This window comes from Ixodes scapularis, unplaced genomic scaffold (assembly GCF_016920785.2).
Source record: "Ixodes scapularis isolate PalLabHiFi unplaced genomic scaffold, ASM1692078v2 PGA_scaffold1__304_contigs__length_218370807, whole genome shotgun sequence".
Classification (NCBI taxonomy): Eukaryota; Metazoa; Arthropoda; class Arachnida; order Ixodida; family Ixodidae; genus Ixodes; species Ixodes scapularis.
In genome coordinates, this window is record NW_024609846.1 from 22,907,965 (window position 1) to 23,467,169 (window position 559,205).

A 559,205-nucleotide genomic window follows, 5' to 3' on the forward strand; every position below is an offset into this window, starting at 1 on the left:
CAGCAAGTTTCTATTGAAACTATAAGTTTATTTTCACTAATTAAAAACTTTTGAACATGATATTTAATTGCTAAACTTATCCCCCTCCATATTATGTCCCCCTGGCCGTATAACTCACCTGGACAGACCTCATTAGAGTAACTTCCTTTTTTTTTTTTTTTTTTTAGCAAATTTGCGAAGTTGAAAAAGACGCTCGAGCTCAAACAATAAAAGGCAGATGAGCTCGACGAATTATACTTTTGAGCTTGTGATCCTTGAGTTTGGTAGCCAGAAGTTAGGAACACTAGTGCGAGGTTGTTTACTATTCCCCCAATTAATTTTTAAACAAACGCTATAAAAGAATATCAGTGACGTCAGTGCTCAGATATATCAGATGTCAACATCACAAATATCATATTGCAACAGTGGAAGCTTATTATTTACCTTGGATTCCACCTGTAATGGCCACTTTCACCGCGTATTTTTTTTTTAAAACTTACTTTTACGGCTTCGTCTTTAGACTGCTAGGCGCTGTGAATATCTGATTCGCTCGACAAGGCTGGCGAGCGAACCTGCCGTCACAGCTTCCTGTTCTAGCCGCTAGGTGACGTCGATTTCGCTGGAATCGACTCAGTCTCACCGCAACTCAGTCTCTCGACTGAGTTGCGGTGAGCGGACGTGTTTCCTGGTTCTCCTCGAGCATCCGAAGCTAAGTGCCAGTTTTTCTTCTTTTCTCTCTCTTTTTTGAGAGTTGATTGCATGGAAGTGACTATGCGGTAGCAGTATTAGGTTTGAACAGCAGCAGTTAACGTTAGTTTCGCAAAGTAGGCTCTGTTTGAATTTTTGGCGGGAAGGGACGGTTTGTTCCCGGTCTAGACATGGGTCTAGATTTGGGTCGGCATGACAAGGGTGGGGACGAGTTGGTGCAGTGCGAGGGGTGTGGGAGGTGGTGTTACCTGGAGGAGACGGGTTTCGGGAGCCTGGAGGTGGCGGCGGAGGTGAGTTTCGAGTGTCGGCTTTGTGTGAAGCTTCAGCAGGTAACTGGGGAATGGGAGGGTAGAGTTCGGGAGATTGAGGCCCAGCTTAAGGCAGAAGGAGAGAAGCGGGTGGGTCTCGAGGCCCAGGTAGAGGAGCTGACTAGGCAGCTTAATCATGAGAGGGAGCAGCGGGTCGGCCTCGAGAAGCAGGCGGAAGAGCTGGGGGAAGTATGGAAGGCGGGTTTAGAGGAGCGTAAGAGGGAGTGTGACAGTAGGGTAGAGCGCCTGGAAGGGGTAATTCGAGCGAGTGAGAGTAGCGAGGGAAGAAAGGAGGAAGTGTCAGTTCTAGCGGGACGAACCACCAGTCTGCAGGCTGGGGTCCCTGGTGGTCGGGAGTCCGGCCTGTTGGCAGGCGGGCTCGACGACGCTGGAGAGCTGATTGAACCTCAGCTCAATGGCGCCTTCGAGCAGCAGGCGTCGGGCAGTGAGGTGACAGGAGATAAGTCGCAGGACAAAGGAGCGCAGGCACCAGGGGGATCTAGGGTACTGGTAGTGGGGAGCTCTAACGTAGCACGGGTTAGGAGGGGTGTACATAACAGGGTGAAGGGAGACCAGAGGGTAACCGTAGAGGTCCAGCCAGGGAAGTGTATGGTGGATGCTATGACCGCAGCACGTGAGGGGGTGTGGGATAACCGGGAGGGAAGGAACCTAGTAATAGTTCATGCGGGGCTTAATGATGTGCTGAAGGGTAGGAGCCAGAACCTCGGAAAGCAGCTAAACGTGGGAATACGTAAGCTGAGGGACGTGTCTGAGAATGTGCATGTGGTTGTGTGCACCATTCCAGAAGTTCGGGGGCAGTCCGGGTTAACGGAGAGGAGGGTTGTCGAAGCCAACGGAGTAATTAAGGGTATGAGTCGACAGCTTCGGTACGACGTAATGGAAGTAAACAGAGAAGTGTACGAGGCTGGCTCCCGCCCTTTTGCAGATGGCATTCACTACAGTGAGGCCACGGGTTACAGGGTGGGGGATAGGATGGGCCGCACGGTGACTGCTTTTTTGGGGGGACCGAGTTCCCTGGGGGCACTGAAGTAACTGAAAACCCAACAAAGTCAGGAGAGGCACCCAGGGTTAAAAAAAGTGAAAGCCGTTTACAAATCCCTGTAACGCCGAATTGGAGCGCACCTCTTGAGGAAGAGGAGTGAAGGGTACTGAGGGGAGGGTAGACCCCTCCCCCTTCTCCTCCTCCTCCCCTCATTCTTTAATATGCTCCGGGGGGGGTGTCACGTGACTTCGGGGAGGGGGTCACGTGACCTCGGGGAGGCGTGACCTGGGGGTGACCTCAAGGCCACGTGACCCCAAAGGTGACCCCCACGTGACCTTGGGGGTCACGTGACCTCGGGGGGTCACGTGACCTCAGAGGGGTCACGTTACCTTGAGATGACCTTGGAAGGGGTCACGTGACCTCAGAGGGGTCACGTGACTTGGGGGTCACGTGACCTTCAAAGGGTCACGTGGGGTCATCTTGGGGTCACGTGACCTTGAGATGACCTTGGAAGGGGTCACGTGACCTTCAGGGGGTCACGTGGGGTCACGTGACCTTGAGATGACCTTGGGAGGGGTCACGTGACCTTGGGATGACCTTGGTGACGCCGACGGCGACGCCAACGGCGACGCCGCTCAAGCCGGGAACGGGCCCCTAAGAGCTGCGCTCTAAAAGAGGAGAAAACGTAAGAACAGGTATAAAAAATCAGCACAATCAGACATTGGATATATTAACATGCAGGGTGGTAGAAATAGGTTAAAATGGGAAGAGGTAGAGGAGCAACTAAGAAAGGAGGATTTAATGGTGTATGGGTTTGTGGAAACACATCTCAGAGACATGGAGCAGCCACCTTGCAACCCTGACTATGTGTGGGAAGAATGCAACAGAATGGAGGGAACGAGGAAGGGAGGTGGAATTGGAGCATTCATTAAGAAGAATATGAACTTTCAAAGGATCAGAAAGGAGTGCGCCGAACATTTGTGGCTGAAAGGAAAAGTCGCTGGGGAATCAACAGTCCTTGGAGTGGTTTACTTATGGACAGGGACAGGTGCTAAAGAGGAAAACAGAAAAATGATTGATTGCATATCAAGAGACATTAGTGAACTAGGGGAAGGCTCCGAAATGATTATTATGGGAGACATGAATGCCCATATTGAGGGTCTGGATGGGTATACGGACTCAACTGGAAGCATATTACTAGAACTGGTGGAAAAACATGACTTAGTTTTATGTAATACCAGTCAGAAGTGTGACGGGCACATAACTTGGGAAACTGGCAATCTGCATTCAACTATAGATTACGTACTCATGTCACACAAAATATATGGTAAGTTACAAGTAATGAAAATAGATGAAGAAGGTTCCAAAAGTCTTGGTAGTGATCACAAACGTATTAAGCTGAATTTTGCCAGAGAAGTAAATGCTGAAACTAGACAACATAATTCAAAGCAAACTTTCTGCAGCGACAAAGAGTTGGAAATAGTTGTTGAAAGAATAGAGGCAGCAGTTTCAGGGCAACGGCATACAGATTGGACCTATGAGAGCCTAACTAGGCTTTTTTCTCTAGAACTAGACAAAGTTAAGAGTAAACGAAAGGGGAAGCAAGGACATAGACCAAAAAGTTGGTGGGACAAAGAAGTGAAGCAAGCGATACAAAAACGTCAGGAAGCCTCTAGAGAACACAGGTATTCCAAGCGTAGTGGGGAGTCCGAAACGGAAGTAAAAAGAAAATGGGACAATTTTGTAACATGTCGCCGAGAGGCATCCAGTTTGATCAATGCGAAAATTCAGAGAAAGGGTGAGGAATGGATGAGTAATGTAAGTAAGAAAGATAGAAATGCTGCCAAGAAGTTTTGGGAGCACTTGAACTCACTCGGTGAAACAACGCAAGCTAGACAGAGGTTTATACTCTCGCATCAGGGAGATCAATTAGAGGGAGATGATGCGATACAATATATAGGAGCAGTGATGGAGGAGAAATTTCGGGAACGGGTACATGTGGAAGATAGGAGAACCGAAGGAAGTAGCAGTCCAGTTTGTGACATCGCGGATTTTGGACAAAGAGAATGGGAAAAGGCGGAACGAAGAGTCCCTAGTGGCACGTCGACAGGCACAGATGGTATCCCTATCAAGCTGGTGAAGAATTTGGGTCCTAAATCTAAGGCAAAACTAAGGGAGGTAGTGAGTACCATGATAACAAAAGGAAATATTCCAGATGAATGGAGGCTTAGTAGGATGAGTATGATATATAAGGGAAAGGGAGATAAGTCTGATATTAGGAATTATCGTCCTATAACCGTGACACCGGTTATTTACAGGTTGGTAATGCAGATTATAAAGAACAGACTGGAGGAATGGGTAGATTGCGAGGGCATACTGGGCGAGTTACAGAACGGGTTTCGAAAACAAAGAAGGTTGGAGGACAACTTATTTTCTCTAACACAGTGTATAGAAATAGCGCAAAAAGAAAACAGACAGCTCTGGCTGGCATTTCTGGATATCAAGGGTGCCTATGACAATGTGAACCAAAGAAACCTGTGGGACATAATGGAGAACTTAAACCTAGATGAAGGACTAACAGCACTATTAAGGAACATTTACAAAGATAACAAGGTGATTATAACATGGGAAGGAAAGGCGACAGGGAAAATAGAGATAAGACGAGGCCTTAGGCAGGGGTGCCCGTTATCGCCTTTGCTGTTTATGTTGTATCTGAGAGGATTGGAGGATAGACTAGAGAAGAGTGGGCTTGGGTTCAACCTTTCTTACAGTAAGCTAGGCCAAAAAATTCAGCAATCCTTACCGGGATTGATGTATGCGGACGATATTGTACTAATGGCTAACAACAGGGCAGAGTTGCAGGAATTAATGAGCATCTGTGGTAGGGAAGGAGAGGAATTAGGTTTAGAATTCAGTAGCGAAAAATCGGCAGTCATGATTTTTAACGAGGATGAAGTTGAGAGGCTGAAGATACAGAATATTACAGTTGAGAGAGCTAGTAAATACAAGTATCTAGGAGTATGGATATGTGATGGTGCAGAATATCTCAGAGACCATGAAAAGTATATAATAGGTAAGGACAACAGAAATGCAGCTGTAATGAAAAATAGAGCACTTTGGAATTACAACAGGTATGAGGTGGTGAGAGAGATTTGGAAAGGGGTCATGGTGCCTGGCTTGACTTTTGGAAACGCAGTGCTATGCATGAAATCCGAAGTGCATGCGAAACTAGAAATAAAACAGCGCGGAGTAGGTAGACTGGCTTTGGGGGCGCATTGCAAAACGCCAAACCAGGGAGTACAAGGAGACATGGGATGGGCATCATTTGAGAGCAGGGAAGCGGTGAGCAAGGTAGAATTTGAGGATAGGTTGAGGCTAATGGATGGGGAGCAATGGGCACGAAAGGTTTTCAGCTATTTATACATGAGGAGTGTAGACACAAAGTGGAGACAGCGCACTAGGAAATTAAGAAGAAGGTTTTTGGGCTATAGCGAAGATACGGAAGAGCAAGTCTCAGTTAAGAAGAAAGTTAAGGCCACAGAAAGAGATCGGTGGCTAGAGGGAATGCAGACAAAGACTGCTCTGGAAAGCTATAGATTAAACAAAAGAGTTATTGCCAAAGAAAGCATTTATGACAATTCTAGGGGAAGCTCATTGCTGTTTGAGGCAAGAACGGGTGTTCTGCGAACCAGAACATACAGAGTGAAGTACCAGGAAATTGATACAGTGTGCACTGCTTGTGGAGAGGAGGACGAGACGGCTGAGCACTTGATACTCTACTGTAAAGGGCTTCACCCTATGCCTACCGAAGACAACATAGATTTAATAAAGTCATTGGGTTTTAGAGACAGCGAAGGGAGAGTGGATTTCAAGACTGTAGAGATTACCAAGCAAAGATTAAGTGAATGGTGGCAGAAATCGAGAGAAAACTAGGTATTTTCTTAATCACTGATGGCAAGGGGGTTTCATAGCCTCACTTTCTTTGCACTGCGGAGTGAATATAGATTTCACAGTTAAATATTCTAAGCTTAAATGGTAAAACAAAATGGCTAGGTGGCGTAAGCTACCGCCCGATCCAAAGGGCTCAGCCGTATTCATCCATCCATCCATCCATCCATCGCCAACACGGAAATCTGCGTGGTATGTATGCACTGAAGCCCATGACGTCATGCTAAGGCGATGGCGCTGGCTGTGGCACGACGCATGCGCAAAACAGACTTTGTCCCGACTCACAGAACGAATACCGGGAGATGGAGGCCCAGTGCTCCCAGTTCGCGGCGGCCATCATGGGCGCGTGCAAGAACAGCGAGGAAGTGGAGACGCTGCTCTCCCAGACCGGAGGCTTTCCTACCACCAGACCGTTCCGCTTTCCCAGACTCTCCCTGGCCATCCTGCTCGACCAGAAGGACGTGAGTTCAACCTTGCAAGAGATGACTTCTGTTCGACGAGGCTGACAAAAGGGCAGTTATGTACCACAGATATCTTCAGCTGAAATTACGACGGCTCGGTATCAGCGCAAAAAATGCAATAACATGGATACTTTGTGTGTTATTTTGCTTATTAATGTCCACACAGTAATTTTTGTAGAGTTCTGAGCGACATTTGCAGAACCACTCAGAAGGTCAGGTGCACTACACAGGACAGAAGTCACGAAATAAATCTAACTCAATGTCATATTTAGAAATTCTGGGAATAAAAAAATGTGTCAGGAATTCCAATGTTTTACGAAAGCTTTGAAATCTAAAATTATATTTATTTTCGGTAATAATGTAAAACCTTAGCTTCAAACATATATGTCTGGCAGTTTGTCGGCCACGCCAACTGCCAGCAGGTCCTGCGTTCCCTCTGGTACAATGGCCTTCCCGCCTGGCCTGGCTGGACAACCACCCGGAAAGCAGTTCACGTGACCTGGCAGGCGCTGCAGATGCCGTTCCTCTGCTTGCTCTACCTTTTCACACCGCAGCCGCGGCTGCTCAAGCCGCTCCGAGTGCCCCTGAATAGGTTCATCCACAGCTGCGCGTCGTACGCAACCTTCCTGGTGCTGCTGACCATGTCGCTCTTCTACGGCCGGAGGGACAGCCTCAAATTGAGGGTCCTCTGGTCCGAAATCCTGGTCGGCATCTGGGTGGTCGGTTACGTCTGGGAGCTGGCGCAGAGCGGATGGGCACTGGGCCCGAGGGTCTTCCTCAGGTCCTGGTGGGCCGTTTACGACGTCCTCATGTACGGCCTCTTTCTCGTGGCCGAGATCCTCTGGTTCATCGTATTCGTGACCGCTAGGACACTGCAAGAGAACCTGCATCGGGACGTGTGGCCATGGTACCATCCGTACCTCATCGGTGGGTGGACTCTCGCAGATAGAATGCATTCTACTGAATTTCTAGCATATTTAAGACGTAGCCGCTTTTGTGCTGGGGAATGGCAAGGCAGAAAATATGTTTCGACCTAAACACGTGAAACATCATGTTCAATGCCATAAAGTAGACTGTTGTCATAGGCCTAAACATATTCTCTGTCTCGTCATTCGCCGAGATTCCTCCGTAAATTGCAATGTTTCGTTCTCCTAAGTGGTTTAGGACAGTAATGAATTTCTTATGGCGAATTTCACTGGTAATTTTGGAGCGCGCTGGGATCAGTAGACCAGGTTCGAGATGGAACACACGATGTGAACGGAGTCGCTCCGCCTCCGGATCTTGAGTGGAACATGACCACTCCCCCGGGATCGGCGGATGCCTTCCAGTCATTCATCTTCTCGGGCCCCAGAACTCGAAGCACGTGTTTTCGCTTTCGCGGCGCTAACTACACGTGTTCAAAGCATGAGCGAAGCTAATCACGATGTGAAAGATGCGTGTCGAAAAGCGTTGTACATCAGCGTAGCCCCCGTACCTATTCATCGGAATACTCGTCAACGGTGTCCAAGTGCGTCTCAATTTTCGGCCTCTTCTGCGGAGGTTCGAAAAGGTAGTCGAATTCATGAGGGACACACAAGCAATCCTCGTCGTCGCTACTACTCGAGCCGCTGCTGCTGGAGGAGCTGCTCGAGCAACTTGACGACGAACCGTCATCAAGTAGCAGCAGCAGTAAAGCGGGCGGCACTTCGCGAACGGCCATTACAAATGCTTCTTAGGCGAGATGCCCGGCGAGAAAGGTAGTCTCATGTACGAGCCGAGGGCTGTACAAGCTGGCCCCCGGTCCAATCAACCGAAATTAACAGAGCGATTTTTCTCAGGTCCGGATCCAGATCTGGAGTGGGAGCTCATCCAAAACGACGAGTTGAATTCGTCCGTCTCGATCCCGATCGCCCAGTGAAATAGGCGCGCTCCAAAACGACCATTAGATTGTATATGTCAATTTAAGATACGAAGTTAAACAAATATTACAAGACCTACCCTAGTGAAAGAGCCATTTGTATGAGAAATTCCTTGTGTCAATAAACACAAATGAATCACACAAGATACATAAGAAAATATAAGAATCATATAAGAAAGTTATAAGAAACTTTTCACAAGTTTCTTATATGGTTCTTATATGTTATTATATATCTTATATAATTTTTATATAGGACTTATATGGTTCTCATATGTTCTTATATTTCTTGTATCATTCATATGTATTTATTGGACACAAAAATGTCTCACTGAAATTAAATTTTTCAATAGGGTACTTAGAGACGCGTGCAAGCAGCTAAGTACGAAATACTTTTATAAGATGCCGATTCAGAAAGGATGCAAAGAAGGTTTCATTGGCTCTCGCGGAACTTACTTGGAACGCTAAGGAATCGCCAGAGAAGAATTTCGGTCGCTATCTTCAGCGGTTTCTGAAGAGCCATCTTATCATTTCTGCCATGAGCGGGCACTCGAGGATCTTAAGAACTGCGAGGCTCGATCTCCCTAGGTGAGTCCCTGCACGCCATGGCCACGGTGCTGGCCTTCTGCCGGCTGTTGCTCTGGTGCCAGATGCACCAGTCCCTGGGACCCCTGACCGTGTCCCTGCGTTACATGTTGGGCGACGTCGTCCGGTTTCTCCTCATCCTCTGCATCGTGTTCTTCGCCTTCGCCACCGGCATCAGCTCCATCTACAAAAACTATAAGGGCAACGAGGCCATCCTGACGAATGGCACCACCAAGCATCAGCCGCCCAACTTCACTACGTAAGCCTGTTGAAACTGTGCCGTTCAGATACCATGGCGCATCGGCCAAATAAGTAAAAGCTTATTTATTGCATTAACAATATTTTGGGAAACAGCTCATCAAAGTGTTTAATTCTTACATAATATGTAGTCACCAATAGATGAGTAGCCAATATTTCACTTTCTTTAAACACTTGAAATTGGGTGAAGAACGTGAAGAAACCAAAGTGAAAGGAACAGGAAAAGGACGTGCCCTGTCCCTTCCACTTCCACTTTGGTTCCTTCAGGCTCTTCACCCATTCTGAGGTGTTTAAAGAAAATGGTAAATTTACACTAGATCGCCTGCGCCTTCAACATTTTATTTCTAATTCATTTTGCACTTTCCCTGGGGACACGAATCAGTAGCGCATGAATGGAGTACGTCATATCACTGGAAAGATTTCCTTTAATTTTACATTTTAAATGTATGTGCATTTTTATTTGCGCACTGTTTTATCAACGCGGCAACTAAATTAAATGTTTAGAAGACGTTTTAGATGTGTGTATGTGTGTGTGTGCGTGTTTTTTTGTTTTTTTTGGGGGGGGGGGGGGTTACGCCAAAGTGTATTTGCATCAATATGTTTGAAGTGTTTAATTTGTATGTCGGAAATATTTTCTTCGATGGTAATGGAATAGCCGGTCACGCCTTAGAATGGCTAAGATCTCCATTTATTATTTTATACACACATATATTGAAGAAGAATTTAAACGTGCAATTTTAACATTAAAATAACTTTTTTCTGTGTGTGCGTGTGTGTGTGGGGGAGGGGGAGAGTGTCCGCTGGTGTCCTTATCAAAAGCCGTTGTATGCACGCATATGAGTGTTTGCCTGTGTGGGTCTGTGTGAATGAAATTCAAAGCAATGAGCCGTCTTTAATCGCCTCAATGTAGCGGTCAAGATGTTAATAAGATAAATAATGTAACACTGAAGCTCGTCAGACTCGGGTACCAAATGGGAACAGTCACTACGAATGAGCCGCCGGCCAGTGTGTGCCCTGCCCTGTTGCGGCTGTTTCAGGGGGGGGGGGGGGGGGGGGCAAGACATATGCCTTGCCTCTCCCCCCCCCCCCCCCCCCCCCCCCCCGGTTGGTACGCCCATGCAAACATTTGAATGTACTCCAAAATCCACCAGCCGATTTTGCCATAAGCCTCGGGGTACTTGGCGCCCGAGACATGGGAGGAGCACAAACTAATATGCACATACTTGGTTTCGCTGTAGGTGCGAGCGAAGCCAAAACTGCGAGCAATTAGGGTCAAGTATGCGCCGGTAAGAGACTACGTAATACCCCTTTCGTGATATTCGGTATACCCTCGCGTCCAACTCACAGGCCGAGGATTCAAAAGAAGACTTTTCGAGAGTCGTACTTTTCCATGCACAATAATAGTGTCATCAGCCAAAGTTTATTGAAACAAAATTTGGAAACGACTCCCCATAGTGCGCTGCGAATGACAGCGGCATCTGTTGCGTGGTTGAAAGATCTGCTTTCGAAGGTTCGCTTTTAGTCGAGGTGCTTTAGGATATGTGTGCTTTACGAGCTTTCAATGGAGTAAAATAGTTTTAGGGAATGAGCTTTAGGAGATAGGTGAAGGTCGCTTACGGGCGCTACCTCTCGAGTATGATAGTCGGGGTCGGTACCCTTTGCTGTTCACAACTACCACTGTAAAGCCACACTAGGGAGTTTTAGGGAACCGTTTTTGCACATCCGACAAGGTACGATGGGGGCTCCGGTGCGAACTGCGCGCGTGTTACCGCAAAAGACTCGCACATGCGCAGTTAGCACCGGAGGGCCCATCGTACCGTATCGGAAGTGCCAAAACGGTTGGCTAAAACTCCCTACTGCTGCTACATCACGGAAAAGACCCGGTGTTGGCTGCGTGTCCGCACACGCCCCAAGCGCGTTCTCCGTACATATATTTTTGCTTCGATCGTATGTCTGCGGACGGTGCATGTAACCATCATACAAGGAACGCCTCTGACGGTGTCTACAGACTACGTACGCTGTTGTACCTGTCTGACCGCGGCTTAAAACAACACCCGCAACGAGTTTAGTTCCGGCCGCGAGAGACCGACGCACCGAGCTCGAGTTCTTGGCGCTCGCAGACTGGGGCGCACCCTCAAGTACCTCTTCTGGGCCGTGTACGAGCTGGGCCAGCCGGAGTACGCGGACGTCGTGGTGCCGGGGGACGCCAGGGGAGGCGGCAAGCTGGTCACGCACGACCTCACCGAGTTCGTGGGCTACTCGCTCTGGGGCCTGTACCACGTGATCACCGTCGTCGTCCTGCTCAACGTCCTCATTGCCATGATGACCAACACTTTTCAAAGGGTCGAGGTAAGACGGATACCTATCCGTGAAAACTGTCGTCGCAAAATAAACCAGAAAAAAAAAAGAGAGCGTTTATTCGTTATTTGTCGAACTAAAGTTTCATCGCAAGTTTTAATCTATGGTTTGAAAACTAGGCGCTGGCAATGGCTACACCTTGTTCAACCCCTTTGCGACCTGATAGATAGATACAGTGATGCGATTGGTCCGAGTCGTTTTGCAGCACTTTTTGTGCGGCAAAAATAATATTTAGAGCTTAAGCACGCACGTCATTATCGTTCATATTAATGCGTATATAATTTTAAGGTTCGTGTTTTAGCCTAACTATACGAGACAATGTATATTTGCCTACTCACTCGTGTGCAGCCTTTTGTTAGCATAATTTACACGGCAGGCTTGATTCCCTCTAACACAAAAGTAGTTGTTCAGTTCCGCGTAGGAGCAGCTGACACGGCAACAATATTCTGATTTATAAAGGATAGTATGAACTGCTTTGAATTGTTATTTTAGGTACGAAACCAAAGATAGACCAAATGGTATACTCTACTGAAATATTATTAGAATAGAATAATTTTGAACACCCACATTTATTTTTCATTTAAGTTGTAAAGGTTTCAATAAAACTATCATTCCTAATTCATATAAACAAAGCGTTTGTCATTTGATTGTGAACATCAATGACTTTTTATATGTAAAACTTCATAGTGACAAATATTAGCATACGAACGATAACTATGACTCTTTTAAAAAAATGAAAGACGTTTACAACTCCCTGTAATGCCGATTTAAAACGCAGCTCTTGAGGAGGAGGGGATGGTACGGAGAGGAGGGTATGCTCCTCCATCTCCGTACCCTCCTTTTTCTCTGTTCTTCCTCCCTCCTGCTCTCCTTCTCCTCCTCCCTTCCCCCTCCCTCCCTCCTTCTCACTCGTGACGTCACTCGTGATTCTAGTGACCCTCGTGAAGGTCGTAACCTTCACGTAAAGGTCACGAGTGAAGGTCAATTGAAGGTCGTGACCTTCACTGTGAAGATAGTGACCTTCAATGTAAATGTCGTGACCTTCACGAGTGACCTTCGTGACGTCACTCGTGACATCACTTGTGACCCTAGTGACCCTCGTGACGTCACGTGTGACGTCGTTATGGGAACGTCCCACAATGCAACACGCGGTTACGAGTGACGTCAATCGTGATCCTCGTGACCATAATACAACGCGCGGTTACGCCGACGCCGCTCAAGCCGGAAACGGGCGCCCAAGAGCTGCGCTCCAAAAACAATCCAGCCGAACTCGTTAAGGCTATTCCCAAGCTTCCATCCACTGCTCCAGCTAATGTAATATTAATTTACTCTATTGACTGACATCCAAGAGATGGAACCTATATGAAGCTGATAACTAAACAGGGTTTACGTAAACAAATTAACCCATAAACCAGTTCATATAAATCTTCTCGCAACACCTAAGTATAGTTTCTAAATCTCGTATCTAAAAATATGAAATGCCACAGTATTACGGTATATCACAGTGGTCTCAAACTCATTTGAGCGTGGGGGCCGATAGCACAAACTGGAAAGGTTCTTTCACACTGGGAAGGTTTTTTTTATTTTATTTTATTTTGCAAAGAAAAAAAAGCAGAGAACAGTTTTGTATATTAGAAGAACGTAAGGGCGCAAGTGAGTTGGTGTGTAATGTGTACTAGTTGCAGTTTTATTACAGAAATTACTGCACGGTTCAATTGTTTCATCAGCACTCATCAAGTGCCCCGCCCCCCCCCCCCCTCCCCCCACCCCCGCGCGCACACACATACCCAAACACACACAGACACTTCTTTTTCCTTTCTAGTTGGCTCAACGCTCTAGTTTTTAGCAGAAGGGTGCGCTGCGTCGAAGCAAGATAAGCGAAATTGCGACGCCTACTCCGCGGTGGTCACTTCACTGCAGTGCGTCAAGGCACGATGAGAAGCGCACTCAAGAGAGCTAATACTCAGCCAGAGTGCTGTCGTCAGTGTTTGATAAAAAGATAAAATCAAATATAGTAGGTTATTTGAGGCGATAACCTACAGCTTTGAACAATCCGGCCGTGCAGCGGTGTTCAAGCTAGTATGTTTTAACTATTAATAAAGTGTAATTACATTTTGGCGCAATGCTGGCACAAATTCATATCTTGCAAAATGTAGCAGGATGTAGCAGGGTAAGCACTTTGGCACAAATGGCGCAGTAAGAAGATCACCGTGGATAGCAACTACATCAAGTTTCCACTTCGTCACAGCTTCGGAGGTTCTAGACGCGGACACTGTAAGAGCCTGTGTCAGCTGGGCTTCTGGAACTCATCCAAGTAGACACTGTGGTTGAGAAGCCTGGAAGGTTAAAATGTCACCAGGGTGATTTCATGTCATACGGATAATTTGGCTCTGACAATTCAACTCCTGGTTAGCTCAGTTGGTAGAGTGCTCCACTGAAAATGGAGAGGTCCCAGCTTCCATACCAGAACCAGGCACATTTTTTTTTCGGTTGCGAGCCAGTCACCTAGCCGTGTTTTGAAATTTCTGTTTGTACTTTGTCCCCCGTGTTCCCCTTCTCCAGGGTTTATTTTCATCAGACGTCCACTTCATTCGCGCTTGAGGAACGTTGAAAAGAAAAGAAACTAGCGTGATGTGCGGCTGTCATGTGCGCTGCCAATCTGAAATTCGGGTTAACGATATCTATGTGCGAGATCTTCTTGTTACCCATAGGAAGACCTGTCACGCCACCATTTCTACGTCTGGTGTGTCGACATGTCGCGCGTCTTCACATCGGTACGCAGGGCAACGCGTACGTGGAGTGGATCTTCGCGCGGTCCTCTCAGTGGATCTCCTACCTGGACATCCAGGCCGGAGTGCCTCCCCCATTCAACCTGTTCCCGACTGCGGGCTGCCTGCGCCTCATCGTCTCCTGGCGGTGCTCCAAGGGCCAGAAGGGATCCTCCTGCTACCCTCAAGTGCGCTTCATTTGGTCCTCTTTTTTTATGCGTGTTTGATTGACAAGGGCTCTCCATATAGGAAAAAACGCAGACGAACTGGTGAATGGTATTCATAGCAAACCCGAGACGAAGAAATGATAAACAAATTGGTCGGTGCATAGGGTTACTATGCTGCATAAACGTCCGTAGAACTACGGCCGCAGCTGAAAAAGTGAAAGCCGTTTACAACTCCCTGTAACGCCGAATAGGAGCGCAGCTCTTGAGGAGGAGGGAAGGGTACTGAGGGGAGAGTAGACCCCTCCTCCTCCCCTCATTCTCGAATATGCTCCGGGGGGGGTCACCTGACCTGGGGGAGGGTGTCACGTGACATCGGGGGGGAGGGGGTCACGTGACCTCAGGGAGGGGGGTCACATGACCTCGGAGGGAGGGGTGTCACGTGACCCTGGAGGGGTCACATGACCTCGGGGGGGTCACGTGACTTGGGGAGTCACGCAACCTTGGGGTGACCTTGGGGGGGTCACGTGACCTCGCGGTTACGCCGACGCCGCTCAAGCCGGAAACGGGCGCCTAAGAGCTGCGCTTTAAAAACGTCCACGGGCACCTGCCGCATGACAATGTCAGGTACGCAAGAAAAGAATGCCTGTGGCTTGGTGACCGGTATCGAGGCAAATGTGCTCTGCAAATGTGCAGCCTTCCGCGCCGCTATTTCGGGGACGCATGTGAGGAATGTCGTGCGATTGTTTTTAAGGCTTCGTCGAGTCGCGCGCGAGAGTCGCGTGAACTGCCCGTGCCGCAGAGCACGCGACATCGGCCGCTCGGCCGCTGTCCAGAGCGATGGGCAAAGAGCGTGGAATCCCGTAAATCCCTTCTATCCTTGGAAAAGTGGCGCTACTCATTGTTGTGCAAATGCTGAAAACACGTGCCTCGCGATACTTCTGGGAAGAACATGGTGTCTGAAAGCTGGGTCAGCGCGGCGCTGTGCCGCGATGACCTTCCCAGGAAATGCACGTTGCATGTGTCTCGTGCGTCGACGCACCTTGCACTATACTTTTAAACATGAAGGGGCGTCAGAATCTCGGCTGTCGGAGCGGCGTCTATCGCCGTCTCAATCAGAGAGGAACGCGTCGGGTTAAGGTGAGCAAACGAGCAAGCCAGCAGATAAGGAAGGACGCCCGTGCGCACTGCTGGGCAGCAGCTCCGGTGTTATTTGTGCGACGTCATTTCCGTGACAAAGTTTTCGTGACATCGACCTCCCAGCTTTGCACCGCCTTCCAATCGCGGAAAAAGACGCAGTTCTACGTCGAAATAACAGCAAAACAACTTTTTGTTTTTTTGTTTTTTTGTCTTTGTCTCGGATTTAGTGTGGATGCTCTTCATATGCACGAAGTACGGCAAAGTGTAGGGCAGTCACTAATGCCCTAATGTTCTTTAAAATGATTTAAATGCTTGAGCCAGCCACTTTTTTAAAGCAGGCTCTATGGCAGTTTCCTAACTGAGTTGTTCTAGTAACGTTGGCTTCAGCGTAGAGATCAGATCGGGTCGGAATTTTAAATCGTAACCCCACCAAGCCCGATAAGTTCTTACCCAAACCCGGCCACAGTCTGACTATGTTTTGTGAACGTCGGCTAGAGCTCGACCGATAAGTCTATCGACCCGCACCCGGCCTGGTCTCGACTGTTATTTTTAAAGGAGCTGTGCAACGATATTCAATTGGAATGTTTTTCTCTCTACACTAGCTTACTGGCACACCTCGGACTCAAGGATACTCACACGCAACACCATTGGCCAAGAAACTCCTTTGTTGCGGTGTAATTTCAAGGACAAAAGCGATCATTTTCATTCAATCTCTCCTTTGCAAAATTTGATGACGTAACTCGGGGATCCCAGTACACCCAAGTGACGATATTTGAATGCGGTTCATAGATTGGACCCGAGCATTGCGTGGGCACTCGACTTGGGCTCGTGACAATTGCTAGCTCGAGAAGCATTCGGGTTGTGACCCGTGTCCAATCGCTGCAACGACGACAACAGCCGAGCCATAACAATGTCTGGAACTCAGCGCGTGTCCTGCGCTTTGCCAACCCCTGCGCGTGGCTATGATCAACACTGGCGGCATATAATCGGCTCCAGATCACGTGGCCGCTTGTTCTGGCTGCGAGTTGAGGGGGTGAACGCCGCTCGCTTTTCTTAAATTTTTTTCTGGGACTTCTATTGCGTGGGGTGAAAAACGAACGCGTGTTTCATAGGTCATTAACGTTAGGGATCCGATTTAAGCGGTATTTGTGCACAGTACAAAAATTGTTGCATCGCTCCTTTAATATGAGCCCGACTCGAGCCCGGCCCGAACGTGTTTTATGGCAAGCTCCTATGGAATTTTCTTAAACGGAAGTACATCATTCGGGGAAGGAGATGACCGTCACACAAAATTCACAAAAAAAAAAAAAAAAAACGAAAAACAAAAAAAAAAAAAAAGCAAGAAACGTTTGCTGGGGATCAAAACCGTTACCCCTACGTTGCGGATCGGACGCTGACAGCTGGGCTAGCCCGGAAACATACAAAAACAATCGTTTTTTTTTTTTTCTTTTTTTTTTTAACAGCGAAGTTGTTTATGGCTAGGGTTCCGTGGATTTCCTGTGTGCGTCAATAAAAAGTCACGTCCCGAATTTGGTGCAAATTCACTTCATTTTATGCAAAAGCTTCTAGGTCTCATCACTTGGATATGCATTTTCAGTAGATTAGCTATCAATAGGCACCATTTTCAAGATCAGTAGACTCTCAGGTAGATTATAAAGGTTTCTAAAAAAATTGCCGCTGTGTGACCCGCGTCGGCCGTGTCTACGCTCGCACCGCCCTCTCTTTGTCGTCGTCCCCCCCCCCCCCTCCCCCCGGCTTGCGTGCTTAGTTTCCTTACCTTCTGCTCTCCCGGGGTAGCGGTCCTGTCGCGCGTGTCTGCTTTCCACCGGGTAGCGGTTCCGTCGCGCGTGTCTAGTTTCCTTCGGCTCCTCGGGTGACTCTATGCCGTGCGCTCAAAAAATTCGCTGATCATCCACCTTCGCATAGTGGAAGGGCTCATGATTTTTTTTTCTTCCTTTATTACATTTAGTAACAGTGCACATGAGTCTGGAGGGAGGTTTGAAAGTTAATAGACATTTGATCGTGGTCCAGAAGAGGTTTAACGATTGCGCGGGCGAGAGTGGTCCTTTGAGTCCTGGGCTGTTGTTCGAAACAACACACAACAGATTCTATGTCAGTACCAGTGGAATTAGTTTGCGTCTCTACATCAACCTTTCAAATTGGTCCTTTTTTTTTTTATGGAGGCTTCAGGGCAAACTTTCATCCATTTATAGCGGGTTGAACGCAAAAGACTTTTGATGATGTCGTCTCAACAAATCAGAGGCACATTTAGTGCACTATAGTACCTACAAAGAACGCCTTGTATATACATATATTCATTACCACCGCCCCAGCTTTATTTGTTAGTTTCTTTACTTTAACATTAACTTCGATCCTCCCCCCCCCCCCCTCCTCCATTCTCCCACAATCAGCAGATAACACATGACGTTCTCCAGAAACCTCCGGCCCGGCCCGGCCCGCTTTCCAATGGCTTTCACGCAATTTTTTCTAACAGTTGTTGCCGATTTGTGCGCCTTATTCGCCCGCAAACATTCTTTAGAAAGTATCTCTCCTTTTCCAGACCTGGGACTTCGAGGGAACCGCAGACAAAGAAGGGCAAATGTCCTACCAGGTAAGAGGCTACGGAGCACGCCTTTCACTTGGCCAGAACTGCTCCCCGACTCTTCCTAACCTAATGAACAAATAACAAAGACCTGCAATAATTGTTTTTAAGAGTGTTGGGCATGAGGGTACGTGCAGGCTTTGCAAAACACCATGAGTAAACGAATGTTTTCGCCATTCAGGTATCGGCTTGCACCAATTGTGGCCAATGATTTTAAAGTTGACACTATAAAAGTCTTTTCGCTAATAACTTTTTTTAAAAAACGACTCGGTCCCATGCCGGTCTCGTTATTTTCAGCATCAGGTGACCTTTCATATATGGGCATGACTCTTGAACTCTATTTACATCAATACATTCCGCAGTTCTAGTCGAATTGGAAATCGAAGGAAATTTCTATTGTTTCTCGAGTTGCTGTTTGTGAGCCATTAGAGGGGTCGGGGGCCCCTCAAACTCTTTTACAGCGATAATGTTGTGAGTGCGCAGGCGAGCTGGTGGATGTTAACCATTTTGTTCTTGGACCGAGACTGAAGCAGGAAAAGTGGAAAGTTTCAAAGTAGAAGAAAAATGAACAGTCGAGGACACGTCTCTATTTGCATGTTTTAAACATTCAAACAGAGACTGTTTATTTTTCTACTATATACTATATATATACTTTGAAATTTTCCTCTTTTCCTGCCTCAGTCTCGGGCTAAGAACAAAACGGTTCAAACTCTTTTACAGCTTTTTTTTCCCGGTGTCCCTTTTTATGAATTAATGAGCAAATAAACGCAATCTATTGTATTGGGCTGACGAGAGATTTAAGTGAATAAGTGAAAGAGAGATAATGGAAATATGGAGGGGCTTGCCTGGAATAGTTCTCCTAGTGGGCTACTCCGCAGCAAGATTTAAGTTCGCAGTCTGCCCGATTTGTTTCCGGTATTGGTGGAAACTGGTTTACCGAATCAACAACGCTTTTTGGTGGTCTTCGCTGAACAAAACTCAAAACAGATTCGGAACTCGGCCACGGCGTTCGAATACAACTCCGTTAGTTTATCTCGTTCCTCGGTGGTGGCTAGTTTGAACACAATCAACAACGTAGCTGAGTTTCAGGCCTCCGTACATTTTTTTCGTCTCCGTTCGACGTTTCCTCGGGCATCGCGTGGTTAAAGCCCCGTGATGTGGCGTCGCGGGTCGCGCAGGACCTGGTGCTGGTGCTGAGTCGGCGGATCCTGCAGATGCGCGACACGGCCGAGCGCGAGCTGTTCGAGGTGAATCGGTCGTCGAGTCGCAGCAGCGCACGGCCGGACCTGCTTCTCGGCGACGCCGCCGGCGCGGCCCCGGAGCTCCGCAAGCACCTGGCACAGCCCCGGAGGCACTCCAGAGGCCGGACGCCCTGAACGGGACCGGGCAGCGTGTTCGCAAAAGCTGGGGGAGTTAAGACCCGTTCACGCATCCGAATTCCTGTGATCTCCTACGACGAGAGGACACACTCGCCCGCTGGCGCCATCTACGAGGTGGCCCTGGAACTTCACCTTAAGAGAGCGAAGGTTTTGTGCTACTCGCGAAATCAAATGTACGTTCTATCTACGAGAAATGGTCGTTTATAACGTTGTCAAGTTTTCCGAACCAAGAAAAAGTGATGCGAGAAAAAAAAAAAGAAGGAAATATATGGAAATCCTAAGTGTTCCGCGGTTACCCAATAGATGGCGCCAGTGCGTTCTCTCGTCAGCTCTCGTCGGAAGAGGTCTCAAGAGGTTTTAAGGCAAACGGTCGTTGGCTGTCGTGTGCAAACCAGCCTTTAGTCAGCAGGTCGAATTCCCCACTTTGATCGGTGCATTTTCACTGACATCCGATTACCTGGTTTACGGGGGTTAAGGGGGGGGGGGGGGGGGATTAGGTAAACACGCACCAGTGATTCAGACGTTAGCCTTTGGCCGGCTTGATTTTTTTAGTGTTTAAAGGGATACTGAACCGAAATGTGGATTTCGCAAAATAAGGCCGCAGAAGCGTTGAACGGGGCGCTACGAACTCCAAAACATCACTCATACATCTACATCTCAAACGGATTCATGGCCGTATTTTTGGAAAAGAAGGGCACGATCAAGCGAGGAATGTGACGTCATGATCCTCCTGAAACAGTTGAGAATGAGGGGAAGCGGCCTCGCTTCAGTTCACCTGCTCGAGGGGACGAAGCGAAGAGAAGAGGGAATGAGAATCGTGACGTCACTTCTCTCGTCGGACTCGTCGGCCGTGTTCAATCGCGCACTTCTTTTACAAAAAAATACGGCCATCCATTAGATATATTGCTGTATGAGTGATGTTTTGGGGTTTTGCAGCGTCCCGCCTATCCGTCCAGCTTGGTTTTGTGAGCTCAAAATTTCGGTTCGGTATCCTTTTGAAGAAGTGGTCTCCTAGCGATATGAGAGTGTCTCCCGGCTCGTGCACCGGTGGGCTTGACCGTTGTTTCGCCACCATTATAGCAACGCGTTATTTCATTGTAATTTAAATTGATCGCATGATATATAAAGCGGCACCTCGCTAAAAACACAGAGGCAACTAACGTGAACCTCGTGAACGAAGTTTGCTTCGGTACATTTGACTCTGGTAGGTGATTTGGTGGTAACCACCAAAACTTGAATAGAAAAGACGGTTTTAGAATATATTTCAAAAACATCGTGGTTTATTATTTCGTTCGGATCCAGAGCAAATGGCCGTAATACAATTTGAAGACATTGCCGTTTCAGACGCTGTGTCACATCTCCAATATTCATTGCACGGGGATATTTTCACTCCCAACAAGCAGCCCAACGAATGAATTCCCCAACGTACTGCATCCTGAGAGGAGAGGTGGCACTTTCTTCCATTGTGGGAGTGCTCGTTCGACAAAGGCACTTCTTAAGGTGAAGTGCTCGCGCCCACGCACTCGCACGCAGCTCGTCAAAAAAAACCAGGGTACTTGTGATTTCTCCTTTGGCGCATTAGAATGTTCACTGAACGGTGTTTTTGTGAACTGAACCCTAATGGCTGTGGATATGTCGACGACGGAGAATAAATGTGTAACTGCAATCGCATTCCCCTGGTCGCTCCTTGTATCTGTGCATGAAAGTCCATCTAGCGGGCCGGGTTACGAGCCCAAGCTTCGGCTGGCACGCCGTCATTCTAACAACGCTGCTACAAAGATAAGCTCATTTATAGGCGCCTCTAGGCCACAGTATACGGCGAGCAAGTCAACTGCAACATGTTCCTTCGCACTTGCGACGGGAGGCTCGAAACAGTGAAGAGAACGAGGCGCGATCAAAAAGTTCCCAGATCGACTTTGTAGCGTAAAAAGAGGAGGCAGCACAGTGATGCGCGCGCAGCAGTCGAAGGCACGGACCTTCGGGTCTCATCGTGCCAAAGGGCGTCGTTCTGGGAACGGAGCTGCGCTACACGAGTTCTTGTAAGCACGCGCAAGGACACAAAGGCGATTTCATCACAGACCACAAACCAGAGCTAGACCCTTTTCAGAATTCCGCGCCAACGCCCGTCCGCCATTGGTTGCTCACAATGCCTGAGCGCAATGGACGCGAGGGCTACGACAGCCTTCGGCGTGAACTCGGCTCGGCTCGTATTAAACATGAGGGCTGCTTCAGCCTTCGGCGTGAACTCGGCTCGGCTCGTACTGGACACGACGCCTGACGTCAGCGTTCGGTGAGGACTCGGGTTCAATCACGCGCATCGTGTCCAAGCAATGGCAACTGCCAATGTTGCTCGATGGACTTTTGAAAAGGGTGTAATACACCCTCTTCAAAAGTCCATCGAGCGAATCTGAAACTGGCGCTTCCGAAATGGCAGAATAAAGAAGACGGAGACGTGCAGGGTGACCTAAAGTCCGTCGATAAGCTTCACGCTTACAATTACTGTCAACTGTTGCTGTGCAAACGCGCAAGACGCGTGCCACGAGCGGGTGCTCCGCCGCCATTAGCTTCCAAGGGCCGCTCGAGACACGAGCCTCGTACACTGGCGCATTTGACGACTTGTGAGACAAACGCAAACACATCGAGGGGCTTTACGGTGACGTTCCACTACCTGCTTGTCTTTCAGTGGTCTGCCCTTCTTGAAACGCGAGTGCCACTCAAAATACTTGTCACAATTCACCGCATTTGGACATAAGCTATTTAAAACGCCTCCGTTTTAGATTTGCCGACTTTGACGTAGAATTGATGTTCGCAGTCGCTCTGGTTTGCAGACAAGAACTCGCGTAGGGCAGATCCGAATGTTCACAGAACGAGGTCCTTTTGCATAATGAGAAACGCCTGCCTTCGACTGCTGCGATCGGATCACCGTGCTGCTCTCTCTACAAAATGAGAATCGGAACTTTTAGATCGCACCTCGTGTCTTTGCGCATATGAGAGGGAACGAAAAGATGAGAAGGTCTGCGACGAAGCTCCGCCCCAGCGGACTCCTTTGGCGGCTATAACACTGACAGAATGAAAAGGGCAGGACGTCTCTTTCGAATGCCGGACCTCCAGCACGGGCTCAATGTTGCGCACCGTGCTTTGGTACACGAGACTCCGTTGTCCGAGTAGCTCGCGCTGGAGGCGGGACAACCGAAGCTAATCCCATGACGAAAATAATCCCTGGAGAAGGGGAACAAAAGGGACAAAGGACAAACATAAATCTCCAAACACAGCTAGGTGACCGGTGAGCGACCGAAAAAATCCGCCTGGTCCGGGTATCGAGCCCGGGACCTCTCCATTACAGGTGGAGCGCTCTACCAACTGAGCTGACTAGGGGTTAGACGTCAGTAGAGCAAACGGGTTTTATCAGCCGCCACCAGTCTAACACCAACAAGGGTGAAGCTTGCAATTTTAAGGTTATAATTATAATGCAATTAAATGCAAAGGTGCAAGCGAGCTGGACAAGAATGACGAAAATAATCCCTGGAGAAGGGGAACAAGAGGGACAAAGAACAAACATAAATCTCCAAACAAAGCTAGGTGACCGGTGGAGCGCTCCACCTGTAATGGAGTTGGTAGAGCGCTCCACCTGTAATGGAGAGGTCCCGGGTTTGATACCCGAACCTGGCGGATTTTTTCGGTCGCTCACCGGTCACCTAGGTGTGTTTGGAGATTTATGTTTGTCCCTTGTCCTTCTTGTTCCCCTTCTCCAGGGATTATTTTCGTCATTCTTGTCCAGCTCGCTTGCACCTTTACATTTAATTGCATTATAATTATACTCCTCCCATGCCGAGTTTTTCGTTCGTTGTAGCTCGTCTGGTAGCCGTCAGTCGACAAGGCAACGTACAGTCGCGATCTATATGAAAGTGAACACGCGATCCTGGCCTGTTTATGAGGTGGCGGCCGTGGCGGTGTGTGCATTTTGCGAAAAAAGAGTGGCGAGGAGGGCAAGTCACCACGTCCGCAATTTCACGAAGCTGCCAGTGCGGAGCGGTCCAAGACCTCGTGTTCATCTTCATGTCTCTGAGTGTGTCTTCATGTCTTTACTCACTGCTACGACTCGCGCAACGTCTTGCACCTTCGTCTCTACCCAGATATGTCGTCCAATCCCGTTACACCTTTTGTGTACCCACTATATCCCTCCCATTAGAGCTCGGCGCTGTGACGTCACCATACCATCTGCGCAAGAAGCGGACGAATTTGCTTGCCGTATACACCGACTCAACTCTGTGACGTCACGCCACTGAGGTGTCGCTGCTGTCGGCACTGCGCATGCGCAGAAGCCCGTGCGAATCTGGTTTTTGTGCACGCGCAGTGCCCGGTGTGCGAAAACGCCGGCTCCTTTGTAAACAGTGCGTTTCTGTACGAAGACGTGGCCGTAACTGATTCTTTTCGTTAGATGTTTTTTTTTATTATTCCGGTTGCTTTACTTCAACGCTACGCTGCCGCACGACATGTGATATCGATTTTCTAGATATTACGCGCGGCATCGATGCAGGTTTTTTTTTATTGTCCCCGACAGGTGAAGAAACGCAGGGCGTGGTTTATTATGCTCGCGCTTGGTGATTCGTTCTTCGGTGGTTGATAGCGCAGTCTCATTGGATGCGGAATAAGATGTGGGGACCGGCCATGGCCTGCAGTTCCTAAGCAGCATGCCTTGGAAGGTCAGGTTATTTAAGCTTACGAAGCGTCAATCACGCGTCCCGAGGGTTGTGTGCGACGGTTTGAAGGGTATACTGGCGCGAGAGCGCGTGATTTTACAAAAAGTCCGTTTTAGCGCTAGCGCGTGCGGACAACTCCGCAGACCTCGTGTCGCAGGTACTGCAGATCAAGTCCTCTCCTCGCCTTGGTTGCAAGCCGGCACAACCAGATGGCTCCTCGACACACGGCTCATGTCAGCCTGTCTGGTTTCCCGTGCTTCTCTAAGGGGAACATGCTTGCTTTTAAGGTCAGTTTCGGAATGTCCCGCGTTATGTACAGAGTGTCCCCCCAAAAAATAAAATAAAATTACGTTTTTTTTTATTGTTTTTTTCCACCGCAAAAATAAACTACGCATCGCCGAGCGCTTCTTATCCGCTTAAAGGCAGTGCTAGAGGTCACAACCAGATGCCAAACTTTCAGTCCGATCCGATACCCTATTCAAAAGTTATAAGTGATTTTCTGAAAACTTAATTGGGAAAATGGCGGTCGACGGCGAATCTATGGCGCCAGAAACCGAAAACGGGTAAAAATGGCCCCCGTTTTCCCATTAAAATTTACAAAAAATCGCTCCTAACATTTGAAGAAGATGTCGGTTCGGGCTAAAACTTTGGCGTCTGGTTCGGACATCTGCCGCCACCTTTGGGCGGATAATGAGCGTACGACAGTGCGTTTTTTTTTTGTTTTTTTTTTTTGCGGAAAAAAAACAAACGTACTTTTTTTTTTTCGGGGACACCTTGGAACTATTTAGCACTCGCCTTATGCGTGTTGCTTAGACACTGCTTCGTCATTTAGTTTTGCAGCCTCAACGTTGGAAATAGCAGTTTTATGAGTGCGTTGAATCGGAGAGATCTCTGGCGCGGTGTTCAAGCCAACGTCCCTCAAGGTCAGAGGACCAGTGCGCGCCACGGTGCCATGGGCACGAGCATAGCCTTTATAGTGACAATCTCTACAACTTCTGCCACTTCTTTCTTTAACCATGTGTTAAGTGATGCTTCATAAACCTAAAAATAATTGATATTATTATCTCATGTTCGGCCTTGCGCTTTTTGTACTTTTGTACTTTTTCTCAAATGTATGTGTACCCCTCCCTCGCAATAATGCCTTTGTAAGGCGGTGCGAGGTATTCTGAATAAAGACACAGCCTGGCAGATCGCCACGAGAAGCGGCCGCCGAAATGGAAAAGGTGGAGCGGCAGGCAACAGATGAGAGGAAAGCCACGTGACCGGCGCCCCGCTGCGGCGAGACGCCGAAACACAGTTTTCCCGATCGATGGAATGTCCGCTCGTGCTCTTCGCACGACCGCTTCTCTTCTCATCGGGTTTGAAAACCAGGTTTCGGGTCCTCGCCGCTGCAAAACTGTGCGCTGACGTGCAGGTTCCCTTAATGCCCCTTCATGTTTCAAAAGTAGCGCGAAATGCGTCAATGCACGAGGCACGTGCAGCCCTTGGGAACATCATGGTGGCACAGCGTAGCACTAAGCTAGATTTCAGACGCCATGTTCTTCCCAGAAGTGGCGCGCGGCAAGTCTCTCGAGCATTTCCACAACAATAAATGGCGCCACTTTTCCCAGGATAGAGGGGCTTTAAATTCTCCGAGAAATGCTCTGTGTTACCAGATCCTCGCGCATCAAATCTGCGACCCGGCACTCTATCGCTCCGTTGCAGAACTGCCAGGCTTTGTGAGTACAGAGGAGGCTATGGCACACTTTTCACAAAAAGTGGACAAATTCGATAATGCGAAAACTACTCGTCGCAACGAAAAAAGGCTTGTGTCGTTTTGGTCCTGGACCAGGGGTCTATTTAGGAAAATTGTTAAACTCCGGGATAATTAGATTTTTAATTAGTTTTGCATAATTAACTTTTTAATTTTGTGCTTAAGGGCATGGTTTCAATTAGAAAATTGCTCAGCATCATCAAGAAAACACCAAATCAACAGATTGCAGAACGATAGAAGGGACGCAAAGCATCTTGCGGCTTTCTGAAAAACCGCACAAATTCTACGGGATCTTAAGTTTCGGTTTCCAATCGGAGCGCTTCTCGGCCCCGACGGCACTGCGCCCCGTGGAGAAATAGTGCAACCAAACTCTGCTGCGCTGTCCTCGCGCAACGCAGCAGAGGCAGGTTGCACTATTCCTCCACGGGGCGCGGTGCCGTCGAGGCCGAGAAGCGCTCCGATTGCCAACCGAAACTTAAAATCCCGTCGAATTTGTGCGGTTTTTCAGGAAGCCATAAAATGCGGTGCGTGCCTTCTTTCGTTCTGCAATTTGTTGATTTAGTGTTTTTCGATGATACTGAGCAATTTTCTAATTGAAACCATGCCCTAATACAATATCAAAAAGTTAATTACGCAACAACAATTAACAACTTAATTATCCTAAATTTTAATGATTTTCCTAAATGAGCCCCTGGTCAAGGACCAAAACAACACAAGCATTTTTTTTTTTTTTGCTACGCGTAGTTTTTGCAATATCGAATTTGTCCACGTTTCGTGAAACACCCGGTATATCCTACACCCCGGCCTAGTCTCACTAGCACGACAAACACCGATTTTTACCCGCCGACGAACACGTGGGCAACTGGCTACGCTCAAAAGTAAAAAAGCAAAAGGTTGCCGTATGTTTGACGTACTAGGGACCAGTGTTTGTTTTTCTCGTTCTAACGCTATACAGGGTGCCAGAACCTAAGTCAGGACAGTCGCTGCACATAACATAACTAGCAAGAGGGAGAGACTCTGGTAGCAATTCGCATTGCTTAGTTATTTTTGTTTCAGTGTCATTGTGTGAAATTTTTCTAGATGTTGATGTACTCACTCGAAGTGTTGTGTATTCATCGTATGACCAATCCATGTAGCCCTCCCCCTTGTGTACTGGGCTCCCGGGAGCTTTTAAGAGAACACGAGAATAAGCATCGATATACATTTGACCACTGTTTTTTTTTTTTTTTTTTTTTAATAAATGTCTCGAGTTAAATTGGCGTCAGTTGAGCATCGAGAAACAAGCCTATTTGGAGAACTACTCTTCTTGGTAAACCCAAATCAAACGTTAACGCTATTTTCAAGCAAAACCCTTCAAATCACGTTTCTTTATTCTTCCGACGAACACAAGATTACGTCCCCTGTCTTCAATCGCCGGACTCGGCCGCTCTGGGCTTGCAGAAGTTCTCGAGGGCGGCGCGAGTCTTGCGTGAGCGGTAGTCCTGGATCCAGCGCACGAAGCGGGACACCTTGGTGAACCGCATGGGCGTCGACGTGACGCCGCAGACCGGGGGACCCCCGGCGAGCACGCCCTCCAGCACCCAGGCGCCGTCCGCGGTCTGCCTGACCAGGGGTCCGCCGCTGTCCCCCTGCACGGATGGACGCACACTCTGCTCAACCCGCGATACCGGACGGCGGCTTGCGCCATCAAGCTAGCGTTTTTAGTACCAACAGTCAACCCTGCATGGCCAAACAGACTCCCTCACAGACGGGAGCTAATCTTGATGTGGCGTCTGACGAATGAAACAAAGAGGAACACGCGACACACAGTAGACACGGGGCCTACGTTACTATGGAATAATGAAAATTACAGGAAAACACTTCAGACTCCTTCGGTGTAAGAAGGCGAAAGCATTATAGTCCCGCGGGTGAAATGCTTTCGTCTTATGTTTCTACGCGTATTAAAGTTTAGGACGACGTATAGGATGACGTCGAGGAGGACGTCCTAGAGATCATTGCCAAGCACGGCGTCCAGGACAGCCTCTAGGACGGCGTCTAGGCCGACGCCGAGGAGAACCTCAAGGACGACCTTACGGACGATGTCGAGAACGACACCTAGAGGACGACGTCGACGACGTCGAGAACGACGCCTAAAGGACGACTTCTGGGACAACCTCAAGGATGACCTCAAGGACGCCTAGAGGACGGCTTCTAGGACGACGCCAAGGAGGGCGTCGTCCTTGAGCATACGATTGAGCGGCCGCCTGAGTGGTCACGTAAACGTTTTGGTACCTTTCGTGTCACCGACGTGTTTTCGCTCAAGGACTTTAAAGGCCGACTGAACGATGATACACATAAGGCTTCCGCCTTAATAATAATAATATTATTAATTTCAGTCTAGGTTGATGGAGTACACTGCAAGCTAACGCCGCCTGGTGAGGCTATCGCAGCCATGCGCAGTGATGAGCAGAGAAGAAAATGTTTGAGAAAAATAAAATAAAAGTGGCAAGAAAATAAAAAGCGTGAACGCCTAATTACAACCACATAGAATTAGCACGCGTGCGAACGCAAATCATTAAATGTCCTTGACAGATAGAATGCACTATTTGCAACTCCAAAAGAGGCCACGCCACCCGGCGGACAAGACGAGAAGGGTAAGAGCGAGGAGCTACCGCCTATCCAAGTGTGCAGCGGAATCTCGACCGGCCTGGCGGCCGAGATGTGAATCAGACGAAAGGGGTGTAAATGCACAAGTTGGAGCTGTTTGTGGCAATGTGTATATGTGTGGAAAACAAGTTAACCCCAAAAAGATAAAATAGACTTTCAGAATAGGGGGGTCTCAAAGGTTCGGGTCCCCCAAAGAGCTCGGGCGTTGGGGCGTTCTAAAACACTGTTTCGGCGAGTCCGTAACTTTAGGCATTCTACTTCGCGGCCCGCTTTGTGTGTCCCTCTCCTTTTATCTGACCTGTGGATTGCCCAGATGCGGGACCACTCACGTGACAGGTGGAGCCATAGCTGTGCCTGGTGCAAAGCATAGAGTCCAACAACTTGAGCTTGAGGTAGCCTTGACACTCGTCGTGGTCCATGGTCTCTGTCTGAAGCTGCTTGAGCACGTCAGACAGAGGTCCTTCCATGTCGGCTGCAGCGATCGGAGAGAGCTGGTTTTTGCGCGACTTCTTGTCCTAACCTATCTTGACGCAGGACGGAAATGCACCTGTTGGCAGCCACAGTTTCGCTAAAAGGCGTTTCGCTAAGTCTCCTTGCGAAACGTCGACTGCAGCGTTGAAGCTTCGAGAAGGCTCTCCTCTTCGAGTCTTTCTCTACAAGCCTCGACGGTGCGAGTTTTGTTCGGATCATCAGTAAATGTCGACGATTGCGATGAGCGCATCAAAGCAAGCAATGGTTAAAGGTTGATCGTCAAAAGTGTCGGAGCAAGTATATTTATGGCCCGCAATGAGGTTACGAACAAACTCAAGACGACGAAATCGTAAAGGGCCACTGACTTTCCGAAATAAGTTTCTACGGCTGCAAACGACTGTAAACGATATCTTGACATGATCATCAATATTTGATGTTTAGAAATACGTATTTAAAAGAAAGAAAAGTTTCAAACTAAGGACAAAAACAAAGTAGCCACATATGTGACTACTTTGTTTTTGTCCTTAGTTTGAAACTAAGTTTGAAACTAAGTTTGAAACTAGTTTGAAACTAGTTTCAAACTAAGGTTTGAAACTATGCGATAAAAGTTAAAGAAATAGGCACTAAGTTAGTACAGAAAGCCAGTCGGTATAAGTAACCCTAATACTTGCGGTAGATCGTACAAGGATCACATCAACGCAGCTGGCTAACGAGGCACGAACCCCCACTTCTAACACCGTTCGTCACCAGCTGATTGAAGCGCCGCCTCGATTGCACCTTGCGACGCGTCTTCGCAACTATTCAGTTAAGAGAGCAGCAGCAGCGTGAGAGAAAGCTGGCGCTACAATACTAGTGACGAACTTTGGGAGGACCGAGACCGTGGTTCAGCAACTGCAAGAAAGCGTCTAAGACGACTTGGAAGTTCGCCTGCTCTTTGCGCACCTCGTGCGTTTGTAGACCCTCCAGATGCCCCCACGTACTTTCGTTTCCCGCTGACATCAGCCAATGAGACGGCGTGACTCGGCTATCTCGTCATCGTGCGTTCCCCGCGCCTTCTTTACGGTGCCCTTTCAGCGTGAACGTCCGTGTGTTCCGATGCGCCAAATAAGCCACGTTTTCGATGGTCGCCTTTTTTGTCTACTGGGGCTCCAGAATCGTCAAGCACAACGTTAGAGCCGAAAGTTCGCGGAGCGCTCTGACTTCGGCGACAAAAGTGCGACGTCACCGTCGCGAGAGTCCCATCGGCGCGCTCTGAAAACTTCGGTCCCAATTTTGTGCTTGACAAGTCTGGGGCCCCTGCTGGGCTGCAGCGGAACACGTTCTGCGCATGCGCAGTATCTCTCTTCTGCGAAATATCGGACGCCGTGCGTGCGTCCACAGCCCACTGACTAAACATTTTTTTTTGCCAGACTGATAAGCGCTGGAACTGTGTATACCAATTAAGGTAGTATACAACCAAATTTGGAACCAGAGATTCGACAATACGTTTTTGTCTGAAGTGCCATGCGTCACTTAAGCCGGGGTCACACTGCTTACACATCATACAAAGAACAGTCTGCATACAGATTCGAATACGAGTCACCGCGAGATCCGTGCTTCCAATGCCGCATGACAACGAGTTCAAGGAGAAAACTTGGCACGCGGCACTCGAACCACAGATATCGGAATGACGCGTAACTGTTTTTTGCATGATGCGTGAGCAATATGACCCCGGCTTTTACAGTGCTCATCAAACTTATAATACGTATCTTCTGCGTTTGCATGTTTTCGGCGTTATCCTGGCGGCAGTCACGCAACGGTCTTATGACATATTCAACAAACTATCCCGAAGTGATCGTCAACGAGCCGTTTTCCAGCGTCCTGCACGATTGCGATACCATGAAAAAAACGCACAGTTCGGGTATTCTGTATAGGTTTGGTCAGAGCCGAAGGTTTGGTGTGCACTGTACAATGAGTGTTTCACTGAACAGGAAAGACTCACACGTGGTTTTGCCCCAGCCGGTGGCGTACACGGTGGTGTTTGCAGGCAAGTCATCATCGAGGGAAGGTTCCGGAAGGCACACCGGCTGAATGAAGTCGTTGAAGATCACCTTCTTTTTGAGCCGCAGAATGGCGATGTCATTCTAGGGAAACGGAAGTAAAGAACCATGCAGCAAGCCAAAGGTAACAACGTCAGCGCAAAAGCGTTAGCCGCGAAACGTCGGAGAGCAGTGTGATCCGCAAACCACTTTTACGGCTCTGACGTAGTTATGAAACCAAACGTCTTTCAGCATGTAAATTTAGTTGAACGCAATGCGGGAGGGGAGAGTGTGCAGAAAGATCTGACGCCATGGACGGATGGCACGTCGTGGGCGAAGAACTGCGCAGACCTATTTTGTTGACCTAATAATTGCCACTTCACCGCAACTATTTTTTTCTTCCTAAAAGAAAGACTATTGTATGTAACCTTTATAGAAAAAAGTCGCCTTTGCGGTGCAATAAACCTTTCATTTTAACCCTGTCCTTTATGTTGTAACGGTCAGGCGGGCCGCGGACCACTGGCCCCCTCCTTTGATCTTCCTTGCTGGGCTGCAGTTACTCACGTATGTCCTGTACGAGAGCCTGTGCTCGCAGATGTGCGCCACCTTGGCGACCACCTCGGTCTTGTCTCTGCTCTCCCTCTGGTGGGAGCCCAGGTGCACGTTGAACAGCGCCTTGCTCTCCAGGTACCTGCCGTCAGACATTGCCTTCGATCAACGTCATCCTCCACGTTGCCACGTGGGACTTCGCATGTACAAAAAACGACCAGAGCACAATAGACATTTGCAAAACGCGCAGGGCGGAAGTAAGGGACAAAAAGCACGTGAGCTGTTGGAAGCCTTCTTTATCAAAAAGAAAGGCGACCTATGTGTGAGCGATACCTCGATAAGTTTGTATAATGCTGAAAAACGCTTCCTTGATAAGTTTCTGTGACGAGCGTGTGATAGTGACACGACGCATGCGTGGACGCATTGAAGTTAACGATATATCTCTATGTTTTCTAAATGTTTCCTCAATACAGTTGTAAGTTGCGCTCGTGTTTGTTTTTCTCTCTTGTGTCCGTCTTTTTTGCGCAAAACCATGTATCCAAACGTTCATCAAATCGCCCAACAACAAACTATTTTACGGTATAGCCATTACCATCCATCCATCCATCTAGGCGGAGGCGCTTGCAGACGACCATCGCCTTCGTAACCTCCTCGCAGCTCGCACGTGCAAACGAGGCCCTTAAATCACGTGACTCTAACTGAGCGTTTGGAATCTCCCTGAAACATGGGCTCTCTACCTTCATCTAAGAGACTACAGCAGGGTGGAGAATAAAAATCCGGATGATTTAAATCTTAATTTAAATCGTGATTTACATCCGACAAGTTTTACTGTGATGATTAAAATCGAACCTTGCCCGCAAAAATAATTTCGAAAATAGTTTGTATTTACTGTTCGCATATCGTTTGATACTTTTAGTGTGCTTTTGTTTCGCACCGAAATCAAAGAATCATCAAGCGAGAAAGATGTACATCCGGCTGAACATGGCGCCAAGAGCACTGCGCCTTATGAGCCAATCGGAACACCGAGACCTTCCACTTCGGTTGTCAGCTACGTAACGTCATATTGCAAGGAAGTCAGAACGTGAGAGATACGTAATCTATAGAAAAGTAATGTCTTATTGCAAAAACATGAAAATGAGAAACAAAAATCACATAAAGCCTTTCAGCTAACTAAAAAAATTAAGCAGTTTTTCACGGTAATAAAACCCGAGACTCAGCACCATGATTCATTACCATGAATCATCACCAGCTCGCTTGTTTTCTTTTAAGTATTATTGCAGTAAGCAGTTTTTGTTCTGCAGGGTGAGATCGAGAAAATGAAACCGGGTTCTTTTGGCCTATAGAAATAAACTCGTGAAGCCGTGTGAATGTGACGCTGGCGGTGGTGATAAAATGCGGAAGTTCGAGCACATGACATTACCTGAATAAAAAAAGACACAAAGAGAAAGCAAAAATTATCTATGAGCCGATGCCCACCTAAGCCTAACATTCATCAAATTGAAACTGTGCGTGTAACAATTATGTCAATTGTGTAACAATCATGTCAAAACAACAAAAAAACTTCTCAGCAAGAAAATAATATCGCCTTTCAAACTGACAAGTTTTTTTTTTCCATTGAAATAAATGGCTATTGGTGCCCACAATCTTAAATATCTATCTGACGCAAATTAGGGTTAGCTGGACCGTCGGCTTATAGATATTTTTTTTTTAATCTTTTCATTTCATTTCATTTCATTTATTATACCCTCAGGGCCCGAAGGCATTACAGAGGGGGAGAGCAACAAGAAGGTTAATGCAAATAACATAATACATATTTAGACACACTCAGTAATAAAGTAATTAGTTATTGTACTTTTAAAGAGCTCAGAGTCCGTGATAATGGCGATCGACCGGGGAAGGTGGTTCCACTCCTGGGATGTACGGGGAACGAAAGATGAATAAAACGTGGTTGTGATAGAGTTAGGAATGCCCACCTTATGTTGATGATCAAGACGGGAGGAAACATAGACAGGCCGAGCAATTAATTTGTCGCGCAGGAAAGAATTATGGTGATACATTTTATGGAATAGGGAAAGACGAGAAATTTTACGACGTAGTGATAAAGGTGGTAATGAGAGAGTTGTCTTCATAGAGGTGACGCTAGCGGTGCGGTGATAGTTTGTGAGGATGAAACGAGCGGATCTGTTCTGAACGGCTTCCAATGTAGATACGAGAGTGACTAGTCCGGGATCCCAGACGGAAGCTGCATATTCTAACTTGGGACGAATTAAAACTTTGTAAAGAGTTAATTTCAGTGAGAGAGGGGCTAATGAAAAATTTCGCTTGATGTAACCTAACATGCGGTTAGCGTTAGCTGAAATATGCTGAATATGTGTTTTCCATGAAAGGTTAGAAGCTATATGTACGTCTAAATATTTGTACGAAGATACCGGTTCTAGATGAGCATTATTAAGGAAATAGTTAGGAGAGTCCTGAGACCGGCGAGACACACGCATGACCTTGCATTTGTTAGTATTAAGCTTCATAGACCACGAGTCAGACCAACGGTAAATAGCATTAATGTCTGATTGGAGTATACAGGTGTCATTATGATTGAGAATCTCACGGTAAAGTACACAGTCGTCAGCGAACAGAGACACGGACGAAGAGACACTAGTGGGTAGGTCGTTAATATAAATTAAGAATAGCAACGGCCCTAAGACTGTCCCTTGCGGAACCCCTGACGCAACTTTGACAAAAGAGGAGTTATTGTTATTCACAGTGACAAATTGAGACCGTTGAGTTAAAAAAAGACTATCCATGCGAGAACGTTATTGTCTATGTTAAGTTTGGAAAGTGATTTAGTTAAAGTCATATGCTCAAACTTTCGCGTTTTATCCCCACCGCTGACGTTCTCACTGAATTTCAACTCAGTGCAAATCGTGTTTTTTGTTTGTTTGTTTTATGCAAGCCTAAGCACCAAGTTTTTTTTTTTTTTTTTTTTTCTATCTTACCGCGTAGTATGGCGTGGGTTACACCAATAAAAAGTCGTGAATTATTCTGTAATTTAAATCTAATATATATAATTTATTTTTCCACCTCATTTTTTTTTTTTTTCCCTTGGATTACAGGAAATTTTGGTGACAGGTGTCTACGTTCCCATCGCCGCTGGGCCTCCGCGCTTTGCATTTCATATCGGACCAGACAACGGGGGTTCCTTGTTAGCTTATCACTGCAGTTTATCGATCGTGCGCCAGGGGATAAAGGCGGCCCCAGCGTTTCTTGGAAACGTCAGGTGGCATGCCTCTCTACTTCTGCAAGAACGTTGAGCGGCACATCACCGGACGTTCACATCGCAGAGATAAACGTAGTCCAAGGCAATATACGGGTCCTTCAATGACGCACTGGACATGAAACTTTGGCCAAAGTTTGGTAGAGGGTTGATGGCTGCCGTTGGGGGCGCTACTCTTTCGGAGGAAGCTAGCTAGGCAGGTGGCGTGAGCTACCGCCCGATCCAAAGGGCTCAGTCGGATTCATCCATTCATCCATCCATCCAAGCAGGAGGGGGTAAAGCCCCTTGACCTGTTTCCGTTTGTCTTGCAAGTAGCGTCAAAATGCGCCCGAGCGGTCCTTGGAAGAAAATGGCGGCGCAGCAATGGAATGAACGGCCCTTCGAAGCGAAGGGCGGCGCAGCACCCGCTCGTGGCACGTGTCCGGCGCATTTCCACTACATTTGCTGGCGGTACTTGCAAGCGTGACTTTTATTGAAGGAATTTTTGGGGGGTTTGGGGGGGGGGGGGGAGGGGGGGGGCGGGGGCGGCATTTTCGTTTGGCCGCCCACTCTCAGTGATCACCCCGAATTCGCGATTACAAGTATAGTTTTCAAAAACAATTTCTCGTACACCTAAACTATGTTATGCCTGTATTTGATCACTGTATGCAAGCACCAGTCATTACTTATTATTTATAATGAAAGAAGCTACAAATATTTTTTTTCGGTTGTTTTCGAAAAAAAAAGAAAAGCAACAATGCTTTTGCGAGCGAAAAAAAGGTAGCGACAACTCCCTCCACCTCTGACGTGCACACCTTTTATCTTTATGTTTTGCTTTTTACACCCGCGCGTCGACTGTAGCGCCCCCTCGTTTGGCCCAAGATAGCAGACGGGCTTCCTATACTTGATTCAGAGCAGTCAAAGGCTGAAAGACGCGCAAATACATCCACACAGGCTCAAAAACGCACTGTCACGGTCTACCAGCCTTGAAGGATGTGCTGCAAAGTAAGACTATGAAAGCCGTGACGTTGGACAGTCGGCGTTATTTGATTGGCGACATGAGCTCTTAGCATGCACTGCACTCCGACAGCATAGGCATTCCTTTTCCCTCCTCCTCGAACGCGCACACCTTTTACGCCGCCTGGATCGGCCCAAGATAGCAGGCGGCATTCCTCAAAGGGTGCGTACTGGTTCGCAATGCCTTTACTAGATGGCGCTAGGCACTGCGCTGAATTTTTACGGTAAGGGATGTATTAAAAAGTCATTTTGAGGGAAAAAAAAAAGATTGTCTTGGAGAATGGTGCGGGTGATTTCATCTCAAATCGGGCAGGCTAAAAGGGTCTCATTTTTAATTTTCACCAAAAAAAAAAAAATTATGTTTTGGGGGCATTTTTCAAATGAAGGAGGGCGCAAACCGCATGTTTTCCCGATTTTTTGTTCTCGAGGTACGAGCCGTAGAAGCCGCAGTGGCAGAAACTAGTGTTTTTGCCTGCCGTCACAGGTCGCGTGTTTGACACCCTCTGTTGACGCTATTGTTTTCTCTACACCCTTTTAACTTTCCCCCCTCATTTAATAAGTATTATAAAGATACCTTGATGTATTCAAATATTTTTAGGAATTTGACTGTTTTTTTAAAACACATGTCAAACTCGTCACTCCGGTCGCTTTTTGGTCAATATTGACAGGTCATTACTTTGTCTGTACTTAAGGTAAATTTTCTTTCTTTGGCTCTACAGAAAGCCCAAAGCAAGCCCATTATAGATATAATGATATCATTATGATCTGTCTACTAGCCCCTACGCTACTTTCACGTAAACGTTGTAAGAAATGACAAATGTTGAAAGTTTGAGGTCGATTTTCTCAAAAACCCCATTTTTGTAAATTTTTATTTTCTAAAATTTTTTAGACGTATTGGTCGACTACAAGAAAAAACAGTCTAGAAATGTAATATTTTGGTTGTATGTCCTCTGTTTGAGCCGCAATCGCGTGAAATGTGTGAACATTTGTTATTTTTCACAACGTTTGCGTGAAGGTAGCGGAGCGGCTACTCGGCAGATCATAATGATAATATTATATCTATAATGGGCTTGCTTTGGGCTTTCTGCAGAGCCAAAGAGAGAAAATTTACCTTATAGCATCCTCGATCATCCGCACCGGTGCGCACCGGGGCACTGGGTTGCGCCCCTTCATCTTCGATCAAGTGCACCGGTGCGCACCGGACGTCCTCGATTAACGAAGCGCACCCTCCCGGTGCGGCTTTTCGTTGCCCCAACGCGCACCAAGAAAATCGGCGGTGTGCCGGGGGGCAGTCCCATCAGGCCTTGCGGCCAGGAGCGGGAATCGAGAAGATGGCGGGAGTAGCAGACGCGCAATCTATCGAGATGGCGATCTTGCAAAAACGAACACGCCTCGCCACTGCGCTAGATGATTTCCTCGGGTCTTCTGACGGCGAGACGACGAGCTTCTCACCATCGCCGCGATTAGTGGCGATTGCTGCGGTGGCAAGGAGCGCCCGAAAAGCACGAACTTCGTGGAAAGCGGCGCGAGGCGTTTCGATGACAGCGAGGTACGGCTACTACCTGGTGTTTCGTTTTCTTGAACTAATAATGATGGCCAAAATATACATGTGGAATTGTCACCCGCTTCGTGACCCTATCGACAATCACGTCCACGATGTTTATTTCTGTGGGACCGTCAAATCCGCGAGTAAAAAAATAGAAGAAATTGACAGCAGACGGGCACCGTGCGCTGCCCTACGCAAAATAAACGAACAAAACGCGAAGTGACGCAAGGTGGAGCTCGCCGCGGTACACCGGCGCGGCGCAGTTTGTCCTCGATGTTGCACCGACATCGCGCTGCACGACCGAGGAGCGCTGTGCACTGTGCTGGTTTCAGGGCGATTCCGGTGCGAGTTGATCGAAGATGCTATTAAGTACAGACAAAGTAATGACCTGTCAAATTTGACCGAAAAGCGACCGGAGTGACGAGTTTGACATGTTTTTTAGAAAATAATCAAATTCCTAAAACTATATGAATACATCAAGGTATCTTTATAATACCTATTATATGAGGGGTAAAAGTTAAAAGGGTGTAGAGAAAACAATAGCGTCAGCAGAGGGTGTCAAACACGCGACCTCCGACGGCAGGCAAAAACGCTAGTTTCTGCCACTGCGGCTTCTACGCTTCGTAACTGAAGAACTAAAAATCTGGGGAACATGCGGTTTGCGCCCTCCTTCATTTGAGAAATGCCCCCAAAGCATATATTTTTTTCGTGAAAATTAAAAATCAAGACTTTTTTAGTCTGCCCGATTTGAGATGAAACCTCCCATATCGGGCAGGCTGAAAGGTCCAGTTTTTAATTTTCACCAAAAAAATATATGTTGTAGGGGCTTTTCTCAAATGAATGAAAGCGCAAACCGCATGTTCCCCAGATTTTTTGTTCTCGAGTTACGAAGCGTAGAAGCCGCAGTGGCAGAAACTAGTGTTTTTGTCTCCCGTCGCATGTCGCGTGTTTGACACCCTCTGCTGGCGCTAGTGTTCTTTTTTTTTTTTTTTTTACACCATTTTAACTTTTCCTCCTCGTTTAATAGGTACTCTGGAAATACCTTCACGTGTTCAAATATCTCTAATAGTTTGATCGTTTTCCAAAGAAAATGTCAAACTCGTCACTCAGGTCGATGTTTGGTCAACTTTGACAGGTCATTACTTTGTCTGTACTTAAGGTACATTTTAATTCTTGGGCTCTATAGAAAGCCCCAAGCATTCCTAGTATAGATATAGTAATATCATTTTGATCTGATGAGTAGCCGCTCCGCTACCTTCACGTAAACGTTGTGAAAAATAACAAATGTTCACACATTTCACACGATTGCGGCTCAAATAGAGGACATACAACCAAAATATTACATTTCTAGATTGTTTTTTTCTTGTAGTCGACTAAAATGTCTAAAATAATTTAAAAAATAAAAATGTACAAAAATGGGGTTTTTGAGGAAATCGACCTCAAACTTTCAACATTTGTAATTTCTTACAACGTTTACGTGAAGGTAGCGGAGCGGCTAGTCGACAGATCATAATGATATCATTATATCTATAATGGGCTTGCTTTGGGCTTTCTGCAGAGCCAAAGAGAGAAAATTTACCTTAAGTACAGACAAAGTAATGCCCTGTCAAAGTTGACCGAAAAGCGACCGGAGTGACGAGTTTTACACGTATTTTAGAAAACAATCAAATTTTGTAAAAATATTTGAATACGTCAACGTATCTTTATAGTATCTATTAAATGAGGCGAAAAAGTTAGAAGGGTGTAGAAAGAACACTAGCGCCAGCAGAGGGTGTCAAACACGCGACCTTTGACGGCAGGCAAAAACACTAGTTTCTGCCACTGCGGCTTCTACGGCTCGTAACTCGAGAACAAAAAATCGGGAGAACATGCGGTTTGCGCCCTCCTTTATTTGAGAAATGCCCCCAAAACATACATTTTTTTCGTGAAAATTAAAAATTAGACCCTTTTAGCCTGCCCGATTTGAGATGAAAACACCCATATATATATATATATATATATATATATATATATATATATATATATATATATATATATATATATATATATATATATATATATATCAGTGTGTCGAACCGAAAAAACTACGGGTTCGGTTACGGTTCAGGTAAATTTATTTTGTTCCGGTTCAGTTCCGGTTCGATTAATTCGATCCGCGAACCGGTTCACGAACCGGATCGGGGCGCTGAACCGGTTCGCGAACCGGTTCGGAAATTATAAATGACAAATTGCAACATCAAAATAAATTACAAATAAAACATCTGAAATCAGCACATACAAAACGGGATACATCGTAGTGTAAGGCTCAGAGATTTCTACCAGGAATGGTTTCTTTATGTACTCTCAAAGGTTACCTCACCGACGTTTACGCATTCGGACTTCATCTAATTGGGTCCGACGCAGTAGCTGTAAAATCCGCGACCTCCTTACAAACCCACTTACAACTAGAACTCGCTAACTATCCCGCCACCTCGGCGTGTAAGCAATTGAAGGAACAGTGGGGAGAAAATACAGTTTTCTTTGTTTGAACTAGCCTTCGGTAACTCAAATTAGACCCTTAAAGAAGTTTTCATTAAACGAGATACGAAATATGAAAAACACTTCACCGAACGCAACGCCAGAAGGACGTAATAGGATAAATATTAAAATAGAAGAGTTCGCTGTCTCACAAATATGTTAGCTTCTAAGTGCCTATACGAAACCGGATGCATTATTATCAAACTCCACAGCCTTTTCTTTTCTCATTCCGATGGAAGCAAGCTTCAAGAACTCGCGCGTTCTAGAAACGTGTTAGGAAATGAGCACACAGCAGCATTTAGGATTTACGAGATTGTAGGGAAATGAAATCCCGTGACGCGATTTTTTTTTTTTTTGCACAGCCTTTCAATTTTTTTTTTTTTCCGTGCAAGCCGCGACCAGCGCAATACTGGTTCCTATGTCAAGATTCATGGATGCAGCGTTTGTCAAGATTCATGGATGCAGCGTTTATATTCCTAAGACTGAGTGGAGAAGAAAAATATGTAAGCGAGGTGTGTGTCAGTTGACGGCACTTAAAAAACAAATAGCATTGATACCACATTCATTGTCAACAGCGCGTGGTCGAACCGTTTTGACATGAGCCGGTAACCGGTATTTTTTTCCGGTTCAGTTCCGGTTCGGGTTCATCGCGATAACAATATAACGGTTCGGCTTCGGGTTCAGTTCCGGAAAAAATACCGGTTCGGTTCCGGTTTTCGGTTCGGTTCGGTTCCGGTTCGACACCCTGATATACATATATATACATATATATATATATATATATATATATATATATATATATATATATATATTTATTTATGATTGAGCAGTTAATTGAGTGTGCCGAGCCGAAGTTGCTTACATTAACGAGAAACGATGTCAGTGCGATGACATGTTATGGTTCGAAATTACGACATACTTCCCGGTTACCGCACCCCAGCAGTGCAGGCTAAATTAGCGGCTCATATGGCCCACTTTTCGACGCCAGCGCCTCGCCTGGTCGCGTACCAAGCTCTCCCAAACCGTTACGGAAAAAACTTCGTATGGCTTCGTGACCAGTAGCGTATTGAAGGACTCTCGCATCATCCTTCTGTATATCTTACACTGTTTCACGCACCCCCCCCCCCTTTTTTTTTTTTTTTTCTTTTTTGCAGGAAGGATAATGCAAAAAGACGGTGCGAGAGCAGCAACGTATTTTTCCGGATTGCGTGTGGCGCCAATTAATTCTCCTTTGACATGGTCAGTGAAGTGATTAGACCGCGTCGTTTCGGGGCGCTTTTAAGCGGGGTCAAACACGCATTCTGGAAAAGTACGGGCGACTTCTGAAGCGGATCTCTGTGTCTCCCGTTGCAACGCACCTGCGCGGTAGCGGCAGATCAATCAGCCGACCACCACGAAACGTAGCGTACGCTTCTGTAAACGAAAGGTTTACGAGCACGACTGTTGTGAGGACGAACGTGTTGGGTGCAGAATTTCGCTTTCTGCTGCCACTGGTGTAATCGGCGCGATGCAGAGAACACCCAAATGGTCCAAAGTCATTGCTGGAATCCCTTAATTGCCATATTTCTGTTAATATGTAATCGTGTGATCTCCGCCAGAAATTTTAAACGAGCAAAAAAACAAAAAACAAAATATGTTTAAGGAAGGGACAGTCCATTCCAAAGCAGATTTCGACACACCTCGAAGCAACAACCTTTTTTTATGATAAGTTCAGCGAAGAAAGAACACAAAAACATCAGGAACGCCATGATGGTGCGCTTTGAACGCTGTCTGATAGATCCCATCAGCTCGTAGCGTACTAATCAGGCGGCCAGCAGGTTAGCCCGTTAGTCAAACATCACTAGGCTCCGTACTGTCGGTGCTTAGGCTCTTCTCCCATGATCTTCCTTCGTTGTAGTGTTTACGGCAGCTCCTAGCGTTTTCCTATTTTTCGTCTCGTTTGTAGCGGTTACCGTCAGCCCCGAGTGTATACTTTTTGGTATATCAGTGCTCCTGCGCGCATGGGCGTATCAACCGGGGGGGGGGGGGGGGGGGGGGGGGGAAGGGGGGGGGGGGCAAGGGGGCCTTGCCCCCCCCTCCAGTTCTCAAAGGGGGGGGGGGGGGGGGGCAAGGCATCTCCTTTTGAAACAGCCGCCACTGGGGAGGGCAAACACTGGCCGGCGGCGCCCAAGGGATACCAAGGGCATGTATTGGGCATGTCTTTGTATCACTTGGGGGGGAAGGGGGGAAGGGGGGGGGGGGGTTGGTTTGCCCCTCACTCAAAAACAAGTTGGTACGCCACCGCCTGTGCGTCAACTATGTGATCAAGAGGCGCTCTTCTGCACCGCGCCATCGCATGAAGGCGCCAAATGCTAGCTATGGCCCCAGAAAGTCTCCAGAGAGGAGACTCAACGCTCTACACCGCGTACTATGTTTGTCCCCGACCACATTACAATTACTACATTCGTCAACATGATTAGCTATTTCCGTATTAGACGGTCCCCGGCGAAAATGGCGTACTCTATGCATTGCCTATTGAAGTACGTGGGATAAACTTAGAGGTGCATAAATTACAGGTTAACGGATCACAATAGACTAACAGGATGATACTTCAATAAGGTTATATTTCGAAAACACAATTATAGAGCAGGCTCCCGAACAAAATATTTTAGGCGTTCGGTTTAACCGGTAGCTTAGCTGGAATACACATGTAAATAAGTTGACTGCCGAGCTTTCTCAGGCAGTTGGGTGCATGTATAAAATAAGAAACCTGATCCCTACATGGTTAAGACATGTATATATATATAACTCTCTTTTTTACTCAAAGTTATTGTAGTGTATTTTAGTATGGGGGTACAACAATGCTCACAAACTACAATAAGATTCTTAAATTACAGAAGAAAATCTTGCGGATATTTGAAAGTTCCGACACACCTTCGTAACTTTTGAAAGTTTCGCGGTAAATATACAAGACCTTAACACTGAGTTCCTTTTTAGAAAACACGGTATACTCAAGGCTATCCAAATTTATGATTTCAAGCTAATGCAGCTAATCCAAACTGAGAAACTTTATAATACACATACAAGTGACGTAGCGAATAGATACACCTTTCGGCACTCCTTAAGACGACCTCCACAGATTCGCACAAATTACGGAAAGCAAACTAAAGATTAACAAGTGACCAAATTATTAAATTCCATTGGAACCTTCGTGGATTTTAAAAACTCTTATTCTAAATTTAAGAAAGAGCTCAGGACACTCTTGGTGGGCAGTGAAACGGTTTTATTGCCATTTTTATACGTGTATAAATTGATGGTTTTGTATCTGAACGTCTGAAAAAGTATATTTCATAATTTATATTACTACTTGTGATCATCTCTTGATGATACCATACAAAGCCATAACATTGTTTTGAATCGCTATGTATACAGCTGTGCTAAGTGTATTTATACTGAGTACCGTATGTACGAATTGCAAAGAGGACAGGGACCTTCGTCAGGCATTTTTTGCCTTTAGTCTCTGTTCCCCTTTCAATTGACCCTAAAGAGATAAACTCCGCTAATTTGGAAATAGCTAAACATGTTCACGAATGTAATAATTGTAATGCACAATGGCCAGAAGCAGAAACAGTACACAGAGGGTTAAATAGCATCGAGAGATTTCCGAGAGAAATAATCCGGATAAAATGAATAAGAATCAATTGGTGAGACTTCTTTGCAGCTTGGTAGTAGCTAAAAAAATATTTGCAACCTTAATTGTGTTTTTTTTTTTCTTGCGTCACGTTGTAAGCTTTTCTTCTGTTAATAAGGAGGAGTTGGTTGTGGTCCAGACTGTCTAGTAGAGGTCAGGGTGCGAAGTGTGGGGTCATCCTTGCAGCTTCGTGTGTCACATTTAAAAGTTGTGTATTCTAGGACTGCAAACACTAGATATATAATCAAAGTAGTCCAGAAGTCTTTGTTCAATTTAAAGTTATTTGTACTTTGTAGTTTTTTTTTTCTTTTAATTTATTCTTTATTTTTATGAGTTTTTTCTTTTTTTTTTGGTCTGGGATTTTTGCATGTCCTTCAAAACCAGGATGTTCTGCCATGTAGATTTATGTATATAAGGAGGGTGATTAAATAAACTATTTAGTTAAGTCGGAGACATTGTCCCTGCTTCTTTTTCCACCACCGTCAAAGTTTTTGCCTCCTTCTGCCCCAGTCTCTGATGAAATCCATCATGGTAAGCAACCTCGCAGCAAGACAGCCTGTCCACCTCACCTGACGCAGTGGGAGGCCGTGACCACGTGCTGGTCATCGATGAGCACCCCGGAGCAGAAGAACTCCCCTCCCAGGAAAGGGTGGTCGAGGAAGCCCACCTGCCAGGGCCAGCTGCCGGGCACGGCCTCGCTGCCCCCTAGGATCCGGTCCCCGTCGTCCAGGGTCGGAGGGATCGGGGGCCGACCGCAGGCCTCTTGGGACCCCGACGTACTCTTCGCCATAAGGGCCCCGACGACGAGACAAAGAGCGACGCTGAGCATGACGGCAAGAGAGGCGCAGACTGCGGCTGAGGTCTGCTTCGACGCGCGCGGCTCCGATGGGAACAAGGGGTGTGCAGATCGTCCCGGTCTCTCTTTTTATGGCTCGCGCGAGAACTCCGTGGAGACGCGGACACATGTTGGCCATCGAGGTCTCGATAACATCTGGTTGCGGATGTTGGCGAAACCGACAGGTACGCGGAAAGATAGCGACAGAAAGGAAAAGGGGCTGTTCACCCGCGGTTTTTCCCATTTTGTTTGCGACGCGTGACGGGTTGCCAGATTTTTCCCGCGGACCTCGGCCGGAAACCACGATACCATTGAATGTAAGTGATAATACTCTACCGCAGAAAACGGAACTGTAATATTAGAGAGTTTTAGCAGATCGTTTCTCCGTCCCGATAACGACACCCGATAACGATACGATGCATGCCCAAGGCCGCCGGAAGGGAGAGGAGGTATCGCTATCGGGGCGAAAAAAACGATCTGCTAAAACTCTCTAATGACTGCATACTTCCAATCAGTAGGGAGTTTTAGTAAATCATTCCGATAACTCCGATAACGATACCCGATACTCCGCCAACGTCTTTGCGCATGCATCGTAAAGTTATCGTATATCGCTATCGGAACGATCGACTAAAACTCCCTAGTAACTAAGCGGGAGTTCCTTCGGTTCGAAACAGTTCAAAACCAGCGAAATCTTAAAATATCGTGCCGATAAAATTCCTTGTTCTCTCTCGTTTCACCTGCTGGCATAATGCGACGAGAAACTGAGGGAGAGTAGGGGATGGATAATTGAACGCAGTTTTACCGGACGCCGCTTCGTCAAATGGGACCTTTGTTAAATGATTGGAACACCAGCGCTTGTAGGTTTTGCAGGAACATGTACAGCACACTCTCCGTAGAAAAGGTACGATGAAAAGGGCAAACGTCTGGTGAGAAAGAATGCACACGTATGTTGTTTGTTTAGCTTTTCCGTTTACAAGTAAAGAAGGAAAGAGTTGATTTTTATGTTGGTGTTGGTATTATTGTGATGTCCATAGTTTTATTTTCTTGTATTGCACCGCACAAATCTAACAAACTTCATGTGTATACCCGGTATATTCAGTGTAAACAAGCTTGCAATTCGGAGAAAAAGAAAAACGACAAAAATGCAGGCCGGTTTTCAAGTTATTTATATTTCGTGCTTTTTAGAGTTTGAGTATGTCAAAGAAATCTTAAAATGTTATTGACTCTTACTTTGGAGGGGTTTACTTTTTTTCTCCGTGGAGACTCCAAGAGGGGCATAAGACAAAAATCTGCAATTAACAAAGAAAACAGGTGACAACCACAAGAGGTTGTCACCTGTTTTCTTGCCGATTCAGGCCCTGAGTGTTCGCCATAGCAACACGCCGTGTCTGGTAATGCTGGGGGCACGTGCTATGTATGCTCCGGCCAATGTTGAAGTTCAAATCGCAGATACATGCATTCTAGAATTAAGTTTCCACTTTGCAAATGCTTGGAGGTTGAATTCGTACCCCCCATCCAAATTCCGTTGTGTTTTCTTTTTGTGGCTACAGGAAGAAGGGTGAAGAGCCCGAGCAGGAAGAGTGTTAATTGCCCTTTATGTCTTAACGTTTGTGCCATCGCGCGAAAGGTCGAGCAAGCCTGTAATTCAGTACAAGAGCCAGCAGTGGCCCATTGCTGCCCTCGAATTCTCCTATCGTGTAAATCTTAGAGACCCAAGCGATTAGCAAGCAGACGTCCGGTGAGAAGTGCCCCGTAGCACGACTCACTTTACGGAACGGAGTTATGGCGACAGATCCGACGACCCAGCGACACTTCACAATTACGACCCGAACGAATACGCCGATTCAACATCTGTTCTCTCCAAGCGTTTTATGTACGAAGTATCTACGGACGTGCGTCAGAGCTGGAAAAGACACCGAGAGGCTTTTGATGAAGCAGTGTCATCAGTCCATGAGCGCTTTCATGAGTATGGAGACGATGTTCAAAGAGGCATACAGGCCACCCTAAATAGTGGGTATGAATTTGCATCAAAGAGGCGGCCACCTTGTCAAGAAACCGACATCACAATAGCCTAAAACACAACACCATCGACGCCACACTGCCTAAACTTCGCATCACGAAGGACTTAAGGCCATTTCTGCGATTGGAGTAAGGCAGGCGGTTGCTGCTCTTTCATTCCGATAAGGACTTGGAATACCTTGCGAACGGCGATTATATTTTGGGCGACGGAAACTTCAAATATCATCCAATCGAATTCCACAGTCCTGGTCAACTGTATACCTTACATGCGGTCGTGAAGGAAGATGCCCACCCTGTTCTTTATGCCTTGGTGCAATCCACTGACGCTCCGGCGTAGAAGGTCATTTTTGGTGCCTTCAAGGTGTCTAGAATAGACATGTGCGGACATGCAGGAACACTGGAGACCTCAACCACGTGGCTCTTTGACTACGAGTCAGCAGCGATTCAGGCATGACGAAAACATTTCAGACCGCCGTGGGGCCTCCAAAAGTAAGAACACTACACAAGCTTTTCCTTTCTTCAATTTAAATTAACGATTTAACTACCATGTCTTCCCTTTTTTCAAAGTTTAAATACCGAACCTACAAATGTCATCCGGCATGCCCCAGCAAATAACTTATGCACCTCTTCGTAATGTTCTTACGCGCAAACGTCATCCCAGTTAGGCGGCTTACCGCAAACGATCATGTGGAGACTGCGTGTGGCAAACCCGACCGGAAATATGACGTACACACGTTAGGGGCCCGTAGACCAGGGGCCCTAATCTGGACACTTGGCGAGAAAGACGGCGGCTGTGATTGGCCGGCGCCAAGGTCAAGTGCGGTGTCGGCCAATCACGGCCGCCGACTTTCTCGCCAAATGCCCAGATTAGGGACCCAGTACTCTGCCTCTAACTGTGAGCTACCAAAGCAGCTTATCATTAATACGCCCATGCCTATATATTGCCTGATTGGTATAATTGTCTGGGATCAAGCACAAGAAATACCTTTTCCTATTCTGAATCCGAAAACATTATTAACAGGCATATAAGACTCGAAGCTCTGTGGCATTGCACGTAAATAAAAGAAAAAAAGAGATGTATCAAAATATAACCATGATTTATCCTTATTTTTTTTTTCTATTTTAAGGTATGCAATTATGCGTTTCACTTCGCAAAGGCCCTGAAGAAGAAGCATGACGAGCTGGGACTTAGGACCTTGTGCCGGGACGACGTTGATGTAAACGAATGGCTCGATCATCAGGCTGCGACATCTTCCCTTCGTGCCGAGTGACTTCAAACTTCAGTTTGCTGGGGACTGCTCGCCGCCAGACCTCACCAGTCACCACTGCACGCAGCATGGCTTGCACATCTGGTGCGTTACTTCAAAAGCTTCTGGGTCTCGAAAAGCGATGTCAAAGAGATCTGGGGCCAGCTAGGAGGCCGGGGACCAAGAACAAGAAACATGGGAGAGGGCCGGCATAACGGGCTGCACAGTCATTTATGCAGTTACCAGCCAGCTCTTGCGGAGTTTATTCAGTTTCTACAAGTATCGCAGCACGCACCGCAAAACAGCTTGTATGCAGGCCTTGTTGTTAGACCCCCTGGCTGCAACCAAACCAACCCCCAGCGCCGCTGTCAACAGGAACCTTCTCCTCCACGCCGAGATGGATGCGTTCACGTCCAAGCTGCCACGTACCACGACATCCTCAACTACGTCGACAGGATCGCGAGCTCCGGAGTGCTCCCAGAAAACAGTTAAATTACATGGGCGCTTGCTTCTAAAAAGCACTATGTATGCCATATGTAAAAAAAAAAGTGTACTCCGTGATATTATAGTATTCCCACTCTAGTCTGTGCCATACGGATCTACTGGCAGGAAATGCATTCCTTTGTAAAACTACTGACAACTGCAGGGTACAGTGTCAACTGTTCCAAAGATAAGTAAAAAGATTGTCAAATTAACACGATCGTTTTGCATTTACTCTGGGGTTGTTGGGTCCCGCCCACAACTACCCCATGCTTTTTAGGCGCGTGAGATACAGTTTTTATATAAAAAAAAATATATCTGTTATCAATATTAGTGGGAAATTACGCTTGTGCAAACAGCTTCCACAGCTGCTTTAAAAAAAAAATTAAACATTCACTATGCGCATGATCAGTGACGCAGGCGGGCGGTCACGCAGTAACGCTTGCACAAACGCGTGCCCACACGATGCTCACCTATGGATCGAAACGGGCAGGAATAACGATTGAACCAAAAATTGCTGGAATCTGAAGCGCGGCTTTCATCGACGTCCCCCAATTGCGATGCAATACCGAAGGAGCGTTTGACTTCCTACAGTCGACAGGTTTAATCCATGGATAAGTGCACTGGCACTATGGTAACTGACCGTCACGCCTTTTTATAAATAAAACAGCACCTTTGCCTCTACACCGTTTCTCTGTCGGCTCGTCAACGCAGGCTTCAGTGCACACGACATTTTAGTATGACGAAAAGATAGCAATGATTGCAGGAACGCGGGTTAAACATACAGACAAGCCTATATTTAACGAGACAAAATATATCTAGCAAGTGACACGCGAGACGCAACGTCCAACGTGCCTGAATGTCCAAAGAGACAAAAGATTCAACCGACACAAAACGTCCATCGGGCCCGAATGTCCAACGAGACGGAAGGTCCAACCGAGACGCAATGTCCAGCGTGCCTGAATGTCCATTATTGGATCTTTCGTCTTGTTGGACATTCTACTCGTTGAACATTCAGTCTTAATTGGACATTCCGCCTCGATGGATGTTCAGTCACGGTGGACATTCCGGCCTGGTAGGATATTCCCTCTCGTTGGATATTCATACTTGTTGGACATTCCGTCTCAACTGACCCCGTGACTACGTCACAACATGGCGTCTGGGTCCCAACAAACGGTTGCTAGGAACGCTGCTATGGACTAGTGCATGGAGACTCCACATGAAGCTAGATGTTTGCTTACAAGTAAATAATTTTTTGTAGGCAACCTAACTTCTTGGTATCTAATTATGAAGATGTTCTTGACGTCTCAGTGTCGCCATTTCTGAAGTATTACACTCCGCTTTGCTCTGGTAGCAGACGACACGATAAATTTGCTGGTCTGTTGCAGCGGGCGTCTTCATTGAATTGCGTCGGTAAACGAGCGACAAAAACAAGTGCATCGCCATGGCTGTAAAGGCCTCCGCAATGTGCGTTTTTTTTTTTTTTTTTCTGTGAAGAATTCAGCTTAGTCCAGAAGGCTGAAAATGCCGTAAAATCAAACCACGCCATGCAGATCAGTTACGACGACGACCTGCAGTGCATTACCGGCGTAGTGCAGGCCAGCATGAGAAACAAATCGTACGCCGTCGAGGTAAGTCGTTTGTTATTATTATTATTGAGGTTGTCAGTTATTATTATTGAGGCTGTCAGGTTATTAAAAAATTGCATGTCTGTCTTTCGCGATTTTGCAGTATTTTGCTTTTTTTTCCCCCTTGGTATACATCAAATTCCGTGGATGTGCTCTTTTGGTGAAGATCTCCATCGAACCTGCGATGCGAGTACAATCTGTAATAAACTCACTTTATGCTTTTTATCCAGTTCTTTCGCACTTTGGGGTATTGTGCAAATATGGATAAACTGCAAGAATCGTTCTCCACGCAGTGGTTACAACCAGGTACGGAGCACCCTCCCATAGCGCGAGTTCGCAAACAAAATTTGGGATCTCAACCGATCGCCTGAAGTGCTTTTCTCATGGGTGCAACGCACTTTTAGCAGACGATCATCTCGATCGACGCCCGGACTTTCGATAAACCATATTTCGCATCACACCCACTATGAATTCTTATAAGTGTCTGAAACTCATTATATTTCAAACAAATGCATTATCAGAATATCGTCTTATTCACACAATTCGGACGCCGGCGCCGGCGAGCGTGTGGCAGACGGCATACTTCTTGCATTCGTCGTCGGCTGCAGGCATCTTGAGGACCGGAAGTTGCAGTCGTAAATATTTCAGAAACAAGCGATTACCGGCACACTTCTGTCGAAACATATATGGCATTCAAGCTTTCTATATCTGTGATTTTTAGAAGTTTAAATCCTACTCCTGATTTTTGAACGGTCGGGATTTTCTAGTGTAACCTAGCCACATGTATTTGTCCATAACAACGGCCCTAGCAACGGTTTGTTTGGACCCATGACGTCACACTTACGGAGTCAATACGCCTCGCAAGTGGGCTCATTTTCGTCTTCTGCGCATTAGAAAGGAAGTAGCGGTGACGTCAGAACGCCGGGCCCTGATTGGCTGATCGCGACCCCCTATCTCAGCGTCGTCTGCTCCTTCGCAACGTCGTCTGCTCGCAACATCGTCTGCGTCTGTCTTACCTTTCGTGCGACTTTCGGAAGTGCAGGTCTTTACGAGCGAGCTCGACTTCGCCTTTCAGAGAGGGCAGACGAAATAACTCGAGCGGTACGTTGTTTTTGTCTAACAACTAGCAGACGCGCATCAAGGAGGGAAGTCAAAGGACTCACTGGCGAGGTGTCCCGAGGCGCCGAGGTTTGTTTCCTAAGAACCAAGAGGTGAGCGTGTTAGTGTCCGCAACTTCCCTCCCAAATACTTTTTCCCTCCGTTCGTGTGCGGCGAGACCCCTCATTCTTTAACGGCGTCGGCGGGTTGGCGCAGTTAACGTCGTCTGCTTTACGTCTGCTAGTCAAAGCGATGGCTGCTTTACCTTTCCTGCGTCTGTCGGAGATTCACCGCTTTTTCACAGGCGAGAGTCACCGTTGCCTCGGGAAACAAGGAGATAACAAGAGGAAGAAATTGACCTCTTAATCTAAAATTGAGGTCAGGGATCAAAGTATAATACGGGAAGGGTTCACAAGGGTCGCGCGGGCATATTCCATTCAGCACGCCAGCAGGTCGTGGGCAGACGGTCGCCGAGTCGCGGAGTGCCTGCTAGGCCTAACTGCCCAACGCGCTTGGTCGCGTTCGGTGGAATCGTGGCCGTTGGAGCTTTTCCCGGGTGTTTGTGGATCCAGCGTTCTTGTTCGTCGTGGTCTGTTCCAAGTACTTTTTACTTTTTTCTTGCTTTTGAAGTCGGGACGCGTAAGAAGAACACGTAGAAAAATAAACGTCCGTGGGTCGTCGCGACCGCGACGCTGTCGGCCATGCTGATTTGATCGTAAGAAATGCGTAAGACAGCTTCGGAGCTGTCGTAGGATTTCGTCGTAACCTGCCCAAACTTACGAAAATTTCGTTTCCTGAATACGAATTTGTTCTTAAGTTTTGTCTTCCGCACATTTTTGGCGTAAGGTCGTTTCGTGAATCTGTCCTCTGCACTTCCGAAAGTCGCAGGAAAGGTAAGGCAGACGCAGACGACGTTGCGAGGAGACGACGTTGCAAAGGAGCAGAGGCAATACCACCTAGAACACAAGGCCTGCGCGTTTCCTCCTCTAAACGTCATCAATAGTAGATCCCCTCAGCGCCCCCTAGCTAGCCCGGATGAGAAACATCGTCTGCTACATCGTCTGCTACATCGTCTGCTCCATCGCCTGCTTCAGTGGTTTGTGTAACAGATAATGAAACAGATGCTCACGCCGAGTTTCTCTTCCAAATAGCATACGATGAAGTTAGACGTTCATGTGGAGCGTCAAATACATGAGCGAAATTGCCTTACTGCCGCGCGAAGGGCTGAAAAGCCCTTCGTTGGACGCTGGACGCTGACACTGGACGCCATTTTCGAGGGCGCTGTTTATACCCCGGGTAGCTGCTTCGAAGCGTTCTACCGCAGAACGAGCGCGCGCGCTAGAAATGCACGTCTCAAAGCCAGGAGCGCGTGCTAGCTCGCGCTCCTGGCCGAGGGAGCGTTCGCGTGCACGTCGCAAATGCACTGTCTGTCTATGCTAGATCGCAAACTCAACGATGAAGTTAACTCAATCGGTCGCTGATTGGCTGCCCTTTTGGTCACGTGATGTGACGTTGCGATTGAGTTTTTCCCTACGGATTCCGATGGAGTTCGAGCTATGCTGGTGATATAATGAAGTTCGCGGTGACGTCAAAATGTCGTCACGATTGAGTTTGGCGATGGAGATAACTTTGTAGTAGTCGGGCAGCAAAAGTTGCCAAAGTCAATGAAGATGGCGACGTTCAAGCTCGCGGAAGGGGCGGACCAAAGCGGACTATCGCTACGTTTTTATGTGTTCGCCATTCAAGGTTCGTCAGGGACGTAATCGGGGAATACTGCCCGACACTCGCTGGGGCTGACATTTGCCGTGAAAGCTTTGGCGGCGTCGCGAGGGGCCCCTTATGGTGACCGCCGAGCAACAAGTGCTCTCTTTGAGCGTTGCTGGTGGCACATTTTGCTGCGACGAAGACGTCACCGTGCGTCGGTGTGCTGCGAGTCGCATTCTTTGGATGCTACAGAGGCGATAATTGATAACCCGGGGCTGAAGGTGGGTGGGCTTCGCGCGCCAAGTGAAGACGGAAAGAGGACGACCAAGAAGTTCAGCGATGCGAATTCAGCGGTGTTGTCGGTAAGTTCTCAATGCGCTTGCACGAGAGCTCTCGGTAGAAAACGGGTGCCTCGTTCACCGTGATGAGTGTCGTGTGAGATAGTCGCACGGATTCAAGCTTACTCGTGATTGCATGTGTATCATCCAAATGTCTCGGGGCCTCAACATCTGAAAATTGTTCTGCTGCAGCACGTTGTGTACGTTTTCATTTTACGATTGCAGGTTCAAACTGGTACAGTATCTTGTTCTTTGCTTGTGTTGTCTGAAACGTTTCTGCTGCTTTTCTGCCACACCGGGTAGGGCGCCTCGTCAAGGTGCAAGCCTAGCAGCTTGACGTTTGACATTATATGCCCCATCTCCCACCTTTGTATATAAAGGAAAATAAAGAGATTATAAACTCAATTGACACCTCTTTGCTCTGAAGGCATGGGTATTGTGCAAGACAAGTGGAATATCTCCACTTTTTTTTTTCAACTTTTTATTATTACATTTTCAGCCTTTTTGGGATGCTATCCAACTACTATCTCCAAGTAGAGGCTGCATTAGCATATATAATTTCTATCCAGTCTTGATGTGCTTTTGGACAACTGAAAAGGTTATGAGACATTCATGTCAGATACCGCCTCACTGTTGTGTGCAGGTGACAGTGACAAAAACCTGAAGCCATGCTTGCACACCAATTCCTTGCAACCCCAATGGATGCCCTGCTGTTCTGAGGCCAAGCTTAACAAAAAGCATTGCTTAGGATTCTGTCGTAGAGCAGTGAATAGGATGCTGAAAAGCAGGTTCCGGTGGTTGCAAAGGTGCTAGGCACAGCAACGTCATTTGACTTTCTGCACAATGCGGGCTTGTATAGCTCTATTTTGGGGCCTCTCCCTTGAGCCGCAAGAGTCCGACCTTGAGGATGGTGTAAGCTTTGACAGCAGAGGACACGCTGTGCAGTGCTGAAAATCTGAGAGGTGGCCACCTCTGCAAGTATGTGCTGCCTACCAGGGTCTCCCTGCTCGAACTTGAAGCCTGGCAGCTGTTGAGGCTACTACGAGCTTTGTCTCTCGTCACATCTGCGAAATATACTTGTGTGTATCCGCTTGCAATGCTTTGTCATACTTTGTAACTTGCCAAATCAAGTAGACACGGTAAGTCCCTTTGGCTGCAGAGTGGTCTACCTAAAAGACAGTTCAAGCACCTAAAAATGGAAGTTTCTAATAAGTTGATGTTTCTGAAAAAGCTTTTTAACACAATGTTTTTGGCAGGGTAACCTTGTAAAAATGCAAACCGCATAAGCGAAACGTCGAGGCATTAGAATAGAGAATAAAAGAGGGCCTCCTCATGGGTGGCATCTTGTTTCCCATTGACCGCATAAGCATTCTGGCTCTAACAGTATATTGTTCCAAGCATAGAGGAAGAAAAGGTGAAGAATTAACTGTGGCTGCTGGTATCTGGACGATTGAACTTGCACCGCCGTGTCACCATTAATTGTGAAATTTCTGGTTCCCTGTATATGAAATATACATGGACATCTGAAGTCGAGATACGAGTCCCGGCACATAAACAATTGCACCGAGATTTCCTGACCCAAAATTTGTATTCGATGTGTGACAATCTTGTCGGGTATGACCAAGGTAGTGCTGCAAACCTTTTTTCCATGCTATACTGAAATCATGACAGACGCAAAATGGTGCCTAGGGAGCATGTTTTATTGTGCATGGAAATTCTGCACCCCCATGAGGGGCAGCACGAGTGTGGTCAGTGAAGATGACTGCTGGCCATCTGCAGCTGCTTGTCCCTCCACAGCCTGCAAATAAAGTACACGAAAAGGGTGAATGTTTATAAAAACAAGCATTTTTAAAGACTATGTTACAGAAATTGCATAGAACTATAGAATCCCAGGTGTGTCGTGAGCAGTAGTGTATAGCATACCACTGCTTTTATCTTCTTTTAGAACTCTTATGCAGTGCTGGAAATATCAAGAATGCAAGACTCCTGAAAGGCATTTTGATTATGCGGGCACCTTCCTAACCAAGGAACTGCTCAGACCAGCAAGCTCATGCTGTGGGTCTTCCAGTACAACACGCAACCTATGAAGCAAGCAGCCTTGAGCAATGTGCACCTAGCATGACCCAATTACTTTGCAACAGACAGGCCTGCTCTGTCCATCACATGAAAAATGGAAAGCGAAAAGTTGGAAATCACTCACTTCGAAACACAACACAAGGTCCGAAAATGAAAAGGAGCGAAAACAGAAGAGTCCTGCATTCACTTTCCTTTATGCTATAACTGTCTGTCATAACTGATTCCCAATGACAAGTTAACTGTTGTTCCCATCAATGTTTTTGGTGCTGTGGAAGTCCAGCTCTTCCGCATTGCATTGAGCAAACAACAAAGACTGTGAGCCCAAGCTGCTCTGGGTGTAACTCAATAAAGCAAGGACGAAGAAACTTGGCCTGGAATAATTCATTAGTGCCATATGACACAGGTTTTCTTTCGACGGTTCTCCAAACAATGCTTGCCAGCCAATTTTAGACCTTAACTGCACTTCTCTACATCTAGGGCACTCATGCTGTAATGTTGGGTGCCCAGCAGCATGTGCAATGCAACCAGCTGCTCCCGCTGAGTGGGCGAGAGGTCCTAAACAGTGCAGCTGGGGGCAGTTCAGGCCCTCACCATCCAGGGTGGCAGTGTACAGCTGCAGCTGAAAAAGATTAGCACAAGTGACCGATGACCAGAGTAGCAAAATTGCGACAGGCAGCGCTATTGTTCCCGAGCGCGCCGATAGCAAGTGCCAGTCATGTTCCATGTCTCAACGTTAGTGGCTGCCAGAAAATTGAGGGATAAGATAGCTTTCGGAATGCAAGCTTTAGGATGGGCTGCTTTGTGCCGGCCACCACCGTGTGTCGCGATTTTGCTGCTCCGGTCGTTGGTCGCTTGTGCTTATCTTTTTCCGCTGCAGCTCTACCTGATGACTGGTGCACAGCTGACATGACACAGTTTCAGTAGCATGCATACATGGTTTGCAGGTAATGTCATGTCAGTATAAATGACAAGACTTTTGAGTACTTCCAAGGGCACCGTGTTGGTGACCACCACTTGATACACGTCAAATGTGGTTAATGGCAGAGGCTGCTCATATTGCCATGCACGTCTCCGAGCAAGCTCGCCCGTGGCCGAATGGTTATTGTGCTTAGCTTGCACACAAAGGGCTGAGGTATGATGCCTGGCCGCACATGCACCTTTTTGTTATTTCTGTAAATGTTGCATTCTGGTTTAATTCAAGAATCCCATTGCTTGTTCAAAGTCAGAATGTTCTATGCACCAAACTTTCTATGCCGATTGTTCCAGAAGTCCACGCATACACATGAGGGGCTCTGCGTGGCGATACAGAGAGAGTCTCGCTCTTGCGCTCGATCGTGCTACTCCGCCGACCTTCAATGCCTGTGATGCTACCTCTTCGTATTTTTGTTTTCGGCACAAGTTTGCCAAATTAAGCGTTTAGTTTCTGTTCATTCGTCACCTGACCATCTGTCATTCGTGAAATTTTGGTGGATGTGCGGGACATTAACAAAAAGGTGCATGCGCGGCCAGAAATCGAACCTTGGCCCTTTGTGTGGGAACAAAGTACGAGAACCATTCGGCCATGGGCGCGCTTGCTCGGAGACGTGCGGGGAAATATGTGCTAGTGCAGGTACTTGGGCTAAGCCTAGGCAGAAGTTTAAACCGTCAAGTGATGATGACAAAGTTTGTACGTGTTTGTCCAGTTCAGTACGCAGAAAATATTGCTCTGTGTGGTGGCGAGAACCATCTGCTAGTTACTCTCAACTGTGACAGATTGTGATATCTAGCCAAAGGTGGAGGACGTGAATACCTGAGTGCAAAAAATGAAGAGAAGTATACAAAACTGCACGCCGATGATTTTGCCGAGTTCGACAGGCAATGCCCAGCCAAGTGCGTCCTGCTTCCACAGCCCTTTGCTGCAAATATTTTTAGAAGTGGACCTTTTATATAAATAGCAGACACCGGTTTTGGAATTCGTGAGCCAGTTTTGTCTTAGTGTCATTCCCTTGTCAATTTCAGGGCAGTGGGTAGATGTGGTGCTGCCGGGAATGTTCGGTGGAAGCAGGTTGCTGTTGGGAAACAAGACCGGAGGCACCGTCTTTTTCCTGACAGTCTCATTAATTGGATCTGTGTCTTGTCCGACACAAAACTCAAGTAACCATGTGTGGATTGTCTCCGCACCATGTGTACACTTAAGATTTTGTAAGTCTTGCTGAGGTGTCACCTTGCTAGAAACATTGACACGGTTGGACCTACAGTCACCTTGGGAGCTACCGACCAGGCACAATATGTTAATGACAGCATCTTCTACATAGCTATGCACAGTGCAGGTCATGTTCACATTTTTGTGCAATTGCTGAGATGGGTACAAAAGCTGTCACTTTGGGCCACTGGAGCCAGTGCAGTTCACCATGATCACAGTGTAGCAAAGCTGCAACCCCACAACATCAATGGCCACCAGCATGAGGCTACCAACGGCACTCATGCATAATACATGTCCTGACACAGGCGCAAACCACGTATTATGGAGATGAATCCAGACTGTTTTTTATACCTACCATTTGGTGGTGGTGGAGCTGCCATCTGTGCTGGGTCCTCACTAGCACCTTTGGCCACAGCAGATGAGTCCTGCATCATTCAATCAAACACAAGTTAACGCACAACAAATTGGCAGCCTTTCTGGTTCCGCGTTCATGTAATGCCCATTGCCTACACTTTAGAATTCAGGTATCGGAGTGCCTCATGCACAGCTCTAGAGAAATTAACTCGTCAGCTTGAGCGCTACGATCCGAGCTTTCAAAGAAACATCACGAGGCAGCACACTCGTGCAAAGCCAATAAGACCAAAAACAACACGGTGTCTGTTTACTACAAGTAGCAAGTTTTAGAAGACCGTTATCTTGTTCTGCCGTGGCCACGGTACGGCTGGTAAGGCTTTAAGCGCGCTGAAAAGCATGCTTCAAAGTTACAGCGCGAGCTCCCAGTAGCAATTTCGCTGCGCACGGCAACGGTACGCTAAAACCGCCCATTGAGATGCCATGCACTTACCGACACTGCAGCCGAGATGCCGTGTGGCGACGGACGAGGCGCGTCCGCCCTCGAAATCGTGCGCCTTCTTCCGTGTTTTTGCGAGGAACCTTTCTCATATGGGCCAAGATTCTGTCCTCCTCCTCGAGTTCAGCGAGGACACTTGGTTCACGTCCCCCACCAGACTGCCGAGTGGTAATCGCGACGTCAAAAAGCCCGACTTGACAGCAAAAATTCCAAAAGTGAGGCAAATCTTCGTACAGACACACGAGCACCTTACGTGCGAAATCCACCGCCGGCCATGGCGATTCATCACGATCGCGATGCAGCTCACGCATTGCGATCATCTAAATTGTTTCACTTACGTAAAAATACATGATTCATGCGACCTAGACTTGACACCGGTAATTATATTTAGATTGTACCGCATTATACATTTTCAGAAGTTAAAAATGTTGCTTTTACCAGACCCTTCGATGCGGCGTTGCGCATTTCCCTCTAGGGACATATTGTGGGGACAAATCCCGATGAAGTTTCAACTCAATCGCCACTCTCCGTCGACGTCATCAACGCGCCGCGATGAAGTTCCCTGCCAGTTGAGTTCGCCGCCGATTGAGATTAGGCTCCTCCCACCGGCGACGTCACGATGAAGTTTCTTCATCGCTTTTTCCAGCATAGACAGACTGGAAGCTCGCTATCAGCTCGCGCTCAGCAGTCACGCACACAGCTGCGGCCGCAAGTGAATGCGACGTAGTTGAAGCTTCGGGGTGTTTGCCGCTTGGGGCGGGTCGGGGATCTACTAACGAAACGTCATGCCCAGGCCTTGTCTTCTAGGTGGTATTGGCAGACGACGCTCAGATAGGGGGGTCGCGATCAGCCAATCAGGGCTGGGCGTTCTGACGTCACCGCTACCCCATGCGCAAGAAGCAGACGAACTTGCCCTCCGCATTGGACAATGTTTCTCGATGGATGTCTCGCCCTCTAGGTGGCCAAGATGATGTAAGCGGAGCGGCATAGTCTCATTCCTCTGGCTACCTGATTTGAGCAATGTGTTTTGCAATGTTTATGTATTTCGAGCTGCTAGATCTTCAAATTTGTTATCTGTCCAAACTTTATGACTGAGGGGCCGGGTGAGGTGTCTGTCGCAGCCTCGAGGGCCAAAAAATAAAAAAAAAATGTATATGCGAAAAAAAAAAAAAAGATGTTTAAAAATCATTGTAATGCGAAACTAGAGTGCAGTTCTTGAGGAGAAGGGGAGGCTACGAAAGGGAGCGAATGCTCCTCCTCTTCCTTCTCTCCTCCTGCTGCTGAATTTGTTCATGGGTAACGAGACATGAAGTCGTGACGTCATGTTCCTCGCTAAATTTAGCGCGGAAACTGAATTGGTATTGCGGTCACGAGACGTCAATTTCCCCGCTAAATTTATCCCGAAATCGCAAACCCTGGATATTTTCCGCTTTCATTTAAGGCATATCGAAGGGATCGTGAATATTAGGCTATACCCAAAAGCGTCGAGGCGGCACGCGTATTGATAGCCATAAATGAGAACAGGGATGGGCAGTATTTCAAATACAAGTATTTGAAATACGTATTTCAAATACTTTGTGTATTTTGCAATTGTATTTAATTACAAATTGGGCAATGTATTTGGCGTGTGTATTTAAATACTAAAACGTGGGTATTTCAAATACAATTGTAATTAAATACAATTTTGTGGGCGAAAATACATCTTGTTTTTATGCATGTGGTTGTAAGATATAGTCTCCATCCTTTATTCGGCCATGGGGCTTTTTTTCCTTTTCTCCTCCGGCCTTATTTTAAAGGCACTGTCCAGAGCAGGAAGAAAACTACTTTTGTACCAAATGCAGTGTCTTTCAATCAAGCAGAAGCGTTTAGTGACTTTGAGATTACGGTGCTAGTCCAGGTCAAGAATAGTGACGAAATCGACATTCACAGACAGACTGGCTAAAGAAGTGCCTGTGACAACTTGTGATGCTTTCCAGCCTGATTTCCATCCATATTTTGCCTGGAACATTTTAAATGCGCGGGTCGTCCAGATCTTCGTAACTGGTGCGAGTTGCAACAATAAAAAATTCTTTAGCTAGTGCTGCGCGTCTTGGTCGTCTCAGTTCTTTGTTGGTCTATACCAAAATGTAATCGACAAAAAAAAGCTGCTTGAAGCTCTGTACTTTTTTTCACCTATTACGTCCAAGCTGATTACATTCTTTTTGTGATTATGTTTCTATTAGGTTAGTAGAGCCTCGCACACTAACTCCCGAGTGTGCGATGCAAAATTAAAATGAGATACCCAGAAACCCGTTGCAAATGCCTTGAAGTCGCTGACGCAAATTTTCAGGAATGTATTTGGAAAAGTATTTGGAGGAGACCAAATACATTTGGTTGTATTTGTATCTTGTAATTAAATGCTTTTTTGGAAATGTAATTAGATTTGTAATTAGATACATTTTTGACAAAGTATTTTGTATTTGTATTTCGATACATATTTGGATGTATTTTGCCCATCCCTGAATGAGAATATGGTAACTTTACGAGGCCAGACTTCGACTTTTTTCCACGAATTAGTATGGATTCAAATTCAGACTAACAAAGTTAAGAATATGATTGTAGGTAATTTTTCACATACCTCCCTGAACAGACCCCGCTTTTTTAAAGCTAACTTAGCTAGGCTCGAGACGGTTCTCGGCAGCATAAATGAAAATGTCGTTATCATAAGGAACTTTAATGTGCTATGTAGATTCCTCGAAGTCATTTTTAATGCGGAAAAGCCAGGACCTACTGAGTATGCTATCATTCCTGGGACTTCCCCAGCCAAAGTCAAATTTGTACGTTTTACGTGCCAAATGAAGGGTCCTCAATCCTCCCCAGCGGAGAACTGGTGATTAAGTTCAACCATCTCTTTTGACGTGCAACCGACAGCTTGATTACGAGGCGCCTTTTGCGCAACCGACAGCTCGATTACATGGCGCCTTTTCCGCTGGGATTCGAACCCACCACCTGGGGAGCCGTAGGCCGGCGCTTTGCGTCGGAACCACCGAGGCTGGGACTTTCCCAGCATAACCACATTAAGAACTGCACGGGAAATACTCTAGAAATGGCTTAAAGACACTGAAATGTTCAATCTAAACTGGGTAGAGGCCTCACTTGTACCTTTACATGGCTTGCATTGACGTCCCATCAGTCGCCATTGCTCCGCACCACGCTCTGGTGCCCGTACCTTCTGCAGCTTAAATTTAGCACCATCCAATTTCTATTACACGGCAAGCCTTGCCGAGAAGAACACATTCGATGGTGCAAAAACAATATGCCCCGTAGCAAAAAGAGGCCGTACTTGAAACGAAGTTGAAATATATTGAACATGAATATTAATTTTGTATTCATTATGTATTATTTTGCCCACATTCGAAATACGCGCCTAAAGTATTCAAAATATATCGTAAATATTAATGAGAAAATATAATAGATATACCAAAAACATTCCTTCCCCCTCAAGATGCCATTTGCGTATTAAAAACCGGCTACAATTTTTTTTTTGATTTTGTTTGTAAATAGTAGTATTTGAAGGCACTTCAAATACGTCCCACAATTAAACATTAGAAACGAACACAAACACAAACACCATAAACGCACTGAACACCTGAATCGCAGTCATGTTTACTGCTCTAGAGCCTTATATAGCCTACATATTGAAGGTAATCATTTGGCCGGTGACCACCTCTGCACTTGTTAAGGTTCCGAGTACTCAATTTTCTCCTCGGGAGTCTTTCAAAAGGGAAACGGTGTTTTGAAGTTCGTGAACTAAATCTCTTACTTTTAGAAAAGCATTGGCAGAACTAATATTAATTCGGCGCAGTCGCTAAAACAATAACCACAAAAAACGTCTCCTAGAAGAAATGTTATTGCTTCTCTGCATAGCAGCACTCAGGACGAAGCGAGTCGAGGCAGATTCTTCACTGTAAAATAGTTATTTTTCTTTTCATTACCAGTTGACAATTTAATATGGTCATTAACGTCACTATATCAGTCACTCACATCACGTACAATGGTGAGTATACACATTCAGTGAACTAACATTGTGCTAACACAACCACGCCAAACATATCTGCTCACAGCATTCGCTGAAGCTTTCCAGCATCGGCAAGTGTTGTGGTTGTAGTTCCCGAACCCCGTTTGTGATTGGTGTACAAGAAACTCATCAGGTGTGTTCTTGATAGAAAAAAGGAAACCGTAACATAAACTGGGCTAATTTATCAGTGCGATGCTGCAGAACTCAATTGACAAACTAATCAAACGTTGTATTTAGGCACTTCAGTGTACTCCATATCTGCTTGAAGTGAAGTTCTGATAGGCGAGCTTTTCAATACTTTGGTAGTTTAAGTCAAACTACCAAAGTATTGCAGTCAAAAGATACTTAGAGTAAAACACAACAGTATTTACGATTTCCAGGTATTTTAAGAGTATTCTGGACATATTTTTGATCGCTACATTTTTATTAGGGTTGGAGTATATTTTGCAAGAAATAAATAAATATTTTAAGAAGTCTATGTGAAAGGTGTTTTTTGCGTACTAATTTAGTATTTACATATTTCAGAACGCATGAAGGGAACTTTAAATGTAGTTTAAATAAAGGTATTTTAAAAAGATTTTCAGAAATATATTTTAGTACTAAGTAAAAAAAAAAGTGTGTATTTTCGGTCTATTTTTTGTGTACTTACAATTATAAAGTGTACTTCAAATACACTGAAATTAGAATGTGATATATTTCAAACGTCTTAGTTTTCGCTATGACGCTGCACAATGTACGGGCACAGGAATGGCACGGAGCAATATCGGCTGCTACGGTGCCATATGACATCACGTGCAAGGCATTTATAAATAACTATCACCCAGCATTTTGTATATTAACGCGGTTAACAACACCAAGACCTACATCATTCGCACGGGAACAGTTCTGCTACCGCCCAGGTGATTATGTTAATTTATACCACTTCTACGCAAAAGGTAAGTGGACCGTTATTCAAGAATTCCACGATGTTAATGATCAAGCTCGCGTAACAATTCGTCTTGTTAAAGAAAGCATGGCAAAGTACGTATACCTCACAAAAAGGTCTCTCAACAAAAGTACCCATTGTGAGTTTCAGCAGGGATGGTAAACAGTCTGGAAAAGAATTACGCTCACAAAATGATTGCCAAAAAAAAGGGATATTTTCTTGGTACGAAGAGTTAAGTCGATTAGAAAAGAACATCAAAACTCTGCTCGGGGTGAACTGGCGCTGGCACACAGCCAACGTGGAGGCTAGTCTCCGGCGGAATCCGAAAGAAGTTTGGAGCTACGTAAATGGCAGGTCTGGACCAAAAGTCTAGTATAATGTTATATTCGAAGCAATCAAATTCTTACAGCTCCTGAGAATATCGCAAACATGTCTGCGCAGCTCATTTTAGCTCCGTTCACAAATGCTACCATATAGGCGGCATAGTCCTGATGAAAGAAATACTTCTCTCGATACTTTTTCTGGAGTCGATACTACGGTTCAAGATGTCCTGGTTGCCATAAAAAAGCTGAGCAGTTAAATGTCGGTGGACCCTGACGGTATTTACGGTCAAATTGCTAAGACTTACGCAGAGCTGTTCGCGGGTCTAGCGTGTTTCCAAAGTTATGGAAGACACCCAACGTCCCTGCCGGTTTATAAATCTGGAAATAAGAGCTGCCTCGAAACATCGAATTTTAGCACGGTTCTATGTAGGACCGGTCCACAGTAACGAATCTAACGTGTTTCATGAATGTCGCGGTAACCAATGTGTGTTAGCGTGTCCAGCTTGACTATCTATTTTGACCTGAGCAAGGCATTTAATGTGGTAGACCACAATCTTCTTTTGACCAAATTGCAGCCAATGGGAGTGAAGGGATCATTGCTTGCTTGGTACTCCTCTTACCTATGAGGTCGCCTGAATAGAGTAAAGGTGGCTACTCATCAAGTCGAAGATGTCAAAAATGTGCCATATTACCTGAAAACCTTCGAAAATGAAGACTCATTCGTAAAACAATATACGGGCGAGATATGCTACAAAATAAACTGTCCAGGTTACTACACAGAATAAGTACCGATAATATTGAACTGCAAGATAGGATATTCAAAGCACCAGGGAGCTATTTAAACTCCAAGAACACCTTCATTATGTAGAAAAAGAAAAATATATATATTGTGTAAGATTGAGGTGATTAGTAACCCGTGACTTTTGCTATGTTTATCGTTAATCTATTTCAAGTCGTTCTTATATTCCCATTGATTCGCGCGGTTGTGATGCCGTACTGCCCAGGGGGCATTGTTGTTACTTCAGAGGCACGCATCGTATCTCTGGGCGTACCTAACAAGGTATGTATGTGCATCAGTTGGGAGGCATGTTGGATTGAAGGGACGAGACTTCAAAATCTTGAGGAGGGACGTCAAAGCAGCCTGTGGTATGTTCTCGTTGAGCGCCGACCTCCTCAAGGCTGCAGCCAAATCGCCAGACTCGGCAACTGACTCCGCGTTTACGCAAGCAGAAAAAGAAGGCACAGAGTGAGAACAGAACTAGCAACAGACGAGCAAGACAAACTGCCTGCCCCTCCCGACTCCAAGGACTCTGCTTGCACAGCCTCTAAAGGCGCAATTCGGAGTGCTGCAGCTGCATGACTATATCCTGAGACGCGGGTGCCATTTCATCGGGTGGAACTTGAGTACAACAACATGGATCCAACCCAGGCAGCACAAAACGTCGTGGAAGAATCTGACCTTGCTTCAAACTGACAAATCGGGAAAGTTCGCCGTTTTGTCGAATGGAATGTTCAGTGAGAAAGCTGATCTAGAGATCACTAAACGTCTTAAGCATTTTGCTGGTGATTTGAGAAAGGCCAAGCGAAGAGTATGTGCAGTGTTAGATGAATGTGACTTTCCTAACGTAGTGAAGGGTTTGGGGGAGGTGGCGCAGTCAACTCTAAGGCTGAAGTTCCTGCTAAAGGACCATAAGCCGGAGTGTCCTTTAAGAGTTGCGAATGAAAACGGCACCTGGCAGAAAGTCCTGTCTGTTTTTGTGCAGCAATGTCTCGGGGGAGTAGAGGTTGATAGTCCTTCGTCTTTAAGAAACTCTGGGCAGTTGATTCAGTTTTTAACGCCTTATCAAGGGAAGCCTTGCAGTGTTTTAACTTTAGATATTAGGGATCTCTATTATTCCATGGAACAGACTGAGCTGCTGATGGTAGTAAAACATTGGTGCAAACAAAACTTGGTAAAATTCCAATCCGCGTCAGAAATTGATGTGGTACTCCAATCCTGGGCCCGTTTGCTCGAAGCACTAACCGCGGCTAAAGTTAGCCGCAGTACCTAGGAGGGGGATTTTGAGATCACGTGACTGGCTCGGTAGGGATGCGGGGAAACATGGCGGTGCCCTAGTGAGTGAGCGCCGCTCGCTTTCGAACTAATATGTCGTTGTGGTTGCAATATCGGGCGCGTTAGTCAGCAACGAATGGTGCAGGAGGCTTTCGCTTTGCTTTACCTCACTTAAACCGCAAAGCATGGGTAATGAAATCGCCGCATTTTTTAGATAGTGTTTCGATTCTGGGCACTCCTAAGCCTAAATGAACGCGATAATTGTCGGCATAGCAACGTCTTTGGAAAGCGGATTGTTGATAGCACGTACACAAAAGCAGACGGCGTCCCAACAGACCTTTTCTCTAAATTATCCTAGCACCGAGGTGCATGCTACGACTTTAGTTGCACGCGTCGCACGTGCTGGCGTCTGCAGTAGTAACCATTCTGAAGCAAAAAGTATAAAACAAATTTTGCCTTGCACGCGCAATCGTTAAAGCCTTATTATGATTTTTTACTTCAAATCTTTTATAAGAGGAAGGTCAGCGCGCGTGAACCGTAGAATTACACTTCCAGCGTTCTCCTCGCGATGCTTGGATTATTTAGAAAAAAGTCTGTCGGGACGCTGTCTTCTTTTGTGCGCTATCAACAATCCGCTTTCCAAAGACGTTGCCATGCCGACAATTATCGCGTTCATTTAGGCTTAGGAATGCTCAGAATCGAAACATTTTCTAAAAAATTCGGTGATGTCATTGCCCATGCTTTGCGGTTTAAGTGAGGTAAGGCAAAGCGAAAGCCTCCTGCACCATTCGTTGCTGACTAACGCGCCCGATATTGCAACCGCAACGACATATTAGTTCCAAAGCGAGCGGCGCTCACTCACTGGGGCACCGCCATGTTTCCCCGCATCCCTACCGAGCCAGTCACGTGATCTCAAAATCCCCTCCTAGGTACTGCGGCTAACTTTAGCCGCGGTTAGTGCTTCGAGCAAACGGGCCCTGGAGTACTACTTGAGTTCTACGGTTGTTGAGTACAAGAAGTGCAATTTGTGTTTGTCCTTTGTCCCTCTTGTTCCCCTTCTCCAGGGATTATTTTCGAGATACAATAGTAAGGGTGCAGGCGAGCTGGTGGATGTTAACCATGTTGAATATACCTGAGACTGGGGTAGAAAAACATAAAAGTCGAAGAAACAGAACGGGACAGGACGTCTCAAACTCAGCTACCAGGTTTATTCAGTCCTCCTCCTTATATAGTCCACAAACAGCCCACCACCAACACAAAGGGGCAACTCTAACCAGTTCAACCGCCAAACCCTCCAGACAGTCACTACCAACACAAAGGGACAACCTCTAAACAGTCCAAACGCCAAACCCTGTAATTCCAAACTAGCGCTATGGACGGCCTTCATGCCGATTCACAAAGATAACTCAGCAATCTCCCCCAAAATATAACAAAAGGACCATTACCTCTTCCAAAGTAACAAGGATCCACAAACACATACAAAAAAACAACTTTTTTTTTTTTATTTTTTTTACTTAAATTCTTTTCCTTTCCTCCTCGACGAAAGGATGACACGCACTTAACGTAAAACGGTGCAAAGTTGAACAGTACAGCTTCCCTCTGTCCACCCAAAAAAAAAAAAAATATTGTTACGGTGAAAACGATGATGATTTATTTATAGCTGGGTAATGGCGGTAGACAGAGGATTGAATCCCTTGCTGCGAGCCCGCTGGCGATCCTCTACCTCCTCTTCTCTAGGCATCTCATGAGCTCTGTAATATTACCCCCCCTCCAAGAAGCCACGACGTCTCGTCGTTGAGCTACGTGGTCGTTGGGAGGATATATGGCTTGAGCCGTAGCACGTGCACTGTGTCCCTTTCCCTGCGACGTCTGTCATTTTGTTGCTCGAGGGGTTCAATGACATATGTAACGTCGCTCAACTGGTGATGTATCCGGTAAGGTCCTGTATAGCGGTGGAGAAGTTTGTCAGCAAGTCCGACATGACGTTGCGGTGTCCACAGCAATACAAGGTCACCAGGAGAGTATTGGATGTGTCGATGAGAGCTATCGTAGCGGGCACACTGGCGTTCTTGTGAGTCAAGCGTGCGTATGCGAGCTAATTGACGAGCTTCTTCAGCCCGACTTATGGCATCGGATGTAAATTCGGTGAGGGAAGCGTCTGGTTGGGGTGGAAGGAGGGAGTCAAGCATTAATGGTGGTTCACGGCCGAAGAGGAGAAAAAAAGGTGTGAAACCAGTAGTGTCGTGGCGGGATGAATTATATGCAAAAGTGACGTATGGCAGTGCATCATCCCAATTTCTGTGATTTGACGACACGTACATTGACAGCATGTCGGATAACGTTCGGTTCAGCCGCTCAGTGAGCCCATTGGTTTGTGGGTGGTAAGCGGTCGTCACTTGATGGCGGATCGAGCAGGCCTGCAGTACTTCAGACACAACGCGTGACAGAAAGGAGCGTCCACGGTCACTAAGAAGTTCTCGCGGTGCGCCATATTTTAATATGACGTCCTCCAAAAGAAACTGGGCCAGGTCGACAGCAGTACTGGTTGGGAGAGCGCGTGTGACTGCATAACGAGTGGTGTGGTCAATTGCTACTGCAATCCAGCGGTTTTCAGAGCGTGACGAAGGGAATGGTCCGAGGAAGTCAATCCCTAGACGATCAAATGGGCTGATCGGAGGGCGGAGTGGTTGAAGGAGCCCTGATGGCCTGATGGTTTGTTTCTTCCGACGTTGACAAAGGTCACATGAAGAGACATACCTCTTTACAGTTCGGTACATGTACGGCCAGTAAAAACGTTCCTTAACCTTTCCGTAAGTGCGAAGGATACCCAGGTGACCTGAGGAAGGTGCGTCGTGTAGTTCGTGAAGAACTATGGCCTGTAGGTGTTTAGGAATCACGACAAGCCATGGTAATCCTTCGGGTCTGAAATTCTGGCGGTATAGAATGTTGTCGCGGATACGAAAGAGTCCCGAGGACGGCTGGTTTGCATCAGCTGAGAGGCGTCTTATAAGAAGCTTCAGAGCTGGACCACGACGCTGTTCGTGAGCGAGGTTGAGGAGCTCTGATATCGGCAGAACTGGGAGTTCAGTTGAATCGGTGTTGTAGTTAGCTGGACTTACCGGGTAACGAGACAAACAGTCAGCGTCCTGGTGCATCTTTCCTGATTTATATACGATGGTGAAATCATATTCTTGAAGGCGGAGAGACCAGCGTCCAAGGCGACCAATGGGATCTTTTAATGACGAAAGCCAACAAAGGGCATGGTGATCAGTGATGACACGGAAGGGACGTCCAAAAAGGTATGGTCGAAATTTGGAGACCGACCACACCACTGCAAGGCATTCTTTCTCGGAAATGGTGTAATTCCGCTCAGCCGGTGAAAGTAGTCGACTAGCGTAAGCAATTACCGTTTCGTTTCCGAACTGATGTTGTGCGAGAACTGCTCCAATACCGTGACCACTGGCGTCAGTGCGAATTTCAGTGGGCGCCGTGTCATCGAAATGGCCGAGAATGGGGCTGGAGGTCAAAGCATCTTTCAGATGGGCAAAAGAAATCTGATGAGGATCCTTCCACTCGAAAACTTGATTTTTTTTCAGGAGAGATGTCAGTGGGAGTGCTATGTGTGCGAAGTCTCTGATAAAGCGTCGGAAGTAGGAGCAAAGCCCTAAAAAGCTCCTTACGTCTTTTGAAGAAAGAGGCGTGGGGAAATCTTTGACAGCCTTAATTTTTTCAGGGTCGGGTAGAACACCATGTTTGTCCACGAGATGTCCTAGGACTTTAATTTGTTGACTACCGAACCGGCATTTAGCTGAATTTAGTTGTAGTCCAGCTTGTTGAAAGACTGCAAGCACTTGGGTCAAACGGTCAAGATGTTTTGGGAAGGTGTCAGAGAAGATGATGACGTCGTCAAGATAGCACAAGCAAGTGACCCATTTTAGTCCCTTGAGTAGGCGGTCCATCATTCTTTCGAACGTTGCGGGTGCGTTACACAGGCCAAAGGGCATGACCTTGAATTCAAAAAGTCCGTCGGGCGTAATGAATGCCGTTTTCTCACGGTCGGCTTCATCAACGTTAATCTGCCAGTAGCCGGCGCGAAGATCAATGCATGAGAAATATTCCGCTCCCTGTAGGCAATCGAGAGTGTCGTCGATGCGTGGCAGAGGATATACATCTTTTTTCGTGATCTTATTTAACCTACGATAATCGACGCAAAAACGCCATGAGCCGTCCTTCTTTTTTTACTAAAACAACAGGAGAGGACCAGGGGCTGGACGAGGGTTGGACAATGTTTCGCGACAGCATTTTGTCAACTTCCTGTTGAATAGCGCGCCGTTCGCTTGGTGACACCCTGTAGGGACGATGGTGGATGGGAGGTTCGGAGCCGGTGTTGATTCGATGAGTAACTTCAGTTGTCTGACCGAGAGGGCGGCTTGTAAGGTCAAATATAGTATGGTACTTGCAAAGTACGCTGTGGAGTTGCCGTGCTTCGTCTCTGTTCAAAGTTGGGTCAATCATGGTGGAAATATAGGCAAGGTCAGTCTCCGAGAGTGGTTGAGGAGGTTTGGGTGGCAGAACTTCTTCAGCAATGACGGCGACGGTGGAGTCAAGAGTCGGGAAGCTGCGCGCAATTGTCATACCTTTGGGGAGAATTTGTGGACTGCGAGTGATATTAAGCACCCATATATCGGTGGCACCATTCTGGATGGCTGCAATGCAGTGTGGTACAGCGAGTTGTTTTTCAAGCAATATGTTCACAATAGGTGAGATTATGTAGTCACCGTCCTGGATTGATTGAGCGGTTGTGACATTGATCGCTACAGCCGACAATGGCGGTATGCGTGATGTTTCAAGACAGCACAGCGTTGCTCCAATGGGGTCTGAGACACCGCAGGCCTCTGTAGCATCGAGTTAAATTTCGCCTTTAGCGCAGTCAATGAGAGCAGAGTGAGTGGCCAGAAAGTCCCAACCAAGGATGGTTTCGTGAGGACAGCTTCTAAGGACTGTAAAAAGAACAAATGCGGTCTTGTGATGAAGGGTTATGCGAGCACCGCACATACCATGAGGAGAGATTGCGCCGCCGTCAGCACCGCGCAGAATTTTTGTGTCAGGTGGCGTCAGAACTTTTCGTAAGCGTCGTCTGAGGTCTTCGCGCATGATGGAAATAGCGGCTCCGGTATCAACAAGGGCAAATGTGCTAATACCGTCAATGTCGATCAGCAGTCGATTCTTGGCTATAGCGGCGATGCTTCGAGGAGGATTTTGGGCTGGGGACTCTAATGCAGCCTCACCTCTTGAAGCTGCATTGGTTAGTTTTCCGAAGGTCGAAGGTCATGGGACGGCGACAGTTGGCGGCGGATGACTGGAGATAGCGACTGGCGACGGCGCGGCGATGGCGAACGATTGTTGCGTGACGAGCGATAATATACTTGTTCATTCGCGGGGTGCCCGGGAGATGGCGAGAAGCTTCCCCTGTAAGGTTGACTGGAGCTGGAAAATGGAAACCTGGGCTGCTGGTTGCTCCATGGGTTGCGGCAATAGCGGGCGACATGACCAACCACGTTGCAGTGGAAACAAATTGGCCGATTGTCGGGTGTTCTCCATGCGGCTGGGTCCCGACGTTGGGGCGGTCTGAAGACTGTCGCTGCAGTTGGAGGTTCGCAGGGGCAATGATCAGAAATATGATGGTCAGCGGTGGGTTGGAAGCGGGGGCATGAAGAAGCGCAGAGCTTCTCCATTTCCTTCCTGACGACACTTTGAACAGCAGCTATTGATACTGTTACGTTCGGCGACTCGGAAGGGCGAGAGGAACCCTCACTAGGCATCATTGCTTCCAGCTCTCGGCGTACGATTTTGGTAATCTGTACCGAACTGGCATCTGTGTCTTCGCAAGATGATGTTGCTGGTGTGTTGGGCAAGCGGTTGAATTTGTGTGCTATCCTTCGTGTTTTAGCAGCTTCGAACCGGCGGCACTCCTTGATGACCTCGTCGACCGTCGAGCAGTCTTTGATTACAAGCAGCTGGAAGGCATCGTCTGCTATGCCTTTTAGGATGTGCTCGATGCGGTCAGTATCTGACATCTCAGGGTTAGCCTTGCGGCAGAGAGAGATGACGTCTTGTATATAGGTGACATATGACTCTGTAGATGTTTGTACGCGGGAACCCAGCTTACGCTTCGCAGACAGCTTACGCCCGGTGGGACGTCCAAAAAGGTCTTGAAGTTTGGACTTACAGAGTTCCCAAGAGGTTATCTCTTCCTCATGCGTTTCGAACCATGTCCGGGCGGTGTCTCGCAAATAAAAAATAATGTTCGCGAGCATGATGGTATTGTCCCATCGGTTATGCAAGCTTACTCTTTCATAGAGGTCGATCCAGTCTTCTATTTCCTGGTCGCCTGTGCCGGTAAAAGGTCCGGGGTCCCGAGGCTTTGTGAGGACTAAGGGTGGCGGGGGCGTAGGTGGAGCGCCTTCGGGTGGTGTCGCTCTAGGTGGAGTCATGTTGGATGCGGGCGGAAGACTCCTGCTGCGAAGGTCCAGGTCGGGGATGGGTCCGCACCTCCACCAAAGAATGTTACGGTGAAAACGATGATGATTTATTTATAGCTGGGTAATGGCGGTAGACAGAGGATTGAATCCCTTGCTGCGAGCCCGCTGGCGATCCTCTACCTCCTCTTCTCTAGGCATCTCATGAGCTCTGTAATAATATATATATATATATATATATACATATATATATACATATATATATACACATAAATATAACTATATTTTTAAAAAACTTTTGGAATTTTTACCGAACTGTAGCGACGCCTGGCTTATGCAATTACCTAAAGACTTTATTCGCACCGTCTCCCTTACTAGCCTTTTTGTATCATTCCTCTCCTTGTGAATGATTTCTGTCTCCGACCAAATAGCAGTGCAGTTGTTACATTCGTTGACATGTTTTGCGATTTCTGAGTTCGGTGCATTGTTCTTCACGTTTCTTTTGTGTTCACTTAATCTGTCCTTGATGCATCGTGATGTTTGTCCTACATACTTAAACCCGCATTCCAGTGGTATCTCGTACACCACACCATTCTCGCAATCTACCGATTTTTCTCGATGGTTCTTTCTGCAATTGTTCGCACTGTCGCACTTTCGACAAGGAAGAACTGGTCGTTCAAAGAGAGAGTGTGCGTATTGGTTCTTCGATCGCACCAATTTTGTCAGAAATTTCTTTGAACCATGCGGATCATCACGTCAATGATTTTGTAGCTTCCTTGCCAAATACGAAGGCTATATATAGTCCGAAGATTCGTAGGTAATATTTTGATTTGTGTCTTTGAGGGAACGTCGGTGCAGACGATCAAGCAATGTGTGCTGGATAAATGCCCTCGGTTAACTTTCACGGAGCAGCAGCCTGTCCATGGAGAAATTCAGTATTTGGATTTAAAGTTTATACCAGCAGTGGTCTCTGCTGGAGATATGGGAAAGAAGCGGCAAAGTTGTTACTGGCCGCCGACAGTTGCCATTCGAAAACTGAAGAGGGGTGTGATTGCTTCTGTTATAGGAAACACATGCAAAGAGTCTTGTGTACATTGGATAGAGAGGGTAATAACCTTGCAGTTGGAGCGCCTTTTGGAAGCCGGCTACAGACAGGTGGTTATATCCAGTGTGGCGTCAAAGGTGTTGGACAGGATTGTCTTTGCCCCTCCGGAGAAGACAGTGTTAAAAAATAGGGTGTCTGTTCCCTTTTATCATGCTATCTCACACAATGCCAGGTCTGTGGCGTCAAAGTATGATGTTAACGTTGTGTTTAAAGCGCAGAACAAGCTAGAAAGGTTGACGCCTTTTTCAGGGGCGGGTTTGGGGTGTACGAAAAAACACCGGGATCCCGCGGTGCCTTGTCAGGAAGAGGTTTTCTGCGGTGCGGTTTTTCCTACGTAGGACAGACTGGTCGCTGTTTAAACGATTTGATAATAGAGCACAAAAGGGCGGTTCAAAATAATGCACCGAACTCTGAAATTGCTAAACATGTAGTCGAATGACAACTGTATACCAGAGTGGGAGGGCACTGAAGTCTTACATAGAAAAAAGGATAGCCATAGGAGAGTGTTAAGAGAAACTATGCGTATTTTAAGCTCCCGGAACTGGATCAGTCAACCTTCATTATTCCTTGAGAAGGGACGAAAACGTTCCTAGGTTTATATATATATATATATATGGCATGATGATTGAAGCTTGTGGGCCGCGGTGATTATTGAAATACACAAAAAGATCCATGGACTGAACAAAAACATGGAAAGGGCCTCCATGGCAGCGACCATTCGGCCATAGAACTGCGCTACGCAGTCTGCTTACCACGCACGGGCCATTACGCTCGGATGCTTTCGAAGTTCGACCAAATGGACTTTGGTCACATGGCCCAACTCGCCCACCTGGCACCTTGGTGCATGACCACGTTAGGGCCCTGACTGGTCATCAAACTACGAACTGTGGTGCGATTTTCTTTTCGGCATTCAGAAAGACTCTGTTCCCACAACTGTGTGCTCGTCAAAACGGAAACGTGCACCCTGGATTACTTCCGACATAATTAAAGCCGCTCGCCATAAGCGAGCTCTCTTTCGTAGAGCGCATCGTTCCAAGTGCCCCACTGCACTAGAGTTGGCGAAGAACCACCAGAGAGCATTGCAGGCCACTATTTACCGTGCGTATCAAAAATATGTCCGCGACATTGCTGAGAAGGCCAGAACTGATCCTAAGATCTTCTGGGCCTACACCAACCGTCTGCGCTCAACATCCCAGCGACCCTGCTTCAAGCTGAACGGGAAAGTTGTAGACACATCCCAAAGTGTCGCCGATATGTTTGCTGATCATTTCTCAACCATAAACGGTTCTTCCGGCACCCCTCCTACAACAGCATGTGTGCAGCAAGCAACAGCTGCCCCAACTACTCAGCCAGTCGCAAGCAATGACAACCGGCCCAAACTCCCTTCAGTGACATTCAGCACCGAAGCGCTGCAAGCAGCGCTCTTTAAGGTCAAGAACTCCCGGACAGCGGGGCCAGATGGCATTACCCCCCTCTGGTTTAAGGTGTTAGCCTCGCAGGTGCTACCAACTACGTCCAGGTTGCTGCAGGGGATTTTCGACAGCGGTGTAGTTCTTGAGGAGTGGCGCCGAGGTCGGGTCTTGCCGCTTCACAAGGGGAAAGGAAAGCCTGCCGACGAACCGAAGCACTACCGCCCAGTCTCGATTACCTCGATTGTGTGCCGCACGTTCGAGCGGGTGCTGAACGCCCGGCTCCTCGAGTTCTTGGAGACGACCGGCTACCTGTCCGATTCGCAGCATGGCTTTCGCTGCAACCGTAGCTGCGAGACTGCCCTTGCCACGGTGACGCATTTCGTAAGCAATCACATAGACAATCGCGTCACTACATACCTCATTCAACTTGATTTGAGCAATGCATTCGATACGCTAAGCATCAAAATTCTAACTGAAAAACTCACTAGAGCTGGCATATGTGGCCCTCTTCTTGTCTGGCTCACAAGGTTTCTTTGCGGCCGGAGCCAACAGGTTTTGTACGGAGGTTCGTGCTCGGTAGCATCTGCTGTCTCGTCGGGAGTTCCTCAAGGCTCGGTGCTAGGCCCGACCCTATTTTTGCTGTACGTGAACGACATGCCTCGAAGTGACAACTGCCTTCTAGTTCAGTACGCAGACGACACGTCCATTGTGGCACCAGTCTCGTCGCCCGCTGGCTCTAACTGCTTTTAACTATATTTGATGGAAATTGAGAAATGGACACAAGCGCAGCACCTCCAGATCAGCGCGACCAAAAGTGGCGTCATTCGATTTACCAACAGTAGAAAGAGCGACAGTCCTTGTTACACCGTGGCCGGCTCTCCACTTGCAGTCTCCGATTCCATGTGCATTTTGGGCGTCACACTTACGAAAAACCTGGACTTTTCGGCCCACGTTGCGGGTGTTGTCTCGAAAGCCAGGAGAACACTAGGTTTTATAACCAGGGTCACAAAACCATGTGGACCGGAAGCTCTGCGGTTGCTATATACGGCCCTCGTTCTCCCAACGCTGGAATACTGCTCAGCAATCTGGTCACCCGCTCAGCAGCACCTTCGTGAACGGCTCGAGAGCGTCCAGCGTCGGGCGACCCGGACCATCTGGAGCCGGTCATCCGGTGCAGCGGACGTTTCCTACAACGCACGCCTTGGGGCACTCGAGTGGCGACCCCTCGGACAGAGGAGGTGGACATTACGTGTACGTGCGGTCTGTCGGCTGCTCGACGGGTCGCTTGCGGGGTCCCACCTCGCGTCGGTGGTGCGTGTCAGCAAAAAGACAGGTCAGCCCGAGCCGCTCCGCGGCCGAACCACTTGCCATAGCGAATCTTTCATCCCCGCCGCCATCAGAGACTTTCTAACTATTCCACTAAACGCTCGCAACCCTCTACCGGCTTCAAATGATGAGTCCCGAGAACTGTGCAGGCTCTTCTCCCATCAAGTGGCGTCGGAGACCTCATGAGCTGCGGCACCATAACCACTGTTGTTGCTTTGCTGTTTTGTTTTGACTATTTATACTTTCCCAAATTGTTTTTCCCCTTTTCCTTTCCCCCCATCCAAGGTGTATGCGGCGACCGGCTAGCAGGCGCACAAGCGTAAGGGTTGTTACCTCTCTGCCTAGCCTCGCACGTCGTCGCATATACATCATACTCCTTGTGAAAATAAATTACAATTACAATTACAATTGACGTTTCGAGAGGAGGCCTTTCTTCTTCAGAATGACCATCGGGGAAGATCGGTAAAATTTTTCTCTAGTCCCGCAAAAAAGAAAAAAAAATTGAGTTGGGCAAGGGCACGGCGTAAGATAATTTCCTCCAGGTGGGGAGAGCACACTCCCCGCGGCGTGCGAACAAAGGTCTCCCTTCACTCTCTCTCTCTCTCACTCTCACTACGGTTTCCAGCGGCGCCGGCAGGCGGCCCGTCGACCCGTGAGCACGTACAGCCTCGCCGTCTGGCCGCTCCAATTTAATTCTTGGGTTCGTTTTAAGATTTAGATGTCAATGACTTGAAGTGGTGTTAGTATGCCGGGATCTTCGTTAATCCCTCTTCGCAGTGTGTTGAACTCATGAATTAGGAATGATTCCTTCTGTTCCCGCTCGCGATGTGTACCAAATCCGGATGATGATGATGTTTGGGGGTTTTATGGCGCAACAGCTACGGAGGCCATCCTGCGCCAAACAAAATTTAAGAAACCAGCTGTTATTGTTAACGAGCTACAGAATAATAATTACCGATGTAGGGTTAGACCTTATTAATAAAACCCATGCTTGTGATAAAAGACAACACACGGTCGAATGGGATGAGGGGGTGGTCTCCCAGCAAAAGAGCAGGATGGAATGGGATTTGGAAGTGAAACAATTCAGGAAAGTGAATACGACGTTCCTTGTCCTAAGCTGAACACAGCCACAAGATATGCATGATGGTAAGCGTATCCCCACAATGTTCACATACCGGTGGGTCCTCTCCACTAAGAAGATATTTGTGCGTTACGTAAGAATGACCGATTCGAAGACGGCACAATAGTACTTCTTGGAATCGGTTCGTCTGAGAAGAGCTCTGCCAGAGCCCGAGAACCGGCTTTATAATATGAAGTTTATTATTGCACTCCATGTTCCATTCAGACTGCCAATAACGAAGAAGGGATGACTTTGTTATAGGTTTAATGTCTTGGTGTGGCAAACAGGCGTGAGACGGGGGAAAATTACCTGAGGATGTAGTCTGTCTGCTTCTTCATTACTTTTTATTCCCATATGACTGGGCACCCAACAAAATTTTATATCAAGGCCTCCATGTACCGCTTTATTAAGCTTATTTTGAAGTTGCTGCACCAGCGCATTCTTAGTAACTCTAAAGGAGCATATTGCGGTAACCTCACTCCGCGAGTCTATAACTAGGACAGCCTGTTTTATTTTAGCCCGGAGAATATAATCTATGGCCATAGATATTGCATAAACTTCAGCTGTAAAAATGCTAGAGAAAGCATCTATACGTTTCACTTTAATAAAACAATCAGAATGCACGGCGCTGCCAACAAATGACGACGTCTTGGCGCCATCGGTGTAAAAATGAGTGTCACCTTCATACTTCTTCTCAAGCTCAAACCAAACCCGGATTCTAAAATTGTGACAGTTAATTTCTCAAACGAGTCATCTTTTAGCTTTAGGTGTTTTGAGAGTGGCAGTGTGGGTTTTTTTTTTTTTTTTTTTCGGTGCCAGATCTACGATTATTGAACCTCGTCCGAAATGGAGATTTAAAAGCTATTTAGTTCTAATACAAGGCGGGCAAGTATTGCCAGAGTGCCACACTCGGGGAGGTCTTGGCATACTTGGGTAGTATACTAATTAAATTACAGTAATTGAATTACTGTAATTTAATTACTTTTCCTGGTAATTTTTAATTGTGATAATTATTTTTGGCTAAAAGGAATTGTAATTGTAATTTTATTACTTTCTAGCGTCAGTAATTGCTAAATTTCAGGCACAATTACAATTACTTTTGCAAGATTTTGCGGCGGCGGCGCTTTTCCCCCCTGGCCAGGAGACGACAGCACAGCCAAGGCGACAGGGGAGAGAGTGTCTCCCAACCTGCTAAAAAAAAAAGGGAAAAGAGGGATGGGAAAGAGAGGCTGGGATAGAACGGAATGAAGGATTTTGTAGACTGTAAAACGACTTAATGAAGAATTTAAGAAATAATTTGAGAAATGAGGGCTACATTCGTGTCCGTTTTCGTTCCTGTCGTAGTTGAATCTGACTCTTCGTCTCGTTCGCTTCCTGTTGCTCCTGTTTCTAGAGGTCTTTCTTATTTCTCATTCTCACACGGGGGCATCGGGGGTCGAAGTCGAGCTGGTTGGCTCCGATCACATCATCCGGTCGAGGCGGGGACGTTCGAGGTTCTCCTTACGCGTCTTCGCCGCTAGCATATTCGCTTACATATTTCAGTGAAGTTTGGGGACTTCTTCGTTCATGAGATTATTCTCTTTTCTTTATGAGTTTTTCACGTCCTTCTCCTCTATCTCGTATGTTGGTACCACTAACAGTAAGTCGTGCTACTCTAACATCGAGGCGAAGAAGCAAAGAGGCGGCAGGTCTCATTAACACTACTCACCCTGCCTTACTTCCAACTGTTGTTGCTACACTGCTCTTCTTTCTCCCAATCCTCGTCTACCTTTTTTGTATAAATCTTTATTATTTAGTGTTCCATCTACTCAACCCTTTCAACCGTTTGTCAGCCTGATTGGACGAGATTCCAAAACTTAAAAACCGCGGCTTTAGACTGTAGGGAGCTTGTTTTTACATTTGTTCGTTGAAGGCTTCTTTTTTTTTTTTTTTTATAGAGGGCTTGCCTTGCACTTTGTTTTTACACCTCTATCGTGACCCTCCACGCGTTGTCCTCTCGTCCCGGCCTGTGGAACCGTCCCGAGGCGCGCAGTGCTGCTTTGCATTGAGAACCTGCAACAGTCTTATCTACAATGGAAAAGGAAAGGCTGCCGGGGCCTTGTTACAAAAAATTCTTTAAACAGATTAGCAGCAATGTAAAAAATATAATCGTGAGGTGCAAACTCTCCGCACCGTCTCTGAGAACAAATTCAACAAACCGAAAGGCGACCTCCAATTTGCGGAAACATTTGCAGGTAGGCAACGTTTTTGTCACTTTCAATAATACTTACAGTTATAAAAAAAAAATAATAATGGCTCGTCTTAGACGAGCCATTATTATTTTTTTTCAGCTGGAAGATATAGACTATACCTTCCAGCTGAGACACGCTCAAGTAAATCATGAAATCGAGGCGTCCAAGAGGCCGCAGTTTTGGAATAACTCGCGGATTCTAATTTTCACGACGCGGTGGGGTCGCAATGTAGATTCCAATGTGTTTACATTTTACCGGAATTGCTCGAGGGACTTATTTTTCGCGAACTGTAGATGACTCGCGAAATTCGTGAAAATAAAGTCGTTTACAGTGTATCATGAATTTTCCGAGGTTGTTCTTGCCATGCTAAATTCAAATCGGTATTCTTTATGAGACGCATAACATCGATACGATCATTGCTATCCTAATGACTAGCTACATGACGACCCTAAATTTATTATCTATCTCAGGAGCTTTTTGGGTGTAACCGTGCACTGAATTAACCCAGAATTCCTGGCAATAGAGTTGCTGCTATTGCGACACTAGTTTTGTGGAAGCGACCACAGTTCGCGTGCTACGGTTACCCACATCCGGCATGTTACAAGTCCACAGACAGGGAGAGGCAGTGAATCATCGTGGCTGAAATGTTTTTGTAAGTTGTCGTATTCTCTAAATGTTTGACGTCGTTTACAAGTTTCTCTTATTTACGTGAGTTTTATGATACCAGTACTGTCGCATATTTGTTTCCTTGTATTATTTTTAAGTTTATTTTTGTTGGTTTGACTAGGATACCATTTGCATAAGCTCTAAGGAGATTCACCTCGCACCTGTGAATTTTGTCGACTTTCTTTTTTTTTTTTTTTTTTTTTGAGAATATAAGAACGCAGGAGTTCATTACTCCAAACTATTAAGTTCTATAATCCATTCAACAAATTTCATAAAAGGAAAGTACAATGCGTGACATTTATACAGCGGCCATATAACTCATTTACAGTTATATGGCCCAAGGTGGGTAACTCAGAAATAAGTAATTGTAAAGTAATTGTATTACTTTTAAAAAGTAATTTGCAATTGCAATGAACTATTTTTGCGTAGTGGCAATTGTAATTATAGTTAAACTACTTTGGGAGCTAAGTAATTGTAATTAAATTACATTTTGAAAGTAATTTACCCATGTATGGGTCTTGGCACCTTACATTTTCTTACGCATCAATCAGCGAGGCAATTCCGTCGTCGTGGGAAATATTTGTGTAAAGAGAGGAGACGTCTAATGTTACCAGGAAGGAGCCAATTGGAACTAGGACCGTTCAGATTTGTGAGAGAAAATGGTTAGCGTCGTTTACAAGAGAATCAAATGTCGGTGGAATTTCAATAATAAGGCGGTCTATGAAACTTGAGATAGGTTCAGTTAGTGTACCCGTGCCACATATAATGGAGCGCCCAGGGTTCCCCGCTTTATGTATTTTTGGAAGCATATAGAAACGCCCTACCTTAGGATATTTTGGTTTGAGAGAATCAAAAATTGCCGTTGATATTTTGCCCCTGTCTTTCAGGTCCGTGAGTATGTGCAGAACAATGGCGGAATGTGCTTTAGTAGGATCATGTTCGAGTGCCTGATAAAATGACATGTTTCGCAATTGGCGATGGCCTTCATCCAAGTAATCATCGGTGTTCATTATTATAATGGCCCCTCCCTTGTCGGCTGGCTTAATAATTATGTCACGTCTACTGCTCAGGGATTTAAGAGAATCCCGCTCGGAAGAGCTTAAGTTGTAGGTGTGCGGTCTGCGTTCTCTGTATTTTGCCACTACGTCTTTTTGAACTGCTTTTATGTATAGATCCAAATGTTTATCGCGATTGGTGTTGGCAGTCCAGCTTTTGTCTGTGTTCACTAATAAAGGATCAGAGACATCCACCAGCTTGCCTGCGCAATCACTACATTATCACATTTTCAGGTCTGCCGTGAAAATATTCTCGCAACCGAAGGTTGCGTGCAAAGTTGTCCAGGTCTTCTAGGAGAGAGAACTCGCTAAACTGGCCGGTTGTGGGGCGGAATTGTAGCCCCCTCGAAAGTAGTGTCTGCTCGTCTGATGTAAGAGCGATATCTGATAAATTTACTACATTCTTCAACGTGCGGTCCCCCGGAGTCCCACCATCCCCCACCCGCTCATCGCTCTCGCAGCCCTCTAGGGCGTCTGTGGGATCTCCCGTCGAGTTGTTCGGCCCGAGCACCATGCTCCGTTCAAACGATGTCGGAGGCGGGAGAGGCACGTTATCTCTTGCTCGTTTTCTTAGTTTTACTCTCTCTAATTCGTTGCGTTTTTAGCTCCAAATGACTCTAACTGCTGCTTTTCATGAAAAGTTAGTGGTTGATTAATTTCCAATTGAATTTCGCGTGACTTTAAGGTTGCTGCTGATTTTTCGCAGTGGCCAATGATAATTTTCGTTAATTCGAGTGAAGCGTTTTTTTAGAACAGCGTTCCAATCATTGAGATCGGTTTGGCATAGCCCATGCATTGATGGCGGAAGATAAAGAGATAAGCCTTTAGGTGGTACGCCCGCATTAACGTAAGTTTTGAGGTTAGTGGCGTGCATCTCGTGACGAATTCGTTTGTCTGATAGTTTACACAGTTTTAGAAAAGACGGGGATCTAAACGAAGTGTTCAGTTCCTCACTCTGACGAGGTCAGTCCTTACGTCGAGCGCCTTGCGCTGATGTGGAGTATATATTTTAAGATGGGTCAATTGTTTTGCAGTTCGGGTTCTTCTCTTCCTTTGGGTGTGGTTTTTTGTGGTTTCTTTGTCGGACAACCTTGTTTGTCTCTTGATAAGAGTACAAAAGAGTTTGTAAGTGTTGCTGAATTCAGTCTGACCTTTCCAAGTGCGGTGTGTGCATTTGTTTGTATAGGTTGAAAGTTAGGGAACAGTGTTAAGAGGGCGAGGAGTTCTTTTGAATTGTGATGGAAGTTTGGGACGTGCATATAAGGCGATGGTTGTTTAATAAATTTCAAGCTGTGTTAGAGACTTCGTTTTTCTGTCCGTTTGTTTTTTTATTTTTCTACGTCTCAGGGTTAATATATGGATGTCATTCACCAGCTCGCCTGCGTTTTTTACCTTGCTTTACAAACAAGGCGGCTTGCAATCGCAGACTGCATTGAAATAATTTTGGCAAAATTCAACACCTTGGCAGGTTTTTTTTGCCAAAGCAGAAGACTGCAATTACAACATCCGCGTTTTGCGCGAGATGTATCGAGATCCAAAGAATTACGCATACCTATAGTTTTTCTTCCGTCTGTTCTCCACCGCGTAAATCGTGTCGGCATCATGTTTCAAAGCAATGTCGCTGACCCGCTGGCACTCTTTCAAGAGCTTGAAAAGTTGTACCTAGATACCTTGAAGAGAATTCTTATCCCGTCAGTGTTGTGACACAACGCATCGACAAGCTTGCTATTTTTGGACCTGGTCAACAAGAGATCTATCTTCCTCAGTCCAGAAACAGCAGTGTGTTTCTTTCTCCCTTCGTCGCTTTTCCTAATGTTCAGCTGGTAATCAGTAAGCATGGATAACCAACCGGCTCAGCTACAGGCCATCACTGGAAGACGTCTTCAGCGAGAAGCTATTGAAACTTTCAATTAGAGATTTAAGAAAAAAAATGTTCGCAAACGCTGCTTTCATTTCTTAAAACAAATGGCAGTCCAGATGCAACTACGGCTTCCTAATTCTTCATCCGCACTTCGAAGGCTCAATACCATAAACCCAGAGAACAGAGAGAATGACAAGAGCCGAGCAGACATACTGAGACTTCCACTTCACTTTTTTTTTTTTTTTTGCTGTTCTTCTCTTGAGCTAGAATCAGAAATTCGCCGCCTGCAGTCAGTTTCTAGCACACTGGACCGTACAACTTGCACCAACTTCTGGCACGGAGCGGCCGCTTACAGGAGCGTTTCCGGAGTGTGCCCTTTTCCACATCTCGCAGAAGGTGCGCTGAGACTCATGTCGCTTCCAGTGCCAAATGCGGATTTTGAGTGCGTGTTTTTTAGAAAAAAACAGTGGCGACATTTTTGGCGCCAAGACAAATAAATCGGCTCCTTTTGGCTACTTTTGACTCGTGTTTTGGCTACTTTCACCAACCGCCCAACGGCAACACTGAAAGTCAGTCACGTCTACGGGGTCTACAAGGCAGGCTGCTATGTCGCCGTGATTTTTTTCGAGTCTGCATACAGTGTAAGTGCTGCGATTCGATTTCTCTATGATGCTGTCCAGACTGTCGTTCAAGTGACCCCTATGAAGAAGTCTGTGATTCTCAAAAACACCGTCGTATTCAGTCACGGCTCGCGGACCTTTTTCAAGGCCATAACGCTTCACACATTCAATCGTATTACTGCTCGACAAAGGTGCCTGTGAGAATATGAATCGACGCCCCCCAGAAAACAAGTTGCAGTGCAGATAATGACGCGTCAGGTCCAGTCTCCGATCAAGGTCCTTCAGACGCCTCCCACGATCCCAGTCAAGAACGCCTAGCAGACGGGATCATACTTCTGAAACCATTCCCGTGCATGCAGCGAGTACTAGCTATGTGCGATGGGGTGGCCAAAGCATGCGCGTGAGCGCATTAATCAGAAGCACAACAAGGGAAGCGGTGGACATGACCGCGGGTTCATGCAGAGCAGCGAACTGGCGGGGGAACCACCGCAAGGTAGGGTTACTTTTGGAAACCACGTGTGTAGAATTTTTTTGTTTTGCAATATTGCTTGTCTGAGCTCAGGTTTTTGCAAAGCCTATGGAGGTGCCAATGGCACACCGACTCCTCCGTCAAGCTCAACGGAACAACAAAATCAAGGTCAAAGACCGCTTTGCGACTGTAGAATGTCTCTTCTATTTTGATTAACTTTCCTGCAACCTGCTCCTGGGGCCTGGACTGCAAACTGTGGTAACCTTCTTTTTTCTTTTTCCTCTTTTACCTTGAGTTTCACATAAAGTAACTTGCAGCTAAGTTACTATCACGTTTCTGGTTTGTAGGCAATGCGCACAACTCTGCCCACGTCTTGAGCAGTACTGGTGAGTAAAATATTACATGCAGCAAAAATTCTACCAATATCCAGCATCAATTTTGAATCTAAGCCTTTTCTTTCTGTTTACAGAGTTCCAACGGCAATCATTGAACGCCCTCAATATTTTAAGGTGGATGCAGTCCGAGATGATGGACATGTCTACTGCCCTACAAGGGCATGATGGGCACGTCGCAGATGTTTCTGAGTCAGTCCTCCCCAACTTACTGGACTCTGATGAAGGTGTCCAGTGCTTCAATTTGGCTTTAACTAATAACAGCAGCTCTGGTGGGTGATCACTGTTTTCAGTACTACATACACATCTATACAATAGCTCTCGCCAGTTGTAGGTTGTACAGCAGTTGGTGTTCAACACACCTTATCCAACGAGCATTGCTACTGGCGGAGCCTAACCGGCACAACAGGCAAATTCAGTGTTGTCCTGAAAGGCACCCAGACAACACACCATATCCCAGGGATGTCCCAAAAACCTCCCGACTTCGCGAACTCCAACTTTGCTATCCCTAGAACCTCCGCGGGACATCTGTTACCGAAAACTTCCCACTGGGATGTCCCTCAGAATTCGGTCACCGGATGAACTGGGGATGTTAAAGGGACAAAACGTTTTAGCAATATTTGGTGCGTTTTTTTTTTTTTTTTTTTTTTTTCGCTAGGGTTTACGCAGGTTTTTCTGTGTTGACGTCCGAAATTTAAAATATTCTGGTAAGGGTAAACAGCGAGCGGTCTGTCAGATAACGGTACAACGCCAAGTATATGCACGTGCGACCCCGCGCTCGACGGTCCGACACAGAGGGTGCCTCCGTGTTGGACTGGTTGGACACGGGGTCGCGCACTATGAAGAACTTTTTTTTCTTGTTCCATAGCGTGGCCAGTTTCGTTTTTCTCACATAAAAGGATAAGTTCGGCTTAACGTCTCTTGAATACAATACATTTGGAGTTTCCTCTAAAAATTAGCTTAGTTTCAGTTTCGGCACTGCAAATTAAAAAAAAAAGAAAAGAAAACGTTAGACATTAGTATTAGTCCGTTGCTTCAACTATGCGCTACTGTAAAAAAGTGTGGAGGGAGGTAGCGAAAATTAATCAACGTATACATACTAAGTTTTATTATTATTGAACCGAGGATGTATAACTACTGTACAATCGAAATCAGTTGGAGTCTGGCCACACTGGTCATGCTCCGGCAGCTTTCGCGCCAAAAAACGAAAACCGGTTTTCGTCTACAGCGAACTAGAGTAGGCGGTAGTGTGTTCAGGAGCCGCCCCATTCCATATGGTGCAAGGATACGCTGCGCTGAAACGGTGAGCGTCGACAGGTCCCGGATGTATGCGGCGGCACTGCGGTAGCAACCCGCGATAGCATGGGCTGAATCGCTCGAGCTGGGCGGCAGTGGCTTCAGTGGCTTTTCTCTGCAGTGTGGCGGTGCTACCCGACTTCGCTTGCGAAGAAATAATCGAGTATGTCCGCGTATCTTCGCTACCGTCAGCTTTGTCAGAGGGATGCAATGCCGGGACACCGTCGTCAACGTCATTGCTTCGCCCCCGGGCGCAAAACGGGATACCAGTGGACTAAAGGCGAGCAGCCGTCACTCTTCGCGGTGCCAAAAGATGAGAACCGAAGAAAGCAATGGGAGCGGAACCTACACCGAAAGGATAAGGCATTGGACTACACGTGTTCCGTGTGCGAGTTACACTTCGAGCCATCATGCATTATGAGAGACTTCGTGCATGTTATTGCTGGGAAAGAAGTTCGCATTCCGCGTGGAAAACCAGAACTGTTGCCCGATGCTGTACCAACTTTGCTTCAGAACACGCCGAGCTACATGTCAAAGAAAGTGCCGCTGCAGAGACACCCGAGGAAAAGGAAAAACGCAAGCGTCTGCCCTGTTGAAGAAAAAAGGGCCCCAAGTCATGACTTCGTCATTGACTTAGAAGTGAGCGGCCCAAGCACTGACACAGGTGGTAGCGCGAAACGTGTGTGCCGGACGGTTTTACGAGGCTAGATGTTTCTTCGGAATACTGGAATAGCCACCGTATACCTGATTATACTGGGATCGTGTACTGTAAGCTAAAAATTGGTGAAAACCAAAATATTGAGTCGGAAAGGGTGGTGCTGCTTTCCCGCGACGATGGGCCTGGTGTCGCATACAGCGCACATCTCTGCGGCCACTTGGTAGACGCAGGGCGCATTGCCAGCTGTAAAGAAGGAAACCGGCTACTTCGAAAGGTTGACTCGTATCGCCTGTGCAGAGGAGCATTGCCAGCTGGCGGCATGCCAAGAAGCAGCCTGACGAATGGACTTGAAGCACAGGTGACCGTCCGCGAGGGCACATACTTCAGTAAACGGTGTGCCGGAAAGGAACCATCCGAAGGTATGTCGCTTTCCTGTTTGTTGAAGTCAGGGCCGTAACCAGGGGGGGGGGGGGGGGGGGGGGTTCTGACCCCCCCCCCCTCCCCCCCAAAAAAAAAAATATTTTCTTGCTTCAACGTTTTTGGTGATCCAATTCGACCGAAAATATATACTGTGAGGGCCCCTTTAGGCTGATTGCCTCTCCAGTGAGCGTACCCTTCCCTTCTTCCTTTTTTTCGTTTTTCTCGCAGTCCACACGTGGCGCTAGGTGTCCGTTGTTGTCGCTGTTGTGGAGCTGGAGGTTCTCTTGGTTCTCTCCGCTAACTTCTTGACTGCCTCACTGCCGATGGCCATGCTACCGTAGCTATAGCGAAGGGACAAACTTCATTGTTACAATATTGTTGATACTTGTGGTAGCAACATGAAACGACACGCTACAACATCCAAGCAAACGAAACTTGCATCTTACTTCAAAAAGGTCCACGTGGATAATGTTGGTGACGGGAAGAACTACCGGCGGCAATGGACAACACTGTCCCTTCGTCTCCGCAGCCGGAAAGCCACGTGCGTCGGAACATCACCAGCGACTCATCGAAGCAAGTAGGTCCCCCCCCCCAATGTGAATCATCGAAAAACAAATCACGACAGTTCCCAGAAAACGACGAGTACGACTCTCACGCGCGACAGTCAAGTGGTGGGTGTGCAACTCCAAGTAACTTTTACTCTACAGTCAATGCCGTACGAAACGAAGAATTGACTGTGAGTCAATACCCAAGCGAGGTGAGCAGTGTAGCACCTACATATTCTGGTTCACCTGACCTCGATGCTTCGACTGTAAATGCTTGACATAGGTCTTTTTGTCTCCAAGACTAATGATGCACACGATCTAGAGACGAAAGAGGCTGCTGCTCAATCCATGGACCCCTCCCGCTAACTATGACTAACCAGCCACAAAGAAAAGAAACCTTAAGTTCCAACCTCACTGGGTAGATCGTTATCCATGGCTTGTGTACTTAGAGAAGCTGCAAGGAGCACTATGCAAAAACTGCGTTGTCTTCGCAGATGAGTGTGCAGGGAAAGGGGAGCACCAGCACTTGGGCTGCTTTGTAACTAAGGCATTTAGCAATTACAAGAAGGCCATGGATGCCTTCAAAAGCCACGCAGCGAGCAGCTACCACGGGAGGTCAGTAATGCTTTCCGAGAGTTTTCTCGCTGTCCGGTCTGGCTCACAGCAAGACATCATAACACAACTTGACCAAGGCCTGAAAAAGCAGGCAGAAGAAAACCGAAAAAACTAGATACCGATCATCGAAACAATTCTTTTTTGTGGCAGACAGGAAGTTCCGCTTCGCGGTACAGGCGACTGTGGTCCGATAAATCTGCCTGAAGTTCTGCCAGTAATAAACGATGGAAACTTCCGCGCACTGCTCAGGATGAGGGCCAGGTGCGGAGATGACGCCCTGAGAACTCATATTGAAACGTCTCCGGCCAATGCCCTATATACGAGCCCGAAAATTCAAAATGAGTTAATTACCATCTCCGGTAAAATCATTCAAAGGAAGATCGTTCACCCATCAACACAGCTTCATGCTTTTCGGTTCTTGCCGACGAAGCTACGGACATATCTCGTACTGCCCACCTTTCCCTATGTGTCAGGTACGTTGAACACCATGCTTCGGAACTGCCTGTACTTAAAGAAGATTTTGTGGATTTTGTTCCCGTCTACGACCTCACTGGCAAAGCCTTGGCGAACACAATTCTTAGCAGTCTTAGGGGCCATGGCTTTGACCTGAACCTGCTTTGCGGGCAGGGGTACGATGGCGCAGCATCCATGAGTGGCCACCTAAACGGTGTTCATGCCTTTGTTCGCCAAATCGTTCCCAGAGCGTTGTATGTGCACTGTAGCGCCCATTCATTAAACCTTGCTCTGCTTCATTCATGCAAGCTTCCAAGTATTCGCAACTGTTTGGGAACTGTGTCTGCCGTCTGTGCGTTTGTGAGGGCTTCCCCACAAAGAACGAACCGTCTAAAAGACGAAGTAGAAAACCTGAGGCAAGAAAGAAAATCGGTGCTTTCTTTTTGCCAAACGAGGTGGGTGGAGAGCCACGATGCACTTCAGCGTTCTCTTGAACTTTATACTCCCATTGTCCGATTTCTCGAGGACTTCGAAGAACACGGCATGTCATCTGATACATCGTCGAAGGCTCCTCAGCTGCTCAGTGCCATCACAAAGCCCGAGTTTGTCGTTTCGCTTCAGGTTTCTGGTGACCTCTTTTCTCTAACTCTGCCCCTTTGCAAGTTTTTACAAAAAATTGACTGTGACTTGTCTCAAGTGTGTGACCACGTAAAGACTTATAAACGTCCTTTCCACAAAACAATTGAGCGCGGAAACTGAATTTAAAATTTTTTTTGAGAAGTCGTGCTTTTTGTTGGAAGGTGCAAATGTTGTGATGGCTCTACCACGGATCACTGCAAGGCAGATGCAAAGAAGCAACGCGCCATCAGCTACTGCCGAAGAGCACTACCGGAGTAATGTGTATCTGCCTTTGCTGGCATATTTTGAAAACCAGTTGAGAGAGCGTTTCGATGCTCACGGGAAGGTTGTGGCCGGGCTTAACATGTTGCTTCCGAGGTACTGCGCTACGGCTAGTCTTTCCGCTATTGACGATGCAGTCAAGTTCTATCTGGGTCAGATTCCCTCAGCCGGCATCATCAATGCAGAGTTGACGCTGTGGATGAGCAAGTGCTGCCAAATCGAAGAGAAGGATCGGTCAGCTTGCGCTTTGCAAGCGCTAGGTATGTGTAACCAGGACTTCTTCCCGAATATTCACAGCTTGCTCTGCATCCTGGCGACACTTCCCGTATCCACCTCAACCCCAAAACGGACTTTCTCAACCTTGAGAAGACTTAAAAGCTGCCTACGGAACCACATAAAGCAAGACAGATTGACCGGACTGGCGCTGCTCAGCGTCCACCGAGAAATTCAAGTGGACCCAGAAGAGGTCCTCACGGACTTTTGCAAGTTGCCGCGGAGGAAGAACTTCGTTGTTTGAACAGCTCACAATACGAAAAGGATCGTCGGCAACCTTGCGTGTTTGAAGTGTATCTGTGCAAGCAGAATGTGTCAACGGCAATATAAAGAGCTGATCATCGTGCTGCTTGGTTCTGTTTGCCTCCGATTATTCTCACCTTGCTTGTATCGGAACGACACTTTCAGTGCTGCCGTGTCAGGAGCCACCGGGAAACAGGGGTCCGGATCTCGTAAGGGATGTACCGAACCCTTCAAAGCACTCAAGATATGCGCAGATTCCGTGTTTGTGAACTCAACCTAACTACGAATAGAATGGATACGAATTGCAACTGGTGTTTAAAACTTCACGAGAGCGATTGCTTTGAATGTGAAAAATTATTTCGCTAGCAGTCGGTGGTAGGTCGGAGGTCCTCTAGGCACGGTGGTAGCGGCATGGCGAAGGCAACTAGCGACTTCTGATAAAACGCAGGGCCGTCCAGGTGAATCGGCAAAAGTTATACACCAACTTTTATTCCTTTCCATTACCAGGAATTAAATTCCTGACAGTTTTTTTTCTTTAGGTTACAAGCGATTTGAAAGTATCCTTTTATTACCTTTTTAGCAAAGCGGAGGACCAGCCCCAATACAGTGCGTGGTACATGGTCGGTGCACTTGCAGCCAGTCGATTTTAATCACCACCTCTGCGCACGCGCAGTGGCGCCGGTCGGCTACCGGGTACCAAACCGGGACCGGTTCTCCGGTTTACTATAACTCTCCATTATATCATATGCCACCGATGCACATGATTCATAGGCAAAAATAAGACAATAGACATTTTCAAAATGGCCGCCGTTGTCCCCGAAATTTTTTTCTGGGTACGGCCCTGGTTGAAGTCAATATGCCTATTTTGCTTTGAAGTTAGGCACAGTGCAATGTGGATTGCTGAACACCGAAACTATGGCCAATAATATTTGTTCAATTTTTCTCTGCTTTTTAGGACAAGTGTGCGTGTTGTGTCGTTACACCAGAAAGACCCTGCTCACACGACGCTCAAGGTTGAAGCGATCAACCAGTAGGAATTTGCTGAGTGCAGCTCAGAAGCTGCGTTTAGCACATCAGAAAAACAAGAGGCTGTCATCACGAGTTGGTAACCTGAAAAAGCAGCTTTGCAAGATGCAAGAAGAGAACGCCTCCAAGCCAGAAGAGGTACTTGAGGCGGAGATATCAGCTGTCAACCCGAAACAGCAAGAATGTGTGCAACAATGCTTTTCAGCAGTGAAAAATTGAAGAGCAGCAAGGGGAACAAATACACAAAGGCTTGGATCTTGGAGTGTATCCTAATGAAGATGAAGGGTGCAGAGCTATACGAGCACCTCCGAAGCCACGACATTATCTCCCTGCCAAGCAAGAGCACACTAAAGCGCTACCTACGAACGTACAAAACAGCTTTTGGGTTCAGTTAGAAAGTGCTAAGCCAACTGAAAAAAAGGGCACGACATATCAGCAGCTTCAAGCTACGCAACGGCCTTTTGGTTGATGAGGTGAAGTTGTCGATGCACCTGAATGTAACATCTTCTGGTCGTATAGAAGGATTTGTGGACCTGGGCCATTTTACAGCTGAAGAACAGGACATTCCTTGTGACCACGGCATGATCGAGTCATAATCTGGTTATTAGTGCACTAAAGTCTGTTTTTTTTTTGTTTTTTGTTTCAGAGCTGTGAATTGCCTCATCAGGTTAATGACCTCCCGATACACAACACAAACTTTGCGTCCAAGTTCCAAGAGTACACAGAGCATCAAGGACTTCCTTGAATTTCTCTCACACTGGGAATCGCATGCAAACGGGGCAGGCGGATTCTTGAGTGTCTCAACGGCTGATGGCCTCAGGGTCACACTTTCTAGCACCCTGGCACTATTAGAGTACCTTGGCACACAAGGCTTTAAAGGGGCACTGACACATCAAAATCATATTTTTTTTTATTATCCGAAACGATTGAAAACGATGCCGGGACATTACCCTCAAAATTTGAAATTTGGGAATTCAGTATTTGTGAAGTAAAAAAACAATTTCCAAATGCCGAATTCGAAGTTCCCGCGCGATCGGCGCCGGTGCCTTGACGTCAAAAATTGCGGAGACCTGAGAGTCGACTTTCTTTCACCACTCCCTGCTGTTGCCATGGCGACCCAAAGAGAGGAGGAAAGGAGTGAGCGGCGGCGTTACGGCGGACCGGTTTTGAGCGGTGTCGCCTGTTTTCCGTTGGAGGATACAAATCCAGGAGACGGCACCACAACGAACTCCCGATTTTTGGTATTTCAAAAAGAAGGGCCGTAGTGCGTTCGCAATTGCGTTAAAAAACATGTTTTACGATTGCCGTTATTAAATGTTATAGAGATGTCGCCTACAAAGCTTCTAAATTTCCTGATTTTTGACGTCACCGATCAAAAGAAGCGAGGAGGCGAGAGGCGGGAAAATCAAACGCCAAAAATAAAAAGGCGCGCGCGCGCGCGGGAAAATTTTTTTTCGCGATGCGATTTTTTTTGCGTGTCTATGACTGCAACTTGCATCGTTTTAGACAATAAAAATAAATACGACCTTTGGGGTGTCAGTGCCCCTTTAAGTACCTGATGACATCTTGCCTAAGTCAGGATCAGCGTTGCCATCTGGTGAAATTCGCCACCAGGTGAAATTTTAGAGCTCCTGGTGTCAAGATCAGCGAACCCTACACCAGACAAAACCTGATGATTTCTGGAGAAAAATGTCTTGGGCAAATCCACTCCATGCCGAAATCACCTGCCGGCGCTGCTGATCCGAAAGTTTAGCACTAGGTGACGCCAGCGGCCGCCTGATCGTAAGAGTTGCGCCATATTTGTGTTTATACAGCCACCATCTAATTGCCTTGTTGCTGCTGCATTGCTGCAGCTACATCCGCTAGGTTTTATTCGTGCTGCGATTCTGTACCCACGTGGTTCCGTATCTGCGGTTTTGCCATCGTTCCGCTGGCTTTTCCGGTATCGTGGTATCGTGGTATCGTGCTCCGGATAGCAGGTGTAATTAACAACGTTTAGCCTTCATGAAACCGGTGACCTTATGGTCTACACGGTACTTCAAAGGCAAATCGCATCGCAATTTGGTAAGTTATCAAGCTATTTTTTCAGCAAAAGTTTTAGTCGAACCAAATGAGGATGTTGTCGGTTGTCCTGTGTCTTTTTGTTTGGATTTCAATTCGCAAGGTTTGTCTAGATTGCCCCCAATGCCCTGGTTCTTTTTTCAGGCTCAACCGCTTCACACTGTAGCTATGAGCAACCAAAGCAAGTTTCAAAAGGATTTCACGACTTCCGAGGAAGATGGTGATCCAGAACGTGCCAAGATAGTGAAAAGAGCCCGAAAGTCCTACGACGACAACAGAAAAAACCTCGAATCCTGGGAAAAAGAATTTACATGGTTGACCAGTGTGACGTCACAGGGTATGAAGCTTCCATTCTGCAAGTTATGCCAAAAATCACTGTTACCACACTGCGGGACACTGGCCAAACATGCACAGGGAGCTCAGCACAAAGAAGTTTTCAAGTCTGCATCAGTGTCTAAGACGCTGAATTTCCCAAAGAAGAAGCCAGGCCTGTCAGATGATCTGAAACGTGTAGAGTTAGAGTTAGCGCTCGCAACATGCTGCCACTGCCCTACCTTGGCAATTGACCATCTAGGGGAAGTGATAAAAAAGAGTGGTAAAGGCAGCACTCTTGAACACCTGCGTCTTCATTGAACCAAGTGCACTGCTTTGATCAACTCTGTCTTGTCCCCCTCTCTTCGAGACGAAGTGATGACTGACATCAAAGGCAAGAAGTTCTCTCTGATGCTGGATGAGACCACGGACGTAACAGTTGAGAAGTTGCTTGCAATATGCACTCGGTATTTCAGCGAGAAATCTGGCGAAGTTCTTCTTAGGGCTTTATACAGTCGTTCATGCTACCGGTGAGGCACTTTTCCAGATTGTCAGGGGTTGCCTTTTTGAGTATGGGATGTGCCTTTCGGATTGTGTTGGCATTGCCTGTGACGGAGCTGCTGTAATGGTTGGCGAACACAACAGCGTGTGGTCACGAATCAAGGAAGAGTCCCCTAATTGCATCCTGAACAAGTGTGTCTGCCATTCCTTGGCCCTCTGTGTGCAAAAGGCCTTCGAAACCTTGCCTTCTAGTGTAGGCTACCTGCCGACTGAAATCCCAGGATGGTTTTCAAACAGTACACTCCGACGCCATGCTTACAAGGAACTTTTTGAAGACCTGAAAGAACAAGAAGTGGAAGCAGAAAGTGCCAAGAAGAATTGCCACATGCCATTTTTGAAGTTGTCTGGCACACGAAGGCTTGTTCGAGGGCGTGTCATCAAGAGATTTCTCGAGCATTGGAACGAGCTGAAGGCTTACTTTAAGTTAGCCATGCAAGAAGGATCTCAAGAAGTGAGGTACAAGGCTCGATTGATCCATGAAATGCTCCATGATGACATGAATTACCTTTATTTCGTATTTCTGTCTCCCGTCATCCTTGAATTTGAGAAGATCAATGCCTTCTTCCAGTCAGTGAACATTGATCCAGACAAGATGTTCAAGGAGCTCGACGTGCTTCACCGAGCGCTGAAGTCAAGAATCTTCAACAGGCAAGGGCATAGGCGTTCCTTGGGAATGACAGACTTGGGAGCTCAGTTTACCAGCGAACTACTTCGTTGCTGCAAGCACCAGGAGTCCAACCTCAGTGAAGCTGCCGTGCAAGGGATCAAGCAACGCTGCCAAGATTTTCTCAGTGACTTGCTAAAAGAAGTGGAAAAGCGCCTTCCTGCCAATCAAGCAATTTTTCAAGGCATCAGTGGACTTCGCCCTTCGAAAGTCCTGTCCCAAACTGCACGCCTTTCTGTTTTGCAACTTCCACTTCACCACCTGATTGAAGAAAGCTTAGATGTTATTGAAATGCAGTACAGAAAAATTGTCATGCATCTTTGAAGTGAGGAGACCGTATTCAACGGCAAAGTTCCAGAATATTCCGCAACATTCTGGGCTGGAATTTTTAAGTACCAAAACGGCATGGGTCAAAAACCCTACAAGGAACTGGCACTGTACGCACTGGCCTGTCTTTCGTGCCCAGTGTCAAATACGGTAGTGGAGCGGGTCTTCAGTCAGGTCACGTGTGTGAAGACGAAGTACAGGAACAAGATGTCACTGAAAACTTTGGACGCCATTGTACGAATTCACACAACATTGGCCTCCAGGGAGGCGTGCTGCGTGAAATTCACTATTACTGACGATATGCTACGCAGGTTCCAGTCGGACATCTATGATGCTCAAACTGACGATTGGAGGGCGAACAACATGTTTTTGTATTATTAATAATATATGTTTCTGACGAGTGCTGGTTCTTGGTCATTTTTAGGATTTTTTGGCTATTTTAGTTTTTGGTGAAATCTGGGGAAATTTCTGCGAGTTCCTGGTGTCACGGCCACTTTTTAATCTGGCAACACTGGTCAGGATCCACTAGAAAATGTTTTTGGCATTGTAAGGCAATCTTGCGGATCCAACAACCTTGCTACACCCACACAGTTTTTGATTGTCTTGAATTGCCATTCATTTTAACATCTGGCTAACACAGTAAGCTCAGGCAATGCTGACACAAATGAGTTAGTTTTTTGCTGGATGCTAGTGACACTCACACTGCAGAGGCCGATGTTGACCAATTTATTGAGTCGGGTAACCTGGCATTAGCGGAAAGGAAACTGCATCACATTTCTTCTGAGCACGGTGGTTTTGTGGTAGAGAAAAGTGATGATCGTTTGATCCACTATATGGCAGGTTACGTAGCGTGCAAATTTATTGCACGCACTGACTGTGGGGAGTGCAAGCACTTGCTTCTGCAAGCACCAAATGAGAAAGGCCAGGACAGTGAATTCACTGTTATTTGTGACAGAGGAGGGTTACTTTACCCATCGCGTGTGCTCTTTTTGATAGTGAGTAAATTGGAAAACTTATTCACCACTTTCTTTAGCCAGGAAAGGCTGTGCAGTAACAGTGTAGTTGATGTCATGTTGCTTGGAAAAGCTCAACTTTCCTGTGGTGTAGGCTGCAGCCAGCACTCTGACGTGCTTACAGACAGTATCTTGAAGCCACCCACCAGCCATGGGCTTGACCGCTACAATCAGCAGCAGGCAAGGTGTGCCAAGCAAGAGCTGACCGAGCCAGTAGAGTCCTCAACGGAACCAGATGGCAGCGAAGTGGAGGAACACTGCCAGTCTAGCATTACACAACAAGCGTCTGCGTACACCCTGCTTACTCGTAAGGACATCGGAAGCCTTGAATCTGAAAATGTCCAACTCAAGAGTGCCCTTGCTGCAACACAGAAGCAGCTTGCAGAAGCCATTCTGACACTCGTGTCAAATTCTACACAGGTATCGCAAGTTTAACAATGTTTCAAACGCTGTTGTCGTTTATTTTGAATTCCTGGCAGCCTCACGTAACGAGTCTTTCACCACAGGAGCAGTTGTCCTAATGAAGTTGAGGCTATAGGCTTGCTAAATGATGATCTGGCGTGCAGATTTAAAGTGTCTGCTAAGACTGTGAGTGCAGTCTTTCACGCCTGGCTGGATGTACTGTCTCGCAACTTCGCAAAACTGATCGTGTGGCCGTCGAGGAAGGCTGTCCGCCGCAATCTCCCGACTGTTTTTCGTGACCCCATCTTCAAGGATGTTATTGGCGTTCTTCATTGTACTGAGATTTTTATACAGAAGCCATCTTACATGCTAGCCAGGAGCCAGACCTATTCTAGGTACAAGCACCACAACACAGTCAAACTACTCCTCACCGTGTCGCCAAATGGAGCTATTACCTTTGTGTCAAAGGCATGGGGGGATGGGTTTCTGATAAGGAACTGACTTTGAAATCGGGACTTTTGAACAATGTGAAGGAAGGTGACGTGCATCTTGTGGACAGAGGCTTTGTATTTTGAGCCCGATAGCTGTATTTTAATTATAAACGGCCCACTCTGGCAAACGCTCGAAGAGCAGCCAGCGGAGAGCATGTCACATCCGCCACAATCGTGACATAGTTTGTCTCGGGACCTTACGTCCGGACGCAGTGGACGCTGCAAGCTACCCCAGCTAATCCTGCTCTGTGGACGTAGCCCGTGATACGCTTTTTCGCACGTTGATGTGCCTAAGGCCCCTGTATAGCTGTGCCCCTGTCCAAGGTCACATGACATTCACACGGCCTTGGATAGGCCCCGAGATGGCTCGTAGCATCCGCTCAAAGCAGACGACGCACACCAGCGATCGGGCACCCACCACAAGTAACCCCAAAGCTGTGTTTGTACGAATTTTGAGTGACAGGGTAATCTTCTATAATCTTGTAGAGGGACAATAGCGACTTCTGGGACACAGTCTCGGGGAGAGGGGAGTGCCTCCTTCAGCTCTTCTCCCATCATGGCTTTAGTCGTGGCTAGGGTGCCTACATGTTTCCGCTCCGCTTTAGGGTGGCGCCAACTTCTTGTTACCCTTTCCCAGATCCTCTCCCACCGCCATTTTGACCCACTTCTTATTTGGCTAAACGTACACAACGTTGAGTTTTCGTAGTTTCGACACACCGGCAACACTGTGAGGCCACTTCCGTTTCCGTTCATAAGAGGAGTCGGACGAGTCGGAGGCTCAGCGGGATGGCGGTCGTCGTGGCTGTCGCTCTCTTTATTCCGGTGTTTCATACTTTGAAGTTGTGAGCAGGAAGTATGCGTTTATCGAAACGTGAGTCCCCTCGACAAAATGGAACGCAACAGACCGGCATCGCACGCCGAAACCTCGCCGTCGGAACGATAGCGGTGGGCGCTCCGCAGCCCTAACGAGGATTAGCGGAGTAGCGCGAGCGCACGACTGGCGAGTGTGACAAAATGGTCGACGAAACAGCGGAGGCTGCCATGGTAACGAGGTAGGCAACACTGGTTTGTCGGCAACAGGTATCACAAACGTTGTCGCCACCCTAAACAGTGGAGCGGCGGAAACATGTAGGCACCCTAGTCGTGGCAGGAAGCGAGACAGTTACTGTCACTACCTGTCAAGGTTCCTAAATGGGCATTACAAACGAGGCGTTAGCGACATCCACCAGGTGCTCTTTGCTAATCGTCTAATTCGTTTTAAAATTCCTTTTCGTGTCTTTTTCAACAAGAGATTGGTGTGTCTGATGTAATAATGCTCCATTGAACACGAATAGACCAAAACATAAGCCCCGAAATTTCGTTGTAGTATCCCTTTAAAGGCCTGTCTGAAGCCGATTCAAGTTCGAAAACTGCTCACAAGCTTCTGTGCTGTTTCCCGTCTGGTATACTTTCATTGCAAAATAATTATGCAAATTTTCACTAGGTGCTCCTTTAAACACGCTTAGATCCATTGGTGTAGGTTGTCCAACTATCGCCATTATTGGTTTATATTAGTATTGATGATGCACAGTTTATTGAAAAATATTAGTGATTAATGAATTGAGTACATTAAATGTGTCATGCAGAAGCTTAACTCCACATAAGTTTTTCAGGTGCAACAGAATATTTATTAATTGCAGAGAACATAGCAAAGACAGCAGCTATTTTCTTTTTAGAGCGCAGCTCTTAAGCTGCCTGTTTCTGGCTTGAGCGGTGTCGGCGTAACCACGCGTTACATTATGGGACGTTTCCCATAACGACATCACGCGGGTCACAAATGATGTCACACGGCGCCTAAATATAGTGAGGAAATTTTTCCGCTAATGTAGCAGGGAAACTTTTCCGCTAGATTTGGCGGGGAATTCTTTCCGCTAATTTAGCGGGAAATTTTTTCTGCTAAATTTAGTGGAGAAATTATTCTGCCAAATTTAGCAGAAAAAATTTCCTGCCACATTTAGCGGAAAAAATTTCCTGCCATATTAAGCGGAAAAAATTTCCTGCCATATTTAGCGAAATCACTTTCCCTCTAAATTTGGTGCAAACACTTCCACGCTAAATTTTGAGAAAAAAATTTCCCATTAAATTTTGCGGAAAAGCTTTCCCGCCAATTTTAGCGGGGAATTTGTTTCGCTAAATTTGGCGGAAAATATTTTTCACTAAATTAAATTTAGTGCAGAAATTTTCCCGTCAAATTTAGCAGGGAAATTTTTCCACTATATTTAGAACAAAAAATTTTCCCGCAAAAGTTAGCAGGAAAATTTTCCAGCTAAATTTTGCGGGAGAACGTCCCATATTGCAACGCGCAGTTACGCCGAAAGCGACGGCAAATTTACCAGGAAATTGTCCCACAATTTCTCGGTAAATCCCCCTCTGTACGCTTCCCTCCCCCCCCCTACCCTTCCCTCCTCCTCCTCAAGAGCTGCTCTCTAATTCGGCGTTACAGAAAATTGTAAACGTCTTTCGTTCTTTTTATTGATTTCTTAACAGCGCAATTTTCATTGCCACATTTGCTTTATTATAACCACGAAAAAAAGTTATCCCGTGCGCCCGCATCTTTGCACCATCGGTACAAACTTAAGATTGCTTTTTTTTTTTTACACGGAGACAGCCTGCTAGTGCTCCTTCCAACGAAACACAAGAACCGCAATCCGGCGATTTTACACCATGACCCAGTTCAAGCACTGAGTCACCGACATCACACCTGGATCCTTAACGGGCAGATAACTTTGATGTGCCCTGGAAAGAGATATGCCTTCAACCCTGAACTCTGCTCTCAAGTTCAACAAACGACCAGAACCTAAACATTGCAGAGAAATGGTCCGAATCTTAGTCAAGGCTGCCGGGAAGAAATAAGATGGACTCTTGAAGAAGCACCTGGAGACAATCGCACGCAAGATAGTCAAGGAACAGCCATATTTCAAAGATGTTACTGATGGGTGCATCGTCGGAACTGGACACGAGTCCCTGCTAAATCCGTTCGTTTCAAAGATGGAAAACAGAGTTCGTCCAGAAAAGACTTGTGGCTCTCAAAAAAAAAAAGAAAGAAAGGCAGTCTGGATGCCTGCACCCTTCCAATCCTGACAAAACCAAAAATGTAAAAAAAAAAAAAAATGTCGAGCTTAAGGAATTTTATTAAAATGGAAAAAACCAAAAATATGATATACTGGATCTTATGGAGAGCACATACTTGCTGCAAAGGGCGGACATTGATTCTGGCGTAATGAACGTCTAAGGCCTCAAGGAGGCTTGGCCTTTCCTTTTCTAGCTCTTTGGTTTATTTCAGCACTTCAGACAACTTGTGTATGTCAGAATTGAAAGCATTCTAAATGATTCACTGCCGAAAAAAAAAGCTCAAAAGATAATAAAGTTTATGCAATACAAGAAACTGGTGAAGAAACTACTTACTGTGTTCAAGGGCGTGCGGGCCATCCCGGACATCCGCAAGCAGACATGATGCGTGCAATCCTGCATCTAGTGACATACTTTGGTGAAAAATTGGAACTGCTACTTCTTCACAGTGAGGTAAGATAATCCCCAGCATATTGCTATTGGATGACCGTTGTTCATGCATCTTGTTCTTTTATAGAAAGACGAGGCAGCGATTGACATGACACAAGGAGCAACACCTATCTTGCCATGCATCATTGCTCATGGTGAGACTCCATCAGTCGAATATCAGGAACGTCTTGTCGCCATGGCCTTTGATTATTTTGCGCTTTATTAGTCTTCCAATCCACTTCTGGGCACTTCAGGCTCATTATAGATGTGCAGTTCTAGTTTTGAAATATTTATTTATTTGTTGGAGATAGCATTTACGCAACGAGGAGTTACTTTCTGTCAATCGACGGAACCATCGTCATGGAGGACCTTCACCTCTTTGAAAGATCCCTGGGCTGATGAAACGTCAGACATGTCGCAAACCGAGCAATTCTCCTAGTGCGTGAGGTACGTGGAGCCTAGCACCATGGCAATAGGAGAAGATTTGCTTTGTTTCGTGGCCGTTGAGGATGTCTCTGCTTCCAACTTGGCCCACACACTGAAACACGAGCTTGTAAAACTTGGGCTGAATATGAAGTTGATGAGAGGTCAGGGATACAATGGTGCCGCGGTGATGAGTGGTGCACTCCACAGTGTGCTGGCACTCAATTGCGACGAGTTTCCTACTGCGTTGTACACGCACTGGTCATCGCACTCCTTCAATATCTGCCTAAGTGACGCCTTGGCTGTTCAAGACATTAAACGGGCCTTTGGTACGATCGGCGACATTTGCTCATTCTTCAGGGCTTCCTTGAAGAGGACTGCTCTTTTCAAGAGGTACCTTGAAGAGTCATCACGGTCTTTCTGTCGGATACTGTGAGACGAAGTAGGTGGAGCATCACACAGAGCCGTTTCGCTGTTGAGCGAAACGCTGCCTCAAGTAATAGCCGCACTGGAAGAGCTCATGGAAATCTCCCGTGACACGACAAGCGCAGCAACCGCGTCTGCTCCCCACCACCGAGTGTGCTCCTTTAACTTTCTCATATGTCTCGCCGTAAGTGAGGGGTTCTTGGGGCTCACGCATCACCTGCCGGAATACCTGCAAAGCACTTCTGTAGACATAAGCGTCGCCTTAAAACACGTCGACTTGGTACTGACTAAATTGGAAGAAATGTCCGCTGATTCCGAAGCAGAATTAATCGAAATTTTCGATGCCTGTGAAAAATCAGCGAGTGACTTTGGCGCAACTTGTTGAGATGACACGAGTAGTGGGCACGCAAAAGTATCGGACTAACCAGTCTGCAAGCTAGGCGTGAGAATACTGCAGGCAAGCGACATTTTGCAAGCCATAGATCAACGCTCAATTGCATACAGTTTGTTCCGCCAAGACAAGCTGCCGTAGGCGACTTCGAGTGTGTGGAGCCGGCATTCAAATTTTACGTCGAAGACATGCAAACAGCGCACATCCCAGCGATAAGAGGAGAATGAGAAATTTGAAAAACAAAATGGCAGAGAGCAACAGAGGAACAATTGCCGCGGTATGCGACAAACACAATTTTGAGCTGCGATGAAAATCTGTTTTCCAATCTGCGCACACTGCTGAAGATTCTGGCGACACTACCAGTGACGACTGCAACTGCGGAACGCAGCTTCTCCACTCTCCGGAGGCTAAAGACGTACCTGAGAAACCGGACAGCTGAAGGCTGACTTAATGGACTGGCTCTAATGTCAGTTCACAGAGCGCCAGTAAGCGTCGACGAGGTAATCACGACGCTTATGGGGAAGTCACGCAAGATGAAGATCACAACGCAAGTTGTATGTTTAGGCTTGTTCCAAAGACAATTTTTCTATCATGTTGTTCAAGAGAAAATACAACAATCAATTAACTGCTTGCAGCACTATTTTAACATTTTCCTTTTTCTTCAATTGTTTAGTGTGCTCCTATTTTCCATGTGAAGACGATCGTGCTCATTTCTTCATTTTAGAGTTTGTTTTGTTCATGACTTTCCGATCTGTAGGCAATCCTGTCATTTCTTCATTTTAAAGTTTGTTTTGTTCACAACTCTCCCATGTATAAACGATTGTATTTCCTCATTTTAGAGTTTGCTTTGTTCATGACTTTCCCATGTGTAGACGATCATGTTCATTTCATTTCAAAGTTTCTTTTGTTCATAACTTTCACTCGTGTACTTTTTTCCCGCCAAAGTGTGTCAGGCGACAGGGCGCCAGGCCTTTGCAAGCTGCAATAATAACGCTTTTAATCCTCACTTCTTTCTTTTTTTAAGAGACAAAAATGTTAATAAAGTGCCTTATTATTAGTATTTTTATTATTCAATCGATTTTAAAATACGAAGTATTGTCGCTCAAAATATAATTCCAGGGGAACAGTAAAATGAACTCACTTATTACGCCCAGTAACAAAAAAAGAACAGGAAGAAGGAAAGTACAACTACGGGGTAAATTAAAAAGAAATAAAGTGAAATTAAATTAAAAGAAGTACATTTTACCTTAAAAATATCCCTTTGTGCCTTATTGCTTCGATTGAAGGTGCTTTTCTAAAAAGTGATATACTAGTCGAGCTCTGGTATATTCAAACATGCCAATACCAATATTTAGATGACCATGGGTGGACGCAAAAAAAAAAAATGTAACTTACAATTTAAACTGGGGCTAGCAGAGAGAGCTCATTTAATGCAAAAAATCATGTTGCCTCCCCTTCCCCCCCCCCCCCCCCCCCCAGCCCACCCCCCTACCCCCCGAAAAATCCTGGCTACGTGCCTGCAACCTTACCATTTATATGATAATTTGGCTGCGAGGGCTTCGCAGCGGTGGCGTTGCGATGTGCTCATGTTTTCTTTTTGACGAGACATAAGGGAAAAGTAAGGGAAAAGCAATTTCTAACCGACAAATAATTAAACCAATTGTCGTTTACGACAGTAATTAGTAACAGTAATTTAAAAATCATTAGCTTGTTGTCTATAACATTTCTGATTCAACAGAGACAAGTTTGCTCTGGCGATAGCTCACCCCCGCAAACCAAGAAATCTCTGGGCCCCCTGCGAAAAAAATCCTGGATACGTGCCTGCGACAGAGGCTGCTCGCCAAACACAAGCCAACGTTGAAGCGGCGTATAACTTGGCACTCACGGCAAAAGACGCAGCCAGGCAGCTGAAGGACATTAACGAGGATTGAAAGACAGTCGCGAACTACGACGCTAGCATGCACGCAACCGCAGAGAAGAGCTCACCTCACGAAAAGAAAGACAGTTGCTATCATTGCATACGTGCCAACTCTTCCGAATCTTCCGTAAAATGCACAAATTGCGACCAATTTTACGTTTTTATGAATCTTGCTTAGAATTTTAAAAAAGTTGCTAAAAAGACACCGCTGCTCGCAGTACCTTGCACCGCCACAAGAGGGCAACAGGTATTGTCTGCGGCAGAGTCATAGTTTTTATTATCCGTCTATCTGATGGCCACGGATCCAAAACCAATCCAAAACCCAAAGCCTTTGTTCATGTTCAGCATGTTCAGCCGTGGTTCCAGTGATGCCAACCGTAGGGATTTGTCCTTACGCGTAGAGAGTTTTGGTGTTGAAAAGCGCTTTGTGTGGACGTAGGGACGGCGTGTCTAGGTTCCATCACACCGTAGGGACTTTTTGTTACCCAAGAATTACCCCGGTTGTTGTTTGCTTTGCAATATTCTTAGTTTTATCACAGTTGAATAGTACCTCTTCACCTATTACAAATTGCTGAGTTTGTGCTTGTCTACAGAATAAGCTGTGTGTAATAAACTTTTAGGAGATTTTAAAACAATCCCTTGTGTCTGTTTACCTTCCTTTTTACAAACAACTTGGCGAATGCACTTGCAAAGAGCTGGGCGAGTGCAACGATGGCCAAAAATCAGCATGACGGCCAACATTGCATCGGGTCGCGCTTCCAGTGTTGTCCAATATTACGCCGGTCTTTGCCAATGTGGGACCACCTTGGCTGGAACCATGGTTTAGCAATGGCCCAATATTGGCACCAATGATGGGGCCGACATTGGCGGAACAGTGGCCCAGCATTGGCACCAATCACTGGGCCAACGTTGGAAAGGGTAGCGCTTCCAATATTGTCCAATATTGAGGCCGGTCTTTGCCGATGTTAGGCCAATGTCGGACCGACATTGGTGTGCTGCCTGGGACGAGTGTCCGCTTTTTTTGCCGCCACGTTGACCGCCGCTAATGTTTTTAAAAGTCATGCATCATCGTACGGCAACAATCCTCCTCGTCCTCTTCGTCAACTAGTCGATTCTCGACATATCTTGCGTCATTCTCGGCGCCAGGGGGCTAGGGCAGCCATGTGCCGTGTTCCAAAATTCACCCGATCTTACTCCAGGGTAAGGGTTTTGCACAATGGCGTTTGAAAACCTACCCCGCGTACAGCGTTGCTCTAGTTGTGTTGTCACGTGACACAACGCGACGGAGTAACTCTGATCTATTTGAGTGAGATTTGAACACACTCAGGCTTGTTAGTTGGCGGCAATTAGAAACCGTTGGAACTTCGAACGCTCAAGCTGCTTTGTGTCTTGTTCCTCGGGTCTAATTGTCTTGTCAAAAGTGTGCCAAACTTTACAGCAGTGGCAATTTTTCCGAAATGTCCGACTCTAATAGTGACGCCGATAAAGGCACATTAACGTCAACAAAAAAAAAAAAAAAAAAAAAAAAAAAGCTATGAACGAGAGGTGAACGATTCCGAAAAGAGAAAGAAGCTCCACACAAACAACGGTTTCGGGAAGCATGGCTGCCAGAAGCACCATTCAAGGACTAGCTCGCTGCTGTTGTTCCGAGCGATCCGTTTCGAGCCGCATGCAAGGTATGCAATGCGAATTTGGGTGCGGGGCACAGTGAACTGCGGAAACACTCGGAAAGAGGCTCTCATAAGAGAGCTCTTGAAAGCTACCAAAAGCAGCCGCTTTTGAGTGGTTTTATCGTAAAGAAGAAAGAAAACCTTGAGCGTAGTGTAAAGGCAGCGGAGAAACGAATGTCGGCATTAATAGCTGAACACTCGCTTTCTTTCAAAGCCATAGATCATCTCGGCGAGCTAATGAAAACATGTTTTCCAGACTCTGAGATTGCGAAAAATGTACAGGTTCACAGAACGAAATGCACTGCAATTGTGAAGAATGTGTTGACACAAGTGGAGGTTCAGTGCCTTTCTGAAGTTCTGAAAGAGAAGTTCTCCATTTTTCTGGAACAGGGCACAGATATTTTTAGTCTCAAGTTCCTGTGCTGTGTTGTGCAGTACTTTGATGACGCGAGGGTTGGCGTTGTCACGCAGCTTCTTGAAGCAATTCCTCTGGGTGCCACAAGTTCCACCTCAGAATCTTTGACCGCTGCTGTCGTGCGCTACCTTTCTGACAAGAATATTCCCATGTCCAACATAATTGGATTGTCTTGCGATAATGCCAGTGTCATGGTCGGGGAACGCAACTCTGTCATGACGAAGCTCCAAGAGCACGCTGATGAGAGCTTTGTTGCTATCAAGTGCACCTGTCACTCTCTCCACATTGCTGCAAGCAGAGCCGCATATGGCAGCTTCCGAGGTATCTGGAAGACCTTCCGCGCAACGTTGCCAGCTACTTTGGACACAGCTCCAAGCATCAAGCCCAGCTGGCTGGGCTCCAGGAGTACACATCTGGAGAAAAGCGTAAGGTCCTATGGCCAAGCAATACGATGTGGCTTGCATTGCACCAATGCGTGGAGCGCGTTCTCCAGGAGTGGGAGATCCTGCGGCTGCATTTCCTGCAAGCATCAGTTGAAGACAGGATTGTGGTGGCAGAGCATATCCAGAACTCGATGACTGCAATAACCGAGGCATACCTCCAGTTCTTGGAGTATGTTCTTCACTTTTTTCTTAACAAACTGAACGCTCTCCTTCAGAGCAAAGATAACTTGATCGGAATTCTGCAGGAAGCAAGCCAGCGCCTTCTTCGTTGTCTCGGTCAAAGCTTCATCAAGACAGAGGCAATCAACCCTATGGACCCTCGTATACTACTACCATTAGAGGAGATCTATCTGGGAGGGAAATGCAAAACGGTACTGGACAGCGTTCAAGCGACTGAGCCATCGGAGGCGCACAACTTGAGGCTCCATTGTTTATCGTTTTACCAGACTGCTGTGGTTGAAGTGCAAAAACCACTTCCAATATTTGGGCCATTCTTCACAGAAGTTGCATTCGACCGCCCTGCCACGGCACTGAGCTACGAAGCTCGGAACACACTGCCTGCGCTTCCTCTACTGCAGGAGCGGCACAAGCACCTGTTGCCCTGCCCTGAGGCTGTGCAAGAGGAGTGGAGGATGCTTCTGGCCTACTTCCCTGAGGACAAGAAGAAAGAACTCGTGACGAAGCCCTCAGCTGCATTTTGGTGCAACATCTCCAAGCTGCAGACTTTTGATGGCACGCAAAAGTTCGCCAACATCTCAACTCTAGCAAAATTAATACTTTCGCTTTTAAACTCTAATGCAGACACGGAGCAAATCTTTTCGATGATGAGCGATGTCAAAACCAAAAAAAAAAGAACAAGCTGAGACCGAGCAGTATTAAAGCTGTGTTGATCGTGAAATCGGCCATGGTATCAAAAGGAACGATATGCAAGGACATGAAAGCGGAGGAAAAGCACATGAAGTTGTTTAAAAAGGACATGTACAACTAGGTTTGTGACTGAGTTTCAGTACCGTCAAACTCTTCAAGTTTGGAAAAAAAACAAAAAACACTGCTTGAAGTAGCAGCATTTGCCCCCACTGGTTATTACTTCTCAGTTTTTGTTCTTTTTTTTGTGTGTATATATGCACTTGGTCCGAGTATTATTTGGCCCATAATTTATGTCATGCAAATTATGCACATATCTAACTTATTTTCACGTGTACTATTACTGTTTTTATTAAACCACTTTTCCTGAACATTTTGTATTCGTCTGCTTGAGACCTGCGGCGCATTCTTCACGTAAGTTTTCTTTTCTTTTTTTTTTTCTGCGTAGAAACAAATGTGGGAACTTTTCAAGTCTCATGTAGGGACATGTAGGGAATATTAAGGGTGAGTGTAGGGTTTTTCGCAAAAAATAGTTGGCATCAGAATATGGTTCAGCCTTGCTGCTTCGGCCAGCTTTATACCAAGCAGTCCGGCATCTGTGTTTGTGGCACGTGTAGTCGTTGTAGCATTCCCCTAGTCGCGGTAGCTTTGCGGCACAATGGCAAACTCCAAACCCTAAAAGAGGTACTTTCAGGTGTTCCTGAAGTCTTACACGTCAGAATTCCCGTGCTTTGTGCCGACCAAGAAGGGAGAAAAGTTTGGATTCTGTGCCACGTGCACGTGTGATGTTAGAATGGGGACTGCTTCAAACAAGTGTACTCCAAAAACTTTCTAAAGCAGGCAAAATTGGCAACAGCAAAATCGCTGAAACAATAAACCATCTTTGATTCCGAGAACTTTTTAAAGTAGGTGAAATCGGCAATGGAAGAATCGCTGACAAAATAAACCATCACTCATTCCGAAAAGATACCGCAGGTTGTGGACACAGCAGATAATCGCTTCACAGTGCGAAGGACCCGCGGAAACCCACCAAGTCCTCGCATCTCACAAGAACGATTACCGCAAATCGCGGACGCAGCAAATTCAAGTTTTATGGTGCAAGAAACTGCGGGAACCCGCTACAAACTGCTTGCCACGGGAACCGATATCGCACACGCCGATCACAGACAAAAACGCGGAAATTCGCAAGAAACTTGTATGTCATGGCAACGAACACCGCAGGTAGTGGACACAGCAGATTCCCATTTCACGATGCAATATCCACGCAGGAACAACTCGCGTGTTACGGGAGCCGATATCACACGCACAGATCACAGACAAAGACGCAGCAACCCGCTATGAACTCGCTTGTCAGAGGTACCGGTACAGCAGACCACACGGATGACACGATTCCCGTCGCACATCGCGCGACATCCGACAGGAATCGGGGGGTGGGCAATGTTTCGGAATTTTAATGGTAGATATTTAGCCAGAAAAACGGGATAGGGGATTTCTGGGGGCGGGCGTTCTCTTGGAACTTTATGGTACTGACATTGCGGGCCTGACCGGAAAAGACACCGTGCTCCCACGGGTGAAGCTGTGGGTGTTCAGCGGATGGTCTGATGACAGTTCTAGCGGAAACTTCGCGCCATTCCAAGTGAGACAAACCAAACTGTCAGTGCATCGAGACTTTGTTATAGCGTAACCGTGTAGTGATCCCAAAGGCGGCTGGGAGCCAGGTCCTACAGCACTTCCACACAAATCATCCTGGGATGATGGTGATGAGGCCAATGGCTCATAGCCTAATCTGGTTGCCGAAATTCAATCAAGAGATGGAGCAGTTTGTGTGCTACTGCAACAAGTGCCAAACCAACCGTCAGAGCGACTCCAAGGCACCAGTACCTTTCTGGATTAAACCAGAGCAGCCCTGGAGCAGGTTTCACGTCGACTTTGCAGGCCTAGTCAAAGGCAAGGTTTTCTTGGTAATCGTTGATACATATTCCAACTGGGTGCAAGTGGAGATCATGCTATACATGACTTCGACTGCCGTGATCGGGAGTCTGCAAGAGTGTTTTGCTACACATGGTTTGCCGGACGTCATTGCCTCTGATAATGGAACTGCATTTACCAGCCAAGAAATGCAAGACTTCCTCAGGCTGAATGCTGTCTGCTTTGTGTACACAGCTCCATGCCACCCTGCAAGCAATGGCACGACAGAGTGGATGGTGAGGGAGGTGAAGGGCAACACTCAAGAAGCAATTGCAAGGACATACTCAGCGTAAAATCTCGAGATTTATGTTCAAACAGCACACCAACCCACACTCGGGGACCGGCAAGACAGCAACCGAGCTCACGATGGGACGAAAGTTTTGTTCCCCACTGGACAGGCTTGATCCGGATCGAATTAGAGAACGGGAGAGACCAGTCCCGAAGGTGAAAAAGTTCCAACTATAGGATTTAGGTCTCAATGAAAATTTTCACCCCTGGCCCGCAATGGAAAGCGGCAAAGGTGGTTGTCATAACGGGCCCAGTCTCGCACAGAATGGAGCAGGAGAACGGCGAGATTCATCGACGCCAACGTGATCAGCTGCACAAGACTTGGCTGAATGTCAGCGTCAACCCAACTAACGGGACAATGCGCTGTTCAACTGCCACCCATCACCTGTCGTCGAGAGCCAACGGAACAGGTTCCTTCACCAGATGCAGAGGTTCATGACCAGTCGACAAGTCCTCCTCCTCGAAGGCCGTCAAGATTGTGTCGACCAGTCTTAGGATTGGGACCTTGTGTTTATTAGCTAGCGAGACTGCATCCTTCTAAGAGGGGAGGGATGTAATGTAGTGATAAGTTTCACAGTTTTCACTATGTTTAGCGGACTTAATATTTTCGGTTGTCAACCTTGTTATACGTATGTTATCAGAAAAGCAAAGTAAAACCTTCCAGTCGTGACCAAGACAGCGATGCATGCGGCTCGTCATCACGTAAAGGACACTGTATAGTATGGAACAGTCAAAACATTTTCTTTATCTATGAATAAGGCATCTGCATCTAAAAGTGATCTCAAAGCCAGGAGCAGTGACAATTGGCAAAAGTACCTTATCTGCCTCAAATAAAATGCAACTTCTACTCTTGTTAATAAATTTCCCAAAACATATGTCCCGAATTTTCGGAAGACTCAATCTTTTTTCTGTCGATTTGAAAAAAAACAACAAAAAACAAATTAGTTGCTAGTTGTTTATACAGCAGGAGTTTAGTCTCCCAGAACATGGCGACATTGTTACCCACTGTAGATAAGCAATTTAGCCAGTGTGGTACAACCGCTAGCCTGGGGTCTGTAACGTGCACCACGCAGTAGTGATACACAACCGCACGCCGGTACGATGCTCATCCAGATCGAAACGGGCAGGGGTGGGGATTGAACCCAGGATCCCTGGGTTCTGCAGCGCGAGCTTTCGCTCCACGTACTCCGAGCTGGTGTGCGCTAGCCCACTCGGCCACCAATCCCCCTGTCGATTTGAAGTTGTTCATTAGTTTGGCGTGATGTGGATATTGTTAGAAAAGAAGGAAAGAAAAGATGACGTGAAAAAGGGCACGGGAGAGTCATTGCGGAACAGCCAGCGACTGGCAGTCAAGGCTGCAGGCTCTTGGGACATGCCCCAAACATGGACTGGGCTGCCGGATCATAGACAAGAACCAACACCTGCTTGACAACACTCGAGCAAGACCGATTCTTTATAGAAGTCGCCGATTTGCCAAACCTTCGATCGATTCAAGACCAAAACTCGAGCAAGAAGGCTCGCACCCCGACGCTCCACTATGATCCAGCTCCCATCCTCACATCCCCATGACGAAACCTCAGAGTTGTCGTAGTGACATCAACACAAGCTACAGGTTTGAATCTTTTAACTGATACGGACTTTGCAAAAATGCCAATTTCTTGTCCATTTGTTTTTTCATTTCGTTGCTTTCTTTTTTTTTTTTTGCCGATTTTCTAGGTCTCATTTTTGGGTTTTATTTAGATCTTCACTAATGTTTCAAACCCTTCCATTACACTTGGCACGTTCAAAATTGCATATTGTGATATAGAGATGTCATACACTTCTAAACTCTAAATTTATTTCAGCGTGCATTGATGAACGCCTGGAAGATTTCAGTTACATAGTTGACGGTTCTTCGAGTGGTTCTTTCATTGCTAGAAAAAACTAGTATCTATGACATTTACAAGCTGTTGTGTGTTCACAATTAAAGAGCCTGGCATCTTTATTGTATCACTCTGTAGTTTTCCCACGGCCGTTGCTTTCAGAAAAGTGCTTCAGCTCAAAAGTAACTCCCCCCGTGCAAAAACGTAATTTCATTTCACAGTGCGACGGCATGGCTGGTATCCAGCACAATAGCGTCAGAGCGTCCGCACACGCCCGCATCTATCATTGAAAAAATTTAAAAAAAAACAACGCGAGACGAGATTCACGATACGACGAGGGCGCGAAAGAGGAGACGGCCGGAAAAACCATGCGAGACCGGATGGACGATTGATGTAACTAAAGCAAGGGTGCAGGCGAGCTGGTTCAATAGTGACATTGGAGTTTTGTGCCTGTCCTACGTCCCGGCTCCAGGGTTACAATGCCACAATTCATGCAGGGTACTTTGTGTCGAACGGCCGCTTGCGCCACGTAGCTCACGCATGCACGAAACGCACGAAAAGTCAATGGCGGAAGAAACGACACCCTGCCGAGTTTAATGAGTTTAATTGGTTTCTTGTTTAGGTCCGTCTTGTTTGTGCTTTTGTCTGTGAGAGTGAGTGATAGTGGAAGCATGCACTGACCACCATTAAGCGCCGGACGACGAGGCGGAGCCTCGGAGACGGAATTCTAAAACGACAACCACAGCTCTGGCCCGCAATACTGAGGCCAGGAACCACGGAACAGCCAGACAACTAGCTGGTGAGAGAGGGACGGAAAACGTTGGATTAGTCTGCTCAGAGAACACGCAAGCATGGGAACTGAGGAACAGCCGCGGTCAGCGTTGATCACGGTGTGACGGAAAGAGGATGATGGTGAGGCCGAGAGCTACAGATGCAGACCGTGCATGCGAATTGCGATGCTAGAGCAGAAACTGGAGCAGAGAGCGGAAGAGGTCATGGAGAGGCACACGCGAGAACTGAACCAGAAGTTTGGGAACGCGTTAGAGGCCATGCACCATGAGTTGGTGACAAGAATGACAACCGGGAGCACACAACGTTGTCGGAAATACAGGACTTGGAAAAACGGCTCTCTCAATTGACGAAGCTCCTGGAGGACCTCAAACAAAAAGAGCAGAGAGGACAGCAAATGGGATTCGGCAACCCAAGAGCATCAGGAGAACAGGACAGGTCATTCGCCTTGGAGGGAAGGGAAACACCCACCAAAAAAAACAAGGAAATGCCTGAAACACCCACACCAGGGAACAGACGACGGGTGATGGTGGTGGGTGACTACAATATAAACCGCTTTAAGCGTAACTACCTACGAAAAGTCTCGAGGGATGAGAGGGTGCAGGTAATTCCTCTCCCAGGAAAGGGTGTGAAGAAGGTGAGGGAAGTGATTGAGGCTGCAAAGCCAGATGACTCCACCATGGTTATAGTCCACGCTGGGCTCAATGACTGCCTTAACTTGAAGTCCCTCGACGAGACCATCAAGACAATCGAGCAAATGGCAACCGAGCTCCCCAGAGCGGCCATTCACATCTGCACGCAACCTGAGATCACAGCCATGGGCAAGGCCACACTGGAAAACCTCAGGGAGTACAATGACCGCCTGGAAACACTGTGTGCCAAGGGACCAGAAAACCTGGAGCTGGTGGACTTGCATTCGACGAAGGAGAAACTAAAATATCCGTTCAACATCGAACACTACACCGAAGCAGCCAGCGAGACGGTGGGTGGACAACTGGCCAAGCACACACGGGCTTTTTTAGCCAGAGGCAAACGAGACTCGAAGAGACAATGACCAGAAAGTCGCAGGTGGGAAGGGCCGGGAGCACTCCCAACAACACACCACAGGGAAGAGAGCAGGCCCAATGGGGAAAAAAGGGACATTTGAAGTTGCCATACAGAAGGCCAGGATGGCAAGCCATAGGGATGGGTTGGAGATCAGACCATGCAGCCTCCTGGGACAGCCAGGGCAGGAGTTGCCCATGCCATAGGGGGCAGAGGTGGGAACAAGACCAGGGAACACCGTTGTGGACCAAATGGGAGAGCCCTCAATACAGGAAGTTGGCACACTCAAGAACCAGGTACTGAAGAGGAGGCGAGCCGGGACAAGACGAAGTAAAAGGAGAAAACAATCGGAGGCAGTCAAAATCGGGGTACTCAACATGCAAGGGGGAAGTCGACTAAAATGGGAGAAAATTCAACACAATGCAGAAAAGGAAGAAATTCAAATATATGCAGTAACCGAGACCCACCTGCGAGAACAAAAGAGGCCCCAGCTAAACGATGAATGGGAATGGAGAGGCAGTAACAGGGAAAGCAGGGAAAAAATGGGAGGAGTATATAGGCTTCATGATACTACACAAAAAGATTGAACGCAACGAGACACATCAGGAAAAGAATTGCAGGGATGGATATCTGTAACATTAAAAGGAAATAGAAAACTAAATATATGTACAGTCTACATGGCAACGGCAAAAGAAGACCAGACATGGAATACCTCCATTTACGAGTGCATCTCAAAAGATATCTGCACAACTTTTGAAAATGAGCCGACCATGACTGTGGGAGACTTCAACTGTCATATACTGGAGCTGGATGGTCGAGAAAGCGGAGCAGCAGGACTGAGAAAACTAGTCAAGAAACATGACCCAAGGATAATCAACCTGGAGCCAGAGTGTGAGGGAACAGCAACATGGAGCCGCAGAAATCAGCAGACAGCAATTGACTATGTGCTCATAAGTAATAATGCAAGCAGAATGAACATAAAAATTGACTCCATGCACATTGATGAGAGCAAGGTAAACAGCTGCGGCAGTGACCACAACAGAATCCTGATAAAACTTAACACCAAAAATCAGACAAAAAAAGGAAACAAAGATGCACAGTCAGGAAAGCCACTGGAAGCCGGGAGCAGAAGAGACGATAGATGAATTTGCATCAGAACTGGAGGAAAAAATTCAAGCAGAGAACACATATGACGAACTTATCAGTTTAATCTGCAAAACTGCAAACAAACATATAGGGAAAACCAGGAAAGGAAGGCGACAAAACCGAAAACCATGGTTTGACAAGGAAGTAAAGGATGCTTTCAGGAGGAGGCAAGAGATCAACAAACAGCACAGGTGGGCACAGCGTAAAGGCTATCCTCCAGCACGGGTTGAATACCTCTGGGAATGCTTTGAAGAACAAAAAGCACAAGTCAAGGCACTAGTAGCTGCAAAAATAGAGCAGTTCAGCAGGAAGACGGAAGAAGACATACTAAAAGAAGGGAAAAAGGCTAGCAAAACATTTTAGAAACTAATTACTTCGATGCAGACCCAATCGAGTAGAAAAACGGACCAGACACCAATACTACAAAAAAATGGCAAAGACTTAGAGGACAAGAAACAGGCAGAAGAGTGGCTAACCGAATATTTTACACAACAACAAGTCCTAAAGCGAATTCCAGAGGAGGCAAACAATGGATCAAAAACCACTGAGTAAAAAAGGACAAAAGCACTCCATAATGGACCCCATAACGAGCATGGAAATGAAGAGGCAAATAAAAAGGCTGAGAAACCGAAAGGCAACAGGAGCAGATGGTATCCCCAATGAGTTCATCGAGGCACAGGACAGCCTCAGGACATGCTTTAATGCAATACTCGAGTCGAAGGAAATCCCGGAAAACTGGAAACAAGCAAAAGTAAAGCTAATATACAAAGGAAAACAGACAAACCCAAAAGACCTGGGAGCCTACAGACCAATATCAATCATAAGTAATGTCTGCAAGTTGTTCACCAGTATAATTAACCATAGACTGCAGAATATCTGTGAAAAAAATGCCATGTTAGTACAAGCTCAGAATGGGTTCCGGCAAAACAGAAGAACAAGCGACAACCAATTCACTTTAATGCAGGCAACAGAATTAAAAAACACACAGAACTCCAAGCTGTATCTGGCATTTTTGGATATGGAAAAAGCTTAGGACGCAGTACCACATCAGACTCACTGGACAAAAATTAGAAAAAGTGGGATTGATGAGAACAGCGTGAAACTCCTGAAGGGCCCATACAGGGAATATGAGGCCTGCTACACACTAGGAAAATACAATTCAAGACCAGTGCCGGTCACTATTCGACTGAAGCAGGGGTGCCCCCTGTCACCAACACTGTTCAATGTATATATCAACGACCTCCTCAGCGACTGGAGGAAGAGGGAGGGAACTAACTCCAGTTGGGACCAACTTCAACTGGAACTTGGTTCCATAAACCAGTTGCAGTTGATCCCAGTGGGAACCAGTTAGAAATTTTCGCCTGAGAACGCCACGAGTGACTAAAACTGCAAGAGTTTAAGTTAAAAATAGAACACACAAACGGGATCCCAGTTCCACATGCCGACCGATATATATTGCTAGTATCCGGCGGCGCGCTCAGCTATATACCGGGACTATGCGTATAAGAACTCTGATGCGAAGTCCAACCGCCGACCGAGGCCTGCTCGCACGGATCAAGTTTCGTTCACGGAGACGGCTGTTACTGGGGGCCTCCGCAGACTCTCTCAACCTACGACGCAGCTTGCATCGTGCTGCGCCATTCTGTTACGGTTTAAATAAACGCATTACCCTGAGTATCTGAAACTGGCGACAAGGAAGTTTCTCGAAGGATGGACGACTCCACTCATCACGGACGGATTCCGGAGTTTTTCCCCGGCGGAAACTGGAGTTCCTGGTTAGAACGCCTCGAATTCTACTTCAAGGCTAAGAACATCACAAGCTCCGCAAAGAAGCAAGCCGTCGTCCTGCGGTGAATCAACTTATGACACCAGTCGAGCTCTGCTCGCGCCCAAGAAGCCTTCAGAGATCGAGTTTGAGGACATCATCAAGAGCCTCAACATACACTATGACCATCAGTTGCTGACGCACGCAGCAGATCCCCATGTCACTGAGCGGAAGAAATGAAAGCCTGTGACGGCTCGACGATCTTGGCCATGACAACAGAGAGCACCAGCAGCTGAATCGCGACTGCACAAATACTTAACCCACGAATCCGCGTCATTGAAGCATTCCGAGTCGGGATGGCATGTGGCGGCCCGTGGCCCGTCTAGACATGCTCCAGACAGCGGACGATCCTGCGACGAAGACCGCGCAAGCGGACGGCGGCTGTAGGGGTGAAACCCGGCACCGCGCATTCCAAAGGGGGAGAGCTCGGTGGCCGAGCGTCGGGGGACCGTCGGCTCAAGAGCCAGGCGGCTTAATGGGCTCTCCCTCGCCTACATAAAGACAGCCCGGCGAGAGGGAGTCTTCGTCTGGGGCTCGAGAAGAAAACACGTCTATTGGCCCGCCTGTTAGCTTTGATTATTAAACTTATGTAGTCCTTGTTAAACAGTTATCTTGTTTTACTTTACCTATACTGAAGTTCCTTCGCGACTACAGGCACATTGACAAACTCTACAAGACCTCAGCAATCATGAGCTCAGAGACAGAATGGTATTTGGAAGAATCCAAGCCGGCAACACGACCACAATTATTCGGGAAGCGCCACAGCCACAGAAATGGCAGGTCGTCCAAGGTCACCACATTGGGCATTTCGAAGCTGAGGAGACACCAAGGAAGCTTCAGGATAAGGGCTGGTTTGGTGGCACGAGATGCTATGTCCGCCGACACGACACATAGCAGCATGCTTGGAGTATCTGTACCGCAAAATAACAACAGGAAAAAGAGTAGGAATGCATCATTCGATCGAGACAAAGGAACTTCCATTCCCCACCATACATCTCGACTGGGGGCGTCCAGCTTTTCAAGTTGGATTTGAGTGATGCTATCAGCAAGTTTAGCCGGACGCAGATTCCCGTAAATATGTAACAATTAACGCTCAAACGGGGTTGCTCCAGTACACGCGGTTGCCATTTGGGGTATCCTCAGCATCGGCGGTTTTCAAGAGTGATGGACAGTTTGCTACAGAATTGTATGGGTGTGGTGGTGTATTTCGACGACATCCTTGTGACTGGGAGGGATGACAAGGCATGTTACTGCAATTTAGAAAGAGTGCTGGAGAGGTTACATAGTGCCGAGTTGAAAAAGTGCACCTTTTTTGCAGACAGAGGGAAGTACATGGGCTACGTAATCAGTGCTTCGTGCTTCCGTCCGGCACCAGGGAAAGTGCAAGTCCTTGTCGAGGCCCCCGAGCCAACAGACATCATGGAGTTGCAGAGCTAGTTGAGCTTGCTGAACTTGCATCGAAGGCCTTCAGCAGCCGCTGCACTTGCTGCTGAAGGGCGAGACATGGCAGTAGAGCCCCGAGCAGCGACGAGCATTTGAGGCAAGCAAGCAATTGTTGGTGTCTGCTTCGGTGTTGGAGTACTATGATCTGGGAGGGCCTTTGGTGCTGTGTTACGACGGATCGCCATAAGAAGTGGGAGCAGTTCTGGCACATAGGCTACCGACGGGCGGGGAGAAACCAATTGCACTTGTATCCAGACAGTTGACAGTGACAGAAAAGGATTACAGCCGGATCAATGAGGAAACGCTACCGCTTTTGGTGTAACCAATATCAACCAATTCGTGTGGGGACAGCCATTCGAGATGTTTTTTTACCAGAACCCACTCATTCGCCTTCTGGGTCACGATCGGAGTATTCTTCAACAGTGCTTGCCACAGGTGTTAAGATGGGCTTTGACACTCGGCTGCTATGACTACAGACTGAAATATCGGCCGGAAAGCAGCTTGGGAAATGCGGACGCGTTGAGCAGCCTACCATTGCCGGGGGCACCAGCCGAAGACCAGATAATAGGCAACGTGTAACCAGGTAGTGGGCGCCGGCCCAGGGATCCCCAGACCAAAGACCTGGGGATCGTTAGGCCAACGCTTTGAATCACGGTCACCAAGGTGGCCCCGGGCTGGCATTATCTCCAAGTGTTTCTCAAACGGAACAGTAAAGTAGCCAAGAGAATATTGTGGACAAAGGGACTCAAGTGACAACAAAAACAGCCAGAATTCTTCCTCTCTCTCAGAATGAACGCCCGAACGTGAAGGACTGGCTGGCACGGGTCCATGGAAACGGCGGGCAGCATCGGCTGTGCCACAAGCCACCCCAAAATGGTGACAAGAAAGGCCCACACCAGCAACACCGGACCCCCACAAAACTATAGCCGACCTAAACCTCTGCAGAACCAGGAAGTGAGATTCTGCGTTCAATGTCAATTCCACTTGGAGGCGATTGGTCAGGAATGTGAAAAACCCATAAAGTTTTAAGCGGGGGCCTGGGAAGTGTCTTATACTCCTGTTACACGGGCACACTTAACCGCGGTTAACTCAGCTTAACTGCTGTTGCGCGGCACCACAGTTACCGCACTATACTCTCTGACAGCTATTTCAGAAGAAGTGAAGAGCGCGCGTGCACTGCTTTGATAAATGCTCAAGATGCTCAAGTGCACGTTCGCCCATAGCTTTGACTGCATAGCCGCAGAATTTTGTCGGCAAGTATTGTGCGCTAACTGCGGCTTAGCCTAACTGCAGTTAAGTGTGCCCGTGTAACAGGGGTATTAAAGGAGAGCGTACTGACCGCACCTGCTCCCAGGTGTCCAAGATGTCCACGAAAGTGCAGGTTGGAGAGAAACGAGAAAGAGGAAGTTGAGAAAAACAGGAGGCTGGGCTTGGGCTGTCAGAAGAGTAAAGGGTCACTAGATGGTGCCTTCCAACAACTTGCCGTGTCTTCTGTTCGTTCCTTACGAATTGAAGGATCAAGTAGAATGTGCATCTATGTTGACCTTAGCCAAAAGGCCAAGAAGCGATGGACGTGCGTCAGTTTTCTGGATCATTCACAATGACTGCCGACTTTGGTAATACGTGAAACGCTTGGGCTTCGGAAGAACGTGATTTGCCCTAAATACCGTAGGGTGTCCACAGCCTACGCACGATCAAGCCCCGCCTCGACAGTCCTGAAGGAGAGCACACAATGCAAGGTACGAAGGATCTACTGGGTCACAGTTGAACAGGGTGGAGGCCTTGTCCTTTTGCCATTCCATTGGAAACCACCCTCGAGCTCGCCGCCCGGGCTCTGCCCCATGCCGTTCTTGTCTTCCTATCCCTCGGCCCCCACGGGCCCATGTCTGGCCCCCTCGTGGCCACAGTCCCCATGGTACATACTTGGTAGAGAATTGTATTTAACACGACATGACGCATGAAGTGTATTAGTTGGCTCTGCAGGACTCCCAATGATAACCAAAATACTACCGACACTAATATATTTCATTGTAATTGCCATTTAGCATTGCACACCGATGACTGGCAAGAAAGACGTCCACGGACCCAACTCTCGGAGAGAGTGTGGGCTCTCTTTCAGCCCATCATGCTCATGTACAACAGTTCCTAGCATGGAGGCATCACAACCCAAGCAAGAGAGACCTTTGGTTAAAAAAAAAAGAGGCCAACCGTGTTATGTACAGAAAGCTGCACAGTAAACTTCAGTAACCCCTCAACCAACATGTCGATGTTAGTAGACAGAAAAATGCACTCAGCCTGCTGCACATGTAGAACTATCGTTTAGGAAGTTCCAAATCCCCATTTCTTGCCACATGCTGTACCAAGAGTATGTGCTGATTTATCAATGTAATAAAAGGATAGATGTTTCCTTGTGCAATGGAAACATGCGAAATCTCCCGACATACCGGATTTTCATGAAGACTCTTTAAGCCAGCACTGTTGTAGCGTGCCAGGTTTTTTCTGTCTTTCTTAGAGTAAAGTGAATATTTGTTTAATTTGATTGTTCTAAAACAGATTGCAGATATCATCACAGTTACCTATTAAGACTGGCAGAGAGAAGTTCTGCTCACTGTAATTACAACATACTTGCAAGATGCAAAGGGTTCCAGTGGCGAGCATTCAGCATGTCTGTTCCACTGTCACCATGACTGTTGTTAGACCCTATGTTCAAGCTTCAAGACACCAAGGAAACTGTGAATTTAGGGTTTCAATGCCTACTCTGCCTCCCGGAAAGAAAGCTGTGTTCATCTGCCAAGTTCACGAATTCCAAGAAAGGGGGGGGGGGGGGGGGGGGAACAGCCAAAATCGGCGTTCCCAGAATTGTTTTTTTCTTTTTCTTTTGTGAGTGGGGGAAGGATGCCTAGAAACCCTCAGCGTTTTTTTGTTTTGTTTTGTTTTCAATGGTTTTATCTTTGTGTGTGGCTGTGGTACTACCCATCTGGGACTTCAAAGGGAGGGGGGGGAGAAAAAAACCTAGAACCTTCAGACTATGTTTAGTTCCGGAATGGCAAACAAACCTGGACATGTAGACACTACATCAGCGAGCGACGCGGAGCTTGGGACCAGACTGCCAGAAACCAGCGAGATACCCAAGATGTCAGACGCCCCACCACCCAGCAGCCTCGCTGCGACCATCACTGCATCGAACGCCTGCCTCACCAAGGCCTTTGGTGTTGGGCTCCATCGGAACAGTACCACCGACAGTCTCAGCAGCCGGCAGTCGGGGCACCGCGCAGCAGCCAGATGACGACGACGAAAACCGGTGCAACCTGGACGACGCAAGTGGGGAGCCAGCCGCCGCGCGCCTACACAAGTGCCCAACCATGGGGGCAACCGCTGCAGGTGGTCGCGGGCGCTCCAGCGGACAGAGTGCCTACCCCTTTCAGGGTGACACCCTGACGGAGATGAACTTTGCCGATCCAGGAACCCACGCCCAACTAGACGCTGACGCCGTATACTGTGAGGGGTGCGGTGGCCTCGTGGTCAGGGAACAGCGGCACATTCGCTCCATCAACCACTGCGCACAAGAGGTCTTGGGGGTGCGTGTAGTGCTGGCCCGCGTGCGTTGAGTCCCGAAGTTCACAGTGGACCTGGGAGCCGCCCTGCCGGCACCACAAGCCGTTGGCGATCTGATGGATATTAACGAGGTCGAGCAAGAGGACCAGTAAGAGGGGAGAGGGGACATCAGGCCAAATAAAGTGACGGTGTTCCTGAGAAGCCAGCCGTACGCTCGATTTTCGGCATACTACGATCTTTAGGAGAAGGGACTATGGCGCACCGTGGGTTCAAAATCCTGGCTACGTGCCTGTTGAGAGGGAAGATTTATCGGAGTCGGACTCCGACCTGCTGGAGCCACACTCCTGGCTGGGGAAACCAACAGAGGGACAACCGCGGCTGGCGGACCCCAAAGTTCTGGAGTTCGTCCGGGAGCACAGGACTCCCAAGGGCCATCTGGAGCAGTGCAGGGCAGCACTCACAAGCTTTCCCCGACCTCGACTCTCCTTCGCCAAAGTGCCAGATTTTAATCCAGAAATGAGGGCATTGGCGTTCCCAGAATTGTTTTTTTCTTTTTCTTTTGTGAGTGGGGGAAGGATGCCTAGAAACCCTCAGCGTTTTTTTGTTTTGTTTTGTTTTCAATGGCTTTATCTTTGTGTGTGGCTGTGGTACTACCCATCTGGGACTTCAAAGGGAGGGGGGGGAGAAAAAAACCTAGAACCTTCAGACTATGTTTAGTTCCGGAATGGCAAACAAACCTGGACGTGGAGACACTACATCAGCGAGCGACGCGGAGCTTGGGACCAGACTGCCAGAAACCAGCGAGATACCCAAGATGTCAGACGCCCCACCACCCAGCAGCCTCGCTGCGACCATCACTGCATCGAACGCCTGCCTCACCAAGGCCTTTGGTGTTGGGCTCCATCGGAACAGTACCACCGACAGTCTCAGCAGCCGGCAGTCGGGGCACCGCGCAGCAGCCAGATGACGACGACGAAAACCGGTGCAACCTGGACGACGCAAGTGGGGAGCCAGCCGCCGCGCGCCTACACAAGTGCCCAACCATGGGGGCAACCGCTGCAGGTGGTCGCGGGCGCTCCAGCGGACAGAGTGCCTACCCCTTTCAGGGTGACACCCTGACGGAGATGAACTTTGCCGATCCAGGAACCCACGCCCAACTAGACGCTGACGCCGTATACTGTGAGGGGTGCGGTGGCCTCGTGGTCAGGGAACAGCGGCACATTCGCTCCATCAACCACTGCGCACAAGAGGTCTTGGGGGTGCGTGTAGTGCTGGCCCGCGTGCGTTGAGTCCCGAAGTTCACAGTGGACCTGGGAGCCGCCCTGCCGGCACCACAAGCCGTTGGCGATCTGATGGATATTAACGAGGTCGAGCAAGAGGACCAGTAAGAGGGGAGGGGGGACATCAGGCCAAATAAAGTGACGGTGTTCCTGAGAAGCCAGCCGTACGCTCGATTTTCGGCATACTACGATCTTTAGGAGAAGGGACTATGGCGCACCGTGGGTTCAAAATCCTGGCTACGTGCCTGTTGAGAGGGAAGATTTATCGGAGTCGGACTCCGACCTGCTGGAGCCACACTCCTGGCTGGGGAAACCAACAGAGGGACAACCGCGGCTGGTGGACCCCAAAGTTCTGGAGTTCGTCCGGGAGCACAGGACTCCCAAGGGCCATCTGGAGCAGTGCAGGGCAGCACTCACAAGCTTTCCCCGACCTCGACTCTCCTTCGCCAAAGTGCCAGATTTTAATCCAGAAATGAGGGCATTGGCGAGGGAAAAGAGAAGCCTCGAAGGGGGGGGGGGGGAGGGGGGGGGCCATCCCCACTCAGGATCAGGCCCTCAAGGAGTGCCAGGACTGCCTGGCCGCAACCTTGGGGCCTCTGGTGGCCCTCTTGAAGGTGGGCCTAGAGCACGAGGTGATCGGACGGGCGACGGTGGCGGCCCACATCAAACCCACCATCGCCCAGCTGGGCCGCCTCTTTTCAGCGCTTACTCGTGAGCGGCGAGAGTGCCCTATCACGAGGATCGCGCCAAAGTTTCGCCAGATGGTGGCCCAGGACGGAGAGGACAAGGTGTTCACCATGCTGTTTGGGGAGGGGGATTCCTGGAGCAGGTTCGCACCCAGAACGAGACACTCAAGTTCCTCCGAGAAGCCCGATAACCCCTCCCGGAACCTATGGCCAAGAAGGCCTGCAGTGCCGCAGGTCCTGCCCACTAGACCAGTGGTCTGCGGTTTCTTCCAGCAGCTTTTCTCGACTAATCCACCTCTTTCCGCAAAAGTGGCGCCCTGTGTCAGAGGATTTTCTTGGGTGGAAAGAAAAAACGCCAGTAGGAAGAAGAGGGAAGAACTTCTTTGTGCTAACTTGGGGGCAAAAGATAAGCCACCATGGACACAAAAGCAATGTTTCCGGAGCTGAATCTAGGTCACCGTCGCCTAGTGGACCTAACAGGATCTAGAGTCCTTACTCAAAGGAATATTAGCGCACGCTTGTTCCACGGCCATAAGTCTTTCACCCAAAAAAAACCCTCGAACTGGGAGTCCGGAAAAGGGTGGATTTGAAGCACTGCTAACAAGGAAGCCAGTAGTGCAGCGCGGAAAAATTCAGCGTTGAAGGTGGGAAGAAAACGAGACACTAGATGGCTAGTGTAAAGGGAATGAAAATTTCCAGATCGCAACGAAAGACGGTGAAGGCAGCCGCGCGTTAGTGTGAAAATATTGCAATTCCAATATGGTCACTGATCCAGCGAAGAAGCCCTACAACCAAATTCGCAAGCATCTAGTGTCATCATATCATAAGAAGTTCAAGGTGTCGACCCAGGAAGCTGAGAAGGCAGGAACATCTCAGCCATCGGTCTTTGACGTGTCCTGTAGGCAACGTGCGAAAGAAAACAAAGCGGACCACATGACCCGAGGCTTCATTTATGCCCTGGCATACGGTGGAGTCAGCATGCACCTGGCAGACGGACCTTTGGGGGACTTCGTACGGAAACAGTGCAAGGCCGCAAAGACCATGCCGACAGGACAGACTTCAGATGAAATACATGAAAGAAGCTTTTGACAAGGACATGGTGGAAACCTGTGATGACATGCAATCTGTTAAAGTGAGTATAATGGCGGACGAATCTCCAGACATTACAGGAGTGCCTACCATCGACACTTTCCTGCATTACTATAGCCAAAAAACCATGAAGAAGCAGGTTGTTTCGGCCGACGTCAACAGAGTAAATGCTTAGGAAAGCTGAACATTGGCCAGGAAAGTCAGCAAGGCTCTCCCTACTGTAGGCAAGATATGGAAGGACGTTGTGGCTGTAGCCACAGGCTCGGCAGAGTGCACGTGAAAAATGCTAAGAGAAATCTGTCAAGCTGAAGTGATCCACATCTTGCATGTGAAATATTTAGCACATCTGATTCATGGGAGTGTTGACCATGCCATTTCTTCATTATGTGTGTGTGATGTTCGATCCACAGTGATCAAGTTTGGAGCGTTATTTTAAGCGGGCTAACAGCCGTGCCAAAAGTACGCTGAAATTTGGGCTTCGAAAGGCCCGTTTACACTTGCGACAATCGCTGGAACGACCAGAGACTAGCGACTGGTTTTTGGTCACGGAGCGACGAAAACAAGTCGCTAGAGATCGGTTTTGGGCAGTTGCTCCCTGACCAATTTTTCAAGTCGCAAACGCGAGTCGCTGGACGGCGGCGCCAATCACAGTCTCGTCGGAAGTGATGCGTGCGTTTGTTTACTTCTGGCACTGCTTCCCGCAGGAAATAGCGACGCGCACACGGCGGGGGTAACTGGCATGGAGTTCTCCGCGGAAGCTCTTATTAACGCTGTCAAAGACTATCCATTTCTTTAAAATAAACGGCACCTCGACCACAAAGATCGGGACAAAAAGCTGCAGGCCTGGAACGAGATCGGCGACACTTTCGGCATGGCAGGTACGTACAATATCACGGTTGAGGGAGCGCACATGTAGCCGTTGTTTTACATTCCGAAGCACCATTAAGTTTTTAGTTTTTTTCCTGCCGTCGCCTTTGATCAGAAAATCCGTTCAGCCGGCTCGGGAAGGTGTTGATTATTATCCGTAAAGTTGGCAGCGAGCCTGCGACTTGTCGGTCGCTTAATCAGGTGCGAACACTGGTGGTCGCCAGTCGCTCCAGCGACTGTCCCAAGTCGAAAGTGTGAACGGACCCTAACGGCCTCTTCCGCCGCCTTCTCTTGTCCTCAATAAATGGCAAAGCTTCTAGAGAGCACTTCTTGTCATAGAAACGTGGAGCTCATTAATGGAACTTGCTGAAAGCTCGCAAGTTTGCAACAAAGCAAAAGCAATTCGAGTGATACTTTCTGAAAAACAAGTTCTTTATGCAAAGGCAATCCTGATGAGACAGACATGAACCACTTTTAGATGCTCGGAAAACGCTTGAAAGCGGAAAACTTCTTATGCCCAGTTTTCATCACCTCGTAAACGTCAAGCTGCAGTAGACTGTCAGCGAGCTTTCCCCAATGATCGGTAGAAGCCATCAGGCAAGAGCTGTTTTGTCTATGTCACCCAAGAGCAGCACAACATTAGTGAAGGCAGCAGATATTCGCCTCGTACCGAGGCCCAAGAAAGAGCTGAGAATGGAAAACCTCAGACCAATCTCGCTAACATCATGCTTAGGCAAGGCATTCGAGCGGGTCATAAATTCTTGAGTAATGAAGGATCTCAATAGGAACACGCAATTTGGGTTGCAACCTCATACACCGACTCAGGATTTTCTCCTTTGGATCTATAAGAACCTACTAGGAAGCCCGAAGAAGTGTCAGACGAAGTGCATCTTGGCCTTGCATTTGAAAGGCGCGTTTAATAATGTTCACACGAAAGCGTGCTCCAAGGCCTCAGTGACATTAACTGTAATAGGAGGACCTTCCAGTATATACATAGCTTCCTAACAAACAGAATGGCTACGTTAACACTGGGTAGCATGACGTCCAAGGTCTACAAACTAGGATCGAAAGGGATGCCGCAAGGAGCGGTTCTCTCTCCGTTGCTATTTAACCTGGCACTGCGGGGTCTACCTGAAACACTGAGGCGGTTTTTGGAGTGTAACATGCCATCTATGCGGATGATGTTACCCTGTGGCGCAGGACGGGCATTGACGCGGAAATTGAAGAAAGGCTACAAGAAGCAGCTCGGATAGTTGAGAAATATGCTGAAAGTCGCAGGATGAAATGCGCATCGGAAAAATCTGAACTCTTTCTTAGAAATCCCTACGAGAAGCTGGAGGATCACATTGAAATTGCGATCGGCGAGATGCGGGTGCCCAAGCCAAGAGAGATTTGCATACTGGGCCAGCTCATCGGTCAGGGAAGAGGGAACAAATTGATGATCAATGAGGTGGACACTATGACCATGCAAGTGTATGGGATGCTTAGAAAAATCATGAACTGTAGGCAAGGCATAAAGGAGAAGGAGGCAATCCAGCTTGTCCAGGCGTTTATAACCTCCAGAACCTCCTATGGGACTCACTACCTCGTCCTGTATAAGGCAGAGAGGCAGAAATTCAATAGACACTTTTAGTTGGGCGTACGCAGGAAGCTTGCGTACGCAACCTTCGGTGCTTTGCGTACGCAGCAAGTGGCGCGTCCACGACACTTTTAGTTCGACGCGTTTGACATGCGTTAGCGTTCTTCCAACTGGATATATAAAACAGACTTGCAGATGCTTTATAGTGTATTTTAGCGCCATCTAGCGCTAGAGGAAAGAACTGTTTTTTCAATCTTTCAAGTATTAACCGAAAGTAGCCAAGCCAAGCCGTAGGCTTAGCCGGTTCCTTCGTTCTGTTGTACGGTGATTTATCGCAATGCCTCCAAGAAGTATCTTGTCAAACCCCAAAGTTGCCTCCATGCTGACGTGGGCGGAGATCGACGATCTTGTGACGCTAGATGTGCGACCGCAGTTACGGAGCTATTTCACGCTGGACGAGTTGGAATACAAGATGAAATGCAGCAGGGAGTCCGAATTCCTCAGGTACCGCTCTCGGCACGGTTTGCTGGACATCGGCAACGCGGAAGCCACGCTTTTCAAGCAGCAATTTAGATTCGAAAAGCTGGATTTTGATGAGCTCTCCAGTGCTCTCCTGATTCCGCAGACTATCACCACTGCGCAAGGTGTAAGGATAACTGGGAAGGAAGCACTGTGTTTGACGCTGTGTAGGCTTGCCTACCCGAACCGTTGGTGCGACCTCGAGCAGATTTTTGGACGGCATTCGTCCATTATGTCGAGTGCTGTCAGCAAGCTAATAAGTCATGTCATAACCACCTTAGGACACCTCATCGACGACTGCAATATGCACAAGGAGCTGCGTCGTTTCCACAGCCGTTTCCCGTGGCAGCGGCCATCTTGTAATGCGCTCTCGTTCGGCCGAGATCTCGCGAGACCGTCCCGCAGTGGCCCGCGGGACCCGCACGCAACGTCTGACTGCGTGCGTACGCACACTGGCAGCACAACGTTACGTTACGTTCTGCGCAGGCGCACTCGCAGCCCGCAACGTTCCTACGTACGCAAGCTCGTTGCGTACGCCCAACTAAAAGTGTCTAATGTGATGATAAAAAGGGAATATAAAAATGCGCTGGGGCTCCCGGAGAGGACAGCAACCGAACTACTCCTTAAACTCGAGTTCACAACACAATCAACGAAATTCATGAGACCTACATTCCATTTCAGTCGAAAAGATTAACAACCCCAGCAATGGGTCATGGCTGATGGAGAAGCTCGGAATGGCGGTACGAGGCGGATCCCACGGGATTGAGAACTTGGAGCGAGGGAACCTGCCCCTGGAAGTCAGACAAAAGATAGCAGTACAATCCCACGCAATATGCACCATAAAAGGGACGTGGGGACAAGGAAAGCCAGAGCAGCTGCTCTAACCAAGACATGAGACAGCAGGAAAGGAACGTCGTACGTGGATGGCGCCGGTCCGGCGTGGGGGGTGGCCTGCAGTAGCAGTGGCCAACGCGCAGGGCAGGTCGAGAAAGCAACGATCACATCAGCGGTAACAAGCAATCCTCGTGCAACAATAATTTCGGACTCGCAAAAGGATTGCAGAAACTTTGCGCACAGGGCGATTAGCTCGGTGGCACAAAGCATCCTGAACAAGGTTGTCGTAGGGGGAGTGAACGTGATTTGGGCACCCGGACACATGGGGCAGGTAGGGAACGAGGTGGCGAATGCCGCGGCCCGAAGAGTGCTTTACCGGGACTCGGCCCAACCCCAGATAGACCTAGATCCCGAGCTCTCATTAGCGAAGCCCTTAAGGCGAGAAGATTAGGCAGGCTAGAAATCCCTGGTCCGGCCAAGGGACCGAGGTCTACATTCTATGTAATTGAAAAGCTGTTTGCCATCGCAAGGTTCTCAGACGAAGAGGATAGTGTGGCGGTGGTCCATCGTTTCTGGTTAGACGGTGGCCATTGTTTCTGGCCGAATGAACGCAATCCAAAGAAGCTAGAGACCATGACTGTTCAAGGAGTTTCGCCGGTTCACGAAGTAGACAATGAGCAACCAATCATCGCAGACCCCTGCCACCGCCCCCATCGTATACCTGCCCCTTGATCGTCGACGCCCCTCAATGGCGAACTATATGAAGACGTCAAGGACTGGATCCTACACTACAAGCATGTGGCCTGCCACATTGAATGGAACACTGAGCAACTCCTCCAGAAGCTCTACTTCTCAGTGGAAGGCACCGCAAGGCACTGGTTCGAGAACCACAAGGCTTCGCAGGCTTCGTAGGACGTCTGCGCCACCGAGCTGAAGCGGACCTTCTCGAGCCAGCACCAGCAACAGAAGGCAAAGGACCTGCTCCAGACGCCGCAGACTCAAGCACCCAACCAAAACGTGACCAGCTTCGTTGAAGACATGCTACAACTGTGTACGCAAGATGCCCATACTGTCAGCTTGGGCTTCACGGGTTCGCACCGAACGCCCCCTGCCCCAGGAGCGGAAAACGACCACGGGACATCGAGGAGTACCTGCACTCACTTCACCCCGATCCCGTTCGCCGTCACCGCGATGCCTGGTTTCGCGACTTCGTACGTCCCGCCGAGAGAGCTTGTCTCCTTTACATCGTTGGAAAAACCAAGCGTGGCAACCCCTGCAGGTGGAGTTGCCGAAGACGACCTTCGAAAACATCATCCACAAACGTCGAAGGGCCCCCACTCTAGTAACGACAAGCATCGGAACAACGATTCTGCAACGGAGCCCAACAACCTCAACTTTATCATCGACGACCATGACGCATCGGCACTTGTGGACACTGGAGCAAATTACTCCAGTTTGAGTGGGAAGCTCTCTCGCCGCCTTTGAAATGTTACGATGCCCTGGGACGGCCCTCAAATACGCACCGCCGGAGGTCACCTTATCACGCCTGTTCGGACATGCACTGCTCGCATCGAAATTCACGGGGAGACCTGTCCAGTCAAGTTATCATCCTTCAGGACTGTGCGAAAGACATCATCTTTGCATGAACTTCCCTGTGCGAGTACAGCACCGCGATTGACCTTGGAACAAACAGGTTGACGCTGCAAGCCTTTCCTACCTCCAGAAAGATTAAAAACGATGCCAGCCGCCGTCCGAGTCATGGCGGACCACATGAACCTGTCGCAGCGGTCGAGTGTTCTTGTGCTTGTCGTAACCGATACTGTCACTTGCGGGAAAGTCCTTTTAGAGGGCAACGTCCAACTGCTTCTCAGAAGAGGAATAGGCGTCGCAAGGGGCGTAACGGAGCTGCAGCATGGACGTGCTGTGGTCCTCGTGACAAACTTTTAATGGGAGGCACGACACCTCACGAAAGGTGCCGCTGTAGGCCACGTAGAAGAACTCCGAAGTGCCGCCGAAATCCCCACAATCTCCGATGAGTCCTCGCCATCTTAGCCATATAGTACACCGCCGCCACAGCTCGAAGTTAACCCCAAGCTCAGTGCCACGGAACGACGACAGCTCAGGGACCTCCTCGCCGAATACAGAGACTGCTTTGTGACAACGTCGAAAGTGTGCAAAACAACAGTTGTAAGTGAAAGTTGGAATGAACTTTCCCTTTAAATACCTCCTTTAAAAGAATAAGCACATACTTTTTCAAGGTTTGACTGTTGATGTATAGCGATTTCACTTACACAGCTAGCTACATTTGTATTACTAATTATGTAGATAGTATTTCTGGTAATTTGTCCTGAGCTAGATTCATTATTAGATTTCTCATCTAAAGATGCAAATGCTTATTCTCTCATTTTTCAGAAGAGCTGCTACACAACTTTGTTGGTCGCTGCGAGGGTCTCTACGGCGTGGCATCACTGACCTTCAACGTCCACCAGCTTCTTCATCTGCCGACCTCTGTTTGCCAGTTGGGATCGTTATGGGTACAATATCAGCCTTCGTGTTCGAGGGAGGAAATAGAAAGCTCGTAAAGCTAGTCTCCGCAGCCAAGGGGCTTCCAGACCAGACTGCTGAACATGTCGTGATGTTGCAGCAGCTTGAGTGCGTGCTAGCAAATCACGACCTTACAACCACTTCCAGCGAGCAAAGCGTGTGAGAAAGATTTCTAAATTCTTTACATATTCAGAATGCCCGGTATATTGATCAGGTGTTTCTGTTGGGACAGGAAGAAGTCGCCACTCCAACCCCTGTAGAGAAGCGCTCGCTAGAAGAAAAGGGTGTCAGCGTTGGCATTGCTAGCGAGTTTCAACACTTTGTATTCAAGGGGCAGATATTTCACAGCATGACCTACACAAGGGCTGCGAAGAGTGACACCACTGTGATTTCAACTTGTGATGGCGAGTACTTTAGAATTCAGAGAATTCTCCTTGTCCCCGACCTTGGATGCACCCTTCTCTGCAGACGGCTAGTGCTAAGAGAGGCACCCCTCTTTCCCGCTCATATAGAAGAATGCTTTCTTTCTCAAGTAAATGTCTGTGAAGTGCTTAAACCCGAGAGCATTATGGCCAACTACATTTTCAAGGAGTTCTTAAACCAAAGCAAGAGCTTTGTGCGTGACATGGCAAATAAAATTGAAAGAGATTAATATCGAATTGAGCGCTGTCACAAATTCCAGCATATTCTCTGCTTTATTTTTATTTTCTCATGCTGTTAATGTTGGTCGCAACCACGCTTATCTGCTGAGCTGACCGGAATGTCACGAAGGGTCGGTTGCTGCCGTTAGACCTCTTTTTGTGTTGTTCAGGTGTTCTTAATGACCCAAATCACCTTGCAACATTCCGTTGAGCACAACTCTGCTCTTTTTGCAACAAATGTTTTGCATCTCACCTGGTTCATGGGGGTAGGGAGAGGAGCAAGAGAGGAGGTGATCCGAGGCTTGGGTAAACACGCCTCGGTGAATCACATGCAAGTATTTAGCAACTTACAGATAAGATTTTTAGAAAAATATACATTGCCGACAAAATGTTGCAGGAGCATATGTCTACGAAACGACAGTGTCGACGAAATGTGTGTCTATGAAAAGTTGTCCACGAAACTTAACTCTACGAAACAAGGTTAGACAAAACTCTAGGGATTTTCATACGCGAATGGGACATGTTTCTGGCAAAGGACAGAAGAGTGGCAGACCTGTCTTAAAAGGGTGTTAATATATAGGGTTTTCTTAAACCCCAGCAGCTTTTCCCATTTCATACAGAATTTCTGTATAGAAATGTTGTGTCTGTGAGTGATGTGTGTTTTGGGCTTACGCCAACGCACATCCCAAGAATGCAGAAAACAGACGAGCGCACACACGGTTGGTGTAGCTCGTGTCACGTACAAGGGTTGCTTCGCCGTATGATGCAAGAATAACATCTGCATGCGTCGGGCACCGAAGACGTGTTCCTCGGAGGATGCACGCGCGTGAGAACACAGGACGCTTGATGCTTGGAGCGGCCCGGAGACAGGCGCATGGTGCGCCCTTCTTCCATGCATTTTCTGGCAAATATAATATTTCCTCATTTTATGATTGTTCACTGACAGCATAATATTGAACATAACAAGGAATATGAGCTGAACTTAGTAATTTATGAACACATGAAGCTCCAATTTGCATGTTTTATCACTCAGTGCTGATGCCCACACTCCCCTCATCTAAAGGGGGCAACTTACTAAGTCTGGAACTTGATTGTGCTAACCAGTGAAGGGTATAGGCATTCTAGTTCCCTGCATGCTGCTAATAATAGTAATAATAATAATAATAATAATAATAATAATAATAATCTTTACTTGCTCAGGAGAGCCGCAGCACCGCAGAAAGGCAACAGCCCGTACCAAGGAGGCCCGCGGAGCCACGTCTAGTGATGGTGATTATGTGATGATGTAATACACAAGATGAAAGTGATGGTGATTATGATATGTACGTTAGGCGTAGCAGCATTCTTCATGGCGGTGGTCTTTGCGGTGCTGCCATGGACTGCTTACTTGTTGACCTGTTTTTCATTTCAGCAACATTTCGGTTTGGTGTGCTCCTTTGGAGGAGACCAGTCTCACCCCACAATTGTGAACTTCACAAAATATTTTTCAGCTGCTCAGTTTGTACACCCTTATCAAGACATCACCGTGTGGCAATGTCCTTGGAGAGCCCAGTGTGTTCTCGTCACCATGCATGAGGCACTAAAGATGAAGCAAAAGGAAAGGCAGGAAAAACGGAGTAGCTTGCACTGCCTTGTGCAAAGCATGCTACCAGATGCAATAAAACTTTGGTTGGGGTTACTTGGTTCATATCAATTGAAAGGTTAAAAGGTGCAAACGAACAGGACGAAAAAAGACGGGAAAGAAGCCGAGAAGTTGTTACTGAACGCCGACAGTTGCTACTCGAAAACCGTGAAGAGAGGTCTGGTTGCTTCTGTCATAGGAAACGCATGCAAAAAGTCTTGTACACCTTGGATGCAGAGGGCAATAGCCTTGCAGTTGGAGCGCCTTTTGGAGACGGGCTACAGACAGGTGGTTATCTCCAGTGTGGTGACGGAAGTGTTGGAACGAACTGTTTTTGCCCCACCGGAGAAAGCAGTGTTAAAGAATGGGGTATCTGTTCCCTTTTATTATGCCATTTCGCACAATGTCGGGGCTGTGGCGTCAAAGTTCTGTGTTAATGTTGTCTTTAAAGCGCAGCACAAGCTAGAAAAGTTGACGCCTTTTTCAGGGGCGGCTTTGGGGTGCACGAAAAAACAGGGATCCAGCGGTGTCCTGTCAGGAAGAGGTCGTGTATAATATTCCTCTGCGGTGCGGTTTTTCCTATGTAGGACAGACAGGTAGTTGCTTAAACGATCGTATTCTGGAGCATAAAAAGGCAGTCAAAAACAATGCACCAAACTCCAAAACTGCAAAACATGTAGACGAATGCAACAACTGTGTACTGAGTACCCGAGTGGGAGGGCACTAAAGTCTTGCATAGAGAAAAAGATAGCAATAGGAGAGTGTTAAGAGAAACTATGCACATTTTAAGCTCAGGGAATTGTATCAGTCAACCTTCCTTATCGCTTGAATAAGGGAACAAAAAAGTTTCTAGGTTTGTAGTGGTGCCGGGTTCACAATCTGACCTGGCCAAGTGCAGGAATTTCTCGCAATCCTCTTGTGCGTTTTATTTTTGTTTTTTTCTGTTCTTTTACGTCTGGGTTTGTGTTCTTTTGGGCTTCGGGCTTGTTTGTTTTTGTGATTCCAGTTTGTGTGCGCTTGTCGGTACAGATTAAAAATTAGGGTACACTGTATCGTAGGCAAGGAGGTCGTTTGAATTGTGAAAAAGATCTAGGACATGTACATAAGGCGATGTTTGTTCAATAAATTTCAAGTTCTGTTAGAGACTTCGGTGTCCCTGCGTCTCAGGATTAATATGGATAAATTGAAGACGTTTTCAACTTCTGTTATCAGGAATCCTTATCGCTTGAATAAGGGAACAAAAAAGTTTCTAGGTTTGTAGTGGTGCCGGGTTCACAATCTGACCTGGCCAAGTGCAGGAATTTCTCGCAATCCTCTTGTGCGTTTTATTTTTGTTTTTTTCTGTTCTTTTACGTCTGGGTTTGTGTTCTTTTGGGCTTCGGGCTTGTTTGTTTTTGTGATTCCAGTTTGTGTGCGCTTGTCGGTACAGATTAAAAATTAGGGTACACTGTATCGTAGGCAAGGAGGTCGTTTGAATTGTGAAAAAGATCTAGGACATGTACATAAGGCGATGTTTGTTCAATAAATTTCAAGTTCTGTTAGAGACTTCGGTGTCCCTGCGTCTCAGGATTAATATGGATAAATTGAAGACGTTTTCAACTTCTGTTATCAGGAATATAGCAAAGTGCTGGGTCATATTTATGTCCATTGGTTAAGCTTGTTTACGGCCTTAGGCAAATCGATTAAAAACTGGGCGCCCATCAAGTTCTACTTTCTAAGTCAGGGCGAGGAGGAGTGCGAAAAAATAATCTGGAGATTTATTAGCAATCAAGCCGATGGACTTTTGGAGTGTGTCACGCTTCCGGAGTGCTATCTGCACTTCATGCACTCATTCCTTGCGAAGTTTCAATCAGCGATCCTCACCCTCAAAAAGAGTCACCTTGAGCCAACAGAACTTTAAGCTGTAATGGCTAAGCTCAGGGAGCAGCTCACTAACCAGAAGGATATGTTCTTCGGTGTCAAGGCTAATCAGGGACTGGAAATCCTTCCGGACGGACAAGTTACAACGCTGGATTTCGTGAATGTCTATGACAGGGCCCTTGCATTCTTTGAAAAGTGGTTTGACTTCGAGAAATCCCCGCTTAAGAGGCTTGCCAAATTGAATCTGTGCAAAGGTGCACCCAGCATGTCAGTCGTAATGAATGCGGGAGAGCTTTTTGGCATACACTTTGAAGAGGAAAGTGATGAACTGTGGTCAGAGCTTTGTCTTTTTGATGGATACTCTCCCTGGACTTCTAGGACATGACGAGAAATTGAGCTCGATCTGGCTCAAATTCTTGAAAGAGGTCAAGCGCTCCCATTCGCAGAACCTAATGGAGGAGGTTTTCTCCATTCCCTGCAGCAACGCATTTGTGGAATGCACCTTTAGCGCAATGGAGAACTTGCGGACGGATGAAAGAAATTAGCTAAGCGTCCCAATGGTATAAGCTGGAGCTGTGTGCGGTATAATTTGGTGTACAGCTGTGAAGACTTTATAAAGATGGCGAGAGAAAACAAGCAGCTCATCCGAGCAGCTAAGTCGAATTCGAAATATACATTCAAGTTCCCCAATCAGAAAAAAGCGAGCATATAGAATTTTACCTTTTGCTTTTCTGCATTGTTTTGTGTACTGCATATTATCACGCGTTTATGTAGATATAAATATCTGATAGATTCTGGCATTAGCCTTGTATACTTTTAATGTTTGTTTGTATGTATAATGTCACTGGTTCAGTGGATTCAGTTGCAAAAAAGAGCATTTTATGTGTGGTTAATTTTCAGTCCGGCACAAGTGTTATTCCATTCACTGGTATCTTTACGCCCACCAGCAGACTAGTTGGTTAGCTCAGTGTAGTGTACTCGTGTTTCCTAGAGATTTCTCTCTAGAAAACAATGTTACAATAAATTGCATTGCCTGTCAAAGGCTTCCAGATGGCGTCTTCGTTTGAACACAAATTCAATTTCCTATAACAAAAAAAGGCGACACGTCACGTCCGGTCGCTCGCTGATCGGCTCAAGCGCACACGTTGAGGGAAAAATTACTAGTTCTGACGAATGGTATGTGCCTGAAGTTAGAGCGGGAATTATACGAAGCCTATTGAAGCACTCCTCGCTACTACCGTAGCAGGGCTCACTGCCAGCCTCCCCCCACTCGCCACGAAGGAGGTCATGGTCTCACCGAAGGACACTGAGAGGGAAGATTTCTCAGAACCAGACTCCTGGCTGGGGGACAACCGCGGCTGGTGGACCCCAAGGTCCTGGAGTTCGTCCGGGAGCACTGGACTCCCAAGGCTGCCTGGAGTGGTGCAGGGCGGCACTCGCAAGCTTTCCCCGACCTCAACTCCCCTTCGCCACAGTGCCCAATTTCGATCCAGAAATGAGGGCACTGGCGAAGGAGAAGAGGAGCCTGGAAGGGGGGCCCATCACCGCTCGGGACCAGGCCCTCAAGGAGTGCCGGGACTCTTTGGCCGCAGCCTTGTTTCCACTGGTAGCACTCTTGGAAGCCCCTCCCAGAACCTACAACCAAGAGGGCCTGCAGAGCCGCAGGTCCTGCCAACCAGACCAGTGGGCTGTGGATTCAGAGCACCCAGCCCCTCTTCCCAGGGTCTCCCAAGCCTTTACGAGGGGAGGCTCCCTCAGCCATGGGTACAGAGGTAAGTGAAAACATTGGATTGTACCATTACCTCTAGCACCAGACCTGGAGCATAAATGGCCGGGCAGCCTTTAGAGCAATTTGGACGAAACAAGCCTGCATCACCCTGAACATGTAGAGCCAGGACAATCATATCTGCAGAGTGTCTAGTGACCGGGAAAACCGGGAATTGTCAGGGAAATTTTAATTACCAGGGAAACCCTCACCCTCAAAAAGAGTCACCTTGAGCCAACAGAACTTTAAGCTGTAATGGCTAAGCTCAGGGAGCAGCTCACTAACCAGAAGGATATGTTCTTCGGTGTCAAGGCTAATCAGGGACTGGAAATCCTTCCGGACGGACAAGTTACAACGCTGGATTTCGTGAATGTCTATGACAGGGCCCTTGCATTCTTTGAAAAGTGGTTTGACTTCGAGAAATCCCCGCTTAAGAGGCTTGCCAAATTGAATCTGTGCAAAGGTGCACCCAGCATGTCAGTCGTAATGAATGCGGGAGAGCTTTTTGGCATACACTTTGAAGAGGAAAGTGATGAACTGTGGTCAGAGCTTTGTCTTTTTGATGGATACTCTCCCTGGACTTCTAGGACATGACGAGAAATTGAGCTCGATCTGGCTCAAATTCTTGAAAGAGGTCAAGCGCTCCCATTCGCAGAACCTAATGGAGGAGGTTTTCTCCATTCCCTGCAGCAACGCATTTGTGGAATGCACCTTTAGCGCAATGGAGAACTTGCGGACGGATGAAAGAAATTAGCTAAGCGTCCCAATGGTATAAGCTGGAGCTGTGTGCGGTATAATTTGGTGTACAGCTGTGAAGACTTTATAAAGATGGCGAGAGAAAACAAGCAGCTCATCCGAGCAGCTAAGTCGAATTCGAAATATACATTCAAGTTCCCCAATCAGAAAAAAGCGAGCATATAGAATTTTACCTTTTGCTTTTCTGCATTGTTTTGTGTACTGCATATTATCACGCGTTTATGTAGATATAAATATCTGATAGATTCTGGCATTAGCCTTGTATACTTTTAATGTTTGTTTGTATGTATAATGTCACTGGTTCAGTGGATTCAGTTGCAAAAAAGAGCATTTTATGTGTGGTTAATTTTCAGTCCGGCACAAGTGTTATTCCATTCACTGGTATCTTTACGCCCACCAGCAGACTAGTTGGTTAGCTCAGTGTAGTGTACTCGTGTTTCCTAGAGATTTCTCTCTAGAAAACAATGTTACAATAAATTGCATTGCCTGTCAAAGGCTTCCAGATGGCGTCTTCGTTTGAACACAAATTCAATTTCCTATAACAAAAAAAGGCGACACGTCACGTCCGGTCGCTCGCTGATCGGCTCAAGCGCACACGTTGAGGGAAAAATTACTAGTTCTGACGAATGGTATGTGCCTGAAGTTAGAGCGGGAATTATACGAAGCCTATTGAAGCACTCCTCGCTACTACCGTAGCAGGGCTCACTGCCAGCCTCCCCCCACTCGCCACGAAGGAGGTCATGGTCTCACCGAAGGACACTGAGAGGGAAGATTTCTCAGAACCAGACTCCTGGCTGGGGGACAACCGCGGCTGGTGGACCCCAAGGTCCTGGAGTTCGTCCGGGAGCACTGGACTCCCAAGGCTGCCTGGAGTGGTGCAGGGCGGCACTCGCAAGCTTTCCCCGACCTCAACTCCCCTTCGCCACAGTGCCCAATTTCGATCCAGAAATGAGGGCACTGGCGAAGGAGAAGAGGAGCCTGGAAGGGGGGCCCATCACCGCTCGGGACCAGGCCCTCAAGGAGTGCCGGGACTCTTTGGCCGCAGCCTTGGGTCCACTGGTAGCACTCTTGGAAGCCCCTCCCAGAACCTACAACCAAGAGGGCCTGCAGAGCCGCAGGTCCTGCCAACCAGACCAGTGGGCTGTGGATTCAGAGCACCCAGCCCCTCTTCCCAGGGTCTCCCAAGCCTTTACGAGGGGAGGCTCCCTCAGCCATGGGTACAGAGGTAAGTGAAAACATTGGATTGTACCATTACCTCTAGCACCAGACCTGGAGCATAAATGGCCGGGCAGCCTTTAGAGCAATTTGGACGAAACAAGCCTGCATCACCCTGAACATGTAGAGCCAGGACAATCATATCTGCAGAGTGTCTAGTGACCGGGAAAACCGGGAATTGTCAGGGAAATTTTAATTACCAGGGAAAATCAGGGAATCGTCAGGTATATTGTCAAAAAGCGAACCCAGTCAGGGAAAATGAGCCGGAAACGCCGTCGAGTGCCCTGAGCAAAGGCTTGAGAACTTGGGAGCAGAAAAATAGGCAATCAATTCTGCTTAGAGCGGACCGCGGGCTCTGCTTATCTGATGTGGAGTGTGCTACCCGATGCAAAGGGAACAGCCGACAAATTCAGTCCAATCCATGCATTGGTTTGGATTGAATTGGATTGAGGGCGCAACACAAGGCTAGATCCAGTTCAAGCTATTAGATTTAGTAACAAATGGGAAAGCTGCAGACTGCAATGCAATACAATTCAAGCCGAAAGTATCCGAAAGTGTGCATCTGGCGGCCATGCGGCCATGCTTTCGGTTATTGACATGTGTGTTTGATTGTCGTGTTTTCCTCTATTTTCGGAAGTGGCCTCTTCGCTGACAATGTCGGGGGCAAGAAAGTGTCGTTTAATCCAAACTGGACGAACCCGAATATATCGGAATATTCAAGTTGAATTAAGCCCGTGCAAAGTGATCCTCACAATGCTCCATGCTTGATGTGCCGCAAAACGTTTTGTCTGAGCAACATGGGAAACATGGCAGTTTCGAGTCATGCCTCGAGCAAAAAGCACCTTGCTGCTTTGAAGTCTCAGTCAAGCCGTTCCCAATCTGGACTTGTGTCAATTATTTTGGCAGCAATGAATGTTTCGGCTGGATGTGGTGGAGACCGCACATGCGCCCCGGAAGAGCCTGCAGCCACCTCAACAAGTGTGAAGATGTCGATGAGCGGCTTTCTACTGAAGAGCGCTGTGAAAAAAGGCCGAGATACTTTGGTGCTTAAACTCGGTAGCGACTCACAGATCCCTTCGTTCTACAGCAATATCGGCCTCACTCTTCCCTCTCATGTTTTTCACGTGTGAAGTCGCTGACAAACTTCTGTCAGTTGGGGAAGGACAAGGTAGGATATACCATCTGCCATGGCATTGCGCCCTACTTTCGGAATAAGCTGCAAACAAGCCTCGCCAGTGTGCATTTCGTAGTCGTTTCGTTTGACAAGTCGCTCAACAAAGTGACTCAGAAGCAACAGATGTATGCGCTTGTTCGATATTGGGACACTACCAGTGGCACTGTGAAGACGCAGTACCTCACTTCGCGCTTCCTGGGCCACACCTGTGCGGAGGACCTGGTATCAGCATTCAGGGAGGCCACAGAACCGATCAAGCAAGAGAAGATACTACAAGTTTCTATGGATGGTCCAAATGTAAACTTAAAGTTTCTAAGGTCGCTGAAGGAACAACTGAAGGAATCGGACCAGAGCCATAATATTCTGGACATTGGAAGTTGTGGGCTGCACGTAATGAATGGTGCATACAAGGCAGTCCATGCAGCAACTGGTTGGGGTGTAGTGGCATTTCTTCGCAGCAGCTACCACCTCTTCAAATCTGTGCCTGCTCGTCGTGCCGATTATGCCAACTTTGCCGGGAGCACACTATTTTTTCTCAAGTTCTGTACAGTAAGGTGGCTCAAACGGCAAGGTCATCACCAGGGCAGTACGAGTTCTTCCGAACTTGGCAAAGTTCGTAGAGTGCTCAACAAAGGCAAACAAGCGGACAACATGATCCAGCTACAGCGCCGTTGTGAACGCAGTCGGTGATGAGCTGTTGCCGGCAAAACTAGCCTTCATGCTGTCGATTGCTGAAGAACTGGAGCCATTTTTGGCAGAATTTCAGACTGACAAGCCAATGGTTCCCTTTCTTTCGACGGCACTGTATGACGTCCTACGATAGTTGCTTGCAAGAATTCTCAAGGAGGAAATCCTGAATGTTGCAGACACGGCTACTGAAGGTTGACCTGGAAAAACCAAAGAACTGTAGCTCTAGCCGCCTTTGACGTTGGGTTTGCCGCAAAGAACGAGCTCCGCAAGGCGTCCAAGCTATCACAGCTTACCTTTTTCAAATTCAAGAAAGACTGTGTTTCCTTTGCTAAGGTGTGCTCCCGAAAGGTGATGGAGAGGTCACCATTGAAGCATAAACTAACTAGGGGTGTCAGCTGCTTGGATCCAGCATTCGCATTGTCTCCGGAGGCTGGCCGCAAACGACTAACTCTCGCACTTGAAATGCTTTCAGAAGACCAGTGACTGACCGGCCTACAAGCAGAACGGGCCCATCATTCCTATGTACAGAACTGTTCACTGGGCCTTGCGCAAAAAAACTGAAAGATTTTGACAGGAAAGAAAAGAGGCTGGATGTTCTGTGGCTAGATCTCTGCTTCCATGATCACAAAGAGCTGCTGTCTTTCATCAAGATTATTCTATGCTTGTCTCACGGCAATGCTGCCGTAGAAGAGGCTTCTCAGTCAACAAAAAATGCAATATTGAAAACTTGAAAGAAGAATCACTCATACCGCAGCGAGTGATGCACGACGCTGTGCTGAAAGCGGGCGGCGTGGACAAGATGGAAATTACTGACAAAATGGTGCAGATGGCTCGCAATTCCTACAGCGTCTTTCGACAGAAATTGCAGAAACAGAAGGAAGAAAGTCGGGAGGAGTCAGAGCTTCAGAAAATGTTTTCGTTTTTGATAGCCCACTTCTGCCAGTGAAATCCCTTTAGTCTTCATGTTTTACCTGTTGTGTATAGTAACGAGCATGCTTCCGCCGCTTTGTGGAACTCCCTACGGCGCCACTCGGGTGATCACGTAATGCCGCCGTCCCGCCGCCGCGGCATCCGGAGATCGGGTTACCCGAGCCGCCCACAACGCGAGCAGGCTTGGCCGTGCGAATATCATGGGAGTAAAAGCAGTTCATACTCAGCCAGCGACTGAAGTAGTCTCCCTCCATATACGGGCAGAGACGCCCAACTTAACATTGGCGACGAGGAGCTGGATCCGAAACTATGAAGCCTGACTTCTATGGTGGGACACCGGGCCACAAGCCATGACAACAGAGCAGACAATCAAAGTTTTCACGGGCAAGTGCTGGTCTTTCTGGAGCGAGCGGCTGAGTTTCTACTTTGTGGCCAACTCGATTACCGATCTGGTGAAGAAACGTGCACTTTTACTAACCTTGTGTGGCACGGAGACGTTCGAGACTGTTCGTCCTCTAGTTGCACCAAGAACACCAGGAGATGCCAGTTTTGAAGAACTGGTCTCAACCCTGAGAACGCACTTCTATCCCCGATTGTCTGAACTCTACAGTCGCTACAAATTCCAGCGTTGAGATCAACAGCAAGGCGAGTCGATTAGCAGCTACGTCGCGGCAATAAAGAAACTTGCAGCCGACTGCAATTTTGGAATAGTGACAACAGCGACCACGACTGCCGTATCGACAACTCGGGTCAGGCAGCCACGACGAAGCCCGTACACACCACCAAACTGCCACTAGACGTCATGCTACGTGACAGGTTTGTTTGTGGTGTAAAGGACGAGTTTCTGCAGCAGCAACTGTTTGCGGAAAGGGATCTCACTTTCGAGAAGGCTTTCGAGCTCGCAACCAGAGTCGAAAGCGCTTCAAAACAACAACAGAGTATTAACCATAAGACTGACCTCCCCCTAGTTTACAAGACACCAAAGGGAAAAGCTGACAACTCCGGGCGATCGTCCACTCTACCTTGTTTTCGATGTGAAGGCCAGCACAGTCCTTCAACTTGAAGATTCCGCAACGAGGAGTGCCGTTACTGTTACAAGCGTGGACACATCGAGAAAGCCTGCATCACTAAGGGAAAGCAAGGTAAAACTGCAAGCCACAAAAGCAGTCAGCACAACGTGGACTTCACGCCCACAGCAGTCGACCGGCAGCGAGAGGAACATGAGATTTTTACCATGAGCTTAACAGCGTGACACCGCACGAACCGTGTCCAAAATTCCTTGTGACATTGAAGATTGAAGGCAAATCACTAGAATTTGAAGTGGATTCCGGTGCCTCGTGTACCCTGATCAGCGAAGAGACGTACCGCAAGGTGTGGCCCCATAACCCTCCTCAGCTCCACGAGGACAACCTGCAGTTGCGCACCTGGACTGGAGAAGGGCCGCAGCTTCTTGGTTCAGCGCAAGTGTCCGTTCGCTTCAAGTCCAAAGACTTCTTGCTGCCACTACTCGTCATGAAAGGGGCTGGATGCAACCTCAACGCTTACTTTTATCAATATGGTCCTTCACAAAATGTTAACATTATGCTCTTTTCTGACCTGTGCAACTGTGGCTGTCTTCACCAAAAAAAAATAAATCAGAAGCAATCCTTTTGCATTGACACAGCAATCTGAAAATAATTATAATTTTATACTTCAACTTTTGGCGAGCCATTTTTCTTACAATATTTTGCGCACGCGAACGTGCACAACGGCGCATGAGAGTCTGTTCTCCTGCAAGAAAGACGGTCACTTCCCGCAATGCTTGGATAGAAAATGGCGTACCATTTCGATTGACACGATTACCAGCGACCTCCGCGCTTCCCCCCCGCCCCGTTGTTCAGCAGCACCATGAGTTGCGGAGTGAAATTTACGACAATGTGAAATGTGGGACATTTTGAAGATTTTAGAATTTCTCACAGGACGCTGGACACAAGCCCTCAATGCGGGACAGTCCCGCGCGTCACGGGACGGGTGGTCACCCTAGGGAAGTTCAATACCCCGATGGAAAGAGCGCTATGGCGAAGACGTGACGGGATCGTCAGACAGAAAGAGAACTCAACGAAAGACTCCGCGTCCCGTGCATCTCTGTTGCCCGCCGCCTGGCTCTTGTGTCTCAATGTTTGTTCTTTTTTCTTGATTCCAAACTCCAAGCTACAACATACGCCACAACCTGCGATTCTTCTATCATGGATAAAGCGCCACGTTCCGCGGACGGAAGCCCTTCTGCATCTTCAGATTCAGGAGATGAAGGTGAGTAGTAGAATTGCCTTTGTACTGTATCAAAAGCGATGTGATTTAAGACACTGTAAACGATAGTTTCTTGGGGTCTCAATCTTGCAAGCTAAAAACACTATCCACTGAACTCACCTGCAAATATTTCCGGGCTCATTTTAGGTAGAAAGGCGGGGCTGTCCAGTGCATCATCCGAAGGATGAGTATGTGACGGAAAGTGACAGGATATAATGTTAAACTTTTGTATATATTAAAGCACTAGCGTTTTTGCTGCACGCCATAAAACACTAAGCCCGTAAGCAGCCAAACTTGTAAAATACCGACGCCCATCTTTTTCTCCGCTCATGTAGGAATACTTTTTTTTTTTTTTGGGAGAGATCCACCGCGTTATCTTGGGCCTGCTTACTGCCACAAAACTACTTACACCAAGCGACGCTACGTCATCCGCGTTGAAGACCTCTCAAATACGGAGCAGCGTCTTCTCGTGCTGCGCACAGGGATTGCGCAGGATGAGAACAGTACTGTGTGTGACTACCATTATCATATGTACGTAAAGAAGTACACATCGCACATAGCGTCCAAATGGTGCTGCGACCCGTTTTCAGAGCATGTAAAAAACTGTCGGGGGTCATCAGTCGTGACGACCGCACTTGCAGACCTGCAATCCTCTTTGCGCTATAAATAGTTCCGGCACGTGTTGTGTCAGTGTGGCGTCAATTGACTTGGCGGATAAGGAGTTGGCGTACTTGCGGTCCGTGGCAGGGCCACGGATTGGTTGAGATGTGGTGCGGTGACGCAGTCTGTTTCTACGCTGAGGTTCTTGAATTAAATCAGTTGAAAGTTAGCGCTCTGTGGTGTCTGTCCTTCCTATGTCCCCGTCTTCAAAGCGCAATCATGTTTTCTAACGTACCATACCAACCTGCTCAACAATCAGCACTTGTTGATCTAGGAAACCCAGCAAATGAAATAATCATAACATCTGAAGCTGTTAATGAGGCCCTTCCAGTGATCGGAGAGAGCCCTCTCAAAAAGAAACTCGGAAGAAAAAGCCTGGAAACCGTATGCGAGGAAAAAAGTGAGAAAGGTTCAGAAGAGCGTTGAACAGACCGTTTACTCGTCTCTTGGGATTGCTAATCCTGGAACGTCGCGTTTAGACGAAGAGGAAGATTTTGAGCTCAGTGACTACATATTACTGATGAACAACTTAAGACGCAAATTTGCCAACGAAAATACTCGAGAGAAGAAAATGCAGATTTTAACACTGGCTCCAGACTCCTGGATCAATCAGAAAATCATGAAGTTCTTTGGCGCCTCTGCGCGACAGGTACGCAACGCCATGAAACTCAAGTCCGAGGCAGGTATACTGAGCACGCCACCAAAAAGGAAAGGCCACCCCGTAAGCGAACAAATTAAAGAGTCTATCAGAGCATTCTACGAAGATGATTCAATTTCTTACTGCCTCCCAGGAAAAAAAGATGCTGTACGCGGACGTCAAAAGCGCCTGCTGCTCAGTAACCTGAAAGAAATGCATGAAGAATGAAAAAAGCTACCCATCTGAAATGCAGCTTTTCGACGTTTGCAGGTCTCCGTCCTCCACACTGTGTTTTAGCAGGGGGAGGACGCAAACTGTGTGCAGGTCTCCGTCCTCCACACAGTTTGTGTATGTATGGAGCATCAGAATTTTAAGCTTATGCTTCACGCAGCTGGTATCAAGGAAACTTGCGAAGAGCTCATAGCGACCACAGTGTGTCAACTGGATAACGAGAGGTGCATGTTCGGGAAATGTGAAAAATGCCCAGGCACGGACTACGCTGAAGCACTTGTCCGCAACGTTCCCGCCCTCCAAAGCGACGAAGCGGACGAACTGCCAGTTCACCAGTGGGTGAGTGAGTGCGTTGCCGTCTGGAAACCCTTGTGTTAACGCATAAGGATTTCATTGACAGGATTTTAGATATGTTAAGGCAGATTAAAGTGCACCATTTCGTGAGCAAGCAGCAAGCCCGCTACTTGCGAGAACTGAAGACCAGGCTAAAGAGCAGCGAAGCTATCATGCTGATGGACTTCGCGGAAAACTATAGCTTTATTGTTCAAGATGCTCCGCAGTCCTACCACTGGGTGAACATTTAGGCCTCGATCCACCCCATTGTGATATATTTCCGTCAAGATGAAAGCGGCGCTGATATTTCAGTAAAATCTATCGCCGTAATTTCTGACTGCTTGCAGCATGACACAGCCGCTGTTTCTGCATTCCAGGCCGAGGTACTGAAAATAGTGAGGCACGACTTGCCTCAAATTGAAAAGATATACTACTCTTCTGATGGTGCTTCGTCGCAGTATAAAAACAAAAAGAATTTTGTGAACCTTTGCTATCATCAACTGGACTACAACATTGCAGCAGAATGGAATTTTTTTGCTACCTCTCACGGAAAGAGTGCCTGAACGATGTCGGAGGAACACTAAAGCGCCTAGCGGCAAAGGCAAGTTTGCAGCGGCCTTTTCAAGATCAGATAATGACACCGCACCAGCTCTTCTCATGGGCAAACAAAAATATTAAAGCTATTAAGGTCCTCTGGGCACCCGCTGGCATAGTGGAAGAAAAAGCATCTGAGCTTGCGCGAAGGTTCAGCACTGCAGTTACCATCAAAGGCACCTGGAAGTTTCACTGTTTCAAACCAAACACTCTATCTATACTTTGCGTGGGGCTTACCTCCTACTCAAGTACAGAACACATAGAAGTTTCGAAAGGCTAAACTAAATCACATTATTACGTCGTTTGATGATTCCGCCCTCAACCACATGGGTTTTAAAACTGGGACCCATTTCATCACTACGACGATATACAGCAGGACTCTTTGTTTTCTTCGTGGACACCGCGCACTTGCTGCGTGCAAACCAACACGCGCCCCTTGTAAAAAAACAAACAAAAAAAAATATGGCGTACGTATTTTAGGCAGAGCCGACTCAGAGCGGTGCCGCGCCCTTGGCCAAACTCTCCGAGTATATATGGCACCAGCTTCAACAAGGGTCAGCGACCAACCTGCCAACCTGATTGCTTTTCGACCCCCTCTACCTCCTCTACCTTCGGCCGATCCTGCGTGAGGTTCAGCATACCAGCAAGGCCTACGAGAAGAACGACGTGGATCCTGCGAAGCTTCTTGAAGATCTCACGTTTTTGATCAAGGCTGTATCCAGCAAAATGCTGATTCCAATGGCAAACATTGACCTACTGTGCCAGTCCATCGATGGCCACTTAGACCCAAAGCCATAGCTCAAATACGAATTCGAGAAACTCGCAAACACCATCACAGCCACTCCTGACGTTCAGCTGGTACGCCAGCGTTGCACTGCCTTCACTGTGAAGTTATCAAACGAGCTCCAGCAGTGTCTGCCATTGGATTTCAGGGTATTGCAGGCCATGGCATGACTGTCTGTGGTAGCTGGCCAGCGAGTACCGAAGTAGCCTATCGTGGAGTTGGCTGAACCTTTTGGTGTCCACTCAAGCAAGATTGACCTTGTGGACACGCAGTGGAGGAAGCTAACCCTGGCGAACTGGGTCGCAGTCACTGACACCATTGGGTTTTGGTTCAAGCTATCCCAGCCAGTTCCGCTCTGTGGACGTAGCCCGTGATACGCTTTCCGCGCGTCGCTGTGTCCCCACTCCAAGGTCACGTGGCATTCACACGGCCTTGGATAGGCCCAGATGGCTCGTAGCATCCGCTGAAAGCCACCGAAGCACACCAGCGATCGGGCCACCACAAGTAAACCCAAAGCCACGGGCGTACTAACCGGGGGGGGGGGGGGCGAGGGGGGCGCTTGCCCCCCCCCCCTTCCAGTTCTGAGAGTGGGGGGCAAGGCATGTGTTTTCCTCCCCTGAAACAGCCGCCACTGGGCAGGGCAAACACTGGCCGGCGGCGCCCAAGGTATGGTCTGGTTTGCCCCCCACTCAAAAACAAGTTGGTACGGCACTACCATGGGCGTACCAACCGAGGAGGGGGGGGGGGGTGCTTGGCCCCCCAGTTCTCAGAGTGGGGGGGGGGGGGGGGGGGGGCAAGGTATGTGTTTTGCCCCCCCCCCCCCCCCCCCTGAAACAGCCGCCACTGGGCAGGGCAAACACTAACCGGCGGCGCCCGAGGGATACCAATGGCGCCGGCGCTGGGGAAATGGGGGGGGGGGGGGGGTCTGGTTTGCCCCCCCCACTCAAAAACAAGTTGGTATGCTACTGCCCGAAGCTGTCTTTGTACGAATTTTGAGCAACGGTTAATCTTTTATAATCTTTTAGATGGACAATAGCGACTTAACAAGAGAGAGTCTCAGGGAGATGGGAGTTCCTTCTTCAGCTCTTCTCTCGTCATGGCCTGAGGTGAGACAGTTACCGTCACTACCTGTTAAGGTTCCTAGATGGGGATTACAAACGAGGCATTAGCGACATCCACCAAGTGCTCTTTGCTAATCATTTAATTCATTTTAAAATTACTTTTTGTGTCTTTTCTAAGAAGAGATTGGTGTGTCGGATGTGATAATGCTCCATTGAACATGAATAGACCAAGAAATAAGCGCCGAAATTTTGTTGTTGTGTCCCTTCAAAGGGATACTTCAACGAAATTTGAAATATACCCGTCGTGTTCAGAAATAGGCTGAATATGATCCACGATATCTATGACAATCGCATGTTTGTATTTTAAGCCTCATGGCTGTATTTTTCGTTGTAAACAGCCAACTTTGGCAAGCGCTCAGAGAGCAGCCAGCGGGAAGCACGTGACATTCGCCGCAATCAGGACGAGCAAAGTTGCAGCGAGGCCGACGTCAAGAGGACATCCTAGCCATTCCAGCCAAAAAAGCGGCCGAAGCACGCCAGGGACTGGGACACGAGGACCAACCCCAAAGCTGTTTATGTATGAATTTTGAGTGAAGGGTTAATCTTCTATAATCTTGTAGAGGGACAATAGCGAACTCCGAAACACGCAAAGGCTAGTCTTGGGAAGAGGGGAGTTCCTCTTTCGCCTCTTCTCTCGTGGTGGCAGGAGGCAAGACAGTTATTGTCACTACCTGTTGAGGTTCCTAGATGAGCATTACAAACCAGGCGTTAGCGACATCCACCAGGTGCTCTTTGCTAATTGTTTAATTAGTTTTAAAATTTCTTTTCGTGTTTTTTTCAAGAAAAGATTGGTGTATCAGATGTTATACTGCTTCCTTGAACACGAATAGACCAAAATACAAGCACCGATATTAACGTTGATATAGACCGATCCCCCTCCCACCCCCGATACGCTCACTGCTCGGGATACCTTGACACCCCATACGTGCTCTGGAACTGCCCACACACCCTTCCATCTTGCCAGCAACACCTGGACCGCCCGCACCCGGTTCCCAACCTCATGCTCTCATGGAGTTGCACTCCCCCCTTGAGGAGGCGGACGTGCGGAGGGCTCTAGTGGCTTATCCACAATATTCTGCCAAACGCCTGAGACAGTTTTTGTTTGTTTTTTTTATGCGAAAGCATTAACTGGGGTCCCATGAAGCGAGCTGACATCATCAGTTTGAAGCGTGAAAACGGTACCTAGTTTCCGCGATCGCCTTCAATTCCATTGGCTGGCGCGCGTCAACGTTTCCACGACCGCTCACCCCATGGCGCTGCGTGTCCATCAGCGCGCCGTTAACACGGAGCGTCCAAGGTCACCAGGGGAACACGCGCGCCAACGGGTGACGAAAAGTATGCAGCAGACGAAAAAGGGAGCGGACGAGCGGCTTGCATGCTTTCGCATTCACAACTCATAAGAAGTGCCTAGGTGTACCTCAAGCTTTTTGTTTTAGAACTCTAGATTTAGAGCTAGTATTGAACTTTAGCACCAATGCGCACAGCAAAAGTAGAAGTTTTCTTTATATTTTTTATTACTGGAAAAATATAAAGAAAAAAGAAATATAAAGTGCCTTTATAACGGATTATCCCGTGCGAGCTTACGTCCGAGCGCAGCGGATGCTACGAGCCGTCGGAGCCAATCCAAGAACGTGTGAGTGTCACGTGACCTTGGAGAAGGGCCACAGTGACGCGCGGAAAGCGTATTACGGGCTACGTCCACAGGGCGGGATTGGCTAGGATAGCTCGTACCGTCCGCTGCGTCCGGACATAAGTACATGATGAATCGGCATGTGGCGAACGTGCCTACACCCCAAGCAGCAACAAAAAACAGGCTTACCTTGCCGATAACGGCCGGGAACAACTTGTAATTCAAGCCGTTTCTGGCACCACGCTTTCCAAGTTGAGGCAGTTGAGGCTCCCATGCCGCTCATGCCCGCAAGCGAACCTGTCACGTGACAGGACCCCCTCAAAGCGCTCAAAGCTCTCGAACGACCCGCCAACGGCCCTAACCCGCCTAACCTGTGGCCCTAACTGCCCTAACCTCCTTGCAGCCAGCATTCGCTGTTGCAATGTTGCTGTAGTTGCTGTTTGTGCATGATGCTTGGCGGTTCGGCTGGTCTGGCCGTCAGGCCACTGCGGCCTTTAACAAATTTTTAACATTAGTGAACAAAAGGTTAGTGCGCAAACGAGCTGGTGGGGGTAAAACCGTTGGTTAAACCGTTAAACGTTTGACTGAAAACCCCGAGACTGGGACGAAAAGGGACGGACAAACAAAAAAATTTCTAACCTTTTGTTCAAAAAAAGGTGTAGTTTTTAAAATGATGTTATTTTGCATTAGAAGGGCGGGAGGAATCATATGTTTGTCTGTATTCAGTAGCACCAAAATCCTTTAGCATCAGGGCGGTTGCTCCCAAAGGATCGTCGCAGGCGACTAAGGCTAGGTGACGCAAAGTACCGCCCGTTACAAAGGGTATCCATCCATTCATGCGCCCTGCCGCCCGCGCCGCCGCTCTATTTTTGCGAAGTAGGTGAAGACAGTGAAGAACACGGTGAAGAAGACGCTTCTGAGTGCTGTACTTTTAGCGAATTTGTAAATCGTTTTTGTAGGTTTTAGCGGGATTTACTCGTACTCAGGTGGCCCGAGCTCGAGTGTAGATCGAACGCGGCCCACTTCGGCGATGTCCATCCGCGAGAAGAAAGTCAAGCGGGTCAAGACGCAGAACGACGTCTCGAACTCTGGCGCCGCGCCGGTAAGTTTCTTACCCGCGGGCTTCGTTGTTCGCTGAGCTTAGGTTAAACAAAGTCACTCCCGGTGTGGTTCCTTCCAGAACCTAAATGTGGACTACTTCCTCCTGGAAGAAGATGAGGCCAAAGCTCGGGATTCGACGGAAGACGAGGCACTCTTCAAGCGAACGAGCGCCGAGATCCAAAAGAACCTCAAGATTCTCTTCGACATGAAGCTGCAGAAAAGATCCCAGGTACGTCGACCAAAAGGGAGATCGCAACAGGCCAGGGGCCGTATCCTTGGTTGTCACTGGTAAAGTGATCAGATGACTCTGCTGAAGAAAATTACGTACTAGAGTGGTTAGCGATATGAGCTTAATCCACAAACGGCGACCTGGTTACCTAAGTTTGACATTTATAGCATCTTTGATCAACTGGCACCGGAATTGCCCTGAAACCAGGACAGTATACAGCGCTCCTTGGTCGTGCAGCGCGAAGTCGGTCCAACATCGAGGACAAACTGCGCCGCGCCGGTGCACCGCGGCAAGCACCACTTCGCGTTTGGTTCATTCTTTTTATTTTATTACAAAACCAGAGGAACTCTTTCAGAGTACCCGCCGTGATCTAAAAGGGTCGTGGTTCACTTGACTTGACTTACTTACTTACTGTGTGCAGAACCGGTTTAGCGGTCTCACACAAATTAACATTGTGAACGTGATTGTGGATGGGGTCACAAAGCAGGGGACAATTCTACAGGTATATTTTGCCCATCATTTTTGGTTAAAGAAAGAGTACCACTAGATAATAGCCGTGTCTCGGTGTCATCGAAAAGCCTCGCAACACTTTTGTAGTGTTCTAAGGTGACGCCTGCCACTGGTAGGAAAGGCTCGCCGCCACGTAGCGCGCCGGCTCATCAGTGCCACTGACCGAACCGTTGGGCAGATTCCGAGTCGACGCCAACCGTCCATGGCCTCGTCGGGAGATAAAGAGAGACGTGCGGTAAGGTCTGCGGTCTGTGTCGAGCCTTCGCCGAGGTTGCGAGCCTCGGCCCGTTTATTGGCTTTCTAGGTCACATGACATGCACACACATGAGTATACCTCCAAACTATTATTCACATTAGGGGCGTAATGCATCACTGTATTACTACATTTTTCCACGAAGTTCAGAACTTACGGGTGCTTCTTGCCACAGCATGTTAGGAAGCTTGTCGTCTTCGCTGTCAGAAGAGCTAAGGAATTCATTGAGCGTCGCTGTGAGATGTGTTAGTTTTTGCATGGACGCCATCTCAATAGACTGTGCGTCTGCTGTTCCTGCCATCTCCGATTCCCGCTCCTGGTTGCAATGCCTGATGGGACTGCCCTTCGGCGCACAGTCAATTTTCTTGGTGCGCTTTGGGGCAATGAGGAGCAGTGTAAGGAGAGTGCGCTTTATTGATTGAAGGTGTCCGGTGCACACCAGTGCACTTGATTGAAGACGGCAGGGTACACCTTGATGCCCCAGTACACACCGGTGTTGATCGTCAAGGATGCTATTACGTGTATGTTTTAAAAGGTCACTGATGTATTGGCATCTGATTGGTGGAGGCAATTGCCTATACCAATCAAATGACAATGCACCACTCCCATGACCTTTTAAATTGTTCATGTAAATGTCCAACCTAGCCCTCTATACGGTACAAACCACGCTGTCAGACGGCCACAGTGTTCGCGTCGGGGGTGGGGAGGGATCGTGTGCGGCTGGCGAGTAAACACCTCCACTGCCGTTCTTACCGTCCACTCGCTGCTTGGTTGACCGCATGGTCTGAACTGCCTGGTTGCCGCTTGCACATTCTGGCTCATGTTGCTAGCCACTGTACGTCCGGGATTTCATGACCACGACTGACAGAACATGTTTCCTTCTCTTGGAAATACCAATATGCAGGGGTTTCTTCAGGAATAGACCTATTGCTATATTGCCCAAACATCAAGGAGAATGCAGGGATTGGTGTTCCCCATGCCGCACATTCTGGCGTCAGCAGTAGTTACTTTTCTAAAGCAAATACCTAAAGCAAACGGCATCTTGCACGCACATTCGTCAGCGCTTTATTTGGGTTATTTACTTTGAGTCTTTTAGACGGGAAAGGCGTGTGACGTGGGGAACACCAAGCCCTGCATTCTCCTTGATGCTTGGGTAATATAACAATAGGTCTACTGAAATTTGGGGGGGGGGGGCGGGCCGGGGCGGCGGCATTGAGAATAGAGGAGTCGTTTCGAATTAAGGGGGTGCCTTCAGAAAAACAAGGGGGGGTGTATACCCCCCTCCCCTAGTGTGTGCGTAGGCAAATCACTGCCAATATGTCGCTTGGTGTCACAATGGTATGCTTGTCATACTCGGGTTTTATGACTGAAGGTTACATAAGTGCTAATAATAATAATAATAATTCATTCGCACTTAGAAGGACACAGGTGGTGATGTTTGGGTCTGGACAGATAGGTGAGAGCTAGTGATGGGCCGAACTTTTGCCAAATTGAAGATTCGGTAAAGCTGCACATTTGCTGAACTTTTTTAAAGATTGGGCAAAAATACATTGTTACCATACGTAACCCCTGTGAAAAGGAGAAGGGAGGATCACGAGGATGTCAATGAAGACTCATACACCCTGGACAGCTCCTTCGAGTCTGTTCTGTCAGTTGGCAGAGAGCTTCGCACATTTAGGGTGAGTGTCAAAAACTCTAACGGCTGCTGTAAGCGTCAAAGTACTGTGGCACACTTATGCGACATATGTCAATAGACAGCGTTGGCTGGTGTGACATTTCTATGATATTGTGTCGTGATTGAGTGGAAATTCCGGTGATGTTGCGTCGCGTGGTGATGTGGCATTTCATTATTTTTTCTTTTTGCATCGCGAAGTGTTTGCTACCTGCCTACGGACGAACACTGCATATGCACGTGGTGCGCACCTTGAAGGCAGTAGGGTCACTGTCCGGGTATGAGGACTGAAGAACCTCATGGCAAGCCGCCGGCAAGGACACCAGGTCTCGCGTAAACCACGACCGATCATACACAGAACGGCTAGCACCAAACACGTTCTCGTGAATGCGCTGCAGGAATTTCTCAGTCGCAACAGCATGTCCATTCTTCGCTCGGTAGCATTCTCTTCCATGTGCCGCTTTACAGTCGGGCGAAGCATGATCTTAACATCAAAGCATTCCATCCTAACACCTATGGTGAGACCGTCGGCGCCCACACATCGATGACGTACTCTCTCCCGGGCACGTTTGCACCATTGAGGAGTCGCAGCTTGCTTCAGCGTACGCTTCGGCCGCGCCATTCTTGCGTGCAAGGGCTTAAAGTGCCGAGGGAACATGCAACCAAAGGCAGAAAGGGCAGGTGGCAAGGAGCGCGATCACATGACCCCAAGCGCAGTCTCAATTGACATAACGCGCTGCGCCTCAACCGTGACAGTTTTCAATGAAAGGACGAGAGTATCACTGCTGTACTCGCCCCCTCCCGGCGCCAAAGTCACCTGCGGTCAACGCGTGCATACTTCCTTACTTTTTGGCAACACGGCGCTCGCCCTCTACAATAAGCACAGATAATGCTGTAAAAACGAAAAGGGGGGGAGGGGGGGGGTAAGATAATGTCTAAAAACAGCTGCAAATATATCTTCTAAACAAGTCTTTCTATAGTGAAGCCCCTGCATCGTCATAAGTGACCGTCAACCCCGCAACAAGTCGGCACAATGCCATGGGGTTTACAGATGTAATTGCCAATGACTACGGAGGAACCTTGTTATAAAGGTGCTTGATGGGCATTCCACTGCCTGGATGCAAGCTGTAAATTGGATCTGCCACCTCGTTTGATGTCGCTATCTTCGCAGGCTGACATGGAGGACCTTCGAGTGCAGACGTCTTTCCTCTTCCTGATGCTGAAGAAGATCAACCGCCTGGACAAGCACCGGCTGAAGGTGGCCAGGGATGCCGTTAACGAGGTAGGCCTCGGTGCACTACTCCTCGGCAAAACCACCGTATTCACTACTTTGCCAAGGATTGTTTGTATTAGCTGCAGTTCAACTTTCTTTTTAGACACTTCAGTGACCTAGTTTGCCCATATTCTCAGCATATTAGCCACTGCTTTGAGCACATGTGGATGACTGTAAACAAACAAAGATTTCGTCCACTGCCTGTGAACTTCAGCAGCCATACTAAAAGTCTATAGGACTCCGCTTTTTATGCAGAGCACAAAATGTCCCCTAAAAAGATTTTTTTTTTTTTTTTTGAAAATAAGCTATACTGTGTTGAACACTCAGTTTCCGTGTAAATGTAGCTCTAGCAGTCCAGGTTGCATGCCAAAGTTTCTGAGCGTGCCGTTATCTGGTTCAAAATTTAAAAAAAAGATTTTCAGAAATGTTCAATAGGAAAATGGCAGGCAACAAAGCCCCCCAATGCATGGAGCTGAATGGCGTCCAGCGCCAAGAACAAGCCCCATTTTCTCATTGAAATTTGTAGAAAACCGCTTATAACTTTTGAATAGGATAACGGATAGTTTCGAAACTTTGGAAGCTGGTCAAGACTGGTAGCGCTACATTTAAAGGGGTACGGAAACAAAAATTTAAATATTCAAATTTCGTTTGGGAGTCAAGCATAACAAATAATAACCGTAAATGGTAATCACATGTTTGTTTTTTGATAGACTGGCTATATTTTTCATTCCAAACGGTGCACTCGAGCAAGCGCTCGAAAAGAAGCGAAAGGAGAGCGCGATGCGTCATGGGATATCCGGCACAAACAAAAACAAAGAAAAGATTCCCCGCATTCGTGACATAGCAAGGCTGGCGTGGTTATAAGCTTTGCTCTTGGGGGTGTTGTCAGCGTTGTGATGGTGTCAATAGCGTCAGCGCGTTACAGCCGAGCCTTTCGAAGTACCCGTGGGGTGACGAGCGTGTGACTGGCCCAAGGTGCACGTAGATTCCACAACACTGTCAGCTTAGGGCTGAACAGGGTGGGGAAAGCAACTTTTGTTCAAGTTTTGGGCGACGGGCTAATCTTCTAAGGGGGAGAATGGCTCTATCCGGTTGCACGAATGAGGGTCCGAGAAAGAGGGGAGTCCTTTCTTTTTGTCTTCTTGGACCGTTTGTTACAATGCGCAATTTGTGAGTTGAGCTAGAAGGAAAGCTAAGAAAGAAAATGTTGAAATTCCAAAGAGTGGCGCTGCTCCGAAGGAATCTGCTACGTCACGACTATGTAGCAAGTGCCCCAATGTTGCTAGATTACCTTCCAAATAGGCTCCGCATGCATCCACCAGGTGCACATTGAAAGATTGTTTGTTTAGCTTTAAAATTAGTTTTCTTGTACCTTTCAATGGAAGACTGGTGTTTTTTGAGGTTAGGGTGCAACATGCAACACATTCAAGCTAGAAAATGAGCGCTGGAATTTCGTTTCCTTGCCCCTTTAAGCGGAGCGTTCGGCGATGTGTAGTTTGTCTTTAGGGTGAAGAAACAACAAAGTTTTTGGGAGGACACGCCGTAGTGGTGGTATCGACCAACTCTGGCAAGTTGCATCACTCTTGTAGCCCGTGCTCTTTCCACGAAGTGTGACACTTGTGTTGTGTCTCTCGCAGAAGAAGCAGAAGGTGGACAACTTCCACCTGCAGCTTCAGAACCTGACCTACGAGGTGATGCACCTTCAAAAGGAAGTCACCAAGTGCATGGAATTCAGGTGATTCACCACCGTCTTTGGTGTCCCTTTATATTGCTCGGGGTGGGGCTTCTGCAATCTTTTGATCTCGAGGAACCTGCCTTGTGTGGCGCAGTTAAAGGAGGTCCCCTCCACCTTCTCGACATCGCTACAATGTAACGGTCCACAGCATTACAACTTTGTTAGTTGTATTCCACGCTCCAGTGAGAAAATATTGGAATGTTTGGAAGCTTGGCCCTGCATCAGCTTGTTGCTCGGGTGTGCTTCGATTGTGCTTAAACTAGAAAAATCTGTTTTTCTCTAAGGTGCAGACATTGGAGAAAATTTGGGTGCTCCCAGTGTTTTTATAAATCCCCTTTAAAAAACACTTTTTGTTTTTGTGGCATTTTTTTTTCTATGGGTGTTGTATTGAATGTAGTGGCCGCATTCTTTGTATTAGGCAGTAGCCTGCACCACCTCTGACGACCACCGCTTTCCTACGATTTCGTTGGTGGCCAGCCATGAGCCAGCTTGACAGCGTCACTTTGTCTAAGCCTCTCTTTATTGGAAGCAGAAATGTGGAAGTTACCAACGAATGACCGATTTCCTTGCAGGTCCAGAGACGAGGAGATTGACCTGGTGCCGGTGGAAGAGTTTTACAGGGAAGCCCCAGCACATGTGTCAAGACGGGTAGGTCTGGTATTCCGCAACTATTTCTGCTCTCCCAAAACAATGGGCGGTGCACATTTGTGTCTAGACGGGGATTTAAAAAGTGCAAATGACTAAGAAGAGAAGAAGGGGGCAGAACAGAGCGCTTTTTAGTCATTTGCGCTGCACCATGCTGTGTGCATTATATGCAACAATCATCAGATCATCATAAAGACAAAGGAAGGGCTTTATTTACTCATGCACCTTCTAATTCATCGAAGGACCAGTCACTTTTTCTGTGAAGACAATGATTACCCAATCCCAGATAGACAAGCAGCCTCTTTAGTGGGTAAAGTGACTTGTAGCGCATATTGCATCAGCGACATGATAAGGGAGAGCGATGCAGGCTATTGTTTGGGGGAGGGGCAGTGCTCATACGACGGACCCCTCTGATTCATGTTTTTCCTCGATTAACGGGCGTGGCGTCTGGAGCATCTGCTCAAAGCAACCTTGCCATCTGCAGGCGGAAACCGACGCAGACCCCCACCAACTGACCCTGGCCAGGCTTCAATGGGAGCTGGAGCAGAGGAAGCAGTGAGTGCCAGACTGTCGATCAGTGCAGAATGGAATCTCTCCGCTTGGGAGGGCAGTTTTTGGAAAGAGTGCAGATGAGAGTTTTCGGCAAACTCTCTCGTTACCAAGCTTGAGTTCCTAGTCATGCGCCACGGCGTGGCTTGCATCTACGAGAACTAGAAAAATATATCCGATTGTGAAGCGGAGTGCCAGAGGATAGAAGACAAGGTTAATAGACAGGCAAGCTGGTTAACGTTGTACATGATTCTAACCGGTGACGACAACGGGGACAAGGGACAAACACACATGTGTTTGTCCTTTGTCATCCGTCGTCTCCAGTTAGAATCGTGCAGAAGTAAAATTTGATTTTTCTTGCGTGCATGTACTAATCAGCTTTTTATTCAACAGGCCCATTTTTCTCGCTCTGATCGTTCAGTGGTCGTAATGTGTGTGTCTGGGCGCCAAAGAACACTCTTCATTCGTCTGAATAGGGGTGGGTGGTCGGATGTAGGCTGAGTGTGCCTGATCCTGTTTAGAGCGAGCTTCCTTCTTTCAAGAAGTTATTGCGAAGCTGCTTAATGTATATATCGGGGGACAACAGGTTCAAGATTTCTCGTTCTTGCTCGAATGTTTGTCTCGGGGAATTCGTCCTGTCGACCAGAAGGCATGTTACAGCTACACTAATGTGAGGGTAGCGCTTAATTTAAAAATGCAATTTAAGCGCGGCACAATTTTTCTTTGAGAATTGCTTTGTGTAGTGCAGTTGTAGAACACCAGTGCACTACCATAAAATTCCATAAGAATGCCCCCCTCCCAAAAGGAAGAGATGAATGGTTAAAAACATAGGGTGGGCTATCTTTCGGGATGTGACACCAAAACTTTATCAAAACTTAATGATAAACACCGGGGCATCCTCTACGAACTACGTGGCACGGGTACTGATACCGCAGATCGCGGACACGGCAAATTAGCGTTTCACGGTGCGTTAAAGTTGTGGCAATTTGCTCCGAACTCCTATGTCACGGGAAAGGATACTGCAGGTTGCGGACGCAGCAGATAAGCGTTTCATGGTGCGAAGGACCTCCGGGAACCCGCCAAGAACTCGCATCTCGCAGCAATGGACACCGCCAATTGCGGTCGCAGCAGATTCAAGTTTCATGGTGCTATAAACACACAAGAATCTACTACAAACATGCCCATTATGGGAACTGATGTCACGCGTGCACATCACGGAATTAATAATTACAGTAAAACCTCGTTATAACAAAGTTGAAGGAGCGGTCGTAGTTATTTCGTTATAACCATTAGTTTGTTATAGCCAATGTCCATTTCTCCATACTATTAGCAAGCAAGGGGAATTATGATTGCTTTGTTATATCCATTAGTTTGTTATATCCCATTTTGTTATAACGAGGTTTTACTGTAATCTGGGAATTAATATTGCGCACGCAGATTGCGGACAAAAATGCGGGAATCCGCTACAAACTCGCACGTCACAGGAACGGACACCGCAGATTGCGGACTCAGCTGATTTGCGTTTCACAATGTAATATAAACCGATAACTCGTGTGTTGTGGGAGCCGATACCGTGCGCGCAGATCGCGGACAAAAACAAGGGGACCCGCTTTAAATTCACTTGTCACCCGTACCGGTACCACAGATCGTGCGGTTGATGCAATCCCCGTCGGACATCAAGTGATGTTTGACGGGAAATGGGGGGGGGGGGGGGGGGGGGGATGTTTCAGAATTTTTATGTTATGGGGATATTTAGCCAGAAAAGCAGCATGGACGATCTCTTGGGGGGGGGGGGCGTTCTTACGGAATTTGATGGTAAGCATTTGCTCCAGAGTGTGGTTGGCTTGGTTGCGGACCATGGTCCAGAAAAAGTCTTTTGCATGGAAGGCGATATATTCTACCACTTACTGCAAAATGTCGAGCATCACTTTCAGAGGAAGCTTGCCGCTGTCTCTGCTGGTAGCCGAAGGGGTCGATACATTGGCGTTTGCAGACTGGCTAAGAAGCTGAAGGGCATGGAGGCGATGAAGCAGTCGTACCAGAAGGAGATTGAGAAGAAGAAGGAGTGCATTGACAACATCCAGCCAACCTTACACTCCATCCTGGAGGTCAGTAGCCACCCTTCCCCCGCTCGTGAATCATTTTCTCATTGGCACGCTTCGGAAAATGGTCTTCTCACAAACAGTTAAGTGCATTTTATACGCCGCATTGGCTTCTTATTGGCAGGTGCCACCAGAATTCTCAGTTAGCTGCCCCGGTGACTCCGACGCGAGGTGCCAATTCAATCCTCAGTTGGCTCGTTCAAATCCTGACTGGGGTGCCCATATTGCGATCGAGGCCTATTACGGCATAGGAGCCATAAAAGAAAAATCTTTGAGTGGTTTCTCTCGGGCATGTCACATGTCCTTTGTTGTTGTGGCACATAAAGGCCCCTAAACTTTATTCCGAGCAATTCTTTAATTTAGTGCAGGGATCATGCTAATTCACCCTGCACTTCGTGCATCGCCACGTCCGATTGCGAGGTCACGCGGCACGACCGTGTCGTGGCGTAAGCACGGACAACTCGCAACAATGTTCGCAGTACGTTGCACAGTGAGATGGTACAGAGTTGCATCCTCTCGAGAAAACCCGAGCCTGTTTCTCCGTGCCGATTTGTATCTTATCGTGCGCATTGGAGAAAGCTTTATGCCTAACCTCTCAGTCGACACAACTTGGATTCCTGACCGAGGTGCCCGCAATATGACGGAGGCTTATTGCGGAGAAGGCGCCGTGTAACCGAGCTCTCGGTTGCACGTCAAAAGATCCCCAGGTGGTCGAAATTAATCCTCAGTCCTCCGCTGGGGCGTGCCAGATGCCCGTCGTAGGTTTGGCACGTAAAACCCCCAAATTTGACTTTTGATTTGACACAACTTGGATGCCATGGTGCGTGCAGGCGACGCATCCACTGCACGCGGAGCTGGGCCTGCCGCTCCAGACGCACCAGCTGGAGCACGCTCACGCAGAGTACCTGCCTCGCCCACTCTATGTCCTCTATGTGCAGACCTCGGCCTACCGGGAAGCCTACGGTGAGCTGACGCCCCCTTGCTCAGCCTGTAGAGCACAGCACAATTGGCATGAACATGCCACGGCCCAATTTAACGTAGAATGTGTTTTGGGAGTCATTTCCTCCGAGCAAAGCATCACAAACGAGCTTCGTGAACGAGTGACACGCTGGGAGCGTTGCTCGACGTTACAGCAGTCCTGCAAAGGAAAATAGATATGCCCAGATTTTTTATAAAATATTTGTATAAAATTTTTATAAGAGAATTTTATACAATTGATGAGATCTCAAAGGTCCTAAGTCCCAAATATCGCAGCGAATAATTGTATGCACATTTTATAGTTTATAAAATTGATGAGACATCAAAGGTCCTCAATCCCAAATATTGCTGCGAAATATTGCATGCACATTTTATAAACTGTGCTTTACAATCAAGTTCCTTGGGGTGCCTGGAACAACCATGTGACGCCGTTGGCCAACTTGAGCAACAAAATGTCGCAAAGATATTGGCCTAAGGTTGAGGATCTACTGTACTTTATTTTGTGTTCCAATAATAAAAAGGAAGTTACGAAAATAGGTATTTACTGGCATTCTCAAACTAATTCGACGGTACTATATCACGTGATTGCTGTTAAGTTTTGTTTTGAAATACATCCGAGATTTCCATCGTCCGGCAACCATAGCAATGCCGACTCCTGTCGTTTGCTGGTCGCTGCGCATTTTCTGCGTGCGGAAGGTTTGGGTAGTGGTGCGTGCTCAGCGTCGTTGGTGTGTGTTGTGCGCGTGCTCCAGTACTCGCCATGCCAACTGTCTGCACTGTGATTCAGTGCAGTACAAGGTACGCTAGAGCGAGCGCCATTTGGTTTCGTAATTTGCTGGACGACCCACAGCGAAGAGCGGCTTGGCTTCGAGCCATTGACTGCGATGGCCCAGACGACATTGGCATGAGCCAGGGTTACGTGTGTTTTGATCACTTCCTAACGGAGAACTATGCCAAGCAACTACAGTATTTGCACTTTTTGACATTTATTTACCTGACGTGTCGCAAGAAGTGTCGACGAGGTTTCGGTTCCAAGACTAATTTCTTTGCTTCTCAAACCAATGTGGGAGGCGAGGTGAGAAGTGAACCGCCCTAGAATACCGTGCATCCACCCATTCCACACTAAGCACCCATTCCCAAATTTGTAAGATCTCAGAAATATGCACAGTACATTGATATGTAAAATTGATGACCAGACAAGCACGCATCCCCCACCTTTTTACGATTATCTCTATATTTGGAATGGACACTTGCTTGGTATTTTACGGTAAGTGGGGGTGGTGCCCCCAAGAAACTTCTCATTGCACTACTACATTAGACTGAGTACACTTAAGGCTGGTTCACTTACTTTTATTTGGTTGCAACAGAGTGCATTGTGCAGCCTTGCGCTTCCTTGTGACCACTTAGGACGAGAGAGCACACTGGCACCATCTGTCGAAGACTACGTTTGCATATATTTCCTCATTCTTCTGCCGTAGACTCGAAAAACACTTGGCAATGTTATAAACGATCATCGCTCATAGCTAATATGTACATTTTATCATTCAAATACTAAGAAACCTTTGCTCTAGATAAATGCAGTTCCAGGGCTACCTCATAGTGTGAGGTAGCATGCCAGTGCTCTTTCATAAAAGGGCACAAGACCTAAAAAAGTTGGAACAGCTTTGTTTCTATCCGAGACATTAGATCGTCAAGCTCCTGGAAGATACCCTAGCTCCCTGAACTGCTCAACTTTTGAAAGACACCTTTAGTGAAGGAAAGGTTGGTCAGCTTTAGTGCCCTTAAGATGAGGATGAGCTCGCCTAACAGGCGCGCTTGTGCCGCGGCTGATTGCCCCTCCGATTACGTCGCAGGAAAGAGCTTTGACGTGTCGATCGAGGGAAACGTTGAAGAGTCCAAGGCCCTCCTGGCACCTATGGAAGAGAAGCCAGGCAAGTGTTCCTCTTTTTACACGGTGCAGTCTGCACTGTCTTCGTCTAAACTCTGAAGGTGGCTCTTGTAATGCGAGGGAAACAACCTTGTCTCTGCAGAGGAAGACAGTGGGGAGTCCGATCCAGAGGAATCCACCAAAGGGGTATGTAGTTCTGCTTTTAATTTCTACATTCAGTGGGCCTCGAGCGAACGGAAAACGAGCACTGATTTGGAATCTCATCTTTTGCGACAAAGCGTATGCCGCCGTCAAACTAAGCATGTCTGTTGTAGCGCAACGAGAGAAAGCTAGAATATTCGTTGCCCAATTAGTTTCACAATTTTCCGAGCTGTGCTCACCCCTTAAGGATGTTACAACCTTATTGTGTTGGAGCTAGGAAGGTATCGCACAAACGAATGTGAAACATTTTTCCCGATTCTTGCGAGGGGTTGGGGCGGTGGTGCTCGACATTGGCACCTCCCTTCCAGAAGCGGCACCGGCGCATGACACGGGGGAGCAGCACGTCCAGCGCGGCCAAGGTCCTGCACAAGCACCCGCTTAGTGTGGTCCTTGAGATGCAGCTCAAAGGTACGCAGAGCCCGTCCAACATCCCCTGGACGATGAGGCCACTACGTGGTGATAGATTTTCTTTGTTTCCCACCGGAAACCAGGGCCCTTTTTACTGAGAGAGTTCAGCCGATGGGCGGAGCTTGCCGCCCGCTAGAGCTAGTGGACTTTGCCGTGGCGCAAGATGGAGGTTTTTGCTTTTGGCCACTCCACTCTGCATGCGTTGGTCCAGATTCGCAGTTAGAAGTTGTCTGGTCAACAGAATTTCTGGTATGCAGACATTTTGTTATGCCTGCAACTGATCACCGTATCAAGATGCTGGTCTTTGTTTGTTAATCTCCAAAAATAGAATGTACAAATAAGCTTTGTTGTCTTTCAGTTTTAAACAGAATGGCGTTTTCTCAAACGAAAAGGAGTCGAGGAATTGAGCGCCATGTTCGCTGCGCATGGCGCCCTTTGTGGCACTGAATTTCGGTGGTGGTCCTTTTTGAGACATGGGTACTACTGAAAGTACCGAAAATTCACTTTTGAGAAAAGAGGAATGAATGAAAGCTCGTATAATTTTAAGAGATTGTAGCGGGTAAATAAGTTTTTGCTGTTGATTGCGTGTACAGCCCCAAAGACTCTCACACTAACGAGGAACACTTTTATTACGATGGGTCGACACATTCTTGGCATGGTTAATCCAGAGTGGGCCTAAAATTCAACGCCGCAATATGTCGGAGGCAAGGTCACGTTTTGTGATTGCCAGACCCCCAACCGTAGTTGCTAGAACATCGGCATCTTCAAAAGGATGCCGAACCCTCCCGGTATAATGGGCTGTGCCAAAAACCAGCAAGACACACGGATTGGACTCGCGGATTGCATCAGCTTTGGGATGGGACTCACGTTCCCACTGATTAAACACGAGTACCGGCCAAATGCCGATGCGGCAGAATTTACCGTTCTTGTCCGTTTGCTTTGTGCCGTCAGGTTACACGCTGCAGATGACCTTTGCCTACGTGATTCCCCTGCACATTGTGACCGTGGTGGCCAAGGTCATGGAGCCTCACGGCACCTCCTGTGGCGTGTCTGCCGTGTAAGTTCCTTTCTCTTTCTTTATTTTCTGAATTTGAGAGGTTTCGGGCTACCCACCTGACCTCTCTCGCTCGCTTCCTCCCCAGCCCCGCCCTGAGCCCACCCTCCGTCTTGGACAACCTGCTCGGCGCGGACAACGGGACGAGCTCTCCCAACCCGGCCAACCACTTTCAGCTCAAGAAGAACGGGTCGGTTGGTCCGCTGCCTCGGCCTCCAGGCCACCGCATTAATGGTGTATTCGCACGAGAGATCTTTATCCCCGGAGAAAGCCGAGTACGTCATAGAGCTGAGAGAAGGAAACGGCATGAGAAGGAGGCGGAAGTGGAGAAAATCCAAGCGGTCATTCGCACGACGGAGTCGCATACAGTTGGGTCGCCGGAGTCTTTCTTTTCGCAAACCTATTGGCGACTTCCGGGGGCTCATTGAACAAAAAGCAGGGAAAGAATAATAAACAAAAGACACCCCACACTTCAAGCCTGCTGGCGACTTTTGGGGGCTCATCCAACAAAAAGGCCGGCAAGAAATAATAAAGAAAAGGCACCCCACACTTCAAAGCTGTTCGTCATTACCCCTCCCCAAAAGCAGGGGGACAAAAGAGGGGGCCCGACCACTCCGACGGATACCGACGGAACGGCGGAGATTCTGTAGGCCTGTCACAGATTCTCCTCGGGACCCCGCGAGCACGCCGCGAGTTCGGGGGATCAGCGAACATTCGTGACGCGGAGCACGTGACCTCAAAACTCAATGACGTTTATCTTTCTCCTCGGGAAGGAACTCCGTCGTGCGAATACACCATTAGGGACGCTCGTATCTATGACTGTTTAAAGGGTAACTCCGCTCAAAAGTCAAACCAAAGGAAATGACTGATAACGATATACGGAGACTAGTACGAGCACTGCCAAAATGTTACACTACAGGAAACTGCGATCCACCCTAAAATTGATATTAAAGAAACCACCATCTTCTCAGCAGGCATTCAGCAGGTTGGCTGTTTGTCAAGCCACCTTGTGCCCTCGTGTCGTCCTTGTTTTCAAGGATGTTTCTTGTTCATACTGCCACTTCCGCAGTTTTTTTTTTTTTTTCTGCCGCGTTTTTAGCTGTTTTAGTGTATGATTTCTGCTTTAACATTATGTTTTAGCGGCCGTAGTTCGTAAGCGCTCCTCGGCGATCATGCACAAAGATTGTCAACTCCCTTCTCGGTCAAGCATGTCGTGATGCCAAAAGTGGCATTCACTGGCGGCCATAGTTTAGTCTGTTTCTGCTCAGCGTGAGCTTATGATTAGCTTCCGCAATGCCTCTGCAGCGTGCATTGCACACCTCCAAGATTGTAGTTCTTTTCAGAAAATTGAGCGGTGGCATGTTCTGATCCTGCGTACATAGTGACAAACTCCCTTTTCGGCTGGCAACTTTATGAATGTGCATGAATATTGGCTACAAGTGTTTGATTTCTGCAAAGGAAAGCAGTAAAACAACCATAGCATCTTATCCGACTGATCGGAACTGATCTTGCAACAAGGCCAGTCGTATGTTTTCTGGTACCGTATTGTGAACTTCGCATCACACGATGGCCATGCAGCCGATCACAAGGGTTTCCATCAGGCTCGAGCCGGAAGTCTGGGCTTTGCCGTAGACCCTTGAAACAAAGTTTTGAAATAGGATATCTACAAAACTACACAAAACATTTAATAAAAAGAACTGATGCTTTGTGATTTAGGGACACTTCCTTCACTGAAAACTGTCGTAACCCTAAAATCGAGAAAATATACCGGCGTTACCCTTTAAAAATCCCGGACACGAGACGATCGTAGCTGCAAGGCAAAGTACCGGCACGGGGTTCCTCGATTAGCAAGCTCGAATCCCAGTCGAGAGGCCCACGATTTGACGCAGGCTCATTGCGAAGGAAGTGCCATGTGAGTGAGGTTACGGTACGGTGCTTGAAGGCGTCCGAGACTGGTGCGTTTGGCGTCCCATCCTGGCCATTCATTGAATCTGGTCCCGAAGTGGCAGCGGATGACTTTGCAGAAACCAGAGTGTTGGATGTCGTGATACCGGCGTTTGTGCAAAGAAGTTCTAGCAAAAGGTATGAGTGAATGCGAATGCGCTATTAACTCGCGGCGATATCTTTCTATAGGCGCGGCGAGCAGACGACGCACCCTGTGGTCTGCTCGCTGCGCCTGTCAGTAGATGGCGCCTCGAGTTAATAGCGTCGCTAACTCTATCTGCGAACACGCCCAACGTTGACTTTGGCAAGTTTGTTGCTCTTGTCTCTTTTGCAGGATCAGAACTATGCCTCGAAATTTCACGCACTAAAACTGACCTGCTCGGTGCACATTTGGTGAAAGTTTGAGCTCCCATGCGGCGATGCCCTCTACTCTGCAAACCCTCTCAACGTGCCCTTGATTGAAATCCTTACCACATTTTCCAATTGAGTAGCCAGAAGCAGCCCTATAATGGTGCTTACTTGGAACGCTTTTGGGAAATGCCGAAGAGACTCGCCCATTCTTTCATTCCCGTGTCCGCGCAGCCTGGAGGACTTTGGGGCGGTGGTGAGCGAGGTGGGCAAGCCGTACCGCTGGGCCCAGCGGCTCTCGGGGCTCCAGTTCCTGGGCACGGGGGCCTCGGGGAGCGGGGCCCCCGTGGCCAGCCACGAGCTGGGACGGGCCTTCGTGGAGCAGGTGGCCACGGCCGTGCGCCTGCGCTTCTCCGCCCGGGTGGCCCTCTACGAGCAGCTGCTCTCTCTCGGTCAGTGGCCCCCGCCTGTGGCAGAAGCCCCTGCAGCCGGGAAGTAACTACGGGGTATTCTCGAGCGCCAGTCGGGCAAATAAACCGACAAGGGTAGTGCATGTAAGCTTTTGACAAAAATATTTTTAGGTGATGCATTTATCATGCTCAAATTTCGCGGGTTAAGTGCAATCCTCTTAAGGCCCGTTCGCACTCTTGCGACCGAGTACGACTGACTGAGACGAGATCTCTTACAACTTCTTAAATGTTTCTAGAATGAGGGAACACACTGACATTGTGGCGCCATCTATGCGGTGACCCTGGAACTGCAATTCACAAAAGCGAAGGTTTTGCGGGATTTCCGAGGTCAAATGTGCGTAATACCCATAGAAAGGCTCGTTTATAACATTGACAAAAGTTTTTCGAGCCAAAAAAGAAAGGATATTGCGTGAGAAATAAAAAAAAATATGCTGGACCGCCGAGTTTACACTGCTTCCCAATAGATGGCGCCAGTGTGTTCTCTGGTTTAAGAAGTTTTAAGGAACCCAGGTTTAAGAGGTCGCAAGCAGTCGCAAGAGTGTGAACGGGCCTTTATAACGATAATGAGAAAACCCGAAAATTCAATCGTTATAACCGATTATCGTTGTATCTGTACTAGAAACTGACTGAGCGTTTCCAGTCTGGAAACGTATGGGCTTTTGAACAAAACTTGTTTTTTCTCATGTGCCAGAGGAAAACGGAAGCAAGCCGTTTGGTTGTTGCTGCTGCTCGCACATTGTACCAGACGCACTCGCATCTGCCGGATCCGCTTTGGGTGTTCATCTCGAAGAAGCTTTCAACTTGTTGTAACATTGTGCATGCCGTAGGCAAGTAGCAGCGCCAACCTGATGGCTTGCTTCTGTTTTCCTCCAGTTTATGGACATTAGTTATTTTATGCCCGAAAAGTGCTCGGAAACGGCATGTATAATTTTCTAGCATTTTGAGTGACTGTGATTAGATATGGTCCCGGTGGGTGAATGCTGTCAAAGTTACATCCAAGTAATTGCTGTAAGTGTGTTTCTTTTTTGGGATGTAACTGAGGTGGTTCACTTACACTCAAAACTGGCATATCCACGGCTGTAAAGCGACTAATTAAATATGTCGTTGCGAGTAGTCAGTTTTGGTGATGATACTTCTAAAGTCACAGTGAAATCGTAGTCTGCTGAGTGTAGCTGCCTACTGTCACGTGACAAGAAGAGAACGGCAGGCAGGTGCTTGAGTTGCCCCGCCTCCAGCGGGACAACTCAAGCAAAGCCACGAGCACGTGCTGGAGGTCGGTCCACTGCTTACCACAAATGGCGAAACATGTGCAGGACCAAACGCGTGAGCATCAGTAACGCAGTTACTTATAACTGCGCATCAAGCTGTGCGCTTTCACCACCGGATCGCCAGTTTCACGACTTTGATGTTGCAAAATATTTCTCCCGTTTGGTTTTGACCACAAGGTCAGATTCTGTCCCATCGCACATTCAATCTCAAGCTGAGGTCCAGCAAACGGCCTGTGACTTGACCTTTTTTGCTGTGTGAGTGCATTTGGCGGTGAAACTATAGCACATCGAGGCAGCTGTCGCAGTGTCGGGCCAGTTCCACCTTTGCCGCCAGGCTGTACAAGTGTTCCGCGTTCAACCCGGTGTACCCCTGGTCATTGTCGTCGTCGGCAGACGTTTTGGGAAGGTGGTGTGCAGATTGAGTTATCACCTTGAAAAGACATACTCAAAATACTGAAGTTCAGGGCCCCTTTAACCCTTTGACGGCAGCAATTACACGTTTGAACGTGCCCGCCTAAACGCAAAACCGCGTGCACCGCAAGAGACATTGCTATTTGATGTGTGTTTGGCCAACTTTAACTGTTATAGTTTTAATGTTATAATGTTCAATTTTGCTGGGGCTATTTATAGTATTAAAATTAGACACCGCAGTCGCGCGCGAGATGGTCGCCTCGCATGCCGGCTGCTCTGACAGTAGCGGCAATTGGAGTGCCAGTTCTTCCAATTCGGAATCTTAACGCTTCTTGGACTTGAATTCAGCATATGAGAGCTTGCCATCCGACGGAGAAGCTTTGTAAAGTTAGGAATCTGAAACCGCCGGAATTTCGCGGAAGCGGACGAGCCAAAATGAAACCGAATGGAAGGAAGGTGACAACTTTTTGCCCTCAATAATTTTTTTTTTTTTTTATGTTTGTAAAACTGAACAGTTTGCAAGCACTGCTCAAACCTGTGCATTCAACCTTTCTTCATACTATTCCTTTGGAAACAAAACCCAGCCACTGGGAACATCTTTTGGGAGAATAACTATACCTTCATAGGGCTAAAAAAGGTGCCCGCCCACCCTCACAGAGAAGGGCGTTGTGACGGTGCCGCCGAGCATGGTGGACCACTTTCCAACCAAGGTGACCTCTGCCCTCAAGCTCTGGACCCAGGTCAGCCGAGAGGAGGTTGAGGTGGGTGGCGTCACGCCCTTTTGCGACCTTTGCATTTGCACGTTTGGCCACGCACGGCTTGTGACCTGCCGAGGGGTCCCGGTCTCATCTCTCACCGCTTTGTCATAAAGTGGCTAGTGGTACCTTGTCAACTCTTTTTGATTGTGTAGTGTCGTGTAAAGCATTCGGAAAAGTGTGACGGACGTACATTTTCTAGCTCAAAGCACCTTTCAGGGCTGATTGCTCGCACGTGCTGATTTTCTAGCGTGACATGCGCTGCACAGATGTGCAGTGACACTAGCGGTGCTGTGTTATTCCTGTGATGCCCAATAAGCTTAGAAAACATAATTTTTTTAATTTTCTGCTGCTTAGCTGTTGCAACTTGGGTGTCTGTGAACACCAAACACTTTCCTTCGAACTTACATTTTGTTGTAGCGTTACTGTATTAGGGTATGTTTACTGGTTCACTAAACAGACTGTCAGTGTAAGGCACACATTTGGTAAAACAAAGGCATTCTTCATTTCACGGCAACCGCTGATAGTAGAAAGTTAACGGAATGAGCACTATACTCAAACTGAGGGAGCATTGAGTGGGACGGTGGATGTATTTATTCTATGTTTGGTCTTTTTCACTTCGAGTTGCTCAAAACACTAAGACCAGATTTTTTTTTTTTTTTTCTTTCTTTTTTTTTACAGGGCCACCCTTCGTACTGCAAAATGGAGGAGCTGGGCCTGGTGACAGGGGAGGAGCTCACATACCAGGCGGTATTCCGCAGGGGCTCTGGTCAGTCTGAACCTTTTTCTTTTTTTTTTCAGAATTTGGGGGCTATCACTTTTACCTATCATCACATTTCCATGGCGTTTCATTGAAGGAAGCCAGGAAATACAAAAACACTCTTGTGAACTGTTGTCTTTACAGGCACCCAAAAGTTGAGACATTTAAAACTCCAGAACTTTACACTTGGTGCCAACTTTTTGGTGCTACATTGTCAAGACTAGTGCAGTTTTCACAGTGCTGTAGTCCCGCACTGCCACGAGAGCATCTGACTTCATCTTGAATCTTGTCCGCACCGCTACATGATGCTATATGAAGTCACGCGCTCGCGCAAGCACCGTATTGGCACAAATATAATGTGTGTGTGTGTTTTTTTGGGTTTTTTTTTGTCTTTTTTTTTTTAATTACATGCTTTAACATGCATTTAGCGTTATATTTGGAATTGAGTTAGCCACGACGTGCGTGGCTGGAGAAAGCAATCTCTCTGGCTCAATACAGGAGATAGGGTAAGAAAAGAAGTGAGGGTGTGGGAGGGAATTTATTATCTGTTGGGCAGCATGAAGGAGGGAATAGAAAACGTAAAAAGCATTTTTATTGCTTTTGTGTTTGTACAATACATGCCGAAAAGCACGCCGCAGAAATGCAGCGCGCCACGCGGGAATGCGGGCACTGGCCAATTCTAGCCAGGCCAAGGATGGATGCTAACGGCTGTACCCTATATATTGGGCGGCAGCTCGCGCCACCTAGCCTAGTTGTACGTCATTCAATTCTCCCTAGATGATTTCCACCAGTCTTCCAATCTCCTCTTTGTTATTAAGCCGAGAGTCTTATATGTCTCATCATTCAGTCGACCTTAAAAGCCCTTGAGCGAAAACACGGCGACACAAAAGGTACCGATGAAATGGCGCCAAAAGTGTGTCGTCAAAGAGTGCGCTGTTTTTAGAGGTTTGCTATCACCCACAGCCGACGCCACGATCCGAGTGAGCCAATGAAACGGCACCAAAAGTGCGCTGTCAGAAAGCGTGCCGTCTTTGGAGGTTCGCTATCACGTTTACATCGGCGCTTGGGCTTTCGCCTTCAAGTCGTCTTAGGGATAACAGAAGAGACCTGTTGACTTTTTTCACAGAGGTAGTCTGTTCTGCATCCACACTTGACGATTGGTATTTTAATTTTAGTTTTCGCAATCGGTTTGTCCATTTAGTGTTCAAACTTTTCGTGTACAGATGCTTATATACGTTTCTCGTCCATCGTGTATCCTCAATTGTGTCTAGTCTTTGTTCCAATTTCAACTTGCTGATCGCCTCTGTAGCCGCGAAAGATGCCGAGCCCATGTCTCCCTGCACTGCGGAGGGACCAGAACAAGAATGAGTGTGACCCTGTGTCGGGTCCAGCAGTCTTTTTTCTGCCTGCGCATTTCTTAGTTTCTGCTCCAGAGTGGTCTAGTGTTTGTGTGTTGGTGTTTCTGCTTCTGCCTTGCTTTTCTTGCGGGCTGCCGAGGAGCTCCCTTCGAAGAAGAAAGAACTACCAGACAAGCGGTGCTGTGTTGCTGCATATGTGCGAAGTCGCTAAGTGGATTGCAAACGGAAGGACCTGAGCATGAACTGATATTTCTTTGATTCCATTGCCTTTTCACTTCTGCTCTGCCCCCGAGTGCGGTAAATTTACGCGGCCTCGGCTCGCGTTATGATAGTAATATTTTTATTTTTATTTTTGAGGGCATCAAAACCTGCCCTCGCGTTATAATCGTGGTCGCGTTATATTTGTGCGAATATGTTATCTTGAACAGCATCAAAACGCTGCCAAAAATATGCTAGCCTCGACAGTGTAGCACAAGAAAGTTGATGCCATGCACAGGCAAAGTTTTACCTCAGGTCAGAGGTGACAACGGATCCAACCATTTGCAGATGCCAGCAGAAAGAAAGCTTGATGCTACCATTCTCGTGGGTTGCTGAGGAGAGGTGCATTACGGATATGTTCCTCTTTTTTGTTGTTTTTGTGCAGCCATGCTTAAGGCGTTCATTCTGCTTGGATACAACTATCCATCAGAGGCACCCCTGTTCCTGCTCACCCTTCAGCTGAGAGAAGAACGTTCCAGCAGGGACGACGACTCTGTCAAGGTAGGAGCCTCTTCACTTTCATTGCAAATCGGGGAGTATCTTGCCCATTGGGTTTAGACGGGATTAGGCTGGTTTGGATACCTTCCGTTTCGCGACAATAAGATCAAAGTTTTATCGGTACCCATTCTTGCGTGTAACGCTTAAACTTGATGTGCAAATTGTCCGAATTCGAACTGAAACTGTGACTTTATAGAGCATGTGAATTGGTACTTTCCTTTGTTTATCTGCATAAGCTCTTCTTCACAAATGTCAGAGGGAAAACAGCGTTTGCCATGCCCGGTGTCTTTTCATGATTGACTCTGTAATGGACTTGTATATACCGGGTACCAAAGAAACAATTACAGTGGTGGAACTGCTGCACCATTTGCGCCAGAATGAACAACCTGCTATGTGCTGCTCCAAAGACTGTATTTGTGCACAATTTGCACCATGTCTGTGCCAAAAGGAAGCTGTTCTCGAAAAGGAAACTGAAAGTGTCTGGCACGTCTCATTGTTGGTGATATTACTGAAAATCAATAAAGTACAGTTTTTGTTTTTTCGGATGAGTAAGTACTATGTATGAAGAGTAGGGTTATGCGAATATTCGAATTTTTATATGATTGTTTCAAATAATGCGCTCTTTGATAATCTCACCAAATTGAACTGCGATATTCATACTTTAGGAAGTGTTGATCGCGGCGGGTTGAGTGTGCCTCTCCTCAAGCACTGGTGTACTGCGGAGAAGCAATACCCGCGGAGCTGACACCGTGGTCTCGCGACTCGCTTCGTCGCAGCAGAGCCACACGCTTAGGTGAAGAACACCTTCAAAGTGGTCTGGTACACGCATGCACCTGGTGTAGTAAAAAAAAAAAAAAAAAAAAACAGGAAAAATTAGTAAAATATTTAAAATGTAACTGTGGCTATTTTGCAAGCATATATGTTAGGCAGCGATATTCTAACATGTGTTCATTATTTCTGCTTGTTTTTTTTTTTTTTTTTTTTTTTTTTTTTTAATTTAGAATTGAAGAAAGTATTTGCATATAGCAAGAATATTTATAAATTCCCTCAATTACATACAGATGGGCTCCTTTATCGATATAATTTTATGTAAAATCTGTCGTTTACTTACCATCCCAATGTAGGTATTGGACTTTCTGAGGCCACGGTCTGTAAATATAGCAAGATTAAATTTAACAGAGCTCGGAAGTGGGCAATTAGAAGCTTGGGAACAACCTTCGCAAGTTCAGCTGAATTTTAGTTTCAGCATGGTGTAACTGTAGTGAAAGGCGTGGAGAAAGGTGCAGAAACTATTCAATATTCAATTTAATAAAATGTTTGGCCAAAACCACTATTCACTTTGAATTTGCTTCGAACCCAAAATTTATTATTTGCACATGCCTTACGAAGAGTTATCGGTTTTTGTGCAGACGGTGCTCACATCGATCACAATGAATAGCTAGAGCTATTAATTGTGATGAGTTAGAGTAGCTATGTGCTCGGCTTAGCTGCTCTATGAACAGTAGCAAGTGGAATACAAGCAAGAGCAGCGTGATACAAACCCATACCTGCCAAGTTTTACGATTTTATCGTAAAGTGTCCGCTTCCCAACGCTTTCTTGCGGTTATCTTATTAACAACTATATTTGTATGATTTTCCGCACCCCGTGTAAAAAAAAAAAAGGTTTTGTTTAGGCTGCATCTTGCCTGTTTATAAGTTGGGGTTGGCAACACTTGTATGTGTTACTGGAACTTTTACTCACGATCCCTTGAAACCATCGTTGGTACAAGATGTCTGAAAAAAAAAAAATACTTGCAAGTGTTTATTCCCAGCTGTTCAACCGACTCTCCATTTATGAAGACGTCGCGTAAGGGCAAGAGGTACGGATTTGGTAGTCTGTGTCGCTGCTATGTCAACCTTTCGCACGCTGGTCGCCGGGACATTTTGTGTCATCTGAATACGAAGAAGCACAAGGACTCTGCAAAATTAGTTGAAACCAACGGGAAGCTTGGAGGGTACTTTAGTCGATCAACGGATTACGACACTACCGGAGCAGAATGCTTTTTTACGGCATTTTTTGATCGAACACAACGTGCCATTCACAGCATTTGTTTTGGAGACGTTAAAGAGCAAGAACTTTGCTCTTTAACGTCTTCGTTAAACCAGGCACTGGCAAAAGAGTTTGCAGCAAAATGAAGAAGGCACACACGCAGTTCCGCTCCTCTATGTCGAAAAAGACTCTTGAACAGTTGTTGTGAGATGCAGCCAGTCCGGAAAGTGCCATGAACAAGTGTTTGACAAGAACTTCCTAAGAAAAGCAAAATCTGCAACTTCCTCACTGTTGGCCCAATCTTCTACTTCTAAAGAAAAAGACATTTTGTGCAATAAGACATTTTGTGTGTTTGTGCCCTAGTTGATGCATTTTTCTTACCTAAACCAAGTTTTTGAAGAATAAAACAGTTTTTATATTTCTTCACACAATTGTAGTGTTTTTTGGCATTCCCTATAGTATTTTCAGCATTGTAGGGTTGGCAGGTCTGCAAACCCTACAAAGTACCCAAAAGCATCTTTTTTACATCAAACACAGACCGAATTCGCTATCAGTACTTTTAATAGGTCAATTAAGCCCAAAATTACCGCCGTATGATTGTTTAATATATAAATAAATATCTGTAGCGGCCAGGTCTCCCGTAAGTATGCCACCTTGTATAGTCTCCCAACACTCAAACGACTGCAGTGTTTTTCCACAGGCTAATTTATTTTTGACATGAAAGCTCAAAATTGTTTGCTCCAAAAGATGGAATCTATGCTGCAAAACCCATTTTTCCCTGCTACAAGAGCTGCTCCAAATCACTACTCATCAGTTCCACTACTGCAATTATTTAATACAACCTTCGGTGCAATTTTCCTTCCCCCCATCCGTCAAAGTAATTTTCGGCACTTGTTTGCTTCATCGTAATCACGCAACACCGCGCAATTGCAGCGACCATTGAATTCGCCCTGCGGCTTTGCTGAACTGAGTTTGCCGGATGTTTTTTTGTGCTTTGGGGGATTTCGCTCCATACGCGTCGGACTTCACGGAGTCGTCCGACCTTGTTCGCCAATCTGTTTAAACCAAGACGCCGTCCCGCACCTTGTGGCGAGGTTCGACGTAACGGCACGAACCGTGGGGGGAACGGTTGTGTGAGATGCCGCCCATTCTGTCTGCCCCCAGGAGCTGGAGCGTGAGCTGAACGTGCACTGCGTGGAGCGCATTGGAGCGGAGCAACGGGAGCAGCTGCTCAGCTACCAGCTGCAGCAGCTGCTCGTGGCCATGGACGTACTCCTGGAGTCGCAGTCCTCTTCAGACGGACTCGACTGCCCCAGGGAGTTCTCCAACGATACAGTGCTTGCACGCGTCGTCAGGTCAGTCATTGTCTCCATCCGTATGGTAACCGAAACCCGCAGACATTCTCGTCTTCCTCCATGGGATGTCGTCGCAGTCAAATGGTGCCCGTTCAGCAATTACCGTATTTACTCGAATATAAGTCTACCACAAATATAGGTTGATGTATTCATATTAAGCTCGCCGACAATTTAAAAAAAAAAAAAAACTCAAATATAGGTTGAATTTTTCTTTTTTTCTTTTAAAGAACAGAAGAAAGTTTGGGCTAAAAAAAGAAACAAACCTTTATTTACAGCACACTAAGCTAAATCACAGCACGATGCCAAAAACTTAATCATTGTCAGAACTTCCGGACATGTCATCATTGTCGGAAGTTTCATCAGCTTCATTGACATCCTGACAAATTCGCAACAAAAGCTCACTGCCACCGTTGCAAAATGGTGACAAAAAGAAACGAAAGAAGGTGGAGAGAGGCGAAGGTGACTAAAGATCACATACAAAGATGCAAGCAACGCCACCATTTGTGTCAGTTTCGACGGTGTGAACTGGAGAACTGACCAGAACAAAGCGGCGGCGACCCGTAGGTCCCTCGGTTAAATTTCCACCATCAAAAGACTTCAGAGCCAGACTTAAAAAAATTGTTGGACCGCACTCTGAAATAAATGCTTACACAGCCATTGTATCTTATCCGTGTGTCGTACCATACCGACGCCTCGAACATACAGACCGGATACATCCTCCGCCCGGTAGTATCTTCAGCTTCTTGCTTCGTCAAGCTCGAGAAGGCCGCCGCTAATTTGGCACGCATGCCATACACAGAGAGGATAATGGTGATCGAAGTTGCCAAACTAAATTTCGAAAAGGGTCAGTCATATTTGAACTTGATGCCGAACGTCTTTCGACGCGTTGATCGGACACGAGGCCCGGCCGAGCGCCGACACAGCACTCGTGTGCCGTCTCTGTCTTCACTCAATCTCTCCGCGACGACGTCAAAATTCTAGTGCAAGGGCTTCGATTATGCTAAGTGGTGGTGGGCGGACCCTGCCGAGAGCCTGCTGCGTGTAAGGAAAAAAACTCGGTGTAGGCGTATGAATAGCGCAGAACACTGGTTCTCATACTGCGTTTCTAAGAACCTGGCAGGTTCCCCAGAGTACCCTCAGGGGTTCCCCAAAATCCCGAATTTCCCTGACTGCCCCTGCCCCGTCGTAATGCGTTCTTCCTGTGTAAGCGCCGTTCTAGAAAAATGGAGCCGCCCATTGGTGCGTAACTAATATCTGCGACACTGCCTGGTATCATTGTTATTGATGACGAGGTGTTTGGGCTTCTGCACTGCTTTAGAGCAGCAATGCTGACACTGAGAGTGGTTCCTCAGCCCTTGCCAAAAAGGGATTAGGTGTTTTAAAAGGAATATTTGTAGGTTTTGCTCTTAACACAAGTTTCTAAGCTTTTTTTGTGTGTGTGTGTTTGTGATTGGAAGTACATTAATTACAATTGCATAATCAGTTCTGCATTTTTTTAAAACTTGCAATGAATAGAAAGCGCTCTGTCTTGTCTTGTTCTTCTCTTCTTGGTCATTTATACTTGTTAATTCACAGTCTATAAGTTGTTGTAAGATGCAAGTCATTTATAAAAGGTTAACGGCACAGTGGCTAATTTTTTTAGACTTCTGAAAGAGAGGACATCGCACTGAATACCGTTGGTCGCACCTTCGCTGTCTTGCGTGCTATTTCTCGGTTGACCTCAAGTGGCCATTTTTCGATCCAGAAGGTTGTCCCTGAGGTGGATAAATGATTGTGGCTGTTCCCCTTGTAATGGACAGTAGCTTGCGCCACCTGGCTCACGACTTCTAAATCTGTTAAGCTTTTTTTTTTATGCTTTTTTTTTTCTTTTTCTTTTTTTCAGGGGTCGCAGCAGAAGCCGCCCTTACAAGTTCCTCTCCAAGCCAGGGATCTTCACACATCGGCTGTGAAGGCTGACCATGAATCATCGCACAATAAAAATACCTCGACTAATCAAAAATGTCATCGCTCTCGTCCTGTGGTATCTATTTACATTGCACATGCAGGACTTGATAAAGCCCGAGTTGTAGGTGCATGCAAGTACTAGATTCATTAGAATAGCATAGACCAGGGGTGGCCAGGCTGACCCGGCCCAAGAGCCGCAAACATAACCACGAAACTTCCAAGAGCCGCGGGCGGGGGGGGGGTGGGGGGGGGGGGAGGGGAGGGGAGGCAAACTTTTGTTCAGGGCAATAAACGAAACTAGAACTACTTTCAATCTATCCTAGTCAAAACCAGTCCAACTGTACGTAAGGTAGTGGTTGCACAAGACGATCAAACCACAACCTGTCTTTCGATTCAAAACGCGTTTCATTTCTCTCTTTGCCTCCCCTGGCATAGACCATCATTACCTGGTTTCTAGTGCCATGAATATTCCGTACCAAATGAGACAGTGAAGCTAGACTTCCTTCTCGGTTTTGCTAAATCCTGTTTTTCCACGAGTTAGTTTTGTATGTAGATAAAACCATATTTCGTCAATATTGTTCTTTTTTTATCCTTGTCCAGATTTTTTTTTTTTTTTTTTTTTTTTTTATGTGGGGGGGGGGGGTGCATTTCTGGGGATGTCGCAGGCACTAAGCTCCAGGGACTATCAGGTGCATACACGGCATTCAGGTGTCAAAATCCCTCAGATGTCCCGCTTGGCGCGACCGGAAGCGTGATGTCATGGCCCGGAAATGACGCCACTTTGCGGAGCGATGCGCGTGCGGAAGGCGCGGAAGCATATCTATGCGCGGAAGCAACGGAAGGCAAGGCGGAGGATGCTGGGGACGAGGGACGCTCCGGTGCATTGTGGGAAAGCCGATGCAGACGATGATCTGCGGGGGCCATGGCTGCCGTGTAGTCGATAGTGCCCCGACTTCACGGGATGGGCGCCCTTTAGCGATCACCCCGCAACTCTAGACATGAATCGCTGGAAGGCCGTGGTCTGGATTTGGTTCGCAGGTGAGTCCCAATCGCACTCGCATCTCACGGCTGTTGGCCGATTTCTTCGCCCTAAGCTGGCGGTCTCGCTTTGACAATCTTTACGAGTAGGGCGTTTCTTGGCGTTCTCTTTGCTTCGAGGTGTGCTATTCTCCGTGTTTCGCCTGACTAAAGCTCAACTTTCGGATGATTCCGTATGACGAAGGAAACGTTTATATCCCTCTCGGCTGACGTATTCGGTTCTCGGAATTGTCGAACTCGGTGGTACCTATATTGCGCTGAAAAAGGGTAACCGTTTCGGAAAGTTTTTCTTAGTCGACAACTTTGCGAAACAATCAGCTTTACGTTTAACTTAGTTCCAACATCTCTGTTTAAAATATCGTATAGTTTCTATATACCTCGCAATAGCTGTGCGTTAACGAGCGCGAGGCGACTTCAAACATTGCCGAGTGACAGGCAGCGCTGCTCACTTTTGTTGTGAAAACACCGAGGGGCCTCCGTGCTTTATGTAAATTCATCTTGAGTCTCGCTAATTCTTAGTCTGTGAAGTGGAGACGGTAGCTCTCGGCTTGATTTCAGTCGGGTTTCTCAGACGAAAACTTGTGGCGAATATCACGCGCGTAGTTGCGGCATTGATGGGGAAGCGACGCGCGTGCACCTGCAGTGTTTGCGAACTGTCAGGCGCTGGCTGTTCCCCTCTCGAGGTGTCAATGCTCGTGAGAGTGCCCGGCGGTGCATCTATGTTTTTTTTCTCTTTGTTTTTTTCGCGGGGGAGACACTTTTCCGCCCAAGCCGTTTGTCGGGTGCCTGCTCAAATGGTCCCAAAAATAGGGAGGCCATTTTTAAAGGGACCTTCGGCACCGGTACACGGCGGCGAAGCCACCCTGTGGTGGGAAACGAATTGCCGTGTCGCTTGTCTAATCTTCGGGGCGGGCTTTCTTTGCACTGAATGCTTCTAGCAGACGTTCTTCGTTTACTTCGGGTCCAAGCAGGCTACGCTTTGAAAACAAACCGGGCAATATAGATACAAAAAGTATAACACAAATGAGCCTTTTTTTTTTTTTACCAACTTTACTTTGCTCTTTGTTTCCACTTTCCTATGTGTGTGTGTGTGATTTCTTTCCCCCCATTCTTACAATTGCTGTAGAGGTTTTTTGTTTGTTTGTTAGGCTACAGGCTATAGTTAATTCATCATGCATGAAACTCAGTTTTATTTGTCTCACATAAGCAGTTAATCATATTATCTTAAGTCGTTATAATTCAACAACTCTTTGTTCTTGACTTTGGAAGTGACTTAACCACTACCAAAACTTCAATCTCTTAAAAAATTGTGACAATAAGATCTATCGTGTCAAAAAAAAGGAGAGAGGAGCACATTTGTTTGAGTTCTTGCGCAAGTTCGACCCTCCTGATGGCTAAGTGGGGCATGATAGTTTTAAAGGGCCCCTTAATTTTCACATAAATTCATCAAGCTAAGCTAGATGTTCAGAAACTAAATAATAGGCACGACCTTGACAGGACTTTTTCAATTGACTGTTAGGAAAACAGGATGTGCAAGTTGATCTACAAATTACATAACACATCATAATAAATTTAAAAAAAGATGTAAGTGTGGCTGTTTAGTTACAGCAGACTAAACAACAACAAAAAAAAACAACCAAATTCCCACAAATGCTCTATTCTTTTTTTTCTTTTTTTTTTCTGTGGCAGGGAGAAGAGCATTTAACTTTTGGCAAATCTCTGCATGCCATAATTTCTATATTGATGTTTTCTTTTATTTTTTGGATGTTCAATTTGTATCTTTTTGCATGTACATAATTTTTACTGTTTTGTGCTTTGCTGTATTATAGCCAACACACCGCAGCAATGACAGAGAGGCAATATGAGTGTTTTATGTAAGGAAAATTAAATTTTGAAAAGATGTGAATTAAAGCATTTATAAATGAACCGACTTGCATTAAAGTTATTCTGTCGAGTCATTGCTATAACCGAACAAGGCCAGATTTGTGTTAAAACAATTGTTTTGTCAACTTCTCCTGTTTTTGTTTTTTAGAGCACAGCTAGGCGCCCGTTTCCGGCTTGAGCGGCGTCGCCGTCGGCGTTGGCTTAACATTCCGCTTTGCATTCTGAAAGTAATGTGAGAGGGCGTAACCGCGCATTGTATTATGGGAAAATTTCCCTGCTAAATTTAGCGAAAAAATTTCCCCGCCTTATTTAGCGGAACATTTTTTTCAGCGGAAAATTTAGCGAAAATGTTTTGCTAAATGGGAGGGGAGCAGAAGGGGAGGAGGGGCATTCCCTCCTCTCCTCCTCCTCAAGAGCTGCACTCTAATTTGCATTGCAGAGAATGGTAAACATCTTTTTTTTTTTTTCTATCATTGGATAAAAAATGCAGCATCCCCAAGTGGAACCCTTAGTATCTCACAAAACTGTTTCGCAGAAAACAAGACGAGACAATATACGAGGAAATGAAAACAAACATTTTTGCAAAGTTCGACCTATTTAGGAAGTTTATTCTGCTTTATTTAGCATTTATTGCGCAATACCACTCAACAAATTCAGTTGAGTCATAAAGAGATTGAATAAGTGTGGGAGAGTTACAGCACCCTAAGCATTGAATTGTAGCTCCGCTCTCCTTTTGTTTTTCACTTCCCGCATTGTCCGACCTGCAGTTCTAGACTAAATGATGGGAAGTACTTTTTTTTATGACCACAGACGGGATATCACTATAGCCGACCTATGTCCACTACACAGGAATGTGTTATTTTGGCTATTTATAATTCCACCGATAGTTTAATATCAACGAAAAATACTTCATCTCTTCCTGGCTCACAAATCGTTGCAGAATTTCTGCTATTCGTCTTTCACAAAATACTCTACTTGAACTCTGTACTCAGAAGTCAGCCACTATAAATGACTTTATTTTTGCGGGCTCAAATATATTGCGAAATAAGCGAAGTGTGCGTCTTTGAATATATTGAGAGCACAAAATTTTGCGATTGATATGCTATACATTCGTTACCATTGGGCGATGTATTCACGGGATAAATTTTTCAAAATAGTCGCAGAATTCTTAAAAAATAGAGTCCTCGCGAAAATGAATTGGTCATTTAGAGTATAGGTGGCCCCACCATCAAAATTGAGCCGTGCCATTTTGCAATTATGACAAATGTTTTTCATTGTTTATATTTGGTGCTTCAAATTAATTGAATCATTTATCAGCGTCACCTAAGTGTCATTAGTCGATAGTGCTCTCTTATTGTTGAAGTGTTACGAGCCATGTTTTCCCCATAATTTAACTGTTGCATTGGTTCAAATTTTATTTTGTTCTTTTCACCACTCCTACGCAGTGCCCCTGGCCCCGAGGGTAAAATATATATATAAGTTAACAACCTTAAAACAATATTGTGTAACACCCGAATCTGCAGGTAAGGAAAAACAAATAAGAAACTTTCAAGTTGAAGAAATAAACACCTCGACTCGAAAGTTTCTTCTGTTTTTCCTCACCACAGCGTTTGGATGTACAGGCCCATTCGCACGGGAGCGTCTCCTTGCATTTTCTCACGTTACGTTCAAGTCACCGGAACGTCACTGCCTGGAATGTAGTGTGCTAGTCTACTCCTTCAACTAGTTGTCACGATTCATTCGAAGCACAGATGTCTCGGTGACTCTTGACATAAGCTGAAGTAAGCTTTTGTAACGTAACGCAATGTGAGGAAACTTGCGTCTGCTTACGACCGAGTTCTTGCTATCTGTTACGATGAGAGAACACGCTGGCCCCATCCATGAGGTGGCCCTGGAACTGCATTTCACTAGAGCGAAGGTTTTGCGGTATTTGCGAGATCAAATGTATGGATTATTGATGAGAAACGGTCGTTGGTAACGATTATAATGCAATTAAATGCAAAGGTGCAAGCGAGCTGGACAAGAATGACAAAAATCATGAATGACGAAACATTGTCAAAAGTTTTTCGAAGCAATAAAAAGTAGGGATGCCGCGAACCACCCTAGGTTCGAATTCGAAAGGTTTCGATATTTTCTAACCGAACTGATGTTCGATTTCAAAAAGTTTAGATATGTTCGACCGTAGGGAGGTTCGAATTCGAAAAATTCACAACTTTCCAAAATCGTGGGGTTTCGAATTCGAAAAGTTCGAAGCTTTCACGGTTTCTAAAAGTTTGGGTTCGATTATTTCGAATATTTGTTTACTTGAGGTTCGATAAATTCGAAGATTTAGAACTTCCCTAATTTGAAATTCGAGAGATTCGAATGTTTCGAATTTCTTTGGATCTGAAATTCGAGCGTTTCGAATTTTTGAGGACATAAAGGTCGATAAATTCGAAGATTTCGAATTTCTTTCTACATAAAGTTTGAAAAGTTTGAAGGTTTCGATTCTCTATTAAGGCTAAATTCGAAAAAAAAAAATAATAACTTCGAAGGTTTCCGATTTCTTTGAAATCCAAGTGCGCAAAGTTTGAAGTCCGGTTTTCATGTTCCGCCACAGTTTCAGTTTCAAATAACGTTTTCATGCCTCACTGGTTTTCACGAAATCAGGTTTAGAAAAGTTCGGGTGTGATATTTAGACTGCGCGAAGTTGGTCAGGCAATTAAATGAGACGACGAGTGCCCCGGATGTGCTGGAATATTTGCCAGTGCAGTGACATGTAACAATAGATCAGTAATTGTGACCGCCAGCCCGGGGTGGTCATTAACGTGCATTACGAAGTAGTGATCCTACGAACGCACTGTTTAACGATACCTTTCCAGTTCGAAACGGCCTGGGGCAGGCAGGTGGTTGAGGTTCAGAAAACTTTGAAGTGATCTGGCAAACTGCCCCCCTACCCCCTTGCATGCTGGTAGTAATCCGATCAAACGCTGCCCGAGTGACGCTGGCATATAGTAAGTTTAGTTTGGACATGATGCAAAATCCTGAGACTGGGAATGAAATTTGAAAGAAAAAGTGTAAGAAGACAGAAAAAAGGGGACAGGACAACGTCTCAAACTCAATTCAGCTGAGTTTGAGGCGTTGTCCTGTCCCCTTTTTTTCTTTCTTCTTACACTATTTCTTGCGAATTTCATTCCCAGTCTCGGGATTTTGCATCATGATCAACATACACCAGCCCACCTGCACCTTGACATTTTTTTTTTTTTTTTTTGTAATTGCTTTGGAGGTTTATTTTCTGGGGTAGAAGAAACGCCGAGCAAAAAGCGCAGAAGCTGATGCAACTTGAGGTCGAGGGGCGTTCCACCATACCAGTGGCGTCGGAAGAGGAAAAACGGGGGGGGGGGGGGGGGGGGGGGGAAGGGGGAAGGGGAAGGGGGAAGGGGGGGAGAGCTCCAGTCTCTCCCTCCCCCTTCCCAGATATTTCGGACTGTTAAAGAAAACAATACGGGGAAAGAGGGCATGGTCGAGCTTATTTTGATCTGAAATTATTTATGCATATGTATAGCTACTGTCGCTCTTCTCTGCAAAAGAGATCGCGTAGATGGTCATTGTTAAGGCCGGTTCTCACATGCAGCGAAGCGCTGATGTAACGCTCCTCACGTGCCGTCAGGTACGTATCGTATGCCATGAACAACAGTTTTGGCTGTGCGATACAAAGCTGGTGAATGCTCCCATGGGCACATGCTTAGCACGAGGTCAGCGCTATGCTTGTAGCGCTCCGCTGCTTGTGTGAACAGGCCTTTAGAAACTCGTTGTCAGGAGGCACTACTCATCACATGCTCAGTGGCTCGAAAGTTCAAAGCTATGTCTTTTCGACCTAAATAACTGTGCCATTGGTAAAAAATAATCAATAAATAAACATAACAATAAATGCAAAAATAAAAAGCTGGAGAGGAAAAACAAAAAAACTATCAAGAACCCGTCGGAAGTGTTGTATTCTTGCATATTCAGAGGCCCAGAACTATGAAACAAGTTTCTCCTACCAAAATGTGTACAGGCCAAAAGAAACACGTCCCAAGAGCGTAAAATGAGAAATAAAATATTTTTTTTTATGACGCGCTGAACTTGAACAATTTTAGAAATCTTCCCCCGTGAGTTAATTTATTCCTCAACGTGAAAAACAACAATAAATACATTATTTTGTATTCTGCAGATGGTAATGATATGTACTGTCTCTGGTGTTAATTTAAATGCAATACCCAAACAATGTAGGCAAAAAAAATTACCAAGTTTAGGGCATAATTGTCCGTAGGTACATGTTTGGATATTTATTCGAAACTCGTCTTGAACAACAATAATCATATCTTAAGACGACACTCACCTATGCTATGTATAGATCATTCTTAAAAAGTTTAACATCTCTACCATAAATAGCTTCGGCTATATGCACTTCAAATATGGCACAAATGACAATTGTCAAAAACTCGTCGTCCTTCCTCGCTCCTTCGGGAATCTATTTTTCTAAAACCAAGCATGCCAGATGAGTGAAATGAACAAGGAATGCTTCACCCCATGTAAAACTGCGAAAAAAAAAAATTATGAATGTACTTCACTACTTAAATTCAAATGAAACCGCCCGCCGATCTTTCGAAGTTCGACGAGCTTCAAACTTTTACCCTAAAAGTTCGAAGTTCTTCGAACTTTTGACTTTCCAGGAATCGAGAGTTCGACAATTTTCGGATTCTTTAGATTAATAAGTTCGAAAATTATCGAATTTCTTAGCGTAGGAAGTTCAAAAGTTCGAAAAGCTTCAAACTTTTTAGTGCAAGAAGTTCGAAAGTCCTGAAATCATTGAATTTTTTAGTCTATAAAGTCGAAAGTTCGACAAGCATCGAATTTTGCAGCGTAATAAGTTCGAAAATTTGAAAAGTGTCTAACTTCTTAGTTTAATAAGTTTGAAAATTCGACTTCCGTTGAATTTCTCGATATGGAGAGTTCGAAAATTTGAAATCTTTTGAATCTTTCGAACCGCTTGATTCGATCATCGAAACTTCGATTCGAAAAAAGTTTGCGGCATCCCTAATAAAAAGTGATGCACATAAAAGACAGGAAAAATATGGAAATCACGAAAGTTTCATGGCTACCCAACATATGGCGCTGGTGTGATCTCTCGTTGCAAGAAATCACGAGAGGTTTTAACTCACTTGGTCGTGAGCAGTCGCAAGTGTTTAAACCAGCCTTTACACTACTTCATGATTCTATCACCAGCTCGCCCGCACGCTAGCTGACTTTTTGTTCACTTTGAGACGGCGTTCCCCTTTGACAGCGTGGCACCAGGGGGGACATGTGGCATCTGTCGAGGTGGTGCTGGACTCCGGAGACGCAACGGGTGCCTTCTTTTTGAGCACCCCGGAGGACTCCGGTCCCGGAGTGGGGCCCGAGGAGGTGTCCCGGCGTTTCGCCCTGACCCTGTCGAACCGGATGACGGTGCTGGCCCGCTTCGGGCCCTTCTCGGTGCGCCAGACGGTGTACGCCAGCGGGGCCGTGGGGGGCCTGCCCCACAACGCCAGCGGGGACGGGGGCGGGGCCCCCGAGGCCATGGGAGACGTGACGGCCCACCTGGTGACTGCGGCGCCCCGCAGGGACAGGCCCACCCTGCGCATGCTCTTCCACACGGGCTCGGAGGTGGGTGCCCTGCCGGTCGCATGCTTGACAGATAGGCGGGTGAAATTCTTTATTTCGGGTGCACTAAACTGTGCTCACCGTTTCTTGGACAGCCACTTAGAGGTGCAATCAGGGGAAACCCACACCTCTAGGTGATTTGATGTCTTTCTTACAGTGTACGACGAATGATAGTGTTGAGGGTGCGTCAATATCTCTGCCTCGGACACTGGCTTGTTGTCGTCTCCCTCTCGTTTTATTTTCTTCTCACAATATGTAGTTGAGATGCCCAAGACAGAAACTGGGTTTGCTCGATTTGGAAAAGTATGTTCCGAACTATTTAGTCGGTGCTTCGAATGCAGTTCAAGATCTGCCTCCAGCACATGCTCATTGTCTTTCTTCCGCAGGGCTTTGACTGTGCGTGCAAGGAAGTATTAAACAAAGGCGAAAGACTTGCTTTTGTGGCGGATCACCTACCACATTCTTAGCCTGCCGCTGACTATAATCAGTTGCGATCTCATGGATGCTCCACCTCCGGCTTGAGCTGTGTACTTCCTCTAACACTTTGGTCCACGTGCAGCCAAGGCGCAACAAAAGCCAACGGGCGGGTGTCGGAGGCGAAGCTTTTCCTGTAGATGTTACATCAGCATACTTTAGTTCAAACCAGTGCGAAGAGCAAGTCGTCTGCTTTTAGCACAGAGGTTGTAGTGATGTCAGAACGCCGCACTCTTATTGGCTCATTGAAAAAAAAAAAAGAAGTGGGTAGACTTTAAGGCGTTTACCATTCACATCTACACGCTATTTTTTGCAATCGGCCAATAAGAGCTCGGTGTCAATCTGACGTCACCGCAACTCCCACACCAGAAGCAGACGACTTGTTGTCCGCATTGAATGGAATGCACCAGTTTCTGAACTGTGTAAACTGGTTCATCCACGCAGTTAAGCCAAATTGAACAAACTAATATTATATAGGTTCTAAGAAAGCTTGTTTTAGATGCCTAAATGTGCTTCAAATTTATAGGAAAAGTCGGCCGACATTTCTATAGGGCTGTGAGCTAGGCTTTTGATCCCCTAACGGTTGTTTTTTTCATTCGTTGTAACGCAGCTGGTCAACAAAAATGAACCATTTCCCCTTCCTTTTATCGAAGGCTGATTTTTGTTTGTAAACAAGCAGTGGGTTTCTCACAGCCTCACGAAAGGCAAGGCAACCATTGTAACAACTTGCAGACACTGCCATGTTCGGGCAGCTTAATATCCTCCAGTCAGAGTTCGGCTCCATGATATGTCACTGTAGCGAGCGGACAGACTTGAGGGACGGCAACATCATTGTTACTGGAATTCACAGCTGTTTCTCGAAACCGAACGAGTCAGTTATACTTAAAGGGACACTGACAGGGTGTTTATGCTCGTCGAGGTTTTTATTCGCACATGACATATGAGAGCCCAACTACCCAGAACACAATTTGCGACTCAAAATTCGGTTTCTTTCCGCCCGAAAACCGCCGATCAAGAACTGGCCGGTTCTAGTCTCGCTCACTCTCTTTTCCGTGGTCACGGGCCGTTTTCTAAAGTATCGATGCGACCACCAAATTTAATCAAAGTCGTTGGTCACTGAAGGCACACACTCAATATTAAAAATAGAAAAAAATATGAAACCCATTTTTTGTCGCTTCTAAAAAGCCGCAAATACGTCGATTGAAAAAAAAAGTTCCACAGACAACCGGAAGCATTTTGTGCGTGCGTCGTTTCACGTATCGTGGGACTCGCGGGGACGGCGATGGTAGCGGACGACGGGCGTGAGACCTCTATTTCAGAACTGTCGTTCGCGGTACCGGCGAATTTTGTCTGCCTTTTAAAGAGAAATTTGGGTCTGATCAAAAGAGTTGGTATTCATCCCGTACAACACGCCCGACCACCAAGCCGATTTGCACGAAGACGTCGCCGAGCCGTCACTCCCTTCTCGTGGCTGAAGACATCGCTTGCGCAAACGTCTAGCACGACGGGTCTACTTCCAGTTGAATATGCACGCGTACGATTTTTTTACTAGGTGCGAATGTCGCCAATGCGTGGTGCTTCCCGATTTCGACCCGGGAGCGCTTTTGCTGGAAGAAAATCGACAGCAAACTTTTCAACTTAGTCTACCGGCTCATATATTACTAAGGAAAGAGATCCCCCACAAAAGATATGCCCCAGTAGCTCAGTGGGAAAGACGTCTGCTTCACGTGCGGTAGGACCGAGTTCGATACCCCAAGAAACTTCTTTTTTTTTTTTTTTCAAACATTTTCCGATGTCTACATTTTTTTTTTTTTACAATTATCACTGAAGAAACAAACAAAAAAAATAACAAACAAATGTTGTGGACGACACGTCACTGAACTAAATGGTATGGGATTTCCTTTTTGACACATGCGAACTCAATGTAATCACTTGCAGAAAATGCAAGGAGCATATAAATCAGGTAGCGTCCGCTTTCCGAGGTGCCCGTATATGTTCTACAGGAATTGCAGCCAGCCAGTGGTCCCGATCCCGTTGATCTTTCGGAAACTCTGTCGCACAATGCCACTTTTTTTCGGACGCAGGACATGTGAGCCAGCTCTTCACACAACATCTTGGGTGCATTCTTTTCGGAGCCGATCACGGAAATTCACCACGGGCACTCACTACTCATCTCCAACTCCTCAATGTACAAAACAACTCATCTTGGAGTACAGAACAATGGGTGGAACAAACATAACTGCAAACGAATCGCACGGCGAACAGTTCCCGTACGCCGCATGTCGTCTGCTACAGAGAGGAGAAAAAAAAAAACGCACGGTTGGGTGTAGCCACGTGACTTCCGCCACTCCACTCTCTTCTCCACTTCTCCGACCTTCGTCGGGTTTCGGTTTCGAGCAGTTGCGTTTTTTGGCTTTATTAAAAAAAATATGCTACTCTGTTGCAAAATATTAATTGGGTAGTCCTCCGACACCATAATAAAGCGCCTGGCAAAAAATGAAAAAAAAATTTTGGTGGGTGTCAGTGTCCCTTTAAGGAGAAGTAAGGGACGCTCCAGGGCTGCTGCGCTAGCCTGGCTATAGCACAGGGGATCCAGAACATCCTCCTGTCCCCCGGCAGGTGGGAGCCCCGCCGGTGTGCGTGGCCCTGTACGCCCAGCACCTGCAGGAGCACCTGATGAGCGTGTGCAGTCCCAACCGGGATGGGGCCTGCCTGGCAGAACTAACCCTCCCGGCCTCCTGGTGGCCCCCCCTCTGGGCACAGGCTCAGAAATCACAGAGGCCCTCCGTGGCACTCAGGTGGGCAGCCAACACTCGCCCTGTTTGCACGCCTGCGCTCTAGTTCTCGTATTTACTGAGGGTTTGCTTCCTCTTTCGTGGATTTTAAGATTACTTTAGAGAGGAGGTTGTGAAACTTTCCTATCTTAAGGAACTCCTATCTGCCTTGGCACGAAGCGAAAAATATGTTTTTCCCAAAACTTGGCACCTGCAAGGCCGCTTCCCCTCAAGCACTTTGGATCATTTTAGGACTAGTGTCAATGAGATGTTAGCAGCGAAAGGAAAACTCTGTATGACAGGATGAGAACAGGGAGGTCCTTCAGTTTTCTTGCCTCCAGCATGAGCTTCCTACTTTTGGTAAAGGTTCATCTCGTGAGCCTCGGGCGTGCGTGCGCAGCCAAACCTTGACCGATGGCAACGAACATGTGCTAGCATTCTAAAGACACGTCTTGCTGTTCTCACTCTGCGAGTCACTCTGGTGCCGCCGACCCCCTAATTTGACGCACGACGCACGCTCGCAGGTACGCCCTGCTGCGGAGCCCGTCGCTGGAGTGCCAAGGCCACTCGCTGCGGGTGTCGGGCCCCCTGGCGGCCTCGGGGGCCCCCCTGGGGCGCCTGTCGCTGTCTCCGCTGCACGGCAGCTACGAGGAGGTGAGCGGGGACGGCGTGGTGTGCCTGCTGGTGCCCCAGGGCCCCGTCTACCCGAGGGCCAAGGTATACGTGCCTGTGCTGGTCCGCCCCAACCCAGCCTACCCCTTCAGCTCCTTCCTCATCAGGTGGGTGGGCTCCTCCAAAGGGTTTCCGCAGTGGAGAGAGAGAGATGACTGGAATCTGTTGAAAATTGCATGAGGAAATTGGAGGACTGTCGGGCTGCTCGCCAAGGGTCTTGTCGCACGTCGGGGAATGAGCACGCTTCTGGATTAATCTGTCACTGGTCTGGCTTGTGAATCGATCTTTTTAAGAGTTTGGCGGTGCATGCATGAAGCTGCCGTTGCTTTAGTTTACAGGAGGAAGGCGGCAGTGTCCAAGTCGTCACTTGCAGTCTCATGCTTTGCATGTGCAAAGCTCCATCGAAGCTGTTGCACGTCCAAAAAGTCTACAGTTCCCTCGATGCATTGTGGCAGCAGGTAGCCAAACTGGCTTGTGAGATTGGTCTCTTGTAAAAGCACTCACCGAAGACGTCGTCGGAAGTTGGGGAATGAGCATGCATCTGGATAAATCTGACTGGTCTACAGAACTCACAAATAGGAAGTCTGTATGAGCAGATAAAACATGTTAAGTTTGTGGTGGACGTTTTAGAGAGTGTAAGGAAATTTGGTACTTAAGATTTACTCAAAAGTAAGGGAATGGGCATGCATCGATCCGGAATAAAGTAATGCTGGTCTACGAGACACATAAATCGAAAGCCTGTACCAGTGGATTAAACATGTAAAATTTGTGGTAGAAGTTTTGAGGAGCGTGGGGAAAGTTGAGGGATCATGGGGGTACTCATCCAAAGTGCGTTGGAAGCAGGGGCGGATTTAGAGGGAAGGTCCAGATGTCCTGACCCCCCCTCTTGATTTCTGCATGTGTAAAATTTAGGGCGTGAAACGAGGGAGAGGGGGTTCCTAAACATATATGGTACGCTGACCAACACCTGACCCCCCCCCCCCCACTCAGTAAATTCCTGCATCCGCCCCTGGTCGGAAGTCGGAGAATCGGCTCGCGTAAGAATTAACCAGATAGTGCTTTATGAGACATGCAAATAGGAAGCCTTTACTAGCAGATAAAATGTGTAAGATTTGTGGCAGAAATGTTATAGGGTGTGGTCAAGCACTTCTGAGACAAGTGTGTGGAAAGCATGGCATCCTCCGTTTGTGCGTGCTGAATCAATGTGTCGTAATTGCAGCCATCTATCGGAACTCGTTTCTTTTAATAAGATCTACCCGCCCTCTAAATCAGGGCCTTTGAAATGTGCAGATGAAAAAGTCGTCGATGTAATGTTATGGCATGGCCGTGACGTATCGTCCGCCATTTTGTATACACTCCTCGATTAAGAATGCTTTTAATTTAGAGAGTTTAAAATTGTGACAGCTGTATACGCAGACCCTGACTCCGTGTGCGACTGCTCAATTTGTCACCACGTTTTCGCTTTTTACATCACGGCAGAGCCAGAGTGAAGCCGGGCCTGAGGATCCTGCAGGTGCAGCCCACTGCCAAGAAGGCCTGGAGCATAACCGTGGACACCAACTCCAAACACACCTCAGCCACCGTCACAGTCACACGGGTGGACGAAGAGACCGCCCTGCCCGAGAGGTACATTGCGGTATTGCCCAAGTGCACTGGCCACATTCCAATGGGATTGTAGTAGCTAGGGTCGAACAGCAGCAGTTGTGCCTGGAGCTGAGCAACAACAAAACAAGTCAGATCCCCTCTCAAGATGAACATACTAAGACTGGTTCAGGCATTTTCATTTAAGCATAATTGACTGCATTACAACTCCTTGTGTTATGCCACGACATAGTGATCAGACCTTAGTTGTCGTAGTCATCATCGCATCGTAAGCAGTCAAAAACGGTTGAATGTGGTCGGTTAAACTCAAACACAAACGTCTGAACTATATTTTACTGCCATTTCAATGATGTCTCAAGCCTAAGTACACTCAAGCCATCTCGGTGAAGTTGCATTCTGTAATGCAATCATGCATAGTGGTGCACTGCACGAATGGCTCAATTGCAGTTCGTTGATGGCTTTGAGATATACCTTCCATATACCTTCTGTTTTAGTTAGTTGGACCAGTAATTAAAATGAAGGTACAATTTGTAAGGGTGTTATACTGCCTTGTAGGAGTATTGGTTGTCCCTTTCCACCGAGACAATTGACCTTTTCCAAAAAGACTGCTGCACATGTGCAAAAAGATGCTAGCACCCCTATCCAGGCTGCGTGCAAATAGTTGTGCGGCTGCTCTTGCATTGTACTGGGCTGCTGCAGAAACAAAATCTGCATTGTGGGCCACCTTGTTTCTCCAAATGCCAGCTAACTGTGTCACCAAATGCTGCAAGAATGATTTTTACAAGAAAGAGAGCACCTTGAAGAGAAGAAAGTCAAATGGCTTGGCATGGCACCCTAATGAGCTCTGCCAGACCCGCAGCTCAAATTTTGTTACGGGTAGGTCGATTATGTAAGCTTCTGACTCATATGTTCTATTAGCGAGTTCGTTTCACACGCACTGGCACCGTTCGAGTTCTCTCCCAAAATGCATCGCACTCACAGAGTGTTGCACGAAAAACTGGACTCGAACGAACTCGCCAAATGCACCGAGTGCAGAAGACTGACGCTGCCGCCATCTATGTTGTAGAAAAGGTACCGACTTCAAAACGAAACTAGCGCCTTTCTGTTCGGAGTGATGTGTGGGAATGCGAGAATGCAGTCGCTACCAACGTTTATCTACAAGCGTTGGTCGCTGCAACCTGTAGTTTATAGTTGCGATGACTTCAAGCAGCTAGGCTACCGTAGAGATAATTACAGACGGCGTAAATTTCCGCAACCAGCTGTCTACAAAGCAGCTGGTTGCGATCTTTCAATTCTTATAACCGTTTACACTGAAGAAAACTGATGATGCTGTCCGAGCAGAAGCTTGATCCGTTTGAGCATGGTATTATTCGTGAACCACTGAAAGGGTACGGTTTAAAACTAGCCTGTTGGAATATCCAGCAAAACTGGGACTTTCGATTTGGATCGTCAGGATTAGATATTATAACCTCGGTGAGGGCGTCGAGAACGAGAGCTTTCTCGAACAAAATACGACGGGGCAAGTTAGCTGACGTAGGTAAATGTTAAACATGATGATGTTGCCCAATCCTCAGGTAAAGTCACCATCTTTAGCTTTCTCTGATGCTTATTTGGCAGAGGTTTCTGCTGGGGGAGTTTTGTCGACAAATAATAAATTTTTCACCCGCACACGGATGGGGATAGACATCTCGGGGGCCGCTGTGGCGTTTGTTCTAAGCATTTCTTTACACACTGGTATATTTCAGCGTTTGTACGGCAACAGAGCGATTTAAAACCTGCAAATAAATCACGGGTTGTCAATTGCTTCCTTCGTGAAATAGCAGACGCTCACAATTCAAGCTCGCGTTTGATTTCGTTGCCCGCGGGACGCGATTTCTATCAGAAAATCTACTTTTTTTTTTTTTTCGTTCGGTTCCGCGACACATCGTAGCAGACGAACCCTCGTCGTCTGCTCCCGCTCCTCGCCGACCCCACCGGAGCGAGGCATGACGGGATTGCATTTTGGCGCACTCCCGATTTTCTCGGTGCAGCGAGTGCATGCACGCGTGGGGTGTCAGCGCTGAAACGAACTCGGAGAGTGCAACTACTCGTGGAGTGCCGGCCGAAATGAACCCGTTCCACGCTGCGAGTGGGCACGCGTGGGCACGAGTGCCGTGAAACGAACTCGCTATATGCTTTGCTAAGCCTCGTTCTGCAGCCATCTTCCAGCCTTTAACCCCAAAATTCCAGAGTGTTTGGCACGTATACAATTGCATAATTAAACTTGAGGAAGAAAACGAGAAGGGATGGACAAACACAAACTGGAAGTTTGTGTTTGTCTATCTTTTCTTGTTTTCTTCCTCAAGTTTAATTATCCATACCAACCCGCTTGTTCTGTCCTATACAATTGCAGCTCACAAATTGTCATTTGCGCTTCGTGGCTGTTAAATCGAAGGCATTTTCTGCCGTTTTCGGTTGCAGCGGGGAAGAGGTGTTCAACTGGCTGTTTGAGGTGGAAGAAGGTGTGGCACATGAGGACGGGGGTCAAGTGAGCTGGCAACTGCGCTACCTGGGCAACGTGGGTACAGCCAGCACCACTGGAGAGGGCTCTGCAGAGGACAGCGTCAAGATGACCTCCCGCCTCGACATCCAGAAGGACGACGTACAGGCCGTGCTGCTCGTTGCCAAGGTACGCATAAGTGGTTGGATGAACTCTTAAGATCAGGTGACAATTTGTGCCACCTATTCCGTGGAGTGATATGCTGTACCTGCCTAAGTGCCATCGTGGAGGCTTGTCTGGTGTGCTGCGTATTGATGACAAAGCATATGAAAACTCAATAGAACAGACCTTGATGGTGAGAAAGATTGTGGTCTATTGTAAAAGAAGCGTGCAGAATGCAGATGCATCTTACTTCTGACTTTTTATTTATTTATTTATTTACCTTCAAGGTACAAGTTACTGTAAAACTCTTGACTGAGGTAATGACAGACGACGACAAGGAAGAGAAGAACGTCTCAAACAAAGCTAAACCTTTATTGAGGAAAAAACCCTTTATATAGGGTTGAAACAAGAAGAAAGGAGAGGGAACCCTTCTTCACATCACCTCTTTCCACAAAAGACACGACACCACCTCTCTCCACGAAAGACACAACACCGGACCTCTAACAATGGGGTCAAACCAACAAAAGAACTGACAGCACCAAAAATGACACATCATTAAAAAAAAAAAAAAAAAACGCTGTGAAAACTACAGATTGCACTGGACCTTTCACTGAGAAAGTCAGCTATAAGACTACACAAACAAAAAAAAAAGGAAATATTGTTAGCAATACCATGAGAGATTTAGAAATCACTTCCATTCCGCATCTGAAGATGAAGAAGGCTTGTTCACTGCATTCCCGTGCTTCGTTATTGCAATTGACTCTTTCAGCAGGCGCTTGTGGTAGTTTTTTTCTGTTACAATTGTGGTTGTCAAGTTCCATAAAAGCATGCAATTCCTACACTCCTGAATATGCTTGGATACCTCGGAATATGGATCCTTTTTGATACATCGTGTATGTTCGGCTAGTCTATCATTAAGACAACACTTTGTTTGACCTATATAGCACAAACCACAATCAAAAGGGATCTTGTGGACTATACCTGAAATACATGTGACACACTTTTTCCTGTGTTTTTTAAACAACCTTTCTGGGTGGAAGCAAACGGAGTTAACCGTTTCAAACTGCTATCTGTGCTAAACGCCATGCGTAAAGCAAACTTGTCACCGACTGATTTTAAATTGCGTAAAATCTTATGGAAAAACGGTACGACTACAAACTTTTTGTGCTCGGGCATTTTCCTGATTTGTTTGTCTTTTGCAACAATGTACGAAAGATGACTGGAGTCTGTTCTAACCAATGAGAATTACAAAATATGAATGAATATTAGAAAAGAACTAGTTTGTTAAAACTTTTGAGCTTGAAAAGTAGCGATTTTTTCATTGAGCTGTCCTGATGATCGTCAGTGCTGTGCGCTTTGGGGTACGAGGCTTGCGAGGCATCGAGCGCGATGACAGCAGTTTGCAAAATGGATGCCGCCACTATTGAACCGAAGCCGTTGTCTGAACTACTTGCAAACCCCCTAATATATAGTCTATTATATCCAAATGTATGTTATAAGAGAATTTGTAATATCCAAAGATGGCTCAGTGCAATAGGTAGGAAGACCTCTAAACTTCACAAATGGATATGTTACAGTAGACTCATATTAATTGAAACTCCAGGTGGCCCTCATTTTGTTTAAATCATCAGAAGTCTTAATTATCAAAAATTTATCTAAATACAATGCAAGATAAAATTGTGATTTGCCATATGAATGGCTACACATACAAAGCAGATATTTTATGATTTCCCCTGCATAGGCCTACTGATCATAAGCAGGTGTGCCATTTGGGAAATGTTTGACATGAGTTAATTTATCTCTCAAGAATGTGGTTTATAGTGAACTACATGTTTAGACAGTGCATGGCAATTTAAAAGAAAATGAAGTTCGTTCATCAGGCCAAGAAGTTGTCTAATGTGGACTATTAAGCGGAAGACACATAAGCAATGAAAATGGGCATTGCGCGGCAGTTTTCATAGCAACTTGCACCGGCGCACAAATGCTGCGATGTGGACCTATGCCATGCCACCACGTCGCAGCGTTCGTGCAAGCTGCTATGGAAATTTCCGCGTGGTACCCGTTTTCATAGCTCATGTGTGCCCTGTTTGAGCTCCATTGAGTGCGCTTCTCACAGAGCACTGGTGCACTGAGGAGAAGCAACTCCCAAGGAGGCAAGCTCCATGGGCGTTGCCTCTTTGCAGTGCACTGGTGCTCAGAAAGAAACGCACTCAACAAGGCCGCGAGAACAAAAAGTATAAATTACACGAAAACACCGTTCGAATTAAAGGGGCACTGAAGTCATTTTTGAAAAAGGTTGTTTTTGATCTTATATTGTTTAAAGTGTGTTAGTTTGTGTTGTTATCCAACTTTTCGAATGGAATTGTGTCGAATTCAATCGTGTCTCCCGCTATTGTAAGCGGCAACAACAAAGACATCGCCATGTTTCTAATTTATCTGCGCTAGAACATGCCTCTATGAAGTGTTTATGTGTTTGACGGTCTGGAAATCACTACAGGATGGGTGATTTCTGGACTGTCGTACACACACACACGCTTCATAAAGGCATGTTCTAATACAGATAAATGAAAAACATGGCAACGTGTTGCAGTCGTTACTGTTTACGATTGCGGGAGATACGATTGAATTTGAACTCCGAGCAACTCCTGAGGGTCGGATGACGTTAGAACACATACGGAGCAACGTTGGACATGGATACATTTTCTAATTTCAATGTGCCAAAGCTATGCGGAAGGCAACTCGCTTTCTTCCGCAGAAGTTGCGGTGATATCAGAACGACGCCATGGCTTTGATTGAAAAGATTGGGGGTAGACCTCAATGCTAGATGCCTTGAGGTCTACCCACTATTTTTTTTTTTAATCATCCAATAAAAGCTCGGCACTCTAACGACATTGCAACCCCTGTGCAAGATGAAGACAGACTTGCGCTCCGCATACTTCAAATCGAAATCGAGAAACGTGGCTGTGGGAAGGTACAGATGCGGCCAAGTTGCTGTGGGTCAAGGCGTGAGCTTGCAGACGTACCGCGGATGCTATCGTTTGTTTAGCTGGCAAGGCGGATCGGTGCACGCCCTTTAGGTTTCGCACACTCCCACTAGACGTCCTCATCTGCATGAATTGAGGGTGGCATGCAGCCAAAATGGTTCGGGAGAGTTTTTGAGGGAGTAACGGACGTCCGGCGGGAAATGCAACTACGGTGCTTGGAATGCATCTTCAACTGGTGTTTTGGCATCCTATTACACCCATGCGTCGAAAGTGGTCTCAAAGTGGAAACAAATGACAGCACAAAAGCCGGAATGTCGCAAAGTCGCGATCCTGGTGGTTGGGTGTAGAAGTTCTGGAAAAAATCATGAGAGAATGTGAGTGTCACTGTCATCATGACGTCCCAACACTGATGTGGTAAACACACCTGTTGGAGATGTGTTACAGGCACCATAGTGTGTCGCAGTTGTTGCTGGGCCTCCATCTTTTTTCTGTCGGCTGCAGTCCAGCCAGCTGCTGAACACGGCGGTGTTGACTGGCAAGCAGGTCTCTCAGCCCATGAAGGTGTTTGTGGTGAGCCAGTCCGGGTTGCTGGGCGACGTCACCCTGCAGTCCTCCTGCCACTCGGCCGACGAGTCGATCCTCAAGGTACCTCCCTTCCTTCCTTCCTTTTGTGTACAGATTGGCACAATCTTTTTTTGACCTCGTCATTACTCTTATTAGTGGATTTAAATAGTGGATTTTGAGTTTGATGTAAATAGTTATTTTGACAATGTTTTTGAATTGAATACTAAAGAGCATATTATTGTAAAAAGCTTTATTTTCACGTGGACCTAATTTTCGCGAATGTCGCAACCTCAGTATTGTCACGAATGACAAATAATGAGGCTTCCAATAACTGACAAAACTAAACGTTTAATAGGGCGAACTTGTGCCCAAAACGAAATAGAGAAAGACTAGCGTTGCAGGCATCGATGTCGGCGAAGCAGCAGGATTGAGCTGGGGCGATACTGACTGCGGCTTGCCACGCAGAGCTCCTTTTGTACACGCGCGGGCTTCTGGAACAATCGACGTAGAAGGTTCATGCGTAGAAATTTCTAACCTCGAATCAGCAACACGGTTCTCGAATTTACTAGAACATCACATTACAGAGTCAACAAAAATGTGTATCCGCGGCCAGGAATCGAACCTAAGCAGGCGCAATAACTGTTAGGCCACGAGCGTGCTGCCTGCTTGGTCAGCTGCACGTGTGGCAATATTATTGCGAAAAATAGATTCAGCGAATATATTGCTCTACAGTAACTAATTCATAGCAAATCTCTTCCGTTCGCACAATATTGCGCCCGCAAAATCTTCCCAAAACTCTCACTTCGCAAACTTCGTGAAATGTTAAACCCTCGAAAATATGGTCGTTTACAGTATTCCAAACTATGGAATATCTAGAAAACACGTTCGGCATTTTTTGATCGCCGCCATATAGACTATGCATCGCTAGTCACTGCGCTGGACACCCGGGTACAGGTTAGACACAAATGCCGCTTCAACGTTCGGCTAACTTGCGGGTTCAGTTGGTGAGGACGTGAGTTCTTGTCGGACATTGACAGAGCACTGGTTTCCGGTGGGTGACACAGAAAACCGAGCCCTACAGCCTCGTTTTGAGTAGGCGTTACTACAACTGCATGCTCACGGTCCTGTCATCCCCCCGCTCCCTCCAGGTGTCGCCTTCGTGCACGTCCGTGTACCTGGACGGCTCGGAGGTGCGGGGCTCTCAGAATGCGACTGTGCTGGTCAAATACGGCACGTACACGGGCCAGACTCACTTCCTGGTCTGGATGCCGGAGCTCCCGCTGGAACTGCGTCTCTCCGACACCAAGCTGAGCCAGGTGCGGGAGTGGCGGACCCCACACAAGCACAAGAGGTGGGTGGGCCACTCCAGAGGAAGCGGTACTCTGTCCCCTCGTGGATCAACTTCTGGGCACGTCGGATATGTCTCTAGTCGTTGTAAAACAAAAGGGTTAAAATAAGTTTGAATGAGAATGAAGGCGACCCATAAAACTTGGCTACGCTTAAATCGAATCAAAATTTTATTCTGACAAGGACGGGTAGCGCAGTTGTCCGAGGAACTGTCAAGAAAGGCAACAGTATGCCTGACAAAGCAACCTCCCCCTCACCTCCCCCCACCCACACCATTGAGTTAGCCCAGTCAGTCGGTGAGTACATTTTGGGACAAGTTAATATAGTATATTCCACCCTTTAAACCAACTTACCACGCTCCTGATTCGAAGAGGCTCTCCTTTGTTGGTTCCAACCTGTACATGTCTCATTTAGAAACCATGTGCTTTGCTTATCTCATCTGCAATAGACCTTTTGCCGAATTACCCGAGCATTAAAAAGAATGCTGGAAATGTAGGTACACGCACTGCACGTGCTGGCAGCTTCAGCTCTAACTGTTCAAAAGCAAAAACCTAAAATCAATGGCGCTTTGCACACGTGCCTTCCATGGACACTTTATTTTGGTTATTTACTGTATCTTTTCTATAGGGAAGGCAAGCACGTGCAGTGCGTGTACCTATGTTCCCAACATCCTCTTTGATGCTCGGGTAATTTAGCGAAAGTTCTATTGTTAGGCTTTTGGTTTTGCATTGTCTTTGAGTATAGTCTTCGTTAATTTTTGCCTTATAAATCGGGCAGTGGAGAATTGAAAGCATTCACATTCAGGTTGCTTTCTAAATACTGGCAGGTTTTTATTATTACCTGCTATTAAGGTTTGATATGCTAGTCACTCCAAATCACCTCAAAACACGTGTGCTCACCAGGTGCAGAAGCTCGTTGCTGCAGAGGGACATGGACTGTCGCAGCAATTGGCAGCGCAACAAGCGACGTATCAACAAGTGGGATAAGGTGTGTGTCACCCATACTACTCGGTGTTTACATTATCTTTATTTTCATCTCCTGGATGCAGAATTTCAGCACAAGATGCTGTTTATTATTCTTCTTAAAACATGCTCATCTTAGTTTTATAACATATCCAGAAAATGAATATGAAAGATGATGGGACATCATATACAGCCTGTATAGCTTTTGAAGGAAATGTTGCCCCTTTGTGTTTTAGTATGTTCTTTCATTGCACATTGCATTTACCGGAGCATTGCTCAGTTTATGGCCTCTCTGTGGCTGTCATATTTACATAAATGTAATGAGACCACCTCTTAAATTGTGAAACATATTTTGCCACAAAAAGTGTTTATGATACAGTCTCTGTTTGCTCATCATCCATCGGCTCGACTGTGCTCGTAGCAGACTTGTTGAGCAAGTTGGCTTTTCCGTAGAGCAGCCATGCTCTGCGGCAAAGCTGGCAGGTTGGCTTTTTAGCAATGCAGTCACACCGATTGGCAAAGCCGATAAGCTGGATTTCTGCAGTGCAGCCATGTTGAGTGGCAAAGCCGTCGGGTCGGCTTTTTTGTGGTGCAGCCACGTCAAATGGTAAAGCCAGCAGGTTGGCCTTTTTGCGAAGCAGCTACGCTCTAGGGCAAAGCTGGCAGGTTGGCTTTTCAATGGGCAGCCACACCGAGTGACAGAACCGGCAAGTTGGCTTTTCTGCTGTGCAGCCATGAGAAGTGGCAACGCAGTCAGGTTGGCCTTTCTGCGGTGCAGCCACATCAAGTGATCGCACCACAGAAAGTAGCCGCCGTGGAGTGTCAAGCCAGCACAGCGGGGCGATTACTTTTTACAGCATTGTTCTGCTTCTTCTGCATGTGCTGCACAACACCGTGAACATGTTGCCGAGTGTGCCACTTCTGCACTTTTGCAGACGGAAGGTGTGGCCTGCCGGTTGCGCTTCCAGCAGGCGAGGGTGGAGGTGTACACGCGCTTCCTGAGCGTCGACCACAACTCCGGGCGCGAGGCCTACCTCCTGGGAAGGCGCACCCAGGTCTCTGTCACACACCTGGTGGCACCCTTTGTCCGCGTGGCGGACCCGCACGTGGCCACCCTTCAGGACACCGTCATCAGGGGAATGCGAGCCGGACGCACCGAGGTCCAGGTCAGTTGGCACATAGGCATTCCTGTCAATCGATTGCTTCAGGTCGTCGGGCCTTCGTGAGATAAATTTATGTGTACCTGCTGCCAGTTAAAGCAAATAAATGAACAGAGCTAACATGTGTTCGAGCATGATGGGAACATCATCAAAATGAATGGGCCAAAGTGGAATGTTGGCTTCATAGAAACAAATTCAACTTGATCCTTACTTCATCTGACCAGTAGATTAAGCAGAGCTCCTGGCCAAAACTGAGGCTGGATTTCCATTTAAAATGAGGAGGTGTTCGTAAATCGAAGTGTATACGAGAAAAGATTATAGACTCTACTAGATGACTTCACTAGTTGACTCATCCTGTTGACTTGACTCTTTGAGCGAACTTGCTGACTTGACTGCGGGTTCTTGGCTCGGCGACGCAGGTGCTGTCCCCAATCACGGGCAAGGTGCTGGGGGCAGCAGAGCTGCGCGTGAGCACGGACAAGGAAAGCATCACGCAGCTGGACGTGCACATGGTGACGGGGCTGTCCCTGGCGGTGATTCCCGACGAGGCCACGCCGGGGGTGTTCCTCGCCAAGACATCCACCTCCCACAGCCTCACCTCCCGCTACCAGGTGGGGGAGGGCCTCCTATCGCACCTGCTGAGGCTTTCTTTGGACCATTAATCATATCCACAACATCCATCTGGTCCTATATGCTTAAATGGCCCAGAAATAGTCGTTGCACCTTCAGGGTGTTTTTTTTTTATGCCTGCAGCCTCTAGCAAATCTTCGTTGCCTTTCATTGTGCTTTGACTTCACACCCACGAAGCTGGAAAGACAGCAAAACGTCGTCCAAGGTAGGAAGTTCACGCGAGAGGTGCGACTACGAAAATATTTTTGTGCCGTTCTTACGTCGGTGATCACAGCTTGGCTAGTGCTGTTTTCTCGCCTAAATGCATGAAGCCATCCTTTCCATCCTAGCTAGAATGATCCCCTTTTTTTGTTTAAAGAGAGGTGGCTGGATATGCCACCATTTTCCTGGAAGAAAATTGGCGGCTGCCAACGGGCGCCGCCCGAGTTTCACGTGGGTTGACGGCATCTCTGCGGGTGCGTCCTTTCAGGAAGGTCTCCTGGACATGACCCTGCGCTTTTCGGACGGCACGTCGACGCCGCTGACGGACGTGGCGGAGTCGGACTTTAGCCTGACAACGAGGAGCCTGGACCGCACCGTGGTGGAACTGGCCCTGGTGGCCCCCTCGTCGGGGGGACGCGCCGCCAGGCCCCGGATCGTGGCCGTGGGACAGGGACAGGGCAACCTGCTGCAGGTGACTGCTCGCGCCCTGCGCCGGCGCGGGAGTGCGCGGATGTCGGCATTTAAAGTGTGCATTGAATCGAAACGTGGCTATGAACCTCTCTTTGGGAAAGGTCAATCTTGCTACCGTAAAATACTGCACAAACACCCACCCAAAGTTTGGCGGTAACCTTGAAAAAGTACCAGATGGGCCGCTCCTTGAATCCGAAAGCAAAAATCTAGATAATCATCTTTAACCATCTTTACTTTAATGTGTCCACAAAAACCCCAATGCCTTCTATGTGGTACAAAGCAAATCTAATGCAACCCAATAAAAAAAGAAATGCATCCAATTACACAAGTAATATACTATCGAGATTACAGTGAAGTGTTCATCACAAAATGTTTTAAGGTGGGTGCAGTCACACTTGCTAAGTTTAAATTGCATTCTTATAATAGGAGATATGTTAAAAGGCGCACGTGGGTAGAGAAAGGCAAGTGTGGCTAGTATGCAGTGGGACGTGAAAACAGACGGAGATCAACAAGACAGGCGAGTCCACAGTTCCGTTGACAACCTTGTCTAAAGACAAAATATCCCGATGACGTCTATTAAATAATTAAACCACATTCCTTGCGTACCACATCGTAACTGTAGTACAAGTTGCATCCAAAAAATCGGTAGTACACAATTGCGCCAGTGCACATGCTTTCGAGCTTTACCACTGTGCACAGGCATGCGCATGTTATGCTTCTCTGCCATGCAGTGGCGTCCTCGGAGAAGCAGTTGACGCGGGGAGCTAGGTGAGCTCGCAACTCTAGTGTGGGCACTTGATATGTCCTTCGCTTATTTTTCGAACGCCTCAAAGGCAGTGGGTAGGTTTTTATTGCGACATGGGCGCATACTTGGCATTTTATGGTAGGTCGGTGGTGTTTCCTTAATAATGTTAGCATTTAAGTTACTTCTCCGGCATTACGAACTTGCTTCAACTTTCTTTAATCCATTTACTGTAAACAAATTTATTTTTGCGGTCTCAATATTTCGTAAATTCAGCGACGTGTAGTTTTTAGAAATATTTCGTGAGCGCGAACTTTGTGGGATTTATTTGTTACTCTAGGGAACTCTAGGCTATGTATTTTTTACCATAGGGGAACATATTGTGGCACATTTTTCATAAGATTATTCGTCACAAAATTGGGTCCTTGCAAACATTCAATTGTTTACAATGTACTTTTACTCTGTAGTGGGATCTTTTTGATAAGAAAGTCAGTTGTTTTTTCTCGTTAAATATTTGCTTCGTTAGTGTTTTTATGAGCGGGTCAAGTGCCTTGATGTATTTTACAGACATAACTTTTTTTTGCTGCCGTAAAAGGTGATGTGCTTAATTCACATAGTATGTAACAGTACTATTGAAATATGCACTTTGCATTTAGGACCCCTTAATAAAGGATCTTATGAGTTCAGCACTAAGAACTTCATACATATATTTGTGTCTAAATTGGCATTCAATAAGTTGTCCTTGCCACGCTCTAGCAATATGCGACAGTGAGAAGGAAAACACCGACAGTTTGAGCAAATTATTTGTTCCACCCTTGCACCTGGTGCCCCACATAAAAGAGTGTGATTCAGATAAATTACACTGGACATCTCAAGCAAACATGAAAGACTTTAACTCTTTCCTGACCACGGCAGAGTAGCAATTGTTAAGGGATTTGTGCAACTGCTTTTTTTTCCTAATTAATTGGCATATGGAGCAATATGAGTATGACACATAAAAATGTGGCCAATTAGTTGTTCTTTCAGAAGAAACAGGTTCGTATAGTGTGAGAAAAGATTTTAAAATTTAACTTGAAACTTTCATGTATGTGCGTTAAGCATATGAACACTGAAACTTGTATAGCTATGTCAAACTAAACGACAAATAAAAAATATTCAAAATATACAAAATGTGCCCCACACCCCCACGGCTATGACTTCTGAAAGTTAGTGTAATCTAACTGAAGTTGTCTATTCTTGGTTCGTCGGAGAGTTAGCCTCCGTAACACATGTGCTTTTCATCGAAGGAATGCTTATATCGGTGAAGCACAGATTGTACACCTCACACCTTCAGCAGAATGCTTTCACATGGGCGAATAGAGGATTTTGGGTCCGAATCGAATTTGAAGCGAATAGTGATTTTGGTCGAATAATTTCAAATCGAAAAGTTTTAATAGTACAAGCAAAAAATACCACAAGATATGTTTAAAGTATAGTTTTATATTTGCCCTTATTTGGTATTAGATATACTGTAATTGTTAATTTCAAGTGTATTCGGTAGCACGAAAGGGTCGAAACAGTCGGAAGCTTGCGCCACCTGGCCGTAAATCCAAGCCAGAGTAAGTGAAACTTGTTTATATCGAACTCGCAAAAAAACGTTGACTAGTTTGATATAGCGGGTAATTCGATATAAAAGTTTTAATGAATTTGACTCTCAAAAATGCACTTTCTGCTGAAATATTACACAATGAAGTAGTCTTGCATCTTCTGCTGCTTTTTCTTCATTGCATCCGCGATAACGATATTTTTCTACGCTATCGACGGACTCCAAAATGCTGAGACCGCTGCCTTCTATATTAGCGCCGAACTATGCCGAGAGCACGGAGCACGTCCAACGGGAGCACATCCTGCAGAGCGCCGTTTTGCTCTGCAAGTTGGCCTTCCCCTCAAAAGAGGTGCCTGCGTTGGGGGAAGCCAACTAGCAAAACAAGCTGGCTTTCTTTCTCTCTCTGGGCGGCCGCTTGACGGATACCGCTACGGTGTCCGTCAAGAAAACGCCGCAGCTGCGCATGCACGCCGCCAGCCTTATCTGCATAGTTCAAGATCTGGTGGCGGATTACGAAGCGCTATCCGGGTGCTTAGCGGGCAGCGGAAACGGTCTACTACAATTCCTTATTGAAACGGTCGCAGACGAACCTGTCTCCGCTCTCTCCGCAAAAGATATATTTTCTTTTCTTCCAAACAATCGACGCGGCCGCCCGAAAAAAAAAGAAAAAGAGTTATCGTGTTTTGCAAGTTGGTTTTCCCTCAATGCGGTCAAGCGCGTTGGGGGAGAGCCAGCTTGCAGAGCAAAACGGCGCTCTGGCAGTTCGATATATCGGTAGCGGCTGCTATTTTTGTTTTATGCAACCATAGTTTTTGCTATATATTATCACCAACATTACTGTGCACAAAAATTGTTCAATATAAGGAATAATTCGATGTAAACGGGTTCGATATAGTCGGGTTTGACTGTATTTGGAAAGGTTGAATAATTTTATATTGTCAAATACTTAAATTCGATTCGAAGCGAATGCCAAATAGAACGGAATTCGATTGGCTTTTCGTAATAACCGAATATTCGCCCATCCCTTCTTTCTTCGTGTTCTACCTTGGTTTCCTCATAGGCTCTATTGCAGTTCCTGCATGTTCAACATTTTTGTCTGCCTTGTTGGGTACATAAGACGTGCACGCTGACTCAGAACAGCATTGGAAATTATAGTGATGCTTACTGACAACCGCCTGTTGAGCGACAGCTGGTGCCACTAAATAAGTTACGCTTCAGAGTAACGACGCCCACAAGAATGTCAAGGAACAGAGTGCCGATACTCTAAGCGCAGCTCATTTAGTGGCTCTAGCGACAGCTATAAAATCATTTAAAGTGTCCCCAGAGCTTTTGAGGTCTAAAAAATGTGGCATAATACAGTTGAAATATGTAAATAATGCCTTCTTTGTTACGAAGACTGATGCTAGCAGTTAGATGCGTTAGGCAGGCAACTACCGTCCCCGGGACTATTTTTGACAGCCTTCCAGCTTGCGATAAAGCTCAAGCCTACATTGAAATCGAAACTAGAGTTCTTCGGCCATCCGCAAGATTGTGGAACATAATTCTCTGCGCTAAATTTAATTTCTTGACGGCGCTTGGAAACCATCGATCACCGGTGACCAACGGCCTATGGGCACGGTCAGGAAAGAATTAAGAAAGAAATCCTCACACAGTCCGTTGCAGTGGGTAATCCACGCAGCATAAATATCAACTCTTAAAAGTATGTCTGCAGACTATAACCCAAAGAGCATGGTAGATTGATTATGAACGGGTTTAAAATCTATCTGGAACCAGACGCTTGTAAACACCCTTCAACTCGAGCCCGTTAGAGCCTCAGTTGTCGCCGTGCCAAGCAGACAACTTTTTTTACCACCTCTGCGGCATAGAGGTTTCGTTTCGGCAGCACAGGGAACAGGGTTCGAATCCTGAGCGATCCCTTCTTCTAGGAGTCTCCGAAGCGTTGCTCGTTTCCCGGTTGCTTTGTGAGCCTCGACGGAGTGGCAGTCACGCTCGCAGGTGCACCTTGAGCTGGGCGAGGCGTGCCAGCGCAAGCAGAAGGGCGACCCGCTGGCTGAGTCTCTCGGCCGGGTGGACTCGCACTTCACGGCGGACGGCGGCCGAGAGGGGCTGGACTCGGTGCCGTACCAGGACGGGGTGCGTCCCCACGAGCCCACAGTGCAAGCCCACCAGAACCGGGCAGCCCTGTCCGCCGACGGGGTGCGCGTGCTCATCGCCTCTCCGCTCGAGCTGGGCCTCTACGCCTTGCTCGGGGTTCTGGGGCTGGCTGCCGCCGTCATGGTCGCCGGCTGCACCGTGCTCGCCGTCAAGTACCAGAAGCAGGGGGTGAGCACGCACTCCTCGCCCAGAGGAGCGCTCGGCCCGGAACCGTACGAAGATGAAGATCGGTCGGTGGGGAGCGGGCGCGTTGTTACGTCAGTCGTGGTGCCGCGACAGGAGCCACGTTTTCCCAGCGGCTACTGATGTTACCAGATCAAAGTCGGTTCACGAGCTTGTTATAATGCCCGGCGCCTTCTTGGCGCATCCACTGTGTGGCGCTTGCCGTGCTATCGGCCTGCCCTATGAAGAGAAGCGGCGGAACCGGGGAAACGTTGGTTGCACATCACCTGCGGTGAAAAGTGGTTCTGTTGTCATCTTTTAAGTAAACAAAAAAATGACCTCATCTCCACGTGGTGAATGATGTTGATTGGGACAAAGCTCTGGGTGGGCTGATGATACTGATTTTGTTCATAGGTAGTGATGATGGTGCTGATTTTTTTTTATTGCTCATAGGTAGTGCTGAGTTCCAGGTTGTGTTTCGACTTCATTATTACTGCTTTATGGTCGGTGAAATGCAGAGCCAGTGGTTCTTCTAGCGGATCAGCTTGGATCCGTTAGAAGCCGTGGGAACGCATCTCCACCGCTTAAGTCAACGGTCCATGTCAGAAAGAAAATGTGTGGTATGGAACGTGGTTATATACGCATTTGACCGCAGCGCCCTCTCCTGTATAGACGTTGAGCGGCTACATGCAACGTTTCATCCATGACATTCCCAGCTCTTGAGTTACTACCACATCTCGGAGCCCCCCTCTCGTCCCGCAGTCGTGGCCGAGTGGTTAAGGCGATAGACTAGAAATCCATTGGGATCTCCCCGCACAAGTTTGATCGACTGCGCAAACATTTTTTACTTTTTTTAACAAGACAGATGGGATGGCCATCGATGTGAGCACGGACGCCGGACAAGGCTAGATTCTAAAGAGCTTCGCCCCTAAAAGTTTGCACCTGATGGCAGGGTGTCGAACCGGAACCGAACCGAACCGAAAACCAGAACAGAACCGTTATTTTTAGCCGAACCGGAACTGAACCGAACCGAAATCTTTGCCGCCATCTTGGAACTGAACCGGAACCAAACCGAAAAAATAATAACGGTAACCGGTTCAAAACGGTGCAAGGGAATATTTCTTTTTTTTTTTCTTTTTTGTTAGTATGACAAAATGAACATATGGGAATGAAAAATTGGCAGTTGTATTTCTATCAATGGATCAAATCGTCATATACAGAATTGAAAAGTATGGTAAACTGGGGGTTTCATGGCATTATGATTAACCATGTGTCACGTTGTCACGTGACGTCATGGTATCAATACATGTTGTCACGTGACCTCGTGACGTCGCGTGATTCACTGCGTCGGCTCGATTTAATTTAAGGAAGTCACTATACTCCGCGACAACTTTTCTTGGCAATGCAGTGGAAGGTACAGGCCCGCGTCCCCTCTCCCATTTTGAGTGTACGCAGGCTCTCCTCCTCCCCCATTTCCGGGGAGAGGAGGAGATCCTGCGTACACTCAAAATGAAAGAGGGGACGCGGGACGTACCTTCCACTGCATTGCCAAGAAAAGTTGTCGCCGAGTATAGATGTATAACATTGTTGACAGCATGACGTAACATGACATCACGATTTCGCACCGAGAATCACGTGACACCGTGACGTAAGCAATTTTCATAACCCCTAGTCGAGTGCTCGGGTTCATGACAATCAGCATCGCCAAATATTCGGGTAATGGCTCATGTCAAATACATATGATAATAGCCCAACTCTAACAATATCTGAAGCTCAGCCCAAGCTTTTGGTTTCCAAACCCTAGCCGCCTAGAGAATGACTGTGATGAACACTGGCGGTATCAGGCCGCTTGTTTAAATTGCGAGTTGAGATATCGACAGCTGTCTCTTTCCTTCATTTTTTCTGCATCTGCTATTAGGTGAAAACTAATGGATGTTTCCGCAAGCTATCAACGTTGGGTGTTATTTCTTAACACTATTTATTGAAAGTACAAGAAAAAATGTTGCAAGACCCATCTCACATTATTGAGGCACCCAAATATTTTTTCGTTGTTGCTGAACTGCATCCGAAAGATGTCCCCGAGAATAGAAGTACTGAAATTACGAAATGCGACTTATTAATATGATGTTACATAGAACTACACGTGTGTACGGAAGGAATACAAAAAAAAAGATATTTTAGTGACCTCAGAGAGACAGCCGAACGTTGGCAGTCGCTGTAAGTCTCACACGAGCATCGTTCTCAAGTTATTGCCCAAGTTTCGACTCCCTCTGTACTTTGCTTAAAGGAGCTATAAAAATATTTCTATACATCACTAAATACTACTCAAAAACATACTGTGTTGTAAAGGTTCCTCTTCCCTGCATCTTTGGCGCAGATCAAAAAGCGTGACTCCGGAAACTACTTTGCTTGCAAAAACGCTCCTACCAAAAAGCACGTTTTTGTCGTGCCAGATGCTCGCGCCGTTCCTAGTGAAAAGCGTCTGACTCGCAACTAAAGGGTCGTGGGTTCGAATCCCGCCTAAAATTCTTAATTTTTTTTTCTTTAAGGCAAAATAATTACTTTCAAAAGTGAAATCATTTGAGATATACGGCGACCTTTAATTCGCATTACATGTCATGTTTTAATCACTCTCATTCCACGCGTGATGTCGCGTTTCACGTGAGCATTGTGGGTTCCTTGAACTTCTTGCGTATCTAGCTCTGACGTCATGAACCTATCGACCAATCAGGATTTTTCAGACACGCCACCGTCATCGACTTTTCTGAGACATGAGCTCCTTAACGCTATCGAGTTAAAATCATCAGTTAGCAAAGGTGATGCTCATTTGCAAATTAAATTGACCGGCATCTTGTCAAGAACAAACCTCAACAGCCAGGCTATGCCAGCTTATACCCCTGTCAGACGGCAAAGTAAATGTTATTTTGATCGAATGTCATTCACAGCTCGGCGAATCAGCTCGTGATGCTGGTTCTGCACGTGGCGCGTGCACGCGCAGCGCGGCGTATTAAACACGCGGATTGGCCAAGCTGTAATGTCATTTTGCTTAAATGTCATTTAACGTGCCCGTCTGACAGGGGTATAATTCTGCATAAGAAAATGTTCACTTGGGCAAGCGCTATTTGGGGCCAGATTTGATCTGAGTGCGAAGGTGCGTATAGATTAGAGTGAACAACTACGATTACTTCTTGCTGGATGATTAGTGGCATGCATGCGGTGCTGAGTGTAAACAATGTTTGGTTAGAACAGCAAGCATTTGAATTGCCGCTCAGTGTTTCTATAAAAAAAAAAAAAAAAGACTGAAAGGAATTATCCTAAAACTTTTGTTACATTCTGAAAATTTCATTGCTTTTAGCTCAGTTGTGTCGTCATCACATACATATATATTGTGAAGTGTATTTCGTAAACCTTATTTCATAATTAGCATGAGCAGGAGACGCTAATTTCATAATTTTGTAATGTAATTAATTCCTCAGTTCAAGGACACAATCACGATTTCATTTTTAACACTGCGACACAAAGTTGTACTAACCACGGGTATTTTAGGCGACCTACAGCACTTTGCGACAACATTTTATACCGTGTAAATAGATCACCTTGAACTTTAGAATTTTACTTAAACACGAAGAAAGCACAATAAAACACAGTATAGTTCTAAATTTGAAGCTGATCTATTTACAGGTATGTACCAGCCACCTCAACTCTTTACTCTTGTACTTAAACATTTTGATTCAGGTAAAATATATGTGACTGGTAAACAAAGGGATGTGGGGTCGTATGAACACGACGTTATGTATGTTAATGTAGATTTTTTTCTACTCTGGCGTCGAAATTAAAGAACTGAATTTAATATTTATGGTACCTAAAAACAAAACTAAATTGCACGGACGATCGAAGAAACTATATAATTAATCGTTTCACGGCGTAAATAGTGTATATTGCCAGAACAACGCGAAAAATATATTCTCAATTTAGCAGTTCAAACCGGTTCGAACCGGTTTGAACCGTTATTTTTTGCTCCCCGGAACTGAACCGGAACCAAACCGAAAGCCGTGAACCCGAACCGGAACCGAACCGGTAAAAATTTCGGTTCGACACTCTGCCTGATGGGCGTCCTTTGGAAACAGTCTTTTCCCTTTGCCCATGGAGGTGTTGTGGCTGGTGGCACTGGGAATACTCTCCGCCCATAACTGCACACGTGCAGGCAACAAAGAACTTATTTCAAACGCCGCCCTTCCGTGGAGCTTGTCGACTGATAGATCTAAGATGGTAGCTACATGCAATCCAAACATTTGGTAAATATTGCAAATAAGGTTTTAACAGATATTGAGTTGAGATTTGTGCTGCAGCGTCGTATTGTTCCGTAGTCACCTAAATTTAGAGTGCTAACGTCCCCGTCAATTTAATGGGACGCCACTATATGGGTAACATGGTCGATGCCACTATTAGTCCCGTGGCTCGTATCACTGGGTCGTGTGGCTGGTGCCACTACAAGTCGCGTGACCATGTCACATATGTGTCGAACCACATCCGGTTGAGTGATGTTGCAGCGTCATATCTTGTCATGCGACGGGAGTCGCAAGATGTTGCAATGCGATGTCATTCACGGTACACACTTGTGGGATCACGTGACATTCTGGTGTCAATAACTTTATAGATGTATAGTAGATGTCGAGTCGTAGCAGCACGCAACACCATGACGCATTATAACATTGCGTCACTCGGTCAAGAATTGAACTCATACAGATTGTATCTGGGAATGCGGGCCAAATCGATCCTGCAGAAACCATGCAACGTGCAAAAACGAAACGTTGATGCCGTAGTGTTTTGTACCAAAGGGCCTATTTATTTAGTATAAACAAATGGGCCCTTTGGTTCCAGTTTTGGCTTCGTTTTTAGGTCTTGGTTTCTTATCGGAGCGCACCTCTGTGCTAGCAATCTCGTCCACTGTGGCAAAACGCGCAACATTTGTGCACCATCACACACGTAAAGGTGCGTGTTTGCACTGGCACCGATGTCAAAAAGGCAGATCTCATCTGGTTGTTCGGAGGCTTTCTTATCTAGCCTCGTATGCGCTTGATGCGTGGTGGCACACATACGTTGTGGTCTTTGGCCATGGGGGGCAAGATTACTGGCACGGAGCTGCACTGCGATAAGAAACCAAAACCTAGAAACTCGTCTAAATTTAGCATTTTATCGGAACGCCTTAAATGCTGCATGTGCCTTATATCATGGTAACGTAGCTAAATTTAGTAGCTTTCAATGATCTGCTTCAAGTTTCTTATTGAAAACCGTACCTTCAAAGTTAATAATTCAGAAATTAGTTACTAAAATTAATTAATTGTGCAATTATACTGAACGGCATGTTTAAGCAGTAGTTTAAAGGTGCGTCTGAAATTTTTTTTTTTATTAAAAAGAAATGCTGCATTAGAGGCCTAAAGACCGCATGAAAAGTCTGTTTTTGCTCCCGATATGGGTGCTTTATTTTTTCGGGTGGGGGTCGCCAAAGTCCGACGTTGTCTCTCTCCCTCCCCGCAGGCCGTGAGCAGTGCGGTGGCGACGGCGCCCCCGCCTCCTCCTCCGCAGCCTCGGCGGCCCGTTGCGAGCGCCCACGACTGGGTGTGGCTGGGACGGGCCACACTGGAACGCAGCTCGGTCAACACGCGCTGCTCCCAGGCCCTCATCCCGCCCGAAGACCGCTCCAAGACTACTATCGTTCACCTCCCGCACGCCCACCCCCCGCCCCCCGCCAACGCCAACGCCGCCGCCATGGTCACCGTGGCGGTGGTGGCTCCAGACGACTCCAAGCGCCCCCAGCCCCGAATTCGCACCAACCCGATGCTGACGTTCACAAGGCCGCCACCCGTGCCGCCGCACCGGGCAGGCAAGACGACGCCCGTCGGCAGCAAGACACCCTCGCCGAATCCACCGATCGCCAAGACGGCATCCCCAAACACGAAAGCCCCGTCGCCGAACGCGAAAACCCCGTCTCCAAACGCGAAGACGGCGGTGGCACCCTTTCCGAACCGGAGGGCGGGCCCAGCGCAACCAAAGGGCGTTTCTCCTGGGTCGAAGGTCGCAGGGAGGGTCAAGGGCGGAGCCAAGGGTCCGGCGGCGGGCGCCAACACGCTCGAGTGGGAGGACGTCACCAAAGGCATGAACTATGACCAGCTCGTGGAGTACTTTGACTCGCTCAAGGAGTCCAGTGCCTGAGGGGTCGACGTTTCTCGGCTTCGCCGCCGGCATCTCGGGGTGGTTCTACTGCGATGCCCGGAACGCGGCTCCGACCGGCGCGCTTACCGCGTTAAAAAAGTGGCCCCTCGATTGCGACGCTCAACCGATCCCTCGAGTGTCACGTCGTCGCAGGCTGGGATCCTGACGGTGTCGCAGCGACAGTGGGCGCGGCAGACGCTCGTTCTGCTGAGGGTCGCTCTCCGGCTCTCCGGTCCATGGATCCTTCAGCAGCCACGGGACGGGACGCCTCGACGACGGCAACGCTTACGTTTGCTCGTGCGTCTCTCCAGCATTTCTACGACCAACTGCCGGGACGAAAGACATCCGACAGCGTGCCACTCTGGCTTTCGTAACATCATTTGTTGCCATCTTGGCGGCGCTTTGAATGTGCGGATGGAATATCAAGCAAACCAGTCGGAGACACGTTCCAGCAGGCGTAGTTCTACCGTTGTCGGTACACACGTTTCTAACGAATGGTTGGAGAGGAACGTTGGGGTTGCAGCCATTTTACGAGGACAGTGCCTCGTTGTTCGTGCGGGCGTCCGTCTCCTTGGTGGGGAAGGGCCCATTCTTGTGGTGCCGACGTTGCTTTCGGGAGCACTTTTTGTTTTTTGTGCTCCAGGTTCGGGTTGTGCGGTGGCCATTTTTGGAAGCTGATTTTGGAAGGTGGAAGATGATTCCGATTGGTAGGTTACTAAAGCGATAGATGAGCTATTTGCAGTGTCACTTGCTCTTCGAGCATTCGGTTTAGAACTGAAATTGGATTTGCCTCAAAGACGGGAGTTAAAATCCGAGTATCTTATCGAAGTATGGTATGAAAGTTCGGAGTTTGTATAAGTGCCTGTGTTGGAAGTAATTTTGAATTGTTGAAGCTATACACTTAAACTAAGACTTTCATAAGTGTGCATATCTTGCTGCGATAGGCAAGGAGAAAAAAAGCATTTTTCTTTTAAGTTGAATTACATGAACTCTGTGCCACGATGCAGAAAGCTAATTTACTACTTTGCTTATCTATATATGGGAATTTGAGTTTTTTTTTTGTTTTCTAAGTACCTGCAGACGTAAAGGATAAGTCTGTTAAGTTTGTTTTTGTCGTTAGTCGACCGCTTTTGTATATGTTCCCTCGCAAATACCAAAAAAGCCAGGATCTCTTTTAAGAATGGCTGCCTCGAAGCTTTAAAAAGCAAAACGAAGCTGCTCCAAGGCAGCTACTTAGGTGAGATGACATTTCTATTATAGCCATTGTCATGTGGCATTATAAAACAAAAGGTTTACACCTGCATATTCTGTGACATGCACCTCTTTATGTGTGCAATTGTTTTAATTTTGCTTATTTTTTGTACAAAACCTTTCAACGGTGTTGTCTTCATTTTAAAATTTCCAATGAAGTTTCATACCAAAGATCTCAGCATTTGTTTTTTTGCACATCAGCAGAATTTTTGAACGGTTAGCTACGTAGTCACCTTTGCAAAGTGTAGCGAGTCGGACATGTCCGCGTACCGACGCTTGGTGCCAGCACCAGGCACTACCACAGCGTCTGTTTCCCCAACTCTTCTCGAGATGTTTTATATTTGCGTTCCTATCACTTTGGACCAAGGTACTTTGAGAATTCCAAATGTGCTTCACAATGCCCCACGGTGTTCCTCACACTGACACCTTTCCACAGTGTTGCATCGCGCTCTTCCTTCCGTGAGAATTTTGTAGTTTCACTTCTGTACAGGCTTTGAGTGTCTCGCACTTCTCTGTGCTCTCTCACACGGGCAGCCAGACAGTGGACGTGCAACTGCTGAGGGATCGAAAAGGGAAAATTGAATGCAGCTACCCACTTTCATGTAAAAATACTATAAGACAACTTGACTCGCATGGAAAACTCATTTGGTCTCTATCCGTAACAACTGGACAATGCCCGTCAAACAAATTTTACATCTGGCGATGTACAGTGAAAGACGTGCAGTTAGCTAACTTCCTACCGATTCTGCAAGTTTAGGTGGGTCTGGTACAATGATAAGGTGAGGCATCAATGGAGATATTATGATTCGAGTGCTGAGAACAGGCTGAACCAGGAGCGCAACACGTTGGTTCCAGACTTGGAAGCATTGTCACGCGAATCGTGGGAATGCCTCCGAGGTCGCTCACATGCCACTGCCCCTTGTCTAAAACATGACGATTCCTGTTTCACTTGTGTGCAATTTAATACAATATTGTTTAGTCTAATGTGTGTATATCGGTTGCACACATCAATGTAATAATACTCAATTTTCGCACTCATTTTAAGAGTGGGTCACAAAGGAAAGCACCACAGAGGCAGCTCGGGCGTGTTACTTGTCGTGTGGCAAGTCACTTTTTGGGCCACAAATGTAACTGCAAATGGAATCTCGCTGCCAATGCATTGTAGTCTTAGAGCCACGTGCTTGCAAAGCTTTTGGCACGCTCGTTGCTATGAACAAACAATTACTGTGCGCACTTTGCAGAGCTTGCATCACAATCTCATACAATCTATCTATGCTCCGCTGTTGCATGATCTTAAGTGGAGTTTGGTTGCACCACTTGAAGGATCTGATTGTTTGCAATTGTTTGTGTTTTTTTTTTCTCAACAACGCATTATTTTATTGTTTTTGTCTCGTTATTAAGACCTTGCAGGAGGTCGTTTTTGCAGCGCGGTCTGTTCAGTCATGTTTTATGCCAAATAATTTCCAGGGCTCGCGTCATGTTTCTCCAAAGGTTGATCTGGGGTTTGTTTGGACACATGTTATGCAATGCAAGCATCATTTCACCCCTGGCGTTGATGGAACCAGTGCGACGTTTGCAGCAGGCCCGAATCTGCCGAGTCATTTTCCCCGCGTAAGGTGGGTCACCTTTTTTTTACCTGAGTGCTGCATTTAGGACCTTTCTTGGGGGTTGTTTAGTCTCAGCCACATCTGTACAGAAAGCCATTGTCATGTCTACAGACTGCTGCAAAGCTTCTAATTTATTTTGCATGTTTGTACAGTCCTGGTGAACCCTGTGTGGTCATACCCAAAATGCTGTTAGAGTTCATGTACTCTAGTCACAAGGGTCGTTTCTTTTTGTACTTGTACCCACAAGCCAATAAAGATCGAGCCCTTGATGTGTGGAGGCCCAGAGTTGTTCATTTCTGTGAATTATGTTGGTCAGTCATTAAATAGCGTTGCATTGTGAAATGCCACATTTTTTCATTTATAGTGAATGAACAAATACATTTATATAAATTTAGAAAGACATTTATAAATAAATATTACACAAATTTTTCAATACATAGATTCCTAAATAAATTGCTAAGAGGTTTAATTATGTACATATACATTTATAAATAACTTCACAAATTCATGATTTCATAGTCTTTCTTTAACGATTAATTTAAAACAAAAATTCCTAAACCCTGCAGCCCGAGAAAGCGTCGAGCTTTTTCTGCCGAAACCCTTGAGGAGCGCTTTAATTTTCTTACTCTGCGGGACTTGAGAACTTTTTCTCCGTTTTAAAAATAAATAAGAGTTTGCAGAGATTGTTGTGTCTGCTGCTACAAGCTTGCCATTTGTACTGGCCACCAAACTGTGCTAATTAAGAAGTTAATTAGTGAACATTAGTTGGCTAATTAGGTCTTTTTTTCATTCAATCCACGACATCCACCGTGACTGACAGTTTGTTCCCAAAAAGTTTATTTTCTCTCAATCACCATATTTTTTTAGGAGTTATTACACTCATTTATAAATAAATTAACATATTATTAAATATATAAATTAAAGGGACACTGACAGGGTACTTATGCTCGCCGAGGTATTTATTTGTACATGACATGAGAGCCCAACTACACAGAAAACAATTTGTGGCTCGAAATTCGGTTTCTTTCCACCCAAAAGCCACCGATCGAGAACTGGCTGGTTTGAGTCGCGCTCACTCTCTTCTCCGTGGTCACGGGCCGTAGGGCTTAGACACAACAACCACCAAAGATAATCAAAGTCGTGGGTCATCGAAGGCACACACTCAATACTAGAAATGGAGAAAAAAAAAATATGATACCCATTTTTTTTTTTTGTAGCTTCTCAGAAAACTGCAAACACGTTGATTGAAAAAAAAAAAAAAAAAAAGTTGCACGGCCACGTGATTTTTGGTAACATTCTCCTCCTCTCCATTTCTTCTTCCTCCTCAGTCCAGTTTCGGTTTCGGTCTTGAGCAGTTGTTTTTTTTTTTACTTTATTAAAGATATACGTGACACTAAAACAAAATATTGATTGGGTAGTCTTCTGACAGCACAATAAATCGCTTAGAAATAATGGAAACAGCGCGCAAACGACAAGGACGGGAGGAAAAGGAGTACACAGGACGAGCGCTGAACTGACAACTGAATATTTATTGAAAATGACCCAACGAAGAAAACACCCACAAAAAACACACTCGCATCAACACGTGTCCATGAAAGTAATCTCCTTCTTATGTAAATACACAGAAGTTTGACTCACGCAGTTCTGTTCCCCCTCCTTCTTTATTCCATACGCTTCTAAAATTTCCCTGGCTGTTTTATCTACTCCCCTCCCCATGATTGTGATCTTATTGAAATCAGGATGACATTTGCATGTTCCGCAGTGCAGGGGCAAATGCCCTCCTGCTGTTGAACTAAGCGACCAGTCATGTTCGCGTGCCCTTTCATTTATGCAACGGCCCGTTTGCCCGATGTAAACTCTTCCACAGCTTAACGGGATCCTGTACACCACTCCGATCGCACAATCCACGTACTTCTTTCTGTGGTTTACAGTGCATTGGTTCCCACCCCCCCCTCCTCTCGGCTACTTTAGAACAAAGGTGTGCCAGCTTACGAGGCGCCGAAAACACGACAGGGACATCAAACCTCCCCGCCACAGACACAACAATCTCTGCAAACTCTTATTTATTTTTAAAACGGAGAAAAAGTTCTCAAGTCCCGCAGAGTAAGAAAATCAAAGCGCTCCTCAAGGGTTTCGGCAGAAAAAGCTCGACGCTTTCTCGGGCTGCAGGGTTTAGGAATTTTTGTTTTAAATTTCAGAAGCGTATGGAATAAAGAAGGAGGGGGAACAGAACTGCGTGAGTCAAACTTCTGTGTATTTACATAAGAAGGAGATTACTTTCATGGACACGTGATGATGCGAGTGTGTTTTTTGTGGGTGTTTTCTTCGTTGGGTCCTTTTCAATAAATATTCAGTTGTCAGTTCAGCGCTCGTCCTGTGTACTTTTTTTCCTCCCGTCCTTGTCGTTTGCGCGCTGTTTCCATTATTTCTAAGCATGAACCAACTCGCCCACATCGCTACTCTGATTCAATAAATCGCCTAACAAAAAAATTAAAAAAATTGGAGGTGTTAATGTTTTTTTACACTTTTTTACTGTTTTTTTTTTTTTTTTTTTATTTGCACCGAACTTGGGCGCACTGAACGTAGTAACTTAGTGAACTTTTTTATTTTCTCGAAATTCGCTTTATTTTAGAAGTTATAGGCAAATCAAAATTACAAAAACAAGCAAAAAAAAAACGGTCTCCTTCATGACGTCCTTGGTCCCCTGTCCCTCGCCCCTTTTCCGCGGCGGAGGATTCCTCTTGCCGAGGTGACTGAGGAATGTTGGGAAGAAGGGGAAGACGGGGAAACGAGGACAGGCCAAGGAGAGGGAGCTGCCCGGGATCGGGGAAATTGATTTTACGGAGAAAAAGTAATGGAGAGCAATACTGACGGCGCGAGAGTTATTTTGAATTCTGCGCGCAAAGTTCACGACGTCACGGAATGGTCATACACCCTTTCCACATCAACGGGATGGTCATGCCCTCTCTCCACCACTACGAGATGGTCGTACACTCTCTCCACATCAACGTGATGGCCAAGCCGATCCACCTCTCCTCCACGCGCCCAAAAGGCCGAGAAAGAAAACAAGTGGAAAGAAGGTGACTACGCACCAAATCGCGCCTTGCGCAACCGAAATTGCTCTTTTTTTTTTCTTTTTTTTTTTTTTCGAGTAGAATTAATTTTTTTTGACACGCATGTCCCAACCAGACTGCATAAAAAAATTGTTTTTTTTTCTTTTCAGTGGCTTTTTAATATAAATGTATAAATACATTATGAAATTTAAAGATAACTATAAACAAATGTATAATAAAACGATACATTTGTAAATAAAATAATTATATAAGAGAAATAATACATTTATAAATGAAGAAATACATTAAAGTAATAAATTCATAAAGTAATAAATTATCTTCGTTTTACACTCGAACGGGTATGTACAATGATGATTCACTGTATTCCTAGTATTGTTTTACTTGTGTCACGGTCGCTGAATGTTTGAACTTTGTGGTATTGCTGTAATAGCTGAGTGGTGATGTGTTGTATAGTTGTTTTTATGCATAATTTATTAACCCACACCTATTATAGTCCTACGGTAGAACTGATAGTATGTGAAATAAAAAAAAAAATGCATTGTATGATGGACGGCGTTTTACCTGCCTTGTTGAGCTCCCTCTGTTGCAGTTGCACTCTATGGCTTAACCACATATATTTTAAGAATATAACTTGCATTTAACGAGTGTAATTGTCCCCACCTTGAAACATTTTATGATGCAGCAACATTTCGTCGTAATTTCGATGCCATATTACTTGCCAGTCAAATATATGTACGTGTGCGTATTTTCTTTTTCTTTTTTTTTTTTTGCGGTAGAGATTAGTGGTTGCGTTATATTTGTTGTGTATCACATAGCAGGCCTTGAGCTGTTAGCGGACACATCAAAAGATCATTATTACTTTTTTTTATAAATTATTAAATACATATACATAAATAACTGTATAAATAAATATCTTCATAAATAAAATAATAGACGAATCAATAAAATATTAGATGTAGAAAGAAGACAATAAATTAAGTAATGAATAACTGAATTTATTAATAAGTAATTATAAATGAGTTGATAGTAAATAAATATATGTAAAAACTGAATAAATATGTTTATAAATAATTGTATAAGTAAATAAAAAAACACGAACCAGCCTTTTGCGAGTACAGTACCCACACGTGTTCCAGTTTATTCATTTTTGAGGAGCTGAAGGAAGTGCATAATTTGAGTTGACATACACACGTTGTCCCTCCTTCGCCCGTCCTCACCGACGAGTTTAATGGTTTTGATGAAATCCTCTTGGATCTACCTGAAGAAAAGCTCGAGGTACACCTAAGCATTCCTTATGAGTTGTGAATGCAAAAGCATGCAAACCGCCCTTATATCGTCTGCCGCGTACTTTTCGTCGCCGGTCGGCGCGCGTCCTCCCCTGGTGACCTTGGACGCTCCCTGTTAACGGCGCACTGATGGACACGCAGCGCCATGGGGTGAGCGGTCGTGGAAACTGACGAGCGCAGCGGCCAGTGGGAGCCCCGTCGACGCGCGCCAGCCAACGGAACCGAAGGTGTCGCTTTCGCGCTCCAGACTGATGACGTCAGCTCGCTCCATGAGACAGTTACGCCTTTCGCGTTAAAAAGTACGATGCCGGCGAAGCGTCGGCATATTTCAGCTCGTAGAAGACGAGGTCCGCGCATGACGTCATCGATGGTGAATCTCCGACACGCCCCAAGCGGCAAACACGCCTAAGCTCGACGCCCGTGGCCCGTCCTTGCCGTTGTTTCGTCGCCGCCTACTCCAACTCTGTCAGACCTATTTTTGCGAGCGCACAAGGAGCACACGACGAAGTCAGGTGCTCTGGCTGGAGTGCACACTAGCCCCGACAATGTAGCACAAGATAGTTGACGACCAGCCTGCCAGCGACGCGACGCCGTTGGCCAGCGCGCTTTGGCAGTGCTTGACTTTAGTTTCGGGGGATTCAAGAACTTTTTTTTTTTTTTTAATTATCGGTTAAATGGGTCACGTTGTAAGAAGCGGTATTGACGGGTTATGATGGAACAAGAAACCAATTTAAAGCATTTTTGCCAACGTTCTTCGAGATACCAGCGATAATTTTTCGCCTTTTGGTCAAATTTACAGTTCAAAAAGTGCCAGAAATCCCGCCCACGAGTCGCGTCATCCTATCCCGGCAGAGCGTCCTCGGTGGGTGCGCAGACGGGCAGCAAAACCAAAAAAAAAAAAAAACCAGCGCGACGCTTTTTTTTTTTTTTTTAAATTTTAGACGTTTGCAAAACAGAAAAATAAAAAAAAAAAAAGCTAAAAATTTGAAGCGCGTAACACAGCAAGCTTGCTTGTGTTTGCAATTCCCCTCCTAAATTTGACAACTATACCTCGCCGTCGCTACAAGGTAATCGGACCAACCAAGCAGCGTTAAAAGCAGAATACACTCCCACCCCTGCTCACTGTAGCAGAGCGAACGCTGGAGAGGAGGCGACCTCCTTGCCAGTGTTCGCTCTGCTCAGGTGGAGAGAGTGGGAGGAGCTCTCCACTCCTGAATGGTTCAGCGATGATAAAACACTTACTGAAACAGGATGAACATGATTGTAAACCTGAGACTGGGGCAGAAAGAGAACACAACAGAAGGTAGTAAAAGAGGAGGCAACGTCTCCGTTGCCTCCTCTTTTACTATTTCCTGTTGTGTTTTCTTTCTGCCCCAGTCTCAGGTTTACAATCATGTTCAACTTACACCAGCTCGCCTGCACTCTATTTTTTCGTGAAACAGGATGGTTCGCTTTTGACCCTGTCTGATTCATCCCATATCAGCTCGTACACTTTCAGTTCGAAAGAAAAAAAGATCCGCTTTAGACAACGTATCTTAGATGAAAGAAGTGACTGAGCGGTTTCACCACCGACGGTCTTGTATTATATGTAAAGTTTTTTTTTTTTTTTTTTTTTCGGCCTTGTTGTGAGGGGTTGAGTAAGTCGAAGGAATGTGTGGTCGCTCTGCTGCGGGTTAATCAACACACACACGTACAAACACACACACAATAAACAATATTATTAGCATAATTTGTTTTAATAGCTAAAAGCAATAATAATTTGCTTGGTAGAAGAGCGTGGTCAAGGATGAAGAAAGAATAAACAATTAAAACAGGGACAACACAGCCACATCTTTCAACTAGCAACAGACTCGTCTGTTGCTAGTTGAAAGATGTGGTTGTGTTGTCCCTGTTTTAATTGTTTATTCTTTCTTAATAATAATTTCCGCGTAAAAAAAGGTTCTTTTCAGAAAGGAGGAAAAACGGGGAAGCCTGCGTGCTATCGAATGATTTTTTACATATTTATAAGCAAGAATATAACTGCGTATTCGGAAGCACATTGTATTTTGCACGCTCCTAGAGTCACTCATCGTATTCAGATGAAAGAAAGAACAGTGAGTGCGCAGGCGAGCTGGTGGATGTTGGTCATGATGTAGAAAACCCGAGACTGTGGTAAAAGCTGGGAAACTTGGTCGAAGAAGAAAGACAGAGGAAAAGAACGTCAGACGTTTTTTTCCCCTGTCTTTGTTCCCCGACCAAGTTTCCCCGCTTTTACCACAGTCTCGGGTTTTCTACATCATGATCAAGGAAGACAAGACGGCACAGAGAGCTCGTCGCCGTTTCTCTGAGGCGCATCTTAATGAACATAAATCGCCCAATTTTACCTTTTCTTTCTTAGCAATTTATTTAACCATTTATTTACTCCACATCCCCAACAACTATCTCGATCTGCAACTTAAACGAAAATTCCGGACACGCGCCACAATCCCCGAAATGAGGGGCATATAGGGATACGTCCGATAACGAATACTACATAAAATATCAATTTCCGCGAACCGCGCGACAGAGCGGCGGTTCAACAGTGATCGCGTGACCTGGAGCGCGGGAAAACGAGGAGGTGGTCGTACGATGGGAGAGGTAAGGAGAACTCCCTTGGGCGTTGCACGAGTCCGGGGCTCCGGCCGTGGCCCCCCCGGGTCAGACGATCCCGGCCCGGGAGCTGCGCGGTGGGCCCGATCGATACAACGGCGCACTGCGTCTCAGAAATCGGGGCGACGGGCGCCGCCGCCGAGGACCAGTCTCGTCCGAGCAGTCCCGTCGACGACAGGAGCGGTCCTCCGGGCGTTGCCATGTGCGTCGAGTTCGTGCTCTTCGTGCAGAACCTCGGGGCCCTTGTCAGGGCCACCGTGGCCAGTCTGTCTTCGGCAAACCACAGGGTGAGCTGAAACGCTCCTTAGCCTACCGTCCGCGCTTGGACAGAAGGCGTTTCGCCCATGCCTAGGTACACCGCGCCCTCACGCGTAACCCCGCTGCCGGTTTCGCAACAAAGAGCTTTCTCGTCGAAGCGCATGCGTTTCATTCGTCGTAAGCGAATGTTCGTTTTAGGGGGAAAAAAGTCCCCTCTGTCACTGAGGGATGTGCCGTAATCTTGAGGAACGTCGCGGTTTACTGACAGGTAGACTGGCGAGACGTAGCGCGATAACGACGTCTAGCGGTTGTGGCAAACGTACCATGCTCCCTGCCCACTCCTAGCTGTTTCTAAATATAGAGCTCTGCTGTTTATAGCCTAATTGACTGTGGGCTCGAAACGGGAGACTGGGTAAATCGGGAAGCTTCGCTATTTACTTGCTCCATGCATGTACTTTCGACTTCTGGCGTTTACGTCGCAACACCAGAATATCTTTATTACTTTTCATTTGTAGCTTATTGAAAATGCTCTGCGAACAATTCATCAGCAGTTCTTTCCGTAGTTCTATATTGATTTTTTTCCCGCAATTATTTTTACGATATTTTAATACAGCCTTTTTATTCAATTTTTTTTTTTTATTATTCTTTTGCAGACGATGGTGATATCGGAAGCAGACGACAGCAGGGCGGAGAGATCGGTGGGGGCTCTTTCTTTATCGATTTTTGTTCTACTTTTCCTCCCCCGCCTTTGTGTCACGCCAATGCATCTTTAGCGGCTCACCTCGCCCTTCTCCCTTGACGGGAGTAGGATACGGGAGGGAGGGAAGCGCTTCTGCGTATTCGGCTGAATCAGCAGTTTCGGCCGTGCTTGGGGAAAAAAAAAGGAAAACCTTGCAACATACAATCGGAGTGTGACTACAGTCGGAGTCAATAGAGACAGAAGTAATACAATATATGGAAAGCAATATTCAATATATACTGTTCAGATAAATGCTCTTCCCTTCACAGAGTATCCATTCTAAAATTAACAGAAAGTGTTGATCAATTCTCTACTCTTAGCTGACCTAAATATTAATAATGAACCTAAGATAGGTCATACGGAAGAACTGGCCAAACTTTGCCAGATATTGTCAAAGAGCCTTTTCTCGAAATTTTTTTAAAACCAAATAAACGTTCTAAATTCAATTAGCATGTGGATTACTCCATTCTGAGAGCGTCACTACAACGTCACGAAAAAGGGTCAAACGGGGCAACCATAACTTTAAAAAGAAAAATTATAAATTGAATTTTTTTTTTTTTTCAGGATGCCCACAATATTTTTTTTTTTTTTAATATACATATAAAAATTAAACTAAACTGTGCCCAAGGTGAACAGATATTTTTGGCATTCCAGACCAAAATGCTATCTACGGCATATCGAACGGAAGAGTGCTTATTAGGTAGCCTCGGAAACTCCGCTCTTTTCACAGGGAGTAAATAGGGCGTTCTTGAAGTCCAGTCACTCCCTCCTTTCTAATGGAAGGGAGATACCGCTCAGTTGGGTGGCAATATACACCCCCTGAAGGAAATTAAAAAGGCATTCAGTATCCACAATCTTTTTTTTTTCTTTTTGCAAAAAAAGTTAGTAAATAAATAACAAAATAAAAAAGAACAGCAAAAAGTTGAGAAATTTCGAAACAGACCGCTATAGATGAGATTCGTATTGCGCAAGAACTTGATCCTAGTTGAATATCGACTTCAATCATAAGTGTATGATAATGTTTTTAAACCTTAGCTTCTGTGTGCGTATATATATATGTGTGTGTGTGTCTGTGTATTTGTTTGTTGTTGACCACTGTAGGGGCCCGAGGGCTTGTCAAGCTGCACTTTTTTTCTTGTGTCCCTTATCGTAACCGCCAGAATAAAGCTCATTATTATTAATTATTATTAGGCTTATCGAGCTGCATTAAGAACTCCGTCCGAAACGTGCTCATTCTGAAAAAGGGCTGAAAAGTACCTATAAGTCAGTGCAATATTGATAAGCATAAATGCCTCGTTCGCGTATATTTTTTGTGACCTAGCTACGTTTATCTTGGAGTTTGAACTGCCCTCTGAATCTGCTATGTTTCTGTGAGACATGTGGAGCACGAGTTCTTTATGTGCGTGTGAAAGTGTTTTATTTATTTATTTCGAAGTGTGCGAGCACGGAGATTGATATGTTGTTCCTGGACACCATAATAAACGGTTTGACTGACTCTTCCTCCGCCCTGAACAACCTGTGTTGTTTTCCGTTAACTTTTTCCCGCAGAGTCGTGAGACGCCGACGAAGGTGAAGGAGTCCTAGGCCGCCTCGACCATCGGCGGTCGTCGGAGAGAGGGGAGAAAGTATTAGCCCGAGCAGGCAGCTCAGTGTGTTTGCAGCACCACCACATATCTGCGATGCGAGCGTAGAACTATTTGTGTACAGCGAGACGTCCAAAGTACAATAATAAAAACACTTCCCGTTGTTGTACTGTCCACCTACCGGTGTCGCTCACTGCCTCGTCCATCTTTTACGGCGCCCTTACACTTGCGAATTCCGAGGAGGATCCGCGCGAGCGGAAAGCGGATTTCGGAGCCGGGTGACGAAATCGCCTCGTCGCTGGCGGAAAATGGTCCGGGACGCGCGCCTGCTCGCGGCGCGAGGCTTGCGGGGGGTGACGGCCCACACAACATGGGAACAGCCGGGGCGTGTACCACGTGACTATAAGGACCAATCACGCGGCTTTCTCTCCTCCCTTTCCTTTTTTCTCTCGCTGCTCTGTGTTCTCGGCCAAAGGACCCATAACCAGATTTTCTGCCAGCGACGAGTCGATTTCGGCACCCGGCACCAAAATCTACTTTCCGCCTGCGCGGATCCTCTCGCGAATCCGCGAGTTCTTGCTTTAGTGAGTGGCGAGGAGGAAGAGAGACTAAGCGGGGCGGAGACGATTGCAGACGACCAACGCTTTCGAACCACGTGATTCCAATCTCATTTGGAGGCTCTCAAACCTTAGGCGCACTACCACCTGCCCAAGACCATTGTGATGTATGGCGTCTATCGCGAGATTTTAGATAAGTTTACGATGGAACGAAATGGAGACCATTTACGATGGGACGAAATTTAAAGCATGAAATGCTCTTTATAACGCTACCCCCCAATCCCAAAAATGTGTCCGTCCATCCGTCCGTCTGTGCGTGTATTTTCCGCTAAATTTAGCGGGAAAATGGCGTCACTTCACCTATACTTACACCTTGGGGAAATTGACGGCACGTTACCTATACGTTAACTCAGTTTCCCCGCTAGATTTAGCGGGATAATTCACGTCTTGTGACCTAGACACCATTCCAGCTTCCCCGCTAAATTTAGCAGGAAACTGTACGTCACGTGACACACCAATTCTCTCACCAAATCCTTATAATGCATTATAGAACTAAAGGCAGAGGTCGTTGCGCGTTTTCTCAAGAAGAGTTCTGCGCATGCGGAGAAGGGCTTTCCTTCCTAGGGAGGAAGAAAAACAATAATCAGAAAAATGTCTTTTTTTATTTCGCGCGTTTGCCGTTTAAAATGTTTAAATAAATAAATAAATAATAAATAAAAGAAATATTATGATAGTATTTATAGCAGTGGTGCAGAACCCCATCAGCTCTTTCCCAGGCTACGCAACTGGCATATAGGGTAAATAGGCTTAGGGGTATGAAAACACGCATTTCACCGTTTATTTATTTATTTTTTTCGGGGCGAAAGTGCGGGGATTATTTATCAGACTTGTTGCGACTTTCTGATATTTCCTCAAAAAGACGGCATTAACAGGACCGTTGTCAAACTTTTCATCAGCTCCGACTACTTATTCGAGTAACAAAAATAAAAATTCGAAACGACAAAAAAACGTTTAAATTGTTTTTTTCCCCTTGTTGATGTTAAAAATGTGCGGCGTTCATTTATCGGTGCTTTTTGCTACAAACCGGAGCGGAAACGCGGTGTCGGCGAATACGTGTGCAGTGTTAGCCTGATCAAATAGCTTCACCGTGGGAGGTGGGTAAGAAAAAACCTACCTAATCATTATTTTTTTTTCTTCATTTTAGGTAAATAAAGAAAACTGTCCTTTCGCGGAAAAAATAGATCCATACTTGCACTTTATATATTTTCTTGTGGCCCCGTGGGGAAGTTGGATGTCTTGCCGCCACGGCAGAGGAGTAGACGCCGCGACTGTTGCTTCTCCTAGTGCACCCGTGCTGAAGGGAAAGCCCACTCAACGGAGCAAGGTTGCATGGAAAATCCAGTAAACTACACACACGAAATTTAAGCGTGATAAATGCACCACCTAAGACACCTTTGTGAGAAGTTTGATTGCACTTCGTTCATTGGCTATGCATAGCGTTCGTGAACTGGCAGGCATGATCAAGCACACGCATTCCACTTCCCCTGCAGAGAACTCGGGGTACACTACTATTCAAAGTCGAAAGCCAAAAGCAAGGTCATTCGGATTTCTAAAAGTTCAAATATATTTGCACATGTCTGGAAAAGATTTCTGTTTCAACACGCTAATGCAAAAAAAAAAAAAGAATAATAATAATAATAATATTAATAATAATAATAAAAAACAACACTTGCAAAGCACACAAAAGGCACCCGTTTTTTCGAGTATAAAATGAATAAACCCCTAATCCCAGAATTTTTCTCATCCATCCATGCAATTTCTGTCTAAATTTAGCGGGAAAATTGATGTCACGTGATGTCATGGTACCGCGTGTCACATGTCTTAAAACGACGACGTCAATTTCCCCGTCGAATTTACCGAGAAAATTGACGTCACGGTGTCCGAAACGACTGCTTCATATTTTCAAAACAAATTTACACGATCACTTCTTAAATGCTTCGTTCCACTTATTACGGTACCTTGAAGATAAGGATCACTGGTAATTTCTTCTAAACAGAGCTGGAAACTTGAGACTGTGCCACAGTGGACTAGCTTCTATATTCTTGCATTGTTTGTTGCCTATTCAGGCACCATCAACACCAAGTTGACAGGCACATATTGCGCGGATGGGCATTGTTCTTTCAAAACAGTGGGAAAAGCCCTTAGAATATTTTTTTCTCGGAATCGGATTCCAACTAAATGCGCAGCAGCTTGCGGCAGTGTCAATAAAGAAAGCTTCGATGCTTGGACACGATGATGTGAATGTATTAAGAGGCACGGTCGATCCAAGAATGATTCGGACGCTTTCCTAGGGCGAGTCTGTTGACCGGTCGCCCTTGAGCGTCTTCCTCCTGCTCCTCCGTGTTGCCGAGAGGCGTCTCATAAACGTGGACTGGAAACAAAAGGCAGACGACACACGTCGAGATTTATCCGCAAAAACCTAACTACGAACTCAAAGAAAATTAGAAGAAAACGTTGCAAGTCTTACAGCAAAAAAAAAAAGAAAAAAAGAAGTGCATGAAAACTAACAAGGTTGCCGACCCCAGCACGACTGCAAATGTGATGTAGTGTAGTTACGCAATGGTAAAAGTCTCTCAATGTCCGAATCGAATCGACTGTCTAAAATTTGATTGTTCCTCAATTTAGAGCCGCTCGACTCCGAAAGCTTTTGCTTGTACCAATGACGTGCATCACTACTGCACGCTAACGATGCACATCCAAGCAGCAGCCACTGACAACTACAAAAATGTGGGCTTCACGCCTCTTGCTTCGGAATTTTTTTCTTTCGCTTTCTTGTCGGCTTATCCTGCAATCTGGTTGACTGAGGAGCGATCATAAAACACGTGGGGTTCACTACGGGCTATGTTTCTTAAAGGGCGACCACGGTCGAAAACAAAACCAAAATAAATTACTGGTATCGCTTTAGCGACAAGAAATATGATCGCAGCCGAAATATATTACGTCGAAGTGAAGCCGCGTACTTCACTAAAACTGATCTTAAAGGCCGACGACCAGACACGAGTTCTGCAAGGCAGAAGATCCTCCTCACCTGGGGGAGGGGGAAACAGGCAACGGTGGACAGGGTAGAAGGCGGAGAGGAGGAAGCGGGGGAAAAGCGGCAAGCGCGAACCGGTCGTCGGTCTTTAGATATATGCGACCAGCTGCTCTTTAGCGGGTGGCAAGCGGGTTTGCTTTTAGTCAGTGACACTAGGCCACGTGTACCACAGCGCCCCCGTGACGTCACGTCACCGAGGTGCTGCGGTTCATTCCGCACGTTGTACAGCGTACGGCCGCGTTCACACTTGCAAAAAACTCTATTACCGCCCACCGAATTTTCTGGGTGGAAAAAGACGGCGCCATTCACATTTGTTACCACCCGTCACGTTCGCGCGGCTCCGTTCCCTTGCGGATATCGGAGAAGACTGCCCCTGGCTCGAGTGATGTTCGAAAAAACGCTCTCGCAGACTTCCTCTTTCAGTTAACACTGTCCCGCAGTGCCGAGAAAATGACCAACATTCTGTCGGCGATACGAGAAGGCAATAATAAAAGAGTGAGCAAACGGAGAGAATGTGCGTACGTACTGCTCACGCCAATTTTATTCCACCTATTATCTTGTTTCTGGAAAGTGCCTCAGTAGCTCGGATGCGTCTTGTCTAGGGGTGTCGCGAACCGGCCGCGGTTCGAGTTCGACCAGGTTCGACTTTTTCGAACCTTTAGTGAAAAGTTCGGCGAACCTTGTATTGAGGTTCGACTCGAGTGCGCATGCGCGACAGGCAGGCCAGTTGGCTTCGGATTGGATAGTGATGGCTAAGGAATGAATCAAGGGCAGCGCTGATTGGTTCTTTCAGTTAATTCAGTACAAAAAAATTAAGTTATTAACTTCTTCAGTGATAAGAATTGATTTCTTTTAATTGCAACTGTTTATAAAATAAAATAGCCCATTGCATACAAAAAAAAAATTCTCCAAACCTAGACATGCTTGTATCAAGGTCTGGCCACAATGTCCATAAAGTCGAACCGTTCGTATCTGGTGAAAAGTTCGAAGGTTCGTCGAACCGGTTCGACCCAGTCGAACCCTGAAAGTTCGACCTAAAAATCCGGTTCGACAAAAGTTCGCGACACCCCTAGTCTTGTCAAACAGGGTTGAATAATACTGCCGACACGACGATAGCAGCGATACGCCGCCAACTCTGGCGGCAACCCCAACAACTCGGCCAACTTGGCCAGGATGTGACGCCAGCAAGCGCCAATTCCTTTGTCTGTTCCGATTTGTTGCGGCGGCGTGTGAACTTCTCTGTGCGAACAAATATTCAGTTGCCGGCGAGGGGATTTCCCCTCCCGGTGCCGATTTTCCCACGAATTCGCAAGTGCGATCGAGCCAGCAGAACCCCCGTGACATCACGTTGCGGCCGTAAAGCTGATGATTAGTGTTGCCCGTCCCTAGTTTCCGTTTTTCCGTAAATGCTGCAGAAACCAAACTTTGAGCCATGACATATAAAAAAAACAAAAAAAATCTAAGAAAAAAAAAGAAAAAAACTATATATACACTTTGTAATTCAAGGACACTTACTAAGCCGAAAAACAACCGTAATTCCAAATTCGAAAATAATCACTGGAGTTGCTTTTTAAGGGGGCCCTGCAACAACTTTTTGACTGGTTTTTAATTTTCACTGAACCTGAGCGCACTGAACGTAGTAACTTAATAAAAATTTTCTAGAGTTTCGCTTTGTTCTAAAAGTTATAAGCAAATCAAAAATTACAAAAACAAGCAAAAAACTAACCTCCTTCCTGCCATACTTGGCCCTGGCTTGAGTGGTCGTGAACTAGAGAAGGAGTAGTGAGCTCAGGGAGCGCTCACGGCTGCCGCACTCCGTGTCGACTTCTCGAGAGGGCGCGACTAAAGCATGTGCAGGATAGGCTGGATGAAGCGGGTGGCCTAAGAGGCTCGCATTGCATTTGCTTCGCAATTAAACACCACTTCGGCATAACACTTCATTGGCCACAAACGACACCAAACACGGGGTAAAGATCAGTTCAGAACGGGAGCCACTTCGCGCTGCCATACCGCTAAACCTGCTCGCCGAAGCAGCCAAAGACCTTTGGAACGCTCGGAACTGGTCGGATCCTCGACCGCAGCGCCACTGCGTACATCCGGGATATTTTTACGCTCGCCGCTTGTCGGTGCGTGATGCCACTACACCTTTCTAGTATGTGACGCCTTTCCCACTGCTTGGTGGCGGGTATGTCGACGGGTCATTTCTTATTTCCGTACTTTATAAACTGCATTTGTTTCTTTTCTGATCTAAAATACTGAACAAAAACTAATTTCATATATAATTGAAATGGTTTGCCCACTTATATTTTGTATTTCGACTAAAAAAAAAAAGCTTTTAGCGGCTCTGACCAGCAGTAAGGCCAGGACCAAAAACGTTACAATGTCGTCACATATTGCGCGCTTTTGGCACAGCGGGTCGCCCGCATAGGTGGAGGAGGTTTCCACGTCGTCCGGTTAAAATATGACGCACTGATATTTAGTTACTCTCTCCATGGTAGCTGGCTTGCCCGAACCCCAAGAGACGTGGAAACCGCGAAAAAGGTAGACGCCGAAATATGATTGCAGGGCCCCCTTAAGCTCTCACTATAGACCGTTTTAACTTGAGTAGCACTATTTTGAGAGCGAGAGAGTAGAGGGGAGAGCGGTAGCGGCGCTTGCCCCTTGCTGGTGTGTTAGAGTGAAAGTCCCGGTTCGAGAAGCGACTCGCTCATCGCACTCACCACTGCGACCATCAAATTTTTTTGCGACGCAACCTAGTTAAATTGCGCGACTGCTTTACAGCGCCGGTGTGAACGCGCCTTAAGGGATCAACGAAACTGAAAATAAATATGCTCGTCTACTAAAAGAAATTCCTAAAAATGGTAATAAAATTCCAGCTCGTTCTGCCTCGTGACACGAGAATCTCTTCTGCAGCTGTAGCTCCAAAGCAATTCTAAATGCTGTATGGCAATTGCACACCTAAGACTCCGCATTTCCCTAACAGGTCTAATGTCCTCTACTTATTTCACCTTACGACCAACTGCGGTGGATGCTACGAGCCGTCCCAGCCAATACAGCTCCGAGAACACGTGACACGCTCCCCACACGTCGTTGCACCCGCTCTCCGAGGCCACGGGACACTCAAACGGCCTTGGATTGGCTTCGACAGCTCGTATCATCCGCCGCGGTCGGCCGTAAGGTAAAACAGAGTGGGGCACTACGCGAACGACGGGTGGCCCTGAACAGAGTCCAGAAAGAGCCCGAGCAGTCCCAGCCAAAGCTGGGACCGGTGCCTACCCAGACTTCCACGCGTCTTTCGCCGCCCTCCCTGGGGGGGTCCCAGAGCAGCTTGGGATATTTGGTGGCGAGGCACTTGCCCAGGTCGCTGTACTGCCACCTGAGAGTTCCGCTCGTTCCTTCCTGGAGCAAGTTGTGATCGCTGGGTGGAAAGAAACCGTTTCAGTCCAGTGCACGCCAAAGGCCAGTTCACGTGTCTACGTTCGAATCCGATCGACTGCGTTGCAACCGCTCATAACATAGATTTCATATAATAATCTAGAGGGATAGGTCCCCTGCACTGCGGCCGCTTTGGAATGGCGGGGCATAGAGGCGGAGATCGATGGTCCCAATGGGCGATTCTGATGAGCCCACATCGCTGGCGACGCCTTAATATATGCGTAAAGGCAGCAAAACATTGCTTGTAAGGTATGTATGTAGCTGCTTTCCGGCTTACTTTGCAAGAAAATACCGGCATTGCGAATTATATAAAAAAGTGAAGTTGACAAGCACTCGGGCAACTCTAAGCCGTTGTGGCAAAACAAATGCGCCTAACCTGCCTCCGCTCTACCGTCGTCCTCTTTCTCGTTCCTTCTCTCGGCGCCACCAATGTCGGCACTCAGATTTGCCGAGTACTGCTCAGTCTTTAGCCCCCTGGCTCGTAACTGCTCGCGACGAGAGAACGGACTGGCACACTGCCGTCATTTATGGTGACTGACGGGACGAGGACGGCAAAGACGAGCTTCAGTTGTCCCGCCTCTAGCGCGAGACCTTCAATAACGGTTCGGCATCCCATGAGCCTCGACCGTGCACGCAAAACCAAACCACGAGCAGAGGCAACGAGCGGATGCCGGAGGCATCCGAAAGAAGTGACATGCCATTCTTACGTTGGCAGCGACCATATCAGGCACACTTCCGTTGTCGGCATTAAACTACACCCAAAGTTTTGCAGTATTTGCGAAATCGAGTCCATGCAGTATCTATGAGAAATGATTGTTTATAAGATGGGCGGAATTATTTCGAGCACACGGTAGAAGAACGAAGCGTGAGGTATAAGCAGATCGGAAGTGTTCCAAAGCTGCCCGACAGATGGCGTCGATGTGTTCTCGCGTCTGTTCTTCTTGTGGGCGGTTACGAGCGGTTTCGACGCAGTCGCTCCCACTTTAGAGCAATAATGTGGACCAGCCCGTATTCCGGCTTCGATGCCCGTCTCGAAACATCTTGAAGCTCGTTCGGAAGAGTTCTTAACGGCTTTATGAGGGGAGAAAATGTTGAGTGGGAGTTGCTACCTCCTAAATTGACGCTCGCGAAGCGGTCGAAACCAATTTTTGAAACTCCACAATAACGGGAGATAATGTACTACAATGGCAGAAGACACCACCTGTCTTCTCGACAGCACACCTCGTGTAGTTCGTAGACAATTTTACAAAACAGTTTTTCAGTTTTGACTCGGGTTTCGAAATACCCGCGAGTAAATTTTATCCCCGTCGCTAGGGCGCCTTCAGGCAGACGTACAGCTTTCTGCGCTTACAATAACATGAAAGAACTTTCTCACGCGTAAAGAAAACGAGCCTGAGATGCACCAGTCCATTTCGACGAAGCGTGTGGCCATTGGTTACTCACTCTAGAAATGAGATGAGCTCTTGCCGCATTTGACGACGGAGATTGCCAAGTATTGCCTCAGGGAGAGGAGCACCCTTCAGCAGCTGCTGCACCCCGACCGAGAATTCAGGCAACAATCCGCTTTCACTCCATGCCGGACTTCTGCGCGTCGACTTGCACTTGTTTGGAAAAGTATGAGACAGTGTGGGCAGTGTGAGGCGCTTCTTTGCTTGACCCTATGCAGTTTCTTCCACTTGAGCTACAAACAAACTTCGAAGGGACATTTTGACTAAACCATGCGATGGCCGTTGTTTTCAGATTACTGAATTCATCGCATCATCCGGAGCCACATCGTTCCCTTCCTATCGACTTCAGTCTATGACCGAAGAGTGAATTATGCGTGTACCTAGACCCTTTCCAAAAACTCGGTCTGACAACTCTGGCGGATGCTTGAGCCATTACTTCTGGTATGTTGAGAACATGACCTCCTCTCATTATAGAGGAGGTCGTGGTTGAGAACTACAAGCGGAGTCCGAAGCCAAGCGCACGCGACTGCAATCACTGGAGCAAAGTCCATGTTGAAATGTGATGCAGCGCTCGTGTCCGATATGTGCTTGAAATGAGCAACTAAAATTTGGCGACCTCGAATAAGTGATGCAGTGGCCTCTAGATGGCACAGATGCTAGAACAAAGTCTAGCATTTTTTAACAAAGTCAAAGTCTAGAACAAATTGGTGCAAGAACTTAAAACCCCCTAGGAGGCACATTTTGCTTCGTAAACTGCACTTGATGCAATGAAAGTGTAAAAAAACAAAAACATTTTATTGCCAGATGCAGCATACTTTACTACACGGTCTAAGCAGCCTTTCTTGCAGTACCTTTCCCCAAAGTACACTTTCCTCGGGGGTGGTGCGCATGTTTTGTACCCTAGAAGCTGAATAACATAGTCAAAACTCCATGATATAAGTGACCCAAAACATGCGCCATCTGGTAGCCTTAGCTGCATTACGAAGCAAGGAGTAGAAGTTACACTAGGTGCTCTGAGGGATTCAAACAAATATATGTAAGTCGTGTTCAATGAAAAAAAAAACCTTTATTACAAGCAAAAAGATGGCACAGAGCTGATTTGAGCTCTGTGCCATCTTCTTCATCTCTGTGCCACCGGTCTTCAAACCATAGGGCGCCCTATAGTTTGAAGACCGGTGGCCTCGCTGCGTTTCCATTGGAGTTAAGCCTTTTTCTTTTTTTTACTTTTCCTTCAGGTAAGTTTGCTCTTTGCGAATTTTATAGAAAAAATGCGCCACCTGTGGCCAACGCTGTACAAAATCGGAACGCGATAGGTTAAGAAACTGATTTTTGCAGTCGATTTAAAGAGCCTGGCCGCTATTTGGAACACGCTATTTGGGACACTTACAGACTAAAGATTCGACGTACAAAAGGCCAAACGGGGAGTGCGCAACCTCCGCGCACAAGTATGCTCCATCTTCGCTCTTGGCCCGAGAAAGTTTCAAACTACAGTGCCCGGAGCGGCTCTCCGACCGGCGTGCTTATGGCGTCCCCAGGTGTGGCCCCTCCATTTCCTACCTCGCAATGTCGCGACGCGACATCCGACAGCACGACGCGCCAGCTCCGGGGACGTCGTTTGTTGACGTTTCGGGACCACTTTCGATGCACGGACGAGACGGGACGGTAAACACGTCGGTCGGAGCCGCGTTCCTGGGACCGTACATTAGGAGTCATCAGAAATAGTGTGCCTGCCTTTATTTACACCGTCTACGAAAAGGGACTCGACGGTGAAGAAACCGGCCAGCACCGTTTGTCGACTGCTCACGCTGGTCTGTGGCGTCCCATTTCGCGGCTCGCTACACGAACCACGTGCTGTCAGACCGCACTTCTTTTTTTTACGGTTTGTAGCTCGGTAGCTACGAACTTGTAGCGGTCAAAATATGCTCGGTGTTACGAGCATTACACGAAGACTTGTCACATACCTGCGTTGCAACGGGCTCGGCCGTCAAGCCACTCGTTGAAGTTCCGGGCTGCTGTTTCGACCGATTCTTCGCAGCTAGAAAACGAGGCGCGAACACTCAGAAATAATTAAAGGCGAGCTGCCAACGCTCCGGACCCACTTTTGTGCCGCCTGAATACACATTCCTTTCTCTGGCTCCAATCTTCACTTCGCCACATCATCTTCCCGACACGACCCTCACCTCTCATCAACTTCAGATGAACGACACCCAAAGATCCTGCTTTGTGATTGATGTTTTTACAATGAGGAGTAAGCTACAAATAGTATGAAACCCATCAACTATGTGTATGAGGGTCTACAAAAGAAACTTGCGGCATCTTTTTACCATACAAAATAATCGACGCATTGCCGAACGCTCGATTTCGGCCCAAACGTAGCGCCAGTGATTGGAACCAGATATCAAAGTTTGGAGCTTGCCCTTATCCGCTCATATAAGTTGTAAGCGACTTTGGAATGTTTCAATGAGAAAATGGCGGCCGACGATGCTTACAAATGTACAGAGGTGAATGGCATAGGTTACCTATGGTTCCCATTTTCTCGACGTAAATTTCCGAGTCCCTCAAAATTTTTGAACCAGATAACGGCTCAGCACCCACTGAAGCTTGGACTGCTAGTGATACCTTTGGGAGGAGACTGAGCATTCAGTGGTGCAGTTTATTTTTACAATAAAAAGAATATTGTAAATATTTGGCTTTTTTTGCAGACACACATATTAGGTATTTCACTTACTGCATATGAAGTCGTGTTCTTTGGCTTCCACTTCAAACAAGTCTTCGTCTTCAGAAGCATTCGAGCAGAGTGCTGGATAGAATATTCATTTTGAAATTTATTTAGCACATCAAGAGCAGGGTTTAATACTGATTGCACATAACAGACACTCCAACCAACTGCAAACAATAGATACGCTGCTTATAAAAAATGCTCACTCAAGGAAAAAAAAAAAAGACCACTTACCATCAAGTGATTTTTCACTGATCTGGGTGCCACGCAAAACTTGATTGCTCGGAAGCTCCAATTTCACGTTTAGGGCAGCAGCTGTAATATCTACAAAAAAAAACTCCTTAATGATGAAAAACATTTTTGCAAAGACAGCTATCAAATGTGAGCATGAAAGGATAGTTTCCACAAGGAAACTCGAATGCTCTTCGGAATTCCCAGCGTAATTTATCTTTTGTAAATTTAAGAACTCTACCCTTCTGCTCATCGCAACAAGATTGCTCCAAGTATTTTTTATCCAACAGCAGGAGATGAAAGGAAAATAAAAATGTGGTATGTAGGTAAGCCAATTTTATAAAACTATACACAAGAGTTTTCAAAACTAAGCTAAAAAGTTAATCACATGACATCCTAGCTGAGAAATCTTCACTAAACTGCGGTTTATGTTGCTACAGTTAAACCTGTTTCACTAATCAACTGCACATAATAGAAACACTCACTTACCACCAAATGATTGTTCACTGTTCTGGATGCCATGCCGAAGTGCGATGCTAGGCGGCTCCGATTTAATGCTTGGGACAGCACCTGTAATATCCGCAACAAAAGCTCCTTAATTATAAAAACATTTTTTTTCAGAGACAGCCATAAAATGTTTGGCAATAGTTCTGGTAGGAATCTTGCATGCTCTTTAGAATTCCCGGAGCAATTTATCTTTGGTAGACACAGGAACTCCACCCTTCTAAATTACAACAACGAAAGTGGGACATAGAAGACAATGCAGACGATTGTTTAAAGAAGTTGTTTATCCAAGAGCAGGAAATAAAAAAAGAAGTATGTAGTAGGCAGATTTTATGAAAGCATATGCAAGAGTTCCTAGAAGACGTCCCAATAAGTTAACCACATGACACCCTAGAAAAGAATTCTAAAGATTCTAGTGATGCACTAGACTGCAGTATACATTCTTATATAGTAAAGCCAATTAGCTAAAATATAAATATATACATATATATATATTTTTTTTTTTTCGGGCAGGACTGCAGTGTTTAGAAAAATGTACAGATTCAGATTTTTTTTTTTTTTTTTTTCCAGATACATTTTATTTAATTATTTTTATGTGTACCGTAGAATACCGCGCATCCGCCTATTTAACATAAAGCGCCCATTACCAAATTCGTAAGATCTGTGAAAATACGCACAGTACATTTATATGTAAAATTGATGACTCGAGAAGCACCCGTCCCCCATTTTTTTGCGATTATCTCCAAAGTTTAAGTGGGCGCTTGGCCGCTATTTTACGGTAGACACAAGGACAGCATACCCCTAACGGGGCATGAACTACATCAAAATACATATCAATTACAAAGGCCACTAATACAAGGACTGGTAGAGATGTCATCAAGGAATTATTAAAAGAGCTTGTACAAATGAACACTGCAAACCATGTAGTATGGGAACATGTAAGACAGTCATAAACACTCTGAGTGAACATTTACACAAGAGAACAAGTTTGAGGTGCTTGCATTTCAAAGAAAAAGACACAAGGTTCAATTTCGCAAGCAAATGCAGACACTAGTAGGACAGACAAGTAGGCTACACAATTCCTAGACCAATCAGCTCTCAACCTTGGGTCATATGACTGCACTCTCCACATAGCGAACCCGGAAACAATATAGCCAGGTGGTGCATGGTCGGTGGCTTACGCGTGTACTTCCCCATCACTTCACTAGTTGCATAAAGTAGAAACTACTCTGAACATATCCTGTGTTTGTATTGATTTATCATTCCGAAAATATCTAGGTCTGCAGACTGTCCTGTAAGGATCCGCATCTGTGAATGCAAAAAAACCCCCTCTCTTGCAGGTCTTAAACGGAAGCAAGATTTGTCTCTCTGGAAGTCCAGACGGCTGCAGCTCCACACAAGCGCGAGGCCGATAGCAATTCTTGGCAAGAGAATGTCATATGGCAGCGCTCCAACAAGAGCTCCCTTATCAACAATGGATTTGATTGTGCTCAGCATAGTAACAATTTCAAATATTGTAACATTCGAATGAGGATAGCTCCAAAGGTCCAACTCTCGCAATCTTGGTCTTTGCCGGCACCTTAGAATGGGTCATTACAAATTTCTTAAAGGCCGACCTACAGAATGGACTTCTGCTGGCAAGAAGACCGGTTCCCAGGTTCCTTCTCTCTATTCCCTCCTTCCTTTTCCAAAGGAGCAGGTCTCTGAGTTACTCCCCACAGAAAGGAAAAGGGTCTCTTTTTCTCGAATGGAAAGGAGGAATTGAGGGAGGGTTCCCTCCCTTCTGCTTGCTGGTCGGCCTTTAAGTTATGCGATCACCGTGGTACAGTTGGTTCAAATGCACTTCCAGGTGAAATACATTTTTCAAATCTTTCATTTTGCAGAAAATGCTCCTTGGTTCGCAATCTTGCACTTTTGGCTGTTCATAACGGGACAGAGGAAACAGCTCAATGGTGGTTGGTTGTACCTCCTGCAACCTTGGAACACAAGAGAAAAAAAAGAACTAGGTTAGTATTTCACCTTGTTAGTCCTCTAGGTTCACTTCTAAAAGCAGAAAAAAAATTAAAAAAACCTTAACTTTGAAACATGCTACGACAGTGGAGGTTTTATGCAGGGTACTGAAACGCACAGCTCGGGTAATTGTAACATATAAAATTGTTTATCTTCAGTAATATACAAATGTATAGCAGGATCACGAAACCAATAAACAATAACAAGATGTATATCCAACCTGTCCCTGCAAAATGTGCATGGCTTTAATCACAATTTCCTAAAGTTATATGGTCACTTAACTTTCTGTACAAGCGAGATGGTGTTGCTCGAAATTCTAAGGCCCGCCCAGACGGGGCAACTTTCCCAGCAATTTTGGTGTTGCTCGCGAGTCATTCCCCAGCTTTCCACAGTGCGACACGAATTGCTACGATTGCGTCCAGCTCGAAACGGACAAGCCACTCGGAGATGCTTGAAGTGGCAGCAGCCGGTGATGATGACAACCAAAGACTTGGTTCTTGATTGAAATTGATTGTTTTGGGGAATAGACCGTTTCGGAAAGGTTTTCTCAATGCCATTTAAAGGCATGAAAACAAGTTTGTAACGCGGAACTGTTTGTTTCAATAGTGCAAGAAAAATAAAATTTGATGATGATGGCAAGTCGTAGCAATTGGTTGCTGTGGGAATATGCGGGCGGCCACTAACAATGTTGGTGTTGCAACGTCAAGTTGCTGGGAGAAATTGCCCCTTAAGTAAACTCTCACGGTGTAATACGCCAAAACAACAGGGACAAAAAACGAAGATAGAACCAGACAGGACGCCGCGTCCTGTCTGGTTTTATCTTTGTTTTTTGTCCCTGTTGTTTTGGCGTATTACACCATGATGCAAAACCAACTAGCCCAACTAGCCATTCTTAAACTCTCACTGCAGTATGCCTTGTGTCCAGTTTGCATCCAACCGCTACAGAGCTCATGGGTCAAACAGAGGCCCAGCTTATTGTAAGCAAATTCTTTTTGTAAGTAAATTCTTACTTCTTGCGGGTATGCATTTTAGATCTAGGCATTATTTTTACCAAACTCCAAGTTACTAGATATGCAGATAACACACAGAGAAAGTCTTTTTATGTGCTCTAAAGCCATTCATCATACTTCTTTGAAAGCATGCAACTTTAAGGGTTCACAATGCATAAAAAATTATATATGCAATTTGATTTAGGTTTAATTCAAATTAATAAAATGCAAAAAAAACAAAAAAACGATATCAGTGGAAGTATGATTGTGACTCACTGCAGAAATGTAACACACAATGCAGATAAAAAGCTGCATGTGCACATTGGCATCTTGGCAAATAATCTTAAAGCGCAAAGACAACGGACAAGTACTAAACGCCAAACTAATGCTCCATTAAACATAGATAGATCCTGCACAGAGAGACAGCACAAACTAAACCAATATTGTAAGTGCAGACAACAAGGTAACAATACAACACTCACTTCTTTCAACACCATACGTGTCTGTCACAGACAAACATACAAAATTGTTTTAAACTTGACACTGAGCACACAAGAAATTTATGTGTAAAGTTAGTTGGCAGTCGAATGAAGTAAACCCATGCGTTGCTTCACGTTTTGACGTCAACACGACAGGCAACGAGGCAGCAACTACTTTCCACTGTACCCGCTTCCTTCGAGTGTGCGCTGAAATTTAATGAGACAGAGGCAGTCTAAGGTATATGTAAGCAGCTGGACATTGAAAAAACAGCTAAAATGTGGCACAGTACAAACTTTACACTCCTTAGACAATGAAGTGGCCCCAAACAATTTGTTCAAAACTTCCAGAACAAGCTACAATGGGAGCTAGGAGCTGAAAAGTAGTCTGAAACCAGGGAGCTCATGCTAGCGGCAAGACAACTGTGAGACTTCCTCTTCTCTTTCCAAATTATCCTCTCATCAGCTAAGAGGTACCTCGTACCGGAGGAATTTGGATGACAAGTTTTGCTGGAGATGCCACATTTCTTTTAGGCTGTGTAGCACTCGGGGTTCCCGGGCAGTAAGGGTGGACAAGGCGTTGCACATGGAGGCACGTGTACGTACGAGGACGCAGCAAACCATTGGTGTGGAAGACGATGTGAACTTTGTAAGAAATTGCCATTTGTACTTTTTTCTCAGTTCGAACAATGCAGGCATGCTCGAGAGAACCTTTCTGCGACGGCTTGGATAAAAGAGAGGAACGTTTAACGGTGTCGCAGTAAGAACAGGCAGGCACATACAATTAATATAGTGAGCTTCGATGATGTTTATTAATTTTCTTTGGGTCCTAATATTTTGTCGCTCGCAGCTAGCGGTAAGTAACGCCGATGTCGTCTCGTTGACCCCAATTCATCCATGTGGTCGGTAGAAGCCAAGTCTTGCACATTGCCGTAGAATTGCTAGCATTTGTCTTTTTCAAAAATATTCCGCATACAACTCTGCACTCAGGAATCAGCTAATAACCCCAGCATCATTCGTTTCAGCTCGTCTTGATCACCATCACAAAGTGGGCGGAACCTTGCTGCTATAACAAATACTTTGCCGCATTTCTCCCGAGGGTTTCGAAGGAATCGAACCAGTTGCCTGCATCCTTTGTTGAGTGTGCTCTTTGTTGTTCAAGTGTCAGAAACCATGTTTTGTTTTTCCCTTTCTTAACTCTTTGTTTATTGTTTGTTTTTGTCACTGTACTGCTTTATTTATTTTTTCCAACACTCCCCTCTGTAATGCTCTGGCCCTGAGGATAAAATATAGAAATAAATAAAATAAATAAAAGGTGTCGGATGTGCCATGCATCCTTAAAAATCCATACTCGTCAAGCGATATTTACTGGCCGGTATTGACTTTTCCGAAAGTTCGCGCCGTATTAGCACCAGCGTATTTTCGTCGCCGTGATCAACACAAAACGGGGTAGTGACGAGGCAAATTCTGAATGGCAATTAACACAACTCTAGCCTCTAGCCAGACAGGCAATTTGGAAGATGCACACTGCATTCCTCACGCGCAAGTGCTCCCGAGGAGGAGGCACTTCACGAACACCCGTTACCTTACAGCTTTCGTAGATCAGAGTCCGTGATCGAAGCAGAGCAGCCACGGCTCGTCAAAGGGAACCGCACACGCTGCAACCAAGCGGCATTTTTTTTTCCTTTGAATAGATGATTAATAGGGAAAGATAGTCAACACTAAAATACAAAATATCAGGGGTTACGTATCGCATAAAGTGCATCAAAATAAACAGAATATGCCCCTCCACAGTCCAGAAAACAACTCAACCTGTCCAAAACTGGATTGGATTGGATCGGTTGGCTCTTGCATTTCTGACGGGTACGCGTGTTCCACAATAAATATATCCATGATGATGTACCTTACTTCAATATATATATATATATATCACTTTTATTGTAATCTGATATTATAACGTCGTATGTGGACTATAGTGATACAGCAAACGACCTCAGCCATAACTGGAACGCACGTAAGCTACGTTTTCGGTTTCGTTTAGACGCGTCATTTTCCTTCCAAGTCGAAAATTTTGAAACCCGATGTTCCTCGAAGTTCACTGCGAAGCTCATGAATTAGCAACGATACAAACCGCATCATGTGGCAAGCCAACGATGCTAAAATGTTTGCTTGTCACATAATCTTGCAAGCTCAAGGTCTTTCCTGGAAAATACATCTGATCTTTCCTGGAAAATACATATTGGATACGTTATTAGTAATGCTAATCGCATGCTTGGCTATTTAAAACGTAATTTTTCTTTAGCTCTTTCCTCTTTGAAATTAACTCTTTATAAAACACTTATACGCTCAAAGCTTGAATACGCGTCGTCTATCTGGGACCCAAGCCTTTTAAATTTGGTTAACCCCCTAGAAGCTGTTCAAAATCGTTCCGCTCGTTTTATCCTCAGTAATTATCCACGCACTGCATGTGTCACCTCTATGAAATCTAACTTATCTTTGCCTAGTCTTGCCTCACGCCGAAAGGTAGCCCATTTATGTCTCTTCCATAAAGTATTTCACACTAACTCATTCCTCAGTCAACGTCTCCTCACACCACCTTTCTATGTTTCATCCGGTCTTGATCATCCTCATAAAGTAGGCGTACCACTAAGTAGCACGAACACATTTCAACAATCTTTCATTCCCAAACTTCTTTGGATTGGAACCGCCTTCTCACCTCCAGCGCCATAATCCAGGCGGATGATTTGTTTAAAACTGTTTTCTAATTTTTATTGTTCATAACTAATAGGTGCTTTGCCTTTAAGTTTTTCATTGTATAATTTTTCTTGTTGAATACAACCCACTCCCCTCTGTAATGCCGTTGGCCCTGAGGGTATTGAAATAAATAAAAAAAAAAATATTTTATGCAAGTTGATACAGAAGGGCAAATCTGCTACTGAAGATCTTGCATAAGAAGACCATATTTGTAAAAAAAGATGTTTACTGTCTCAGATCAAATAAATACAGTCACCAAGGCATTGTGACAAAACAAGATGCTCAGTAACTGCGACCGAACAAGGTGTAAGCGCTGGGCTTCCTGGCACACCCTGGGTTGATGCACTTGTCTCCAGCTTCAATCTTGGCCGGCTGCTCAAAGGGGATGCACAAGCTTTTGGCCCCCATAGCTGGCGCTCCAGGCTCTGTCTCTAGACAGTCCTTAGCACTGTTCTTTTTGATCTCATCCTCACACTCCATGTCACCACAAAAGGGTGCCATAATGAGGCACTTGCCATCCAACTTTTCCAGGAACTGGCCCCAGCTCTTTGTGACTGCTTGATACTTGAGCTGGTCTGCTTTTGCTCGGTCAAACATGGACTTCTGGATGTTCTCAAGCAGGTCTTTCATCTCTTTGACCGCCGTGGAGGTCTTGTAAGTGAGCTTCTCCCCCGTGTCTCTACGCACTGCAACAAACTGCTCCTGCTGCATGTCACGAGGCCCGATTTCCACCCTTATGGGCACACCCTTTAGCTCCCAGTGGTTGAATTTCCAGCCTGGAGAGTAGTTGTCTCTGTAGTCTCCCTTGCAGCGAACTCCTGCAACATCAAGTGTTGCTTCGAAGTCCTGGCAGAACTTGATCAGTGCAGCCTTCTGGTCTTCTGACATGGCTGCAGTGATGCCACAAGGCACGATGACAACCTGGTAGCATGCTACCCGCGGTGGGAGTACAAGGCCTTGGTTGTCAGCATGGACCATCACCACCACACCAATGGTTCTCGTAGTCAGCCCCCACGAGTTTTGGAAGGCAAACTTTTTCTCTCGTGTCTCAGGGTCTTCAAATACAATCTCAAACATCTTGCTGAAATTCTGGCCCAAGTGATGGGATGTGGCACCCTGGATACCACGGCCGCTCGCTGGGACGTAGGCTTCGACTGTCGTCGTAAAGTCAGCTCCAGCAAACTTCTCTTTCTCAGTCTTTCGTCCCCTCACAACAGGGAGGGCAAGGAGTTCTTCGTAGACTGCCGTGTAGATGTCCAGGATCTTGTAAACCTCCTCCACAGCTTCTTCCCTTGTGGCAAAGGCAGTGTGCCCTTCCTGCCAGAGGAACTCTCGGGTCCGCAGGAAGGGCTGTGGATGTTTGAACTCCCAGCGCACAATGTTGCACCACTGGTTCAACTGGAGTGGAAGGTCCCTGTGCGACTGCACCCACTTGGCGTACGAGGGGTACATAACGGTCTCGCTCGTTGGTCGAATGGCAATAGGCTCTGCCAGGTCGCTGTTTCCCGACCTGGTGACCCAGGCCACTTCTGGTGCAAAGTCAGCTACGTGAGTCTTCTCCCTCTCCAAAGCTTGAGCTGAAACAAACATGGGGAAGTAACAGTTTTGGACACCGATCTTCCTGATCCTGGTGTCAAGAAACTCCTTGATGTTCTCCCAGATGCTGTAGGCCCACGGACGGAGGATGTAGCAGCCACTCACGTCGTAGTACTCAATCATCTCCGCCTTGGTGATGACCTGCGAGTACCAGTCAGGGAGGTTCTCTTCCTTCTTGGCCTCTAGGCCCAGGCGCGTGATCTTCTTGGGACCATCCTGTGGCGTGGGAGTACTTTCTTTAGCTGCTTTTTTTGGCTTTGCCGCAGGCTTGGCCTTGTCGGCTTGCTCCTTCTGCTTTTCTGTAGGCTTCAAGGGTTTAGAGCTGTTCTCCGACTGCGAAGTGGCAGGCTTCCACTCTTGGCCAGTGGCAGATTTAAAATCTGCTTTCAGCTGGAAAAGAAGCTTGATTTCGGGGTCCAAGACATCCTTGGCTGCCTTATTCGACTTGAGCATGCGGATCTTGTCGCCTTGCGCTTCAATCTGCCTGTCGAGATTCTGCACATCGCATGCAGCGGCATCCCCAGTTCCTGCAGCTGATGGCGACATCACTCCGGGCTTCCACTCGATGCCTGTGGAGGACTTGTAGTCTGCCTTCAGCCTCAGCAGTTCTTTTATTTCTGGATCCAGAACATCCTTTGTGACTTTGTCAGCCTTCATTTTCCTGATCTTTTCACCTTGAGCTTGAATCTTGGCATCCAAATCAGCTGAAGACGGCGGAGCTGCCCCTTGAGACTTGGTCTGAGGAGCAGATGACGGTTGCCAATCCTTCCCAGTAAGTTTCTTGAACTCGCCTTTGAGCTTTAACAAGACCGCAACACTGCCATCAATTGCAGACTTTTCAGCCTTGCTTGCCTTCAACTGCCTCACCTGGTCTCCAGCCTGCTGAATCTTGCTGCTCAACTCCTCGAGCTCACCAGCCTTCGCAACCAGGGGTTTGGTGTCTTCCACTGGTGATTTTTCGGCGGCTTTGCCCTTGACCCTTTGTAGTTGCTCCTTGGGAGTTTCCTTGGATTCGTAAAACCTCTGGACAATCTCGGGGAGGGTAGATGTGCTCTGTGTTCCATCTGGAATGTGGTAGAGGACAAGGGGTCCTTCCTGACTAATATGTCGTGCTGCACTTTGATCGTATGGCTGGTCACAGATGAAGAAGCCTTTCCTTTGAATCTGTATAATATCAGACTTCTTCAAATTTTTAAGTAGTGGGTCGCCCAGCATGGGCACTTCCACGCGGGTCTCCTTCCGCACAAAGTCCTTGAAGTCATCATCCTTCCCGAGCACTTGCTTTGAAAGTATGTGGTCAAAGAAGACGCAAGTGCAAGGTACAAGGGGTGCGGAGGGACTGACGGCGAGCCAAGTAACTTTAAGAGTGTTCTTATAATTCTTGTCGTCAAGGTTTGGTTCAGCCACGATCTTGGTGACCTTTCCGTCTGCACCTCGAGAGACATCCTTGATTTTCAGGTTGCCCAGGCCAATGAAAGTGACGTTTTCTCCGGCCTTCATGGCCCGAGCGTCTGACTGGTCCACCAAAAGCTGCGGAGCAACTACCAGATCTCGAGTTCCTAGGCTAGTGTTTTTCGGATGGACGGCCACCTCGAGTTTCCCTTCCTTCAAGCCTGGGGCCTCGACCACAACGGCGTTTTCCTTCTCCACAGTCGTGTGCCTGGGAGCGACAGGTTCGATTACCTTCTTGTTGAACGCCCAGATCTTGTCCCAGTCCATCATGACAACAGACCTTGAAGAGCCCTGGGCAACAATGAACTGCTTGAGTCCCTCCACTGTCATGCCCCTGCGGAGCACGCCACGGACAGTGGGCATGCGCGGGTCATCCCATCCATCCACGATCTTGTTCTCCACAAACCAGGTCAGCTTCCGCTTCGAGAGGACGGTGTTCATCATGTTGAGCCTTGAGTATTCATAGATATGGGGCTTCCTCATGCCGAGGCTGTCCAGGACCCAGAAAAACTGCTCGTCCCGGTCGTGGTACTCGGTGGTCCTGAGGGCGTGGGTAACGCCTTCAATGCTGTCGACGATTGGGCAGGCGAAGTCGTACGTGGGGTACACCTTGTACTTGTCGCCTGTCCGGGGATGGGACATGATCTTGCAGCGGTACAGGGCGGGGTCCCGCATGCACCCATTGTTGGACTTCATGTCAATCTTGGCCCTGACACAGCACTTGAGGCCGTGCTCGGTGCCCTTCTTCATTTGCTCCCAGAGCTGGAGGTTCTTCTCGACCGAGTTGCCCCTATTTTTGGAGTCCTGGCGCTGCTCGCGCTCCGCCTTCATCGTCTCCGGGTCTGTGTCGTCCACATAGGCCAGCCCCTTCCGGAGCAGCTCCTCGCACTTCTGGAGCAACAGCTCGAAGTAGTCTGACGTGAAAGTGTATCGGTCTGGGGTGATCTCCAGCTTCTTGACGTCGTCAAGGATCACTTTCTCGAAGTCCTCCTTCTCCTTCTCGGGGTTTGTGTCGTCGAACCTCATGATGAGCTTGCCCTTGAACGCCTCCTGGTAGTACTGGTTGAGCAACGCTGCCTTGGCGTGCCCCACGTGGAGGTAGCCGCTTGCCTCGGGCGGAAACCGGACCACCACCTTGCCGACCTCGGCCCCGGGCAGGTCCACGAACTTGCCTTCTTCCTTACTGACCTTACTGGCCGCTTCTTTGCTCATCTGATTTGGCGTCTCGCGCCTCGTTTGGGGCGGAAGAGCTGACAGCACGCTCTCGACCTTGGGCTGTGACAGGAGGAGGTTGTACCAACGGGACACGTTCTGCGGCGCCTTCTTGGCCGAGAGCAGACCCTGCCAGGCGGGGCTCACGAACAAAGCACCCCAAACGGTAAAGTCGGCGATGGTCGCCCGCTGTCCCACAAGGTAAGATGATGAGCCGAGAGCCCGGTCCAGACTTTGCACCGCCCGTGGTAGCTCGTCGCTCTGGGACAGCCTGCCCACCGCAAACTCGATCCAGTGGTCGACTTCGGTGTGCTCCAGGGCGCTGCTACCATACAACTGCTCGTCGGGGCACAGGCGTGCCAGGTAGCGGGAGATGAGCGGCGACGAACTAAAGGACTTTCCGCCATCTACCTGCAACAAAAACAAAACTTAGGATGTCAGAGGTGTGGAATCCTTGCAAATAAATTGGGTTTCTTCCTGATCGACAATGAACATAACAGAGTTTTGGAGCGAAATATTTACGAACATACAGATTACAGTGATGTGACGATCGCAAATAAATTGTTACGAAATTACTTTCATACTAATAACATTTTTTTTTCATTTTTTTGCGCTGAGATGCATGTATTTAGAAACGTATGGTCCTCGTTTAATGAAACTACAAAAAAGAACGGGCGGCAAATACATAAATTTCTCCGCCCAGTGTCTACATCTGGCGCGCCGGAAAGCGCGAGTTTTTTTCTCCTTGACTTTTTTTCTTTTTTGTTGTAGAATATTCAGAAGGGAAATTTTATAACAGTGCTTGTGCGGGTATAGCAATAAACAATGTCGCAAAAAATGTTGTTATCCATTTAAACCTACGGGGGTATTGTCATATGCCAAATATTTTCAAGAGTGCCGGCGATCACACAACGATCAACCGGTCACGACTACAATCGGGGTGATAGTTTAGCAAGTTTAACAACACCTCCCTACTCCGCCCACACCGCGGGGCAATATAATGACGCAATTTCCGTGCAACGCGGATGTAAATGTTGATCTAATCTGGCTCCCGCTTACTTGGAGACATGTGCTCGTAGCCCAGTCCACGTTGACACAGAGTCCGGGCTTGAGGTGCTCGGCGGTGAGCAGGGCTCCCACCGGGGGCTCGCCCACGTTGCAGGTCAGCTTCAGCGGCATCTCGCCGGCGTTTTCAAGTCGCTGACAGAGAGCTACGAACGTCGTAAAACACTCGTTTCGAGTTCAGGGGCGCCGCGAAGTATCGGCTGACGTTACATCAGCATCCCGAAACGCCGAGAAAGGGATTGAATGGGATGATACCGAAAGCGATGTTAGGCACGGGAGCGCTACTAAACGACCAATTGAGTATGTGTGTGCACCCTGTGCACCCACTGACCTCTATGACTGTGCACCCGTTTGAGCTTTGATCGTCCGAAGAAAACCCCTACAAGACTATTGTGAAATGTTTTATTATTTTAATAATAGGTTGTTCGTGCAGAGTTTGCTAAATGACGCGATTGTAAACATTAAAAAGCTCACAAAACCAGGCAGCACTAACAGTTGTTTTTGTTTGTCGACAAAGTATAATAGTCCATTAAATATAACAATTTGGTTAATGCTTTATTATGAATTAACTTGATTAACCTTAATATAATTTTATTTAAATAAATGCAAAAGTTTGCCTTCATCGTCAATCGACTTCCAAGGCATTTTTGATCCAATCCAATCCAAGTGCCAATCATCAACTGTTTACGTCCCACAGCAGATTTCGATTGTAGCGTCAAGGTATATGCCAGCAATTTTAACGAGATATCGTCAGCTGCACCAGCTGACACGAGGCTGACCCTCAACTCGGCGTAGCTCTGTCCCTCAACAGTCCCACGGTCCCACTGACAGTTCCCAGACCGTCGCAATGTCTATTTTTACTCCCACCAACCAAATAAGGCTGACCAATGTGGCAGTGGTACGTATGAAGAAGGGCGGCAAGCGCTTCGAGATTGCGTGCTACAAGAACAAAGTGGTGGCCTGGAGAAGCGACGTGTAAGTTCCCATTCTTGCTCGGCTTTGCCTGTGCACTAACGCACTAGTGCATAGTGCCCCCAGCCGGGCCGCTGCTTGTCGGTGGAATCCACCTTTTGCAGAAGAACTGGTGCCCCCTGTCGGAGGCTTGGCTCGAGGATTCATAGTAGGAAACTTCAGGAAAGAAAAGGCGCCAGTAGGAAGGTGGTGGATGAAACTTCATTTGTTGGAGCGAAACATAAGCCGCAGTGGGCACAAAGGCGATGTTTCTAGGTCATCGAAGCTCGGCAGGGCCAACAGGTTCTAGCTTCATACCAAAGAACTCTCGAACCGGGCATTTGCAAAATAGTAGATAGTCGCCATTTTGGTTTTCTCAAATGTTGATTGTAGGGATGTCGCGAACCACCCTCGGTTTGATTTCGAAAGGTTTCGATATTTGCGAAGCGAAGTGAGGTTCGATTTCGAAAAATTTTGTTATTTTCGTACCGACCGAGGTTTGAATTCGAAAAATTCGCAACTTCTGATCACAGTGGAGTTTCGAATTCGAAAAGTTCGAAGCTTTCACGGTTTCTAAAATTTTGGGTTCGAATATTTCAAATATTTCTTTACTTGGGGTTCGATAAATTTGAAGATTTCGAACTTTCCTAACTTGAAATTCGATATATTCGAAAAATTTGAATTTCTTGGGATCTGAAGTTCGAAAAGTTCGAAGATTTCGAAATTCTTTGGAAATAAAATTCAAAAACTTTGAATGCTTCGAATTTTTATAGACGTAAAGTTCGAACAATTCGAAGCTTTCGAATTCCTTTCTGCATAAAGTTTGAAAAGTTTGAAGGTTTCGATTCTCTTTTAACGCTAAATTCAGAAAAAAACCATTTCGAAGATTTTGAATTCCTTTCAAGTCCAAGTTTTCAAAGTTCGAAGTCCGGTTTTCAAGTTCCTCCACAGTTTCAGTTTCAAGTAACGTTTCCACGACTCACTGGTTTTTACGAAATCATGCTTAGAAAAGTTAGGGTGTGTTATCTAGACTCTGCGAAGTTGGTCAGGCAATTAAATGAGACGACGAGTGTCCCGGATGTGCTGGAATATTTGCTAGTGCAGAGTGATGTGTGACCATAGATCAGTAATTGTGACCGCCAGCCCCTAGGGGGAGGGGAGGGGAGGGGGAGGGAGGTCTTTAACATGCATCACGCAGTAGTGATCACACGAATACACTGTTTTACGATACTCATCCAGTTCGAAATGGCCAGGGGTGGGCAGGAGGTTGAGGCTCAGAAAAACCTTGAAGCGACCTGGCAAACTACCTTCCCACCCCTTGCACGCTGGTAGTAATCCGATCGAACGCCGCTCGAGTGACGCTGGCATATAGACCTTTGCAAAAAGAGCTCTCTGGCCGCCGCCATTTTGCGAGTCGAGCGACCCCTATCAGCCAGAAATTTCTGGCACCCGCCTGAGCTGTGGAAACCCGGTCAGCGTGACTGCCCACCTGCATTGTGCATTCGAAGTTCGCCGGCTTTTCTTGGAAGTTTTTATTTTATTTGCCTGTTTAAGATGCTTACCCTTTGTGTGTTATCTTGCACTGTGAGAATCAGGGAATACCAGAGCTCGTAGCCTGCTCGGCCTTCACAGGAAACAAACGAAGAGAGCGAACGTCAAGCAGCCCGCGACGCAGGCAGTTCGACGTTCTTGGAGGATTATTTCGGTTGCGATAATCTCTAAAGAGCCTTCCTGGCTATGTTCTGGGTCTTCGCGAAAAATAGCTGATAGGGTAGGGTCCGCGGTGTGGGGACGGAATAAGCACGTTCGTTCATTTGATTTGAAGCTGTGCAAAAAAGCAACTCTTCTACATATGCTCCAAAACACGCTGGATTCGTCCGATCGTCGTGAAGTGACCATCGCCGTCACTGTATATTGGATATGCTGTGTTATTTGAGACCTTTCTCAACTCCTGTTCGGATAACACGGCTGATCCTATAGTGCCGTAAAAAGATCAACATAAAATGAAACAAACATTCCAGTTGAATTTGTTCTGTCATGCACGGACTCACCAAAACAGCTTTCATTTCTATGTTTTTGTTCCAAAAAAATTGTACAATGCATTCTTAAAAACTCAGAGAAATTTTGTTTGCCCCAGAATACACAATAAAAAAGAGAACGCGGCAATTTAGCCTCCACCTGCGTCCGGAAGTGCACCTACGCAGGCTGCCACAGCCCACTGACTAGAAAACCTACAGCCCAGCACAGTCGGGCAACACTGCCGTACCCTCTCAAAACCAAGGACGTCCGCTGTAAATCGCTTCGTTCGAGACTGCCGCTGGAAAGGTCTGCAGTAAGTTAATTTTGTAATTGTCCTGGAGGTTTATTTTTTGGGACGGAGGAATCGCCTCGCAAAAACACAGAAGCCGACACAACTCGAGGTCGAGGAGCGTTCTACCGTACAAGTGGCGTCGGAAGAGGAAAAACGGGGAAGGGGGAGGGGGGCTTCAGCCCCCTTCCCCCCCCCCCTTCCAGATATTTTGGACTGTTAAGGAAAACAATACGGGGAAAGAGGGTGGGGTGTGGTCGAGCTTATTTTAATCTGAAATTATCTATGCATATGTATAGCTACTGTCGCTCTTCACTGCATAAAAGATCGCGTAGATGGTCGTTGTTAGAAACTCGTCAGAAGGTACTACTCGTCACATGCTTAGTGGTTCGGAAGTTCAAAGCTATGTCTTTACGACCTAAATAACTGTGCCAATGGTGGAAAAAAAAAAACATATTAGTAAATGTGGGGATAAAAAGCTGGAGAAAGAAAAAAAAACTGTCAAGAATTCGCCGGAAGTGTTGTATTCTTGCATATTTAGAGGTTCAGAACTTCGAAACAAGTTTCTCCTACCAAAATTTGTACAGGCTAAAAGAAACACGTCCAAGTAACGTAAAACAAAAAAAAAAAAAAAAAAAAAAAAAGTTTTTTTTTAATGACGGGCTGAACTTGAACAATATTAGAAATCTTCTCCCATGAGTTAATTTATTCCTTAACTTAATTTATTCCGAAAAAATCCGCCTGGTCCGGGTATTGAACCCGGGACCTCTCCATTACAGGTGGAGCGCTCTACCAACTCAGCTAACCAGGGGTTAGACGTCAGCAGAGCAAATGGGTTTTATCAGCTGCCACCAGTCTAACACACCAACAAGGGTGAAGCTTTTTAATGTTATAATTATAATGCAATTAGATGCAAAGGTGTGTTAGACAGGTGGCAGCTGATAAAACCCGTTTGCTCTGCTGGCGTCTAACCCCTGGTTAGCTCAGTTGGTAGAGCGCTCCACTTGTAATGGAGAGGTCCTTGGTTCGATACCCGGACCAGGCGGATTTTTTCGGTCGCTCACCAGTCACCTATCTGTGTTTGGAGATTTGTGTTTGTCCTTTGTCCCTCTTGTTCCCCTTCTCCAGGGATTATTTTCGTCATTCTTGTCCAGCTCGCTTGCCCCTTTGCATTTAATTGCATTATAACTATACATAGATCATTCTTAAGAAGTTTAACATCTCTACAATAAATAGCTTCGGCTACAGCGCGCTTCAAATCTGGCACAAATGATAATCGTCATAAGCCCGTCGTCCTTCCTCGCCCCTTCGGGAATTTATTTCTTTAAAACTAAGCATGCGAAAACATTGAAATAAACGGCATTGTCTTTCGTAAAGAATGCAGCACCGCATGTAAAAGTTTGAGAAAAAAAATCACGAATGTACCTCACTACTACTTGAATTCAAATGAAACCGTCCGCCGGACTTTTGAAGTTCGACGAACGTCGAACTTTTCCCTTAAAAGTTTGAAGTTCGTCGAACTTCTGACTTTTCAGGATTCGAAAGTTTGAAAATTTTCGAATTCTCTTGATGAATAAGTTCGAAAATTATTGAATTCCTTAGCATAGGAAATTTGAAAGTTCGAAAAGCTTCGAACTTTTTAGAGCAAGAAATTCGAAAGTTCGAAAATCATCAAATTTTTTGGTCAGTCAAGTTCGGAAGTTCAACAGGCATCGAATTTTGCAGCATGATAAGTTTGAAAGTTCGAAAAGGATCGAATTTTTTACCGTAATAAGTTCGACGGTTCGAAAAGCGTCAAACTTCTTAGCTTAACAAGTTCGAAAATTCGACTTCCATCAAATTTTACAATATAAAAAATTCGAAATCGTTCGAACCTTTCGAATCGCTTGATTCGATCATCGCAACTTCGGTTCGAAAAAAGTTTGCGGCATCCCTAGTTGATTGTAGTCAGAGCCTATCCCTTGTTTGATGTACAAAAGACCATTTAGTACTGCCAGATGATGCGCACAGTTGAGTTGAATTCGCGCCGCCGTTATCTCATCTCCCAGCTGTGGCTAGCTGTTACAAAGTGCTTACCCGCCGAGCCAAAGCGCTAGCACATTGGGCGATGGTCAAGCATATCATAGTTAGATGCAAATCCTCTTATCTCTGGACTTACTGCGCATGTGCAGCCTTCCCTGGCCCGTCGTCAGGCTGTGCAGCATACACAGAAAGTCATGCGCTCCTTTGTTCGTATTTCAATCTATTGCAATTCTGGTATGTCGAAAGTATAGGGTCACATACCTAACATGAATAAAGACTGCAAAACAGAGAGCCACTGAGATAGGAGCTGTAATCACAGGAATACCGGTGGTGTATCAGCGCACTAGACTTGAGAAGGTTATGCCGAATTGTTGGGTCTTCTTTTCAGGGAGAAAGATATTGACGAAGTCCTCCAGACCCACACAGTGTACACCAATGTCTCCAAAGGACAGGCAGCGAAGAAGGAGGACCTTATAAAGTGTTTCGGATCGGAAGATCAAACCAAGATTTGCAAAGAGGCGAGTGATATGACTCCTTCCCAACTCTTATTGCTGATTGCCAATAGTGAATGTCAATTCCAGTATACATTGTTTACACTCAAAGGCATTCAAGGGTACCTGTTATATTGTGCAGGCCTAAGTTTAGACGCAACATGCTTCGAGCCTGGCTTCCTTTTTGGTGATCTCGATAACTGATTCCAAGCCAGTAAATATTTCAGGCAGTACATGATCTGTGCTTATACAAAATATAACATTTTGATGTTTTATCACATCAGATTTGTTCAACATACTTTTTTTTTATAAACAACAGCTTGTCAGTCTGCTTTGTATTCTGGCTTCTGCTGGAGGATAGAAGAGCTCACTGATTGGTTGCTAGTGGCGATATTTATCGTGATGGAGTATGACAAGGTGCACAGTTTCATACGCAAATGTCTGACTGTCCGTAAATCGTAAAAAAATGGAAATTTTTTCATTCATCACTCGTCACTGTGAAGTAATAATAATTGTGGACGGCGAAACACTGGGGCTTCATTGTTCGTATTGTTCACTTCGGCTGCTGACTTTCTAGTCTTTAGAATGAATGTGTGCCAAGATGCTTGTACCGTATTTTCCAAACTATATTGTATTTTCCGGACTATAGTCCGCGCCCAGTGTAAAATCCGCAAAAATCAATTTCAGCTGGAGAAAAAAAATTCTTTAGATAGTTTTCACCAAAAGTATAATCCGCAGGTGCCAATTTCGGCTGAGGGTGAGGGAAACACTGTGCCATTGTGACCTTGTTTCATTGTTCCGTTGACACGGAAAACAAAAGCCCGGAACCGGTGACCTTGTGTACTGTCCACACATCATCAAATATCAACATTTAGGAAAAACAGGTCGTGCATAAACCGCAGTGCATCAAATATCAACATTTAGGAAAAACAGGTCGTGCATAAACCGCAGTGCATCAAGTATCAACGTTTAGAAAAAACAAACCGCGTATAGTTGCACCCCTGTATAGTCCATACAGCACGAAATATTAACTTTTAAGCATGTATTGTCTGCGGCAGGCACGTAGCCAGGCCCATGGGGCCTGGGCCCGCCCCCCGAAATCTTCCATTTTGCTGGGACCTTCTATCCCCCCTCCCCCTCATACAGCATTTTGTCATGGGCGGGCTCCCCCCGAAACGAAATCCTGGCTACGTGCCTGGTCTGCGGACAATACACCGTAAAATGCGGTAGGTACATGTTTAAGAGTTGAAATTTCACCTGATGCAGACTATCTACAATTGTGGACTATACAAAAATTTGCATATTATCTACAGGTGTTTTTTTTTTCTAGGTCATTGACTGTGACAAAACGTGAAGAATTTCATGAATAACAGAGTATATTAATGATGATTTATGCATGATACATGCTTTTTTGTGAGCTAATACAGTAGGCATTTGTCAGAATGTGCTTTGTATGATACTTACATTCGGACTAGGCACTATGTGCAGACTATGTGTGGACTGTGCATTCGGTGTGGAACTATCTAAGCAAAAGCTTTTATTTTTGACCCCGAATTTGGCCCTACGGACTATGCACCGGCGCTTGCTATAGTTTGTTAAATACGGTAGTTGCATATCAGTTTTTCTTACCGAGCTTCCTAGAGTCGCATACTTCCAACGTTAGGAGAGAGTTGGCAAAAACCTTGGCGGGTTTGGTGTATCGTGAATATCTGCTAACTCTAGCATTCGTCCTGTTTCAAGCGAGTATTGCGTGTTTTGAGCATGTGGATGTTGAGGTTGAGAAGTCGCTCGGGTGTGCAGATCCTGAGCAAGGGGGAGCTGCAGGTGTCTGAGAAGGAGCGGCACAGCCAGCTGGAGTCCAGCTTCCGGGACATAGCCACCCTGGTGGCGGACAAGTGTGTGAACCCGGACACCAAGCGGCCCTATCCGATGAGCATCATAGAGAAGTCCATGCGCGAGATGCACTTCTCCGTCAAGCCCAACAAGAGCGCCAAGCAACAGGTGAGCCTTGCCCATTTCTGCTGCGGCTCTTCAACGAGAAGTTCTCGACGTTTCTGTCCGTGTGTTTGTGCCTAGCTTGCTGCAATGACCGTTCCCTCTCCTGTGCTGTGAGGGCCATACCTGTTTTTCTGCACAACATGTGTTCTGTCTTGTTACTTCCGTCACTCACATACACTTATTGTTTACCCTCTGGCGAGCACGACTAAGCAGATGATCCATTGCCAAGCAGAGGTCGGCATTTTAGGTCGCCCTCACTCACCCTCACCCTCACAGCCACACTCACCTAAGCCCCTCACTCACCCTCACCCTCACAGCTACATTCACCTTCAGCCCCTCACTCACCCTCACCCTCACAGTCACACTCACCTTCAGCCCTTCACTCACCCTCACTGAACCTCACGGCCCTCACACACTCACCGCCCTCACGGCCCTCACGCCCCTCACGGCCCTCACGCCCCTCACTCACTCATGGCCCTCATGGCCCTCACGGCACTCAGCGCCCTCACGCCACTCACCGCCCTCACGGTCCTCACCGCCCTCACGGCCCTCGCGGCCCTCACCGCCCTCACGGCCCTCACCGCCCTCACGGCCCTCACGGCCCTCACCGCCCTCACGGCCCTCACCGCCCTCACGGCCCTCACACACTCATAGCCCTCACGCCACTCACCACCCTCACCGCACTCACGGCACTCACCGCCCTCACGCCACTCACCGCCCTCACGCCACTCACCGCCCTCACGCCACTCACCGCCCTCATGCGCCTCACCGCCCTTGCGGCCCTCACACCCCTCACGCCCCTCACGCACTGATGGCCCTCGCGCCACTCAGGCCAGCTTCAGATGGGGCAAATTCGCCCAGAAACTTTACGTCGCAACACCAGCAACACGGGCCGCCCGCGATCACACGCGGCAACCAATTGCTGCAATTTGCCATCGTCCTCATAAAATTTTATTTTTCTTGCACTATTTAGACACAATTACGCGTTATAGACGTGTTTTTATGCATTTAAATCTCGTTAAGAATACTAATGCACCTTTCTGAAACAGTTTATTTCCAAAAAGAACGATCGATTTCAAACCAGAACCAAGTCTTTCGGTGTCATCCTCACCGGCACCAGGTATCACGTGAAAATTTTGCGTCCCTGATTGGATGCAGCCGCTTCAAACGCATTCGAATTGTTCCGAGTTGCTTGCTTATTTCGAGCCGGACCCGATCTCAGCAATTCATGCCGATCTAAGGAAAACTAGGGAACAGCCCGCCATTAACACCAAAATTGCTGAGAAAGATGCTCGATCTGAAGGGGCCTCACGCACTCACCGCACTCATGGCCTTCACACACCTCATGCGCTCACCACCCTCACGGCTCTCACGCCTCTCACGCCACTCACTGCCCTCACGCACTCATGGCCCTCACACCCCTCACTCACTCACCGCCCTCACACCACTCACGGCCCTCACGGCCCTCACGGCCCTCACCGTCCTCACGGCCCTCACCGTCCTCACGGCCCTCACGGCCCTCACAGCCCTCACGGCCCTCACTGCCCTCACGGTCCTCACGGCCCTCACCGCCCTCACCGCCCTCACCGCCCTCACAGCCCTCACGGCCCTCACTCACCCTCACACTCATGAATTTTCCTGTTTCAAAAACTCACTCACCCTCACCTCACCTGTGAAGATGAGGGTGAGTGAGGGTGAGTGAGGGCCCTCATGAGTGAGGTTTGCCGAGGTATGTTGCCAAGATGTATTCTGTCCCTTGTTTGTTTTGTTAAGGGTGCAGGGCTGTTTGATAGGCGGGAAGATCGATAAGCAGAGGTGGAAAAGGAATCTGATCTTCATAAATGCACTTTTTTGGGAAAAAAGTGTCGGTGTGTATAAAGGAAAACCAATTCGTGCGTCATGTTTTATGAGTGCAAGGCGTTCACTCTGAGCGCTAGCTCGCCAAAGCGTAAAGGCTACATCTTTGCTATGGCTGCTGCCTAAAGATGTCTAATGTTATAACATTTCGGATGCTTTGCACCTCTTCAGACTTTTATCGAGCTCGGTGCTCCCGGTTTGCCTCAGCTCGGCGCCGTTTTTGCGCCTATTCTTTTTAAATTGATTTGGTGTCTTATTATTTGACAATTAAGGTTTTCTTATTGGATATAGCGAGGTTTTCCATAGATATTGAGATATTGAGGCACATAGATATCTCGATATCGAGGATTTTAGACATCGAGCCACGTAGGGTGGATACGTACAATCTCGCGGTACGATGGCCCTAAAAATGCTATCGCATCTGAAAAATGTTTTTTGGTCCTCTTAAACTTTGCATTTTTGCTGAGTGTCACCTCTTTAAGGTTGGTTCACACACTTGCGACAGCTTATGACTGAGTGCTTTACAACCTCTTGCGATCTCTTACGACAAGAGAACACACTATTGCCATCTATCGGGTAACTGTTGTAGGAATTCGCGTACCGCCACCGATACGCCAGTTCCCACGTGGTCCGTCAACAACCCGAGTCCAGCCTGGTTCTTTCACAGGAGCGGGATTCCGCTCCCCGTTTATTGGTACATGAAACACAACGCTCAAAACACTCAATCTAAACTGCAAATACACTCGACATTACACAAATATATACAAAAACACGTAAAGCCAAAAAGCCAAACCTAAACACAAATAGGGCCCCCAGGCCTCGTGTGCCGGGATTACCCTAGATCCGGTCGCCACACACTTGCCTGGTCTTGGTAGCGTCGGGAGTCCTAAGAGGCTGTACACCCCCTGGTCCACCGACTATATCTCGATCGATGGGCGAGGAGGTTTCTCCTTGCCCGCCCTGGGGCACCTGCAGCGCCATCCAGTGGCTAGGAGAGCAAGCGGCATGTCGGGAGCCGAATTAAAGATCCCAATCGACCCCGCGGTGACGCGACCATGTGATCGTGTCTGAGGCGTGGCAACTGCATAGCCACCTCGCGGCAATTATGCCAGAGTGGTTTAATGGGTGCCCTCGTGAATGCACGGTGCGCCATATTGTGAAACATTTGTGAATCCCAACTGTTTTTTTTTTTTCGTGCATCATTTTTTATTGGTTTAAAAATCTTTTGACAATATTATAAATGATCATTTCTTACAGATAGTACAGTGCAATTCACTTATAACGATACCACATATAATGTTGTACTGCTCATAATGATCAGTTTCTAGTTCAGATACGATTATCAGTTACAACAATTTAATGTTTGGGTTTTCTCAGTATCCTTATAAGTGGATAGCACTGTATGTAAATTTGATCTCACAAACACGGCAAAACATTTGCCCTAGTGAAATGCAGTTCCAGGACCACCTCAAAGATGGTGAAAGCCTGTATTCTCGTCATAAGAGATGGCAATAACTCGGTCGAAGCAAATGCAAGTGTGGGAAGGAGACCTTAGAGTACCCTCTCGTGACCCTTTGGCCTGATTGGATCACAAACGTGGCACGGGCAAGCGTCGGCACCGTACCGCTCGTCATTGCACGATTCGCCCTCTCCTCGACCCTTTCAAGCACGACGTAACATTGGCGTCGTGCACCAAGCGACACTGCGTAATGCCCCTTCCCCCACAGTCCCTGGAAGTGATCCGCCAGCTGAAGGAAGTGATGCCCATCGAGCGGTCCCAGATGAAGCTGCGCGTGGTGGTGCCCAACGGGAAGAAGGCCCGGCCACTGCTCAAGGCCTTGGCCTCTTCCATCGAGCAGGACGTCATCCAGGGCGCCACCGGGGAGCTCGAGATGGTGAGCGAACCCCGCTGGTGCAGGGTGCAACGCGGCGGTCGTTCTGACTGCGGTGTTCGGATTGCGTCTACGACCGATGCTTTTGGCGTCCCGTTCCGCCTGTGCGTCGAAAATGGTCCCGAAGCAGCGACAGAGGACGTCGCGGAAGCCGGAGGGTCGGTCTGACGCGATCCCGTTGGTCGTTGGTAGAAGTTCCGGCAGAAAGCACGAGCAAATGCGAGCGTTGCCGACCGAAGAACTAAGCATGAACATAACAAAGAGCACCCTACATTTCTAAAGCCGTCGGTATCTCTTGCTTCGCTCTTGAATTATTCGTGCATGCCGAGGCCGATGCTGGGACCGAAGAACATGAAGGCAGATGCGAGCGTGCGAGCTTGCAGGGGAAGCCTCGATCTCTCGTGTCGTCCGCTTTCGATGGCTCGTGGCTAAACCTCTCGGCACGACTCGGTCGCCCGTTTATGCGTTCATGTGAAGTGCGTTCATTACGCGAGGGGAAAAAAAAAAGTCGAAATATTGGTGCCCGTTTTGAAGAGTGTGTTTATTATGCGAGTGCGTTCATTGTGCGAGTAAATACGGTAGTCGTGCGGGACCCTGCAAGGCACAGGTCGATGTGTTTGCCGATGGCCGCGCTTTCGTCCAGGTGTTCCTGACGGACCCCGGCAACTTCCGTGCCGTGGATGAGCTGGTGAGCAAGGAGTCCCGGGGCAAAGGTCAGCTGGAGGTCATCAGCCTCAAGGAAGTCCTGGAAGGTGACGAGCTGCTGGAGTAGCCTCGCACCCCACGCGTGGACCCAGCCGGGGGTCTAATTTCCTTCGGCTGTAAAGGAGTTCTGTCAATCGGTCCGTCGAGTTTGTCTTCAGCCTGCGCACTCGGAAACACGGAGGCCACTCAACGGGTGTTGTGCACCCAGATACGTGGGGTAGTTTTCTGGGGACAGACTCCAATCTTTGTTTTGGGTCTTTTCAGCTGGGGTTTGCTTGCCAGCTTTCGAGTTTAGCTTTTAGGATTTGTCTAGGTCTCTCGGATAAAGTCTTAATGTCACACTCCAGTAAAGTTTTTGTCCGTTCGAATGAATCGGGCGAAAACCCAGTTTGCTGCATCAGGAGTTCTTGGAAGAACACATGCAGGGTTGCAACTTTATCAATAAAATTGGATGTTGAAAATGATGTAAAGTTCGGTGAAAGTAACCTCGGGATTTGTTCCAAGGGTTATGGTGTGTCCCTCGAAAACATAGTTTCCACCACATGAGTTCCCCCAGGACAAAGCTCGGAAAAACTGGGAGCAGTGCTCCCATTTCAGTGTATAGTATAAAAAGGACCACAATTTCAAGGAGATAAAATTCACTGTCCCAGGCTGACACACATTTGTCGGTCTTCCATTAGTTCTGAAAGAAGTCTTTCCTTGCAAGAAGATAATTCTTTGTTTCCTCGGCAAAACAATTTGTTCTTTGGAGTCTGATTTAGACTAAATATATGCTAAGTATGTTTAAGTCATTAAATGTGTTCTGGCAAGCGAGGGAATTTTCTAATGATGAACAATTGATCATTATGGTTTGTATTTGACCCCAAGTGAGGTGCTGTGCCTTTTTAAGAAGCAGACCTTTGGAACAAATAAGGAGTTTCCATATTTTTCCAGCGAGCCGACTTCGATGGTAAACTCCTCGAGTGGCCCTTGCAGTACACATTGCTTCGTCTTGGCTCTAACAGTATGGGCGAACATAATGAGAACACTGACTACAAACAGTAGCTCTGAAAAACATACTCGTGATGGGATATTGGTGATGGTTTCATTGCGATCAACTGCTGCTAGGCATGTCATCTTTTCAACCGAGTAGGGACAGAAGTGAATTATTACTGAGCAATGGCAACATTGTGATGTTTTTTACTCTGGCTGTAGTATTTAGTTAGAAGGTTTTAAGGTTGAGTTTATGTATATACTATGAGATAAAGAGGTTTGTGGCTAAATTACAGCGTGATGTTTGCCTCGGGTGGACTTTTGTGGTGTCTGGCTGTAATGTACTCTGGAATAAGTAAATACACGACGCTGAATTACATTGTATTGTACTATTGGTGAGGAGATTGAACTATAGGGGCCGCAGTTTCATTATCATCATCATCACCACAAACAATCGCTGCGTGGCAAACAGCTCCGACACAAGCACTCGCCTAGCGTACGCTGCATCGTTTCCGCGCTCGCTACATATTTGTTTGTAGTGATATGGTGCGCACTTACTGCGTACTACAGTGCTCAAAGCATGCTTTTGAAACGGGTATATTAAAGGGGCGGTGCAACAATTTGTGGACTTTGGCTAATTAATTGCGGGAATCGATCCCGGCCACATATAAAACGAAGGACCGAAAACTATTCTTTCCTGCTTGCCCTAGTTTTCATTAAAAAAAATAAAAGAAATTGGTATCTCTGGCACCCCTTAACTCAACATTGAAGCGGCACCAGCTTCGCCTGTGACGTCATTCGGAGTGGCGTTGGTTTCCGGTTGGGTTCTTCTGGCTTCCGTTTCCCCAGCGCTCGCCGGCTCGCCAGGCTCGCCGCTCTCCCGCTCTCCCGCCGATTCCCGACCAACATGGCAGCATGGGCGGACGGCCTGAGCGACGTCGAGCGCAAGATGCTTGCGTATAGTAAGTCAGTTGGACTTGTGCGGCGGGCAGTCGACGCGGCGGGCAGTCGAAGTCGAAGTCGAGGTCGAGACACCAGGAACAATAACGATACCATGATACTGCGGACCACGACCAACGCACTCCGTCGAGCGAGGGAAAGACAAAACGTCCGGGTTGCTCGTGTAGCCGCCGTAGGCGCCTCGGGCGTCGACGGATGATGGCGACGGCAGGTTTCGTTGACTTGCGGTAGATGGCGCCACAAATAATTCATACCCTTTTAGCGGCAATATTAGGCTTTTGAAGCGTTTCTGCATGCCTAAACAACAAGATTTTTTAAACTTAACCTTAAATCAAGCTTACAATTGCCTAACACTATCACTTACAAAAACCACTCCGAATGGCGTCACACCACAGGTTCCATTTGCGGCCGCCATGTGGCCCAAGGTTGGGAAAAAAAAGTGTTTTTTATTTTGTGATTACGCAGCGAAATAGAGGTATTTTGGGGTATGGTGGCACTTTTTCTCTTACTTATGCCGAAGTAAACAATATAAAAAATACAAGCTGCACATTCGTTCAGTGTTAAAATCATTGCACCGCCCCTTTAAGCGCGGAGGACTGCAGCTTGTACGCGACGATGCAGACATTGTCCGCCGTCGGCTCTGTTGCAACGCTGCACTCGATGACATGATCGCAGTTGGGCATGTCCATTCTTGCAATGAGACACCACTTGCTTTCGCCGATGTTGTCCATGATTGTCGCGAGAGACAGGGTAACCGAAAAGTGAAGTGCGTGTTTCGTGAATCAGTCAGAAAACATGGACGCCGCTCCGGCCACGCACAATGTAGCACATGCGGCCGACACAACGCGGCTGGCCTGGCACTCACGCGCGTGACCACAGATGCGCTTGTTTTGCCTGCCAAGAGGACTTGGGTAACATTGAACGCAGGAGGGGACTAGAATACTTCTATCTGCGTGCGTTTAGGAAAGAAGATTATATTGCATATTTTTCACGAGCCTCGCGTCACGGTCTTCCAAGGCAGCGAATGCACCAATGCCTGCAGCCGGAGGGCTTGTTTGCCACGCAGAGTTAGTTCCCGACGTGGCCGCTGGGGAGCGCCACTCCTCTATCTCCTCCCCAATAGCATGGATGGTTCAAACCTGGTGTTGGGCAACACATGTGCTAGGTGCATGCATCCATACCAGATGGCGCCACAGCGTCCAGTATAGACACCTCTTGCAAGAGCCGACAGATGGTGCTGCCATGTGCGAGGGCAGCGAAAGGGAAAGAACAAGGGGAAAGAGGAAGATGTGTGCAAGGGAACCGGTTGCTGTGTCCAGTGCAGCTCAGCACCAGCAAGTGTAATAAAAGTTGTTCCCTTGGACTTGCAAAGTTATAAGAACCAAAGTTACAGCTGTTAACACGTAGAACACGACAATGAATAAGGCAAAGTAAGAGAGGACACAGCATATTTTGTCTACCCCTTGTCCGTCTTACTTAGCCATCTTGATCCACTGAAATACTTTCTGGGCTTGCAGGAAGGCCTAACCCCACTCGGGGAGAACTCTCCATAAAAAAAACCTCTCCGCCTGCTATTGCTCAAGGTTGCGATGTGGAAAATAAGATTTTTCTCAAGAAATATACTTTATTTTGGCCCGTAGTATAGATACAAATCAAACACTTTGTTGATGCAAACACAGTAGTACACTCATTCCCTATGAATCACACAGGATGGTTAGGTTACAGAAGTAAGCACTTCGAACTTTGATGGAAAATATTTGCAGGCTTACACTGAAATCCTGTGTTGTGACAGCTTTGGTAATACCACATGAATAGGAGCATGCAGAACTTTTACATGACATTTATAAGCAAAGTACCGGGTGAAACAAGGAGACGGTAGGCTCTTTAAATCGACCGGAAAATTCGGTTTCTTAACTTATTGCGCTACGACTTTGTGCAGTGTTGCCCACAGATGGTGCATTCTTTTTGTAAAATTTGCAAAGAGCGAACTTACCTGAGGAAAAAGTAAAGAAAGAAAAAGGCTTAGCTCCTATGGGAACGCAGCGACGCCACCGGTCTGCAATCAACACGGCGCCGTTTTGCACGATAGACAAGAGATGGCGCAACGAACGCCGCCAACGAACGAGCATACGGGCGCCGAGAGCCAGCCGAGGTATTCCTCAAAGGCTCTTTAGCAGACAATCTTTTCGACTCAAAAGCGGCGCGCGTTCCGCAGGCGGCGACAGTCGCAGAAACAAAAAAGACAGGCGCGGTAACAACAAGGAACTGCAGTTCCTTGTCTGCTAATTATGCCGGCTCTCGGCGTCGTCTGCTCGTTCGTTGGCGGCAGTTGGCGTCGCGACCGCTTGCGCCATCTCTTGTCTACCGTGCAAAACGGCGCCGTGTTGATTGCAGACCGGTGGCGTCGCTGCGTTTCCATAGGAGCTAAGCCTTTTTCTTTCTTTACTTTTTTCTCAGGTAAGTCCGCTCTTTGCAAATTTTACGAAAAAAATGCACCATGTGTGGGCAACGCTGCACAAAGTCGTAGCGCGATAGGTTAAGAAACCGAATTTTCCGGTCGATTTAAAGAGCCTACCGTCTCCTTGTTTCACCCGGTAGATGACATTTTTAGAACCTTTCAGGGTTACATTTCTAGGATTAGTTTGTTGAGAGTTTGTGTAGAATTATTGTGGCTGTTTAGTATATTTAGAAAGAAAAAAAACACAATTTAATAGCACCTTTTAAGGCTCGTTCACACTCTTGCGACCTCTTAAAACTGGGTTCCTTAATACCTCTTACAACCAGAGGACAAACTGGTGCCATCTATTGGGTAGCAGTGTAAACTTGGCGGTCTGGCACATTTTCTATTTCTCTCATGCATTACCCTTTCTTTCTTGGCTCGAAAAACTTTCGTCAACATTATAAATGAGCCTTTCTTATAGGTATTACGCACATTTGACCTCGGAAATCCCGCGAAACTTTCGCTCATGTGAAATGCAGTTCCAGGGTCACCGCGGGTCACGCATAGATGGCGCCAGAATGCCAGTGAGTTCCCTCGTCCTAAGAAATTTTAAGAAGTTTCAACAGATCTCGTCTCTCTCGGTCATACTCGGTTGCAAGAGTGTGAACGGGCCTTTAGCGAAAAATGTTTCTCACAATGCAAAAACCAATGGGAAGTACTTGTAATGTAGCAGTACCTTGTCATATTTAGCTGAATGAAAAGCGCAAGTTTGTCTGCTTCTTGCACAGGGGTTGCCGATGATGTCAGAACGCCAAGCTCTTATTGGCTGATTGAAAAAAAAAAAAATAGTGGGTAGACCTGAAGGCATGTAGCACTAAGGTCTACCCACAGGTGGCGTCCTGACGTCACCGCAACCCCTGTGCAAGAAGCAGACGACTTGCTATCTGCATGGTATGCAAACAGACATTTAATTCCAGCCATTGGTTACATTTTATTGGCTACTTTGTTTTGATATTGTGATGTAAATACACAGAGACTCGAGACCCAGAATGGTATGTTGGAGGTAGTATCGCGCTCTTTGTGACCCTTCTAACTGATGACACACGTACAACTACCCGTAAAATGTGGCGAGATTGTGAGGGATTGCCAGACACTGAGGCAGGGTCAGCTTGCCAGGACAAATCCTAAACTGGCTGCCTGTGTTGCAGCAAACTTCCGACGGTCATTTCTGAATGGTTGCAGAATGGTCCAAATGATCGTCAGCGAGTGAACAAAATCTGATTCCCAAAGAGGAATGGAAATCTCGCTTTTGTGGCGGTTCTTGGAGGTTCAGTGAACCATAAAAAACTGCATAAAAAGCAAACTTGCAAAGCTCACATTGAATACACGTAGATGGGAATAATGCTAATTGGGGTTTGTGGCTGCATTCAGTTACTTCCTTCCAAAACCCTCGGCGCCCGACCCGGGGGTGCTCCAGGAACATTGCTAGAGAAAATAACACAAGCGCACGAAAAAGATTGCCCGCCGCCGCAGTGCCCTCGGGATTTAATTTGAAGTCCGCTGCGTGTGAAGCGGGCGCTTTACCACAGGGCTACGCCGCACCTTTGACGACGCGCTTTATGTACAACATTTGTGGAGCACACACGTGTGCGAGAGTCTCATGCGGTGGCCACTGTTGCCGTGGCATCGCGTTAGAAAATTCTTTGTAATTCTCAATTTAATCAAAGTTGATTGCCGAAATTAATAACTACGGCTAGGTGGCGCAATCCGTTCCCCGATTAAAAGGGTTCGGTCATATCTGTCTATTTAATGCTACCTAGAAGACGAGACCCACACATCACATTAGAGAGTTTTAGGGAACCGTTTTTGTACATCCGGTGCGCGCTGCGGATGTGCGAGTCTTCTGTGGCAACACGTGCGCAGTTCGTACCGGAAGGCCCATCGTACCGCATCAGATGTGCAAAAACGGTTCCCTAAAACTTGCTATTGTTGTTAGAGGACCCTTAGCCACCCCAAGTGGCAAACGCGCCAAAGCTTGGCGAGAGTATGGGGCAAAGCAGCAGACGCTTTCGTCTTGGCGTCGCCATATGCTACGGTCGCACTTGTTGTGACGTGCTCGCGGCGGCGCTGACACGCCTTGCTGTTCATCGCGGAGAGAACAGTGAGGTGTATGCTCGTGTGAACGCGGCAAAGAGAATTCGCCGTCAAGATCCCACGGTGCACGAGTGCGACACCGATGTCCAGCGACTCCGCCGTAACGTGTCGCAGCTATCGCTGTGACTGAACTCGGGACTGCTCATATTTTTTGCCTGGCTTCCGCGAACTTGAATTATACAAATGCACGATTTGAAGTGCAGACTGAAACACCCCCTACAACTACAAGGCTGTTCATGTGACAACCACCATCAAGAGGCAGCATTCAGATCTGTAAGGAGCACATTTTGTGACCACGGTACGGCAACCCGTATTTTCGATTTGTACCTCCATTCGGTCACCTTGTAAAAGAGAGCAGGAAAGGAGGCATTGCAAGGCCAAACTGTAGAGGCAGCCATCTTACGTGGCCGATCTCTCCGGCTGCCAACCGCCGCGCGAATGCGGAAACTTGCAGTTAGTCGGAAGCGCTGTTCTACCCGATGCCTCCGACCTAGCTGCCTCGACTAAGCGGCGCTACAATGTAGATGCTCCTTGAGTCGCTTCTGCCCACAACTGCCAGGTGTACAAACTGGAAGCATGTGCAGGCGAAGTTCAGCCAATCTCATGGGGACAGAAAGTCTAGCTGCGTCGAGAGGTGGATCAGTGCAGGGTGACTCCCGGGCAACCCAGCTCTACCCGCCAGCACTGGAAACCTTCCGCGGCAAGCAGGTCCTGCACGGCAGGGGCACCCGTGTCCCCCGACCCTGCATCGAGAGTGGCACGATCGGGAACGGTTAATTATCGCAGAGTTTTGGGAAAGTGGTCTAGAACGTTCGATACAAGCACTCTGAACCGCTGACCCTAAAACTGAATCTTCCAAATGGTGTCGTGCATTTGAAAAAGTCTTCTTAAAGTGACCATGAAGAGTGGCAGAAGGAACGGTAACTGCACATTTGACGCATTAGCCTCAACAAACTAAGGATCGGGCACGGATGCCTCGAGGAAGCCAAGTCTCTCGGCACGACGTCGACTTCCATCCCGAGGTTCCTGGCCAAGTTGTTCCAACTAGATTCGACTACCTTCGCGGTTTGTGAGGGCCGGGAGCGTACCGACGTGGTAGACGAGCAGGGCACAGCCGCCGCCTCCGGCACCGGTCAGCTTGGCCGAGAAACCTTGGCTGGCAGCCAGCGCCGCCACCTGGTCCAGGCTGGTGTGGCCCACTCCGAGGCAGTTGAGCAGGCACTGGTTCATGCGTACCAGCTCCTGGCATTGCAAGGGGCACAGAGAGTTCAGCTTCAAGCGCTCGCCTCTTGTGCCTATCTGTGATCTCCACTGCATCTTCTCGACGGTGCTTTCTGCACCAAGGAGTTGAAGCTGCAAACCCTCCGTTTTACCAGTGCCAATGCAAAGTATGATGGGTTGTAGAGTTGCGGCGTTTCCTCGGGACAACCAGCGCAAACGAGCTAATTGGTACTGCCATTCTGGTGTGTCTGTCGCCTTGTCACTGAGCCCCCAGGCAGGTTTGGTGGTACCTACGTTCTTGGTCATTCCTATACCCAGTAACATAAAGACTAGTGTAACAAAGTAAAGGGCCATGCTAGTTTCACGCCAGGAGAGGTTCCGATGCATCCCATTTTGCTGATGTGCTCACGAAAAACCACCATGGGTCAATTTACATACCAAGAAGTCCATCAACCTGAAGGCATTTTGCTAACCATGACCAAACGAAGGAGTTGTTGATTGTCTGTTTGTGGTTGTACTCAAGATGGGTTAAAATGGAACATTAAGGTGAACAACAAACCAACTGAGGAACGTGCAAAACTGTCCTTTCCAAAGAATTCTTTCGGCTCTGAAAGTGACAGGGCTACGCGAGTCACTGGCATCTTTGCTGTTGGTGTATGTAGGATGACGGTCTGTACAAAACCGCCTTCCAGAAACGAGCGACGATCGAGCATAAAGCACATTAACCAAAAGGCTGAAGAAAACAATTCAAGAGGCGGGCGCTTTCCTATTGCCGGCACCCTGTGCGACTGCCGAGATCGCCGACCCCTAAGGCCGGTACTGCCGAAAGCTCCGTCTTTCGGAGAACTCACCGTGGCCTGTCTGAAGAGCACTTCTGTAGAAGATTCCGGGTGCTTGAGGAGTTTCCAGCAAGTCTCAGAAATGGCCTCAATGGACTCCAGGACAGGCTTCACAACATCCGGGTACTGGCAACAATGGCACAGTCAAGACTTGCCAGTGAGGACAATGAGGCATTGCTCACGGCTTCTGCGGGCCATTGTAATAATACCTAATAATACCATCGTAATACCTGCTCAAAGTGTGGGTATGCTAACAACAAGCTTTGTTTGTCTTTATGTTTGAGCAAGAAAAGTACTTTTTAGAGAGGGAAGTCTTTCAAATAGTATCGCAGCCACGCTCAGTCTTTTTTTTTTTTTGTGGTAGCACAATCTAACTACAAATCCCGTGGTCCCCCAGTGACATTTGTAGGGACAAGAAATGACGCATATTTGTCGGTGCTGCAATCTTGCCAGGTGTTTGCTCTTGGGAGTCCCTTTTATCTTTGTTCAGATTTCCGTGCCCGTATCGCTTCACTCAAATCAACATCTGTATAAGAGATACCTGATCATGCCTAGTCCTGACAGATGCCACCAAGGTCTTGGTATTCCTGGCCACTTCCGTGTTGATCAGCACCACTTTGTAGCTTGGGATGCTGAAACAGTTGGTCAAGCGTAAGCGGTTAGCTGTAGTAAAAAAACTGTTTCAAGCTGCGTTTTTTTAGTTTTTTTTTCCTGCAGAGGGATTAGAGTTTTGTTGCACTTTTAGAACACTGGATGTAAAAAATGTAGAAGTGTGCAAATATTCGAAATTCAAATAACTTGCCAATAATATTTCCTGTTTTATTTGATTTATATTGCACTAAGTTTTTGAAGTATTCAAGTATTTTTTAATATTAGAAAATTGCAGATGTCTTCATAATTCAAGCTTTGCCACTCCGCACCAGCGCACAAGCTTCACTGCTCTGCACAGGTGCGCTAGGAGAAACGGCTGACCTGTCAGAGTATCTCAGTTGGCTCTATGAGTTTGGAAATTTTGGTAACTACAGTAGGTCATCCTTCTTTGGTAAAAGTTCTACAATCAAATCTCATTAATTCGAACTTGAGGGGGACCGAAAATTCGTTTGAAGATAGCAAAGTTTGAATTACCAGGAGATTCCCCCTATAGAGACGCATGGGATGGGACCTGAATGTTAGTTTGAATTATCCGCAAGTTTGAATTAACAAGATTCCACTGTACCTATACCTATTACTATAAACATGTGCAGTAAGCATCTGCGCGCAAAAGGAAAAGCGGCCGCTTTTCTGTGCACCAAAATCGCTGAAACAGTCCGAGATAGCCAGATTGACACTCCCCCACCTTTTCAATGTCTCCACCACTCTTCCCCCCTTGAAGAGGACTGCTCCGCCTGAAATGCCGCCACCCCCCCCGCCCCCCCTTGTTAAGCACTCAACAGACATCCACTATGTACAGTCACACTTGGCCGGGGAGCACTCTCATTTCTTACACGAAGGGAACTATGCCTCGAAATTTCACACGGTGAAACTGACCTGCTCGGTACACATTCGGCAAAAGTTTAAACTTTTTTTGCGCAGGCGTCGATCTTTCCGGCTCGTTTTACGCGGTCGGATCCGCTTGTGCCACACTTTTCTGGGCCTACTTTTGCACAAACTCAAAGAAGAAACCGCAGTATTCCAGGAGTAGGCCTAGCCAGGGGTGGATTCAGAGGAGGGGGTCTGGATGTCCTGACCCCCCTCTTGATTTCTGCATGTGTAAAAATTTAGGGCGTGGAAACGGGAAAAGGGGGGGGGGGGTCTTAAACATATGATACGCTGACCAACACCTGACCCCCCCCCTCAAGAAATACCTGCGTCCGCCCCTGGGCCTAGCATTGCGAGGCCTACTTTGCACAAACGCAGAGAAGAAACAAAACGGAGTAGGTATATGCTTCACTTGTACGACTGTGGCTATACGAGCGTCCAACGTCGACGACTGAACGAGTGCACCCACCGTAGGTGCAGACGGCGTTATCGATGCCCGAGGGCCGCCCGTGCAGGATGCATTCGGCCTGGAAGGCCCAGGAGCAGACGCGGTCCCGGTCCGAACTGGACAGGGGTCGGTGCACTGCCCCTCGCTGTGCCAGCAGTGCCGCCGCAACGGCCGTCGCGTAGGACGCGGAGGAGCCCAGCCCCGCCCCCACGGGAAGCTCGGAGGTCACTGATAGCCTGATGGGCAGGAATCGCCTGCGCCAATGCCAGAGGGTCGTTCCGCCATCAATATAGATAACTTGTCTATGTTACCGACCTGCAGGAACACAGAGAAGAATTGCAAATAAAAGCAATATTTTCCTCGAAATTTACTTTTGTCCATATTGCCTATATTATGTATCGGTAGGCCGCATAGCACTATGTCATCTAACTTTCTTGCTTGCAAATAGCATTCCTGATTCTGACTGCATCAGCAGGGAAATTTAGAAACCAATGCCTGGTTTAATGCTGCAACATTTACCGTTCAATACCGCACATAAATCCCACAAAGGGCCGCTTTAGGCCTTTTACTTTTGTGTTAAAAATTGTGCAGGAATATTCCGTTCAATACTTAAAGACGTGTCGACTACACAATTATTAAATGCGATCCCCCAAATTTCTTCCGCACTTGCCTGCCCCTGGACGGTTATGAAGGTCATTGAAAATTTGATGTCGGTTGAAATCGAAAGTCATTATTTCTGGACTAATGACTTCACACCCAATTTACTATTCAGTGCAAATTCCAAGGTAGTCTCGGTGTCAGTTGCTGAAAGTAACTCTATGCGTCTGCCTACCCTCGTCCGTGTGCCAAGGAGGTGCCGACGTAGAGGAAGAGGAAGGCGAGCTTGGCTTGGTCCGTCGGCACTTTCGAGCCCGTTTTGAGTTTGAAGAGGTCAGCGAGCTTTGGCACCAGTGCCTCCGAGCGGACAACATTGTCCCTGCAATCTGCAAGCATTGAGTCATTGCTTGCAGAACATTTCAGATTCGCCACTTGAGCACTGCATGGCCACCGCAGCTTTTGTGCTATTAACAGCCCCTTCACACATTTGCCTTTGCTTAGGACCGGGTCCTTGTGATCTCCTGCAATGAGTAAAATCACTGGCAAGCTGGCGCCATTTATGAGCTGACCTTGCAACTGCATTTCAGTAGATCAAATGTCTATGCTATCTATAACATTGTCAAGAACTTCTCAAGCTAAAAAAAAAAAAAAGAAAGGAAGTATATGGAAATTGCAAGTGTTTCAAGGCTACTTGATACGTGGAGGCAGTCTATTCTCTCATCGTAAGAGATTTAAAGAAGTTTTAAGGCACACGGTCCTAAGCAGTCCTAAATGTGTCAACTAGTCTTAACCCCGTTTTGGACAAGGGGTTCATATCACAAGAGCGAATGACGTTTTAGCGAACACCGACATTTGAGCGAATCGACGTTTTAGCAAATAACAGGGGCACGCGTTAACCCATCCGCCACGCTGCGCTTACGCCGCTTCGCGGCGACAGTCTGCGGCGGCTCATTACAAAAATGTGAACCCATTTGACCCATCCGAAAATGCCGCTTCGCGGCGTCCGACTATTCACTAAAGTGTCATTCGTAAAACGTGGGCGTTTGCTCAAACGTCATTCGTTCAAGTGAGTGCCTCCCTTGGACAAGCCTGGCTCAACAACGTGGAGCCATCCCTAACCTGTTTGAGACAAGTATAGCTTGTCTGCTTTCCCCGGTTCACGCACTCTACCGTTTTGGACGAACCTGGCTCGGCTCATGGCTTAGTTCGTGCTTGTGCCAACAAACATCACTGAAATTTAAAAAAAAAAAAATTTCTCCCATTTTTTTTATGGTTAGAAATCTGATTAAGGGGTTAACCAGCCCTTTCATTAGCTGCCACCCCAGTATAAGGGCTCACTGTCTCCCATGCTTGTGGCCAGAAAATTTTACAGCAAGTCTGGTAAAATGTAGTAGCAGCCGTGTTTAGTGAAGTTAGTTTTATGTGAAACGTCAATTCCTCAAACGCCTGTAGTTATGGTAGAAGAATACTCTAAGTTTGCTGAACTCTATGAAGGGTGTCCCAAATAGACCTTTGGTTGTAAAACGAGCCGGAAAAATTGGCGCCTGCACATAGAAAGCTCAATCTTTAACGAAAACTGCACCCAGCAGGTCAGTTTTACCGTGTCAAATTTCAAGGCGCAGTTCTCGTCCCTTAAAAGACTACCTAGCTACCAACGCTATTTACCTGTGGTGCCATCTGCCGATAGGTGCAGCAAGTAGACAACAGAGTGCGTTGTCCACTCACTGCACCTATCGGTAGATGGCACCACAAGTAAATAGCAACGCTAATTCTGTCGTCTGTGAGCTTCGCAGACAACAGGGCGGGCGTGTGCCCGGTCTTGATTTTTGCAAGTTCCTTGCTGTCATTATTTGCAGGAAGAGAAGCGCACCTTGAAAATTTACTCTGTAAAACTGACCTGCTTAGTGCACATTCGGTGAAAGTTTGAGCTTTTTATGTACAGACGCCAGTTTTTCCGGCTCGCTTTACAGAGGAAGGTTTGCTTGGGACACCCTGTACATATTTTGTGGGTCATTTTGATTATTTCTTCCTGGCCTCTTAAGAGCAAATAGTCGGAAGTGTGCAGATTAACAAAGTCTTCGCTCGAATGGCAAGAAAGATTAGAAAGCCGGCAAACAACAAAAATTGGTGGAGCCAGAATTCAAACTTGGAAGTCCTCAATACCCGGAGTTCAAACGCTGGCTCCATCAAATTTTGTTTCGGCTTTCTAAGCTTGATTTCTATTCGACCACATAACAATAATCATCATCATCATCAAGTTTGATGGAGTTTGATCGGGAAAAAAAGGGAAAAAAGCTGCAGTTTAATTATCCACATATTTAAACTACTCCATATTTTTACTATTATAGAGGGGTCCCACCAAGAAAAAAAGCCTTCCTTCTGTTTCCTCCTTCCTGACACCAAAAGGGAGAGGAGGACATCCATAAGGAGCCCGAGTCGAACAAAGGCGGCTAAGGCCTGCCCCACTTTTGCGAGGGGTTTCCTGCCACCAGATTGGAGGAAGTGACGCAAGAGGAAAGGTCGGTCGCCCGAGGTGGCACGTCCGAGGCCGCGCTCCGGTTCGCGGCTGACGCACGCTGCGGTTTCCTCGTTTTACCAACGGGGTTTGGGAAAAATAGACAGAGATAAGAATGTACAGACCTTTGTCCTGCTGTTTTCTGTGTGTCGAGTAGGGGGAGGAGGTGTCATATATACATATTAGAGACCTTTTAGAATTTACGCAGGCTTCAAATTTAGAGATTGCTAAACTTTTCACACGGAAAGAATAAAAACACAGAAAACATACGAGGGACAGACACAGTTCTTTCATGTGTGTGTCTGTGTATGAAAGAACTGTGTGTGTTTGTCCCTCGTATATTTTCTGTGTTTTTATTCTTTCCGTGTGAACTGTACTCCATCCAACGCGCTCTGCTACGTGTACCTAATTGCTAAACTTGTGAAGGAGTGTGACAACTAGCTAGTGCACTTGTGGAGAAAAAATTGAGTTCATCTACACTCGTATTCAACTCGAGAACCTCAACAAAAAACTCTGGCTTTTCGCTGAGCATTACTAATTTCTTCCTTTATCTAGTGAATATATATGTAGGTAGAGATGGGCAGTATTTCAAATACAAGTATTTGAAATACGTATTTCAAATACTTTGTGTACTTTGCATTTGTATTTAATTACAAATTGGGTAATGTATTTGACCTGTGTATTTAAATACTAAAACGTGGGTATTTCAAATACAATTGTAATTAAATACAATTTTGTGGGCGAAAATACATCCCTCAAATTTATTGTCACTGTCCAGAGCAGGAAGAAAACTACGTTCTGCACCGAATACAGTGTCTCTCAATCAAACACAAGCGTTTAGTACTTTGTGATTACGGTGCTAGTCCAGGGCAAGAATAGTGATGAAATGGACGTTCACAGGCAGACTGGTTAAATAAGTGCCTGTGACAACTTGTGATGCTTTCCAGCCTGATTTCCATCCATATTTTTGCCTGGAACATTCTAAATGCGCGGGTCGTCCAGATTTTTGTAACTGGTGCAAGTTGCAACAATAAAAAAATCTCTAGCTAATGCTGCGCGTCTTGGTCGTCTCGGTTGTTTGTTGGTCTATACCAGGGGTGGCCAGGCTGACCCGGCCTAAGAGCCGCAAACAAAACCACGAAACTTCCAAGAACCGCGGGGGGGGGGGCTTTCGTTTAGAGCATTATACGAAACTCGAACTACGCACAATCCACCCGAGTCAAAAGCAGTCCAACTGTACGTAAGGTAGCAGTAGCACAGGACTACCAAGCCGCAACCTGTCCTTCGATTTAAAACGCGTTTAATTTCCCTATTTGGGGAAGTGCTCGTGTGACCGGGAGGTTGGCGGGGGGGGGGGGGGGGGGGGGGTGTAGGGGAGGGAGTTGCGAGCCGCACTTTAACACATGAAGAGCCGCATGCGGCTCGCGAGCCGCAGCTTGGCCACCCCTGGTCTATACCAAAATGTAATCGACAAAAAAAAAAGCTGCTTGAAGCTCTGTACTTTTTTCACCTATTACGTCGCAGCTGATTACAGTTTTTTTTTTGTGATTATATTTCTATTACGTTACTAGAGCCCCGCACACTAACTCCCGAGCGTGCGATGCAAAATTAAAATGAGGTACCCAGAAACTCGTTGCAGGTGCCCTGAGGTCGCTGACACAAATTTTGAGGAATGTATTTGGAAAAGTATTTGGAGGAGACCAAATACATTTGGTTGTATTTGTATCTTGTACTTAAATGTTTTTTTGAAAATGTAATTAGATTTGTAATTAAATACATTTTTGACGAAGTATTTTGTATTTGTATTTTGATACATATTTGCATGTATTTTGCCCATCCCTGGCTATATGTTATATTACCAAAACTTATACGTTTCAAATGCCAAAAGCATTGCTTCTTCCCCTGACAATCAAATCTTGCAAGAACTACTTTGCTTAGCATGTAAACAATGTGTAAAACCCTTTTTTTTTTTATTTGACGCATATAGTGGTGGTATAGTCAATCAACACTTTCTTTTGAGGTAGCTAGGAGGGGAGGGGGGTCTGGGTTATTCTGTATTCTTGGGCAGCTTTTTTTGTGTTAAGTTACATTACAGGGCTTACATTGCGCAGGCTGACAGACAGTAGTATGTAAAGTAGGAAAGGGTGTGGCATACTCCATGGCAATGCCACGATTCATGGCACTACTGCACCGGACAGCACATTTGTGTGCACTGCTAAAACTGACAATGTCGATGGTGTGGAATGCACACTGCAAAAGCACCGTGGAAGCTCCCCCCGTAATGAGAGCAGTGCAACGGATAAGCGGGAGGAATTTGCATTACCTTCCTCGGACACAGAAAGTTGGGTGAATTGTTCGGTGGACCAGGACTCGACATACTTCAAGTCAAGGAGCTCGAGCACCACACAGGACTCTTCCGGACTCGCTGTGACGTACGTCCTCAGGTCAATGCTGGCCGCCACTGCAGCCTGCACGTGGGAACCGTAACTGGGGTTCGAGCTCACGGCTATCGGAGGCTGAACAGACGATGCTCTCTTTGAGCCCCAATTAACCGAGAAGTATTGGGCGTTACTCCGCTTTTGTGCGTGCTTGAAAAACGGTACCGATCAGATGCCTCCTCTTCCACGAAGGTCAGGACCTACGCAATACAGCCATTCAGGGAGAGAACATAAATGGACGGACAGACTATGGTGGCCATAAGCTTGGGAGTCATGTCTGTCTGTCCATTTACGTTCCCCCTTAAATGTACCTACAGTATGTATCATTCCAGTGACTTTGGGGAAATGGTGCATCTGTATTGAGTGTTCCTACTTGTCTCTTGGAATCCAACAATTACTATGTAGCAACAGATTTTTGTATCTGGCACAGAACGGTTCGTTGAGTCAAATTAAATAAGTGGCAAAGTCTGGAGGACTCTATGTTTTCCAGATATGAAGAATGCAAGACATATTTTATATTTCCAGATAAGAACAGATATGTTGTGCGAGTTACTATTGTTTACTCCTTTTGTGTGTGTGTATTTTATATCATTTACATAATTTAAGTTTAGGAAATATGAATATTTGTACATGGGTGCCGTGCAATTAAAGAAACTAGTTTATTGTAATGACTTCTCGTGTCGACTGCATACTAAATAAAATTAACTCCGCTGGAGCCGCGTTTTACCGACAGATTTGGTAAGATTCTTTGCAGAGTACACAAGCACTCTGCAAGCATACACTTGCAGAGTACACGCCTGTCGGGCAGGTAAACCAAAACGCCAAAGGAAAAGCGCGAGCTAGCAGACGCTGTAAAACTTGTCGTTCCAGAAAGCAGACGAGGAAGAGAAAACATTTCTGCTGCCGATGTACCGTACGAACGCGTGCCGGAAGTTTGAGACAGCGCAGCTATTTTCGTTGGTTTTTCTTTAAGACGGATTTATCGCCAGCATCGCCGCACAAGCTGACAGTGGTACAGGAACAATGGGACGGGGACAGCCGCGGCCAACGGCGTCGGAAGGCGAAAAACCACAACAAAAATCGGCCATTGTCTCACCTTGCCGTAGACAACAGCATGCTCGCCGTGTAGGATAGTTTTTCCTGGAGCAGATACCTTGCACAGGCTTGTGCCGTTCATGCTAGCAGACGATAACACGGCAACCTTGACCACACGTTGAATTTCGCTTTCTCTTTCCTCAAAAACGTTTACCACAATGTGTCTAGACGTGCTCTCCAAATTCGCTAAAACAAAAACGTAATAAGTGCGCCTTTTTAGTTTATTTATAAACTAAAAGTTATTGAGTTTATTTTATTTCTATAAAGGTTCTTATAGTTTAATATTTATTTTTTTAGTTTGCGTTTTATGTGAGAAAGTACGGGGGCCTGCGTGGGCTGTGCGAACTTGTCGGCTTCGCCTACGAACGCTGGGCACCACTTGCTTGTAAATTTTTTTGGTTTTGTTTCGGTGCCGCGACTTGAGTGCCCGCTTTTTCCTCGAGTTGTGCGTTTGTCGAGCAGCACGTTGGCCAAAACTTTTTTTCCGTTCAAAACCTGAGGACTATCGGTGAAAGACGCCCTCCATCGCAAGCAGCGACTATTGAAAGTAAGCACATCTACCTAAAGCGTGTTTGCATCCAGCTTCGCGTTTTTGATAGCCGCAAATGCACACATGTAACGAAAAGCAAAACCAAGTTCGGCGAAACCTGCTTCTTTTTTTTCCCTTGTTTTTGACTACTCTAGTTCTTTGCCCTTATCGTTGCTAATAATACATCCGTGGGACATTATTGCAGTTATTTTGATCTTATCTGTTGACATTTGAACAGCACTTCCGCGGGTTGTTGGCTATAACCTCAAGCATTATATTGTGATTTGTTTTTTTTTCTCGCTCTCAAACAATCGGGTGCGTTGGATCGCATCCGCTCTCGGTCGCTTGACCTTGGCTGTGAAACTTTGTTACCTCGCTACGACTGGACGATCGCGTAATGCCTATTTGGAGGATCGATCGTCGCGCGCTTCTCCATAATTTTTTTCGCACACGGGTTTGTCATGTTTATTGAGCATGACAAAAACCCCGAGACTGCGGGTAAAACTACCAACTCGCCCAAACAACCACTCTTCTTGGTAAAAACTGAAAACGCCACATACACAAGGTCGTTTGTGGTTTGCGGTGCCTATTTAAGCACTTTCCGAAAAATAAATTATTCAGTATATACACGTGTCGTTTGTACTACGTACTTGGTTATTTAACACCTATATTTTTGTATCTTTGATTTGGCAAGTTGTGCATCGATATTAACTGCAAGATTTCGATCTCTTATTTCTTAAATCGGTAGGAATGTATTTTAATAATAATAAAAATGTTTATTTTCCGTCAAAAGAAGGAATGACGCAAGGAGACCGAAGAAAAGAGTTACGATGCAGGTTGACAAGCCCTTGTCTAGAACCACTAAATGAGCTACGCTTATTTACTACATAATTTATTTAATTGCTGAACAATGTAAATAATTTTTTAATTATTAATTAATTTAAAATACTGTTTTACTAAATAAGCGTAGTGGCTCTACCCTCGGCTTTCAAGTTTGAACGCTAAAACATTGATTTACAGATTTCTCAGGATGAAAAAAATAAAAGACAAGAAGAATCTAAGCAAACTGATAAACAACAGGTTTAAAAAGCATGAACAAACCAAGGACAAGGAAGGACAACTGGACAGGCACGCACTCTCAACTAATTTTGTTAGAAGTTAGCATCACATATATACACACGCTCCTCTGCTTGACCCGTATCACAACCAGTCGCCCCTCCTACAAACAGCCATCCAGAAACATCACTTAATTTTGAAGAAAATAGAGATAGTGCACTAACACAAATTTTCCCGCAGCTGAATGATATCTCGTATACGACATTCGTGACACATTCAGTATATTGCACTGTAGGTTTCTTAGAACAAAGTGCTTTTTTCTGCCTTGTCAGCATCGGACAGATTTGGGACAACTGGGCCAAACCTAAGTTTTAATGAACCTCTAAATTTCTGAACCAAAACAAGCCATGGGTACATTTTTTGGCGTTCTACGGCTCTTTGTCTTTGTGTGTTGCATGCATCCTGATCATGAATCATATGGATCTATTCACCCTGCTGATTGGTCGTCTGCAGCTGGGAACGTGGGCGACCTTGAACTGGGAGGATGTCGTTTGACGCTGAGAGGAGCAGCACCAATGGCAACGAGAGTCCCGAACTCATAGAAGACGATTCTCCGTGGACAGCACCATCAGGGTATGTTGATCTTCGAGTCTTTATTTTTAATGCGATGGCGTTAAGGAGCTTGTGGTGCGTTGGCCTTAGAGGCGTGCCAGAAAAGTCAGCGTGATGCGAAAATCCTGATTGGTCATAAGGGTCATGACGTCACAGCCACATGACCTAGGCTTGTCTATCTGGACGAGTGTACAGTTTCCATCCGTCGCGGAGCAGCGGTAAGTTATCGTCCGTCGCCGAGTCTGCCCAGTAGCGCTGCGATCCTGCTGTCATCGTTCGTCTATGAAGAATGCGTACCTTGCCGCGGGGCCGCTGCTGTTAGGCCGCCCTTGGAGAACACGTGTGCGATGGATTCAGGGCAGTCTACCAGTGCGGGGCATTCTTTTGAGTCATTGTTTTCTCCGAATGCGGATGTCACATCTACGTATGCTCCTGCTCGGTGACAGGGCCAGCCGTGCAAGACTGAAGGCTGAGACGAAGGCTAGGCGTGCACAGGCGATCTGTCACAAGCGGGCCGAGGATTCGATAACGCTATCGCATTTCACTCTTGAAGGCGAAGCTTAAGCGTCCTCCGACTTTTATTGGTCGGTTTGCAAAACGGACATGGTACAGTCAAACAGCATGTGCCCCCCAAAATTTAGAACATTCTTTTTCACCGCAAAACTAAATGACGCATCGCTGAACGCCCGTTCTCTTCCTAAATGTAGTTTGAGAATGAAATTTCACCTTATTAAAAAGTTATAAATGATTTCTGAAAATTTTAAAGGAAAAATGGGTTCCATTCTTGGTATGGCGTCATTCAGCTTCGTGTGTTCAAGGACTCCGTCAGCCGCCATTTTCATCTGATTCTAACCGCTAGAGCTACATCCGGGCAGAGAACAAGCTTTCGGCGGTGCATGTTTATTTTTCTGGCAAAAAGATATGCCCGCCCTGTGCAGTGTTTTTAGACTTGTAAGCTGTATTATGAGATATTTAACCGAAGAACTTCAGCTTGGTCACCCTTTAAGAAGCTTTGCTAGGCATCGATGCAGTGCTTTGCAATGTCTCCAGCAAATGCCAAGAATTCAATGTGTGACGATGCTGGCAGAATTATTTAAAAAGGATTGGGGTCCCATAGAGCATACAGTTCAGGTGGCCTTTTGGTGACAACTGTGTGCAGTGTGCTCAACTGTTAAATATAATGCAGGAGCGGTTGCGGGCGTTATCACCACCTCATAACGATAAAAGCGATGATGCTACAGAGAATGAAGATGCTCTTCCCAAGACTGTTGCCACTCCCCCATGCAAGTTGTATAAACTCTGGCCTCTTTTACGCCTGTTGGCCTTGCATTAAATTTTTTTTGTCACCCAGTTTAGTGTTTGCTTATGTACTGCATTGATGTTAACATTTTTTATGAGACCATGCGGGCCACAGAAGGTTATTTATATTCGCCCTATTAAAAGCATGCTATCAATGTACAACATTCTCTTATAAAAGCAAACTTAATGCAAACATTAACAAGAAAAGTCAACAGACAATGTTTCTTTTTATGTTATCGCATAAGCAAGCACTGCTCATTGTGTCCATACTTAGAGTATGACACTAGAAAAGAACAGCGACATGAAGTGCCAGCCTGCTAGCAAATGATGCAGACTAGGGATGCCGCTAACCACCCTAGGTTCAAATTCGAAATGTTTCGATATTTTTTAACCGAACTGATGTTCGAAATCGAAAGGTTTCGATATTTTCGACCATACGGGAGGTTCGAATTCGAAAAATTCGCAACTTTCGAAAATCGTGGAGTTTCGAATTCAAAGAGTTCGAAGCTTTCACTGTTTCTAAATGTTTGGGTTCAATTATTCCGAATATTTTTTTCTCGAGGTTTGAGAAATTCGAAGATTTTGAACTTTCTAAACTTAAAATTCGAGAGATTCAAAAGTTTCGAATTTCTTTGGATCTTAAATTCGAAAAATTCTAACGTTTCAAATTCTTATATACATAAAGTTCGATAAATTTGAAGATTTAGAATTTCCTTCTACATAAAGTTAAAAAAGTTCGAAGGTTTCGATTCTTTTTTAGGGCTAAATTCGAAAAACAACTTCGAAGGTTTTGAATTTCTTTCAAGTTCAAGTGCGCAAAGTTCGAAGTCCGGTTTTCATGTTCCGCCACAGTTTCAGTTTCAAATAACACTTTCATGCCTCACTGGTTTTCACGAAATCAGGTTTAGAAAAGTTTGGGTGTGATATCTAGGCTCTGCAAAGTTGGTCAGGCAATTAAATGAGACGACGAGTGTCCCGGATGCGCTGGAATATGTGCCAGTGCAAAGTGACGTGTGACCATAGATCAGTAATTGTGACCGCCAGCCCGGGGGGTCATTAACGTGCATCACGAAGTAGTGATCACACGAACGCACTGTTTGACGATACTCAATCTTCCCTCACGAGTTAATTTATTTCTCAACTTGAAAAAACAATAAATACATTATTTTGTATTCTGCAGATGGTAATGATATGTATACTGTCTGTGGTGTTAATTTAAATGCGATACCTCAAACAATTTAGACGAAAAAAATTACCAAGTGTAGGGCCCGTAGATATATGTTTGGATATTTCTTCGAAACTCGTCTTGAACAACAATAATCAGATCTTAAGACGACACTTACCTAGGCTATTCGCGACTCCAACTATAGGTGGCGCCACTCATTTTCCAAGATGGCGGGTTTACTGAGGGTCAGAGATGCGTGCTGCTGTTGAGCCTGTCTAGTGTTCTGGCTTCACTGACACCTCTTTAACCTGAAAACAAGAACGGTGTTTAGCGTATTATATACGGAAGGATGCGCGTTTTAATTCTGGAGCGAATCCGAAACTTACCTCTATTTTGGATTTAATTTCTCGATATAGGTCGTACTTTCCGATTCTTTCATGACTCAAGATGTGTCTCACTACGTAATTATTTACTTAGAAAAGTTGTTCGCGGAAACTTTATTTTGTGACATACTGTTCGATTCAGGCTGATATTTGTAGTTGTTGAAAAAATCAGTGCTCATATCTGTGCGTTCTCGCTGCCTTTTTCTCGTTCAGATAATTGTCATGGAAAATAATGAAAATTATCCCAGCACAAGAACTAGAATAATTATAATTTTTACAATATGTCCACCAAACGCATAAACTAATAAATGCTGCTCTCACTGCAACAACACAAAGACGGAATCCGAGTCAGACAGCTGAAGTGTGTGTGTGTGTTTATAGCACCGCGTGACGCGTAGGACTTTGTTACATCCAGTGTTTGACTGTTTGTCTATCTTGATAACTATGTCAGAGTTTTTCATATGCTAAAAAGAAAACAGAATTATACCTTTCTGGAAAGACTATTATGGTTAAATAGCGTATTCTCGTGATCTTGGCATTAATTGGAGGCATACGTTGCGGCGGTTTGTATTAATATTAATAATATTAAAATTCACATATTTGAATAAGTAATTCTTCAAGCTCTAATATAATTTGTTGCTTATGATCTAATTTTAAACGTGCAAAGAAATATGGCAATGAAAACTGTGCTAATTATCATCACTGGTTCCAATTGCTGCATTTTAATTACCAATAAAATAAAAAAGTCTAAAATCAATTAAAACATTCTAGCTAATGGGAGAAATCCATGTAAAATTACATTAATTGTGGGTAAAGTATATTGTGCTGTCAAAGTCGTGACTTTTGACAATCGGCGAAACGTCCAAAGTCGCCGCCAATATACTTCCAAACCAAATACCCAAAAGTAAAAAAAAAAGGCTTTTTTTAATTACTAGTTTTTTTATAACATTTATTTACTTTTGTATTTGCTCGCCGTCGTTTTGCCAATCTCAGCCTTTCCAGTTCAAAGGAACGCCTACCTCTTTGCACGTCTGCTCACTGCAGCACGTTTCGTTGGTGTTGGAAGCCGGTGAAACAGTAGTGAGTTTTAATATTGCGTATACGAGCGAACTCAAGCCCTGCGTGTTTGCGTTAGATTTGCGTGTTCCACACTGCGCGTGCGCGGAGCCCGGAATAGCGGTTTTGGATGGCGCATGGCGATGAGGCGCACACAAAACGTGGGGCACGCAACTCTAACGCAAATGCACACCGCTTGCGTTTGCTTCTCTGCCAATACTAAAACTCTCCAGTAAGGTACAATCCCATACCGGCTGCAGCACTATACGTTGGGACAGTGAAGAGTGTTGTTTGCATTCGGAAACAACATTTCGCGAGCCATGATTGCGAGCAGTTCCGCCATGCCCGCTGAGCAGGAGAATCGGGGGACCCTCTCTAGAATGCTTCCCGTTTCCGCCGCGGGAGGGCGAGCGTCGAGCTGGAGACGCGAATACATAGATCATTCTTACAAAAAGTTTAACATCTCTACCATAAATAGCTTCAGCTGTAGCGCGCTTCAAATATGGCACAAACGACAATTGTCAAAAACCCGTCGTCCTTCCTTGCTCTTTCGGGAATCTATTTCTTTAAAACCAAGCATGCCAGATGATTGAAATAAACGGCATTGTCTTTTGCAAGGAATGCGGCGAAATGAAACCGCCCGCCGTCTTTCGAAGTTCGACGAACTTTTGACTTTTCAGGAATCGAAAGTTCGACAATTTTCAAATTCTTTAGATTAATAAGTTCGAAAATTATCACATTTATTAGTGTAGGAAGTTCGAAAAGCTTTGAATTTTTTAGTGGAAGAAGTTTGAAAGTTCGAAAAGCTTTGAATTTTTTAGTTGAAGAAATTTGAAAGTTCGAAAATCATAGAATTTTTTAGTCTATCAAGTTCGAAAGTTTGACAAGCATAAAATTTTGCAGCTTAGTAAGTTCGAAATTTTGAAAAGCGTCAAACTTCTTAGTTTAATATGTTTAAAAATTCGACTTCCGTCGAATTTCTTGAACATATTAAACTTTCTGCTTTCGAACCGCTTGATTCGACCATTGAACCTTTTATACACTTTTAGATGGGTTGTCATGTAGCTATAAAAAGGAACGCAAAGATCTAATTTGTGTCTAGCTAGCTGGGGTGCCATTTTTTTTTTTTGGAACACCTATTTTTTTTTAAGATCAAATTTACCTCTAATCCTCTTTAGAATAAAACGGAAATGCTGATTGTTAATAATGCCCGTAAACTGACATGTTTTTATTGATGGCTATGTATTATGGGGACAAAGGCTCAAAATATTTTTTGACGTTTGCACTCCACTGATCTGTTAAACAGTGAATGCAGTTAATGTACCGTTCAAATATGCGAGCCACTATTTTTTTTTCTTCTTACATAATGTGTGCTTGGTGCACTCGACTCGGGTACTCAGTATCTCTTTCTGTACCGAGCCTCTTCAAAGCAGATTCCAATGAGATAAGCCAGTCTTTCACGAAGAAGCAATTGACCTTGGCCACCCACCGCCCACATCAGTGTAGCTTCCTTTTGTTTACTAATCTCTCTTCGTGGAAATTGTAAGGAAATATGCTATTGTAGATAGAGAGGTTATCGTTTGAATGTTTCGGTGGGCAGCGTTGTCCATTTTTCTTCTCCCATCTCGGTGCTCTTACCGGTCGAAAGACCTAGCATTTACGGTGGGAAATTATTGGGAGATTCAGGGAAAACGTGCAACATGTTCTTTCTGTCCCGTGTATTCGCCGATGTGTTCCAATGTGTTGGGTCTGTTTATCTCTGTGGGGTTTGGAAAACCAGTGGAAGCTCCAGTGAGCATCTTGTCGTGATCTTTGGAGCATGGCAAGGTTTGCACCATTATTAATTGGCTTTTTTCTTTTATAGCATGAAATGCTTTTTAACGCTACCCCCAATCCCAAGATTTTGTCCGTTTGTCCATGCATTTTCGCCTAATTTTAGCGAGGAATGTGCTGTCACCCGACGTCACGTGACCCAGTTTCCCCGCTAAATGTTGCGGGAAAATTCACATCTTGCGGCCAAAATATTAAGTGACTTTCCCCGCGAAATTTTGCGAGAAATTCACGTCAGGTGACCTATTCACCAAGTCAGTTATCCACTAAACTTAGCGGGAAAATTCACGTCTTGTGAACTAGGCACCAATCCAGTTTCCCCGCTAATTTTAGCGGGGGCTATCAACCTCACTTGGGAGGGACCTATACAACCATTCAGTCTCCCCTAGCCCCGTATAGCATTTCATGCATTGGAGCACTTTGGTGGTAAAGGTCGTTGTCAATTCTTTTGAGAGAATTTCGTTGGAATTATGCTATGTATCATTCACCTTTTGATTCTCTTGGGCATATTAGTGAAGGAACGCTGAACATTTTAGAGCAGTGCCACAGGGAAAAAGATACTTAGAAAGAGGTTGGCAGATACTATGTGCACCTGTATTTATTTTCAATCAAAGCCTTTTACATTCTCTTAAAAGAGCGAACAAAAAACGTCAGAAAGATTGGAAAAACAGTTTAAAATAAATTATGCCAAATATGGGTGAAGTTTAAAATTGTCATGCTGCCCTTATCTAAATTAAAAAAAGAAAAGAGGCAGAGGGCAGCAGTGTTATGAGACATATTGAAATATGTCTGAGCATAATGTAAAGTGGCATTGCTCTGTGGTATCCTCTTATATGTCATCAATCTGAAAACACGATGGTTGCTTAAAAGAAACACATGTTAGTGGTCAAAATTAAATATGCTCACATGGTGGCGCAAGCTGACATCCTACTCGAAGGGTTGCCCTACACTCAAGCTGATGTGCAAAACAGCATCCAAGGCCTGAATGTAAGCAATTACAGCGATTGAGAAAGATATATGTATCATTTGTAACAGGAAAACGGTCTTTCCATCTCCATTATGCAATAACAAAAAAAAAGCCTATAAAAAGGAATGTTTTTGTGATGCGTGACAGCTTGCAGCTACTTGGCAGTTGGAGGAAAAAGAGCTCCAATAGCAAACAGACATTCCTGGCAGATGCACTATTATGACATATGAAGTGTGCAATAGAATAAGATGAGGGACACGGGGTGTCTTGGCTTGTTAAATCTTTCTTGCCTCTACTTCCGTGGTGCGGTCTTTTTTTTTTTTATTAACTTATCTGCTTGAGGTGCTTAATGTGTAGCTGATTAGTAGGCAACCTACTGCCATCAGGTTTCCGGATTAAAGTTCTTGAGCACTATGAAACCCCTGTCAGGGTTTCAGATATATTTACCTACCTTTCTATGTTTTGTTCAAACATGCGTTTGGGAATGGAATTCATTGTTTTATGTACCTCCCTTCATAATGTGTCTAAAAGAGCAGCATACCTTGGTAAAATAAATAATAATAAAAAAAGTTGCGTTATAATGATTTATTTTTTTTCTCTCTTTCATTGTAATTCAGCTTTCTCTTTTACTATTTGATATATAACACACATTTTCATGTACACCTCAATTAACTTTTACCATATTTTATTTTTTGTTAGTGACTATTTATATTGTGCATGCTCAATTTATGCCACAAAGTTCTTAAAATAGACTTGTGTAAAAAAGAAAATTGTTACATAAAGAGCATGACTTTAATTGGATCTGTGGCACATTCTATTACATAAGGGTTTGGGAGTTTAATGTTTCTAATTTTTTAAATGTGTGGTCACTGTGTAGATTAACTGGAATGAATCTGGGTGAATAGCCTTGTTGGGAGAAAAGTGAAGAATGACAAGCAGTGGGAAGGGTGCAGACAAAGCGATGCAAATCATGTTGTTTCTGATATGTATCATATATTTGTGCCCCCCCCTGTCCCTCAAGCCATAAAGGCATGTTGGTGATAAGTAGGGTATTGTGTTTTTGGTAAATAAAGATACCATAGAATACCGCACATCCGCCCATCCCACATTAAGCGCCCATTACCAAATTTGTAAGATCTGAGAAAATACGCACAGTACATTGGTATGTAAAATTGATGACCGGACAAGCGCCCATCCCCCATTTTTTTGCGATTATCTCCAAAGTTTGAGTGTGCGCTTGCCCGCTATTTTACGGTAAACCCCGAAAATTAACCCCCGAGTCAGTTTTATCCAAATCGGAGAAAACCGGTAAACCCCGAAATAAACATTTTTAGTGAAAAACCCGAGACTGAGGTATTGACAGACAACAACTTGTCGTCGTCTGTCAATACCTCAGTCTCGGGTTCTCCACAAAAAACGTGTGATATACACCAGCTCACTTGTGCCCTTACGTTCTGTCCCAAAATAAACCCCGATTCCGATCTGACTTTGAAGGAAAAGGAAACTCGAGCTTCAAAGGAAGTATTTTTTATGTACAGCTTTATCTCCAGTTGAGCCGAAGCACATATGGCACCCCCATGAACTGCCCTCAAAGCTGCTATTTTCTTGGGAACTACACACAATATTTTGTTTTCTTTTATTACTGGTACATGGACATTTTACCAGTATTCAGCCCACGTGTATGTTCCTTGAAGGTTGGGGTATTCCATGTCCATGCACTATTTTCTTCGACACAAACCCTGATACTCACTCATTTTTTATCGGACACCTAAAATTGATACCCAAGTGCACCGATTTTCAGCAAAAATAAACACCGAAAACACAGAACCAGACATGTATTAACACATTACTAATAACAAGTTACTTCTACTTGGTTACTTTTTTCAATAACAAGCAACATATTTAGTTACTCTTGTAGAAAAGGAACGAGTAACATACTTAGTTACTTTTAAGGCCATGTAACGAGTAACGGTATTTCGTTATTTTTGAGGAGTAACGTGTACAATGCCGTTTAAACAGGCTAACTACACAGTATGACAGAAGCATGCTTGCGTTCCTTTTGAGAATCGGTAACGAGTAACGTATTTAGATACTTTTCGAGCTAGTAACGAGTAACGGTATTTAGTTACTTTTTCTGTGTAACATGTACATAACTGCACAGAACCCTAGTGATAAGTCAATAAAAATGAGCAGAAGAGTAAAGGAGGCAAAGGGCTCTCAGCTTATTTTGGGTGTGTCTACAAACCAGTTGTGGTGCTGAGGGCATTCTCTTGTGGGACAGTGGGACCTGTCAACCCACTTTTTGGGACGGGGGTTGCTTGTATCGATGTCGGAGAAGAGCAACTCTGCACGCTTCCCCGCCCACCTCTGGTGCCTTGCGCGCCTCCTGCCCACACCCCAGCTCCTCTCAAGACGAGGAAGTTTAGAGGAATGCGTCTGGGGGGGAAGTGGGCACAGGCAATCTTAAAATCCGCGTGTGCGGGAAGGGGTTGGGTAACTGGAACCGTACAACTACAGGAAAGTCTAATTTTGAGTGACTTTTAAAGCTTGCTAGAGGGAAGGTTTTTCAAAAAGATTGCTCATATACAATCTTGCATTTCATGGACACGTGCATCTAGAACAATCTGAATGCCTCTCTGGAGAAAAACTGAAAGTGAACGTAATTCATGAAAAGTCCATGCCTGCAAACGTCCTTTGCCATCCAGACAGTTGCTGTCGGAACTCAGCAGTGAAACTTCGTCTTTGAAAAGCCGCCCCTTAAAGGTTTACGGCTAAGTGGATCCTAAGCTCACTTAATCTGTTTACGATAATGTTATAAACTGAATTCTTTTCCATGTATACTAGACACGCCTGTTGATGAATGGCCAGCACAGCATCTTTGGAAAAGAGCAGAGCTAAAATAAGGTTGAGACATATATTTTAAGTGTGTTTTGTCGTGCATTCTTTCGAGTATAGCTCGTCACCGACTAAAAATGATTGAGCTTGTCGGAAACTTCGTTTCATCTGTTCGTATTACTTCAGCAACTTCTGCACCTTAGTTCAATCATTTCCTGCCTCGAGTGCAGTGAAAGGTCACCATACATTCCACCTGCGTGCTGTATGTGTCTAGTTTACCACACCAATTAGCTTAAGCTTGGCGAGATAGGGAAGTGTGACACCTCTGAAGGAGATCGCTCGACGTTACGTTTGTCACGTGTCTCTCTCCGACATTCTGATTGGTTTGCCATCCATAGCTTTTGCCGTTTGCCAAGATGAAATAGAGTATGGCGTGAGTCACTGCCATCCCGATTGTTAGCTCTAGAAAGTGTTGTCTGGTACAAAGTGATGCAGACTGCGCTGAGCGCGTGGATTCCCCGTCTAACCCCCAGGGAGAAGCGCAAGATTGAGGTGGTGCTGGTGACTGGCTCAAGCGGCTTCCTGGGCCAGCACGTGGTGAAGCTGCTGCAGGAGCATGACAAAACCGTCAAGGAGATACGCCTTTTTGACATCAAGCCATACGAGAACAATCTCAGTGAGTTGGGTTCATGCTTTTAATGATAATAACGTCGATGGTGATCACTATATTCGGCAATGATCTTGCGACCATGTCACAAATGCACACCTCTGCAGTTGGAATGCGATATTAGTTGGAATGCAACTGCGTCGTTTGCACGGCAAGTCGTGTAACACGATCACGTACTGCCAAGTTTGCGAAGCGCGCCTTTTAACCATAAAATTATACACTATGTGTCGTGACTGAACACCTCTTGAATCAAACATTCACAGCCAGCACTACGTGGTTGCCTGGTCAGTTCGGAAGCAGCCGGAAGGTAGTGAAAAAAGACATAGGGGCTGGTCCCGTTAGAGTGGCTCAGGGGGAACCGGAACAGTCTGTTATTTTTCTCCCCAGCTTCACGTGTTTCAAACTCTTAAAGCCATGGCATACTGTTCTCCCTATGTTTCTGAAGCTAGCGATTTAATTTGGAGCAATATTCGCATGCCCCTAAAGTAATGAAAGAAAAATATCAGCTTCATTCGCACATAAAATTAAAAAAACGGAAATCGAGTGGAAAATAGGGGCCTCCAGTCAGACTTGCCGTGATTGGTAATCGATCAAAGTATGTGAGAGGTTTCAAGGCCTTTGAGCCAGTGATCAGTTTAAACCAATCCCTGCTTATGCAAGGAACTCGTATCTACAAGAGTGCCCTCAAATTTTCTGCCAGGTTTACCGTGTCGTTAAGCATAACCACACTCCTTAAATTACTTACCTGGTTTGGAATCTTTTCGTCACGCTATGGGAAAGTTTTTCCTACTGACAAATTGCAGCACCAGAGGCGTGCTGCCAACCTTAGGAGTCGATCAATGAGATCGCTCGGAGAACCTAACAGGACGTGGGTTCGGAGGAGGTACCGCGGAGAAGTTACTCTTTTCTAAAATTCCATGAATTTGTCAAAAAGTTGGGTTATACTTGAGACTTAGGGGTCATATATCATTTCTTTAGCTTTAGTCCCCAAACTATACTCCCCCTTTTGCTTTCTTCATGAAGTAGCAAATCAGCTCTAAGTGCAGGTTAGCCTGTCTGTGTTTGTCAATAAGCAATTCTTCCTCTATATATTTATTTTCTAGGGAAGAATTTGTGGTAGTTTCTAGACCATTAAGTAGTTTATCTAAGGATGGTGGCATAATTTTAATCCAAATCTTGAGGAATTTACTCTACATTTGGCTTCTGCCACAACAGCATCTCGTTGTGGCAGAAGCGTCTCTCCAAATCAGTTTATATTATTATATCAGTAAGGTACTCATAGATGTCACTGAAAAAGCAGGCCCATAGCCAGTTGTTTTCATTAAAATGAAACGTACAAGGCATAGAGTGAGCAATAAGGGCTATTAAGAAACTAGGCGCACACACTGTACAACAAAAAAATATTCAACGAGACTTGTATAATCATAGGGGCCATAGTATTTGACCTAACCAAGAGGATGGTGTTGAGGGTGTAGGTGAGTTAAAGGTAGAGTTTTACTGCTTGGCTAAAATTGTGTGAACACTAAAGATAGTTAGGCGGGGAGTTCCGTATTTAGTGGCACTGAATTCTGAGCCAGCAGAGCCGGCAATGAGGTGCCGAGAAGTTTCTTCCATCGGAGGCTGTCCTTTCTGCCATCCCTTCAGAGCACACGACGGAGAAGCCAATGAAAGCGACGGTGGGAGACATCTGCAACGCCAAGGCGGTGCAGGAGGCCTTTGCGGGCGTGGACTGCGTCATCCACACGGCCGCCCTCGTCGACGTCGGCATGTTCCCCGACACCGAGGCCCTGGAGGCGGTCAACGTCGAAGGTGGGATCCCTCTGTGGTCGCACTCCTCCACTGGTCCTGGGTGCACCCTATCCTATTGTCGCTTGTGATCTTTACAATAAGTTGGCAGTAGCTGATCTATTACAATGACAAAATAGACCAGACAATACTTGCGAACCAACTTGAAGCTCTAAAACAAAGAAAGAGGGACGCTACTCACTTAGCACACATAGTTTGGTCTATTTAACCTAAAAAAAAAAGCCCAACATAAATAAAAATAAAAAAGTTTTATTGTTTGATTTAACTGCAATTGAGGGCTCCGGGGACCCAAAAGTGTCTGCAAAGCCCCATTTGAGAACCGTTGGCATAGGGTTTGTCATGGTCACGTGATGGCCACCAATTAAGAAGTTGCTCGAGAAAAACTAAATGGGAAGGCCTCCACTGAGCAAACATGTGGGCTTTGCAGGCACAAGGACTGTGATTGACGCGTGCATCCGCCAGAACGTGCCGTATTTGGTATTCACGAGCACGGTGGACGTGGTGGTGAGCAGCAACCACATCTTCTTCGGGGCGGAGAACACCACCTTCACCCCCAAGCACTTCCTGATGGGGCCCTACGCGGAGACCAAGCACCGGGCCGAGCAGCTGGTGCTCCAGGCCAACCAGCGCGTCCTCGCAGACGGTGAGGCCCACCCGCCGTCCTTGCTTTGAGCCTGTAGGCCAGACAAAGAGACAGACCGCATTTCAAATTGCCAGGAAAGAAAAGGAATCATTGCTTCCTAATTACTGTAAACGACTTAAGTTTCGTGAATCGGGCCACAGCTGAATATTTGAAATTATTTGCGGGTTCTAATTTTCGTGAATCGAGTGTGGCTTCCATAGCGTTCACATATTGCACGAATTGTTCGCAGGACATATTTTTCGCGAATTGTAGGCGATTCGCGAAATTCGCGAAAATTAGGTCCTTGCGAAAATTTAGTCGTTTGCAGTATTTCGATCGCGACTACTCGTCACATTTATTTTGTTGTCTTCTCCTTACGGCTTGTGCACAATCGGCTAGCTTTGTAACCGACCGACGCAGATGTAGGAGAAATTGACCAGGAAGTGACTGGAGACGATTTGCGCATTTCATTCTTTTCTTGCACGATTTATCCTGGCCATGTTTGCATAGCCATTGTGCATTCTGTGGTCCAGATTCCAACACAAGTAACTGTGACTTTGTAATGAGTGTAGGGGCCAGATGATATTGTAACCATATAAAGCTTGTTTTAGGTTTCTAAATCGGCACTAAAACGTTCTGGGATGCTAGACGTTTACGGAATGCTGCGAAAGATGTACTAGTCGAGTTTTGCCAAACCCAGCATTAAAGAGGGAGAGAGGTGAAGTTCGCAAAACCCTGAGGCCTGTTTACAACGACACGCCACAATATATATTTATATATATATATTAACTGGCAGGTATAACCCTGCCCTAGATTTATAAGAATGCAAAAGAGTCTGAAGTTGGGCTAATCGGTGCATATTAGTAACAGGAGAAAACAGCACAAAAGACACAAGAAACGAAAGACACGAACACAGTCCTGACTCATGACTTTATTTTCATTTTCTTCATCAAGACAGAAAAGCAATGAAGGGAGAGAAAAAAGACTCATTCGCAGCAGGATTGCAAGAATTGTAAAGATATTCTAAATATTGTAGAGAGAGGATTTGAAAAGTAAACATTTCGGCAGAAATCTGCCTGGTTAGGTGAGTATTAGTAAAAGAAGCGGCAGGTACTCTAACCAACTATGTTTAAATAGCCCAACGTTTTGTGGCCTGCTTGGTCGCTTGGTCACGGGTGACTTATTTGGCTGGGTGTTTGTCTTTCTCTTCTTCTCTTTGTCGCTCCCGTTTAAATTGTCCTCTTCTTTTTGTGACATCTCGAAGCCTGTGAATATAAATACTTAAGAGGGTACCGATTGACCAGTTCATGTTGTTCTTTGTATGCTAAACATGCCATGACTCTAAAATGTGTTTTTTTCCAGTTTCTTTCGGTGTCCAGTACGAAACTGCTGTCGAAGTTGTTGACGTGGTTGCACTTTTTTGCATGTTCCACTAGAGCGCTACCTTGTATACGTCCTTCTTTTTTACATCATATTTGTGTCTGGGTAGGCGTTCGGGGAAGTACTTGATTTCTCCACATATGAGACGTTGCAGTCGGTGCAAGGAATACTGTCGAGATTGGTTTTAACGAAGTCAAAGGGAATCAGAAATCACTTTGCTATATCTGCTATTTCGTTATAACCGACTTCGGTTATAACGAAGTGCAAAAGAAAATGGGAAATCGTGATCGCTTCGCTGTAACCGCTATTTCTTTATAACCGGTCTCGACAGTATGATAAACAAGGCCTTGGGCTTTTTCTCATGGATGACAATCTTCTGGAAGAGGAAGATGATGGCCAATGGTCTAGATGGGCTCTTGTGTCACTGCTATGCCGTATGGTTTGAGAGTATGGTTGCTCGTGCCTCCGAGGTATGGGACGCACATGCGGCTGAAGGCGTAAGTTTTCTCGGTTGCAAATGTGGGGTGGTCTGATAAATATCAGACCAATCCACATCTCACATCTCTTCCATAGTTCGGCACTATTTTGACATGCTGTCACGGTGCATTCTATAGATGATAAATATCAGATCACCCCACAACTCGCAAATCTTCCTTAGTTTCAGCACTATTTCGACGTGTCGTCACAGTGTGTTCCACAGATAAGGCGTGTGAAGAGGAAGTGGATATTACAAAACGGGATGTTAAGATGCATATCAAACAATATTCATCAACAATATCTACGGGAAACTTTGTCACCAATCTACAGCCAAGAAAACTCATCCTTCCAGCTGCACGTGCGTCCCGAACCTTAGAGGCACGAGTGAAGTTCCCACCCCGTGCTCTGAAATTATACAGCGTAGCAAAATAAAAATTGGGGTGTGTGTATGTTTATACAGCCTAGAACCTTGTCTGCCCCATGGGGACCAGACGTTAGTGCAGTACAAGCACTAACGCCTGGTCTTTAACGTGCATCGCGCAGAAGTGATACATGACCGCATGCCGATACAATGTTTATCCAGATCGAAACTGGCAGGGCTGGGGATTGAATCCAGGATCCCTGGGTTCTGCAGCGCAAGCTTTCGCTCCACGTACTTCGAACTGGTGTGCGCGACCCCACTCGGCCACCAATCCCCCCTACGGCATAGCAGTGACACATAAACCCGTATCGACCATTGGCCATCATCTTCCTCTTCCAAAAGATTGTCATTCAAAAGAAAAAGCCCCAGGCCTTGTTTATCGTATTCCTTGCGCCGACTGCAGCCCCTCATATGTAGGGGAAACCAAGAACTTCCCCAAACGTCTATGCAGACACAAATACAATCTAAAAAAGAAGGACGCACAACGTAACGCTCTAGCGGAACATGCAGAAAAGAGCAACCACGTCATCGACTTCGACAGCAGTTCCGTCCTAGACACCGAAAGAAACTGGAGAAAAATACTCTCTTTAGAGCAGGGGTGGAACGGCTGCGCCATTTGCGCCATTTTGCGCCAGACTCATTTGCCTGTGCCATCTTGCACCATTTTGCGGAAACTGCGCCACAGGCGCCATTATATGCATCAAATCTCAAAACGTGCGCCAAGAAATGGTATTTTGTCTTGGTTTCGGTTTCTATCGACTCGATTGGCAACAATGAGCGCGTTTACCTTGGTCGGCCTTGCAATCCTTTGGTTTGTTTATTCGCCCTGTGTATCCCGAGTCGGAAGCACGCGGAAATACTCGGGGGTCGGATTCCAAGCGCTACACCACCTGCGACTGGATTGTTATTTTTGAACCATCAGCAGTTAAGCAAGTCGGCTGAGGTGAGGTAGAGTCGTTAAGCGTCAGATTGCCTGAGGCTCTGCGGCCAGGGATCCGGACGTCAGCCAGTTCAAAACAAATGAGCAAGAGATTACTTTTAGTACTTCATTGTTAGAAGTTAAAACCGCATTCCCGGAAGATAAATCTTGATTTAACAGAACTGAAACGCGGTCCGATCCGAAACCTTGCCAGCCAACAGCTCTTACGTGAGCGGTACATCTGCTCGGCTTACTTTAACCTTGCTCCTGCGTATCGCTGCGAATATGATAACTCCGTTAATCGTAGTCTGCTGCTTTGATATCGAGTTGCACGATAGGATGAGCTCGAAATTTGTTACCCTGTTCCTCCGCGCAACTGTACGTCCGTTGCTTACGCACGTCACGTGGTTCGCACATATAATTATTATGTTGATCACGTGGGGGTTGTGCGATAAGCAGTGCTGGTTTGCATTTTGAGTAGCTGAAAGCCACTCAGAAAATATCAAGGACACTCTTCAGAAACAGATGGTACTTTCTTTTCGGTTCTCATTAATGCTCACGAAGTTTCAAGTTTTTGCATCTGTTACGTTGGTATCCCATCTACCTAGTTATTAAGCACTCATGTTTATCTGTGCTGCTGAGCGCAATTAAAATTGTTCCCATGCTGGTCTAAGGCACAAGCTGAAGGGCAATGAAAACTGATCTGAGCTGCTCCTAGCCTGCACCAGAATGAAGTATTAGCTGCGCCCAACCTGCTCCAAAACAGCTCTTTTAGCTGCTCCCGAGGCTGCTCCCAAGTACATTTCATGAGTTCCACCCCTGTTAGAGTCGTGGCATATTCAACATACGAAGAACAACCTGAACCAGTTGATCGGTACCATACCAAGCAGTTATATTCAGCACCTTCGAGGTGTCACAAAAAAAAAAAAAAAAAAAAAAAAGACACTTTAAACGGAAGCGACAAGCTAGGAGAATAAAACAAAAGACTAACACCCAACCAAATAAGTCGCCCGTGAACAAGCGGCCGAGCAGGCCACAAAATGTCGGGCTATTTAAACAAAGAGAGGAATCGCCAAATCACTGAGAGCTTCTTTAATGAAATCTTGTTTTTCTTTAATGAAATCTTGTTTTCATAAAATTTCCAATAGCTTTATAATTCAGATGAACACGCTGATTTCATTGGGTTTCCCTAAGGATGTGATAGTACGGTAATATGGGCAGCAGAATCGCTTTTAACTATCTTCAGACAAACGCTTGGTACTTCTGACAATGCTAGGTGGAAGTTTACATCCTGACGAGTGGTAATACCCTATCTCCATAACCTTTCCCATAGGATCAAGAAGGTGGCGGATAAATAAAAGGTTCCTGTAGCCTTCTCGACCCCTTCTATAAGTTGTCTCGATTGTGTGCTACGGCTGAGGAAGCAAGAAATGATTGTGTAGTGTGTGCAATCAAACATTGTTTCAAATATTTTGCATGCACAGTCAAAGTTTTTTTCTATAAAATTTCATTTTCTTGCAGTAAAGTATTCATAGGACAGACAGGTTGGTGCATGAACGTTCGAGCTAGGGAACACTCTGTCTTTGAGGTCTGCGCCATCGGGTCACCTGGCAGTTCATTCCAATGTGGTTTTATACCACATTGGAATACAATGTCCCTAGTCAATCTTTTGGTGTGTACACACCAAAAGATTGACTGGAGAATTTTATGATGCATATTGCTGCACGCGCAGTTGACCAAGCAGGCATCGCGCTCGTGGCCTAACGGTCATCGCGCTTGCCTTTTACACAAAAAGCCAAGGTTCGATTCCTGGATGCAAGTACACATTTTTATTGACTCTGTAATATCATGTTCTGGTAAATTTGAGAACCGTGTTGTTGATTCGAGGTTAGAAAGTTTGATGCGCAAACCTTCTACGCCGATTGTTCCAGAAGCCCACGCGTCTACAAAAGGGGCTCCGCGTGGCAAGCCGGAGTCAGTCTCACCCCAGCGTTCGATCCTGCTGTTACGCCACTATCGACACCCGCGACGCTCTATTGTTATGTTCTGTTTCCTTTTTGTTTTGGGCACAAGTTGCCCCATTAAACGTTTAGTTTGTTTCAGTTTCCGTTGCCTCATCAATTGTCATTCGTGACAATTTTACATTAGTCTCCACGGTCCTGATGTTTGTGTTATGCAGAGTCAGTTACAATGTGTAAAGAAGAGTTTGAATTCATTCGTAGAATGGGGACATATGTGTGAAAGTTAGGGTTTAGTTACTACAAATCACTGAATTCGTCGACATAGTCGTTGGAAAAATTGTTTTCTTTTCGTCCTATTCTACCACTTCTCCCTGTGGCTGGCCAGGGTGGAGTGATAAGATAAGAGCTTTGGTTGTCCCTCCTATCGAATGTAAGAGTTTATAGCTTTTACGGTTATCAAATCACAACCCTACCTTCCTCTAAGAAGTTCAGTCTGGAAACCAAAACGGTGGTTTGTGTCGTGACCCAGCATTATAATGCTCCGGTGTACCGAATGCACCCCGATGGGATAAAATGTGAACCTTTTTTGGTCAATATTACGAAACTTTGAAGGAATCTGGGGAGGCCTCTTTTAGTGACTGGTGAACCTGTGCTCTGACCAAACTTATTTATAGAAAACTGCCCTTTTTTGCTTCTTTTTGGCCATCGTGACTTTTCTACTCCGAGTTTTTTTGTATAAATCCGGATTTAAGAAGATTTGACCAGCAAGTGCTTTTCCGGTTTTACCGGATTTATCCGAAAACACAATCCGTTACTGCAGTGCGGGCATGCCTACGATCAGTAGTGCCCGTTATTTAACTTGAACTGCTCAGTAACTCCGATAAAAAGAGTGCTCAAACGATGGGGGCGGTTGTGTGGGAGGATCTCTCGAATCGTTTGTCCGGTTTGCAGGAGACACCAAGTTCCGCACGCTGGTGCTGCGCCCCACGGCCATGTACGGGGAGCAGGACCAGCACTTTGTGGTGCAGTTTCTCAAGCACGCTAAGGCCTCCAAGAACTGCCTCACCAAGATCCGCAGCGTAGACGAACGCTTCCAGGTGGGTCATTAAGGAATTCCCATCAGATCCACTCCTCGTCTTAGCCACAATATATTAGAAGTTCATTTATAACTGGTGCGCTTTGTGCATGCATGTTCATTTTTGTCTGCCAGATTTTTTCCTGGTGGCGTCACAATCGTCGGATGAGTCAGATTTGGGGAAGTTTTAGTAGGCGAAGAAATTTTACTAAATTTCGCATAAAAACTTTTGCCGATTAAGAGGTGAAGTGCACGAATGTAATTCATATGCGGCAGCTCGGCTGTCACCACAGTTTGTTTGCAGGACACAGCAAGGGAACAAATCTTTTTCCCAAAGTTCATGTTTGTGTATGTTGCCGCATGTGTGACAGAGTCGGCAGTTGTTACGCAGCGGAACCAGCTTCAAGCCCCATTTGGCCCGTTTTTTTTTTTTTTATAAATCTATTGGGCACGTGCAAATAGGGAATTTTAAGTTTGAAGCGTATACCGTAAAATCACGTAAGGTGCCCTTTCCTGAAAGATCGCCCATCCCGTTTTTTCTAGCTAAATATCCGTACCGTAGGAATTCTGAAACATCACCCACCCCCCGATTCCCGTAAGACATTGCGCGATGGTGATAGTCGTCGCATTAACCGTGCAATCTGCGGTACCAATATGTGTGACAAACGGGTTTGCAGTGGATTCCCGCGCTTTTCACAACAAAAGCTGTATAGGCTTTAACTGATTTATGTATTTATGAGACCGACGGACGTTCGTCTGTGTTTTTCGGTTAGAACCGGGAAGTTTTCGGCCTAACTATAAAGAGAGGCATGGGACGATGCTGCTGTACCGCGTGGGTCAAAGGGACCGATGGCCGTTTGAAGGAATGGCATAAATCAGGTTTTTAATGTATCATGCTAGGATTTACTAGAGGTGCCTGAAGTTGGTGAAAGCATTTGCTAAAGTTGTGGAAAGATTGGCTCAACCGAGCAAATCAAGAAAAATCAAACTGTGTTCTCTTTATACTTTGCATGTACACTAAAAGAATATACTGTGGCGCTTATTTAGGCCAAATAAAGTGAAGAATGGGTCAGTCAATTCCATTTTCTTTCCATTTCACAAATTTTTGAATCGTAGTAAAAGCCAGAATATCCCACAATGATTTTCCGACGATTTTGAGATACAAGGCTTAGCAATAATTTTCCCATAGACAAAACCAGTTTTACTTTCTTTCTTTTGACTCCGGAGGTTTCATGTATTCATACTCTCCATGAATGAATGCACCAGCTTTGAGCACCTCCGTAGTAAATCCCAGTTCGATAAGTTAAGGAACCTAGTTATGCGGTCCCTTCAAACCGTCATCTATCCATTTGACCCACGTGATACGTCTCACGTTTCCCTCCCCAGGTGACATACGTGGGCAATGCGGCGCTGGCCCACCTGTATGCAAAGGACAAGCTGGCCGTGGACGAGTCGGTGGCCGGGGAGGTGTTCTACGTGACGGACGACACCCCGCTGGAGGACATCTACGAGTTCCTGCGGCCCTTTGTGGAGTGCCAGGGCTGCCGCCTGTCGGACTACACGGTGCCCTACCTGCTGGCCATCCTGGTGCTCATGCTGCTGGCCCTGGTGCTGCGCCTGCTGCGCCCGGTGTACCGGCCCCGCTCTTTCGTGCCCACCCCGTCGGCCGTCACCTACATCTGCACCTCGCTCTTCTTCAACCGCACCAAGGCTACCCTGCGCCTGGGATACTACCCGGCCGTGTCCCCCGACGAGGCCGTCCAGCGCTCGGTTTCCTACTACAAGGCCATACAGTTCCCGGGCTGAGGGTCCCTGGCTGGCGCGTGAACGGTTTCATGGGGGTTTTTGGGATGTTGTGACGTCTCATGGAGGTCCCCAGGATGCCGCGATGTCCTGTGGCAGTAACGACGTGATCCACAGGAGATCGCAATGTCTCGTGGAAGCCCCTGGGACGTTGCGATGTCCCGTGGAAGCCCCTGGGATGTCGTGACGCCTTGTAGATCTTGTAGGGACGACCGTCTGAGCCGACTCGGTGCCTCGTTACCGTTCCACAATCAGGGATGAGCTGTTTTTCTGAAGGGTGACAACGAAGACAATTTTGAAAACTATGTCATGTTTTTTTTTTTTTTGTTTTTTTCTTGAGGTTTTTTTGGGGCCAAGTACACCCTCTGCATATTTTTTCCACAATTTTCACACCTATATTATTTTGTGCAAAGGTCAACATGGAAACAGTGGCAGGCCTCTGTTCAGTATTTGCCCTTGAGACAGAAAGAGATGCATAGTGTTCCCAGCTAAAATTTGGAGAAGGCAACTGTGGGAAGTGGAAGCAAGCATGAACACTCACCTTTTACTTCTTTTGAGACACAGAATTGCCATTTTACATTGGGGGCTTTAAATTTTAATTTGTTTTCTCGGGTTCTTTAAATAAAGATTCCTCATCTCTCTTGGTTATAACTTGCATCAGATTTCTGCAGTTAATTTTTTTTTAGGACCTCTGAGCTCAGAAGCTTACATTGATGAGTATATTGTTCACAAGATGTTTACTGAATGGTGGTTTAGGTGACCAAGCTCTTTTCCTTGTGGCACAATTTATCGAGGGGTTTCCTTTTTCGTAGGGGGTACACCAATGGGTTGCTGCACCCCCCGTGTTTGTGGGTGAATGTCCAGTAAGTTTTGGCCTCTCCTGATAACCTGGGGTTCACTCTTTGGCTGGAGGTTCCAGTTGTACCTGCTTGTGTGTTTGAGGTGTACCAATTTGTTGTGGAAAGGTGCTTTTGTATCGGATATTTCTATGTACGCACTTCCTGGTCTTATACTGATAGTTTTATATTTTTACTACAAACTTGTTGGTTCCTTTGCCTGTGCCTCAAGACGTCTGTGTTGCGCTGTCTTGGCAAAAGTGCCTTCTTTTTTTATATAAAATGCTCTATTCTTCTTATCCCCGGTGTCCGTGTGCATAATTTGTGCTGTTTTTCTTTTTTTATTGATTATTTGGAAAGGTATGTTCATCTAAAGAACATATCTGCTGGCTACTTGTGCACTGTCATGTTCACTTTAAATCAAATTGGTAGAAGTTTCAAATTTTATATAAAAAATTCAGTGAAAATAAAATAAACTAAACTTATGCCCGTCAATATTCCATGTATAGGGCTACACCCGCATAGTATTTGGTGAGCGACAAATATAATAACTCATGAGTTACAAGGCTCTGAAGTTGTCACCGCATTGTCACGTGGGAGCGATTTCGATCACTTCTAGAGAAGATACAACAAAAAAAGGGGGAAATCCCATCAAGCCAATTGAAAGTTCATATGATCGGCAGCAATAATAAAAAAATTTAACGAAATAAAAAGTGTCCTTTTTTGATAAAGTGAGTTCAAAATATCGGTTAATTTCATTTTCGACGATATTTCAAATTTTATATAAAAAATTCAGTGACAATAAAATAAACAAAACTTATGCCCGTCGATAGCTCATGTATAGGGCTACACCCACATAGTATTTAGTAAGTGACAATTATAATAACTCATGAGTTACAAGGCTCTGAAGATGTCACCGGATTGTCAAAGAGACGATGTTTGGCATTTTGTACCTCAATAAACAAAACTACAAAAGTATTTTCCCTTCAACTAAAAAATAGTCCAAATAACACACAAGAGCACAAAAAATTACTGCGAGTTTTGTATGCTTCCCGTATTCATACCAGCGTACAGAACTGGGTAGAAAAATCACGGAGTAAAAATCATTTTCACCCTGCTCCACTCAATAATTTTTTCTGAAGCGAAATATTTTTTTAAAAAAATTTTGAAAAGCGGTTTTCTTCTTTCCAGAAATGGCGCAATTGCATATATTTTTTCAAAAAAAGATCAAAAGACCCACCCCGGCAAGCGTGTTCGATTTCAAATGAAACCACCCATAATATAATAAAATAATTAAAAAACTTGGGGCAAAAAGACAAGCGAGCTGGTTTATATTGAACGTACAGTAAAGTGGGATATAACAAACTAATGGATATAACAAAGCAATCATAATTCCCTTGCTTGCTAATAGTGGGAAGAAATGGACATTGGCTATAACAAACTAATGGTTATAACGAACTAATTACGACTGCTCCTTCAACTTTGTTATAATGAGGTTTTACTGTATTCTCAAAGGTGCGGGCACATTTTGCCCTTGACAAAAAGGGACAAGACAATTTGATGTGTGGTCCTTTCAGTTCGGATATAATAATCATAGAAAAACTACATTTTGGTTACTTAGGTTTAGCCGTTCGGCCAACGCGTTTGGCTGAAGTATTCTAGTACACTGTAGCTGAAGAGAGAAGAACAAGATGCCATGCGACTACAAGGGGCCACCGCGCTTCGATTCAAAATCGAAACTAAATAACTAGTGACGTAACTTCCGCACAGGTATACTAAAACGGAAAAACTTCCAAATAATCTTCCCCCTAAATAAAATTAAAAAAGATTATTTTTAAATACGTATATACTGTTTATATATATACATATATACTTTAAAGAAACATTTTGGCATAGTTTTGTTGATTCCGTTTTGTTTTCTCTTCTCCTTTTTTTAACCCACAGAAAGCACGTGATCATCAGTTTATTTGGTTCAGTTTGCTTTCGGCTGACCGGTGTTTCCTGTGGACGGTGTCACCGTGATCCTACCTCAAAAGCCTCACTTTCGTCACCATCTACCTCATGAAAATTGCGACCGTGCCGCCCCCAAAATGACCCTGTTCTACCTGCCGGGCACGGCGAGCCTGCTTGAAGAGCTCGACAAGAAGCTACTCGTGTTCCTGCGGGACGGACGCACCCTGATCGGCTACCTGCGGAGCATCGACCAGTTCGCCAACCTGGTCCTGCACAAGACCATCGAGCGCATCCACGTGCGCAAGCAGTACGGAGACATCCCCCGGGGCATTTTCGTCGTGCGGGGCGACAACGTCGTGCTCCTCGGCGAGATCGACGAGGCCAAGGAGCGAGACGTGGACTTGGAAGAAGTGAGCGTCGAACAGATCCTCGAAGTTCAGCGGCTCGAAGCTGAGGCCAAGCAGGACCAGGAACGACAGAGGGCCAAGGCGCTTAAGGAGAGAGGACTGCATTACCATCTGGATGTCTCTCACGACGATTATTAGCGTTACCCTTTTAAAGTGTTGCGCGGAATGCATGTGTGTGCCTGTGTGCGTGTTTGAAGGCTGAAGCCACTGTGGCAACATTCGTAAAGTCGAAAACGTGTCTTGAGTGATAATTTTAGTTCACATTCGTTCGAATAAAGTGACATTCGACTGAACCTGTTCATTGCTTTATTTTGTTCCCGCAATTTAGGATGGACGAGGATGTAAACTTTCGTGTAGCGAGCCAGGACGCCAGGAGAAGCTGCATTTCTCGCTTCTAGAAGTCTGGAAGCGTCTTCGGGCATTGCTGCTACAACGCGGAGCGTAAAAATTGTATTCAGTTCATTTGTTTCTCTTTGTTTCCTCAGTTTAAGAAAAAGAAGTGTAAATTAAAGACAGTTTTTGTTTTGTTTGTTTTTTGACGAGGAGACCAAGCAATCGCCAGAGCAATAGACATCACGCGAGCCATTTTTTTAGTGCTTGTTTTCTTCTGGGAGCGTCTGTTTTTCTGGTTTTTCTGGCTTTTCATCCTTCTCAAGATGTCCCGTTGCTTGTTTTTCGCCGATCTGTCCGTGTCGTGCGCCTTTTCGTCACCTGTCGCCAAGCCACCCATGAGATAGATGCCCAGCGAGTGTCGTTCCGAAACGCCCGGAGACGTTAGAGCGTCAGCCGATGCTAACTTGCGTCGGCGAAGATGTCTGCCGCCAGGAAAAGATCGTCGGACGCCAAAGCTATCGGACCGTGCCTTTGTGTCACCGAACTCGTGCAGGTAGACGCGCAGTCCCCCAGACATATACTAGTTGCGACGGTTTAACGTCCACGAGAGTGGATACTTTCGGGGATTAAGGTGTTTCGGGGTTCGAGTTTGTTGCCTTTTTGGACCCTGACCTTTTATCTCTGCTCGCTCCTTGACAGCTGACTCAGTTGGGCATCCCGCTGGAGCACGTCACCTGGCCCCGGGTGACGATGACTTCGAACCAGTGGCTCTGCATCCGACATGGCATGGCGTGCCTCAAGTACGTGCGGCGGCGTTACTTTGCTGCTCGGTATCACGTGGCTTATGCTGCTCGCGCTGGGCGATCCACCGCTGCAGATGGAGATGCTCGTGGCACCACACTTGACGTCGCTTCACAAGTCACACCTGCGATTTTTTCTACGGACATGGTGTTGTTTCTAATTGATGTGCCACTGACTTGGCAGTAGTCACACGATAAGTCATATCAGCTGCAGTATGAATACTAGTGTGTACTATAGCTAGTGAGTAGAGCAATTCAAATATCTGGTTTTTGTTTCTCATGTCCAGGGTACAAGTTATCTAGTGGAGTAATTAAAACAGCTAACGTGGGAGGTCTCTACAGGTCAACACACTATATTAATTGCACGGTTAATGCGCGGTGGTACACTGTCTGCGTACTGTAACGTGCAGGAAGAGCCTTCGCTTCATTGTGTCAGCTTGTGTCTAGATGCACAGCGAGTGGATCTGGCGGACGACATTATATTACAATGTGAATGACAGGTGCTGCGGTTTTGAGTGTCTAGACAGAAGTAAGTCTGATGCGTGTTTTGGTTCTTGTCTAGAACTCTTGTCTGCTGCCCCCACGTTGACGGCCTTTCATTGTCCCGTGACTACAAGTGGCATCGTCGTACCCGACTACTCTGTGCCCAGAAGACAAAAGTCAAACATGGCAGCGTTGACCGTGCTGTACATGCCAACGTTTCCAGCAAAAGTGTTTGAAACGAATTGACGGCACCCTACGCCCGAGAGAGTCCAAAGGTTGCCTGTCAGTGCAACAAGGGTAGTGCTTCCGTGTTTGAATCTCCACCAACTTGCCCTCCGAAAGGAGCCACGGCGTGACGTTTCCTCGTCTTTTGATTCCTTGGACTTCCTAACTGTATGGGCGCGCAAACTCCCTATCTTCGAGGTCGTCGCTTGCAACTCGTCCTTTTGTTTCCTTTTTGCAGCGGAGCCGGCGCCACCGGTGGCGCAGACCGGTGCTCGGTGGTGACGGTGTTCAACCCGAAGCTGTCGGTGCCCCAGACGTACCGGGTAGAAGCACGCAGTGCCAAGATGAACCCGGAGAAGCCGCTGCTGGCCGTCACTGGTGAGTGAGTGCCCGAAAAACATGAACTCAAAATCCTCTTTCATGCCCTCTAAAGGGGTGTCCAAACAGGACACTACAAGACGCACAACTCCGACAAATCGTAAAAATTGAAGCGGACGCGCCCGCTTCAAGCCCGCTTCAATTTTCACGATTTGTCGGAGTCGTGCGTTTTGTAGTGTCCTGTTTGGACACCCCTTAACATAGAATCAACCTTATTGGCTTTTATCCTATAGTCGGTTACAGGTTAAAAAAGGTTGTGCATCGAAACTTAAAAGATACTTCACATGTTCAGAAATAAGTTAAACATGACAATCACACGCTCGTATTTCAAACGGATTGCTGTATTTTTCGTTCTAAATGTTTGATTCTGGCAAGCGCTTCAAATTCAGCCATCGAAGAGCATGGTCTGTTGCGCCACCGGCTTGCCCGCGATCTCATCGCCCTCCATAGGGCCAAGCATACCGTAGTTATGAGCATTGGCACTTGGTGGCGTCAACGCGTTACTACCTCGCTTAGTTAAGTTCCTAAGGGCTGTAACATATCACCAGATTACAGAGCTAGCGGAGTCGTGCGTGCTATGACAACACATAGTGCGTCGTCTGCTCTGCGACTTGACCGATATGGCAACATTGGTTTTGGGCGCGAGCTCGCTGTTCTTTAAACGAGGTGACATCTACGCGAGGCGGCTATGGTACCTTTGTTATCTCGCACGAGGCGAGATGCAGGTTGATTTCTTATCTCATGTTTTCTAAGGTGATGGCAGAATAATGTGCGACATTGGTAGGACATGGCAATTGCAACTTACTCAATTTTCCACCGACTGATCACGATGAACATACTCAACTAGGGCGCCAGCTTTACGGATAAATAGATATAGCTTTGAAGGCGCCATACCAGTTGGCCTTCTTCATTTATTAAAGCGAGCGGGGAAGCAGGCATAGTTAGGTAAGGCAGCACGGGTGTGGCATTACTCGAGTATTTCATGCAGCGTATTGCATCGATAGTTGTATGACCGCAGCATTGTCGCGCCACTGCAAAGAAACGCGTACACCACAACGATTTTCCGACATTCCTTGTCATAAGGGTGAACACTAAACGAACGAAGGGAAGGCATCGGCGCCACAGAAGCTTGTTCTGGTCTCAACGGGACACGATTTTCCAAGCGATAGCACAGAGAACACAACTGTACAATTTTCACATCGTCACACAAAAACTACCATAGAAAAAAGCTTGCATCGCCACGATTTTGTAATTCGACTTGTCTCAATGGGGAACACTAAACAAATAAAGAGAAGCGATCGGCACTGCTTTCGTCGGTCTAGTCCAACAATGCTTACACTATCGTCTAGGCGGGGGCACTTAGCACGTCGATGGAGACTAATTTGGACGACGAGGCGATCGCTGAATCTCACATCGTCGCACAGGAACTACCACGCACAAAAGCCGATACCGGCACACCTCTGCAATGTAAACCCGGGTCACGTCGAGAGGTTGGTGTCCCTTGGCGAGAACGACGTGGACAGCAGAGCGCGCCATGTTGATAAATATAATTCATCATCCCCTGACGTCCATGACATCAAAGAACGAGTGGAAGTGATTGGGTGGCGGAGTGAATCGAAGGTGGCCAGCTGTGCTTTGGCTTTCTTCACAAAACCTTCGGTATTATCTTCTGGCCTAGGTAACCTGTACTAGTGAGCATACTTCCCATATAGTGTAGCTGCCATCGGAGGCCGATGCTGTAATGACATTCCACTGAAGCTTCATAACCAACAACCAGGTGGTTTTTGATTATCGTTTTGCTTCAGTTTAAAGTATCATTTTCTTGCCTTTTGCAACGAAATATTAATGTTTCTGAGGTTCTACTGCTACCTACGTCATGTTAAAGCAAAGAAATGAGCTCCAGAATTTCGTTTCTGTACCCCTTTAAGAGTTCAGGGGAAGTACCTCCCACCTCCTTTCACTTTAGCAGAGTGAATGCCAGAAAGGAGGTTGCCTCCTCTCCAGCGTTCGCTCTGCTAAAATGGAAGGAAGTGGGAGGAGCTTCCCCTGCGCTCTTAACCTTTCACCTAGTGTAGTTAGTTGTGACTCAGTACGTAAATTGTTAGGGGCAAAATAATGATGCAAATAAGAAAACAGCTTCATTTACGAGGCCATGATACTCTGCTCTTTATAGAAACACTAAAGAAGCTTTCAAAACTTAATTATGTAGTAGGTACTTTTTGCAATACTTCTGTAACAAGTTGGATAGGCATTCAAGACAGTCAAGACCAAGTTTCAGTTTGGACAGCTGATTCCTTGGCCCACAAAATTAATTGAATGGAGCATGAACCGATCACAGCAACAGCAGTAACCACTAGGAGTGCATCTTGAACGTCCACTTTGAGAACGCGGAGAGTGAGAGTGTGAAAATTGGGTTCATGGCAGACGTTTTGGTGGCTGGCACATCATCTTCGCAGGTTTCATTTTGCGCAGGAATGTGCATGTTCTGGAAAAGAACGGGCTGGTTGCACATTTGTGAGCAACCCTGCTTCAGAAGCTACTCTGGCTACTGTAGGTGGGAAATGTTTCTGCAAAGCGAGGAATAACAGGCGCATCAGTGTGGCAACTGCAGACTTGACTCAGCATGGCTCGTAAATCGCTCGAGTCACACTTGCCAGCAGCCAAACGTTGGTATCTGAGGACTACACCCATAGCAGACATGCATAATGAACTCCCCCCATCCCAAAGAAGCAATACAAATGCCTCTAGAGAACAGCCTCGGTATCGTTTTGAAATGTTCTTTACACAGAGGTCCATAATGTCCGGTCCCTCCCCACCGACGGGAGGGTGGGCGCTTCCGCTTGCAGACGAGTCGAGCCTGTACCTGTACAGCACGCGCACCAAGAAGCTGCTGCACCAGTGCCGGCTGATGCAGGGCCTGGTTTACTGGACCTGGGTCAGCGCCTCCACCCTCGGCCTAGTCACCCGCCAGGCCGTCTTCCATTGGGACCTCTCCTCCGGTGGGTGTCCTTGACGCCGACCCCAACTTCCGAGCCCTCGCTGCGGTCACCTGTAAACAGACCTCTCGCGCATCCACCCACGAAATTCCGTCTGCCCCTCCTTGCCCCTAGCATCATCTACCACGTGGCACTAAAGAGAGTGGGATAGAGCGAGACGCCGAAAGGAGCGCAGTTGCTCGGGTGCCGTTGCCTGCGTTCTCTTCGACACCTAGCCTGCTACAACCGGTTCTGCACCCATCATTTATTTTTGCACTGCTTGTTTTGCAACGGATTTTTTGAGAAGCCTTCATCTCCTTGCTTTCTATATAGCGAGCAAGCCGGTGAAAACGCATCTCTCAGCACATCAGAGAGGTGGAGCAAGGAGCGAGAGGGCATGATTGTAAACCTGAGACTGGGGCAGAAAAGAAAACACAACAGAAGGTAGAAAAAGAGGAGGCAATGTCTCAATGAGACGTTGCCTCCTCTTTTTCTACCTTCTGTTGTGTTCTCTTTTCTGCCCCAGTCTCAGGTTTACAATCTTGTTCAACTTACACCAGCTCGCCTGCACTCTGACTATTTTTTCGTTGAGCAAGAGGGGTTGTTCTTGACAAGCGGGTTGTTTTTAAGTTGAATCACCGTGAAATACGGCTGGCTGGCTGCGCTCTGGGTGGGAGCGATACATCTCGAGAAATTATTTTTGCGTATTCGTTCATTTTGGGGAATAGAGTTTTGGTGTTGGACTCTGTCTTTGGGCATTGCCGAAAGATCCCGAATGTCTCAAGTGCATTACTTTTCACTTAGTACTTCCTTCTTGCTTAGACTTGTCAAACAATATGAAGGGAAAGTGAGTAAAAATGATCGGGAAAAATGTGAGCAAAAGATTGCAAGCAAGCTGGTGTGTGATATTCATACTTCACCCAAGGCCGGGACAACAAAAACAGTTTCCCTAGAGTTTTTTTTTTTTTTTTTGTTTCCTTTTTATTTGTATGTTTCAGTATCAGGATGTATATCAAGAGCATCACATTTGCTGTGTTTTTTTTTTTATAGCACAAAGTTAGTCTTAATGAAATATGGTGACTTAATTTTTTGCCCTTGGGTGGGTTTGAACAGTGAGGCGTGACATATAAATTGGAGGCTTCAAGTGCACCTTAACCCACGCACCACCTAGCTGTAAAGGATCGACACTTTCGGCCGTAGAAAACGTGCAAGCTTAGAACCGTGCGGTCTGCCTTAACATTTGTATGTGCTGGACGGACTTTGGTCACTGCGGAGGAACCGCACATCTAAGATGCTTCCCTCCCTCTTGTGCAGCGCCCACGGAACCGACATTTATGTTTGCCCTGAGCGAACGTCTCCGCAACACGGAGCTGGTGAGCTACATCACGGACGCGGGGTTCAAGTGGCTGGCTGTCACGGGCCTTTTTCAGGAGGTGAGTGACAACACGCCCACCTTTCGAGGCCGCCTTTGCACTCGATTCTCGAAGAAGCAAACATAGTATTTGGTGTAAGACTCGCTTCATTCTTTGTTCTTTGGCAGACGCAATGAGAGGTTTCACTCTTTGGACACGATCTGACTGCAGTCTGCCCTAGAGTCCCTGGATAGGCTAAGCTCAAGAGTGCTTTCACTGTGGCCCTCTGAATTGATGGATGGTAGCACCTATGTCCCCTGTACAGTAGAGTGTAGTTGGCGGTCTCCGCCAACTACAACCTACTGTATTTAGCAGCTTTTGGATGCTCTATTTGGTAAGCTCCCATTCGTTGCGACCTTCGGTATTAGCAGAGATGCCAATAAATTTCAACTCAAGCTTAATTTAACATATTTTGTATATAAAATTATTCATATATCAAACTGTTTTACGATCCCCTTTGAATTCGATATATCAGGGTTCGACTGTAGTTCTAAGGAATGCCACCCCACACCTCCTGGCGCTGCTCCCCTGCACCACGGCAGCAACGCACACCCACCACTCCCCAGACCCTGGCCGGCCTCTGCAGAGGATAGTGGGGTGCACAGCTTGTAGGAATACTCTACGTATGCAAGGGCTTTTGCTTTCTTACACGTAAGCTATCCTAAATGTCTTCCAGTAATTTTTTTTTGTTCGAATTATAGAAAAAATGCAAAAACAGTGACTGCGGTGATTGCAACATCCACCCGCACAAGAACCGACCGTGTTCCCTCCAGAAAACCTAAAAATTAGGGTCTGTATGCAGAATGCTGTGCGGCACTGCATGCGTGCGCGTCGGCCTGGGAATGGTAATGGTGGACGGGCCTGCGCCTTTCCCCTGGCATTTGTTGCTAGACAGTTCTTTGGCCTGATGTCAATTCTATGGAAGGAGTCTGGGAGGAGCGAAGGTATGGCGAGATGTCATTGAGGACAGTAGATGTCTGGACTCTTCCCCTATTTATGGCTCCGATCTCCTCCCCAATAGTGCGGTGCTCGGAACGCGTCTCCGACTGGCGTGCTCAGTCCCGTTCCGCCCATGCGTCGAAAGTGGTTTCGAGGTGGCAACAAATAAAGTGGGAAAAACCGGAGTGTCCCGTCGTCGGACGTTGCGATCCTGGTAGTTGGTCGTAGAAGTTCCGGCAAAAAGCACGAGCAAATTCGAGCGTCGCCAAAACGTCATTAACTCCCAGCTGCCGAAGCTTCTGCGAACCTTCAATCTGGAGAGCGAGCTGCAGCGGAACAGGCATCTGTTACATAAACCACCGCTGCTGCGACACCGTGCGACACTTCTGTGACGTTGTCGGGCGGGAACGGAGGGAGCGCCTTTTTGGATGTGGGGAATGTGCCGTTCGGAGAGGCCATCCGGGCACCGCGCCGATGGCGAGGCCCTTGAGCGACTCCCTCTTCCCCCCCGGGCAGGAGAAGCTGGTGTCGGGGCTGGTGCAGCTGCACAGCGTGTCCCGGGGGGTGGGGCAGCTGCTGCCGGGCCAGTGTGCCCAGCTGTGCCGGCACCAGTTCCCGGGCCACCCCGTGGCCTCGCAGCTGCTCCTGCTGGCCTCCAGGGACTCGCCCCGACCCCTGGGGAAGCTGCACGTGGCCGAGCTGGGCACTCCCCACGCGGGGGCCCTCAGGGGGCCCCTTCAGGAGACCCTGGAGTTCTTCGACCCCCTGGACAAGTTTGACTTCCCCGTGTCCCTCCAGGTGCGCCCCCCCGGTCTTTATTGCTCGTTTGGGGTTTTCTATGAGAAAATCGTCGCGAGCAAAGGTGCCCTTGCGGGGCTCGAACCCAGGTCGGTGCGGTGGTAGGCGGATACTATAGCCCCTGAGCTGCGTAGCACACCTGCTCTGGAGTATTGGGCTCTCGGAAAAACGTGCCGATGAAAGCAGTGGGACATCTTACCATTTGATGGTCCGGGCGGTTTGTGCGATCTGTGGTCTTTTTAAACACAATCAAAGTCGTGTATCTTTTTTTTTTTTTTTTTTTGCAGCAGAGCTGTTAAGATCTAGGTTCCTCAGGATCGTATCCGGTACCAAACAAATGTCGACACAAACCTACACAAACCTCTGGAGAGCTACCGCCATCTATAAGCGACGGCGGCAACCAGACAAGAAGTCTGGTTGCCGCCGTTGCTCATAGATGGTGGCAACCTTTCCAGCTATCATAGAAGGATGGATAGTTAGGCGAGTTGGAGGGAATTCCTCGTAGGAAACAGCGCAAAAAACACACGAGGATGAAGAAGAAACACACGTGATGAGTGCAGCACTTGTCATGCGTGTTTCGTCCTCGTCTGTTTTTCGCGCTGTTTCCTACGCTCTTATCAGTTTCGGTATGAAATCTCGATGGGTCGGCCGCGTGCCCTTCCTTCAGGGAAAGAAGACCGGGTGTGGAAGGAGCGGAGACGTACGCATCAACCAGTGTTGGGTAAAGTACACCTAAGAAGTACTTGAAGTAAGGTACAAATTAAATTAGAGGTTATGTACTTCGAGTAAAGTATTAAGTACACAGGGAGCGAAGTACTCCACGTAAAGTACTATAAATGCAATGTACTTTGAAAGTAAAGTACATGTACTTTTTAACACAATCTTTCATGATGTCCTTCCAATCCAGTGTACAGTGTGTTTTTAAACTGATATGTAGAGCCCTGTGCAGTAACAGTTTGATCATCTGTATCCGATCCGCAAAGTTTTTAAATAATTGTATCCGCATCCGCACACTTTTTATCCACATCTGAACAGCATCCGTAAATTTCGGAACAACATTCGACCCTCAATCCGCACATTCATTTTATGTCATTCAATCAAGCATGAATCAAAATGAAAAAGAAAAAAGCATCTGTGTGATATTTTATAAGTTGTCTGCTTACCTTTGTACAAAGAACTCTGAGTCAGAATTACGGTGAAAGTCATTTTATCGTATCTATAAAATAAGCGATCGTCCTTCCAGAGACACTTTGCATCGCTTGTAAGATGATCGCAGCTATGAGATCATCTTCGTGAGCGTCCGTGACACTGACACTCTGTCCAGAGGATGCGCTGGAAAGGAAAGAAATTGAAATATTTATTTTCTTGTTTGCTTTTTAAAACCCACTTTAAGCAGACACATATTTTATAAGCATAAAAATGAACAAAGGACAGACTATTCTGTCAATTTATGTTGGCCAAACAATAAAAAAGAGGGAGAGGAAATGCGCTCACTCACCGCAGCAAAGTACTCGTGTATATGTGGTAAGGCGCGAGTACACCACTGAGAAAATACCACAGTGGCAACACCTCCGATTGGTTCAGTCTTAAACGCAAACCCTCGGCTCCATGCTCGGAACCATATACTTAAAAACAACTCGGTGGCAACTGTCGAGAAAAAGAAAATGCACAAGCACACAACGTTTCAGTTGTCGAGGTTGCTGTGTAGAAGAAACAGAAACCCGTCAACATGGACGGATCAAAGACTAGTTTGCCTCTCTAAAATTAATACCCGCTAATGAGAAGTCCTTCTTTCTTGGTGCACTTGATGCTGGGGTAGCATGCACCAACTTCACGGCAAGAATGAGGTGCGGAAGCTCAAGCCGGCACAAGTTCCACCACTCCAGAGTGTTGAATTCAGTCTCCTCGATCTACTGAAAAGAAGCTACTTGCAGGTTTCTTCTACTTTCTTGTGGCTTGTACGTTTTGGGGTTTTCTTTACTCAAAAAAACGTTTTCTGCTCTTTCCATGCCAAACAAGAACACGCTTTCCCGGTACGACTGACGCCCCTGCATTCTTTACTTTTTTTTGAAACAGCATTTTTGGCGAGATAGAACGTTCTAAAGCAATTTTTGGTGAGAATCAAATCTTCCTTGATGTAAAAAATAATTTTCTCCCCGATTGGCACCGTTTATCTTAAAGAGTAGTGTTCTCCCGCATTACATTTGATGATGCATTTCATAGTATCACTCACTAATTCCCTCTACACTGTGCGGTCGCACACGTTTATGAACCACCTCGGCAAAAATGTTGATCCGGACACGCGAATATCCGCATCCGATCCACATCCGCAGCTTCTGGAATCCGCATCTGATGCACAACCCTCCAAATCCGATTCATTTTTATCCGCATCCGCCATTTTATTGCAGATATCCGCAGATATGCAGGGCTCTACTGATATGCATTGCCCCAGTGGTAATGAGGGTTCATCAGTTATTTGAGGAAATGGCATCGAAATTCGTGTGAAGTCAAGTGGCCACAGAGTAGTTGTTATACTCTTGCTTACAAACTATTCCACACAATCAACTTAAAGGGAATTATTTGTATTGGTGTTGTAGCTGCCATTACTTCACTCAGAAAAATGACCGGATCACTTCTCGAAAGACGATAGTTCATTTTCACATGATTATACGCCATTTTTCTGTTAAAGTTTGGTGAACTCTTATACTCGACCTCAGAAGTTGTGTGCAGTACTGGGAAAGCCAAGGACGCGAGCGAGTCGTTCTTGAAAGAGCTAAATTTCACTGAGACCAAATTGGGGGAATATGCTTTGAAGTCGGGAGTTGTACTTTCCGAGGAAAGTACCAGAAAAAATACTTTAAGTAAAGTACAAGTATAGTGCACCGCAATATGGAAGACCCACTGGGATCGCGTGGCCGAGGCGGTGGCTGGTTCCCGTTTTGATCCATTCCCAATACAATCTTCTCGTTTGTACCTTTTGTTTCTGCCCGGCTCAAAACGACCTTCTCGTTTCATCCTTTCCCATTTCGCCCTATCCCGAAACGACCTTTCCGCTTCGGCCATCGTTCGTTAAAAGTTGGGTCGGTTTGTTTGTATTGTTCGTTAACAGTTGATTAGGTTCACGTTGTCTGTTCTCCTTTCTCACATCACTTCTCCCTCTCCCGAAACAACCTCGAAGAGATGGCGCCGTAAGATAAACGCTGTGTCAGGGAGGGCTCACCCGAACATTTACAACCTCGACCTGATCAAACGGGATGAGGCCTTGACAAGGATATCACTGCAGCAGTTTGCAAATGGTGGTGCCGCGCGGGGCAGGTGACCGTTGCGAACAGTTGTAGTGTCGCCTTTCTGATGGCACGATTTTCCTGCTCAACTTCCTCAACCAAGGCGATAGCATTTTGTGGTTTATGAATTTTGCCTGTGTATGCGACAGTTCTGTGTTTGAACTTGTAAGAAATTGAAGTCGCTATCATATTTCCCGTTAGCCTGTCTGATATATCACTTTTCAAAAAATCCCGTTATAAGGAAGTTTTATAATAACGTACGGAAGCGCTTTGGGTAACCTAAAAATAGCGTCGCGACATAAAAACTTGGGCAACGCTACTTTTTGCTTACTCAAAGTGCCTGCCTGCATTATTCTAAGACTTCATTAGGGAGTTTTCGTAGACCACGTTTCCCCTTTCACTAAGGCCTCCGCAACGAAGAAGGCGCTAGTGCACCTGTGCACTGTGCACCGATGGCCTTGACTGTAGAGTTCCGGGTATCGTAGCGGGTTGCGAAGAGCGCCGCGTGACGTCGAAAACGGTCTACGAAAGCTCCCTGTTGTTGTACAGAGCATGAAACCGTTAGCGCGAACAAGCGATTGTTGGTTTCAGCTGTTTGTCTAAAAAAAATCAGAAGACTGCCATCAATATTATTAGTGTGTTTGAAAGTGAACATCTGGGCCACTAACCTAAGCGGTAAAATTTGGTATCATCTAATACCATTTCGAAGCAAAATTCGAAAAATCGCCAACATCTTGTTCGTGGTAACGTTGTCGCACAATGTACATAGTCTATTCTGTAGTTACACATTTTGGGGACCATCTTGAAAGAAACATTTAAAGTGGTTCAAGTAGAAATATATTTCATTGGAGCTTGTTTGAAAGTGATGTATATTTTAAGAATACGTTGACTATAAAAACTAGTTCAATACATAACTGAATAGCTTGGTTGCACCTTTGCATTAATTGCATTAACATGATTTCGGGACATATTCTTAAGGGGGGACACTACCCAGAAAAAACAATTTCTGCAAAAAAAAGTTGATTTTGAAAAATGTCATATTTACATCCACCAACATATAAAGTGTATTCCCAGAAAGTTTCATTAGTTTACACTGCATAGTTAATTTTTTATAAATTATTTTCGGTCCACCAATGCTAAAGAAAAGGTAGAGGTTGGAGCACTTTGAACGCAATTTTCTCTATTCCACTTTTTGGCATAAATTTCACTTTAGGAAAACTATTGTTTTGTTATTATGCAACTTGGATTCATTTTTATGAGTTTTTCTGGGGTGAAATTTTAAGGGGAAGATAACTATGAGCTTGTATTTTTTATTTTTGTCATTTTTCATGTTCAAGAACTAAAGGTTTGGACAAAGGATGGAAATCTAAAAAACTGTATTTGTGTTTATGTGGCTTTTTTGTCATGAAAGATGGTATAACATAGAAATATAGCTCCATAGTTATCTGCTCTGAACTGTCCTAATGCAATATAACATATGAAAACGACAAATTTATAAGTGATTTCAAAACGATAGTTTTCCTACGCAGACAGGCCCACTTTCGTCTTTGAACGTTTGCAATTTTTTTTGTACTTCACCCAGGTTAACAAAAATTGGCAGAAATGTTCTCAACATCAACAGAAACAAGCCCTGTTAATATAATTTAAATCGGACAAGTGGTTCGAAAATTTACTTTTTTGGGTAGTGTCCCCCCTTAAGCAGAAAAACTGCGCAAACCAGGATTAGAACGTGTGAGGAATAAAAGGAGGGCCGATCACATACCTTCCACGTCCGGAAACCTGTCCGGTCAAAGGGGAAATCCGATGCCCGTCCCACCGCGCGGCCGGCGGCTACCAGCGAGGGCGGTTGCCGCGCCGGGTTCGGCCAACGCCATGCCAACAACGATGATCCCGGTATCCAGCAGCGTTTACTGAGTACCAGGGGTCCCCAACAAGACACTGCGGTCAAGCGAGCCGCCGCGGGCACAGTGTGCCCGCATCGTCCGCCGACCTGAGAGCCAAAGGGGTAATTGCGAGCGGAGTCATCGCCGGTCGGGCGAGCTCGTGCTGCTACCCGTCGTTGCAGGAGTTCAGGGCCAGGGCTCTCGGCAGACAGACGTCCACAGGTAGTGCGGACGCCGACTGTCAGAGCCCAGGGAATCGCTAGCGTGGAGTCATCGCTGGTCGGACGAGCTCGCGCCGCGACTCTACCCGTTGCCCGGAGTCCAATCCAGGACTCCTTGACTACACGGCCGTACGGCCGTACACTCGGAGCAAAGCCGTATATGACTCGGAGGGCAGGCCCGACTCTCCCTCGCGCGATGTCGCTGTTCCCCCGAAATCGGGGAGACGCGCGGAGGAGTACGAGAGAGTAGGTCAGCATGGTGACATAGTCTCTCCGACACGATGCGGAGCGACTGGGCTCGAAGTCAGACGGCTTCGCCCGGAACAACCTCGGCTTGCGCCTTCTCGGGGGAGGGAAACCACTGGCTCCCACAAACGATGGACACTTTTCACGAAGTGGTTGAGATGTGCGGGGCTTTATACCTACGGGTTCAAACGGGACGAAGTCAAACGTAAAATATGTCTTGGCTACGGGTTCAAATATGAAGGGCGCTTGGGGAACAGGTTGAGACGGGACAGGTTCAAACGGGAAGGTCGTTTCGGGAATGGGTCGAAACGGGACGGGTTCAAACGGGAAGGTCATTTCGGGAATGGGTCAAAACGGGACGGGTTCAAACGGGAATGGGTTGTTTCGGGCTACACCCGAGGCGGTGGCTGGCGGGGGCGTTGCGAGCACTCCGGGCAGTTGCATTCTGCTTCGAGGGGAGGACCCTCACTCGAGGCTCAGCTAAAGTGCAACGCGCATATCAGTTTGTGCTGAGCTCCGAGTGAGTGTCCTTCCCTCGAAGCTGAATGGAAATGCCCGGAGCGCTCGATGGGAGACAATGCACGACAGGAGAGAATGCATATAAAGTGCAATCGCAGCACAACGGGAGGCAATGCATGCAAGCGGAATTTCCACGGCATTTTCATCCCGGTGCCATTCTCGGCGTTTGTGCGTACGACTCCCAATATGCTCGCTTTCCAAAGCGATGCTGCGGCGTCTCGCTCTAGACGACGCTCTCAGGGTGCTGACCAGAGCGTCTGCCTTACGCCAACTTTCTGCTGGCCAGGCAAGTGTTGGGCTCCGAATCTCACTCGTTCGACACCGATTCAGTGGACACCGCCACGTAAATGTGGGGCAAACAACCCTATTGCCACGGCCATGCTATGGCAACGTGGTTGTATGCCCCATATTTATGTGGCGGCTCCCATTATTTGAGCCGAGATATTGAGGGGGCATTTCAAGGCCATGTCTACTTCCATTACACCTTGCTCCAATATACAGGGAATACGGGCACAGCCTCCTGTCCACCATGACCTCCCCGTTGCAAAGCGTAGGGCCGCCATTGTGCCGTGACGTCTGCTTCCGGGTCCTCGGTGCAGGTGTCCAGCCGCCAGGGCCTGGTGTTTGTGCTGACCAAGTGCGGGGTGGTGCACCTGTGCGACCTGGAGACGGCCACCCCACTCTGCTCCCACGTCGTCTGCCCCGACATCACTTTCGCCGCGTCGCTCTCTCACGAGTGCGGCCTGCTCATCGTGTCCCGCAACGGGCAGGTGAGTGTGCGATTGGAAAGTGTGGTACGTCCCGGTCCAGGGTCCCTCTTCGCGAAATCCGTCCAGGAGCCCTTGTCATGTGCAATTTAGGTGACACCATGTGTCATCTCAGCTTGTCTTGTCTAAATTGCACACTTGTCACGTTGCACATTTGCAAATTAAATGGTGCATTTGTCTAAAATGGCACACTTGTCACGTGCAATTTAGATGACACCATGTGAAGTGCGCCTTCTCGGGTACTTTATTAGGGCCGGGTCGGCGCTGCAAACCACATCATTACTTGCAGCGACGTTTGGCGCCTGGGCTTTTCAAACATGCACCCCTTATTTGTGGCCATTTTTGTAGCTGTGAGACCTTGCACCAGCCCAGTGTTGTATGGAACGGCGTTCCAAAGAACGACGTTCCTGGAACGTGTTCCTTTTTGAATGAATGAAGGAACACCGTCGTTCCATTTTGCATTGGTGAAACCAGAACGGTAACTCGTTATGCTTGTGAGGAAACGGCAGGAGGAACGACATTCCTTTTTTTTTTTGTCTTTATATCTGCAATTTTACCTACATTTAGTAAGCATTGAGGCCTTTTATTATCGAGGATTTGAAACTCCGACTTCAAGGGATGGGGTGGTGTCCGAGAGAGAATCGGAACCAAAGGAATGGAACAAATGTGATCATTCCATGTCTATATGTTCACTTGCTTGCTATTTTATCTATGATTATCCCGCATAGTATTTCATTAAAGCACACAAATGTGGCATTAACCTGACGACACATTGCAATCTTTGAGATGTAACGGGAATGTGTTCCTTCCAAACCACGGAAACTTGAACTCGTTCCAAGATTGAAAAGGAGCGAGGAACAAACTTTCGTTCTTTTTTTGGAGGAACGTGTACGACATTGCACCAGCCTCCGAATCCTAAGCATGGTTTGTGTCTTATTGTGGAGAAGGTTTTGTAATGATTCTGTCAGTCTAAAATGTTTTTTATCGGCGAATAAAAGTGTTGAGAGCAAGTAGTGAAAGTGGCGAGAGGTGACGAGCACTTTTTAGTCCCCTAGTTATAATTTGACGTGCAAAAGCAGTTATGTCTGAAAGGAAGAGATTGTGTTCATTACGTTTGCACTGTCTGACTCTCGCCGTTGCAGGTCCTGCTCGTGGAGATGAAAAAGGCGGCGCTGCTGCGACGCGTCGCGGAGGTCGTCAACCGGCCCGCCATTTCTACCCGGTTGCGGCAGACCCTGCCCTGATTGGCCGCCGGGAGCGCCCGGTGTGGCGACCGTTTGAACTCTCGGTGCTGGAAGCTTTCAAAGTACCGCTCGCTTTTCTAGTCACCCGGCCGGCCTAGGTCACGGGCCGGCCGTCGAACCGTTCCTCCTTCGCCACTCCGTCTTTCTCCGGTCGTCCGCTTTTTGTGCGGAGTGGCTGGGCCGCACCCCGACTGCTAGTTTGTTCACTTTTATCGTGCCGTTGTGCCGGTCTTCGTTGTGTTGTCGAGGTGCGTCGGGAAGTTGAGGTAAACCTGTCGTGGCTTCGGCTTTTATGTCTGCAGATCGTGCCTGGGAGTGACGAGCAGGCAAGAGAGCCACAAAAAGGAACTTCCTGAATGTTTTTCCTCCTTTCTGATATGCTTGGACTTAAGTTCCTTTTAAACATGTTTTGCAGGAGTGTTTCGACTTGCTCGTCCTTTTGTTTTTAGAGGAACCGCAAGCGAGAACTTAATTCGGCCTATCGGGGTTGATGCAAACATATTTACCCGTATTTCATCTCTCACTCGGCAAGCTTTAACCCGCTCCATGTTGCGACGAATCTTCTTTTTTCATATTTCATTGGACAGTCTATGGAACCATTGGTTGCAAGCTGCGAGCTCACAGCGAAGGCACTGTTGCGTGCACTCTAATGCTATAATCACTGACAAGGTGAAAGCAGCAGGAGCGAGCTACAGTTGCCCCGCCTCCAGTGCGAGTTTCATACCTTCGATAGCGCCTCAACGACTTGTGCAACTCGAGCGCCGGGCGTTCTAAAAATCCGCCCTGCCTTTATCACCTTGTCCATGATTATACCAGTTTACTTTAGCTAGGTACAAAGACTTCCTTCTGGTTCATACGAAGCGTGCGTCGATGAATGCACGCTGGCTTTGTCTCAAGTTAAGGTCCGCACCCTGGGCCGTCCGTGTTCCAGACTGCACGCAGCCATGGCCAAGCGAAACTGGGGCATGGCAATTGGTTCGCCTCGCCCGTTGCCGTGCCCCCTCGTACCGACGGCGGGAACCTTCGCTCGTCGACAAGATCTCTCGCGTGCCTCCTCCACGCTCGCACGTGCACATCTCGCACACATTCTACTACTGCCGTCCATTCGCAGCGACGAAAGCGGCAAAGCATTTCGGTTTGTTCTAGTTTCTTCGATCTGTGGCTGTAGTTTGCGTCATTGCGTCGACGACTCGCACGCAATGACTTACGGGACTCGAGGCTGCCGACGTGACTATCCTGAAAGAAAACCAAAGCGTCGCTTAATTTTGGTCTTATTGTTCAGTTTTGTTTGTTTTGTTTTTACGTTTTGGAAAGAGTTGGCAAGTTGCTGTTCAGTTGCGGAGGTAAATAGGCGGACTTTTCGTGACCGTCTTATTTACAATCGTTTTGGGTGGCTTCCATTACGATTGCAAATAAGACGAAAAGTATGTACTACTAATCGTACCGGAAATGCATCCGATACATTTCCAGTACGATTAGTAGTACATACTTTTCCTTGACTATAGTCTGTGACAGGTGAAGAGGGCAAAAAAAAGCCCCTTGCACCTCTTTCCGCTTGAGCAGATTGAACTCTGGAAAAAAGGTTGCCTCCTCTCCACTGTTCACTCCGCTCAAGTGGAAAGAGGTGGAAAGAGCTTCCCTGAATTCTTGACCTGTCACCAACTATAGTTATCTTACAAACCAAGAAACTATAGTTATCTCCAAACCCCCCCCCCCAAAAAAAAGAATACTTCAATTTTATTTTTATTTTTTTCTCATTCGAGGTGCTAGAGTATGTTGTCAGGACGCCAAACAAATAATATTTCGCTGCAGAGTTGTCTTTTAGCGAGAAAAACACAAAGAAATGTTGCACCAATGGTGAGGGAATGGCGCGGAGGAATGTAATGTCATACACGCTGGAAGTCACGCGATTGAGAAGAGGAGAGTGAGGGCAGCTTCGGAGCAGCTGGTTATCATGCAGGAAAATGCCCGACTTTCAGCCACACCCATTTCTCGAATCTTTGTAGGTTGTTTCGCCGTAGCAACTTAGGCGTGCGTGAGTATTGTGTCAAAGCTCAAAGGCCTCTCGAAGATGGGCATTGCCACCCTGCGCAGCATCTAGCAGGTAGATGGCTCGCTTCCTAGTGTTCTTTTGCATTTGCGAGCATGCACCGTCATCAGCTTCATCGCTGACTTACATTGTACAGTGCAACCCACTTATAATGAAAATGAGAAAACCCGAAATTTCAATCGTTATAATCGATTATCATTGTATCTGGACTAGAAACTGATCATTTCCAGTCTAGAAACTCTAGAAACTGATCGTTATAAGCGGTACATCGTTACATTTGGTATCGTTATGAATATATTGACTCATACTGCCGAAATTTTAGAAATATGAATGCCACGATGGAGGCCTCTTTTTCTCAGGTTAAACAAAGGAGATTTCAGCCAGTGATTGCCAAACGTGACTGTATCCAAGACCGGTCAATCCGCAGGTGACAGTCGCGCTTTGTACGTTGCATGTTGATGGTCTGTCGTCTCGAATTCCGCAGCTTTCCTGGTGTTCCCCGATTTGATGCATTTGTAAGGCACGTAGTAAAACTGGGATGTCGTCAAACTTGCCCCACGACAATTAGAATTGCTAAGGCTTCGCCGTGCCTAGCCTTTACAAGGTTAAAGAGCTCGAAGCATGTTGCCTGCCTCTGCTTTCATACTAGGAGGAGTAGCTAAGTGAACGCACTGCCACATGGGCAAAATGTGTAAAGCTACGCATTGCCATGGATCAGGTTTGGTAAGGTATACCTCAAAGGTTTGCAGGGTTTAGGCAGTATGGCCCTGTGGCATCGGGCTTTAGCTAGCAGTTCTTTGTTCAAGGTTGTGCAAAATTAGAAAGAGTTTTCGTATTGTGTGCGTTTCTCTCGCAAAAAGTTCCTAACTAGGTTTCCTTATTGGGCACACTTCCTTATGCGCATAGAGTGTTATCTTTTGTTGCAAACACTCCGTGCAAATATGTAGACTCCAAATCGAAAAAGTTATCTCTGCGACTGTGGAGAAAATGCATCATTGATGAGGTTTACATTTATTGTACAATTGATTATTTGGCCCTTAGTAAGTTGGTTTCTAAGCACTGCGTCGAAAGGTCTCGCATTGGCACGTTCGTCCGTTTCGTGCGTGTGTGTGTGTACATTTTGCCGTTTTTGGGGGTACAGCCTGTTTTTATATGTAGGGTTACCTTGTTCCTCAAATGGCAAGACAACCCCATATTTACAATTAGCCATTTTCAAGGCCTTGGAAAGCGCTGAATGTCTGTTTGCAGGTGGGCCTCAGTGACAGGGAAACCAACGTTGTGAGGATTCCACTCAAAAGGCTACAATCCATGCTTTGACTATACTTGGTACACATGTACTGAGAAGGCAGATAGAGCTAAGCTTAACAGCCTCGAGGGAAATAACAAACTCAAAATTTAAAAAACTGACAAGCACACATTAAAAGAAGTTCTACAAGCTGCCCTGAAGTTTGCTTGGGAATACAGACTCAAAACGACCTTTCACCTTGCCACTGCTATATGCAATACCCTATAAGCTACTGTTGCCCTTAGAGATTTCTGTACAATTAGTACCTTGGGCCTCGTACTTGGTCAAGCGGTTGTTTACGCATTCAGTTGCGGGCTCCATTTTAATGTGCGTGGCAGAACTTGAAGCTTGTGTTTCACGTCGTGTTTTGGCTCATGCGTGCGCTCTTCTGTTCCACCCACACACATTTCATTCCTCCAAATGCTCGTAGAACTGGTTGGACGAGTGGTGGTTGTGTGCAAGCAAAAGATGTGTGTGTGGTGAGTGCTTTATTGAAATGAACGGTTTACTCCACGAATAATTTGCATTAGCCGAGCAAGCGTTGTTGGTTTGTTTTTCACAATGTTTTGTTGAGGTTTTTCTGCAATGTGCCAAATGATGTAGTCACGTACGAACGGTGGCATCTATGGTGCCTAGGTATTTTGACTACGGTTGTTAGGTGCAGGTTTTTGCATTCTTTTTTTCGAGTGAATTTTCTTCTGGTTTGTTTCAATATTTCAAAGTACTGTGATGGAGCAGATGGAATGCGTCCAGTATTGACAAAAACAAGCCGTTGCCTCGTTTCAGCATTGATCTAGTCTGACAGTGGCCGGATGCATACATAAAAGCTCGCATTTGCAACGTTCTCCGAATGCATACATTCTCTCAATGAAGTCTTGTGTTCCAGTGTTCCTTTCTCTTTAGAAAAAATTTTTATTGAGTTGCGAGCCTATGCTCTCCTCCCATTGCTCCATAGGGTAGGCACCTTAGTTTTATTTTGTACACTGCTTGCCCGGTGTTCGTTATCTGCTAGGGCACAACTCTATACTCTGTTTCACCTTGTGTTGTACCGCAGGAAAGGCTACAAGCGCGAGCTCCTTGCTCTAGGGCACATCTCGGCGGCAGAAGCTCTCGTGCACCAAGGGTAGCTGCCAATGCTATGAGCTCGCGCTTCTAGCCTTCGCTGCAGTACAACATAAGGTGAAACGGAGTATGGATTGGTGTAAAATATTGTGGATGTCGGTTTGACCATTTGTTCTGTCGGGAATGCTAGCCGGATGGAAGAGTGCTGTGAGTGGAAAAATGAAATTAAAACACAAAGTTCTTGCTGAAAAGTTACATGTAGGTGTACATACCCCCTGAAGTAATAAACACTGATGAACACACCAAGACTTGTTACTGTTGTGATAATCTTGTGTCTACGCCCGGGAGATGCGAGTCGTGCCTTTGTCCACGCTGCAACGACACTGAAATATGCCTGGAATCTATGTCTATACATTGGAGGCTAAACGACAAAAAAATTTAATGAAGGGGACAGAGGTGTTTTTTATTACTTGTCTTTTTTGTGTGTGTCTGTGATTTGGGGGTGGCAATCAATTGGTCAAAGGACGTTTTAGCAAATGCCAATTTTTCATCGAAAGACGCTTCAGCGAATAATCGACCGCTGCAAAGCGGCATTTATGGGTGCGCCAAGTGGGTTAACATCTCTGTAATGAGCCGCCGCAGACTTCTACCTCGAAGCGGCATGAGCGCAGCGCGGGGTTTGCGTTAGCACCAACAAGGTAGAGGGCCTTAGAGCAATAAACTTTACAGGGGGGCTATGTTCGACAAATGTTTCGTTTCTCCTAAAAAAAAGAAATGGAAGTGACAATATCGTGCCTGATTGCCTAGAGGCTCAAATGATGGAAGAGGGAACTTTCGTCATTTGAGCCTCTAAGGTGTCTAGTGGTCAAAAATCTGCAATATGGCGGTGGCCAATTGGGGGTCATTTTCACATGCCAGCTCTAAGGCCCTCTACCTAATTGACGTGCCCCCGTTATTTGCTAAAGCATTGATTCGTTCAAAGGGCGCTGTTTGCTAAAGCGTAATTCGGTCATGTGATATGGACCTGTTATTTGGTCAAGCTCAGTTTCTTAGTTAGATGGCGGCATAAAACGTACGTTCAAGCCACTTTCAATTAGTTGCCAAAACCAGCGTTGCGTCTGATGGCACTGAAATTTGTCACGAAAGGTTTCTCTAAGTGGTGCTTTGTTGAGCCTATTGATCGCTACCGTAGAAAAAACGTGCCTCGATCAAAGCTGCAATTAGGAACCAAAGTTCATATCTCTATGGATCGTTTTTTGCGTTGAAGTTCTTTTATATGTAAAATGAGAGGAAAGAGCTCATGTGATTGAGATGATTTAACAAAACGTTATAACTTGGCAACTTCGTTTTTTTTTTTTTTTTTTCCACTTGAAATGACAATTTTTGTATTTACGACTTGACTAAACAAAATTCTTTGCCTTTTTCACAGAACACAAATGCACCACGAACTTTTTTTTTTTGTGATTTATTTTAACCAGATTTGGACCATTTACCCCACGGGGTACGCGTGCTTTAGTAAAGTAATGATTTTTCAGCAACTTATTGCTTGGTGTTTATTCTGCACGTTGCATCAACCTACTTTTACATTTTGTCCACTTAACATCATCGCGAACGAGAAGCACATGAAAGCGTGGACCGCAGCCGATACCACGAGCCAGCACAGCCAATCCAAAGCTGTCAGCGTTTCACGTGCCTTCGCTGTTCACGCGTCACTGCACCCAACCATTAGGTCACGTGGCACGTCTTCAATTTTGGATTGGCTTTGATTATGATTCGTAGCATCGACTGCGGTCCGGTCGAACAGAGGCGTTGCAGAACCAGCGGGTCAACTTTGCGAAAGCTCGTCTTTGGAGCGCGTGGAGCGCACACGACCAACTGGGAGCGCACCACTGCAGCGCGCATGCGCAATCGCACTCTATTGTTCGCGGTTGCCTCTGGGTAAAAAAAGAGCAAACAGAAACGAGTCCGCCATGTTTAATCACATGACAGCTGTGGAGCGGAGCGAGGCGCATCGTCGTCGGCCGATGTTTTGGAGGCTCGGCACGAGCGGGATGTAGGCTGGACGTCTACTCAGCCGCGGCCCGGACCGAGGATCCTGCTGTGCAGCGCCCTTATCACCATGCGGCTCTCGTGACCAAACTCGGACATCGCGCAGGGACGAGCAATCGGCGGCAGCGACGCTCGGGCAGCGTTCACGGTCCGTGGACGGACGCGAGCTCGTCGGACAAGGCAGCGCTGAAACAGTACCGGTCCTGCAGCGATCCGCAAACCGTTTCGAGCAAGGTGAAGGACCTTGGGGCGGGCGTTTTGTTTGCGCCGCTGGGACCGTGCTGCAGGAAACGACGACTGTCCGCTCGAACGCTGCCGCTGGGACGGTCGGACAGGGCGGAGAAGGAAGCTGCCTTGTCCTCGGCGACTCGCTCTTGTACCCGCATTTATTCCCCTTTTTTTACTTTGTTGCCCCGTCGGCGTTGCATACCGCAATTGATCGCCTGCGAGGAGCGTCTCGGAAGGACCATCCGTCGTCCCGTGTTGTGAAGTGAGTGACGGGCTCCTAAAAAGGAAGCGGCGCGATGCCCGGAGGACGCCGGCGGAGGTGCGCGCGCTCGAGGTCCGTCCTCGGCGGACGGACGACTCGCCTCTGACGCCGACCCTTCTGTTCGTCGCGTCGGGTGGACCGAGGGTTCCCCTCGAAGAAAGCGAGTCAAGCTGGCTACCTTCAGCGCCAGGGAGAAGGCGGCGGTGATGTCCGAGTACCAGTGGTGAGCCTTTTCATCACCCCCTCCCTCCCGTTCTTTGGTGCCTGCCCCTGTTTGCCTCCGTAATCGAGTTTACAGCTGACCGATCGTTTTCGAGCCGTGCCCCGCATGCCAAATCAGTCCGCCGTCTCGGCCTTTCTCACGATCGGCGCTTCGCTGCTTTCGGCTCCAAAGCGCGCCGCCGCCGCTCGCGTTATCCAGCGGACGCGATGGAAATCGGACGCAAACAAGGGTATCGAGCGAGCTAGCCCAGCTCGCCTCGCCGAGTTGTTGGCGGCGGCGACTTCATCCGCGTTTAGGCCTAAGTTGCTGCTGTCTGCGGGGCACTGTTCATCTCGGGGACGATCGGGCTCGGTTTCGGGGCCGAAATGTAGGTCAGAGGCCGCCGTCGAAACAGGTGTGGAGAGCCGACCGCCCCTCGCCTATCCTTTGCCCGATGCGGCCGCCTGGCCAGCGGCGACCCGACCGTGTTGGTCTGCCCAATGCCGACGCCGATGAAAGAAACGCGTCGCAGACGGCGGACCAACACAACGAGGCCCGCTGCCAACAAAACGCGATCCTGCTTTTCTTCCTTCCGCTCGATGAGCCCGATCGGGACTTATCGCTTCGCAAAACAACTCGCGACGTTATCGGGAACCTTTGTTTGGCGGAAATGGCGAGAAGTGGACCGAGGGAAATCGTGTCCGTGTGAAGGGAGACGCCGGAGCCAGACCGTAGCAGACGTTGTTGCTGCCGTTTTTTTAGTATCAGGCGTCGGGAGTGTTTTACTTGTTTTTGGTAGTTGCTCGAGTGTGTCGAAACAGACTCCGTGCTTTGTGTTTGTGTTTAAGTGTGAATATCTTCTTTTTTTCTTTTTCGCGTTTTGTGTTTGGTAACAGCTGTGCCAAGAAAACTGTTTCCGGCTGAGCGGTTCTTGGCGCCGCGCAAGCGACCTAAAGAAAACAAGCAAAACGTTAAGCGTATGCACAATGCCACGGGAGCAGGTCATTGACCCAGGGAAATTATCAGTCGTTTCACGATCCTTTACGGTGCGACTTGTTTTCTCGGCAATCCCCGTATGAACACTCGCCGGGTGAATCCCATACTCGCGTGATTCAGGCATCACGTAGTACACAGCGCCTGGCAAGTTGAGTACACGTCGACGCCAGAAAAAAAAGTAACGGGGTGATCGCGTTGGTTGTTGGCCCCAAGCGTAGCCACACACAACAGCAGCAGCAACAACGGCCAATTGACACACTTTGCCCGTACACTTATCGTCCGCTAATGATCAGGGGAAAAAACGAACGCGGGTGTCCGGTTTGGGAAACGGGAGAGAAGGAAAGCGAGGAGGTTGTCGTGTCTTAAGCCATTACGTCACCCGGTAAAGAGCGGCCAGACCGTCCCGTATTTCTCTCCCCTCCTTCTTTCTTTCCCAGTCCCTCGGGGTAGTGTCATTTTCCTAAATATCTGCTGAACCCTGTCTATACCCCGTGAAACAGAAATGGGCTATCATCCAACTGGGGTATTCGAAGGTGGAGTCAGTCTGGCACGTTCTGGGGCTGGCAGCCGTCTGTTTCCTCAAGACTTGCTCTAAAACTAGATGCGCATGAATCTGTCTAGGATGGAGAATTTGATTTCCTTTCCACACGAAGTGAAATATTCTGGGACTCTGTAACCCAGATATGCTGTGTAGCATCTGCTTTACTCCAGATATTCTGTGCAATGCGAATGAAGTTGCAAGGGGCAACACGGCAATTCGTGCCAACACGGAAAAAGGTCTAAAACGATCCAAGCCATTTTGTTGCAAAGGTGTTGTCCCTCCTTCCTCTTTACACGTGCAGCAAAATTGTATTTGAAAGGCGGGTTATTGCAGGTTAGGCATTATGGACCATTCATTTCATAGGCATGGAATTGAAGATTTTATGCATGAGGCATTGTTTTTTAAGGGTACAATTCAGAAGGCTGTTTCGTGTTATCTGTGCTACTGTGATGGCCTTACAGAAAGAGTGCCCCCCTTCAATCAATAGTTAGTATCTTGTTTTCACAAATACTTGGTAATGGGTGGGTGGCTCAGCACAATTTTTAGGATAGAATTTAGAGGTCTGTGTGGGCACTGCTTGGTTTTTCTGAATACATTTGAATGACCCTGAGCTTAGTGTATCAGGAATCAACACTTTATAACTTTGGTAAGCCCGTCGTGCACGATAAACCCAGACATTGTCATAATAACGGGAAGGATGGAACAGGCAGGAGCATCGCACAAATTTTGGTCTTTTCACTCAACAAACACCACCTGTACTGGAATCATTGGAATGTTTGTATTTGTTCACAGTTTTAGGTCCAAATTGGTTTAAACACCCGAGCGATGTTAGAGTTATCCCTTACACCATCCTCATTTTGCTTTTGATGGGCTATCAGGATGTTTGTCCTTCATGTGTCGCCATAGTGCCTGGAACGCGTCTGACTGATGTGTTTACCACGTCCAAAAAAATGCTCCCTCAATTTCCGCCTGGCGACGTCGTACAAGTGCAACACTGTCGCAGCAGTGTTGCTGGACTTGGCAGACGCCTGTTCTACTGCGAGTCGTTGTCCGGCCTCATGGTCCACGGGAGCTTCGGCAACCCGGAGTTGGGATGCCGCGACAATCGCATGGGCTACTAGGACCACAACCTACAAACAGCTTGAAACTTCCACTTTTCCGACGTAATTTCTCGCCACTGTGGGACCACTTTCGACGCACAGGCAGAAGAGGATGCCAAAGACTCCCGTTGGATACGACGGGCAATGTACCGTCAGTGGAGTGACATGCACGGAGGACGACATGAGTGTTATAGAATAAGGTGAACGAGCAGCTATGAGGAAGCGTGTTCCTCCGAGGGGGGCAACGGCCTTCCTGGCTCTGCTCCTATCTGGCGACGTGCCCAGGCGTCGGGCAGAGACAACGTCTCGTCCCCGTCGTCCGCCTGCCTCTTTTTGGAGCGGTGAGAACTCAATTTCCGGGTGCGTTCCATCTCGCCCCTGTCAGTGCCGCATCCTTACGTTTCAAGGCCGCTCCACCGGGTGTGCAGCATTCCCCCCGTTCATTTTGTCTTTGTGGCCCCTTCCGGATTTTCTTGTCTTCCTCGCGTCGAATGCCAAGGCTGCGGAAAGCAGCAGAGGGTCTGCATCTCGGCGCGACGTCGACCTTGCCATGTTGCCGTTCACTTTGAGCGAGTGATTGTACTCAGCAACGACCAGTTCGACACTGCGGAAAGCGCGGGACAAAGCACGGGCACATTGATATACTTGGGTGAATGGGAGTTCCAGTCATGTTACACCACAGTGCAGCGGCGTCCTCAGCGAGATGTCAGGTATCAAGCTAGAAGCGTATCTCGTTGTTGCTCGGACAATCGACGCGGCAATGAAGTTGTCTTGTTGACAGTCTGGAGGCATTCCCGCTTTCGAGTGCCGACAGCTTATCTCCAGCTGCATTCTATTTTTACATCCTATAGGGCTTTATTGTTGTCAGGGAGATGGTCATTGCGAGAGTGGGTATTTCTCCTTCATAGAACTCTACGTTTTCTGCGAAAGCATCAGACAAAAAATGGGGGGGAGGTGGGGGGCATACCTGCGTAAAAGGGCACAATGTTATGCACAGCCTAGGAACCGGAAGGAGCTTTCTCTACGCTCGGAAAATTCCCTTAAAATCTGGTTTGAAGTCTTTTCTTGTCTGTTTGTCTTAACAGGATAACAGTTTGTGGTAGTAAAGACGTCACTGAATCATCATATCGGTCTTCTTTTTTGGCGGGCAATGAAGTGCAGACTGCATTTGCTCCTTTCTCGATTAAAGCATAAAATGTTTCTTAGCAGAACCCCCCAATACCAAAATTTTTTCTATCCATCCGTGTATCCCCTGCTAAATTTAGTGGGGAAACTGAATTGGAGTTTAGGTCATGGGATGTCACATGGCCTGCCATCTGGGAATTAAAAAGGACGAGAGGCCAAATGAAGAAAAACACAGCACTGCATTTGTGAATTTCTACATCCGGTCTTTCGTCGCTTGCGCCGTTTTAATTCTCGTGTGTGTACCATCTCGCCCAAGAAGCGCTGTCTTAACTCGTTCAAGCTTCACCCTTAGCAACACCAATTAAGTTTTCTCGGCAAAGTTGTTGGGAAAATTGACGTCACATGTCCTGAAGTGAATTATGTGTCGAGGAACTGGGGGAGAGGAGGAGACGAGAGCACGAAGGGACGTCAAATCGCCGAGCTCTGGTTGGAATGATTAGTGGGTCTCCACTACACTCAATGGACGCAGTTGTGTCTGCTGGTAGGGCATTTCTCAGTTTTCTTGCCGGCTGATCCTATTTTAGATTAGGAGGAAGTGTGCCAAAACGGTTGTAGTTAGGAGGATTGTAAGATTTGCAATTGCTTCCGTCCAGGCTTGGAGAAGGAAAGACGACTTGACATGCAATCTGAGATCATACTAAAAAAACGCCCAGAAAAAAACAAAAAAAAAAACATTCTTCCTGCCCCCCCAAAAAAAAGAAAAGAACTTCTCAAAATTTTTTTTGTTTTAGACATTTCCACATCTTCAAAGCTTCTGGTTTGGTGTGAGAGCTGGCATGCCCTAGCTACCATTTTAGCTGGAAATTTGCGGAAAGCAGTTTGCACATTCAACCACCAATTGTGATGACTCGCAGGGAAACACGGGAGCATACAGCATCTCAAATGAGGTTACGGACAGCAACACATTGTGTAGCGAACGTGCCATGAATGGAGGCAGCAGTCTGGGCACAGCGTCGTAATTTTAGCACCTTTGTTCTCTTTTTTTTGCTGCGGCACAATGCGACGAATGGCAGCGTGGGAGGCCTTCGGTTCTGCCCCGAAAACGAAGAAAGGGTCTGTCAGCCGACACTGATGCAATCTGACAGCTTTGCATTGGCTTGCAAATGAGGTGGGGGGCAGTGTCCCCCTGTTGTGAGTGGGCTGCTGCTGTGTCGCACCGCATCGTCTCTTTCTTTTAAAGATTGGGAAAGGGGGAAGCTATCACTTTTGTTGGTAGGAGAGTCTCTTTCTATGGAGCCTGTGCGGGCAGATGAGGCGACCTAATTGCTGATTTGCGTCCCCTTTGTGTCCCCCTTCAGCGGCACTATCACCGTGCCGCTGACTTTGTCGATGAAGGAAATTAGCATCTTGTTGGGGGCGTATCGTGTTGGCACTTTTTCCTTTTAGAATGTTTGGTGTGCAACGAGGGCCTCAGAAAAGGGAGCCCGTGCAGGCAGATTAGGAGGCGTAATTGTCGATTTACTCTTTTTTGTGTCCTCTTGAATGGCACTCTGTAGCTGTGCTGTTTACTTTATGGTCGATGGAAATTAACCTGTTAATAGGGGGTCCATGGTGCACTAGTTTCTACTAGAAAGAGTCGTGAGAATGAGCCTAGGCTCATGAAAGTGCTCTTCGTCATGATTTTTTGAGCGGGTAGTTCTCAAACATTTTGGAAAAGCGGACATTTCATTGAATGCTGTTTCATAGAACCCTGTTTCATTGAACTGCTGACGGCTGCTCCATTGCATTTTGTATCTTTATATTCATGGTATCGAGCATTATGAAAATGCCATATTGGTGCCCCCCACACACACACACACGCACACGCAGGTATTTTGCCATGTGATGACAACCGTTATGTTTTATCGGCCATATTGGTGCCCCCCACACACACACACACGCACACGCAGGTATTTTGCCATGTGATGACAACCGTTACGTTTTATCGGCCATTCCTTTTGCGTCTTCCAAAAAGACGTGCACTGCCTCCTGGTGAGAGCGCATAGCTTTAACATAAGTAAGCAGCGGGTCTAGTCTGTCGCCTTCACACCAGAGAACTAGCTTGAAGAAAAAGAAAATTGTGCAGGCGAACTGACAGCCATTTACGCTTGAAAGCCTGACACTGTAGGAAACAAAAAAAGTCTTCAAAACTTTGCCTTGTAATCTTTGCAATCTAAACCTTTGTCAACTTAGAAACCAGACAAAACGTTGTCAACTTTCCAAACAGGAAACGACGCAGAGATAAATAATGATATAGACAAAACGTTCGGGAATTGAAAAGGATGTAGGCAGCAAATTAGAAACCAGACAAACATTGCACTTCGCAACCAGGAGGGTATGAAAAATGTCACATGTGATTATTGTTATGCAGTTGAAGTTGCGGCTTAGTTGTTGTGCCTCCAAGCATTGGTCATTATCTATCAAAGCACAACAAAACATGCTTCCTTAGTTGTGGCACTCGGGCAATGAAAGTGAAGATAGGTGATTCCGGTTGGCCAAGCTATTTTATTTTGAGTAAATCATTATGGATGAAATGTACAGTCCCAGTTTAAGAAGTAGGTTCCAGGGCTACAAGTGTTGTTAGCACGCCTCTCACTTCAAAGATTTTCTTTAAATTAAAAATTAACTTGCTGTTACAAACTGCAAAAGCTTTTCACAAACTTTTAGTTTCTGTGAATATTAACATGGTGGTGAGACAAGACAAAAATGTAAAAAAAAAAGAAGAAAAAAAATATATATAAGAACAGTGAAAGCATGGCATCAGTGAGGTATAATCTTAAAAAGAAACAACTACTTAGTATTGCTTCTTTCAATAATTTTATGGATGACTGTAAGTACGGCTAGGTAGTTCCTTGATATTCAGTGGTGTTTTCCAGGGAAGAGTTCACATGTTAAGGAATGTATGGGAAGCTAATGAACCGCCTATCTGTTTGGGCAGGGTTGGGATTATATAGACTAGATATAAACAAGATATCTTTATGCAGAGATAAGTTGGGACTTTCCTGTAAAGAACACTGCTGTATGATGACAGTTCCAGAATGTCAAACTTGTACCGGGATTCTCAAGAACTTTGAGATTAGTCACGATTGTTGTGTGGGCATTGTACAAGATTACTGCGACGTATTCAAATGTATTGCAATTCAAGTCAATTCGAGTCTTTTTGGCACGTCGGAAGGTACTCGAATGCCCAGATATTTTTTGAGTCGCAAACTGCAACGGGTTGTGACGTTTGGTTTACTTGGATTCGAAGCTTTACATTGGTTAGCGTTAAAGGTCATTTAGCATAAGTAACTTCATATTAGATTATGATCAGCATTGATTAAACAGCATATGGCTGTACGCTCATGGGTAAGTCATTTATCCAGACAAGCAACATAATTGCACTAGGAGGAGGCTTAGTTTCATTTATAGTAACCAGCAGTTGTGGGTTCCCTGTATCTCAGTTTTCGAGGTTTTGTGAGGATACCATAGAGAATTTGGCTTGAGAAAGGATGCAAAGCACTGGCCTTACAGCGTTGTGCAAACTGCTTATTCCGCATACAGAAGAACATGGAGATAAAAGCTGGCCGCGAGTGTTGTGTTCGCCTTCCCAGACACGCACGAGGCAGACGAAAAGCTGGGAAAAAGTGAAGTCTCAGATGCCGTAGGAGAGCTTGACTGGACTCTGTGCTGATACGAGATACTGAGCGCACACATTGTGCAGCGCACCGTTTCTTATCGGTAGGCAGCAGTAGCTTGCAGTGTGTATGGGTGCCATTGATCTGATTGCTGCACGGCAACCGTTCGTACTGCCTCGGATTTAGCGGGCGATTTTGATACTTCGAAAGCATTTCAGAGCAACCAGGGTGTCTACCAATCTGGAAAGTCGAAAATTGTGAGGGAATTTGATGGGTCTGGAAAAGTCGGTGGAATTCCCACCCCAACCAGCATCGGTCAGGGACATTGGGTTCTCCTTCTTCTGAACGACAGCACAAGACGTGCTGGGGTGTGACACACATTGCAGGCGACTCAGCTGGATGTGCCGATGCAAGTCTCCGCCGGGAAACTAGAGTCTTGGGGGAACCCAGAGAATAAACCCAAATCACCTCCCCTTGAAACGTGCGCACAATGATGAACTTCCCCTTGTGATTGTTGTTTCCTTAAATAGACTGTTTTCGCGTACAGTACCTTTGCGAAGTGGCTTCACGAGACAAGAGCTCTTGTTCCGAGCTTCCCCACTTATTTCTAAATGGACTGTTTCGCAGCTTGGCAGCTGAGTTTGGTTCTTTACTTGGGTGACAATGTCTTAAAGTTCGAACTGGGGAAGCCATGCAAGTGTAGGTGGCAAGACGATGTGCAACACCTCGGCGTCCAGTGGGTACAGTTATGCGTCATGTTCCCAAGGGACTACTGTAACTTGTGCCCTATGCTTTATTAAAGGTGGAATGTTTATTCAGTAAAAAAATATCAAAGGGTAGACAGAAGGTGAGGTGATCCTGTACTTGGCCACCGCCCTGTCGGCCATGATGTGCTTTCATTTAAGAACTGCACTTCGGACATGTCATGTCTTCTTGGTAGTTGGTCCGGGGATTTTGATCAAATAGTTGGCATAGCTCGAAAAAGTCAGGAAAATTGAGAACCTAAGTTTGGTAGATCCCCTGTCAACTAATAACTCTGCAATGTTGCGAAGATGAAATTAATGTTAATTTTTTTTTTTGTGCAATGACTTGGCATGAGAACATTCCGACGTGAAAGTTGTCATCCATATGTGCAATGTCTTCGTCTGGTATCCGCATTGTCCACTCGATCGAAGCATTGCAGTGCTTTCTGCCATCTCGTGTTGGGTTGCCTCCTTCCTGATTTGCTTCTCCGCCCTGCCCAGGCAAAGAAGCGTTGATTTCCTTCAGCATGGTTGCACAATCTGTGTCCAGTCTTTTGCGTTCAACTTCTTAAGAATAGTTTCACGGTATTGTTGCTACGTAAACGGCGAAGCTGTTGTAACGTTGGTGGGCATAAGAAATAAAGCAGTCAGTGATGTGATAGTTGCACCATATGTGCCGAAGTGCTTACCTCGCTGCTTACTCCATTATCGCCTCAAATAACTTACTACTTGATTTGATCTCTGTACTAAGCACTGACAGTAGTCTGAAGTCTCGGGAGTTGGGTAGGTTCGTCCAGTGCTCTTCTCACCGCCCTTCGGTGCACCACAGTGAAGGTAGAACTGCGGAGTAGGCGTTGCAATTTTGTGTATCGTGCTTTGCCTCAGTGCAGCCGCTTGCTAAGGGGAAAGCACTCCTCCAGGGCAGGAGGTTGCTCACACAAGTGTAAAGTACGGGTAAGAGAACTTGGTAAGCACTGAAGTAACACTACCTTGCAGTGAACTGTTTTAAACGAGACTGTAGCTAGTATATATAATAGACTGCAATATTCTGGCAATATTTTTTTTTAAAAGCTCAAGATTTTGCCAGGATTGTTGTGTATTGCGGAAAGATTTACAGTGATGTGATTGCTGCGCCAATTGCGCCAAACTGCGCCAAGGGGCTAACCCTGCTACATCCTGCTACATTTCGCCAAAATATGGCTAATCTGCGCCAAGCCTGCGCCAAAGGACCAATTTTGGTCGCCTTGCAAAAACGAAACTAAACTGAGAACCGCAATTGAGCATGCGTGAGCTAGGTGGCACAAGACGCCGCTCGACACAAAGTACCCTACATCAATCATCTATTCGGTCTCGCATGATTTTTACCCCCGTCTCGCGTTTCGCGCTTCCGTCGTCTCGGGAATCTCGTCTCGCGCGTTTTTTTATTTTTTTTATATATTTTTTTTTTTTTTTTTTTTTTTTTTTTAGCGATAGATGCGGGCAGGTGCGGACGCTCCGACGTTAGTGTGCCGGGTGCCAGACATGCCGTCATGCTGAGAAACAAAACCACGTTTTTGCGCGGTGAGAGTTACTTTGTGAGCTGAAGCACTCGCGCGACCACAGTCGCCGTGGTCGTGCGACGTCGTGTGTTGCCGTCCCCACGTCGCTGCAGATATGGCGCTTTCTAAACTGAAACGCATCGACATTCCTGCTCTTGTTTAAATCATACGCTGCTAGAAAAATCCCTCTTTAACTCAATGACTGCTTGGCGAAATATTAAATACCTAGGTTTCTCTCGGTGGGCTTTCTTTCGAGAGGGACCCTGGTACGTGAAAAATCTGCCGCGAAAGAAAGTTGATGACGAGAAGTGAGCTAACGAAAACAAGGCAACGTCTGCACGCTGAACCCTCATAGCGCGCTTGTTTGTCTCGAGTTCAGTCGTTGCGCAAAACGCTCCAAGAAACTTTTTTGACCCTGATTCGCAATGTCTTGCATCGATACGCTCAGGTTTTATTTTAGGGGTGAAGCTCCTTAGGGTCCCGCCTTGTCCGTCCGGCGTCCGTGCTCACATCGATCTTGCTGGTGCTCGTGATCGTGATCGTGAGCTCACGTGCTTCGTGCTGGTGTAGGGGAAAAAAAAAAAAGGAAATGTTTACGCAGTCGACAGGATTCGAACTTGTGCGGGGAGACCGCAATGGGATTTCTAGTCCATCGCCTTACCCACTCGGCCACGACTGTGGGACGGGTAGAGAGCTCTGAGATGTGGTAAAACTCAAGAGCTGGGGATGTCATGGATGAAACATTGCATGTAGCCGCCCAACGTCTATACAGGAGAGGGCGCTGCGGTCAAATGCGTATATAATCGCGTTAAACTTAGCATGCATTGGCTCAACGTTTATAGACGACAGGGCGCTGCGGTCAAATGCTCAAATGCGTATATAACCACGTTCCACACCACACATTTTCTTTCTGACATAAACGAAAACGAACGAAAGGCTCGGCATGCTGCGGCTTAGCGTCTACGCAGACAAGCACCACCAGAGCTTCGCCTTAATCAACATCATTCACCACGTGGAGATGCGGTAATTTTTTCTGTGTGTTTAGCCTGTATACCTCACCTGCCCGGCCTGGCAAGCACGCGCCGCTGGACTGCTTATTCTCGTATGCTGGACAGTTACATTTTGCATACTATTTTGGGAACCAGTTGGCGACGGAGCGGAGTGGCATGATTTCGGTTTCGGTCGGACAGCCGTTGTCTCCGCTGGCGCGACAAATCAAGTGTAACTGCAAGCCTGCCGAAGTTGCCCTCGCGTGCATATGAACATGATAGCACCATAGGTACCAGCCGGGACGCTTGCAATCCATTGTTTTACGTTTGCTTACTTTTTATAAAAAATCTTCCACGTCGGGAACTAGTAAAACAATAGCAAGTGTTTTTTTGTTTTTTTTCGGAATTGCTCGGCAACGTTTACAGCACTGTATACTTGTGGGATATCTCAGCAGCAAAAACACAAGCATCGAGTTCCGCCCCAGCACGTCACATCACAACACAATACAAAGTGCCCTTCGTTTGTCCAGCACTTAAAAGAAATATTTATTTTTCTAAGAATACATGCTCCAAAAGCCACTTTTGCGGCCCCAAAACACTGTCTTGGCTGCTCCAAAGGCCACATTTGCTGCTCCAAAACAGTGTTTTGGCTGCTCCAAAAGGTGCTCCAAAATGGCTTAGGCCAATCACATCACTGGATTTATATAAACGGTTCCATAAGCTTTTCTTTTTATGTCAAGTCTCTAGTTTAGTTATTACTTTTACATAGGTCTGATTTGTGTGATGGTGCAGTGAATGGAGTAAATTAAAACTATATTATCTGGAGCATTAATGATTTATAATGCTTTGGCCCTAAGGGTACAATAAGTAGATAAAGAAATCTTTACGAGTTTGACTGGATTGTTCCTAAGGCTTATTTATCATTCACATGGCAACTTTTGTTATCATGAAGTTCTACATATGAAATGTCATGTTAGTAATCAATAGACCAAAGCTTTATTTTTATCAGTTTGGGTGCTGAGTATTATTCTTTTTTAAAATTATTTCCGTGAATTATGATTTGTTTACCTTCGGCTCCGTGCAAAAATAACCATCCACAGCAGTTCATATTGTCCTTCATCATTAAGCATATTGTTGTCATGCCTAGTGCTTCTACATGCAACTAAACAGCTAGTTAGTTTTCCATTGAGCGGATCAAACCTGCCGTGCAATTGATGTTAACAAAGGTTGCACAGAAGTGGAAAGGGAAAGTAGACATTGTCTTTTATGAACGGGCCAGCACATGAATTTTAACATAATGTTCACAGCTGTGGCAATTAAAATGAAGCGTGTGCTCATGCTGCAATAGTTATTTTTTCTGCTCCAAAAGTGATTTTAGCTGCCCTAAAAGGTTCTCCAAAATGATTCAGACGAATCACATCACTGAGCAGTGAACAATTGGTTACTCTGTCTCAAACCAGCATTAGGCTGTCAGATTGGGTCGGTCCTTGGAGTATGACGGACTGATTTGTTCCCTTTATTGCCTTTTTTAGAACAGTGTTATGTGTGGGCAGGGATGGGCAAAATACATGCAAATATGTATCGAAATACAAATACAAAATACTTTGTCAAAAGTGTATTTAAGTACAAATCTAATTACATTTCCAAAAAAAGCATTTCAATACAAGATACAAATACAACCAAATGTATTTGGTCTCCTCCAAATACTTTTCCAAATACATTCCTCAAAATTTGCGTCAACGACTTCAGGGCACCTGCAACAAGTTTCTGGGTATCTCATTTTAATTTTGCATCGCACACTGGGGAGTTAGTGTGCGAGGCTCTAGTAACATAATAGAAATATAATCACAAAAAAATGTAATCAGCTTGGACGTATTAGGTGAAAAAAGTACAGAGCTTCAAGCAGCTTTTTTTTGTCGATTATACATTTTGGTATACACCAACAAAGAACCTAGACGACCAAGACGCGCACCACCAGCTAGATAATTTTTTATTGTTGCAACTCGCACCAGTTACGAAAATCTGGACGACCCGCGCATTTAGGATGTTCCAGGCAAAAATATGGATGGAAATCAGGCCGGAAAGCATCACAAGTTGTCACATGCACTTATTTAGCCAGTCTGCCTGTGAACGTCGATTTCGTCACTATTCTTGCCCTGGACTAGCACCGTAATCACAAAGTCACTAAATGCTTGTGCTTGATTGAGAGACACTGCATTTGGTGCAGAACATAGTTTTCTTCCTGCTCTGGACAGTGATAATAAATTTGAGGGATGTATTTTCGCCCACAAAATTGTATCTAATTACAATTGTATTTGAAATATTCACATTTTAGTATTTAAATGCACACGTCAAATACAGTACCCAATTTGTAATTAAATACAAATGCAAAATACACAAAGTATTTGAAATACTGCTCATCCCTGTGTGTGGGATACATGTGACTATTGCACATTGAATAGGGGTGTGCGAATAGTGGTTCGAATTGAATAGCGCTGTGTCATTTATAGCTTTGAAAGCGCTAGGGGAGACCAAGACCTACCGGTTCTCGTTGTAGTGTAGATGTTGGGAATGACACTGCGCTATTCGATTCGAACCACTATTCGCACACCCCTAACATTGAATGTAAACACAAACTGCTAGTACCCTAGTAACATTTACTTTTTTGCTTTGTGCATTGGAAATGTAGTCCTTTGGTTTGTTTCATGCATAGGGTATTACAGGCACGTAGCCAGGATTTTGTTTCGGGGGGGGGTGCCCATGACAAAATGCTGTATGAGGGGGAGGGGGGAGAGGAGGCCCAGCAAAATTGAAAATTTCGGGGGGGGGGGGGGCATGCTCCCCCCCCCCCCCCCCTCCCCGGCTACGTGCCTGGATATGATGCTTTATTTATGCGAAGGGAAAATTGCAATTTCTACTTGTTTTTGTATTTTAGTAACAGCTACTGTAATTACTTATACTTGTTTTTTTTTTTTTTGCTTCATGCACGTGCAGTGGTAGTTATATGGTTTGTTGTTGCGTAGTGTAGTTTATTTATACAATGTGCAAATGGCGATTTCTAGGTTTCTAAGGTTTTGAAAAAAATGTGTCTTCATGAAATTGTAATGCAAAAATGTAATCTGTAATTTTCCTGCTATCCTGGGTGGAAACGTTTATCGCGAAATCTAGCGGAATGAAAGTCCATTAAATTTAGCAAAGTTTGTCATGACTCCTGAGCTCAGTAGAGCTCATAAATCAACGCCCAGTGCAGCTCAAATCACACTGTTAATTTTATGTGTCCCAACTTTATTCTACCCCTATAACTAAAATACATTATTTTTTTTTTTCTGATATGACATTTTTTAAAGTACAAACATGGTCTTACATGACTGCAAAGTTTATAACCGCCTCAGTTGTCAAAACTGCCTTCAGCTCTCAACTAGCGAGATGTAAGGACTATACGCAAGAGACCCTGCATTTTCTGTTTGTTCTTTTAATGGCCTATCATTTGGGACTGGCAGTTTGTTGCGACGTGGGACGAAGCAAAAGACAAAAGGCATCTGCCCTTCTAGGACGTCCTTGAGCATCCTTCGGGGTTTTGTACACTCGATGACTGGAATTAGCCTCAGCAGGTGGTGGTTGTGTTTGCTAGCTTGTCTTCGGTGACCTTGGGAGAGGGGTGTAAGGGCGGCGGTCTAACCACTACCCTGGGGACACCAGCCCGGCCGCCGACCGATTGAGTTGGCGCAAGCGTTGGGAAGCAATATGGGTCAGTGTTACTGGTGGCGACCCTCAATGTTTTGTTGTTTGTTTTTTTCGCTGTTCAGATGTTCTTGTCAAACTGCCTTCCCGTTTAAGAAATGGCGGAGATAAATACTGTGATTGCTGGTTTGTGGCGCCAACAGGCTACGTTAGAATCGTCGCTGTCGGAATGAGCCGCCACAGACTTGTATTGCTTCTTTTATTTTGGATACAACCTTGTCATACATTAAGAATACGAGTTTTCACTATGTGAAAAAAATACTCTACCGTTTTGAGCGCTGTTAGTGTTATATTTGTTGTAAATGCAATAAGAAAAAAAAAACGGAGGCCGTCGAAGGTTGGGTGGTTTTGGTCGAGAGTATGAGTGTCACTTTATGGGCGTTGGATGATGGATTGCAACTGCTGCACTTTGATGCGGCTTTGCTTTCTGGAGCGTTGGCTGAAAGTGTGTGAGAAGTGCAAAGCAATTAATCCATGCTGTCTTTCTCATTCCTTGGCAATTGTGGGTGGGTTCTGTGCTCTTTCATTTGCTGCTAGGAAATGTTTGATTGATGGTTGTTTATTCTGCGAATGTAAGAGTCGCTGTGTTGGCAGGCTCTTGATGCGTGCGGGTTGGTATTCCACCTGCCACTAGGACCCTGCTGGATCTGGCATCTCTTCGTTGATACTGTTGCGTGTTTCTTCACGTGCCGTCATACATTTTCCTTCTTGCGAGTACTTGGAAGGTTTTCATTGTCAAGAGTGAGTTAAAGACTAGTCCCACTCATCTTTGTCGGAAAGCGTACTTTGTGATCGTCATATCGAATGATTTAAAGTGGGGCATCTGAGACAACAATATTTTGTGGCCATCAAATCTGATGATCTGAACTAGAACACGCGAGACCTACCATAACACCCCGAGCAATGCCCCACCCCCGAAAGGTAAACAGCCTCTATTTTTGGCTCGTTTTGCTTTTTCTTCTTTATAGACAACCTCGACGTAAAGGTGGTTAGTTAGCTATTGCGGGATATTAGCAAACATTGCTGACTGGGAAGCAGCTATCTTTGATTCACTGCCTCGCCACGATAACAAGTTTGGCAGGGACAGATAATCTAAAAATAGCATTTTCTCAAATTTTCTCGATTGCACTCTGAAAATTAGCCCACTCCTTATTTTCGCCCAGTTTGCTCTCCATTTTAGGTGGGCTATCTCTCGGGTTATTACGGTATGCTTTAGAGTGTCCTGTTGTGAGCCTAATTTTTTCTATCTTTATTTCTCCCTTTATTTCTTTCTTTAACAAAGATGAAAATGAGATGTTTTGTGTTTGTCCCCTTGTTCGTCCATCGTCTCCGTTTTTTTTTTTAATATATGTGACATCAACCAGCCTGCCAGTGGCTTACTCTTCCTTGAATCCCCTTACCTGATGCAGGCATTGTTCCGCGTTCGTCATTGTATCTCTCATGTCTTCCACCGTCGTCGGTGTTGGTGTTTGGCTTTTTATTACGACAATGTTGCGCAGAATTGTTTGAGGGTATAGATGACACCACCTCCTTTCTAGATTTTTGTGTGGTTGCTCGGCGAACAGAACGCCACCCGGTGGTGATCTCGTCTGCCCTTTTGTTCGCAGGGCGTACTCGCTGGTGGACTCCTCCCGCGTGTCCACCTTTCTCATCTCCATCCTGCTCATAGTCTACGGCAGCTTCAGGTAAGGAGGGTTCCCTTGGAGCAACTCCGGAAGAACCTGGGTGCGACCCCGGAACAACCTGGGTGTGACCGACGTGCGCTTATGCAGGTCGCTCAACATGGAGCGGGAGGCCAAGCTGAAGGAGAAAGAGCGGAATGGCCAGGGAGTGGACACCAGTCAGTGTTTGTCTCTTTTCCTTGCTCCCTTCCATGATTCTCCCATCCTTGTGTGGGAAGGCTTTGGCTATTAGGCAGTTTCAGAACGGTGCACGCTAAAGCTTTGCGTATGCAAATGAGGGTGTCGTCGCCAGTGCGCATGTGCCAAATGCTAACCACGTTTTGTGCTTTGCATGCGATATTTTAGCGTATGCTATTTTTCGGAAATTGCATACAATGCAAAGAGTCTGCACTCCTACGGGAAGTGCACTTCATATACTTGCTGCTTGCGATGCGCACACATTTTTCGGCGAAGGTACGGTGTGCGAAGGTCATTACATGAGAAGACACGACCGGTCGATTGCTCGCGTCACATTCTCATATTTAAACAAATCTGAAATGTTACTCTGGACCAAAACATTTTTACTGAAGTTACAGCACTTCACGAGTAAGATAAACTGTTACTGTTTCTTGGTGGCGTTGCAAGTGCGAGACGCTTAGGCTTTTGCATCTTGGCGGGAAAACGCTATTCTATAATTTTCTCGCACAGCATATGCCAAAGCAAGCGCTAAATTTAGTGCTAGCGTGCGCTAAAATTGCGTATGGTATTCTAAAACTAAGTAATATTCTAAAACTCCCTATTGATGGTCATTCGCGTGTCATGGAAGGCGTGCACAGAAGCAGTGGCGTCACAAGGGGGGGGGGGGGGGGGGCGGACTACCTTGGGTGCAGCGCTCAGGGGGGTGTCGCGACGGGCTACCGCCCCAGGTGCCGCTGACCCTCGTGACGCCACTGCACATAAGGATCATTTGGGACCGACCATCGTGAGGTTTGCTGGCCCTCGAGGGATACCAACAAGGCATCCTCCGAATAAGCAGTGATGTTTTACAGTACAGTGCTCAACCTGACGGATGTGCAGCCAATGGCTGACTGCACAGATTAAACTAAGGAAGGGGAATAGTTTGACTTTGCCATGCAAAGTGTTAGTTGCAAAGCACACGCAGAGTATGAAGGTCGGGAAGACAGGTAAAAGCAACAACAGTGTGAGCAAAGAAGAAAAATCCCTTAGTCTTGGAAAACTCGAAAGCATGTGTCGAGCCGCCGTGAGAGACCAGGAACACTAATCATTGCAGCAATGCTGACGTGAAACTAAATGTGCATTAGGTTTGTTTTGAGAAAAGCTGGGTTGTTGTTAGAGTAGCAGTGTGTTCGTTACGAAGGAATGCCGAGTTAGGCGGTTCGATGTACCGCACCCTTTTGTAACACTGGTGTAGACCATAACCATTGAGACTGTGCAGAAAAATGACTGCACAAAGCAACCCCCGCATTGCCGTCCGCCTTAGCTGAGCCTTGAACAGGATAAACTTTCGCTCGATTCATTCCCAGGCTGAGTAGCTGGAAACCGGCAGGCCTCTGTGTGTTTGTGACTGGAGTAGCAGCATTTTTCTGTGTGCATGACGCGCATACTAATTGGGATAAAGAATCCCGCCTTCTCCCCTCGTCTGGGCGGGGCTCGGCGGGTGTGCCGAATTCCAACGGACGCGCGTCCGTGCGGCCCGCCGGTGCAGCATGCTCTTAGACGTGGGTATTGCCTCGGCGGGTGATGCTCTTTGCATTAATTAGAAATAATTAGCGTACCTGCTTCGCGAGTGCACCTGTGAGTTAAGTGTATGTTGGCACATAATTTAAGTATCTTACTAGGATGTTGTTTTGCTTTTGTTTTTTTAGTTTCCAAATTTGCGTTTTTAAGATTGCTGTCGAAAGGTTTGGATGACAAATATAATAAATAATAATAGTATAATAACTTTTTTCCATCGATTATGATGGGTCAGTTTTTGTCAAGCTTTAAAACATACTGCTTGTGTGATGGGCTGGGTTTTATATTTACTCTGTGTTATGAGGAAGTTAGCATTTTTTGCGAGATGCACTGGTCTTCTTCTTTCTTTTTTTTTTTTTCAGATTCTTTATTTTAAATGTTACATAATTTTTGGTTTGCTATTTTTTATTTTGTAACAATAAATTAGTCAAACCAAAATTTTACATACTTCTATTCATGCAAACAACCACCGATTATTTTTAATCTCCTTATACCCCCAATTTGTTTCAATTGTTTCTTTGATTAGTTGAAGTGCAGATTGTAAGCCCGTGGTATGTCACAATCAACGAAACTGTTTGTCGTTTCCAAAACATGTTGGGTCAGCTGCTGCCTCCCTGCCAGCTCGTGAGATTTTTCAGACGGTTTCAGGCCTCCCGATAAGGCAAACGCAGGCTGATATTGCCCTTTGAAGCATGTGCTGATCGCGCTTATCGCGCACCTACTCAAGCTGATGCATATGCGCCTCGTGTTAATGCGTCGAGTCTCGCTACGCAACGTTTTGGGTCCGCATTCACTTGCTGCGTATTATGAGGATTTATTCCATGTTGATTTCCTTGTAGCTTCGTCAGAATTTGTTGAGAACGCCGACTGCGATGAAAAAGGGAGCCACTCGCGCCAGCTTTCCTCTCAAAATCTTGTTATTTTGAAAGATGGAACCAACTAGCTTGTTCCATTTCACTTGACTGATTTTCTGCCTAGTATAAATGGTCATGCCCAGTTCAAATGCTACAAGTCTATACTTATAGAGTTTGAGGTCTGTACTTTTTCATTTTTTAGTTGGGATAGGAACACTGAGAGGCATGATGTGGTGCTTCATTTTTCTTAATTAAACGTTTATGTCTAGAGAAGCTTTGAGCAACATTTTTTCACAAGCAATAGTTGAAAACTTTTTACAGCTGCATTTTTTCGAGATGTTTAGATGTATGACTGTAATAAGCAAAGCCCCCTTCTTCAGTTCTCATTAGAAGTAGGATAACATGGTTTTGTTGGTGCAAAGACCTCAATTTTTAACCGTTTTAGTTTAGACAACTGCATTTCGAGTGAATGAAATAATTATAAAAAGAAAAGAGCATTATTAACTGAAAATTAAGTTTCCATTGTGTTTAATCCCAATAATCAAAGAGTTGACAAGCTCGAAGCTTTTAAAAACCTGGAGTTTCTATCACCAAAATTGTTTTTTTCGTATATGTATGGCTCGTTTTTATCTTTGAAATTTCGAAGAGAAGAAATTCCAGCATTGGGTTCGTCCAAAGAAGCAGGAATTCAGTATGCGCATGTTTTAGTGGATACTTTGATTTTTGTTGTGTTTGCTGGAAATCTCTGGTCAGCCTTCTTGATTGTTAATTTGAGACACCTACCCAGACATTGGTTCAAACTTTCAGGAATTCAAATTTTTGTGAAAACTGGCATGTTCCTCCAAACACGATGGAATTGTTAAAAACAGCGTGTTGGTAAGGTTTAACTTATGCACAAAAGAATAAACAAATGTTGTGTTCTGTGCTCTCTGTTCTATTTGTTTATTTTCCTGCCTGTAAATTAAATTCCTCCAAACATAAATGTGTGTCGTTTCAAATTAAAAAAAAAAAAAAAATTATATATATATATATATATATATATATATATATATATATATATATATATATATAAAAATGTATTTACTAGTGTAATTCAACCTTGTTATTGAAAATAAACCGAAAAAACTTAAGCCGCTTTTTTTAGTTTAACAAGATGAAAGGTTGATTGACCTTTTGCTTCTAATTTCATTTTTTATTTCGGCAAAATGTAGCTGTCTCTTACCATAGATGAGCAGTGTTCTTTCTGTAGGCCCTTTTGATAACCACATGCTTATGCCTGGGAGGTCTGAAGCACTGCATTTGTTTATTTGTATTATCCATGCCTCGAAGCCATTTCAGGCAGGGATTGGGATTAGACGAAGGATTATGAAGGCCGCAAAACAGACTCAAACAGTCCGGGTGCCGTTTCTTTTTTAAATAACCGTGGTCAGTCGGAGTAGCAATGGATTCTGGAAGGCAGTCGTCCCAGGCATGGTCAAAACACATGGCGTATGAATGGTTCATAGTGTCTATCATGTAATGCTGCAGTTTTCATGTGCAGTGGTTGCATGGCTTACAGCCGTTCAGGTGATGAAGCAAAAATTATGTTGGGTCCTAGCATTCTATAGGTGGTTGGGCTCCGGATTCCCTACTGCCCTTGTCGTGTGTTTGTTTTGGGATATCGATCCCGGGCCCACTTGGGTTTTTACTGGTGTGGTGCAAAAATTAGAATTTTTAAATAGTTGTTTCTTATTATGTGCAACTCAATATTTGCTTCAATATGAACTGCAATATCCATACTCTTTGAAGTGTTGCTTCCCCGCAGTGCGTAGGTGCTCGGTGAGAAGCACACTCAACGGGACTAACTTTCCGCGATTACGCAAGAGTGTATATTAGCCAGCAATGTGCCGACAACCAGCGATCATCATTCGTGCTTGTATTTGCACATGCCTGCTTTTTTTCACCTCTGATTAGAGATTAATATATTTCCGGGCTTGCTTTCATTTGTGGTGGCTCTGACCTTGGTCATTGTGCCACTATTTCTGGCCTTTCAGTCGAGGTGCTAATTATGAAGGGATTGTGGCGTAGAGTTATTATAATGCGCGCTAGAGGTTCAGCTGGCAAAAGTGTGCAATTTCAAGTTGAAGCAGACAGCAACCAGTCGAAAATTGTCTTCCAGTAATGCATTCTTATGGGGGAAAGCGGGTGCATTATTTTTTTTTTCAGCGCTTCATTATAAGACTTAAGTTTTACGAATAATTTTTGCATACTAAATAGCTTGGAACATATCAGTCATGTAGACAAAAATATTAGACAGGTTCAGTATTTTTTATAAATTGTGGCATAATACACGTTGCTAAAATAGCTTCATACACGCCTTTATGTGCACTGTTGGACACAGCGTGAACATGGCATCTGTACTTCTTTCCATGGAGATTTACGTTCCAAACTAGGAAAGGGCGTCAGAAAAATCAAGAGAGACAGCAAGAACTGTGCAGTAGCACTGGATCAGTACCTCGCTGTGCACATAAACAATCAAAATAAACTCAAGGCCAAATAATTATAGTCTGATTTGCAATAGATATGTTTTGCTTTATTCTCTCTGCTCATGCATATGTGCAAAGATGCTTGTTCTTCCATTCAGTACATTTCGTGTACTCTCAAGATCTTTGAATACGAGGAGAAGCCAGGAAACAGGCACCGAATAGAAGCTGCCCAGCACAAAAAGTGATAAAAAGAAACATCTTCCATAACCCACATTACTTAATTCTTTACGTTTTGGGTGTCTTTAATCGCTCGTAATTTTGTACGACGAGGTTATTTTCATATAGTGACAACTAGGGCTGGCATATTAGCAAAATATTAGCGTCATTGGAATGCTGGCGCACCTTGAACACACTCTATATATCTTTTAATCATTACTTTGCTTAGATTCGTTGCTTGTCTTTACACGCCTGCTGTGGAACACAGGTTTGGGTTTGAAATATAGGGAAGGTTAACATCTTTCACTGATGAAGAAAAATACTACCTATAGCTGGAGCAGTTACACTTTTACAATGTCAATAAAGGTACATACTAGTCGCTACAATCCAAATAACAAAGATGATCTCTGTTATCTCCAGTGTAGAGACAAAATGCACTCTTTTTTTCCCGTAGGAATGCACAGGAGTACTGTAAAGGTGGACTAGGTGTTATCTGCTTCATCTGCATCCCAAAAGTCGCGTAGACACTAGTGCCAATTGAACCTCCAGCATTCATAATAACAGCTCCTTGGATTGTGGTCGCTGTTGCTGATGAATTTGGGGCTGACTGGTGGCACCCTCCCCATCACCTTTGCAGACGTGCAGACTCTAGACACGGTGCAGGCCTTGTGCCTGCCCCTGGGGGCGTCCATCTCGCTCCTCGTCATGTTCTTCTTCTTCGACTCCATGCAGATGCTCTTCGCCATCTGCACCGCAAGTGAGGATGCCCTGTTTCTCTATATACTCTAAGGGCCCTATGCTACATGGTGGGATCAAGTGGAACCGAGGGACCAGGACAGCGCTGTCTGCTGCGGTTCGTCAGCGCCACGCCGCTGACGAATCGCAGCAGACAGCTTTGTTTCGATCCCTTGGTCCCGCCTGGTCCTGCTGTGTAGCATAGGGCCCCAGCTCACCTTTGAATAAACCGCAGCGAATGCCACAAGTTGTCTCGGCCAATTTGTCACTCTGAACGTACTACGTGACTCCGTGCCGTGTTGTCGCTGCACCCTTCCCGACAATCGCACAACGTTCTTGTGGCATTAGATTGGCTTTGATGGCATGTAGTGCCCTCTGCAGTCTAAATGGTGAAATGGAGTATTTTTGAAGCTCATGCCTTGCCCTTTCGGGAACGGTACTTGTTTAGATTCATGGTAGCTACTTAGGAAAAAAAAGCCTATTATTATCTATATTAATGTAAATGAAATTTCCGATTCTGGTTTTGGGTTTGGTGGATGCCGTGCGGCAGTTCCAAGGAGCAGATGTCCGTTGCAGTTTGCCGACTAACGTCTTAAAGCCCGTTCACACACTCGTGCTTGACTAGGACCTACCGAGACAAGACTGGTTTTTAAGCACCTTGTGACAGCTTACGACCACGCATTGCTGCGCAGCCGGCCGTAAGCTGTCGCAAGGGGCTTAAAAACCGGTCTTTTCTCAGTCGGTTGTAGTCAAGCACATGTGTGTAAATGGGCCTTTATGCAACAACTCATTGCTGACAGACATGTACGAGGCCACGTTAAAACTGTGGGCATTCGACCGATGCAGAAAGTAATTTTCTTTTTCACCGTAAGTGCGAGGGAATCTGAGCTGTTGTACTGCTTCAGCGAGTCAGCTCGGCAGGCCCATTCAAAGCACGCAGCTCACTGCCGTAGCTTCTGCGCTCAAGCTTAAAGCGACACAGGCGCTTGTCATGTGCCCGCAATTTGCGGGAGAAACTTTGGCCAAGTGTCACTGCTGTGAAGTTGCATCAAACTTGTCTATATTTTGAGTTTTGATATCAGTGAAGGTTAAGGAGTGCCCTTCCGTGCTGCTCTCATTGCGTTTTCTGTGCACGTCCTCTCTGTTCAGTAATCGCCACCATCGCCTTGGCCTTCCTGCTTCTGCCCATGTGCCAGTACCTCATCAGGCCCTGCACCAACGGGAACAAGTGGGTGCTTCATCTTTACCGCTGGCAGTGGGCGACGGCCTGGAGGTAGGAAGCTTTGGGGGCGACATGACGGCACCAGAGGTGAAGCCGGGGGGAGACTTTAGTTTTGGAGGGACACGCCCCCCAACAATGACCAAAATTAAAAGACGCTATTGGACAAAAAGGAGAGCTGATTTGGTGCCAACAGTCGTTTTGGTCACCCTTGGGGTCGTTTCTACCGACTCCGACCTGCACTTCCGGCTTCACTCGGTAATTTCTCGTTTGGCTGGCTCGAGTCGGTATGTCGCCTCCTCTGATTCCTACCTCCATGGTGATGGGACTGCCCGGCAAAACTGCCCGCGAGTTTTGATTGTGCCAGAAGCAATCATTTGAAGGGACGCAGGGACAAGTTTTCCCGATGAGGAATTAGACAAGCTATTTCTTTGGGGGATAAGGTGATCAATATTTGCTATTATCCCAAATTATTTTATATTTGCTACTATATTCAATATTTGCTATTATATCAATATTCAATATATCAATATATTATATTCAATATTTGCTATTATCCAAAAGGAGAATTGTTTGGCAGAAGCGCCGAACAATCTGGCCTTTCCGTGCGGCCCTGAAGTGCTTCTTCCGTGCAACGGCACTCGAGCGGCTGGCGGTGTGGTTTGGGACTCCCGTGGCACGCTGTGTTGACCGGCCTGGGTGGCGCTTTGTTTGTGCGGGTGGTGCAGAATCTCGTTTGGGACGTGCGGCCGGTTCACAGCCGCCGAGCTGGTCTCCTTCTCCCTCTCGCTGGCCATCGTGTGCGTCTGGGTGCTCACGGGACACTGGCTCCTCATGGACGGTGAGTGGGGCTGCCCCTCGATGCTCTGCGGAGGACTTCAGCCGTGTTGTTGCCATACCGTTCCCGTAGTAAATCTAGAGACTACCATTTTTTCTAGCGTTTTGGTGGAACGGCGGGTCGTAGGAGCAGACACCTGTAATCCCAGTGGGCCCAGATTGCTGGCGATCATTTAATAAACGCAAAGAAGCAGCAACGTATCACTCGCAAGGTCCGTGTCCAGTCTTTTTTTTGGCTTCGCTTGTCAAGAAAATGCTCCCGCTTTGCAGTCCACCAAGAAAACCTAAAGCAGGGGGGGAACTGATGAAATGCACTTTGGAGCAGCCACGGGAGCAGCTGAAACAGCCGTTTTGGAGCAGGATGGGAGCAGCTAAAGCTACATTCTGGAGCAGGCTAGGAGCAGCTCAGATCAGTTTTCAGTGCACTTCAGCTTGTGTCTTAGACAAGCACGGGAGCAATTTCAATTGTGCTTAGCAGTACAGATTAACGTGACTGGTTGGGACCTAGGTAGATGGGATAACAGTGTAACAGATTCGAAAACTTGAAACTTTGTGAGCCTTAATGAGAATAAAAAAGCAAGTACCATATGTTTCTGAAGATAGTGCTCTTGATATTTTCTGAGTGGCTTTCAGCTGCTCAAAATACAAACTAGCACTGCTTATCGCACAACCCACACGTGCTCGTCATGGTAATTATATGTGCGAACCACATGACATGCGTCGGACTTGCAGTTGCACGGTAGAATAGGGCAACAAATTTCAAGTTTTTCCTATTTTGCAACTGAATATCGAAGCAGCAGACTACGATTAACGGAGTTTTCGTACTGGAAGCGATAAGCAGGAGCAAGGTTAACAAACGCCGAGCAGATCTACCGCTCGCGTGAGAGCTGTTGGCCGGCAAGGTTTCGGGTCGGACAAAGGTTCAAAGGAGTGTATTGGCTTTGCTTCCATACAGCCGAGAGCCTGAGGCAGCCAAAAGGCAGAAGCCGGTACATCCAAGTGCTGGATGCCTCCTCAGCTGTATGTTAACTGCTAGAGAATACATGTGAATGAAACTTCTATGTACAGGTTTATTACATGTTTCAGTTCTATCAAATCACGATTTATCTTGCGAGAATGCGGTTCCAACTTCTAACGATGAAGTACTAAAAGGAATCTTTTGCTTATTTGTTTTCAACTGGCTGACGTCCAGATCCCGGGCCCCAGAGCCTGAGGCAATCTGACGCTTAACGACTCGACCTCACCTCGGCCGACTTGCTTAACCGCTTATGGTTGAAGGATAACAATCCAGTCGCAGGTTGTGTAGCGCTTGGAATCCGACCCCCGAGTTTTTTCGCGCGCTTCCAACTCGGGATATACAAGGAGAATAAACAGAACAAAGGATTGCAAGGCCGACAAAGCTAAATGCGCTCATTGTTGCCAATCGAGTCAATAAAAACTGAAACTAAAACAAAATACATTTTTTTGGCGCACATTTTTCGATTTGGCGCATAATGGCGCGAGGTATTGGCTGTGGCGCGGTTTCCGCAACATGGCGCAGGATGGCACAGACAAATGTGTCTGGCGCAAAATGGCGCAAATGGCACAGCCGTTCCACCCCTGCTAAAGTTGACAGGCAACTGAACGTCTCAAACACGTTGCAGCAAACGAGTGTGACTAACCTTTTGTCTGCTTTCTCTTTCTGGTCTTCCGTCTTTCTTTTTCTCGTTCGTTCTCTCGAGACCGATGATGTCGGCGCTTACGATTTGCTGCGTCCCACTCCCGTCTTCATCCCTGGGTTTTTGCGTGGGATCATTGTTGCCATTTTCGTCGTGCTTTGCTAAAACGGGTTGCAACTGAGCAATCCGGATTTTGCGATCTGCCAACGCCGTATCCCAAACTCGGAAAGCCGCACTTCGGAACTTTGTTGCCCTGAGCCGTCAGTGGGGCTTCGGGCAACTAAGTGGCAGTGACGGGCACGAGCCTCTGGCTCCTAAGTAATTGTTACACGACGCAAGCGGACGAATGCCCGTTGCAGCGGTGCCGGACGGCGGGTAGGAGACGTTTCGATACCCTGAGTGTTGCTTCGGAGCAACTGCAGAGGCGCGCCTCTTGGGGGGTGTGGCGCCGTTGTCTCACCAGCTGAATTGCGGGTGCGCTCGACTGCAGCTGTAGCAGGATCTTTGCCAGATCTTTGCCAGGGGTCTTAATGTCAGAAACGAAAAGAGAGTATGTCAAGACGTAGGGCCTACACTCTTAATCGCCAGTACGAATTGCCCAAAAGCAGTAACCGGCATTCCCTCCGTATTGCTGCACGTCTTTACTGTGGGTTGAACTGTTCTAAAGTAATAGACGCATGAAAACGACAAATTTATAAGTAATTTCGCAACTGTAGTTTTCCTACGCAGATATGCCCACTCATTTTTGAATATTTGCAATTTTTTGTACTTTCCCCAGGCTGAGTCAGAAATGTTCTCAATATCAACAGAAACGAGCCATGTAAATGTAATTTCAATCAGACATGTGGTTCAAGCGTTCACTTTTTTGGGTATTGTTCCCCTTAATTAAGGTAAATGGGAGCCAGTTTCATGGCAGATGATTTTGCAATTTTTTGGCTGTTACTTTCTGGGTATCTTTGTGAGATGAATAGTTCACAGAGTGAGTGGTATGTCTCTAAAAATGCTTTTGCTTGTTTGGTATAGCTTCTAGCATTAAGTTTTCTATTTGGCTTAATTAACTGCTGGCTTTTTAATACTGCAATGAGTATGAAAAGGTGCGATATAGCATACTATGTGCGATTGTCGCTTCATATTTTTTTTGCTGTTAGTGACTTTGCAGTACTGTTAACGCTCTCGCTATTGCGACTGTCTCAGGTTTGCTATTGGACGCTTTCTCAAGTGCCTGTATCTTGCTCATCATTTGCTTATTTACAATACTTGTCTGCTTTCTCATTTACAGACTAACGGTAAGCTGCACAAAGCTAACTCTTTTCACGTGAACACACACCACCGGACACACACTTCACATTGTTGGGTGCACATCACCGAGTTACGTTGCCAGTTATGGCCGAATAAGAAAACACCGGAAAACTTTTTGTATGAGCTAGCGGTAACCATTACGTCTGCACAGAGACCGACGGCAAGGTGCGGGTGAGCTGTGGACGACACGCAAACATTGACGAGCATGCGCATAGTTTCTGAATCATCAGGATTTTGTGTTTGTGTGTCAGTTTTGTGGCATTAGCAGTGTGTGCACAATCTAACCAATGCCGTAGCACACTGCAGCTTGGCAGAACACGGAGTAGTAAAAGCTCGCTCCTGGTACTGGGACATTGTGAGTTTGTGGCCTACGTCTGCCAGTATTAAATGGAAATGGGGTATTGTACTGGTAGGCGCCGATGTAGTAACGCGACTATGCGACACACATTAAAGTCATAAATTGGCAGTCACGTATACTGCAGAGGCCCAATTGTTCCCAAAATGCCACATCATGGCATTTTGGGGCAAACTAATTTCCCGCTGTCTGAGCACCTTTACAGTAGTAAGTTGGATTCTTTTGTTTTCGTAATGAGGGCAACATTTGGGGGGAAGGGGGGACGGACTTGGGAAGCAACACACCGCCGTTACGTAATGCTTGCTTTGTTTCTACATTTTATGCAGGTTCTTCACGTTATTTGCGAGCAACGTTCGTTTGAGGCTGTAACTAAGGAAATAATCCGGATTGACTGGATTACCCCGTGCGCCGAAGCGAGAGATTTATATTGTGAAGCCGTAAGTTTGTGGGCTGGCATTTGCATTCGTCCGTAATGAACTGCTCTATGACCGCTTGCGACAGCCTACGACGGGATAACAGGCTGGCGCCGTCCGCAGAGTAGTCCTGGAACAATTCCGATCTTCACACATTTTAAGCATCCTTCTTTACCGTGAGCTTGGAATAATTCTGACAATGTTATAGAGACCATTCCTCGTAGATAGCGCGTAGACAGTTGTCGTAGCACGAACGATCATGGTTGAACGCAAATGCGTGAGCCAGCCTTATTACAATTTGCATTTGAGATTCAGTCGCGTGTCGTCGGGTAATGCCTCGCAGGACACGCCGACTAATGTCCCTCGTGCCTACGGTTGCTCGTCATCGTGCAGTCGCGCATCTTCCACACGGCGTTTGCCTTTTGAATGTGTGAAGTGTGGCCGGTGGGTGTTTGGATGCGGCATGCTGAGATGTCTGTTGCCGTTTCCGGTGGTTGTTGCTGCAGCCATGGGCATGGGCCTGTGCGTGGCATTCATCGCCTTTGTGAGGCTCCCCAGCCTCAAGGTGTCCACACTGCTGCTCACGGGCCTCCTCATCTACGACGTCTTCTGGGTGAGCGCCACCCCTGGCCATGCGCCGCCCTACCGCAATCTCTCTCGTCGGGGCAGACGTTAGGAGAAGGCTCACGTAAAGGGGACGTATTGTGGCAGCTGCCACAAAGCAGCTGCCAACTTCCGGCCCATTCTCTGCGGATTGTTTACAAGTCGCGGGACTTTGGAACAAACGTTCTGGATTTCCTGGAACTCTTCTTTTTAGTGGACGCTAAATATGTGTTGAGAACTATAATTTGAATATTCTAGGCACAAAATGTAGTGCAAAAGAGAGAAGGGAGGGGAGGGCAATGGAGGGCGAGGGGAGAAAGGGACAACACCAGCTTATCTAGGCAGCAAAGGAGGTTTCTCTCCTCCCCAGCCTTCCTAGTGCTCGCCCTTTTTCTTTTCGACTGGCGTTTCCTTCGCCTTTACTGCAAAGGCTGCACAATTTAGAGGTTTGAAGAAAAATGACTAGCTGAGCAGGTACAGAATAATGGCACGGGAAAGGGGGCCCACCTTTGTCAGAGATACTCTGAAGACCCTTATGTAATGCCCTAACTGGGAAGAAGAAATTAAATAAGGTGAAAGTGCAACTTAAAAAAAAATGTGATGTTTTTTCATCATTTTTTTTTTTCGGACATATATTTTTTTCACGGAATACAGCAACTAGGCTGAAACCAAAGCCTCTGCCGAGAACCAGAGACTAAGAGAGAGGAGACGCGACGCATCTGTCGCAATAGGCTATTTTCAAAAATCCCTCCATGCAACACTGTGCATGTTGCACGCCGGGAACCAGTTGGCCACGGAGTGGAGTGCCATAGTTTCGGTTTCGATCAGACAGCCGCTGTCTGTACACCTGCAGCCAAGCGCGTAAACTTCCAAGCCTGCATAACTTTTCTTCACGTGCATGCAAACGTGTTTGCACTCAGGGGCACCGGCAGGGACGTTGCAATCCATCGTTCAACATGTGCCTACCTTTTCCCAAAATCCAGTACATAGGGAACCACACAAAAAGGGCCAAGTGCTTTTGTTGATATCTCTCGGTAACGCCTACAGTGTTGTACACTTATAGGAAGTCGCAGCCATGAAGACGCAAGCGGCGTGTTCTCTCAAGACACTATGATCATCACAGAATCTGAAACTGAAACCAAAACTAAGTGGCCCACTGGTACCCAGAATTCATTTCGCACCACCGTGCCACCAGGGGCGCTTCGATTCAGGAAAAGATCTATTAGCTCTGGCAACTGTGGGCATCTGTTGGATAACTCAAAGTTTCCTTTCACTTCCGCTATCGCGTAGTGTGCCATGGGTACAGTACTAGGTCTACTGACTGTTTAGTCGAATTGAGGGATTGAAAAGATTTCTTTGGGTTAGAACCTAAGGGGCTCGTATTACGTTCTAATCATGAAATTCACTCAGCAGGGTTCAGTTACGTTTTGCAACATCAATTTCTCGGCACCCGAACCACGTATGCTCCAGATAGATGCCGCATTAACTTGCTCGAAACGTTTTTTGGCTGCTTACAGAAATTCCGCCTTTTTATGGAAGTGCAGACCGCCTTAAAGGAAGTGACGATAAAGGATCTTTCAAAGCAGTCCTCTTGCAAATGACTCTGCTGGTAAAGTTTGTTGGGGTCGAGCCACGTACGTCGGGGTGGGACGGACGTGTGACTTTGTGCCGATTATCTTCCGCAGGTATTCTTCTCGTCGTACATCTTCAATGCCAATGTGATGGTTAAAGTGGCTACCCGACCTGCCGACAATCCTGTGAGTCCCTTTTCAGTGTGAAGCATTGTCGCGCGTATACGATGTGCGCGACTCGTTGCCATAATATATATAAAGTGTCTTGAAGTTTTCTCAGGTTTACATTGAGACCGGGACAGCATTTTGCTTGCATGCATGTTTGATGCTAAAATCGATCATGTACTGGGAGAGCGTGAGAAACGGGCTAGTTCAGAGTTACGCATTTCATGTTTCGTGTGCCTTTTTGCATCGAGGTAGCAACCGGATGAAAACTAGTATCTTTTGCAGCTTCATTACGGTGCACGCAAAAGCTTGCAGCTTTCTCATAGGTGTATTTAAATGCGGCAAAATGAACAAGCGTTTGCATTTGTAATGCGACGAGCATACAATGCGGCTCGGAGCATACGGAGCAAAAGATTGCTCCTCAGAAACCGGGAATCCCGGATCTGACGCCCTTTTCGGTTTAGATGAGCATCGTACCAATGTGCCGTTGCGCGCGATGCGCATTAAAAATTCCCAGGTACACCGTCGAGCTGAACCGGCTAAATTTATCGTCTACGGCGGATACATTGTAGGGCAGGCTAACTTTCCGCTTTCTAAACTCCCGCATAAGAAATTACTGCAACTCGTAGTTTTAGCTGTCGTACCGGTGTCCACGTGGTACGTCGAAGGCTAGGTTTGCCCGACCTCGCAAGTATGATGCAGCTGGCGGACATTGTGCGACATGCTGCAACGCTGTTGCTTTCAGTCTGGGCCAGAAGGCTGTCGTTTGAGCAGCCCCGGTTGGGACGTTGGTTGCTTGCAAGGTTAAAAGCGACGGGGGTTGTCATTTCAGGTGGGGCTAGTGGCCAAGAAGCTGCACCTTGGCAGCATGGTCAGGGAGGCACCCAAGCTGTCGCTGCCCGGAAAGCTCGTCTTTCCCAGGTACGCTTTTCTCAGTAGTACTTGCTCACCTGCGTCTGTTATTGCATTCTGCTTAAAAGTCCTTGAGGTCAACTGTTAACTGGCAATGACTCGTTTGCGCTAATAGAGTCGCCAAGTATATGTCCTTACCTGGAGTGCTGCGGCGCTTTTCCATCAATGTGCAAGTTATTCTCGATGTGATCTGGAACACATTTATCATGGATATGCCTGCAGCTCCACAAGAGTTAGAGTAGAGGGAAAGAACAGAAAGCATAAATAATTATGCAGAAACTAGAAACGCTATGAGCTCGGTGCCGAATAATAAAACACTTTGGTGAAAGATGGTGGTGGTAAGGGAATGCACGAAGAAAGGTGTGGAAATAGAATGACACCAGCAGATAGGCAAAGGTTGGTCAAACTCTCAGGTAGGCCTGTTAAATGTTAAGTGTCACGCGAAAAATTTTTAAATGGTGATTTCTAATAGTTGATCGCGGCGGATTAGCCCCGTCGAGTAAGCTTCTCACTGAGCACCTTTGAACTGCGGAGAAGCGATACCCGTGAAGCTCGCGAGCTCCCTGGGTGTCGCTTCCCCGCAGTGCACAGGTGCTCAGTGAGAAGCTTACTCGATGGGGCTAATCCGCCACAAGTATGCAAGAGTATGTGGTTTTTTTTTGTTTTTGTCACGTTTGAAATTGAAGTAAGAATATTTACGTATAATGAGCAGATTTAGAAATCCCCTGATAGCTGTGACAAATTAGTTGTTTACATGTCACAGTTTATAAGTGTAGTTATATTAAAATTAACTGAGCTTAGAAGTGTACAAATGGAATCTTGGGGACGACCCTCCCGTTTTCAGCTGGGTTTTTGTTTAAACATGGTGCAGCAGCGAAAGGCTCGGAGAAACAATTCTAAAATATTAGTCCAAAAACCACTATTCGCTTACAGCTCAAAATCCACCATTTTCACACATAAACTATGTTTTAAATATCCAGTGCCTGAATTGCGCACGAGGAATTTGTCTAGTTAAGTGCTGTTTAAAGGTGAACTTTGTCTGAATGTTTGTGTTGGGCAACTTTGTCAGGTGGGGTTCTCTTTTTGCCCCTTGTGCAGTGTTCACAACAGCGGCCACTTCTCCATGCTGGGACTAGGAGACATTGTGAGTGGAGCCAAGTGGCCAGCGCCTCTCGGACATCCTCCTGAATTCCCTCTTGCAGCTGCCGGTTTCTTGTAGATACCAGTTAAACTTGCAGCACAAATTATTTAGGAGTCTGAATCAACTATGATATTGTTCTACTATAACTACTTAAAATTATCATGAGGCTTTCGTATTTTCGGTATATACCAATAAAGACTGATAAATAGAAAGATAAAAATAAATACAAAATTAACTCCCGAGGCGATTTTCTTTGAATCGGTGAAAACCAAAACCCCAAACACAAATGTCCTTAATCCTTTGTGGTCATGTGTCGGGCCAGGCCGGACATTGAAGAAACGCGCTTCCGGTAAGGAGTCGGGCGTCTCCCGACTCACACTTTCGCGTCCTTTTAAACATGCCCCTTCGATCTTTTTGCTGGATTGGTGGCGCCATCTCTTGGAAAACACTTCAATCACATCACTCCTGAAAGGGTTTGAGTTTCTTCTCATAGACGGCAGAACTAGTCATAAAGAAAAAAAGACGTCTTATGTTGTATGTTTTTTTTTGTGCAACGGAGGAGCGCGCAAATTTCAACTTCACTGGCACGATGGTTATAGCCACGTTCCAGCCATGCTCGTTTCATGTAACTCTCTGCGTGATGTAACTGAAAGTGACGACGATTTCAGTGAAGAGGACGACTATATACCTCCATCAGATGATGGAGAGGCGATTTCTGTGACTTGAGTGAAAGTAGTGATGAATATGAAAAGACTGCGCAAGACAGCGGCCATGGAGCCGCTCCACCACAAACATTGTTTCGGAGTTTGTACACAAACAATCTCCCAGGCTTTCCTGTCCTTACATTCAGTGTGAGACATTACCTTTGTACGCCGAAATAATTTTACTTTTTCAGGGCCCATGCGTACAAAATAGTTCCTGACCGGAATGACCATTAAGTTGGTCAGAGTATCTGACCGCAAAGGGTTAAAAAAGAAAGAAAAAAAATCCATTTTTAGGCGAAGACATTTTCTACCCTACTTTATTTTTCCTCGTTGACCCGGAACACAACCACACTGAATTGTCTTTGGGGTGTTTCCTTTCTATCGAAATCATATACCTGGCCCCGTTTAATTCTCTTATATTTACCAGCGTTACTGGAGAAAATATTTTAAGCTACAAAACGTTTCACGGCCCCTTTAAATGCCGCCAATGTTTAACATAGCCACACGCTGGGGTTGTCAAAGCACCGGGCATGCACAGAGTTGGACGAATTGTTCAGGTTCAACTATTCCCATTGTGTCTGCGACTGGTCACAGACCACTACCCGAATGCATGTCGAGGCATTGTCACACACCCAAATCGAGCGCCCACGCGGGTCTCGTCTCCGCTGTACGAGTCGCATTTAAATATCGTCACAACGGGGATTGCATTGTTGGTGTTGTCCCCGCAACTTCGTCGTCAAGTTTGCGAACTTCCACGGCGACCAAGACGCTTGTTGGTTGGTGGTGTTGTGTTCAAGTATTCTTGGTTCCCACTAGGGGTCAATAAGCTTGTGTAAAGTGAGAAGCACTAATACCCAATATCGTTGCACGGCCCTTTTAATGAATGTTTGAGACTAAAAGACTGGATGTACCGATCGTTTTCTACTCTATAATTTTACAGTGGGTGTATTAACTGGTTTTTAGCATTTGTTTGTCGAGTTGGTACATGGCGTTTATGTGCATAAAACCCTTTGCCTTCCTTTGAAGGTGACATTCTTATCTGCCATCTCTCATTCCTGATCTTGACTGCAAAAGAATTCACACATAGTATCCAGAATTAACCGTGTTTTTCACTCTGCAAAAACAAACCGAGTGTAGTGCCAATGGTCGGGATAATCTGGCAAAATTTCAGAACTCGGCGGTGTCCAATTCAAAATTTGATTGTCCCCTGGCAGCTACATATCCAAATAGCCTCAATGAAAGACCGGTGGCCAGCAGAGGCTGCAAATGTATACGGAGATGAGTGGCATCTGCTGCCATAGAGGAGCCCCGCTTTTTTGAGCCCCGCTTTTTCCTTAAAACTCTCAGGAGGTGGCTTTTAATGGCATTTGATTTGGATAACATTGAGTTCCGAAGGAAGACAACAACCGGGACAGGGTGCAATGCACTGGCATCACATCATTTGTTTCTGTGGCGTGAAAAACACACTTTGCTGCTCTCGACTGGCGTCCCACATGCTATTCCACAAGGAGACAAAATTTTTTCTTAAGCTCGAGAAACATGAGAGCCTGCTTTCTGGGGAATGTGCGTGTGCGCAGGTGATGCCGGGGCTGCTGCTGTGCTTTGTGCTGCGCTACGACGCCTACAAGAAGGCCCAGCTGAGTTCGGCGGAGACGGGCCTGCCGCCGCCCAACCACCTCAACAAGATCTCCTACTTCCACTGCTCCCTCATCGGATACTTCCTCGGTAGGTGGGGGCCACTGTAGACGGCAAAAGTTGGAAGGGGACGTGCGACGAGTGCTCGAAGGAACCACAAACATTTTGAGAATGTGAGGCGAGGGGAACTTCTTCCAACAAGGAGTGCACTCCAGCACGTGGCACTTGGGGTGCTTTGTGCGGTGGGACAGCATAGCGCCGACTTGTCTTATTGCATTACATACCTCGCATATGTCTTTCTGGTTCTTAGTTTGCTTTCCTGGTGGGTATTTGAAATCACTGGAGCTGTTGGTCAGTGCCTCGTGTCCGTGTTCAGCTGTCTCGCGTTTCAGTCTTTATCTTTGTTACGTCTTTCTAAAGCTGGCCGTGTTTGTACACAATAGAACAGAAATGCCAAAGTGATGCCGACCAAAAGAGTTCTCATCCCTTAGGCAGTTCCTTTTAGGGGCGAAGCTCCTTAGGGTCTAGCCTTGTCCGGTGTCCGTGCTCACATCGATTGCGCTGCCTCCGGGATCGGCCCACTTTAGAAAAAACAAAAACGTACGCCCGCACGGGGGTTCGAACTCAGGACGTCTTAACCACTACGCTACACTCCAACATTGCATGTAGCCGCACAACGTCTATACAGGAGAGGGCGCTGTGGTCAAATGCATATATAATTGCGTTAAACTTTGCATGCATTGGCTCAATGTTTATAGACGAGAGGGCGCTGCGGTCAAATGCTCAAATGCCTATATAACCACGTTCCATACCACACATTCTCTTTCTGACATGGGCTGTTGACAAAGGGGTACTCCGCCGTTTTCTTCATAGTCCCCGATTTGCCTAGAAACTTGCTAAAAACACCAACAAACATCGCTGAACTAGTAACCCAAATATTTGGACAAAATAACATTTTTTCGCGAAGTTACAGAATTTACAATTTTGGTCCTCATCGTGTTTTACAAAGTGAAAAACTCTACTGGCAACATTGAAAAAGTGACGTCATGAGTGTGCAGGGGTTCACTCTTTGGGCTGCAGACTTTGTTTTCAACTGATTACAAGCAGTTTTATGGTGTCAAATGAATGCTTTGGAAAGTCGCTCCAGCTCCCGGGCAGCAGCACGATACAAATGCTCGGCATAGTTCATTTTTAGACTGCCCGCTCGAACCGCAAGCCGGCACATTCTTGACGTCACGGCAATGAAAAGCGCGGGTATATTCGAATCTTCGTTTTGGCGTCATTTTCATTTGCCGATTTCACAATAACTATTCTGAATTTCGCGATACAAAATAACATATTAAAAAGAAAAAAGGACAGCGATTTCAAAAATATAGTTAGTTGGGGTTGCTCAAAAAGTCGCCGGAGTTCCCCTTTAAGCGGTGGAGATGCATTCCCACGGCTTCTAGCGGATCCAAGGTGATCCGCTAGAAGAACCACTGGCTCGAAACGCAACCCGGAACTCAGCACTACGTATGAGCAATAAAAACAAATCAGCACCATCAGCACTACCTATGAACAATAAAATCAGTATCATCAGCACCACCAGAGCTTCGCCCCAATCAACATCATTCGCCACGTGGAGATGCGGTCTTTTTTTTGGGGGGGGGGGGGGTTAGAACTTGTTTTACCCTCACTCTGCCTCTCTCGGACCATGGTTGACGAGAGTAGTGCTGCTGCTGGGATGTTCCCGGAGAACACTCGTTTCGTCGTGCTCGTGCGTGCGTGGAAATAACACGTAGTTACCCTCTTTCGGGACTTTGTTTGAGTGGAGATGGAGTAGCGCGTAAGAGAGACGGTACTCCGTGATGTGTGCAGGCCTGCTGACTGCCACGGTGTCCTCCGAGGTGTTCAAGGCTGCCCAGCCAGCCCTCCTCTACCTGGTGCCCTTTACTCTGCTTCCCCTGCTCACCATGGCATACCTCAAGGTCAGTGGGGACCCCCTCTCGTGCAGAACGGGAGAGCACGGTGCCTGCAACTGGGATCCCAATGCAGACGTTGCACTGTAGGAAATGGAGCTAAAGGCCGATTCACACACTCGCAACAGCTTACAACCTCTTGAACATCTTCTACGACGAAGTTGGGTAGCTGTGGAACACTCGGTTTCGACATATTAAAGTGATACAGTATAGACCACTTACAACGTAACCGCTTATAGTGCAGGACCGGGTATAACGCGGTTTTTTTAAACCACCGGTTCGCCTCCCATAGAACTCCATGTATTTACATACCGCTTAAAATGCAGGCGCGCGAAGGGAAATACCGGCTATAGTGCGGTTTTTGGCACAGCCCGTCGACCGCGCCGACGACCGGAGCAGCGGGCACGCTTCCCTGTGCGACACTAGATAACGGCGCTGACGGCGCGGGGCGAGGATGTTGCTCGAAGAAGTGGGGCGAAGCGAAGAGAGAGGCTTCAGTCGCCGTAGCGACAGAGGGACGCACGCACGTGTCGTTCACGTGCGTGCGTCCCTCCGCTGCGTTGGAAACAAAGAAACAAACAACCGCACCGACAGACCAATCGCAGATCGAGGAGAAGTGTTCGCGACTTCGCGCGCGTTCGTACCGGTCGCGGGCCGGCTGCTTCTCCGCAAACATGGTGTCGGTTGTGATCGTCGTCGTAGACGGAGTTCATCTCATCGTTCTGTGAATTTTCGTTGTGTGTCGCTATGATAACCCAGCACGTACTTGAAGGGAAGATCCACCTACTCGTGCAGCGATGTCGTGGCGGCGCTCTCAAGACGGCAGAAACGCCCGTGTCGTCGTGTTTGTTTACTTCGACTACAGTGGTGATTTCTAAGCATTTGTGACCTCAAACATCGCCCGGATTTCTTATTTGGCGCATTTCATGCATGTGCTAAAGTTCAAGGTATTACTGGCGCGTACCGTATGAAGGATGCGAATTTTCACGCGTTTTCATCTCCGGAGAAAAGTGATTAGGGTTAGCAATCCTGAACGCTCGCAACGTCCGTCCGCAACCCGCGACGCCGTTAAAAGGCTGCGCCAGGCAAAAGCCGCTAATTTCTTTCAAAATGTGTGACACACTTGAGACATAACTGTACTAGTCTGGTGAAATAAAGACTTTCCTCAAACTAAGCTTTATTTTTCATCTAACATAAAATAAATTCTTTTACAAAGGTAAGTTGTCTCATGGCATGTATTTTGGCCTGAAAAATTGATGTTTTGGTTATAACGCGGTACCGCTTATAGTGCGGATTTTCGCGACTCCCGCGACATACGTTATATGTGGTCTACACTGTATAGCTTTAGGGAGCTCTTGTCGCAGAAAAGCTGGCGTCTGTGTAGGTGTCGGTGGGATGGAAAAATCCTGATTGGTCAATAAGTCATTTATTTGCCTTAATGACCAACGATCAGGCTCGAAATTCTGCTAGGCAGGAGAACCTCCTCACTGTGGGGGAGGATGAAGCAGGCAACGGTGGACAGGGTAGAAGGGGGAGGAGGAAGCGGGGAAAAAGTGGAAAGCGCAAACTGGTCGTCAATTTTTAATGAAAAAATTCTAAGAATTTTTTTTAAGGCAAATGAATTACTTAAAGAATTTTTCTTTGAGACAATTCCGCCGAAGAATTTTAGGCGGAGTGTAATTGAACCCACAGACTTTAGGTTGCAAGCCAGACATGCTGCCGACCTGGCCACGCATGCACACTTGCATGGCTTGGGAGCAAGCGGGGTATATTTAGCCATCGCGTTTTTTCATATTTTGGGGGCATCGTAGATGAGGCGTAAATTTGACCTCTCTAAACCGCAAAAGCTTCGCTCTAGTGAAACGCAGTTCTAGGGCCACCTCATAGATGGTCCAGCGTGTTCTCTTGTCGTAAGACATCGCAGGTCCTAAAGTAAGAATGCGTTTACCGCATTCGTACTTTGGCTGGCAGGTTCCGGCGATGACCAAACGGCGAAATGCCGTGGTTCGCCGCAATCCCGGCAATGGCACGGCGGCGAAAGAGGACAGGGTGGGCGGTTATTCTGCCGTAGATCGCTCCGCAGCCGGCCGGCCGACGGAAACTCTGACGGACATGAGTTGGGATGCCGGCAAAGCATTGGTCCGCCCGTCTTTTTTGCCGGGACACTTCTACAACCGACCTCGAGGACCGTGACGACGTGTTTTCTGGCGGCTCGCGTAACCTTTTTATCGCCGTCTCGAGGGAGGCATAAAGCTGAGCTCAGCGGTCGGGGAAGCGGCCACGGTGGTGCCAGAAAAGGTGCTGTGAGACCTGTGGCTGGTCAAACATCTCGTTGTGCTCGTCCGCTACACGCCCGTTCGCACACTAGCATTTGCTTAGGACCGAGTTCTTGCAATCTCTTAATGACAAGGGAACAGACTGGCACGCTAGCGCCATAAATGCATTCACCCTGAAACTGCATTTTACTAGAGCGGAGGTTTAGCGGTAGTATTTGAGACATCAAACGTATGTACTACCTAACAAAAACGGCTGTTTATGACGTTGCGAAAGTTTTACTAGCCAAGAAGGAAAAACTCGGGAGAAACATGGGAAATGTACGGAAATGCAGAATGTTCCACGGCCCCCCAATAGACGGTGCCAGTGCGTCCTCTGCTAAAAGATAGTTAAATGAAGGCACACGGTCGTGTCCATGATGCCTCTCGTCTTGCGCGCAGGGCGACCTGAGGCGCATGTGGAGCGAGCCCTTCATCACCCCTCCCCCTTCGAAGCACCTGGACGTCTGACGAGCGCCGGGCCCCGGGACGCCGGTCACCCATCGTCGTGCGAGTCTTCGCTCCGGGACGTGCTTACCCTCATTGTGCGTGTTCTCGACTCGGCGGACGGAAACTCTGGCCCCAGCTGCACCCGACCCCAGCCCGACGTCCACCATCTGCGTCGCCGTGTACATAGTCACCCGCGTGCCCACGGTGCCGGCTGTCCCGCGTCGTGCGTGCTTTTTACTTCCCCTCATCTCCCCCTGCGCGTCCTTATTTATGCGGTTGCTCCGGTCGCCCCTTTCGTCCTGCCCTTGCGCGGTTTCCGAGCTGTTCCGGAGTCTGCGTCGAACGGACAACCTTCGCGAATACAAATTTAGTTGTGTACGAGAGTACCGATGTGCAGTTTCCCGTTTTTTTTTGTTTTTTTTTCACCGTTACGTTTTAATTGGGGATCTTGGTCGTACGGTTCACATCCCCGAGACGTTCATCCGACAGAAGCTTGAGCCGAACAAATGGGTTTGGGGCTCCGAATCGTAGTGCGTAGCGAGAGATGATAGGGATGCTGCGTAAAATTGGATGCTCCTCGCTGGGGCTGGTTGCAAACCAAACGACTTTGGACCCTTGGGACTGACCTTCCCGAAAGAGGCAATTTTAAAAGAGAGAGATTCATACTAACAATGCGTGTCGACTAAGGCTCGCCGAACGCGCGCAAGTCTGCGATCGAGGGGCGGCGTAGGTGTTTTTCTTTGTGCACCTTTGCATTTCTCGATTACCTTGCAGGCACATCCAACGCCGCTTGGTCCAAACCGTTCCGTGTCTGCCAGCCTCCTTGACGAGCCGGAAAAGGCGACTGGTACTCGACTCGCGATTCAAGGTTGTGCCGTACGTGGCATGCGTGGGCTTTCCTCATGGGGGACGTCGCGCGCTGCACCTAGCCCAGTCGGACAGGAAGACCGCCGTGCGCGGAAACGACAGCGGCGTAACAATCTCGATGGACAAGCGACACGGAACAAAGCGTCGGCTGGCATATTGTCGGCGCCGACCAACCCTTTCACAGCGCCACAGTCCTTTATCTTTCGCGCCGTCGGACCTCTTGAGCTGTTTACTCCTTAACCGTTTGGGATGAGCCTAGCTCGTATGTGTGGAGCCATCCCTAAACCGGTCAGGATGGCTTGTCTGCTTTCCCCGGTTTATGCACTCAACCGTTTTGAACGAACTAGCCGACCCTATAATATACACATGCATTTTGACCCCCCCCCCATCCCACCCTCCACACCCCGAGTCATGGACACCCCCGCCACATTGACTCCCCCCCCCCCCCCCCCCGGAAAAAAAAAATTGTGGCTACGCAAATGAAGGGCATCGGGGAATATTTTTCTTAAAATTTTGCTCTCATTCTGTTTGTGGCTAGAAACTTGACTTTGAAGGCAACAGATGTGATTTTCGAGGGAAGGGCTAAGCAGCCGAGGATCATAAGCTCCTCAAAACTAAAAAGAGTTCAGGGGTTAAGCACCCGCCATTGTTTTTCTGCACGCACACTCTGCAAATTGCGCACATCCTGCGGACCGCGACGTGCCACCCTCCTCGTCTCGTTTCTCTTCTCGAGCCTCTTCCTCACTAGTCCCCTCTCGCTTTGTGCTTGGACACTCCCGCGTGGTGCGCTCTCGACCCTGCGGGGCACTCCGTTCTCTTTGCCGGGCGGTTTCCTGGCGGCAGCTCGCACGCCGTCTCTCTGCCGACGTCTTCCCGGGATCGGGGATAAGCGCCGCCGGAGACACCGTGGGCTTCTGCGGCAGCCGTACTGTCGTAGCGTGCCGATTATTTATTAATTGCATTCCCTTCTCCGACGACGAATCGACGAGTAACCGTACCCATCGTTCATGAAAACGAGGTCACAGAGACATATTTCATACTAGATGATAGATATATAAATATATACGCGAGGAAAGCGCGCCTGGCTTCCAGTGTGGTGTTGCCGTGGGTCTGCCGCCGCTCGGCTCTGCGGTCTGCTTCGAGACGGCAGCTGACTGGTGGAATCGTCTGAGCGATTACGTGCAAGGTTTTATATCGTGAATCCTAGTGTGTCTGTTGCGCAGTGCCTGCTTGTTGGTGTGTGTATCCCGAGAGGAATGGCTGCGAGGAAGGAGTTAAGTTTGGGGCGCTTTTGGCGAGTCTGAGCAGGTGTTAGATGAACAGGCACCCAGCTGTTTCCTAAACGCCAGGCACATAGTGCGTGTGGACATTCGAGTGGCTGTTGTTTTAGACTTTTTGTCTGTCTGGTTTTGTAATAAAGCCTTATAAAGGAATGGCTTTGCTTATTATTCGCACTAGAGATGGGTGAGTGGGCATTTGAGCTCGGCGCGGAGATTTGTGTTCCTCGGCGAAGGTCGACATTGACGGTAAGTGGGCGCAAACTTCGTTCGTTTAATGAGGACGCAATGGGTTCGAGGGAAAACAATACCCGGTTTTGTGGCCCATATGTACGAACTAAGCATTGTAGAAAGCTGAAATTCTGCGTGAATGTGACTCCGGTTATGGTGTTAGAATGGGAAACTTGGAGAACATGCCATTAACTAGATCAAAAGATAAACTGGGAAAACAAACTTTTCTACGATCAGACTTCCGCTTATGCCTAACATTACCTGTAAAAAATCTCGGTTTAACGAATATTAGACCCAAGTGGCAGTTGGCGAAAAAAAAGATTGTTTCTTTATTCCGCGTTTGGATCCGGGTAACAAGTTTTCTAACTTTCGTATTCTACCCCGCCTCCAGCGTAACATTTACATGGATGTTGAGCTTTCTGTGATGCAGGTGTTAATGCGGGCCGAAAAGCGGGGTCTTATTTTCTCCCTGGTGCCCTGTGGTTTTGCTGTGCATATCCTTGAACTTGGTGCCTAGCAGGTGAACATTGCCTTGCAATGCCTTGACCTATAAGTAAAAAAAAAAAATGTATCTAGCTTTACGCAGTTTGAACCATAGCTGTTTAGTTAGCTTGAAAATGAAACGGATATGAGACAAAGGGGGGATTCGAGGTTCTTGGACGAATGGGATGGACGGATGGACCTGCGCTTGCAGTGAATCGGAAACTTGTTAATACTCTTCCAGTTATTCTGTCCGATGTACATGGAATATGCTTTAGGGTGTTAAGATTTTATGCGAAAAGCATTGCACTCTGGTGTAATGAAAACGGACACGGGTCGAGGCAGTGTAATAATAGTAATATTGAGAGTAGCAATCTTTATTTGCTCTGGTGAGCAGCAGCTTCACAGAAAGACAACAGCCGTCTAATGATGGTGATTATGTGATGGTAGTATAAGCGTGGTGGGAATGACATGATCTTCCGAACGTTGCAAAAAACCTCTCCCTGAGCGTCGTTTGCCCGGTGACTGTGGAGGCAAGTCAGTCATTGAGCTGAGGTGACCTTCGGCAGACCATTGATGGATGATATGAGGAGAGCAAGTCGTCTGCTTCGTGCACTGGAGATGAGACGACGTCAAAAAGACTCCGAGCTCTGATTGGCTGTAATTGAAGGATGGTAAACGAAGCTGCCTCGAGGTCTACCCACTATCCTTCATTGAGAATCCAATCGGAGCTCGGCGTTCTGACGTCACCCATGCAAAAGAAGCAGGCAGACTTGCCCTAATTCTTCCTTCAGTTTTTGTTTCCTTTTATTTTGATCACATCACTCCATCGTTACCACAGCAGGGCAGGTTATGGCCATTTTAGATCCGACTGTGTCCTCCCCAGCATTGGCCTTCGTGGAGGCTCGTCAAGGCAAGTCAAGGCCGCTTCAGTGATTTAGTATCTCGGTAAGACAAGAGAAGGTCAGCAATGGCGAGTGTAATGTGGCGCGCATGCGGTGCGGTTGCTCACTTGAGTCGCTTCAGTGAAGGCAGTGGCAGAGCGGCAGAGCCGCAGTGACTCCAGGATGTAATGAATGAATGAATGTAATTATCGAGATCCATGCACTTCTTGCAGCTGCTACGAGAGGGCTGAGAGCGCGCGTACGCTTTTAGAGTGCCTTCATACACACGCGCGCTTTTGCTTGAGTGGTGCCAACTCCGCCATTTTTCCGCCCAATCGTTTTCTTATGCATTTTGAAGTGCGCGCAATCCGGTGTCACTCAGCTCGAGCGCGTAGCTTTGGCTAATGCATAGACGCCATTTTACCGCCCAAGTCACGCACCGGGTGCGCGAGAGCGTCACGCGCTGGTATATTCAGGCAACAATGAATGTCTTCACCCTGAGACAGACAGACATCTAGGCACCCTAGTACGCTTTCGCTTTCGTCGCTTGCTCTTGTTAGTTTCGGTTTTGCTTCCGTCACTGCTCACTGGAGGCGCTGTATCTGTCGCCATGACGGCCATGACAGCTGGGCTTTGTTTTTCGCAACGTTGGTTTTCGTGAGGTGCGGTTGGCAAGGTCTCTGATCTCTTCGTCGGCTTGGATCTGAGTTACAGCGAGCGAGCTCGGCGTTCCCCGATCTCGTCGTGTCAACGCCGTATCCCCGTTGCTTGCAGTAGAGTGCGCAAGAACGGTGTTTCTTTTTCTGAACCGTACTCATGAGCGCCGTCAAAAACACGAACGTGGCGGCGTCGAACCCGCCGAGCTCGAAGAAGCGCTCCGGCGGGTTCCTGCGGCAGGCCAAGTCCCGCAAGGACCATCCGGCGGACTTGGAGCCCGTGAACGAGGACGAACTGACCAAGAAGGACGCCATAACGCCCGACGACGTCCTCAGACTACAAAAGATCACCGAAAGTGAGTGCCGTCATCTATCGCGACCCCCGAAACTGATCGGTGTCCCGTTATTTCCCACCCTCCGGTCCCTCGGGAACAGCTGTTTTTTTGCTGCTTTGCGTGATGCACCGGTCGTTGCAGCGCCTTTGCTCCGCCGCTCTAGTTTATGTTTCTCTTTTCTTTGTCGTGCTTTCTTGACGAGAACATATTGATCTTATATCGGATTCTCGCCTTGAGCACGAAGCATTTTTTTTTTTTTGCTCTTTTTCCTTTTGTGTTTGGGTGTCGTGAGCCTTGAAGGCTGTGGTGGAAATAGCGCACGCGTCCGCGCTAACGTCCGGATGTCTCCGATTTCGTGGTATGCATGTGAAATCGCAGCCGTCCGCAGTTCTCACGTTCGGCGCACGAACTTTGTACAACATCTCTTCTCACGTTCGGCTCACGAGCTTTGCACAACATCTCATCTCGATTGCGCTGTCCACACCGATATGATGAACCTCTAGTGCACGCGCGGCTAACCTCGTCGCTTCCCAAACGATGCAATTCACCGGTTTAATGTGCGCGTCGGCCTTGGTCGAGTGGGAAGGAAAATGGTGTAGATAACATAGCAAAAGCGCGAAAACGACGCGGAGAAATGAATGGGTAACGAAGCGTGCGTCAGACGCTCAGGATATGCCGTTAGTCGCTATCGTATCACACACATATGCTTCCGTCCTTTCCACGAACGTTCCCCGTATCGAGACACGGAAATGGGAGGCCTTTGACTTGACGTGTTTTGGATCGTTTCTCGCCTGCCTCTTTTATATCGTTTATATTTGTTTCGCTGTGACTGTCGTTCTTCCTTCCACATTTTATTCGGTCCTATTTCTACTGCTTTTATGGCCGTGCAGTGCGGCCGGCGACCTCATTTTCTTTTAGCGAAATAGCCTCCCCATTTAGATAAAAACGCTTCTCTCGTTATTATTAAAATGAATTGCTATTGTGCTTATATTTCCTTTTAGACAACGCGTTGTTTGACGTACAGTACGCGACCTGTGCCGCAGCAGCGGCATACAGGCGACTTCGTATATAACGAAGTGGTGCAAGTAGCGAACAGGATGTTTACACAACGCCGTGTAATAGCGCCGGCGATTGCGCGCAACACGCATGACGCACGTTTCGCTTTCACGTTCAAACGCGTGCTTCTTATTTATTATTTTTGTTTTCTTCTTTTTTGCGACAAGCGCAGCGGGGGAAGCTTTTTTCTAGCGAAATTGCTCTCACTATAATTAATTGAGCGAAGCGCGCGTCCGCGCGTGGGGTTGGCATTGTTTTCGGTGCGAGCGTCGGCCAGCGGGGCACAGTGCCGACTGGCCAAGCGGGTCGAGACGAGAGTGCCCATGTGGGTCATGGCCCACTTTGTGTCGTCGCCTTGGCTTGCCGTCGCGGTGACTAATGTGGCGCGGCAACCTCGTACCCCCATACGTTTCCCCCTGACTGCTGCGGTCAATTTCTTTCCTTGACGAAATGGGTGCGTACACGCGTCACTATGTGAGAAAGGAGATCGCGAGAATCATAATATACCACACAAAACTTGTTTTATTAGTATCGGAGACTACTAAGCCCATAAATAACAACAGATGGGAATATTTTATGGGCATAAAGAGTTCAATATATATATATATATATAAAGCAGAAGTCTTATTTTTTTTATATATATATATATACAGGGTGATCCTGGCTCGATCTAAAATGGACCGTAAAAATCGATGCCTGCACGTAGCAATCTAAACTTTTCGTCAAAGTTGTATTTCACAAGTCGGTTTTTTCCTTGTAAAATCACAAAGCGTAGCACTCTCTGTGTAAAAAAATGGGGCCAAGAAACTTGCCAGGACTATGCCAGACGGCGACGCAGATGATCAAGTCCAGTAGCGGGTGCGTTTGGCCTTCATATTGATAGATGGCGTCGGGAGCAGCGTCCGAAGGTGCAGCCGACCAGCGAAAGAAAGCAGACGACATGCAGACGAAATCCGTTGGCAACAAAAGAGCCCTTGTTATGCAGACACATTTTTTTTTTTTACTTTAGGTTTTGCTTTTATTGTTTGCATTTATTTTTTAACCAAAGGTACATTACAAAAAGATTATGTTCATTTTAGTAAACCACGGTGTTGCGATAAGGAGGTAGCACCATCTTTCAATACGAACGCCAAACACCCCGCTACTGGACTTGGTCGTCTGCTTCACCGCCCGTCGTAGACCCTGTCAAGTTTCTTGGCCCAATTTTATACAGAAAGAGAGCTACGCTTTGTAATTTTACAAGGAATAAACCGACTTGTGAAATACACCTTTGATGGAAATTTTAGATTGCAACGTGCAGGCGTCGACTTTTACAATCCATTTTAGATCGATCGAGCCTGGTGACTTGGGTCACCCTCTATGTATATACTGTAAACGACTTAATGTTCGCGAGGACCTAATTTTCACGAATTTCGTGAATCAATTACTATTCGCAAAAAATAGAACCCGTGAATCATTCCAAAATTTCAGCTTTGCCCTAAACCACGAAATATTGAGCCTGCGAAAAATAAGTGTTTACAGTATATAAAAAGTAAATGTTTTTGCACCTTGTAGACATCTTTTGCTTTACAATAAATAAGTTGAATGGGGAGGAAGCTGATGAACAGAAAATAATAATAATGGCAATAATTAATGACTCTCCTTTGAATTGCGAATTTAGTGCAAATTATGGAGCGACATATGTCATTGCCGTTACAGCCAGTCCATGTATGCTCCTAGCTAGCTTCGGAACACAGTACCAGAATCGTATGGAAAATTTCTTACCTTGGAGTAAAAATATTCTATCCCATTTAAAATTTTCTTTCTGTATGCAGGGGGAGAACCAGCCAGTTACCAGGTTTTGCAAACCAATTTTCCTCCAAAACTAAGTTGCATTGAGAGAACTGATCTCCTATTCGAAATTCAGTCTGGCAACTTGATCACTATCGTCTGGGAGTATGGTTAAAGGGACACTGACAGGGTATTTATGCTCGCCGAGGTTGTTAGTTGTACGTGACATATGAGGGCTCAACTACCCAGAACAGAATTTGCGGCTCGAAATTCGGTTTCTTTCCGCCCGAAAACCGCCGATCAAGAATTGGCCGGTTCGAGTCTCGCTCACTCTCTTTTCTGTGGTCACGGGCCGCTTTCTAAGGTATCGATGCGACCACCAAATTTAATCAAAGTCGTGGGTCACTGAAGGCACACACTCAATATTAAAAATAGAAAAAAAGTATGAAACCCATTTTTTGGGGCTTCTAAAAAGTTGTAAATACGTTGATTGAAAAAAAAAGTTCCACAGACAACCGGAAGCATTCTGTGCGTTCGTCGTTTCGCGTATCGTGGGACTCGCGGGGACGGCGATGGCAGCGGACGACGGGCGTAGGACCTCTATTTCAGAACTGTCGTTCGCGGTACCGGCGAATTCTGTCTACCGTTAAAAGAGAAATTTGGGACTGATCAAAAGAATTGGTATTCATCCCGTACGACACGCCCGGCCACCAAGCCGATTTGCACGAAGACGTCGCCGAGCCGTCGCTCCCTTCTCGTGGCTGAAGACAACGCTCGCGCAAACGTCAAGCACGACGTGTCTACTTCGAGTTGAATATGCACGCGTACGATTTCTTTACTAGGTGCGAATGTCCCCAAAGCGTGGTGCTTCCCGACTTCGACCCGGGAGTGCTTTTGCTAGAGAAAAATCGACAGCAAACTTTCAAACTTACAGTTTACCGGCTGAATTATTACTAAGGAAAGAGATCCACCGGAAACGAGATGCCCCAGTAGCTCAGTGGGAAAGACGTCCACTTCACACGCCGTAGGACCGGGTTCGATCCCCCGCGAGTTTTTTTTTTTTTTTTTGCAAACAATTTTCGATGTTTACATATATTTTTCTTTTTTTTACAATCAGCACTGAAGAAACAAACAAAAAAATAACAAACAAATGTTGTGGACGATACTTCGCTGAATTAAACGGTATGGCATTTCCGTTTTGACACCTGCGAACTCAATGTAATCACTTTCCACAAAATGCAAGGAGCATATAAATCAGGTAGCGTCCGCTTTCCGAGGTGCCCGTAAATAGGGAGTTTTCGTAGATCGTCTTCGCCGTCCCGCAAGGCCCTCCGCAACCCGCTACGATAGCGGGAACTCCACAGTCAAGGCTATCGGCGCGCAGGCGCAGTAGCAACTTCTTCGTTGCGGAACGCTTAGCGGAGGGGTCAGCGCGGTCTACGAAAACTCCCTAATGTTCTACAGGAATTGCAGCCAGCCATTGGTCCCGATCCCGTTGATCTTTCGACAATGCCACTTTTTTTCGGATGCAGGACATGTGAGCCAGCTCTTCACGCAACATCTTGGGTTTATTCTTTTCGGAGCCGTTCATGGAAATTCACCACGGTCACTCACTACTCATCTCTAACTCCTCAATGTACAAAACAACTCATCTTGGAGTACATAACAACGAGCGGAACAAACATAACTGCAAAAGAATCGCACGGCAAGCAGTTCCCGCACGCCGCATCGCACGCCGCATGTCCTGTCGTCTGCTACCGGAAAGGAGAAAAAAAAAAACAAAAAAAAACGCACGGTCGGGTGAAGCCACGTGACTTCCGCCAGTCACTCTCTTCTCTCCACTTCTCCGACCTCCGTCGGGTTTCGGTTTCGGTTTCGAGCAGTTGCGTCTTTTGGCTTTATTAAAGAAATACGCTACTGTGTTGCAAAATATTAATTGGGTAGTCCTCAGACACCATAATGAAGCGCCTGGCAAAAAATAAAAAAATTTTTTTGGGGGGTGTCAGTGTCCCTTTAAGTGAGGGAAGAAAGTATCTAATAGCGAGTTCGTTTCACGGCATTCGTGCCCACGCGTGCCCACTCACAGCGTGGAACGGGTTCGTTTCGGCCGGCGCTCCACGAGTGGTTGCACTTTCCGAGTTCGTTTCAGCGCTGACACCCCACGCGTGCATGCACTCGCTGCACCGAGAAAATCGGGAGTGCGCCAAAATGCAATCCCGTCATGCCTCGCTCCGGCGGGGCCGGCGAGGAGCGGGAGCAGACGACGAGGGTTCGTCTGCTACAATGTGTCGCGGAACCGAACGGAAAAAAAAAAAAAAAAAAAAAAAAAAGATTTTCTGATAGAAATCGCGTCCCGCGGGCAACGAAATCAAACGCGAGCTTGAATTGTGAGCGTCTGCTATTTCACGAAGGAAGCAAGTGACAACCCGTGCTTTATTTGCAGGTTTTAAATCGCTCTGTTGCCGTACAAACGCTGAAATATACCAGTGTGTAAAGAAATGCTCAGAACAAACGCAACAGCGGCCCCCGGGGTGCCTATCACCATCCGTGTGCGGGTGGAAAATTTAAAATTTGTCGATAAAACTCCCCCAGCAGAAACCTCTGACTGCCCAATAAGCATCAGAGAAAGTTAAAGATGGTGACTTTACCCGAGGATTGGGCAACATCATCATGTTTAACATTTACCTACGTCAGCTAACTTGCCCCGTCGTATTTTGTTCGAGAAAGCTCTCGTTCTCGACGCCCTCACTAAGGCTAATATCTAATCTGACGATCCAAATCGAAAGTCACAGTTTTGCTGGATATTCCAACAGGCTAGTTTTAAGCCGTACCCTTTTAGTGATTAACGCATAATACCATGCTCAAACGGATCAAGCTTCTTCTCGGACAGCATCAGTTTTCTTCAGTGTAAACAGTTATAAGGATTGAAAGATCGCAACCATCTGCTTTGTAGACAGCTGGTTGCGGAAATTTACGCCTACTGTAACTATCTCTACGGCAGCCGAGCTGCTTGAAGACATCGCAACTATAATCTACAGGTTGCAGTTACCAACGTTTGTAGATAAACGTTGGTAGCGACCGCATTCTCGCATTCCCACGCATCACTCGGAACAGAAAGGTGCTAGTCTCGGTTTGAAGTCGGTACCTTTTCTACAACATAGATGGCGGCAGCATCAGTCTTCTGCACTCGGTGCATTTGGCGAGTTCGTTTGAGTCCAGTTTTCCGTGCAACACTCTGTGAGTGCGATGCATTCTGGGAGAGAACTCGTACGGTGCCAGTGCGTGTGAAACGAACTCGCTATAAAAGAACATGAAGATATTGTAATAAAGACCGGAAAGAGAACGGACATATGAATGTCCACATATGAATGTCCATCATCCAGTGGATGATAGAGATAAACCGAAGGATAGGAATGCGGCAAAAAGGTTCTGCAGGAACACATTAGTGTACAGGAAAAAATGACTGAGGGATGCCAGCAGACACTAACCACACATGAAGGGCAAAATTAAGGTAGAGGTGGAAGAGGCGAGAGAAAACATTAGACATACAATCGAAGCAGCATTTTCGGAGTTAGAACCAGATCAGGCGATAGGGGATGTTAGCATTTACACAACGCAAGAGGAGAATCATAGTGAAAAAGAGGAAATGACTATAGGGGAATGGGAAAAAGCAGAAGGAGAGGTTCTGGCTAGAGCTGCGACAGGTCCAGACGGCTTACCAATGAGAGTGGTAAAAGTTCTAGGCAAAACAAGCAAATTGAAACTAAGGCAGGTAATTGACCAAATACTTATGAAAGGGAAGGTACCCCATTACTGGAAATTGAGCAGGATGAGATTATTATATAAGAGAAAGGGAGGCAAAGACAGTATCAAATCATACCAAGCAATCACAGTAGCTTCAGTAATATACAGACTAGTTATGCAAATTGTAAAAAGAATGGAAGAATGGCCAGAGAGAAAGCAGATTCTGGGGGAGCTTCAAAACGGTTTCAGGAGGGATGGACGACTACCGTAATATCCCGAGTCATCGCCCATCCCCGAGCCATCGCCCACCCCATTTTTTGGGCCAATATCGATTTCCAAAAAAACACCGAGTCATCGCCCACCCCTTCAAATACCCCAGCGCGGACTCTGCGATCCGCGAACACTCATCCTACCCGAATGACGCGGTCGCGGACCTTACAGTTGGAGGACGTCCGTGACAAAGTAAAACGAAGGAGGGTAAGACACTTCTTTTTGTTTACGCAATTCCTCCGTGAGCGACCCCAAAGTGGTCGTGTATCCGTGCGAAAAGAAAACGATGGAGATAACAAAATAAGAGTTTGTTAACGTAACCGCGGAGTGTTAGCTCAAAGTCTGTCTCCGCCGAAGTAAGGTCACCGCGAACCCGCTCCCTCTTCCCGCCCGTCGCGACCGCGGTTGTGCAATATTTTAGGCAAAGCCAAAGCGTAAACAAAGCTTTGCTGGAACGTCCTACACAGACGTTCGCAGAGCGTCCCAACCGTGCATTGATAGCCCGCCGTGCACGGACGCACGTATGTACGCACCAAACAAGTTGCGCAAGAGCTTGCAATTGACAAGGCGCCCGACTTGGCCCGACGCCAAAGTATTTGCCAACGCGACCGCCGGCTTTCCCGCTTTCCCAGCATTGCTCTTGGTCGCTTCTTTGGTCCGCTCGCTCGCTCGCTCGCTCGTTGCGCCTAGTCGGTTTTTCTATTTTCTTGTAGACTTTTTTTTTTTTTTTACTAACTAGGAGAACATAATGGTGACATTCTTTCACGGAACTAACGTTCGCGCTATATGCAGATCGGCGGTGTTTCTAGCGCGTATGCAAGCAACGGACTTCACTATAGTAAAATATTCTTTCGTGAGCATTTTTTCTATAAAACAATGAAACTAAATCGAGTTTTGAGTTTGATGTATCTCTTGTGCATCAGCGCTAGATACGCAGAGAAAAATAGGCGGTTTTTTCCGCTTTTTGTCAGGTGTTTGTGCTTACCCACCGAGACATGGCCCACCCCACTTTTTTAACGAATTTCAGGCGGTAGGGGGGTGGGCGATGACTCGGGATATTACGGTAGATGATAACTTATTCGTAATTACTCAGTGCATAGAGATAGCAATGACAAGTCTAAGGCCATTATGGGTAGCATTTTTGGACATCAAAGGGGCATATGACATTGTGATCAGGAAAAATTCTGAGACCAACTGAAAAGACATGGGCTAAGGGGAGCCATGGTTAAGTTTTCTAGAAGGGGTTTATACCGGGTATATCATCCTTTTTAGGTATTGCCATTGTACTCTTGTGTTGTGAACCTTTTTGAACATATGTTGTACAAACTTTTTTCCCCGTTGATTGTTAGTTATGAGAGTGTTAATTACTAAACATTATGAATGCCATGTCTAATGATGGTTTACAAGTCTTTTGTACCCCACACCTGCAAGGGCCTATCAGAAGGCCTGCAGTATGTAATAAATAAATAAATAAAATAAATAGAGTAGGGTGGTTATAACGTGGGAACCCTGCTCTGCACTATCGGATCGTTGGCCGAGTACGTTGACACTCCGCAGTTCGGAGTGTGTGGAGCGAAAGCTCGCGCTGCAGAACCAGAGATCCTGGTTTCAATCCCCACCCCTGCCCGTTACGATTTGGATGAGCATCGTACCGGCATCCGGTCGTGTATCACTACTGCAAGGTGCACGTTAAAGACCCCAGGTTAGGGGTTGCACTGCACTGGCTGAATTTCTCATTAAGACACCAGACACCTTGTAGAGTGGACTAACTTCCAGCTGTATAAACATACGCTCAACACAAAATCGATGGTTCCTCCTAGATGTGCCAACAGTTAAAATCGCATTCAGAGTCCTGGCTCTTTTGTGTTTCGATGTGACTTGCATCCGGAACAAAATTTCCTGGGAAATGCCTGGCATCCAGTTCCTTGCGCGTCGGCCATATTGCTTAGGTTAAACTGCCGTGTAGCTCCACTTCAGGCAGAAAAAACAAAAGCAAGATAAGGGAGTGAATGTGCACCATCACGCATGTGAACCACTAACACAATTCTAGTATCGCCTCGAAATACAGCATTCCCTAAATCTTTTTTCCCGGCGACATCTGTAGACTGGAATGGCCTGCCCGAAGCCATTGTCTCTGCTCAAGACATCGATTCGTTCCGCCAAATGTTAACCTCATTATTTTTAACCCACTCCCTTATCCCTGACTCAGGGTTCTTAAAGGGATACTTCAACGAAATTTGAAATATTCCCGTCGTGTTCAAAAATAGGTTGAATATGATCCACAATATCCGTAAATGACAATCGCACGTTTGTATTTTGATCCTGGTGGCTGTATTTTTCGTTATAAACGGCCCACTCTGGCAAGTGCTCGGAGAAGGCCCAGCTTAGAGCACGTGACATCCAACGCAATCGTGACGTAGGTCGTCTCAAGACGAGCAAAGCTACGGCGAGGCTGACGTCGAGAGGATGGCCTAGTCGTTCCAGCCACCGAAGCGGCTGCTTTTGTACGAATTTTGAGTGACGGGTTAATCTTCTATAATCTTCTAGGGGGACAATAGCGACTTCTGCGAAACACAAAAGGGATTCTCGGGAAGAGGGGAGTTCCTCCTTCCCCCCTTCTCTCGTCGTGGCCGGAGACGAGACAACCTCCGTCACTAGCTGTCAAGGTTCCTAGATGGGCATTACAAGCGAGGCGTTAGCAACATCCACCAGGTGCTCTTTGCTAATCGTTTAATTCGTTTTAAAATTCCTTTTCGGACTTTTTTAACAAGATATTGGTATGTTCCATGTGATACTGCTCTTTTGAACACATATAGACCAAAAAATGAGCGCCGAAATTTCGTTGTAGTATTTCTTTAAGGTATTTAAACACATAAATAAAAGCTTTTTTTTTTTTTTTTGTAGATGTTCTTGCACAGTATCATCAGAACTATGAAGCAGCACGGATGACGACAGAGTGTACTCTGAGGGGACAGAGGGGACAATATTGGAGATAAAATATGTGATTTTCCAACATTGCTCAATGCCGTAAGGTTAAAATAAACGCAAAGTCTTCAATCCTATACTGGACGTCTACAGTGCAATATTTGTAAAAAATTAGTCTTCAGAACTAGGTACCATATGAAAGATTAGTTTCTTAATTTTTAGTCGGACAGAGGCAATGACTGTCTCAAAGACCGGCTACTTCAAAGCTGGCTGCCTCACATACTGCTCTAGTTCGCAACGTGCAATTATCGCAGACGGGGAGCCGAATGCTGGCACTAAAGGGCCACTGAAAAAAAAAAAAAAGTGAATTTGTTAAACAGCTTGGCTGAGACACGCGTGTCAAAAAATGAATTTTACGCAAAAAATAAAATTTTAGAGCAATATTGACGGCGCGAGATTTGTTTTAAATTCCACGCGCAATTTCCATGAAGTCATGGAATGGTCATACAGTCTTTCCACCTTAACGAGATGGTCATACACTCCCTCCACCGAAACGTGTCGGTCAAGCCGATCCACCTTTTCTCCGCGCGCCCAAAATTCCGAGAGAAAACGAGTGGAAAGGAGGTGACTTCCAACTAAATCACGTCTCGCGCCTACAATATTGCTCTAACAAAAAAAAAAAAAATTGCGTAAAAATTTATTTTTTGACACGCATGTCCCAACCAGATTGTTTAAACATTTTTTTTTTTTTTCTTTTCATTGGCTTTTTAACTTTTGAATGCCCCAAGTGGTTAAAAACAAAACAAAATATTCACAGTAGAGTGAAGAGTGCTGCAGCAACGAACCACGACATACCTTTACACTCACCTGCGCACACGCGGGACGATTTGAATAATTATGAATGGGTTCAAGTCCATGGCGGCAGGTAAACGATGTCTGCTGTGCCAAGGACACGTGTCGTCGCATAATCAACTTCCAAGTGTGCAAGCTTCCCTTGAAGCTTTGGGCGAGGGATAAAAGGTCCCCTTTCCCACCAACATTGCCGGACTTGTTAGACGTGGTTGTTTGTGCCCTCCCACCCCCGTGGAATGCCCGTGCTAGCGGTCGGGCTCTGTGGCAGCGCATACCAATTGGGCGGCCGTTAGCGGGTGCTAATGACCGACAGCGTGCGGACAGCAGCAGCTCGCCCCTCGTTTGCCCGAGCGGTCGAAGACGGCGGGGCGAGGCTTCCAAACCTACCTGGGGTCGCCGGAGCCTGGCGCTCGTCGCCCTTTCCCTTTAGAGTAACTGTATATGCACTTCTTGCGGAGCAGACTATCACAATGGTCTGAAATTGTTTACTTGAAGAATTGTGGGAGAAGCGAATGTCACTTTGTAAGAGACACGACAACCCGTGCCCGTCGCGTCCGTCACGCTTCCAAGCGATTTGGATATGTACGGCACATGTGCCGTACATCTCCCAAATCTCTTGGAAGCGTGCGCACACAGATGGCGCGGGCTTAAAGGAGCTGTGCAACGATATTCATTTGGAATGTTTTTCTCTGTACACGAGCTTACTGGCACACCAGGGACTCAAGGATACTCACACGCAACGCCATTGGCCAAGAAACTCCTTTGCTGCGGTGTAATTTCAAGGACAAAAGCGATCATTTTCATTCAATCTCTCCTTTGCAAAATTTGATGACGTAACTCGGGGATTGCAGTACACCCAAGTGACGATATTTGAATGCGGTTCATAGATTGGACCCGACCATTGCGTGGGCACTCGACTTGTGCTCGTGACAATTGCTAGCTCGAGAAGCATTCGGGTTGTGACCCGTGTCCAATCGCTGCAACGGCGACAACAGCCGAGCCATAACAATGTCTGGAACTCAGCGCGTGTCCTGCGCTTTGCCAACCCCAGCGCGTGGCTATGATCAACACTGGCGGCATATAATCGGCTCCAGATCACGTGGCCGCTTGTTCTGGCTGCGAGTTGAGGGGGTGAACGCTGCTCATTTTTCTTTAATTTTTTTCTGAGTCTTCTATTGCGTGGGGTGAAAAACGAACGCGTGTTTTATAGGTCATTAACGTCAGGGATCCGTTTTAAGCGGTATTTGCGCAAAGTACAAAAATTGTTGCATTGCTCCTTTAATACTTGTGGCTGTCGTGTCGTCTGCTTGCTCCTGGCCACATTGAAACCGTGCTCGCGCTAGAAAGATAATGCAGTTACACATATCTACATGGCACACATAATGTCCGAAGGGTCAAGAAGCTCCAGCTTGTCATAGTAGGTGACTAGTGCATGCTGAAAAAATCCGCCCAGCTGTCCAGCACACCTGCACCTTTGCATTAATTGCATTTAGATCATAACCTTAAAATGCAGGCCATTCACCCCTGTTGGTGTTAGACACCAGTTTACTCTCCTCACGTCTAACTTCTGGTTAGGTCAGTTGGTAGAGCACTCCACTTTAAATGGAGGGGTCCCTGGTTCGATACCAGGACTAGGCGTTTTTTTTTGGCACGCACCAGTCACCTAGTTGTGTATGGAGATTTGTGTTTGTTCTTTGTCCCCCTTTTTCCCCCTCTTCAGGGGCTATTATCGTTTACTTCTGTCCAGCTCACCTGCACCTTTGCGTTAATTGCCTTAAGATCATATACTTTGCTGTACGGGGACCGACATGGTTGTTCCAGAAGGTCCACCTGGTCTCGCTTTTGCCCTGCGCGGTCTCTGATTGGTCTTTGCCTGGCAAGCCACTTCCGGTATCAACGCCGAGATCTGGCCGAGACAGACACCGACAGCTTGCATGCATCACATTTTTGTGGACGGTTTCGAGCAGTGTGCCTCGACGAGGAAGACGCCGACGCGGTCGGAACGCATAAAAACGCCTCATGGCCGACGAGCAGCCAGAAAGAAGACTCTTTCTTCTTTCCATTTGAAAAAGGGGAAGACCCTCCTCCTTTCTGAGGAGCAGCTGAGAGACCCACTCCTGTGGGAAGAAAAGGAGAGAAGGAAACTGAAGTCCTGTTTCCGTCCCTGTCCTCAATGTTTTATCCTTTTAAGTATTCGTGAGGGAACTGAGAACCGGTTTTCTGCCTGGCAGAAAATGATTCTAGGTCGGCCTTTAGTTATCTTCATAGTTTGCTTGTCGAAGAAAAAGGGCATACAGCCCTTATCTGTCTTAAATTTTGGATGAGGATAAGCTAGCTACTGAGATTTCTACTCCTAAAATTACCTCGGGATTTATAAATTTTATTTATAAATAAATAATAAATGTATTTATAAATTATGTTCCGGACAGATTTCCTGAAAATTAATTTAACTGCTTTTTCTTCCTACTAGAACAAAAAATTGCTAACCTTTTGTTTCTGTTTTTTTTTTTTCTTCTTTGCTTATGAACGCAGAAGTGCATTCGGCATATTTTGGAGGAAATTGTGGTAAGAGCACCCTTGTTTCAGAGCAAGGAACCACCTGTTGCCATTTTAGTTCAGCTATCTAGCTAAATATTTACTTTTGGGCATGCAAATCACATTGACAGGCAATGGGAGTAGCTTTCGTTTTTTTCCAGAAATAAAAATAGAAGTTGTGCAAGCACAGTGTGGCCATTGGGTAGCAGAGGCACGCTTTACCGCACTTCACTGACCTCCAGGCTCCCTTTTGTCGTTCTCAGACTACCTGTGCGCCCCGGATGCCAATGTGCACGACATTGACTTCACCCGCTTCAAGATCCGGGACATGGAGAGCGGCATGGTGCTCTTCGAGATAGCAAAGCCCCCTCCCCCGTCAACACCAGGTGAGGACACATAGCCACACAAACCTTGGTATGGACACCGACCGAGGTTGAAACTTGATCTTGTTTTTACTTGGGCACTTACACACATAGGCTCCAGATGTAGACGAGGTATTTCTTTATGTCTAGATGCATGCCTATAAAAACTGCGTAAGGATGTGCAGGGTTATTGAAAACCCTCAGTTTCTTACCGCTTTCTTCTGCATAATATTTTCTATGCGCTGTTTCAGCGAAACTCTGCACTGAGAGCTTTCCACATTCAATGCCATGTTGCCTTGACGGTCAAAAAGATGAAAAGGAGCAGTGCGCACATCATGCAGAGGATACCAGTAGACATGTCCTTCATACTGAGCCACCTTTGAGTACAAAAATGAAACTCAAACCTTTGTTGTATCAGGTTGACTCGAAAGTGGCTCGGGTCCATGGCAGTGCATGTGAGCTCTCTCCTGGATTCTGTATCGAACATTCTCTTTCTTTCCCTCTCTCAGACATGGAGGATAAGGGAGACCTGGAGTGTGAGGCAGAGTGTCAGGACCCCAATGCCGGCCGCTTCGTGCGCTACCAATTCACGCCACAGTTCCTCAAGCTGAAGACAGTAGGGGCCACGTAAGTAGTCGCGCAATTTAAACCTAAAGGGAGTAGTCACTGGCGGCCATTGCTGTGTGCACAACTGCTTTGCGCGTGCTGATGGCAAGCTTCCGCAATTTTTCTGCAGCACGCCTTTCGCACCATCAAGGTTGCCGGTCTTAGCAGCCTATTAATGTGAGCTCGTTCTCAGCATGTGCTCTAAACATCGCCCTCAAATATGACGTCCAGTGAATACCCCCTTAAGGATACCCTGCTAAACCTAATCGAGATTTATGTAAATATTGTCACGAATTAAGGCGACGAGAAGGCGAAACTTGAACTGAAAATAAAGGTTTAATGGGCGAACTTGTGCCAACCAAAAGTAAGTAACGAAAGAGCGTCGAGGGAGCAGAAAAACAGGCGGCGACTCGGCGGCGAAACAGAAAGCGCGAGCGAGACTGAGACTGACTCGACAAGGTCGCGGGAGCCGCTTATCTACCCTGCGTCACTATCTCGAAAGTTCGGCAAAGAAGGTTCGAGCGTCGCGCGCTCGGGGCGAGGATGAACTGGCACTTTCGAGAATAACAAAGCAGAAGGAAAGTTACGTCTGCTGCGAGAATGACCGGGAATCTTCTAGAAGACCGTGACCGAGCGTTGCCTTCTCGGCTCTGCGGGTGGCATTATCCCCCCTTTAAAAGTGCATCGCCCCGATGCAAAACGAAAGGAAAACGAAAATGGCTAAAACAATTACGGCGAAACAAAACAAACATGCAGTTTCACAATCCTAACGCGCGTAGAACGGCTTGACTCGAACTACGTGGACGACTTCGGGTCGTGGCTGGCGGCGTCCTGATGGGCGAGTTCCGTCGGGGAGCACCTCGTAGTTCAAGTCCCCAAGGCGGCGGATGACCTTGTAGGGTCCGAAGTAGCGTTTTAACAGTTTCTCGCTGAGGCCGCGGCGGCGAATGGGCGTCCACACCCATACCCTGTCTCCGGGCTGGAACTCCACGTCGCGGCGGCGAAGGTTGTACCGGCCAGCGTCCACACGTTGCTGGTCCTTTATTCGAAGACGGGCTAGCTGGCGTACTTCTTCTGCTCGTTGGGTGACCAGCTGGGCGTCGTCAGTGCCGTCATCCGTCGGGTCGTGGGGCAGCATGGCGTCGAGCATCGTCGTCACCTTTCTGCCGTGCACCAGCTGAAAGGGTGTAACGCCGGTAGTTTCTTGAATCGCCGTGTTGTACGCAAACGTGACGTAGGGCAGCACTTCATCCCACGTCTTGTGTTCCACGTCCACGTACATAGAAATCATGTCGGAGATGGTCTTGTTTAGTCGCTCCGTCAGCCCATTGGTCTGCGGGTGGTATGCCGTGGTCCGGCGGTGGTCGGTGTGGCTCAGGCGGAGTATCTCTTGTGTCAGTTGCGCCATGAACGAGGATCCTCGGTCCGTAATCAGGACTTGGGGAGCGCCGTGTCGGAGGACGATAGACTCCACGAAGAATTTGGCTACTTCCACGGCGGTCCCCGACGGGAGTGCTTTTGTCTCGGCGTACCTGGTGAGATAATCAGTTGCCACGATTATCCACCGGTTTCCCTGCGCCGACGGTGGGAAAGGTCCGAGAAGATCCATTCCAACCTGCTGGAATGGTGCAGTCGGGGGCGCGATCGGTTGCAAGAGACCTGCCGGCTTCGTCGGTGGTTTCTTGCGTCGTTGGCATTCGTGGCACGAACGGACGTAGAGGTGGACAGTCTTCGGAAGCTTGGGCCAGTAGTATTTTTCTCGGATTCGAGCAAGGGTCCTACTGTAGCCAAGGTGACCAGATGTTGGGTCGTCGTGGCAGGCTTGGAAGATCTCTTCTCGAAGACTAGCAGGAATCACTAACAACCACGTCGAGTTGTTGTCCCCGAAGTTTTCTTTATAGAGGATACCTCTCCGGACGGCGAATCTTGGCAGGTCACGTGAGAAGGCTCGGGGAATCGTACCCCCTCGTCCCTCCAAGTGGTCGATCAATGCACGCAGCTCAGGATCGTCCCGCTGGAGCGCTGCCATGCCGTGAATGCTCACCGCGCCAAGAAAGTGGTCGTCGTCGTCGTCTTTGGCACATCCGGCAGCTGACTCGACAGGGGCTCTGGACAGGCAGTCGGCGTCGCTGTGTTTTCGGCCTGACTTGTAGACCACGGTTACGTCGTACTCTTGCAGTCGTAGGCTCCATCGAGCGAGGCGTCCCGATGGGTCCTTCAGGCTCGCTAACCAACACAGCGAATGGTGGTCGGTGACCACCCGAAAAGGAGTCCCGTACAGGTATGGGCGGAATTTCGTGATGGCCCAGACGACGGCCAGACATTCCTTCTCGGTCTTTGAGTAATTGCGTTCCGCGTTCGACAGCGTCCGGCTAGCGTATGCGATCACGCGCTCCGCACCGTCTTGTCGTTGGACCAGTACCGCTCCGAGTCCTGTATTACTGGCGTCCGTGTGGACCTCCGTTTCGGCTGATTGGTCGAAGTGGCCGAGAATCGGTGGTGACTGGAGCCGTAGCTTTAGTTCGTCGAATGCCTGTTGTTGTTCTTCACCCCAGTCGAAGTTCACGGCGTCTTTCGTAAGGTGCGTTAGCGGCGCAGAAAGCTTGGCGAAATCCTGAACGAATCGCCGGTAGTATGCGCAAAGTCCAAGGAATCTTCGGACGGCAGTTTTGTCGGTGGGCGGTGGAAAGGCCGCTACGGCGCGAGTCTTCTCAGGGTCAGGACTTACACCTTCGTTGCTCACCACGTGGCCCAGGAACTTCAGTTCTCCGTAGGCAAACCGGCACTTCGTCGGCTTGAGGGTGAGTCCTGCGGTCCTGATTGCCTCTAAAACGGCCCGAAGGCGTCGTAAATGCTCGTCGAAGTTGGCCGAGAATACCACGACGTCATCGAGGTAAACGAGACAGCCCTGCCACTTGAGGCCTGCCAGGACGGTGTCCATGACACGTTGGAACGTTGCCGGCGCCGTGCACAGTCCGAAGGGCATCACCTTGAACTCAAACAGTCCGTCGGGCGTGACGAAAGCAGTCTTTTCTCGGTCTCGTTCGTCGACTTCGATCTGCCAGTAGCCACTCTTAAGGTCCATCGACGAAAAGTATCGGGAGTGGCGCAGCCGGTCCAGCGTGTCGTCGATGCGGGGGATGTGGAGGATATTGGCGTCGTTCGTCACCGGCAATACCACCTCCCGGTATTGCCGCACTCAGTTTTCCCGGCGAGGCAGGGGGGACAGGCTTTCTCGGCGGGACCTACGATGAGGCGATGCAAGGGGTTGCGGTGATGGCGATCGGTAACCGCGGCGGGGAGACGGTCCTGGGGATGGCGAACGGCGGAGGTATTCGTCGATGTCCCTAGGTCGCTCTCCGTAGCGTGGTCGCGGGTCGTCGGGGTGGAAGCCTCGTAACCCCAGCTGCCGGTACGGGCAACGGCGGTAGACATGATCGGCTTCTTCGCAATGGTAACAAAGCGGGCGTCGGTCGGCCGTTCGCCACACGTCAGTTTTCCTGGGTGCCGGTTGCTCTCGCCGGACGCACTGAGGTCGGTCGTCGAGACGTCGGAGGTACGGCGGTGCTGGTGTGTCTCGTCGTTGCGGCGCAGGAGGTTGACGGGCAGGAACTGGCGGTCGTCGAGCCATGGCGGCGTAGCTCACCGTTGGTTGTTCCGGTGGTGGCAGGTCGACGAGAGCCTCCTGCTGGAAGGCTCGCTGCACCTCCTCCCGCACTACTTCCGCCATAGAAAGCGAGGCAGGGCGATCGGCAGTGGGCAGAACCTTCCTGATTTCTTCTCGAACGACGTCGCGGATTATCTGCCGCAGGTGTTCGATGCCGATACTATTGACATCGGAGCGAGGTGGTGAGACAGCCGGAACCATTGACACACCGGTGCGTCGTTGATAGTGCACAGCTCTGGCCAACAGCGCTCGCTCGATGTTGGTTGCCTCGGCCACGAAGCCATCTACCGTCGTCGGGGGGCTGCCGACAAGGCCACCGAAGATTTCACTCTTGACGCCCCTCATGAGGAAGCGCAACTTCTTCTCCTCGGTGGCTTGAGGGTCGGCGCGTGTACAGAGTCGTAGCACGTCTTCAACGTAGCTTGTCACGCTTTCGTCGGGGGCTTGTGTCCGCGTCTGGAGCAGATCCTCCGCATTCTGTCGCCGGTGTTGGTTCGAGAATGTTCGCCTCAACTCGGCAGCGCAGATATCCCACGATGTAAGCGAAGCCTCGTGGTTTTCGAACCAGTGCCTCGCGGTGCCTTCCAGCGAGAAGTAGAGGTTCTGGAGGCGCTGCTCGGCGTTCCATCCGTTGTGGCGGGCGACGCGCTCATAGTGAAGGATCCAGTCCTCGACGTCTTCATAGATTTCGCCATGGAAAGTTGTCGGCGATCGGGGGGCGACGGGCAGGACAACGACGGGCGGAGCGGTCATCGTCGCGGTCTTCTTTGATTTCCGCGGCGGGGGTCCGAGTTCAGGAGCTTGCCCTTGAAGACGGCGGCTGGCACGATGCTCTGAGTCTTCAACGGAAGGTCGTTGGGAAATGGGGCTTGTTGACCGAGTTCTTCTAGGGGTACGCTGCACGGGTTTTGTACCCCGCACCTCCACCAGAAATGTCACGAATTAAGGCGACGAGAAGGCGAAACTTGAACTGAAAATAAAGGTTTAATGGGCGAACTTGTGCCAACCAAAAGTAAGTAACGAAAGAGCGTCGAGGGAGCAGAAAAACAGGCGGCGACTCGGCGGCGAAACAGAAAGCGCGAGCGAGACTGAGACTGACTCGACAAGGTCGCGGGAGCCGCTTATCTACCCTGCGTCACTATCTCGAAAGTTCGGCAAAGAAGGTTCGAGCGTCGCGCGCTCGGGGCGAGGATGAACTGGCACTTTCGAGAATAACAAAGCAGAAGGAAAGTTACGTCTGCTGCGAGAATGACCGGGAATCTTCTAGAAGACCGTGACCGAGCGTTGCCTTCTCGGCTCTGCGGGTGGCAATATTCTCGCTATACGAAAATATCCTTTCTTACATCTGAGAAAAAAAAGACAGAAGACAATCGTTATTGATGAACGCAGGTTGTTAGGAGATCTCTGCCCGACATGTGCTCTCGCGTAATAGCCACAGTTTACTTTGGAGATTTTGCTGTAGTGTATGTATCAACATTCGCAAAGTTCCCTTTTCTTTTTTTTTTTAAGTACTCCAGGCATGTGCTTACACCATCCTGTTTGATAGTGTTTTCCTTCTAACCACGCGAGTGCAATATTTGTACTTTTCGAAGCTATGACCACGGCTGGTTAACCCCGTTGTACGTGCCTCTCAATGAGTACCGGTGCACCTCGGAAAAGCAACATCCACGGAAGTCGGCTCACGCCCAATGGGGCTAACCGACCGCGATCAGTTCATCTGGAAGCGAATATTGAATAGCATCTTATTCGAAACTACTAGTTGAAATTTCAAATATTCGCACAAGCCTCGGTAACACCACTAGAAGCAGCTGTATCAAAATTGTGATTTTCAGTGCAGGCCAGGCAAGGAAAAGGTGCAAACTTGCAGTTATGATCACTGATAAGGTGAGAACGGCAAGAAGTAGCTTCACTTGTCTCGCCTTCAGCGCCAGCTCCCTACCTTTGACAATGCCTGGACATCTCGTGCGCCTCGAGTGCTCGCAGCCGAAGCACAGTGGAAGGCACGAAATGTGTTCTGGAGCGAGCGTTCGAAAGGCGGGTAATGCCGTTTTCATTCTGTCAGTGACTAGTAGGACTCAAAAAGGCACATGCATTAGCATGCCTAATGTTGTGGGAAGTGAGACGGCGGCACGCTCTAGTAGCAAGGTCGAGGCGTGGAGCGTGCCACGGTCGACGACGCATTTGCATTCCACAGCCCATTTGTGAACGACGCGCAATGCCGATTGGGGCGGGTCTCTCCCGGCAGGGTGGAGTTCACGGTGGGCGCCAAGCCGGTGAGCAAGTTCCGCATGATCGAGCGCCACTTCTTCCGGGACAAGCTGCTCAAGACGTTTGACTTCGAGTTTGGCTTCTGCATCCCCAACAGCAAGAACACCTGCGAGCACATCTACGAGTTCCCCTCCCTCTCCCAGGACCTCTGTGAGTGGCTTCTCTTGGTCCTTCCGTCGTCGCTCTCCCCGTCTCTTAAGGCTCATTTGCTCACTTGCAATTCCGTACGACCGAGCGCCTAAAAACCTCTCGATATCCCTTGCCAGAACAGCAGACTGGCACCATCTGTTGGATGGCCGTGGAACAAACGTGTTTTCGTATACTTCAAAAAAAAATTTTTGTAGATTTTTTTGGGGGGGAAATTTTAAACATTGTTGGAAACTATTATTTTTTGTAGATAGAATGTACATTTCGATCTCGCAAATAGTGCAAAAAGCTTTGCTCTAGTGAAATTCAGTTCCGAAGTCACCTCCATAGATGGCGCCAGCTCGTCGTAACAGATCGCAAGAACTCAGTTGTAAGCAAACTCGAGTGTGTGAATGAGCTTTTACAATTGTGGGCTTCCGAGTTGTTTTTTCTTAAGCTAGCCAATGTAGGTATTGCCAAACAAAAGTCAGTCATTTCTGGTAAAGAAGAACAAAATAGACACTGAAGCTCTGCAAAAGATTGTTTTACAAAAGACATGGACCATTATGCCAGAATTTGGATTAATAGAGTGTCTGAAATAACCAAGCTCGATATAAAATGGGCCGTAAAAATTGGCGCCTGCACGTAACAATCTAAACTTTTTATCAAAAATGTATTTCACAGCTTGGTTTTAACATGCAAAATTATAAAGCATAGAAGGGTAGAGTTGGGAGCAGCGCCAAAGGGTGTAGCTGACCAGCGAAAGAAAGCTGACAACGCGCAGACAAAATCTATCGGCAGCAAGAGCGCCGACGGCACCGTCGTTATGCAACAACATTTTTTAAAATTTTTGGTACTAAAAGTTTTGCATTGTTGCATTGCATCGCATTGTCGATAAGGAGGCGCTACCTCCTTATCGAGCAGCCTCGATAAGGAGGTAGCGCCATCTATCAATATGTGCGCCAAACGCACCCCACCACTCGAACCTGTCGTCTGCGTTGCCGTCCGCTGTTGACCCTGGCAAGTTTGTTGGCCCTATTTTTTTTACAGAAAGGGAGCTATGCTTTGTATTTTGCGTGATAAAACCGACTTGTGAAATACACCTTTGACAAAAATTTTAGATTGCTACGTGCAGGCGCCAATTCTTACGGTCCATTTTAGATCGAGCCGGGGTATTTCAGACACCTTATACAACAGGCAGCGAGTAGTGGTCTTGGTCGATCGAATCGAATATCAAATATTCTAACTTTACACAACTGCAACATGGTTGAACAAAAAGCCAACTGAACATGCAAAATTGTTGCCAAGCTTTCGTTTTTCCATTTATAAGCTAATTTTATTCAAACTATATTTATTGAATGTAGTCTCAAAAAGTCCAATGCCTACATTGGGATGGCAAGTAAATGACACATTTGACATAAAATACATACACATACATAATCAAGGGGATTTTTAAATACTCTAGCTATATGCAGTTATCTTTTCTTCGATCATGTTTGATTAACACAGGTTGTCAGGGCATCTAATCTCTAAAAACAGATACTCATTCATGCCAGTTTAATTGTGGAAATTTTACTGCAGTGTAGATATCAACATCTACAAAGTTTCCGTTTATTTTTAAATACTTCAGAATACATCAGGGGCACGTGTATTGATAGATGCACGGCTGCAAACACACTGCCGCAATATTTGTACTTTTCGAATTAGCGCCGGAATTTCGAAAGAGCGCCGGTAAAGTTTTCGCTCTGGCCTTTCGGGCATGCGATTTGTTATTATTGCGGCCGGCTCCACTTGCTTAGGCGAAGCTGGCTGCGATAACGACGATACACGGCTCTTTCTCGCTTAGTTTCGGTTTGACGCCGTGTACCAAAGTGAAATTTCTTGACCTCGTAACACCTACTACAAATTTTTTAGCCAAACTTTGATGGCAGGGCTAGACCATATTGAGGTCGAACTTCAATTCTCTAAATACATTATGTGCCCTCAAGTAAAAAAATTAAAAAGTGGGTTAAAACATTCTAGGTAATGAGCTAACGAATTACCTAATTTCACCTTTTTTCTAGAGGCCGCCATGGCCATTAACATTTACGCAGGGCTTAAATTACTCTATCTCACGTTCCCTTTTTTTTTTGAAAATTTGGTGCAGTTAAAAAAAAAACACCCTGTATAGTAGTAAAGTCGATTTTTCCAGGGTTAATATTTATCGGTATGTCAAATGTCTGCACCTCCATTCCAAGCCTGTTAATTTCACCAAAGCCATCTTGCTTCATCAAGAAACATACTTTTAACAGTTGCTTTCGTTTTTGTTTTTTTTTCACTAATTTTTAGTTTGTTTAGAAAAAAAGAATCACAATAATTGAATCATTGCAATACGTAGCTTTTCTGGCCATGCAAAATAAACACTGCTTTATAATGCCAATAGATTTATTGCTAAATTACACAAGCATCAAGGAGAATGCAGGGTATGCAAGGTTTACGCACTGCACATGCTGACATCTTCAGCAGTAACTGTTCTAAAGCAAAAGTCTAAAACAAATGTCATCTTGCAAGTGCGTTTATCAACGCCTCATTCTGGTTATATACTTTGTATCTTTTATATGGGGAAGGCGAGCACGTACGTCTCGTAGACCTACATTCCATTCCCAGCATTCTATTTTCATTTTATTTTTAACACATTTTTTATATTCCTATGTGCGCATCTACTTTTTCGCGGAACGTCTGGGGAGCCAGTCGTTGCAACCTTTGTAACGACATCCATAGCTAAACAACGAAGAATATAATTGGTTCTTCCCAAAATTTCGATCTAAGCAGTATTTTCGGTACGGCAAACACCGTATGCTCAGCGTCGTGACACAGTTAGGGCACTTTTGCTCGGAAATGTCACCACCGACCAGTCGTACACCAAGGCCCCTCCGCAGACTCTATTCACCAACTCTCGTCATGGTTTGCAGGAAAGCAGACTTGCGGGGTCTTGATCACAGACTGCATGCATCAGAAATAATGGATAAAATGTGGTAAACACAGGGCATTGCAGGCCCCTCTCAAAAAGATTTTTGAGAGTGCCTCAAAAACAAACCTTACAACCGTGGTCACGCCCTTGCAAGGCTCAAGGGTTGTGTGGTCTACACACGCCTGCAGAAAACGTACGGTGTACACAGGCGGTACCTCCAGTGTTGAGGAGAACATATTGAAATTGAGTTCAGATTCCCACGAGCCACTGCTGAACTGCCTTGTTGGGATGGTGCTGCATTTTCAGGCTTCCCGATATGCAGATATAAAATTCCGACTTTGCACGGCAATAATCGGTTGCTTGCTCGTTGAACCTAGAAAAGGCTGATAAGCAGCGGTGACAGAAAATGCTGAATAAGTGTGCTGAGACCTGTGATGTTAAGGGGGGACTCTATGCAGAAAAAAAAGTTTTCTGCAAAAATGTTGATTTTGAAAAATGACATACTGTAAATGACTAAATTTTTGCGAATTTCGCGAATCGTCTACAATTCGCGAGAAGTACAACCCGCGAACAATTCGGGCAATATGTGAACGCTACGGAAGCTACACTCGATTCGCAAAAATTAGAACCCGCAAATAATTTCAACTTTTCAGCTTTGGCCCAATTTGCGAAAATTTGAGCCTACGAAAATTAAGTCGTTTACAGTATGTACACATCGCGACACTGTTAGCGCGAACACGACATCCGCGCATTTTCGCATTTTACTTCTAAATAGTATTAGCGAGCACGAAATTTTATCGCCTACAATATAAAACTAAGCAAGCTCTTTCCGTAGAAATAACAACTTGGATGACATCCCTTGGTTTCAAAGAGAAAAACTGAAAAAATCGGCGATCGCTTGTTCGCGCTAACAGTGTCGCGCTCTGTACATCCACCAACATCTAGAGAGTATTCCGAGAAAGTTTAATTAGTTTACACTGCATAGTTAATTTTTTTATAAATTATTTTCTGGATCCCCAGCCGCCAGGATCAGATGACCCTGGCGGCTGGGAGTAAAGCACGAAGGAATGCGAGCGCCGCTGTCCTGCTGCGACACTGCCAGGATCGCAGCCAACGACAGTGTGACGCTTTTATGACATCTTAGGGTGGAAATAGGAGGACCACTTCTTTCGGTATGGTAAACACACCAGTCAAAGACGTGTTTCAGGCAGGTGCCCTTTTGCAAATGCTCGCTCCAAACTCGCCCGTATACAGAGCCTCGGGTTGACCCCACATCCCGCGTTCTCTTCCGGCAGGTGACGAGATGATTGCGAACCCGTTTGAGACCCGGTCCGACAGCTTCTACTTCGTGGACGACAAGCTGATCATGCACAACAAGGCGGACTACGCCTACAACGGAGGGCTGCAGCAGTAGGCGCCCCGTCCCCGGAAGGAGGACCGGTCTCTCGGTGTCTCCCAGGCGCCCCCCCTCTACTCCTCCGTTCCGGAACCTTGCCTCCTTTCCCCCGAACCGTCTTTTCACACGCGAGATCCGCTCTCACTGCCTGCCCGCATCACGAGGTGATCGGCGAGGTTCTTGAAACTGCAACTGCTCACGCTTATTCGTGATTTGTAGAGCCACAATTTTTTTTCCCCTCAACTTTCACTTTTTTTTTTTTGTCGTCCCCAACGTATGCTAGTTGTTGGATGCCTTCCGTCTGCAACACGCTGGCAGGGGTTAGAACCGGTGACATACTAGCTCGTTGTCCTACAGCAGTTCTTCTTAGTGGAACATATTTGGTAGGTTAGAGTACTACAGCCACAGACAGCTAAAGAATGCGGGGCGTGGTTTACTGTGTCTACGTTTCTTGCTTGGCAATTTGTGTGTCGGCGTTCTGACCGGCCAATGTTACAATCGCAATAGCCGTGGAGCCACAACAAGACGCTCGGGACTTGCCCCGCTTTGCACTTCTGAAGTTGTCGGTGGCCTTAGACCTACCAAAACTGCCACGGGTCTCTTTTCTACCGGCAAATATGGGCTGCTTTTACTTTGGAGACGCGCGCAGGCGCCGACAATGGGGCGACAGTGCAGCCAAGCTCCTGATCTTCGCTTTCCAGTTTTTCATTGCTTTCTGGGGCTGGGGACTCTAGTGTAGCCATTCTGCCATTTGTTTTCTTTGTAGTACTTCAGTTAATGGTGAACCCACATTTGGTTCGTTCCTCTTGTCCGTTGCGACGGCACCCTCGTGCGTCGTTCTGCGACCGTCTTTGTGATATGCTAGTCTTCAAGACTGGACGTCGGACGAGAGTAGTTGTGTTCTATCTGCCTCCTGTTCTCGTCGAGGCTGAAAAAAAAAAATATGTAATCGAATCGAAGTTGATACTTGAACTCGAGACCCGTACGTTCGGGCACGCGGCATGACGTCAACCTTGTTCGACTGGCTCGTCGTGGCTTCTGTCGATTTATGCTTCTCTGAACGTGCGGGCGTTTTCGTGCGGCTGGATTCGCCGCACCGTCGTAATTTGTTGGGAGTGGAAGTTTGTCCAAATTTCAGAGGGTCGCTTTCGGTGTCTGGCAAGTGCAGAGGGTGCAGTGCCATTCGGCGTTTGTAGCTGGTCTCATTGCCGTTTCCTCGGGGCAATATACCATTTGTGTGCGGCAGCGTCGAGCACCTTTGCAAGGCACTCTAAAGCTACCACCGCAACACTGGGGCTAAAAGATACCGAGCCACGCGGCAAGCGTAGATGCAATAACAGTTAGTCATTTTTTCTCTTCTTTCCTGTGGCAGACGACGATTTGGTCAAGGTTCTCAATGGCTCACCATTAAGAGTTGCGCAACCTGCAACCTGCCTCGAATGGTGCAGCTCGAGAAGGAAACAAAAAAAAGGACAAATTACTACCGCGCTCTGTTTAACTGCGGTCATGGCTTGTTTTACTCCCAAGCTTCGGGAACACTTGGTGCAAGTAATTGGAAGAGGAAGTGGGCCCCGTGGGAGTGCCGGTCGCCTTAATGTCGACGTAACACTCGAGGTGCATCGTCGTAGGTTTTGTTCCCCGTGGGATCGGGGGTGGTTTTGTATGTATAGGAACGCTTGCCCGCGCAATAAATCTGAGGTAGGGTGGTGACTGACCTGCAACTAGTGATGCTTCGCACTACCAGAATCTTCCTGGGGTGACAATCGCACCTATGCCACGATTCTCTCGTTCGTCTGTTGCTCGGAGCCCCATCGGGCCAACGAGTGCTAGCTCTACATGCACGCACTATAGTCGCCAACAAGATGAGAACGCCCGGCCTCCGGCACATGCTCGCGGCCTTTCGCCGTGCCTCGGCTGCGCATGCACGCTCGAGGTTCGCAAGACGCCCGAGCTTTGCCGGAGGTGGGAGGCTCACGCTGAAGCTCCTCCCTGCCTTTTTCATTCCGGCAGTAATTATAGAACGGCGCTCTACAGGTGTTGCGGTCACACCAGAGTCGACAACTCCGGTAGTTTGCAGCCGTGGCAGTACCGACGTTTCGAGGCTGCCAGCACGGTGCTTTTGTTACGTTTGCAAGAGGTGTGGCGAACTGTTGGCACGGTGGGGCTCGCACATTATGCTGCTCTGGTGGTACTGACTGTGTTCATGCGAGGAGTGCATGCATCGGGGAAGCACACTATAATTTCGTGTTTCTCGCGTGGACTCAGCTGTTCGCAGGGGTCGGGGTGGAGAGAGCGAGCAGCCTGTGCCTAGGAATCCTAGTCCAAGAATGACGACGGTGATATTTTTGTTCCGGCCTTAGTCCTTAACCCTCTTGCAACTTTTATATTTCGAACGCCGTGTAAAGGCTAGTAAATAAATGGAATGTTTTCCACGAGTTTGTCGGTGTACAGCAAGTTTCTTTTGCACTCCGTTAAGTTACCCCGACGGCGCCGAGCTTCGTCGTTAAATATTCCTCGCATCCTCGTGTTCCTCCCGTCTACACGCGTCGCTGGGCACGACAATGCACAGATGGGGATTCCGCAGGCACATTAGTCCTAGCGGAGCCGAGGCTCTAACCAAACGGCCAGTGACCGGCCGTCCAACCACAGAGACAGAAATACTTAGGCCTAGGTGTGTGATCAGAATTGTTCGGACGCGACTACAACTGGTATATTTTCTCCTCACGTCGTAGAAAGTAGCTGGAACTTTGGATGGCGCTACTTTTGGAATCTCATCTGTTCCGGGCATCTTTTTTTGTACTTTTTTTTCACTTCGGTGGCAGGGACCGGTGGTGTTCGTATCCACCTCAGCCTGGTCCGAAATGTGTCTGAAGAAATTTGTTTGGCGATCTGTGGCAACATTGTAGCGCCCCGCTGTACGATTCGAAAGCCGTTGCAATGTCGTAGACAATACTTGCACGAATTGGAACATTTGGTTTTGCCTGGACAGGTCGGTCTGTCACCACAAGTCCAGAGTGCATTCTTAAAGCTCGACTTGTCCTACGACCATTGCTGTGATTGTAAGCGTCCTTTTATTTTTGTGCTGTGAACTTTTTTTTTTTTTTGCTAGTATGACAATATATATAAATATATACATACACATATATATACATGTACAAATCTGTTATATATATATACGTTATATATATGCAGCAAACATGAAAGAATGAATAAAAGCTTGCACTTCAATCGTGTGTCTGCTTTATTAAACGACATGCTACTTTTTTTGGGATGAAAGCATTTATTGTGACTTGGTTCCCATAGGTTGCAGAATGTTTCGAGAACTGCCACTCTGCAGAGCTGGATGTTCGCCGGAAGTGGAAATGATTCTGCTTCGGAATAAATAAGCTCCGCCGTCAAACGAAGAGCGATGCAAAGGGTGTATAATTGACATACAGCTGCACGTCAGTGTAAATGGGAAGGAGTAAATAAAATCTCTGGAATGTCATGCTTCTAAATGATCGACATATATATATATATAAATAAACTAAGCATAGGCCTTTGATTTGGTCTTTGGAGTAGATGTGGGGGAAAAGCACTCAGTCCGGTGACTAGGTACAGAGGCAGGCAACTGGAGCGTTTTACAAAGGACAGCGTGACAAGCTGGAGGGGGTGTCGCTAAATGACGCCATGTGGTAACAAGTGCACACACTGCTACTTTGTTCCCCAGGGGCGCAATGGATAAAGCTGAATGGCCTTCCTTCCGAGTCTGGTTTTGTTTCGGAGTCGTCAAATGGAACGATCCCAAAATGGCACGTATTCCGTGGCCACATATGGAGCAACTCTGATGCCCGCAATTTTGACTCTAGCTACCATAAAACGAACTGAAGTTCCCAGTCGAGGGTATTGTCGGAATGTTGTGCACCGTCAATTTATAGTATGTTTACAAAGTCGTATTCAGTTACTCACGGTATTTGATCCCACACATGCTGTGTGCGAGGCCTACACACTTATTTGGTACAGAAAAAAAGCGAGGGGGCATCCCCCACCTGACATTGAGCACATATGTTCTTAAGCATCAACGTATCCTTAATTCACACCTTGACTATACGCTTAAAACATCACTGGACACGGGAAAATATGTAGGTAGTCGAAAGAAAGGTAATGGCTCCTTGGGTCAAGAGGAGGTCAACCATAAGTCGTGCAGGAGGGTGGCAACAACGCAAATGCTGTGCAACATCTTGTGCAGAAGTGAAATGCATTCCTAGAGTACTACGTGTGATCTGGTAGGATTACAGAAGGAATACCAGTCGTGGTTCCAAGCAGTGAAGCAGACAAAAGAAGTTCAGGACAAGCTCACGCCACAACGGTCAAATACCCTCGAGGACTGCGCGACGACGACATTTCTTTATATCGCCGCCGAGTCGGCCGCCATTGAACCGTATATTTTGTCGGATCTCTGAGGATCCACCGGATTCCGGTTGGCGAGAAATGCGACGGAAATAAATAAATAGGTTGGGACGGGACTTTGATTAAATGTCCCTACGACAACACGTCTTGCCGTCGCTTCCGAGCGAGCTGCGACACGACGTCAGTCTCGGTCGTGGAAGGGCATTTGTTGACCCCGACCCATAGGCCCCGAGACGTCGACGTGGCGGGAAAACGCACACTTTGAACGGGCGTGGAGACTGCGTGAAGGAAACCCTCGTCGCAGTTCACTCGGAGGGCGTGGCTACGGTACCTGGAACGCGTCTCCAACTTGACTGTGTAACGTCCCATGCCGCCCTAGCATCGAAAATGGTCCAAAGTGGCAATGAGCGACGTTGCAAAAGCCAAAGTGTTACGCTGTCAGATGTCGCGATCCCTGCGGTTAGTCGTAGAGGTTCTGGAAAAAGGCGGAAGCAAGCGCCAGTGTCGCAGCGTCCGAGCTCCCGGAGTTTCTGTGGATCGTCAGAAACCTGCAGCAGAACAAGCATCTGCCATATCCACCGCTGCTGCCGCGACACCGCTGGGACCGCGGCCGGAGACGTGACATTTTTCTAGTGTCGCAGGGTGGAAATCTAGGGACCACTTTTTTGGATGTGGTAAACGTGCCAGTCGAAGCTGCGTTCCAGGCCTTGTGGTTTGGGTGAAGGGAGGGTGGGACCAAAGGCGGGGGTGGGGCCCATAGCAGAAGAGAGAGTGGGTGTTTGCCGCCGCAGGGTCCTCAGAGGTTGACCACGCTGTCCCCGTCGCTCCTCCGGGCGTCCAGGTCCGGGGTGGACGCCTCCGGGGTGGTGTCGTGGCTAGTCTGGCGCAGCTTCTCCTGCATCTGCGACAGCATCTCCTGCATGCGCCGAATCTGGGGAGGGGGGGACACGGGTTGCTTGTCGTGAGGCAGGAAGTCCGGTGCCCGCAAAGGCGGGGTGGCAACGTGAGGCGACACTGCGCATCTTGAGGCCACGGTCGGACTGTTTGCATGTTGTACAAAAGACGTTTGCTGTAGACACAATGACACAGTCCACAGACGTCCACAGACGACGCTTGTAAACGTGCCTCGAGCACGTTTGAAGCATGTTTGCATCATGCACACAGGGTGCCTCAAATAGCGGCCATGCTCTTTAAATCGACCGCAAAAATTGGTTTCCTAACCTATCGTGCTACGACTTTGTGCAGCCTTGCCCACAGGTGGTGCATATTTTCTATAAAATTTGCACAGAGCAAACTTGCCTGAGGAAAAGGTAACGAAAGAAAAAGGTTTAAATCCTATAAAAACGCAGCGAAGTCACCTGTCTTCAAACAATTGGGTGCCATTTGGCACAGGAGACAAGATGGCACAAGCGGTCGCGACATCCACTGCCGTCAAAGAACGAGCGCACGGTGCCGAGAGCTGGTGTTATTAGCAGGCAATCTTCTCGACTCAAAAGCGGCATGTGTTCCGCAGGCGGCGACAGTCGCAGAGGCAGAAACAAGCGGTAACAACAAGGAACTACAAAGCAGACGATAAAGTATCTCGAAAAACACAGTCAAAATAACCCGACAAATCATGTTTTTCAGTCAATTATGTGTCCATTCAATGTGTTTTATTAGTAAGGATGATAAAATTATGCATTGGCAACTAGCATTGAAAAAGCTCGTGCAACGTTCGAGTCTTAAATGTTGTCTGCTATTCGACGCCAGCTCCTGGCGCCGTATACTCATTTGTTGGCGGCAGTTGGCATTGCGACCGTTTGCGCCATCTTGTCTCCCGTGCCAAATAGCGCCCAATTGTTTAAAGACCAGTGGCTCCGCTGCATTTCCATAGGAGTTAAGCCTTTTCTTTACTTTTTCCTAAGGTAAGTTCGCTCTACCTTTGCAAATTTTGTAGAAAAAATGCACCACCTGCGAGCGACACTGCACAAAAGCGTAGCGCGATAGGTTAAACCGATTTTTGCGGTCGATTTAATCGACCGCAAAAACCTGGAGCTGGTTCGAAGATTGGCAATCTTCGAGCTGGTTCGAAGGGCTAAGCCAGATCGAGCGCCACTTCAGAGGGCACGGCCGAGGGGCACCTACCTCCTCATCCTTCATCTGCAGCAGGCGATCCGCCTCCGAAATCCCGTCGTAGGTCGTGGCGGTCACCGGATCCCTGCCCTGTTTCCTGTGCAAGAGCCGAGAATGGGTTCGCTTGGAGGCGATACGGCGCCTGGGACCCGTCTCCAACCGGCGTGTTTAGCATTTTATTTCTCCCCGATTGGCAATGAGCAACGTCGCAAAAGCCGGAGTGTCATGCCGCCAGACGTCGCGATCCTGGCGGTTGGGCGTACAAGTTTCAGGAAAAAGCGCGAGAGGATGCGAGTGTCGTCGTCGTCATCGCGGCGTCCCAAACCCCGGCTGCCGAAGCGTTCGTGGACCGTCGAACGGGAGAGCAAACGCGCATCTGCCACCCTCACCGCCGCTGCTGCGGTGTTGCCAAAATCGCGGCCGGCGATAGCGTGACACTTCTATAATGCCACCAGGCAGAATCCAGGGGACCACTATTCAGGACGTGGTAAACATGCCGGTCGGACAGATGTTCCAGGCACCAAAGAGGCTGGGCTACGACTGGCCCACATGCAGAGAGAGAGAAGAGACCGCCGTCCGGCGTGACCACTGACCCCCGCTCGCGGGCCGCTTGTTGAGAAATCTTGTGGATGTACTGGGCACGATAGTTCTCGTAGTGTACATCGCGGGTCACTTCCTTCAGGTCTTGCATGTGCGTGCTGGAAGGAGAAAGCAGAGGGACGGGAGGCACGGCTTTTGGCGCAAGGCACGCACAACCTCCCAAAGCCCAGACTCTGGGTCTGGAGCCTACTGGAGTGTACCATATTTATTTGAATGGGGGAAACGGGGGTCTGGAATTTTGCCACCTTCGCGGAACAACGGTTTGTCCGGCCGAAAGGGAACGAAAATCGAGCTGCGACAAAATACCTTGATCTCGAGCTTCGGACGGGCCCGAAGGAGCGGCGCTCACACTACGTGCCGCAGCTCTCGTACTATCGTGACCACATCTACTACTTTCTAACGGTCTAGGTGAATGACAGGTTTGTTACAACTTTCCTAACGAATTTCACAGCCGGCAGATGGATTTTGAGGTTCCCAAAAAGTATGGGAAGAATGCGACCATCCAAACAACCAGCTCAAATTAACCTTCCACCCTGAACGTACAGCAAAGCCAGAGGAACACGCGTGCAATTACATTCTGCGGAAAGACTGGGGATCGGTCACACGACCGATCGGGCAGTCTAAACAGTATCAAACTGATGGGCCGGCACTGCAACTAGCCAATCCCGTGCCAATCCGGACGCGTTCCGGGAGGTGTCCTTCACAAACTTGGCCCTCGCCTATCTAGGCAGTGAGCGTTCAAAGAAAAGACGCAAGAGGAACGCATACAATACTCATTTGGGACGAAAGCAACTACGCCACAACCTTCCAGACGCGTGGCCAAGCGAACGGGAACGGTCGGGGGTCGGATGGCATTCGAATAAATATGGTAAGAGGGGAGGTTCTCAGGAGGAAGGCTTGTGAGGTACAAGGCCATCTACCTGAAGAGACCAAGGATTATTCTGCCGTTGCCGACCAACAGGCAGCATGAGGCAAAAGAGAGAGACAGACAACACAAAGGCCGTGTGAGCAACACTGTGTCCTCCACACACGTCTTCCGACCGTACCGCCACACGGCTCTGCCTTTCTCTCGCCGACTGCGCTCTGGAGACAGGCTGGACTCACCTAATAAGGAAGGTCCGCAGCTTGAGGAAATCGCTGTGCTTCGGATTCTCCACTGCAATGCAAGAGCAGAGCGAGTCACCCACGCCGAGCTGCTCAACCGCGATGGTTCTGCCATCGCGGTAAAAGAGTGCCGACACAAACATAAAAAAAGCAGCGAGCACAGTGAGGCCCACTTAGGGCCACCTTCTCACGTCCAATGTTGATAGCCAAGATAAGATTGGCACCTTCGGAACATATGCAGTTAAGGCAAGACCAGCTACAAACTAGTGAAGCAAAGTGCAAGCAAGGTGGGCACTGCATCCAAACACTTGCAGTTCAGACTTTGTGGCAAGCTTCTATCACTACATAACAGTTTCAGAAGCACAACAAATTCAGTTCAGTATAGCTTTTTAGGCCAGCTTTATCATGCACCACAATAAAGTTGAGGACAACTTAGAAAAAATAAAAGGGATACTGTTGACATAAAGATTGCAAAGAAACAATCGTTGAAGACACAAAAAGGAATTTAAAAAGGTCTTTCAAACCTATCCTCGGATTACTGGCTCGTACCGAGTGGTCAGAAATTCCCTTTGCAGTACCAGACGATCACAAGCACTACAACACTAGAATCTCTCTAGGATAGAGGCTCTCGTGGAAAAGGTGTAGATATAATGAAGCAGAGTACTATGCCCGTAACACTGGCAGGCATCTGAGGTATGCAAGGAAGATCCTGACGTAGCAAAGATGTTCTCCCCGGATGCCTCTACAATGGAAATGCTCCACCATAGCGCACGAAACGAGACAGGAAAGAAGGGCCTCGGGCGGGCGCCCGTCACCTTCGACGATGCCCCACGGGTAGAGCCTGCCGCGCACCCTCCGGCCGTTCACGTCCACCAACTGGGTGCTCGAGATCACCGCAAATGGGATGCTCTCCTGCAAATGCACGGCCGCACCTCATCAAAGCACGCACACAGTGACCACAACATACTAAAAAACTTCACTAGCCCACCCATTCAGTTTGACCACAACACACAAACTAACAACAAGCTCATACTGACAAGCTTATAGTACTTGCCACCATTCACTGCTAAACAGAGAGTGCGACGGAAGCTTCGTGCGGGCTATACCAATCGGCCGTCGGGGTTGCGTCATGCTCGGTGGGGCCAGACAGGGGCATTTCTTACGGCAATGGGAGTTTTTATACCGCGCGCGACAAAGCCACCCTTCCGACTACAGCCTGAACAATTGTTCTGTTCACATGTGATTAAAACTGAGCCAATGTACTCGTATAAAACAACTGCAGTGCACCGGTTTAGAAATTTGTGGCTTACAATAAATGAACACTCATTTATGGAAAATTTTCATAAACTAGTTGATGGAAAACAACCACAAGGCCTGTAGATGTAACCATAGTCCTCCAATTCCTCCAGTCGACCCCTGAGTGAAGAGGCCAACCCAGCAAGATTGGGGAGCCTTCTAAGAACAAGCTAAAGCACTGTAGAAGGGGTGAGGTCGCAGCAACCTTAACGAGCTGCGGTGGAAGGGAGGAACAACCCCCCATGTAAAGGTCGTAAGAAAGTGCAGCTTTTCATTCTAACCCAGCCCTGCATCGTGTAACTGTACCCTCTGCAAGTGTGCACATATTGGGCAAAGTACTCGTGTGGCACACTGTGAACCGCTAGCCAACAAGCTAGCGGTTCACATTCTCTGTAAACTCCATGAGCAGCTGCCACGAGGCATATTAAAAATATTGGCCCGCCGCATCGACAAAAAGACTCGCTTTTCTACAGATCCTGCAAACTGCACCAAAGGAGTTCTTTTAGTACACAAAGATAACAGAGTTAATTACTAGCACCTCATTTACTCAAAGGGGTTCCACCTTTTTACTAACATGGCTCACACTTGTTCCTGCAATGCACATTGCCAAGTAATCCTTGCAAGTCTGCCAGTCCTGTGTTTTGTGGGAAAGATCAGACAAAAGAGTGACGAGGCAGTGATAACGTAGACACCCAGAAACGCAATTTGTACTGGGATGCCCAGTCGGCGTCAATTTCTCGTGGCTGGGCGTTGTGTCTTCCTCATTATTTACCGCGCTCCCTTCAAACATTGCAAAAAAATTGACAGAAAATGCCTAACCTACCCTCAACTAAGTGCAGACAAGAGCAACGAGGCAAGACATTGGTTATTCAAGATGAGCAAAGGACAAAGGTCAAGGTTAACAACTGAGCGTACAAACAAAAGAAATGTTTCTCTTGTATAATGTTGCTGAGTCGAGAGACCCGACCTTGAGCTCCCGGTCCTGTAGCTTGATGTCCTCGTCTTCGTCGCTGTCACAGTCTGGCAGCTGGTACACAGTCACCTGGTTCTCCTCCAACTCCCGCAGGATCTGCCGGGGCCAAAGCGCGGCTTGTGGGAAATTGCACATAGACGCGAGGCCAAGGCACGCGCCACGGTGGCACAGCGGAAGAGCGTCCCTACCCTGCCCTTCATGTTTCTGATCTCGGCCGGCGTCAGAGTGTCAGCCTTGGCGATAACCGGAACAATGTTGACCTTCTGGTGCAGCCTTTTCATGAACTCAATGTCAAGCTGTCTCAGCCTGAAAAAAGAACCACAAAAAACCCCCCGAAAAGATGGAACTCAGTGCAAAACACTTGGAAGGACATTCTTTTAAGAACGGCTGAGCAACAGCCAACTTGACGGGAGAAGAAATTCAAGACAAGATTCGACGGAGGTCGACAACATGCAGGCTCTGCATGTTGTCGACGGATATGGTACAGCCACTACCATATCTACACATCTCTCTACCCCGCTAGAGTGCGATGCTTATCCTCCATGAGGAAGTTTCTTCCCAGGATGATGTGGCTGACAGGTGCGTTTGTCCTGGTGTTAACCTCCACTGACTTCAACAAAAAGGCACTCAAGGTTGCCTTTGAGATCACGCAAGTTCAGCTAGCACTCCCTGCGTGGCACCATTTACGTGAAAATTAGCCTTTTCTATCTATGAAAAGAAAAGAAGGGGTCCGACGACTTAGGGTGCCTGGAACGTACCATACTCAAAATAAAGCCTCCCTCGTGCGAGTTGTCCAAAGCCTCAGACTATCACTCTACGCATAACAGTAAATTGATGCCTCAGAGTGTAACTGATGCGGCAGAAAATTTGCAAATATGTGGAGGATTGCAGTAATCTAAGTGAAATCATTTGTGCACACTGACATGCTGGAGCATGTCCAGCCGGTGCATGAGCTCAAGCTGCTGTAGTGGGTGACCTGCTAAAAACCCGGTAGACGGTTTGCTTCCAGCGCGCACTTGTTGCCTTCCGCCAGTCTCTGGCTGAGTGTGCGACAAAGCGTTTTCAAAGACGGAGAGCTCGCGCTGGAGGAGGGGCATCTATGGCATTTCTAATTTGTCGCCAACTGTACCGGGTATTTCAGAGAAGACTTTTAGAAATTCCTACCAATAAAGCCGTTGAGAAAAAAAAAAAAAAAAAAAACTCTTTTCATGAACAAACTGCGAGCCATGGGACACCTCAAATATTGCAAAAACATACTTTTTAGTAGTCTAGCGCGAGTAATCAGTATTTTGAATAGTAGTTTAGAATAATATACTTTATTCCATATTTGCTTCGAGATAAACTGCGATATTCAAACTTTTTTAAGTGTCGATCTTCCTTGAATTTTTGTACTTTCAACAGAGTTAGCCCCATTGAGCACACATCTTACTGCGCACAGATGCACTGCGGAGAAGCAACACCCACAGGTGCCAGCTCCGCAGGTGTTGTTTCTCCGCAGTGCACCGGCGCATGGTAAGAAGCACACTCAAGGGGGTCATTCGGCGCAATCAACACTTGGAAAAATATGAGTATCGCAATTGCGAGCCCGGGAGAAACGCACACTTTCAAAGCAGGATGGTGCACACGCGTGCCTAGTGTATTTGAAGGGGCGATGTAACATTTTTTGTACTTTCGATAAACACAGCTTAGAATTATTCCTCGACATTTGTAACCTATGAAACACGTTTTATCACCAAGCAACGGCAGTCGTAGAAAACATCCGAGAAAACCGAACACCGTTTACCCCCGCAATTCGCAGCCAGAAAAAGCGGCCACGTGATCTGGACTCGATTATATGCCACCAATATTTTTAACATGGCCACATACTGGGGTTGGCAGAGCACAGGGCGCGCGCTGCGTTCCGCGCATCGTTAAGGTTCGGCTATTCCCGTCATCGCAGCAATTGGGCACGAGCCACCACCCGAATGCATGTTGAGGCATTGATTGTCACGAGCCAAAATCGAAAGTCTACATAATGCTCCTGTCCGCTGTATGAGCCGCATTTAAAGATCGTCACAGCGGGGATCGCGAAGCTTGATGACGTAGACCCGGGGATCGCATAGTCGTCTTCCCCGCAGCTGCGTCGTCAAGTTTTGCGAAGTTGAGACCAAGAGAAAAGGTCTGCTTTTATTCTTGAAATTTCACTGCCACGAAGATGCTCCTTGGCTAGTGGTGTTGCATTCAAGTATTCTTGGGTTCCACTAGTGAAAGCAAGCTGGTGTAAAGTGAGAAATATTCCTAGCCAATACTGTTGCATGGCCCCTTTAAAAAAAAAAAAAACTGAAACTTTGGGAATGTTGGTATCTATACTGCAGTAAAACTTTTAAGATTGAACTGTCTCTGTTATGCAAGACTACATGTTAGGCACAGATGCCCTGACAACCTGTGTTCATCATTCGTGATTCTTTTTTATTTTTTATAGAGATTCAAGAAAAATAGTTTGCCTAATAAGATTTGTAACTCCACCCACTTCAGTACAGCTGCGCATCTCTATAGATTTATTTTGATGTCAAATCCGTCATTTACTTGCCATCCCAAGGCATCGAACTTCCTGAGGTCACAGTCCATAAATATAGTTAGATTAAAATTAGCCTATAAATGGACAAGTGGAAGCTTGGGAACTACCTTCACGAGTTTAGTTGGGTCTTTGTTCAAGCACGGTGTAAACAGCTCGAAGAAATCAATATTAGAGTAGAAAATATTTGGCCAAAACCACTATTCGCTTCAAACTCAAAATCCACTATTTGCGCATGACGACTACTTAGATAAATAAATAATTTTCACTAATTTTTAATTAGTGAAAATAAACATACGGTTCTAATTAGAAACTTTCCAAGCGTTTATCGAAAACCCCCTTAATCAGTCAATCTTGGAAGACTTCAAGCACGTCTGAAGCATGGGGGTGCGCTACACTTTCCACTCCTGTGACAGTCACAAGGCTGGCAATGTAAAAACACAAACAATATTCTTGAAGTCTACGGTTTTGCATTGGCAGCCTTGTGCCGGCCGACGGTTCGATCCACCTGGTATACTACCCGCTCCGCGATGACAGCAGGGGCGAACCGCACTGACCCATGCCCCCAGGGGGGGATGAAGTAGAGGCAGCAGTGGACCCGGTTGTCCACGATGTTCTTGCGGTTGAGTCCGCTCTCGTCCTTGAAGAACTGGTTGAACTGCTCGTCTATGTACCGGTCAATGGAGCGCCAGCTGAAAGACACGCCCTTCGTTCCAGCACACCAAAGAGCAACAAACAAATACACAGGTAAACCTATGTGGTGCATTTTAAGCTCCGTTAATTATGAACCCACATTCCCGGATTTAAAAAAAGGAAAATATAAAACATCAACCTGGTGCAGTCTTTACAGTTTAGGATTTATACAGTAAACCTCTAGATAAATGAAATGCAGTTACAATGACAACAACAACAAAAAAAATCCCTGGACGTTTTACATTTGTCTTAGTAAAGCCCCAGAACCGTGGTCGTCCCTAGGAGAGGCCACAATCTCCTTTCTACACTCGGAAGGTAAATGATTTCCCTTGGAATTTTCAAAATTTTAAGCTAGTATAGTTTGTACTCACTAAAAATAGAGTACAGCCACTATGAGCGACACAAACAGTAGTCAAATTAATGTGTTTTTAAAAAAAGGAAAAAAAGATAAGGCAGGGTTCATTAATACTATGTGTAAACTTTGTTGTAAACTCCGCTGCAGCAATAGGACCCTTACAAAAAAAACTGTGCTGTGTGTACAACCGCCACTGCACCAGCTGTATTCTACAGCATGTACACTAACGCTTCCATCCCACACTGGACTGTCTGCAAAAATTGGTTTCTCAACGTATTGTGTTGGGATTTACAACAGAAATGTGGCTAGGTGGTGCACACATAAAGTTTAAATATCAACGGATAAACTTACCTCGTTCAAGAAAGAAAAAAGGACAACCTGTTTTGGGTAATCTACGGCGCCATTTCCCGGGCGACGCAGACGGTGTTTGTGAAGCTTGGAGACGCTGCCGACAGATGGCGTATGTATAGAAAGACTTTCGCTAGATTGTCTGCTATCGAAAGCCGAATCGGCGCGGCACGCCTTTGATGCATACGCCATCTGTCGGCAGCGTCTCCAAGTCAACGAGCACCGTCTGCATCACCCAGAATATGGCGTTCTAGATTGCACGAAAGAGGTTCTTCTTTTTTCTTTGTTGAATGAGGCAAGTTTACCCGTTGATATTTTAACTTTATGCGAGCACCACGCCACACCTCTGTAAAAAACCTCAACGCGATACGTTGAGAAAGCGATTTTTGGGGACCCCCCCAAAAGATTGAAGCGTCAGTGTACATGCTGTAGTTGCATACCCTTGGCATGAATTGCATACGAGCGTCATCAGCTTTCGGCTTGCCTTGTGTTGAAATGATGGCACGTTTAATTGGATGGGGCTCGGATGCAATCACAAATCATGCGCTGGAAGCAACAAATAAAGCACACATGCGGCTGCCGATAACATTAAGTTTGACAAGGTTTTAAGCAGGATGGGGTCACCTTTCTTCACAATTGACGGCGTCTCCAAAGCCGGGGGTGTCCACCACAGTTAGCCGAAGCCGCACCCCCTTCTCTTCAATCTCCATGGTTTTGCGTTCAATCTGCACCGTCCTGTCGATCTTGTCTGAATGATAACGAAAGAAAACATGTTTTGTAACCCGTGATGGAAAGCCGTAAAACTGCCTGTATATTGCCAAATACCTTCAGCATTTGGGAGTTTGCGCTCTTCGTACAAGTCTGTCAGGAAGAGGCTGTTGATAAGCGTCGACTTTCCGAGACCAGATTCTCCTGCAAAATGTGGCGGTAGTACATCAGGCATGGCCCGTACATTAAATAAAAGAAAGAAAACAGAATGAAAGAAAGCCCGTACCCACAACCATCAGGGTGAAATCAAAACCCCTCTTGACCGATTTACGGTGGACCTGCTCTGGCAGTGTGGCGAAGCCAATTTCGCCCTGTGAAGTGAAGGGAGCAAGAAATTTATATATGCGTTATTGTCTAACCGTTTGGATCGCGACCTAGCGTCAACCGTCAATCAACATCTGAGCTTTAAACTGTCAATGATATTAAATCACATATATCGAGTGCCTCTCTCCAAATTTCAGGCACCTTATGAGCACGCCCAGCCTTCGGTGAAATTATGTACAGTTAAAAGGCGCATGACGACGAAACATATTCGCCGAAGCGATCAAAGCTCTCGCACGACTTGGCTTTTCGCACATATTCGTACTGTGCCAGCGCTACATCTCGTAAACGTACAAAAATCGGTTCTCTGTTTGTTACAGAATATAACGAGAAAGCGCTAACTTGCCAACTTGACTTATGCATTGGCGGCGTACGCCACTATTTATTGTTTTTATTTTTTACTTTTATCGGAGTTGGCTTGCCACAGCTCAGTGTTTACTCCTGGAAACCAGCTGTATTCTGCTCCCGATCTCATATGGCGACCTTGAGCAGCGCGGATTCACGCATCTGTCAGCAGGCAAGGCCTCGGCGTGACCTCGAGTGGGAAACAAAAAGAACAAAAGGAAGCTCACCTCCGACGGGCATGGCGAGTGCCGCAAATCCGTGCTGGGCATCTCGGCTTTGTTCGTCCCAGCGTCCGATGCTCTCGGAGTCCGAGGCCAAGTCAGGACCGGGACAACCGGAGGCTAGCGGTAACTCTTCACTTTCGACAGGGCGGTTTCATTTTCTAGGGGCGTGGGAGAACGGGGACTCCGGGAGCCATTTAAATGCCGCCTCCTATTGTTATGGCCGCTGCGGCGGCTCGGCCCTTCGATGATGCGTTTGTTTATGTTTATGCACGGCGCTTGCTCCGCTGGCTTGGCTTGCTCCGCAGAGCTCCGCAGAGCAGTTCTTGTTCGTTGTGGCCAGGCGACCAGGTGCGTTTTGACGCATTACACCTCCTTGCATTAAACGTCACATGCCAAATAAAACACAAATATCTTCTAAATATCAAAATAAAATATAAAAAAACGTTTAAAAAGTTATGTTTAAAAGCATTTCATAAGATAAAAATTACGGTATATATATATATATATTTTTTTTAATTACCGCTTAAACGTATGCTTTCTTTCTTTCAATACATAGATGTTAAATTATTTTTTAATTGCTGGTTATAGTATTTCAGTAACACGTTGACAGTTTATGCCGTTTGTCGGCTGTCGATCTCGTCGTCTATCTCGTCGCATTGGCGCATTGGTCCAAATCGGAACTGGCATCACGATTGGCGGCGACGCCGGCGACGCCTTTATGATTTGAACGCTTGATTAGCCGGGTGACGGTTTTACTTTTACGGTTTTACATCTTAGCGTCAACAGCACGGTTCAGAACGATTTTAACCACTTCCATTTATTTCTAGAACGTGCAGCAATCGGCGCACTTGAGCTACTCCTGAAACCGACAGTAAGTCTTTATCCTGAACGTCTCAGGAACGCATTGTCCGCGCCTTGGCGGTACAACGGTTTTCCGCCTTTTCAGCAATGGCCCTTACCGTAGCTTACTTCCGCGGCCTGCTCGTGAAGGAGACCGAGAGGCTGCTCGGTCTGTGTGAACGGTGGGACAGAGTTTTGGAGTCCACATCTGACATCAACGACGAAGGTTAGTGTTACTGGGCGCCCGCCGACGGACGCTCAAGTTCTTCGTCCGTGCTACGTCGAAAATTTCGACGAACAGTTTCGTTGGTAAGCTTGGTTACAAAAGCGAATTTCTACCGATTTGGCGGGGGCGCTGGGTTTTGCTGGTGAGGACAGAACAGCTGAGCAGGAAGATTACACAACGAGGAGGTTGGAAGATTGGTGGAAATTACCTAAAAAAAAGGTAATTGAAATAAAGCTAATAGCTAGCTTAGCTGGTGGAGAGGCCGGACAAGTGACAGAACTTCCTCTCGCCTGACTCCGGCCCAAAGTCTTAACCCTGTCTCTCAGTGGGTCTGCTGTTGTGGTAACGCTGACAAAGTTTGACCGTGGGAAAATTGGCGACTTCCTCACCTCTTAAGTACAAAACGAGCATGTTGGTAACAGTAATTAAACATGAGGAAGATGCATAGAAAGGGGGGACAGACAACGAAGACTTCCAGTCTTCATTGTCCGTCCCCCCTTTCTATGTATCTTCCTCATGTTTAATTCCTCACCTCCCTCGCTGGGGGCTGAGAAGGTGGAGGGGTGATTTTAACATAGTCCGGGTTAACGTATTTATTTAATGAGCAAAGCTATACGCACGAGCTCGTGCAACTCGATGGGAAATGGCTATACGCGCGGAGCTCACGCCATCTATACTCTGTGTCACTAGTTGCGTGCAGTAACGCGAAGGCAACGCCAGGCAAGGGAAAAAGGACAAGGACTAGGAAGGCTGGGGACGAGGAGATAAACTTCCTCTCCTGTCTAACGTTTCTTGTGCTCTCCCTTTCTCCCCTCGCCCTCCATTGCCCTCCTCTCCTGTCCCGCCCTCCTATACAATCCTGTGCCGTGCAAGTGTCACTTGACCTTCAAGAAAAAAGTTGCGACATGCAAAGTGTATAGTGGCGTCATAGGGTTCCCAGCCTTGGATTGGCTACGGCTGCTCTAGCATTTGGAGTGGTCTATCCTAAGGCGAACAAGAGTCAACTTTATTAAACCACTCAGTTGGGAAACTGCCATAAAGACTGCTTTGAAAAAGTGGCCCCGATTTGTCGTCGAGCACCGAGCTAATGATGAACACAACGCCACCATTTTTCCCGCAGTGGCCATTCGAGGAACCGCATGTTACTTCTATTTTGGCTTTAATCAGCCATTTGGGCTCCGAAACAGATACAGCGGAAAATGTTACAGGGGTGCCACCCCCGTCTCCCCAGCGGACGCGCCTCTTGCTATCGAATGTAAAATGCACCTAGGTCGGGACGCGCTACCTGAAAGCACCGCTGAGGCATGGTTGTATAAAAACAATATTAATTGTGCCGCAAAACCTTGCAAACTAAAGATTTTAAAAACATCACGCGCCCTTCATTTTGTACTAAGCTCCAATAAATTTCATACAAAAAGAGTCTTTTTCGTTTGTTTTTACGCAAAAACAGGCGATCTAAAAGCTCAAGGTGACCACAGTACAGAGAAATGATAAAGAGTGGCGCTGTTGTCGTATTTAGCTCGGTCTCGGTGGACGCCAGCGGCCCAGGTTTCGACGGCGAGTTTCCTAACTGAGTGTTTTAGTAACGTTGACAAGATTATAGTGGATGGATGGATGGATGGATGTTAGTGGCTATACCCTTTGTAACGGGCGGTAGCTTGCGCCACCTAGCCTAAGTGTAAGAAAGACAAACATTTGATTCCTCCCGCCTTTTTAAGCCAATTCTCTCCCTCTAACTATCACCAGGCAGTGTGGGATATCACCACGATGACCTCTGGGAGATCGGGCAAAAAAACTGAAAACATCACCCCCCCGTCTCTTCCCCCTGCCGAGGGAGTCGCCAATTTTCCTCTGGTCAGACCTTGTCGGTGTTACCCCAGCACCGGACCCGCTGGGAGACAGGGTCGAGAATTTGGGTCGGAACCACGCGGGAGGGAGTCCCAATTTTCCTTTGTCCCGCCCGTTCCCAGCTGTGTGCTAGTTAGTTGTCCATCATTTAATTTTCCCTAGATAATTTTCACCAATCTTTTAACCGTCTCTTTGTCACTGTAATCCTTTTCCCTACCGTCCCTCCATCGTCTCCAGCAAACCCCAGGGCCCCGGCCAGATCCGTTCGTTACCCCTTCAGGGAGGGCAGGACGAATCCCCGTGCACTTTAACACCAAGTGCTCAAGTGTCTCACTCTCATTATGGCAGGCAGCACATAATGCGTCTATCTCCTGAAATTTAGCCCTATACACCCTCGTCCTCAAAACTCCATTCTTTCCTCGAACAGCAAAGCACTTCCCAGTGAATTGTCAAACAGTTTTTCCTTTCTTATGTCCTGCTTTCGTGACCTGATTTTTCCTGCATTCTCCCCTCCCACATTTTCCTCTCTGCCTCCTTCACTCCCTTTTTCATTGAAGTAGTCTGTTGAGCCCCATCACCAGCGTGTAGGTATATAAATGTAAGCTTTCGGGTTCGGTTTGTCCATTTTGTGTTTAAACTTTTTATGTATAGATACTTGAATACCTTCCGTGCCCTCCACGTGTCATCCATTTCGGTCAACCTTTGTTCAAATTTCAACTTACTAATTGCCTCCTTGCTCTCAAAAGACTACCATCCCATGTCCCCCTGTACTCCCTCATTTGGTGTTTTTCCATGTGCTCCCATCGCTAATCTACCTACGCTTCTTTGTCGAATTTCTAATCCTGATTGAACCTCAGATTTCATGAACATTACTGCATCACTAAAAGACAGTCCTGGTACCATCACTCCTTTCCATATACCTCTGACCACTTCATATCTATTTTAGTTCCATAGTGCCTTGAGCTTCAAAATTGATCAATTTCTTTTCCCTTTTCTATTTATATTCTCCTCATGTTCCTCTAGATATTTCGTTCCCTCATTGAGCCAGACTCCCAGATATTTGTATTTTCCTACTTGGTCTATTTCAATGTCTTTTATCCTTAGGGGTTCCCTCTTTTCGTCATTAAACACCATTACTCCAGACTTGTCACTATTACAACTCATGCCCAATGTGTCCCCTTCATCTCCACATATTCCAGCTAGTTCCTGCAACGTATCCTGGTTATCTGACATAACTACTATGTCGTCCGCATGCATGAGTCCTGGTATTACCTGTGCTACATTTCTCCCTTCTTCCATATAACTCACATAAAAACCTAAGTTGCTCTGCTCTAATTTCTTTTCCATTTCCCTGAGATATATCATGAAAAGCAGAGGTGACAGTGAACAGCCCTGCCTGAGCCCTCTTTTTATCGCTGCGGGTTGTGTAGTTTCTGCTTCCCATGCTATAATTACCTTATTGTCTGTATGCACCTGGTGAAGAAACCCAACCAAATATGCATTAAGTTATATTCCCTCAGCTGACTCCAGAGTTTTTCCTGGCTCACATTATCGTACGCTCCCTTGATGTCCAAATAAGCTAACCTCAAAGGAGTCGGGTTCTTGATTGCTATTTCTATACATTGTGTGGTGACGAATAAGTTATCTTCCAGTCTTCTTTCTCTTCGGAATCCGTTTTGGAGCTCACCCAGTATTTGCATATCTTCTGTCCATTCCTCCATTCTCTGCCTTACTATCTGCATAGCTAATCTGTATAGAACTGATGTTACCGTTATTGGGCGATACAACCTAATGTTGTCTTTGTTTTCTCGGCCTTTATATTAGTCTCATTTTACTCAGTTTCCAATTCTTAGGCACCTCTCCTCCCATAATTATTTGATTTATCACATGTCGTAACTTCAATTTGCTTGTTTTTCCTAGTGTCCTAATGAGTTCCATGGGTATGTTGTCTGGGCCTGTCGCTGTACTTGCTGGAACCTTACTTTCTGCCTTATCCCATTCCCTTGTGGTCGTCTCCATTGTTACATAATTCTGCTCCTCCTCTATGCTGCTGCTGTCAGAGTTATCCACCGTCCCCCTCTGCTCAAGCTGGGCGAAAGCCCCTTCGATTGTCTGCCTAATATATTGCCGTGCCTCTTCCCCCTCCACTCTCCTCCCTTTCTGTGTGGTTAGCACGTGTTGGAAACCCTCTGTCTTTCTCCCCTGCGCTTTAATATGTTCCCAAAACCTTTTTGCTGCATTCCTATCTTTTTTATTTATTTTCATCATCCGCTGCACTCCCAATTTTGGTCTTTATTAAAGCTGATGCCTCCCTTTTTCACTCCTGGAAGTTTTCCCATTTTGATTCTACCTCACTTGGGAAGGCTCCCCTTTTCTTTGCCCACCTATGCTCCCTAGATGCTTCTTGGCGCTGCAATATGGCTGCTTTGACCTCCTTATCCCACCAGCTTTTTGGTTTGTGTCTTTGTTTTTGCTGTCCTCTTTGTTTAATTTGATGCTTCTCTAATTCTCTTTTAAAGATTCCTATTAGATCCGCATATGCCCATTCCCTTTCTGGTTGTTTCGATACTATGCTCTCAATGCTTTTCGATACTTTTTGTATTTGAGCTTCACTTGGTTTAGGTTTACCCGCTCATTCCTGGGCTTGCTGTTCTGATTTGAATGCGCCAAATTTAATCTGAATTCGTTTGTGGTCCCTCCCTAAGCTTTTTGTTTCTTCCTCATCTATTTCCATACTTCCTAACCTGTCATACAATTTGTGGGACATGAGGCAGTAGTCTATTGTTGAGTGTGAGTTGTTTCATTCCCACGTTATTCTGCCGTCGCATTTTACTTGTGCATTCACTAACACTGGGTCAAGGGCATCACAGAAATCTTCTAGCAACTTTCCGGTTGTATCTGTGAATCCATCAAACTCCTCTAAATGGGCATTCATGTCTCCTATGATAATTATTTCCCGATTAAAGCCAATTTCTCGCCCTCGCGCGCGTGTGTTGCCAGCACTGTGGACGCGTCGACTATGGCGGTCGATTTCCAGCATATACGCCAGGTGCCAGCACCACGTCGGTGCCAGATCCATGACGGTGCAAAGGTTAACAGCTTTGCGCTCGTGGGAAACGGGCCCTACACACTTTTGGTACTTTTCACTCGAAACAAACACCAAACCAGCGTTATTAGACCAAAATCCCTGTCCTTCGCACCGAAGGATGGGGATTTTGACCTGATAATGCCAGTTTGGAGATCTGACAACGCCGGCCCGGAGATTTTAGACAGATCTTACAGGGTGATGTAGTTCCGTCGAGCGCACCGCGGCAAGCTTGTTGGCTGCAGAATTAGCAAAGGCACGGATGCATGGTTTCCAAAAGCGGTTTCTTTCCACGATCACTCGTGCAAAGCAAGTAATCTGTACAGATGTGCTCTTGCATCCGTGCCTTAGTTGCCATTTTAGAAGTTTTGCTTAGTTTGGCATGGATGTTATCAGACTGAACAGCAGCTCTGATGGAGTGACTCGGCTCAGTGTCACGGGGTCCGTGTATGGAAATTTAGATGAGCATGTTAACATACTCGTTAAGAAAATGGAAAAGCACAATACAAAATGATCCGAACGGGCGCGCTAGAAGTAGCACGCACGTTTTGAACTTAAGGACGATCGTGCATGCTCTGCAAATGCTGTCGTTGGTTGGAGTAGCTTAATTTATACTCGGCGTCATCATTTTTGTGCTGAGATTGCTCCCCCTCCCCTCCCTCCAAAATGGGCAGTGGCATGCGGGCATATGTCCGAGCACAATGGAACCTACAGACTCGAGCACGCTGCCCTAAACGACGCGTGCACTGCACCAGAGCACTTGCTGATATCACAGAGCTCGCTCATGTAGCTTCTGCGGTGCTCGCAGTAAAAGTGAAATGGAGTATAGCCACGCACTGCTCGGCTCTGTAGCCTTGCCAGCTTAGCACAAAAGAGTTGACGTCTAGCATAGTTCGGCGTCCGAGTAGAAGTGCATGACTAAGTCGGCAGTGAAGAGCGTGTCTTGAGACTAAATTTTGGTTTTAATATCCAGTGCTAGATGGCACAAGCTCCCAAAGTCGGTCGATTCAGTCGGCGCCACCGCTTTCGAGCACGGGAGCACGGGACAAGCGCTTTCGAGTAGTTTTTTGACGCTACGACGGAACCAACACATACATCCTCAGGGTGTGTGCCCGAAACATTTCATTGAGTAGACGTATCTATAGATAGTAGAGTGACCATATCTAAATAGATTAGTTTTGACAAACTTGCATATTTGCTGCTGTCTTCCGATTAGTGACCAGGACGACTCATACTCGATTGAGAAATTAGACAGCGTCTATTGCAAAAGAATACAGCGATTCAACCAGCCATTATAAGAGACTCCAAACATTTGGTAGCATTATGCTTGGCACCAGAAAAATGCCTCAGAAAAATTAAGTTATTTCAATGGTCTGACAATCTGTCACTGCGACAAGCTGCCCTATGACAAACCACCCTGCTACCAATTGTCCTTTGGCGAACGGGTTGTAGCCCCCTGGCTGTATCCCACACTGCCTGATGATAGTTACAAGAATGCAGAGGGGAAGGAAATTGGCTTAGGAGCAGAGAAGAAACAAGTTTTGTTTATTGCCTAGATGCTGCAAGCTACTGCCTGTTATAAAGGGTACAGACATTAGCATCCATTCATTCATGGTAGGGTTGTCCCATAGAGGTAAAGGGACCATGAAATGATTTTTCATATTTTTCCAGGTGAAGACTTTAATTACTTGCCAATGTTCATGGAACCCGGAGCAGGAATCCGTTCCAGTTTTATTGACCACAGTTTTTCACAAAAAGAAAAGATGAAAACTCGTTTATGCTTTCCTTCTCGACTTGACAGCAGTCAGCCTCCAACATGTGAAATCATGTGGCCGTGACTTAAAAGTATGCCTTCCTACCGGAAACAGAAGTTCTTTCAGCCGACCATGGTAGCCGCGTTGCGTCAACATTTCTACGCAAGGACATCGAAACGACGTTGCCTACTGAGGTTTCCATGAACGCAGGTTGCTTCGTACAACTTGTTGGTCTGCGACGCTTGTGCGATCAGCACCATGGCTATGGATACGTTGAAGCTGAGTGAAGTGCAGCTTAAAATGTTTCGGTGTAAAGAAAGCATGGGCCATGTTCCGTACGCCAGAACAGCCCCGCGGCATAACGAAAATTCGCCCGACGAAGGCTCTAGCAGTTCAACGCCGAGTGGTGAATACTGAGTACAGAATGGTAGGTTCACATCTCGGCTGCAAACACAAAATGCTAGCCACGAAGTAATATAAATTCCTAATGGAATTCCTTGTGAAGAAACCTCTCCTGCTCTCGTTGACGCTGCGGCTTGTGCAACCGGATATCGAGCTCGGGACTTTCCACCGAGGGTATTCATCGACAATTTCATAGTTTGAGAGCACAGTTTGAGTGACACACTACTCATATCCAGTACGGAGGCTAAATTCAACTGACGTGCTCGAAAAAAAATGGGGGAAAAAAAAAAAGACTCCAACACTGTGAATGTTGCGGTTACTTTGCTAGGTGGCTTAAGTACTGCCCATTACAGGAAGCTTTGCCTCAACTCGCTTATTAATTCACCCATTCATACACTCAGCTTCATTGTCAGCATTCGAGAGAGAGAGTAAGATATAGTGGGCTTTTATTTGCCAAAATTTTATACCAAACTTTAGGATTTAGCTTTTCGAATCTCGCATGCTAGTTTTCTCTTGATCTTGTAAACAGTATGCCGCCTGTAAAATTCTGTCCAAAATCGTTTCGTGGTCCCTTTAATCTAATAATCTAGAAGGAAAGGTCCCATGCATTCGGGCCACGTGTTTAGACTCTGTTTAGTCATGGTGTGCAAATGTGCTGACGCAAATGCACGTGCGTTCCAGCCCAAGGTTCCATCAGGACAACGACCGGCCAGGCGAGGCTCCTCATGAATCAGAGGTTTGCACAGTTCAGAGGACTGGTAAACAACTGCGAGAACCACTCTGGCGAGAAGGAGATCACCTGCGAAGACCTGCAGGGCTTCTGGGATATGGTCTACTTCCAGGTAAAGTTTGCCAGCTTCACCATAGGCCCCGGGCAATTACATTTGGTGTGTCACGTCGCGCCATCTAGCTCAAAATATTTGCAACACTGGGAAGGCCCTTTCACCAGCCTGTTTACTTGTGGGGCTGGCAAAAGGGCCTTTTTGAAAATTTTAAAACATTTTGAAAACGGTTGTTAGGGTGGTGCAACAACAGATCGCTCCGAGTTCATAATAAAGATGTCATCTTGCAAGCGTATGCCGGCGTCGCTGCCGATTTTAGCCTTCCCAGGGTTGCCTCATTTGGCCACAGTGGCACTGGCGATCACAGAGTTATTATGTATGCGAGAGGTTCAACTGGTGCTAGTGTCTATGTGACTTCCGGGATGCAAATTGAAGCTGACAACACCCAGTCTAGTGTTGCGGTGCTCTTGTGCATTCATATAGGAAACCGCTCGTGCATTTTGTCTCTTCACCGGAAAATAACATAGGTAACTTTTATTATTTGGGTCGTACCGAAGAGTATGTACTTTTATTAACATTGTAAAGTCTAATTGATTTGGTTACAGCATTTCGTTTTTAACACTGAACGATGTTAAACTTCGCTATATTTCAGGCCCAAACCTCTGTTCCATAGCAGATATGTAAAACCTAGCGACGATTCTAAGCAATCGAAAGGAATGTAGAGTATGTTCAAAGTTTGCCAGCATTACAGTGGTGGTTATGTATTGCTTATATGCCTGTCCTGTCACTATATGAAAATGGCTCCATCGTGCATCTTTACGAGCGTTTAAAAAACATTTGAAACGTAAAGTATATAGTATGTGGGCTATGAAAGGTGTCTTTTTATTTCCTATGTCGGGCAATTTTTATCAGGCACCTGTTCTCTGGCTTCTCCCTATTTCCAAAGTTTTGGAGCGTGCGGGTCATGTTTTGAACCCAGAACAAGCATCTTAGCACAAATTCATAAGCAGAAAGAATAAAGCAGTACTTGTTGCATAGTTACCATCTTTGTTTTCCACAAGTCCTTCTTTCGTTTGGCACGTATATCCACCATGCTGGAAAGCGCCGATGCCGTGTTCGCGCTAACAGTGTCCAACAGTGCACTTACGTAAATACACTTACGAAGACATTTGAGTACCGTTTTTAATGCCATGAATTTGAAATAAAAATACCGTAGCTGACCAATTGTTTCGTCTGCGTGACTGAGAAATGTTCCAAATATGACGAATTATTCGAGATATTTGCTCTTATAATCAAGCTGAGGGAGAAAATGCACTTTCCTTTTCCAATAGCAATGCATTACTGAAAGTTACTTTCCAACTGGTTGCTGTCGGCTTCAATTTGCCACAGCACACTAGCGCCAGTTGAACCTCTAGCGTACATTATAATAACTCTATGGGCAATCAACTGATAGTGGCACGCTCTGGAGCCATGCCCAGTGCCTACTACACACACGTCTTCAACATTGCGGGGGCGAGGGCTGTTTTTGTTTTTTTCTTTCGTTCGGTTTTGCACGTTTTGTCTGCTAATTCCTGCCTCCAGAGTCCAATGCCTTTTTTTGTCATGGTCTTAGTACTTGGTTGTTGTTCTCACTTGGTCACCTTCGTGCATTTGGTGCGCTTCAGATATTTGCCTCTAATTTTCGGGCCATCGGGGGTGAGCGAGCCGTTGGCTGGAACCGTAAGAGCTTGACCTTGAAGTATGCACTCTTTGCACCCTTTATGTAAAAAGTATGCACCCTTTATTTAGTAAGGACATTGTGTTCGTTGTATCCCGGTCATACTTTTGGCTTCCTGCAATGGATCAATGTCGAGATGTTACGAGTGGAATTAGAAGTGGAGCAATGCTCAAAACTTGCATATCGCAGTTTTGATTTTCACGAGTATAGTCGGTGACAGTGCAAGAATTCGGTAGGTGCCCTGCCTCCAGCAAGCGCAGCCAAAAACATAGTGAAAAACAATGAGCGTGTGCTGGAGGCGGTATTTAGTTCTTGGCCTCCGACTGCTTATATTGTTGTACCGCTCGTAGAAAGGAGGACGGCATTGCATACCTGGGCCTCTCTGCAGGTCGAGGACGTGGACAGGAAGTTTGAGGCGCTGACAGAGCTGCAGGAGAACAACTGGAGCCTCGTGGAACAGAAGGTGCCGTCCAGGAAAGCACAGCGACCCAAGGTGAGGCTTTCGTCCCTCGACAGCCACAGCCACGGATCGTGGGGCTTTTCTCTAATAGCGGCGATGCGGGTCATTGCTGGATCGATTGAATTAATGTAGTGATGCCTAAAAGGAGACGAGGGACGAGCGAAAAAAAAGTAGGCGGGACGAGCGCTTCTTGTTTTGCTCACCGTGGTAAGCAGAATAATGTAACGACTGACAGAAGGCTGACGTAAACGGGACCAGAGGCTGCGGAAGAAAGACGACCATCGAAAGGGCAACGGCAGTTGGCCGAGCTCCTTTCGTCTTCCGCCTGTCCTTTTAGAGCGGTCTCCGCTTTGCTGCGTTTGCAGTCTGAGAACTTTTGACCCGTAAAGTCGTTGCAAACGGACTATAGTTGACCGGTCGCGTGTAAGTGCGTGGCATTTAGGGGGCCAGCTCTCTTTGTGCTTTTTTGCCTGCACCCCACATGTAGCCTTGAGGACGGGGTAGTGCGACACGACACTGCAGCATCTCTGGGACCTAACGCCACACGACACCGTCGTGTCAGGCGAGACCGTGACGTGTGATGCCGTTGACGTTGCCTGACCACGCAGTTTCGCGATGGTCACGTGACACCGACACTTTGCGGGAGCCGTAAATGCTGCGCATTTAGAGCACCTTCGAGATAAGCAGTTTTTTGGCCCGTCGAGGTCGCAAGTTCATTGCCGTCGTTTTCTGAGTGCACGCCACTTCCCACGCCACCCATCGTGGCCTGCGGTGATGCGCGTGCCTTACCATTTGCATCATGCAGGTGAAGTGCGTCAAGAGGCTGCAGGGCGACAGGCCACAGAACGAGAGGCTGGCAGCCGCAAAGAAGCGTCTTGCGGAGGCCAAGGCCCGGATGGCGGGCTCGACGAACCCTCCCCAACCCTGCGCCACGGTCGACAAAGAAAACGGCGAGGTCATCGTCCTCACTCCGGGAAAGCCGGCCGGCGGTGAGGAACTCCTTCGGTTTCGAACGCTCTATGCGGCCCACGCATCGAAGGTGGCCCCAAAGTGGCAACGAGCGACGTCGGAAGAACCAATGTTGCCGGGTTCACGATCATGGTGCTTAGTGTTAAAAGCTCCGACCAAAAACAAATGCAAGCGTCGCGGTCGTCACGGCTTCCCAACTGCCGAAGCTTCCGTGAAATGTCAATCTGGAAAGCAACCTGCAGCCGAATGGGCATCTGCTGCATCCCACTGCCGCTGTGCCACCCCCCGGATCGCAGCAGGCGACGGCATGACACTTGCGCGGTGTCATTAGGCGGCAATTGAGGGATCACTTTTGAGGATGCGGTGAAAAGACTGGTTGGCGAAGCATTGCATGCACCATGCATATTCGGCAGTGTGGACGCAATGCTCGGGCTTGGTTTCTGTATCTTGTCAGCTACGCTGTGAAGATCGGGTGATCCACACGTTGGCGTGCGTTTTTGAATGTTTTTTTAATCCTATTCTCTTCCCACCCTGCTTTAGGTATGCTAATAAATTAATGACGCTGGAGCGAAACGTGGCAGTGGGAAAGCGGACAATCCTTTACACTCGCGTGCAATTGCATCTGAGAACACGCAGCAGTTTCCGCGCTGAGTAATGTGTCGGGTGGTATCGAAACGAGCTGTTCGCCGTGTCCTTTCTTTTTTGGATCGTCCGTCGTCAAGAGGCTACTCTTTTCCTTTTATATATACCGTAATATCCCGAGTCATCGCCCACCCCCCAACCGCCTGAAATTCGTTAAAAAAGTGGGGTGGGCCATGTCTCGGTGGGTGAGCACAAACACTTAAAAAAAAACGGAAAAAACCGCCTATTTTTCTCTGCGTATCTAGCGCTGATGCACAAGAGATACATCAAACTCAAAACTCGATTTAGTTTCATTGTTTTATAGAAAAGAAATGCTCACGAAAGAATATTTTACTATAGCCAAGTCCGTTGCTTGCATACGCGCTAGAAACACCCCCGATCTGCATATAGCACGAACGTTTGTTCCGTGAAAGAATGTCACCATTATGTTCTCCTAGTTAGTAAAAAAAAAAAGAAAGAAAAGTCTACAAGAAAATAGAGAAACCGACCAGGCAGAACGAGCGAGCGAGCGAGCGAACCAAAGAAGCGACCACCCTGGAAGCGACCAAGAGCAATGCCGGGAAAGCGGGAAAGCCGGCCGTCGCGTTGGCAAATACTTTGGCGTCGGGCCAAGTCGGGCGCCTTGTCAATTGCAAGCTCTTGCGCAACTTTCTTGTTTGGTGGGTACATACGTGCGTCCGTGCACGGCGGGCTATCAATGCACGGTTGGGACGCTCTGCAAACGTCTGTGTAGGACGTTCCAGCAAAGCTCTATTTACGCTTTGGCTTTGCCTAAAATATTGCACAACAGCGGTCGCGACGGGCGGGAAGAAGGAGCGGGTTCGCGGTGACCTTACTTCGGCAAAGACAGACTTTGACCTAACACTCCGCGGTTACCTTAACAAACTCTTATTTTGTTATCTCCATCGTTTTCTTTTCGCACGGATACACGACCACTTTGGGGTCGCTCACGGAGGAAATGCGTAAACAAAAAGAAGTGTCTTTCCCTCCTTCGTTTTACTTTGCCACGGACGTCCTCCAACTGTAAGGTCCGCGGCCGCGTCATTCGGGTAGGATGAGTGTTCGCGGATCCCAGAGTCCGCGCTAAGGTATTTGAAGGGGTGGGCGATGACTCGGTGTTTTTTCGGAAATCGATATTGGCCCAAAAAATGGGGTGGGCGATGGCTCGGGGATGGGCGATGACTCGGGATATTACGGTATATATATTTATTTTTTTTTTGTTAGGGGCAGGATTTTTGAGTTTGGTGAAAAACGGGTATAATCGCCGATGGGCAAATACGGAGTGCGGCTTCTTTCCTTTCTGCGATTCGTTCTTGTCGGTTAAAGTTGCGAGCTCATTGACTTCGGAGCGATAATTGGGTGCTTGGGACTCACTGTGCTCCCGTTCCTCGAGCCTTCGGTAACCGGTTCAGATGGAAGAGGAGTGTACTTATTACCTGTGCCAGCATTTTTTTTATTCCTGTTTCATTCTTTAAAGGGACCCTGAAATGAAAAAAAAAAGTTTGTTTTAAAAAAGTCTTGTTGTTACACGCATGTCAAAAAATTAATTTTACACAAAAAAAAATTGTAGAGCAATATTGATGGTGAGAGATTTATTTGAAATTCTGCGCGCAAAGTCCATGACGTCACGGGTCATTCCGGAATCACCATCTCGGTCATTTGCTCTTTCCACCGCATTGTGAAGGCAAAGCCGATCCACCTCTCCTCCATGCGCCCAAAATGCCAAGAGACAAAACAAGTGGAAAGGAGGTGACTGACGACTAAATCGTGTCTCGCACCATCAGTATTGCTCTAATTTTTTTTTTTTTGTTGTTTCGCAAAAAATTCATTTTTTTGACACGTGTGTTTCAATTAAACTGATAAAAAAAATTTTCTTTTTTTCAGAGGTTTGTTAAGAGCATGAAACATTTATTCTGAGTAGTACACTAGTTAACGGTAGCGGCGGCTTAATCTCGGGGCCAACCGACTGCTCGTTTTTTGTTCGGTCCCCTCGAAAAGGGATTGGCTGCGAAGTCGCCGAATGGCAGCAGTCTCCCGACTTTTGGAGTGTGGTGCCCGAAAGGGGTCTCTGACTGGCGCGTTTACCGTATTAAAGAAAGGGATCCCTCGGTTTCCTTCCGACAACGTCGTAAGCGGCGATGGTGGATGTAGCAGACGCCTGTTCTGCCGCGGGTCGCTTGGCAGTCTGCGGAAGCTTTGGCAGCCAGGAGCATAAATCGGCAAACCTTTTTAATGAGGGCCCTCACCCGCCCTCATCTTCACAGGTGAGGTGAGGGTGAGTGAGGACCGTTGGGGGTGTGAGGGCCAGGAGTGTGTGAGGTGTATGAGTGCGTGAGGACGATGATTGCATAAGGGGTACGAGGGCGGTGAGTGCGTGAGATTCAGTGAGGGTAAGTGAAGGGCTGAGGTGACTGAGGATGAGGATGAGTGAGGGGTTCGAGGTGAGTGTAGCTGTGAGGGTAAGTGAGGGGCTTAGCTGAGGGTGAGTGAAAGCAACCCAAAATGCCGACCTCTGGCCAGGAGTTGGGAGGCCAGAATGACATTGACTTGCATTCGCTCATACTTTTTTTGCGTAATTTGTACTCCCAACTGTAGGGATCGTGGCATCTGACAGTGCAACACTTCGGCTGTTGTGGCGTTGTTTGTTGCCACTTTTGATGCACGGTCGGCATAGGGCACCGAATGTACCAAATGGAGACTCGTTCCGGGCACCGTGGTTTGGAGCGTTGTTATACGACGAAATTGCTCCATGTTGCAGGGAGGCTGTCTACCGTCAAGACTCCTCGGGGCCTGAAGAGGACTCCCAAACCCTTGTCCAAGGCGTTGAAGTCTGCAAACTGACATCTGGCTCGATCGACTGTTTTTTTTTAAATTTTATTCTAGTTTTTTGACAACCGTGCAACCGTTGGCACCATGAATAAAGGATCACTTGTACCGCTGCTTGTGAGTCTTGGATTCATAGAACTGGACTATGCATTCCAGAAATCCACCATTTTCGCGGGTCATTTGAATTTGTGTTTGATGTTGCCACGACTATAGTTTGTTGCAACTCAAGAACGTAGGGCAAGGTTAAGACGGGCCGGGGATGACAAAGCTGATGGAACGCTGAGGAGAAAAGGAGGTTGCCCCCTCTCTTCTCTAGCGTTCCGTCTGCTTCCTCCTCCCCGGCCCGTCTTACCCTCGCCCTACGTTCTTAAGCTGCAACGGACTATAGTTATGTGGAAAGCGAAACAATACCATATTTTCTTGACTACAGTCTGCACCTGCTGGTTAGTCGATATGAAATTCTCTTCGCACTTTGACAAATGACTGCTTTCTTAGCTTGCCAAGAAGCTTCTACCATACATTATTCATCATTGACATGCTCTGTCATTCACGAAGTCTGTCTCGTTTTGTCAAACCATCTAGGAAAAACAAATCCTTAATTCTGTTGTCTGCATCGTGTAGTTTGGAAAATATGGTAATTAATTTGTTTTGATTATCTCAAATATTTAATTCACTAGTAGTTTCTTGGGGTTGAGTATATATTTTTTAATACGTTGGTAGAAATGCAATTAATAACATAACTTTTTGTTTTGTGTGTGTTAAACCCCCAAGTTAAAAATGTATTTGGAAAAGCACTTTGAGCCCCGACATTCTTTGCTCTCGAACATCCTCAAGAATAAGCTGAAAATGTTTATTAAGCAGGCTGATATTTTATTCGGCCTTCCATTTATACCTTGCATCAACGGCGCTAGGACATTAGTCACCCTAAAATTACTAATTTGAAAGACGCAATCTAGGGACCATGGAGCGCGCTTCAAAGCACTAGTTTTGGTTTCGATTTCGCTTAAATTTTGGCATTTATTGCTTCAAGTTTGGCGTTTCTGGTGTTAATTTAAAAAAAACAAAAAAACGTGGTATTACTTTTATCACTCTAAATCGTTGGAAGGGTTTTTGTTTTTGGATTACTCTGTCAGCCAGTTGGACCACAACCCTAGAACCTCGTTGTGTGAGTGTGTGAGTGCCACTCATGGCAACTCCCGAGCTGTGTTTTGGGGGGTTGTGTGTGGATATTTATACAGCGTGTAGTTGGTCAGCAAACATCGAGTTTTTAATGTCCTACGTCTCAGATTTTACAATGTTGAAAGTTCACCAGCTCGCTTGCATCTTCATTTCGAATTTACACTGTAACTAGGTGGCGCAAGTCACCACTATACCATCTGTACACTATATATCCATCCAGCTTTCGTTGTTTACTGTTTACTTCTCCTAACGTGGAAGGGGTGTGTGATCGGGCTGTAGAGTCTGCGTGCTGTTTCTGCCTAATCTCGAGCTTTCCTCCACATTGCGTCGTGATGACAACCGCGCCCAAGAAGCTGGTCAAGTCCAAGAGCGGTCTCCGCATCGTCTCCGCCAACAGCGACGAACTCAGTCCGTTCTTTCTCGACGAACCGCCGTGGACACCCGACCGAGAGGTAACTACGTCTACCACGCTTTAACGGGATTCTTTGTTAAATCTTTTCCACCTTGTTGCCGTTTGCGTGGAACCTTCTTAACCCCGCGTGTCGGTTACTTGATAACGAGGATTCTAACACATTATAGTGTCTATTTTCATCCCAGCGTGTGTTGGGTGAAGCACCGCCACCAAAAGGCTTGCAGGTCGTGGTCGTCGCGCTTGTTCAACGGTCACCACATGTCAACATGTCAGTTGAATAATGGCATCGAGTTTATTCCTCCGTCACGAAAAACGGGTAGACGGTTTAGGAGATGTGTAGTTGTCAGCGTACACAACCGACTCGTAAGCCAGCATTTGCTATGAACGAGTGGTTCGAGCTTTTAATCGGCGATAACGCCTCATCTTAATCGAGTGCGGCAGGCTGGGACCGTTCGAGCGAACCACCCGCAAATTTAGCTTTGGCGCTCAGGTACTGGCTGATGTAGGTCAGGTCGACAGGTCTTCGCAGCGACTGGTCGGGTGACAAACTCGATCGGCGACTTCCTTGTGTCAGTGGGACGATTTTCGGTAGAGATATAGCAAAAGAGGTAAAGCTATCGACAGTGAGACGTCGTCAGGGCAGCTTACCTACTCGGGAATCCGGTCTTTTTTAAATAAATCGAGCCGAAGTTCAGTGGCTTGGAGCGAATATATAAGCCATGCATAAAGAAAAAAAAAAAAGAATTTGGCTATGTTGTTTCGTTTTGGGCATATTTATTAACGCTTGTAAGCGTATACTGTTCCTTTTATCTACAGAGGTCTGACTGCGTGAGGTGCCGGTGCAAGTTCGACCTCATTACCCGCCGGGTAAGTGTATGCTTACGGCTAACCGTTGTTGAGCTCAACTGTCTTGCAGGACGGATCAGAGAAATGTCAAGGCTGCTCATCAGTTGGTTAAAAAAATAAATAAAGGAAGCGAAAAAGGCTTGCGCGGTGTCCAGCTGTGCAACTGGTTCTGCTTGTGACATAATCTGTTTTCTCCACAACAAGGTCAAGCGACCCACATTGCCAGAGAGCGTTTGCTATTGAACGATATCCAAGTGCTCACGATACCGGCCCTTGCTTGCGGAGAGAAAACCAGTCTCTTGAAGAGCTCGTGGGGGGAAGAGGCCATTGGTAGTGCTTCGTATACTGTAAAATTGCTCTTTAACTTAGGCTTGGTTTTGGCATTGAGAGATGTATGGTTTCGAGGCCCTTTAGTTCTCTCAGCCTTGAACATACTTTGTTTGTGTTTGGGTTATTAATTTGAGAACAACTGTTACGCTTTGGCCGTCCCATTGAAGCACACTGGGCTTTGAAAATGGCAGCCTTTACCTAATGGGTTCGGCACCATTTTGAAAAGGCTAAAAATGAAGCTTATTAACATCCTATTTGTCCATTCTTGATGAGATATGGATGCCAAAACAAGTCCTAGTCACCATGAATTCTTGCAGGTCCCGAACTCCTTTTGTTTAGAGGCACCTTAAAACCTTTAAAAGCCCTTAGATGATTTTAGTTCTGTTTGTGCTTGCAAGAACACATTATGTGTATAGTGCTCATATGTTTTTTCTGCCCTAAAACTGGCAGTCGAGAATTGGCCGGTTTCAGGCGTGCCCATTCTCTTTTCCACAGTCTTGTGCCATTCAAACTGATGCATATAAAATATATTCAAGGTCCGGGGTAATTCAAGGCACACATTCAATATTAAAAATAGGAAAGAATATGAGCCCCATTTCTTGTGTTTCTTAAAAAGCTGCAAATATGTTGATTAAAAAAAATTGTTGCACAGATCACAGGCAGTAGATGTACACATCATTCTCAATATGGTGATGTACCGCGGGCTGGACGACGCGATGGCGGCACACGACGGACCAATGTTGCGACGGACACAGGACCTCTACTTCGGAACTGTGGTTCATGGTACCGGCTCATCGATCTTCGAGCACAGAACTGCGAGGGGAAGGGATGCAAGTGCGAAACAATCGCACAATGAATGGTTTAAGCAACATCCTCATTGTCGTTTGCTTCACATGCCGGAGAATCGGAGGAACGGAAGAAAACTGGATAGGTAGCGATAGCCACATGACTTCTGGCAACTCTCTCCTTTGAGGCCCCATGCACATGTTTCAATTTCGGTTTCGAGCAGTTGCATTATTTTACTTTACTAAAAATATATGTGAAAGTTAAGTGTGGCAAATGTGGCAAAAAGTTAAGGGATCCTCCAGCGTTTTTTCGAGCTACCCAAACTAGGTAACTATATTTTCTGAATACGTGGTCTTTACTTTTTTCGGCGCGCTCATAATTCAGATTAGTTATTGTGGGATCGGCATTGTGAGTTATTGTGAGATCAGCACATTCAAATATTTCTGCGCTTTTCAGTGCCGTGACATCACTGGCTGGCAGGTAGGCTCGCAGGCAGAGCAGGGAAAACACACAGAGAAAAAATATAACATTCGCACCGCTGGTGCGAATGTTATATTTTTTTCTGTGTGTTTTCTGTGTGTTTTCCATGTTCAGCTGGCCCCATTCACAAGCAATGAACCAACATGCTCAGCTTCAGCCAATAACAGAGCAGGGAGTCTAGAAAACACAGTATGCTGCACATTTGTTTCGTGCTGCTGCGCGAGTGTTCAGGCGAGCCTCCAAAGCGTACGTTTCACACCATCAAACTTCTTGTAATCAGTTGGGAACAAATTCTACGGTCCATAGAGTGAACTCCTGCCTGCCACTAGTGTCACTTTTTTTTATTGTTGTTAGTGGAGACTTTCAGTTCCAAAAAAATAGATGAAGATCACACAAAAAATTAAAAAAAAGAAAAAAAATTTGTTGTTTTCTTATTATTTGAGTTATTAATTCAATGATGTTTGTTGGTGTGTTTAGACAATTTTTAGGAAAATAGGGGATCATGAAAAAGAAATCCTTTTGAAGGCCATCAACGAATTGCCTCTTTCTCGTGTCCCTCAGCCAAAACCAACATCCGTCGTGGCAGCGCTCGTTTCAGAAAAAGCCTGGAATGTTTCTCATTTTATCTAAAACCTTTATGTGCAGAAGATGTAAAGCAACTTGTGGCTCAGAATTTTCCTTCTCGCCAACATTTTCGCTCAAAAATGGTGGCTTGCAGCCAAGGCAGACGGAAGGAGAGAGGGAGTCACGGGCCAATCCCAGGATCACAGGCATGGACGTACACGGCACCTCAATCGGTCGGCGTCATCGCTAAAAAATGACGGCAAGCAGCCCGCTCAAAAGAGAGAAAAGTTAGGAGAGGAGAATGGCATCACTTCTTATTATCCAGAGGGACTAAGTTATAGCTGCTCACACTCTTTTGTTTTAATGCGAAATGAAACTTGGCTCCCAATGTACAGATTGCGCCCGTGTTGCATTGAACCAACACCCTCTGGACGGAAGTAGGTCGTAGCCCCAGATTTTCCACAACCTACCAGGGGCCGGCAAGGTGCATAAACTGGCCACGAGCTCCGTGTCGGCATTCGGCCGGGACTTGCTTTCTCACCGCTTGAATGCGAGCCCCATCTGAACGTCGACGCAGCAGTCGTGCCCAATCCAAGTGCAGCACTGCCCTCCGGTGGTTCGACTTAAAAAGGTCGAGCGCTACGGCCTTGTATTGTGGGGATTGTGATCCCTCAACAATCTGTCGTGTCAGCGTTTTGGCACGCCGTGGCGGCCGCGCCGACGTAGCGAGAGGTGGCACTGCTAACCACTGTGAGTGGCTTCCTCCTCTCCCCCTTTGGGGCGATTTCCGTAACGAACCCCTGCACAAAGGAGATCGATGTGTCGCTCTTTTATTGGCCACTTCGCCCCCGCCGTTATCTTAAAACCACCGGACAGCGGTATCTCCGCTTTCTTCTTCCTGGGATTCGGCGGCGGCGACAACAGGGAACCGTCCGGCGCACCAGTGAGCGTTTACCTCGTCCTTTGAACCTTTGTGAACGACCGTTCGGCCGTGGGCGATCTCCACACCGACGGCGTTCACCAGCTTATAGCCGCTGTCTTTTTTGTTATTTGTTTTATTGTAAATAAACGGAGTTTATCACCGTTACCAACGTGACTGGTGTCTCATTGCGCTCGACGAGCAGCATGCCACGCGAGTGCGAACCCGCTTCGCGGTAGAGCGTCTCGCCGCGAACGTGGTACTCCCAAAGGCAGTGGCCCTAAGGAGAACCACAGTATCTAGAAAAGGGCTTCTCAAACTTCTCAATCTCGAGGATCCTTCACCTGCCTCAACTAATAGCCAAGGGACCCCTTTGACCCGCAGCATTGACTCAGTAATGCAGTTCAGGAGTTCCATCAAAGCTTGTAACACTATTGAACATACGAGGCAGTGTTTGGCTCATAGTTACTTATCAATGGCTTGCTTAGACACGCTGAAATATCGCTTAAACTTGCAAAACGTTTTGCTTAGGGCCAGGGACGGTCGAGAAGCCTTTGTAGCTCGGGGAACCTGCAAGGGTACCCCCAGAGTGCCCTTGGAAAAGCCTGTTTTGGAAACCGACAATTTTTAGGAGGGGGTGGATCGAAGAGCTTTTATTTTTTTTCTTGTTTATTTCAATATTAAAAATTTCTTGAACCAGCAGCATTACAGAGGGGAATGGGATGTACAAAACCTAAGATCATATAAACGCAACGACAAAGGCAAAACGCAAGTTAAGGTATGGCACTGTGCAACGTATTAGTAATATTAAATTTAAACGAGTGATCAGGCTGGATTGTGCCGACGGAAATGGGAAGATCATTTTAGTCTAAGAAGGTTTTGGAAGCAAATGAAGGGTGAACTCTGCTAGTATTGCATATTGGTACGCTTACTTTATAAGGATGATGGAGACAGGATGAAACGTAAAGAGGTCGCGTAAAAAGGGTTGACTGAGGATGGGTTAGTGCGAAAGATCTCAAGAAAGAGACAATCGAGAAATTTTCTGATGCAAAGCAAGGTAGTGGCAGTGACGCTTGCAGTGAGATGATAGTTACTGCGGATGGAATGAGCGGAACAATTTTTTGCTGCTTCTAGAGAGTGAATTAAGTTTAAATGACTCAAATCCCGGGTGAACGACGCATACTCAAGCTTTGAGTAAACAGAAGTTTTGTACAAAGTTAACTTTAAAGAGGAAGGAGTGAGAGTATAAAATTTAGTGGAACCTCCGTCCGCTTGTCCGTCCCCAGCACCATTGCCGGCGGTGCGGCCGCGTGTACTGCGGTAGCTGCTGCGGCCGCCGCCTGCCCCTGCAGCGCATGTGCTTCGTGGACCCGGTGCGGGTGTGCCAGGACTGCAGTCCGGCCACCCTGAGGGAGAACGACTTTTACGACCGGCACCTCAAGCTGCTGCTCAAGGGGGCCCGCTTCCTCGTGTCCGTGTCCCCCGAGGTCGACCTGGGCTCCGCCACCGCCCACTGCTGCCGCCTTTCCGGCGACCACAGGTCGGCTCTGTCGCACCGCACTGCCTGGAAAGCGTCTCTGACCGGCGTCTCGTTTACCATGTCCCAAAAAGTGGTCCTTCGATTTTCGTCCAACAGCGTCGCGGCGATGTCGCGCTGTCGATCGCCGCGACCTGGGTGGTGTCACTTCCGCGGTGGTGAAAGGGGCAGACGCCTGTTTGGCTGCAGGTTGCTCTCCAGTTTGTTAGTCCGTGGAAGCTTCGGCAGTTGGGAGTTGGTGTGCTGCAATACGGCAGCCCTCTTGTCCACTCGCCTTTCTTGCCGGCATTTCTACAGCCAGCCGCCAGGATTGCGACGTCCGACAGAACGCCTCCGGCGACGCGGTTTGTTGCCAGCTGGGGACCACTTTTGATGCTTGGGCACTAGACACACCAGTCAAAGATCCATTCCAGGCATTGCTGTTCTCATTTCTCTGAAGAAAATTGATAATTTCTTATATGCGAGTGTTCATTCCTCTATATAGGAGGTAATCGTTCTTAGCAGTGTAGATGCATGTGCCGAAAGCTAGTTTTTATTAATTTTTTTATTTATTCATAATACATCTCCTACAGGGGTGGATTTAAGAAAAAAATGAGCAAGGGGGGATTAATTTTTTTTGTTTGTAGGAAGAGTTTCTTCATTCTTGATGAAAAGGCCATTAACTTTGTTCTATAACACCAGGAACAGGGAATATAAGAGTGTCGGCAGTTTGAATGGACCAAGTTTTAGCTCAGCAGGTGGGGAGCAAGCCAGCAGGATCGCATGTTTTTTTTGCGTCGGAATTATAAATTCCTTTTTTACAGTTAATAAACCAGACATCCCTTCTTCGTACACATAGAAAAAGATTTGTGTCCGAGTTTAAGCAACATTTCAGTCTCGAAGCGCCAATGTTCTCGCATTTTCCCGGCGCTTTCCTGACCCGACGAACGGAAGACAAACGTAGATGTGCCCGGTTGCCTCCCTGCAGGGTGATAGAGATGGAGAGCAGCCACAGCAAGGACTGCGTGGAGATCCCGCTCACCAACATCATGTCCTTCCGCATCCTCCGGCCCAACAGCCCCACCGCCGACACGGGTGAGGCGCCCTTGGGTTCGGCGGATGCACCCCCCTTCGGCTCCCTGTGGTGCCCGCTTTCCCGCACGGTGTGCCGGGGGCCGGTCATGACGTTTCGACCGTTTGGCCAAAGTCTTTATTTTATTTTTTTATTTTTTTAATACTATCAGACCTATTAGGGTCTATGATAGAAAATAACTTGTATACTGTTTACACACACAAAGAAAAAAAAAAAGCAACAAATCCTTGAACAAGGGGAAAAAAAGATAAATTTTATAACAATTTTTTTTCAGATGGGTTGGCCAAACTTCTGTAAAAATGCAACATATCAAGGAAAATGTTACTGTTGCATGTCAAGTGAAATGTTATCAGTGGATAAATACTTCTATTGGCCTGAAAAATTCGGCAGCTTCTGGCCTAGTAAATTTTGTTACCACAAGAAGTGGCGGTAGTACAAGTAGGAGTGAAGAAAAAAAAAGTGAAAATAAAACTCTAAAAAAAAAAAAGTAGATTTTTTTTAATGCAAATGTACCACCCTTTTTCACCTGGCATTCCAATTATTCCAAAACAATATGGCCCCCACGTCTTGATTATCATATTTACCGGACTATAGTCTGCGGACTATGCACATTTAAAAGTTGAAATTTTATGGGGTGTGGACACTCTACAGGTAAATCGTTCATTATGACGAGGTGTGACGGATTTCACGAATAGCAGAGTATGCTAATGAGGATTTACGTACGATACATGCTTCTTTGTGAGCTAATGAAGCAGGCACTTGTCAGGGTGTGCTGCGTACAATAATTTGTTTCGTGCATACTAGGCACCATGCACTAGATGAGGACCCTGGACCAGCTGTGTGCTATAGTCCGGAAAATATGGTTCAGATGGCGCTTCCAATCAACCATCTTCTCGGCGGGTTCGTGGGGTTTTATGAAAAAGTGGGTACATCCAGCAACTTTCTTCGCGGTAGTTTTTTTAAGCCAAAGTCCATCCGCTGGGTTCTTCGGGCGATCCGATTGGTTCACTCCTGGCGTCGGCAGCGTGCCTCTGGTGCTTACATTTGTGCCCAGGAAGAGCTTTCCCCATAGCGTGACGAAAATATTCCATACCTGTGGGTCTACGTTTCAGATCAGTTGAGTTTAATAGTAGTCCTCAAAAGCAATGAAGTGCATTGCGTGAGGGCAGGGGGGATCTAGTACAAAAAATTAAAAGTGAAGGCTGCAAAATAACAGTTTGGTTAGTCATGAATAGGCCGTATACCTTCCGGTGTTTATTTATGTAGAAATATCAGCATATGTTTTGCTATGTTTATTTATTTCCAAAATACCGGTGCATTTCGGTGAGTTGTCTCATGCAGGCGCTTAGAACGGCTTTTATCTACGGAAAAGAAAATCACTTATAGAAACAAACAATTAAGTCGAGAAACGGTTAAACTTTTATTTACATATATAGCACAATGTTCTTCACACTTCATGATTGTAATATGCATACATTCCAAGGATCGCATCTGTCATTCCCGCCCGCTCCTTCCTGTTGACTATGTGCAATTTCTGAACAAATGCTCTACATTTGCGCTAGACATTGGAAGTCATAATATTTCCAAAGAGGCTTGGGAGAGTACTGGCCAGTCTGGTGAATGCAGCTTCCCTAAAACAGCACAGGTTCAACAATGGCACTGATGGCGTACTGGCGGTACTGGAGGAACTTGGCTTCCAGATCACTGAGCTTACATTTATCGCGCACGAAAAGCCTGTAGACGCGTTCATTGCGAGTAAATCTCTTTGGCAGTTCCATCTTGACGCAAGGATTAACTATCTGCACGCGAAACCAGAACAAATCATCTGTAAACAGGCTGAAAAAAAAAACAAAAAAAAAAAACACCGATGCCATAAATTTTCTTACGGACGCGCTTCGACACAAACAATCTGAAAGACACTTCAAACCACCCAACTAAAGTCCACAAAGATGGAGGGCAGCCTTCAACGGGGCAATTTACAAAAGGGCACAATCAGGCCAAACTTTTGGGGACGTAAACAGAAGGTCAAAGTAACCAGCACTGACAGAAAAAACATCTTGGTTACTAAGAGACCTCGGGAGACCTATACTGACAATCAACCCAAAGCGACGGGTGAAAAAAAAAAAGAAAAGAAAGAGTGAGTCTGACGAACGTCTACATAGGACTTTAGCGGTGAAAAAAGACTGCCACTTGTATGGAAATGTTAAAAAAAAAAAAGTATTTTCCAGTTTCAACTGTTTTTTTTTTTTTTGACACTGGTGGAGGTTTATTATTTTTTTTTTTTGTTAAAACCGGAAAGTATACGGCTTAGTTATAAACAAGAAACATATTTGCAGGTAATTTGAAAGCAGTGTTCGGTAAAATAAATCTAGAAAGAACTTGAAGTCAAGTACAAAGTAGATGAGAGGTTATGTACTTCAAGTAAAATAGTAAGTATACTGGGCAGAATGTACTTGAAGTAAAGTGCTATAAACATTGTACTTTCAAACTAAAGTGCAAGTACATTGTATTTTAACGCAATCTTTCATGATAACCTTTCATTCCCTTATGCAGTTTTTTTTTTTTTTTTTTAGATGTTCTACCCTCGCTGACAAACTATTTAGCGCAATCGACTTATAAGGCACTTATTTGTGTCAGTCTTATAGCCGCTGTTACTTCACTCAAAGAAATGACCAGATGACGTCATGACGTCTCAAAAGACGATAATATGTTTTCACATGACCATCTGCCATTTTTTTTGTTAAAGGTCGCTGAACTCTTATACTCGACCTCAGATGTTGTGTATGGTACGTGAAAAGCCAAGGACGTGATCGCGTGGTCCTTGAGAGAGCTTAATTTCACCGAGTGCAAGAAGGCACTGCCAAGATCAATGCGCTCTTAGCCCGTCCTTTTCCCGGACCAGACCAAATTTGAGGGACGTAGTTTGAAGTCGGGAGTTGTGTTTTCCTCGGAAAGTACGAGAAAAAACACTAAGTGAAGTAGAAGTTCATACTCGGAGAATGTACATAAAGTATTTCTGAACACTGCATAAAAGACACGAGTAAAAAAAAAAAAACAAGTAAATGATATTTAATTAAAATTTGAACCAACAAAAAGCACTTGTGGGGCGTGTCTTCCAAGGTTCACTTAATTTAGTTTTGACTGAGGTTATGTCGGGACAAGAAAGGACCCTTTTAGGAAAGCTTCGGTTCAGGAGGTTATGGTACGAAAATATGCGAGCATGGGCCCAGGCGAATGCAGGCATTCCCTCGACCGAGGAAGGAGGATCCCTCCGGCTCCATTGAGCTGCAGTGACCTGGACTGGGCTCCCCCAGAGCCTCTTTTGCTCCTATTGTACCTCATCTTTTCACCCCCAAATTCATTCTGAAGCACTTCTTCCCTGTCCTTCCCAATCCACGCATTGTTTCATCCTCGGAGTCCTCAAACCCTGTTTTCTGCCAGATGACGTTAGTCATTTCTAAAACAGTTGATCCGCTAGGGAAAGCAGATCATGTTGAAAGCTTGGTTTCTTTGCTTTTGTCAGGTGGCGGGGACGGCGGCGTGACTGGTGTGGTGCTGGGCTACAAGTCTGACCACGAGGGCCAAGTGGTCGTGCATCTGGGCGTCACGCCGGGACCAGAGGCTGGCACGGGGGCGCTCTGGATCGTCGCCCTCAACAAGGTGGTAATGCCGACCCGGTGGTCTCAACAAGACTGTTGTTTTAATGGACTGGGTGTCCCCCCCCCCCCCCCCCCCCCCCCTTCCGCGTCAAAAATTTGCTGCATTTTTTTTGTTGCTGCAAATGTAAATGACGCATTGCGGAAAGCTCAGTCTCCGCTCAGATGTAGCACTAACAGTCCGGACCAGACGTCAAAGCTTCGGAGCTTATTGTCTTCTTGATCAAAAGTCGTACGGGATTTCGGATATTTTCAGTGTGAAAGCTGTGGCCAACAAAGCTCATGAATACCTGCAGACGAACGGCGGCAGCTAAGGGACTGAGCCCCCATTTTCACGTCGAAAGTTTCCGATCACTTAGAACTTTCGGACAAGAGAATGGTCAGTTCTAAGACTTTGTCTGGTCCAGACTGTTAGTGCCACATTTGGTAGGAGACGGAACGTTTGGCTATGTATAGTTTATATATGCGGTGAATAAAAATGCAACATCTTTTTTTTTTGGGGGGGGGGGACGAGCGGGATGGCAAGTCGCGGAGCTTGCGTGGCAGCTTGATTCTGGTGCTTCACAAGATGAGTGTGCAGCAGATGTGATCGCTTCGTTAATTTCAGTCTGGCTTTTAGGATTTAGCTAGGCGTCAAATGATGTAAGCCTCGAGGGAAAAGTGAACAATGCCGCCGATTGCCCCATGGTGTTCTGACTGCTTTCGACATAACGTAAAGTACCGCGGAGGCACTTACTTTGTTCGAGTGCCCACTATTAACATTTCAGAAACTTAAGAATTCTGCAAATTATATGTTAAGCGCCCGATTTAACCGGACGGGTGCCCACGTGTAGATTAACCCAGTTTTAGTGAATGGTGGGTGGACGCTCCTCCGTTGTTTTACAGTGATTGTTTTATCTCCAAAGGTGCAAGGCATTACAAAGGCGAGTGGGCGTTAGTCACATACACGAACAACGTTGAGGCCAGTCATGACTGGCTAAGTTTCGGACCAATGGGGAGAAAATATAATGGCGTACGTCCGCCAACACCTTCCCTATTTGCATTTGTTGCCGGAGAGGAAGCGTTTGGTTGTACGCCCGTAGCGACTGTAAAAGTTGGGGCAGTGCCCTACACACGGAGGGATTTGTTTGAACCGCAAGCTTGATCTCAATTGCAGTTATTTATTGTGGAGTGACGCATCAATCGATGAACCTCGGAATATCTGCCTTTCTCTAACGACGTTAGATTTTTCAGGCTCGTAATTCCGGCACGGTCGCTCGAGATACTGGTGTCCCAATTATAGCGACGAGTCTGACTCGGTGCGGAGTTCTGTCGGAAAAACTGGCTCTGCTACGGGGAGGCTGTTAATACATCGTACAAGAGAGTCTGCACACCAAAGCAGGTTTCTTCCTCGTATGACATTCCTGTCATATTTGTCATGAACAAACAGTCTGCAGACGTGTTCGACGCATGTGAAACAACCATGCTTTCAGCTTACCTGAGGCGTGCGTGCGGATACTTTTGTCGTGGTCTCTGCGGCAAACGTCATGTCTCTCGCACGACGCATGAGCGGTGGGATGGTGGCATCGGGCTCGCAGGACCCCTCTTCCACCGTGGCAAGCTCTTGCTGTAAAACGATTCGTGGACCGCCCGGTTCAAGAAGCCACGCCGTCCGAAACGCTCGAGAGCTGGACCGCGTCGTAAACCACAATCGTGCTTCTGTGCAGGCATTCCGGATGATCAGGAGCCCGGACACGTCGCCTGACTGACAAGGCGTCTTCCCACGAATGTCGTCCCATTCACCGAGGCTTTCCCCTGGCCCACTTGTGCCCACTGCTTGGCTCGCGAGACGTCCGTCGTGCTACGACCCGCATAGGCGAGGCTACGCTCCATTTCACTTTGAGTATGACTCCCGCCAATGCTACGATTTGACGCTGCCAACGAAAAGGTGCCAGAAAGTGCGTCGTCGCGGCGCTCGTCATCTTTGTGTGTTTGCCATCGCCAGCGAGGCCGATTGCGCGCAGGGAAAAGCGCGGGATCGTGGCTCATCCGCCGCGCGCGATTGATTTACTTGGTGGTGGCGAACGCATAAAGGTGACGAGCAGCGTGACGATGCATTTTTGGTGCTGCTCGATTGGCCTTGTCGGGTGTCAGCTGCTGTCAAACTTAAAGTGAGATGGATTACAGGCGGTACCCGCTCTGTTTCTTGCTCGCTAGGTGTACGTACTGCTCGGGTGTTGTTGTTTGCGGAAACTCAAGCGGAGCAGTGATTGTTGCTAAGCAGTGCGAGACTTGCGACGCATTTAGAGCGAGCTACCTTCGTGCCCTCGGTTGTTTGGTGTAAACTGTTTTCGAGAGGCCTGTGGTTGTGCGGACGACGGATGGTTCAAAAGTTTTTGTGAAATTCCGAGATTTCTGCCGGAGACTCCTCAATTTTTGAATCTCGTGACTTCCATCTGCGGACGCGATTCGAAGCCTCGTGTGTCTATTCTAAATGCCTGATTCCTCTATTTTTTCCTTTTTGATAAGGCTTAGTGAAAGATTTAACTCACCGTCTTTGTTGTTGATTTTTTTTTGGGGCCTATTTTGGGTAGTTAACATCTACGGAGATCCTGCTTCTGACTCACGCTGTTGTTTTTCCGAGACAAACGAGATTTGTGTTATATTTTTCTTTTCGGTGTTTGAGAAATGAATTGGGCATTTTATTTCTTTCGTGCGCACTCGCGTTACCGTAGGTTTGTGCTTTGGTGCCGTGCGTAAATGGGGGCGAGGAATGTTTCTGTTCTTCCGGCTTGTTTGTGGTGTGGCACACCACTGTTTGCTTTGGTGTGTACCCTTGAAGGGGAGCGATTTCTAGCCAAAACACTTTGGGGACAAGAGAGTGGTTCCATCGCTCTTCAGAATGTGAATATGTTAACTGTGAAAGCTATCACTATTGGTTGCAGAAGTCTCCAGAGCTCTTGTGTCAAGAATGCTTACTATATATGAAAATTGTGGAAATTGTGACGTTTAAATTCTGCTATACATTGTTTTAATTTTAATACGGTTCTTCGCATGCAGATTATTGTCCCCAAGAACGATAAAATGCCTTCCAGCTGTAATATACCTAACCTGACATATCTTTTGATCTTTGAAAAATGTGGGATGGTATAGGAGCAAGGTAACTGTTTGCTTATTTTGTTTGTTTGCTTATTCAATGAAAATATGATAGGGGCCACGCATCTGCAACGGCCAAGATCACTAATTTTGGAAATTGTTAGTGTATTCATGAAGGATAGCTAGGCTGATTCCTTCAAGTTATCTCACAAAACTAGAGGGAAAATGATTGCATCTCAATGAGTTTTGGAGAGGGTACATTGATCGGGAGTACCTGCTGCTGCAAGCTTCTTTGACTCTGTCAAAAAGGTCCTAGGACAGCTTGCTTGCAGAAATGAAGCTGTTGCTTTTCTATTTTCAAGTTGCAGTGGTTTTAGTCTGGGCATCATTTTCACAGATACTTTATAATACTGTTTTCAGAAGTTCCGCATGGGCCAAGTGGACCGAACTCGCTTCTATAGATTGTAGAAATCAGCTCCGTTAAATTAAGCACGAGAGACACAAAACATCTGCGAAAATGTTTGAAAAAGATGTTGCCACCTTTGGACGTTGCAAAACAAAACTTTTTCCTGCATTAAACTGAAAAAACATTAAAAAAAATAGTTGCTATGACTCTTCCTAATACTCTTTAATAATCTTTTCTCAGTTGAAACCCCTCGCGTCGTTATCGTGGATGTCCTATTTATGCGGTCATTCGAGAACAAGTGCCTTAGACGAGTTGCTTGCTGTTGCGGGATGCGGTGAATTTTGTGACTACGATATGCCTAGAAATAACATACCATGTGCAAGAGTGGCCATTTATCGATGTCCCCTCGTTTTCCCGTGCATGTATCACGTTTCGACCAGTTTATAAAGTTTATACATGTGAACGTGGCGTCAGTTCAGTTCTTTTCGTGTTGCAGACTCGATCCCTGGGAAGGGTAGATTGTGGGCCGTAACTGAAGTTCCGTGTTTTTGGGGTTTATTTTTCCCCACAGATTCAGTGTTTTTCATTGTCAATTTTTAGTGTCGGACAAGGAATCGGTGTTTATCGGGCCTTGTTCTAAAGAATACAGGACATTTGTGTAGGATTACCCAGTCTTCAGAAAACATGCACATGACATGAATAATTGAAAAACGTCCATGTACCAAACAAAAAAAAAAAGACGAGGTAAGCGTTCTGGTCCCAAACAAGTGGCTTCGTGGTCAGTTCAGTGCAGCTGTGTTCAAAGTAAACACAAAATAAAATTGTCATTTAAAGTTTATTTTCATGAAGCTTGTTTTTTTTTTTTTTTTTTTTTTTTTTTTTAATGACAACTTTAATTTGGGGTTTTTTGGTTTTTCTCGATTTTGAGAAAACCAGTTCGGAGGTTCATTTTCGGGGTTTATCAGTATTTACTGAAAACACGGAGCCTTAGCCATAACGCAATACCAGCTAGTATAGACCCCTTCATAAATTACAACCTCTTGCAGTCAACCTGGAAATACTGCAAAGTGGCATGCGCAAAAAACACTAACAACCTGGAAAGTCTAACTGATATAATATACTTCCGAGAGACTGTACACAATTGATAGACTTGCCATTTTTATGGTTTCTTTTGCAGACGCCACTTTGCAGTATTCTTAGATCGATCATAGTAGGACATAATTTTTGAAAGGGGTCTATAGACCAGTGTCTGAAGTTCTAGCACCCAGCGATAAAAATGGGCAATAATAATCTCGAGCGCAGGCTTTTGTGAAGGAGAGGCTGCGCATAGAACAAGGATTTAGCTTTTTACAACACTCTTGGCATCGCGGCAGAATTTGAACTCGCCCATGAGAATTTAGCAGAACAAAACATTCTTAGTATAAAAATATGGTGCCAACACTTGGCTAATAGCTAGTACTATGTAAAAAGTCTCGCATTTTTTTAGAGAATGTCAAGAAGACCTGACCAATCAGCGTGTTGCCAGATTGGGCTATATACAGTAAAACCTCGTTATAACAAAGTTGAAGGAGCGGTAGTAATTATTTCGGTATAACCATTAGTTTGTTATAGCCAATGTACATTTCTTCCCACTATTAGTAAGAAAGGGGAATTATGATTGCTTTGTTATATCCTTTAGTTTGTTATATCCCATTTTGTTATAACGGGGTTATGCTGTATAACGAAATTGGGCTACATTTTTTTCTAGTTGGCGTCAAAATTTGTGGTTGGCTATGTGGCTATTTTGGGCTATTTCTAAGAATGCGGCGAACTTTTGTCAAACCTCTGGTTCGATGCCGAACTTTCAGGTTCAGCTAGTTATTTTTCAAACTTTTATCAGTTTCAAAAAAAAAAAAATTGTTTCTCTTTTGGCTAGTCGAGGCGAGAGAAAGGAAGAAGAAACAGTTCAAACTTCTTCAGACTTTGGGGTTTTCACAATGCTCAGTGAAGCAAAGCTTGCAGAGTTCAAGTGGCCTCCCTACAGCGCAGTGGAGCAAACCAAACAGATTGCACTATTACAACAGGCCCGGTAGCGCGCCTTTAACCCGGACGCATATGGCTCTGCCCGGACATAGACTGAACTCTCCAAATGCTGCTTCGGTGCGCATTGTGAGAATCCTTAGGCACCCAAGTTTGGTGAGAAGTGAGAAGTCCGCAGTTTCACCGCTAAACACTTGACTACCTTCCAGTCGTTGCCCACCCCAAGAAAGGACAACACAATCAAATAGCGTGAAAATGAATGGGTAACACTAATATTCTTCACAAAGAAAAAAGAGACGGGTGGGATATTGGTAAGGACCTGAGATATTGGGGTTCTGGTTTGAAACACCCAGTGTGGTGACTGTTCTGCTTCTGTATTTTGTTCTTTTAATGTATGATCATATCTCCCAGGCTTCACAATAAAGCTGTCTTTGTGTGTTTTGTACTTCTGAAAACCTACGAAAGAAGGGCCAGTTTTGTGCAGATTTTCATCCTTCCGGAGCTTTTTTTGAAAAGTTCACAAGTAACATAATGTACACACAAGGTGGTGCATCTGAGGGTTAACAAAAAGATTGTAACGTGTACTGTATGAGTGTGAGAAAAATCATTGTTTTCAGTCTTGGCCATTTTGGGCTATATTTGTTTTACGGCTTTGGCTATATTTGGGCTATGCCTCCCAGTCGTTTGGTGGTTTTTGGTGAAACCATCTGGCAAGCGCACTGCCAATCAGGGGCAAATACTCCATATTAGTGCTTATGCGTTAGACTTGTTTTATAAGAAGCAGTGATGAGCCTACACCACAATTGCCTCTATTTCCTTTCCCAACTACATTGCTAACAACAACAACTTGTTTCATAATATAAGAAAACTTTCTTGTTCAATTTTCGCATCCTTCTCAGTATGCCTCACTGACATTTGAGTTCTTCAGGTACTACACAATCACAAGACCGTAAACATACGAATGGCAAAAGTTACGATAACGGAAAAGTAATATGGAAAACAGACACTAATACCAGTTCACATATATATATATATATATATATATACGTCAAAGCTTTGCGCTAAAGTGCTTTCAAGAAGGGTGTGTCACAATAATTTTATAAATGTTGACGAACAACGAACCAAAGCAGCAAAAAGACACATCTTAGAGCTCTTTGAAAAAAAATCAACAAACCAGCCTTTGCACCAAGATCAAAGCCGCAAAAAATGACAAGCTTATGGTGTTTTTCTCCGCCAAGACTCACAAAGACACACAAGCTTTCCGGGCTATAGTGTCAGAAAAAAAAAAACGTGGCAAGCATGTGTTTCAAGGTATTTGGCCCAACATCTTTCCACAATACACCATGCGGACCCATTCCACATACCAAACTCGAGCGAGTGATATCGTATCTAGAGGAACAAGGAAACAACATCGTCTCGAGGTTTTCCTTGGACGTACAGGACATGTATTACTCCATCCCTCAAGCAAGGCTTCTACAGGTCCTCCGAAGTTTTATCGAAAACCAAGGGCTCGCGCAGTTCCAAAATGCAGCAGGTGTTAGCCTAGACACCTTCTTGGAGGTTTTAAGATATTATTTGTCCGCAACGGTTGTAACCCCTTATGTCCAGAAGAGTGGAGCGTGCATTGGTTCAAAAGTGGCCCCATATTTGTGCGACATCTTTCTCGCCGCATGTGGGGTAGCCATACAGCAAGTTTTTAAAAGACCCGCGAGTTGCCGTTATTTTCAGGTATGTTGACAATTTTCTTATTTTATGTACAACTGGAGTTGATGAAACAGCAGACGGATGCCTCCACACCACCCTCAGGCATTTCCAGATAAGCTGCATGGGGCTCACATTCACCTACGAGCCCCGTGTTGATAATTCCATACGGTTTCTTGATTTGGCCTTGATCTTCCAAACAGAACATTTGTGTTGGAGATATGAAGTACGATCGGGGAAAGGGTTCCTTCCCTTTGAATCCGAACATTCCAAAATTCTAAAACAAGGGGTCACTACTGCAGCTCTTTCAGCCAGCCTCAGAAAGACCTGCCCCCATGAGATGGTAAAAAGTTTTGAAACCCAAATGTCCAGGCTTCAAGAGGCCGGATATCCGAAACCCTTCCTGGCCTCCATTTGCGAGAAGATTTGCCGCAACATAAAAAGAACTTGTCAACGCACCGACCTTGATCCACCGAAGCAGATCTCCCGTTCACCTTTTGCGGTAGTCCCATACATACATGGGGTAACTCACAGGTTAAAAAAGATCGCAACCAGACACGGCGTAAATATCGTATGTTCGGCACCCAACACGGCACACGCAATGTGCAGGAAGGTCAATCTAGCCCAGGTTAACAATACAGGCAGGTGTACCACCAAACACAAGACAGAATACGTTCCATGCGACAAAGGAGTCACAAAGGAGCATTCGATTTTGATGCTTTGATTGAACTGTAGCTTGGCGCGTAATTTTGAATTACGCGCCAATTTTGTACGCCGCCGACCGACGACGGCCGCGCCACCGCTTTGCCGCCGCTGGTTCGAGCCCCGTTCGAGCCAGTATGAGAGACATCTCCGGAGCCAAGCCGATCTACTAGCGCAACACAAAAACAAAAAAAAAATTGTCCTGTCGGGTCGCTAGAGGGTCGCCCTCGGCAGCCTCGGTCAGCATTCCTACTGACGCTGGTTATCGTTTATCTGTTAATTCTCCACGGATACTCGGCGATGGTTGATTGCACGGGCTCTTTCGTCACCTAGCAGGTAAGTTTCACCGTCTAAAGCCACCAGCCACCAGAGTCAAAAGGCACGAGCTACCTTAGAGGGGCACGACCCGAGCTTGGCTGAAAGGAGCCATTGGCGATTAGTCGGCACGACTTATTTCGTCGGCAACGTTTGATCGACACGCGACGCAGAAGTAGCGGTAGCTTCCGTCGGTTCCTCAGCGTCAGACGCACAGTTCGTCATCGTCGCGGCGCACCTGACTCGATCCACGAGCGAGGCGGCAGCTGCCAAGCAGCTGTGTGAGTGTGTGTGTTTTGAACGTGCCTCGACATCTGAAGCATCCCCCGTACTAGCCCAGAGCTGCGTACGAGCCACTTTCTCTGGAAGTCCGCCTTCGTAGCTGCCCGTCGGTTTAGCGTTTCCATCCAAAGAGACCCCGACGCAAGTCAAAGGTAACGCCTTTCTCTGCGTCTTGCGTCGGAGCTTAATGCGCGGCGTTGGATAATCTGTAGCGAGCCTACGTACGCCGGCTGGGTTGACGGGAAAGCGCGCGTCGTCGAAAACGCAGTCTGACGTGCTGCCAATTCTTCCGCCAATTAGCCGATTTTCATCGCTGACATGATTAGAATGGGAGGGCGTCCTGCAGCACGCGCTTGTTGCCTTCCACCGTGCTTTGGATTCGCGTGCGCAAACTCCAGCATCACGAGACGCTAAATCGTTGCCGAAAGCAGGGAGCTCGTGCTGGAGGCGGGCATGACTGAAGGACCTTCCTGCCATTCGAATCCGGTCAGCGACTATCCAGTTTGCGCCGGATCACGGCTAATTTATCCCTGTTTGATCCGGGAGAGCACCTAATCGATGCCGCTGTCGTGACTCCCCCTTTCTCCCTCCACATTTTCGGGAAGGTGTGTCGACATCACCAACTCTAAGCTCGCGTAGTTTGCGAAAAAAAAAAAAAAAAAAGCGCAGCTTGCGCGTTGTCATGCGACTTGCGAAAGTTGTCGGCACTGTGGGTGACGGAGTGGGGGGGTGCTATGCGTCACGCAACAGGAGATTGACGGATCGATTTCGGGGTAGCCCCCAACGGGAAGTTGCGAAGCGCCGGGCGCGTGTCCCGCTCTTCCGGCATCCCCGCAGCGGAAGCACCCCCCTCCCCCCTTCTCGGGGTGCCCAGGGCTTTCCCCGGAATGCCCGGGTCCAATCCGATACCGAGATTCCTCCGGGCTTCGTTTTAAGGTCGACCGCGTGTCTTTATCGCGACGCGGTTTGGGCAACGGCGATTGATTGCGGCGGCGGCGCTATCGGGTCGGGGGAACGACGTGGCGGGGACCGGTGCCGGGCACGGAACTCCGGGAGCATGCCAGTTTTTGTTCCCTTTGTTGCGAGGGGGACCTGCCCCTTGGAGGAGACCCTCGTGCCCACGTTTCTCCTGGCAACCCCTGTTTCTCCATACCTCGAGTGTCACTAAATTATTTAGTGACTCTACTCGACACTGTGCTCGACTAGGGGAGGTACTAATTAGTTGGACACGTCCTCTGAAGCCGACTCGGACAAGCACCGTGCTTCCCAGTTCTCTTTGGCGGCGTCCTGCCAGTGAACGCGGTGGGTGGGGATGGTTCTGGCTGTGCACAGAAGCTTCGGATGATTAGAGGTACGGACCGCTCATTGTTTATCTCTGAACGTCCACCGGACACGCTAAACAGGGGTGAGCACGACTGTGGCTTCGGCCGAGGCTGAAATGCGCCATTCTTCCAGCATTCGGTGTAGTTCGATATTCCTTTATTCCGAAGGCATTTGGATGCAAACGTTCCCGACACCTCTGTCCGGTTGTTTTCACCCCGTCGTTCCTTATTGGACAGTTTAAGCAGGGGCAAATGCATTCTGGGAAATGAACTGTGACTCATCACGCAGTGATGCACCTTCTATTGAAATGCCACCGCTGCAATTACTTGCTCGTGGATTCTTGTTAGGCACGGCGAGCGTCGTGCTTGGCTCGAAAAAGTTGTAACTCAATCAGTGCAGCGGCACTCGGGGAATTAAGAAGCTCCCCGCTTTAAACGTGGGCGACGTCGCCTGGGACCTCTTGGTGCCCCAGAAGGTAGTCGTCACACCCGTCACCTCAAACTCCTTCGGATTGAGTTTGCCACCCAGCCTAGTCCATGCCCTATGGCTTCGTCGGAAGTGGCTCGTTCGCTCAATTGGAGCTGGGGTTACCGTGAGAGACATCTCGTCGTCTTCTGCCTTTTTTTTCGAACCTTTTCTGAACCCTCGTTGCCCGTGCTTCCCAGCGGCATTGGAGCCACCAAATTTTCCCGAAACGTTGAAACCTCCAAATTCTTTTTTTTTTTTTTTTTTTTTTTTCAGGTCTAGGCTGTGGAAGTTAAATCAATAACTTCACATTGGTACTGCCACTTTTTTTTGTTTTCTTTGGGAGCGGATATTTACTCGTTACTCAGCTGCATCTGGCCACCGTGGCACGGGTAGACTTTGCAGAGCGCTTGCCGGCGGTCAGATGGACCGGCATTCCCCTTCCACGGGCTAGATCACTGGCCACTCGAGAAATCCCGAGTGAAAAGCTACACGCCGATCCGGTTCCGAGCAATCTTAATTCGCCGGCTGTTCGAAGCTCTCGCTTTTACATCTTGCATACATGCTGCTTTTTTTTTTCTTTTTTTTTCTCCCGGTGTCAAGACAGCCGTGATCTGCTGATCAATATAGGTCGAAGTGACTTGGCCCTCCGCTTGCAGCGGGCTACGGAATACAAGGAACATTCAGTGACTAGACAAAGCAGGTTTAACATCCGAAGAGGATCATTTCAGAAAGCTCAATGGGATTGTGTCTTCAGTTTGAGCAGACACTGTAATGAGATACGGTTCTCTGGGAACACACAGTTTCAGTTATAGCACTGCTGTCAAATTTGTGCTGGTGCGAGCTCACAGCTTGGTCTAGTGCAGGGATTCTCAAACTTTTTGGTCTCACGGAACCCCAGGGAGCCTCAAAAACTGCCGCGGAACCCCCCCCCCCCCTCCTCCATATTTGCCGACCGAGAAGCAACAGATGCACAATTGTAGGCAATTTTGCTCGTGTTGCTTCCCATATATCCCCACCATATCAATCACAATGTCAGTATAAAGTGAAATGAAGGTGCTTTGTATGGTCTTGCCTTGCAGCCTGCGGCATGGAGGGGGGGGGGGGGGGGGGTGTGGTTGCAATTTGGGTGTTCACGGAACCCATGAGACTAGCTCGTGGAACCCTTTGTTCCCCGGAACCCAGTTTGAGAACCCCTGGTCTAGCGTTTCGAGCGCGTGCAAATTAGACAGTACTGTCAAAACCGGTTATAACGAAGTCAATTAATAGCGGCTACAGCGAAACGATCACGATTTCCTATTCCCTTTTGCACTTCGTTATAACCGAAGTCGGTTATAACGAAATAGCAGATATAGCGAAGTGATTTCCGATTCCCGTTGACTTTGATATAACTGGTCTCGACAGTGTAGTGACTGACAGGATGGAAATGGCATCTCCTTGGGATGCCTGGCGTGCATTCGTTGCCTTCTGCCGTGCACGCCCAAGCATTGTCGAAAATAGAAACTCGCGCCGAAGGCGGGACAACTGAAAGACCTCTTCGAGATTCCCATTCTTTTTGTGGCTATAAACGAACTCGCGCGCTCTAGCCAGCGTGCCTTGACAGCATTGTATGCCGTGTACGGTACGGTCTGCAGCGTGCCGCACGAGGTTGTTGACCCGGCCCAATCTCTTTCCTTGGCAGCGGACGAGGTCACGTTGCAGACTCGGCACGAGTGCCCGTTTGAGGCACCGTCGCGGGAGGAGGCCATGGCAGACACGCGCAAGCTGGGCAGCCTGCTGCACGAGATGCACCGAGACCTGAAGTGCCGCCAGGGCTGCCCCTTCTACGGGAACCCTGAGTGGGACGGCTACTGCTCCAAGTGCTACAAGGAGCTCAGGGCCGCGCAGAGCGCCCTCGCGCCGCAAGCGCCGGCCAGCCCCAGGGGCGCCCCCTCAACTCGCAGGTGAGAACCGTCCGTCTCTGACCGGCGCGTTTACCGGGTCTAAAAAAATGGTCCCTTGATTTGTGCACGACGTCGTCGTAGAGGTGCCACGCCGTCGCTACCCGCGACCCTGGCAGCTCGAAAGTCCGCGGAAGCTTTGGCAGCCAGGAGTCGAAACGTCGCGACGACGGCGACGCTTGCATTCTTGTGCTTTTTCCTGCGACATCTATGCCTGATTGTTGGGATCACGGAGTTCAACGACGTGACGCCCCGGCTTTTCTGGCGTCATCCGTTGCCACTTTGGTAGAACTTTCGATGCGTGGGTGAAATAGGAGGCTGAACACGAAAGTCAGGTACACGTCCCAGACACCCTTTTTAAAGGGGTATGTGAAACTGGTGAGGGGGGGGGAATGCTTTCTATTTTAAACCAACCATTAGCTAGACCATTTTTCTTTGCAGGAGCAATATGGTATAGTAGGGCAAAGAGAGGAATTATACTTTTGGTTTTAAAATTTTAGGATAGGTGGCGAAAGCTACCGTCCGCTATAAAGGGTTAACACCCTTTATAGCGTACGGTACATTAACACCCATCCATCCATCCATCTATCGTGAAAATCACAAAATGTAGATTAGAAGACTGGTGAGAAAAAACTGCGGAGAGGGAGGGGTGCTACAACAATCGTGCTGAGGCTTTTTTGTATTTCTCTTTCTTTTGGCTAGATCCAGCTTTCTATGCTGGGATTGTTAGATATGAAGAGTTCATCCTTATCCAATCCATGGCCAAGAGATAATTTCCTTATTTATTTCGTTAAAGGGACACTGACAGGATATTTATGCCCGCCAAGGTTTTTATTTGTACGTGGCATTTGAGAGCCCAACTACCCTGCATACAATTTGCAACTAAAAATGTGTTTTTTTTACTCTCCCCCGAAAACCGCCGATTGAGAAGTGGGCTGTTTGAGTCGTGCTCACTCTCTTCTTCGTGGTCACGTGCCGTTTTCTATGGTTTAGACACAACCACCAAAGATAATCAAAGTTGTGGGTCATTGAAAGCACACACTCAGTACTAAAAATAGACAGAAAATATACCCATTTTTTGTTGCTTCTAAAAAGTTGCAAATATGTTGATCGAAAAAAAAAAAAATAGTTGCTCAGCCACGTGACTGTTTTGGTTTCGAGCAGTTGCGCTTTTTTACTTTATTAAAAATATATGTGACGCTGTCGCAACATATTGATTGAGTAGTATTATGACACCACAATAAATTGCCAAGCATAAAAAAAAAAAAATGGGGGGGGGAGGGGGGGTGTCAGTGTCCCTTTAAAAGCTATAACAGAGATTTGAAGAGAAAATGGAGGGTAAACCTCATAAATTTGTAAATGCACTTCTTGTTGGAACCAGCACGTGCAAACAAGGACCAATTCTTGGTCCATGCTTTTTATGAGCATGAGGTGTTTATTTTAAGCACCGTTTAGCCAAAGCGAGAAAAAAGAAAAAAAGAGCTGTCTTTGCAATTTAGTTTTTGTTTCATTAATCCTTGAAGGTTGCATTTCCTGGTTTTGTTTTTAAGACTCCTTAGAGGTAGACCAACTGGTGACATAGCGAAATGCTCGGGTCTAAGTTGAAAGGAAAATGTTTTCAAGAGAGGCATTTTAAGAACACCTCTAAAGATGTAGTGTGAAGCTCCGAGAACAAACTCGTCATTCTAAAGGGTGCCTGAGTGCATTTCATGGACAGTGATTGTTCAAAAATGCCAGAAAATGTTTTACTTTTGAACTTCAAGGCAGGTTGATGTTTTTTTACCTTGTCCATTTGTTGGAACAAGCGCGTGCTAAGAAGGATTCCAACGTTTGCCCTCCGTTCCGAGAAAAATGAGGCATCCCTAGATAAGGCCCTCGGAAGCGACGCTGCATTGAAGTATCTTTCAAGTGTCTTTCCCTCTCGGCATATGCGGATAGTTCTCAATATCCCAAAGGAGGGGGGGGGGGCTTCTTGTCCCCCGCCTCCCCCTAACCTTCTTCCTTGGGGAACTTTTGGGACGTCCCTTGAAAGAGACGTCCCAAACGTTGTAATCCCCTGGATAAAGTAGGATAAGCATGCTGACGGCATGATACCTAAACAAATGTCTGGTTTTGTGACCCTATATTTTAGCTGTCATTGCAGTTGTGATCAGTGAATTCCGTGGTTCAAGCGCACTGACCGTAATGAATTGCTTCAACGTTTGGGAAAACAAAATGGGGCTTACCAAACATCATGTTGTCTATTTCCGTAGGCTGCAGGTCCGCTGGAGGTGCCACTGTCATCATTTGCAACTACATACTTCCAATGGCTTTGGAAGGAATTTCGAACACTAGCCTTTATTGAATTTGCTAGTACTACATAGGGTCTTTGAACAGGACTGCACTAATAGTTAGACAAATTTATGCATTCACCGGCGCTAGCTGTTGGTAAGTGCAAAACCAGGGCGCACAGATGAATTTGTATTCATCCACTGGGCGCCAGCTATCGATATGTGCGGACACCAGGGCGCACAGATGAGATTAATGAGGTGCACCCAGAGGTTCCGGAGGCGGTGGTACTTGCTTTTCCAAAAAGCTTAGGAGAGGGAGGGGGGAGCCCCCCCCCCCCCCCCCCCTCCCTCTCCTAAGCTTTTTGGCAAGTACCCGAGCCCCTTCGCAGCCGGCGCCTATGCCTCCCAGCATTTTGGCGTCGCTTTGAGTATGGGAGCACCCCATTTCTGGAGTCCTAATTTGGATGCTCAATTTGTTAGCTTAGAAGATTCGTCATTATCTTCCCAAAACGCCCGAGAGAGAGTTTGCATTTTGCGAGCAGTTGCGTCACCCGCATCTGCTTGCAATATGTTTTGGATTTACGACATAAACTGCAGCCATATGTGAATGACCTGGGCAATTGCAGCTGGAATCTGGACACTTATAGTTTGTCCTTCGATTCGTGGAATGGGCACCATGGGTGATAGAACTTCAGCCTCCTGTTTCACCTTTATAAAACTAAAGCAAAAATAAAAGGGGAAATCATTTTCTTTTTTAGTTTTAGGAATTGTAAAAGGATGTGTCCCATGTAGATGTAGCTTGCGCACATTCTGTGCTTTCACCAAACACGGTGCAGCTGTTGGAGAGGTGGGGGATACGATGTCACGAACAGAAAGCCTCCCCGTTATGCAGGTGCTAGTTACTGTCGACTTCAGTTGCGTGTTCTGTTCAAGCTGCGATCAGCCTGTTGCTGTTGCTAGGTTAAGGGCAGTCGCCAGAACACCGCCACACGTTTTTGAGCCTCCATCCGTTGATAGTTGCTGAAGAGTTTTTGTTTTCTTTCCTGTGTCGCGCGTTTGAGGGCAATAATTGTGTTTTTCAGTGTGCCGGCATACGAGTACATGGTTTTGGCAATATTTTCTTTTTGGCGATTTATGATTTGACGACCTTTGTGCAGTCATTGAGCCGATACCGGCGGTTGTTTGATCGAGGGATTTGAACCCAGGAATTCCTGGGGACAGGGAGATTCAAAGGTGGGATGTAACGAGCATCATGTGCAGCTGCAGAGCCACGTGGTAGAAGAAAAGCTGCTTTTCTGCTTTTCTCATGCCTGTGGGATGGGTTAGATGTTTATACTGGACACGGCAGAACGCAGGGAGCATGTGCTTCATGCCTTCTGCCCTGCTTCGGCTGCACATGCGCACTCGAGGAGCATGAGAGGTCGAAGCGTTGTCGAAGGCGGGACAACTGCAGCGTCTCTCTGCCATTCTTAGTGGCTGTACAGAGGTGGAACGGCTGCACCATTTGCGCCATTTTGCGCCAGGCGCATTTGTCTGCGCCATCCTGCGCCATGTTGCGGAAACTGCGCCACAGCCAGTACCTCGTGCCATCATGCACCAAATCGCAAAACATGCGCCAAAAAAAAATTTTATTTTGTCTTCGTTTCGGTTTTTATCGACTCGATTGGCAAGAATGAGCGCGTTTAGCTTGGTCGGCCTTGCAATCCTTTGTTCTGTTTATTCTCCCTGTGTATCTTAAGTCAGAAGCGTGCGAAAAAATTTGGGGGTCGTATTCCTAGCGCTACAGCACCTGCGACTGGATTGTTATTCTTCAACCATCAGTGGTTCAACAAGTCGGCAGCAAGTCGTTTAGCGTCAGATCGCCTGAGGCTCTGCGGCCGGGGATCCGGATGTCAGCCAGTTGAAAACAAATGAGTAGAAGATACCTTTTAGTACTTCATCGTTAGAAGTTGGAACCGCATTCCCTCAAGATAAATCGTGATTCGATAGAACTAAAACGCGATCCGATCCGAAACCTTGCCGGCCAGCAGCTCTCACGCGAGTGGTAGAGCTGCTCGGCGTACTTTAACCTTGCTCCTGCATATCGCTTCGAATATGATAACTCCGTTAATCGTAGTCTGCTGCTTCAATATTGAGTTGCACTATAAGATAAACTTGAAATTTGTTACCCTGTTCCTCCACGCAACTGCACGTCCGTTGCTTGCGCGACTCACGTGGTACGCGCATATAATTACTATGTTGAGCACATGTGGGTTGTGCAATAAGCAGTGCTTGTTTGCATTTTGAGCAACTGTAAGCCATTCAGAAAATATCAAGGACACTATCTTCAGAAACATATGATACTTGCCTTTTGATTCTCATTAAGGCTCACAAAGTTTCAAGTTTTCGCATCTGTTACACTGTTATCCCATCTACCTAGGTCTCTAAACACTCATGTTCATCTTTGCTGCTAAGCACAATTGAAATTGCTCCCATGCTTGTCTAAGACACAAGCTGAAGTGCATTGAAAACTTACCTGAGCTGCTCCTAGCCTGCTCCAGAATGTAGTTTTAGCTGCTCCCATCCTGCTCCAAAACGGCTGTTTCAGCTGCTCCCGTGGCTGCTCCCAAGTACATTTCATGAGTTCCAGCCCTGCTGTAGGAAGGCTTCGGTCCTCCTTTGGTCGCCACGTCACTGTCCACTATTTTGCTTGCTTTCTGCCAGACAGTACCGACAACTTGCATCCTTACGTGAAATGCCTGCCTCAGCTTTGTTTCTCGTAATTTTCTGCTTTCACTGAGGCAGCTCTTCGGAAGTTCGCTCATACGCCCTCATAAAGTTGCTATGCAGAATGCAAAATGTTTATCGGTGGCACTAATCTACACGGTGGGACCGAGAGATTGGGGCCGGTGGCACCCGCTGCAATTGGTCAGCGGTGCGGAGCTGGCCAATCGCAGCAGGTGCTGATGTCCCAGTCCCTCTACGGTTGTCCGGCGCACTGGGTGCCCTCGACCGTCGTCGACCCACTGCTGTTGCCCTTTTGTGCCACTTTGTGGGGTCGGTCTCTCCTAAACCGTTTTCTTGGTGGCACCCAGTTTTTTTTCCTTAGTTCAGTTCCCGATTTACTTTTTTTATGAAATTCACAATTGATCCAAGGATCCACTTAATTTATATTGAATTGGCTCTAAGTCTGCGGTGCTCACGCGGGAACGGACAAAGGAGGACCTTTATTTTCTTGTCTTGTTCACGTCACTCCCACCCACGGTGTAGGAAGGCTCTTTAGGTGTGGTGACTCCGCTCTCCGCCGCGACCAGATAATGACACCCCGCGTGCTTGGCTTCACGGAGCCACCCCCAGATGGCGCCGTAAGTTTCAGGCCATCCTGCAGCGCACCGGGCCACCTGTGCTAGCTGCCTGCTCAGCGTGCAGCTTGTTTTCCGGTGGCTACGGGTTCGCGTACGATGTGGTATGTAGGTGGGGCCATTCAACTATCATCACTCTCAGCACACTGAAGTTTTCATAACCCAAAAAATGGGAGACGGACAAACAAGAGTAACTCCCTAATACGAGCCGACGCGGCGGTCTACGAGTGAAAAAAAGATGGCCCTCTCCTGTAGATAATTTCTAGCCTAGCTTCCATTCCGTCGTTTGTTTCCTCAGTAGCGCAATAGTAACGTCGGGAAGCGTTTGTAAAATGAATAAACTCTGATTGTAGCGCAGGTAAACGATAACTTGAGTGCGACCGAAAGAAAAAAAATGCACAAAAATAAAGAATGATTAACACAAACTTTGTTAAAGGATAATAAGGAACTGAATTGCTTTAAGCACCGTTCATATGACTTTTCTAAATATATATATATATATATATCGGGTTCGCAAATTACCGTTAATTCAACTGGACTATTAAAAAAACAAAAAAAATTTTTTTTCATTATGTGGGGCAGCTAACGCGATTATTCTTTTACATTTTAAGGCAGCCTTTGAGTTCTGCTAAATTGAACTGCTGGCCGAATTGGCACGAAGTTACACAGTTTGCACGCAGAGGTAATAAAAGCAGCATTCTTTGAAAGGTTCAATTTGTTAGTACACTTACATTTGCATGTAGCAGATTGCAGCAAAGGTTTATAGCAAAGGACGAGTAAACCGGTTTGCTTTACTCGTCCAGTAAAGCAAACCGGTTTTATTAATGGCACTTCTGATATAAGTGTAATAATAATATCATTACAAACTTAAAAAAAAAAAAAAAAAATCGCTGTAAAAAAATGTTGTAAAAAAACCGCGGTTAAAACATTGTTTAATGTATGGCACACTATAGCTGCTTTTGGAGTTCTTTTCCACATTACGAGTCGCACAGTCAAGACCCTTTCTTCTTTTCTCGAGACTGCTTCTTTGCATCTCGGTTTTTTCCTTTGCAGTCCTCTCGCATTTTCATGCAATCTGAACCCTTTTGCACGTTCGACCGAAACCGGAGAGGCGTCTGCCTTCCACGGAGGCGTCTGCATTCCACGAGAACGTCAGACAGAATCCGACCCTGAACAGATGGGCAGTCTGTTGTGTCTGTGTCTACCGCATGCAAGACAATCCCCTACGAGGCTCCTTCAATTTGGAGAGAACAACGACCGAGCATATGACTGATCCATTCGGCAGACGTCTTTATCCTGATCGTCTCTTTTACTAATATTTTCATGTCGTTGTTTTCCCTTTCTAAAATGTTTACGTTTCCCCAGGCTGGAAAGCAGTCGGCGTATTCATTCAAATGTTTGGCTTTGGATCTTTGGTTTTTACATTTCTTTTATGCTCAATTCATCATTGAAAAAAAAAAAAAATTAAAAAAAAGTTGGAAACAGTTAGAGGCGGCATAAGCAATGGGTGACTTAGCCCATGTTTCGGCGGAGGACCGGCGACCGAACGGCCTGAGCGTTTTGGCGCCCTCTAGGGGCAGGCGGGGAAAACATAGGAAAGGAGGGGACGTGATCTGTTCGCCGTTCCGATGGGGCGAGGAGAGGAGTCTTAACACCTAAAGAGCCTTCCTACACCGTGCTCCCACCTTCAAAATAAGCTCCTCTACTGAAGGGGGGACCCCTTCTTTGGGATTGGGAGGAGGGGAAAAGCAAATATCACTACGGCGGTGGTTGCTGGGCTCTCCTATTGCCCTTCGCCCATCGTCGACCCACTAGTGTCGCCCAGAGCCATGTATAGAGAGAGTATGGTCAATGGGAGGTGCAGGCAGAGCCAGGGCGTGCACCAGGTTCAGAAAGAGGGCTTGACATGCTCTCTTGACCAACCAGAAGCCGAAAAGAATCCCCTAGCGGTGGTAGCAAGAAACAGTTTTAATCATAGGCATATGGTTTTAGTAAGCGTGCAAGAGTTAAATGTAGCCTTCATGGTTGAAAATAGGGTGCATGTGACGTTTCAATTATGATCATGCACAGAGATGTAAGAAGCGAATATGTCGCTTGAACTTTGTTTTGCTCGGACAGAGTGTGACCGCTCGGACGGCAGGTTCCCAGCCCTCGACGCCTGGCGTAGGGATTATGTCGATCGTTCCACTAGTTGCGCTCTTCCACAATGATTTTGGATGACCGTGATTAAAACATCACGTGCACCATATTTTCAGTCACTGAGAGTTACTCCGACGCACTTATTAATTTCATTTCTCACAACCACCACCGGGATATTCTTTCGGGCTTCTGGTTGGCCACATTCGAATATGTGAAGACGTCCTGAAACACACCCAGCCTGCTTTCGGCCAATGACGTCTTCTCATTTGCCTCCTATACTTCCCAATGAAGAATGGATAGTAGGGCGAGTTGGTGGGAATTCATTATAGGAAACGGCATGAAAACAGACGTGGACGCAGAAGAAACACACAGGATGAGCACCGACTATGAACTGAAGTATTTTAATAGGAAAACGTGAAAACGACCATTCATCTTTGGTAGTATGCCCCCCACCTGCGCATCACAGGACAATTCATAACAGCGGGATGGCACGTGAGAAATGTGATAAAGAGCAGTATGAAGGTAGCCCAAATCCAAAAACGCCACCTCACTATCTAGCTGTGCCAAAGACGGTTGGCTGACACAGGAGGCTCCCATCTTTTTTTATTTGGTATGCCTCTGCTATCTCTCTAGACACTTGGTCCCTGTGCTTGAACAGAACTTCGGTGCCACTCAACCTTGGCTCGCACCTGCAGTCGCGGCAATGCATCGCAAGATGAGAGTATGCACACCCCTTCAATGAACCCTGGTGCTCTCTTAAACAGATGTTCAAACAACGACTCGTTTGACCAAAATATACCCGCCCGCATGTGAAAGGTATCTTATACACTGCTGCAACGGTGCATGATACAAACTCTGTGCCATGCCTTACAGTGCAACCCTGACTATTCGGTTTTTTCCCCTTACGAACACACTTTTCTATGGCAAGGCAAATCTGGCTTGGCCTGTTTTTGGCCGAAAAAAGGACACTCGCTCCATATCTTGTCGTGATCCCCTTTAACCCCGTGTGAAACGCGGTGAACGTAAGGAATGGAAGCTACCTTCTTTTTGTTATTCACTTCCCGCTCAGCGCAATTTTTTGCCGCATCGGCCCTGATACTCTTCTTTACTTTTTCGCGGGTGCGGTACTCTCGAAACCGGTTATAATGAAGTCGGTTATAGCGAAATAGCGGTTACAGCGAAGTGATCACGATTTCTCATTCCGTTTTGCACTTCGTTAACCGAAGTCGGTTATAACGAAATAGCGGATATAGCGAAGTGATATCCGATTCCCGTTGACTTCGTTATAACCGGTCTCGACTGTAATTACCGAATCTGGAAAACCTGCCTCTCGGAGCCTAGATATTTGAGCTGAAACGCTCCCCCGCAATTTGTGCTCGCACAATTTTGATAGTGCATTCCGGACACATGATGCAGCAATACCGTTTTTTATGAACTTTGAATGGGCGGACCGAAAATCGAGCAAGGACTTAGTGGTCCTCGGATGGTGAGACCAACACACGTGCTCTTGCTTAACATCGATACTGAGATCCAGAAACTGAATCTAGAGTTCTTTGGGGGTTTCAAATGTGAATTTTAGTCATAATCCTTGTTCAGTGAAAGTCTTTAGCTCGTTCTGGAGTGTCTGGCTAAAATCAGGTTTTTCTACGAATACAAGATAATCATCCATGCATCTGAAAATCCTTTCTGTAAGTCCCTCTAACTCGTTTTAAGTGTTTGATCCACATTTCCAAGAAAAATGTTACTCAGTACACGGGCCACCCTCAACCCAATGCGCACTCAAGATTTTTTAATCCCTCTTTATCTTGTCAGATAAGGAGTTCTTTGTCATTCCGTTATGACACATGTTCTTAGAGAAAGTGAGCATGGCGATACAGAAAAACGTTCGACAGAGTTTCCAAAACCCCTCAAAGGTTAAGGAACGAGGTGTGGAACTACTCAATAGACTTGACTTCTAAAAAGTGGCCGCGGGTGTCGAGAAACAGAAAAACCTTGTGTTGGAGGTATTCTTTGCGGCTAAAACACGCAAACCTGATATCCCGTTCCATACTGTTGTGCATCAGAGAAAGGTACCTGGCTTCACGCTTTGTCTGGGTATCTACAAAGGAACCTTGACTTGCTGGTAATAGGTGGCCCTTTTGGCATCCCGAGTTCCTTGGCTGTCATTGAGCTCCTGAAGGAAAACAACCCACAAAGCTGCAGTGCTTTCAGCATAGACGTTGAAGACCTCTACTAGTCCATGCCCCACGACCACCTTATGAGGTGTGTACAGGAGTGTATTTTCGATCTAAATGGCGAGATGACCTTGAGATCTCTATACGGTGTTAGAGTCGAAGATTCTCTTGAGGTTCTATCCTTTTGTCTAAGGTCCACTTGTATTGGATGGCGAGACAAAGTTTGTATTAAAAATCCGGAGTGTGGATTGAGTCGAGGGTGGCCCCTGTACCGAGTAGTGTTTTTCTCGGAAAAGTGGATTGAGCAATGAAAAACAAGTTACTAGAGGGAATTACTGGAAGGATTTTCAAATATGTGGATGATTATCGTGTATTCATAAAAAAAGCCGATTTTAGCGAGACACTCCAAAATGTGCTAAAGATTTTCAGTGAACAAGGATTAGGACTAAAATTCATGTTCGAAACCCCCAAAGAACACCAGATTCAGTTTCTGTGACGTTAAGCAAGAGCATGTGTGTTGGTCTCAACATCCGAGGACCGCTAAGTCCTTTCTCGATTTTCGGTCCTCCCATTTAAAGCTCATAAAAAACGGTATTGCTGTATCATGTGTTCGGAATGCGCTATCAGAATTTGGCGAGCACAAAAGGAAGGAGAGTTTACCGCAGCCTGCAAAAAAGTAAAGAAGCAAAAAACTGCTCAGTGCAGTTTTTTTGCCAATGAGGCAAAAAACTGCACTGAGTGGGAAGGGAATAACAAAAAGAAGGTGGCTTCCATTCCTTATGTTGACCGCACTTCACACACGGGTTAAAGCGGATCGCGACAAGATACAGAGGGAGTGTCTTTTCTTCGGCCAAAAGTAAGCCGAGCCAGATTTGCCCCGCCGTGGAAAGGCATGTTAGTAAGGAGAGAAAACCAAATAGTCAGGGTTGCACCATAAGGCATGTCACACAGTTCTATCATGCACCGTTGGAGCAGTGTATAAGGTACCTTTCGTATGCGGGTGGGTATATACTGTGCAACCCACTCATAACTAGGCTGTACCCAGTTTTAACCGAAAAACACCGATCAACATTCGCCGGTGTCAAAAATACAAAATCGTTTAAAACCGAAAAACACTGTTTTTCTTATATATTTGAGCAAGCACTGTTTTTTTTTTTTTCAACGCAAACGTCTTGTATACTTCTCAGTTTTAACCGAAGAACACCAATAAACATCCGCCGGTGACGGAAATAAAAATCATTTAAAACAAAAAAACACGGGTTTCTAAATATGTTTTCCCTAGCAATGTTGTTGTTTTTTTCCACTGAAAAAGTTTTACGCAACTTTCCCTCGAGCACATTATATTATCCAAAAGAATGCACTTTGTTTTCTTCTGTGACCTTCGAGGACACTAGCTTTGTTCCACTCTCATCTTGCAATGCATTGCCGCGACTGTAGGTGTGAGCCAAGATTGAGTGACACCGAAGTTTTGTTCAAGCACAGGGACCAAGTGTCTAGAGAGATAGTAGAGGCGTACCAAATAAAAAAGACGAGAGCCTCCTTTGTCAGCCAACCGTCTTTGGCACTGCTAGATAATGAGGTGGCGTTTTTTGGATTTTTCAAACATTTCAGTTGATAGTGAGCGCTCGTCCCGTATGTTTCCCCTTCTTCCTCGTCTGTTTTCGCGCTGTTTCCTACGATGACTTCCCAGTGGATGGCCAAACCCTGTGTATATACGGCTCTAATGTCGCCCTTGGTGCCCCTTCACGGGGTTGGGCTAGTGTCGGGCTCTGCGGGGTCCTTTCTCCCTGTCGGTCCTTCTTGGGTCGTTCTCTTGGTGAAGCCCAGTTTCTTTTTGGTTCAGCTCCTAGTTGATTTTTGATGAAGTTTCCATTTGATTTATGGATCCAATTCTGTTATATTGAATTGGCTTTAATATCGGTTGAGTCTACCCAGGCGGCACCGATCGAGGATCTTATATTTTTCATTCTCTTAGCTTCCTCATCATAACCAAAGTCCCGCTCGGTTTTGCCGTGTAGATTAGGCCCCAGGAAGACAAGAAATGTCTCGAGCAGCTCCTCAATATTGGGTCATTCTTACAGTATGGTCCCATCTAAAACCTGGCTCCGAGGCTTTTCTTAGATTCCTGAAGGCCAAAAGTGTGTTCCAGCGATGCAAAGTGTCTGAGAGCCTTAACAAAAGATGGAGCCAAGAATTGCACGATTATGCTTGTCAATTGGTTGCGTTTGTAAACTGTGCCTGGCTTTGACAGTTGGCTTGCAGCAAAACTTTATGAAGCGAAGGTCGGTGTGGAAAAGCAGTTTTTAGGTAATTATATAAAGGAAAGACAAGGAGTCGCCATTTTGGGGGTTATAAAGTGGACCAGATTCTAAAGTTCAGCCCTCTTTTGGATTTTTTCGACGACGTGATTACCGTAAGGTTCCGAAAGAACGCCCACCCAAAATGAAGAGATAAATGGTGAAAAGCATGGGGTGGGCTATCTTTGGGGACGCCTCAGCAAAACCGCAGATCGCAGACACCGCAAATTCGCGTGTAACGATGCGATAAACAGGCGGGAATTCGCTACAAACTCCTGTGTCAGAGGAAAGGATACCGCAGGTTGTGGATGCAGCAGATTCGCGTTTCACGGTACCAAGGACCCGCGCAAATCCGCCGAGAACTTGCATCTTACGGGAATGAGTACCGCAAATCGCGGACGCAGCAGATGCAAGTTTTATGGTGCAATAAACACGCAGGAACCCGCTACGAACTTGTCTGTCACAGGAACCGATATCGCGCTTGCAGATCGCAGACAAAAAGGCAGGAATCCCCTACAAACTCGTATGTTATGGGAACAAATACCGCAGATCGCGAATGCAGCAATACCGCAGATCGCGGACAAAAACGCGGGAATCCGCTAAAAACACAATGTCACGAGAACGGATACCGCATATTGCGGACGCAACAGATTCGCATTTCACAGTGCAACATACACGTGGGAACAACTCGCTTGTTACAGAAGCCGATAACGCGTGCGCAGTTCGCAGACAAAAGGGAGTTTTCGTAGACCGCGTTTCCCCTCCGTCCGTTAAGCCCTCCGCAACGAAGAAGTCGCTACTGCGCCTGCGCGCCAATGGCCTTGACTGTAGAGTTCCGGGTATTGTAGCGGGTTGGGGAGAGCGTTGCAGGACGGTGAAAACCATCTACGAAAACTCCCTAAAGCGCGGTAGCCCGCTATAAACTCGCTTGTCAGACATGCCGGTACAGCAAATGGCGCATTTGATGCGATTCCTGTCAAACGTTGCGTGACGTCCGACGGAAATCGGAGGGCGGGCGACGTTTCGAAATTTTATGTTGCAGATATTTAGCCAGAAAAACGGGATGGGCAATCTCTCGGGGGCAGGCGTTCTCTGGGAACTTTACGATAGAAGATTTTGCTAGTGCAGTGTGAATATTATTGTTAGATAAAGCCTCGTTCGACCGATGCCCGCACCTGCGTGAAGCTTGCCTTAGTTTTGTTTCGAGGTTTGCATCATTATGCTCATTTGGACTTCGTTCTACAGCGTTTGGATGCTTTGTTTGGAAAGGCTGGCTTTGGTCAATTTGCAGCTTGCGTGTTACGATAAGGAGTGTTTCTTTAGTCCGGTCATGCACTAGGCTGTCGAGGTCAAAGGGCACGCCCCAGAGCTTACACGACTCCCAGACGGGGGCAGTATCAGGGAAGGAATGCAGTGCCCCTAGTAGCAAACCTTAGAACTACACCCATGGGAATAGCAACAACAGTGACGCCGCGCTCGGCTGGCCTAGCCGAAGGCTGCGTCAGCGTTTGGCTGGGGCTCGTGGTCTCCCGTTTCCCAAGGAGGCTCTACGTGAACAGCACAGCATGCACGGTGCATGTGTGCAGCACCTGCTCAGTACAAAGGCTGAAGTGGATCGAGCTCGCATCGTCTGACACTTCTTTCGGGAGAGATCCAGTCTGTTACGTTCCAATAACGTCACTCCGTTTAATGTGAACACAAAATGTGCTGTATGCGGCGTTTTTTATGATGAAATCATCATAAAGGAGCATCTTAAATGAGCGCCTTAAACGAGCGTCGTAAACGAGCGTCTTAAACGAGCGTCGTAAACGAGCGTCATAGCAGGTGTCATGAATGAGTGACGGCTGAGAGTGTTGCAGACGTTAAGGTTATACATGAAGTTTATATAAAATGTTTATGTTGTGGCGTGGCTCGAACCTGGGTCGGTGCTGTGAGCTACTAGCGCACCTGGTATGAATGGGTCAATGTTTTTATTTGGATGCAAATTTGCTGCTGACAGGGGCAGGTTTTAGATGAAAATAATACATAGATCAAGTAATTATAGATAAATAAATAAAACGAAATAAATAAGTAAATAATAAAAAAAATATAGGTAATAAAAATATTGAAAAGTCTTCCCCAGACAACACACAAAGTGCGGTTTGTGTAGGACACATCTCGTGCTCTCTGGTATTGGTCAGCATGATCAAGTCTGTATAATTTTGGTAACCATTTCCCTACTGCAAAGCCCAATATAACTTTTCGCTAGCTGGAATTTGGGACTGGAAATCTAACTGGAATTTTTCCTGGAAACCTGAAATCCAGATGTCCAGTAAAACTCCCATTTCCGTAATCCAGATAGAGAAAAGTTATATTGGGTTTCTGGGTTGGGTTGTGTTGGGTAAAATGCCAAGCTTTTGGGAAAACAAGCTGAACAGAGCACCCCCTATAGCTCTATCTGGTCGTTAATAAGGCAGACGGGAGGGAGGCCAGCATTTTTTTGTCTGGTATTTGCTACCAGATTTACTATCCCCTCGAGGGAAAAACAAGCTGAAGTGAATCACAGAAAAATAATTTTAAGTTCTCACAACCTCCATTGCCGGGCACAAGAGCCAATTGAGTATTAAAAAACGGCTTGAATAATGGGCACTAAATAATGTTTATAATATAATAGTGATAGTCTTTGGAAAAGCCCCTTTCTTTGCCCAATTGGTAGCGTTGCGAGTACCGTGACTTGGAACAGTTTTGTCAGACAATGGCAAAACGTCGGGCGTGAGGTTTGGCAGTCAGAGCCACCATCCATCAAATTGTGCTGTCAAGAAAGCAACCTTTTTTCTTTATTGCATATTTCGTGTCTCGATGCCAGGTGTGTTTGCACGCTCTCAGCTATGTCGTGCGGAGCATTGAACTCTGCTGGGGTCAGCGCAATACAGGGTTTCTTGACTAGCCTTCCCTGGTTGTGCCGCACAAGGCTCTTCTAGACTGCCAACGTAATAGTTATTTTATGGTACATGGTTGGTGCATTGATGCCCATACGCATTGTATGCCGCCTTCGTCCTGTTAAAGGGACACTGACAGGGTATTTATGCTTGCCGAGGTTTTTAGTTGTACATGACATATGAGAGTCTAACTACCCAGAACAGAATTTACAGCTCGAAATTCGGTTTCTTTCTTCCCGAAAACCGCCGATCAAGAACTGGCTGGTTTGAGTCGCGCTCACTCTCTTCTCTGTAGTCACGGGCCGTTTTCTAAGGTTTAGACACAACCACCAAATTTAATCGAAGTCGTGGGTGATTGAAGGCACGCACTCAATATTAAAAATAAAAAAACAGATGAAACCCATTTTTTGTGGCTTCTGAAAAACTGCAATTACATTGATTAAAAAAAAAAAAGTTGCACAGAGAACTGAAAACATTTTTTGCGTTTACTGCGTAATTCTCAACATGGCGTCGTTTTGCGTATCGTGGGACTCACGGGCTGGACTGCGATGGCGGCAGATGACAGGCATGTGGCCTCTGCTTCCGAACTGTCGTTTGCAATACCGGCAAATTTGTCTTCTATCGGAAGAGAACCCGCCCGACCACCAAGCCGATTCGCACGAAGGCGTCGCCGAGTCGTCGCCCCTTCTCGTGGTTGAAGACATCGCTCGGGCAGTTGTCCCCTATTGGGTCTCGTATAAAATGATTTGTCGAAACGACTATTTCAAACTGTGAAGTAGCTCAGTGAAAATGTGTCCGCTTTATGCACAGCGGATCCAAGTTCAATCCAAAACATAAGCAAACTTTTTTCTTTATTACATTTTTTTATATTTACACTTTCTGTTTTTTACAATTATCACTGAAAATAACGAACAAATGTTGTGGACGAAATGTTGCTGAACTAATTGGTATGGGACTCCCTTTTTGACACTTGTGAACTCAATGTAGTCACTTTCCACAAACTGCATGGAGCATATTAAATGGGTAGCGTCCGCTTTCCAAGGTGCCTGTAACTGTTTTGCTGGAATTGCAGCCAGCCATTGGTTCCGATCCCGATGATATTTCGGAAACTTATGCAGACTCTGCCGCACAATGCCACTTTTGGATGCAGAACCTCTGAGGCAGCTCATCACGCAACATCTTTGGGGGCATCCTTTTCGGAGCCGATCACGGGCATTCACCACAAACACTCACTACTCATTTCCAACTCTCCAATGTACAAAACAACTCATCTTGAAGCGCAGAACAGCGAGCGGAACAAACATAACTGCAAAGCAATCGCACGGCAAAGGATATTCGCAATGCTGTAATGTCGTCTGCTGCGCGCAATAGTAATAAAATAAAAAAAAACGGAAAGGAAAGGTGCGGTAGGGTGTAACCACGTGATTTCCGGCGCTCTCTCCTCCTCTATATTTCTTTGACCTCCGTGCGCAGGTTTCGGTTTCTAGCAGTTGCGTCTTTCGTCTTTACTGAAATATATATGTGACTCTGTAGCAAAATGTAAATTGGGTAGTCTTCTGGACACCACACTAAATCGCCTGGCAAAAAATTAAAAAAAAATTTTGTGGAGTGTCTGTGTCCCTTTAAGCTGACGGTGCAGTGGAAGCTACATGCCTGTTCGACCAGTCGTATGTCTATCTCACTTCACATGATCACGCTCCCACCCACACCCATGCGCCGAGAACCGGGTCAAGTGATAGAAGGGAGGCCGATGATTGGTCCAGTGAGCGTTTAGCTCCCATTGCACTGTCAGCCTATGGGGTAAGCGGAGTATAGCGAGGCAGTGGCATACCAGGGGGAGGTTTATGGGGCTTCAGCATCCCCCCCCCCCCCCCCCCCCTTTGAAGTCCAGCCGGCCCTATAATATACACATGCTTTCGATGCCTTCTCCCCCCCATTCCGCACTCATTCCGCACCCCAAGTCATTGACATCTCTGCCACCTCAGCCCCCCCCATGCAAAGTGAGGTGGTGTCTGTCAGAATGCCAGTTTCTTCACGCGCATGGGCGCGAGACAGAGTTGAAGTCTGCTCTCGGGTCTTGTGTGCTGGAGCGATGCTTGCATCATAATGAGTGTTTCGAATGACTTGGTACGAGATGTCACGTGATCTTCTATGCAACGACGGGTGGGATTGGGGCGTCCTGACGGGCCACCGTTGGGGCGGGCGTGTGCCAGGCGTCAGTGTCATCTGCACCGCACTCTTCATCACGTTTGGTGTCTACGACATTTGACGACGTCTGCAGAACTGCGGCATCAGTCTGCGCACGTATCTGAACGAAACTCCGAGAGACAATAATCACGAACGGTAAATGACGACGGCAGTTATGGTGCGAGAGAGGGTGGGCAGGTGCGTCATGCCAATTATGTGGACACTGCTGAGCGTCGAGAGGACACGTTGCTGACGTCACCCATTGCGCTTGCCCCGAGAAGTAAAAACAGACAAAAAGGTGCAATGGTGATGAGGTTTAGCTCAATGTTGGCTATGCCAATGCCGCAGCCTCGACTGTGCTGTTAATTGCACCTCAATTCGCCCGCTGGAGTCAGCCGATTTCGGCAACTTGGCACGTTTAAAAGTTTGCCGGACCGTTTTAGAAACACTTAGACAGAACTAGGTCGTAATATTTGACATGTGGTCTTCCTAGGTGATGCTGAAGAGGACTGCATTGTTTTTTTAAAAACAAAAATGAAGTGCCTTTCACGAAAGCATGCTGGGCCAGTTGGTTGTACAGTCTGGGACAAAAGTTCGCGGACCACGAAAGTGGTGGCCGATGGCTCAGCGCCTGCTATCTAGGCCGGCACTTGGTGCATGCGTGTCCTTCCATACTCATAGGGGTGCCGAGTTTTTTGTTTCCGGCTGCCGCGCTGCAATTCCCGATAACTTGTTCCGTGGTGCCACTTCCGAAGTATTTCCTCAACCGCGCCAAGCTGCACCAGCGGTCGTTCTAAGAAGCCGCACTGGCCGGCTGGCCTGGCTGGCCGCGCCCTTGAATCACCGGAAGAGGAGTATTTATGTTTGTATTTTTCTTTTTATGTGAAAAAAAATTCACAGTTCAACTCTCAGCAGAATTGTTTACCACGGTGTGATGCATGACAATTCTGTTCTTATCGCGTCTGAAAAGTGCCGGCAACGGAAAAGAATAGTTGCGGTCTGAGTTGGGCGCGCCACCGTGCATGCGAGATTTGTGAATCCGCCTCCTCCCGCTGATTCATGGGTGTGGCCATCCAAGCCAGCCGGCCAGCGCGTCTTAATCCTTAGCGCGAACCTCTGGCACAGCCTGGCGCGGAATACGGAAGCTTTTGAAGTGTCGCCACACAGCAAGTTATCGAGAATTGCAGCACGGCTTCAGAAACAAAAGAATCAGCATCCCTGCGACTAAGGAAGGACGCGGATGTGCCAAGTGTTGGTATCGACAGCAGGCGCCATGCCATCGGGGTGCAGCAGTGCTTATCAGCCTCAAGCGCTGGACGGATTTTATAAACAAGTACCGCCAAGCTGGTGCATACCGGGATGCACTTGAGCCGAAAATGGCAGAGCGTCACCGCCAATCTAGTTTGTCTAGGCGGCGCAGCGCTGGCATTTACCAATAGGAGTGTGCGTGTCTAAATGTGGATGTGCCATGAGCCTAAAATGGTGGCACGTCGCCGACATCCATTAGGAGCACCCACGGCACAATCAAACAATGGCGGCACTTGAATAAGTCAGGATGTCCAGTGCTTTATATTGGCCGTTGCTCCCGTGATCCGGGAACCTTTGTACCCGATTGTACATTCTTGTGCCCGATTGTACATTGTACATCAAGTGAAATGCCAAAGGGCAGGGACAGAAGAAAATGGATGCTCGCAGGACACGGCATACTTGCAACTGAATTTTTATTGTGATAACGCACAAGCGAAACAACAAGAAACATAAAATATATGCGCCCAAAAATAGTAAAGATAAAAAACATTTCATGCGAGCTGACGAAAGAAGGGCATCGAACTCGCAATGAATCATTTGGGCACGGCCATTTTTACTCTTTGTTCGGCGCTGCTGTTGCGAAAATGCAGCTTCTATTGTCGCATGTTTCGTGATTCATGGTTGTGTTTGGAAAGGGCAGCTGAATCCAGTTGGACTGTCTGTACGCTGCCTAGCTTGCACCGAGCGGTGGCTAAGTTGACGGCCACTTAACATGTGCACTGCTACAGCTCATTGCCAGTTCTCAGTGCCAGACAGTTAATCCCACTTCCATTTATTAGATTACTCTTGACACCTTTCCAAACATCTTTCTCGAAACTGTCTGTCTAAAAACAATCATGAGCCATTCCACTTTGTGAAGGTGGACGACCAGCGAAGCTGTTTAGCACGCAACACAGAACCGCCCGGAGGAGCCGAAGGAAACTATACACGTGCAACGGGATCGCCACCCTAGGAGAGTGGAAGGAAAGGAAACCACTTAGAATGGATGCTTGGGCGACTTGGATATTCATATTGTAGGAGAAGCGCTAAAGTAGATTCACTCACCCTCACACTCACACTCACACAAGAAAAACACCAGTCACGCAAGCGCTTGGAACGACGACAAAGAGAGGGCAGTGCGAGCGTGGACATGGCCGACGCCAGTCGCACAGCGGCAAATATTTTAGAAGCCTTTATTATCTACCTGATAGTGTACTGATCTTGAAAATGGTGCCCATTAATAGCTAATCTACTGAATAGACCTATTGCTAAATTACCCAAGCGTCAAGGAAAGTGCAGGGAATGGTGTTTCACGCGTTGCACGTGCCGGCGTCTACAGCAGTAACTGTTCTAAAGCAAAAGCCTAAAGCAAATGGCATCTTGCATGCATGTTTGTCTATGCTTTATTTTGGTTATTTACTTGGAATCTTTTATACGGGGAAGCGCTTGAGGCGGTGCGAGCGTAGTGTGTTTGGTCATGCACACGAAGAATTCACGGAACCCTAGGCATAAACAGCTTCGCCGTAAAAGACTGGTGAAGCAGTGATGAGCCACATTTCGGCATTTGGCATGCATACAGTAACTGACGTCAGACATTGCCTGCTGCAACTGCATGCTCTGTCGGCAGAAAAAAATTCTACGAGCAATGCATTCCATATTAATCTCGTTTCCATCTATTGTAAGGTGTAAACTGATTGTCTGAACCGAAATTTCGAGCTCACAAAACAGGGCTGGAGCGATAGTTCGGTTCAGATAATCGTTCAACGCTTCTGCGGCCTTATTTTGCGAATTTGGATCTTGCCAAATAATGCCGCAAAAACATTGAATGGGACGCTACCAACTCCAAAACCTTACTCCTACATCGATATCTCAAACAGATAGCCGTGCTTTTTGAAAAAGAAGGGCGTGATCAAGCGAGGTTTTTGACATCGTTGTCTTCCGGAAGAATTTGAGAATGAGGCGAAGCGGCCTCGCTTCTCTCCTCCTCGCTTCGGTTCACCGGCTACGTTCATTGGCTACACGGGACATAGTGAGGACAGGGAATGAGAATCATGGCGTGACTTGTCTCGTCAACCTCATTGGCTTCGTCAACCGTGTCCAATGGCGCACTTCTTTTCCGAAAATATGGCGATCCGTTAAAGCAATGGTTCTCAAATGGGGGTCTGCGGACCCTTTGGGGTCCGCAAAGGGATTCTAGGGGTCCACAAAGCCCAGCCTTATCAGTCAAGCCCGGCAATAAAAGTTGTCTTTTCTTAGATTTAGAAAAAAAATTCCAATTTTTGGATGAGTTTTTTTCGTGTATATTTTAACAAAAGAAGTTTACTTCACAATAGCACTTAGAGCCATTTATCAAATCACTATCATAGTTAACCTATTCTTTCCCTCATCACGATTGCGGGGTCTTCCATCATCTCCGCCAATCCACAAGGGGTCCAAAAACACCAGTGGTTGAGAACCACTGCGTTAGAGATATTGCTGTATGAGTGATGTTTTTCTGTTTTGCAGCGTGTCGTCTATTTGTCCAGCCTTGTTTTGTGAGCTCGAAATTTCTGTTCAGTATCCCTTTAAGACTTTACCAAACACCTGCTTTGAAACCATCTGTCTAAAAAGACGGACGTAGTAGTGACGAGACTTCTGGGTGTTTGACGTGTATGCAGTATCTGACGTCAAGTGTTACCCGCTGCAGCTGCATGCTGTTTCACGAAACTCGCATTTCAGTCAGTAGAAAAAGAAATTGCACAAACAATACATTTAACCGCATCCGAGCCATGCTGTCAAGCCACGTAGCTGAGTAACATTGTTTGAAAATGCGTGATGTTTCTACCGGCAACAGTTTGCAGAGTTTGCTTCTGCGACTTTTAACTGCATTAAGGCAAAGGGTTAAACGAAATTTGTTGGCAGCAGTTCATTTCTCTTTTAGTCGCCCGTGAGCCACATACTCTGCTTTCGCTCAACCTTTTTGTTCCTTTTGCGGAAATATTTTTAGACTTCAGTAACCTTTGAGCTTGGAGAGGGGGAGTTTGCAACAACCCCCATTGTGAAGCCCTGTATTGTCTGTTGCAACGTGAGATCTGCAAGACAAGCTCTGCCTCCAGCGTGCGTTCGTCGCCTTCCGTCGCGTTTGGCCCCTTCTCCGCAGTTCTAAGAAAAATATGTCTTTGCAAAACTGAGCAGGTGTCAATAAATGCAAACCATCAAAACCGAGATGTGAGATGAAAATTTCCAAACGTATGTCCGAACGAGGTGAAGTGGGAAAGTGGGAGAGAGTCACCCGTTTGTTTTATTTTATATGCACCATGCCAATGGGGCCTCAAAAGCACTGTTCCAGGGCAGACCTGTAACGTTACGAAAGAATATTGTCTCTGCATAAAAATTTCTTTAAAATTTGAGAAAAATAATTTTTTCTGATGTCGACTAGTTTCTGCGATAGCAGGGAGAGTGTAGTGTTACTAGAGGAAAGGGTCTCGGTTTACAGGTCTCTATAAAGTAGGAAAAGATGATTTTGCAATATGTTGACTAGTTTTTGTGACAGCAGGATTCAATCCTTGATTCTTGTTAGGAAAAAAGTTATATAGGTACTTGGTCTATAAAGACACTGGGGACTTTCTAGAGCTGTCGCACCATGCAGGAACACAAGTCTGAATATCAAAGGGACTGTTTTTGGTTATTCGAGAAGTTTCCTTGCAACGAGTGTGACAAAACAGCATAATTATCCTTCTTTTTTTCTTTTTAATGTGAAAACATTAACTGTACCATGGAGCGAACCAGCATCATTAGCTTTTAAGTCGCGCCAAACGGCACCTTCTTCTGTGCCAATGTCGTCTGTAGCAGAAATCTGATGAATAGGCTCCCATTGGCTAGCGCGTCTCATCAAGGAATGGGGCTCCCATTGGCTCTTGTGCAGCGTAGTTCCAAAAAAATGCGACCTGAGAAGCTTCCTTTGGGACGGCGCATCGCACGCAGCGGCCCAGCCGCCGGTATGAGGGAGCGGTGGCCGCAGAGTTGGCAGAGCCCGCCCGGGCAAACTCCGGAGAGGTTTCACGGCCGAGCTCAGCGCAATGTGGCCACTTCACGAGAGCGCGCGCTCGGCCGTCGGCAGGCGAAGCGAAACGTGGCCGTCCAGTCTACTACGCTGCAGACGAACTAAGAGAGCAGAAGAACGACATTCATGCTTTTGCATTCACAACTCATAAGAAGTGCTTAGGTGTCCTTGGACTTTTTTTTTTTTAGCTTTTCTTAAATACTTGTTGCAAATAAGCAGTGCACCCGAGGAGCAACTATGCAAAGACGTAAAGAAGTTACCCGATGCAGTGAGTTAATTTTCTGAGAGTTCATAGTAAAGAGTCCACAACCAAAACGGGAAATGTGGCTTCAGTTGGGTTTTGGATCCGTTCAGTTTGCTCTATCTTGGACTTTTTTTTCTCCTTCCTTTCAATGGTTCCAGGAACAACCAACTATCTTGTTACAATAATGAAACAAGCATCATTAATTCATAACAGAGGCACGTCTCGTTCAGAAATGGTCAATTTCAGTCATACTTGGAGCTGTGTGTGGAAACACAAGGAATGTGCCTTTAGGGTTGAATGATTCAACATGACACTCAGAGGCCAAGTTTCCCAGGCAGTGTGGCTCCTTAGACCATATTTTTTGTTGGCGACTGACTCCTGGGTCGCTCTCAAAGCCATTCATGACTAATGTCATGGGCTTTTTTTTTTTTTTTTTTTTTTTTTTTTTTTAAGGACCATTGACAACTTTAACATTGCTACATTTATATTGTCTCAAATATTTTAGGAACCCTCCCGAAACATTTTATTGGCAAAAATGTTTTAGAGTGCTAAAGAGCCAGATAAAAAATATGCGTCCTCCCCAAACCGGGCCTTCCTTCTCTTTTTATAAAAAGCGATAACATAGTAGGCAAAGGCATTTAAAAAAAAAAAAAAATGTAGGGGTGTCACAGGTTGCGTGTTTTTAACAATCTACAATTATACTTTTTAAATATGTTTTTCTACGACGATTGCAAATGCACTGCTGACTTCGAGATATAAAGAATCTGAGCCCGGTGGTGTTTGTGACAAAGCATCGGCTGTCTCCTGGTTTTGTTTTTTTTGTTTGTCTTTTTTAACCCTCAGCAATGCAGTACCTGGCAGCTGCACTAAGGGCATTGAGAGCTGTGGGGATAACTAAAAAAATCAGCAAAAGCTTGAACAAAAAATATTTTTTTGGTGTTGATTAATTTTTTGGATTTTGAGAGAGCAGTTGTCTAGTGATCGAGAAGCTTGGGTTATCTCTCGTATCGCTTGCCGAAGTCTGCAACACGTCGTCTTCCTCATAGCCTCTTTAAAAGGAGCTTTAGACCCACCAAGCAGAAAATCTCACAAAGAAGAAACTCGAAACTGAAAAGCGACGCGTCATCTGCACGCAGAGTAAGGATACGTTTTGGCAGGCGTGCGCAGCCGTGACGTAGAGACGGTGTGAAGGTTGAACAACACTCCCGGTTTCACGTCATCCGAGAAGCTAAGGAGTGCACCATTTCACCTTCTACCGTCAAATACCACGGAAGCACCCTCTTCGCCCAAGTGCCCACTATTAACCTTTCCCAAATCTAAGAATGCCGCAGATAATGTGTTAAATGCCCCCATTTGACTGAACAAGCGCCAGTGTCTAGATTACTCCAGTTTTCTGCAAAAGTTGGTTGAGCACTCTCCCCGGCATTTTACAGTACGTCATTGATCAGGGCGCAGGTTCTGGCCTTTGAAAATTATTATTTCATGTCGCAGATGTGCTGCTCCCAAGCTCAGCATTTTTATTGTGATGCCCAGAGACGTTTTCCAGCGATTTGCGACAATACAAAAGAAGTATTGACGTCGGGTTCTGTCAGGTTGAAGAGAGCTTATCTATTGTTGTGGTTGTTTTTTGCACAACGGTTGCTAACTTTTTTCTCCTTTGTTAAGCCTACGAGCTGAAGTGTCCTTTGTTAATCACTCGAGCTCATAGAAACTCAGATTTTTTCAAAATTGCGGACGATACTAGGAATTACTTATTGTATTGGAAACCGCTTATTGATGTATAAAAATAATTGTAAAGGGTCGATCGCGCAAGTGTTACCCCCCACACATGGGTTGGAATAACACAGTTAGTGCTGGTCGCTCAGTAATTTCGTCTTTTAAAATGTTTGAGAGAAATAAAAATATTTGGTTTCTGAAAAATATAAAACGCGGAAAATGTGGGAACTGTAAAGTATGCAAGTACACATATTGCGGTTTGACTAGTTAAACAATAACGCCAGCATAAAAAAAAAAAGTGTTACGCTTTAAATGATTGGACAGTTTCCATAACCTTCCAGGATGGTTTCCAAACCCTACTGCGCAGGAAAAGGGCATATGTTTGAAGCTCACGTCATCATGGAAACAGGTCGTGGGTTCGGACCGCAACCTAAATGCGCACCTCTTTTTCCACTATCTTTTATATATTTGTGCAGAAACGCGATTGAGGCAAGACTATCAAAGCAGGGAAGTGGTCATTAGAGTATGTTATGGCATCATTGCGAGTTTTCTCATAGTTAGTCAGTCCATGGTGTACAGGTCTCTCCCACGTTTAATTATAGTGAGGCTGCAGGTCTCCTATGAATGCATGTTTTTTTTTTTAAATAAATAAGTTGCCTACGTGTTTACTTGCGCCAAAGTGTAATGAAGTTACTAATACTATGGTGCCTTGAAGACATCTCTGACTGGCGTGTTTAGCGTCCCATTCCACCCATGCATAGAAAATGGTCCCCAAGTACCATCAAATGTCGTCCGAAAAGCTGGAGTGTCACGCTGTGGGATGTCGTAATCTTGGCAGTCGTAGAAGTTCCTGCAGAAGGCTCGAAACACACCTAAGCACTTCTTACGAGTTGTGAATGAAAAAGCATGAATGTCGTTGTTCGCGTCGCGTTCGCATTTGATCCTCTCGGCGCCGCGGCCTCTAGCAGAAACGGCCGAGGCGCCAGAGGATCAGTGGGTGCCTCGGCCGTTTCTGCTCCGGTGGGGGCACGCAGCGCCATAGGGTGGTGCCAAATGAAACTGACGCGTAGCGGCTTCATATCATTGCCGTTTTGCGTGGCTTTCTGCGTGGTTTTAAAGCTGGGATGCCTCAGATCGCGGCTTCGGGAATTTATCTGCCGTGTGCTTAATGCTTTCACATTAAAAAGCACGAGTGTCGTCGCGGCGTCCCAACTCCCAGCTGCCAAAGCTACCGCGGACTGTGGAGCTGGAGGGCGACACCGCTAAGATCGCGGCCAGGAACAGCGTGACACCTTGTATGCCGTCATTAAGCGGAAATCGAGGGACCGCTTTTTTTTCTGGACCTGGTAAACACAGCAGTGGGGGACGCATTCCAGGCACCTTACTAACAGTAGGGCCAAGTTCTGTAGCCGCCTCGGTGACTCTGCCGAGGCAAAGCGCTGGCCTAGGAATTCCCCATGTGGCGGGTTCGAATCCCGACCGAGGTGTCCGCAATCTGACGGAGGCTCGTTGCGGAGAAGGGACCGTGTAAACGAGATTTCAGTTGCACGTCAAAAGATCCCCAGGCGGTCCAAATTGATCCTCAGTTCTCCGCCGGGGCATGCCAGATGCCCTTTGCTGGTTTGACGCATAAAACCTCCAAGTTTGACTTTGAGCCAAGCTCTTGCGAGTGTGTCCGAGCACACATGCTCGCAGAAAGTTGCCAAGTTGCATTCCATTCACTTTCTAGATATTCCAGAACATTGAGGCGCGCCACGGTTGCTGACCACCAGCTCGGGTGCCAATGCACAAAAGGTTGTTGGCACTGTTCTGCTTTGATGCAACACTCCTTTTGAGGCAGTGCCAAAATGTGACACTGTGAAAGTGCAGTTTTGTCAACGATTTTTAAAGGCAACCGTAATGAAGCTAAGGTACGGGTTACTTTTTTTAAAGTAGAATTTTCAATGGAGGCTAACAGAAAGTATGGCCGTCGGTCAAAATTCAAACCTTCACCCAACCTGACCCAGTGGCCTAGTGCTTTGCTAGTTCTGCAATGACCATTTTCACTCTTTCTGCAATATGCAGTGTATGTAAGCTAGTTGCTCATAAAGGATATTAAATTAACAAAAAGTTAGGGTGCAAACTAGCTGGTGATGATTGAACATAATTGAAGACAAAACCCAGAGACTGGGGAAAAACAACACAACGCACAAAATTGAAAAAAAAACAAAAAAACTGTGTGTTTTGTCATCTTTCGTTTTGGAACATATGAAACAACCAATGCAAAAAAAAAACTGCGAGCACATGTGTAGACATGATGTCAGCATTACGCACAATGCAGACGCTCGTCTCTTACAAATGAACAGTCTCGCCGTAGGTCTGCTTCGGAATGACATAGTTGCCTTTTTGTGCCATTATCGCTCGCTTGTAACAGCTTGTGGAACAATTCTGTGATAGTCCCCTTCCAGATTTAACAGGTATTACACGGCCACACTTCGTGTAAGTTCCAATCTGCATGTGTGATGACTGCCGGCTGTGTCGAGGCATACATTGAAGGGCTGCAGGAGGCCCTTCGACTTCGAGCACATTTAACCCATTGACGGTCGTCGTTGTACATGTGCAGCGGTGATTGCACATTTGAAAGTGCCCGCCTAAACACGAAATTTTGCATACCGCGGGAGGTGTTAGTATTTGTTATGTCTTTGGTGAACTATAATGTTGTAGTCATACATTTTTTCGCACTGCTAGGATATTTATAGCTTTAAAATTATACGCCTTGCGCATGTAATGCTCACTTCGCATACCAACTGCTCTGGCGTTAGTGCCAAGGGGAGCACTCGCTCTTCCAATTCAGGCTTCCAACGCTTTTCGCAATTAAATTTAGAGAATGCGAGCTCATCATCCGATGTAGAATTTCTGTAAAGTACCTCCGGTTAGCAATCTGAAGCCGCTGGAATGTTGCGGAAGTGAATGCGCCAAAAAAAACAGAATGAAAGAAAGGTGACAACTTTTCGCCTTCAATATTTAACGTGTTGGTTCTAAACCAAAACAGCTTGTAAGCACCGTACATGCTCAAAGCTGCGCATTGACCCTTTTTTGTATTATTCCTTTCCGAACAAAACCGGACTACTGGGAAACCTCTTGGGGAAAAATACTTGACCTTCAAAGGGTTTACAATCACGAAGTGTTCTAGCTCCTCCGTCGGTCGGCGACGGAGCGTGGCAGTGAAGCACGGCCTCTGCCGCTCGCCGTTGCAGGCTGTCACGCAGCGCCAGCGAATCTCCCGAGGCCACCGGCGGGTCGCAGTCGGGGCTCGCCGAGCTGGCGCCTTTCTCCAGGTTTGCGGAGAAGAAGCGCCAGCATGCGGAGAAGAGGACCAAGACTCTGCGCAACATCATGCGCAGGGCCAACACAGTGAAAGGTACGACACAGAGGAACGGATGCATACCAGTGAACCCTTTGAACTGGATAGTGGCTCACGCTACTGGGCCGGTGTCCTCTCTGCAGCACCACCTCACGAGTGCTGCGTCAGCATTCGTCGGATACTCGTGTCCAATCCGTGCCTTTCGTTCACCTGTTTTTTTTGGTGACTGAAAATTCAGCATTAAGACCTTGCCATCTAGATGTTGGTCATGCACGATTTTGTCTGCATCCAACTAGTGCGGCAACTGAATCTATGCCATAGCGTAATCCAGACTGCCTAAAGCAGCCAAAGGTGTTTTTAAAAGGCGTGCGTCTCTCCTTGTTTTTTTTTTTTATGGAAGGACGATTCAATTATTTTGGGGGGATCAGTCGAGGGGGACATTGTGACAGCCGATAGTGGAAGAGCAGGTGCTTTCTGCTGCTTAGAAGTTCTGTTGGCCTGCCACTTTTTTTTTTGTGACAGCAGTATGTAATTGCCTCATAGAAATTTTTTAAATAGTAATCGCTTTGTAGTATATAAATATTTTGTATATTTTAATTTTCTAATAGATGCCTAAAAGAATCCTGACAGAAAAAAAAAAAATTAAAATTGGTGAACCAGTCTGGCAATTTTGCATTTTTTTCTGAATCTTTGATTTGGCAAAAGTGTGGCCTATCCCTAGGATGCGATGTACGGGTCAAAAAATTGTCTGAGAGAAGTGGCGTTTTTCCAGCTATCTGAAGCCCCCCAACTGCACATGCTGCGAGGCATACGTGCCTCGCAGCATGTGCAACCTTTGGGAAGTATGTCTGCCCTTCAACTGTCCTTTGACGGTAGTATTTTGGTCTGCCCTTCTACTACTACGTCTGCAGCTGTCCTTCATAGAGAGCACACATTGAGGCGTTCTTAGCGACGTAGAACTAACCTCTCCCAGGAGCTTGAAGCTTCATCGTTTTTTACACGTGCAGTTATAAGCGAGTTGACTAACCGAGGCAAGAGTATCGCTGAGAATCTACCCCTCTTTGCAAGAGCAGTCGATCCGAAATATTGATATCCGTTTGTTGCTCCCGACAGCTGGCATGCCTCCCTCCTTACTCATTCCCCCGACACCTCCTCCAGCTGCTCTATTGCGCGAGAAAGACCGCGGTTGGTACATGCGCCTGCGAGGTGTGCGGCCATTGTCTGGTCTCGCTCTGTTCTCAAGCTTCCTCTCTAGTCGGCGGCTGTTGCGGGCACAAAGTGTCTACCCATAAACGCTCGGGATTTCTTTCCACTTCCTTCTGCGAACCGAAAAAGGAACCGAGGGGTCCGGGGAAGCGGCGATTACGAACCGAGAGGTGCGAGCAAGTGGGAACTGCCATGAGGTGGCTTCAAGAGGTGGTGCGGTTTGCAGAGTCGCCCAGTACCCGGGATGTGCAGCTGAGTAGCCTTGAGAGCAATCCGGCGGCCAAGGAACTCAGGGACTTCCTGCACGGTCTCAAGGACTCGGCCGCCTCGGACGTCGTCAAGCAGGTGGGCTCGCCTCGCTTTTGTTCGGGACTCAATGCGGGAGATGAAAGTTTCGTCGCCGCTCTCACGGTGCGAGATGAAGGGGCCGGGACTGAATGTCGTCGCTTTCTCATTCCATTTAGGCTCGCGCATTTAGTTTGATGGTGCGTCTTAAGGCTCGTGCAATCACCTGCAACCGCTTACGACCGACTGCCTCGAAATGTCTCGGGATGTCTTGCAAGGGGAGAACACACTGGCGCTATCAATTAGGCAGCCATAAAACAGTTAGCATTTATGTAAATTTTTTTTTTTCTTGCATCAGCTTTTTTTAGCTTAAACTTTTGACAGTGTTATAAACGACCATTTCTCTTAGGTGGTTCATACATTTGATCTCGCGAATACTGCAAAACCTTCACTCTAGTGAAATTCACTTTAGGGGTCAGCTCATAGATTGGTGGCTCGCAAATGGGGGTCCGCATACCCTTTGGGGTCCCTGAATGCCTTTTGGAATCCCTGAAGCCCTAGATCATCAGTAAAGACTGGCACTAAAACTTTCCTTTTTTAATGCGTTTGCATTAGATTGTTTGTTTTGACGAAAACTTGGTGGTGTCTTTCATTTGTCAGCGCTAGGGAGATAGGGGGAGAGAGTGACGCATCAACATCTCCCTCTATCCCCGGCGCTGACAAACTGACAGACACCGTCGGGTTTTCGTCAAAATGAGTCCTTTCATTCTCGTCAGTCATGAGCACAGCTGGCGCGGAGCCAAGGAGGAGGAGGTGCCGTGCAACACCTTCTGATAACAAAGCCTAAGTGCTGAATGAGAATGCATAGTCAGAGAAGGCCAACACTGGAAACAGATTGGAAGCGAGGGCTACGTCAGTGCTCGGCTTCGAGTCACATTTGAGCCGAACGGTGACGCAATCATTGTTTCCTATCTGTGCCCATCGTTGGCCTTCTCTGATGATGCCATCTCATTCAGAACTATGGCTTTGTTATCTAGGAGTTGTTGCGCCACGGCGTGGTGTAATGCAGGCGTCCTCAGTTGCCTCTCAGCCGTCGCCTGGCGCGGTGGGTTCCGTAGTAGCGGAGCAAGGGATGTGATCTGTGTGCGTAGTTAAAACGATATAGATGAGTGATATGGATACGGTTGCTTTCATGAGTGGCATGGATGTGGTTTTTTCCACAAGTGATACTGATTCTGTAACAAGGCCAAAAAGAGGCAGCAAAAAATAGACAAAGCGAAAGAAAGCCAAAAGAGGAAGCCCAAAGAGAAAAGTGAAGGGGTCAACGTTAGCATTTCCCAAAGGGGGTGGACATGTGTGGCGTCTGCAAGGGTCATGCTAATGGATCTTTCCAAGTGTCCACCAATGGATTTTCCTGTAATTTTTTATTGATGCTGACTGCTCCCAAAAGTTGAGCAGATGAATCTATGTGCACTGAGTGGGTCCCTTATCACTTTTGGCGAGTCAGAATGGGTCACCAAAACTTCAGTGGCTGAGAACCACTATCATAGATGGTGCCAGCATGCCACTGTGTTCTCTTGTCGTGAGAGATTGCAAGAACTCGGTTGTAAGCAAACTCAATTGTGTGAACTGTCCTTTGCGTTGCAGTAGTTCGTCGGCTTTTTGTTCTCGGTTGCGGGCAAGTGGGAGGAAGACTAGGATTGCGGGAATATTTTTTTTGCCGGATCATTCACATGGGCTGCCTAAAGGACCTGTAGCTTAGGTCCTTTAGCTAAAGATACCTGTATCAAAAGGCGTTCGAAATCCACGGCAAATAAACGGAGGGTTTAGGGTTTATGTTTATTGCACCAGGGATAGCCCGGCTAAACCGAGGGGCAAACGAGCAATATATATTTTTGGTCTAAACAGGTTTGAGGCACATTCTTTACTTTATTAGAAGTGGAATATGATGTTTTAAAACAAATTAATAATTGTTTTATTGATTTTATTGCATGGAGCAAGTAAAACATACTTTTCTTTAGAATGTCTCGCTGGTGTGGCTATATTGCTATATTACCCAAGCATCAAGGAGAATGCAGAGATTGGTGTTCCACGCGCCGCACCCGCTGGCCTCAGCAGTAGTAACTTTTCTAAAGCAAATACCTAAAACAAATGGCATCTTGCATGCGCGTTCGTCAACGTTTTGTTTTCGTTATTTACTTGGAATATTTTATACGGGGAAGGTGTGCGCGTGTGGCGCGTGGAACCCCAATCCCCGCATTCTTGATGCTTGGGTAACATAGCAAATCATCTATTGCCCGCCGTGTTATCTAATCCAAATTCATTGGTGGTACACAGTCGAGGTACAAGAGTTGCTTAACGTGATCAACAACTCTCCGTGTTTCCTCGAGTTTTCTCTGCTACTTCTTTGCATCTGCCTTCGGGTCGACCGAGGCGGATCGTTTTGTACCAAGGAGGTCATAAGTACTTGTTTCGTACACTTCGGCATCCCTCCTTTGTTGCCAGAGTTTGCCAATGTTGTCCTCCCAGAGATGACCTAGCGACCATATGTTTCCGCCTCGGACCAGTGAACTCGAGGGCCTTTCTTACTGGTGCCGCATTGCTGGCACATATGTTCACAGGTCCACCAGATGAAATCATGGTCACAAAAAAAATTCTCTGGGCAGGCGAAGTGGACAACCCGTCATCACTACTCAAAGTAGAGTGTATACTCACTACTCAAAGCAGGTACAGCCGCCATTGCGTTTTGGCCACCGCTGCTGCCCGCTGTCGCGAGTATACATTTGTCGCTACCGTATTCCATCAGGTTTAAGCTCACGTTTACTTTATGATCTTTGCCTCGCAAAAAATTGTTTTTTTTACAATGCAGTAAACAGAGCAAAAGCATATATGCTAGATTTTTGTTGGGAATTTGTGGGTTCGAGGTTACTCCCTGTAGCTGTAAATTAAAAGGAGTTCTGCGACCCTCCTTTACTGAAAGTGCCCTTTGTGCGCCACGTGTCGGTGATAACAAACTCCATCTCCCTTTACAATGGGGACCTATGCCAAAGGTACCTTTACACCGCCCGTGTGAATGTCCTCCATCCTCGGGAAGCGAAGTGCCTGAGCGGAGGAGCATCCATTGTCCTTCCGTTCGTTCCGGCGGCACAAAGGGACAGTGTGTGTTGCTGTGGCTATTCATAGGGCATTGTTTGCAGCCTGTGGTTTCAACACGTGCGAGTGATGCTTCTCTGGTGTGTGAAAAAAGATAAGTCGAACTCTGATATATGGAATTTAAAGGGGATCATAAAATAGTTTGATGTATCAATAATTTGATATACAAAAATATGTTAAATTAAGCTTGAGTTGAAATTTCCTGGCGCCTCTGCTAATGCCGAAGGTCGCGACAAACGGGAGCTTACCAAACAGAGCATCCAAGAGCCGCTAAATACAGTAGAGCGTAGTTGATGGAGATCGCAAACACCGCCGCGCTTACACGCGTGGCTTGCACGCAGCATAAGCAACAAAACACGAAAATAATAAAAATAAAAAAAACAAAAGAAAAATGTAAAAGTGAGACGCATAAAATAAGACATAAAAAAGTTAAGCAAGCAACAAAAAAGACAGGTTACTAAATTCAAGCATCAAAAAAAGAAAGGCACAAAAAAAAAAACGGGCAAAGCAATAACTGCAAAAGGAAAAGGTAAACAAAGATAAGTCCTTTGAAGTGCATCTGCATAACTTGTTGTCAACACACTCAATTTGTTGAAGACTTCTTTTCTTTTTTGCTTATTTTATTTTGCAGTTAGGGAGTTGCGCAGCATCAGCAGTGTTCAGGGAAAGGGTGTGGGTTACCGTTCCAACAGTGGGCACACCATGCTTTCCCTACCCGCGCATGCGCGCACGCCCTTCCCCTTGCTTTTGTCATGCTCCATTTTTTTTTTTTTTTTAATTGCGTGTATGTTGGCTTGGGAGGTCTGTCAGCCCCGCAACGCAAGCAATGTGCTCGCCACCCGCACAATGGGATCGCGAGACAAGCAACAGGCGGCCGGGCTTCTTCTCCATTACGAGTGTCGCTGCCATGGGAGTTCGATACAAAAAGACAACGCTTCTATAGTATTACGTGCGATTTTCAAGTGCATCTTTGGACTCTTTGATAGAAACAATAATTCGAAATACCCGAGTGTATATAACCGGGCTCGACTATGAATGGCTACCATTCCTAGTCATAAGACAAACGAATGCACACTTTCATGCAAAGCTGAAGTGACGCAGAACGAAAAATATGCATATTTACTATAATAATATTATCTATTATAATATAGACGTACATTCGAGCTCGGTTATATCACACTTGGGTGTTTCGAATTATTGTCTATATCAAACAATCCAAACATCCCCTTGAAAACCACATGCAATAGGATAGAAGCATTGTCTTTTTTGTATCCAACCCCCATGGTGGGGACACTTGATATAGCGAACGAAGCCCGGCTGCCGGTTGCTTTTCTCGGGATCCGATTGCGCAGGTGCGAGTACATTGCTTGCCTCGCTTGGCTGGCAGACCGCGAAGCCAGCATACATGCGGGAAGATATGCAGTGAAAGAGCAGTTGTAAGAAAAGAAAGGCAAAGAACCGTAAAAATAAAAAAAATAAAAAGTGGAGGACGGCAAAAGCAAGGAGAAGGGCATGTGCCCGCCATGTACGAAGAGCAGGGAGTGCTTGCTGTTGGGAACAGTAGCGTCCGCCCTTTCCCTGAACATTGCTGATGCTGCACGACTCCCTAGCCCCAAAATGAAATTGGCAAAAAAAAAAGTTTCGGCAAGTTGAGTGTGTTTACTGCAACGGTGTTGCAATGTGGCAGTCAATCGCACTTTGAAGGCCTTATCTTTGTTCAACTTTTTTTTTTGCTTGAATTTAGTGAACTTTCCTTTTTGTTGCTTGCTTAACTTTTTTCTATGGATCAGGAGATTTTTTTGTGTGTGTGTGTCACTTTTCCGGTTTCCTTTCATTTTTTTTTTTTTTAATTATTTTTGTGTTTTGTTGTTTATGCTGCGTGAAATCCCACCCAGGCACGCGTTTAAGCGTGGAGGGAGGTGTTTGTGGTCTCCGCCAACTATGCTGTACTGTATTTAGCAGCATCTTGGATGCTCTACTTGGTAAGCTCCCGTTTGTCGCGACCTTTGGTATTAGCAGAGACGCCAGGAAATTTCAACTCGAGCTTAACATATTTTTGTATTTTAAATTATTGATGTATCAAACTATTTTACGATCCCCTTTGAATTCGATATGTCCGGGTTAGACTGTAGCCCCACGGAACAACTGCCCCATACCTTGCGACCTTACGCTCACCAAGTATTATAAAAAGGATGTTCCACGGGAAGGTATAAGGCAGGAATGTTTTTAGCTTCAAACCAGGTATCACGAGTGTGCCATTTTTTTTTTGTACAGACGAGACAAAAAAAGATTAGGTAGTAGGCTGTGCTATGGTGGACGATTGGTAAATCAGATAAAACAAATCAATTGAACAGCCACTGTACTAACAGCAGAGCTTTATGGTTTGCTGCTGACTGTTGATTACATAATTAACCCCTTGTGCCACATATTTTTTCTCCAAAAGTACCCTAAAAGTGCCATATTTTTTTTATTTTGAATTTTTAGTCCTCTAGTAATACACATATAATTTGAAAAGTTTATTACGAAAAAATCAGCGGAGGTGAAAAAAATATTTGCCAACTAATACAAGTGCTGCCATCCATGATCAGCGCCGCAAAACTACACAGACGAGCCTTGCTCGTCCGTGGAATTGAGGGCTACCGAAAAAACCACTGGACGAGCTGAGCTCGTCCACGGCATTTTTAGCCAAAAAATGGCCGACGAGCTTAGCTCGTCCAAGGCACTTAAGGGGTTAAAAAAAGGCTTCCTCCCGCTGTCACCTACACAGACTGAGTCCTCTAAAGGCAGTCACATCAGTGAACCGTGCAACAAACCCACTGGTTTCCGAGTTAAAGAACCTATGCTGGGTTCCTAGCCACTTTGGCTTTCCTGGAAATGAAAGGGCTGATTGTGCAGCCAGCTCTGTTATTGATAGAGAAATCGACACACACCAAAAACCATACAAAGATTGCCACAACTCTTTGGCAAACTACATGCAATCAAAGCTTTTCTAGGCAAGTGGGAGAGTGCCCGACATCAGGAGCACTTATGCCTTATGTATGGCGAATGCCGTTATAAACACCTCTCACTGCTTCATAAAGAACTCATTCCACTACACCTTGCCCTACTACTAGGTGATGAACCGCTCATCCCATACAGCTGTGTTTTTAACTTCCTCACAGATGTTGGCCTTTCACACTGACCGTGATTTTACTTTCTATCCTAAACACATTGTCATATTTTTTACACTTACACACATTCATGTCGGTGGCAATCAGTTCGTCGAACGACGTTTCATGGACAAATCGTTTCGTCGACACTGCGATGTTTCATCGACAGATTGTTTCGTGGAAACAAGCACCCGCTCGTTTCATCGACAGATGTTGCGACGTTTCGTCGACAGCTCGTTCTCCCAGCTCCTGGCTCCGCCAGCTGCACCTCCTCGCGACCTCTGCGCCTGCGCGGCGCGCGGCCTTGTGTTGGATGGATGGATGGATGAAAGATGGCCAACTGGGCCAAGTATGGCGAACCAGTGCGCAGCCATCTTGCCTCTCCCCGAAAATTGTTTCTTTCAGTTTTTTTTGTTTTTGGGAGAGGGGGGGGGGGGGGGGGGGGGGGCGGGGCGGGGCGGGGCGGGGGGCGGGGGCGGGGGCACCGATCGCACTGATTTCGGAACTTACGATTTGTCTGGTTTCGCTCGTGTCTTTGCCCGAACCTTTGGGGAAGCGTTGTCAAAGCCGGGAAGTTTTGTTCTCGACCACTCTCCTTTCTCAAATTAGAGTCTTAAAACATTCAACATGATGCGCTGCTCTTGAGGGCTACGCTTTCGGCAGCATACGTGATCGAGGTGTCTGCACGTCATCGAATGCAACCCTTCGCGGGCTGACCGCCGGCACTCCGACTGTTTTGAAAAAAGTGGCAGGATCGTTTCCAGAGCAAGTGTATCTTTCCGCGCGTCGCGTATTTTGGTAGGATCCTCAAGAGCCACCTGAACATAGCATAGACAGCCCACACGTCAAAACACTGAAACTCTTAAAAAAATTGAATGAAAAAACGAGGCCTGTTTGCGGTGCACACAGCCTTTCTACCGTTGAAATCGGCATAAAATCGGTTTTTAAGCGAATTGGCATCTGAGCTTAGCCGCAAGCAATAAACTTCGAAAGAAACTGAGCATTCGGCTACGCGTAGTTTACTTTACGGCGATAAAACACGGTTGTTTTCTCCTCAAGACACCGGGTATTTAACGTACTGTACTTACCAGACCGCATACAATTCTTAGACTTTAGCATATTTAGCTTCTGGATATTAAATAACACTATAGTTCTGCATATGTTATGTCTGTAATAAAATTTTGCATGCACATAAACCAATATGTGACCAAAGAACATGAGATTTGGAAGCCGCTCCTTTATGCAAAGAGCTGGGCCGCGAACTTACCCCAGGTATCTGTCTGCTGGCATCGATAAAAGAACAATTGAATGTTGCGTGTGAGGACCAGTCGGCTGCTGCCGACAGATCTCGTCTAGTGGTATCTACCGCCTCCGAGGCCTTGGAAGTGGCGGCCGCTCGAGAGAAGCTATATAATACATTAAGTTGCACATTTGATATCAACTATGGTTTACTTCGTGTAATAAGACTAAATTACTTGATGTAATGTGTTATTTATATGTTACCAATTCTCGTGTTTTTCTGTATTTGCATTGCAATGTAGCTTTTTTTTTAGGTTTACTCGCGGGCAGCGAGCTCGCGGTAGTACGTGCGAGTGTTACTGGTTTTCGTGTTTTTGTTATTTATTTTTATTTGACATTGTTGACAGCCCCCTTATTATGTAATGTCCTTTTTAAACGGCCCTTAAAAATAAATGACGATGAAACGAGTGCGACTAAACAGTTTTCTCGCGTATAAGCCGCAGTAGCCAGTCAAACACCGCATCACTTTTCCTTTTGACTAATTGAGGGTAATGAACATGTTTAATTTCAAGTGAAATATTAGGGTTGTAATGTTGCAATAAAAAGCTGCAAGTTGTATTTTTGTTTAAAAATAACCAATATGAAGAAAAAAAATCAGTGTTTACGCCCTTTTCCGCAACCCACCATTGGAACGAAGTTTTGTTTTGCGCCTACGCATATTTTTCTCCACCGTTTTTTTTTTTCTTCCAGTAACTTTCGGTTCCATAAACGGGCATCGGAACTTGCAAATATCTGAATAGGCCACGCGCGAAGTCCTGCGCGCTCTTACTTATTCCATGTGGCACGGATGAGAGCGAGAGGATAGCGCAGTTGCTCACCTTGGAGAGCAACTGCGCTAGGCATCGTCTTTGTCATCTCTTACAGGCGCTTGTACCTTAACGGCATTCCTTTCGGAACAGCAAAAAAGAAAGTTTGTCGACGAAACGTTTTACGGTGGTGCTGTCGACGAAACGATTGTCGACGAAATGTCACAGTGTCGACGAAACGTGTGTACATGAAACGTGTGTCCACGAAAAGTTGTCCACGAAACGTGATTCCACGAAACGAGTTTCGACGAAATGATAGGGACCCCATTCATGTGCATAGCTTTATCACATATTTCGCTACTATAGCTCTTTCCTCTTACTAAACCCGAATTGCAATAGTCTAAGCTTGGTGCAACATAGCCTTAGATGCTGATGCGCCATAAACCCCTAATCAATCAATAGAATGTCGACATTGAGACCAGGATGTTGATGTCGTGCCTTTTATTGATTCAATCTGCCATCTTAGGCCACTTCTATTATTCATTCAAAAATGGCAGTGGCAACTTTTATTATTTATTCAAAAAGGGCTGCTACAAATACTCGGTCTCGGAAACAAATGAACAGCTGAAGCGCCCCGCCGAAGATGGGTCAGAGGTGAACCAAAGACAAAGGTTCCGCGATATCTGCGTCATCGAGGACGTTGCATAACCACCCAGTTTTGTTCTCCGAAGTTTTTATGTCAGGTGGCAGCTAGGAAGTGAATGAATGGGTGAGGCAATAAACCTTTTGCCAATTTACCCAAGCACCAAGGAGCATGCTAGGAACGTATGTAGGTATGTGTGCCATATTGACTCACCTTCTCCGTATGAAAGATTGAAAGTGAATGGCCAAAAAGGGAGCCAACAAACAGATGCACAAAGTGCCATTTGTTTTAGACTTTTGCTGTAGGGCAGCTACCACTGCAGATGTCAGCATGTGCAGTGCACATAACTGCACTCGCAGAATGCTCCTTGCTGCTCGGTTAATGTTGCAAAAGGTCTATAGATTACCACGTAAAACTCGTTAACCTTTGCAGTTCACACAGTGTAACGTAGCAGATGCCAACTGCCGGACGGAGCGAGTATACCTTGTAGGTAGGTATCGCGTCGAAGTACCAGTCATTGCAATTGTTACAAAAATTTCCCGGTTCATGGCAGCTGTTTGCCTTTTCTTTTCCAGTCTTGGCTTACTCCTCTGCGTGTATTGTAGTAATCTGAGCTTCGCCTCTTGTAACTCTTAGGGCCAGTTCACCCATGCATCTCGACACTGAGATGACGACGAGTCGGCACCGCACCAGCGTTACCGCCAGCACCAACTCGGCACCGGCTTAGCACTTCGTTGTGCATGTACGCAGGAATAACTTTTGAATGAGATAGCGGTTAGTTCCGAAACCTTGGGTTCTAGTTCGGACCACTTGCGCCACATTCAGGTGAAAAACAAGCGTTCGGTAATGCGTCGTTTATTTTTTGCGGTGAAAAGCACCCAGTAAATTTTTTTTGAGGGGACACCTTGTGCTATGAGTGTGCAGATCTTTACAGGTGCGCACATATTTTCTGACGCCGTTCGTCCCGTCTTGCAGATCAGGGCGGCCGTGGACCGGATCCACAAGATGTCCCGGGACCGGACAATAGACGAGCTGTCGGAGCTGGTGCAGGACTTCTACCAGAACATGCAGGAGCGCTTTGAGAAGCACACTCACTACCAGGGGCTGGAGGGGGACCAGGTGGAGGTGCTGCTGGACCTGATGGAAAACTACCTGATGAGCCTGACCTACAAGACGGTCTTCGAGTTTATCTCGACAGCCGACGAGGACAAGGACCTGGCCATCCAGAAGCGCATCCGCTCCCTCAGCTGGGTGGCCGCCCAGCACCTCGAGCTGGAGCTGGACGACCGCCAGCCCCCCGTCAGGGACATCATGGACCACGCCATCACCGGTGCGTCTGCTCTCTCCTGCCAACGGCTCCCTGGCGGCCGTGGGGCCGGATATTTTGCGTCGCCTTCGGGAAGCCAGTGCGGGGTCTCGGATTGGACACAAGTGCTGCGACGACGTTTGGTTTGGACTCGCGTCCCCGTCGATTGAGGACGAGTCAAAGCCGAGCATTAACGCCACACTCGTGTCCAACGTGTGCCCCGTGTTGACCTCAAGTGGGTGACACAAAAACTTGGGCACTTCAACCTTGCTAGCTAGGAAGGTTGTTCTAACTGGATTTGTATTCTTGAGAAGTTGGGGGGAATAGTGGGCTTTGTTTTGTTAGTACTTGTGGAGGATGCCTGCGACCGAAGATTGTTCTTTAAAAATCACTGAAATGAAGGGGCGGTTGATGTTGTCAATTTCCTCTTAGACTCGTTTGAGAAATCGCTGCACCGTACCGAAATCTTGAGGAGAGCTGTGTTGCTCTACGGTATCTTTGAATGATATTTTAAGGCACCTCGGCTTCGAGATGGAATTACGATTGTTGTGTGAGCGTAAAAATAATCTAGAGGTGCCTTGATTCTGATAGGGCCTGCGACAATGTGGCCAGGCAAGAAAACTAGAATGAGGCACTTTCCAAGCATAGTGAGGATTGCTCAGATGTGGGATGTCCTTTGACCTTCCACACATTTTCTGCTGTCTCCTCCCAGACAAAAATTTCAGCCTTTTCAAAGGTGCGAGTTCAACCGGGGTCACATGCTCTTGCCGGGACTAGTCGCCACGGGGGGCCTCACCGTCTCTGTCCCCCCTCCGCGGTTGCAGACATGATAGAGATGGACTCTAAGCACAGCCCGAGGGAGAAGCTCGAGTGCGTGGTGCGGTGCAGCAAGCAGCTGTTCGAGGCCCTGCGGATGGGGCCCCAGGGCCCACAGCCAGCCTCGGCCGACGAGTTCCTGCCGGCCATGGTGTATGTGGTGCTCAGGGCCAACCCGCCCCTGCTCCACTCCAACATAAAGTATGTCACCCGCTTCAGCGCCCCGAGCCGGCTCATGAGCGGCGAGGCCGGCTACTACTTCACCAACCTGGTGAGTGTGCCCCGCCTATGGAGGGCCCCTTTAGGAACAGAACGTGCTTTGCGAGTCGTTTTCTATGAGAAGAACGTCCCAAAAGGTTACACATAAAGTTTACATACGTTTGAGACCGGCGATAACGAAGTCGGTTATAACGAAATAGCGGCTACAGCGAAGCGATCACGATTTCCCATTCCCTTTGCGCTTAGTTATAACCGAAGTCAGTTATAACGAAATAGCAGATATTGCAAAGTGATTTCCAATTCCCATTGACTTCATTATAGCCGGCCTCGACAGTATAAAGTTTGAGCCCCAGCGGGGCCGGATCCTGGGTCGGTGCGGTGGCAGCCTCTGGGCTGCGTAGCACAGCTGGTCCTGGAGGGTAAATCAGTTTATTTGAATGCAAAGGTGCCTGCAAGAGTGTTAGGTTTTGGATTAAATTAATGCACGTAATTGCACACATAATAACGTTCACATGTAAATGGACTATTTATGTGTGGACTGAATGCAAGTACACACAAGCGAGCTGGATGGAGTAAATTGAATGTGACATAAAACCCGAGACTGTAGAGGTAAAAAACAACACGTATGAGACCTTTCGGCCTACGTGGTGTTTTTCTACCTGCAGTCGCGGGGTTTATGTAAAGGTAAAGAGAGAAGAAATAAGTGGAGGTAAAGAGAGAAGGTAAATGGAGGTAAAGAGAGAAGAAATAAATGGAGGTGATGGAGAGAGGGAAGAATCGGAGTGATCCAGGGAATCTGGCTTCGAGTGTTGTAGTGCACCAGAGCGGATGCACAGGACAAATTTGATTGTAACGGAGCAGGGAGCTTCTAAACGGTATTAACGCATACGTGTGTGCTAATACCGTTTAGGTGTTTAATTACCAACTAGCCCAGTTATCTACCCTTTTAGAGCAGGATGCTCTTTTCATCTCTGTATATGTTGAGGCATTATTGTGATTGAATGCCTAGGTAGGTTCGAACGTAAAAATTTAGCTGTATGCCAACAATCAAAGCGGATAGTAGCGAACGAAACCAAACGGCGTAAGGTTGGTCTGCCTTTGAGGTGCTGTGATGTTGGTTTACGACATAGATGAGAAATTCGGCCAGTGCAGTACCGCTGCTAGCCTGGAGTCTTTTAATGTGCATCACCTAGTAGTGATGCACGACTACACGCCGGTACGACGCTTATCCAGATGGAAATGGGCAGGGGTGGGGATTGAGCCCAGGATCCCTGGGTTCTGCAACACAAGCTTCCGCTTCAGGCACTCTGAGGTGCGATGCACTAACGCACTCGGCCACCTTTGCTATCTCTTTAGTATAGAATCCTCTACTTTTGACTGATTCTGCATAAAATTGTTCATTAATTATGAGGAGGCAGTCCTAGAGGGGAGGAACATCGAATGGCGCAACACTCGCCATTCTCCGTTATCCCCTAACACGTCTCGAAGTATCCCCACTTTGCTTGTCTAGTCGGGGCATGTGTAACTGACGGCGTCGCACCCCGTGTTTGTTGCACAGTGCTGCGCGGTGTCGTTCATTGAGAACCTGACGGCGGACTCCCTGAACATCCCGGCAGAGGAGTTTGAGCGCTATGTGACGGGGGAGGCGGTGCCCCCCGGGGGATACGATCAGGGGGCCAGCGAGGGCCTGCGCGTCATGTACTCGAACCTGGCCCTGCTCTCGGACCTCAGGCAGCGCCAGGAGCGCCTGGCTGCCAGCGCCAAGACCCTGCGCCACGAGATACTCGGATTTCAGGTGGGTCCAAACTCTCTTCGGCTCCGGCTTTGTCTAATGCCGCCTAGAAGACCGGGCCTTTCTCCCCCAAACGTCGTCGCCGGTGAATCCGGGCAGTGCCGCCTAGCTTGCGTCGCCGTCGCCACCAGAGCATCTCGCAGCCACGGTGGAAGAAGCACATTTAGATGATGACTCTGGCCGCTCTTCCCGCGAAGAGCGAGCGGCCAGGTCGTGTTCGGAGCTAACCTCGAACCAGGAGTAGTTAGTTCCGCTCCACCACGGAGGGCGCTGAGGTACGAGGTCCCTCCTCAGCGGCTACAGTGTCGGCGGCGTAGCGTGCTAGCGTTTTTTACGGTGTGGTGGTGGTGTTGTGCTGTGTCGATCACAAGTGCCACCATCGTGCATGAAGGTGAGCCTTAACCCAAAGAAGAAGGAGAAGGAAGAGAACACAGATTTACTGACTCTGGCGACTTGGTGACGTCGTACACAGGCCTCGTTTTCCGGTGGTATTGCTTCGTCCGCATGCTAAACAATGGCACAAAATGGGAGCCGGCAAACGTTCAGAGTCGAGCGTCTTAGATGTGCGCGAGCGTTCTATGCTCGCTAGTGTCAGTTCGAATGATGGTATATTCAATCTACTTCTGAAATCGAACAGCTGACTACTATTCAACTTGCTTTTTGAATCTAATATAAATATACTCTAAATTTGTAACATCTCTCGAGTTTGACTTTAGAGCAGGCAAATCCGTAGCACCCGCTATAAACGAAAATGAGGCTCGCTGGTAGCGTGCTCAGGGCTGTATTGCCGTTAGCCAAGCTAGCCGCATTCTAGTAGCTGAAGCGAGAGACTCCGGCATGAAATCGCAACCTTTAAATGAGGGGTGTTTTTGTTCTCTTTTGGCCCATTGTAAAGCTTACATTTCTGTCGGTCGAGAACAGTTCACTTTCGCTGTTGGTTTGGCTCGCTTCATTGCCATCTCCTGTTCTACGGCGGATATATTTCGGGTTAGTTGTACATACACGCTGCCTCGCGCTAGAGGCTACGTTCTGTGGGTCACGCCATGTCCATTTCATTTCCTGCGGCGCTCGAAAGAACAGAACTCGATTGCACCAGGGTTAGATATCGCGTCGGATGCCTGGAGGGTACGGACCCCCACTTAAAGGGGCGGTGCAACGATTTTATGATTAAAAGAATTGGCATCTCGTCATTTTTACGTTGTTTATCGTGTCCCAGAGGATAGAAAAAACACTTCCTTCATTAAAAATGTTGCGATTCCGCTGCATAATCGCAAAGCAATAGTCGAGCTTTTTCCCCCACCAGCAGCCCCAAGTGGCAGCCGAAGGAACTACGGCGGAAAGATGACGTGACCTCGCTCAGCTCTAAGCTGCAGCATAGCGCCCACTAGTGTACGCAGAGAGAGGGAGGGGAATCGTCCTCCGAGATAGCACAGGGGAAGCTACACGGCACGCCGAATGACATCACTGGGAGTGCGACCAGGTGTGACCCTGAAGACTGGGAGTGAGTTGAGGGGTGCCCGAAATGCCAATCTTTATCTTTTTTTTACGCAACAACTAGGACACACAGGCGAAATCGGTTTTCTGTTCTGTACTTCAGAAGTGTCAGGGGGCAACTTCCAGAAATCTTTGACCGAAGTCCGAAAATCGTTGCACCGCCCCTTTAAAAGCCTCCTTTCTCGTCGTGCACGCAGGAGGCGGTCTCTCGGGAAGTGGAGGGCGTCGTAGCGCGCACCCCGCTGGAGCTGCGTCCTTACAAGATCCCCGCCGACCTGGACGTGCGGTTCGTGCCGGCGTTCCTGCGCGACGCCACGATGCGCGAGCTTGGCACCGACGGCCCACTGCTACAGCTGGAAAGCGAGGAGGACGCACCGAGGGACGCCGCCCCCGGCCGGGCCTTCGCGTGTCCCCCCGGGTGTCCCCCCGGAGAGGACATGGAGACCACGGATCCCTTGTCCCCGGACGTGGAGGCTTCCCTACCGCGCCCGCTCCAGCCGACCGTTGTGGCTTCGATTGCCGCCGTCACGGAGACTACGACGGCGGAACTCGCAGCTACCGAGGCGGAGGCTAGGCTGCTTCCCACCCCCCCTACGGCGGGACCCATGGTGGAATGTGTGGACAGACATTCCGAGGAATGTGCAGACGGACACATTGAGGAGTGCATGACGGGACATTTGGTGCAGCAAGCCTCAGAATCGGCAGAGTGTGCCGTGCAGTCGTCGGAGCGAGACTCCACGGAAACGCCCATGGTGACGATCGCCACACGTCCTGCCGCCGCAAGCATCGAGCAGCACGGTGAGTTTCGAATTTCGATGCGGAACACGAGGCCGTTTTTTTTTACGCTACTTAGTCGCGCATCTACCTAGACGGCTAGGCTTCCTCGGTTAAACGACGAGGTGCGGGTGGCCGACCTGTTTGACGTAGAGCTAAGACTGTATGCGCCGAGAAAATGAGGGAGGAGAGGAGACGAGAGCTTCCACGGACGTCGGAACGCCGAGCTCCGATTGGAACGATTAGTGGGTAAGCCGAACGCTGGCAGCCTTTGTCTCCGCTGCACTCATCAAACAGGTTAGAGTGCGGAACGCGGGCATCTGGCATTTGGCTCTTGCATTCGAACGCGTTTGACATGTGCAGTGGAGACCAAGGCAGCTAGTTTTAGGTCTACCTACTAATTGTTCGCATCTGAGCTCGGCTTTCCGATGTCCCCGTACCCTCTTGTCTCCTCCTCTCCCTCACTTTTTTTGGTGCATATGTATATTGGATGGAGCATACAGTTCTAGTTGTATGCTCCAGTCTCGAGACAATTAAGGAAATTAGGACATGTATGACTAAAATAATCCCCGGAGAAGGGGAACAAGAGGGACAAACGACTTTCCATTTTACGTGTGCATTCCACTGGCACAAAATGTTGTTTAGAAAGATAAAAATTGTGTAAGAGAATTGCAGGTTCCCTAAAATCCGCTTAGTAGCAGTTGTCGGAGGAGCGACATTAAAGGGGGGGTGCAACATTTTAAGATTAAAAGAATTTGCATCTCGTCATTTTTACGTTGTTTATCGTGTCCCAGAGGATAGAGGGAACATCTCCTTCATAAAAAAATGATGCGATTCCGCTGCATAATTGCGAAGCAAAAGTCGAGGCAGCTGAAGGAACTAGGGCGAAAAGCTTACGTGACCTCGCTCGGCTCTAAGCTGCAGCATAACATCCGCTAATGTCAGCAGAGAGAGGGAGAGGAAGCGTCCTCCGAGAGAGCACACGGGAACCTACGCGGCGCCCTGAATAGACCTAGACCTATTGCCATATAACCCAAGCATCAGGGAGAATGCAGGGATTGGTGTTCCACGCGCCATACGCGCACGCCTTCCCCGTATAAAAGATTTGAAGTAAATAACCAAAATAAACCGTTGACGAACACGCGTGCAAGATTCTATTTGTTTTAGGTATTTGCTTTAGAAAAGTTACTACTTCTGACGCTGGCGCGTGCGGCACGTGGAACACCAATCCCTGCATTCTCTTTGATGCTTGGGTAACATTGCAATAGGTCTGTTACGTCACTAGGAGGGGGACCAGGTGCGACCCTGAAGATTGGGAGTGAGTTGAGGGGTGCCAGAAATGCCAATATTTATTATTTTTTTTTTTAACAACTAGGACATGCATGCGAAATTAGTTTTGTGTTCTTTACTTCAGAAGTGTCAGAGGGCAACTTTCACAAATGTTTGACCGAAGTCCGGAAATCGTTGCGCCCCCCTTTAAGCACCGTCAGTATAATGGGCTGCTCCGTCGATCAGTCACGCAACATTTCTTAAATTGCGAGGAAAAAAAAAAGGCCGCATTCAGAAAGGAGGGCATTCTTTACTTTTATTTATCCATCTACACTTTTATGCTAGATTTGTTTCTTAAGTTGTTGTTTGTCTCTTTTTCAGAAGAACCTTTCCCATGCAACTCGGAGGTGGACCTTGTCACCACGCTGTCGCAATCGTTGAATTCCGTAGGAGACAGAAGAAAATTGTGAATGCTCTATCACAAACTGTACATTTTATTTTAACATGCGATATTGCATTGTGCCGTGTGTGCGTGTCTTGAGCCTACCGAACTCCATTTTACTCTCGAACAAGTGCCATTGTAGCCGTCACGAGGCACGCTTGTTTAGAACTTAGTAAAAAGGCCAGAAAACAACCTTGTGTAAATAAATGACTTGCTGCTTTGTCAGCATGGATGTACACTGTCACCCTGTCTGTTTGGGAACATCCAGCAATGTGGCGGTAAAGCTTGCTGCCCTTTTGGGTTTGCCTAAAGTACAAGCTCTCAGCATTCAGCATCTGATGCTGTCCCGAGGTAATGTATTCAGCGTGACAACATACAGACCTGAGAAGCATTAACTGCATAGTAGAAGATGGCAAGGATAAGGGGAAGACTGGCATGTGAAGAGCTCTGCCAAACTCGTGTGCTCTCGGTGAGCTTGTACGATCAGCAAGCAACAGCCTCGGCCGTAGCTTGAATCAGTGTATCGGCCACGAATGTGTTGCGTTCTGATGCCCGTCGAAGGAGACTCGGAACTCCTGAACATATGATGCAGTTCCATTTTGCTCTTCACTGGAAAGAAATTGGCACAATGTTTGTAATATAAATAATGGGAAGAACATAAAATGCTAGGACAGACAATGCAAGCCGATTTCCCTCGTGTTTTATATTCTTCCCAATATTTGTATTAACCTTACCAGTGCACTCTCCATTCCAAGCACAGTGTTTGCTCTTGACAATTTTACAGCAAAGCTGTTAAAGGCAGTTCCCCCACTATCGTGTCTGCGGATAAGCGGTGTGTCGACACAAAACTCCAGGCAGCTACCGCCATCTATGAACACTCGAGCCAGTTCACCGTTGCCCTCACTCGCGTACGACGAGGAGGGCCGCCCATTGTGTTCCGTGCAGTCTCTCTCTCAACCCTTCTTCCCCGGTGTCCGCGTATCAGTTGCCCTTTGGGCTCACGATGGGTCGGCCACTTGCCATTCGTTTGGAGAAAGAAGAGCGGGAGCAGGAGTGGCGACATCCGCAGCAGTGCGAATGGCTGCACAAACGCTGCGAAGCCGCTGTCGCCTAAAGTTCTACAGCGTAGAGTGTTTACGGCTCCCTTGTGAAAGAAGAGCAGATTGCTCGCCTGGGATGTCGCCGAGAACAGAAGCCACCATAGTACAGCTTCGCTATTCTTCCTTCTTCACCAGAGTGGAAAGGCTGAAAGTTTTAATTGTTTTATTTTATAAAGCTTTTTTTTTTTTTACAGCGGAGCTGTTAAGAGCTAGGTTCCCCAGGATCGTGTCTGGTACTAAAGAAATGTCAACACAAACCTACACAAACCTCTGCACAGCTACCGCCATCTATAAGTGACGGTGGCAACCAGGCAACCAGCGTGGTTGCCGCTGTCGCTCATAGATGGTGGCAAACTTTAAAGCTGCATCATAAAAGAAAGGATAGTTTGGCGAGTTGGTGGAAATTTATCGTAGGAAACAGCGCAAAAAAAAGACGAGGATGAAGAAGAAACACGTGAGGAGCGGTGCACATCATGTATGTTTCTTCTTCGTCCTCGTCTGTTTTGCGCGCTGTTTCCTACGCTCTTATCAGTTTCGGTTTGGACTCGCGATGGGTCAGCCGCACGCCCTTTCTTCGGGGAAAGAAGACTGGGTGCGGAAGGAGCGGCGACATATGCAGCAGCGCGAATGGGTCTGCAACTGCCGCGTGCGTCGAGCGCTTCAGATTACGTTGCGAAAGAAGAGCAGACCGCTCGCCTGGAAAGCCACCGCCGAAAACAGAAGCTACAACTCCGCTGCTCTTCCTTCTTCACCACAGTGGAAAGGCTGAACTTTTTTTTTCCCAAGTGTTTACATTTGTTTTTTCACCCATCTGAAACAATAAGAACCGTCTGACATAGGCTTTGCTGCTGTTGAATGTTTTATAGCGAGGGCAAGTACATCAAATTGCCTATGTACGCAGTGCACAGTGTTGGAGTATGGCTGTGTTGTCTGAAACCTTTCTAAAAGAACTTTCAGCCTTTCCACTCTGGTGAAGGAGAAAGACCAGCGAAGCTGTACTATGCTGGGAATGAAGTAATGGCCGGCCTCAAATCTGCAAGCGAATGTGGAAAGGCTGGAGAGGTTGCCGCTGTCGGTCATAGACTGCGGTGGCTGCGCTGCGCTCTTCATATCCCAGTGGCGGATCCAAGGGGGAAGCGGCAGGGGCGATCGCCCCCCCCCCCCCCCCCCGCCCAGGGTATTTCGTCAGCTCGAAGAAAAAACGTAAGCAATCGACGCGAGGGACAAAAGATTAAAACAGCGGTGGGTGGACGCGCCTGCTGGGCGCTTCCAAAGTGGGGTTTATCTCCGTCAAGGTCACAGTACGTCTTCCCAACAGGGACGGCGCCAGGAGTTTTGAAGTGGAGAGACAGTGGGGGAGGGGCACCAAATATCAGGGTCCTCGACTGCAGGCACACTTCCAAACAAGGCCAGCACGTCGAGCACGGGGGGAAAATGCCTTCAACATATCTAGTCCCCTTTCACTCTCTCTCTCTCTTTCTGTCTCCCTCTCTGTCTTTGGAGGCTGTCTGCGAAAAATTTGTGCCCTGAAAGCTCCCAAACGCAGACGCCAAGCAGCCTTCCTCAGGGGTACGATCACAGCGGATTATCCTTCCCCTCTTGCGGCCGCCTTTTCATAACTTTTCGTTTGATGGTTTCTTCGTGATTCTGGCCTTGTCTTTTGGCAGGTCTTTTTTTGGCTTGCTTTGGGAGATGTTGTCGCCCACGGGCTCACTAAAGGTATCTTATTGGCACGTTGTGCTCATTGCCAGGGGAAGTGCGGAGGGGACGTACCAGGAGGAGACGTTCCAGGGGGGGGTGGGGGGGATGCAGCTTGTACAACCAGGTGACCAATTGCTTTTCTTCTCAACTGAGAGAGGAAGCAAATGCTCTGGGTACAGTTTAGTCTGGGTCTGAGCTTCTTCTGAAGACGCTCCGGACTTCCCCACGACCTTGGCTTAACCCAAGCAGCACAAATATCCTGTGAACGTCCGCAGGACATCCCTGGGACATTAGGACATCCTAAAGACGTTCACAGGACGAAGTGTGCTACTAAGGATAAGCCTGCTTTCGTCCTCGCCTCCATCCCTCACTGAGGATCAGCGCCGCAGCGCGGAATACAGAAAGAAGCCGACGAGTGCCAGAAGGGGGAGATGTTTCCTCTATTGGGCTTCATACTGCCTGCGTTACGACTTGTCGGGGCGGGAAGCTAATAAAAGAAAGATAAACGGTACGAGCACTCTAAAGGCTGGAGGCTGCTTACATGGGTCCTCAAGCCGATGCCGTAGGCATTTATTTGTATACAATGCCGTTTCAACTTGGGGTGGCGGGACATATTTTAGGAAAGGCGCCCGCTACCCCTTGTCTCCCCTTGGCACCGTCTTTACTTTTCGAGTTAAACGCGGCTTCTGTGGATTGACTTTGCAGGAGCGAATATGTGTGTGTAGAACGGAACAGAGGCGGGGCTTGCTGGTTTGCAACTGCGGCTTCGAATTCCCTACCTAGGGACTTGGGGAAAACAAGCCTTTTCAAAGATGCGACTATACATAAATTAAATAGACAGTGCCTGTGCCCGTTCGAGTGAACACCGACTCCCAAACATCCACGCTGCAGTCGTGATCGGCCTTTAGCCCAGTTGAGATTCGCCGACCGGACAACCGCTCTGCCTCATCATATCTCTGCACCTGTCCTCTCGACCCTGACGAATGAGCTAACTACCCAGAAACAAGTAAGTGTTCCTTTCATACAGAAAATATCCAGACGAAGTGCAGTTGAATATAATTTGGAAGGATCCATTGCTGGTTAAAGGTCTTGTCTAAGTTTAAAAGTTATAGTTGCCAAACTGCAACATGCTTTCAAAAATATTCAACAATTCTTCGCTTTCGTTCTCTCGAGTTGAACCCAGAACACGTGAAAACACGAGTTTGGGTTGGCAATGCCGCATGTGCTGCGCTCTGGACATTCCAAATATACGGCGAACAGCCGACGAACTTGCCTGGCAGCGTTCGTTTCGCTTGCTGCGTCAACAGTGTTTTGACGCTGCAAGCAGCGTCGAAGCTGCCAGGCCATTTTTATTGCTTGTTTGCAACATACTCGCTCCATTGATTTAAGCCGCTCTTCCCGTTGCCCCAGCAGTTGAGCACTAGCTTCAACCAGAATGTCTGCCAAGGCAATGTCAATGAAAAGTATGTTTTAAAACCACGTTCTGCATTTTGGCACTGAATATAAAGTTCTAACTAGCCAAGCTTAATCTCAAAGAACAGCGGAGTTATAGATTAAAACGTTTTTCGCATTGTCATTAGCTGCATGAGCTTCCTCCGTATAGTTGGCAAAGGTTGGCTCTCCGTACATGCTCTGCGGGTGTAACGAGAATATATAAATATTCAAGGCAAAAGGAGCCCAAAAGTTGTAGCCCCACCGGGGATATCTGAGCCATCAAGTTACACTGTCTGCAATTGTCACAGCCGCTATAGCACCAAACATTCATCCCCAGTAGTTAAACTTCTTTTTATATTTCTAGCGCGCTGCCACGCGAATGGAGTAATCCCGTTTCCTATGAACTACAAATTCCTTGCGTTATGGAAAGGATAGTGCCACCACAATTTTCGAGATACTTACCTCTAGCGTGGTCACCCGAAAGGTTTTAATTCAAATAGTTCATCCCCGACAGGTAAACGGATACAAAAGCTCTCAAGATCTATATTATGTTATCAGAGTTTAGTAAAAACGATAACTCCACAAAAAATATAAACACTCCCCCCCCCACCGTTTTACACCGAGGAACCGCCCCCCCCCCCTAAAATGGAGGTCTGGATCCGCCCTTGTCATATCCTTGGGCGGTACGGCCGTTTCGGAAGTTGTCTCCTCTAAAATTGGGGTTGTACGGAAATTTAGACGGCGCGTAGTTGGTCAGCCGTTTCAAGGGTGTGACGATTCCCCTGTCTCATCTCCCATCCGACTCTCTTTCTGTCACATTTTCTTGGGCGCTCAGCACCAATAGTTATAATCAAAACAAGAGCACAGTAAACTAAGGTCCTAACAGTAAACTGGTAAAATTTTTAAATCTCCCATGGCATTCTTCGTCTGCACAGCAATGCCATCAATATACTTTTCTTTTTTTCTTTTAGAGAGTTACGTTTTTGATTAAAAAATGAAAGACGTTTACAATCCCCTGTGACGCCAAAATAGAGCGCAGCTCTTGAGGAGGAGGAGGAGGGGAAGGTATGGAGAGGAGGCTATGCCCCGCCCCCTCCTTCCCCCCCATTTAGGGGAAAATTTTCCCACTAAATTTAGCAGGGAAATTTTTCCGCTAAATTTAGCGGAAATATTTTTCGCTTAAATTTAGCATGAAAATTTTTTCGCTAAATTTAGCGGGGAAATTTTTTTTCTAAATTTGGCGGGGAAATTTTTTTGCTAAATTTAGAATTTTTTTCACTAATTTAGTCGGGAAATTTTTTCCGCTAAATATGGCTGGGAAATTTACCCATAATGCACCGCGCGGTTACGCCGACGCCGCTCAAGCCGGAAACTGGCGCCTAAGAGTTGCGCTCTAAAAGAAAATTTATTAATCTATTTGAGCAGAAGTAGCGAAATTCGAGAATACGAAGACGCCTTGGTTCATCTGTGAAATCTGATAATTTAGTAATAGCTTCCACCCACACGCACACACGATCGGTTGGTGCAAATACTGTAGAAACCGAAACAAGAACAGAAACAAGAAGTGCAGCTAAGCCTAACATGGCGCTGAAAGAGCAAAGGAGCAAGCGCCGCAGCCAGCTACAGCAAAAACAGTAAAACTAAAAACACACTCTCACACAAATGGGGCGGTGCGCGCACGCGCGGGGCGCAAAATTCGCATCCGGGATCGTGATCATTTCTATCGCGGTTTGTCGTTGGATCAGTTATGAAATAGTGTTGATAGTGTGACATTCGTGCTGTTTATGCGATAGTGAAAGACGAGCACTCCAATGTGTGTGGCGACATGGTCGCCTGTGGACGGAGTGGGCATCCAGCAGAGGCGCACGATATGGTCGCGTGGGAGCGCCAAAACGCACGGGTATGTTTTGGACCGTGTGGTTACCGCAGTTGTCATAGCGACTGTGTCGAAACACATCACCCGTTACCGCGAATCAATTTCCCCGTATTCTTACAGGTGCGTGAGATATCGCACGAATTCTCTGAGCTTGTTGAAGCGTCGCGTCGCAAGTGTTCGACTCTGGGCGGGGCTCGACGGCTTGACTGTGCTGACTGTGCTGTGTCAAGTTCGCGACCAACTTCGAAAGTGATCGTTAGCTCATTACCTTGAGAGGAGGACTGGCCTCAGCCGCGTGAGTGTTTAGACGAGTGCTCGATTATCTAACAGCGCTTGTCAACTAACGCGCGCTTTATAAGCGCAGGATTTTAGCAAATTTCTGACCCTGGCAAATTGTGTTGATATACTTCGTTTCAGCTTCGGTCCAGACGCAGCCGATGCTACAAGCGCGAGCATGTGGCCCAGAACAGTGCTTGCACTGCACGAGCGCGCGTGCTTGGCAGGGATGCTGAAAGCCCGGAGCTCGCGCTTGTAGCTTTGGCTGCGTCTGGACCGAAGCTGAAACGAAGTATAGTGTAATTACTTCGGTGCACCTCCGATGACAGTGCTGCCCAGTACTGGTTGCTGCTGGTCCTACTGGTACAACCAGAGAGGCAGACTTGTACCGTATACGCATTACAAGTATTCAAATTACTTGTAATCGATTACTTTTTGGAGTAATTTTGTAATCAGTCGATTACTTTTATTAGGCAGTAATCACAAGAGTAATCTGATTACTTTTTGAAGTAATAAAATTACTTGTAACCGTTACAATTTGCCCACGGGACCCCCCCCCCCCCCCCCCCCCCCCGGAACACGCCTTTTTTTATGAAAGGACAAAAATTAATTTTTGTCCTTTCATAAAAAGAAAGATTTTTGCGGAGCTGTAGGAAACGAGGTCAATCTCTTTCTATCTACAGTTTCTGTGGAATGTCCGTTTTTTTGTTTTTTTTCGAGCTGGGACTGGGAGTGGGAAGCCCCAGGAAAGCCACAGTGCATGACAAAGGCCATTCAGGGCGATGTTTGAGGATGCAGAATGTAGCTTTCTGAGTCCTTCGTTCAAACTAGCCTCCTCACGCACGCACACACAGAAATAAAAAATAAAAAAAATCCTGCTTAGGGTACTTACACGCAGCCCCGGCCTAGGAGAACCAGAACCGAAGAATGCCTAAAGCGGATGCAAAATATAACAAAGGCAGTTGAAACATTTTCCCTACGTGGTCTTTGTGACAAGCAATGTTTCGAGTTGAGAAGTGGTCGGGGCGATCTTTTCCGCTAATGGATACTACACATGATCCGTTTCGAATCCTGGAGCTGCTGCTCTTTTGTATAACATGCGAGCTCATCCACATGCGAATAATAAAATGAGCGACGCAAACTTTGAGCGACAACCCTTGCTCAAACTTGACAAGATCTAGAACCCCCTCCGCTCCCCCCCCCCCCCCCCCCCCCCCCCCCCCCCCCACACACACACACACTGGCGAACGCCCAAATCATTAAACGTCTTCAAACGAATTCTATGCTTGTGTCCGCACTGTGAAGGTGCAACGACCACGAAGAGGGAGTCAGTTTTTCTTCTTCAATACTTGTGCAAATGCAATATAGCAAATGCAAATGCAGTGCAATATAGGTCGGAAGTAGTTCATTGTTATGAGCGCTAACGATGTGTCTTCACACAATAAAGTAATCGGAAAAGTAACAATTACTTCCTTAAGTAATGTCCAATTACTTTTGCCGTCGAGTAATCAAGTAATCTAATCAAATACTTTTTAGCCAAGAGTAATAGTAATTTTAATCGATTACTTTTTTTTTAGTAACGTGTACAAGACTGCAGAGAGGGTGAAAAAATTCTGATTGAGCACAGTTAAATCACCAGAGTGAATGATGGAAGTGAATAAGCTTAATTGTGCATGCAGTTGCAAGCATATGCATCCTGCCTGGTGCTCCTTATGTGTGCACACTATGTGCTAAACCATTGCTTCAGTGAAATGCAGTTCCAGGGTTGCCTCACAGGTGGCGCCAGCTTGCCGGTGTGTTCTCTCATCGTAAAAGATCGCAAGAGCTCGGCCCCAAGGAAATGCAAGTGTGTGAAACGGACCTAAAGAAATGCAGGATCGTCCCGAGCTTCTTATCATATTGCTCCTCAGCCAATGAGATAGGCCAATAAGAATATTTACGCCGACGAACGAATTGAGAAACAAAAAACTTGACTTTAAGAAGCCACACCTCGCGTTTCTTAAACTGTTGGAACCCATCGATTCATTTTGCTGCGATGCAGGGGTCGGCGCTGAGAAGGCATGGTGCGTGTGGCGGTGCTGGGCTGCGGCGGACTGGGGGTGAATGTGGCCGGGGAGCTGGCGTACCATGGCCACGAGGTGCGGGTGTTCGACGCGGCGGCTGAGGCCCTGGACCGGGTGCAGCCCCGCCTGGCCGAGGACCGCAAGGTGCTGCGAGAGTGCGGCCTGCTACAGCAGCCCGGCCTTGTGGGCTCTGTCTACTGCATGAGTCGCCTGGAGGATGCCGTCAGGGTGAGCCTTCCGGCACCCGTTTGTCGCTCTTAGCCCGGTTCACCATCTGAATGCCTAGAGCGCGTCTCCGGCCGGTGTGTCAGTATATATATGTGAATGGGCATTGTACCCAACGTTGGGTTGCGCGATTATTACTGAAAGATGCTCCCAGGGTGGCACTCGTATGGCACTGTCCAAATTATTCATTTTCAGCGGAAACACAATCACCATTTCAAACTCGTACTAACATTTAAACCTTGATTTAACAGATTTTGAAAAGCTTTCAGTTGTGAGAAAAAAAAATAGGAAACAACAACAACAGGAATTGCTTGTCCACGGTAGTTGCATTGCACTTTGTTTGCCGCATTTAAACCGCTATAAATAAGCAAAGCTTCCGAATAGCGGCACTTCAGCTATCGTGTTGCTTGACATCATTGTTGCCTGTCATCCAAAGCTTTATCATAAATCACGAAAAATGCTTTTCCGTCCTCCAGAAATCTGGAAACAAAAACTTTCAGCCTTTCCACTCTGGTAAAGAAGGAAGGCCAGCGAAGCTGTACTATGGTGGGAATAAAGTAATGGCCGGCTGCAAGTCGGGAAGCCAGAGGGGAAAGGCTGGAAAGGTTGCCGCCATCTATGAGCGACAGTTGCTCATAGATGGCGGTAGCTGTCTGGAGTGTTGGGTCGACATTTATTTTCTGGCGAACACAATCTTGGGGAAACTAGCCCCTTAACAGCTCCGCTCTAAAAACAGTCTGCGACAAAACAATACAATATCGCCTTAGCTTAGCACATCTAAAGGATAGGAAGTCGCATTTCTAAATCGTAACACTGGCCAGCTGTGCCCCATCTGCACGGGGCAGCGTGGCACCCACAAACAAATCGGAATAGAGTGTCAACACCGAAAGCTTAACTTATCGAGTGGACTGCATGGAGCGTGGTTTGAAGGCTGTCTTTGTGCCCTCCCAGGAGGCAGAGCTTGTACTGGAATGCATCAGCGAAGAACTGGGTTCCAAGGTGGAGCTGATGGAGGCGGTGACCCAGTGCTGCCGGCCCTCGGCCGTGCTGACAACCAGCACCATGCGTCTGGGCGTGGACGCCATCTTTGAGCGGGCCTCGGGCAAGGAGCGCTGTCTCGGCATGCGCTTCCTCTTCCCTGTTTACGCCATGCCAGAGGTAGGCACCACGTTTTTTCAAGCCGAGACAATCATTCCTTTGAGCACCGAGTTCTTCCTTTGAATGATCCCAAATTTTGACTTTGTGTCACTTAAAGCCACCAGAGAAATATAATGCTAAAATGACCATTGAAGGTGTTGCATTCCTTCCGATCCTGGAATAAGTTAAATTTAAAAGGCAATGCGTTATAGAGTTAATATCATAATTTAAAGGAAAGGGTGGTCCCAGTGGGCCCATAGCACTTGCAACATCTTAATATACAAAAAGAAGCAGCAAAACATATAACCTCTAAGTATAAAGAGCCCTGCGCAGATAACACTTTGATCATCTGTATCCTCACACGCAGACTTCGTATCCACACCCGAACCGCATCCACAATGTTCTTAAATAATTGAATCCGATCCGCATCCGCAGACTTCGTATCCGCATCCGAACCGCATCCACAATGTTCTTAAATAATTGCATCTGAGTCTGATCCGCATCCGCAGACTTCGTATTCGCATCCAAACCGCATCCACAATGTTCTTAAGGGGGGACATTGCCTGGGAGGGTCAACTTTTGAACCGTTCCCTTAAATTGATTCAAACTTTCAGGGTGAATTGAACCCCATTAGGATTGATGACATCTAAAGTTTCAGTCTTGTAGGCCAATTCTACAACACACAGTGCTTAAAAAGCTCCAGAAAAAAGTTACTTCAGGAGGAAATGTATTTAAAAAAATATAATAATTGCAATGCACAAAACGTTTGTTTTAAGAATACCCATAGTGCAAGTTGAGGTAAAAATGAATTGTAGAAAATGCAATTCTAAAGGAAAACAATAACACCCAAAAAGTGCAAAAGATTTTAACAAATTTCTGTGTTTTAAAATATTCAGTTTTTGTCATGAAGAAGTTAGCTTTTTCAGATAATCGGTACCTTAACTTGTTCCTCAGGAAATTTCGGTCCAGGACACCACTGAATGAAATCTTTACACTTTCGAAATGTCAAATGATACATTTCCTCATACCACATTTCCTGCCAAAAAGCGGAACTGAGAAAAATGCATTTGATGTTTCAACTTTAGGTTTCTTTCTTTTGCATAAGCCCTAAGGTAGGTAAAATTCACCTGGGGCATTGTTAGCACCTTCCTCTTTGAGACTTTGTTGTTCCCCTGGCAATAGCTACCAGTTTGTGTCATTTGTAGGCAAGCTAGGTAACTTTTGTAGCAGGCATTCCTTGACAGATAAACTGGCAAAAACGAAGAGGCAAATCATACCAAGGAAGAGCAGCAAAGCAGGAATATGGTCTGAAGTGGAAGATACTGAGAAAGGGTGTTACTGAAGATGACATAATATCAAGGCACCGGGAAGGACCAATCGTAAACCCTGTTCCGGGTCTCAACCAACAAGATTGCCCATACCAAATGTTCAGGATTTCTTCTGTTTGGATGTAAAGGGTTCTCCTGGCCATTGATACTTCTAAACTTTGAAAGTTTCTACGGGCTAAATCTAGAGTAGATGGCGCTTCTAATGAGGGTGAGATGTTCTGGCTACGTTAAACTAGTATGAAGCAGCACTAAATAAAAAACACGCAAAACCTGCTTCCTGCTGACTCAAAGGGCTGCCGCCATGTCGAAAATAATTTATTGTGAGATAAATCTTGCATCTATAAAAATTATATTTTCTGAAACCATTCTTTGCAAGTTAATAAACATAAAAATATACTTTTTGAAGAAAAAAAAAAACATTTTTTTCTGAAAATTTTTAATTCCAAGGTCATGTCCTCCCTTAAATAATTGCATCCAAATCCGATCCACATCCGCAGACTTCGTATCCGCATCCGAACCGCATCCACAATGTTCTTAAGTAATTGCATCTGAATCCGATCCGCATCCGCAGACTTTGTATCTGCATTCAAACCGCATTCGCGAAATTCGGAACCACATCTCATCCTCAATTTGCGCATCCATTTTACATCATGAAATCAATAATGAATAAAAAATTTTAAAAAGTGTCTGAATGGTATTCTATTATAACGGACAAAGAGCGTGTTGGTGTGGGTCAATATTGAAGAAAGAGTAAACATGTAAGACAAAGACGACATGTTTATGGGCATATGCTATAAGCCATCTGCTTACCTTTGTGCAAAGAACTTCATGTCCGAATATGGTGAAAGTTGTATTTATAAAATAAGTGATCATCCTTCCAGAGACACTTCTCATCGCTGGAAGGATGATTGCAGTCTGTGACACTGACACTCTGTCCAGAAGACGTGCTCAAAAGGAAGGAAATTTTAATATTTATTTTTCGTCTCGCTTTGTAAAACCCACTTCAAGCAGACACATATTTTATAAACATAAAAATTAACAAGGGACATACTAATAACAATTTGTCATTTTATTTAGGCCAAACAATGAAAAAGTCTGATAGGAAAAGTGCTCACTTACCGCAGCAAAGTACTTGTGTACTATATATGATAAGGCACGAGTACACCACAGGGAAAAGTTCACAATATTCAGTAATGGCAACACCTCTTATCGGTTCAGTCTTAAACACGAACCTTCAACTGCATGTTCGGAGCCATATACTTAAAAACAACCCAGTGCCAACTGTCGAGAAAAAGAAAATTTATACACACGCAGTGTTTCACTTGTCAAGGTTGTTGTGAAAAAAAAGAACAAAAAAAAAAAAAAAACAGAATATTGTCAACAAGGACGGATTCAGACTTGTTCACGTCTCTTAAATGAATACCCGCTAATGAGAAGTCTTGCTCCGTTGGTGCACTTGATGCTGGGATGACATATGCATGAACTGCGCTACAAGATTGAGGTGCGGAAACTCATGCTGGTGCAAGTTACACCACCCCAGGGGATCGAATTCAGTCTCCTCGATGTAATGTAGACCATGTCACGGGAGTTGCGAAAATCCGCATTATAAGCGGTACCGCGCTATAACCAAAACATCAATTTTTCAGGCCAAAATACATGCCGTGAGACAACTTACCTTTGTAAAACAATTTATTTTATGTTAGATAAAAAATAAAACTTCGTCTGAGGAAAGTTTTTATCGCACCAGACTAGTACACTTCTCTCTCCAGTATGTCACAGATTTTGAAAGAAATGAGTGACTTTTGCCTGGCGCAGCCTTTTAACGGCGTTGCGGACGGACGTTGCGAGTGTTCAGGATTGCTAACCCTAATAATTTTTCTCCAGTGATGAAAACGCTTGAAAATCGCATCCTTTATACGGTACGCGCCAGTAATACCTTGAACTTGAGCACACGCGTGAAAGGCTTTAAATAAGAAATCCGGGCGATGTTCGAAAACACAAATGCTTAGAAAGCACCACTGTAGTCGAAGTCAACAAACATGATGACACGGGCGTTTCTCCTGTTTTGAGAGTGCCGCCACGACATCGTCGCACGAGTAGGTGGATCTTCCCTTCTAGTACATGCAGGGGTATCATAGCGACACGCAACGAAAATTCACAGTCAAGGATAGTGCTTTTACGCGGAACGATGAGCTTCCACCACGCCGTCCACATCGACGATCACCACCGACGCCATGTTTACAGACAAAAGAAGCCGGCCTGCGACCGGCATGCAACGCGCGCGACCAGTTCTCCTCGTCCTGTGATTGGTCTGTCGTTGCGGTTGTTTCCAACGCAGCGGGGGAAAGTTGGGCTTGCTCCAACTCCTTGTGTCGTGAACGACACTTGCGTGCGCCCCTCCGTCGCTATGGTAACTGAAGCCTCTCTCTTTGCTTCTCCTCGCTTCTTCGAGCAACCTCCTTGCCCTGCGAGTGCCGCTTGCGGCTAGCGCCGTTATCTAGTGTTATACAGGGAAGCGTGCTCGCTGCGCCGGTCAGCCGGTGGTGTCGGCGGTCAGCCGCGTTATACCCAGTCCTGCACTATATGTGGTTACGTTGTAAGTGGTCTATACTTACTTGTGGGCAAAGAAGCCACTTGCAGACTTCTTTTTTTTTGTGGCTTGTACGTTTTGGGTTTTCTTTGCCCAAAGAATGTTCTCTGCTCTTTTCCTGCCAAACAAGAACACACAACACTTCCTTGGGACGACTGATGCTCCTGCATTCTTTACTTTCTCTAGGGATAGCATTTTTGGCACGATAGAAAGTTCTGAAGCTATCTTCGGTGAGAATCAAATCTTTCTTGAAGTAAAAAACAATTTTCTCCCCAATCGTCACCTCTTATCTAAGAGATCACACTCGCTTTTTCAGTCTACATTGTGCGGTCGCACATGTTTATGAGCCTTCTCCAGGCACCATAGTCGTGGCGTATTCTTTCCCCGGTGCCGCACCACATCGGCGGCGTTTTCGTGCGATGTGCAGGTGGAGCTGCAGCTGTGCCGGTGGACGTCGATGGAGACACTGTCCTGGGTGCGGGCTTTCCTGGAGCGCATGGCCAAGACGGCATTCTTCCGGGCGGGCTCGGAGCCCCTGGTGCTCTCGGAGCCCGAGCGGGAGGCCCGGCGCACGGCCGCCGCCCTGCACGGGCGTGCCGGGGCCGCCGCCCTGGTGGCACGGCGCCCGCCCACCCTGGCGCTGCCGGACCTCGCCAGCCCGGTCAGTGGCAGCCACTAACTAAGCTACCCAAGTCGGCCTTGTTGGCCATGTTCAATCGTGCACTTCTTTTCCAAAAATGCAGCGATCTGTTAGAGATATCGCTGTATGAGTGACGTCTTTGGGTCTCGCAGTGTCCCGCCTATTCGTCCAGCCTTGTTTTGTGAGCTCGAAGTTTCAATTCAGTATCCCTTTAATGTATAATTTTCAGAATTGCCGAGTTTGGGAAATTTTAATACTGTGCGCTTAAAAGAAGTGGGCCCTTTTGCAGTATTTTACGGTATGTAGTTTTCAAGAAACTCTCAACTTTATCGCCGACGTTTCTACCCAACTTTTTTACGATACCCCTTTCAACAAATATGGCACAAAGAATGTTGGAACCGTATGTTTATTCTAGATGAAAAGAGACGTGCAATGATACCGTGGGTGACGAAGAATAAATTCTGAGGAAGCGGGAAGAGATTTTCGAAAAATGCTTGAAAACAGCCTGAACATGAATCTTTGAATCCATGTAACTATGTAAATGTGCACTTCCTGAGTATAGCACATTGAAATTATGTTGTTTATGACTAACAGATAAAAAGAAATGTATTAAAAATAACTTTTTTTATTTTTGTTTCTTAAGACGGGTCTCTCCTTAAGGCTGGTTCATGCTTGTGACTGCTTATGATAGAGTGTTTAAAGCCTCTTGTGATCTCTTATGACGAGAGAGCACACTGGTGCCATCTGTCGGGTAGCCGTGGACTATTAACTTTTCCCGTATATTTCCTTTTTTTTTTTCTTTCAAGCATCATTCTTTTTTTTAGCTCAAAACATTTTTGACGATGCTATAAACAATTATTTGTAGGCACCGGTTGCACGTCAAAAGGTCCTTGGGCGGTTCAAATTAATCCTTGGTCCCCCGCCGGGGCTTGCCAGACGCCCTTCGTTGGTTCGGAGCGTAAAACACCCAAATTTGACGCGCCGAGTTGGACCCTCTCCCCTCCCCAGGACACGCTGTGCAGCGCCCTTACGGCCGAGGTACTGGAGACCGGGCGGGACAAGGACTGCGTGGTGTGCATGGACGAGGAGCGCAACTGCGTGCTCCACCCGTGCCACCACCTGTGCACGTGTGCCGCCTGCGGCCGGGTCCTGCTCAAGCGCCAGGACGCCTGCCCCATCTGCCGCAGGCACATCACCTCCATCTTCCGCGTCTTCCACTCCTGAGACGCCCCCTGGAACCTGGCCAACCGCCCTTGCATCTGCTGCCCTCTCGCAAAAAACAGTAAATATGGGGCTTTTTTTTGGGGGGGGAGGGGCTTGGGGACATAACATTGAAATATAATAGTCATAACATGTCGGCTAATTAACTAAAATGTGTTGATTAAATGTTTTAATTATTGAAGGTAAAGATATTATTTATATTAGAAACTCGCTGAATGTCATCAAAAACTGCTAAATAAATGAATTTGAGGAACGTTTTGGGCATGCAACAGGTACAATGCTGGTTCTGCGAAAACGTGCCTGCGCAGTTTTTCTCTTTTAATTGTTCGCTTTTCCACACCGACAGCATTGCAAATGTTGCACGAATGATAACTTTAGCTCGCCACTGTGCTTCCCACGCGCCCCACATATTTCTCATATTTAACTTAGTGGTTTTCAGTGACTCTCAGCAAGTTTCTCATCTGAACCATATGGTTATATTTACTAATACAAAATTTAATTAAGAAATTTTACTTAATTAATCGACTTGTCGTGACGATTATTTCCCTACATTATACCTGCCAGGCCGCATAACTCATCCGCATAGAGCGCATTAGTGTAGCTTCCACTGCTTTTTAATAACAAATCTGTAAAACCTAAAAAAATTTAAAAAATCACTTTGTAATTGAACGTGAACATTTGACAGTAGTCTGTCTGATTGGGGCAAGATTAATTTATAACGTAGGACATCCGGAAGCTTTAGGGTGTTCCATTGTTTGGATGCCTATGTGGCCTCTTCCTTAGGGGTGAATGTGGCTATGGCCATTGAGGAGTGGCATTTTCCCTTTTGTCTTTTTCTATGGTGGTGCATTTGTCTTTGGGTTGGTGATATTGCACAGCCCATTGACAGAATCCAGGGATCCTGGGTTCACCCCTGCCCGTTTAATTTTGCGTGAGCATCGTACCGGTGTGTGGTGGTGTATTGCTACTGCGTGGTGCGCGTTAAAGACTCCAGGCTGGCAATAGTACGGCACTGGCTACATTTCTCATCTACAGCTGAGATACCAGATGCCCTCTGAGGCTGGCTAACTTCTGGCTGTTTCAACATACACACAACTCAATGTATTTAAATGTTTTTTATATATTACCTTTGGGACTTTGTACTTGGAGGTGTGGTGAATTAAAGAGGCACTAAATAAGTTTTTGAGCTACAATGATATTTTTATGGTGATAGCTTAATCCATGTGGTATGCCCGTTTTGGGCTAAAAAAAGGTGCATATTTGCATTTGCAAAATGCATCTTTATTACATTTTGAATAAACAAAGACCACACATGATCATAACTTTAGGTTCCCTAGAACCTTTAGGACACATAAATTGAGCTATTGCTAAAAAAATACAGACTTACGAAGCTCTTCAATGTTCATTTAGCCCAATTTTGAAACCTAGATTTTTATCCAACATCATATTTATGACTAGATATACAAGTTTAGGGGGGGGGGGGGGGCATTGGACTTGCTCATAAACAGAGTATAGTATACATTATTCAATTCAAGAATCCATAATCCTTACAGTATTCTTTTCAAAATAATTTTTTTATAGAATCATTTTCTCATATCTCAATTTACACATGAAACAGGCCCTACATAAAGTGCCTACTTTGTATCACTCAGGCTTGAAAGGTTTTGTCATATTCAAACTTGAAACTCACACACCCTAATAGACCAGTTGCTAAAACCTCAAAAACATCTGCGTGAAGCACGCAATGAATTATAGGAACCCCTTTTACGCTCCTCTTTGCCCCCAAAGCATCCATCGTGCACACTGAAGAGATGAAGACAAGCGCAGTCGCACACCTGCCCTTGCTTATTCGCTTGCGTTGCCTTTGGTCCTCTCCGCCATCTGCTACAAAAGGTTGTGTACAGTCAGCTCCCAGAAATTTAACCAGTGCAGTACAACCACTAGCCTGGGGTCTTGATTGTGCACCACGCGGTAGTGGTACACAATTGCACGACGGTACGATGCTCATCCAGATCGAAACGGGCAGGGGTGGGGCTCGAACCCAGGATTTCTGGGTTCTGCGGTGCGAGTTTCCACTCCATGTGCTCAGAGCTGCAGTGCGCTAACACACTCGGCCACCGGTCACCCCTCAAAACATGTATACCGTAATATCCCGAGTCATCGCCCACCCCCCTGCCGCCTGAAATTCATTAAAAAAAAAGTGGGGTGGGCCATGTCTCGGCGGGTAAGCATAAAAAGTTTGCAAAAAGCTAAAAAATATGCCTTTTTTTATGTACGTATCTATCGCGGCTGCACAAGAGGTACATATTGAATTCCAAACTCGAATTAGTTCAGTTGTTTTATGCAAGAATGCTTATTAAAGAATGTTTTACTATCGCAAAGTCCGTTGCTTGCATACGTGGAATGAACACTGCCGATCAGCATACAAAGCGAACGTTGGTTCCGTCAATGCACATTTCTACCACCACAATGTTCTCCTTGTTAATAAAAAAAAAAAATTTTTTTGAGGGTTAAGCATTTTTTTAGTTGTGAACGCGAAAGCATGAACGTCGTTCTTACGCTCCTTTAGTTTGTCTGTGGTGTACTGGCGTGGACGGCCAGATTTCGTTACTGCCAAGGTTGCCGAGCGCGCATTCTCATGAAGTGGCCGCCAATGGCTATCTAGGAGTCGTTTTGCTCAGCCAATAAAAGAATGAGCATTTCTTTCACTTTTCTTTTTTTTCAGTTACAGATGGCGTTGGCTTTGCTCTATGGGACAGTTAATGCTTTTGCATTTAAAAATATCAAAAAGAAGATAGAAAAACCAACCAGGCGCAACGAGTGAGCGGACGAAAGAAGTGGCAATTAGCGATGCTGGGAAAGTGGAAAAGTCGGTGATCATGTTGGCAAATATTTTGGCGCCGGCCAAGTCGGGCAGCTTCTGAATCGCAAAAAGCCGGCTCGTGCGCAACTTTCTTGTTTGGTGCGTAAATGTGTGCGTCCGTGCACAGCATGCTATTAACGCGGATCGAGGCGGCATTGCTGCGTGCCGTGGACGGCGCCACGAGCACGAAGCTTGAAATGGGACGCTCTACAAACGTCTGTGTGCGGTGTTCCAGCAAAAATTGTGTTCCCTTTGGCTTTGGCTTAGACATTGCGCAACCTTACCAACCGGAGTCGCGACGTTCCGGAAAAAGGAGTGGGTTCGCGGTGACCTTACTTTGGTGGAGATGGACTTTGAAGCTTACGCTCCGCGTTTACATTCTGGGATATGGAGCGTTCACTGACCTTGTGATCCCTGAATAGGTTACTGCTTGTGTTATCTTCCTGCCTTCTCTTCTTTTTTTTTTCCCTGAACAAATTTTTTGTAAGCAAAACAAAGTTTCATTTTGTTACCTCTATTGTTTTCCTTTCGCACGCATGTACTACGACTTCAGGGTCACGGAGTTCGGGGAGGAAATGCTTAAACAAAGGAGTGTCTTTTTCTTTTTCTTTTTACCATATTTTCCGGACTATAGTCCGCACCCGGTGTATAATCCGCAGGGGGAAATTTGGGGTCAAAAATTAAAGATTTTGCTTAGATAGCCCGCACCCGGTGCATAGCCCGCACCCAGTGCACACCCCGCACCCGGTGCATAGTCCGCACCTTGTGCTTAGTCGACACGAAAATCTTCTCATAGACGGCACAAGTTTACAAATGTCTGCTTTTTTGCTCACAATAAAGCCTATAATGTGCATAAATCATCATTAACATACACTTTCGTGCACAAAATTCGTCACGTCTCGTCATAATAAACGATCTTGAAAAACATAATTCCTGTATAGGAATTATGTTTTTCAGCCAGAAATTTCAACTTTTAAACATGTATAATCTGCGGACTGTAGCCCGGAAAACACGGTACTTTTTCACGGACGTCCTGCAACTGGACGGCCTCATCATTCGGATAGAATGAATGTTTGCGGGTCAGAGAGTCAGCGTTGGGGCATTGGTAAAGGCAAGCAATCACTCCATGTTTTTTTGTTTTTTTTAAAGTTGCATTTGCCCAAAAGGTGGGGTGGGCGATGACCCTGGGATGAGCTATGACGCTGGATATTATGGTGGAGCACGGCACATTTAGCACAAGCATGTGATGACTCATTTTTCTTGTTTGTTTTGCGTCCGAACAGCCATCTGAGTACTATACTACCTCAACTGAAAGGGCTCATTCAAAGCGGCGGTTGAATCTAATGTTTGGCGCTTAAAACGCACGCAGGCACCAACGTTGCATTTGGCCTAACTACGCCACACAGCGCACATTTAAGCATGAAAAGGAAATATCAGATCGAGTCATTGTTGTCGAGACGTAAGGGGCATTTCACGTTTAATTGATTTGTGATTTTCGACCGCAACAGAGTTTCCATATGCCCCCGTAAAGTTCCCTCTCCCCTACAGACGGACTATGATACAAGGAATCGGAGGCGACAGTAAACCGCAGCATTGTCGGCAGCGAAAGACGTTTGGTGACGGGCACTGTGTCAAGGTCCCGCTTCAGAGTCCTCCCCGGCCAGAACTGTCCCCGAGGATGTTGCGGTAGTAGAACATGTTCATCTGCTCCAGGAAGATGAAGGTGAGCACAGTGTGGGGACCGAGCCGGGCATAGTACGGCGTGAAGCCCTTCCACAGGCTGAAGAACCCCTCGTTGCGCACCACCTTGGCGAGCACGTCCTGCAATGGATGGACGGATGGATTCGGCTGACCTCATTTAATCGGGCGACAACTCGCGCCACCTAGCCTAGCCTTCAACACGGCGGCGCTATCTGTCACCGGTGCTTCGAGGCGGCGGCAACGACTGCGTCTAGTCACGTTAGTTATTGAACTGTATATTGATTGTTCATAAAAGTATTGTGAGTGTAAACCTGGTTCTTATCTGGCACATTTGCTCCTGTCAGAAGTCTGTTTCTACAAGAGCGACTCTGGCTTAACGCATGCTGCCTTAATGAGGCGGTACCAAAAGCGGGAACTCTGAAGGTTGATTGGAAAATGTGATAGAGTTCCATGTTTAGTCGCAGAATGAACACACATTTTTTTTTCCGAAAAATCGATGCAAAGTTCATTACGCTAAATAAAATTTTTGCGTCCGTATTTACTCGCATAATGAACGGACCTTTTATCCTGAAAAATCTACGTAACTTCTTACCTCTTTGCACGCGGCGCGCGACCCCGTAACCAAACTAAACTGTGCAAAAAGAAAAAAAAAAAAAAAGCTTGTTTTTTTTGTTTTTTTTTCTTAGTTCCGTAGGTTGTTGTTTTTTTTTTGCCGCCTTTAGCAAACTGTTTTGTCTGCTTAGGCGTTGCTTAGGCGAGGGTTTCTCCGCTTATCTTTCTTATCTCCTTGCGACCTCAAAGTCCAGACTGCGCTGTGCAAAAAAAAAAAAGCTCCTCTCCATGTTTTTTTTTCTTGCTTCCGTTGGATCTTTTTTTATTTTTTTAAGGCCTTTTGCAAGTCGTTTTGTTCGCCCACGCTGCCCATGCATTCGCGACCTCGCTGCACCAGGATAGAAATGTGCGTTCATTTTGCGCACGTCAAAATTTTGATGTCCGAGTTGGGGGTGCGTTTAATATGCGAGTGAAAAAAAAAGAAGTCAAAATTTTGAGAACCGACTTGGGTGGTGCATTCATTACGCGAGTGCGTTCATTGTGCGAGTAAATACAGTAATACATCTTTAATATGGGCACCTCCGTTCCTCCCAAAAATCGTCCATGGTGTTAGTTGTCGATAATAACGAGACAAAAATGCCTGTGTTTACCCAGTTCATCCCCGAAACTTTGGTTTGTATGTGGTATCGCAAAATATCTTGCGTGTGCACCAACATACACTTTGTTTCTTGTAATTTATTCTCTTATTTCAACCTCACTTTCCAAAAGTGGAGTACAGAGGGCAGAGTAAATAAGAGTACACAAAGCAATAACACTCAATGAAGCTAGCATTACGCTGCTTATATCCCATGGTATAGGACGGTAGGTTAAGAGCATATCTAATGCACACATGGCTATTCAAATCGTGCCAATCGGCACGGCAGTTTCGTGCCAAAATGGTTTTGGCCAGAAAAAGAAATACACTACCGCAGTTCAATCTTGAAGTACTCTATATGCAAATGACTACTTCTAGTATATGGAAATGATTATGTACTTTACTATACATCGTTGTTCCTGCTTATAAGGTTCGGTTAGCGCATTGTTACCCAACAAGCCAGCATGCCCTAGACGTTCTTGAAATGGCCATAACCTGCGTTGCTCCGTAACCTTTGTGACGCTGCGCTTAAACTGCCCTTGCAAAACTCCATTGTGATATTGACAGGAAAATACCCGTGTCCCACGCTCCGACACTGGGGTTGCTCAACTGTCATCTGAGTGAGTTACACATGGGTGTACTCAGTGTTACGCAGACATTATGAAACTTTTTAGATGTGCTGTAAGCAATGTATTGCAAAGACCTAGGTAATTTTCACAAATTTTGCGACTTTTAAAATATTCTGAAAAATTGGTTACGCAAATATATGGGCCCATGGTAACGAATACATAGCATATCACTCTCAGTTGCGAATTTTCTCACCACCTAAATATCCCCAAGACACGCACTATGCAAACTGTTAAGCTCGCAAAATAAAGTTTACGGTACTTTTTTTTCTAAATACTAGAACACTCACAATTGCACCCCTGTACTCTGGTTTCCCATCGATGATCTTCATGTTTTGGATCCTGGAGCAGAGAAGGGGATAACAAGTAATTGACTGAGTTGTGACATATACATAAACACAAACAGAATTGCTATACTAATTGCAGCAATGTGCTCCAAGGAGCTTTACCTGCACCGTTCTGGTCAGAAAATGAAGAATAAAGGTGATATCACACACCTGGCCTAGAGTGCTCAAATCTGTGTCTGCATAGCCAATCTGACATCACTCCCAGTTTTTGTCGGTGCAACAGATACCAGTTTTTTTTTTTTTTTTCTCTCAATAAGTCACGAGTCCAAGCAGCCACTTCGCTCGCACTTGTTTAGAGTATACATAAATTTCAGCTATATCTAAGCAACTCTTCACAACTCACAAAATGGTGCCGTTGCTTTCATTCTGTGTGAAAGTAACTTCAGAGCTAGCATACTTTTCCCAAGCTGCTTAATGTCGTGCTAAATTAAGATTGAAAGAGAAATCGCCTAGAATTCCTGAAAAATGGGTTCCGCAAACAATTCCGGTAAAATAACACATTGGAACCTATATTGAGATCCCACTGCGTCGCGAAAATTAGAACCCGCGAATTATTCCAAAACTTCAGCTCTGACCTAAATCGCGGAATATTGAGCCTGCGAAAAATAAGTCGTTTACAGTATCTCTCGCTGTGAACAAGGTGCACTTGCCTCGTCTTGGCAATATCCACTGGCATGGAGGCAGCTGTGGTGATGAGGCCACTGATCATGCTGGCCGCAAAGTGGCACATGATGTTGTCCCTGAAGTAGCCTGCGTCCGACCACACAATGCCATCAAGAAATTGACCAAACTGTCATAAACAGTTAGCATTGTTTCATGGAGTGCTCCGTTAAAATGTTGCTCTCTGCATCTTGCAGGGTTGCAAGAAGTGTGTTGAGACGTGCTGCAAGTTAATTTCTTGAGAAGAATGTCTGCACCTGCAATTCCCGCACACCAATTCTAGGACAAGGAAAGCATTTCCAACGTGCAGTAGCTCGCTCCTGTGCACTAACATTGTTTACCAAAAGTCATTTCCAAAGACTCTGTTCTGAGGGAGATATGGAGCAGAACACGGTTATTACAAGCAGAAAAATCGTCCGTCTTCACCAATTTTCTTCATTAACTGATCGCTTTTATTAAAATTACTGGTGTCGTGAAATGTACTCATTAGTGCATCGACTTGATTGGTAAAATTTGGAGTTTGCCACTGCTTCGTACGAGAGAAGCACGAAAAACGCCGATGTCGTGTTTGTGACAACTGCGTCTTGCAGTGCGCTCTCTTTTATGTCTAGCAGTAAGTTACGTCTGTGCTGCACTTACCCGAGTTGAGTAGTAACTGCTTGGCTTGGGAGTAAGATGCCAGCTGAGCAGCATTCACGACCATCGCTCTGCCAATCGTCGGTACGCAGCCCTGGGGAATGGCAACAAAAATGCATCAAGTGATGGCGGAGCATCGTGCGAAGTACCAACAGTATCATTGCAATGTGAGAAGTGAAACATACGCTCGAGTAACAGGCAGATAATGGTTAACAGGAGTGCACAGTAGTGCACCTAAAACACTGTGGATGCAGATATAGGAACTGGGTAAGAACAATTTTGTCCATTTCTTTTGCCTCTGTAATAAATTCACAATGACTAAAAAAAAAAAAAAACTGCTTTAGTTTGGAAGTCGCCTCGGTGGCTCCAAGGCGAGAGCGCTGGCCTACGGATCCCCAGGTGGCGGGTTCGAATCCCGACCGAGGTGCCCGCAGTATGACGGAGGCTTATTGCTTAGAAGGCGCCGTGTAACCGAGCTTTCGGTTGCACGTCAAAAGATCCCCAGGTGGTCGAAATTAATCCTCAGTCCTCCGCTGGGGCGTGCCAGATGCCTGTCGTAGGTTTGGCATGTAAAACCCCCAAATTTTTGCTTTAGTTTGGAGTGCTATTGACCACAGCGATTCATAAGTCGAAAAAGTTTCAAGATCCCTTCTAGACTGCAAACTGAATCCACAAAAAGATAACCTCTTTTTTTTTTTTTTTTACAACTATCCTGTCCTTATTTTTATGCATTGTTTTTCTCATTATGTAGTTATTAACCCCAAGCTGGCTAAAAGCATGGCTGTGGTTGCCTCTACCTGATTGGGCTTGAACTTACAGGTATGTAAAGGTCTTGTCTGCTCATGACCTTCTGAATTGCTGTGTGCTATGGCAGGTTTTTGGAGATCGTTGCTGAACAGGAAGTTGCAGCAGACTTCCACAGCATCCCTTTTGTGCAGACGAATTGGCTGTTTTCATTGAGCTCACCGTAAGCCACCGTGCTCGCAAGTACCGAGGTCCTTCCTCACACCGACTTTGTGTGAAGTAGACCCAAGAGAGAGCGACACAATAACATCTCGTGTCTAATGGCTGGAGTGGAGCAGATAAGCTGCTTGTGGCTCCATCTAGTGAAAGGCTGATCCTGATTACTCATTTCAGTTGCCTCTGTTTCCTGTGGTTTGCCCTAAGTTTCAATGGCCCTAGTCTTAACTAGGTCAACAGCTTGACGTGAGGGTGCTGCAGGGGAAAGGGGGAGAGGGTGTGAAGCGTACCCTCCAGAGTGTCAGCACTCCTTCCTCTCTGCTCATCCGGAGAAGCGCGTCAAACACATTCTTGTAACCCCTACGCTCGGCTTCCGGTAACCTGCGAGTAGAACGTGCAGGTCAGTCGAATCAACCAAGCTTATTAGAGTACACCAATGGGAAAAGAATGCAGCAACAGTGCATACACCTGATGCGTCTCGTGAAAAGTTGATAAGTGATGGCTACACCTTCTATTCCAGTGATGGACACTGTAAGTGAATAGAGTGGTGTGCTTTTTAACACATGCTGGACTGAAAACAAATTTTGTTTTTGTGTGGCAAAGCAATTGGCACCGTGTTTAAAGTAGACTTTCTTTGCACTGAATACATAAACTCTGCTAGTTTATTCCTGCTTTCTCTCAGTTGTCCAAATGCCAAAATGAAGCTTGAAAATAATACTGATTGGGAAGATTTCCTCCTATTCCTGCAATAAGTCCTGCTACATAAATTTAAATTAAAACAGAGATAAGCTATGCATGTCCTTGCGATTTCATATTATAATATTTATAACTTTGAGAGGATAATGCTCAAAAGTCTATACACACACTATGGGTTCCAAAGCCCAGCCAACTCAGTCCTTTAGATCAAGACGTGTTTGAGGTATGGACTGACGAAGGTTATTAAAGTAATTCGTATCTAGATGTCATTCTGTATCGGTGCAGTCCAGTTAGAGAAAATTCAAAAAGCCCACTTCAACCATGCTCTGATGCATTCAGAATGGGTCTTTTACGCTGAATTTTACGTTGCCAGAGCATAATTTCTTTTGAACTCTGCCAACCGAAGAATGCTCGCAAGTAACACACTCTTCTGCCTCAGACAAAGCGTGAGGCTGTACCTTCCATCCGCCGTCATGCGTATGAGAGAGATCTCGGCTGGCGTCCCGCAGAAGGCACCCACGGCTCCGGCCATCATGCCGATGCAAGCCTTGGTCAGGAAGCCGGGAGGTTTACCATCCGAACTGCGGCACAAGAGAAGACGCCATCTCAGATTGGGCATCCACTCTTCAGTAGTTGTAGGCTCAAGGAAACATTGTTACTTTTTTTTTTTAGTAGGTGCGTGTTCTGCCAATTATTTACTAGTACTTGCTTCAATAGAGTGCCTCTCTGCTGGTTGATCTAAAGTTGTGGTCATGTGGCATAGAACGTTTAACGAGCAGACAATTGGTTTTATGTTTTGGAAAATGTTATACAAGCGAACGGTTTAAATAGAGACGAAATAGCTGGGTCATTGTCTCTTGCATTTCCTCAATGACTCTTTTAGGCTTGCCCACCTGGAAGGCATGCTTCTTATATGTGCCCAGCTGTATTGCAGGGAAGCTTCTCTACGGTACGACGGGGCTTGTAGGGAAAAGAATGCCATCCAGACAATCAATCCCTAGTGCCGAATCGTTTCAATTGCGGGCTTTTACATAAACAAGAAAGTGTACCATTTGAAGATATGGTAACTTCTAGAGGATAAGTGCACCTTTCTTGCCTGCTGTCATAGGTGCATGCTGTGCAATTTAATCAAAGACATTCTATGCAGTCTGTTCAAAAAGTAGCTAATTTCTTTAGAGGAGTCTTTGTTTCATACATGGTTTGACAAATAAGTTGGACTGTTTGTAACTTCAAACTAAAAGTAACCATGAAAAGACAAGCAGACTGCTCAGCTGTACCCAGATTACCAGTCTCAGATAGCTGAGAATGAGAGCTCGTCTCATGTCTACTTACGTCGGCTGCAAGGTAAGTGAAATAATTATGCAAAGTCAAGGATGCTGCTTGAATAAACGGGAGATGGAATAGTATTGTGAAGTTGCACACCTGAAGGTTTCAAAGAGCGACGTGTAAACCCCCATTCGGACCGTCGTGTAGGAAGCCTGACGAAGTAGGCCGGCCGACAACCTGCAAAGTGGGCAACATTGTAGCACGTTCGTTTCAGGGCCACACAAAGAGCTTTCTTCTTAAGAGTACTGCGACACTTTGTAATGCCGAAAACCTGCAAAGTGGGCAACATTGTAGCATGTCTGTTTCAGGGTCACACAATGAGCTTTCCTCCTAAAATTATTGCGACACTTTCCAATGCCGACAACCTGCAAAGCGGGAAACATTGTAGCACGTTCGTTTCAGGGCCACACAAAGAGCTTTCTTCTTAAAAGTACTGCGACACTTTGTAATGCCGACAATCTGCAAAGTGGGCAACATTGTAGCACGTCTGTTTCAGGGTCACATAAAGAGCTTTCTTCCTAAAAATATTGCGACACTTTGCAATGCTGACAACCTGCAAAGTGGGCAACATTGTAGCATGTCTGTTTCAGGGTCACACAAATCTTTCTTTCTGAAAATATTGCGACACTTTGCAATGGAAACGGAGCAATGACCTTCATTATACTCTTGATTGAGGCCAAAACTGCCTTGCTCATGTATAGGCTTGAGTTTGACTTACTTAAAAAAAAGTAAAACTCCCTGCATATTCTTGGTTCTATGAAGATATGTGCTAGACGCTTACCCAAAGGGACAAAGGAAAATATAACGAAAGTCGATTCCGTTCAGCTGTCTACTGGATTGAAAAACATGAAGTATGATAAAGGGGATGCTGGTCGCAAGGGCAGCTTGTGTTGCTATAAAAGAAGTTTGAGGTTCCTTTTCCTCGAAGCCAAAGGCAGTTGGATAAATCCAGGCTGCCATATTGAGCATTCTTGCAGGGTTTGGCTTCACGGTGTCTTGTGGCTTGCCCCTTACCTTCTCGACAAGCCTGAATGTTAGCGACCAGCATGACTACTACATGGGGTACTGGATTAAGTTAATAGTATCCTTTAGTGTATAATGAATCAGGGGGCAGTCAGGACATCAGGACGACCTCCCCTTCCCCCTCTTAATCTGCCACTGCTCTTATGTATAATTTATTGAAGCATAACAACTTCCATCAGAATTTGTTTTGAACCTTAACCCGCATTAGTTGCTTTGCTAGAATGTTTTTTGACGCCGCATTTTGGTTCTTCCTCTCCATTGCGAACCGCAGAAGTGACCATATGCAACTCGGTAATGGTTGTGTGATCGGAGCTCTAATTCAAACTTCGGTGAAGCTAATTTGCATTACGATGCAGTTTTGCTGAGACGCGCAACCAAGGCCAGTTTCATGCTCGAGCAAACACTGAAGGGATGGAGCAAAGAATGGGCCTGTTTCACGGCTGTCTGTATATCTTGACTATTTTTTAGCTAATGAGCTGGATCCATCGTTGAAGACATCGTTGGGTGTTCATTAGCTGCCGTGAAGAGTCAAATTGTGGGCGCATCAATCACAAAGCTACCCATTACTGAGCTTGTGGTACACCTGTTAGACTTGGAGTATGGTTACTCGAAACAAAAGAACACACTTTTTTTATTTTTAGAAAGCTGCATCAGTTTTATTTCACTTTTGTTTCGGATAGAACCACAACCGAACGGATGGCACCACATACGGTATGTCCTGCATATTCTTCCGTCCCACAACTTAAACTGAACCTCAGGGTTCTGTCGAAAGATGCGATAGGTGTGATGCGACAGGAAACATCTTCCAGGTACCTTCTCGCGAAACCCTCCAACAATTGTTTGGGTTTTCCATTGGCCTGCTGATAATCGGGCACGAGAGATAGTGAGCAAAGAGCAGACGGCAGTAGCAGGGTCACTGACCCCTTGTGCTCACCCAGCGTACATCCCTCGGATGCCTTCCTTCTGGATGACGCTGCGTATGGCATGGAGGCTCGTCTTGTGCTCCTTGGACTTGCCACCTTCGCCTGCGGAGAGGGAGTGTGTTTGGTTAGAAGGTCTTTGAACATGAATTTTGTCGTTGATATATAAAACATGTCCCAGGAAAGTCTAAAACATTCGGCTAATGTCTGGGACTGGACATCTTGAGGACATTAAATTGCGGTTGTTTTATTTTTGGTTTTGTATTATTGTTTTGTATTGCTTTTTTTTAAGTAATTGAGACATGTTGGATATTTTTAGTTTTAGTGTGTATGTGTGTGACTATATCAAGAGCTTATTTTGTTATTAATACATTCTAATAGTGAACATCTTGGGCATGATGTCTTCCTGGGAACGAAGACGTTTGACTTACGCCCATATATAAAACCATAAGAAAAGATGGTAACGCTTTACAGCGTGGAATTCTATAACAAGCGGTGGAGCATCGCCGAAAGTTGTACTTGCCACTCAACTGCATGCGGTTTTTTATTAGGTCCAGCGGCTGAACAAAAAGTGTCGCAGCCATCCTGTAAAATAAGAAAACTGTTGAAACATCTTATATTTGTTAGCAATTAAAACACTAGTCAAAGAAAGTTGTAGTTTTCTCATTAAGTTTTTTTTTTTTTTTTTTTTTAGTGAATTTTTGATTTAGTTGCATCGAATACAAGATATGGCGTGCACATCAGCAAAGTGCAAGAGGAATAACGAAACGAAATGCGGCCGTCAGCATATTAACCAGCGGCGATTGTTCGGGAAATTTAGTGAGGACTATCTTATATCCGTGCTCTTTTATTCTTTTGACACCACGATAATATAACTTTTTATGAGATATGAAACAACAATGAGAAATAAATAAACACCAGTTACGTATCAAGAACACGGAAATGCGTTAATTAACATGCTGCGCTGAGACCGGCATCAAATCAACATTCGGAGCTGTTCAGATACATCTCTGGCTAATCACTTCAGGCAAATGGAACGTATTGCCGACTTTCTCTGCGTGTTTACTTCAAGACCGCCGTCAAAAGGATCGTTTTACAAGCTGCGACTAAAGATGCCGTGCCACGATAAGCTAGCGATCGGACCTGGGGCGATCCCGGTCGCTCACCCGGCAGAGCCACCGAAGAGGAAACGAACTGGCTTGGGGATGGTCTTCTGGGACGGAGCTTGTTGTGCTGACATGGTCGAGTTTGAATCGTTTCCAGCTGGGTAACTGGTGAGGAGCAAGCAATTTGCCTCCGTGAAGGTCGCGGATGCGGACGACACTGAAAAGAAACCGAAAATAACAAAGAAGTGCTGATGTCGCTGTCGACTAAATGTTATCTGTTTTCTTCAAAACTTTATTATATTTATTTGTATTCATTAGTGATTATAGCTTTTATGATAACTCGTAATTTACTGTTTTAACAAATATTTTAAAATAATGAGCACTTTTTTTCGTGACGAAGGAAGAGCGTCTATACCGCTGTGGCGTCTGCTATCGAGGTTTTCCATTCGCAATAAAACAGACCGAGGAGCCGGTTTGATTACAGTCATTCATTTGACCTTGGCATTCGGTGAGTAGTATGGTACTTAGGATCTTCTTCGCATCGGGTTTAGTCCGTAACGTCTAACTTGACAGCACCTGTACCCTCCCGTTTGTTTTTGTTCGCAATCGCTTTAATCCGGACTTTCGTGGGGTTACTGAGCACAGCGCGACGTCCTCGCGAGCTCCCTTGCTCGAGGTGCTGCTAGGACTGCCGGCGAACCTCCTAGCTTCTGGATTAGCAATGATCTTCGCAATTTATCACGCCTGTACAAATCAGAATCGACCAGGTTATGCGAGTTTCAAAGCTTTGCGCATTCGGGGACACAAAATTGTGGTTTGTGGTTTGTACTCCTTCCACCGGACATTTTTAAGAGACCGCGATATATCGTGATTGATGCTACCTTCACTACCTGTCCTTGCTTACGTATGCATATTTGCGTAACTCAATCATCGCATGCCACTTCAGTTTAGTTCGCTTCTACAAAAAGAATAAAGAAAGTTTTGTTTTCGTGATCGAAACTTCTCATTCGTGCACCTCACAGTCGGGGCTGCAGTAGGGCAATACCTTTTAAATGGCTCGTGCAATTTCGAGAACTCGTGTCTCTTCCCGAGCTCGTGCCAAATGAGAGAAAGAAAAAATAGAAAACGACGAACGTGACAGAACGCACGCTCGTTCGCCGGGCGCCTAGTTCATCGGTTCGAGAACCGAATCTCTGGCTTATGGGACAAGCACTCTCTCTGGTCATCGAACACGGAAGGTTAGGCCGCGATTTACAATTACGATGCATCACACGTCCTGCTATATGCAACAACGAGCGTTTCCGGCTTTCTGTAAAGTCGGGCGGGGCACATTCGAAACAATTTCCGTATAAGGTGGCGATATTCTTTTTCTTCTTATATTTAGATATATATATAGAATTCGTTTTGTTTTGACGTCGGCTGTGTCTTGTCTCTCCTGCCAGGGGAGATTTGAAGGACGGGAGGCGCTCTTGTGGGGGCAGTTCGCTCTCGTATATCTTTTGGCGTGAAAATCGCGGTTTCCGGAGGCTTGCTTGCGTGGCAGAGTCTGCTTAAAAAAGAAAGCTATAATTGAAGTACTAATGTTCGAAGAAATTCAGAATCTATCGGATATTTTCGATTTTTAGTGCTCTTTTCTTTTCACTCTTTAAAGGTTGTTCTTTGGTGACGAAGCAATCTACCGCGAAAGCATGGCAAAGGTTGGCATCAACGGGTAAGAATTCATTTTCTGCATATATATAATTTCTCATTCAGCGATGGGCTTTTTTTTCTCGTCAGCCAAGGCACATCGCCGCGGTGACAACTCGTCTCATTGATGTGACCTCTGCGCGAACTGTCATGGCTGCTTCGCGATCGTCTGCTATTTTTATTTTTCTTCGGCGGTGACTTATTTTACCAAATGTCTTTAACGGAGTTCCTCTTTTCTTCCGTCGCCTGGTTGCGTGATTGACGGACCTGATAACTGCTCCGTCGTTGTAGTGCTGAAGTGATTCAGGACCGGTTTATCAGACTACGACCGAAATCCCGACCCGAGTGTGTCGTCTGCGACGATCGATAGAAGCGGGAACTTGGCGTCGCGTCTGGATGCTTCCTTTGTTCCCGCAAGGATTTCACCACGAGGAAAACGATCGTTTCTCCCTCGCAATTTTTTCTTTACTTTTAACACTGGCTGGTTTTCGCCTTCATTAAACCGAATAATGGGCCATATTTTACCTGCTAGTTTGAGATTATTCTGAAACTCGGTGAATGAAACGGGCATTTGCCTTTGCCAAGGGCACAAGCAACCTGAAAACATCCCATTCAAAGTGATTTTTTTATGCGTTGTGCCAGGGTATGAATGGAGCTGGGTATTTTATCGAGTTCTAAATTAAAAGTACCGACAAAGTCTTCCTAACTCCCTCGAGAGGCATCTAGGATGCAGACTTTGTCGATACCTATAATTTCCATTGAGTAGAGAATGAACTGTTTCTTTCACTTGCTCTTTTGGCAACTTTTGATCCATCATTTGTACGAGGGAACCTTGCTTCTAAAAATTGGGCGCTCCTTCAAACGGGATATTTGGCACCCCGTAATTCAGCCTCGCACTTTCCACAATTGAACCTTTTCTATTAACATTCACTGTCCTTTCCCGTGAGCTCTGGTTAGATCTAGAAGTGTCTCCTGAGAATAAAAATACTGATCTTGGGGGGCAGCACTTGTTTTGTCCTTTTCTCCTGCTTCCTTTTTCTCTTTTTGGGGTTGTTCTGGCCTTGATCTGAAACCCGAAACTTGCAGGTTTGGCCGCATTGGGCGCCTGGTGCTTCGCGCCGCCGTCCAGAAGGGCGTTGAGGTCGTGGCCATCAACGACCCTTTCATCGACGTCAAGTACATGGTGAGGTCCTTTCCTCTGTGCCATTGCCAGTTGCTTCTCTTCGAGGGGTTTCTACTCCCTGAGAATGAATCAGGGTTGCCATATGTTTGGTTTGTCGATCCAGCCAAGTCTTTATGTGGAGCCATTCATCGGCTTGAATTAAGCTTGGAAAGCCTTCTAAATAAACAGCCTTAAAGGGACAATGAAGGCAATTTCGGATATTTTTTTGGCGATTGAACTGTGTTCCCGGCACGTCTCGGGCCACGTTGCCAAAATTTCAGCCGAAACCGGCGCTTGTGTGCCGCGCGAATCAATTAAACAGTCGCGGTTATAATCGTACCGGGATCGATCGAGGCGACGCCCCGAGCGTTGCGGGAGAAACCAGCAGAAGCGGAGGTCACGTGACCCTGCGGGGCCTGGAAGCGTGACGTCACAAGAGACGCGTCAGCGATTGGTCGAAACGAGAAACGTGCTTTCGGTCACGCTTTGGTTCGTGGTTTTTATGAACACTGTTCTAATTCCACTTGAATAACCATGAAAACTATAAATCGAACCAAAAATGATAACTAAACCGCAAATAAAACACCATAATTCTTTTTCTCTTTGCTACACTGCACGCGAAACGGGCAACGAACAACTATGGGCAAACAAAATATATAAAATAAAGAACACAGCGCGGAACACCGCGCTGCTATAACCCACCGCGGTAACCAGAGTCTCGGCGCCCTAAATGCTACCGGTACCGACAATTCACATGTGACGTCACTCCCTACGTCACCTCCGTTTTCGGAGGCCCAAAATTGAGAAACGCAGATAGTTCAGTTTCGGTTTCTTCAGTTCTTTCGTAGGTACAGAAATACGCGTCACAAATGTCTATAAAAAATTGGGCAGTATGCCAGGTTCCTAAGAAGCCTAAAAACACCATTTAAAAAATTTAATTAAAATCGTCTTCATTGTCCCTTTAAAGCAGTTTTTCATAAATGTGCTCTCCATCTGTGGAGACCTCGCATTACCTTTTTAATCTAGTGGCGAATTGCTTCGGGATTGATGAAACGCCTTAGAGTATGCGTTGGTGTTGTGATGTTCACAATGACAGTCGAGAAAAACAGTATTTAGCGTCGAGGCTAGGTGGTGTAAGCTAGTGCTATCAAGTGGATTCCTCGTGCAAACTTGCTTCCTATATGAATCTTTCAATGTATGATGAAGATAACCATATATCAGCCGTATGCAATATTTTTTTAAACTGGTTGGCATTGCCTGAGGAATAATGGAGGATGCATTCGGAAATGATGGCGAATATTGGATAAAATATCGGAAATAATCGGAGTTGACAAAGCATCATTTCGTGATACAAATTTAACCAGACCAAAATTGAGGAACATAGTTTAAAGTCGCGAGTTGTACTTTCCTCTGAAAACACCAGAAAAAAAATAGTTTAATTAAATTTGTGCAAGTACATACTTGGAGAACATACTTAACGTAAAGTACAAGTATTCTAAACCTTGATGAAGTCTTACTTTAGGCCTGCGGGATGGGCAGTCAAATTCAGGGTTAGTACTGCCAACCATTGTTGCGGAATTGTGCAAGACGTGCCACGAGCGGGTGCTCCGCCGTCATTTGCTTTCAAAGGCCGCTCAAGACACAGGCCTCTTGCACCGGCACGTTTGACGCTACTTGCGAGACAAACTCTAACACATTGAGGGGCTCTAGTATAGGGTGCGCCCCCTTTGTTGCGGGTGGTAGCTCGCACCATCTGGCCGCCGCCCGCTCGACCCCGTTGTCCTCGTGCCCAGGTGTACATGTTCAAGTATGACTCGACTCACGGCCGCTTCAACGGCGACGTGCACGAGGAGGGTGGCATGCTGGTCGTCAACGGCCGCAAGATCCACGTCTTCCAGGAGTGAGTGAACCGTTCACTATTTCCGACGGGGAAGCGCTCCCCGGTGCTTGGCCCCCGGCAGTGTCTCCTTGGCACGGGGCCCGGGTTTCGAGACCTTGGCAACCGGAGTTGTCTTTGGCACGTAGGCTCGGACGAGGCTCTTTACCCCCAAGGCCACTACCTTACCAACTGGAGGGTCGACAAGCTCGGAGCCTTGTTATTGTTTGTTTGTTTTTTGCCCGTAGTCTGTCAGCGGCTAGATGGCTTCCTCCCGAGTTTACTAACGGCGTCTATAGTAACTTGGAGGATAGGTTAATTTGTTTGTTGCCAGCCCAAATAATGTGGAAGGCAGTGCTAGGTATTTCTTCTAAAAATATTGTCTTTTTTTTTCTTTTTTGTTGTATTATGAGGTTGTTGGGCCTCGTGACCTTTGATGAGCCTAAGGTCGTTATTGGCCAAGGGTATAAGCTCACCTCTAACGTTCTCAATCCGGCTGTCGGCCGGTATCATTTAATTCTGTATGAGTATAATGCTTTGCACAGATCATCTTGCGGGTTTCCCTACTTGATGGTGTGGATTGGAACGTACATACTGCCATCTGCTAAGGTCTGTGAGAGTTTAATCACTTTACCGTAAAAGAGAATTTGTCCCCAACTGTGTTTGCAGCACGCCCCAACTACGCTTTTGTGTGATAGTGTCCCTTAATTGGAGAGACTGTCGATCGTGTTGCCATATTGCCATTTCGTGAAGAGCACCCGTCCGCAGGACTGGCACGCTTGGCGTCTATCACCGACCCGTCGTGCTTATCGTCGAAGTTGTCCTCGAAGATTACAAGGGCGGCGGGACCGAGAGGGTGTCCCTACGAGGTCCCATTATCTTTTATCTTCTGTCTTCTTGAATTACGAGAAAATAATGTATACCTAGGTTCAATTTGGCTTTTTTGCCATTTAATGAAGCCTCCAGTCAAATAAAGCGTCGCTGTAGGTAATTCTCCTCAATAGTAACTCCTAAATAATCTGTTGATAAGCACTGCAGCATTACTGACCTGCCGACAGTGCGGTGCTTGGTGCAAACTGGTAGTGTCCGACAACTGGTCTGTGTCGTGCATTAAGCAGACTTGCATGCAATAAAGAGGGGGCAAAAACCTGCTATTGATTTGGCAATCAACGTGGGGACAAAAACTGTGCTAATTGAAGGATTTGTCCTTTGGTTGGGAGTAACAAAATCATTAAAGGCCCGTTCACACTCTTGCAACTGAGTACGACTGAGAGATGAGACCTGTTGGAAACCTCTTAAAATTTCTTAGGACGAGAGAACACACTGGCATTCTGGCGCCATCTATGTGGTGACCTTGGAACTGCATTTCACAAGAGCGAAGGTTTTGTGGGATTTCCAAGGCCAAATGTGTCTAATACCTGCAAGAAAGGCTCGTTTATAACATTGACAACAGTTTTTCGAGCCAAGAAAGAAAGGATAGTCTGCGAGAGGAATAGAAAATATGCCGGACCGCCAAGTTTACACTGTTACCCAATAGATGGCACCAGTGTGTCCTCTCGTAAGAGGTTTCAAGGCACCTAGTTCTAGGACGTCACAAGAGTGTGAACGGGTCTTAATCCTTCTGTGTTGTTTTAGTTGATCGTCTTTTTTTTTTTTAATTTTGTTGTTTTAACATACTCGTGCAACAAATTGTTCTCAGCCCAAAAAAGTAACTCTGGGTAGTTAAGCTCAAGATGGAATTTTAATTTTGAGGTCCGAAATATTATTTAAGAAACAAATTTGTTATTCGTCGTCCGCATAACCAAGCTGCGCACTGAACCCCAGAAAGTTTCTCGTGTTGGAGTCCCCGATTCTTGAAACAATATTGTCGAGATGCAGGGCTCATCCGCATTTATGTTCCGTGGTCAAATGACTGGAGCTATTGGCGTGCCGCCTACGGTGCCTGCCTTCCTTGCTGTCTAGAGCCTTTCGCTGCCTTGTAAGCTTGCATGGGTGAAGTGGAGGACGTTGCTGACTCTCCCACTATTGCAGGCTGAAGCCCGCTAGCATCCCGTGGGGGAAGGTGGGCGCCGAGTATGTGGTCGAGTCGACGGGCGTCTTCACCACCCTCGAGAAGGCCCAGCAGCACATTGACGGCGGGGCCAAGAAGGTGCGGTACCCTTCCATCCCCTGCCTGTACTCCGCCTCACTTTGAGCAAGAGCTAGCAGAAGCTGCAAGAGTGAGCTCTGGGATTTTGGAGTCCCTGTCGCGGAGGCGCGCTCGTGTAGTGCAGGAAGCGTGCTTGTGGCTTTAATTGCGTGTAAAGAGAACTTATGGTCTGGCGGCCCATGAATGGCGGCTGTGTAAGGGACCGGGAATGCCCGACGAGACTTGGCCGTTAAAGACGATGACCTCGGGATGTGACAGCTATGCAGGGCTTTTCTTGTACTTGGTATTGGAGCGCGAGTGTTACAGTTGCAAAAAGGTGAAGTCTCGTTGCCACTACAACTTGCCTCCGAGGCAGTTTGGAATGGGGCAGATGGTGATAATTATTATTTTGGTAAATCGCAATTCCTTTGTGCGTGGGCATTGCAGTGGAATAGGCTTTCTGGGACTGTCGAGTTATTGTCTTATTTTGCGCCGCCTGTTGTCAGGTGCGAAGCTTTAGGGTGAGCGGGATAGCCGCGTGAAATAGCTGCTGTCTGGAACCTTTTGGAATGGCCACGAGAAGAATAACCTTAAGGAAGTCGCTACTACAAGTGAGTTGTGCGGTATGCACCCATGAGCTCTTGAGAGTACTTTTGGGAAAGCACCCGCTAGTGGGTGCTTTGTGCTAGTGCAGATTGCGAAAAACAGTTATTACAAACTCGGATCAAAGTTGTAATCCCTTATTTTCGTTCAGTGGAGCATTGCTCTTTCCTTTTAATAATTGGACACCAGTAGTTGACGGCTTCCGAAATCGAAAGCCCTCGCTTGTGGATCAGACATCCGAGGATCGGACAGAGATGCGAGGGAGTCCCTCCTCCCCCGGCAGGTGATCATCTCCGCACCTTCGGCGGACGCCCCAATGTTCGTGATGGGGGTGAACCACAACTCGTACAACCCAAGCATGACGATAGTGAGCAATGCCTCGTGCACCACCAACTGCCTGGCCCCGCTGGCCAAGGTCATCAACGACAACTTCGGCATCGTCGAGGGGCTCATGTCCACCGTGCACGCCACCACTGCCACCCAGAAGACCGTGGACGGACCCAGCGCCAAGGTGGGTGCAACCGACCCCAAACGGGTCCCTGTCGACGTTCTTACTTGGGCACTTTGGCATTCTAAAGACTAAAAAAGGTCATTTTTTAGTCTTTAGAATGGAAGCTCCGACGGACGCAGGTGTCGCACCGTCCAGCAATTTATGCGTATTCATCTCTAACATACCCCCAGGCACGGTACAACCTCCACCTCTCTAGAATTTTGTGCACGAAGCTATTGTATGCACCCTCCTGGGGTCCCTCGCAGAAATTCGTAACACCCTGCTCCAGATTGACAGTCCTGGGTAAAATGCCCTGCGCCGTTGTTGTGGAGTCCCGATCCGTGCCTCCCAGGTTTCCGTAGATGGGACGGCTACGGAGCGAGCTACGGCGGGGCAGGTGTCTGCAGTGTCCGCCTCGGCATTGCGCAGTCACGGTTTCACAGGGTTGAAATTGAGAGGATAGAATAAAGGTGCAGAAAACTTGCCGGTCCGAGACTCGTTCTAGTCGCCGCTTCTGCATATGTCTTTTCACGTAATAGACCCTTCCCGAAATACAGTCTAGCCACTTTGATCACCATCATCATCGAAAAAATAGCATATGTGCCGTACTAATGGCGGCCTTCTGTTTACTGATGAAGGAAGAAGTTGAGGATGCTCCTTAGCAGATAATTCAAGGCTTATACATTCGTGACGTTAGCGCGATGCGAAGCAGGAATTGAAAGCAAGATCTGCGTAAGCGTTCATATCTAGCTCGGGCCCAGCCAATCTGTTGGTAGCATCAAGGTGCTTCTAAGCCCCTTGATTTGTAGAACTTCATCAAGCCGTGTACGTGGGTTGACGCTTCGTTCTGACTAGTTGCACCTTTGCTTCTGTCGTGAATGAAAGAGATTGAGAAGGAAATGTACAGAGAGGCGCACACTGTCGTTTGCCGTTGACTTGCCAAAGTGACGGCGCCCGATAAAATCCGGCAGACTCCATTTTCATTGCCGCCATTAGTATGGCAAAAGTTAAACTGCCATTATAGCCACCAGATGGCACTGAATTTCGGGAAGGGTCTATTAAGAAGAACCCAGAGTCCGAGGCAAAAGGATGGCAGAAACACTTTCAAAACGCTACTGAGTACAGTTCAAAACGCTACTGAGACGACAAAGTACAAAGTCACCGTGAGGAAAGCAAAAGGCGGATTACCTACAGCGGCTCAAAGACGGAATGACAAATAACAATAAACAGTTCTGGAAGTTTATGAAACGTTGCGGAAATGACCAGATGGGAATACCTGACCTATTAGTAAATAACGAACTAATTACAGATGCCCGTCAAAAAGCTTGCATCTTTAATGAATATTTTCAATCGGTATTTTTGCCTGCGAACAATATAACGCCAGTAACGCTTACAAACAGATACGATGATATGCCTCCAGTTGAGGTTGGTGTCGAGGGAGTCCTAAAGCTACTAAAAAATTTAGATGAAACTAAAGCGATTGGCCCTGATCAAATTTCGCCTAGGGTTCTGAAGCGCTGTGCTCACGCCATTGCCCCATATCTTTTTATAATCTTCAACCAGTCTTTGCTTGAGGGGTCATTACCGAATGATTGGAAAGTAGCTCATGTAATACCAATACACAAGAAGGGACCCAAAAAAGATGTTACAAATTACAGGCCGATTTCTTTAACATCAATTTGTTGCAAACTACTTGAGCACATTTTGTACAGCCAGATAATGCAACATCTTAGTTACCATAATTTTTTCATAGATTCACAACATGGATTTAGGAGAGGTTATTCTTGTGTCACGCAACTAACCGAGCTCTATCATGATCTTGTCATGTCCGTAGATAAGGGTGAACAGACTGATTGTGTTTTTCTTGATTATAGGAAAGCGTTTGACACAGTGTCGCACTCGTTCTTACTTCACAAATTGAATTGTTTGAGCATAGATATTACCACACTAAAATGGATTCAGTCATACCTGAGTTCGCGTCAGCAATGTGTAATTTTAAACGGCGAGGCGTCTCATTTTGTTGAAGTTACGTCTGGTGTACCACAGGGGTCGGTTCTGGGGCCATTGTTATTCTTAATATTTATCAATGATATTCATGTCAATGTAACTTCCCAGCTGAGATTATTTGCTGATGATTGCGCTGTGTACGTATACGCGTATAAAGAACGGGGGGGTTCCGGACAACTGCAGGCTGACCTAGATCGAATAGAACAATGGTGCGGTGAATGGGGGATGCAACTGAACGTAAAGAAATGTGTTCATGTTAGCTTCACACGTAAAAAAAATAAATTTGACACACAGTATTATTTAAGCAATGAGCTAGTAACGAATGAGAATAAAGTAAAATACCTCGGAGTCATTTTGTCATCCGACTGCACGTGGGATTCGCAAATTGATGATGTCATTATGAGGGCGGGTCGCGCACTGGGCTTTGTCCAAAGAAACCTAAAAAACACTACACAAAAAATAAAAGAACTAGCATATCTTGCCTATGTAAGGCCACTTCTAGATTACGTATGCACTGTGTGGGACCCTTCCAAAAAAAATCGCATTGATGGCTTGGAAAAAATACAAAATCGTGCCGCACGCTTCGTCCTGGGCCAGTACGACCGTTTTTCTAGTGTAACTAACATGAAACAATCACTAGGATGGGCGTCATTGGATCTTCGGCGAAAAAATTTACGGTTGAAATTTTTATACAACATTTATCATGAAGCTACTGGTATTAATAGCTCATCATACCTCTTAAAACCAAATTATTTTTCCAAACGTAATGATCATGTGCACAAGATACGCGAATACTGTACTAGGACGGAGCTCTGCAAAAATTCGTTTTTTGTGAGGACGGTCAAGGACTGGAACGCTTTACAGGAATGTATAGTTTGTGCTGCAAATGTTGATATGTTCTTTTCGTTATTATTCGCCCCCTGCAATAATGCCTTCTAGGCGCTGCAGGAGTTCCCTGAATAAAGAATAAAGAATTCTATTAGCACGGTATGTTTCTTCAGGCTTTGGAGGGCTATCTGTACAAAAAAGCAAAAAATTGAGAGGAAAAGAAATTCCGAATGCGCCTCAACAGAAATTGAAACTATGACCCCACGATTGTGAGCTTGGAATTGTACCCCCGCACTACTTAGTGGGTAGACGTAAACCACGGTGGTGTCTACAAACTGTTCAACGTCGGCGTTATGGAGTTCGGCATTCACGTTTGCATGGTTTATGGCAACGGAGGAGAAATCTGAGATGTGCCCACCATAGCGTAAAAAAGGGCAGAGTTTGGAATGAAATAACACCCTATAACAAAAAATTAAAATATAAAAAAACTGCAGTGCAAATTGCAAAATGAATCAAGCATTTTTTTTACCTTTTTTTAAGAATAGCTTTTTTGAATTGTATTTCAACACAAAACAAACTGTACACCAGAACCACCTACTTTCTGCAAATGCATTTGAGACTCATCGGCTCGTTTCCCCTCTTACTTTTGGTTTGGTGGATTTCCACGTTTGTTGTGGTCGTACGCTGGAGTTCTAGCTCGTTGCCCGTCCAACCCGTTGTGCTCCACGGCTGCGCAGATGTGGCGAGACGGGCGTGGTGCAGCCCAGAACATCATCCCGGCATCGACGGGAGCTGCCAAGGCGGTGGGCAAAGTGATCCCAGAGTTGAACGGCAAGCTGACGGGCATGGCGTTCCGGGTGCCCACCCCGGACGTGTCTGTGGTGGACCTGACCTGCCGGCTGGCCAAGGAGGCCAGCTACGACGAGATCAAGGCCGCCGTCAAGGCCGCCGCCGAGAGCGACAACTGGAAGGGCATCCTGGGCTACACAGAGGACGAGGTGAGCCCCTCTACGTGTTTGTCAGTCTTTTACGGCTGCTAGTGGAATTGTGATGCCATTCTTTAAAAAGCAACGAGTGTGTGGTCATTGAAGGTTTGAGCTGGCCACTAATACTTTCTGGGAGCTGTTTTGTTGCATGTACTGTATCTTTATGGGAGTAGAAAGTCTTGTTTGGGGTTATTCGTCATAGTTAGTACCCTGGAAAGGTGTTCAACTTGCGGATTAATCGGTCACGAGAGGGTGTTTGCTTCCCAAATGTTTATGTTGAGGTGTGCCGGTATATTGAGTCGGCGTGCAATGTGTGCGTTTGTTCTGGGCAGGTGGTGTCCAGCGACTTCATTGGAGACACCCACAGCAGCATCTTCGACGCCAAGGCTGGCATCTCTCTCAACAAGAACTTTGTGAAGCTTATCTCGTGGTGAGTCTCTCATTCCTTGATCCAAGGTTTTGATCGCCATACGGCCATCAGATGCCGATTTCAGCAAAGTGCACCCTATTCAGCTACAAAAAGCGCAGGCAGTGTCCACTGGCACGGGTGACCCGGATTAATTGGGAAATTTTTGCCCAACTTTGCTATGGTCGGGGAAGTTTGTGAAAAATTAGTTTATAGTGCACTTTCTTTGGATCGAACAGTTGGCAACCCCCAACACAACTAGTGCTATCGGTTAGTCGAGAGCCGCATCAACGCGAACCTTTTTCTTTTGGTGTGCGCTGGAGGTGGCCAGCTAGAGTCCCACATCATTGTCGTCATTATTGACGGTTCTACAGTAGGCATGGGTGAATCGTTTTAAATCAAAGGACACATTGGATTCGTCTAATTATTGTCCTATATCTCTCGCAAGGATACCTTGTAAGCAAATGGAGCATGTAGTCTTTACGAATGTCGTGGCCCACTTGGGTGAAATAAATTTTGTTTCCCCAATCAACACGGGTTTAGAACAAAAATATTTATGCAACACTCACCTCTTACAATTTGATCATGATTTGGGTATTAATACATATGTAGGAGTACAGACGTATGTTATGTTCATTGATTTTGTGAAGGCATTTGACGCGGTACGACACAATTGATTGCGAATGGTTCGCTTCAGAGTATATATATTTGTCTTTTTCAAATAAAAATTCGGTTGACAGTAGTGCATAGTTTCATCCAATCCTTCCCGTTGTCCTTGTTTTTCGGTGCTTTTTGAATCTTCAACTTGACCTATCCACAGTTGAACGGATATCAGGCTTTCTTGCCAACAGAATTCAGTCTGGTACGATAAACAATGCAGCCTTCTCCCATGCACCTGTGATCTCTGCAGTGCCTCGGGGAAGTGCAGGCCCTTTGACCTTTTAATGTGTTAGCATTAAAAGGTCCATGACATGGCAGTGAACAGCTGACAGCATCCGTCTGCAGATGAAACAGTGGAAAGGGAAGCGTGCTGCGTAGAGAGGAGGAGAATAGTGAAGGACAAAGTCGAGGGGGAGGCGACGTCGCAGGGCTGAAGCCAATGCACGTGTGGATGCTGGAGCGAGTCTGAACTTGCAGGCGTGCCGAGGGCGTACGCCTTGGTTTGTGCTACAGAATGAAGTGGGAACCAAGTGCTAGTAGCGGTGGTCCAACTAGACGGCAAAAAATAAAGGAAGATCCATTGGTGGATCCTTAATTAAGAAATACGTTAGCATGACCCTTGGGAAACACCGCACACGTCCCCCTTTGGGAAATGCTAAGTGACCACGTAACAGAACCAAGAAAAGGAAATAAAAGAGAAAGCCAAAAGAAAAAAGGGAAGGGGTCAGCGTGGAAGTTTCCCAAAGGCGCTTCCAAAGGTCATGCCAACGCATTATTTAAGAATCCGTATATAGCTCTCCCCTTAATTAAAAAAAAAATATATAAATGACCTCCTATCATTCATTGAATTCGTCGTTTGGCTAGTCGCCGATGACTGTGCACTGTATCGTAAAAGTGAATCCCCAAGGGATTGCCTAGCTTTTCAAACCGACCTCAATCAAATCGGCAAATGGGGCGCTACCTGGCAAATGAAAATGAACTCAAATAAATGTTGTCTGTTCGCAGTTACAAATAAAAAAATTTACATCTTTTCAATATTCAATTTTAAAACAAAGATATTGAAAGTGTAACTTGGTATAAATATTTACTTATATTTATACCATCATACAGCGGTTCTCTGCTCTATCGAGCGAGGGCCCTGAAGAAGTAGAGTTTACACTGCAACCGCGGAAGATGGCACCCTAAGCGCGTGCCCATTTCTGCATTGTTCCGCAGGTACGACAACGAGTTTGGCTACAGCTGCCGCGTGGTCGACCTGATCAAGCACATGAGGAGCAAGGACCAGTGAAGCGTGTCCACCGCCGTCATCGGGCTTGGCAGCATGCTCCTCCCTCCGCAGACAAGGTTTACCTTAGCTACCCAAGTAACTGATGGTTGTCGAGAATCCAAGTCTGTCCCGTTTTGTTTTCTTTACCCCCTTGAAGCTAGTGTTTTGTGCCCTCGCTGTCGTCAACTTCGCTCCTATTAAATCCTCACTTGCCGTCGTCCTTTGGGTCGTGTGCATTCTTGAATTGCTCCACATTGCCTCGACGTGGACCACAGCGAAGACTACAAGTGCGAGAAAATGGCTCTACCTTCGAGTGCTCTTGCTGAAATTATGTTAGTGCAGCTGAGGCACTTGCTAAATCAAGAGGAAGCCTCTTCGTTTTCAATGCAGTTTGTCTTTTGGCTTTGATACTCGTTCGTAGAAAAGAGTTTATTTTGAGCTTGTAAGTTTGCATAAGTTCAGCTATGGTCACAGTCGGTATACATTTGAAGAGGAGTGACGAAATAATTGCCACAGGGTAACTATGTAATGCTCTCAAAATTGGGTAAAGATGGCTATCTAGCGTTGCTAATGTACCGCGACACAGAAGTCCAGAATATCAAGGATGAGAAAGAGAGACCTCCCAAGGCTGGGCGCTGTCACAGCCTTTGCTCAGCTCAGTGGTAAAGTGTGGAGGCTTCAGTCTGCTGCAGCAACTGCTGCAACAACACCAATAAAAAGTGCACTCTCGAGTACCTAGTGCCTTGTGCTGTACGACTACTTGCACTTTGCAGGAGACTTGCTATGTCCCGAGCTTTGTCTGCTGGGTGCCTCGACGTGTGTGCTTTTGTCCTGCGGATCGTTTTGCCACATTAACGTTCTGCATACCTACCAAGTTTGGAAAAAACAAACCCAGAAGATTTTCTAAGCCAGGGTAGCGGCTCATTTGTATTGGACTGCTCTTGCTAGCAGCTGGGCCTTGCTATTACAGTCTAAGCTCATTACAACAGACCTGGTTACAACAGACATTTGGATATAACAGACCAATTTGTGAAGTTTGGTTGGTTTCCCTCTAAGTACCATTGACTCAACTTCATATCTGCATAAAGCATACTCCTTTTACAACAGACCGAAATCTTGGTCAAAATCGAGGTCTGTTATAACGAGCTTAGACTGTATTGCTGCCATCTGTTGCGACGGCAAGAAATTCTTTAAAGGGGGAACCTGGGTCTGTTGTCTTTTTTTGAAAAAAGCAATTTTAAAATCTACAGTTTTTTTTTTTTTTGATCTGCCAAGTTTATTTTGAAGAATAATATTTGAGCTATATTATCATTTTATAATATTTCAGTGGGCTGAAATTGCACAAAAGCTGGTGCTAAAACACTTTCTCAAAACACATTTTGGACTCCCTAATTTTCAGGAGGGATATCTCAGCATGTAGGGCTGACAGATGTATAACTTTTTAGCAACGTGCACCTAAATGTACAAAGTTTACAATGTTGGAAGCAGAATTTTTATTATGGGTGTAGGAAAATTTTTAACAAATATTGTTTTGTTGCTTGGTGGCCACACATTTTTGAGCAGTGAACTTCAATGTGTTGTTACTAATAATGGTTCAATCCAAAGTGTTTAACATTGTATTCTTCATAATTTGTAGTATCTGACCATATGTTAATATGTTCTTAGCAATGGTTTTTCACTAGTTTTTCGAAACAAAATATGGTTAATTATAATTATCCTGAACACTAACCTAAAAATTAAAAAAAAAAGAACAGGTATTTGAAATCTGCACAGTACTGTAAGGGTGGGTTAATTTGCAATTTCTGGGAGATTTTGTTTGTAAATTCCCACTGGGAATTTACAGCAGGTCAGGCATGCTAGATGCATCTGAAAGCCTTGTCAGGACAGGAGTTTAGACAGGGAGCAGGCCAGTTTGCTTCCAACATGATTCCCAGAAATGTGCGCTGGTCAGGCAGGCACTTGCACATGTGATCCACCAGAAAAACTGCATGCCCATGCTTGCTTGCATTCTTTTTACTTAATCTTTCACCTGTGAAACCAAATGTACTAATCGGGTCCATATCACCTAAGCAAAGGACGTTTTAGCAAACGGCGCCATTTGAGCGAATAATTTGCGGCGGCAGTCTGCAGCGGCTTATTACAAAAAGAGGCTCCAATCCACGCTGTGAAGGTAGTTGGACAGCAAAGTTGTGGTATCACCTGCAACGATTGCCCACTGCACTATGTAGACCCTTTCTGTGGTAAACACCACCAGGTGATGCTCCAGTCTTTGATGTGCTAAGTGTGCTAAGGTACCTCTATGGACTTCATGACGTGCCAGAGAACTTCCGGTTCCTAAAAAGAATGAACAAAGTCAAAACAAAAGAATGAACAAATGTAGATGAAACCTGCTCCAAGTGAACGCCTAAAGAATGAAGGAGTGAAAGATCTCTTAAAATGTTTAAGAGCATTCTTGTAAACCAAGTTGCCCCTTCGAAGATCTAATATTGTGCAGCCAAAGGCCCTCATTAAATCTAACTTTGTTGTCTGTGTCCCATTTATGCTTTCTAGCATTGGTTACATAAGCAAGCTCTACAGGCGTGCAAAGACGGTGCAACCGGAAGTCGCTTGGGACGCAAGCAGCAGTTCATGTTTGTAAACGGCAGCAGGTTGACGAAAGTAAATGCACTGTACCAAAACTTTTTTTATATATGAAAAACTCCATACACTGCTGTTGCCATGACAGCCTATACAACCGCAATCTTTACCGAGAAATGCATGCGGGGAGTGCTAAGTGCTTATCATTGTTCGCACACATCTTATTCATCATGTCCTTATAACATTTGTTTTGTGGTTTTGCTGTTGAAACAAGTGTCAAAACTACATAAGGCACGCACTATGGTTTTTGTTGACTATGGCTCTGTCGACAGACATGAAAAAACCTGACCATCGAGTCATATATACAGCTCCACTGTAAAATGTTAACCTACTTGGCTTGCCCATAAACTCCGCTTGCGTTTGCTAAAACATTGTTCGACCAACTGAGTGCCTGCCTGCCACACTTGTACTGTTTGACAACTTTCTGTGGCTATGCAGCCGTAGCTATGGGCATAAGATTCTATTTGGAGAAAACGAGGCACACTTTGGAGAGAAGGCACTCATCTCAAAAGAGCTCTTTATTTCTGACAAACACTAGATGAAAAAAAGGTGTTGCCTTTAATCGCTGCTCGGTTTAAAAAGTCAGCAAGTAGAAAAATGCACTTTGATTTTGAGACGGGCTTCTCCAGAGCTTGACTTGCAGATCCCAACAATGCACACCGGTGTTGTTTCCATACTATTCGTAAAGTGTCTGCAAAGAAAGAATGATGCAATTGACACTCTTCCAAGTATTCTCGTCCGAGCATTTTTCATGCAAGATAACGGCCCAGGGCTAAAGAAGAGTTGTACCATGGTGTCGAAAAGGATCAGATTCAAAACTAGCAATCACTTCATTTCAAGCTACCGCAATTCAGCAGCAACTCCACTTGAGGTTCATGTGAAACAAATGACCGACATTCCTCAGATTTGTAACCAAAATATGCGCAGATCATGAATACTACCGAGTCTCTTTTTTACGGGGTTTTTCATCGCAAAACTGAACCATGCATCGCAGAACGCTTATCTGTCTATATACAAGGCTCGAGGTACACCTAAGTACTTCTTACGAGTTGTAAATGCGAAATCATGCACGCCGCTCTTCCGCTCCCTTCTTTCGTCCAATGGTCAAACGCGTGCGCTGTCCTTGGTGCACTAATCTTGGGCGTGGAGCCACTGCCTCGCGGACATGCAGCGCCTTGGGGTGGCGGTCATTAAAACTGACACACAGCGGCAAATGGGAGCCTCGTCGACGCGCGCCAGCCAATGGGACCAAAGCCGAAATCCATCGGCTTACTCCGCTCCTTTGGGATCGGGGAAACTTAATTACCATTTGGCTAGGCTTTTCACATAGTTTCATAGCTGGGAGCTGGCTTCACTAGGAGAAAGGATTTAAGATGCCATTTGGCGAGGCTTCAAAGCTGATGACATCAGCTCGCTCCATGGGACCAGTTAATGCTTTCACATTAAAAATGACATCACCGCCATTACCAAAGATGATTGCCAGTGGTAGCACTAGAGCTCCACACGTTGTAGATGGTTTTTCCACAAACCCCAGGCACCGAAGCTAGAGACGAAATAGCTGTGGAACAGTGAGCAGTACAGGAACAGAAGCTATGATCTATAGTTAAAGGACACCCAACTGCCAGAACTGGTCGTCACCCCGGAATTCAGAAAATCAAGCCCAGTCACTAATTGTTTTCAATGTTGTTTTCCTTTCGCAAGGAATACGATAAACTCGACCCGGTTTGCCGATGCCCTCTCACCTGCTTGACAAACCTGGGCAGTGCCAGGGCAGCCTGGTGCACCTCGGGGCTGTAGTAGCGAACCTTCATGTCCTTGAGCTGCTGCTCCGTGAACTTGTGGATCGGCTGGTGGAAGTCTGTGTCCTGCAACAGCAGCAATATGTGCGCAAGTCCCGTCATTTTAGGTGCCGTCATTAGAACCACAGGTACTGCAGCTGCACATTTGCACTAGTAAGTGACATTTGTGCTCCGGTGATGTAGTAAACGTTTACTATCAGTTCACCATTCCGAGAAAGATTTGTCATACAATCAATGAATCGACTGCATGTTTTTCTTTCAAAGCTTCGGGAATATATGATGCGTGACATTTAGCACAAACTCCACAACGGCATTTTTTATCACTTTACTCTGACGGGGTACTGAAGAGCATAAAAGTACACTTCTCCGCAGGCCGGTACATAGAGTTTTGATGACACTTCCAGAAAATGGGAATTGCTCGTTCATGCCAACTGTATTGTGTTCTGTACGCTGCTGCCGAACAAGTTCCCACGCTGGCACAAGCGCCAACTTTTTCATAAACTCACAAGTACGTCCAGTATACTTATGTCAGACCCGAGAATTCCCGCTCCGAAATTTTATAATCAACTCACGATTTTGGGCGAGCACTTGCTTCGTATTTTGGGGTAGCCTATTTTCTGCTTTGATTTCCTATATTGTTACTCGCGTTTCAAAGTTTAGCATCTATATAAATGGAATATAAAACTTGGGCAGAGGCGGTTTGACAATGGCGTACGCCTCAAACTTCACATGTCGAAAAGGACCCTCGTTGAAGCATCGTAGGGACGTAGAAGTAGCACACGAAGCTCGAATCTTGTTCATCCGCACTCTGCAATCTCCGTAGCAGTCTATTACCGTGGAAACCTAGTCAGCTCGCATAGTCCCAACAGACCACAGCAAGGTGGCACGGGGAAAAGCGTGATGATTGCCGCATAGAAAGGTAACCGCCAGTTGAAAAGAGGTGGGAGAGTGCTCACGGGTGAGGAGGAGCACAGGAGGAAGCCGATCTGGCCGCTTGGGTAGGTCGGGGTGTAGATGGAGGCGTAGTCTACCACCGCAAACAGGCCACGGCACATCTCCACCATCTCCCGGATTAGCTTCAGGTCAAACCACATAGACTCTCCTGCGAGAAAGGGAAGGATCAGTCGAAGCAGGAGTGCACGTCCCGAGAAGGTTGTGCACCTCCAAGGGACAGTGGGGGGGGGTGGACAGACACGGCCAATCAAACTGGCAATTACTTGAGAAAAAATAAGCGACGAATATTACGCTTTGCACAGAGAACACTGTCAGAAGCAACAAGTGGCTTCCTCATCTTGGCACACGATTCCTAAAGAACGACATTCCGAGCGAAAGCGAACAAAGGTAACGTGCCTTCGGTCAGGAATGTGGTTAGACAAAACAAGTTTGCATACATTTGTTTTGAACTTTTCTCAACAGTTCAGTGTGGGTTCCATATCCTGCCCCTTCGCTGCAATGCGGCGGCGCGTTGGGAAAAGCACCCCACCCGGGCTACGTGCCCAAAGACCGGAGCCCCGAAAGTTACTCTTCAAAAGTAATAAAGCTAGTTACTCGGGCCGAAATGGGCTACAAATAGAGTTACGTGTCCATAAGTAAAACTAGTTGCAGTTAGTAATAGAAGAAAGTAACCGAGTCGCATTCAAACTGCTTTTTTAAAAAATCCCGCAAACTTTAGGTGTGCTGCCAATAACGAGCAATGGTTGAGCAAGGCAGTAAAAGATACTGGCACATTTCTGTTCTGATCCAGCACCCTGACCACAACAGAGAGCACTGACATTGAGACTGAACCAACAAGGATTTCTGTATTATTAAAAATGTAATCTGGTAGTTACTCAAATAATTTAAAAACACTTTCGATGAGTTTACTGTGCAGTAAACCAAGAACTCGACTGCACTACGAAACGTGGGGAGCTTTCCCCAAGGTGGCATCTGTGGACATACCCTGCGAGCAGAGGATGCCGCCCGGCTTCAAAACCCGCTTCAGGCCCTCGTAGTACTGCTTCTGGAACAGGGCCACTGCAGGACCTGCACAAGCCAGCACTCTTAAGTGCACAGATCAACATATCCCATTCCATAAGGTGCAATCAGGCTAGCAGGGACTTGCGTCCTTGCGCGACTCAATCGTCATGCAACCTTCTGCGATGCAGAGAGGGCAGTGGCAGTCATTCTGCAAGTTATGCGTGCAATTGAGGTCCGTTTCTGCTTCGTTTTGTCACAGAGATTGGCAGGGACACCTTGAGAGGGTAATGCTTTGAAGGGCGCCCCTGGACGAGAGCATATCTGTATTCAGTTTCAACATGAAAGATGAAAGCTTTTGGTTCTGGGACACAGCTCCGGTTGAAGTTTCAACCTAATGTCCTCGGAATAAAGCGTAGAAATAGAACTTAGAAGTTAGTGCTTCACCTTCTCTAAAAATGCCCACATGATGTCGGAGAATGACAGTGCATCGCTTCACTCACCCAATTAACTCCCCAACTTCCTCACTTGTGCGAGCTCCCAGTAGGAGCAGAACAGAGGGATGACAGAGGGCAACCACTCTGTGATTTAACAATCCATAATTTCGGAGAATGTTGTAATAAATTTTTTTCCATTTTTTATTTCGAATTTTTTGTAATATAATCACCTCAGTGTGACATAATCATGACCTTAGCTAATGTGGCTCTTTCAAGCGGTGCGAACATGGAATCGCGTAGCCCAATTTTGGCAACTTTGCACTCGAGTTCCGTGAACAGGCCATTACTCTTGGACGTGTGGCCTCTGCAAGACTTGGGAAGCGCAACTTGGTGTGCACCCGTCCCGACACCACAAGACGCGCCTCACCCACGGGGTCCGAGGAGTCCGTGATGACGACGTCAAACTTGCGTGGGGTGTCCTTGATGAACTGCAGGCCATCCCCGATGTGGAGCTCCAGCTTTGGACTGTTGAAGCCCTCGGCCATGAAGGGCAGGTACTTCTTGGACACCTCCACCACTTTCTGCCAAACAAGAAAAGACATTCCGCATTCCCCCATACAGACACCATAAGACACCATCGCATAAAAAAATGTGCACCATCTAGTGGCTCCTGCACCAATTACACGAGGTCACCATAGTTTGGCCACGCACTTGGAGCATGCATCGCGTGTGATCGCTGTGTCAGCATGCGACTTGAATGCTGTAGGGACGTCGGATGCTATAGAGTGGAAGCGAAGGATAACTTTCTCGCAAGCCGTCGCAACTATGCATCTGCTCCGACCTGTTTTGACGGCGGATGGCCAGCTGTGTTGCTGCCCAAAAGCTTTGTGTGCTGCGATGCCCCGTCAGTTTATTTCTGCTCTTCGGAGTTTTTGCTGCAGAATTAAAACAACTAACACGAACCGGACCCTCTAAAGGAGCCCTGCAATCCTATTTAAGCGTCTACGTTTTTTGCTTTTTCCACCTCTCTTGTGGTTTGGGCAATCCAGCAAGCACAGAGAGGGTCACTAAATATTGGTGAGTCATATTTTAACCGTACGTCGCAGAAACCTCCTCCTCATACAGGGACGCCCCGTGGTGCCGAACGCGCGTGGCATGTGACGAAATTGTGTCGTCGTCAGTCCCGGTCGGCTCCTGCCTTACAACTGGTCAGAGCCGCTAGAAGCTTATTGTTTTTTTTTAGTCGAAGTACAAAATATAACTGGCACAAACCAGTTTCAGTTAGGTATTTATGCAAGTAGTTTTTGTTCAGCATTTTAGATGAAAAAAGAATCAAATGCGGTTTAGAAAGTATGGAAACAAGAAACAATGCACAATGACCCAAATGACATACACACCGCCAAGCGGTAGAAAAGGCGGCGCAGGCGCCCCCGCGGATCGTAGCAGACGACGCACGATGCCGGTGGCACATTTTGCAAGAAGCGAAAGTATGAATTTGTTTTCTGTAATCTCACGCCACAGGAGACCCAACCGGAATTTAAATGTGATCGAGTTAAGACCGAGAGGCTTTGCCAGTGCGCTCTGGATGCTTACGAGGAGTGTCCCCGTATGGCACTAATCCCAGCCCTGTAATTCTATCGAGGATTCAAAGCTCCAACTCCGACAGACCCGGTAAATTCATGCTGGCAAGCGCGGTGGAAGGCTGAAGCATGCAACGAGCCGTTGACGCATATGCGGCTGCAGGGGAAGCGACCATCAACGTAAGCCACAGCCGATTGGCCAGTCGCTTCGCTACTACCATTGGCCACCCAAGCCAGAACCAGGGACGTCATGAGGTTATTTTTCGCTTGTTTTTGTGATGTTAATTTGCCTAAAACGAGGAGAAAGGCAAGTTTCACTAAGTTATTACGTTCAGTGCGCTCAGGTTCGGTGCAAATTAAAAACAAGTCAAAAAGTCCTTGCGGGGCCCCTTTTAGACACTCCTGTAAACCAACAGCATCCTGCTATCCGGACCGAAGAAACCGGCAAAGGCAATTACAAAATTAAGTTTCAAGGAGCTCACCTCGTCAATCTCGCACTGGGTGACGGACACCACACTGGGATGCTTGACCACCTCCCTGGCGACACCGCCGTCGCCACCGCCGATGATTAGGACCTGGTCAGAGCACGTGCAGGAAGGGAGTTACAGCTCAGACTGCAGATATCGTTATCTTTCACCAGATTTGGCAGTCTAATTCAGCTATCCACCTGAATCACTTGTATACTGCGCAGCTCTAGACTGGCTGAAGAAACAACAGTCCAAACCGGTTCAACCCATTGGTTCAACTTTCCAGGCATCTTGCAACTATTCAGCAATAAAGCACAAGCTTTTTCTTTTCTTTTACAAATATTCAGCTTAAGACATTATTAATTCTATCTTCTGTATGTATAGCAAGTGCACTGACAACACAGTTTGTGAAGGAAAAAAAAAAAAGAAGCAAAAACCAAACCTTAGACTAACGGCTCTAAGGTTTGGTTATTGCATCATCGTTAAATTGTATCAAAAACTTCAGTTAGAAAAGTTTCGAAGAAAAATTCTAAACTGTACGTCTGCGAGACGTATAATACTAGCTTATCACAAGCTGAACTTGTTCTCAAAGCGTCCTTTGTGGCACTTCGTGAAATTAATGGAAACTAGGGGGGGTTCTAGACGAACCTACGGTTCTACCAACGATGTAGAGGGCCTTAGAGCGATGAACTGGCAGCTGAAATTGACCCGTTGACACCTCAAGAAAAAAAGCAAGTTTTGCGCATTGTTCATACGCGGCACGAAGTAGTTCTTACGAGATTTGGTTGTCGGAGGAAAAAGCGATGCTTTCGGCGTTTCGAACATGTACGTCGTGATAAAATAACATACATCTAACCTATAATTCACCTACATATATCTTAATCATCCACATAAAGGGGGAATTTAGTAACGGTCCGGGAGGAGCTGGACTTTTTTTACTGCGGTTCTTGAGGTGAAATTGGGTGTAGACATGTGACCTTATAGTTTTACGTCTAGATTTAACGAAGTACCGCGCACAAATAGTTGCTTATTGATCTTTTAATAACAGCACCTACGATATAAGCTATGTTTCGTTTCAAGTCCTAAATGTGCTTTTACGACAAAATCTCTGGCAGCTTCGCAATGCCTCCACAAGATGCCGTCAATCGCGGTGCTGTATTTCGGGTTTTTATCGGAGCTATAAACTGATCTCTGGGGCTAACAATAATAAAAAAGAAAATAGTTTATCGTGTTTTTTACAGTGATCGCGATGCAAATCTCGGTTCAGTTGTGCGTTAAAGCCTCAGGATTTGGTACGGTCGCATGTCTAGTGGTCAAAATTGTACAACTTGGCAGCAGCCAAGGGGGGGTCACTTTTGCCTGGTGATTGGGATAGCAGTTTATCGCTCTAAGCCCCTCTACCTCATTGGGCTCTACACTTATGTGTCACAGGTTCCCGTGCCTGCAGCCTGACAAACAATTGCGCAGAATGGAAGCACTCACATCCTTGGGGTCTGGGTGGGAGTTGAGGGGCAAGAAAGAGATCATCTCCTGGTAGGAGAACTCGTCCCTCTCTGTGCACTGGATTGCATTGTCCAGCACCAAGACCTTTCCAAATGACTTGCTGGAAAACAAACAGGACATCATATACTCACACATAAGCACGCACAAGTTACCTCATTTCACAAAGGAAAGCGCAACCCCAAATAAAGAAAGAACTGTTATCAGTCAGTAGAGGCATTATTTACAATATTCAAGAACCTAGGCAACATGAAAGTTAGAGCTTCTCTATTAGACTGCCTCTAGAATAATCGAGAAGAAAACTGCGCCACAAAACAATGAGATCTTGACGTAAATTTCACTGGGGCATTCTGATCCCAGTTCAATATGCTCAACACCAGATACTGTTCTTTCAGAACGACTGAACATTACAAACTTGGAAGCTTGCCCAAACAGAAAGTGGCTGGAGCGTACCTCTTGAAGACCAGGATCTCCTGGAAGTTGGAGCGCTCCTGGTGCAAAACCTCCTCGACATCCACCGAGAGGACTGGATTACCGCTGCTGTTGCAGATCTCCGTAAACCAGCCCTCCTTCATCACATTCATTCCTGGGAACGCCAAGGGTGTGTCCAGTCAGAGCAACAAAAAACTTTTGCATCGGAGTGGTTCGCTCCAAAAATTAAACAAGATTTGTCGTCCACATCGTGTAGCTTATACAGTAAAACCTCGTTATAACAAAACGGGATATAACAAACTAATGGATATAACAAAACAATCATAATTCCCCTTGCTTGCTAATAGTGGGAAGAAATGGACATTGCCTATAACAAACTAATGGTTATAACGAAATAATTACGACCGCTCCTTCAACTTTGTTATAACGAGGTTTTACTGTATGTGTGAAAAAAGAAAACAAAAATGCACTGTGAACCTAAAATAACAAGAGAAGCACTTGTGGGGTGGCACCTCGAGACATCCCTCCCCAATGAAACTGAGTTTGTAGTTTGACCATAATCTACTATTACAAAACCAGCCTAGGGTACCTTTTCAATGGCATAGTAGATGACCCTTTTCCAACTTAAACAGCATTAAAAACTGTTGGACATTTCAAAGAAGGGTGTACACGGTGGTATTGGTAGGAATATTCATCATAAAAGCTGCCCACATGGAGTTTATATCGGAATAGACAACCTATACGAGGGGCGTTCATAAAGTTTGTATTATCAACACAAAAAATTTTAAAAAAGCGGAACAGGCATCAACAAGAGCGCTCGTCCCTCTAGTTTTCGCACAGTGTACAACCAAAATGGCACCACCCATCGGTGTCAAGCACATGCAGTGATCAGTTTTTTTTTCCATTTGAAGGGAAGCAATGCCAAGGATGTTCATTCCAATTTGGGAACGTTGTTCTGGGACAACGGCCAAGTTTATGAAACTGTGGTTAAATGCTGCTGATTCTTCCAGTGTGGCCAAAAACGAGGAAAACATTTCGAGGACGACGACCAAGTGATTGCTGAAGTGGAGCGATTCCTGAACACTTAAAATGAGGAGTTCTAAAACAATGACCTCCGGCAGGTGGTCCATTGCTGGCAAAAGTGGGTAAGATTTGGTGGCGAACATGCAGAAAGTCTGAACTCCTACACGAGTTTGATTGCTCAATATCTATTCCTTCGTGACAATAATACAAACTTTATGAACGCCCCTCGTATAGACCAACGCACAACTCCGTCGTCATGCCGCTAAGGTGGCGCTGCTGTCTGCACAGCGCAGGCGCTTCACCTCGCAAGAACCTGGTTTTTGTGCATGTGCAGTGCCCATACCTGGTGTGGGCAAACATATATGCTTGTATATGCTAAAGAGCGTGCTGGTGTATACGTCATATTATGCCATCAAATTGGCTGCCTCTTAACCCTCACTAGATGCGGTGTTGCGCAGCAGCACCAGATTGGCTGTACAGCCCAATTTCAAAATTTAAAGATGCATCAACTCAACAGATAGCTGAGCAATTGGTAAGTCTTCAGCTAAACACTTCCAATGTTCCCAAAAAGAGAAAAAACAGCAAAAAAAAACGGCTGGAATCATTTAAAACAAAGCTTAGCAAGTATCCCCAAACAGCACGCTGTAACCCCAGAGAAAGATACCGCGCAGTAATCTCCGAATACACCTTTTGCAGAACATGCAGCACTATCCGCAGTGCCAGAAGTTATGCTTCCGGCACTGCGGATAGTGCTGCATTCAATAGAGAATGTGGGCAAGGGCACGCGAGCAACTGTGCTGCCCTCTTTCCCTCTCACTCTCTTCAGTGTCAAGTGGTAGATCAAACACTTATACTGTGGGGGCAAGGACTGACGTAGAGGGCTTCGTGTGGATGTTTTGCATCTTAAGGCAAAAGCCTTACTTGTCCCATTGAGCAAAAAATCTGAGTAAAAAGCCATAAAAACGCGATTGTGCGGCACACGCCGCTCAATGGGCGATCCTACTTGTCCCATTACCTTGGTATCGTCCCAAACCTCTATGACTACCTCACTTGTCACATTACGTAATACACAAGCGGTGGCGGCGTCGTGCTTGAAAGATGGCCATAAAAATATGTCATCAAGCATCATGTCACTGCCGCAGCACAGTGTGTAAAAGGTGCGCTTCGGACTTCATCTCTGCTCGTTGTGTGCTTCGTGCGGTGGACTGTGAGGTGACCGAGTCGACATCTACGGCCTTGACATTGGCAGCAGCGTCTACATCTACGGCGGCTTCCGCAGGCAAATTTGGCTGCCACGCAAATATGCCACAGCCTCCTGAAGTGTCCTCCTCTAGGCGCCTTTCTCAACGTAGCCCTAGACGTCGTCCTCTAGGCGTTATCGACGTCGTACTTGACTGGCTTTCACCTTCCTACACGTAAGCAGATGTTTGAAGTGTACTCGTGCTATTGTTTTTTTTACGAAGGGTCTCGCTTTGATGTTGCTGGCCTATAATAAGGTGGAGCCTCTTGAGGGGGCGGTTCACCGAATGACACTTTAGCGAATAGTCGGGCGCCGCGAAGCGGCGTTTACGGGCGGGCCAAGTGGGCTCACAATTTTGTAATGAGCCGCAGCAGACTATCGCCGCAAAACGGCGTAAGCGCAGCGCGCGCACGGGGGCAGAGAGGGGGGGGGGGGGGGGGGGGGGGGGGGGGTAACGCGCGTTCTTGTTATTCCCCCGTAGGAGGAGGACCCGCCCCTTCAGGAGGCTCCGCCTTATTACAGGCTAGCGACATCAATACCGCGAGGTCACCGCGCTATGAACGGGTACAGTAGCCGAAATATATGTATGACATGGTGCGAGGTCACCGCGCTATGAACGGGTACAGTAGCCGAAATATATTTATGACATTACACAAGGGTGAATCAAGAACGCGCTTGCAGTTTCCTCGATCCTTAGCAGCTATCCTGAAAGTTCGTTCTAATTTCTGAGTAGTTGGTCCATTAGGAGCCCCGCCCCCTTCCCATCCTTAAATCCCACGAAGACAAGTGAGAGCTCATCTCTACGCGCCCCAACAGAATATGGGACACGCAACATTGATTCCAAATAACAGAACTTCCCAAGAAACCAGCTGCGAAGGGAATCAAACACATAATTGGGCAAAAGCACTCGTAGCGACGAGTGCGACGCGACGGTTGAAAACTCCCGCACGGCGAAAGAAATGGCGGGGCGTTAAAGAACCGCTTGTTTGAAGTCATTCATTTCGGCAGCCGTCATGATTTACGTTCGGTGTAAGTGAACGAGGAGGAAACGGTACTCAACAGGTTAGGGAAAGCGTCGCGTGTGTTCAAACTTGTTCAAAGATGAGGCTTTGAACAAGTTTGGAAATACGGGGAAGGCGGTACTCCTGAAGCGGGTAGGAGCCACTTACTGGCCTGTTTTTCTTGCTGGTTCTCGAGTTGGCACTTCTCACTGGTTTCAACTGAGCTGCGAGCGAGTCACCGGGTTTGCGCAGCAGTTTCGGCACGACGGCTGGTCGAACAGGTGCTTTTTGAAGCCGGCGAATTTGCTAGCGGAAGTAGCAGAATTGGCGGAACTGAAGCGCACGTGCTCAGACGAACCGCTGCGCCAAGGGAGGCGGTAGCGGAGAAAGCTGATGGCACCAAAAAAGGTTGTCACTACTTCGTTACCACGTGAAAACTTGACTAATTATGAGAAAAAATTGCCCCCCCCCCCCTTTTTTTTTTTTTGCGTGACGTTGAAAGACGCGAATCGTGAAGCTTTCTTGCTTTTGCCGTGCGCGGCGGCGCGCGCGGCGCCGCTATTCGCCAAATTTAGTCACGTGAGGAGCAAAGCATCCAGCTCGTGCGGGAAAGCCGGCCCTACGGCCACGCGCCGAGGCTGAATGCGCAACTCTGCTACCGTAGGTAGCTATACAGGAACTCTACCCCCTCCCCCCGTTTACGCCGCTTCGCGGCGACAGTCTGTGGCACCTCATTACAAAAAATGGTAACCCACCTGGTCCATTCGTACATGTCGCTTCGCGGCGGCCGATTTGCGCCATTTTGGGGTTTGAACTGAGGTCGGTAAAACGGCGTTTGCTAAAACATGCTTCTCCAAACTGCATGCCACCAATCACTGGGGCACAAAAAATAACAATGAAATACCTTTTAGCGAATTCGGCCGCAGCCGTTTAACATTTTTGTAGTAGGCCGTCGCAGACTGTCGCCGCGAAGACGGAGGGCGCCAGGTGGGTTAACACGTGCCCCAGTGATACACGCTCAAAGTAGGGGAGCCCTTTTTAAGCAGCGTCCCCTTCTCGATAAACAGCATTTCTCTAAAATGCGGCTCAGTTTTCTCTAAACTGAGCTTCAATAAAAAGTGCCCATACTCTAAAGCATGTTTCGATATTCCAGTAGATCAAATTGCTATGTGCCAAGCGGGTCAATGACGTTTTTGCCGGGGACCATGTGGGCGCTGTATACTTTATATGGAAAACAACAAAAAGCTCAAAAACACTTCTCTTACAAAACCAACTCCTAAATTTCACAACCAATACTTCCGTTACATTCATAAAAGACAAGAGTAGAAAGGGCAGCGTACTCGCCATGTTGGAGCAAGAAGTTGGCAGCTCTTCTGCAGCGAATTGTACCTTACACTTCCCGACGCGCTACTGGGAACCCCACCAGGGCTAGATAAGTAGCTAGCGAAAGCACCGATTAGATATGCGATTGTTCTTTACCTACTCCAACGCCCCTTTTTCATTCATATCTCACAAACTTTGCTCTCCACAGTCAGATAAAATATTTCAAGTTGTGGACATCTATTATCGTGTACCTTATCCTATCAGGGGGTGACCTATGGAAATGAAAAAAATCCCATTTTCCGATGTGCCAACTAAGCAGCATGGCATTCAAGCCTAGGCGGCTTTGAAATAAGGGCAATGCCAGAGTTTCACTGGAGCAACAAACAAAAAGCAACCGACAAGCCTCAAACATGTGCAAAATGCATGCGATGGTACCTTTGCCAGGCTTGCAATCTCTCGGTACTCGTGAAGTAAGTACGAGTGATTGAAGGCCTGCCAGCGATACCTTCGCGTGCATGCTGCATGTGCTTGGGGCTTATTGGTGTTGGTTATTCCCGTTTGTCGCTCTAGTGGGGCTCGGGCACAATGGCGTAGGCTGGCCGGTGAACAATTATAATAATAAATAATTAGTTGTTAGTTATTTATACAGCGGGAGGTTAGTCTGCCAGAGGCGTAGCGATATTGTTAACCACCGTAGACAATTGCAGTATAACCGCTAGACTGGGGTCTTTAATCTGCACCACACAGTAGCGATACACAACCACATGCCGGTACAATGCTCATCCAGATCGAAACGGGTATGGGATTGAACCCAGGATCCCTGGGAACAAACAATGACAAAAGAAAAGGGGACAACTCAACGACAACCTGGGACAAGGTCTCGGGGTAAGTAGTACAACCAGGTGGCTTGCCTGTAAGCCGTTTCTTCCATCACTGAAAGGTGCAAGTGTGAAGTTTGGTTTTCCTCTTTGTCACTGTTTTGTTGCGCGGGAAATGTCCAGGAGGTTTCCCCTGGTAGTACACATGCCTCACACACGACATTGTTCCCGCATCACTTGCACATACAAGGCTCAAAATTAGCTTAGTATACAGGAAACATGAGTGGCAGAAGAACCTCCAGCAAGGCAGGTGTGCGGCTTTCAGTCCAAGCGATCTATTGGTATCAAGAGGCGAGGCAATTGCTGCGATTTTTAGTTTGGTCGCTGCACAAGCGCTTATGCTTTCATTTTCTCAACAAATGGAAACTCTGTTGTCCTTCATTGGCAGGGAAATGGAAGCAATCTCTCTTTAGAGAAATTTTAGGACTCTGAAATTTCTAGGAGCCAATATTCAGGAATTGATACACCGTTTAGTGGTGTTGCAATCACTGCAAGAAATTTCTGTCTACTTGATGCACTAAGGGTTTTACCAAGCACGCAAAGACACTACTC

General features: G+C 46.7%; 22 protein-coding genes, 2 long non-coding RNA genes and 4 pseudogenes across 38 annotated transcripts; 20 read left to right on the forward strand and 8 right to left on the reverse strand.

Moving 5' to 3' along the window:
* The first annotated feature begins 6,249 nt into the window (after nucleotides 1-6,249).
* LOC115311640 (short transient receptor potential channel 4-like) lies at nucleotides 6,250-20,003 on the forward strand. The gene is made up of 7 exons (XM_042290647.1): nucleotides 6,250-6,407; nucleotides 6,803-7,334; nucleotides 8,890-9,145; nucleotides 11,265-11,493; nucleotides 14,285-14,458; nucleotides 18,135-18,185; nucleotides 19,355-20,003. The coding sequence occupies exons 1-7, from the start codon at nucleotides 6,285-6,287 to the stop codon at nucleotides 19,550-19,552; spliced, it is 1,563 nt and encodes a 520-aa protein (XP_042146581.1). The 5' UTR covers nucleotides 6,250-6,284; the 3' UTR covers nucleotides 19,553-20,003.
* Nucleotides 20,004-27,344: 7,341 nt separating this feature from the next.
* LOC8050388 (chymotrypsinogen A) lies at nucleotides 27,345-44,741 on the reverse strand. Its single transcript, XM_029970324.3, has 5 exons — nucleotides 44,262-44,741; nucleotides 31,708-31,834; nucleotides 31,107-31,248; nucleotides 28,984-29,126; nucleotides 27,345-27,636 (listed from the first exon to the last, which is right to left on the reverse strand). The coding sequence occupies exons 1-5, from the start codon at nucleotides 44,519-44,521 to the stop codon at nucleotides 27,415-27,417; spliced, it is 894 nt and encodes a 297-aa protein (XP_029826184.2). The 5' UTR covers nucleotides 44,522-44,741; the 3' UTR covers nucleotides 27,345-27,414.
* A 25,580-nt stretch (nucleotides 44,742-70,321) lies between these two features.
* Nucleotides 70,322-71,824, reverse strand: LOC115319722. The gene is made up of 2 exons (XM_042290102.1): nucleotides 71,063-71,824; nucleotides 70,322-70,507 (listed from the first exon to the last, which is right to left on the reverse strand). Exons 1-2 carry the CDS (start codon nucleotides 71,822-71,824, stop codon nucleotides 70,322-70,324), a joined length of 948 nt encoding a protein of 315 aa, XP_042146036.1.
* Nucleotides 71,825-87,116: 15,292 nt separating this feature from the next.
* LOC120839859 lies at nucleotides 87,117-89,647 on the forward strand (annotated as a pseudogene).
* A 33,588-nt stretch (nucleotides 89,648-123,235) lies between these two features.
* Nucleotides 123,236-124,001, forward strand: LOC120839858 (annotated as a pseudogene).
* A 14,485-nt stretch (nucleotides 124,002-138,486) lies between these two features.
* LOC115311642 lies at nucleotides 138,487-139,630 on the forward strand (annotated as a pseudogene).
* A 9,462-nt stretch (nucleotides 139,631-149,092) lies between these two features.
* LOC8053030 (THO complex subunit 5 homolog) lies at nucleotides 149,093-176,887 on the forward strand. The gene is made up of 19 exons (XM_029970314.4): nucleotides 149,093-149,938; nucleotides 150,017-150,166; nucleotides 153,773-153,883; nucleotides 155,512-155,609; nucleotides 156,182-156,257; nucleotides 156,739-156,809; nucleotides 158,797-158,911; nucleotides 159,736-159,868; nucleotides 161,737-161,814; nucleotides 161,914-161,957; nucleotides 162,281-162,380; nucleotides 163,332-163,437; nucleotides 163,523-163,624; nucleotides 165,961-166,178; nucleotides 168,533-168,636; nucleotides 169,312-169,399; nucleotides 171,392-171,507; nucleotides 174,698-174,888; nucleotides 176,771-176,887. Exons 1-19 carry the CDS (start codon nucleotides 149,867-149,869, stop codon nucleotides 176,835-176,837), a joined length of 2,040 nt encoding a protein of 679 aa, XP_029826174.2. The 5' UTR covers nucleotides 149,093-149,866; the 3' UTR covers nucleotides 176,838-176,887.
* On the forward strand, nucleotides 176,847-215,888 carry LOC115311616 (transmembrane protein 132E). The gene is made up of 14 exons (XM_042290103.1): nucleotides 176,847-176,953; nucleotides 185,025-185,418; nucleotides 188,509-188,687; nucleotides 189,188-189,442; nucleotides 190,815-190,961; nucleotides 193,398-193,605; nucleotides 197,064-197,207; nucleotides 198,275-198,477; nucleotides 199,376-199,460; nucleotides 200,371-200,601; nucleotides 201,015-201,206; nucleotides 201,695-201,898; nucleotides 206,220-206,546; nucleotides 212,079-215,888. The coding sequence occupies exons 1-14, from the start codon at nucleotides 176,847-176,849 to the stop codon at nucleotides 212,751-212,753; spliced, it is 3,351 nt and encodes a 1,116-aa protein (XP_042146037.1). The 3' UTR covers nucleotides 212,754-215,888.
* A 6,547-nt stretch (nucleotides 215,889-222,435) lies between these two features.
* On the forward strand, nucleotides 222,436-225,355 carry LOC115311618. Of its 2 annotated transcripts, XR_003917078.4 has the most exons (4): nucleotides 222,436-222,587; nucleotides 222,714-222,886; nucleotides 223,511-223,555; nucleotides 225,145-225,355. It is a non-coding gene; the product is annotated as an uncharacterized LOC115311618 (long non-coding RNA). The 2 variants fall into 2 exon arrangements; XR_003917077.4 differs by having other exon boundaries at nucleotides 222,459-222,886.
* A 2,459-nt stretch (nucleotides 225,356-227,814) lies between these two features.
* LOC115311617 lies at nucleotides 227,815-238,869 on the reverse strand (the record flags this gene model as incomplete). Its single annotated transcript, XM_029970343.2, has 8 exons — nucleotides 227,815-228,167; nucleotides 232,107-232,248; nucleotides 233,709-233,866; nucleotides 235,675-235,748; nucleotides 236,442-236,513; nucleotides 236,667-236,756; nucleotides 237,153-237,233; nucleotides 238,788-238,869. Coding segments are annotated over 8 exons (783 nt in total), but the record flags the coding sequence as incomplete, so codon positions are not given.
* A 227-nt stretch (nucleotides 238,870-239,096) lies between these two features.
* On the forward strand, nucleotides 239,097-241,749 carry LOC120839857. The gene is made up of 3 exons (XR_005715413.3): nucleotides 239,097-239,173; nucleotides 240,994-241,067; nucleotides 241,668-241,749. It is a non-coding gene; the product is annotated as an uncharacterized LOC120839857 (long non-coding RNA).
* A 1,855-nt stretch (nucleotides 241,750-243,604) lies between these two features.
* LOC8053034 (bifunctional glutamate/proline--tRNA ligase) lies at nucleotides 243,605-249,120 on the reverse strand. The gene is made up of 2 exons (XM_002434318.4): nucleotides 248,716-249,120; nucleotides 243,605-248,067 (listed from the first exon to the last, which is right to left on the reverse strand). Exons 1-2 carry the CDS (start codon nucleotides 248,833-248,835, stop codon nucleotides 243,679-243,681), a joined length of 4,509 nt encoding a protein of 1,502 aa, XP_002434363.3. The 5' UTR covers nucleotides 248,836-249,120; the 3' UTR covers nucleotides 243,605-243,678.
* Nucleotides 249,121-249,364: 244 nt separating this feature from the next.
* On the forward strand, nucleotides 249,365-262,207 carry LOC8053027 (ribosome maturation protein SBDS). The gene is made up of 5 exons (XM_002434317.4): nucleotides 249,365-249,696; nucleotides 254,391-254,520; nucleotides 256,294-256,494; nucleotides 260,076-260,243; nucleotides 260,884-262,207. The coding sequence occupies exons 1-5, from the start codon at nucleotides 249,569-249,571 to the stop codon at nucleotides 261,010-261,012; spliced, it is 756 nt and encodes a 251-aa protein (XP_002434362.1). The 5' UTR covers nucleotides 249,365-249,568; the 3' UTR covers nucleotides 261,013-262,207.
* Nucleotides 262,208-265,925: 3,718 nt separating this feature from the next.
* Nucleotides 265,926-278,271, reverse strand: LOC8053026 (mevalonate kinase). The gene is made up of 9 exons (XM_029970326.3): nucleotides 278,144-278,271; nucleotides 276,933-277,077; nucleotides 272,330-272,480; nucleotides 271,519-271,751; nucleotides 270,868-270,916; nucleotides 270,073-270,163; nucleotides 269,544-269,657; nucleotides 268,560-268,713; nucleotides 265,926-268,214 (listed from the first exon to the last, which is right to left on the reverse strand). Exons 1-9 carry the CDS (start codon nucleotides 278,222-278,224, stop codon nucleotides 268,111-268,113), a joined length of 1,122 nt encoding a protein of 373 aa, XP_029826186.2. The 5' UTR covers nucleotides 278,225-278,271; the 3' UTR covers nucleotides 265,926-268,110.
* Nucleotides 278,272-278,499: 228 nt separating this feature from the next.
* LOC8053025 (3 beta-hydroxysteroid dehydrogenase type 7) lies at nucleotides 278,500-302,140 on the forward strand. The gene is made up of 7 exons (XM_029970350.3): nucleotides 278,500-278,689; nucleotides 280,241-280,360; nucleotides 290,408-290,550; nucleotides 292,186-292,350; nucleotides 292,775-292,990; nucleotides 299,079-299,224; nucleotides 300,589-302,140. The coding sequence occupies exons 2-7, from the start codon at nucleotides 280,272-280,274 to the stop codon at nucleotides 301,006-301,008; spliced, it is 1,179 nt and encodes a 392-aa protein (XP_029826210.1). The 5' UTR covers nucleotides 278,500-278,689; nucleotides 280,241-280,271; the 3' UTR covers nucleotides 301,009-302,140.
* Nucleotides 302,141-303,792: 1,652 nt separating this feature from the next.
* LOC115311621 (U6 snRNA-associated Sm-like protein LSm1) lies at nucleotides 303,793-304,494 on the forward strand. The gene has a single exon (XM_029970352.3). It carries the CDS (start codon nucleotides 303,932-303,934, stop codon nucleotides 304,337-304,339), a length of 408 nt encoding a protein of 135 aa, XP_029826212.1. The 5' UTR covers nucleotides 303,793-303,931; the 3' UTR covers nucleotides 304,340-304,494.
* A 275-nt stretch (nucleotides 304,495-304,769) lies between these two features.
* On the forward strand, nucleotides 304,770-325,411 carry LOC8053024 (clathrin heavy chain 1). Its single transcript, XM_029970351.3, has 8 exons — nucleotides 304,770-305,087; nucleotides 305,234-305,334; nucleotides 306,281-306,420; nucleotides 309,267-309,419; nucleotides 310,710-310,828; nucleotides 312,263-312,544; nucleotides 319,297-319,467; nucleotides 320,607-325,411. Exons 1-8 carry the CDS (start codon nucleotides 305,013-305,015, stop codon nucleotides 320,706-320,708), a joined length of 1,143 nt encoding a protein of 380 aa, XP_029826211.2. The 5' UTR covers nucleotides 304,770-305,012; the 3' UTR covers nucleotides 320,709-325,411.
* Nucleotides 325,412-327,060: 1,649 nt separating this feature from the next.
* Nucleotides 327,061-369,493, forward strand: LOC8053023 (signal peptide peptidase-like 3). 4 transcript variants are annotated; one of them, XM_040500867.1, is made up of 13 exons: nucleotides 327,061-327,867; nucleotides 343,883-343,960; nucleotides 344,048-344,115; nucleotides 349,864-349,983; nucleotides 351,111-351,189; nucleotides 351,909-352,021; nucleotides 356,249-356,355; nucleotides 358,031-358,102; nucleotides 358,914-359,002; nucleotides 360,092-360,137; nucleotides 362,416-362,563; nucleotides 364,331-364,440; nucleotides 367,146-369,493. In XM_040500867.1, exons 1-13 carry the CDS (start codon nucleotides 327,851-327,853, stop codon nucleotides 367,212-367,214), a joined length of 1,116 nt encoding a protein of 371 aa, XP_040356801.1. In that variant the 5' UTR covers nucleotides 327,061-327,850; the 3' UTR covers nucleotides 367,215-369,493. The 4 variants fall into 4 exon arrangements, with proteins under 4 accessions (XP_040356801.1, XP_029826223.1, XP_029826224.1 ...); XM_029970363.3 differs by having other exon boundaries at nucleotides 327,082-327,867; nucleotides 344,048-344,121; XM_029970364.3 differs by having other exon boundaries at nucleotides 327,088-327,867; nucleotides 344,048-344,121; nucleotides 351,900-352,021.
* Nucleotides 369,494-371,461: 1,968 nt separating this feature from the next.
* On the forward strand, nucleotides 371,462-399,678 carry LOC8053021 (protein unc-119 homolog B). The gene is made up of 5 exons (XM_029970329.3): nucleotides 371,462-371,944; nucleotides 385,339-385,461; nucleotides 385,947-386,064; nucleotides 391,956-392,128; nucleotides 396,350-399,678. The coding sequence occupies exons 1-5, from the start codon at nucleotides 371,749-371,751 to the stop codon at nucleotides 396,466-396,468; spliced, it is 729 nt and encodes a 242-aa protein (XP_029826189.2). The 5' UTR covers nucleotides 371,462-371,748; the 3' UTR covers nucleotides 396,469-399,678.
* On the forward strand, nucleotides 398,222-399,678 carry LOC8053020 (annotated as a pseudogene). The gene has a single exon (XR_003917073.3). The product of XR_003917073.3 is annotated as an uncharacterized LOC8053020 (transcript).
* Nucleotides 399,679-399,710: 32 nt separating this feature from the next.
* Nucleotides 399,711-412,960, reverse strand: LOC8053019 (septin-2). Its single transcript, XM_002434309.5, has 12 exons — nucleotides 412,536-412,960; nucleotides 411,869-411,953; nucleotides 411,700-411,786; nucleotides 411,499-411,622; nucleotides 410,036-410,170; nucleotides 407,113-407,230; nucleotides 406,919-407,020; nucleotides 405,471-405,567; nucleotides 404,656-404,707; nucleotides 403,545-403,649; nucleotides 402,964-403,048; nucleotides 399,711-401,770 (listed from the first exon to the last, which is right to left on the reverse strand). The coding sequence occupies exons 1-12, from the start codon at nucleotides 412,575-412,577 to the stop codon at nucleotides 401,636-401,638; spliced, it is 1,167 nt and encodes a 388-aa protein (XP_002434354.2). The 5' UTR covers nucleotides 412,578-412,960; the 3' UTR covers nucleotides 399,711-401,635.
* Nucleotides 412,961-413,201: 241 nt separating this feature from the next.
* LOC8053018 (disks large-associated protein 5) lies at nucleotides 413,202-428,197 on the forward strand. Its single transcript, XM_040210230.2, has 6 exons — nucleotides 413,202-413,403; nucleotides 413,479-413,598; nucleotides 421,369-421,529; nucleotides 423,575-423,679; nucleotides 424,452-424,635; nucleotides 428,016-428,197. The coding sequence occupies exons 2-6, from the start codon at nucleotides 413,481-413,483 to the stop codon at nucleotides 428,096-428,098; spliced, it is 651 nt and encodes a 216-aa protein (XP_040066164.1). The 5' UTR covers nucleotides 413,202-413,403; nucleotides 413,479-413,480; the 3' UTR covers nucleotides 428,099-428,197.
* Nucleotides 428,198-429,486: 1,289 nt separating this feature from the next.
* Nucleotides 429,487-442,342, forward strand: LOC8053017 (zinc finger FYVE domain-containing protein 21). Its single transcript, XM_029970323.4, has 6 exons — nucleotides 429,487-429,714; nucleotides 430,491-430,541; nucleotides 434,886-435,139; nucleotides 436,104-436,210; nucleotides 439,732-439,868; nucleotides 441,571-442,342. Exons 1-6 carry the CDS (start codon nucleotides 429,595-429,597, stop codon nucleotides 441,610-441,612), a joined length of 711 nt encoding a protein of 236 aa, XP_029826183.1. The 5' UTR covers nucleotides 429,487-429,594; the 3' UTR covers nucleotides 441,613-442,342.
* A 5,620-nt stretch (nucleotides 442,343-447,962) lies between these two features.
* Nucleotides 447,963-498,879, forward strand: LOC8053015 (rab5 GDP/GTP exchange factor). 4 transcript variants are annotated; one of them, XM_029970309.4, is made up of 9 exons: nucleotides 447,963-448,103; nucleotides 451,834-452,095; nucleotides 479,944-480,107; nucleotides 481,483-481,601; nucleotides 491,507-491,861; nucleotides 492,662-492,924; nucleotides 494,431-494,667; nucleotides 496,356-496,956; nucleotides 498,583-498,879. In XM_029970309.4, exons 2-9 carry the CDS (start codon nucleotides 451,899-451,901, stop codon nucleotides 498,669-498,671), a joined length of 2,025 nt encoding a protein of 674 aa, XP_029826169.2. In that variant the 5' UTR covers nucleotides 447,963-448,103; nucleotides 451,834-451,898; the 3' UTR covers nucleotides 498,672-498,879. The 4 variants fall into 4 exon arrangements, with proteins under 4 accessions (XP_029826169.2, XP_029826170.2, XP_029826168.2 ...); XM_029970310.4 differs by lacking the exon at nucleotides 447,963-448,103 and adding an exon at nucleotides 448,148-448,516; XM_029970308.4 differs by lacking the exon at nucleotides 447,963-448,103 and adding an exon at nucleotides 449,062-449,715 and having other exon boundaries at nucleotides 498,586-498,879.
* Nucleotides 498,880-504,505: 5,626 nt separating this feature from the next.
* On the forward strand, nucleotides 504,506-519,108 carry LOC8053014 (L-carnitine dehydrogenase). 3 transcript variants are annotated; one of them, XM_029970377.3, is made up of 7 exons: nucleotides 504,622-504,778; nucleotides 504,875-505,049; nucleotides 507,072-507,321; nucleotides 508,270-508,476; nucleotides 512,801-513,034; nucleotides 514,022-514,295; nucleotides 518,646-519,108. In XM_029970377.3, exons 3-6 carry the CDS (start codon nucleotides 507,091-507,093, stop codon nucleotides 514,235-514,237), a joined length of 888 nt encoding a protein of 295 aa, XP_029826237.2. In that variant the 5' UTR covers nucleotides 504,622-504,778; nucleotides 504,875-505,049; nucleotides 507,072-507,090; the 3' UTR covers nucleotides 514,238-514,295; nucleotides 518,646-519,108. The 3 variants fall into 3 exon arrangements, with proteins under 3 accessions (XP_029826236.2, XP_029826237.2, XP_042146585.1); XM_029970376.3 differs by lacking the exon at nucleotides 504,875-505,049 and having other exon boundaries at nucleotides 504,506-504,778; XM_042290651.1 differs by lacking the exon at nucleotides 504,875-505,049 and having other exon boundaries at nucleotides 504,622-504,874.
* LOC8053013 (mitochondrial 2-oxoglutarate/malate carrier protein) lies at nucleotides 518,558-528,538 on the reverse strand. Of its 2 annotated transcripts, none has more exons than XM_029970379.4 (10): nucleotides 528,345-528,538; nucleotides 527,702-527,763; nucleotides 527,193-527,283; nucleotides 525,332-525,412; nucleotides 524,368-524,490; nucleotides 523,504-523,594; nucleotides 522,257-522,347; nucleotides 521,608-521,707; nucleotides 520,901-520,952; nucleotides 518,558-518,918 (listed from the first exon to the last, which is right to left on the reverse strand). In XM_029970379.4, the coding sequence occupies exons 1-10, from the start codon at nucleotides 528,416-528,418 to the stop codon at nucleotides 518,742-518,744; spliced, it is 942 nt and encodes a 313-aa protein (XP_029826239.2). In that variant the 5' UTR covers nucleotides 528,419-528,538; the 3' UTR covers nucleotides 518,558-518,741. The 2 variants fall into 2 exon arrangements, with proteins under 2 accessions (XP_029826239.2, XP_029826238.2); XM_029970378.4 differs by having other exon boundaries at nucleotides 528,322-528,520.
* A 184-nt stretch (nucleotides 528,539-528,722) lies between these two features.
* LOC8053012 (glyceraldehyde-3-phosphate dehydrogenase 2) lies at nucleotides 528,723-542,603 on the forward strand. Of its 2 annotated transcripts, none has more exons than XM_002434302.5 (9): nucleotides 528,723-528,792; nucleotides 529,936-529,995; nucleotides 531,057-531,153; nucleotides 532,926-533,032; nucleotides 535,040-535,157; nucleotides 536,023-536,250; nucleotides 539,802-540,062; nucleotides 540,383-540,480; nucleotides 542,332-542,603. In XM_002434302.5, the coding sequence occupies exons 2-9, from the start codon at nucleotides 529,973-529,975 to the stop codon at nucleotides 542,402-542,404; spliced, it is 1,005 nt and encodes a 334-aa protein (XP_002434347.1). In that variant the 5' UTR covers nucleotides 528,723-528,792; nucleotides 529,936-529,972; the 3' UTR covers nucleotides 542,405-542,603. The 2 variants fall into 2 exon arrangements, with proteins under 2 accessions (XP_002434347.1, XP_029826230.1); XM_029970370.3 differs by lacking the exon at nucleotides 528,723-528,792 and adding an exon at nucleotides 529,426-529,522.
* A 2,901-nt stretch (nucleotides 542,604-545,504) lies between these two features.
* Nucleotides 545,505-557,898, reverse strand: LOC8053011 (spermidine synthase). Of its 3 annotated transcripts, none has more exons than XM_029970317.3 (9): nucleotides 557,793-557,898; nucleotides 553,210-553,342; nucleotides 552,739-552,859; nucleotides 551,272-551,364; nucleotides 549,637-549,790; nucleotides 548,758-548,841; nucleotides 547,776-547,921; nucleotides 546,763-546,885; nucleotides 545,505-545,711 (listed from the first exon to the last, which is right to left on the reverse strand). In XM_029970317.3, exons 1-9 carry the CDS (start codon nucleotides 557,797-557,799, stop codon nucleotides 545,697-545,699), a joined length of 876 nt encoding a protein of 291 aa, XP_029826177.1. In that variant the 5' UTR covers nucleotides 557,800-557,898; the 3' UTR covers nucleotides 545,505-545,696. The 3 variants fall into 3 exon arrangements, with proteins under 3 accessions (XP_029826177.1, XP_029826179.1, XP_029826178.1); XM_029970319.4 differs by having other exon boundaries at nucleotides 557,797-557,843; XM_029970318.4 differs by lacking the exon at nucleotides 557,793-557,898 and adding an exon at nucleotides 556,621-556,838.
* Nucleotides 557,899-559,205: the final 1,307 nt, after the last annotated feature.

Bases quoted from the DNA above. Each gene is read 5' to 3' on its own strand.
- LOC8053034 (XM_002434318.4), bottom strand. From the start codon at position 248,835: ATGCCGCTGAAGCTGACCTGCAACGTGGGCGAGCCCCCGGTGGGAGCC. The intron at 248,068-248,715 runs GTAAGCGGGAGC...TTTTTGTTGCAG, and splicing joins CTACGAGCACATGTCTCCAA to GTAGATGGCGGAAAGTCCTT.
- LOC8053030 (XM_029970314.4), top strand. From the start codon at position 149,867: ATGTCCATCCGCGAGAAGAAAGTCAAGCGGGTCAAGACGCAGAACGAC. The intron at 155,610-156,181 runs GTGATTCACCAC...ATTTCCTTGCAG, and splicing joins ACCAAGTGCATGGAATTCAG to GTCCAGAGACGAGGAGATTG. The intron at 171,508-174,697 runs GTAGGAGCCTCT...GTCTGCCCCCAG, and splicing joins GGGACGACGACTCTGTCAAG to GAGCTGGAGCGTGAGCTGAA.
- LOC8053013 (XM_029970379.4), bottom strand. From the start codon at position 528,418: ATGTCAGCACAACAAGCTCCGTCCCAGAAGACCATCCCCAAGCCAGTT. The intron at 524,491-525,331 runs GTGTGCAACTTC...CTTGTGCCGCAG, and splicing joins TCGCTCTTTGAAACCTTCAG to TTCGGATGGTAAACCTCCCG. The intron at 523,595-524,367 runs GTACAGCCTCAC...TTCTACTCGCAG, and splicing joins CGCATGACGGCGGATGGAAG to GTTACCGGAAGCCGAGCGTA.
- LOC115311640 (XM_042290647.1), top strand. From the start codon at position 6,285: ATGGGCGCGTGCAAGAACAGCGAGGAAGTGGAGACGCTGCTCTCCCAG. The intron at 7,335-8,889 runs GTGGGTGGACTC...CGATCTCCCTAG, and splicing joins GTACCATCCGTACCTCATCG to GTGAGTCCCTGCACGCCATG. The intron at 9,146-11,264 runs GTAAGCCTGTTG...TGGCGCTCGCAG, and splicing joins CAGCCGCCCAACTTCACTAC to ACTGGGGCGCACCCTCAAGT.
- LOC8053024 (XM_029970351.3), top strand. From the start codon at position 305,013: ATGTCTGCCGCCAGGAAAAGATCGTCGGACGCCAAAGCTATCGGACCG. The intron at 305,088-305,233 runs GTAGACGCGCAG...GCTCCTTGACAG, and splicing joins GTGTCACCGAACTCGTGCAG to CTGACTCAGTTGGGCATCCC. The intron at 309,420-310,709 runs GTGGGTGTCCTT...CCTCTTGTGCAG, and splicing joins CCATTGGGACCTCTCCTCCG to CGCCCACGGAACCGACATTT.
- LOC8053015 (XM_029970307.4), top strand. The intron at 452,096-479,943 runs GTGAGAACCGTC...TCGCCGTTGCAG, and splicing joins GGCGCCCCCTCAACTCGCAG to GCTGTCACGCAGCGCCAGCG. The intron at 491,862-492,661 runs GTGCGTCTGCTC...CCGCGGTTGCAG, and splicing joins CATGGACCACGCCATCACCG to ACATGATAGAGATGGACTCT.
- LOC115319722 (XM_042290102.1), bottom strand. From the start codon at position 71,824: ATGCTCGCGAACATTATTTTTTATTTGCGAGACACCGCCCGGACATGG. The intron at 70,508-71,062 runs GTTGGTCATGTC...TTCTTTTTACAG, and splicing joins TTTGTTTCCACTGCAACGTG to TCCTTAGAAGCTGTCCTCAC.
- LOC115311621 (XM_029970352.3), top strand. From the start codon at position 303,932: ATGACCCTGTTCTACCTGCCGGGCACGGCGAGCCTGCTTGAAGAGCTC.
- LOC8053025 (XM_029970350.3), top strand. From the start codon at position 280,272: ATGTCGTTTGACGCTGAGAGGAGCAGCACCAATGGCAACGAGAGTCCC. The intron at 280,361-290,407 runs GTATGTTGATCT...TCTAACCCCCAG, and splicing joins CCGTGGACAGCACCATCAGG to GGAGAAGCGCAAGATTGAGG. The intron at 292,991-299,078 runs GTGAGGCCCACC...TCCGGTTTGCAG, and splicing joins CCAGCGCGTCCTCGCAGACG to GAGACACCAAGTTCCGCACG.
- LOC8053021 (XM_029970329.3), top strand. From the start codon at position 371,749: ATGAGCGCCGTCAAAAACACGAACGTGGCGGCGTCGAACCCGCCGAGC. The intron at 385,462-385,946 runs GTGAGGACACAT...TCCCTCTCTCAG, and splicing joins CCCTCCCCCGTCAACACCAG to ACATGGAGGATAAGGGAGAC. The intron at 386,065-391,955 runs GTAAGTAGTCGC...CTCTCCCGGCAG, and splicing joins CTGAAGACAGTAGGGGCCAC to GGTGGAGTTCACGGTGGGCG.
- LOC8053011 (XM_029970317.3), bottom strand. The intron at 548,842-549,636 runs GTGAGGCGCGTC...TGGCTTGTGCAG, and splicing joins GGACTCCTCGGACCCCGTGG to GTCCTGCAGTGGCCCTGTTC. The intron at 547,922-548,757 runs GTATGTCCACAG...CCTTTCTCGCAG, and splicing joins CGGCATCCTCTGCTCGCAGG to GAGAGTCTATGTGGTTTGAC.
- LOC115311616 (XM_042290103.1), top strand. From the start codon at position 176,847: ATGAATCATCGCACAATAAAAATACCTCGACTAATCAAAAATGTCATC. The intron at 193,606-197,063 runs GTACGCATAAGT...TGTCGGCTGCAG, and splicing joins CCGTGCTGCTCGTTGCCAAG to TCCAGCCAGCTGCTGAACAC. The intron at 198,478-199,375 runs GTGGGTGGGCCA...TGTGCTCACCAG, and splicing joins ACCCCACACAAGCACAAGAG to GTGCAGAAGCTCGTTGCTGC.
- LOC8053014 (XM_029970376.3), top strand. From the start codon at position 507,091: ATGGTGCGTGTGGCGGTGCTGGGCTGCGGCGGACTGGGGGTGAATGTG. The intron at 507,322-508,269 runs GTGAGCCTTCCG...GTGCCCTCCCAG, and splicing joins GCCTGGAGGATGCCGTCAGG to GAGGCAGAGCTTGTACTGGA. The intron at 513,035-514,021 runs GTCAGTGGCAGC...TCCCCTCCCCAG, and splicing joins TGCCGGACCTCGCCAGCCCG to GACACGCTGTGCAGCGCCCT.
- LOC8053017 (XM_029970323.4), top strand. From the start codon at position 429,595: ATGACAACCGCGCCCAAGAAGCTGGTCAAGTCCAAGAGCGGTCTCCGC. The intron at 430,542-434,885 runs GTAAGTGTATGC...GTCCGTCCCCAG, and splicing joins TCGACCTCATTACCCGCCGG to CACCATTGCCGGCGGTGCGG. The intron at 436,211-439,731 runs GTGAGGCGCCCT...TGCTTTTGTCAG, and splicing joins CAGCCCCACCGCCGACACGG to GTGGCGGGGACGGCGGCGTG.
- LOC8053023 (XM_029970364.3), top strand. The intron at 343,961-344,047 runs GTAAGGAGGGTT...GCGCTTATGCAG, and splicing joins ATAGTCTACGGCAGCTTCAG to GTCGCTCAACATGGAGCGGG. The intron at 352,022-356,248 runs GTGAGTGGGGCT...TTGTTGCTGCAG, and splicing joins ACACTGGCTCCTCATGGACG to CCATGGGCATGGGCCTGTGC.
- LOC8053027 (XM_002434317.4), top strand. From the start codon at position 249,569: ATGTCTATTTTTACTCCCACCAACCAAATAAGGCTGACCAATGTGGCA. The intron at 249,697-254,390 runs GTAAGTTCCCAT...TCTTCTTTTCAG, and splicing joins GTGGCCTGGAGAAGCGACGT to GGAGAAAGATATTGACGAAG. The intron at 254,521-256,293 runs GCGAGTGATATG...TCGGGTGTGCAG, and splicing joins AAACCAAGATTTGCAAAGAG to ATCCTGAGCAAGGGGGAGCT.
- LOC8053012 (XM_029970370.3), top strand. From the start codon at position 529,485: ATGGGACAAGCACTCTCTCTGGTCATCGAACACGGAAG. The intron at 529,996-531,056 runs GTAAGAATTCAT...CGAAACTTGCAG, and splicing joins GCAAAGGTTGGCATCAACGG to GTTTGGCCGCATTGGGCGCC. The intron at 533,033-535,039 runs GTGAGTGAACCG...CCACTATTGCAG, and splicing joins AAGATCCACGTCTTCCAGGA to GCTGAAGCCCGCTAGCATCC.
- LOC8053019 (XM_002434309.5), bottom strand. From the start codon at position 412,577: ATGCCCAGCACGGATTTGCGGCACTCGCCATGCCCGTCGGAG. The intron at 405,568-406,918 runs GTCGGGTCTCTC...GTGCATTTGCAG, and splicing joins TACAGGACCGGGAGCTCAAG to GAGAGCATCCCATTTGCGGT. The intron at 403,650-404,655 runs GTGAGTCCAGCC...TTCTCCTTCCAG, and splicing joins CTGCGGACCTTCCTTATTAG to CACGCACATGCAAGACCTGA.
- LOC8053026 (XM_029970326.3), bottom strand. From the start codon at position 278,224: ATGAACGGCACAAGCCTGTGCAAGGTATCTGCTCCAGGAAAAACTATC. The intron at 270,917-271,518 runs GTGGGTGCACTC...GCGGCATTTCAG, and splicing joins TAACGCCGTCTGCACCTACG to GCGGAGCAGTCCTCTTCAAG. The intron at 270,164-270,867 runs GTGGGGGAGTGT...CAACTGTTTCAG, and splicing joins GTGGTGGAGACATTGAAAAG to CATCCCAAGCTACAAAGTGG.
- LOC8050388 (XM_029970324.3), bottom strand. From the start codon at position 44,521: ATGCTCAGCGTCGCTCTTTGTCTCGTCGTCGGGGCCCTTATGGCGAAG. The intron at 31,249-31,707 runs GTGAGTAACTGC...CCGTTTCCCTAG, and splicing joins GGCTCTCGTACAGGACATAC to AATGACATCGCCATTCTGCG. The intron at 27,637-28,983 runs GTGAGTGGTCCC...CCATCCGTGCAG, and splicing joins GCTATGGCTCCACCTGTCAC to GGGGACAGCGGCGGACCCCT.
- LOC8053018 (XM_040210230.2), top strand. From the start codon at position 413,481: ATGGCCCTTACCGTAGCTTACTTCCGCGGCCTGCTCGTGAAGGAGACC. The intron at 421,530-423,574 runs GTAAAGTTTGCC...GCCTCTCTGCAG, and splicing joins GGGATATGGTCTACTTCCAG to GTCGAGGACGTGGACAGGAA. The intron at 423,680-424,451 runs GTGAGGCTTTCG...TGCATCATGCAG, and splicing joins GGAAAGCACAGCGACCCAAG to GTGAAGTGCGTCAAGAGGCT.